The sequence below is a fragment of the Myotis myotis genome, unplaced genomic scaffold (genome assembly GCF_014108235.1).
Source record: "Myotis myotis isolate mMyoMyo1 unplaced genomic scaffold, mMyoMyo1.p scaffold_m19_p_2, whole genome shotgun sequence".
NCBI lineage: Eukaryota > Metazoa > Chordata > Mammalia > Chiroptera > Vespertilionidae > Myotis > Myotis myotis.
In genome coordinates, this window is record NW_023416324.1 from 59,239,772 (window position 1) to 59,816,487 (window position 576,716).

The 576,716-nt window shown below is 38.2% G+C and overlaps 1 protein-coding gene and 2 pseudogenes across 15 annotated transcripts; 2 read left to right on the forward strand and 1 right to left on the reverse strand.

Annotated features, from left to right (window-relative positions):
• Positions 1–138,580: 138,580 nt before the first annotated feature.
• On the forward strand, positions 138,581–416,208 carry ADGRL2 (adhesion G protein-coupled receptor L2). Of its 15 annotated transcripts, XM_036349498.1 has the most exons (26): positions 138,581–138,789; positions 197,066–197,107; positions 264,661–264,833; positions 326,335–326,548; positions 359,455–359,564; positions 364,822–364,836; positions 365,777–366,577; positions 373,562–373,855; positions 374,394–374,497; positions 375,388–375,573; positions 376,403–376,441; positions 379,296–379,479; positions 388,260–388,385; positions 388,668–388,873; positions 389,938–390,111; positions 391,210–391,419; positions 392,364–392,584; positions 393,903–393,969; positions 403,604–403,695; positions 404,517–404,561; positions 404,846–404,872; positions 405,529–405,697; positions 408,235–408,363; positions 408,944–409,040; positions 410,710–410,838; positions 414,181–416,208. In XM_036349498.1, exons 3-26 carry the CDS (start codon positions 264,761–264,763, stop codon positions 414,933–414,935), a joined length of 4,467 nt encoding a protein of 1,488 aa, XP_036205391.1. In that variant the 5' UTR covers positions 138,581–138,789; positions 197,066–197,107; positions 264,661–264,760; the 3' UTR covers positions 414,936–416,208. The 15 variants fall into 15 exon arrangements, with proteins under 15 accessions (XP_036205391.1, XP_036205402.1, XP_036205403.1 ...); XM_036349509.1 differs by lacking the exons at positions 138,581–138,789; positions 197,066–197,107; positions 404,846–404,872 and adding exons at positions 229,479–229,627; positions 413,437–413,489 and having other exon boundaries at positions 414,181–414,320; XM_036349500.1 differs by lacking the exons at positions 138,581–138,789; positions 197,066–197,107 and adding an exon at positions 230,285–231,050.
• Positions 416,209–510,639: 94,431 nt separating this feature from the next.
• On the forward strand, positions 510,640–511,030 carry LOC118677001 (annotated as a pseudogene).
• A 5,929-nt stretch (positions 511,031–516,959) lies between these two features.
• Positions 516,960–563,101, reverse strand: LOC118675535 (annotated as a pseudogene).
• Positions 563,102–576,716: the final 13,615 nt, after the last annotated feature.

A 576,716-nucleotide genomic window follows, 5' to 3' on the forward strand; every position in this document is an offset into this window, starting at 1 on the left:
GCACAAGGAGGATCTTCACTAGCCCATCATTCTGGCTGTGTGCTCTGTCTTCCCTCCATAGTCTTCACCTCCAGTTTTTCTATTGACCTGCAAGAGGCTTAGAGGTTGGCCATTCTGCCACCATATGCTGAGAGGCAGCCCAGCATGGTGGGCTTTGGGGTTAGAAATTTCTGAGTTTGAACCTGGCCTTATCATTAGTCTTCCTGCACCTTCTTTCCTTTATTTGTGAAGATGGAATTAATTATTAACCAGTTGTACTTTAAAATCCCTTAAGCATAAGTGTAAGTTAGTATAAAATTAATGGCAGAGGTATGCTCTGATCTTGATGAGAGAAAAAGATCTTCTAATAGATAAGTGATTAATGTCATTATGATGGATGGAAATACTATGAAGAACTGGTATCATGTACAATCCAATCGCACGCTAGTGCGTTATAGTTAATGGTCTGTGCCCATATGCTATGGACCACACAGTTTTGCACTTGTTCAGAACGCAACAGGATTTTTTTTTTTTTAACTGAATAGAATTGACCAGAATAAGACACAAAATCCAGAAAGAATAACAGGAATACAGTTCTAAAACTTTATTGTCTTATTACTGTTCAAAAAAACAATTTTTAACATTGCGGAGTTACCTGAGTTCCTGTAGGAAGATTTTGAAAGAGCCAATCAATAAACTCCCAGGAAGATCTTGTAGAAACATAAAGACTTTTCTGACCATTGATGGGTATTTTACTTTTTATCTCTAGGAAGCAATGTGTTGTTTTCTCTTATTTAGCTCCTATAGGGCATCATGAGCATCACCATGCGCTTCACAAGGACATCTTATCTAAAGGGCATCATTTACATCATAAACACATTTAATATTTTGGCTTTGATATATATATATATATATGTGTGTGTGTTTGTGTGTGTGTGTGTGTGTGTGTGTGTGTGTATCTACACTAATAAAAGAGAAACATGGTAATTGGCATACGACCGCTACCCTTCCCATTGGCTAATCAGCAAGATATGCAAATTAACTGTCAGCCAAGATGGCGGCCGGCAGCCAGGCAGCTTGAAACTAACATGAGGCTTGGTTGCCTCAGTGATGGAGGAAACCAACATTCCCCGCCTGCGGCTGCAGGCCTCTGAGCCTGCAGTTTCAAACATTGTAACAAATACTGCCGGACTTCAGCCAGCAGGGTTGCAACATTGTAAGCAAAGGCCAGAAACCTACTTTCAGCAGCGGAGGCCTAAGAGCTGGAGCCAAGCCTCAAGCTAAAGCGTGCCCAGAATAAAAAAAAAAAAAAAAGGAAAAAAGGAGCGGTTGGGAGCTTCAGTCACCCCCAACCTGAAAACAGCCCTCAGCCCCTCACCCAGACTGGCCAGGCACCCCAGTGGGGACCCCCACCCTGAAGGGTGTGTGACCAGCTGCAAACAGCCATCAGCCCCTCACCCAGGCTGGCCAGGCACCCCAGTGGGGACCCCCACCCTGATCCAGGACACCCTTCAGGGCAAACCAGCCGGCCCCCACCTGTGCACCAGGCCTCTATCCTATATAGTAAAAGGGTAATATGCCTCCCAGCACCGGGATCAGCAGAGCTGCAAGGCCTCCCGGCACTGGGATCAGCGTGACAGGGGGCAGCACCCAAACCCCCTGATTGGCCCTGCAGCTCTGTGTGTGACAGGGTGCGGCACCCCAACCCGCCCCCCCCCCCCACGGGCCCTGCTCTGTGTGTGACAGGGTAGAGCCATAACCTCCCCATCGGCCATGCTCTGAGTGTGACAGTGGCGGCGCCCCAACCCCCTGATTGGCCCTGCTCTGTGGGTGATAGAGGGCGGCGCCCCAACTCCCCTATCGGCCCTACTCTGTGAGTGACAGGGGGGGAGCTCCCCAACCCCCTGATGGGCCCTGCTCTGTGCATGACAGGGGGCAGTGCCCCAACCCCCTGATTGGCCCTGCTCTGTGCGTGACGGGGGTGGCGCCGCAACCTCCCCATTGACCCTGCCTTGAGTGTGACAGGGGGCGGTGCCCCAACCCCCCAATCGGCCCTACCCTGAGCGCGACTGAGGGTGGCATCGCAACCTCCCAATCCGCCCTGCTCTGTGCATGACAGGGGGCAGCGCTCCAACTCCCCAATCAGCCCTGCTCTGAGCCCGACCAGGGTCTGCACCTAGGGATTGGGCCTGCCCTCTGCCACCCGGGAGCAGGCTTAAGCCAGCAGGTCGTTATCTTCCGAGGGGTCCCAGACTGCAAGAGGGCACAGGCCGGGCTGAGGGACCCCCCCTCCCCCCCGAGTGCACAAATTTTTGTGCACCGGGCCTCTAGTATATATATATATATATATATATATATATATATATATATATATATATATATATATATTCATTCTACTTTTGGACCTGTAAATAAGTTTACATATTTAGTATGAGAATTCTCCAGCATTGGCAGTTGCATACCTTGTTTTTTAAAGATCAGAATATTACAGCAATCTTCTAACAAAAGAAAGCAAAGTGCCTTGAGGATGAGACACTTTTATTTTAATTTGCACAAAGACACCATAGATCCTTGCAGCTGCCCTATTTCCACAATGCCTAACAGTGCTGAGAAGAAAGTAGGATGTTAATAAACACTTGGCAAATAAACAAGTGTATAAGCAAAACATTTCAAAGAGTATGGGTAAAGGATTGTAACAATAGAAGGCAGTATTATGAATGGCCAAGGACACTGACTCTGGAGTCAAACATACCTGAGTTCAAGTTTCAGTTCTATGGTTTACTGTCTATGTATCTGGGATGAGTTATTTAACATTTCTGTGCTGCATTTTCCTCACCTTTAAAATAAAATTAAAAAAATAATAGCATCCATTTTACAGGGTTGTTGGGAGGGCAAAGTCAGCTAATACACATAAAACACTTAGTATTGTGCCTTGTTTAAGAGCAGTCTAGAGAATTATATTTTATAGTCAGTGTCCAAATAGACTACACTTACCATTTTTAAAATGTTCCTAGCACGCAATTTTGCACATATTATGAATTCAACATATATTTTTGGATTGAATAGAAATAAGAAAAATAAGAAAATTATGAAAATACTTCTAAAACTTTTGAATCTTATTATTGTTCACATAAAGATAAGTATTCAATAAATGCCAATGAAGGTGACCCTGGTGAAGAACAAGGAGGAGGAGGAATATGTGGAGGAGAAAGAGAGGAAGAGGAGGAGGAAGGGGGAGGGAAGGAGGAATGGGAGAGGACAAAAGTCAAAGTCTTCACAATGGCCTCAAAGCCCCTAAATCAGCTCTTCTCAACCTGTGGGTCGCGACCCCTTTGGCGGTCGAACGACCCTTTCACAGGGGTCGCCTAAGACCATCCTGCACATCAGATATTTACATTATGATTCATAACAGTAGCAACATTACAGTTATGAAGTAGCAACGAAAATAATTTTATGATTGGGTCATAACATGAGGAACTGTATTTAAAGGGCCAGAAGGTTGAGAACCACTGCCCTAAAAGATGTGCAAAACCATCCCAGCCCCAGACACATTATCCACCAACCTCTCTCCCTTCGCCTCTTATTTGCTGTCCCGGTTCAGCCACATTTTTCTTCTTTGTGCTCCTTGAATGTACCAGACACACTCATGACTTAGGGCTTTCATTGAAGTTATTCCTTCTACCTCAAATGCTTTTTCTTCAAGTATTTCTGGGGCTAATTTTCTTACTTTCTTCAAATCTTTTCTCAAATGTCACTTTCTCAGTATGACCTACATATCATTTCCCCCCTTTATATACCACCTATGTCCACACACTTATATACATCCTACCTCCACACACTTCCAATTTTTCCTACCCTTCTCTACTTATTTTATCTTTGCCACACATCACCTTCAAACATATTATATAGTTCATCTACCATGTTCGCTATTTACTGTCTCTCTCCCTTCACCCAAGTGCCCCCTTTCTTAACTAGAATATAAACCTTGAGAAGGTAGAGTATTTTTGTTGCTTTTATTCACTGATATAACCTAGAACAGCACATGACCCATAGTAGGTACTAAATAAATATTAGCTATAAGAGTTCTCATTTTAAAAATCATTTTCTCTCATGCCATTGCCCTTTCTTTCTGTTTAAATGCATTATTTTATTTTTTCATTTTGCACTGATATTACATTGGTTTTAAGATTTTCATAAAACAACACTCTCTGTCCTGGCCTAGTTCTAATAGAAGCAAAGACCATACAGAGCTTAGAAGCATAAGATTTTGCTTTGTGTTGTTTTGTTATTCTCAGCCAAAATTTCATGCCTTTCCTGTCAAATTACAAAATTAAAAAGTTTGCATCATTTATATAAGAACACCCCTGAGTCAAATTTTTCTTGAAGAAGCTAAAATATTTTTTAAATTATAATTTTTAAAGTATGAGAACAAGTACATAAATGTTTTTCCAAGGGACTCAATCAACATTCATAATCATTAAAAGGTATTTCTGGTTGTAAAGAAAAGTACAATTTAATAAATATTGAATGGAAAATATAAACAGAAGGGGGAACCAAATTGTGCAAAAAAGAGACCTTTTAGGAAGAAAGTACCTAGAAAAAATATACAGCAATTTAAAAGTTGTTGAGGCTTTTAGGCAGGTAAAAAGAGTAATTCCTTGGGACACACCAGTAACTTTGCTCTGTATATAAATTCTCATATTTTTATTTAAAGACTAAAGTAATTACAATTGGACTATACAGGTGAGACTGAGAAATTAACCCTTTATTTTCTTAATGCAAACTACATTTCTTTATATCTATATTTAAATATTTTATGCCAAATAAATGTAAATAATATTTTATTTGTTTCCACTTAGCCTCAACTATTAAATTTACATTTCCATTTGTAAAAATATAATTTATATAGAGACTTTATTTATTTGCTGCTATTTCCTATAGATATTTCTATAATTTAAGATTTTTAGCAACTTTAATGTTTTGTAAACTAAATAAATTTTTCAGTTTTTTAAACAAATATTTGATACCAACATTCTGTGAATATTAGTTAATATTTTTTCTTATGTCTGTCTAGTACAGTCTTTAGAGAATTGCTTTTTCTATTTTGGGTTAATTGCTGTTTAATTTATCTCATACCATTCTCTCATAGCATTGATCCAAGGGGCCAATGCTTAGAAACTATAATACTATACTAGTATTGTATAGTATTGGACCCCCCCACCAATGCATTTAGTATTAATACCTAAACTATTAAATATTATGCAAGAAAAATTAATTTTTATTAATATTATTTCTATAACATTTCATACAAACATAATTTTGGGAAGCATTTTATTCATTCTTTCATTCAACAAATATTTCTATGTTTCTTTTGTATTAGAGCAAACCTTGACTTTTTTACTTTGACTTGCTGAGTCTCATTGCTAGGAGGATGCCACATTGTGCTGGGTGCTGTGATACATTGTTTAGCTGTCAATATCTATAAACATTTCTCACTATGACCTGTGCATGCTAAATTGTTTACAATATTTCTTGCAATTATCTCTTCAGAAATATGACAGAGGAACTGGGCTTATCTATAGGATTTGAAAAGCATCTAATGAAAATCGTGGTAGCTTGGTTTCTGTTTTAAGACAGTACATACCAGTTATTATCCGCACTTAGATTATTTTTGTGTCTTGCAAAATACTTTAGAATTTTTGTTTTTTTGCTATTCATTCTCCTAATGTTCAGGTCACCATTATTTCCTTTTTTAATGGAAGTTCTTTTATTATATTGGGGATTAGGACAATATCATTTGAGGTTAATTACCAACCTGGTTTTTTTTGGAAAGCATGACCTAGAAGAGGAAGAAAGTGAGTAGATAAAGAAGAGAGAAGCTCAAGAAATGGTAAATACACAGTTGGCTTGTTTGTTTGTCTTATTTATCTCATGCAGGTTGTAAATGGCATTATTTTGTACATACTTCAATGACTTACGATGCAGACAGAATAATTAATCTAAAAACTCCCTTTTGCTTTCAATGAGGAAACTTAGGCCTAAAGAAAATAAATAAATAAATAAATAAATAAATAAATAAATAAATAAAGTCTCTTTCCTCTAATGCTAACACTTTTTTATGTCTTTTAATAAATCTTTATCCTGCCTATGAGAAGCTTAATCTTAAAATAGGAACATTATATCTTTTCTAATAAAGACAGAATATGCTAATTGACCATCACACCCTCAAAGATGGCAGCACCCACAGCCACAAGATGGTGGCACCCAGTCCCCTCAGCCCCACTGGGGTGGCAGGCACACAGCATGGTCAGGCCTGCCCCCAGGCGGGTCCAGCTGCTCCATGCGCCTGCCTCCAGAGTCCCCCAATACCCTCAGCCCCCCAGCTGCCTAGGGCCGGCCCAAGGTGCAGGCAAGCCTCAGATGGTGGCTTCCCACTCAGTCACCCAGGGCTGCCTGAGGCTCAGGTAACCAGGGCCAGCCGAGGCTTGCGCTGCCAGCAGTGGCAGCAGCAGAGGTGTGATGGGGCATCACCTTCCCCTGATTGCCAGGTCACCTCCCACCCCTGAGGGCTCCCGGACTGTGAGAGGGGGCAGGCTGGGCTGAGGGACTCCCCACCAATGCATGAATTTTTATGCACCGGGCCTCTAGTATAAATATAAGTAGCAAATTTCTTCTTCCTAAACAATGTATTTGCATATGCAAAATTGCAGTTATACCTAAATACACATAGTTGTAATAGAGAAAGCAGAGTTTAAAGTATAGGAAATAATATACTTTTTATTACCACTAACCTGACCATATCTCTTATTAGTAAGCAACATCAAAATAAGGAAAGTCACTCACCTTCTTTTTGTGTTCCCTTGATTCCTTTTACCCAAAGAAATCACTTGTTTGTTCATTGATATTTACAAAATGCATTGATGATTAATACTTTCCATAGGAATAAGAATGTTAAAAATGCAAAACCAAAGTGGGTAGATGTAGATAATAGATTTAAATTCCAATTAAAGAATAATTGTATAAAATTAGTGAACACTTTGAGTGCCTACTAGATGCTAAACATTTTTGTTTTGTTTTTGAGATCTCACTAAATAAGCACCTATGAGGTAGGCAGTGTAGATGCATTGTTTTACAGATGAAGAAAGGGGGGACCAAAGACATAAAACAACTTCCCAGGGTCTTAGAGCCAGTAAATAGCAAATCCAGACATGGCCCAGATGTTTCTAATCTCAAAGCAATGATCTTATCCACTCTTCAGTTTTTATAGTTACTGACATCAAATCCTTTTTCAAAAGCCAGGCTGGATAGTGAGAAGGACATTGTGTACATTAAGCATAGGAAAAAGGAATTCTGTTAAAGCCAATGTATTAGTTACATATTGCTGTGTAACAAACTACTCCCAAAACAGCAGTTTAAGGCAACAAATATTTATTTTAAGATTTTTTTTTAAAAAAAAAAAATCCTCACCCAAGGACATGCTTAGAGAGAGGTAGGAAGAAAGACAGAGGAAAAAGAAAATTGATGTGAGAGAGAAATATTGATTGGTTGCCTTAAACTGCTGTATGTGCCCCAACTAGGGATCAAACCAGCAACCTTTTGGTGCATAGGACAATGCTCAACTAACTGAGCCACTCCAGCCCAACACAAATAATTATTTTCTCTCACAGTTTCTGTGGGTTGGGAATTTGGCCACAGCTTAGCTGGGTCCTCTGGATCAGGGCCTCGCAAGACTGCAGTCCAAGTGACCACCAGAGCTGCAGTCACTGGACGAGAGTCCACTCCGAAGCTCACTCAAATGGTTGTTGACAAGATTCAGTTCCTCCTCAGGGGTTGTTGGACTAAGGACCTCAGTTCCTCACAGACGTTGGCTGGAGCCTCCCTCACTTCTCTCCCTCACTTCCCTCTCCATGGGGCAGCCCAGAGAATGGAGGCTGGTTTCCATCAGGTTGAGCAAGCAAGACAGCAACAGAGTGTGGGCAAGACAGAGGCCAGAGTCTTTTTGTAACCTAATCTCAGAAGTAACACACTATCTCATTCACCATATTTTACTCTTTTTTAAAATATATTTTTATTGATTTCAGTGCGGAAGAGAGAGGGAGAGGGAGATAGAAACATCAGTGATGAGAAGGAGTCATTGGTCGGCTGCCTCCTGCACATCCCCACTGGGATTGAGCCTGCAACCCACACATGTGCCCTTGCCTGAAATTGAACCCGGAACCCTTCAGTCCGCAGGCAGACACTTTATCCACTGAGCCAAACCAGCTAGGGCACCATATTTTACTCTTAAGAAGCAAGTCACTAGGTTCATCCCATAGTCAAGGGACAGGATTTTACAAGAATACCAGGAGGAAGAGACCACTTAGACCTATCTTAGAAGCTGCCCACCACAGTCAAGAAAATGTTCTCAGACAATATTGAGGATTAAAATCTCAGTTGACTCTGGTTTTGCAAAACCCCTGCGTGAAAATCCTGGACCAAAATTCCTTTCTTTTCAGACCTAAATTTTCATCTAAAATATTAGAAAAACAAAATAGTAGATGGAAGCAACCCACTTTTATAGAATATAATGAAAAGAAGGCAGCTTCTGGAATTTTCTGACCATGTCTAAAGATCCATCTCAAGGACACCAGCTATTTGCACACAGGCAAACTACTTACTTATCAAAGCCTCACCTCACAGTGCTACTGTCAGGTTAAATAAGATGCTCTATATAAGAGTATTTTGTTAATGGGAAAGGGGAACATATAAATACAATTTTTTCCAGTACTCCCCTTAGCTAAAGAACAGGATAGATTGTTAAGAACACCTGCTTAGTCCTTGCTTGTGTGGCTCAGTGGTTGAGCATCGACCCATGAGCCAGGAGGTCATGGCTCAGTTCCTGGTCAGGGCACAAGCCCGAGTTGCAGGCTCTATGGGGCATGCACACTGCTTATCTTATTAGAAGAATCACTTTCTTTGATATATGGATAATAAATGAACTGTTTTTATGCCATCCCAAGTACCACTAGTAGCCACAATTGCTGTTCTTTTATGAAAGAGAGAGAGAGAGGGAGAGAGAGAGAAAAAGAGGGAGAGAGAGAGAGAGAAAGGGAAGTTTGTTTCAAAGAGGCACTTGGGCGTTTAGAACTTGCTCGCTTGACCACACCACAGGGGCTTCCAGGCAGTACATAAGCTTCTTCCATGTTCAAACATCTGCCAATGTGCACTTCCTTCAGCCGTTTCCTTCATGCCACACAACCCCCAGTTAGAACGGTCCCATTGTGTGTGTCTTTGACTTGAGAGAAAACATTTTTCCATTTCATGAAAGAACTACATGGAGTTTAGGCCCCTGATGGGCCAGAAGAGTACATTAGCCTTTCTTCTGTAGTGGCCCAGATTGAAATCTCATCTAATGTTTTCCCATTAGAAATGAGATGGCGAGATATTTTCTGGGAAGTGATTTAGGTATACTAAACAATCTATATGGATCTATTGATTAGAAGTAGACCTGACTCAAACGTGATTTGTGTGCAGTGAAGTACCTTGGAAGGTGATGTGATTGACATGCAGTGCAGAATAGATCGGGGCCTGGACTAGTTATAGTGCAGCTCTTTATGAGGCACATGGATGGAGTTAATCTCTGGAGAACAAAAATTGAGAAAGAAAAATAATAAATTTAAAGTACTGAAATACTGCATGCTCTGTGGCCTGGATAGTATATCTAAATTCAAACAAACAAAAAAGAATTATGCATACCCAGAGTTATAGGACGTAAATTTCAGGATGTTTCTATGAATTTTGAAAATATTCCTTTTCCCCAAAAAATGACTTTCCCATAATCTTGTAATACATCATAGTGAGACTAGAAAGGGGTGAAATAATTTAAGAATTTCACAACTGAAGTAATAAGGATAAAATGTATAGTAACATAGTAAGTCAAACCCCAGCCAATCATGAAAATGCAGAAATACTTTGAAAATTTCACATTCGTTATGCCTTTTTACTCCACAAAATTACTTGAACTCAAATTATCAGGTAAGCAACATTTAAAATAATATGATATTAGGTATCTCCAGGCATTGTGCCTCAGAGAAAGCTGAGACAAATATTTTACTTTCTTATATTAGTAGAAAATCCGATAGCATTTATTTTAAAAAATAATTTCTAATACTTGTTTGAAGAAATTTCAAAGTAATCATGGTATTGAAATAAAGAAGAAATTCAGTTATATTAATAAATCATAAATTTGAAACAACTAAATTGAAATTAAATTTCATCTGAGAAAATCAACTTTTTGCAAAAACTAGTTAAATAAGTCTCATACTATCTGTATATGCAAAATAGTTCTAAGGACAGACTTTCTCTAGTAAATTTAAATCTATAGCATTTATGAATAACCCAAGGATATTTTTAGACTTTATCACTGGGAGAATTTGAGTGTCAGGAGCTAGATATTAGGACAATAACGGTTGTGAAATTAGCTAGTCTTTTAAAAAATCTGGCCATAAATTAGCTAGTCCTGTGCTATTTAATATGGTAGCTACTAGCAACATGTGGCGATTTAAATTTAAACAAATTAAAATAAGTTAAATTAGAAATTTAGTACCTTAGTTGCACTAACCGCATTTCAAGAGTTTAACAGCCACATGTAGTGGTGGCTATAGTTTAAGGCAGTACAGGGCTAGTACATGTCCATCACCATACAAACTTCTATTGACAGCACTGAATTCTCCTCTCACTTGCCATGTTTCTGTGCATGGTCCATGTCATGGGTGGAATCATTAAAATATGTAGAGCATTTGAAATTCTGTCCCAAATGCTGATAATTAAATAGCATTTCTCTTCCTCTTTAAAAGTTAATGAACACAAAATACTTCATGGCCCAAGGTGTTCCATTGAACTATGAAAGTTATGACAAAATGAAGGTTTGAGATACTTAGAATTATATATTGGGTTCAACAAAGCACTAAAATATCCTTATCAAGTCTTCATTTGTCCCCTGTCTTTAGAAAGAAGTTAATGGGAAAGAGCATATTTGTTAAAATATTTTTTACGCTAAACAAAACAATATTATGATAGGAAATTATTAACATGATAGAGTAGAATAGGCTTCACTCTACTGGGAAAACAATACTTTCCTTCCATATATTGCAACACTTTGTTCTGCAGTACTTAACTGAACGTGTTTGAATGTTCAAAGTCATCAATAATAAGTCACAGTCTCTCTTTTTTTAATCTGAGAACTTGCTATATGAAGATCTCAAAGTAATAAATTTCAATGCTGGAAAATATTTTCTTAATAAAAAAGACAGCCTACTACATGTTTTTCTTCTTCTTTTCTGCTGGTTCTGGTGCTAAGTGAAATAGAATGGCTTCACCAAGAAAATCAAGACTACTGAAACCTCAATGGAATCATTAACATGATGGCCTAAATAGAAGGCAGGGGAGGGGAGGGGAGGAGAGGGGAGGGGAGGGGAGGGGAGGGGAGGGAGGGGAGGGGAGGGGAGGGGAGGTGAGGCAAACAGGGCGGCTTTTCTTCCTTGTAATGTATTTCCAGGAACTGGGGCATTCTCTCTGAACTTTTCTGACCTTAGCCTGTTCACTTTTTCTAAAGTCATTAAAATGATTAGAACCTAGAGGAGGGTTATAGTGCAATGTTCTTTTTCTCTTTTTAACTTTCTCTGAACTGAATCAACCAGCTTTAAATCCCCCCTCACATCTTATTAATCCCATCTAGCTCTCTGTCCGTCTGGATGGGTTTCTTCAACAGATTCCCTGAATATACATTAAAAAACATAAATCACTGGATTAAACTTGTAGAGAATGATGAAAGCTAAATTCGTGTATATACATGTAGTGGGACAAATGGACCCTTTTATTATTTAACCTGAATGAAAGCAATAAATTTGAAACAGGTTTAACTGATGATATTGGTAATCCACAACAGATTTCATAAGTGTTTCTGAATGAACATTGGTTTTATTCAATAATCCCTTGGATTAAAGAAGGGTTAGATAACTCAAACAATCTGCAAAGAGACTTATTATTTTGCAATTTATCTTTTATTTTTACCAAAAAACAATATGTATGGTTTAAGCTTTAGCAAATTAGACCAAAAATTACATTTGTCATTTTGTGTTTTTTAAAATTTGTGGCTGGGGGCTTTACCTATGTTCCTGGGTGGCAGCCTGTTCTTCATCGTCTATTGTTTATATGTAATATTATGGAGCAGTAATATGCATCTTGCTTTCAGGTATGTTGACAATAGCCTCTTCTCTAAACTACTTGATTTACTGACTTACCACATTCACCTTAGGTATTCCAGGTTGTATAAACTCTAGCATGTAGGATACAAGTTCTTTAAAATTATATGGATTCACTTGGTTGTAAAAAAAAAAAAAAAAAGTTTTGAAAGAATTCTTAAATGCATACTTGCAATCAGGTCTAATAATAATTAAAAACAAATAATTGTTCATGTTTCTTTAGCAATGACTATATACCAGACAGTCTTTTCATGCATTATCTCATTGAATTCTTCACAACAATTCTATGAGATATGGGCAATTATATCCCCATTTTTGCAGAGAAAACAATATAATCAGCCCAAAGTCACACATCTAGCAAGTAGTAGATTCAGGATTCAAACATCAGAGCCCACACTCATATACAACATTAGTTATCTAATGTGCTGCATAATAAATTGCCCTAAAAATTAGTGGCTTGAAAACAGTAAACACTTATCATCACATAGATTTTGAGGGTTGGGAATTCAGGAGAGACTTGGCTGAGTGGTCTGGCTCCAGGTCTCTTAGGAGGTTGTTAGGAGGTTGTCCTCAAGATGTCAGCAGGAGCTGCAGTCATCTGCAGGCTTGACTGGGGCTTGAGGGCATGCTGCTAAGATGGCTCACTCCTGGGTGTTAATGGGAGACTTCAGTCCCTCTTTGGCTACTAGCAGATGGCTCAGTTCCTTCTCACATAGACCTTTCCAAGGAGCTGCTTGAGTGTCTTCTCAACATAGTACCAGTAATTAGTTCTTTCAAAACAAGGCAAAAGTCACAATGTCTTTTATGACCTATAATCAGAAGTCGCACTCCATAATTTCTGCACTATCCTATTGATTGCACAAATCAGCCCTATGCTGTGTACGATGAGTCTACACAAAAACGTGGATAATCAGAAAGTCTTGTAGTCTATATATCTCCATTAAAGTTTACTACCTCTTGAAACAAGCTCTATATTCCCAGCATGTATTACTACCAAACATAGACATTTTAGTTTTTCATGTCTATCCTTACAGATATTGAACGAAAGAACAGCACTAAAATGGAATTCCAATAGCTACTGGTTTAGATCTTTAATAAAGAGGACATTATTTTTATTGTGTAAGAATTTCCAGAATAACATTCACATCATATTTAAATATAGGAACGCAATTCTATCCAAAAGGAGATGTTGAATGTTTGTTAGTGATCCATCATTTTGCATCCATATAATTTATCATTTTATTCTAACCCAAATGACCAAGGTTATCTATGCTACCTCTCTAAAGGGCCAGATAATAAACATTTTCAGCTTTGAAGGCCATAAAATTTCTGTTGCAACTATTCAACTTTTCTGTTAAAGCATGAAAGCAATGATAGATAAATGTAAGTGAACAGGTAAAGTTGTGTCCCAATAAAACTTTATTTACAAAAACATATGGTAGATCATATTTGGCTCATAGACAGGGCACAGTTTAACAACCCTTGGTCAAAACCATTTTTGGGTGGACATTTGAGTAGTTATTACTTTGATTAAAGGTAACTAAAATTAAATTTTATGTGGCAATCACATTATGTGGTTTTGTTCTGGCCCATATAATATTGTTCAACTTTAGGAAAATCGGCAGCATTGTCATGATAAGGAAAGATGACCGTCAAAATATAGAGCATAATAGTTAAGAAAAACAATTTACACATCAATCATTGCTGTAAAAATATGAACTCATTCTAGAGTATAACCTGATTTGGGCGGTTGAAACTGGGAACATTCTTATAAAATATTCTGTTGAATATTTTATATTTTTGGCTGACCTTGAATATTCTAGAGACTTTATGCACTGTATCCAGCATAGGATAGGCACTCAATAAATATTTGTTGGATTAATTAAACATTTTACCTCTTTTAACTCTTCTATACCACACACTACTCAGCCATAGACTTTCACTGCCTCTTCTTGTCTTTTCAATAAGTTTGTCAGAGCATGTGTTAGTTTGGCTTTTAAGAAGTCATTCAACAAAAAGTGAAGGTCAGGTAAGAAATAGCTATTGGAAGATAATTAAAGATATAAAGACTTAAAAATAAATTAGAAAATTATGGGAAAGAATGAACATTGACTTCAAATAGACCAGCTAACAGGAGCAATGAAGCATCAGACAATAGAGTAATTGGTGAGGAATTTATTGACCTCTGAGAAAGCTGTTAAAGACCAGTTCAATTTAGTCATTCTCACCTTCACTTCTGTTATTTTTCTTTTGAGGCCAAGAATTATTTTTTTAAAACCCACATTCAAATGTGATTGTATCTATGGCTTAAAAAGATGTTTGCTACAGTGTTCATTCATTCATTCCAACAAACATTTATTGAGTACTCAAAATTTGCCAAGCCCTATGCCAGTTCTCAGAGATACATGGACCCTGCCCTTAATTCATTTTCAGGGGATACAAAGAAGGAAGCAGGCACGGATTTAAGCAGATGTATTAAACTGTCATGTTCTGGTTTCAAAGACGATACCTACTATGTACTTCAGCTATTTTTACCTATCAAAACAAAAGCAACAACAATACTAATACAGGGATACGTTGCTTTATAATCGTGTTTCAGAAAATGCAAACCATTAATAGTGTTTTACAGGGAAAAGTTTCATAGACAGTTTTTTAAAAGATGGGGTTCAATATAAAAAGTTTTTTTCACTGCAGGACTTCTCAGTACCTATAACATGGTAATAAGCATTGTGATTTATCCTGAAGGCAAATATGTTTAGAATCTCAAAATGTATTTGAAGGGCACACTTTTTTAAAGGAAGAATTAGTTAATATCTAGCAGGACACACATACTTCTTAGAAAATAGCTTTAGACACATATCCACATATAATTTCACACGTTTTAATCAAGCCATATTTATTATATTCTAGGACAACTAACTCTTTAACTGAAATATTCATTATACCCTTTTGTTAGGCAACAGAGCGTGTTTATTAAAGTTCTCTCATTTTGCATCTTTCAAATCCAGAACTCCCTTGCTTTGCTCTTTTTAAAAGAAACATTTGCCCATTGGGCCCATTAAAGACTATCAGGTTTGGCTACTCCCCAGCTAATTATCTGACTGTTCAGGGAGGTCCAAGGAGGCAGCAGAGGCATCTGCGCTCTCGGCCTACAGAGGACAGCCAAGGATGAGTGGACTAAGCCACGTGATGGTAGCACTCAGTTGTGTTCCGAATTTAAGCCTCTCTTCCTCTTTTCCTTCCTCCAACTTCTCTCCCTTTCTTATTCGTTCATATTTCTACTCTGTATTTTTCTTTGTTTTCTTTTTCTTCTTTTTACTCATCTCCCTTATCAATGACTTAGGTCTGTCTATGGCCACCAAAGGTTTAAATGTAACCCTACTGATGGCCATCATAGCAATAATATTCCCACAATATTTCATAATTCATGTGTGGGAATAAAAATAGTGCAAAAGGCCGCTCCTTCATAGCCATGGAATGGATAAAGAGGCTGTCATCGTTGGCACAAACTGACATCTGGTTTCACAATCTCCTCTCTACTGGCTCTGCAGGTACTGGCTCAGTCTTGCAGAAAGGAGCTTTGCAAGATAAGGCTGCACTCTCTCAGTGCATGTGCATGGAGAGGAGCTTCTCTACAGATAGGATCTGACTTAGAGGCGCTCTCAAATACTGACTTTGAACAATAAAGTACTGTTTGGAGAAGGCACGCAGCCTTAAAGAAACTCAAACAATAGTTTTTGAATTGTTGAAGTCTCTAATTGAATTGGTAAAAATAGGAGACAAAGAAAGTTAACACAGACAATAATTATTTCTGGAGAGTCTTGCTTTGTAATTGCAAGTGTTAGATAATGTTGTAAACAAGTCCTTATTCAGATAACTTTAAAAAACAATATGGTAAGTTATTACAAAGTGGAGATCAAACAGATACCTACCAGATGAAGATTTTTTAAATGTATACGCACTCTTAATAGAAGCCTATGGGAATCCCTACAGGCTTAAGCAGGAAAATCATCTCACATGCAGTGAACACTTAGAGAAGAGGGTGGGGGCGGAGGGAGGGGTATGAAAATGAAAATGGCTTAAGCCAAAGGAGGAAGGAAAATCAGAGATTGGTGACACCAAAGGAAGCACCTGCTTTCCGGAAATTAAAAATCATGTATTAGGCAGTTCTGACTTAATTGCCAAATGGGGGTGAAGCCCAGTCTCCAATGTAAAAGGGTCCCAAATTATAATTGGACATCATGGATTAAAATTCAATACCTGAAAATTTCCTCTGAAATGAATAGGCAACTGGGGCAGACCGCCGAGCTCAGTACAATATGCTTCCCGCAGCTGACACCGGCAGGTCACTTTATTTGGCACCAAATACAGTTCCCAAGTGGTCTTAAGGGCATTCAGCTGCTGAGTGCTTGTTTCATTCATCCCTCATTGTGCTGCCAGTGGCAGATCCAAAGAAGGAGCATGAATCAGCTCCGTGGATGAAATTTTCTCAGGCTGAGTGATAGAGATGTAACTGGACTGACTTCACCGCTTCAGCGGGACCTTTGCTAGCAGCAATGCCCTGCATGGGGAACGGCTCGCACACAATGTCCTTCACCAGGAGATGTGGGGGGAGGCCGGATAAACATGAACGCTAGGATGCTTCTAACCAGATACAGTTTAGTGAGAAAAAAAGTCTCAAGAAACATTATTTATACAGGGTGTCTCAATAAAATGCATATGCACTCTAACAGCTGACAGCTCATGTTGAAAATGAAATGTATTTTAATAAGCACTGCCTTTATAATTGTTGAAAGTGTGTGTATATATTTCGGGGGACACCCTATATATTTGTCATCATCATACAACGTAGAAAGTTGTGAAATTAGGCTGAAGTCCCACTTTGTGTGATCCTCCAGACACAAAGCAGAGGCTGACCCTTACATTTCCTACATCACGAATAAAACTGCAGCATTATATTTAGCTCTCTTTAGTTGCTTCTTTGTAAAGTTCCTAGAGGAGTAACAGTCAATCCATCCAATATGTTTCGTTTTCTATATGTTAATTTCAGAGCATATACTCAATATCAGAGTGTGTTCCCTTGGTTCTGTCAATTTTAGTAAAATTTTCTGATCATACAATAGTCTTTCGCCTTCCTCCCTCAACCCCTTGCCCCAATGCCGGCTTAGGAACTGCAGGAGCTAGAGCAATGCTACTGAGGTCGTGAACCTGTCTGATGAACTACAGATGAACGTGAAATATTCTCCCAAGCTTAACGGGCCTTATTAATGTGCAGTTCCAGTACACATTTTTTATTTAAATGAGTGTAAAGGTTAAAAGGCAGTAGTTGTTATGAGTTGTTTTGCTTTTGGTTTAGGACAAATTCTGTGTGTATCCGTAATAGAAACGGTTCGCTAATTATTTCACATAGCTCACTGTTCGCAGCAGTGTCTAATAGTGCTACTATCACTGAATAGTTAAAGTCTTACATTTCCATTAGAATTAGGACCAAAGGCTAATTATTTTAGTTAAAGCTAAATTTGATCTAAACAGGAAGCCCATTGGCATTCAGTCTGAAAACCTAAGGCTGTTATAAAAAGACTGCTTGTAAAAGGAGAGATTAGAAAAATATATAGATTTTTGGCTTTCCATTTTTAGGAGGACTTGGTATAGTTATAGTGGGATCATTAACGTAAGCTTAGTAATATAATATAATTAATATAAGATGATCTGTTCTCCTGTTTATGGCCAAATTTTGCAGAATAAAATGAATTAATTTGCCCAAATAAAATTGTACAAGTATTTAAGTGTTGTTGTTTTTAATAGAATTTCTTTTAACTTTTTATCACAGAAAATTCCAAATTTACACTAAAGCAAACAGAAAAGCATAACAAACCCCATATGCCCACTACCCAAATTCAGTGCTTATCAACATATTTTCTATCTTATGTCATCTACACCCCAACCCCTTCCCTCATATGTCAAAGACACATAGTATGAAATTTAAAAATTGGTAGAAGTTATTTTTAAACTACTGTGTATTCAGGATGAAGCATATTACTTAAGAGGTATTTTTTCCCAGTTTACCCAGGAAAAGAGTGGTGTACTATCCCCACAACATGAAAATGTGGATGAAGTGGACAGTTAGTAAATAAAATCATACCTCAAACACCAGAAATTCAATGATCTGGGTTTTCAGTTTCTAATGGGATTGATATGGTGCTGTTTTCCACCAGTGGAATCTCTAGTCTTCTGATTCTCCCACTCCTCCAAACCTCTCAGCCTTTCTTTCCTTCTCTCCTTGTTTATTTTTGCCTCTCTATAAATCATAGATAATAATAGTTCCCACATCATAACTTGTTAGATTTTAATGACAGCCTCTAAGGACAGGTGCCAGTTAAATGAAACATATAATTAAAATTTGTGCTATGCTAAAATTGGGTTACTTGGCAATACTCCAATCAGGGACCAGTCCCATTCAGATGATAGGCATGTAGTACTCATCCGGTCACAGAGTGTTCGGCAGATTCAGTGAAGGCCAGTCTTTGCTAGGTGCCAAGAAGATGATGGAATGCTTAGTTGGACATACCCACATTTCAGGTGTTTCTATTTGGCACCTGAATAGACGTTCTACACCTTGAGACTTTGGCAACCAGTGTTCTAGTTCTTGATGAACTCAACAATTGGGGTGAAGGCTATATATGTTTTACCAAGCAATTAATCTAGGTATGTGTATAAATGCAATTATCATGCTATGCAGTAAGTATGGCATGATAAAGTTATTTAACCTCTATTACTTCCTCACTAGGAAATGGGAAGGCATGGTCTCAGTCCCAGTCTTGAACATACACATCTTGCTGGATGCCATGCTGTCCTTTCAGCCATGGCTATCCTTTTCCTACAAGGAATATCTCTTGAGTATCGCCACCTGGTGAAACCCCTGAGACTCCTTTGGCATTTACTCAAGAGCAAGCTCTGTGACTTTGTTGCTGTCCTCTGGTAACTCTTCAACGTTTCACTGATTTCTGGATCTTTGGGTTTGTCCTGTCTGCCCACTCTGCCGAGAGAGGGACTTAGAGTTTCTACTGAAAAAAAGTCATGATCATTTCATCTGTAGCCCTCGAAGATTGGCACCCTGCATGCTCTAATTCTCTTGGCCCCACTAACCACTGAGATGCATTCCCTTTTACTCTTGGACTCCTAGGTCTTCAATCTGTATGTGACACGTGATCCTCTGACGACCGTCTCCTCTGCCTGTGCAGTGTCTCTCAGACAGTATGACTTTACTAGCAAGATGTATCTATGTTCTTGGTAGGCTCCTTGGTAATACACTGGCTGGCAGACACATCAACCAGACTCCTCTCTGTTTTGTAGCTAAGTCTTGAGAGTCAGTGATGTTTCTGGCCGACATCAACTCTTAAACCTGGGCCTCTGCAAGTCAGCAGTCATTCTACAAGTTCTTTTCCCCAAACAGGTGTCACTTGCAGGTTTATCCTGTTAGGAAATCAGCCCCTTCTCTATGCTCATGTGATCCAGTTTTCCATTTCAAATTCTTCCCTTCTCCCATAGCTTCGTTCGAGGCTCAGGGGGAAATGTTTCTACTGTTCAACCAGAAACACCTTTATTTTTAAATCATTTAAATGTTCAGCCTTCCTGCCCTGCTGTATGTGGGTTCCACACTAACAAATGCTCTATAAAAAGATATGGGAGAACCAAGATGGCGGCATAGGTTAACGCCGGAGTTTGCTGCTTTGAACAACTACTTCAAAAGTGAAACCAAAAAACGGAAGGGACATCACCCAGAACCACAGGAACGCTGGCTGAGTGGAAGTCCTACAACTAGGAGGAAAGAGAAACGCATACGACACTCAGAGGAGGCGCAGTGCTGAAGTCAAATTCTGAGGTGCGGAGTGCGCGGAGCGGGCTGGCGGAGGAGGGCGCGGTTGGCGTTTTCAATCGGGAGGGAGTCGCAGACTCTGAGCTCCAGATCCGGGCGAGTCTTTAGCGACCCAGACTCAAACGGGAGAAGCGGGACTGTCTGGCTTCGGTCAGAGTGAGTGCAGCTTTCTCTCTGAGCTTTGCAGCGGGTGCTGGGACTCAGAGAGGCAGAGCCCCTGGGGACAGGACTGAGAGCCGCCATAACTGCTCTCTCCGGCCCACCCTGTTGATCCTGTGCGACCCGCCCCGCCCAAGCCCTGCACACAGGCATTTGCCGGATAGCCTCAGGCAAAGGCTAGATTAGCACCTCCCTAGAGGACAGAAGTTCTCTCACTACTGACACAGTTGATTCTCATAGCCACTTGGCCTAGAGGTCAAACCCTCCCTGGAATTAGCTACAACAATCAAGATTTAACTATAAGACTGCAAACAAAGACCACTAGGAGGTGCACCAAGGAAGCATAACAAAATGCGGAGACAAAGAAACAGGACAAAATTGTCAATGGAAGATATAGAGTTCAGAACCACACTTTTAAGGTCTCTTAAGAACTGTCTAGAAGCCGCCGATAAATGTAGTGAGATCCTCAAGAAATCTAATGAGACCCTCGATCTTATATTGGGGAACCAACTAGAAATTAAGCATACACGGACTGAAATAACGAATATTATACAGACTCCCGACAGCAGACCAGAGGAGCGCAAGAATCAAGTCAATGATTTGAAATGCGAGGAAGCAAAAAACACCCAACCGGAAAAGCAAAATGAAAAAAGAATCCAAAAATGCGAGGATAGTGTAAGGAGCCTCTGGGACAGCTTCAAGCGTACCAACATCAGAATTATAGGGGTGCCAGAAGATGAGAGAGAGCAAGATATTGAAAACCTATTTGAAGAAATAATGACAGAAAACTTCCCCCACCTGGTGAAAGAAATGGACTTACAGGTCCAAGAAGCGCGGAGAACCCCAAACAAAAGGAATCCAAAGAGGACCACACCAAGACACATCATCATTAAAATGCCAAGAGCAAAAGATAAAGAGAGAATCTTAAAAACAGCAAGAGAAAGAAACTCAGTTACCTACAAGGGAATACCCATACGACTGTCAGCTGATTTCTCAACAGAAACTTTGCAGGCCAGAAGGGAGTGGCAAGAAATATTCAAAGTGATGAATACCAAGAACCTACAACCAAGATTACTTTATCCAGCAAAGCTATCATTCAGAATTGAAGGTCAGATAAAGAGCTTCACAGATAAGGAAAAGCTAAAGGAGTTCATCACCACCAAACCAGGATTATATGAAATGCTGAAAGGTATCCTTTAAGAAGAGGAAGAGGAAGAAAAAGGTAAAGATACAAATTATGAACAACAAATATGCGTCTATCAACAAGTGAATCTAAGAATCAAGTGAATAAATAATCTGATGAACAGAATGAACTGTTGATTATAATAGAATCAGGGACATAGAAAGGGAATGGACTGACTATTCCTGGGGGGGAAAGGGGTGTGGGAGATGCGGGAAGAGACTGGACAAAAATCGTGCACCTATGGATGAGGACAGTGGGTGGGGAGTGAGGGCGGAGGGTGGGGCGGGAACTGGGAGGAGGGGAGTTATGGGGAGAAAAAAAGAGGAACAAATGTAATAATCTGAACAATAAAGATTTAATTAAAAAAAAAAAGATATGGATGCAAGTTTTATTTGATTTTCTTTTGATTAAATCTGGATTTTTATTTTAATCAGTAAGAAAAGGCACAAACCATTAGGAACACATTCAGAGTAAATTAATTGCTTACCAAGTTTTCATGCTGTCTTCAGACCACATTGAACCACTTGTTTTACATGCATTTCAAAGGCTGGCACTAGCTTTCATTTTAGGAAATAAATGACACAGGGTATTATATTTTAAGGACCATTAAAACCTTGAAATTGCACAGTGACTTAAAAAACAAGTTATTTAGCCCGGATAGCTTTGTAATGCTATACAATGGGGAAATTCATTGTTAAATGACCCTCCCACTCTCACTTAACAAATAATGCTTGTCAGGAAGAGGAAGAAGAAATGAGACTAGCATCCGGGTACACAGGATGTAATATACATGGGTCAAACATTATGGGTCTGTGTACCACGTGGATCATAGAGAATGCACCAAATTTTCCCCAGTCTTGTGTTCATTGACCCACGACTGATGATTAGAAACTATTTTTGCCTGGACTAACGAGGCTGGTTGACTGCTGTTGTCATAATTCCAAACCTCTATATTCTGTTACAGAAGCTGCTCTCATCTATATGTTAATATGTTTGCAAAAAACAACAGAAGGTAGCTGTGATATTATTAATGAAACTATTCTAATAAAAATGACTTGGGAATTCTATTAAGTGGCATTTGAATCTGGTGTTTCTGTGTCTCGTTTATCACCTTTCTAACCTGTTCTTTTACACCTTCCTTAGAACATCTATGAAAGTGATGAAGCCAGATTAAAGGCAGAACATGACAAGTTCTAAAATAACAAGAATGAAAACATAGAGAATTCTTTTGAGCAAAATTACAAACCAACAGCAACACTAACACCGAGCAAACCCCACCTGTTTTTATGATGAAAACTAAACAACATTTGAATGGACAAAGAAGCAATAATTGCTTAACTTACCAAAGTGATTCCATTCATTGTGTTTCTATTGCACGTTCATGCAGGTTTCCCCTCTAAAGCACACACATAGTTTGGGGTTTTTGAAAATATGATTTACATATGGCACAGGAGGAGAGATGTGTTAGAAAACTATAAAGTGTTCTTCCTTGTAACAGCAACGTCCTCTCTTGTTAATGTGGAGGACGCTTTTCCCCAAGCACTCATTCCCTGCTCAAGGCAGTGTAGCCACTAACGAGGAAAACACGGCAAGTACCTCAGTGGAATGTTCTCCTTTGTTTATCTACAGGAAGTTCATTCTGCGATGGGGAGAAGCCCTTAGTATCAATGAGTTTGAAAGTGCTCAAGTTCTGCCAAGAGGAAAGTTATAAAGCTTTGTGTACCTGCAATTTAAATTACTCTAAAGCAAAGCAAAAGGATCGTTGATCATCTCAAAGAACATCAACCACACTACTTAGATGGTCTCCGTTTATAAAATACATTCCATCTCATTTACATGGGTCCCGTCTCCAGTTACAGGGTCACTGGTTCGCAGGACTCGAAGATGTACATCTAAAATGACGAACTCTGTTACTGGCACTTGCCACTTGTTAAAGGTATATGATGTTTTCCGGCCTATTTGAGGCTTCCAGAGTCGTTCCAGTTACTGGCAATCAGTCCTTGAAAACGACTCTTTGCCCAATAATAATGAGCACCTTCAGATGGATTTTTTAAGAAGATGGCATTAATTCAGAATATAAATTAAGAGAATTCGTTTGATGGTGAAAAAGTACTAACCTACCCACACATTTCGGTTTCATGTATAAAATATAAATGGCATGTGAATTCTCCCTTGTGTCCTCAGAGAGACCTGCAGCTTTTTTTTTCCTTCTGAAGGTTGTTCAAAATATGCTGTTTTAAACATAATAATCCATAAATAAAATATAGTGCTTGCCAAAATTATTTTCACATATATATAGGGCCTTTAGTTCTTGAACTCTGACTTTCTCCCGAGATACAATTTAAGAGCTTTAAAAAGTCTTTAAAAGTCTTGCTATGCAATATTCAGGGTTTGCGTTTCTGTATGGCCAAATTGCTCTGTTGTTATGAATACTGTATGTAAAATTACCAGATTGCCTGGCATTCCATTTTTACAGGGGACCCTGCATCATTAAGCATTGAAAGAATATAATATAACTATTCAAACTGCTTAAAATATTTGGTAACCATAAATTATTATCCAAAAATATTTTTCAAGTAGATAAAAAGAGTTGTCAATTCTGCATAGTGAATGCCTCATAAGGGGCTCGTTTGTGGTTGAAAACTGAATAAAAGCAGTAAATTAAGACCAGACTTAACCAGAGAGAAGCTGTAATCCACTGCAGATTTCCTTGGTGAATGAAGTATTGTTATGTGGACTTATCCTCCTTGCTTGTACAGTTAACCAGTCACATCTGTGGCCACAGCGCTGTCTGTGCTCACAGACAGCGTGGGTTCCCTAACGCGGAGGAGGCAAGCCCACGCTGGTTTACATTGTGTTGATAAGCGCAAAATAAACTTCACAACTGTTTCACGGCGGCTGCCTTTGAAAGGGCAGATAGGATCTTGAAACTGAACCATTGTTAAGCGCGCACACACGAAAATGAGCGGGCACGTGAGACGCTGCGAGTGACAGCAGGTGTGCAGTTTTCTAAACGGCCTGGTGTCACCAGAGGGGGCCGCGACGAAGGCGAGGGAAGGTGGGTGTGGGAAAGGGACTGGAGCATCTGGGCTGTCTGAATGCAGCCAGAGCCGAGGGCTGGCGGGAATATGGTATACGTTAAAGGAGCATCACTCATCATAAATATTCAATTTCAGGAATTTAAATAGTTTACAGGCATACAAGCCCTTGATGATTATTTTATCCAGCATTGTTGATTTCAGCTGTTGTTCGTTGGCAGCCAGGATAATTAATGAATAAGACCCAGGAAGTCTTGACAACGAGTCAGTTTCATCTTAAGTCTGCATAGTTTTCTTGGTGATTACATGCCAATAAAATAACTGACTTGTCTTTTTGTAAATTAAACGAAAGAGAGCCAAGTAAGTCAGATCTCTGCCTGTTATTATGTTTTTCTTTTAGAGCCCAATGTTTCCAAAGGACATTAATTTTGATTTCTCTGATGAAGTCGTGTGGCTGTCCCTCATGTTTTACAAACTATTACCAAGTCAGAGCCAAAAAGAGAATCGTAAGTGACCGATATTTCAAAACAGTTATTTTTCATTATTTAGGAAAAAAATTCTCAGATCTCTTGGTAATTCATCCTCATATATTAAGAGATGTGGGAAAAGAGAGAGAAAACAAGTGAAAAATGATTTTTTTATTCTGTGGAAGGCTGATATTTAAACATTTTAAGAGTCAAACACATTGCTAAAATATTATTTATAAATGAGGTCAGCTTTACAAGGAAAAAAGTTTATTCTGGAACATAAGCAGCTATTTGGACCTTAATGTTTCAGGAAAATATATGTAAAGCTTCTTTGAATCCTTCAGATCACAAAATGTTTCTTGGAATTTTTCAAAATTGGTCTATTGCTTTTCTTTAAGAGGGAACTATTTAGGCTCATGAAACTTTATCAAATTCAGTAGCTCCAACTCATGTGTAAACTAGGTTATCTGCTCAGGAAAAGGTCACTGGGACTTAAAGTAACATGGATCTCCTTTTATTAGTAAAGTGATCCCAGAAAACATGAGCTTTTCCTAATATGTGCTGAATTTGGGTTGATTCCTGAGAATAAAGTTTGTAATTATCATCTCTGCTTAATTCAGGAAAACCACAATTTGATTATACCCATTACATCTTTACAAGGAAAGATGTTTCTGAGGAAAGCACAGTCTTAAAATCGCTAACATTGCAGGATATAGACTCCATCAATACTTCTGGAGTTTCAAAAGCTTTTTCTTCCAATTAGTGAAAACGGGTAAACGGCTAGTTGTGTATAGGAGTAGCTCAAATTGACTGCAAATATTGTATAAGTGACTGAACATAAAGACAATGTTGTTTTTTTCTAATCAAAAAGAATTATTTAAATCACACACACACACACACACACACACACACTTTTAAAGCTGAGGGGGAAATTTTTTCAGTAGAGACTGTCATTGGCAGTAAGTTACCTTTTGATGCTTTGGAGTTCTATTTTCTGAAATGGTTGCAGATTGGCCCTAACCGGTTTGGCTCAGTGGATAGAGCATCGGCCTGCGGACTCAAGGGTCCCAGGTTCAATTACAGTCAAGGGCATGTACCTGGGTTGTGGGCACATCCCCAGCAGGGAGTGTGCAGGAGGCAGCTGATCGATGTTTCTCTGTCATCGATGCTTCTAACTCTCTATCCCTCTCCCTTCCTCTCTGTAAAAAAATCAATAAAATATATTTAAAAAAATAAAATAAATAAAATAAAATGGTTGCAGATTGATCAACATAACAATTTCTGGTTATACTTTTCCATAGGTTCAGTGTACTGCAACAATTTCATAAAGTAATAGGACTTCCTCCTTAAGAGAAAAAGTGCTCATTAGCGTCCCTAATCCCATGTTGTGCTGTGCTTTAAGTGTTGTGAAAAGGTTATGGATCTACTCCCTGTAGCATCAAAAGTGTAAAGGTGATAGGTGAGATTCTCTTTGTTGCAAGTGCTGAGAAATAATCATTTAAAGGTCAGTTGCACTAAAAAAAAAAAAAAGAAGAAGAAGAAGAAAAAGAAAGAACATTTGTTTAATAAGTAACTTATCATTTTGGGATATGCTGCACTTTTAAAGGTTACAGAGTAGACCGATTTGCCAGTGATGTCAGCAAGAAGTACTATTAAAGTCATGGTCCTGTGAAAACAATCCTTCGTAAAATTCAGATTGCATGCCTTCTCACATATCTTAGCACACATCAAAAAGGTGCCTGAGCTATTTATAGTGTGGCTTCAAGTAGACTTTGCCTTGTACACTCTACCCTTAAGTACTCAGCTCCTCTTAAAAGCAACAGCGGAGTATTATTAGGTAAGAAAATATGTTAGTACACACACACATGCATACCCTCCCACATCTGATTCATTCTATTTTGCTCCATTGTTTTCCAGTTTTATAAATGTCTAAGAACATGCCTATGTGTCTTGGATTATAAGATTTCTCACTGGATTGTACACCAATAGCCATCTTGCTAGGAATTCTTACATAAATGAAGTAAATATTGAATCCCCTATATAAATAAAAAAAACTATTCATTTCTACCATTTTCAATTCCAAGGCCAACTTTCACCCATTACTCTTCCCAAAAAAAGTCAAAGAGAATTTAGTTTGGCAATAAAATGAAATATTAATCTAATACTTAAAAAAAAAAGAAGTAACAAAATTTCAATATGAGTAAACTTTTTTAATACCAGGTTTTTTTCAAGACTGTATAAAAATGGTGGTTTATTCAGTTAACTTTTGTACTATTAAAATGTTGCCATTAGAGAATGATGCACAACAAATTAAATGGTTTTTTTTTTAATGTTCAGCATTTTTGAAGCAGTGTTTTAAACTGGCAATAATTTTTTCTAGAAGATTAGCTTTTGACTCAAAATGAGTATATGAATAAAATGACTTCAAGAAAAACTTATGCAGAAAACAATCCATCTGAACACTTGATTGCTTACAGTTTAGATTTACGTTTTTACTCTTTACAAAGGTTGCAAGCTTCCTAGTTGTGACATATTGTTGATGGTAAACAGTGAATTCTCAAATTTTTATAAGGAGTTGACTTTTAACATACTGAATAAAAAATTTCATTACAGTATATTTTCATGCAAATGCATTATACTAGATTAAAGGAACTAGAAAGCATATAGCTCTTGCCCTATTGTGAAGCAAGAACTGTCTTTATGTACATAAGACATTTGCAATTAGAAGACAATACAACACTCTTATTTTAAGCAACTTAACTAAGAATCAAGTTATTCTCTTAATTTGTCTTGCTTTTCATTTGGAATAGGGCAAAATCTATTTCCTGAGCAATTTTGCAGAGCAAAGATATTAATACTTTAGGGTTTAATTGTATCCTGTGTTTAAATACACTGTGGGTGAAACCCAGACCTCTGCTTAATTGCTGTGAGAAAATAGCCTGATTTCTCTGAGATTAGGCACACGCTTATGTATACTTTGACCCAAGAGTGCCTCCTTCAGAATTAATCTTCTAAGGTAGAGGGATTTGCTTTTATATGTGCAGCAGGGCCATTCGTGACAAACGGGGCCTAATAAACTAACTTCACCCTCCAGTCCTCGCTTTTGCTGTCAACGTTTTTCTTCATCTATTCATTTCACACATCTCTTGTCCAGTGGCTTATTAGCAAAACCCTAAACTGGGCAGGAGGAACAATTTTAATGGCGTTTTTTAATTATAGGACTTTGAAATTTAAATCAAATACTTCAGAACTAAAACTGCTAAAAAAAAAACAAACAAAAAAAAACACCTTTCATTTTACTAATGAAACATAAAGTGTTCTAAAATAACTACATTTAAGTAAATACCCTGGCCCTGTGAAAAGACAAACGATTCATATTTACTTAAAATTTTGTTCTGCAGCTGTATTTTGTTGGATTTGTCTAATGTAGGAAAGCACTTTTTTCTTTCCCATCAGCTACCTCGGAATTGTTTTTGTAAGATGTAACAGAATGTTCTGCTTTTTAAATATTTATATTAATCAGAGTTGGGCCTGTTTATATTTTTTGGCAATAGGGCTTTTCTTTAAAAGTGATGCACTTCCAGTTAACTAAACAAAAGTGTTGAAATGGCCTGTCACATAAACTCCAACATAGTACAGTTTGTAATAGGAATTTTGAAGATAGGAAGAAGGGGAGCTGGTTTCTAGGTTTCAGGTTAAACATGGATTAATAAAATGTGCGACGTTGGTAATTTCCAAGATTTTCCTGAGGAAATATCCTTCATTGCCACTTAAGAACTATAGAATTACCTGATTGAAAGGTTTGTGTTCAAGTTTCTTGTTCTGTTTTCTTGGGGCATTCATAATCAAGCCCAAAAGCTGGCTAAAAAATGATAAACCACTAAAGCTGGGGCTTACTAAATCATTCATTATATTAAAAAAAAAGAATGTTTATATTTTATACATTTCTAAGTTATTTTTGTAATGAAAAAAAGAAAACCTTCATGTTATTTACCTGAAATCTTCTATATTTGTGAGCAGAAATAGTTCACACTAAGGCATTTTTGCAGTAAAATTTCCAGTAACTGTTATTGCTATAAGATTAGATTGGTTAATAAGGAATCATGTAGTCAATCTAGACTCTCACGAGGAAAATGGAGTCTTTATTAAGTATTTAAAAAGCAAACCAACCTTGATGAAATCCAAAGTTTATATAATTCTTTTGTAGTTTGGACAATCCCAAATATTCTGGAAGCCTAATAAGCACAGCTTTAAGTCTTTAATAAAGACTTCATTGAGGATTTTGTTGTTATTTTTATCTGGCAGCTCCAATTGTATTGATTTGCTTCTGTGGGAAATAATCCTAAAAAAACATGAGTAGAACCAGAGCATTTAGTCCCTACCATGGAACTTTTAAATGTTTTTTGCTTCAGGGAATGGTAAGCACCTATGAAACAAACAGGAAGTATTATTATGCATTGCAGGCCCCAGGGCTAAAGGTCTCCTGTTCGAACTTTTGCCCTTCCAGAATCCCCGATCCTTCATTATTCAGTTTCACTTGATGTAAGTCTTGACCAGTAGGTGACTCTAAGAAAACATTTCCTGACATCATTTTCAGAGGTGATGTGGGATTATTATGCTTGCCTTTTCCTTTTGGGTTGAGGGTAAAAAGTCCAACAGTGGTTCCTGGTTAATACTCCATGTACGGTCTTTTTAATTACCAGGTCAGGCTAATTCATTCCTCTGGCCTTTAGCATTACAGCTTTATTTTCAAACATTGGTTAAAATAATCAATGCACATACACATTTATAAACACACAAACACATATTAAGAGGCAATAATATACTATAGCAGAGCAGTATAGGGGAAGTAGGCTCCTTTTAATTACCTCGTTGCTAATGTGAAGTGGTAAGGGAAGAATAAAAGAAGTCAGGGCATAATAAATATAAAATTTAAATCTCTAAACTAATTTACTTTTTCATTGTACCAGCCAAAGCCAATGAAAATAAACATGTATTCAATTATGTTACACCGTTATGGATTATTATTAATATCTTGTTTCCAATTTTATGCAATTTTGGTATAATCTAAATCTGTGCATTAGTCTAGGTAGGGGGTTTTGCTTGAGATAATTGACATTATAGAGTCCAAAGCCGAGACAGAAGAAAACATATCTATAATCTTTACCCATTTCCAAACAGAGAGGGATAATCGGACCAGGTCTTCTATTGTGTGTCCGCCCGCTTCATGCAGCCTGTTCCTTTGAAGTCAGAGGGAGCTGGAGGAGCCAAGGCTGAGAATGTGGCTGGAGAAAAACAATGGATATTATTATCAGGTCAGGTTCTCATAACCAGGTTTTATGCCACATTAACCATTGAGTTCCTTTATTATTGATAATAAAGGAGCCTTTATTATTGTTTTTACCTTCTGGTTTATACCAAGATCACTAATAAAATTTCTGGTAATATATTGGGGATTTTTCTTAAGTACATTTATTTGAACTTCCTAAGGCTAAATCTACAATCCAGCCCCTTAAAAATATAAAGACATAATCTTTAAGGAAAAACTGAAAACAAACAAAGCATCATTTTCTGCTTATCTGGACGTCTAGATGACAGAAACACTGGCCAATTAAACTGGCCTCCAGAGTGACCACAATACAGAGAAGTTACGAAGTTATTGGGGTCTACTACTTGTAAAGCAGTTTCTCTCTGTTTCTGTGCTTGCTACCACCTTCAAGGAGAGAGAAAATATAAGCTTGTATTTATGGTGCCTTGCTCAACTTCAGGCTTGCTACTGAATGGCACTTAGAAATTTATTTTTCAGCCCCTGTTTGTTACAAATCACAGGGAGCATGAATGTGTATGAATGCACAGGAGGTAAACTTCTTAAACTTATGCAATGATGGACTGAAGGCATGGACAGGCATTTGACATAGATGAACAGACCATTGTCCAGAGACTTTCTTCACTTCCCAAATTCCCAACAAGAGGAAAATGATTGGATGCAGGAACTAGAATAGAACTGGTCAAGTTGTCAGGCTGAGAAACTATCTGAAAATAAGCCAACTTCATATATATATATATATATATATATATATATATATATATATATATCCTAAGCCTTGTGATAATTATTACAGATGCAGAGAAAAATCACATTGTCCTTGAAAAATCCAAAATCATATGGGGGAGAAAGGCATGTTAATAAACAATCACACACAAAAAGTATGGCAAGCATTGTAACACAGGTGTGTACTTAGCACTGTAAGAGCACAGAGAAGGTGTTGTTCATTCTCCCTGGAGTCTGGAAACAAGTGCTGGGTTGGTTGATAACAGTTTTACAGAAAAGTTAATAAATAAGCTGTGTCTTAAAGTATAAGCAGGTATTCACAAGCAGAGGAGGGGCCACCCCAGGCAGAAAGAATAGCATGGATTCAGACCAGAGCGTGTCTTTCTCAGGGAATAAGTTGTTGCGCCTACCTGCAGTGCGTGGTGTGCAGACTACATGGTGGGGAAAGTGTCTACGAGAATTCAGTTTCAGCCCTAGCCGGTTTGGCTCAGTGGATAGAGCGTCAGCCTGTGAACTGAAGGGTCCCAGGTTCGATTCTGGTCAAGGGCACATTCCCCAGTAGGGGTCATACAGGAGGCAGCCAATCAATGGTTCTCTCTCATTGTTGATGTTTCTATCTCTCTCTCCCTCTCCCTTCCTCTCTAAAGTCAATAAAAATATATATTTTTTTAAAATAGAATTCGGTTTCAAATTGCAGCCTTATAAACAAAGCCTTGTATGTTACTCTAAAGAGTTGAGACTCCTTCTAGGAAACAGTGAAGTCACCAAAATGTTTAAGCAAGGGGGCACCATGATCAGAATTGTGTTTTAAAAGATAGCTGGCATCAGTAGAGGAAGGCTTGGGAAGTAAGAATAGAATAATGGTCATTAATTATAGTGAAGTTGAGAATAAGTTAAGGAGAGATTTTAGGAAGTAAATTTCTTTTCTAAATTGGCAACCTTACTCTATATAATTTTTATGTGCATACTATCAGGTTTGGGTTAGAGCGATATGGATGGGAAAAGCATTTTTCCAGCAGAGTTAAGAGTAGAAGATGGTGCCTTAACTCAGAATTCGTAAAGCGAGGGCTGAGATTGAAGTTTTCCTGAAAATGATTTTTCAGGGGAGAATTCTCAGGAGAAGGGGAGCAAGACAAGCACAACAGGCCAAAGAAGACATCCCAAGAAGGATGTAGTCTCAGTGCAAACTGGCTTTTGCGTGGCCTGCTCACACAGGGGAACTCTAGAACATACATTATACTCTGGGGATAGCCCCACTTACCCCCGCAGGAGGGTAATTCTCAGGTGAACTGGCACCGTTCTGCTAATGATAAATTTTTGGCAAGGGTGCAGGAAGGAGCTGTTAGCAGCCAAACACTCATGGCAGCTGGGGAATGAGAGAGGTGCCAACAACAAACACTGTAGTCCACGCCTTGCAATGCTCAGACCCACTTGCTTCTTATATTAAGTTTACTCTTTCCAGGCACAGCTGCTGCAGGATTCTGGTCAGTCACCTTTTCTGGCCTTCACGTAAGAGGATATGTAAGAGAAGAGTTAGCAGAACAAACTGTAACTTCCCCTGCTGCAGTTGGCCCCCAGGCCACAACATAGTCATCATCTCCCTCCCCTGTCCCCCTTTTAGATGCTCCTCCTTAAGGGCCAGCACTTCTGCAGGTCTAGGTATATGGCCAAGAGAGGTAAACCGAACTCTCATCTCTAAGGCATCTGAGCACCTGGTTACCGTGCTCTAGTCAAGTTGTGGTTGCTGTACTTGCTCAGTATAGTAAAACAAGGCATGAGAATACAAACTATACCCCACTGGGTCACCTGAGTGGCAAACACATTGCTCCCTACCTTTGGTATGTGACAGCATCGCTGTCTCCTCATGATAATCAGGGCAGTTTCCCTGCCAGTATGGTAACTTTTTTGTGCCAGCTAGTATACTGGTAGAGGAGCCCAAAGTAATCTGAAAATAGCCATAGTTTTGTTTACTGAGACTCTTGCTATATTCCCTGGTGGAAGTTTCCCTCCATTGAAACCTAGAACCAAAAAAAACCTACAGTTGCAGGAGTGGGTCACTGGGAATGATGGTCAGTGGAGTCCATGTCATATTTACCTTTGAGTCCTGGACTCATGTATTTTCCTTGTTGGGAACAGAGAACCATATAATGTCCATTGGTTTAAAGTGTGTATTAGCCTAGCTGCCATGGCTCAGTTGGTTGAGTGCCATCCTGTGCAACTGGCTCGATTCCCAGGCAGGGCACATGCTTGGGTTGTGGTTTGAGCCCTAGTCAGGGAGTATGCAGGAGGCAGAGATCGATGTCCTGCCTCTCTCTCTTTCTCTCTCTCCCTCCCTCCCTCTCTCTAAGCATGTCCTTGGGTAAGGATTTAGAAACATTTTTTAAGTGTATATTATACCTTGAAACATGGTACTCATCCTCAGAGTGCCATCTCTAAACTGGTGCCTTTGTTGTGCCAGAGTGCGGTGGGATCGGTAAACCCTGTGGTCATGTACCACTGCCATACCTCCTTTGTCATAATGTGAATTCCTTGGTCCAATTAACTTGATACTGTCCATATAAAGCACAGAAATGATGCTCTGCAGAATGTTCAGACAGTCCCGGTCCCTCTAGACTATATTTTGACTGAGCTGGAGAATTACCATAGCACTGAGACAAGGCCATGACCACTGTTGTTCAACCATATGAATGTAAGCTATGTCTTGATCCTTTTCCCGATGGGTATTGAAAATAACACATTTGCCAGAGCAATAACCACAGGCCTTGTATCCACTAGCTTGCGCTAGTGCATATATAACATAGAGCCCAGCTGTTGCAATTGCAACTACAATTTGGCTAAGTTGGCAGTAGTCCACTGTCATCCATGTGATCCATCTGCTTTGTGTATCATCTGGCTGGTGAATTACATGGGAGATCATGGGGTCCTTCCCTGCACTCTTTAAGTCTCTGAGAATGGTACTTATCCGTGCAATTTCCCTCAGGATGTGATAATTGATTTTAATTTACTAACTTGGCAGAGGAGATAGTTTCAAGGATTTTCACTCATCTTTTGATAACACAATAGCCAACCAAGAAAACAATGGTAGTACCAACTCCTAATAGGTCCGTTCCAATTGTACATCCAAGGACTAGGTCAGTGACCACTGGGTGAGTGTGTAAACCCAGTAGACCCATTAAGAAATGTATTTGAGTCAGGGCTCCATTCACTTTCTGACATTTAAATATCAGCACTCTAACAAGGGGCCCATAAACTCATACCTTGTATCCATCAGCCCCAGAAAGATTTGAGGATCCCCTTATCCCCAGTGTACAGTTTCCTGAGTAATTATCTCTTATCCTTTTGGGGGAGGACTGGGGAGTCTCACAGTTGCCATTCCAATCTTACGTCCCTTTGTGGCAGTTGCACCAATGTTGCTTCTGCTGGTTACGTGCTGCCCTATAGCTTCTGTTAATTTATAATCCTATCATCCCCATTGCCACAGTGAGCCCCAGGCCTGTCATAGCATCACCCCCTATTTCTGGCCTAAGAAGGACTAGGCAGCTCCACTGCTGGAATCCCCTTCATCAGCAGATTCCTCCCCAGGTTAATAAACAAAATATTCTGCAAGACCTCCTGAGGAACATAGTCAAGTGTGGATTTTTCAGTTTTATATAATGGGCCTATTTTTCCATGCCCATTTTTTAAAATGAGTTTTTTTCCTTCCTCCGCAATCCATTTCTATCGTGCTGGGATGTCTACTTAATTTCATGTGGGCCATCACTTTTTCCAAGCAATTAAGAGTTATCCCAGTCTTATACTTGACCTATCACCCGGGGCCTTGGTTGGGTGTTAAATTCTGTGTCACAACAGAGTAATACTAGAGAACCATATAGGTTCCATGTAGCTTTATAGTATGCCTCCCTCCAGCACCCCCTGGATGCAGGACCCTCAGGATCTACTCCCAGGCAACTCTGTGCACCCATGTCAGCCATCTCCTGGCACTCTCTTGGTGATTTCTTGTCTCCCCCTTTAGCAGCTGTTATTTATCTAATCTGGTTAGGATGAGATATGGCCCAAATTATCAGTCTGACTTCCATGAGGAAAAGTGCAGACAGGTCCTGAGGACTGTTTTATGAAAAAACCTGAGTTTTCTGTATAGTCTCGAAGATGTCTCTCTTTTCCAACAAGATAGAAGGGGCTTACTAGTTACTGTGCACCAGAGGTGTTTAGGAGAATATGTAGATTTAAGGTTCTCAACTACCCAGATATCCCCATCCCAAACCTCAGGATCCTACTCTGTTTCTTCCAGGCCCCTGAATCTGGATTGTGTAGGCTGAGAATTTAGCCTTCTTTAAAGTTCTGCTTTTTTTTTTTTTCTTCTACAATTATGATGCGAACCTGATCTTCAAATCTGTCTTCCCTCTAGCTAAAATAGATGAGTGTCTCTTTAAATGCTTCTAATAAGTCTTTCTGACTCCCACAGTGTGCTTTAAATCCTGAATAATAAATCTGAGCCTGCAGGGCAGACAGAATCTAAAATGACTCCCAATGAGCCCTGATCCCCAGCATTCACACCGTTGTATAATGTTGTATAATCCATTGTCTTGAGTATGGGCTGGCTTTGTGATTTGCTTTTAACCAACACAATATGACAAAGGTGATGAGATGTCACTTTCATGATTAGGCTATATAAGATTGCCATTTCCTTCTTGCTGGCAGAATCCCTCTCTTGTTGGCTTTGATGAATTAATCTGCCTGTTGGAGAGGGGCCCTTGTAGCAAGAAACTGAGGATGGCCATTAGCCAACAGCTCACAAGGAACTGAATCCAGTCAGCAATCACAGGAGCTTGAAAGTGGATATTTCCCCAGTCAAACCTTCAAGTGAGAGCCCAGTGCTGGATCACACCCTGATTGCAATGCCTAAAAGACCTATTGCAGAGGGCAACTTAAGCCGTCCTAGACTCCTGACTCAAAGAAACAGGAAGAGAGTGTGTGTTTTTTAAGTTGCTAAGTTTGTGATAATTCATTATACAGAAGTAGTAACTAATACAGTATGTCATTTTCTCCATTCAATGCATCGATACTTGGTTATGATCACCCAATCCACAGTCCTTATAGTTCCAAATTCCCTCTGTCTCTCAAAGCCAGAGACATTGCATTAGCTAAGATGTCCTTTTCTATGTGTATCTCAGCCCAGTTGACCACCATGGGTAAACATTTTAGCCTAGAGTTGGCAAAGTTTTTCTGTAAAGACCAGATAGTAAATATTTTAGGCTTTGCAGGGCAAACAGTTTCTGTCTCAAATATTCAGTTCTGTCTGACAATACATAAATGAGTGTGTTCCAATAAAACTTTATTTGCAAAAAACAGGAATCTGGATTTGGCTCACATGCCATAATCTGCTGATCTCTGAAAAAAAATATATATATATATATATATATATATATATACACACACACACACACACACACACACACACACACTAGAGGCCCGGTGCACAAAAATTTGTGCACTTAGGGGGAAGGGGGGGTCCCTCAGCCCGGCCTGTGCCCTCTTGCAGTCTGGAACCCCTCGGGAGATAACGACCTGCTGGCTTAGGCCTGCTCCCGGGTGGCAGAGGACAGGCCCAGTCCCTAGGTGCAGCCCCTGGTCGGGCTCAGAGCAGGGCCAATTGGGGAGTTGGGGCACCGCCCCTGTCATGCACAGAGCAGGGCGGATCGGGAGGTTGCGATGCCACCCTCAGTGACGCTCAGGGTAGGGCCGATTGGGGGGTTGGGGCACTGCCCCCTGTCACACTCTAGGCAGGGTCGATGGGCAGGTTGCAGCGCCACCCCTGTCATGCACAGAGCAGGGTCAATCAGGGGGTTGGGGAGCTCCCCCCTGTCACTCACAGAGCAGGGCCCATCAGGGGGGTTGGGGCTCCGTACCCTGTCACGCACAGAGCAGGGTCAATCAGGGGGTTGGGGAGCTCCCCCCTGTCACACACAGAGAAGGGCCGATCAGGGGGTTGGGGCACCGCCACTGTCACACCCAGGGCAGGGCCGATGGGGAGGTTATGGCTCTACCCCATCACACACAGAGCAGGGCCCGGCGGGGGGGGGGGGGGGGGGCGGGGGGGGGGGTGCCGCACCCTGTCACACACCGAGCAGGGCCGATCAGGGGGCTGGGGCACCGCACCCTGTCACAGAGCTGCAGGGCGATCAGGGGGTTGGGGAGATCCCCCCTATCAGGCACAGAGCAGGGCTGATCAGGGGGTTGGGGTGCCTTCCCCTGTCATGAACAGAGCAGGGCCGGTAGGGAGGTTGTGGCCCTGCCCCCTGTCACACACACAGAGCTGCAGGGCCAATCAGGGGATTTGGGCGCTGCCCCCTGTCACGCTGATCCTGGTGCCGGGAGGCCTCACGGCTCTGCTGATCCCGGTGCTGGGAGGCATATTACCCTTTTACTATATAGGATAGAGGCCTGGTGCACAGGTGGGGGCCGGCTGGTTTGCCCTGAAGGGTGTCCTGGATCAGGGTGGGGGTCCCCACTGGGGTGCCTGGCCAGCCTGGGTGAGGGGCTGATGGCTGTTTGCAGCTGGTCACACACCCTTCAGGGTGGGGGTCCCCACTGGGGTGCCTGGCCAGTCTGGGTGAGGGGCTGAGGGCTGTTTTCAGGCTGGCAGGTGACTGAAGCTCCCAACCGCTCCTTTTTTTCTTTTTTTTTTTATTCTGGGCCAGCTTTATCTCTGAGGCTTGGCTCCAGCTCTTAGGCCTCCGCTGCTGAAAGCAGGTTTCTGGCCTTTGTTTACCTTCTGTATTTGAAACAATGTTGCGATCCTGCTGGCTGAAGCCTGGCAGACTAAAGCAGGTTTCTGGGGTTTTGTTTAGCTTCTATATTGTAACATAGTTGCTTAGAGTTGCAGCTCAGAGGCCGGCAGCGGCAGGCGGGGAACGTTGGAGTCCTCCGTCACTGAAGCAAGCAAGCCTCATGTTCGCTTTAAGCTGCCTGGCTTCCGGCCGCCATCTTGGCTAGCAGTTAATTTGCATATTGCCCTGATTAGCCAATGGGAAGGGTAGTGGTTGTACGCTAATTACCATGTTTCTCTTTTATTAGATAGGAGATATATATATATATATATATATATATATATATATATATATATATTTGACTTCAGAGAGAAAGAGAGAGATAGAAACATCAATGATGAAAGAGAATCATTGATTAACTGCCTCCTGCACACCCCACAGTGGGGTTCGAGGCCGCAACCCGGGCATGTGTCCTGACTGGGAATCGAACTGTGACATCCTAGTTCATAGGTCAACATTCAACCACTGAGCCACGATGGCTAGGCTGGACTCTGATCTTGACAATCACATTGCTCCGGAATGCCAGAGACTGACAATACTGTGCCTATCACAGCAACAGTGGCCTCATTGCCATCCTCATACTCTGCTTCCTAGGTCTATTTGCAGTACTAGCCACCTTGGCTGGGATTTCCTAAAGGTAGAACCTAAGCAAAATATTTTTATAAAAGTGACTTATTGAAGAAGTGCTCTTAGAAGAAGTGGAAGGGAGGAGACAGAATAGGGCAAGGGAAGAAGCTAAGCAAGGGTGTGTGTTCCGCTGAAAAGGGTGGGAGTCTGGTTCCACAGGAAGCTCTGAAGCACCAGAATTTGCTGGGTTCCAACCCCAGCAGGTCCAGGGGTCCCCAAAGGTGTGGATGGAGTCGGCGAAGAAAGAATGACACAGAGACAGCGTTCAGTTGATCAGCAGCCTAGCCAGGATCTCTAGCCAAGTTCTGGTCAGGATCTCCAGCGAAGTTCTGGTTAGGATCTCCAGCCAGGTTCTGTGTCCATGTTCTCTTGCTAGGTTCTCCAGCCAGGTTCTCCAGGTTCTCCAGCCAGGTTCTGTAGCCATGTTCCCTCGCTAGGTTCTCCAGCCAGGTTCAGTCACCAGGTTCTAGTCAGGTTCTCTTGCCATGTTCTATCCAGGTTCTGTGTCCTGTTGTCTTGTTACATCTGTATTTATACTAGTTGATTCCAATCCTATCAATCTCTGTTCCAAAGGTTAGGGCATTTCTTATCTCCATTCCAGGGAGTAAAGATTATGTAGCTTAAGGGTGATTGTTCATAGTTAAAGTGATTAACTACCCGCCTGGCACTTAGTTAAGGGGTTTTATTCCCTCCCTAACTTCAGGGGAAAATCCCTACCTGGGGAAACAACCTTTCTCGGAGAGGTGACCTTGGTTAAAACACATAGTGCCAAGAAGGAGAGCAAACATATTAAGAACAGTATGCCATATACGCCAGGTCCCTTGAAACATATGCTGTGCAGATGTTTCTTCCCTGCAGCGACTGTGTCAAGCAGCAAGGATGGACAGGCTTCCGGCAAGAATTCAATCCAGTCTTGCCACAAGGGGGGATCTGGAAGGGGAGAACCTTTATACTCCTATCAGTTAAGCATTGGCTGCTGGCTACATGGGGGGGGGGGGGGGGTTGGGGGGGGGAGGTGGAGGGGGACATTCCAAACAAGGCAGTTTCCCTTCTCAGAAGCAGAGGGCAGCTGATGGTTAACCAAAACTCCCAGCTGCTGGGGTATGGGTGCTTCCCTAGTCATGGGGCAACCTGTTTACCTTAATTAAACTTTTGTTGATAGCCTGAAAGCATTATCACTAATTTCTAAGGGATGGAAATGGGTGGTTAAAATATATAGAATATTAATGATGAAAAAAATGATGTGCAATAATTTGTTAGTTTTTGTTACATACTTTATAGGTGTTGCTGGTTATCATTTTCCTTCGCCATTTGTCATACTAGAACTGACATAGTCAAAGTGGATAGAATTAAATGACAGTTTGGGGAGCAATTAAGGGAAACATGAGCAGTACCAAGATACAAAGCAAATAGCTCAAAGCTCTTATATTGTCTAGTGCTCACTATTACATAATATAATATCAATCACCAAGGAGCCCAGCTGCTTCAATGTCTATACCAGTGATGGCGAACCTTTTGAGCTCGGCGTGTCAGCATTTTGAAAAACCCTAACTTAACTCTGGTGCCGTGTCACATATAGAAATATTTTTATATTTGCAACCATAGTAAAACAAAGACTTATATTTTTGATATTTATTTTATATATTTAAATGCCATTTAACAAAGAAAAATCAACCAAAAAAATGAGTTCGCGCGTGTCACCTCTGACACATGTGTCATAGGTTCACCATCACTGGTCTATCCCATTCTATCCCATACTAGCTGTGGGAACCTGAGCCAGTTACCTAAACTTTTGTGTCTTAGTTTCTTATCTATAAAATGGAGCCAATACTAGTATCTATTCCAGAAGGTCATTGTGGGGGAAAATGAACACGTGGAAGTGTTTACAATAGTACTTGGTACATAGTACACACTTAGTAAATGTTAGCTTTATTATTATTATTGTTGGTGGTGTAATGTTTACTGTGATCATTAACTTATCTATTGTTATATTTATTTTTTTAACCAAAGAACAAATGTTATTTATCTTTAAAATGTATTAATTTTATTTTAAGTGTAGTTGGGATACAATATTATATTAGTTGTATTAGTTTCAGGTGTACAACATAGTGATTTGACATTTTATTGTTATATTTACATGTACCTTTTATAACGTACGCTTAATTGCACTGTGTGTTATGGGCTCAATTTCCTCTTAGTCTTGCACTTTAGAACACTACAAAGTTGGATTAGATTAGTCTGCTTTCAAGCAAAAATCCAAGTGTCCTCCCTAGACCCCAAGGGAAATTTTGCAAAGAGCCATATTCTTGATCCCCTTCTGTAGAGAAAAGTTGAAAGTATACCTATGCTTCTAAGCAAAAACCATGAAAACAATTTTTTCTCTATCCACATCTGAGGTAATTATCCTTTAGTAATAAAACTTTAAGAGCCTCCAATTTTTGGTAAGGGAAAATTATGCCTTCATTTTGTGAAGTTTGGTGGCCTGACTGACCATAAACAAGAACTTCAGAGAGTCCAAAAATATTCTGCAGTTTTCAGACATAGTTTGCAACTGTGTCTATCGAAGCTCATAGATAATATTATTTGTATATTTATAGACAATGCTTCAAAAGATAAGTTTCCAACTTTTCAATTTATACTATTATTTTTGAATTTATAATAATGCTCAGAGTACAAGTTTCTATACTTTGGATCCATATGAAATATATCTGATCCCTATTGTCTGTCTAGTGTTTTTACTTTTTCTCTTCCTCTTTATAAACCACTACTCCTTTTCATCGTTATAAATCACTGCTCAGTACAGAAGAGAATAGGAACCCAGCAAGTAGGAGATTTGGACAGAAGATCACAATTATTTGACCAGTGAAACGTATGGAAAGGGATCAGAGCCTCATTATCTTTCAAAAATAGTTAATGAAACTGCTTTTAGGTCACTGAAGAGCTGGAGATGGGATTGCTTCATCAAACACTGACGAAGAAAATGCATGCCAATGCTTTGGAAAGACAAGTTGTCACTCTGCTCCATAAATATTTATTCTGCAGATGGTTTTTAAACATACCAACTTCCTTTTTATAAGGAAAAGTTAAGTTTGTATATTTATTTTATGTTACAGAACTTTTCAACAGTTGGGACTTTTAAACACATTAATTCCATTTCCTTTCCTATTTAAAATCAGTGGCTGGAAATGAACAGATCATAACACAGTAGGATTTTCACACTAGTAGGTTGGTCTCACCTACTATGTCTTTATTTTGGCAATGTAAAAATTTTTTTTAAAAAATTACAAGTCCTTTGGAAATCCTGCTCTTCAGAAAGAAAAATATTTCAAATCAATAGACCATTGGACAGCAAACAGATTTTGAAAGATAATTAAACTAGAAAACTAAATTCTTTTTAACCTAAATGTGATCATGCCTAACTGATTTAAAAGCTCATTTGAAAAATTTAAAAAGCTTCATTTTTTCATTGAGAACTTAAGTATAATATAATAAGGAAAAACTGGTGTCATGTGAATCAAAAACCACATTAAATATCAATACACATCCGACTGGCATGGCTCAGTGGTTGAGCACCAACTTATGAACCAGGAGGTCTCCGTTAGATTCCCAGGGCACATGCCTGGGTTGTGGGCTTGATCCCCAGTAGGGGGTGTGCAGGAAGCAGCCGATCAATGACTCTCGCTCATCACTGATGTTTCTATCTCTCTCCCTCTCCCTTCCTCTCTGAAATCAAAAAAAATAATTCTTTTAAATCAACACACTGCATTGTGTATTTGATTTAATCACCAAACACTCATTGAGCACTGAGTAGATGCCAGGGTCTGTGACAGCTGCTAAGAATGCAAAAATGAAGTTACTGCCCTCAGGGAACTCACAGTCTAATGCAGGCGACAGCCACTTCAGCAGCTATCTACAATCCAGTATGACAAGTGCTGTACTAGCAGCTAGCAGCATCAGCTAAGTATTATGGGAGCAGGGGAAAAAGACTGCCCAAATGTGGTTTAAAAATTAGAAATGCAATAAGAATTTTTTAAGACCCAAGGATCAGTCTGTATATGAATTAAGATTAGCAAAAGCCTTGTGGGAGCAAATATAGAGGAAATGTCTTAACGGTGACTTCCCAGGAAAAAAATGAAAGTAAAAATATTTAGAGAACCACCAGATTGTGAGCAATGTGTCTATTTTAACAACTCAAGAATATTTGGGCGGGACCTAAGTTGTGACTTTAATGACATCCCTCATTCCATGCAATAGTATCCCTGTAACTGCTAAAATTATTAACAATTACAAAGAATCATTATTTCACCATGGCAGTCAACCACATGCTAAAACTGAATTTGCACCGTGGTATGCTCAGTTCTGAGGCAAATGTGGTCACAATCGATTAATATCTAAGAAAATTACAGTGTGACAAAAACTGAAGTGAAATGCTCAGCTCTTCATTGAGTTAATAAAACCCATTTAGTCAGCAAGATATAATTACATGAACCTGCAATATGAATGTATTGCTTTGGCATTTGCTTTCATATCTCTTTAGGCAATTAAATGTGCTACCAACCACGGTTCTTTATCTGAGTTATCATCTCCTCCCCCATTTTGCTTCCACAATGAATAGATTTTTTTTTTTTCTAGACAGGTTTTTGAGTAAGGAGGTTAAAGTAACAAAAACCTCTGGCTTGGCAAATTTTTCTTTTTCCTGAAAAATATCCCACGCATTTGCTTTTATTTAGGAGGTAACATACAGGGTTAAGTTGTCTTTAATTCGCTGCCTCAATATTCACATTGCCTTTTGGGCGGTGAATGGACATACTATGTAAAACTGCTCTGCTACTGCTTAAACTCTTCCCTCTGTCTGTCCTCCGCCTGTTTTTGGTCATTAAGATGATTTTGCCTTATCTTTCTGAATATTTGAATAATATGATGAACTTCCGAAGCACTTTACAACACAAAGACTTAAATACAGTCCCTGCCCCGTGAATTTTTCATATACTGAAAAGACACCTTTCAAACAACGTTGGAAAGATATTCTTTCCCAAAAAAGAAGTGACAAGAGGGAAAAGCCAGTTGTCTCTTTTCTAATCCTTTGTCTTTGACATCTGTCATTTTGGGGGAGAAGGGTAGGTGGGTGTTGGGTGGTGTTACAGTAGTACTTGAAAAGTTCCCCTCCTTCTGGGGTGCTAATTCTCTACCCTTGGTCAATAACTTCCTATCTTACTTTCTTACTTTCAGATACCTTTCTCTTTAGCTCACAGCTAGAGAATCATATTTGCAAATACTTAATACCCTTGAATTAAAGTTTGAAAAACACATTAGCAACAGCTATAATAATGATTAAAGTATGCACATTTATTTAGCGATTCACAAGTATCAAAGCGCTTTGTACATGTAATCTTATTTGATCCTCACAATCACTGTGTATCCAAGTTTTATAGTTTTTCATTTTACACAAGAGAAACTTAACTACTTTGATTGGGTTTCCCCAGAAGCTTATATGACAAGGATTCAAGTGCAACTAATTTATATGGGAGCCAAACCCAGAAAACACTGACAGGGAGCGGGAAATGAGATGGGGAATGGAAGAAAGCCAATAAAAAGTGCATTTTCAAGGCAGTTTCCAATTTGGCAACTGGAGCTCAGTCCTGCTGGGTAACTCTGAAAGGTGGTGTAGAACACAACTCAGCATCAGCCCAACCAACGGGTGCAGAAGCTGGGATATTTATCTACCAACTCCCCATCCATCTTTGGGTGAAGTTGGCCGCCATCGATAACAACTCTAGGGTAATCAGGGCTTTCCTTTTTGTATGCTGAGCATATTCTCAAAGCCAGAAAGAAGTCGTCAGTCCCAGAGTCGCAGGTGTTCACAGTGAGCAATCTTCAGGGTTCAGAGGTGAACACTTAGGGCAGTGGTTCTCAACCTTGGCTGCACATTAGAATCAGCTGGGAATCTTTTTAAAATCCTGATTTCTGGGCCTCATCTTCCGGAAATTCTGTTTCTTTGTTGTGGGGTGAATTTTTTTAAAAATATTTTTAAAAATATATTTTATTGATTTTTTTTTACAGAGAGGAAGGGAAAGGGATAGAGAGTTAGAAACATTGATCAGCTGCCTCCTGCACACTCCCTACTGGAGATGTGCCCGCAACCAAGGTACATGCCCTTGACCAGAATCGAACCTGGGACCCTTGAGTCCGAAGGCTGACACTCTATCCGCTGAGCCAAACCTGTTAGGTCATGGGGTGAATTTAAAAAGATTCCCAGGTGATTCTAAGGTGCAGCCAAGGTTGAGAATCACTGATTTAGATAGTCTGTTTCTTTGTTACTAATGTTGTGGCCTCACCCCATAACAAAGAAACAGAATTTCCTGAGGATGAGGCCTAGAAATCAGAATTTTAAAAAGATTCCCAGATGATTCTAATATGCAGCCAAGGTTGAGAACCACTGACTTAGGGAATATGGGCAAGCAGCACATAGTCCATTCACCAAGCTCAGCAAGGTTAGGCAATTTATCAATCCAAAGTCATACAAGTGGTGAAGGCAAGGTCAGGAAGCGAACGAGGCCCTTGATGGTTTGGTAAATTCCCTGTTATAGTAAAACTCGATGGCATTCCTTGTGATCCAAGATAATTTAGGAGGGAGAAGAGAGAATATACAAAAACAAAAAGGTATTCTTTGAAAAGGTCTTATAGTAATTAAGATTTTTCCCCTTATATATATATAATAAAGTTATTCAAAACTTACAGCCTTTACAGAATGCAAAGAAATATCAATACATTGTTCTTCACACAGAAAGCATACTAATACCTTGCCAAAATATGTTGCCAACGTTTTCAGGCCAATTGGGGGAATTTTGCCAAGAACACTGGAACAAATTTTAGTATTTCCAAATGTCACAATACATTTGCAGGACATGTACGTTGCAGAAAAATATGACAAACAAGTGGTTAGGCAAATGTGATGTGGAAAAGTCACAGCCAACGGGTACATAATCCTTTGCAGCCTCTTCACAGCAGCACCCCTCAATCATCAGCATCAGTAGGCTTTCACAGTTGTGAAATATTTGCATACAGATGTGAAGTTATTCTTGTGTCTTACTCAATAAATGAGAATGGGGCTATATGCACCCCTGAGTTTTCAATTAATGTTGTTGACAGAATGAATGGCTATTTATGCCAACCAGCCTTTCATGTTCATTCATGGTACACAATACCTAAGTCTTAAAGATCTCATCTAAATGCCTCCCCTCTTAGGAGGGTGCTTATGGATTCCATTGTATATATAGGGTAGCATAAGGTTCAATGGTTCTATCTAATCAGCAGAGTGGCCCTTACCTTTTAGCAAAGGCTGCTGAAGCCTTTGTTCTGCAGAGGGCCTTTATCCTTCCACTTCTACAATAACTCAAATGTCTGATTGTAAAAAGAGCTTAGGCAACAACTGCCTGAACTTAACTTTCCCAAGTATACCCATCGTCACCACATCCTAGCACTCAAACGTTTGAGGAAAGGATCTCTAGACAGGAAAATGATTTTCCTATATGCAGTAAATTCTCCCTACACTCATCCATTTGACTGTGTGAACAGGGGCCTAGCACATAGTTGGAAACCAGTAAGTGCTTACTGAATGGAATCAACAAGCAAGTTGCAAAACTATCAGCCTTGGCCACTGCATATTCTAAGATTTCTGTAACATGATACAGGAGGTGGAAGGTGAGGACCCCTTTTCACCCCGCCCATCTCACAATATGAGAAAGGTGTTCATAGTAAATGAGTAAAATTTCACTTTTCTACTGGGATTAGAAATGGAGAATTCCAATGGGCTTACTCATTATTTATATTAATTAAAATTAAAACAATAATTTTTCTTTCTATACAGACTTATTATTTAAAAAAGAAATTTCACAGATACATGATCTCCTTTTAGTTGCACATCACCCCTGTGAAATGGCTAAGTATTACTGTCTCCATTTTTTTAGATGAGAACATTGAATGACTAAGCTTAAATGATGTCCCCAAAGTTGTATATTTAATTGGAAGGGAAACCAGAATTCCATTCAGGTGACATCACAAACTGGGATACTGATGCAAATTTGTCAAATGTCATCTAAAGTTCAAACTACATTTCCCAAGTTTTAAGACTCCATATAAAAAGTGCAGGCATATTTGTTTACTTCTACAAAGCAAATTAAATGTGTAATCCATGCATTATTGATGTTTATTAGTTTAATTCCAAGAAGTATATGTATTAAATTGCCTTTACAAGAGAAACTGTATTAAAACAACTTGTATTTACATGCCTTTTTAGTTTACTTGAGTGTTTATTTTACCACTAACTTTAGACAGAGATATAAATTGACACTATCTTCAAAATCTGACATCCTAATGGCTGTTCCCGAGCACAGACCAGGGGACTGTATGCCAGGGGACTCAGCCTGGGACAGAAATGTACCAATACTGGAGGCTCCTTATTAAGGGTTCATGTGCAAACAAGCAAAGTCAGACCAAATGGTCACCAAAGGCCCCGAGTTGTAAACTAACCCCAAAGGATCTATTTAGAGTTTTAAAAACATTTTTTTCATCATTTCTAGAAGAATTCCAGCAGTTCTAACCCATCTCTAACTTCTTATTCTTTTCAAGGGTAGCTCTTTTCCTGTTGAAATCATCTTTCTGCTCTATGGCCAGCACAGACAAGAAGAGGCAGACAGGCCCAGCACAGACCCCACGACTCTTAGAGCTATTAAAGGGCAAATGCAGAGATGTCTGGGGCCAATGTTCATAGGATGCTCAAACACTCTGCCTGAAGGGGAAACCACTGCCCAATTTGCAGTTACACACTATGACTATATAAGCATTTTAAATCTGGAAGAGAAACTTAGAGATTATTTCATACAAATATACTCATTGGATAGCTTAGGAAACAAATCGCTGAGAACTGAAATGACTTGCCCAAGTCAATGGCAAAGCTAGAGATAAAACATACCACTCAGAGTGGAATAAGATACATTTATTTGTTTGTTTGTTTGTTTATTTATGAACACAAACAATCAAGACCGACTAGTGGTGAGGCTGGTAAACCGGACTTGAGAGCCCAAGATTTCCACGTAAATATTTTTTACTTACAAGCCTTGAGACAGAATGACAAGTCAGTTTGGCCTCCTTGCCTAAATAATGAGGTTAATATTTATTTCTGAAAAGGCTTCGATCTATCATCTAAAGCCTTAAATCATACTCATTCAATGCCATGCTTAAGCATTATAGTAATCAAAAGGCACAGCCAGTCCGGAACACCGAGGCTGAGGAGAGATGCTAAATAATGAGCCTGCTCCCACCCTGTGCATAGGTGATCATTGGTGAGAGAAGGGCATGGCTAGCAATCGCTTTTTCCTTGGTGCAGTGTGGAGTGGAGCAGGATGATTTATAAACCTCAACACACTGAAGACCAAAAAAATAAATCATTAAGTAGCATGGCTCATGATTCAACTCGCTTCCCCCTTCCATCCTCCCCGCTTGCCCATCATGAGTAATAAAGTGTGTGGGCTTTAATAATTTATAGGAGATGTTGTTATAATGTGAGAATATTAACTTCGGTGAGTCTTTTAATTTGCTTGTTGATGGCAGCAGCACGCTGAAGGGCTTCTGCTACAGGACAGCTATGCTGCTGGCGCACAACTGTATTTTGACACTTCGGTCGGTCAGAGGCTCCTGGGGACTAGAGGAGACAGTTCGCTTGAGCACTGAGTTTATCAATTTGGTGCATGTCCCTCAGTGATTACATGCCCCAGAGAGAACTTAACCCAGAAGTTTGAAAGCACTTAGAATCATATTAGCACAATCACATACAACAATCCCCCCACACACACACATCCCCCCCACCCCGTGTCCTTGCAGACGCATAATGTGACAAAGCCTTTTTTTTTTTTTTTTACCCAGGACTACTCACCTCAGGTTTTCTAGGGGTGGGGGAGGGGTAGATGAAAGAGAACATTTAAAAACTAACAGAATGCAACACCAAGAAAGCCACCAAAATATTCCAGCTTTATCTGGGAATGTGGCCAATCTCTTCCCAGATACTAGTGTCCTTTAGAGATTCCCTGAGATGTTTTCTCATCATTCCACAAGTATGTGAGAATAGTGCTCCTCTCATATATCAGGAATAATTCCTCATTGCCCTGCCTTTGTTTCCACTCTGGAAGGGAAGAGCCATATAACACTTTAGTGAACATCAGAGAGAGAAAAAAACATACAAAATTTTTCATTGCAAAAATTGGGAGAATCAGAATGAGAGAAAAGGGAAGAAGAAACACTTCACGAGATGACGCTTTGAGAAAAGAGCATCTGGGTGACAGGACTGACTAGACTGAGAGCATCAGCAAGTCCCCATTCCCAAATTTTAACTTTACTCCAGAAGCCGCACATATAAATAAATGCTCACTTCTTTCTGTATTTCAAAGCAACATCGCAATATATAATTTTGTTTTTCTTTAAAAAACATGAAGCAGTAATTTCAGATATTAAAAATGAGGTGACAATATAGAAAGAAACCAGTAAAATGAGAGAGTTCAGGAATCATTGGTTTACAGTGAGGAAGTCTGGTGTTAATATCTTATCACATGGTGGTGGAATGGCAATCAATGTGTGGAAAGTTGGACAGAATCAATTATTTAAAGCTAGGTCTTTCTCTCTCTCTCTCTCTCTCTCTCTCTCTCTCTCTCTCTCTCTCTCTCTCTCTCTCTCTCGTTTCTAAAGCTATTTCTACTCCTTTGAATTTCCATGAACTTTTTTTCCTTTGACCTGAAATATTTAGTTCTTCCCTCCAATTTAAGCTGAATTTAGGACTTTCTCAAATGACCAAACCCAAGAAATTCTCACCAATCACAATTGGCCATTTATTCTTGAAACTTTGCACTTGGACCTGCTTCCCTTACAGGTTCTAGCTCAAGGTTTGGTTCTTTCCAAAGATGATTTGTGTGTGTGTGTGCATGTGTGTGTAATATGTGCATTACAACATGTAATTACTGGTGTGTGTGTGTATGTTGTGTTTTGTTTTTCAAAAAATGTAGATGCATATATATGTAATAAATCCCCTTTATAACTAAATCAACCAGGTCTATATGCCAATGCCCAGGCTCACCCATCCAATACCATACATTTCTGATATACTAAGACAAATGTTTAAACTGTAAACTTTTAATATTATTTTCTTGTATTTCAAAGTCCCATCTGTTAATCAAACCCCACCATTCTGAATAACACGTGTGGACTAGTACATGTAGTACTTTCTATCAGAGAGAATGGAAATGGAGCTCTGAAAGACAGGACAGTTGGGAAAAATATTTTAGAATTATCAGCTTACAACTACTAGTGCAGTTTTTTGGGTTTTTTTTACCCTCAACCAATGAAGGGGAAAATGCAAAGGTTGGTCCTGCTCCTCCCCTTTTCTTAAATGCAGTCTGGCTTATTTATTGAAGTCTAAATAAAGTTAGTAACTTGGTTAGAGCAATGGATCTTATACTTTGTTTAACAAAGGAACTTCTATTCACTGGTAAATCCTACATACAACCCAATATCTTGAACAGAACAGGGAGGAGTTAGTTTGGTTGAAATGGTGAGAGGTGAGCTGGAGCTCCCTGTCTTCAACTTTCCAAGGAGGGCTCTCGTTGGACTCCTGAAATTCAGTGAGATACAGCCTGAAAATTCTCAGTTATTCTCTCTCAATATTAATGTTTTTCTCTCTCTCCCTCTCCCTTCCTCTCTGAAATTAATAAAAATATATTTTTTTAAAAAGCAAATTGTCAGAGCAACAGGCAATAGTGCCAAGTGCAAGCAGACATCTTACACTGTTGAATTTTCCTGAGTGACTACTAAGAACTGCAACTCAATCAGGACTGAGGAGTTTTAGGATGGAAATTTTTCATGGCAAAAATTGGGTGAGTCAGTGGCAAATCAAGACAGTTGATCACCCCTTCATGGGGACCCTCTAATGAGAGTCCAGGTGACAAGTCAAATGATGTCTTTCAATGCTGAGATAGTAGCAGCAATGACATCTTAACATAGAGAACATAGCACATTAGGATTCCACTGAGCCATGTGTGGTTCACACTGGAGAGTTCTAGGTTCTTTGATAGGGGAAAGAAGGGAGAGACAATGAAAACGTAATCCTGTTAAAAACCACAACACAGCCCTAGCCGGTTTGGCTCAGTGGATAGAGTGTTGGACTGTGGACTGAAGGGTCCCAGGTTCTATTCTGGTCAAGGGCACATGCCTGGGTTGCTGGCTCAATCCCCAGTAGGGGGCATGCAGGAGGCAGCCAATCAATGATTCTCTCTTATTATTGATTTTTCTAACTATCTCTCCCTCTTCCTTCCTCTCTGAAATCAATAAAAAAAGTTTAAAAATATAAATTAAAAAAACAAAACACAGAAGGCAGGTCTACAACGGCAAACCCACACACTTTCAGAAAGACTTGATTTGTTTGTTTGTTTTTACCCCCAGGTTCTTCCTTCGAGTAGATAACAAGGCACTGGCACAACATCTCATTTCAGCCTCTAAAGTAAGAAAATTTACAGATGAAACTGAGCTTCAGTTCTTTTCACTCCAAATTTAGTGCCCGGTGTCCTACTAACCATATACCCTGGGGGTCCAATTTAGGGTCAAATTTAGGGTCACAGATGAGGATAACATAGGGACAGCAATTCCATGGGATCCTATAATGCCTGCCACCCAAGGTCAATGCAAAGAGCCCTTCCCCCAGGCTGCAAATCCTTTTGTATCAGCCCTGCCTGTGGAGATTGGGCCCTGCTTAATTACAAGGCTGAATTCTTAATGTGCTTGGTGTTTGTCAAGTCAGAAAGAGGAAAAACTATTCTGTCTGTGATTTATGTGCACCCAACGACAAACTATATTATTCAAGTGAGAAGAGCAGATGGTCCCAAAACAAGGCGGTTATGGCCCACAATTATAATAATTATAGTACCCAGTGGATCTCCAGGATATCAAGTGAGCAAGGAATCTAACTGTTACCCCAAAGACACTTAAAGGGAAAGGAGTTTAAACTAAGCCCCAAGTAATAAAGCAAGTTGAGACCCTTTTTCGTCAAGATGAAAAAGGTTTATTTCCTCATCATAGAAGGCAGCACCATAGGAGAGTGTGTCCTGCGAAGACCATGACCCCAGGCAGGACAGGCAGCCTCTCTGGGAATGTCATCAGCTACTTCTGTGAACAACTTTGTGAGCAAGGGCATTGCACTGATTTGGGTTATATTGGGAGAAACCTAACTTCTCAAAGGCTGATTTACATCAGTCATTTTTGTCCCTTATTTCCATTGCCGACAGTCTGGTTCTATTGTCTGTGACGATTAGATTTTGCAGTCCTGAAAATAGCCATGCAAATTACCAAAATGTTTTCCTTTTGAGACCTTATACATATTTGAATAAAATCAACTCTAAGCCTGTTAAATGGAATTAAATGAAATAGGCTAAACTGATGACTGAAAATGTAAAACTTCGGTAAAAGGCTCCCTCCATCCCACCCACTTTATTAATGGCCAATTGTAAATGACTTTCGCAAATGGAAACACCATTTGTCACTTTCTTAAACAAGTACTGCACTATATGTACTGTTTCAACTCCCCCCACTCAATTTAAGCATCAAGATTTATAGCTCGTCGTGAGCTCCTCTATCTTTCTGTTCCTTCTTTGTACCTCTCCAAATGCTCAAGCAGCTTTTTTTAGAATAAAGTGAAGATAGTTTATACTGAACTCAAATGGAACATTCTGAGACTTTGACTTTCAAAAATTCTCCCCTACTCCCTTGATTCTATTCTCTCCCACGGTGTAGTTTTGAGTTCTTTCACTCCTGTCCCAGTACCATTCACATTCTATATGAGCCTAACTTTCAAAATTCCTACCCTGTGTATCCTTGATTTTGCTTTTGTTTTTTGCTATTTTGAAACCATTCTGTATAACCTTGATTGGCCACTAAAGATTTATTTGTTCCACAGCAAACAATTACACTAAAATTCCAAACCATTTCGTTTCACTTGATCTTTCTGCAATGTGTGACCAAACTTTTGTCAACAAATTGCGTTAGTATTTACTTTATTTGTATAGAGGAGTATTTTATCAAAGATTACAGATGCCTGACACAACTTTTATATAGGCCACAGTAGATTACCAAGAAATGACCCCTACAAAAACACATACACACACTTCAATTTAATTCATGTCAATCAAATATCTGTTGGGTTTCCTTTGGTTAAATCGTATTTAGTAGGAACCTAAGTATTTGTCTGTGAACTCTGTTTTTTCTCTCTTTTCCTATTCATTTTTTTTTTATTTCTTTCTCCATTTCTCTTTCTTCTCATCCCTTTCTCTCACACACATACATCCTAACACAGCCATACAAACACATATACATATACGTGTGTGTGTGTGTGTGTGTATGTGTGTGTGTAATCTAAGTCTTTCATCTACTTGCTTATTCATCTGTGGCTTTCAAATAAGTATTTGACTTCTATAATCATATGACTAGAAAACTGGAAAGCAAACTTTTGTGCATTCCCATGAATCAAGTATCTTAAACAATGAAATGCCTCTCAGTCATCTAACTTTGACTTTATAACTGAAAGCAATGCTTTCATGAAGTGAATCATTTCTATGAACTTGAAAAATTCAAGATAACTTCAGAAATTTCATCTCTTAAGTCTTTTTTTAAAATATGCTTTATTGATTTTTTTACAGAAGTAAAGGGAGAGGGATAGAAAGTTAGAAACATCGATGAGAGAGAAACATCAATCAGCTGCCTCCTGCACACACCCCACTGGGATCAAGCCTGCAACTTGGGCATGTGCCCTGACCAGGAATCAAACGGTGCCCTCCTGGTTCGTAGGTCAACAATCAACCACTGAGCAACACCTGCCGGGCCCTTCATTATTTGGGTTTTTTTTTTACCTTTACAAATATTCACATGTCTCTTGTGTTATGAAAACATTTAGTAATGTAATTGTCCATATTTTAGAGTATTTATATTTTAGAAATTTCTCCCAAAATGCATTTGCCTAACTCTCCAAGATGACTTGACTTTTTTTTTTTAATATATTTTTTATTGATTAAGATATTACATATGTGTCCTTGTCCCCACGTTACCCTCTACCCCCCACCCCCCCCCACCCCCGCTCATGCCCTCACCCCCCCGTTGTCCATGTCCATTGGTTAGGCCTATATGCTTGCATATAAGTCCTTTGGTTGATCTTTCCCCCTTACCCCCACCCTCCCCTACCTTCCCTCCAAGTCCCGACAGTCGAATCAATGCCTCTCCGTCTCTGGATCAGTCCTTGTTCATCAGCTTATGTTGTTCATTATATTCCACAAATGAGTGAGATCCTGTGGTATTTATCCGCTCTCAAGTTCCATCCATGCTGTGGCAAATGGTAAGAGTTCCTTTTTCTTCTTCCTCTTCTTAAAGAATACCTTTCAGCATTTCATATAATGCTGGTTTGGTGGTGATGAACTCCTTTAGCTTTTTCTTATCCGTGAAGCTCTTTATCTGACCTTCTATTCTGAATGATAGCTTTGCTGGATAAAGTAATCTTGGTTGCAGGTTCTTGCTATTCATCACTTTGAATATTTCTTGCCAGTCTCTTCTGGCCTGCATGGTTTCTGTTGAGAAATCAGCTGACAGTCGTATGGGTACTCCCTTGTAGGTAACTGACTGTCTTTCTCTTGCTGCTTTTAAGATTCTCTCTTTATCTTTTGCTCTTAGCATTTTAATTATGATGTGTCTTGGTGTGGTCCTCCTTGGATTCCTTTTGTTTGGGGTTCTCTGCGCTTCCTGGACTTGTAAGTCCATTTCTTTCACCAGGTAGGGGAAGTTTTCTGTCATTATTTCTTCAAAAAGGTTTTCAATATCTTGCCCTCTCTCTCCTTCTGGTACCCCTATAATTCTGATGTTGGTACGCTTGAAGTTGTCCCAGAGGTTCCTTACACTATCTTCATATTTTTGGAATCTCTTTTCTTTTTTCTTTTTCGGTTGGGTATTTTTTGTTTCTTTGTATTTCAAATCTTTGACTTGATTCTTGGGATCCTCTTTTCTGCTGCTGGATCTCTGTAAATTATTCTTTATTTCAGTCAGTGTATGCTTAATTTCTAGTTGGTCCTTTTTCATGTCCTCCATGGTCTCCCTATACTTGTTGAGGGATTCATTAAATTTATCGGCGGTTTCCATAAAATTCTTGAAAAACCTTATAACCGTGGCCTTAAACTCTATATCCAATCGTTTGCTTTCCTCCATTTCTGCCATTTGTGACCTGTTTCTTTGTCTCCGCATTTTGGCAGCTTCCCTGTGTTGATAGAGTGGCCCTGTGCGCCAGGTGTCCTGTAGGGCCCAGTAGCTCAGCCTCCCCAGTTACCTGGGGTGGACACTCTTGGTGCACTCTTGGTGCCTTGGTTGTTGTAGAATCACTGGAAGGAATTGACCTCCAGGCCAATTGGCTGTGAGAATCAGCTGTGTCTAAAGTGGGAGAACTTCTGTGCTGAAGACACCCTTCTGGGGCAAGACTTGCTTCAGTGGGGCTTTGATGCTCACTGAGTCTGCTCCCTGAGTGCGTCCCTTATGGATCTGAGGAGTTGCAGTCTGGATGGACCCCCTCTGACCACTGGGTACAGTGGCTCCTGGATCTAAGGAGGTGCTAATTCAGCCTCTGCCTGAGGCCACACAGCAGGAGCCACGAAGAGGCTCAGCTGTGAAGCAATGCAAGCCGCTGCGGGGCCTTGGGCCTTCTCTTGGAAGTTCAGGGTCTGCCTGGTTCGGCTGCAGTTAGGTACATTCACATGCAAAAGCCTCTGCCGCAGCCTGGGTGGGGCGGGGTCTCAGGGAGTCAGAGGGCGGAGAAAGCGGCCATGGCCGATTCTCCGCCCGGAGTCGCGCGTCTCAGTGTTCCGGTAACGGCTGCAAGCACCTCTGAGGGAAAGCCGCCCTCAAGTTTGCTCGCTGCCGGACAGACCAGCTTCTCCCCGTATGAGACCTGGGTCCCCAGAGACTTCCCGGAACCGGAATTCAGAGCCGTCGGGAGTTTGTGATTCAAAAAGACAGCCGCGTCCTCAGGCGCCACCCCCTTTCCTCGCGCGCGCGCGCGCCGGCGCGCGCCGCAGTACCTCTGCACTTCACCTCCGCAGCACCTCTGGCTCTCAGCGTGCTTTTCTTTCCTTCTAGTTGTGGAATTTACACTCAGCCAGCCTTCCTGTTGTTCTGGATGATGTTTGCTCAGTCCTTTGCGGTAATTTTCAATTGTTGTGTGAGGCGATAATTTCCCGGTGTTTACCTATGCCGCCATCTTAGTTGCTCTCCGATGACTTGACTTTTAGTTAACATAATAAAAGAGAAAAATAGTCATCTCTCTCTGATGCTTACTGAGTTTAGAAAAATCTAATGAATTCTGATGTTTTAGTTGCATTATTATGGAAAGGGAAATAAAGACAACATCCATTAAAAGTAGTTGTTCTTTTTCTCTCTCTCAGTCCCTAGAGTTTATTCTCAAGGGGATTCTCAAGGCCATAAACTCATGAACCTTACTAAAGTGAAACACCTTCATAATATTTCTCCCAGGGTCAAAGAAAGGAAGCATTGAGCATGTGTGAGCATGCGGCTGATGCTTAAAAGGATGTAGTAAGTGGGTTTCATTGTACTGGCAGCTCTCATGGGTTCATTTTTTCTGCTACACTGGGTAGCATGTTCAGATCCAATTTTCAGTGCATGATTGCTCCTAGATATCTCTCAGTATTCCTGCTTCTGGAAAGTTCAGCTGTTCAGTCCTTGTTCCTTTCTCTAGGTGAAGGATGTGTCAGAAGGTGGAAGCAGACTGAGATTTGTTTCCCTGGCTGCTTCAGAACCCAGCTGTTGTGCATGAGGCACACGGGAAGGAAAGGCTAGACTCTTGCCCCGGAGCTGGCTTCACAGGATAATGAAAGCATTGGGGTTTTCTTTGCCAGTTTCCTAGCCACAGCCTTTATGCTTTTCTAAAGCCTTCTTCGGAGTTTGTTAACAATTGTCACAGAGAAAAAATAGGATCCAATGCTCGTTCAAATAAGTTTAGGAAATACTGAGTAAAACAAAGTTAAAGTGTTTTGTTTTTTTGTGTGTGTTCTCTAAAATGCCTCTCAGAGCCCTTATATGCTCATGTGCATTGTGGATATTGGAGGGAGGTTTATGTAGTGCTTACTAGTCTTATTTAACCACTAAATGTGTGTGTGTGTGTGTGTGTGTGTGTGTGTGTGTGTGTGTGTGTGATAGTGTCTCAGAGGACTAGTATTCCAAGAAATACACCTTGGAAAGCATAGCTACCACTTCATTGCCTGTTAAACACTAACAGCTCTTCTGTTGCTGACTTCTTCACCATGTGCCTTTATTTTATTCTTCTCCCCAGTTTCCTTACGCCCGTTTCTCTGTTCTATTCTTCTTATTCCTGCCCCCCCCTTTTATTCTCTTTCAGAAATTTAAAATAACTGTTAAATGACTAAAATAGTGCCTCCTAGGTCCAGTTCAGGTCAAGGCTCAGGCTCAGAGAAGAGATCACTTAAGACCTTCACACTTGGCAGATTTACTTTGGGGTTGGAGTGGGTGGGGTGAGGAAGAGATACTAAGCAAGTAAACAAATACATAAGTGAATTTTTATCTACTAATTCTTGTAAAGTAAACCAAAGTGCATTTGGTATGCATAAGTCTTGGGTTCTTTTTGGAAGATAATGCATACTATTACAAGTTCTGAGTGAGCTACTCCCCCTACAACCTTGCTGTTAGTTTATAAATGAAAGTAAGTCTCATACCAAATTCGACCACACATAAGAACTTTTATTAAATGAAGTGTATTAGTAAACAGGAATAACACAGTAAATAAAACCTGTCTTAAGGCTTAATGGAGTGTCATCTCTCTGTATTCCCACCATGTTACCTCAAGATTGTTGATATAAGAAGGTCCAAACCTGTGGACAATTTTTATAAAAATTTATTTGAGCCAAACAGAGGATATACCTGAAAGCAAGATCTCAACAGACTGAGATAGATGCTTCCAAGAAATGATGGTTTGCAGCTTTTTAAAGATGCATTTCGAATTAAGGAGGGGAACCTAAGGAAGATTATATGAAGGTGGGAGGAAGCAAGGCAGGTATCAGATTATAGGACAGATAAGATTATGTGCTCTCTTCAGGGTGGTCATACTTTAGGAAGAGGGCCTATAAAAAGACTTTTCAAATATATGTTCACCTAGATGCACCGAAACAATGAACAGGGCTTGCACAAAGCAAAGATAAACCTTTTAGTAATGAAGTTATGTCTCTGGGGCATGATGACCCACCATGACCTGCCCAGTTAGGAATTTCTGATCAGATCATTTAGTGAGGCTACTTTCAGTGGCCCCCTCTTTTTCATCCCCCCCCCCCACCTTTCATAAGGTGGATGTGACAAGTATTCTGCTACCCTCCTAGTCAGCATCAGGCCATCCAAGGTCTTCTCAACCAATGGCTAGACATGGGAAATATGGAGGTCAAGCTTTGCATTCCAATCCTTAAAAAAAAAGTGTTTTCTATATCTTGTTCATGCCAAATATAACCAAATGTTTTAGACACATCCATCTTTAATTTTATTATTAATCAGAGTCCATTTCTAGCATTCATTCTGCTAGTTAACAAAGCACTAATTTCACCAATAAAAAAATCCACTGTTGGCATTCAGTATGCTAATTAGCATAACATATTTATCAGAGACAAAGGTAGCTGAAATGTTTCTAGTAGCCTCCACTGGAGTAGCCTTTCTGTACAGTGTTAGCTAACAGCCTCCCAACTTCCTGTTGGGGTTGTGAACTCCTGATTAAGACACTATGGGTATTTGAGTGTAACTTCAACTAACTCATCCTTAGATTATAAGATCTATTCTAATACATTTTATGTAAATTACAGTGTAGCCTCACTAAGTTCTATAAAGAAAACAAAACAGGTTAGTGACGTAGAGTTTATCTGAGAAGGCCTCTAGGGCAAGGACAGGTGATATCTAAAGATATTCAAGTTAATATCTGAGTGAAGAGAGCAGGTAGACTTATGAAGATCTTGGGGAATTTCATTCCAGGCAGAAGTAAAAGAAAATGCAGGGTTCTGGTACAAAAGTGAGCTTGATGTGTTCAAGACGCCGACACAAGCCTAGTGTGACTGGTGCGATGAGACACTGTTCGGAATGAGAGATGAGCTCAGAGGGATGAAGAGAAACTCAATCACCCAAGGCCATTTTAAGGAGTTTGGATTTTATTCCAAATGAAATGGAAATTTGCTGCAGAGATTTAAGTAGGGGAGTGACATGGATTTTCTATTTTGAAATAGGTCTCTCTGCTGAGTGAGGAGAATGGATTGCAGGGGGCAGGAGAGGAACCTGTGAGAACACTTAGGAGGCTATTGCAGTTCATAAAAGGGATTCTGGTGGTCTAATTTAAGGTGGTATTAGGGAAGATGGACAGAGGAAGGTGGAGAGGAATGGGCAATGTTAGGATATATAAATGGACATAGAGCCAAATGGACTTATTATGGATGAGTGGGAATTAGGAAGCAGAATGAGAGTAAAAGAAGTCAAACTTTAGTTTGGGGCTTGAGCAACTAGGTTGCTTGTGGTACCATTTATTAAAATGGGGTTGGGCTGAGGGAGAAATACAATCTTTTGGGGAGCAGATGGGGAGTGTAATAAATATCAAAGAATGAAATCCTCAACATATAAGTCACTCCCTGTAAGGCCGCAAATTCTAAACCAGTGGTTCTCAAGCCAGTTTCCTGCACCAAGCCCAGCAAATGTTCCTGAAGTGAGTGGAAATTGCTGGAGGCACACTAAGGCCTTCAGCAGCATCATGCCATCCGTTCTGTTCAGCACTCTCACAATCAAAAAGCTTATTCTTCTTATCATAAGAATCTAAAAATAAAATGTAGTTCCTTCCCATATAAAGATTTAGAAGCTCTACTGTAAGAGCCATAGGCTTCAAGGTTGTTATTGAGGAACTGAATACATCATGGCTTTCGGATTCAGACGATACAAGATCAAATTTTGGCCATGCTCCTGACTCACTCTACGGCTTTAGACAAATCCGAAAGCCTCGGCTTTCTCATTTGCAAAAGGGAAGTAATCTATCAAGTGAGCATGGAATAAAGTAATGCATATGAAAAAATTTTAAACTGCTGTATAATGTTAGCCATTACTTTTGTTACTATATTTTTTAAAAATTCCAGGTAACATAGGCCTCATTTGAGAATGTAGTGAATGTGAAAACCACTCAGCCTACTACATGAAAGGCCCTCATTTTATAAGCCTTTGGTATGTGCAAATTATCAATTTTAACAAAAATCTCCTGAGCCTCCAAGAAGTGAGCCAGGATAATAAATGCCATTATCTATGCGCTAAAAGTCATTAGGCCGGTGGTACACAAAAGTTCACTGCAGCAAAATCACTCCCCTTAAACCTGCAGACTCTGAATCGCTATGAATGGAACCCAAGAAATCAATATTTATCAGTTACTGCCCTGGTGATGTTGATATAGCTGGCCCACAGTTTAAGACCCAGGAAACTGGTTTCTAGCAGAGAAAAAAAGTTATGAACCCAATAGCACAACGGATTGAGAGCCTTCTTTCCCACCTAGACCAATATGCTTTTCATTGTAGCTCATGGGCACCATCCAGGGCCTGCATTTTGCTGTTTCTTCTAAATAAGTAAACCTTGAGATGGAACAATAGTAAGAGCCAAGCTACTTTGATGCCAAAACAGTATGTTGATCTATGTTCCATCTAATCACAAAAATAAGCAAGTGCCCTTGAGACTAAAGCTTAAAGCAAATTGGAATGGGCTCTAATAAAGGAGATCAACAGGCCCAACAAAAATTAGACAGAGAGTCTATCCTTATGCATATACTTGGTTCCTCCCATGTATTTAAGTTGGGGGTTCATTGGCAATTGTTTGTTGTGGAATCCTATAGATATTTTAGGCCTGTTTTCTTTCATATGAGAATGCAAAATGATACATCATAAAGAGTGAGGGCTTTGGGGATAAATCGCCAATGTTTCTCAACCTCTAAGCCTCAGGTTCTTTCAGCATAAATGAAAAATGATTTTATCTACTCTGCAATGTTTTGTGAATAATGCACACAAAAGCACATGTAAATTTCCTAGAAGATAGTTAGCACTTGTTAAATATTACCTTTGTTGTTGTTATTATTAAGCTGTGTGTACAACATGCAAGATACTGTAGATACCAGGTCAGTGATGGTGAACCTTTTGAGCTTGGCATGTCAGCATTTTGAAAAACCCTAACTTAACTCTGGTGCCATGTCACATATAGAAATTTTTTTATATTTGCAACTAGTAAAACAAAGACTTATATTTTTGATATTTATTTTGTATATTTAAATGCCATTTAACAAGAAAAATCAACCAAAAAAATGAGTTTGCTGACACGCGTGTCATAGGTTCGCCATCACTGTACTAGGTGATCATGGCACGGTCCCTGTCCTCAAGAAATATACACAAGTAGGGGAGACAGACAAGAAAACAAATTACTGTAATAGTATAATTTTAAAAGAGTAGACTCTGGAAGCAGTTTGAAATCCAATTCTGCCACTTAGGGGCTGTATAATCTTGGACAAGTTACTTAACCTAAGATGAAATTTCCTCATTATACTTGCCTCCTATGGTTGTGATGATGACAAAGACAATGCATGAAAACACATAGCACAGAGTCTGGAACATAATTAAGTGCTCAACTAAGTGCCCATTATCGTGTTCAACATGTTATATTAGAAGTGGGCCATGGGTGTGATAGCCGTACCATGGAAGGCACCAAGCCATCTCAGAGGCAAGGATGGCTTCTGTGTACAACAGCTTGTGAAGGAGGTGAGGCCAGAACTAAATCTTGAAGGTCATGTGGAGATGACCCGGAGAGGAGAAAGGAGTGTAATGCTGAGCAGATGATGCAGTTAGTAAGAAGGTGGGATGCAATCAAGAACTACACATAATTCAGCTGGGATGCAATGAGGGGTGCAGGGCAGACGGGCATGTGAAGGAAATTGGGAGGATGAGCAAAAGTAGTGAAGAAAGGGTCTTCCGCAGGGCTAAGGAGCTTGGACCCCATCCTGTAGGAAACCCAGAATCTTTCAAAGATTTTAAGCAGAGGAATGGCATGACTAGGTTTGTATTTTTAAACAATAAGAATAAACATTATACTCAATGCCTATGAATTTTTTTCTGAGCTAAATTACTTTAAAACAATTTCCATTGCTGATTTAAGAGACTTTGCACAGATGTGAAAGCACACTTTTTTTTCCTGACAGAAACTCATTTATGTTCTAAATTCTTTTATCCTATCGTTTGCCCTCATTTGTGTTTATGCCACCTGTCACTTTAGTATACTCCGTGATTTTAATGTATTTCTCCTTCTTCCAGATCATTATTAAATGCGCTAAATAAAGCCAGACCCATCACTGCCTCAGGCACTGCCCCCTCAACACTTCCACCTGGTTCAATATGTTGATTGTTATTGGCATAATACCTCCAAACTCCTTCAAACTTTCTTCATGTGCTCTAGTTCATGTCTGTGAGCAAGATAATTAGAGACACGTTTTCTCTTTAACCACGGCTCTCTAGCTTGGTCCTGTGAGCCTTGACCATCTTGACTTAATCCCTCACGAGGGCACAGATATGGAGTCCAAAAGACACATTACTTGATGAGGTACTTGTAAATCAATGGACTCTTCGATACAAATGTCCTAATGAATAGACCCAGTCAATATTTTCATTCTGTAGTACAGTGATTGGGGAGTGTGTGTGTGTGTGTGTGTGTGTGTGCGCGCGCGCGCATGTGTATGTATACTAAATGTGTTGGAGAGATGGACTTCTAAAGCTGGAGTTCATGGCTTTGAAATCTCTTCTTTACAGAGAAGCCAGTGTGCAGATATCTTTCATGTAAATCTGGAAATGCATAAATTAGTCACAGACATCTTCTGAAGCAGTACGGTCACCCTGCTTCTCCATCTCTCAACTCCACCCTCAGTTCTACCGCTAGCTTCCAGTTCTTCAGGAAGTCAAACCCAGGGCTCATGGGCATTCAAGGGTGGCATGTGAGCAGAAAGGGGAAAGTCTGTCCCCACTGCCGGAGGCAACCCTAAAAGCATACACCAGTAAATGAAAAAGCATTGAACATAAACACAAAATAGCGCAGACCCTTCTTCTCTTGGCTCCTAGATTTTGCTTTTCCATTCATCTCTTCAACAAACATCTTCTGAGGGCCCATCTAAATGAAAAATAGTTGGTCTTTGTCTTCGGGAAGCTAAATTGGGATGGAGAGCAATGACGAGGGGGGAAGTGATCCAGAGCTTATGTTTTCTTGCACTTTAAAATTTTCCCATATCCAAAATGGCATCTCAGAGAGTGATTCTCTTATAGACGTGCCCCCAGCTGATTATGTTGGGAGTTTCAAAATCGACGGCTTCAGATTGCATATGCCAATCGTCCCACCAGATCCATGCCTTACATCACTGCCTGCGCATACCTCACACTTCCCCAGGTCCACCTACAGCAGCCAGCCTTATCCACCGGCGCCACAGTCAGAGCTGTCCCTAGAAGCATTTGGAGCCTGAGCATCTCAACCAGCTCAAGCCCTACCACAAGTCATCAAGTGGAGGAGGAAGCCACACTGTTAGCAACTCCTATAGCTTCCCTAACAGAGACTGTGGCGATGAATTTTAATGAGGTCCAGAGAAGAGGAATAAGGCATAATGCTCCCCTGAGCCCCACTCCCTTCCGTCGGACAACAAGCACAGGACCCAGAGAAGCTGCCTGGTTGCCCTGAACAAGGAGCAGGTCTAATCATCTGAGCTCCTCTACTGTACTCGGAATTTTGCAAAGCCTGCCTATTTCTGGTCCTATGTTGCCTATCTGGGCTCAGTTTCTCTTTCAAGGTTGTGTCCCTTCACATTCATCTCAGTGAGGGTAGAAGAGTTTTCAGAGAAATTGCACTTTTCTAGCTGTTCGTTCCTAAAGGCTAATTTGCTGCATGGTCTCTGTTTTATAAAGGTACCAACTCCAAGTCTTCAGCACCGTGAGTCCTGTCACTTTCCATGTGAGGCTCCCTCCGCATGCATTAGCATTCAATTCTAGTTCTCAAATTGGTCAGGCACTTTGCACTTTCCTGGGCAAGTTCATTGAACATCGGGCTGTGAGGCTGCTAAAAAGATAACGGGCAACACCGCTCACAGGCATCTTCTGCTTGGGTTACCCACTGCAAACATCCCAAACGCCAGCAGAGCAGCTTTCTTTTCTGGCTTTGGGTGATAGTCTTAGGTTTACATTTCTTGCTCTGCTTTTGAGTACTAGATCTCCATCTGGAATGTGAACAACCATGGATTTACAAGGGCCGTTCCATTGATAAAGGGCATACAATCCCCACAGAGAACCCTTTCCTTTTCCAAAATCAAAATTGGCTTCTTAGTTGTACCACAAAGGTAGCAGAGCTCAGATCTATGTCAATGTTTCTTTAAAAGGTGTTTCTATTGCATACACCATTCCTGTAGCATAATTGTAAACTATTCCCTGTAGAGATACCTCCACAAACAAACACAGTTCAGTAAGTAGCCCTTTGCCAGGTCATTGGAACTAAAATGAACAACAACAAAAAATTCCACCCACTCTTATTTCTGCCAGTGACCTAATGCTCCCCTTGAAATGTGGACTGAGCAACACCCCTGGGCATAACCTTAGTCGGTTATGGACCTTCCCCCAGCGATCGCCCTCTTTATTTTCAATTGCTGAGTTTTTACAGCTACATAACAAAAGCTCTATCGTTTAAAGGCCATGTTGCTTGTTTTCCCTTCCAATTACAAGGAGTATATCTTTGTCTTTGCAGCCTAGGCAAGGCAGGGAGAATAAAAGAGCATTAAATTGGTATATTAAGTGATTTATTTTTATCATAGGTAGTTTGGATAATGGTACTCGACCCAGACATTTCACTATATCAAAGCATTGGGAAACAAAGCTTAAATAGTAAAGTTTTAATAGAAACATCAGTTCTCGGTCATCATACAATAGTTTCATGGATCCCTGGCCCCAGAATCCCTGGCCATCACTCATAATGTACTGTTCCCAGTCCACTCAGAGGCTACTGCCTAAACAAGATTGACTATTACAAGGGGAAGTACAGAAAGTTTCCCATGTAATGTCACCATTTTTTTTTACATTCTGAGAATTCTATCCCAGGCACCGGCATAGTTTTAAAGGCAGAAAGGTGACCATATCTTTATGACAATTTTTCCCCCCTTGGTCTGAGGTTGGAACACAAGAACAAAATAGCTCTTTTTGTTCATTGTACCAAGAAATTCCCTCCTGGATCTATCAAGTGTGACTGTTCACCTAGCAAATAGCTTGGGCATATCTAGACATAAACACAATATGAATAAAACATATTGCAATTGTTGGATATAGTTACGTTTTTACAAAGACAAGGTGTTCTGCTGTACCCTGTCTCCAGGAGTTCACAGTAGTCATTCTCAACTGTGACACTTTATCTTATTAACTGAATAAAAATACTTTTAATTATCTCTGTTAACTCTGTTTATTGTGACAGTATATGCATCGCTAATTTGGAGAAGTTTTTTTTTTAATTGTTGCTGAAATATAATGGCATGTCTAGGCTGAGTTCTGAATTGGTGTTTTATAAAGGTTGAACATTTGGTTTCCACATTTCAACTCAGACATTTATTTATAAATTTTCTTTTCTGTTAACTGTAAATGCAGTCTTTTAAAATGAAGACTGCTTGGGGGGAAGGACCACTAATTAGTCAGATGTTGATGTTTTACAGATAACCAAAAGTTCTGCAAAATAAGCAACTCTGTCTAGCACCAGTTGCTGTACCCTGTCTAAAGAGAATATGATCCTTACAGTGACATTAATCTAGATCCCATAGTGATGTATAGGCTGAGAATAGTACCTTGATTTGCACTCACCGGCTGAAGAAGAGGCCTGAACACATCACCATTTCCGGGTGAACCGCCAAAGCCCAGCACAGCTGTGAATTTTTTTTTTAATGTCTGCCTTCAAACCACCTGCAGTGCCTTTAGTACCTCATTGCCCTGGGCACTGACCCAGTGGAGATTTCCCTATTCACCAACAATCTAAAGCAATTTGCACTTATTGACACCATAGCAACTAATTGGTCTTCATGACCTGCAAACTTTCAGGAAGGTCAATTTAAGCCACCTTTGTTGTGTCAGGGATCAATGTAAAATTTCTCAAATCAGATGCACTTCTGCTCTTTAACCCCACCAGAAAATTGTCTGAAGTTTTCTTAGTGGCCTCGATGGGAAGGCATTAGACTTACCAGTCTGAGGTTTAAAGACTGATATAACCCCATTTGTGATTCCTATGTGAGGAGGAAATAAAATACACGAATATATCTTCTAGAAAGATCATTAAATTTTATTGAATTCTTTCTATAAATTAGGCCTGGTGCTAACTGAGATGTTTGTGTGTGTGTGTGTGTGTATGTGTGCCTGTGTTTGTGTGTTTTGTGTTTTGTTTTGCGTTTAATCTTCCTAATACCAGATTAAACCAGGGAAGCAGTGTATGAAGTATTTAATGGAACAGACCCTGGAGTCAGACTGTCTGCATTCAAATCCCTGAGTCTTGCTTACCAGGTGTATGACCTTAAGCAAGTTACCCAACTTCTCTGTGCCTTCATTTCCTTGTCAGAAAAAAAAAAGTGGGGGCGGATAATAGCATAGGATTGTTTTGGAGATTTAATAAATGAATACATTTAAAACACTTAGAACTTTACCAGGTACATAGTACTTATTAATACACATTAGTTGTTACTGTTATTATCCTTATCCTATATTTTCGACTTAGAGGGCCCAGGTCTAAAAGAGGTAGAGCCAGATTCTGAGACTAGCAATGTGTTGCACTGTATAAGTAATTCCTAACAAGTTGGGTAAGCACTATTGGTGTTACAGGAAATAATTGTAGATGGCACACAGACAATACTTCATTATTACATATATTCAGGTGAAATTGAAAAATGTATAACTAGTCTGTGAAGTATATGGTGTAGGTAGTATTGTTTAGGTTATGGTCAAGTAAGATTCAATTTTAAGAAAAGTATTATGTAAACTGTAGTACAAAAATATACAAATATGGCCAACAAAATTAAGTAGTTTGTACATGAATATGTAGCATTTGGGAACACTCTACTGTAATATACTGCCTCCTTACACTGTTCTCATCTGAAACAATAGTTTTCTGAATCCAAGTTAAGTACCTCCATAGAAATGAAGTACCTGTGCTCTATCACTATTTTGAATTTAACCAATTAATGAAACTAAATTATATACCTGTGATATACTCAGAAATCTGCTTAATGAAAAGATCTATGTCTTCAAAGAACAACACCCAAAAATTATGAACAGGAACTCAAAAACTCACTACCCATATGGCAGTTTTTATAAGTAAATACTCAACTATATAAGTTCAGGGAAGGAAAATTAGCATGCACTGGAAAAATCAGAAAAGGCTTCATGCAAACATGGAAGCAGAGTGGGGCTTTAAATATGTGAATGGAAAGGGAAAGGCCTTTCACTTATTAGGAAGCTCATCAGAGCACAGAGAAGCTCATCAGAATCAACTATGGGACTTTGAAAAATAGAAATACCAAGTTTGGTCTTTTGGTGTTTTTGTGTGTTTTTTTTTAGAGAGAGAAACATTGATGTGAGAAAAGAACATTGATCAGTTGCCTCCTGTATGCATCCCAACTAGGGATAATTGGCAACCTGGTTATGTGCCCTGACCAGGAATTGAACCTGTGACCTTTTGGGCTACTGGATGATGCTCCAAGCAACTGAGCCACACCAGCCAAGGCTTATACTACGAACTTTTACATCCGAATCTCCAAAGGAGTGGACAGGGTGTTGTGTGTTTTTCCCCTTGTACCCTGTTGATTCTGTGGCATATGTGGCTGTGTCCTTTTCTGGTAGGTTATTTCTGCTTTCCGGAGGCGGAAAAGCTTTTCTCCCTTCAGCTGCCCAGGAGAGAGCTGTTGTCTCTGTGGCTACCTAGGAGAGCAGCCCCTACCCAAAACAGCCTGAGAAGGGAAGAGATTAGGCTTTGGGGTGTAGTTCATCTCTCCTGCTCTTTCTCTGATTGTTTTTTGCAGACTTCTCCATGTGCTTGGTTTGTGTGGTAGGCAGAATTCCACGACGGTTCCATAATCTCTATGAGGTGTTAGTATCTACTTCTGCCCTTGAGTGCTGTCTGAACTCTGACTTGATTCTGGCTAATAAATATGTAAACTTGATGGCATGTCACTGTTATCTAAGACTCTGTCTTAGCAGACTGGAAAGAGAGATTCTCCTATAAGCCCGAAGAAGCAACCAGCCAAGGTATGAATTCCCTATGGAGAGAGGCAGGGATCTGCAGGTGGCACCTGAGGCCTGAGGGCATCCAGCTGACAGCTAGGGAGAAGCCAGGCCCTCTGTCAATGAGCTGCAAGGATATGAACTTCTCCAACAACCTAAATGAACTTGGAAGTAGATTCTTCCGTAGTTGGGCCTCCAAATGAGAACTTAGCCTAGCCAACACCCAGATCATAGCCTCCTGAGGTCCTATGAGGAGGACCCCAGTAAACTATGCCCAAACTTTCAAATCCACATTGATCGACAGACAGGTGATAATAGATGCCAGTACTGTTTTAAGCCTCATAGTCTGTGGTGATTTGTTATGCAGCAATAGGAAATTAATCATCTGACTTTAACCTAAACAAATGAAGGGGCAAAATCACACTAAGGTCTGGAATAATGACACAGTTTGACTCCCTGCTTCATCCTCTGCAACTAGTTATAGTTTATCATGGGTTGACATTTTCCTTTGGTGACTGGCAAGAATGAGCGGTTCTACCATAGGCTGAAAGTCTGACCCTCTTTAAGTACCATTTTAAATCTGATCTCATTTCTAATATACACATAAATCTTAAAAAGCAGAAGGACATAAATTCAGATAGATAAAAGTTGTTAATGATAACTTCTTTACTCCTTAATACAGAACTGATAATATGCATTCATTACAGGAAGTAAATCATAACAGGATAGGAATCATCCAAAACAACAGCATGAAAAATGCCCATTGTTAATATTGTCCAGTATTTCACTGCCTTTTTATATACATAGTATCCTCAAAAGCTGGTGCCATGCATCCTTTGAACCAGCTTTATTGAATTAACAATAAACCATGCATGTTTTTCCAAGTTATTTACTGACCTTTAACATCATTGTTAGTTTTCTGTTTCTTATATAAGATCCCATATTACATAGTTGATTTAATTTATTTAATCAATTTGCATAGAGCCTGGATTTGAAAGGACTCTAAAGATTTCTGACAAGTTAGGGAAATATTAAATGAGCATCAATTTTGCTCTGAACCACATCAGGGTTCATACTTACTACAGCAATTCTAGGAAACAAATGCAATGATCTGATTATTAAAGCTGTGAAAGCAATTGTATGAAATGGAAGAACACGCCTGTGAGAGATAGGGGTACGCGTTTTAGAAACTTTAGAATAAAGATTGTATTTGAAGTTTAAATAGTTTAAGCTGCTAAGAGAATAAGAGAGAGGGGGAAGGATTGACAGCATAGTCTTGAAAATCACTCATAGTTGAAGAAACTGGTCTGGGAAGTAACCCCAAAACGTTATTTAATGGCTCTAAGCCCCACTATCCAATTCTGAATAAAAGAAAAGGCTGGATTCGACAACCTTTCAGTTCTTTTGCAGCTCTACTATTTTACATCCATCATTAAGCTACTATTTTTGGCTAGATGCTGGGAAGCAAAGATGCAATAAGAAGAAAGTACACAGTATCTTTGGTGATAATGGAGACAATAAGAATACTTTGTATTGTGTCTTTCTGGGGAGTTGAAAATATTTTTATCTATACTCTACTAGCAATCCCAGCACCTTTGTTATGAAACAGAACAAGCATTATCATCATTTAAAGGATAAAGAAACTGAGACACAGGAGAGCTAAAGGAAGAGATTCTTTGGTGTAATATATTGCCTGAATGAGGCAGAATGCTTATCAGGAGAAAAACTAATGACATTATAAAGAGCATAGACATACTGGTGGGAGGCATCACATTCTCGCACTCTCCCTCACTCCCCCCTCCTTTTCTGCTCCTCCCTCTCTCTCCTCCTCCCTCCCTCTTTCCTCTCAATTACCTTGACCCTCTCTGTAAAAATAGATTTGGTTACAGAATATTTGACATTCAACAAAAGAGAAATAATTGACATGTTGGGCGATCAGGAAAATAGGTATTTTTCCTTCTGGTTATTTTAAGTGTGTTTCTATTTTGGGTTAATGAATAAAGAGCAATTATGTTAGATACTCTGTCATTTCTGAAAAGCTGTCAGTTTTCTCCAGTCGTTAAGGACTGGAGCAGCTATCAATGGGATTTTACTTATGGAAAGAAACAACAGAGCTGCCGAATCTATGCCGTGAGAGTTGAGCCTCATTTTGTTCTTTAGAGAAAGCCAATTTTTAAGCTGTCTTGTGCCTTCAAAAGAGACATTCCCAATATGCTTTAAGAAGTATTAAAAATTGTACCCTTTCTCTATGTTCTAGTTGCGCTCTTTTGGGGGTGCCACTACCTAAAAGTTGAAAAACAACCACCAACATCAAAAAATTCACATTAAAACACACGCTCCACCAGCAACCATGACTTCCTAATGGCAGTAACCATCTCCAGAGGAAGTCATACTTAAAAGTAATGGCACGCCTTGCACACGTTGAATGGTGGACTATATTTACTTGAAAGTTCTTTAAAATGTTGCCAGAGAGGAATTCTTCTCCTTTCATTTGCCTTTGAAGAGTGACTAGCCTGCAGCAATCTCAGCTATATTTTTCCCACTGCGACACAATAACAATCCCAAGTGACACACCCTCTGAATGACTGGAAACTGGGTTAGGCTGCAGGAGCTTGAGACTCAAAACGCAGAGGCCAAACCTCCTATTACAAGGCTCTGGCAGTGACGGGTAGCTCCCTAGCCTGGTTTCCTAGTTATACTATCCTAGAAGGGCTTCACTCTTTCCCACCTCCTGACTGGTAAACACCAAAGACCAACCAACATCAGCAAAGACCACCGTACATTGTTGCTACCAATCAGTTTTATTTATTTATTTATTTATTTATTTATTTATTTATTTATTTATTTATTTTTAAATTCTTTATTGTTTAAAGTACTACCAATCAGTTTTACCAACACTTAAAAGTGTTACCATCATTTAAAACATGTACAAACGGACACAAGAACAATTCCGTTGAAAAGATTCTTCACTGTAGTAACATAGTGAACTGACCCCTGAGATATTCCAAGGCCTCTCGGCTAGCTGGTCCATGAAGAAATGCTCTACTTCCGTCCTTTGACCAGTGTCTCAGAGCAGGCATTTAGTAAATATTTGCTGATGTGTGAATGAATGCACGTGTACCTATACTTTACCGGTGGGAAGAGAAAATTGGCAGTTACACAGTTTAATGATGCCTGACACGCTGGTGAACACCAGAATGGTGAAGGGCATGGATGCATGGGGAGGTGGGGAGAGCTAGTGGGAGGGGATAGCTCTGCTCTTTTTGTGCTGACATTTTATTCACTAGTGTGATGCCAAACCAGGTATATATCCCCACTCAAAGGGGTTCTGTAGCATCCTGAGTAAGTATCAGTAAATGTTAGCTATTTTTTAAAAATTGCTTTCAGAGAGGAAGGGAGAGTCAGATAGAAACATCAATGATGAGACAGAATTACTGATCAGTTGCCTCCTGTACATCCCTCACTGGAGATCAAGTCCACAACCAAGGGCATGTGCCCTGACTGAGAATTGACCTCCTGATTCATAGGTCAATGCTCAACCATTGAGCCATATGGCTGGGCAGATATTAGTTTTAATATTACTATTATTATACTCAGAAGACATACAAATTGAATTTATATTTCTATAGCAAATGTGACTATAAAGGCACATGACTATTTTAAAAAAACCCTCTTGAATGTACAGGGTGGGACAAAAGTAGGTTTACTGTTGTTCATATGGAAAATCCTATATAATGAAGAGCTAATATGCTAATTAGACCAAACAGCAGAATGACCATCTGGACGACCTTCCGGATGAAGCAGGGGCTGCGAGGGCGGAGTCCCTTGCATGAATTTTGTGCACTGGGCCTCTAGTAATCAATAATTAATAAATAATAATACAAAAATAAACTCTGTGTTTCACATACTCATAACTATAAACCTACTTTTGCCAAACCCTGTATATTCGATTTATCCAACGAGCTTGGTACCTTTAATAGCTTTCTCTCCTCCCATAATCTGAACTCCAGACATTTTATAAAAGGTTCCCTCCCCCAGTAATTGTTGTCTAGTATCCCCTTTGGGGTAAATTCAAGCAAGCCAGACCTCTAATTAAGCTAGGTTTCCTAGGCATTGAGCTGGGCACAGAGGCAGATTGGGCTGTATTTAGCTGCCATGGATGATAATAATAATAATAATAATAATAATAATAATAATAATAACTCTAGTTTATAGAGAGTTTACTATGTGTCAGGTGCCTCATTAAGCACTTATTTTCATGATCTTATGTAATCTCTCAAAAACCCTACTGAAATGTGCTATTACTGCTCCCATTTTTCCGTATGAAACTTCTGAGGCTCAGAAAGGTTAAATAACTTTTCCTGTGATCATCGTGGAACTCTCTCACTCTGAATAAAAGCAGACTTTCAGAAGCAAGGGCATAAGCCAGCGTGAACTGAATCAGATCTGTACATCCAGCCATACCTCAGCTAAAACACATTCTAAGCATGGAGTTTTGAGAGATGCCCTGAACTCTAAATTTTCATAGGCTCCCAAGCTTTAAACTCCAAGCCCTGTGCCTCAGAGCACCAGAGGTTCCTCAGCCTGGCCACGGCCCTCAGCTGAGGTTCGATCCTGAGCAGCGGGGAGCCCCCCTTCGCTAGTTGATACGGACCTCCATCAGTAGTTTCTATCTTCTTGGCTTCCTGGCAAACTAGCTGATAGTCTAACAATCACATTAGCTGCAATGAGTCACAGCGTTTTTGGAGTTCCTTTTTGATGTTGCCTCCAGGTTCTGCATAGTATTTTTTCACTTTTTAAGGTTGAATTGGACTTTGGGTGCCACCAAAAGTCATTGAGATCTAAGGCTGATAAGAAAAGTAGAGAATCCAGCTGGGTAAATACTGGATAATATAAATCATCAAATGTAACTATAAAGTAAGATTTATTCTGAGGGAAGTTCCCAAAGAAGAGTTTTGAAGATGTGCAGATGAGAACATCATCACTGGACTCTATATGAGGCCTCTCAGGGCTGCTGTTTGGATGTATAAGTCCAATGGGTGTTTAAACAATCAGAATTTTCTTATGTTTTCTATGACCTCTCTCACCAGGCTAGCTAAATGCCCCCTCTTCATGAGTCTCAATAGATATAAATAAACATTTACTGACTGTCTACTCAGTGACAATAAACCAGTCATTCAGTGTACTATCATGTTTTTCTCATTACAGCCCTATGGAATTAGAATTATTATTCCATTTTACAGATAAGAAAACTGAAATATAAGTAAACCCTATGCCACCTATTTCTTTTTCAATCAATTAGTATTTAATCAAGGTCGAGAATGCTTTCTTCCCACCATTCACCACTGTTTTAGCCCTAACCTTTGTAAGCCCCTTCAAGAAAAAAATATTTGTAGAAAACAGCACTTCTTTCTTTCTAATCAATCAAATGACAAACATACGTCATAACCTCTTCTCAAGGAAAAAATGAATTTTTAGACTCAAAAACTAAAGTGCGTGTGTGTGTGTGTGTGTGTGTGTGTGTGTGTGTGATATCTTTACATAGCTAAGAAATAACCAGAAATAATGTAATTTGTTTAAGGTAAGGTTTTAAGATTACCTGAAAGCTCTTACATTTGGAGGATAGTACCTGCATTACAGATTGAATATTATTCCCAAGTCTCATTAGAGTTTTCAAGGAGAAAGTCATCCTTCTATCTACCAGCTAGTAGAGTATCTGCCAATAGAATTTATAGTGCATGAGTGATCATTAACTCCTACTTCTTTAAAGTGCATTTTCTTTTACAGACCTTGACAGTTTAGATATAGGGCAAAAGCTTCCTTTATTGACTTGTAGTTGAAGAAGATGAAAAGGGTATTTTGAAAAGAAACATTAATAAAAATAAAGGTTGAATCATATGAGCCTTTAAGGAAGAAGATAATAATAACATGCATATGCCAGTTGCAGATATTTTTCCTTGGTATTAAATATTATATCATATTGAATGCCTGAAGATATTAACAAAAACATTTTTATACCTCATAAAATCAGATATGACACTAACTAAGGCAGTATTTTCAAACCGATTGTTACAACTCTCAAGCACATTGTTAAATCAATTTAGTGCTTGTGCACGGCATTTTTTAAAGAAAGGAATAGAATACAATAGAATACAAAAGAAAATATTAGAATAGAATCCAGTAAATCAGCCTGCATGACACATGGTAAAGTTAAGTTTTGTATTATCAATGTAAACTCCATATTTATTGCTATTCCCCCAACAAATAAGAGGACAGTGTTTGGCACATAATAGGCAAAACATAAACATTTGTTGTTAAATGAATAAATGTGTGTGTGCATTTATATACATACCTATTAATCTTTTACTGGTCAAAATATAAAACGTACTTCTTAATGAAGGACAAAAGTTGGGCAAGTTTTGTGTGTATACACACACATTCATACATATACATAATAATCCTATGCACACACCACATCCTATCTAATAAAAGACAAAAAGGGTAATTAACCGTACCTCCGCTATGCTTCCCATTGGCTAATCAGGGCGATATGCAAGTTAACTGCCAACAAAGATGGCGGCTGGCAGCCACGCAGCTGAAGCGAACATGAGGCTTGCTTGCTCCAGTGAAGGAAAAAGCCAAGGTTCCCCACCTGCCGTGGCCCAGCTCTGAGCCCAAAAGCAACAATGTTTCAATTATAGAAGCTAAACAAACCCCAGATACCTGCTTTCAGCCAGCCGCGGCCTCAGAGCTGGGAGCACCAGTGACGGCAAAAGTGTTTCAATTATAGAAGGTAAATAAATCCCAGAAAAAAAAAGTAAAGAAAAAAGGAGAGGCTGGGAGCTTCAGTCCTGGCCAGCCTGAAAACGGCCCTCAGCCCCTCACCCAGACTGGCCAGGCACCCCAGTGGGGATCCGCCACCCTGAAGGGGGTGTGACTAGCTGCAAACAGCCATCAGCCCCTCACCTAGGCTGGCCAGGCACCCCAGCGGGACCCCCACCCTGATCCGGGACACCCTTCAGGGCAAACCAGCTGGTCCCCACCCATGCACCAGGCCTTTATCCTATATAGTAAAAGGGTAATATGCAAACTGACCCTAACAGCAGAAAGGCTGGGAATGACTCATCACTATGACACACACTGACCACCAGGGGGCAGACGCTCAATGCAGGAGCTGCCCTCTGGTGATCAGTCGCTCCCATATGGGGGAGCTCTGCTCAGCCACAAGCCAGGCTGATGGCTGCCAGTACAGCAGTTGGGGTGGGAGCTTCTCCTGCCTCCACAGCAGTGCTAAGGATGTCTGACTGCAGCTTAGGTCTGCTCCCCGCTGGCAAGTGGACATCCCCGAGGGCTCCCGGGCTGCCAGAGGGATGTCTAACTGCCATCTTAGGCCCAATCCCCCAGGGAGCAGGCCTAAGCCAGCAGGTGGTCATCCCCCGAGGGGTCCCAGACTGCGAGAGGGCACAGGCCGGGCTGAGGGACCTCCCCCCGCCAGTGCACAAATTTTTGTGCACCAGGCCTCAAGTAGTATATAATGTCTTAGGTCAGATTTCCTAGAAGCTGAGTCTGAGACAAGAGCTCTAATGTAAGCGATATATTGAGAGTGTTTTCAGGAGACAATAGTGGAGAAAGATGAGCAAAATAAGATAGTAGAGAGAAAGCAAGGCAAAGCTGTGTTGTGAGAAGTCTACCTCCCAGCTCTCTCTAGGAAAGGCACCTCCTCTCAGCCAAGGGCAATCCCCCCAGGGAAGGAGGGGCAGTGACAAGCTAGACTCCTTCCACTCTAAATGCTGACAATTATTCATTCATATATTCAACAAGCACTTATTGAGCACCTACTCCATGGCAAGAAAGGCATTACACCCTGGAATCTGACCCCGCCTCAGAAAGATTACATATTAGTAAGTCAAAGCCCAAGTATAGTTTGACAAATGTAGAATACATGTGATAGGATATTTTGTAATAGGAAAGAAGGCCATTTCCATCACTAACCAGATTCCTTGGGTCACCCTCAAGTTTCTTTCACTTAATTTTCTTACATTTTCCCAACTCTTCACAGTGAAACGAGCACATGCATTTAAAATGAGGTAATGTGATTGTGAAGGTATATATATTGGGTTTGATTAGCAGCCTGGAGGAATTTTTGAACATGCCAATACTTTTTTAAAATATGTAAAATGTGTTATAGCTTTAAAGTTTGCAATTGTAAGAAAAGTTATATGCAGTGGCAAAAAAAATCATGTTAACTGTGCTATTGATATGGAAATAAAAAGTTATATTTCTGAAGAAAAGAATTTAGCTGAATCTTAACAAAGCTATCCAAGCAAAACAATTTCTAATCAATTTCTAATCTACTGTGCAGGATTCTACAAGCTCTCCTAATTTTAGGTGATGTTTTTACTATTTGGATGATTAAAATAACAAGCTACACAACTGAATTTTATAAGACTTGTGGACATACATTAATATTGAAGAATGGTGAAAAAAAATTCCCACTTAGTCTTGTTCTTGCACTATCCTTACTTCATTGTTTTATTTTTTTCAGAAGTGCATTAAGAATTTCTACCTGGTCAATTTGAGCCCAAAATATGTATTTAATCATGTCACTCACCTGTTCCAACACCATCACCATCTGTGGTTCATTTGCAGTCTGGAACTAACCTGTCATTTCAATCCTATCTCCGACCAGTGACCACACACTGGGTTTAAACTCTGTCCTAACTGACCTCATTCAGAGCTAGACGTATGTGTCCTCCTCCATTTGCAAGGCCCCGGCCTCCACCCCCACTTTCAGACTCTGGATCTAACTCTGATTTAAATCAGAGAGCACAGTGAACATAGTGGATTTATTGGTCCTCTAACTCACCTCAGGGAATTGAGGATTAATGACCTATTCTCCCACCTAGCTCCAACCTTGTAGTCATTATTAGCACTTCTCAAATTTCAGTGTGCATACAAATCACCTAGGTCTTGTTCAAATGCAGATTCTGATCCAGTGAGTAGACATGGAGCCTGCAATTTTGAATTTCTAATAAGCTTCAGCTAACGCCCAGGCTGCCAATCTGGGGACCTCACGGAATAACACCATTTATGTGCACTTTGGAGTCACTAGCTGATACCTGGGTCCCATCCCCAGATATTCTGACTTTTTTTGCTATCAAGTGCAACCTCATCATGAAGAATGTTAAAAACTGGCCAGTTTATTCTGATGTACAACACAGTTTGAGAAACACTGGTCTAATCTATACCCTAGTGCAAATAATTAGGTCCTGAAGTGTTCTATTTTGCTTCAAATTTAGTCTTGATAATCTACACAATAGGATTATTGCCTGCTAACTTCCTCCTTCCCTACTCTTTACCCCTGACTCAAACACCAAAGCTCTGACTGGCTCCCTGAATGGCTGGTAGGATGCCTGCTAAATTTCTAGAGATTTCCTCGATGCTGATTTTAGGGCCAGGCTGCCTGCTTTGATCTTTGAATCTAGGCTCTGAGATTTTCTACCACAGCAGGTTTCTCCTGCCCATCAGACATTTCTTATGTGGCCTTCTATAAATTCTATAGCCACGTAAGAAATATTTGATAACATAAATTTTAAAAGAATCACTTGTTAGCTTATCCAATTAAATCCTTCCCAAGCCTCTCTTATGTGTCAGGCAGTGTTCTAGGATCTGAGGATACATTACCAAACAAACCAAGTAAAGACCCAGACCTGTTGATGCTTACATGTGAATAAGAGAGACAGATAATAAGCAAATAAATGTATAAGCTAAGTTCAAGTGGTGATAAAAAAAATTATGAAGAAATTAAACAGAGTAAAGGGATAAACAGTGATGGAGTCTGTTTTTCACATAGGATGGTCTAAGTAGGGTCTCCTGTGCAGTAAACATTTGAGCAAGACCAGAATGAGGCCTCACCAGTTTGGCTTAGTGGTTGAGCATCAACCCAGGAACCAAGAGGACACTGGTTCAATTCCTGGTCTGGGCACATGCCCAGGTTTCAGGCTTGATACCCAGTAGGTGGCATGCAGGAAGCAGCTGATTGATGAAGTTTCTCTCTCATCAATGTTTCTATCTTTCTAACCCTCTCTCTTTCCTGTCTCTCTAAAAATCAATAAGAAACATAAAAAAAAGGACCAGAATGAGGCTTGGTAAAAACCATACACATACTTGGGAGGAAGAAGGTTCCAGAAAGAGGGAAAGAAGAAGGGCAAAGTCTCTGGGTGGGCAGCTTGGAGTGTTTAAGGCAGAGTATGGAGGCCATTGGGAGTGAAACAGGATGAGCAAAGGGACTATGTGAGGAGAAGAGGGAGATAGGTGGGCAGGGGCCAGGCCTAGAGACAACCAAATCAGGCATAGCCAGGACTTTTATTCTAAGTGAAATGGAAAGTCTTTGGAAGGGTTTGAACAGGCGATTTTAAAAAGACTGACTTGGCTATAACAGAGTTTTTATAGACAATGATTGCCTAACCTTTTCAGTTGCTAATCTGCCAATGAATATAAAATTGACTGCAGAGGAGTGTTTATCGGCCCATATCACCTCTACTCTTTCCCACATGCTTAATAGTTAGACAAGTGTTCTTCAGCTTTGTAGTTCTAATACACAGAGAGAAAAAGAGCTGTTATATGGGCTGCATCTTTATAAAATCCCCATTTGGCTTTTTAAATACAGATATGGGTGAGGGAATCTCTCCTTTAAATGAAGCACTCAAATACCTCACATGTCTTATTTGGGTACCTAACAGAACTCTCAAACTTGATATCGTTAAAACAGAACCATTGATTTTCTCTGCCAAATCTAATCCTCCCCATTTCGGTAAAGAGCACCACAATTTATCCAGTTGGTCAGGTCAAAACTGAGTTGCCATCTTTGATTCCTCCAGTTCCTCACAGCTAATCCGTCATTAAATCTTGTTGGCTCTGTCTCCAAAATGTTTCATGAACCAACCAATTTCACCACCTCCACGGCTACAACCTTAATCCCTACCACAATTAGCAGGGGTGTGGGGACCAAGAGTACAGATTTTGACATGTTAGGTTTGGGAGGTTAATCAGACACTCAAAATGGTGATAAATTTGATGGTGACATAAATGACTCTGGAGTTCAAGAGGCAGGGATGCCACTAGTATTTAAAGCCATAAGGCTCCATGTGATCACCATGAGTGTGTAAAGATAGAGAAAATATCCCAGAACTGAAGCTTTGAGCATCCCAAAAAAAGGAGACTGGGTACAAAATCCACAAGCGTTAGAAGAATCAAGAAAAAGTGATGCTTCTGAAAGCCGAGGCAAGAATACTTTAAACGAAGAAGTGTCACCACAATAAGTTTAGTTAATACCCATCACCTCACAGTTACAAATCTCATCTTCTTGTGATGAGAACTTTTAAGCTCTCTCTCTTACCATCTTTCAAATATGCAGTGTAGTATCATCAACTAAAGTCACCATGCTGTACATTACATTCCTGGGATTTATTTATATTATAACTGGAAGTTTGTACATTTTGACCCCCTTCACATTTCACAGACCTCCCACCTCCCCTCTGATAACCACTAATCTCTACTCTGTATCCATGATTTCATTTTCTTTTATTAGATTCCACATATAAGAAATATACAGTAAAAAAAAAAAAAGAAGTGATCAAGTGTGTCAAATACTGCTTATAGATTGAGTAATATAAAGACTAATAACCTACTGCTGAACCCAATTGACCTGGAATATGTTAATAGCCTCCTAATCCATTGTTCTGCCTCTTTTATTGCTTCATTGCAGGCCATTTTCCACCAAAAACAAAACAATCAGAAATAGCTACCTTTCTAAAGATTTATTATATCAAATGATTTTCCCACTTTACACCCTGCAATGGCTACTCATTGCAAATGGACTTAAAACAGGCAAAATTACAAATCATCTGTCTCTGCCTCTCTCTCTGAACTCATCTCCCTCCATGTTCCCCCTAGTATGCTCCGACTGAGTTAGCTTTGAGTTATATTCCGTGGAAGACAGACTGCTGATGCCCTGCCGTTCCCCGCTGCTGTTGAAGGGTGCTCACCATACTGACAGTTTTCTATCTTCACTATCTATGTCTTTCTTCTTTTTTTGCCTGAGGATTTGCTTTAGTTCTTCCTTGACCTCCACAGGAACAACCTAAAAGTGTAGGAGAGTTAATATCCAAGAAGAATACTTAGCCAGTGGGATGTAGGAAAAGACAGGTATATGACCCAGCCTCCCAGCCCTCAGGTAGGAAGATCTTGAGGTAAGCTCCAAATGGCTTCCCCAAGGGCCACACCCCAAGGAAATAAGTCCTCATTATCCATAGTAATAGCTCATTTATAACTTTTTTTTTTGGCATTTTTCCTCCCTTTCCCACTTTCTTCATTTCTCCTGTGGTGCTTCATGGAGTGACCTCCCATATAAACTACCTGTAACCCAGTCCTTATCTCTGGGTTTATTATGAGAAACCTAAACTAATGGCTTGCATGCCAAGCCATTTCTTATCCATGGGCTTCTGTAGGTGCTGTGCCTTTAATGCAAACCTTTGCATGACATCTTTCTTATCAGTGAGCTTCATCCTGAACGTTTTATCCTCAAAGAGCCTCCCTTACCTTCTAGTTTCAATAACTTCCATCAGTCACTCTGTCACCGTGTCTCTTCTTCATAGCATCAATCAGTGCTAAAAGTTCTCTCATGTATTATTGCTTATTGGCGGTGTCATTTCTTCCCTCCTCACACTTAGCACACTCCCCCCTCCCCCCACACACACATATGCGCACACACATTTATGGAACACAAGATTATAAGATTTCCTTAAAGGATACAAATTCTTCCTGTCTCTCGCTTAGCTCTTAAAACTGTACCTGGCCTAGAGAAGCAGTCAATATTTGTTGACTGGCTGACTTAGGGTTTGCTTCTTATACTGGAGCATATGTACCCCTCCCATGGCCATACAATATTATATCAGAGAGTCTGTTTTTATATACCCAGTAAGCATGAAATAGGGTACATGTTCCAAGAACATAAATTTGATCAAAAAAAAAAAGTGTATGTGTGTATGTGTGTGTGTGTGTTTTCTGTAGACAATTATTCAAGTATTTACTTTTCAATAATTAAAATTTGTGTTTTTTATATTTAAACAAACAGATATCTTATGGAGTAACATGGGAGGTCCTCATGGGCTTTTATGATAAAATAAGTGTTCCGTGTCCCTTGCTTTAGGGATACTTAGATAGGAAAGTCTGAAAGCCTTCCTCTAAGGGACCCATACTCTAATTGGAAAAAGGGAGGAAACTCTAATGGGAATAGATGGCTATACAGCTGTCCCTATTTTTTTTTTTTCCTAAGACTGTCCCCTGTTCTCAGGAGCCTTAAAGCCATTACCCATACTTCCCCAATTTTCTGGCCCAGTTTTCCCCATACTGAGTTCCCCAGAACCATTAATTTATGTTCTCTAGAGATTAAAGAAAATCTGTGTTCAAATAAGATGGGGAAAACACCGGATCAAGCCTCCTTAGCACCTTTCATATACTACTGTGCATATTATTATACCAAAGAGTAGAGCTGAGTATGTGTCTTCCCCCATACTTATTTGACCCTGAAATCCGTTCGTGGATTCTCAGAAAACAGGTTGGGAAACACGGCGCTGGCCTAAGAGGAAGAGGTTGGTAATCCAAAACCTGAGCACAGCTCCAGGTCAGGCATCAAGCTAAATGCTGTCACAGGGCTCTGTATACCTGCGAGGTGAAAGAGTGATGATGTCCTTTAATCCTCAAAAGCACTTCAAGGTGTGAATGATAATTTTCCATTTCTGAAGAGAGAATTGAGAAGTAAAATAATCTGACCCGTGTTTTGAAGCGAGTCGGTGGAGGAGAAAGACTTCGAAACCACGTTGGTTGGGCTCCCAGGGCCCTCTTTCCCGACTAAGCACAGCTGAAGAAGCGCTGGAAGGAGCTTCTGCTGGGGCCAAGTGAGCCTCTTTCCTGGTGTCCTCATCGAAATTGAGGGACTTGGCGAAGGGGGTGTGGGGAACAACGATTTGATATTTTTAAATTATTGCTTGTTTCAGCTGATATTTTTTATTTATTGTTTGTAAAATATCGGTTTATTTAGTATTCTTTCTGGAATTAGTGGGTTTTAAACAATTGCATGGAATTTTGAAGAAAATGCAAATTTTCTGTTTGAACTCATTGTATATAATCTGTCCACACATGGTGAATACATTGAAAATTGGCTTTTTGCCCTTCTAAGGAAGCATTTAAGAAAGGAACCATGCAGATTTCTTAATTAATTATGAAAATATTAACTTACAATTCAATATTCAGTGTAACTCCTGAATGTCATTTGTTGGCTTAAGGATATATCTTATAAAAAGTACCACATGTGTCTACATTACGCTGTTATTGTCATTGTCAACCTTAAACAAAAGCTGGCTAGGTATTCCGTCACCAGAAAGGGTTTATTCAGGAAAAAGAAGGGGCTGCATTGGATACACACAGACCACAGACGTGGCGGTCCGCATGCACACGGAGAGGAAAACAAGCAGCAGCAGGAAGCCCTTTCTACAGAGGGGAGAGGGGGCAAGGGGAGGGCTGTTGCTACCTTGGAGCTCTGTTTAAAACAGAAGAGCTCTTCCCATAGGGCTTTAGCAACAGACTTGAGGTGTTAAGAGCTCCTCCCACAGGCCCTCCCTATTCTTTTCTTGGCTAAGGTTTTTGTCCTAAATTCTGACATTGTACACACATTTTTAAAAATATATTTTATTGATTTTTACAGAGAGGAAGGGAGAGGGATAGAGAGTTAGAAACATCGATGAGAGAGAAATATCGATCGGCTGCCTCCTGCACACCACCTACTGGGGATGTGCCCGCAACCAAGGTACATGCCCCTGACCGGAATCGAATCCCGGACCCTTCAGTCCGCAGGCCGACGCTCTATCCACTGAGCCAAACCGGTTAGGGCTGTACACACATTTTTAATTCAAAAAAATTGTATTGATTTTTTTAGAGAGAGAGAGAGAAAAGGAGAGGGAGAGAGAGACATCAATGCAAGAAAGACATATTGATCAACTGCTTCCTTCATGCCCACCAGGGGATGAGCCTGCCACCTGGACAAGTGCCCTGATTGGGAACCTTTGGGTACACAGGATGACACCCAACCAACTGAGCCACACTGGCCAGGGCTTTAATTCAATTTTTTTTTTTAAGTCTAAATAATTGTTTTAACCTCTCTATGTTTTTCATGATATCAGACAGCAAAAATACAGGATTGTGTAATTCCAGTTACTGAACATCTGGTAACCCTATTGAGAAAAACTAATTGGGAAATTAAAAAAAAAAAAAAAGATAAAGAACAGTTTTCTGATGGTAGAATAAGTGAAGTGACATCACTTAACCAGCCCAAGGTCTCATTTCCAAGTCTTTGCCTTTTCTTCTCCCACTCATATTTTTGCACCAGAAGACCTTAAGGCAGGAATACTCCCAGCCCTCACTGGTATTAACAGCAATAGGTCAAATTGATGACTTAACAAATGGTTGAGGAGTTGACAGCACATTGTCGGGGTAAACAATACAATCCTCTCACTCACTGAGCAACCATTTACATAATGTACCACAGTTGATTGTTTTCCGGCATCCTTTAGGGAAGCCAATAGAATGTTTGCATTCTTACTTTCAAAAGAACCCTGTCACTGAATTTTCTGAAGACAAAGCAACTGAGTGAAACGAGGAGGATATGGCTCTCTCCTGCTGGGTGACTTTAGGCGAGTCATTTACCCTCTCAGGCTCTCCGTTTTCTTATTTGTAAAATGAGGCTATTGGAATGACTAAAAATGTCTCTAAACTCCTAAAATTCTATGATTCTTTATCTCAGTTCTCCAAAATATGCCACATGTTCCTTGTTATCCCCTCTACATCTCATCTTCCTCTTTGTTTTTAATTTGCAAAAGGTCTCAAATAAGAGTACTGTCCAACAGTATTGTGAGGGAGGAAAAAACTTTCCTTTACCCTCAGGGTTCTTCTGGCTGGCCTAATAATCAAATAGACATGAGACAGATTAGCAAGAGAAATAAGCAAATTTAATACATACATATGTATGGGCACCCCACACACATGAGAAAATCAGAGACCCCACACGCAGGAGCGGTTCAGAGATAAAAAGGGGGATTGAGCTCTGTACGACATCCCGAGCTAGGGGTGAGGTAATGCACTCTGGGGGCTTCGAAGGGGCTTTGCAGGATAAGAAGAGCAGATGCTTAGTAAATACAGGTAGAAGTTTGCCCTGCCCTATAGGTATGTCAACAGAGTTTATCTGCGATAATCGCTTATTACGGGCAAGGCCCCTAATTCAAGTTCTTCTAGGTAGTTAAGGAAGGGGCAGAAGTTCTTGAGCCTGTAGCCAAAGTTGCCTTTTTAGCTCAAAACAGTCTGCATACCACATCTTAGGGTGACTCATTCTGAACCCCCACAGTATAATAGAATCCAGTTCTACAAGAATTTATTGTGTGCTTTTATCAATTTGGCAGCTTTGGTCACACATTTTATTGAATGTCTATTTTTACCTGCAACCTGAATAAGAAGGTGTCAATCTTCACATACCGTGCAGGCATACCGCAGAGATACTGCAGGTCCTCTCTGGACAGGGGGTGGGAACAATACCAGGTGTCTAACCAGTGGGGTCAAACAAACCTGGGTTCAACAACCTTGGCTCTTGAGTTCTCGCTAGGAAAGAATTCAGAGCAAGACCCAAACTGTAAGAGAACATTTACTGGGTAAATGACAGAGGTAGAAAAAGTAACCCCTAGAAGAAAGGGGCTTAGGAAACAAGTTATGGAGGTAAAGGAATGGCTCTTGGAGCTTGGGAGTGAGGAAGCTCATGGTAAGAGCTTGGGGGAGGGAAAGGGAAGAGGAAAGGCCCGGGTGTGTTGCCTGGAGGGAGTGCGCACTGAGTGCTCCATCCTAAGGGTTTGAAGGGCGGAGATTTTAGGGGAGGTCCCAGGGAAAGATCTTCATAGACTATTCAGCAGTTTTCCAGGTGTGTCCTTTCAGGATTGTGGTCTCCACTGATTGGTTGGCCCACACCAGGGAAGCGGGGACATCATTCAATGTAGCTGGTCCTGATGTCAGCCATAGCTGGTTTTATTGCTTAGCTGGGCCTGGAGCTGAAATACAACTGAGGCCTGGATGTTATCTCTAGGGAGGAAAGGTCAGGGGGTCCAAACCAAGTGGCCCGAGATATGCTAGGGGAGGAAAAGTCACCCTGGGGGCAAGGTCCCACCATACAATTCATTGTCCATTGCTAGGCACCTGGGGCTTTCCATGCTGATGACCTGGCCCATCGTCCTTGCTCTGCTCATGTCATGAAGTGAGTCATATTTTTTTTTTGCTGGTGGAGGGTCTGGCATTCAATTGGTAAAATTAAAAAATCCACTAAGCATAATAAACCAAGGCACAATAAAATGAGGTACAGCTGTATTCAGATTTTTTACACAACTTTTATGGTGCAAACTGGGATAAACCAGATCTTCTTATCTGGAATGCACTTACCACTACACTATCATCAAATGTCCTTTAGTTGTTTAATTAAATAAAATTTAATAAATTTTCTTTGCACAGCCATTTTCATTTGTTGCTATCAGGGCTTCAGCTGATATTATTAAAGTGCAAAACCATGAAGAACACATCTAAGAGTCATTCTCTTGCCTGTTCTCCCACACTTCTCAGTAATTTCTACACTTATAGTTGAAGATTTTAAAAGAGCATAATAAAATAGATTCTTCTAACCAGTCCCAAAGTAAGATGTGAAGTCAGTGTTTTGTCCTTGAAGTCAAAAGTTGTCCCTGTCCTAACTCCTTACCCCACATTCTTAAGAATAATAACACCTTACATTTGCATAGCAAGGAACTTTAGCAAGTTGCGCTAGCATCCTGAGCTCCAAATTGTAGAGGGAGGGCCACAGCAAGAGTCAGATTTAGAATAGCAGTCCATTTGAAGCACTAATAAGCAATGGGACCTTCGGCAAATTCTCCATGCTTAAGAGGAGGGGGTGGCTTGTGTTGAAAACCTTTTGAGTCCTTGTAGCTCTCACGTGCAATGATTCACTTTTGACTTTCAGGTATTAACACATGTACAGTGCATCCTTTTTGTTAAATGCATGATAACATTCCAGTAACATATCCATTTATAGTACTAAAACCTCCTTCATTACTACCCCCCAACCCCAGATCTAGAGGCCATCATTTCTATCCATTTTGAGCATATATCTTCCAGAATGTTTCTATATTGATAAACTATGGGGTTGAAGGGAGATGTGTCATTATTTCATTAACTTCACAATATGTATTAACTATCTGTCAACCTAGAAATAAAAGGCTAGAGTGAGAGATAACAAGCATTTGAGATCCAAAAGAGAAACACTCATTCAGGCAGTAACCCAAATAGTGTACACATGAGGAGGTGAAAGCAAAGGTATTTTTGAGAAAGCAAAGGAATGAGTACATGAATTGAAAGAAGGAATGTCTATGAGTGTTAAGAAGCTAAGGAAGAACTTTTTATAGGTGCAGATAAGCTAACAGTGGTGATGCTAATTCTAAAGAATGTCTTTAATTTTCAGTCCAGTAGTCTTAGCAAACAGTTGTTAGGAATATAACGATGCTTTTGGCCTAGTTCAAAGGTTATTATTCCTAGTTTTAATGTTTCAAGGGTTTGAGAAGTGCAAGGCAGTTCTTCTGGTATCTGATTATATTACATTTTGCCTATCCATATAAATATATGTTGTCTTTATTCTCTTCAACTACTATCTGTTCTATCATAATATGACTGTGTTCTATTCAGTGAAATTATTTTTTCTTTGTTGGACATTGAGACTGTTTCTGTTTCTCTTCTCCTATAATAAAGAATGATGTATTGGATATCCTAGCATATGTCTCTTTGGTCATATATATGATGTTCCTTTGGTTAGATATTGAGATGAAATTTAATTTTAATATACTTCTAATTCATCCTCTAAAGTCACTGTACCAATTCACTCTCCCCGCCAGCAGAGTATGAGAGAACTCCACACTTTAGCCAATACTTTATGTTATCAAAAAGTCCATCTAAGAGGTAAAAATGTTATCTCATCTTTAATTTCAATCATTCCTTTCTGTACTAGACCTTCTTATCACAGTTTCTGGTCGCTATCCTTCCCAATTCCCTTATAGGAGTTTACACATTGTTCTTCCTTCCAATAAATCTTTCCTCAGGAAAGAACCTGGTATCACTTGCCTCAGTACAAATATAAGTCAATTTACTTACTGTTCTTATGGATATTTGCTTTTCAAGTTGTTTCTCTAATTGCAAAATAAAAGACTGTAGAGCAACTTAAAGACTTATATAAAGAGAGAATTATTTCTTAGACTAGGAGACTTTCATAGTTTCAGAAATTACACTATTAATGGCCCTGGTCATGATCCACTAGGAATGACTTGTTGATGTGTGGAAAATCATGATGTTCTGGTTAGAAAACACGTGTTTATGCTGATTGCTACTCAGATCATCTCAATATCAGAGAATTCTCCAAGGAGCAAATGCTTTAAACTCCCCCCTGAAAGGCAATGTGTTATGGCTGTTGAGGGAAGATGAAATATTAGAATTCTGCAACAAAATTCACTTATATTATCAGGAATCCCGGTGTGGCATGGTTGCATATTTACTGCTCAGAAATACCTCCCTGCAAGCTTATGAGAGGAGACAGAGCTTTCAACCACTCAGCAGGTACATTTTTTTTTTCATTAGCAAACATGCTACCTCTGAGGAAGCCTGTGGGCCTAGGATTTAGTTTGAAAAAAGTCTTATTCCAAGCACTCTGGACCTCACTTCTCTTATCTCTTAACATGCTAACGTGCTTTAGCAGCCTCCCAAGGTAGTACTGTGGTAGGCAGTTCGACAGATGTGAGCTGAGCAAGGACAATGGGATAGGCTAGGTCCAGAAGGTCACCAGGGGTGGAAGCCCCGGGTGCTTAGCAATAGACAAAACTGGAAAAACAAGGACATCACCTCCAGGATACCCTTTCTTTCCCTCGCATATCTCTGGTCATGTGTTTTAGACCCCCTGACCTTTCACATCACTGGTGATGTGGTTCCTGGCCTGTTGCTAGTCATTCTGGTTAGATGCTCTCAGAAGGGGAATAAACAAGACGGCTGGAGAACAGCCCTTAAGCATTAAGCCCCCAGGACAATGAAGTTCTGGCCCCTATCAAACACATCTAGGCCTCCGTTGTGTTTCAGATCCAGGCAAGTGATACCTCAGGACCAGTTACACTAATTAATGACCTCCTGCTCTGGTGCCAACCTATCAGTAGGCCATGACCCTGAAAGGACACATGTGGAAAGCTGGTGAATATTCTATTGGGATTTTCCCTTGAGACCTCCAAATAAATACCCACAAGTCAGAGGATCCAGTGCACTCTCCCTCTCGGGAGCACACTAGTGCATTTCCTGTCCCCCTCCACTTCCCATCCAGGTATATTACCTTTACCTTCTTTCTCCTAAGTACCAAGGGCCCTTCTTTTGATTCTGTAGCTCATTTCTTCTACCTCTGTGACTTTCTAAATAAACTTTCTCCTACAGCTTGAGACTTGGCTCTGAATTCTTTCTTAGCCAGATCTCTAGTACTGAGGTTGCTGAACCAAGGTCTGGTCTGGCTCCACTGGTATATGCTCACTCCAACAGTACAAGATTAAAATTTTATATGTGCAAATACGTTTATCAACTCTAAAGTGGGGGCAGTCATTATTATTAAGTAAATAAAACAATATTTTTGAATACCCACACGTGCCTCACAAAGGTCTTGTGAGATAAACATGGTTTTTCCCAAGAGAAAGTTGAAGCTCAGGGAAAGTATCATGCTCAAGGTAAATTTAGCAGCAGCAACAAAATTCATACAAATTCTTTCTGCATCCAACATCCAGGTTCTTTCCAGCACATAATCTGCCTCCACCATTTTACAGCATACTATACCAACTTAATAACTTAATAACTATATCTTAAGTGAATACATAAATGAAAGTTTACATTGTGTTTAAATGCAGAATTCTGAATACCATGAGATTTCACTTCATTTAAATATGTAAGTCTGTAAGCCATAGTATCAGTCATAGCAATATCACTCACAGTGCCTAATAGTTCAAGGTTCATGCCAACAAGACAGCATCTCTGTGTGGATAATGTGGTGGAATTTAGACTCACAAAATGGTTGGTAGGACTGACAAAGCAAATAGGAAGTTGCTACTCCATGCAGTTTCCCCAGGCTGGTGCCAGGACACATTCTGGGGAGATGCGATAACAGCACATTTTACATCTTCATGTGTAGAAACCAATAAATCTTAGTCCTTCCAAAAGCACAGCCCTGCTTTGGGGTAAAATTGCAGCCATTGATCTACAGTTCAGCTCTAACTTAACTTTCTGCCTTTTTTCTTTTCATGCAGCTTCCACCTATTTAGATGTGGGTCACTGGGTGGCAAATGCAAAGGAAACCAAATGTGGGGGTGATAGGAGTGGTTGATAAGCTAGCATTTGGGGATTTCTGCTTCTAAACAGAGGCTGGGGGCGGGGGGAAGGGGGTGGAGAGGATTTCAAAGCAAATGCCAGTTATGTCCCAGAGGCAGCAGTGAGATCATAACTAAGGGGTGATGGCTGCTAATTTAGAGCTGAACTAAAAATCACCTTTATAGCAAGGATGACTGGATCCTGCCAACTCAGAGGATTAGAGCCACAGAGCAGCAAAATCCCACTCCTTCATTTCACAGACTTGAAAACTGCAGTCCAAACGGGGGACAGAGCTGGGACTCACACTTAGAACTCTAGGCCTAGTGCAGGGATCTCTGCCTTTGGCCACGAACCTCCCCCAGCTGCAGCTGCTCGCCCCTGAGTGCTTCCACCTGTTGGAGACAAACACTTGATAAATCCTTTCTGTTTACTGAGGCAAAACAAAGAAAAGACACATCTTCCTTCTCCCAGAATATCGGGCACAAAATCATGAACAGATACCATTTTAATTGCAATTGAAACATAATGCCACAAGGACAGCTTGCTGTAGATGGGGGCAGGGGATTGAAGAGTTAATAGGCTCAAAGGGAACCGAATTTCTGATCCTCCAAGAAGGATAGCTTACCTGGGGGCTTTGCACAGCTCTTAAGATACATGTTACACAGTTGCATTCCCATAAGCCTCAGGTTTCATTCTAACCAACCCTTTAAGTAGTCGAGGGGAAGAGGTATTCCTGGGCTTCCTAGCTTGAAATACTTCAGAGAAGACATTTAAAGGTATCATTCAAGTGATGAATGCAAGCAGGTTTCAGGGAGAAAACAAGCTCAGCAGCACTCTGACTCTTCCTCCAGGACAAGTGTGGGCCCTGCACAATCCCTTGGACACTTGGAACCAGAGCACCGGCTGTATGGCCGGGCTCGCCCTGACCAGGTATTCCCACTCAGCCCCACACCAGTAGTGCCAAAGGCAAGACAGGAGAACATTTTTATTGGCACCAGGCAGTTCACACTCTCAACCGAAATTGTAAAATAAAGGAAGTTCATTTTGGAGCTCTCCCACATTTTCCAGACTTTTCTTCCCTGTCTTGGAATGTCCTGCCTCTCCTTATCCAAACACGCAGAGCCCTCTGGCTTCCACCATCCTGGCCAGACGCATTCCACCTTCCACCTGATCCTATCTCTTCCAGAGCTCTCCCTACCCTAAAGTGGACCAGAAGCCCCTTTCTTCCAGCTGTGCAGATCTCAAATAAGATAGTATTTGACTAAAAGAATGTATAACAGGAAGATCTCTGATAAATGCTTTCACTTTGCTCCTCCTACCCCCAAAGCTTTGCATTTTAAAGCATCTGTTGACTTATCCTAAAGGAATCTCTTAATATGTGGAAAAGTTGTTTTTGAGCTGAGGCCCTAGACTTCCTTGGGCACTCCCTACTCTCAGCACTAGCCCTGACCAGTCAGCTCCACTAACAGTTAATCCCAGACACCTTGTTTCTCTTACGCCACCCAGCTGGAGTTTCTTCATTTTTAAAGATGTCTTATAAGTAGCTGACAGGGAATTTCTGATCCTGCTTGAAGGATGGGTTAATCCATTCCAGGTAACCCTCTCTGGGTCTGGACTTTGTGCTAAGCACAAGTCTTATATTATTGACATTTTCCCACAGCCCTCTGAGGGAGATTCTCTCATGATCTCCATTTTAGAGAAAACAGGTGTAGAATGGTTTCTCTCCCAAGGCCAAGGTCAGGAGCAGATCTGCAGTCACACCTAAATCTCATGGACTCCAGAGCACATGCTCTGAACCACTGCACCCTAATGAGAACAGCACTAATTCCAGGCAGAAGACCCACGCTTATGTCATCGCTCTGCAACGATGACCACCAGTTTCCTGAACCTGCCTAAAACTCCTTCCTAATCAGTAAAATAGGTTGATTACAATACTTATCATGCGAGGCTAAGGTGAGGATTAAATGTGAAGAGTGATTTATAAAATGGTACCAAATCTATATGGCTATTTCTCTCTGATAGAAATATGGCGCCTGTATTTTTTATTTTATTTCACTTTCATTTTTTTTTAAAATTAAAAACCCTTTATTGTTTAAAGTGTCACATATGTCTCCTCTCCCCGCCCCCATTCCTCCTATACTTTTTTTTTTTTTTAAATATATTTTATTGATTTTTTACAGAGAGGAAAGGAGAGAGATAGAGAGTCAGAAACATCGATGAGAGAGAAACATCGACCAGCTGCCTCCTGCACATCCCCCACCGGGGATGTGCCCGCAACCCAGGTACATGCCCTTGACCGGAATCGAACCTGGGACCTTTCAGTCCGCAGGCCGACGCTCTATCCACTGAGCCAAACTGGTTTCGGCCCTCCTATACTTTTTTTTTTTTTTTTTAACCACCTCTCCTCAAGGGAAATTGGTTTCTGTGTATATGTGAATTCTACAAAAGATGGACATGCATGACAATAAATTGGGACCCTCTCTGTTTTGTTCTTCATTCAGGCTCTTAACAAATACTTGTACAATAAATAAAAGATTGATCTTTGCTTGGGAAACAAAAGGGGAGCATAGCAGGTGAAGGAAGAAGGCTTTGTTAATTGAGAAATTGTCACCGGCGTCAAGAAACACTACTGACTTTTTACACATGACTATCAAGTCCTAAGTAGCTAAGCAGTAATAAGATGTACTCTGATATCATAGTAAAATGAATGAAATCTTGTGTTAGTTTTCTTTCTTTCTTTTTTTTTTTTTAAACAAATCAGCAGGTTTTTATGTGTGGAAAAGTTTTTAAGGTTCGAATTATAGCCCTATTTTGACCTATGTTTAGCTGCCTTTAGGCTTGCTAAAGCTACCTTAATCCTCCTTGAACTTCTGTACCCCATTTCCCCGCAATTTGCAAGTCTTTAAAAACATGGCTGTGTAAAGAGTGTGTTTGTTTAGTCCAGTTCCTCCCCCCGCCCTCCCCCCACCCACCCTTCTTTTCTATTTTGGGCTTTCACCCTCCCTATTGTACCTGGCATGTTTCCCAAGAAGTGCTTCAGTTGCAAAGAAGGAAAATACTGACAGTGCATAATTTAAATGAGAGAGATGTGCCATGCCACATTTTCATTAAAATTACAGAAAAATCCAAGCTGTGTTGAGTTTAAGGGAGATCAGAATAGAGTCCAAAGTACTATCATTACATTTTGTAGTGTTTTTTTAGCTCAATAAAGCAGCTGTCCTATATTTGCAAAATAGCATGGAAATTGTTGGTCGTGGAAAAGGAGCGATGCGCACTGGTTTTTTTTCTTTTTTCATTTCAGTTTAGAGTTCTTGACTAGTTACAAGAATTAGAAAAAACATCAAAGTGTACAATGCCTATAATCTCTATTGGCATATAAATGTCAAACCCAAAATATGTTGAAAAGAAAGAGCTGCTAAAAAGTGTATTGGGGCTGAGTCTTGCTAACAGATTAACAAGTACTTACCCACAAATCAAATACTTCTGTGGCCAGTAAGCTTAATAAAACAATGGCCCTTGTTTATAATGGTGGTTCAACAAGCCAAGTTTTCTGAGGACTTAAACAAAGCAACCAAATAAAAGATATGAGTCTGGGAAAAAAAAAAAAAAAAAGGCCTGAAGCAAATGTGAAAAATAAAGAATACCAAAACAATATTAGTTTTCTCCATAATTGCTAGATTCCACCGCACTTGAGCTTAATCATCCTTTAGAACTGGATGTTCATTATATTTTGACATGAGTTTGTCATGTTTTGGCATCAGTTTCACTAACAGAACACTCCTGTCATCAACCAGGCGATTTTCATCTCAGTAGATAATAACTTTCCTGTACATGACTAATGCCCATTTTGTTATATTATCTTAGGATCTAGACCCAAGGGTCAGAGATAGAAAATTATCCGGGCTAATTGGGAGTTCAACAGAAAGAAAGAAAGAATATTGAGAAATTTCAGAGAAAACAAACTTTAAAGCTAATTCATTTCACTTGTTCTTCAGCAAACTACATTTCTACAGTTTCCTAACTGAAGGTTTTATAGTTATGAATCTCTGAACACAATCTATAATAATAAAAGCATAATATGCTAATTAGACCAGATGTCCTTCCAGACGACCTCCTGGACAAAGCCAGGGCTGCAAGGGAAGCCCGGGTCCCGGGTGCCAGAGGGAAGCCAGTGCCGGCAGTCGGGGGAAGGAAGGCCTACTCTTGCATGACTTTCATGCATCGGGCCTCAAGTATCATTATAAATGTAATCCAGCTTTGGCTTTGTTAATAAGTAAAAAAATCACTCTAACATACACCTAGAACTTTCATTCCAACAAATCACCTGATATGTACTATGTTCCTGTCTTTTTCTCTTTTAATGTTATACTTAATTACACAAATAGCTCATGAACACATTACTGTACAAAGACTAAAATACAGAAGGAGTAATATATTGCTCAAGTGGCCACCTTTAAATACTATAGTTTTGCCAGTTTTGAATTTTTTAAAATCTTTTAATCATACTTCCCTTCCAGCTTTTTCTTGTTTGTTTGTTTTTAATTATTGCAATTTGTTGAATAAACCAAATCATTTGATCATCTGTCTTAAACAGATCTTGTCAGTTTGGATTTCACTGATTGCATTCCCCTGATGTCATCTAACATATTCCTTCATTTTCTGTAATTCCTATAAATTGGTAGTTGATCTAGAGCCTAATTCAAAATCAATGTCAAATATATATACATATATGTGTAAATATAATTAATATAATATAATATAATATAATATAATATAATATAATATAATACTAGACACCCGTTGCATGAAGATTTGCGCAATAGGCCTTCCTTCCCCTGGCTGCTGGCACCAGTTTTCCTCCGGCACCTGGGATCCAGGCCTTTGGTTGGGCTGCAGCAGAGAAGCCAAGCCTCTTCAGTCTTCAATCTTCAGTCTTCAGTCTTCACTCCGCGCCTGTGTATGCAAATTTTCCGCCATCTTTGTTGGGTTAATTTGCATAGTCACTCTGATTGGCTGGTGGGCGTAGCGAAGTCACACCAATTTGATTGTTTCTCTTTTATTAGTGTAGATAATATAATAATATTCATATTCAAAATATTTCATAGATCATGAGGTATTCCTTATCAAGACATTGTCTCTTGCAAATTAATTTTTTTACTAAAAATATGTCATGGAGAGTCCTACATGTGTACATGTAGATTTAACTTAATTCTTTATTACACAGAATGATGTATTATAATTTACTAGAGGCCCGGTGCACGAATTCGTGCATGGGAGGGGTCCCTCGGGGTGGCCTGTGGGGATTGGGCCCCAGCTCGAGCCCCTGGCCTTGAAGCCCCGCAGCTCCACCTGGCACCCCACTGTGGCCTGGCACTGTCTTCTCACCTGCTTCACCATCCCACCCGTGGGGCGATTGATCAGGGCTGGGCCCCCCTGCCCAGTCTCCCAGTGCCTGGGAACTGGGCAGCAGCCCTGCCCCCCACCGCTGCCGCTGGTCATCATCTGTGGGACAATCGGTGGGGCGATCGAGCCCCCACTTGCTCACGCCTTGGCCAGGTGCCACCCACTCACCTGCTCTACCATCCCACTGCGGTCCCGCTCTCATTGGGGCCCGTCAGGTCCCATAGCACCTCCACTGCCACCTGCTGCCAGCACTACATCCCCAGCGCCCACCATGTTTCATGCCACCTCCTAGTGGTCAGCGCACGTCATAGGGAATGGTCAAATTCTTGGTCAAACTCCCAGTTGAGGGGAAAATTTTTATCTAAGGCTTTTATTACATAGGATTATTTGTATTATATTTTATAATTATAATTTATATTTTCTTCCCCCTCCTGATGGACCTTAAGATTGTTTTCTCCTTTATTCACAATTCTACATTGAACATCCTATACACAGGCTTTTGTGTACACAAGTAAGAGTTTGTAGGACAATGAAATCTTTAGTTTTTTTTCTCCCATGTGCCCTGTCAAGAGACCTTGAAAAGGGGAGATTATCATTCACAGAAGAGGCAGCAATAGAAGGTCATTCTGTTTAGAACAATGCATTTAAGCTCCTTCCCAGCACTGGAAAGGGACCTAAAATATTGCAGTCATCTCCACAACAGGGTCCATGTGTCAGAGAGTACTCAGAAACATCCACTGGGGAATAGGAAAAAAATAGAAGTTTTATTTCTATTGACTATTTTCTACGTGCTTATTTTATAATGTATAGAAATACGTACAAATACTTTATAAATATATATGTATATATGTTTGCATATATATTGGGTATGTGCTCAAAATATTTAATCAAAAGGATGTTCTGAGAAAAAAAGTATAGATATTATTGTGTATTTGTTATATGGAGCTGAGTTTCTGCAAAGCTGATTGCCTACTTTGTGCCTCCACCGAAATTATTTGTCATCATCTCAAACTCAATCTGTGAAAAAAAAGCATTCATCATTTTTCCCCTCAAGGCCCAGCTTCTCCCCATGGTTTCTATTAATGGCATCAGCAGCCTTCTCCCAGTCACCCAGCCTCGAAACCTGAGTCATCTTTCGTTTGCTTCGCCTTTCATCTTAGTGTCTGCAATGCTCTTACATCTTTCCTCCTTTCCATCTCCACTGCCACCACCTTTGTTCCTGCCCGTTTGGTGACTATTACAACAAAAGTCTAATTGGCCTCTAGTCATTCTCTCCCTTTTTTAACTGATCTACCCTACAAGATGAGTCTTTCTAAATCACAACTCAAGCCTGTTGCAATCCCACATATAATTAAAATTTGCCAACTGGAAAATGTCAAACCTACTCCCCAAGTGTGGGATTCAAGAACTTTCAGATGACTTGGCTTCAAAGTCTTTCTCTACCTCACATTTTTCTGCTTTTCTGCGTGAAGCTTTACTCAGTTGAATCCTTAGTCCATGCCTGTTATCTTGCTAGTAGAGGGGATGAAAAAGTTTTCCTGGACCTTCTTAGGGTCTTTTACTGGTTCTGAAAAATACAGTTTAACAGGAGGAAAATATACATTTATTTAATACAAAATATATGTGACATGGGAGACTGCACAAGGAAGTGAAAACCTAAAAAGACAGTTAGACCTGACTCTATTTCTGCTGGGTTTGATGAATGTAGGCAGCCATGGAAAAAAATACGATAGTCAAGGAGAATGAGGAAAGTTTGGTGAAGGGTGTGTGTGTGTGTTGCGGGGCGGGTGTGTGTGTGTGTGTGTGGGGGGGGGTGGTGGAGGTTATATTTAACAATGCCTGTGTGCAGGATTCTTCTTGGCATCAGTTTTTCTCCCAAGATAAGGTTGCTTCTTTCCTCTGGGCATAGGGAAAGCATCTCTCATACAAGGGTTTTATGGCCTCTGTCAGGAGAAAAGAGGGCTGGCAGGGAAGGACTCTGACCTGCTTCCGCTGTTTTCTCAGACTCTTCGGGCTTAAAATATTCCATATGCCAAGGTGCCATTATTTGGGATAGCATGTCCTGAACCCCATCACTAGGCATATTATGGGTGTTATCTCAATTCTCACCATGCTCTATGAGGCACAGGATTGAATTAATAAGGGGGATTTCCCAACTGGAATGCCTGGATTCCAATCCCTCTTATCAACCGTGTGACAAGTGACTTGCGTGACAGCTTTGTTAACCTCTCTTGTCTCGGTCTCCTCATCTGCAAACTTGTGGCAATGATGGTATCTGCCTCACTGGGTTGTTGTGAAGACTAACTGTGTAAACACCTTGCAAATGTTTAGAACCATGCCTGGCACTGAATAACTACTCAGTAAGTGTTACTCTGCTCTATCATTATTATTATTATTATTATTATTATTATTATTATTATTATTATTCCCATTTTGCTCATAGGTGTTATGTCAATTGACCCTGTTCATACAACTAGTGTCAGAACAGGAGCTCAACCTCCCACCGCACCCCCCACAACTGCCTGACTGCAAAACCCATGTTCTTAGCACAGCCCTTGACCCATCCAGACCCATCTCTCCTACTTCCTGTACACATGTACTCGCAGCTCCAGTAAGTCAGTTACTCACACATCTCCAAGATGCTTTGTATTTTTTCCTTTCTTTGTCTTCCTTTTCATAATCTTCCTTTCCTCCTGATATAGTTCTGTTAACATGCATTTCATTCCGCTCCTATCTCTTCAATGGTGATCTCAGCCGCTTAAAATCCTACCCATTTTCATGAAAGGCCACCTTCTTTGTGATACCATCACTGACCCTCTTCTTTCCTCTTCCATGGAAAGGCAAGTGCGGTCTCTCTCTGTGTGAGTACACGTATACATTATAGTTATCATATTTGTGCCTTTGTTACAGATATCTGTGCACCTCCAGCAGAAACCAGGATTTTATGTTTGAAAGTCCACCTGATGTTATCTCGCCTAATGACTGTTTTCAGAGCCCCGGGTTCAAAGGAGTCAGCCCAGACGGCCCGAGGCAGCTGGGAAACTGAGTGGGTGCACCTGTGTCCTCCTTACACACACCCACAGCCCTTCAAACAGAGTGTCCCCTTTTTATCTGTTCCACATATTGGGGCAAATGTTTACAGGCAGCCTATAATAAGTCATTGTCTTCGCTCACCCACTGCATCTCCAGCGCTGTGTGGGAGGAGAGAGGCTTATGGATGGTGTGTCTCTAGCAGCAGCAAGTTCGGGGCCTTGACTGACTTACTGGTTGTGCGAGGCAGGTCCACAGAGGGAAGACACCCTATGCTCAACCCTTGAACATATCCTGCCTCAAATATTTAACCTTTGGGCTTCTTGTAAGGTAAGCATTATTTTCATTTTAGATATGAATATGGAGGCTTACCTCACTGAAGTTAAGAAATCTGCCTATCTTACACTACCAGTAAGAGACAGAGAATTCCAACCTAGATCTGTCTGGCTCAGATTCTGAATTTGTATGGACCAAGAGTCAACTCACTGGCTATCTCTAACTAGCTCTGCAATCGTGGCAAGGTCTTTTTTATTATTTTTTAAAATATATATTTTTTATGGATTTTAGAGAGGAAGGGAGAGGGAGAGAGAGAAACATCAATGATGAGAGAGAATCATTGATCAGCTGCCTCCTGCATGCCCCATTCTGGGGACTGAGCCCGCAACCTCGGCATGTGCCTGACCAGGATTCGAACCGTGACCTCCTATGGTTCATAGGTCAACACTCAATGGCTGAGCCACACCAACCGGGCTTGGCAAGCTCTTTAATTTTTTGAGGATCACCTTTAAATGAGGCATAGCCATACCTCTAAAAATTGCTTTTAGAATAAGATTCTGTGTGCCAGATGTTTGGCTTTCAGCCACAGTTGGCAAATGATATTTTCATTATTATCTCTGAGAAATATCTTGATATATTAACCTCTGAATCTTCTTCAGCAACAGGTACTAAAGAGCAGCATTTTGCTCTGTACCCTCAGTGTTTAAATTGTTCTGAGAGCCATGCAGATTTATCAGGGAGAGACCTCAGTTCAAGGCTCCAGGATGAGCCAGTTTTGTTTTCGAGCACAGACTGAGATTTTGTAAGCTTCGTCTGGTAAAGGAATTCCTTCATGGTTAAAATATCCTAAGAGAAGTAGCACTTCTCCTCCATCCTCACCAAACCCCTAGGTCTCCAACTCACCCTTCTCCTTCCAGGAGGAGCAGAGTCAACTGGGAGTGGTGTGTGTGTGTGTGTGTGTGTGTGTGTGTGTGTGTGTGTTCTTAATTCACTGTTATGAGGATAGGTCATTTATTAAGAATAAAAACAGAAAGAATGGCAAGTCAAAAGGCCTATCTGCTAGAATGTTCTTGATAGTCTTGTTACCGATTAAGGTTACCAGCTGGGACCTCCGTTCTTCTTGTCGACTCAGAAAAGATTTTAAGGTCAACAAAAATGAAAGTAAAGCAAAGTGGGTTTTATTGAAGATACACTCCAAGCGAGGAATGGGCCAGTTGAGAGAGACAATGGCAGGGTGTTTTAGCTCACTAGGAAGTCATGGAAAAGGGGGCCTTGGAGACATTCAGGGGTTAGCCCAAGATAAGCCGCTGCTGCCCATTGCTCCCCTGGTTGCAGGTCTTGTGGGGTCCTTTAGAGGTTAGGGGATACGTGCCTTAGGGGGAACGGCACGGGCATGCTCCTTGGAGGGAGAGGGTGCCCTGGGTCCTTCGTCCTTTGCATATTTCTCTCTCTCTCTTGCAGGTGGAAATCTTAGGGGAGGTCTAGGGGAGGGTCTTAATAGAATATTTATCAGTTAGTCCAGGTGTGCTCTTACAGGGTGGAGGTCTGCATGATTGGTCGGTGCCAAGGCAAGGGGTCATTAGTCAATGTAGCTGGCCCTGAGGCAGCCATGATGTCACTTGTCTGGTTTTGCTGCTTCTCTGGGAGCTGAGATACAACTGAGGCCTAGATGTTATCTTTAGGGAGAAAAAGGTCAGGGCTTCTAAACCACCTGACCAGAGATATAAAAGATCAGAGGTCCAAACCGCATGACCAGTGTTATACTAGGGTAGGTTGCCCTGGGGGTGAGGTTCTTGTTTTCCCAGTTTTGCACCTTGATAGGCCTCTGGGGCCGGCCACCCTGGTGAGTGTCAGTACCTGGCCTATCGTCCTTGCTCTGCTCATGTCTAACAGGCTCACTGGCATATGGTTTTACCACCTATCACGTAGTATATTCATTGACGTAGCATCATGTCTTATTGTTTATTTGGATACATAAACATTGTCTGTGTTTCAATGCTTGCTTCCATTGTGCAACTTGCTTTCTAGCATGCCTACTATCTACATGTTGGAGAAGGCAGAGATGGATATTTGCTGCACCTGTCCCCAAAAGGGCAGGCCAGTGGAAATGAGAGAAGTAAACTTTGAACCCAGAAGGGAACTATTACCCAAAAGAATTCAGTATAAAGTTTGTTTGTTTTTGTAACTTGTCTAGGTTTTCTCCTTTTAAGACCTGGATTCTCTTCTTACCTGAGAACCCAGTCGAAGTAGTAATTGATTTCTTTTATCAACCTTCCCGGGGAGCACATTCATTTAAAAAATGGATTGATCACAAGATGTGCAACATCTATGACGCTAGAACATTGCCATGTATGGAAGGGCTCTTAATAGTATCATTTCCTGGCTACCATACAGCTTGCAAATGGATGTTACTTGTCACCATTCCCTTTCCCTTTTCTTTTAGTGCACTTTTTCTTTTTTTTTTCTTTTTTTTAGTGAATCGACAGGTTTATCACATTCTAATCAGATCTCATACTGAATTTCACAGAATGCATCAAAATATTTCTAAATTACTCTCTTTCTCTGACATTAATTTAGGTAGTGAGCCATGAATTAATGTTTATTGGAAAAACAGAGGTTCACATACAATGAAATGCTGTTTGTGTGTGGGAAAGCACATTTTTGCAAAGAAAACCATTATTTCAATACATAAATATTTTCAGAATCCATCACCCTGCAAGTGCCTAATGTGATCACTACTGATGATTTTCAGATTGATTTTTGCCTTTTTCACAATCTATTACCAATACCACACAGCCATATTTTCTTCCTCCCAAGCAGAGATTCTAATACTGACTTAGGTATATTCTAAGAGTTTGTGGTTTTTGTTTGTCTGTTTTTTAGTTTATTGATTTTTGAAGTAAGAGAGGGAGAGAGAAAGGTATTTGTTGTCCACTTATTTATGCATTCATTGGTTAATTCTTACATGTGCCTTGAAAGGGAATCAAACCTGCAACCTTGATGTGTGGGGATAATGCTCTAACCAACTGAGCTACCCGGCCTGGGCCATCTAAAAATGTGGTTTCACTACCCAGCCAGTGTGGCTCAGTGGTTGAGTGTCAAGCTTTGAACCAGGAGGTCACGGTTTGATTCCTGGCCAGGGCACATGCCCAGGTTGCAGGCTATTCTCTCTCATAGATGTTTCTATCTCTTTCTCCCTCTCCCTTCCTCTCTGAAATCAATAAAAAATATTAAAATAAAAATAATAAAGTTTCCTTCATTAATATGCCCATTTTAGAGCTGTGATCTAATGACACATGACAAAAGTATGCTTCTCAAGTTTACACGTGTTTGGTGGGTTCAATTTGTTTTATAACTCTGCAAAGTAATAGTGTGCTGTCTTTTGGGTATTAGATCTACCATCAGCTGCTTGTTTTCCAATCTGTTAATAGGTTGTACTGAGTAATCTGCACTCTCTTTATGACCCAAGAGAACTCCCCAAGCTTAGAGGTAGAATCTGTGACTCTGGGGCAGTTTTTCTCTGGGTAAAGCTAATAAAACCCTTATTAGCGCTGTCCTCTCACCAACTGAGCTGACACCTCCAAAGGTAAATAGATTATTTGCACTGAGCCACATTCAATTTCCAAACGAGTTCTTCCTGTGTCACAATGGAGAAGTATCCTATGGTGAAAACTCATAGAACCTTCGGTAGTTCTTACAGGCTTCCTTTTCTAGGTTTTAGTGGAAAAGGAATCTTTGAAAAAGCTCAAACATAAAATTCAAAGGAAAATAGAATCTGGCAAAGGCATAATGCAGAGAATTATTATTCAAAGAGAGATGTCTTATTCTACTTCTCTAAATTGGTCGTCGACATTAATACATTTGGTAAAAAAAATATTATTGAGTATCTACTTTGGTTCATATACTATACAGTTTAATAACAGATAAAAACATACTTGGGTCCTACAAGGCATACAGCCTTATAGATAAACAATAACAATGAAGTGTCAGAGTGAAATTGCAAGATTCAGGAAATACTTTCTGAAAGTGTTAGCAAAAGCACTGGAAGTTTCCTGGTCAGAAAGATCCACTTTCCTTCCATTTTATTTAAACATATTTCTCTTTGTAGTATTTTAAACACTATGTTTAATTCTGTCTTCTCAGACTCTTTTAGCCTCTTTTTTACCTTTTAAAAAAAATCGCTACAGAGCTTTTGAAAATAAAATATTTAAACTTAAACATTTTAAGTGTTAAAAGCATTTTTATAAGCCCTACCGAGGAAATTAAGAAGTGTTACTATCACCTTTGTAGCAATTAAAAACTTAAATCAGAGTGAAGGTAAGTCCTACCTGGTAATAGCATAGAGTCAAAACAATATTCCAGGTTCCTTACCTCCTAATGGTCTCTTCTTTTGGCTTCCACCCTTATGCATCTTGCTTATTAATCATTAGAGATGTTTGTTTGCCCAGATATTTGTGTTACTATACAAGTTTTATATGCTAAGAGCTTTTAGAAAAATAAGGGTGAAGAATCCTGAACTATTCTTTGGGGGGGGGGGGGGGGAGTATGTAAATGCATGTCATTGAAACCATAAAAGATACAGTGGAAGGAGTTGTTTTGAGTCAATGACATCATTTTAAAAAACTAGATAACCAACTATGTGGTTCAAACATTAACAATTTTTTTTCTTACACAGCTTATATACAACAACTAATGTCACTGCTCTGTCTTAACTCATTTAAAATTGTCTAGTTATGGCTAATTATTCACAGATTAATCATACAACTCAGTTTGCTTGGAATAGTTCCAGATTACATCAATTGTCTGTCATAATTACCCTGCCTTCACTTGAAAAGCACTGACTTTCAACAATAAATTATATGGCCACCCTAGTTATTCACCAAATTCTGGTCAAATGAGTTGAAAACAACACGATTGTGTTTCCTTAACCCTTCCTCATCCCTCACTGCATACATTCTCATTGTAAATAATTTTGAGTCCTACCAGACAAGTATTATTTAACTGTGACAGGGTACAGGAGAAAAAAACAAAAAGGAATACAGTCTGCTTAAATGTTCTTCATGTATTGCTGATAAAATTCTTTCCGTGTCATTTGGTAATAGTATACTGGTCCAATTCTTCTATCACTGTAGTTTGGTTGTTTTGTTAAGTTGGGCCTGATTGATTGATGAGCAGATGGTGAACATTTGACCATTTGCTCTTGCTGTTAAGTGTTCCGTTTGTAGGGTCCAGGCATTTGTTGGCCATATTAGTTGTAAACGTCGAGTTTAGAAGCATGACAATGGAAGAGACTATCTTAAGAATTAGCTCCTTAGTCAAAAGGCATGAACTTCCAGTTACAAAATAAATAAGTCATGGGATGTAATGTACAGCATGGTGACTATAATTAATAATACTGTAATGCATATTTGAAAGTTGCTAAGAGAGTAAGTCCTAAAAGTTCTCATCTCATGAAAACAAAATCTGTAACAATGTATGGTGACAGAAGTTCTCTAGATTTATTGTGGTGATCATTTCTCAATATATACAAATACTGAATCTTACATGGTACACCTGAAACTAATATGATCTTGTCTATCAATTATACCTCAATTTTTTAAAAAATTGGCTCCTTTTTCCCATAACATTTCCTGCAAAGATTTATAGATTTTTTTCCACATGGTAAATAAATATAGTGACTAAATGTTATTTAATATAATATTGATTTCTGAAGGGGGAGGAAGGATGTTCATCTTTGATTCAGGTTATCATATGTTCACAGAGCTAGAAGAATTATTGCACACTGCTGTTCTTAAGGGTGACTTCAGCTTATAAAATATCTTTAAAACTGTCAAAAGAGAATACTGCATGCTAAGCACCTTTTTCCTAACCATTTTAGTTTGTTATTTACATTTCTAAATTGTTCATATGTAGAGGGAGGAGAACCAAGATGGCGGCATAGGTTAACGCCAGAGTTTGCTGCTTTGAACAACTACTTCAAAAGTGAAACCAAAAAACGGAAGGGACATAACCAAGAACCACAGGAACGCTGGCTGAGTGGAAGTCCTACAACTAGGAGGAAAGAGAAACGCATACGGACACTCAGAGGAGGCGCAGTGCTGAAGTCAAATTCTGAGGTGCTGAGTGCACGGAGCGGGCTGGCGGCGGAGGGCGCGGTTGGCGTTTTCAATCGGGAGGGAGTCGCAGACTCTGAGCTCCAGATCCGGGCGAGTCTTTAGGGACCCAGGCTCAAACGGGAGAAGCGGGACTGTCTGGCTTCGGTCAGAGCGAGTGCAGCTTTCTCTCTGAGCTTTGCAGCGGGTGCTGGGACTCAGAGAGGCAGAGCCCCTGGGGACAGGACTGAGAGCCGCCATAACTGCTCTCTCCGGCCCACGCTGTTGATCCTGTGCGACCCGCCCCGCCCAAGCCCTGCACACAGGCATTTGCCGGATAGCCTCAGGCAAACGCCAGATTAGCACCTCCCTAGAGGACAGAAGTTCTCTCACTGCTGACACAGCTGATTCTCATAGCCACTTGGCCTGGAGGTCAAACCCTCCCTGGTATTAGCTACAACAATCAAGATTTAACTATAAGACTGCGAACAAAGACCACTAGGGGGTGCACCAAGGAAGCATAACAAAATGTGGAGACAAAGAAACAGGACAAAATTGTCAATGGAAGATATAGAGTTCAGAACCACACTTTTAAGGTCTCTCAAGAACTGTTTAGAAGCCGCCGATAAACTTAATGAGATCTACAAGAAAACTAATAAGACCCTCGATCTTATATTGGGGAACCAACTAGAAATTAAGCATACACGGACTGAAATAACGAATATTATACAGACTCCCGACAGCAGACCAGAGGAGCGCAAGAATCAAGTCAATGATTTGAAATGCGAGGAAGCAAAAAACACCCAACCGGAAAAGCAAAATGAAAAAAGAATCCAAAAATGCGAGGATAGTGTAAGGAGCCTCTGGGACAGCTTCAAGCGTACCAACATCAGAATTATAGGGGTGCCAGAAGATGAGAGAGAGCAAGATATTGAAAACCTATTTGAAGAAATAATGACAGAAAACTTCCCCCACCTGGTGAAAGAAATGGACTTACAGGTCCAAGAAGCGCGGAGAACCCCAAACAAAAGGAATCCAAAGAGGACCACACCAAGACACATCATCATTAAAATGCCAAGAGCAAAAGATAAAGAGAGAATCTTAAAAACAGCAAGAGAAAGAAACTCAGTTACCTACAAGGGAATACCCATACGACTGTCAGCTGATTTCTCAACAGAAACTTTGCAGGCCAGAAGGGAGTGGCAAGAAATATTCAAAGTGATGAATACCAAGAACCTACAACCAAGATTACTTTATCCAGCAAAGCTATCATTCAGAATTGAAGGTCAGATAAAGAGCTTCACAGATAAGGAAAAGCTAAAGGAGTTCATCACCACCAAACCAGGATTATATGAAATGCTGAAAGGTATCCTTTAAGAAGAGGAAGAGGAAGAAAAAGGTAAAGATACAAATTATGAACAACAAATATGCATCTATCAACAAGTGAATCTAAGAATCAAGTGAATAAATAATCTGATGAACAGAATGAACTGTTGATTATAATAGAATCAGGGACATAGAAAGGGAATGGACTGACTATTCCTGGGGGGGAAAGGGGTGTGGGAGATGCGGGAAGAGACTGGACAAAAATCGTGCACCTATGGATGAGGACAGTGGGTGGGGAGTGAGGGCGGAGGGTGGGGCGGGAACTGGGAGGAGGGGAGTTATGGGGGGGAAAAAAAGAGGAACAAATGTAATAATCTGAACAATAAAGATTTAATTAAAAAAAAAATCAAAAATAAAATAAAATAAAATAAATTGTTCATATGTAGAAAAATCTTTGTATTTTCCAAAGTGCCCACACAATGCCTTATAACTAATACTCAAAGAAATATTTATCACATAAACAAATGAAAGAATAACTTTGTATCTTGACATATACCTCAGATTTCTAAAATATATGATATAGTAAGGTAAGCTACCCAGATTTATAGTAAAAATATTTTTCTTGTGTTTTTATAATTTAAGGATGTTAAAATCTGCATGTATATGTTCAACCCTCTCAGAAAAGCAAAAAAAAAAAAAAAAATTCCAAGAAGAGAAATCCATAATTTCACTCTAGTTTTACTATAATAATGTTGATGTGCTTCCTTCTGAAATAATCAGTGCCAATTTTTAAAATAACAGCATGTAGTGATTAGAATATGCATTCCATGAATGATACCAAACCTTTTTATGAATCAGATTCTTTGGGTTCTCATGAGTTTCCCTAACCAGGCATAGATTCAAGAAATTTCTCAGTTGATTGCCTTGCTTATGAGAGAGTGATTGAAAAAGAACATACACTAAGTCTCTAAAATCTAAAAAAACTTTCTGAGGGCACAGATAATTGAGACAACTTAAGGAACTACTTTTGTTTTAGTCTATGAATTATAGTATTGCATTGTCATTTTCTCCTCTCTGTTCCTCTATAGTCCTAAGATACCCATAAATATATGTCTCTGCCTAAACTCATTTAATTTATTTATTATATTTATCTCGGTAGAGCTTTAGAATAGAACTGATTTAATATGTGTGGTGTTTAGGTCACATTCATTTATTTTATATGTATTTACTGAGTCACTATGCTTGTAGCAGGCACTGAACTTGATGCTGAGAATACAATAAAAAATGAATCTGACATTGTCCCTTCCCACAAGGATATCATACTCAGAGGGGGAGAAGTGTGAACAAACAAAATAAATATTGTGTGGTTCAGATAATAAGAAAGGGTTTATCAAGGCACAGCAATGATTCATAAAGAGCTCTGCATGGAATTGTAAGAAAAGAAAAAAATCCCTCAGAGATAGATGAATAAACTAAATCTTTAAGACTTAGTAGAGCTTGCCAAGTAAACATAGTTCTAATGAAGTCCATTCCAAGTAGAGGACATGCAAAGGTACTTTATCCAAAGATCATAAGTACTTTGAAATCACATAGGAAGTGTCTTAGTATGTAAGTAGCATTTTCCTTTAAAAATTGATCTTATGTGTTTTCTATCTCTCTCTCTCTCTCTCTCTCTCTCTCTCTCTCTCTCTCTCTCTCTCTCTATATATATATATATATATATATATATATATATATATATATATATATATATATAAAAGCCTAAACGACTGGCCAACCCCAGTAGCTTATGACATGCACTGACCACCAAGGGGCAGATGCTCATCGCAAGAGTGGAAACCACAGACATGGAAACAGGAATAGACTGATGAATCTCAGAGGGAAGTGGGGAGGGAGGAGGGCAGATCTTATATGTGTACTAGAGGCCCGGTGCACGGATTCATGCATCGGTGGGGTCCCTCGGCCTGGCCTGCAGGGATCGGGCCAAAACCAGCTCTCCAACATCCCCTGAGGGGTCCTGGATTGCAAAAGGGTACAGTCCAGGCCCAGGGACCCCAGTGGTGCACGAATCTGTGCACTGGGCCTCTAGTGTGTATGATAAAACATTTAATCCTTTAGACCATTCTCTTCAAAGAAATTAATATCTATGTTGAGAAGTACTTTATTTCTTATTCAACAATGTAGGCAATACATTCTCATGAAGACATCACTAATCCCACCTTCAGTTTTAAAGTGCCATTTTTCATACAATTATGTTTGTCATTGGAGAGAGTAGCCAGAGTCAACATTGGGTCTTCCACCTCTGTGGGCCATAGGAAATCTAATATGCAGCTATGTATGGTGATGGATGTTCTCTAGACTTACTGTGGAGGTCATTTTGCAATATATACTTTTCCCCCAGAAATTTCTCCCTTTGTGACCTGGCTTTGTTCATTAATCCTTTAATTATGTTCCTGCATATATTTGATTTTTGATCTTCTGTAGAGGACTGTAAAATGAACATTTTATATAAAAACAGTTTTATATTGTGAAGCAACAGCTACTATTGATAAACAACATTCCTGGGACTGTCTTTTGTCTGTCAACAAGGTCTCCTTATCATCTCTGACACATATTGTCCTTTTTACATGCAATTCTGCACTTGAAATTGTAGATACTAGAAACATTTGAAATTCTGAATACTAGGAACATTTGAAAATTTAAAATACATTCTTGCACTCCTGATACACTTAAAGTATGCATGTTTTTGAGAATCTATGTGTGTCTGTTTTTTGTAAAATTCAGTATTCTAAAAAGAGCACTGTCAAAATACAGTGGCATAACTAATGTAAAATTATAAGTTAATGTTCAGGACACATCTACTTTTCAAATATTATAAATAATAAAATTTGCATCTGCTGCATATTTATAAGATCTATTCTATATTATTTATGCACCAACATTGTAAGATTTAGATAACCTAATTTAAATATAATGTCTAACTCTCAGTAAATTATTATTGAAAAGAGTGTTGGATTTTAAAACTTTTTGAAATCATAATCAAATATCTTTTCAACAATTCTCTGAAAAAATCAATCTAAGTACTCTTATACCATTAAGTGAGAAAATTGCCCATAGCACCTAATTCATCAGCTTCACCCTAGAATGAGATGCTCCACATAAGTAAATTTTCCTGACAACTGTAGCTTGCCCTCTTCTGTAGTTTATGAAAATCAAATGGGAGAAAATATAGGAAAGTGCTTTATACACTTTAAAATGCATTATAATGGACACTATTATTTTTATTATGCTGCAAACTTGCTTTTAGATAATTTATACAAAAATTTTCCAAAATATGTACTTTCTTGCCTTCTTAAACAGCAAATATGGAATATCATTTTACCTATTTTTTTTTTTTTTACTTAAGGTTTGTAATTACTAACATTTGTGGGATTCTGGAGTTTTACAAAGGTATCTTCTGCAATATCTTGCCCCTGATAATGGCTCCACATTGCTGTGCTCTTTTAAAAAATATAGTTTTTATTGATCTTTAGAGAAAGGAAAAGAGAGAGGGAGAGAGAAAGAAACATTGGTGTGAGAGTGGAACATCAATCAACTACCCCCCACTGTGGGGTCAAGCCCACAACCAGGCAGGTGCCTGACTGGGAATCAAACAGGTGCCCTCTAGGTGCAGGGGACAATGCCCAACCAGCTGAACCACACCGGCCTTTTAGTTCTTCCATCTGTGGTGTTCTATCTTCCCCCTCTGTGAAGCTGTCAATCAAGCTGGCCTATTTCATTCCTTCTTTATCCTCCCCGCTTCTTCTCTTTCTAGTTTACTACTTGAGTCTGTTGTGGTTTGAGAAAACAAACAAGTACACTTGATTGTATCTACAGAGTAAATTGGTCTGGGTAAGGATCCAGTCAATTCCTATAAATTTTGGTGGCTGTGCATTATTGTAAGACTTTTGAAATTTATATTTAGGCTACTAAATATGAATTCATTGAACAAATATTTATTGGGTGGGCTGTGTGTTTCAGGCATATAATTGGACAGACATGGCCCTTGTCTTCATGAAGCTTACAGAGACAAACACACAACACATGATTCTCCAAATAGCTATCCTATATAATAAAACCCTAATATGCAAATCAACCGAATGGTGGAACAACCAGTAGCTATGACACTCACTGACCACCAGAGAGCAAGCGCTCAATGCAGGAGCTGCCTCCTAATGGTCAGTGTGCTCCCACAGGGGGAGTGCCACTCAGCCAGAAGCTGGGCTCACAGCTGGTGAGTGCAACAGTGGGCCTAAGCCGGCAGTCGGACATTCCCTAGTGCTGTAAGAGAGTGCAGGCCAGGCTGAGGGGGCCCTCCCTTCCCAGTGCATGAATGTCATGCACTGGCCCTCTAGTATATTTATAAAAGCCTAATGACCTGTTGACCAGTTGCTATAATGTGCACTGACCACCAGGGGGCAGATGCTCAATGCAGGAGCTGCCCCCTGTTGGTCAGGGTGCTCTCACAGTGGGAGCGTCGCTCAGCTGACCAATGGGTGCCAGAATCCAGGCTCATGGCTGGCGAGTGCAACTGCAGCAGTGTGAGCCTCTTCTGCCTCCACGGTAGTGCTATTGAGTGGCAGGCACAGTGGGGCTGGGATGAGCCAGAGTGGCACCCAGCCCAGGCTTGGGCTCCTCCCCGGCCACCTGCCGCTTTGTGCATTACTGCACCCCTCAGGGGATGGCACATCCCCTGAGGGGTCCCGACTGCAAGAGGGTGCAGACCAAGCTGAGGGACCCCACTGGTGCACGAATATGTGCACTGGGCCTCTAGTTTAATTAGAATGGATAGGTGCTATGAAGAAGAAATGCAGGATGCCCTAAACACATGTAAAAGAGGGCACCTAAGCTAATCTGCAAAGGCTTCTCTTTTAAACTGAGACCTGGAGGGGGGGTTCATTTAAGGGAGGCAGATAAAGAAAATGGCAGATAAGTAAACTGTGTGATGTTCAGAGATTTTTTCCTTTATTTCCAGAATCGTCTAACTAGGTGAAATGGCCTGTTTAAAAGATCTCTTAAAAAATTGGTAGCTTACTTCATAATTTCTTTAAGGAATTTAAAAAAATTCCTTTGATGATTGGCTGTAGTTCAACTTATTTTCACCAGCTTCTCCTTGTAGAACTTGGGGGAATAAACTCTCCTCTACATTCTCAAAGCATTTGCTGTTTAATTGTGGAATGTGACTCCTCTGTAACGAGGCCACTTATGCTGCCTTACCTGGAGGACGAGTTTCCAATTCTGGACTGTACTCTGCTCTCAGCCTGGCTGTCGAACTCCCACTGATGGCCGTCGGAGCTGTGCTTGCATCTCTAGGAAAGCACCCTGCCCTCCGTGTCACTGTCAGACTCCTCTGGCACAGAGCCTGGAAGCCCGAGAGTCGATGTGCGTCCCTAAGGAAACATTGCTCTCAACAGTGCCACACTCGCCACAGTGTGAATGGAAGCAGAGAAAACAGATGAAAAGGAAGGGCATGGCATCTGAACTCACACCTTTTACCCCGCCAACTGGGGCAGTAGAAAGGAGGGTTGGGAGGAATTGCAAGCATTTTTTCCCCCAAGACTAGACTCACTATTTTATAAAATCATCAACTTTATAGCCACAGATTGAATTTAAATAAATACCAACACCCCTAATTTATGCATGGCTCTGGGCAAGAGTACAAATGGAGGCCTGAACCTGGGACCAGCCTTACCCCCTGCCCACCCCCTGCTCCTTTCTGCAGGGTGAGGGGCCTACCAAGCATGTCTAGTCTCCATCTCACACCTGCTCTCCACCTCAGCCACACCTTTGGGAGGGCTGACTCAGGGAGGAGGCCCAAGTTGGCCCTGGAAGTGGACTCCAGGCCATTTGTACAGGGAATCTCTGGAAACACTCCCTAAAACAGTGGTCAGCAAACTGCGGCTCGCGACCCACATGCGGCTCTTTGGCCCCTTGAGTGTGGCTCTTCCATGGGCGGGGCGCGCACGTACAGTGCGATTGAAACTTCGTGGCCCATGCGCAGAAGTCAGTTTTCGGAAAGGAGATAGACGAAACAAGTATACAAGACGAGTGTGGATGGGAGAGCTGGAAGGGGTCGACCTCAGTGAACATACCTCAATCAGACTGAGAACGTTTTTAGCAAAGGCCAGCTTAGGAGTACCCTAATTAAGTTAATAACAGTGTACCTACCTATATAGTTTAAGTTTAAAAAATTTGGCTCTCAAAAGAAATTTCAATCGTACTGTTGATATTTGGCTCTGTTGACTGATGAGTTTGCCAACCACTGCCCTAAACTATACTGCATTAGACAATGGGAGATTAGCAATGGTCTGAAAATTCAGACGCATGGGTTTTTTTAAGGATGAGAGGGCTGTGTAGCTTGAATTTAAATCAGCGTTTGTCAAACTTAGGTGCACAAGAGTCATCCAGGGATCTTGTTAAAAAGCAGATTCTGAGTCATTGAGTCTGGGGTGGGGCTCTAGAATCCGTGTTTCTAACAAGCTCTCCTGTGATGCCTGCCTGTAGACCACACTTTGAGGAGCAAGGCCTATGGGAATATTACTGGTTTCATTTGAGTATGGGTGTTTTTGTGTGTGCACATGCTGTCCCTTTGGGAAGTGATATTTAAATACTGTATGTAAAAAGAAAAATTACACGGTAGCATAAGTTTAAAAGACACAGCATTTAGATTTATCATTACTTAAGATTCTCATCTCAGATGGTGTCCCAGACAACAGCCTTTCACACCTACTCTTCCTCCCTATTAATTCATTATGAGGGATGTCACCGTGTCTTATCTTTGCGTTGCTCTCAAGTGTTGATTTAGCAACCTCCTAAAACTGTGTAGATTTCTAAGATACATATTAGAGCCAATGGAAGACTAAATGCCTCCTGGTGTAGGAAGGAGGTTTTGATTAGATTTACACAGCTGTCATCTCTGAGATTTTCCTCTCTCAATCATTTCCTGCTTTCAACAAGCTCTTACATGTTGCTGTCTTGATAGATGCTGCTGGTGCTGTTGGTACCCTACTAACAACTCGTGTTAACTGTGTCCTGTGGCATACAACTAATACATACTTAAGAACATCTTCCCTCACTAAAAAAGCACTTGGCCAGGAATACTTTTAATCTGGTCTCTTCTCTGCCATAATAACTATTTTTCCTCTTATTGAGCAAAATTCAACTACATGAAGAAAGACAGGGATGCCACAGGTTGCACTGCTAAAAGCAGCTTTGAAAGCTGTCATAAAAGTTATCTCTGTGCATTTTACCTAGATGAAATGGAATCCAAAGGATACGAGTTTTCAAAAGCAACTCTATCTCAATTATCAAGGTCCCCGGACTTGTGGGAAATGACAATTTAAAATATTAACACTGAACCAAATTACATTATGGAAAATTGGCGACTGTTTTAAAGATAAATATATTTCTAGATTGTGTTAGTCTACATCTTTAAAATAAAATGTGAAATATTCTACTTGGTATTGGATTAAACCTCCCCCTGAGAATTTATAGATTATTAATTGAAGCGGCAGTTTTCTTGTTAGTCATGATCAAAGTGATTTGGGAATGTCTAAAAACATGTGAAAGTTGATTACACATTTCATTGCCGGCACCACATTGACTGGCCACCCATCTGATGGAGAAACTGTGACTGTGGACTAGTTCCAACTAGCCTCGGGCAAAGAGGGTACTGAGCTGGGATCTTTAGAAAGCATTTCTTTGCTTGCCTCATTTAATCAAGTGACTTATAATTTTCCAGCTTTTAGTCTTATTTATTTCACAGAATGAGAAAAAAATAACTTACTTCTGGCATTTAAACCAAGAATATCCAGCATTTAAATTTTTTATTTTGACACAAATTTTTGTTCCAAAAAATATTAACTGTTTTGTTTTTCAATAAAAAAAAAAGACATAAACAGAGAAATGTGACTTGATCTTAAAGTAACTGATGTTTATTTTCATAGTCATACCTATCCATTTTTCAAGACCTAGTAAAATCCCTTCTCTTCTAGGAAACCTGTATTCCTTAAGTTGTAATTACTTTTTTCTCATGCTCTGTACCAGGGGTCCTCAAACTACGGCCCGCAGGCCACATGCAAATACAATTATTGTATTTGTTCCCATTTTGTTTTTTTACTTCAAAATAAGATATGTGCAATGTGCATAGGAATTTGTTCATAGTTTTTTTTTAAACTATAGTCCGGCCCTCCAACGGTCTGAGGCACAGTGAACTGGCCCCCTGTTTAAAAAGTTTGAGGACCCCTGCTCTGTACTTTGGTGATAAAATTTATGCATCCTATCTAATAAAGGGGGATATGCTAATTGATATTATGCCATTAAAAAGATGGTGGCACCCACAGACAATAACGAGGGCATATGCTAATTGACTGCCCTGCCCTCAAAGATGGCGGTGCCCAGAGCCGATAAGGAGGGAATATACTAATTGACTGTCATGCCCTCAAAGATGGAGGTGCCCAGTGCCCTCAGCCCCGCCGGAGCACCTTCCTCCGGAGTCCCCTAGGCCCCTCAGCCCCCCAGCCACCCAGGGCCGGCTCAAGGCACAGGCAAGCCATGGATGGCAGCTGCCCAGCTGCTCAGGGCCGCCCAAGGCTCAGGTAACCAGGGCCGGCCGAGGCTTGCGCTGCCAGCAGTGGCAGCAGCAGAGGTGTGATGGGGCATTGCCTTCCCCTGATCACTGGGTCGCCTGCCACCCCTGAGGGCTCCCGGACTGTGATAGGGGGCAGGTTGGGCTGAGGGACCCCCCTCCAGTACATGAATTTTCATACACCAGGCCTCTAGTATCTAATAATATGTATTGTGTATAATCTTTATGGGATGCAACTAAATATGTTTGCTACTACAAGGTGAGCTCCTGTGGAACAGAAGTCATTATTGATTATTTTTTGTTTAATTTATTTTAATTTAAGTTAAATACATTTATTTAAATTTATTTATTATTATATTTCCAAAAGAGCATAATATACTGCTTTCTAATAATAGGGGTGTAGTGTGTAATGCTTGAATTGAATCTTTATAATTGTCGATGACTGTGGATTAATGCATTGTGGGATGATCCATTTTATTCATTAAAATCATCAAATCATCATATTGACCTCTTAAGAACTAACCCATTGTAAATGATTTTTATGAATTATCAGAGGCTGGCAATATTTCACAATTTAACATTTGAATACAATTTGAATAAAATAAAGTCACATTTAAAATTTTTTTTGTATCTAATGAATCTCTATTTTTTCTCTTGTTCAAAGTCTCTTTTAATGTTTAGTTAAATCATTTTTTAATTTTCAGTTACAGTTGACATACAATATTTTACTTGTTTCAGGTATACACCCCAGTGATTAGAAATTACATAACTTACTAACTGATCATCCTGATAAATCTCATACCCATCTGATACTATATGTAGTTATTAGAATATATTGACTATATAACCTATGCTGTACTTTACATCCCCATGACTATTAACAATCCGTTTGTATTTCTTAATCCCTCCACCTTTTTCACCCATCCCCTTAATCCCCCTCCCATCTGGCAGCCATCAAAATGTTCTTTGTATCAATGAGTCTGTTTCTGTTCTGCTTATTCATTTACATTGTTTTTTAGATTCAACTGTTTATAGATATGTATTTATTGTCAATTGATTGTTCAGATTTTTAAACTTTTTTTTCTTCTTTTTAAAGAAGACCTTTTAACATTTCACGTAATACCGGTTTGGTGGAAATGAACTCTTAGTTTTTTCTTGTCTGGGAAGCTCTTTATCTGCCCTTCAATTCTAAATGATAGCTTTGCTGGGTAATCTTGGTTGTAGGTCCTTGCTTTTCTTTTTTTTTTTTTTTTTTTTTTTTTTTTTAATTAAATCTTTTTTTTTTTTTTTTTTTTTGCCACTTTTATAAATTTATTTTAAACTGAGGTTAACCTATCTCTTTTTTTTTTTAATTATTATTAGTTAAGGTATTACAAATGTGTCCTCATCCCCCCCATTAACCCCCAACCTCCCCCCCACACACACTCATGCTCCCATCCCCCTGTTGTCCATGTCCATTGGTATGGCTTATATACATGTATACAAGTCCTTCGGTTGATCTCTTCCCCTTACCCCCGCCCTCCCCTACTTTCCTTCTGGGGATTGATAGCTGATTGCTGTTTCTCAGTCTTTGAGTCTGTCCCTTTTCATCAGTCTATGTTGTTCTCTATAATCCACAAATGAGTGAGATCATGTGGTATTTATCTTTCTCTGACTGGCTTATTTCACTTAGCATAATGCTCTCCAGTTCCATCCATGCTGTTGCAAAAGGCAAGAGATCCTTTTTTTTTACCGCAGCATAGTATTCCATTGTGTATATGTACCACAGTTTTCTAATCCACTCATCTGCTGATGGGCACTTAGGCTGTTTCCAAATCTTAGCTATGGTGAATTGTGCTGCTATGAACATAGGGGTGCATATATCCTTTCTGATTGGCGTTTCTGGTTTCTTGGGATAAACAGATGGAAGAATATACCGTGTTCATGGATTGGTAGAATCAACATCATCAAAATGTCCATACTACCCAAAGCAATTTATAGATTCAATGCAATCCCCATTAAATTACCAACAGCATATTTCACAGATCTAGAACGAACGTTCCAAAAATTCATCTGGAATAAAAAAAGACCCCGAATAGCTGCAACAATCCTCAGAAAGAACAAAGTAGGTGGGATCTCAATACCAGATATCAAACTGTATTACAAAGCCACTGTTCTTAAAACAGCTTGGTACTGGCACAAGAACAGACATATAGATCAATGGAATAGAATAGAGACCCCAGAAATCAACCCAAACCACTATGCCCAATTAATATTCGACAAAGGAGGCAAGAACATACAATGGAGTCAAGACAGTCTTTTCAATAAATGGTGTTGGGAAAATTGGACAGATACATGCAAAAGGATGAAACTAGATCACCAACTCACACCATACACAAAAATAAACTCAAAATGGATAAAAGACTTAAACGTAAGACGGGAAACCATAAAAATACTAGAGGAATCCACAGGCAGCGAAATCGCAAACATATGCCGAAGAAATTTCTTCTCTGATAATGCTCCTAGGGCAATGGAAACTAAAGAGAAAATAAACAAATGGGACTACATCAAAATAAAAAGCTTTTGCACAGCAAAGGAAACCATCAACAAAACAACAAGAAGACCCACTACATGGGAGAACATATTTGCCAATGATACCACCGATACGGGTTTAATTTCCAACATTTACAGGGATCTCATGAAACTTAACAAAAGGAAGATAAACAATCCAATAAAAAAATGGGCAACGGACCTAGATAGACACTTTTCGAAAGAGGACATACAGAAGGCCGAAAGACATATGAAAACCTGCTCAAAGTCACTAATTATACGAGAGATGCAAATCAAAACGACAATGCGTTATCATCTCACACCTGTCAGAATGGCTATCATCAACAAATCAACAAACAACAAGTGTTGGAGAGGATGTGGAGAAAAAGGAACCCTTCTGCACTGCTGGTGGGAATGCAGACTGGTGCAGCCACTGTGGAGAACAGTATGGAGCTACCTCAGAAGACTAAAAATGGAACTCCCATTTGACCCAGTGATCCCACTACTAGGAATTAAATCTTTATTGTTCAGATTATTACATTTGTTCCTCTTTTTTTCCCCCCCATAACTCCCCTCCTCCCAGTTCCCGCCCCACCCTCCGCCCTCACTCCCCACCCACTGTCCTCATCCATAGGTGCACGATTTTTGTCCAGTCTCTTCCCGCATCTCCCACACCCCTTTCCCTCCCAGGAATAGTCAGTCCATTCCCTTTCTATGTCCCTGATTCTATTTGTAATCAACAGTTCATTCTGTTCATCAGATTATTTATTCACTTGATTCTTAGATTCACTTGTTGATAGATGCATATTTGTTGTTCATAATTTGTATCTTTACCTTTTTCTTCCTCTTCCTCTTCTTAAAGGATACCTTTCAGCATTTCATATAATCCTGGTTTGGTGGTGATGAACTCCTTTAGCTTTTCCTTATCTGTGAAGCTCTTTATCTGACCTTCAATTCTGAATGATAGCTTTGCTGGATAAAGTAATCTTGGTTGTAGGTTCTTGGTATTCATCACTTTGAATATTTCTTGCCACTCCCTTCTGGCCTGCAAAGTTTCTGTTGAGAAATCAGCTGACAGTCATATGGGTATTCCCTTGTAGGTAACTGAGTTTCTTTCTCTTGCTGTTTTTAAGATTCTCTCTTTATCTTTTGCTCTTGGCATTTTAATTATGATGTGTCTTGGTGTGGTCCTCTTTGGATTCCTTTTGTTTGGGGTTCTCCGCGCTTCTTGGACCTGTAAGTCCATTTCTTTCACCAGGTGGGGGAAGTTTTTTGTCATTATTTCTTCAAATAGGTTTTCAATATCTTGCTCTCTCTCATCTTCTGGCACCCCTATAATTCTGATGTTGGTAAGCTTGAAGCTGTCCCAGAGGCTCCTTACACTATCCTCGCATTTTTGGATTCTTTTTTCATTTTGCTTTTCCGGTTGGGTGTTTTTTGCTCCCTCGCATTTCAAATCATTGACTTGATTCTTGCGCTCCTCTGGTCTGCTGTCGGGAGTCTGTATAATATTCGTTATTTCAGTCCGTGTATGCTTAATTTCTAGTTGGTTCCCCAATATAAGATCGAGGGTCTTATTAGTTTTCTTGTAGATCTCATTAAGTTTATCGGCGGCTTCTAAACAGTTCTTGAGAGACCTTAAAAGTGTGGTTCTGAACTCTATATCTTCCATTGACAATTTTGTCCTGTTTCTTTGTCTCCGCATTTTGTTATGCTTCCTTGGTGCACCCCCTAGTGGTCTTTGTTCGCAGTCTTATAGTTAAATCTTGATTGTTGTAGCTAATACCAGGGAGGGTTTGACCTCCAGGCCAAGTGGCTATGAGAATCAGCTGTGTCAGCAGTGAGAGAACTTCTGTCCTCTAGGGAGGTGCTAATCTGGCGTTTGCCTGAGGCTATCCGGCAAATGCCTGTGTGCAGGGCTTGGGCGGGGCGGGTCGCACAGGATCAACAGGGTGGGCCGGAGAGAGCAGTTATGGCGGCTCTCAGTCCTGTCCCCAGGGGCTCTGCCTCTCTGAGTCCCAGCACCCGCTGCAAAGCTCAGAGAGAAAGCTGCACTCGCTCTGACCGAAGCCAGACAGTCCCGCTTCTCCCGTTTGAGCCTGGGTCCCTAAAGACTCGCCCGGATCTGGAGCTCAGAGTCTGCGACTCCCTCCCGATTGAAAACGCCAACCGCGCCCTCCGCCGCCAGCCCTCTCTGTGCACTCCGCACCTCAGAATTTGACTTCAGCACTGCGCCTCCTCTGAGTGTCCGTATGCGTTTCTCTTTCCTCCTAGTTGTAGGACTTCCACTCAGCCAGCATTCCTGTGGTTCTGGGTGATGTCCCTTCCATTTTTTGGTTTCACTTTTGAAGTAGTTGTTCAGAGCAGCAAACTCCGGCGTTAACCTATGCCGCCATCTTGGTTCTCCCCCTTGCTTTTCATCACTTTGAATATTTCTTGCCAATCCCTCCTGGCCTGCAAAGTTTCTGTTGAGAAACCAGCTGATAGTCTTATCAGAGTTCCCTTGTATGTAACTAACTACTTTTCTCTTGTTGCCTTTAAGGTTCTGTCTTTGCCTTTAACCTTTTGCACTTTAATTATGATATCTGGCAGAAAGCTACCCCTCTAGCTCTCGCCCTGATGCCAGACAAATCAATTTCTCTCTATATGTCCCTGGTGCCTTTCAAATTGCATCCCTAGTGCTGGAGGTCAGAGTCAGTGAGTCTGAATAAATCCATGGGTGGGCCCTTTAAGAAGAACTGCCTGAGACTCCAGCAGTCCTCTGTGTCACTCAACCTCCATCCCTGCTGGATTTTACAGCCAGAAGTTAAGGGGACTACTCTTCCTGGCACTGGAACCCTAGGCTGGGGGCCTGGTGTGGGGCTGGGACCCCTTGCTCACCAGGGGGACCTCCACAGCTGAGACATCCCTCCCAATTATCTGACACACATGGATGTGGGACCATCTAGTTCTAACCTCCACCCCTCCTAACAAGTCCATGTGGCTTCTTCTTTAAATACTTAGTTATAGGACTTCCATTTAGCTAGATTTTAGGTGGTTTTGAATGATGGTTGCTCTGTAGTTTAGTTATAGTTTTGATGTATTTGTGGGAGGATGTGAGTACCACATTCACCTATGCCACCATCTTGACTGGAAGCCATAAATCTCTCTTTAATACAGAAATTTTAATAATTTTAATGGTGTTTTTTCTTATTTTTACAATTTAATGTAGAATTTACCTCTCTGGCCTTGGAAAATGAATAACATAATGTATTCTTAATGTATAGCTCAGAGGATTTGTATTGCTGGTCTGTCAAGATACTCCATATGTATTCAAAATAGTATTTGTATTTTGAAAAGTGGTTAATTAGCCAAACTAACACATAATAACACAGAACACACTGAATGATCATTTCAATATACTATTTGCTATTATAGGAAAATAAATAAGACAGGCCCACAGAGAATCAGAGCCCACATTACACCATGCTTACCCTCCAGCTTAAATTTTAACATAATTTTTCTCAGTAAATGATATGTTTATTTTCCTTTCAGTGAGTGACCTTGTCAACTTTTCTAGTTTTCCCTATTTTTAGAAGCTTGTTAACAAGTCCACAGGCATCAGAGGAAATATACTTTCTGGAATATTAGAACTCAAGAAATAATATAATGGTAACTTACTCCTCCAATTTAGAGAACTGTTTTACAGTGACACTAGGAAGTTTTCAGATGAAAAAAATATAAATTAAGTATTTCAATTCAGGTACTACAGTCAGAAATACTTGGGTGTACCAAGTACTCCTATCACTTACTAGGTGAATGATTTTAAGAAAGAGACGTCATCTTTTTTGGATTTGATTCCTTCAACTGAAACAATGGAGATGGTAACAAGGCCTACTTTGCAGATTGGTTGGAGGACCCTAATGCATGTGAGGCACTTACCACTGTGCCTCACATAGAGCCCATCCTTAAACTGAGGCTGCATGGAATGGTCAAAAGATCTCATTCCTAAGAGGCAGACCTTCCCATCCATCAGGCACGTGAGCTCATGAGCCCATGTGTCTCTTCACCAATTGTTTCTGTTTTTGTTTACTTCCAGGCAAAAGGGGACACCAGATTGTAGCAATTAGGAGAGAAAGTGAGAACCCTCAAGTCAGAAAAGGAAAATCAAAGCAAAGACTTAGTCACTAAATCTTCAGAAGGAAGGAGGAGAAAGAAGAGCTAAAGCTTGATGGATTAAATTCTGAATGGAGTTTCTTAAGAAGCATTTCTGTGGTAAGGGACAATGGAACTTTACCAAGTTACAATACAAACCCAAGGGCAGGCCTTATGGAAATCAAAGAAAGTGAGAGGACAGGCAGATGTAGAATAAGGGAGTGTTTAAAAAGAGAGGGCCATGTATTTACCATTTTGCTTGATCTGCATATCAAAAACATCCTCCAACTCTATTTAGAAGACCCTTGCAGGAAAATGTTTCATATGAAAAATATAAAACTAAAATAAGAAAGAAAGAAAAAAGAAAGTGCTGAAGGCCATGTTACCTCCCCCTCCCGCCCCGCCCCCCCCCCCCCCCCCCCAAACACACACACACCGTCCTCTTTTCTTTTCTAGATTTTAGGCCAGGAGCAAGTAGCTCACACAAAGGAATACCTTCCCAAATTACCACAAAAGTGAAGAAGATGCTAAGAAATACAGCATCCACCATACTAAAATGAGATGACTTAACCGAGAAGTAGAAATTAAACAAACAAACACAAAACAACTAAATGGCCTCAATATGAAAAAAGGCAGCCTTCCGCTCACCCACCCCCATCTAGTAACCTATTATCTCATACTAGAGGCCCAGTGCACAAAATTCATGAACTCGGTGGAGGAGGGGGAAGCCTCAGCCTGGCCTGTGCCCTCTTGCAGTCTGAGAGCCCTCGGGGGATATCCGACTGCTGTGGAGGTGGGAGAGGCTCCTGCCACCACCACTGCACTTGCCAGCCATGAGCCCAGCTTCTGGCTGAGCGGCACTCCCACTGTGGGAGCACGCTGACCACCAGGGGCAAGCTCCTGCATTGAGCATCCTGTTGTTCCACCATTCGGTCGATTATGTAAATCAACCAAATGGCGGAATGACCGAGCTGCCCCCAGCCCACAGGCCCAGGCCAGCCAAGGCGGGTGCCAGTGGGGGCCCCCTGATCACCCTGCTGGTCACCCCACAGATTGGCCCTGATCGCCAGCCAGGCCTAGGGACCCTACCCATGCATGAATTTCATGCACCAGAACTCTAGTTATGTAATAAAAGCCCACTGTGCTTATTAGGAAAAAAGATACTTCCTCAGCTAACTTTAGAAATATTTTACTTCGATAATATATTTCCCTGAGTATTTTGAATCGGTAGTATTGAAAAAGTGTGTTGAAATCAAGTGACTAGCTATTAGAAAATTTATGTCGTTCTACCCAGGTATTAGGCCTCATCTCTAGCAGACTCCATGGCAAAAATTTTTCCCTTAACAAAGAGATGTCAGTCTTTTTTACTACAAAGCAGTTAACAGAAATTTATTTTCTGTTCTGTTGTTGTTTGGCAGCAAAAATATTTGTCTAGGCTTTTAACCAGAATTGATAAATACTTTTAGGGGAAAAAAATGATTTCACTCAAAGTGAAAATTTTAAATTTGTCATTAACACTCACTAATCAAATTTATGATCTGATTTAAAATCTATATCAGGGTTATAAAAGGAAATTTCATTAATGCCACCTGAAGATGGTAGAAATGTGTAAAGAATATACTGACTTTTGAGAAGACTCCGGTTCCAATCCTGATTCCATTATGTTGTGACACTGGGTAACTAGCCAGTCTCACCATTCCTGAGCTCCATATAAAATAGGGATAAAACTACCTATTGTTTATATCACATTATTACTCTGAGATATTAATAATTTAACATATGAAAATAACTCAGTATCATTTTCCATAAGAGCACCACAATATAGACAATTGTTCAGGTTGACCTCCCTCTCCTATGTTTTGTATTAGTTTTCAGATCCTATCAGTTCAACCTCCTAAATATCTCTCAATTACATATTTTATTCATTTTCTCTTATACTTCTCAAGTAAAGCCCCTCATTTCCTTATGACTTGACTAAAATAATGATCATGAAATTCACCCTTATCTACAACTATGCCAAGCCATTATTTATATTGAATTCTTTTCCTAGAGAATAAATATAATATTATCCTTCTGCTTAAAACTCATCATGACTTTTTGATGCCTATAAAATATATTAATCTCCCTAGAGTGATGCAAAAAGGCCTTCATCACTAGATAATTCAACGTCATCTTGTACTATTTCTTATCATATACCCTAGGTAATAGACACACTATACTATCCTTTTCCCCGGACTTCTATTTATGCACTTGCTGTTCCCTTCACCTATGATGTATTTCCCACTCTCTGACAGTGAACAACTATTCATCTTTAAGACACAGCTGAAATGTCACCTCCCACATGTCGCCTTCTCAGAGCACATGGGAAGAATTTATCATTCCTGTAAGACTATTTCCCTTACAGCACACTATATTTTATTAATTGCTTGTTTACATGTCTGTCTCTACACTGGACTGTGTAGTTCACTGAATAGCACAGAGCCAAGAATGTGGTAGGTAGTGTTTGATAAATATTTACTGAATTAATGATTGAGAACAACAAACCTATGATGTTACAATGGGTCTGCTCATGGATTAATGTCCCAAATTTGCAAGTGGCCTTTTATTTTTCCTGTATGTTTGTGGCCTCTGTCCACAAAGGGGAGCAAAAGAAATGGAACTGAGATCAGTATTTAGGAAAGTCTACAAAAAACAAATAGAAAGAAAGAAACCCACAACCCTTTTCAGCCAATTATATTGATACTAGAGGCCCAGTGCACGAAATTCATACACCGGGGAGGGGGGGGGCTCCACCTCAGCCCAGCCTGCACACTCTCCAATCAGGGACCCATCAGGGGATGTCCAACTGCCAGTTTAGTGTCCTGTTGTTCCACAATTCGGTTGATTTACATATCAGGGACTCCTCAGGGGATGTCCAACTGCCAGTTTAGGCCCGATCCTGGGGATCAGGCCTAAACCGGCAGTCAGACATCCCTCTCACAATCCTGGACTGCTGGCTCCTAATCACTCACCTGCCTGCCTTACTGGTCACCCCCTACCACCAGCCTGGTTGCCCCCAACTGCCCCCCTCTGCTCGCCTAGTCACCCCCAACTGACCCCCTGCTGGACTGGTTGCCCCCAAGGCCCCCCGCTGGCCTGGTCACCCCACGCATCCTACTTGTTCAGTTGTTTGGTTGTCCCTCACTAATCCTCCTGCTGACCTGGTCGTAGGCAGCCATCTTGTGAGGACATGAGGGTTAATTTGCATATTACCTCTTTATTATATAGGATTACAAGCAAATGAATCTTTGGCCTAAATTATCAAGTTTAACTGTCTCAATTTACTCTGCTTGTTTAGACACAGCATGAACACAGAGGGTTTTGTTTCTCATTATTCTTAGAAAATACAAATTTTAGATACTGTGCAACAGCAAACTGACATTTGTATATGGCTTCAGCACTGACTCACAAGGAGTTCTCATTCAGCACACTCTGTACCTTGATCCCCCTTCCTCAAAAAAGGACCAAACTCTATCTTCAGAATGCTGTGGATTGAATGAGAAGATTTGGTGCCAATCTTTGTCCCACCTCCCCGCCCCCCCCCCCTTTTTTTTTTTGGTCAAGAAAATAAGAGAGAAAAGTAAAATATCTTAGTGTACAAATGTAGGAGCCGGGCTTCAGTAATGAACTTCAGTTAGTGCCTAGCACAGTGCCGACAGTGAGTAAAGGTTCCTTGCTGGTGATGAAATACTAAATGTAAGAAAGAACCTGTGTTTCTGGTTCTGCATTGTCATAAAGCTGCTATTATTCAGCATTTATTAGGTACCCACAGAGTATGAGACATAAACATGACAAGTAGAAAACACACAGTCCCTGTCTTCTAAATTACAAAAGAAAGTTGGTGGACCTCAAAATTGTTTCCAAACGGTTGTTTTAGGAGGATTTAGAGACCAGGAAAACTGATGGGGGCACAGAATGGGGTGGACAGAACAGAATGTTAGGAAATGGGAGGTGTAAGAGGAGTTAGTGTTTTCATAAAAATAACAAGGTAGAAGGTCAAACCAACTCTAGAAGCAGAAGAGTGAACACGAGAGAGCCACCAAGTGACAAAGAAGAACTCAAGGGAATAAAGAGGGAAGAGTGTTTTTCTCTTGTCTCTCCTTGACCTTTTTACACTTCCTCTAGCTTCCCTGGTTGGCAGTTAGAGAGAAAAAAAAAGCATGATTATTTTAGAGGAACACTCCCATGCTAAATGAATGGTTCTGTCATTTACTAGCCTCAGTTTCCTCACCTTTAAAATGGAACAATAACACTTCAAAGAATTGACCTATGTAGATGAGGCATGAAAATGGCCCACACTGGTGACTTACACATAGTTGAGAAGGCAGATCTAGAGTCCCTGGAATCTTAGGCCAGTGTTCCAATCTCAAATGTCCCCGATTTTCTGCTTATTTTTGCTTTCTCTTTTTTCTGTTTGTCAATGAAGTAAGAAATTTCTAGAAAGAGAAGACCAAGTTTAAACAAGCAATATTGGTTAGTAAATATGTAGACAGGATTTATGTTAATGCTAAACCTCAGTTTCCAACTGAATTTGGGGGCGGTGAGATTTTAACCTAGTTAGTAATTTTTTTAAATTATTATTATTATTTTGCAGTCATTATATAGAGACCAAAAAAAATCTCAGTGGGAGCCTTGTAAAACAGTTTTTGGGGCCCTCAGGGCATTTCTCTCAGTCTTTTCATCAACAGAGCTGGTCTATATCGTAAGTCTTATTTATAAGGAGGCTTTCAGGAAATTTCACACTGCTTTTCTCTCATGCAGTCCCCAAAAAACATGTAAACCCAAGGGATTAGTAGCGACTTAAAGGGAAAATAGTGTAAAGTTACACCATGAACCGAAGCGGTGCAGCTGCCTTGATGCACTGTTCCCTTGGGCTCCTGCAGTGAATGAAACTTATCTGAGTGGCCCAGGCCACTCCCACACTGCCAGATCCGCAGCCCTTTGTTACCCGCGCACAGGAATTGCTCAATCTCAGGGGGCAGCCAAGTCTGTAATGACCTGCATTGTAGAAACACACAGGAGTTCACTATCTAAGAATGAAAACTTAAATCTCTTTTTACATTTCTCTGTTGACAGTGGCAAGCAGAGCTGTGTTATAAACAAAATGTTTATTCCGGCCGTGTTGCTTTCATAGGCGGTTCAGATACATTTATTGAGTCGGGCAGCAGCCTGGAATGGAAGTGAAATGGGAATATCATCTGAGGGCCCTGTAGAAGTCTTGAAAAAGACTGACTATTCCCCAAATGCAGCCCTCGTGAGGCTGGCATACTTACATTGATGAGCTCATCAGACCAATAATTAATGAGCCTGAATTAGGCTAATGAACTCAGATAGGGTAATGAAAGGCAGCCTTCTACTTGTTAGCATTGCTGTTTTCTTCGTTATTTAAGCTCTAACAGAAACCGAATTTGCTGCCTGCCATCTAATGGAGCCGATTGGACTTCAAAACATTTTTTTTCTAATTGTGAAAATATTAAGAAACTACACAACATTGGGAAAATAGACCACGTCAGAACAACCATAGGCTCCTTTGATAAGACTCCATTGCAAGTCAAAGAAATAATAAAGAGGATTTTTTATTTTTCAAGGCTGGCATTTTGAACAGGCAGAGATTCTCCATCCCCAAATGGCAGCTTTAAAATTTTTCTGGCACATATAATGTAGTAAATAATTACCTCCTAACACATCTTTCTCTCAGATGATAAGCACTAGAGTATGATCTGGAAAAGTAATGGGGATCAAATCTGAGTCCTGTGGCCTATAGAATGGAGCTGGGAACGCTTGACCTGGAAATAGAAATGGAGATCACCTTCCCCAAGGAGAATACAGGAGTGTCAGTGTGTCTTAAATCTGCCAGGAAAAGGTGGATGTGAGTCTGACGTGATCTGGCTTTGGTTGGAGGCTTCTCTTCCAAATAGTGCTGGAGAATCTGCAAAAGACATCAAGGGCCAAGGCAGCAGGTGCTCCCCCTTCTTCCCACTGAGCAGCATGTGGATAAGGGAGGCTCCGCTGCGCCAATGGGACCTGCTCGCCACCCATTCCAGTGACTTCACTTGTTCTGGTGTCTTCCGATTGAAGGCAAGTGCCAAAGAAGAGACAGGAAGTATGCATGTGTGAGGGAGGGGTTAAGCCCAGCAGGATGCGTGCATAAAATTACCGTCTATCTCCTCTTTGATACTATTGGATCTATTTTGAGATTACTTATCAGTTGGTGATTGTGCTAATAATTGCCATTAAAATTAATACTCCATTTTGGGAATTAGGCAAAGAGCGAACACGTTTGCTTTTACACGGAGCTTTCCAAAAGCAATCTGGGTAACTTGTTTCTGGAATGCAGCTGTGTAAGTTTTCATTAACATCTTGCAGGTGGAGCCTAATTTTAGTTCAGCCTTGAGAAGGGGGAATTGTTTTCCTCCTGATCTGCACGGCACCACAACAGCAGCGAAGCAGGTGGGGCTTTGCCAGGCACTTGTTTACCTTCCTGTTTTTTAAAAAACAGATGATTCACATCATTAATCATACAGTTTCGATTTGATTTTCACATGTCTTTCACAGAATAGTCTGGAGCACATTTGACCCGCAGTTACTCAAATGTGCAACAAAAGCAATGAAATGGAAAATGATAAGAAAAATGAGCAACGAATCCTAAAAATAGTGGAGGAGAAGCCAGTGAATGAAGTGGAGTGAAATTTAGAAATACATCTGTTTGGCTACAAAAGCATTTTAAAACACAACCTTTCAGCTTCTAGTTTGGCAATTTGCAGTTGGCTCAGTTAGTAAGTTCAATATTTTTCCCGCTGCCTTGCAAGGAGGAAACTATTAGCAGTTGCTGGGAAGAGGGGAGATGAGGGGTCAGGAAGGACAAGTGAGATGCAGATTGCTTTCTCACAAGTTCTTCCCTGGCCTTTGAATCTTAGGGGCTGACTGGTCATCAGCTTAAATGTTAGGTCCCAGGAAAAACCATGTTAACAAGCGAGTGATTAATGACAGTAATTTCTCTTTTAATTTGTTTAGGAAATATTTTACTCTTCCCATTAAACTTCCAGAGCACAAACCCCACCCCTCTGCTATGTTAATGTGTTTCAGCACAGTGAACCTACTGTGTGTCTCTTTGGATGTGAGGACAGTGTGCTATGGCCTTAGTACTGCGGCGTGTCATCTGGCTTTAACGAGTGCCTTTGAGTTGTTCTGCCCTGTGGGGTGTGCATGAAAATTCCATTACCTCCGCAGAGAGGGGGCAGCTCCACACGCATATTTGTTTCTTTCAATTCAGTCTCTTGGAATGGATGGAATTTGTGATTGTGCTCTATAGAAGTCTACTGTTCTGAATCTTGAAATAAGCCTTTTCTTGAAAGCCCTCTCCTGGACTTTGAAGATCACCATTCAAGGGCTTTGCCTTTATGAAAGTTCTTAACCTGGAATACAGGTTTGTCCATGAATGAGCTTCAGAATGTTCATAGACAAAGTTTCTTGTTTTGTTTTTGAGTAGATATGAATGTGTGCTCCATCCACCCTCCACCCCCAGGGGCGGGGGGAGAATCCATAGCTTCCCATGGATTCCCAAATTGGGGGGCTTATAACCCCCCAAATCTTAAGAACTGCTTCCTGATACAGGATGTATTCAAATACTGCCTAAATGTAAAGGAAATATAGTAGGTTATTTTGGCTAATTATTATAAATAAAATAAAGTATTTGTCAGCCTTCATCATACAGTGATCTTAGTCTGACTTATTAGAATTAGTTAACGCTGTAAGTCTGCCCAGTTACTGTCCTGGGAGTTCATAACTTTCTTTATCTCTAACCTGTAACTATGCTAAAATGAGCATCTAAGAGCACATTACATTTTTAAGAAACGTTTTCTTTATTCAACCTAGATTTGTTAAACACCCATTATGTTTGAGTACTTCTGGATTTCAGAAATATACAACACAGTCTCTCTCTTCAAGAAGTTCCCAGATCTGTGGCAGTGATAGTCAACTAGGAAAAAAAACACAAAAACCTCAACTAATTGACCTGTTTGTAAAAGGGGGAAACATTAATGTGAGGCACCAGATTTTCAAAACATATTGCACATCCTCAGTTTGAGATATAAATGCAAAGGTTAAAAGCAAATGGCTGTGACCCTTTGACAATGTGACACGACACCACACCCAAACCTGTTTGTTCTCCCATCCCATTCCACCCACCTGCAGATGTGGCTGGAGACAGTGACAGAACAGAGAGATGAAACTTTAGATGTGACTCCCAGGAGTGGAATAAGAGGAAAGGTCATCCAAAGGCAAGGAGGAACCAGTTTGTTTGAGACTTAGGCTAAGTATTTTTTTTCTGATTTGATCTTACAGATCCGCTGAAGCTCCATCCGATTGTGATTTTGCAACTCTTAAGGATAGCCCTACTGGAGTTTTCACAAATGCAATGCCCTTTGGTTTTCTCGATAAGATCTAAACTTTGGAGACAAACTATGTTTCTTTCTTTCCCTCCATCTGAGACTCTTCTAACTCTCTCCCAAAGTTTTCTCTGACTTCCGCTTGTTCACAGGAATAGGAGGACAGAGACGAAGGGACATAAGTTGACATGGAGCGGGAGCAGAGTATTTCCAGCTCTCTCACTGTGACGCAGACGACCAGTATAGCACAGGCCCCAGATTTGATCTTCCCAGTATTCGCTTTGCGTTTAGCCTCATTCAAAACGTAAAATTCAGTTCCCAACTTCTATTCATCACAAAATCTAAGAAGATGAGATGGAGTTACAGTCCTATTTCCGGAAAGTTTAAAAGGTTGCTTTGACTCTCTATGCCGAAGGCTCAGTTTTTGAATATTCCTAGTGTGCTTTTTGGGTGTTTTTTTTTAAATCACAGAATTGGCAACCTACCTTCCTCATTCCTAGGTTTTTCATTTCTTTGTAAATTTTTCCTACACTCCTCTCTAGGCAAACCTACACTTTTCCTGCTGAGATTCCTTAAGTCATAGAGTAAAATGTCACCTACAGGAAACATGTGATTCATTTCATTCTTGCTGGTGGGTACATTCAGAATTCTACTTCAAGAGGTTTATTTCCCGTTTTTAATCTAAACCTTATTGGGCTGCCTGCAGTGGAATCCTCAACCGCAGCTGCTGAAATAAGTCTTTACAGAAGCACTTAAAGAAGACCCGGTAGTTCCGGTGCTGCTTCTGAAGAAGTTCCAATCAGCAGCAGGGTGAAATTTATGGGATGCTTATGAGATCTTTTGGTTTCTTAAAAAAGCCCAGATGCCACAGAAAGTCTGAATGCATTCTGTGAAAATTGTACAGACTTCTCAACCAGCATAAGGACATGCAGAGAAAAATTGGAGAGGTCACTGGCAGGACCACACTAAAATCATCTCAGACAAATGAGATAAATCCTGTTTAAAGAAGTAAAGTAAGAGAAAGAGATTCTGCAACTTCAACCGGGGAGATCTGCCAATATCTAATTGTTATCTTTAGTTCTAGGGTCCATTTTTAGTATTTATTGGTATCAGCTCTGCTTGTTTTTTTAGCCTACAAATTGGGTAAGGATAAACAAAACTTTGGCCAAAAACTCTGTAAGTCCATGAGAATCTCTACTTTGTAGGGAAGAAATAATAATTTAAAAAGAGAGAGTATTTTGAGAACTCATTCCAATATGTTTGGGTAATGTCTACTATGAGTTTTCTTTGTTAGACTTTTGATTATTCAGAGTTATGTAAGCTGAGGCAAAATGGCATTCATATATATATATATATATATATATATATATATATATATATAAAATCAAATTAGATGAAGTATTTCAAAAGTGTTTATACCCATCCTACTGCAAAAGAAGAGCTAATACTCACATAACTTGAAACAGAAGTGCCAACCAATCACACCACCAGTCTGCAGTGCTAGACCTGGATTCCTTTGATGTCAGGCTATGGTATGCCATGCTCTTTTTTTGTTCATTGTTAGATAAAAATAAAGAGGGAAAAAAAGTCAGTGAGACACAAATTAGCATGTTAAAAAATGAGAATTGGGTCCTGGCCAGTGTGGTTCAATTGATTGGAGCATCATCCAGTTGGAGCATCGGAAAGTCCCGGATTCAATTCCCGGTCAGAGCACATGCCTAGGTTTCGGGTTTGATCCTAGTGCATATGGAAGGCAAACCAATCGATGTTTCTCTCTCACACAATCTCTCTTTTTCTTCTCCCCCCACCCCCCGTTTCCTCCCTCTCTAAAATTAATTTAAAAAAAGATAATTGGTGGCAGTAACAATAATATAAATAATATTTCAATTGCAGTAGCACATTGTGATAGCCTATCTACAAGATGATTTGATCTTTCTAATAATATTTTGAAGAAGATAGAGCAAATCTTATCAAGTCATTTTATAGAATGCAAAGTGAAAATCAGGGTTATAAAGTGATAACAAGCATTTTTTTACCAACATAATCCTCCTATATAATAAAAGGTTAATATGCAAATTGTCCCCTCTATCAGGAATTCAACTGAGAGTTCAACCAGGTGGCGGGCCGGCCACCAACCGCTCGCAGCCCCTCCCCCTGCTGGCCCCACTTCCAACTGCTCCCCCACCCCAATTGGGGCGGGGCCAGCCAGACACCACCCATGCACAAATTCATGCACTGGGCCTCTAGTATTTAATAAAACATTAAATTGGTTGTCAATATTTTAAAAATTGGGTATTTCACATTAAAAAAATGACTTATCAAGAAGAGTTGAAAGTTCTGGTATCACTAGATAACACTGGGCTTGTGTCTCCCATGCCAACACAGTACCACTATTTCCTATTGCCTTATCTCCAGTCTCCTCACTTATTAATCTTCACTTGCTTGGACTTTTTAAGCATCTGATTTTTGCATCCCTGGTATAAAAGGACTTTCATAAGGCCATGCCTTGAGGTTATGAAAGAGTCTACCTAAATTACAGTTCTACTGCTGCATTCTTTTATCATAAAATGTTCACACAGGACTGTGTGGCTACCTCCTCCTTCCCTCCTCTCCTCCAAGAGCCTCCTGTTCCACTGAACTTCTCACAGTTGCCCAAGAAATCATGTCCCCCCATATTCCTGCATGGTTAGTGCTGTTCCTCCTGCTTTTCCAATTGTCTGTTTGCCACTCTTCCCTCTCTTGATGAACCCTTCATCCTACTGCTTCATTCAAAAGTCCCTACCTCTCTGTAGCCATCTCCGAGTGCACCTGCAGCTCCCCCCTCACCCTGAGCTGTCATTTATTCAGTCAACAAATGTCAGATAAGTAAATGAAGAAAGGAAAGGGTAGTCTTATGCCAATGCTTTAGTCTGCACTTGACTTACTCTTTTCCCAGGTCTATGTTGGGGTGAAAATATTAGGTTTTCCTTCTCTGTTTAAACAATGGGCCAGATTACTTGATAATAAAGATTTTTGAGGCAAAGGGCATTGAGCCACATTTATCACAGGCAATGTGGGCAAACTTCAGGAAACTTGGAGGTAATCCAACACAAAGCTTATTGATTCAGTATTTTTACCTTATTTACAGGGATGGGCAAAAAGTAGGTTTACAGTTGTGAGTACACAAAACACGGATTTTATTCTTGTATTATTTATTAATTAATTTTTGTATTATTTATTTATATTACCACTGTAGACCTACTTTGTCCACCCCTGTATTTATCAAACGTGCTCCTTGCTTGAGCAGAGAAACTCATGTTTCTTTACCACTTTAGGTTAGTAAAGAACAGCAACAAAATCATGAATTCAAAGTCTAGAGAAAGCAATACTCTGACTTTCTCCCAGCAGGAGGTAAATGGGTGCCTGGCAGGAAAAATTATGTGTCAAAAACAGATACAGGACTAGTCCCAGTTACTGATTCATCCCTCAAGTTTCTTTAACACCTACTGTGTTCCAATACCAAGCTAGGCCCTGGAGATAAGTACACATGTAAATAAATAGGTGCAGTGGATATTAGGGGCATATATAGGCATCTGTAGAGGTTAAGAGGACACAAAGGAAACAGGCCAGTTCTGCCCAATGAAATCAATAAAAGTTCCATAAATACGTTGACCTCTCAGCTGAATCCTAACAGACACAAATATGTTTTATACTCACTTTGGGTAGGATATTAAGGACTGCATAGCATTGCAAAATAAATTATGAAGAATGGTCTCTCCTTAATAAGTGCATAAATTATATGAAAAACACTTAAGAACATAGTGGGCACATAAAGAAAGCTTGCAGTAGATGCAAAATAAATGAGTAGATATATATGGTCTCTAGATGCTACCTGAGTTTCAATACCAGCTCAATTATTTGCTAACAGTGTGACTGTGGACAAGTTGCTTAACTTCTCTGGACCTCAGTTTTCCTCTTCTGTCAAAAGAAGATAATATTATCTACTTCATGGAGCTCTGGTAGTAATAAATAAGATAATGCATATAAAATGTTTATAATAATACCTGGCACATAGTAATAAACTGTTAGCTATTAGAATCATTATAATATAATGGAGTATAAGCCCATATAATATTTTGCTTTGAAATAGCCAACATCAAAAAAAGGATCATATATTTCAAAGCACTTATTAATAACGCTTTGATAATTAAAACAAAAAGGAAACCTCATACCTGATATGCCTTGCATCATTTATGTTTCAGTTTTGCATTTTATTCTCACTCATCCCCAATAATGAAACCAGACCAGGTCCCATAATTGCCATTCTGCAACGAACTGCTCAGTATTCAGTTTCTTGAATATTTCAGTGAGGTTCTTCTTCCAGTCATACTGCATTAGCATAATACTACTATGCTGATGCTTCCAATAATGCATGTTGCCAATGAGAACCATTCTCAGCAATACATTTTTACTTTCAACCATTGATTAAAGTCGTGAACCTTAAACTTTGTTACATACACATACATATATATACACATCTATAGGTATATGTGTATCTATCTTAATAATATAATGTATAGATTATTTAATATTCTCCATCAGAATTGATTATTTTTTTTAATAAACATATTTTTATTAAGAACATTAAAGATAATATGATCAATGTGCATATGTACAGTGTTGTTCTGGAAAAAATATCTCAAAAGCCTTTATTTATTGCTAATTCTTTGGTTAGTCCTATGAAATTCATATGAAACTGACACTTTAGTTTTTTCTAGATAAATTAACATTTTAAAAAATCTTTCACATTTGGGGGATTCTGCATTCTCTTGGAAGTGTACCTTTCTTTCATTCTATGCTTACCTACTCGAAATAATCTGAAGCATTCCTATGTCATATATATATATATAACTAGAGGCTCAGTGCATGAAATTCATGCACTTGGGGGGGGGGCATCCCTCAGCCTGGCCTGCACCCTCTAGCAGTTCAGGAGCCCTGGGAGGATGTTTGACTGATGGCTTAGTGGGCCTAAGCTGTCAGTTGGACATCCTTAGCATTGCCACGGAGGCGAGAGAGGCTCCCACCACTGCCGCTGTGCTCGCCAGCCGTGAGCCTGGCTTCTGGATGAGCGGTGCTCCACCTGTGGGAGCACACTGACCACCAGGGGGCAGCTCCTGCATTGAGGGTCTGCCCCCTGGTGGTCATCGTGCATCATAGTGATCAGTCATTCCACCATTCGGTCATTTGCATATTAGCCTTTTATTAGGTAGGATAGTCCATAAAAAGAATAAATATAGCTCTTAAAAATATATTAATAAAAGTGCTACTAGGGAAAAATCATATCAATAGGAAGAACATTATAAGAAGATATGGGTTTTATTACTTTCTAAAACCCTCTCAAAGTGTAATTATAAAAGTTACCAAATAGAAGCTATTTGCCTCTTCTAAAGATTTTTATTTTTATTTTACAAAATTAGGATTATCCACTATTTCTATCTTGAAGAAAAGGGCCCCATCCTATATTATTATTTCTGTGTCATCTCTTGGACTAGCCCTGCACCAAGGCATCTATGTTTTGAGATTTGAGTATGAGTAGCTTCAGAAATTCTCCCTGGCTCGATTCCTCTGTTGTGTTCTGGGCTTTCTGCCACGTTCTTGGGCAACACCTCACACCACTTCATATCTCTTCCCTTCTTCCCATGTCCAAGTCTTGTTTCCCAGACTGACAAATTGTTCATAATTTATTACAGAGACATTTAGCCCTCTTTTTATCCAGTGCTGCCATCAGGCTGTGCCCAGGACCTTGACTTTCTCAACTTGAGTCTCATCCAGATATGTCTAGTTGTTTTGCTTAATAAAAGAATCACTCATGTGTGATATGTGCTGCTTTCTGAGAGGGCAAAAAATAGTGGTCTTTCTCTTTTTTATAAAGCAGGGGGTTTTCCCCCTCTCCACTATGTAGATTTTTTCTAACAAAGACTTTTGAAGTGTGTTGTATGTGTAAGACTTAGTCCAGAATAACTCAGTCTTCACTTTACTTCCAATAACTCCCCTTATTGTAAGTGAACCCCAAGGAGGTGAAGCAGAGAGCTCCATGAATATGTTCTACTGTCTTCAGGAAAGAAAGAAGTCCAAGGGTGCCCATGGAACCCTTGCCAATTATTTTTGAGGTATCATGAAAAATGGGGCCGAGTTAAGAAAACTTGAGATGAGTCAATGCTGACCTGATTTTATTAGGAAGAAAAGAAAGATTCTGAGAACAGGAAACAATGAGTTTGAGATCAGTCCCAAGGAAAGGAAAAGTGCGCCTTTTGAGAAGATGATTAAGAACCAGTATGGGTTCACTAACAACAAAGCAACCCCAAGCAAACTAACTAACGTTTGTTCTTCAAAAGAGAGTATAACTGAATTTTTACAAGTCTTTTAATAAAAAATAATCATACCTTCCTAGAAGATAAATTAGAGATAGTTTATAGTATTGCTAGGAAGTTTCCAAAAGAATTACCTCCTAACAGTGATTAAGAATAAACTTTGGAGTCACAGAGCTTTGGGGGTTCAAATTGAAGCTCCACAACTTATCAGATATGTAAATTTGGGCAAGTTTTAGAAACTTTCTGAAATTTAGTTCCCTCAACAGTAATGAGGGTTTAAAACTGGCTATCATAAAGACGTGTGCTTCTTAAATGACATGGAGTGCTTTTTAACCTATCCTTAAATAAATGCTCAGTTAAAATGGTAGGTGTTATATTTTATTCTCATTAACTAAAGCTAATTGATTGCTGTCAATCTAAAGAGAGATCTCTGAGACATGCACTGCCACTTTTATTTGCCAATGATTTGAAAGAAATCATGGAAGGCATTTAGTAATTATACTGGCAGTGTCCTTGCTTGCTACGCCACGAGCATTTTTGGGAAAGTGGCCATGTCTTCTTGTTCTTGGAATCATCACTGCCTGGTATAGTGCCTGATCTACTCAGATGTGTTTTAAAGAATGACACAAAATGAAATTGGTAACCAGAATTATGGGTAGCAAAATCAGGATTCAAAAATGCCACAAATAGGACAGCAGGCATGGCTCAGTGGTTGAGCGTCGACCTAGGGATCAGGAGGTCATAGTTCAATTCCTGGTCAGGGCACATGCCCGGGTTGTGGGCTCAGTCTCCATGGTGAGATGTGCAGGAGGCAGCCAGTGAATGATTCACTCTCATCATTAATGTTCCTATCTCTCTCTCCCTCTCCCTTCCTCTCTGAAATCAATAAAAATATCTTTTTTTAAAAAAATGCCACAACTAATTAAAACAGTGGGCCAGTACCAAAGATGAGTTCTAGGATGGGTGAATATAAGTCCACTATTTCCCTCCAAAGCAGCAAATGCAACAAGAACAAGATGCAAGAAATTTAATTAGACAAAATTTGGTATGAAAAAGACTTAGACATTTCAGTTTTGTAAAAGTTCAAGAACTAAGAATATGATAATGATGCCATCCCCTCCTCAGAGTGTACTTCCTGCCTTCATAAAATCTAAATTATTAGAAATAAAGTCCAGAACAAGGCAGGCACTAGGATCCATGTACTTTGCATAATTAGACCACATTTCAAGTAATGCATTCCGTTCTGTTGCCACATTTAGGAGAGAAATGGACAAACTGGAATCTATCCAATATGGTGAGAGGCCTTACAAGCCATCTCATATTAGAATGATTAAAGGAATGTTCAGTCTGAAAAAAGAGTAGACTTAGGGAAAAATGATAGCCATTTTTCAAATACTTGAATAACTTTCATGTGGAATAGGGATTAAATTTATCCTCAAAGCTTCATGAAGCTTCAGAAAAAAATTCATCCCAAAGAAAAGACAATACTAGTGAAAAATAAGGACGATCTCTAGCTAAAATGGGAATGGATTGTCTTAAACTTAGTGGTATATTCTCACCAAAGTTATTTAATTTCAGTTTATTTAGCAAATGATTATTGTTCACATTTATGTGCATAATAAATAAGCCTTGTACAGGAAAGGAGCCTTACAAAGTTTTCAGGTTAGTTGATTTATATCATTTGCAATGTCCACATATGCAGTTATAAATATACCACTAAACATTTACTTAGCAAAATTTACTGAATGCCATTACATGTCAATTTTGTGCTAGATGGTGGGTAATTTGAAAAAAAAAAAGGCAGTAATATATATATATATATATATATATATATATATATATATATATATATATATAGTAGAGGCCTGATGGAGCCCTGGCTTCATCCAGATGGTTGTCTGCTGTTTGGTCTAATTACATAGTAGCTATTTATTATATAGCATGAAACTCCTGCTTTGGGTGGGATATTGGACCAAACTTAATATTTGAGATTAAATCAATCTAAAACAAAACAAAGCAAAACATTTTGTTGATTTAAATGTCACTGAGGAATTAAAGGGTCTGAGAAAATTAATACCTGACCACTTCCAGAGTACACTGATAAAATGGGTAGAAATTGTAAGTCAGACATACCATTTACATCTATTCAGCCCCATATTTTATAGGCTTTGTTCCTATCATGTCATCCTTATGATGATGGATAAAACATATAAATTTGGTATGTTCATAAAATCTTGACTTGCCACTTTCATACCTGAATTCCACTTACACATATTCCCATAAAGAGATATGCAGCCAGCCAAGTATTTTAATACCACCACCCATTAAAAAAATAAAAAGAGTGCCCGCTGTCTACTATTCCTCCTTAAGAAGTAAAAGATTCCCTTTTCTTAAGAGGTTTACAAAACACTTTTCCCCTTATCCCTTTCTCTTGAGAAGAAGACAAAGAATCATAACCAACAAATGTATTTGATTTGCTATCAGGAAATTTAAGACCAAAATATACAGCACGTGCAGTGATGTTGATTTTATTGTATGGGGAACTCCAATTTTCACTTTTCTTTGCCTTTGGTTTCACAAGTGCTTGCTTTAAAAAAAGGGGGGGTGTTAAAATACAGTCATTCTCTCTGCATAAAATGCGAAAGCTATAGTTTTAAATACTGAACATAAAAAAGAATCTATTTCTGCTCAATGGTTAATTAGAAGAGGATGGTTTCTAAAAAGGAAACAAACAGAAAGCAGTAAAACTGCCTGGTCCTGCTCAGTGCCTCCCAATCCTGATTCAGCAATGAGGTATTTGCCAGTAACCATGAGCATTGTGTGCGACAATGACGGGGCTGCTTTAACTCGATACTGTTCCCACACCTCTCTGAGTCGGCCCCAGTGCGTGGGTAACTCATGAAGTCACTGGGTACCTGAGCGAAATATTGAAAGCATTGGAGGTGATGAGGGTTTACAGACAGGTGGAACTGGCTGCATGATCGCGGCCACGCCCACCTCTTAAAATGTACTTGGCAACAAAATTCATGCCAATATGACACCTGGCTGCGTAGGAAATTCATGACACAGCAGGGCAAGCTTCAGATCATGGCACTGTGGTGACTGTGATCTTCCCGGAAGCCTCTCAGGGAAAGGCTCATACTCTATTCGCCCTTGCCTGCCAATTGGAATTTGAAGGGAGTTTGCTTGCTGATGTCCTGTGTGGACCCAGAGGCACTACTGTCCGGATAAGGTAAGGACAATTATATCTCTTGGTTTGATGCTAGAGATAGATGATACAGAGATTCCCTACTTTTAAATGTAGGTTACTGAGGCAATCCTCCTGGCAGTCTATTTCAGGATCTTGAACTTGAGCGATAGAACTGTTTGGTGTCCACTCTAAAAAGAGACAGTCAGCGGCTGCAACAGCTGTCTATGCAAGTTTCTGGCTAAGGGGATACAGAGAAGGGAGGAAGGTGGTGAGCTGTGGTTGGTGGTAAGGATAGATTTCAGAGGAATGTGTCAGAGCAGCGGATCTCCCTGGGCCCTACGTGATGATGTTTTTCATAGCCACCTCTATTCAGAGATTTTGATTTATGAAAAGAGAATCGTATTGATACTTTTACTGCTTTAAGGATGTCTTTCCAAAGGAACTGTCACAGAAACAGTTCCTTCGGAGAAGCTGAGAGACCAAAAGGCTTTATTGTGGAACAGCTTTTGCGGGCAGCCTTCTGCCCTAGCAGTTCATGTTTATGGGTCTTTTTGGCAAATAATAGTCTCTGTTGCAATACTGCTCTGTTTGATGAGGACTCAAAAAAAGTCTTAATCAAATCTAGCCGTCATTGCTGCTTCTTTCCCTCCTAATCTCTCTGATCCTGAATTATGAGATCCCTATCTATGAAAATAAAACAGCGCTTGTTAAAGCCTTTTTCAAAATTAAGACTAAAACCATCCAAACGAATTGTTTGCTATTATCAAGTAAACAATTTTTTTAAGTTTGATGAATTGTTTGTAAGCACTAATCAAGTGGGTGGAGTCATAAAAGAGGGGAGGGAACCATCTGAAACAATACATGTAATTTGTTTGCATTATTATTTGAGATAATTACAAAGCAAGCATTCAAAGCTGTCCTTTATACCAGAAGGGGGGCGGGGGGGGGGTAGGGAGGAGAGGAAAAGCACAAAAACACCCAGCCATTGTCAGCTGCAATCTAAAATATTGCCAGATTAACAATTGTCAAACATTTGCATTACTAAGAATGCCAGGGACAGAAGTGTCAGGTTGAATGTAGAGTGATGACTTCATAGGAAGGCAAAGCCGAGGATATGACCAGTTGCAGTCACAAAGAAATCAGCTTTAATTAATTTGAGTGCCAGCTCTGTGTATAATTACACAGCATGAGCGTTTGCATGCAAATGCAGAAATGCTGATTGTTCAAATACTTGCACTTGCTCATTAATACATTGGGACTAAGCAGGGCTGGCAAGCAGACAGGGTACAGCACACACGGCGCCTGCAGGCTAATTTATATTTTACTCTAGTTAGCAAACAGATTTCAGATGTTTCTCCTTCCTTTAAATAATAAGCACAAAAATACATGTGTCATTTTCATCTGTGGCATACCTTGTTTTCTTGATGAAAAGAAAATGGTTTCATTGTTTTAAAAACTGTTGAGGCTACACTGAACATTGCTATAATGTTGATTTTATAACTATTCGATGTCAATAACACTTATACCAGTTAATAGAATGTTTCTATTTGACATTGCATGTGATTGACCAAATGGTCATTTTATTTTTATAATTGGCAAAACTGTCGTCAATAATGGTAAACTTATAATTAAATCTAATGAGGAATAAAGCAGTGGTCACAATAGAATTGCCTACTGGCCTATCAAATCTAGTATCCCATGTTCAGCATTAGCCAGGTCCGGAGCATGGAAAGGTTTAATTCTTTGATAAGACACCTAAATCTTAAAATGTACTGAGGTGAGATTTTCTAGTTTGACCTCTGAATCTTCTAACAGAGATCAGCTCCAACCAAATTCCCAACCTTGGCAATGCCCTAGGGAAAAATCTTCCTACACCACCACCCTAGGAATATCTGATGCTTTCTTTAGAAAGTGGTATAAGAAAATAAGGACTTTGCCCAAGTCTCAAAAATCTGGTATTAGCCTGCCAACACATTCCATGCATTTTCATGCAATTCAGTTCTACAAATATTTATGGAGCCCCTATTTCTGTCAGACACTGAGAAGCCGAAGATATACAATAGTGAGCAAGTGAGACACAGTCCCGGTATTTGCCGTCTCTTTTCTCTCCAGAGTTGTTGAAGGAACCTAACTTGGTTTCCCTGGGAAATGAATGCTGGTAGTTGTTATCACCTTGGAGAAGCCCACACCGCAGAAACTTGAATCTATGGCAGTGGTCGGCAAACTCATTAGTCAACAGAGCCAAATATCAAAGTACAACGATTGAAATTTCTTTTGAGAGCCAAATTTTTTAAACTTAAACTATATAGGTAGGTACATTGTTTTTAACTTAATTAGGGTACTACTAAGGCTTAGGAAGGGCCACACTCAAGGGGCCAGAGGGCCGCATGTAGCTCGCCAGCCACAGTTTGCCGACCACGGATATGGTCTTCCCCAAACAGTTCTCATGGCCTTTGCGGGAGAGCAATTCCCTCTCTGACATTTCTTCAACTCCATTCCTGTGTGAGGTAGAGGGAGATGCCTCTGCCCCAAGGCTGAATGGAAACTGTGAAAGATGCAAGAGACAGTCCATCCAGAGAGCCCAAAAGTTTTAGAAGACTAGATAGATGAGGAAGACTGTCCATACCCTTCTCTAAAAGCCTTTATCTGTAAGAATAACTTATCAAGGAGAAAAGGTGGGCACATCACGTAGATGAATACAGCACACTTCACACCACTTGGTCTGACCAAAAATAGGCAGCCTCTACCTGTGTTCTCCATCAATGCAGGATATGATGCTCCAAGGAATGCGGACTAGAGAGCTTGATAACCCTTCCTTCCTAAAAAGCCTGTTCAAATGTCTACCAAAGACTTCCTGTAGCTATGGGACATGTGCATGTACAAAGGGGGAAAGTGACAGCTAAACACATTCACCCACACCACCTAAGCTTCCTCTTCACTTTTAGAGTGGTCATAACTCTCTCATCCTTATTATAAAAATATGCAAGAAGGAAGGGTTCTGCATGATATACAACACAGTAATTTGGAAACAGGGTTTTTTCAGGGGCTAACAATGAATTGAAAGTACCTGAGCTCAAACAACTTTTCCTCTTAGTTCTATCATGAATGGGTACCCACACTCAGAAAAAAATAAATAAATAAAATAAATTTTCAAAATGTGTATGCATTAAGAATTCCATCTGGCCGGGACCAAAATATTAAACAAATATGTGGCATCTTGGTATCTTTACCAAGGAGAGCAAAAATCTTAGAGGATTTTGTCTGTAGCAAATGACTTACAATGTGGACTTGCGGTGATATTCATGTAAGTGATATTAGTAATTTCATGAAATAATTACAGGGGAGGAAGGAAAGAGAGTAAATGTGTAGAGCAGGAAAAGAAAGGAATTTAGTCTGTAGATAGAAAGTGTTCAGAAAATCTGAAGAAGCTCTAGCCACAAACATGAAGAAAACTTGTAATCTGGTGTAGACACACAACATACCAGACGATTCAGAACAGTCAGCTCTGCTGATCATTACAGAGTGAGAACCAGTAGCTAAAGATTCAGCAATGATTAGGTCAACAGGAACTGTTTCACGGATTCCTGAGTACAGAGTACTTATTTCAAGACATGAGAAGAATGAAGGTGAGAATAATTGGAAATAGAAAGCAGAGGGAAAGAATTGAGGCTTTCTTTTCTTTTTTTTTTTTTTTAGGGAAGTAAATATTCGATCATATTTGTAGGCAAGAAAAGAGCTGGTGGAGCAGCAGCAGCAATTGTGTGTGTGTGTGTGTGTGTGTGTGTGTGTGTATGTGTAATGGGAAATGTGTCCTTAATTGGTCAGGAATTTGGGACAATCCAGGTAGCTATGGTAGCTAAGGAGATTTTTTTTAAATGTTCCTCCAAAAAAGGAGAGGAAAGGGGGTTGGTGACAGAGAAAAATCTGAAGTGAAGATAAGGAAAGTTGGAAGAGTATGCACAAGATGCCTTAGATCTTGTGAAGACATTGGTGAGATCATCTCCTGGAGGGCATAGGATAAAGACATGACACAGAGATTTAAAAAAAATGACCTTACTTTCTTACTGGGGAAAAAATAGGTAAAGCAAAAAAGTGTACAATGAAATGAGGTGAACAACTGAGGAACAATGGCTAAATGGAAATTGGTCATTGTAAAAGCTTCATTTAGATATGAACTCATCCCATGGTAAATGAGTAATGGGCCTGGACTAACACCCAACAATTTGTAAGTTTAACCTTCTCCAATATCAGTACAGCTAAAGTAATTGTTTACAGTTTATCACTCTTGCATTCCACAGTGAGGGAGGAACTGCAGGGAAGATATCAGCACATTAAGGAAATTAGTGCACAAAAGAGCTTAATCTTTGGGTGAAAACCTACCATTTTTCCGGACTCTCCCTTTTCCTGCTCACCTGTGGCCTTGTGTTAACAGTAAAAGTGTTTATTTAACAGAAGAGAAAACTGTGTGGGGCTCCCTAGTCTCCCTTATCACAGTACTTTCTTTCCCCCTCCATAATCCAGATTCCTGCTGGCTCAGACTCTCTGGGTTAGGCACCAAAATCAAGGCGGCATCTCCTGAAAAGCAGTGTTAAATACAGTGTTCACATACCACTTGGCAAAGAGAGAAGGCCCCAAGTCTGAGTCTTTGCGTAATATGTCTGGAGTTACCATTAACATTTTAGGACAGGTCTATTCTTAAATTCAGCTGGTTATTTGTCTCCCAGAAGACGGGAGCATAGCTCATCAGTCACTGAGCGTCTGCCAATAGACACAGGACATCCCCTGGGTGTGGTACAGGGTGTTGTATAGCAGGGGAACTGAGCATTCTGAAATTCCTAGAGAGATTGGTGGATGTAATAAGTCAATGTCTGGGCCCTCAAGGATGAGGTAGCCCTAGGTCGGCAAAAGGTCAAGACAAAGATTGTCTCAGAAGGCTTCCAGCCTGCCACTTGCTGCTTCCCCCAATTTCCTTTCTGTTTGGGCCTCTTTCCCTGTCTTTTGCTATTCACTTCCCAACCGTCCCAAATCCCAAATCCTAGGGTCCTGTTGACCTGGTAAGATAATTTGTAGCATGTAAAAAATAGGGAATGTTGAAGGTTTTTAAACACAGTAATGATATTCCACCTAACCCAAAATTCAAAGAATTCCTGACGGTCTTATTTATGTCAGTCACTGCAGTGTATGTAGTGGATTTGAGGATAAATATATCTGGCCCTTAAGTTATGGAGCTCACCTTGAAATGGGAAGAAAAATCTGTTGGGCTGGAACACTTGGTGATATAGAGGCACCAAGAAGAGAGATACTTTTGTAGGAAAGGAAAAGTAAAAGCAAGTGTAGGAAACAAATGCATTTAAATATGGAAATGCACCACAACATGAGCAAACTGTGTTTTAAAGAGATTTTTCTGGCAGTAATACACAAAGTAGTTTGGATGCAGAAGACCTAAAGAGCATTTAGGAGGCTCCTTGAGTAGTCTATAGAAGAGAGGGGATGAAAGAGAGGCTAAAAATGACTGCGATATCTCAGAGGAAGTATTGACCGGGTTTTTGAAAGTTATTGTAGAAAAAGACAGGGAAGCTGTTATATTTGACTCTACGATTTCAAACCTTGGGAAAGGCATTTTAAAAATAAGTAGGAAACGTGAAGAGGAGATGGAAATGTGAGATGGAAGATACTGAGTTCAATTTGGATGTAATGGGTGTTTTGAGGTACCAGAGCCTCTCCTTGTAGAGAACAGATGTCTGTAAATGGGAACTTGTATCCAGGTGAGGGGATGATAAGGCCAGAGACAGAGTTTTGAAGGTCATCTGTAGACAAGGCCCACAAAGTAGATGAGATTGTCAAGGAAGAGAGAGAATGAGGAGAGAAGAGGGCTGGGGGACAAACATTTAGATCCCATATATGAAAAGTGTGAAGAGGAAGGAAACAAATGTTTCTGCCACAGAGTTAAAAGGAAAACTGGAAGTAGCCATAGAGAGGGAGGGTGGAGAGTTTTTTGAAGGAGGGCCTGGTCAGGTGACAAGGAAGAGACACAGACAAGGAAGATGCAAGATGAGAACATTGGATGTCACAATTAATTAGTCATTAATGACCTTCAGGAGAAAGGTTTCATTATAATGATGGGAAGGGAAATCATATTGTAAGGTAGTAAGTTCTTAACAAATGTTCACCCTTAAACTAGAGGAAGAGAAGATAAGGAATAAGGAATAAGGAAAAGAGTGAGGCAAGTGGCACCAGTTTAATTTGGTTTGCTATACCATTTTACCCAACCAGAGGCCTGTTGTAACTCTGGTTTCTCTCAAGCTCTTACTTCCTGATGTCAAGTGAAGGTGGGTGGCAGTTAATGGGGAAAAGTTGATGATGGTCAAAGATGACTAAGGCTGTAAAGGCAATCGGGCTCTTCCTATAGTTCATGCTTGGGAATTAATTTCCTGCTAAGAAAGTCATCTGCTCTACACCCACTGTCCCTGGCCTATTTTCTCTTTTTAAACACAATTTACCCTCATAGGTATGTGTGTGTACAAATTTTGCATCTTATGTGGCAGGCCCTATTTGAAAAGGCCTGGATAACATCCCTTGTGTGTAAAGGTGTGTTCTTTGGCTTCTGATGACTTTAAAAGTCTACAGAATTCTCAGAATAGCTTTGCTATCCATGTAGCAAATTTACTTAAGTCTGTCTCCCTACTTATTAAGCCTAGCTTAAGAAACAAGCTATTCTAGAAAATTCTAAATGAATTACATCTTTCCTTGGCTTTTGCTTTGATGCATCCACATGTTGTAGTGCTCAGGCCCATGCGAAGCAATCTGGTAACCAATAGTGCCATATCACCTGTGAGTAGAAAATCATTTTTTGCCCTCTACAAATACATGTTTTATGAGCCATCCACAAATCCTCTCCAAATATATACAGATGCTTGTTTAAGTTTGCAGCTGAGATGTGGCATCTAAATTGTTGGAAGAGAATATAACTATGTGTTTACCTAATAGGCAATCTCTGTGTTACCATATGGAAAATATGAATTATTTGTGTGCCATATTAGCATAGCATGTTAATTTTACACACAGTTTGTGTTCTTTTTTTTTCTTCAAAATATAAGTATCTACCTATATCTCTTGGCCTTTGTTATATTTTTTTTTAGTTGGAAGAACATCTCCACTTCTGCAGAATTTTTTTCTATATGTGTATTTGTCTATTTATCGATAGGCAGGTAGATACACACACACACACACACACACACACACACGAGCTTTCTCTCTCTCTCTCTCTCTCTCTCTCTCTCTCTCTCTCTCTCTCTCTCTCTCTTACACACACACACACATACACACATGCACACACACACACACACTCTCAAGCCCTCAGGGAGGCACCATCATAAACTTGCCTTGCATGGTTGTTAGTTTATCTGTCAAAGAAATTCATTACCAAGACAATGCTTTGCTTTATATGCTTACTAAATTTTTAAAAAGTGTTTTTCATTATATTTATGCAAACATAACTTGGCTAGCTCACAATTTACCAAATGTGAGCATTTGTCAGGGTTATTTCCAATCACTCAGAAAAATGTGCCTTTGTGTATTTTGATTATTTAAAGCAATTTTGTTTCCATTATGAGTATGTACAGCCAGAATTGCAGGACTGTCTTGACTGAAGAAGTGGGAATGCTCTTAATTTTCATACGTGCATCTGCAGAAGTACTTTTGATTGTTTAACCAATGTCTAGGTAGTGATGTGGGCATAAATGTTTTTGCACACATTTATTTTCCTTAGTGCTTCAGAAGGGAGGGTTAACACAAAGAAAAATTATATGTGCTGTTATTTGCATTTAAATATATATATATATGTCAATTGTAAGCTAAGGAAATATTTAATATTTTGAAGCATAAAAATTAGGATGCACTCCTTAAATAGAAATCTCTGTCTTGTGACCACTTCTTATTTATACAATAATTGAACATCTGGTATTCCGACCCTGACACCCCTGTTCGGACTTGTGCACACTCTATACCAAACTCTGAAGTTCTCAGCGATCAAATAGTGTCACTTAAATTTGCTTCTTTTGCCTTGAAGTAAATCAGCTTATTTCTCATTAGATGAGTCCATTATTTTCCAAAAAGACTGAAAAAGGAAGTCGAGCCAATTTAAGTCAAGGCATTAGAGACCATTATCCTAAATATGCTGTTACCATATAACTATAGAATCAAGGTTTATTTCTGCGCTACTATATTTCATGGACTATAAGATGCTATCCATAATAAGATGCCCCATTATTTTATATTCTACAAAGAAAATGTTAAACTGCCAATGAAACTATGATATATCACTGATTGAACAATCTATCCCAATTTCAGAACTCTTCAAATGAGGGGGCAAAGCATCTCACAATGGGTAAGACAGCATATCTGACTTCTTAGAGAGCTTTAGAGCTTGGATTGGGTGTGTTAACCTCATTAGCAGAATTCAGAGGTGCTCCTCTCCTGTAAGAGATTTACTATCTCCTCTATTCAGTGGGACTAAAAAGGTTTCTATCTTTTCTCATTCAGAGATAGTAGGAAGATACTATTTTTTAAGAGTTAACTTTGTCTCTTTTAACTTTATTGAATTATAATTGACAAATACTACTGTAAGGTATTTAACGTGGTGATTGGATATTCCTATACATTGTGAACATTGAGTTAACATATCCATCACCTCACATATTCACCCTATTTTATTTTTTCCTTTGGTGAGAACAGAGTAGACTTTGTCTCCAAGGAAGCAATATAGTAATACAAAATGAAAAACAAACAAACAAACAAAAAACAACCTTGGGGTTTAGAAATTTTTAAAAAGTTCAGACTTGATTCCGGTTTCTATGGAATTTGAAGCTATAAATTCATCTGAAACTCTCTCTGTCTCCACTTACTCTATCCCTCCCTGTTTTCTGCCTATCAAAATTCCCCTCCACACTTTTGTTACAGGAAACTGGAACAGAGGTGGATACTAAATATGCCTTAAAACACAATAATAAAATTTTTAAAAAGTCAACCAAAACTTGTAAAAAGTTTCAAAAAGTTAAAACTATCTTATCCCAAATCGTTGGGAAATGTATAAGCTGACAATTAAACAAGTATATTATTTGACTTGGCTGCCACATAATGCCTGTTAAGAGGAAGAACCTATTTCCCCGTCCCCCTATCAACATCAAGACCTCACCCAGTGCCTGCAAATTGTGTTTTCCCAATAGATGCTTCTGGCGTTATTTAATTAAGTGATTAATTGTGACTAAATAGTTCTTTCTTTCCTTACCTCAGTTTTGGAAGTAGGCATTATGAGGCAAGAAATAATGATATGGAAAAAATTTAATTGCATTTTAATTGATTCCTCACATACTGTATATCAAGGTAACTTATATTATGTACAATATCCAGTTACTCATGACCCATCCATCTATTAAACAAGCATTTATGAAGCATCTAGTGAATATCAGGCACTGTGGATAGAAGGATGAACGTATTGCCTTTCATACACTGGTTCTTAAACCCTGATCTCAGGACCATTTCCACCCATAAAAATTATTGAGGATCCCAAAAGTTTTCATTTACGGGTAATAGCTCTCAATGTTTATCACATTAAAATTAAAACTAAAAAATGTTTATTAATTAATTCAATTAAAATAGGAATAGTAAACCCATTGTATATTAGCTTAAAAACACATTTATATGAAAATATAACTATAGTTGAAAACAAAGTAGTCTGAAAAGTGACATTATCTGCAAATATCTGCAAAATGTGTACTAAGAGAGGGCAGCTGAATATTCATATCTACTCTTATATCAATCTATCTATACTAATAATAGCCTAGGTGATCATCATGCCCTCATGCATCATACCCTAACGTCGTCATAAGATGGCTGTCATAAGATGCACATGCACAGTGGAGGCGGGGCCCAGTGGAGGAGGTGGGTCACAGCAGGGGAGGGCAGTTGTGGGCAATCAGGCTGACAGGGGAGGGCAGTTGTGGGAAATCAGGCCGGCAGGGTAGGGTAGTTGGGGGTGATCAGGCTGGCAGGGGAGGACAGTTGGGGGCGATCAGGCTGGCAGGGGAGGACAGTTGGGGGTGATCAGGCTGGCAGGGGAGCAGTTAGGTATGATCAGGCCGGCAGGGAAGTGGTTAGGGAGAAATCAGGCTAGCAGGCAGAAGCGGTTAGGGGCAATTAGGCAGGCAGGCAGGCGAGCGGTTAGGAGCCAGCGGTCCTGGATTATGAGAGGGTGCAGGCCGGGCTGAGGGACACCCCCTCATGCATGAATTTCATGCACCAGGTCTTTAGTTGCAATATATTTTGTTTGAAGTACATAAAGAAAATCAGCCTTGCACAGATATTTGAAAAAAGAAGAAATATTTTAATAGCATTTTTTAGATAAATGTGATATTTTTCTCTTTTTAAATATATTTTTATTGATTTCAGAGAGGAAGGGAGAGGGAGAGAGGGATAGAAACATCATTGATGAGAGAGAATCATTGATCGGCTGCCTCCTGCTTGCCCCACACTGGGGATCGAGTCTGCAACCCAGGCATGTGCCCCAGCTGGGAATCAAACCATGACCTCCTGATTTATAGGTCGACACTCAACCAGTAAACCATGGCAGCTGGGCTGTGATATTCTTCTTTAACAATAAATCAAAATTCAACAAATAGTAATTTATTAAAGGTTAGTTACAAAGAGGTATCTTAAACCATATCAAAGAAATTTTTTAAAAACTGTTGCATAAAACACATTGGTTTAATCTCTCATTTTGAATAGATCTTTCACCCATGCATTACATTTTGTAACATGATGCTTTGGTCATTTGGAAAACATTGCTTCACTGAATTATGCACATTTTTAAACAATTGTCATTGTTAATATCACCACCAAGCTTATCAGAAAAGTTTTTACATATTGGGAAGTTGTCAGATTCACAGTTGCAAATACAAATTATTCTCCGGATGGTAATTTTGTTTGAATGTTTGAATTTTAGCAATGGCAATAAATACCACTGGTTGTTTTTCTTGAAGTGACTTGCTTGCTTTTATTCTTCTTTTGAAAAATATCTGTGAAATACCCAAGTCTGAGTCACCACAGTTTTTCTGTCAGTGGCTTTTTAAAGTGAAAATGGTATTCTGTGAAAAGAGCAGCTATTTCAGCTTACAATTCAAACATTTATCTCACCGGTGCTTTTCTTCAAGACAATCCTACTTTAGAATACAGGGGAAGTGCTTTTTAATTACATCCCATTTTGTCACACAAGAATATTAAAGACATGTATTCAGGGATTTGGATTTTAGAAAAGAATATTAACGTTCATTGTTTTTTAAAGGACATCCTTAGTTGAAATCGGGGTGTTATTTTCTGTTCGTTCTTTATTTTGTATTGTTTTTGTTTCTGTTTCACTGTACGTGTGAGGTGATTAAGAATATAATGACTGCAATACTACAATACGGTTTGATGCCAGTGCCTTCACTCAAGTGGTATAGCAGTCATATAGGAATGCGTTCCATCATCAGTGCAGATGTCAACAAAGTGAAAAAGACAAATAATGTCTTAGTATTATTTTGAAAATAGGTTTGACTTTGGAAATCCCCCAAAAGGTCTCAGGGACCCTGAGAGTTCTGCTTATTTTGCTTTGAGAACTACTACTCTAAGGGTTCAAAGGTTACAGGAGCCGGTAGATAAATGAACATGAATTTTCTGTGGTTTTTAAATAAGTACCGTGATACCGGAAAGCACTGTCTTTTAGGAACATTTCCCAAAAGAAGTTATGTCTGAATGGGAACCTGAAGGATACCTAAGTGTCAGCCAAGTAAAGAATGAAGTCTTTGGCTCATTGATTCCTGTGCCTCAGAATACTATTTGTGTTTTCATTTTACTAACGCTCTTTCTAAAGGCCAAAGAGATCTGAACCATGTGGTTCCAATATGGCAATTGTATTCCAAAAATCATATGTGCCCAGTCAAATAAGGTCATCAATAAGCCAATACCACTCAAGGCTGAGTTACTATCGGAATCTGGAAGAGAGAACCTGGATAGTTGCATGAGAATCGTGTTGTATTGCACAGAGATTTTTATGTGGTGACACAGAGGTCATCTATTGTATGTGTTTCGGGGCTCTGTGTCAAACAGAAGTAAACTCAGACCAGTCTTCAGTGTGACATGACTAGATATCACTAACCATTTTAACTAACATAATGTACAAAATTACTGGCATAGATTGCATTCCTACTATGTGACATAGTGACCTTACGGGCGTTATCATATTAAGTGTGAAACAATTTGATGGATATTTATAGGATCCCCATTTTTAAGACCAGAACACTGAGGTTCGGAGGCATTCCTAAGCCAAAGGTCACAAAGTACCTGAAGTATGGAAATTGTCCCGAGCCAGAGGCTTCTAACTGGGAAGTCTCTGCTCTTTCTCGTACTGGGAGCAAGCAGGAGTGCATCAGGAGGAAGACAAGCCCAGAGCACCCACTGCTCCTCTCCCACTGGAGCACCAACTTACCTGGGCGGCAGATTCTTTTGTTGTTGTTGTTGTTGTTAATCCTCACCAGAGGATATTTTTTTCCATTGATTTTTAGAGAGTGGAAGGGACGGAGGGAAGGAGAGAGCAAGAGAGAAAGAAACATTGTTGTGAGAGAGACACATTGATTGGTTGCCTCCCGCACACGCCTTGACTGGGACTGGGGATCAACCTGCAACCCAAATACCTGCCCTTGACCGGGAATCAAACTCGAGACCCTCAGGTCCACCGGCAGATGCTCTAACTACTGAGCAAACTTGCCAGGGCTAGGTGGCAGATTCTTAAAGCAATTTCAAATTCAAAATAAAAACAGATATATAATGAAATAAAATGGAAACCACTTGAATTTTTAAGTGGTTTGGAGACTTCAAAGGAATGTCCTCTCAGGCGGGGTCAATGTGGGGTAACCCCAGATTGCTCAGAGTCAGAGTTCAGACACGCCTGCGTGGAGGAGACTTTGGATGCACTCTGAGACAGTCATTCTTAAATCAAACAAACCAATGTGTTTCCCCAGGTCAAATGCTGTCCAGTTAGTGTTCAAAACAGACTATTAGTACTAGGAACAAGCTCGTAATTCCTGATTGTTATGGGTACAAGGCAAATTTCTAAATGTCTTCCATGGATGTGACATCAGTATCAGAAAAGATGAGGTTAGGAGGAAAGAAGCAACTAACTCGAATATTTGCAAACAGCAACTAACTAATATTTATTAGCAGATAATATTAACTCTAATATTGAGTGACAACACTAAAGGTGAATGATAATGGTGATTATGAGAATGAGTGTGACAAAAACTATATATTTTTTGTATCTACCATGACACACTGAAGACTGCATAAATTCATCGTTTAAGTAAACTGCACAACTATCTATAAGGCTATCTTATGATCCCCATTTGTGGGTGTATGCAGACATAATACCACTGCATTCATGTTATCCCAATAAGCCGAGGAGCTATTACTATCCATATGCTGCTGATGACAAAATTGGTCTCAGAGTAGATAAGTAATTGTTCACGTTTACACAGCAAGTAAGTGATGAAAATGTGCAGAGACCCCAGGGCGCCCGTCTCAAACGCCTCAGATCTTTCGATGCCATGCTGCCTTGATATTAGGGAGATGTAACTATATAATTTTTGTCTAAACTTGGATACCTTTAAGAGTAAAAGGAGGCTGTTAATAATTGTGCCAGAGCAAGAGACATAAATTGGTATTGTCTCAGACAACAAGGGATAAATGGTTAACTTACCATTCGGTACAGATAGGGGCTCTTCAGTATCAAACTTCTTAAAAATAAATGCATTTAGATATTTCTTAGTTTTAAACTATTTATTAATCAGTTCACCTTAAGCAAATTTTTGTAATTTAAGGGAGAAAATGCCTTTGTGTACGCTTGATAGCTGAAAAATAATTTTTACCTAGCATTTTAAAAAAATAACAGTAGAATAAAAAATACGCATCATTTATGATGCATTTTTATACATGATGAAGCAGAAGTCAGGCATAAAACTCTAAAGGGGGCAAAGGAGATTTGGAGAACTCTAATTCAGTATTAGAAGTTAATGAATGTGGCACTTGCTATTTTCGGAAATATCATTACCTACTGATTGAGGGGTGGGAAATTCTGAGAAGTATGTTGCGTACTTGAGTATTTTCCTAGTTCAGAAATAATCCTGAAACAATAACTTGAGACTCCTTTATATAACTGTGGCAGGTAGCTACTCCACCTTGATCCAAGTACAAGTGTGAGCATGTTTTTTCCTTTTATAGTTGCCAATGTATCATAGGTGTAAGTCTTAATAATGTCTTTCCAGTAAAAGAAGAATAGCTTATAATTTCTTTTGTTTCTTTTTCTTTGATGCAAGAGCTCTCTCCTCCCAGTTTTTAACCTGCTTTGTTCAGTCTTTTGTTTAATCTGCTCTCTCTCATTTTCTTTCCTTCTCAGTAGATTTATATAAAGTTAAGTGACTTAAGCTGTTTGTGATATTATTTTTGGATTTTACTGCTTCTTAGTTTGGCTGCTCCTGATCATATCCAGATTTATTTTCTAGAGGAAGCTAACTTAGTAAAATCTTTTTTTTTTTTTTATAAAATAAGTACTATAAACTTTCAAGCAAGCGGGACACTCCAAAGTACAGATTTGTTCACAAACAGATGGGTTTTTCTTTTTTCTTTTTTTAATTCTAAAGAGACATACATACATTCTTGAGTGATACAATATGTACCAGCTTTGAATAAACATGGTATTCAGACATTAGGTCTAAACAAGAGAAAGAGCAACAACTAGGAGAGTGTATTCTACCACGGTGAGGTTTTGCTCAGTATGTGTGTGCATCCTGTAAATGTTTGTACTTAAAGTTGACATGCCATGCATGGGACTCCCACAAGCTCACCTGCAGAAGGAGGTGACGGAGACAAATATAGATCTGCATGCATGGCAACTTGCCAAGCGCCGAGGGAATTATCTCTCATCCCCCTGTGTTCTTTTTCATTGTCTCTTCGTGAGCCCAGAACATAATGAGGAACAGAAGTCAAAGGAAGCAGAGTTCTTAGGTCCACTGTCCACATTAGCAGAACCTGGTAGTACAATTAATAGCTGAGGTTCTGAAGCCAAGCAGATCAAGGAAGGCAAGGCATCCTGTTCCCACGGGCACCTGTAAGTGTGGCAATGCTAACATTAGGAACATTTTGTTTCTTCTCTTCACTATGGCAACCACTGCCAGGACATCCAAAAACCCACAGCAGAATTGCTCAAGGTATTGAAATGTATAATATCATTTCATATGAAAATGGGACAAGATCAGACAAAAGAAAGATACAAGTGATAAGAAAGACATTTATGCTATTGTATTTAATACAAATGACCTTCACTCTTTAAAAAATTTATTTAGAGCCCTCCTTCACTGCTGGCAGAAATGCAGACTGGTACAGCCACTGTGGAAAATATATGGCATTTCCTCAAAAAATTAAAAATGGAACTGCCATTTGACCCAGTAATACCATTTATAGGAATAAATACCAAGAAAACAGAAACACCAATCAGAAAGGATATATGCACCCCTATGTTCATAGCAGCACAATTCACAATAGCTAAGATTTGGAAACAGCCTAAATGCCCATCAGCAGATGAGTGGATTAGAAAACTGTGGTACATCTACACAATGGAATACTGCACTGCTGTAAAAAAGGAATTCTTACCATTTGCAACAGCATGGATGGAACTGGAAAGCATTATGCTAAGCAAAATAAGCCAGTCAGAGAAAGATAAATACTACATGATCTCACTCATTTGTGGAATATAAAGAACACTAGAGGCCCAGTGCATGAAAATTCATGCACTGGAGGGGGGGTCCCTCAGCCCAGCCTGCCCCTTCTCACGGCCAGGCCTGGATGGCTGGGGCTGAGGGGACTGTGCACTGCCATCTTGTGGCTGTGGGCACTGCCATCTTTGAGGGCGTGGCAGTCAATTATCATATTCCCTCCTTATTAGTTGTGGATGCCACCATCTTTGCTACAGCATGAGGGTCAATTATCATATTCCCTCTTTATTAGATAGGATTATAAACTGATGAACGAAAATAAATACAGAGACAAAGAAGCATTGAACAGACTGTCAAACTACAGCAGGAAGGCAGGGGAGGATTAGGAGGTGGAGTAAGAGATCAACCGAAGGACTTGTATGCATGCTTATAAGGATAACCAATGGACACAAGACACTGGCGGGGGGGAGCGGGGGGGAATGAGGGCATGTTCCTGGGGGTAGGGGAGGCCAAGGGGAGGTCAATGGGGGAAAAAGGAGACATATGTACTACTATTTGTAATACTTTAAACAATAAAAATAAAAAAATTTAATTTAATTTAAAATTTATTTATTTTAGAAATAGGAAGAGGGAGGGAGAGAGAGAGAGAAACATTGATTTGTTGTCCCACTTATTTATGCATTCATTGGTTGATTCTTGTATGTGCCTGACCGTGGAACCAACCCCCAACCTTGGCATGTCGGACAGGACGCTCTAATCAACTGAGCTACCGGGCTAGGGCCTGACTTTCGCTCTTCCTCTCTAATAGTCAGATTTTAAAAAGTTATTTCTAGCCTTAAAGAAAATAGCTTGAATGAGCCCACATTTCTGGACATGGCAGGCAGTGTGGGGAAGGAAAGAGCATGGTGCCTGGAAGCAGAAAGATCTGTGTTGGATGAGTTCTGCTATAGACTTTGCATGACCTTAAACAAGTTTCTTAGATTATTTGATCTCTATTATTATTTATAAAATGGTTATAATAATCCATACTCCATAGTGTTGTAAGTGCTTAATGAGATCCTATACCCAAAATATCTAGCACATGAGTATGAGCTCATTCATTGGCTATTATTATTGTCATTAAAATATAATGATATTCCCAGTAACAATATTTTATTACTGCCAAAATCATATAGGAATCTCTATCTGAGGAATAAAAATTGAGCAACAACAAAGCAAAGAATCTCTATCTTCTCTTCCCCTGATGTTCAGCATTTTTGAAGAAAAATTTCTTACAGGAATATTAAACCAGGATAACCAACTCTGATTTGTCTGGGTCAAATAAAAAGCTGTACACTACCACCAATAACTACAAAATCCGAATCTTAGGCCTATATTAAACCAGGTTAAAAACCATCAAAAGCAACATAAAAATGCTACAAAAAAAAAAAACAATATAAGGGACAGGGAGGGCATAGGTAAAATAGGTGAAAGTGGTGAAAAGGTACAAACTTCCAGTTATAAAGTAAGTGTCCTGGGGATGGAATGTACAGCATGGTGACTATAGTTAATAATACTCTATTGAATATTTGAAAGTTGCTAAGAGAGCAGATCTTAAAACTTCTCATTGCAAGAATAATTTTTTTTTGCTATATATGGTAACAAATGTTAACTAGATTTATTAATGATCATTTCACATACTATACAAATATCAAATCATTATGTTGGCACCTAAAACTAATATAATGTTAAATGTCTATTAAAAATTAGTGTGTATCTCATATCAATTTATATCAATATATGGAAGGTAAATTACTTTTACTGTTGATGGTAGTAGTGGCTCTGATGAGAAAGATTGAAGGGAAGAACATATTTAAAACAGTTCAGAATGCGAACACAGTTTCAAATCTAACTCTACTACATAGCATTTGATTTTCAAAAGAAATTGTTTTGATTCTCAGTCCTCTTTTCTGTGAAATAATAGACCTACTTCATAAGATTGTGTGAGGCTTATATGGGATAATGCATCAGTACAAGCCTAAGAAAGCACTCAATATTATTATTAGTGCATATGAGCCTTTTACCTCTATTTAGCATTGGTTGGTCACATTGTCTCCATCTAGTTATTTCTCTAAGTTATCAGAACTTCCCAAATCAAGGTCCTGGAATGCTTGTTTCTAGAACACTTGAGTGCATTTGAGGGCCCCATGAAAGTGAAGTATTCTAGAATACAAATCATGAACCAGTCATATATGACTTGACATAGGTCCACAGGGACCCAAGACTGGGCTGCTCTCCTTTAGAGAGAGACACCCCATGCATGGCTCCCAAAAGGGCAACTATAAGTCAAAGGTCATACATCACGTTTGACATTTCACCATCAAAATTTGTGAGACGGAGTTTGTAGGACTGATCTTGTCTGTTTTGACAATGAGAAGAAATGTCAATAGGCTGCCTATTTTGACAAAAACGTACTAAATATACCAAAGGGAATATTGCATGTGCATTAGTCATCCAGAATAAAGATGAGATTACTTTCCTGAAAAGTTCAACTATACAAATGAGATAATGGATCACCAGAATATTTTATATTTGAAATGCATACTTTGTTCACATTCCTTCTTCACTTGGAGACTTGTGTCATTTTTGACAAAGTCTTGGGTTTCCTTTACCTCATGCCTGGATTCCCCACTGACACTATAATGGGAATTCCACCTTCAAGCACAGATAGTATATGGAACTAAAATGACAATAGCAGAAAGAAGGTAAAGCATGCATTTTATACATTGTACTGCAGAATATTTTTCTTGACTATTTCTGTTATAGTCATTGACTATTGCTAAGAGAGATCCATTTGGAAATCTGAAAACATATTGTCTCTAGAGGCTAGCCTTTTGAAAACACGCTTTTCCCCATACATGTCATCACAAATTATAAAAAAAGAATAATTATAGATCAATCTACATAATTTTTAATTTTGTGGTTAGTTAATTACAAAAGCATATCCCTCTGGCACTACCCTTAGTCTATATGAAAAGAAAAAAACTTTTCATATTTTTTAAGAGGACATAAGGCAAAACTTGCCACTTACTGAAATTATTTGAAGTGTGATGAGTTCATGTTCACACATTAGCAATAACCTGTAAAGCTATGAGCTGTTAGAATGCACCATCAAAAAAGAAAATCCATGCGAAGGAAGAAATACAAAGCCCATTTTTATGAGTGACCAAATGTCAAAAATGTATTAAAGGCATTTACAAGCTATTCTGTTCATTATTTTGCTGACTTAGAAACCTTGACGTGTTTTGTATCCATTTTATTATCTGCAAAAGTATGAACTGTAATGGAATTTACATAAAAATCCTGCTAGAGAGTGGGGACTTTACTGCATAGTCAGCTTTGCCTCCTAATCCAATCTTCCCCAATGCAGTTGGTATAATAGTTGCCAAATGCAAACAGCGGGACCTTTGTTTGTAAAGAAAAGTATGAATTTGAACTGTAAAATGAGCACAAGTATTTTTCTATTACTCTGGATGCTTCCTCTTGCTGAGTTTACACACGAAGTCTAGCAGGAGGTGTTAAATAGCCTCAGAAATTAGCCCAAAACAATTATCTTGGTTTAGCTGTGAAAAAAAGACATAAGAGGTGTAATGAAAAGGGCTTTAAATTTTTGTGATTGAATATCTGCTGGGCACCTACCTTTGTAGTTATTAACCCTTGTGGACAGGATTTCTGATTTTTTATTATTTTTAATTGAATTGGTTTTAGGAAACTGCAGATTAAAAATTGTTTTCTCCCCTGTGATAGTCAGAGATCCCAAGGCAAACTGTGTATAATGGGTTATTTAAAAGTTTGGTTTAAACCTCGCTGCATGGCTAGGAATATGCCCTTGAACAACATCAGTTTGAATTTTCATATCATAATAGATTTCTAGAACTACTAAGTAGAAGCACATCTCCAGTCATATAGTTCACCACCCATTCCTACAATCTTCTTCCAACACCCAGTGCTGTCTTTGCCTTTAGTAGTAAATTTGCAATGAGTTAAAGCTTCCTATGGACTCCTTAAGAGAATATTCCAATAGTTACTATTTTCTTATTTTCATTTGCCCATATGCATAGCCAGAATTTTAGCTTGACCAGTTTTGCTTCTTTTCCTGTGGTCTTTTACTCTGTCTCTACAGTATTTGCTATTTTTAAATATTTGTTGGCTCTTATCTTGTCAAATCTTAAAAGTTACTTGGTCAGTTGCTTTAATCTTTCCTCCTAAGCCCCATCCTAACCTCACCTCCCTAGTCACTTCATTATTTTTTTTTTTCATCTTCACTCTCTCCAATCTTCCACATATTTCTGGAATTGAGTTTATCCTAGGCGAATGCACTTTTCCAGGTGCACCATATATCATTCCCTGAGTCTGGGATGTGATGGTTCTTTGTATACAGCCCAAATGCTAGGGGAGTTTTTTTCCTGATCACTGTCAGCATGTTGACTCAGAGTGTTTTTTGAACATTTTCCACTGATGATTCCTGAGGGAGCCTTTCTGAAAATGGGTTATCCTCTTCTAACCAGGCTATCTTCCTAGCTAGTCTATTTGAGGGATGTGATATAAGAAAGAACATGATTTTGTAAACTGTGTTAGAAAACTGTCCAGTTACCCCACGCCATCCCCTGACATTTTTAGAAACACATCTATTTTGTTGGCATTTTCATTCTTGTTAACTATGTTTTATTATGAGAATGAAGTGGAAGCATATGCACACAAGTTGCTGTGAGGGCTATCAGAGTGAAAGTAGAGAACTCAGCTCAATTCTCCTAGCTGTGTTACAGATGTTTTTAAACAAATGCTTGGAAAGGCCTGAACTGGAATTTAAATTTTTTTTAGTTTTTTTTTTTTTTTTTTAGACCAATCTAAAACCCTGACAATTGATTTATTTTTTTTTCTGCTCACAGATAACTGAGAGTGGAGTAAAATGGCTTTTTATTTCTTTTATATATTTTTATTGATTTCAGAGAGCAAGGAAGAGGGAGAGAGAGATAGAAACATCAATGATAAGAGAGAATCATTGATTGGCAGCATGCCCCCTACTGGGGATTGAGCCCACAACCCAGGCATGTGCCCTGATGGGGAATCAAACTGTGACATCCTGGTTCATAGGCCTATGCTTAACCCCTGAGACATACTGTCCAGGCTTAAGTAAATATATATTTTTTTAAATTTAATGTTAACAGGTTGGGCCTTTACATTTTCTTCACCTAATCTTTCCAGTTCTTTTAAACTAATTTTTCTGACCTACAAAGCAGTTGATAGTAGCTACAAAATTGAGTGTGAGAAACGAGAGAAAAGAAATATAATATTAAGTATGATATGCCAAAATTTTAGTAATACATTATATAAATTTCTTTCTATATCATCATAAGGAGTACTATTTAATACAAAAAGATTATATGGTTATTAGTTGGAAGTAAGCTATACCAAAATCAACCACAAACCACTTCAAGCAGTATAAGAAAAGATCATATAAAACCTATGCAACTATAAACCAAATCTGGAGAATGTATGAGCTGATGAACATGGGAAAAATTTTATTGTCCTCCCTAAGTTTTACATATTAAAATAAATATATGTATCATAGACACAGATTCTAAGAGACTATAAATTATAGCAACACACTCCCACTTATTTGGGAACAGCTTTTCAGAAAATAAACCACATCAAATTTACACACACAATATTTTTTGCTAAATGACAACAGCATACATTTATCTACAGGTCTACATAATTACACATCACTCTTTTCTTTGAATTACAAAGTTTGACTCAAAATCTTTTTGTATATCCTTGCTGTCATTTTTGAGTCTTTATGGGAGCATCAAAGAGACAACCACCTGCTATTCAGTTAATTCACCTTCAGTTAATGTGTTAGTTTTTAATATATTTATTTATAATATATTTTTATTGATTTCAGAGAGGGAAGGAGAGGGAGAGAGAGATAGAAACATCAATGACAAGAGAGAATCATTGATTGGCTGCCTCCTGCATGCTCCACACTAGGGATAGAGCCAGCAACCTGGGCATGTGGCCTGATGCAGAATCGAACCATGACCCTCCTGGTTAATAGGTCGATGCTCAACCGCTGAGTCTGCCGGCTGAACTAAGCCCACATTATTTAAAATAAAATTTGAAATGTAGTTCCTCAGCTGCTTCAGGCACATTTCAAGTGATCATAGCCACACAATTGACTTGTGGTTACCATACTGGCCAGTGCAGATGTTAGAACATTTCCATCATCACAAGAAGTTCTCTGGAATCATGCTGTGGGGTTTAGGTAACTTCCTAAATCCCAGGGGACCTGCCATGGTGCTAGTGAGAGAAGAACCCAATCAGGTTGATTAAAGCCAGGCCCAGGACTTTGTAAGGGTTGAGGTGAAAGAAGCTCCCATGATTTCCATGGAATAAAACACAGAATATGAGACGAGAGCTACTGCAGTTTCTACAAGGGACAGCCTGTATGGAAGAGAAAATGCCTAGATATGGAGGGAAACCTGATTGTGGTGATGTTTTTCCAGCCCATGAGCCGAGAGTGCCCAAAGATTACTGTAGAGTTTTAAATGACAAAAGCCAATAATATTCCTTTTTGCTCAAGATAATTTGGATCTGTTCTGTTGTTTATAAACTTAAGGAGTATTGAAGGAGATAAAAAATAATTGGGGCTTAAATTAAATAGCCACTACTGTGTTGTACAGCAAAACTTTAGAGTTTGGTGTGTGGGTCAAACCTATTTAGATTAGATGGACTGAGAAATGGTTCCTTAAAGGAAAGGTTGGGTTTTTGTTTTGTTTTGTTTTAAAGAAACAGGTCCTATTTTTATCAGAAATAAATGGGAAATAGAGATGCCAAGGGGTAAAACCAACAAATGTTTACAATCCTGTACCCTAAAACTTGAACTTTTTTATTAATACCTTTCGGACTGAGAGTTTAATTTCACATTGTATGGCTTGTATCATATCACCTGCAGTTTTTCTATCCTCTATTGTTTTTATTTCCTTAATTAAAATGGGTACAGTACAAACTTTGGACACAGCTGTTCAGACTTAAATAAGAATGTATCTCAAGCTATTGCTAAAGATCCAATGCCGTAAACAGAATTGCCTTTCATGCACACTGCTCATTTTTTCAAAGGACATTGTCAACAACATATATGAATCCAAATGTAAGTTAAAATTCATGTGGGATTTTTGATAAAAATAACTAATTGAAGTAACAAAAGTATTAATTATCTTCTAGGCACCATTAATGTCAAATATGCACAGTGACAATTGCACCAAAATATAGTTCTTTACCTGAAGTATGGGAATTTTCTTTTTTACACTGACACATTCATTGATTCAATTAAGTTTCCAAGACAGACTAGTTCCTTCCCACATTGTGCTTATAATTCTCAAATTTAAATATGTGAAAGTGTTAAGTCTCATGAATCTTACACTTGAGGCTAAATATACCAAATTATACAGGTTTATTACAGAATATTGAGAAAGATGGAGAGATAATAAGAGAAAAAAATTATCGATTATCCCATCACACAGTGGTAACAACCTGCAATGTTTTAATGTATATTTCTTTTGACTTTAAAAAATAGATGTGTGTGGGTACTTATGCATTTTTCATGAGATGAGAACTGACTGTAGTTAGTTCTTTTTAACCTTATTCTTTAATAACATTGTCTTTAATGGTTGCATAGTATTTCATTTTGTATATATAAAGTACAACACTTAGCTTAAAAGAATATGCACATTTTTAAGTATTTTGAAACATATAAGTTCCAGGCAGGCAGATATTGTTTACTGTTTTGTTCACTGATGAGTTTCAGTGCTCAGAACAATGTCTGATGTCTAAAATACACTTAATACATTCAATAAGTATTTGTTAAATGAATGAGTATTGGTATATTTCCAATTATAATTCAAAAAGCCAAGTATGAGATGGCCCACTTTCCTAACCCCTTTCTCAACTCTGGGATTTTCTAATTTAGTTTTGTAGACAGAAGATGGTATCTCATTACAGTTTGTTCTAACTTCCTTATTTCTACCGGAAGTACAAAATGTGTCAAATCATGCTTACTTAGGCAAAAACATATTTCCTAAAGTAAGACATTTGTAGCCTAATTTTGGCTGAACACCTCAAAATCTTAAACTTTTGACTAAGCAAATTCTAGTAGGAAGATTATGTGTTTGGAAATCACCTTGCAGCCTGCTAAGAAACCACGTACTTAAAGTTATTAAGCACACTTTACCTCATTATCATATCTCAACACATATAGAGCCTATACATGCAGGTATTGTGTTTTAGTAAGTCATAAAATAGAGAAGACTGAAAGAAGAGAGAGGTTATGACTCTAATATTGAACTCCACCCCACTAATTTCTGCAGAACTTTATCTTTTCTCCATGCTCTATATTTCACTCAGCCTAATGCTTAAGCACAATAGATGTTTATTTAAAAAGCTATAGGGCCGAAACCGGTTTGGCTCAGTGGATAGAGCGTCAGCCTGCGGACTGAGAGGTCCCGGGTTCGATTCCGGACAAGGGCATGTACCTGGGTTGCGGGCACATCCCCGGTGGGGGATGTGCAAGAGGCAGCTGATCGATGTTTCTAACTCTCTCTATCTCTCTCCCTTCCTCTCTGTGAAAAATCAATAAAATATATTAAAAAAAAATTAAAAAAAAAAAAAAGCTATAGGGAACACTCACAGATACCAAGGTTTGGAACTCCAGACAAACCTCAAGTGGAACCAAACCTCATAGAAGAAGGACATTTCATGGGGCTGTCTCTCACTGAACACCTGCTTTTCTCTTGTTTTCACTCCTCCCTTTCTTGCTGTTGCCCCTTATTTATTCTCTCTCTCTCTCTCCCCCCTCTCTCTCTCTCTTTCTTGTTTCTCAAGTGACTTTCTCTGCTTCAGCACATGCACATGCCCAAACATGATCCTGCACTGGCTTTGCATTCCTTTCCTATTCCAGCACCTAATTGGCTGTGCTCCATTTCCAAATTCTCTACAGAGAGGATCAGATCCACCCATCTTGGGGCAGTTATTTCTCTTCCCTCTGTTCCCACTTCAATCTGCTATGACACTAAGGAAGGATCACCCAGTTCAAATACCAAACCTATAGATATGGGACTAATTTTCAAAGACGGTTAGGATTGGTAAATATCCCTAAAGGCATACGTCCCATTGAGCCTGTATTTGTTAGATGCTGGGATACACATGTAAGCAGAAAGTCACTTCTATTATGTAATAATTCACTAATCTAACTTGAGTATACAATTTTTACAAATCTTCCAATCAACATCATTTTGAAAATCATTTATGATACTGGGTGTTTTTTTAAACTTAGTTTTAATTCTATGGCAAAGCTTCTCTATATTTATTTTTCAACTTGAGTGTTTTTTCATTTGTCCCTGTCAGAGATCTTTGATTCCACAGAAACAATTATTTTTAAGTTTATTTTTTGTTCTACCAAGCATAGGCTTCTATTTGTAGTTATTTTTAACTGGGATGCTGTATATAGCAATTTTAGTATTTTCTGCAGTACTGTTTTTCTCAAAATTATCTGACTGTGCAGAAATTAAATAAATGAAAAGAACTACCTCTTGCAATGCCACATTTCAAGCATTTTTAGAGATAACCCATTATTAACTGTGCTCATGAAACTAAGCAAAATGATTCACCTGAACTGGTGATTTGGTGATCTGTGTATTTCTTCCATATTTTTATTTTCTTTGTATTTCATAGTTTTTATATTCTCCCTCTTTGATTCTGGTATAATTTAAATCTGTTATGGGATACACTAAATAAATTTTCTTTCTCATTGAAGTAATTTCTGACAGTTAATCTTCCCAGTTCTAACTAGGGTAATTTTGAGGGAAAAGAAAATTATACTTAATTTACACCTATGAACAATAAACTATTTAACTTGAGCCATCTTCATCATTAATATCCATCACCCTGGCCATATACTCTAGATCTTGTAACATATGATATATAGCTAAATTTAAGGATTGGCCATGCTGCCATTTCATTACTACCACTATTCAGATATGTCCCCCAATTGTGGCTACATGTGTGAAATGACAGTCTTCCGTAATGACTGATGGGAATAGTATCATCATGGTTCGGCCACCGTGATGAGTGAGCATCAATCACAAAGACAGCGAAAGATGTCAAATCTGCCGAGATGCTCTTTAATCCTATGATCCTAGAAAGTCACAACTGTCAGTACAGATCCAAGCAATTGTCTAGTTCGGTGGTGCCTATTCTTTTCAATAGGAGAACAATATTATACCAGAAAACATTGTTGAAGAATTCCACTTTTAGTCTGGTTTGAAAAAGCATACAATAGCCCATGCCTGGCACATTGTAACAAACACCTATTGAGATGGTTTGCACTGCCTTAATCAACTCCTTTTCTCTGAGAACTGATCCCACGTCTACAGAAGTGGCACTTTGTGCTACATTAAAGGTCAGAAATATCTGTAAATTAAATTTTGCTTTACTAACTATCATAACACTTATTCAAAGAAATTGGTGCAAAACATGCTATTTATTTAGTCAACAGATATTGCTTGTTTTGCTTCAAACACAAAAAGAAAATGTACTCTATAAAACCCACTCTTACCTTAATGATTCAGGTAATTGAGGGAAAAGTTTTGTTTTGTTGTTTTATTCTTTACTCAACATTATTGATCAACTTGATTCTCTACTTCACTTAATATATACAGGCAGAGCCTGTGATTTTATGGAAAACCTGTCAAAGCTATCACAATTACCTTCCCATGATTCAGGTAGGGTAAAATTATGAGTGTATTTCCCTGAGGTGCAGTAAAATAGTTTATTTATTACTACTTCCTCAACATCTCACTCACAGGTGGTTAGATTTTAAAGGATTATTAACTAGGCTTGTGCAGGCAAGTACAACAATTTGACTTCAGAAAGCCATTATCTGAACCAGCCTCCCTCCGGCTAAGACCCAAGGATATTATTTACAGAAATGAACCAGTGTATTATGTTTAATACATTCTTCAAACATTTGTACATGTACTGTATCAAGTTTTTCTGTTTGAATGTTTCTATGTATAATGGGCTCATTAAAAAAATTTGTCCACATAATTTTTCAAGTTCCAGTAGTGGCTTTCTAATCTATCAATTTTGCAGTTCTTCAGTTCCAGTAGTGGCTTTCTAATCTATCAATTTTGCAGTTCTTACCAAATGAGAACTTTCAGCTTCTTCAAAATCTGTTTCAAAATGTATTTTCTTCAAGGACTTTTCACAGTAAACTCCACTTAATTATGCATTTCATCTAGAAAATTTCTAAGTTAGATTTCAAATGTTCTATCATCTTTTTTTATTTTTGGTACAGCATATATACCATGCTTATATATACCATTTGAACTGCCATATATATATATATATATATATATATATATATATATATATATGTAGTAATTGTTGTTATTTCATTATTTCATAAATGTGTGTGTGTTTGTTTTTCTCTCTGCATCATGATAATTCTTAGCTTGAGCCTTGAGAAAGCATGAACCTCTGTGTTTTTTTGTTTTTGTTTTAATTTCATCAGATTGGGTTCAGTAGCATTTGTCACTTTTGACTAAGCAACAACTATATTTTTTTCCACTGAAGAGTGATGATACACTTTGCAGTTTGCTCATTCATTAATTTATCCATTAAAATTATTTACGGTTCACCTCCTGGGTGCCTGGCACTGGGCTAAACACTTGGGATACAATGGCAAAGAGAGAGACTCAGCCCCTATAGAGCTTATAGCCTAGACCAAGACAGTCTGTTCAAGGCACTTAAAGCATGATGCTACAAGTCCATCGTTCCAATGTGCACACGTTAACCAGAGACTAGGGTATCACTAGTCCCTGTGTAACTTGCTTTTCTGAGTATTTATTGCTATTACGGAATATGTCTGATATTACGTATTAACTGTGAGATATTCATGTATTTTTTTTCAAAGGGAAGTGAGCAATATATCACATATTCATTATCTTGATCTTGGAGTCCGTCAGAGTAGAAACAGAGGAAAGGAATGTTACCTGCTGCCAACTATTGTTAAAACGGTACAATGTGAGATCCACACCCAGAGCACTTGTTGACGTATTGGCCTAAAATCTCTAGATATGCCAGTCATAGGAAATACATCAGATAAATATCTCTGCAATAATGTATGTGAAATTATACTTGTCAGAGGAAAGTTGGAGAGACTAGATATGCTTTTTAACTCTATCATTTTTGCTTTCTGTCTTAGGTTTGCCAATATCATTTTAAATATTTACTGTTAAATGCTTATGTATATTATTTAAATGCCAGCACAGGCTTACAGATGTACTGCTTATAATGACAAAGACAATGCTACCTGAAATGGTGATTAAAAATACACTATAAGCTTAACATCTTCATAAAAAATCCCAGAGCTCTTTACAAAAGCAATAAAACACGAACTAAAATAACATCTGTGCTAATCATAAGGTAGTTTAAAAAGATAATACTTATGAGTTTAGGGTGTTGTTGTGGGTTTGTTGGTGTGTTTTTTTAAAAAACTTTAAATTAAAATATGCAAAATTTCATGCCCAAGAAAGCTAATTTTTAGGATTTGTTGATAGAGGATGACAGAATAGGTGTCTAACAAACAAAATGGCTCTGAAGTTGAAATGTGGTAGAATATCATCTATATGTCTTAAGACTTTTACTTTATTGATCAAAGTTGTCAATTAGCCAGATTTTTTTTTACATTTAAATTGCAAAAGAAATGGTAGATTACAAGCAAAGCTTATAATAAGGACTTTTGTTTTAAAGAATCTTCTAGTACTCTTTACTCTATATCCTCTATGCCATCTAGATTTCACTAACCATAATATTTATTATGATGGTCTGAGACACTAGGATTTCAGTTATCAGGTACTTGACTCTATTCACTGTATTTCATTTAAGTCGTCAAGAAAATGGAACCATTTCAGTGAAGTGACACAGCCTGGTGTACTAAGTGGTATCTGAACAGGAGGGAAAGAGAACTTCCCTCCCTTTGTAAGCTCGCTTCAAACAAGGGGTTCATGACCACACTGGAAGGAGTCAGATCCTATGTGCAAACTGATACACACCTGAAGAAGCTAAAGAAAGCAAGGCCAGCAAGACTGGCATGGCTCAGTGGTTGAGTGTCGACCTGTGAACCAGGAGGTCACGTTCAATTCCCAGTCGGGCCACATGCCCAGGTTATAGGCTTGATCCTGAATGTGGAGTGTGCAGGAAGCAGCTGATCAATGATTCTCTCTCATCATTGATGTTTCTGTCTCTCTTTCCCTCTCCCCTCCTCTCTGAAATCAATAAAAATATATTTTTTTTTAAAAAGAAAGAAAGGCCAATCATTAATATGCATTGTATTAGTTTGCCAGGGTAGCCATTACAAAATACCACAGGCTTAAACAACAGAAACTTATTTTCTTTCAGTTCTAGAGCTGCAATTCCAAGATAAGGTGTTGGCAGGTTTGGTTTCTTCTGAGGCCTCTTCTCCTTGGCAGGTTTGGTTTCTTTTGAGGCCTCTCTCCTTGGCTTGCAGATGGATACTTTTGCACTATGCCCTTTCATAGTGTTATTTCTGGTGTCACTCTTTGTGTCCAAATTTCCTCTGCCTATAAAAACACAAGTCAGGAAGGGGGTAGAGGAGAAGGGCGAAAAAAATAGGTGAAAGAATTAAGCAAAACAACAAAACTTCATAGACTAACAGCAGTATGGTGATCACCATATGGAAAGGGAGGTGAGGAGAGGTAGAAGAGGGTAGAGGGAAGATAAATGGTGATAGAAGGAAACTTGACTGGGTGGTAAATACATAAAATAATTGCAGATGATGTATTATAGAATTGTATCCCTGAAACCTATATAATTTTATTAACCAATGCCATTGCAATAAATTCAACTAAGAGAAACACACACCACAAGTTGAACTAGGTTAGGGGTCACACTGATGGCCTCATTTTAATATATTTACTTCTGTAAAGGCCCTATATCTAAGTGCAGTCACATTCTGAGGGCTCAACAGAGGAATTGGGGGGGGAATACAATTTAGCTAATTACATGTTTTGTAGTGGATTGAACAATGTTCCCCCAGTAGATAGGTTCACTTGGAACCTCGGAATGTGACCTTATTTTGGAGTAAGATCTTTGCATGTATAATTCAGGGAAAGATCTCCAGATTGATAACCTAGAATTAGGGTGAGCCCTAAATCCAGTGATGTATGTCCTTGGAAGTAAGAGGAAAAGAGAAGACACACAGGGATACGAAAGGGAAGGGAATATGAAGACAGAGGCAGAGATTGGAGTTATGTGTCCACAAATCAAGGAAGACCAAAGATTGCTGGTCTCCATAGAAGCTAGGAGAGAAGCATGAAATGGATTCACCTGCAGAGTCTCTTCTAGACCCTGCTGACAGATTGATTTTGGACTTCCCACCTCCAGAACTGTGAGAGAATAAGTTTCTCTAGTTTGTGATAATTTGTTGCGACAGCCGCAAGAAACGAATACAGATATTGGTATGGGAAAGTAATAAACACAGCTTCCATGTTTTGATGACTTCCACGTGTGAGGCACTCTACTGGGTCTATATTATCTCTTAAATCCTTTAATCATCTATGTGAGATAGGTTCCATTTTATTCATTTTACAGTGAAGACACTGAAGCATAAAGAAATAAGAGTAAACTCCCCTAGGAGGAACAGATTATTAAGTGTCAAAGCCAGGATTCAAACTGATATCAATTTGACTCCATGAGGTGGTCATTCCACTATGCAGCATCGAACTGACAGATAAGAGTATCTTGGGGCTATGATGAATTGAAAATTTTGTGCTGAAAGGGCTTAACTTATTGAGCTTAGGCAGTGAATCATGGAGGCAGTTATAGAGAAGGGCAAGAGGCAGGAAGAAGAGCTATCTTCCCTCTATATTACAGGGAATTCCTTGCCCCAGCATCATTCTATAACTAAGGCAGAGGAATGAGGTCACCCTTCTTTTCTAACATCCTGTATCAATTGGGTCCCTATGATATATTTCCTCCCCCAAAGCTCTGCTGAACCTAATCTCACCAACAATTCATTGCTGGGCAAGAATGGGCTCTTCCTTGACATGGTTCTAAAAGGTCATATTTAGTTTGCTATCTTGGTTCTCTCTTAGATTCAGATTTCTGTGCTTAGTAACCTCAATCTAATTCCTGGTTGCATCTTTACTGTTCTGGACTCTGGGTATGATTAATAGACTACCTTTGTATGTGTGTGTGTGGGGGGGGGTGTTAATCCTCACCTTGAAGATATTTTTTCCACTACTTTTCAGAAAGGGTGGAAGGGAGAAAGGAGGGTGAGAGAGAGAAACATCAATGTGAGAAAGACATCGACCTGTTGCCTCCCACACTCATCCCAACTAGGGTGGGGAATGAACCTACAACCCAGGTACATGCCCTGATCAGGAACAAAATGAAACCGAGATTAGAATGCAAAATTAGAAGCAATCTGGCAAGAAAGATCACAGCAACCTTAGATCTAAACTTAAGTAAATAATAATGTCAAAAAATAAACAAACTCTGTATGTCCTGCAATGCAGAAAATGTATTGCCCAAGTATGTCTTTATGGTGCCATACAATTTGGCAGGATCTGGATTTAGGTCAAGATTGAATGCTGAGCTAACTGGTATACCAACCAGTGTCTCCCATACCTCGGGTCCTCATTCTTAGGACCAAATGACAGATTCTCTGAGCTAGCTCTTATCCTTTTACAGTAATTTCTAGTATTCTACTCAGAACACATTGAAAATGCTCTTCAGTCTCAATCTGGTTCTCCATCAGTAGGGACAGCTGAACACAAAGAAAGTCAATGAAACAGCCGAGTGGAAAATGAAAACTCTCCACAGATTTCTAGAGATTTCCCCACCTACAGCTGAAACTGAGAGGTTATAGGCATGCTGTTCAGCATCAGGACCTTACAGAAAAGTAGACAGACTGGGCACAAAGGGGCTGGCATGCAGGGTGAGCTGCAGAAGAGACTGCACCAGTTCAATGGGGTATTCTTCTTTCTGTTACACATCTGGAAGTTTCACTTCTCCTCATTCTGCATAGTGAGCCTGAGATGTGGTGTGATTTTCTATCTGCCTTTACATAATGCAGTCTGGCATTCTAACACCTGTGTTTCTGACTTCATTTTCTTTGTGCTGTCTTGGCCTCATCTTAGGCCTTAAACTTTATGCTCTTTACTTGGGACCTTTAATAAGGTGATCATTTCTCTAGATTCTATTTTCACAACAATTAGCCAGGTTACAGGGCTCTGGCCAGCAGGACTTGGGCTGCTTCTGTTGTCATTCATTCCACCAGGTGCTCCTCTATGCCTGCTGCCCCAGGGACCAGTGGCCTAGTGCCCTCCTGATAGTGCGGTGGAATAATCAGGCCAAGAGAAAGAGCTTTGCAAAAAAAGACCTTTTGTGCTGGCAGCTGTAGATAGGCAATCTATTCAGCATGAACCAATCCAGGGAAGCAAGCCTGGCAGATAGAAAACAAAACAAAACAAAACCACAACCTCACATAACAAGAATTGAATTAATTAACTCAGTTATCCTAGGGCAACCATAGCTGTCTAGAGTGCAGCCTCTCTAGTCAAATTGCAGGGTTCCACCCCTGATTCCACTACTTGCTACATGACCATAGGCAAAAGGTTTAGTGGAATACCTTGGTTTCCTCACCTTTGAAATGGGGATAGATGGGTTGGGAAGCTAAAAATGAAATAATTCATGTAAGCGTCCTCAATAGTGCTTGCACATAGCAAGTGCTCAATAAATTATTAATGGTTTGATAAAGTCCATCAGCCCATTTCCTCTACCTTAGATGCAAAACCATCAGCTCACTTAAAAAAAAAAAAGTGCCCTGTCCTGGCCCAGGGAGAAAGAGCCAGATAAAGGTCTTATTAACTATTTATATTAGGACATAATGAAAACTAATCTTTTCTACCCCTGCCCTACACTATGGGAGGCAGAGAAAAGTAGAAAATGAGCCTAATCTGTTCATGGTGTTCGATATTGATTGATTGATTGATTGATTGACTGACTGACTGATTGATTGATTGATTGAACAAACCAGGTAAACAAAGCAAAAGATACTCACCTCAGCAGAAGCCCTTCAAATATCAAGCTTAGATTCACTCTACCCAGCATGCCAAACAAATCCTTACAATGCCACAGTGTTTCTTAGCCGGAGAACTCTTGGGTGAAGTCACTTTAAGGACGAGAGTGTAGTTCATGGGTTTTTCTTCCAAATGATTCTCTGACAAAATTCTTATTCTATTTCCATCCATTAAACAAAGGTTTATTAAATGCCTATTGAGTATATAGCCCTACTGGATGCATATTCATTTTAAAAGGCTTACTTGCATCAGAACAAAGCACAATGCATTTCTGGCATTCCTGAATATGCTTTCTAGTCTATTTAGTAGCCATGTTTGAAGTAGCAATTTATTTTGGATTTCAGAGTGGTAGCCATTAACCCAATATTGCCTTTTGGTTATTTTTGTAGAGCTAAGTCAAACCTTTGGGCTTGGCACTATTTTTGTTACGGCTTCAATGCCTTTTGGCCTGAATGATTGCATTGAAGAAGAAGCCTAACGGAGTTGAGAAAAGGGCAAGATTATTCAGACACAGATATGGAGTCCGGATATACACAGAGACGTGGCTCCAAGGTTTTAAGCTCCATGGTGCTTACTGATTGTACTGTATAGACATGCCATGTGGAGCTCCAGCCAACATTCACATTTAATATTTGGAAGGTAAACCATTTGGTGGGCTTTCTCTTTTCTATCCCCTCCCTAGGTGATATATCTAGATCAGTTGCTATGAACAGAAGTGAGGGAGCTTTTAAGAAGAGAAAGGCATGCAATATAACAAAAGGGATGAAAGGAGTTCAGATCTCAAAGAGAGTAATACAGAAGGAGGGTCACAACCTGCAGGTTGAGTGTGGAAAAGCAGAGTGATGGATTATCAGGCAGAATGGAGAAAGACATGGTTAAAGATTTCTATTACCGCAGAAAGAAAGGCTTCAGATGGAAAAAGATATATATGCTATAAATTGGAGAGTTATGTTTTCAGTGCACTGAATGGTCTTACACCCCTTTTGTGTATTACAGGCTAGAGGCTAATCTCAGGTGTAGACAAGACAAGGGAATTCTAAGAAAAGTGACAAGTTACAGAATAAGAGTAAAGAAAATTAGAGTGAAATGAAGTTGAAGAGTGAGGCCAAAATAGATATCGGAAATAGAGAAAAAGGAACCAGTGATAAAAAAAAGGGGGGGGGGCACATTGTAAGGAAAAGGAAAGCATACAAAAAATAATTTTATGCTTTACTGGGAAGTAGAGTCACCTTACTTTTAGAAAACAGACCTTTGGACAGTATGCTTTAGCATGCGGAGTGTTCACACTGAGATACTGAAACTTCGTTCAGGAAGATGTAGTCTTTACATTTCAGATCTATACACTGAGACCAACCTCCACATAGTAATACTCGTCCTTAGAACAAAACAATTAGATATGTTCTATTGCATTTCATTGAGTATTACCTTTGCTTCTTACCAGTCGGGATCTTTTGCAACTTAAAATTTAAAGGTACATGTGAATTTTACACAAACTTACCCACTTTTTCTCTAAAAGTTAACATAATTTAATCCTTGACTAAATTCCCCTTAGAAGATATATTTTTCTACATAAAAGGAATCATCGGAAGATAACTTTTAAATATTTCTAACCAAGAGGACTGCGATATTCAATCAAATTTATGTTATCAATGTAGAGATTATTTGAATATCTTTGATGTCAAAGCCATGCCTCAGAATTTCAAAATTCACTTCACTTTGAAATATAAGTATACATACTTTTTCCTATTATAATATAAAATATATATATTAAAATTTTATTTAAAAATTGAACACAGAAAAGAAAAGTGCAAACTTTGCCAAGGATTTAGATAAAAATTGAATTTATTTTCAAATACCTTATTATTTATTAAATATATAAAACATAAGATAACTATGAATGTGGTTGGTGTATATTTTACTATTTGTATGTCAAAAAGTGAAGTTTGACTGTTGTGGGTTTACATTCGCATGTGCATTTTTAAAACGCAGAAACACATATTATAATGAAAAAAAAATGGGCCAGGATTCGCCCATTGACTACTAGCTGTGCTCATTGTTTTTTGTTTTTGTTTTTTTTTTCTTTTAAACTGGAAATAATATGTTCCCTACGTAGTTTGTTGAGTATTAAAAATGTTGTCAGCCAAATCTGTAAAAACATATAAAACATAAAATCATAAACAACTTCACTCATTAAAGTGTTCTCCAACACATGACTAATTCTCTTCTCTTCATATTGCCAAATCCTTGGAATTTTCTTCTACTAGTGGAAAAGCAGGCAATGAAAAAATAGAGATGAAAACATTTCACCTTTTAAGTCCATCCCTTTATTATCATTCTTTAAATTACTCTGGTTGAGAATTCTTAGGCAGATGGCATTGAATTCAACACTTGAAATCAAGCATCTGATATCTTACTTGTACCTTTTACTTTAAATGGCATCATCTGAAGAATGGAAGCAAAGAATGCAACAAAAAATAACCTATTCTAGAAATGAACATTCCCCCCAAAAAATTTTTTTGCAGTTAGAATTGTTACTGTCATTCTGGTCTTCAGCATAGTGAGGGATTTAGAAAATTTTATGATATGAATGAATAAATAAATGAAAGAATGTCTCTATCTTTACTAGTATAAGAAAAAAAAAAATATCACCCTACCAGTGTGGTTCAGTTGGTTGGGTGTTGTTCCATGCACCAAAGGCTTCTGGATCAATTCCAGTCAGGGTACGTGCCCCGGATGGAGGCTAGATCCCAGGTAAGACAGTGCGGGAAACAACTGATCAATGTCTCACATTGATGTTTCTCCCTTTCTCCAGCTCCCTTCCTCTCTCTAAAAATCAATAAAAAATCTTTAAAAATAAAAGAAAGAAAATATATTTATTCTTCTTACATCTAATTATTCACCATAGAGTCATCTTACCAAAATTTTCTCTCTGTCCCCAAATAATTGCTTTTCCCAGGATTTTTGAATAGTCATTTATTGCCACTTAGTGCCAAATGCAGGACCTATATTCATCTCTTAAATTGTTTGGCAAGTTCAGTAGTAACACATTTCTTCTATTTAATCTGGAGATGAGATTTCCAGAAGCTCTTTAAAAAAAGAGGGACAGGAATGAGAGAATTTAAAAAAAGGGGGAGGGGGTAGAGGGGGTTGCCCTTCCAAAAAAAATGATGTAATAAGTAAGGAAATTAAGAGACAAAGCCAAACAAATGAGTTTGGAGAGAAAGCTGGCCTTTTACAGACTACAAGGAAACAGAGAGATTGAAGTACTTTTGGCCAGCCTAATGAAGGGTTTTGAAATGGAGGGTCCTTAGAGGAAACCTGGAATTAGAACAAGTTAAAGAAGTAATGAATGCTGGGAATGAATGGAGAGGGCTTGTTTGTCTAGAGTTGGTGCCTTAATAGAAAAAAAGGCAGCCAGATGCAGTGACCACCGTGGATAAAGTGGCATGTAATAAGAATGGGGGCAGGAAAGCACAGTGCTAATGACGGTTAGGGATTTTTTTTTTTAAAAGGAGCACATGAACTAATCCAAAGGAGTTACAGTTTTCTTTTTTTCCTCTCTCTTTCTCAGAATTGTTTATAGAGACGAGAGAGAGGAAAAGGAAAGGGGTAATTTATAGGATGTACCTTAAGAACTATTATTAGAAGAATAAAAAAGAGAACTACTGGTAAATGTAAGTGCATTAGAAATGCAGTAATTAAAAGGTTTTATAAGAAAAAAAATTAAAATCAGAGCTAACCTACTGTGACTTATAATTCACATTTCACTTTTTTCTCTTAGCACAAATTTCCCTGTTCTGTGTGTAATATCCACAGGCAATTTCTTGTTGTCGTAACCCTATATATGTAGCAGTGTAGATGTTAATTTGTTTTTCCATGTGCTTTAATTTTAGGGCAGGCTTTCGTTGTGCTTTGAAAAGCACCCAGCATAGTGACTCTGCCAGCAACTGATGTCTATTTTGGTAGCATAGCAGTTATCAGTAAGTGATACGGAAAACAATGAAAGGCATGACTACACTGAGGGAAAGGAAAGGACAAGGATAGATGTACGTGGCGATAAAGTGTATTTATTCTGGAAAAACTGAGATGTTACATACATGTTAGGAAGTGGGAAGTTAAGTATATATTAAGGAAACAAAGTGGGAATCAGATCAATGCAAGGAGTGTGATGAATCAACTCTTAAGGAAATGAAGAACATTCCTGGTGGGTGTTTAAGCGGTTTATGAACACATGAAAACCCTTGTGTTTCTAAATCTTAAATTAAGAGGGGCTCAAAATTTCATGAGAAATCACTCTCCATGAAATTACTGAGCACGTTTGGCAATGTTCTAAACGCTACTTATGTTATTCCATTTAAAATACTTCCAAACTGTGTAAAATAGGAACTAACGTAACCCCACTTCTGAGTGCGAAGCAGCCTGCCCAGTCACACGGGTAGTTGTGTGGCAGAGATTTCATGCAGGTTGAGTCTGGTTTTGAAAGCAGGTGACTCCTGAGTCACGCACTGGCAACCGCTATACCTGCTCTGCCCAGGAGAACCATAAAGATAAAATGTCACTATTTTATGGGTGAAATTTTTACAAAGAAATGGACAACTGTGTTCAGGCACCTCCTTGAAAAGGCAGCACATGCTGACGAGCTGAGAAAGATCTTAGTATGCTCTACCCCGGGCTGAGGATGGTCTCTCCTGCCTCAGTGCAGTGCACCAGATGCCACTCAAACATAATGTCTCCAAGTGCCTAGTGGATTACCTGGGAGTGTCTGAGGCATTGGTAAAAAGAGAGGAGAAGAACAAAACAAAACAAAACACCCAGATATCCCTATTTAGGTTCCTCTTTCTTCTGCGGTACCTGCTGTTTCCAGCTCAAATTAAATCTCACTAAATTATGGTTGAAGGTTATTTTTGTATGCTATTTGAGAGGTGATAATGTTCCATGAATTTTTAAATGTTATCCCCAATAGCCCTTGCACCTCATTTGTTCCAACAACAGCATAGGAGATAATTTGAGAACAAACCAAAGTACTGCAATACTTAAACCATTTAGCCGGGGACGGACAGGCAGCATTTCAGAAGACAATAAACATGAAAGGCTTTTTCTTGATAGCTAGAGGCATCATTTCCTGGTAATCCTTCGTTATTGGGTAATGAAGGACAGTGTGAGGCTAGGAAGAAAACACTTCATAATGCTAACAACAAAAATAGTTTAACTGTTTGAGCAATATAAAATTTACCAGGGACATAAAATAAGCATATGTCTCTCTTTTTCCCCCTATTTGTTTAATGATTTGTATTTACAATCTACTGTACTATACAAAATTGGCATTTCTTATATACTATAGTTACAACTCAAATTTAAACTTTCTGACATAAAAAAAAATCACAATTCTTTAAGCTACTTTACACTGTAACCTATATAGTTAGGAGAAAATAAAAAAGAAAACTTTTAAAGTGAATGTATTGTATTTAAAGTGCACATATCTCTCTCTTTAAAATATATATAGTTTTTTTTTGTTTTTTCTCCAGAGAGGAAGGGAGAGGGAGAGAGAGATAGAAACATCAATGAGAGAGAATTACTGATCAGCTGCCTCCTGCATGTCCCCTACTGGGGATGGAGCCCACAACCCAGGCCTGTGCCCTGACTGCGAATCAAACCATGACCTCCTGGTTGATAGGTCAATGTTCAACCACTGAGCCACATCATTCGGGCTGCGCATATCTCTCTTGATCTATTTCTCTGAGAAGCAGATCCTGTATGTTTTAGACAAGTCATTTATTCTTACTGAAGCATCAGTTTCCTCAATTGTAAGACAGAAAAAACAATGATTCTCCTTAAGCATCAAACATCCTGCAGTACACCCTTTGTCCTGTGGTTTCTATTTATTCTACCTGTGCTTGTGTATTTATTTTATCAGGGATCTTATACATAATCTGAGCTGTTTCTCTCTCCCAACCAAATTTGCTATCTATAGGATGCTTGGCTATTTTGTAGATGAGGTTTTAATCAACACTTGTGTGACTTTGTTTACCTGGTAAAATGGTCTGAGACCAAAAGAATGAGTACTTATCATTCTACACTTATCAGTTCAGAAAGAGGTATAAAAGTGTGACAGTATTGGAGAGGAAATATTTTAATGGATTCAGGTACTGCTTGATTAAAGCAAATGAAGTAAATGCAACTTATTATATAATACTAGAGGCCTGGTGCATGAAATTCTTGCACAGGTGGCCTGCAGAGATCGGGCCTTGGCTTGCGCACCCAGCCTCTCAGCTCCGCCTGGCACACCGCCTTGGCCTGGTGCCACCCACTCGCTGGTTCAGCCCCCCACCGCCACCACTGGTCGCCTTCTGTGGGGCGACCCATGGGGCGATCAGGGACCCCACTCACACTCGCCTTGGCCTAGCACTACACATTCACCTGCTCCACCATCCCACCGTGGTCCCACTCTCATTTGGGCCCATTGGGTCCACTGCCACCCATTGCCAGCGCCACATCAGCCGATGCCAACATGTTCCGCGCTGCCCCCTGGTGGTCAGCGCACATCATAGCAAGTGGTCAAACTCCTGGTCAGTTGAACTCCCACACAAGGGAACAATTTGCATATTAAGCTTTTATTATATAGGATCATAATGCATGGCGATAAAATGAAAGTTCACAGTTACTTGTTGTATATTCTGATTATTTTGTGGACAGTTTTTTATTCTGACTTTGATTTCTAGAATACCAATTATAAGTGGACATTGGGCCTTTGCAAAGATGTGTGTAACATGTATACTAAATTAGTATATATGAAAAAGGAATAATTTATTAAAGTTGAAAGTATAAGATGTTAAGTATTATGAAGGCACAATGAATGAAAGAAACAAGTAATTTTAAGACTGTTCATCTATCTATCATAATAAAAGCATAATATGCTAATTAGACCAGATGTCCTTCCGGACGACCTTCCGGACAAAGCCACGGCAGGGGTTGAGGCAGAGGCAGCCGCTGCATCAGCTGGGGCCAAGACCCTTGCACAAATTTCGTGCATCAGGCCTCTAGCATTTTATAAAATGCCTTTGAGGATGAACTAGGAAAATGATTTTCTATCGTGTAAAGTATTCTCTACTTGAATAAATGTACTATATTAAAGTCATGGCATTGCCCCAGCCAGTAGTTCAGTTGGTTGGAGCATCACCCTGCACACCAAATAAAAGATTATGAGTTTGATTCCAGTTGGGGCACACGCCTAGGTTGCAGGTTCCATCAAGGTCGGGCCAGGTTGGGGAGGCAAGCCATAGATGTTTCTCTCTCTCCTCTCTCTCTCAGGGTCAATAAAAGCATATCCTTGGGTGATGATTTAAAGAAGGGGAGGGAGATGATTTAAAGAAGGGGTGAGAGAACAAAAAATAAGTCAAAATATTATTATAGTTAATAAAACATATTATTGACTTTTTTCCAATAATTTCTAATAGTTATGTTGGCTACTCTTCTCCCTAAGAATAAGTAAACTATTTTAAACTTGTACTTCAAATATTTATCTAAAGAATAAGGTAGAATTACCAGGATGATTTCCATAAAAATGATTTTTTTTAATTGGCTTCAGGTATACAGCCTAGTAGCTAAACAACCAAATGCTTCACACATTGTTCCTAATTCCTGAAGTGATCGTTTAAAACATATACAAAATCTGAATGATTCAGATGTAGTTATCTTTTGTGAACACTATCCAAAAAATAAAGATCAAAAGAGAAACATACTGTAGCTATTTCTCTCACCTTTCTTCTCAAATATAATCATTTGAGAGGATTAAAATTTTTGAAAGGGCTACACAGTATTTTATTGGAAAAGACTTTTAATAATTGCATATGCAACATATTTTCTTATTGACTGAAAAATAATTTTTCCTCACTTTGATTGGTGTGGCTCAGTTGGAGCCTCATCATCCCGTACACTGAAAGGTCACAGATTTGATTTCCGGTCAGGGCACATACCCAAGTTGTGGCTTGTCTCGGTGCACATACAGGAGATAACCCATTGATGTTGCTTTCTCACATCGCTGTTTCTCTCTCTCTAAAATCAATAAAAACATATCCTTGGGTAAGGATTTAAAAAATGAAAAAGTTCCACTAAAAATAATTTTCCTTTAGTACTACTGTATATGTATGTGTATGTAGTGAGAGAGAAGTGTGTATATAGAAACACCTGAGGCTGGTAGATTTTTTTATTAAGCTTTTTGTTTGCTTAATTTTAGGAAAGTAGGGATGACTTGCCCAAAGATATATAACAAGAATTAGAAAGAACCCTAACCAGTTTGGCTCAGTGGATAGAGCTTCGGCCTGTGGACTCAAGGGCCCCAGGTTCAATTCCGGTCAAGGGCATGTACCTTGGTTGCGGGCACATTCCCAGTACAGGGTGTGCAGGAGGCAGCTGATCGATGTTTCTCTCTCATTGATGTTTCTAACCCTCTATCACTCTCCCTTTGTCTCTGTAAAAAAAACAAAAAAATATATTAAAAATAAAAGAATTAGAAAGAGTTCAAGCCAGGTCTCAAAATTCCTTGTCCAATACTGTTTTTCAGATGGATGCTACTGACTTATATTTATATACCCTAGAATTTAACGACTTTCATTTTTTACTTTTCTTTCCTTTAAACTGATAATATCAATTCTTTAAATTTATAATAATATCATTGGAGCAGACAGATATCCATTGAGCTAAGGAATAAAATACCAAATTTTGCTTGAGAATAATGGAAGACTTTGGACCACATCCACAATTTAAATTATTAAAATAGAGTCACCATTTGTGGAGTCTGTGACACATTTATCTGGAAAGTGGTTAATGAACAATAGGAAGATTTGTAGATTTGTCTATCTCAATCATTTCACTTTCATTCTTGTGCAAGTATACATGAGTTCTATCAGTATAATGTTTGAAGTAGAATTCAGCTGCTATAAAAATATCCTATCTAATAATAGACAAACAAGGTAATTGACCATACCTTTGATAGGCCTCCCATTGGCTAATCAGCATGATATACAAATTAACCACCAACAAAGATGGAGGTTAATTTGTATATGTAGGCTCCAAGCAGAAGTGAAGACTGAAGGCGAGTCAGAGCAGCAAAGACAGAGGGCGGAAGGTGGCTCTGGCCGGGGCCGCGGAGACGGAGGACGGAAGGTGGCTCCAGCTGGAGTGAAGGCCTGCGTCCTGGGTGCCGGAGGAAAACCGGTGCCCGCAGCCAGGAGAAGGGAAGGCCTATTACACGAATCTCTTTGTGCAACTGGCCTCTAGTTTCTAAATAAAAACAGTATTTAGAAATTATGAAGATACTGTAATTCATGTAGAAAATTCTATCAACATAAGAAAGTTTCTTTTTAATTTAAAAATCCATTCAAACTTCTTTTTTCCTCTTCTACCATCCCCAATTTGTCTTTTCAATCGATATATTTCCAGTCTTCACAAAATTATTTAGATGCAGCTAAGGCTTTATTAATTTTATCCAAATATACTGAAGAAAAGCAGAAAACAAGTATTAGAATAATATATTTATCTTCCTGAGAAAAAGATTCTCACTGGATAAATGATAAGCAGATGACAAGAAAAACACTAAACAAACCATCTATCTAAGACAGCTCACCTACCACCTCTACCCACTTGTTCACACTCTATTTCATCACCTTTCTTTATTTTCCTTATTAGTGCTTAAAATAACCTGGCACACCACATATTGCCTATAGATTGTCTTTTCCCCCCTCACTAAATGGTAAGCTCCATGAGAACAGGAAATGTGATAGATTTTTTAAAATTAATCTTTATTGTTGAGATTATTACAGAGGTCTCTCTTTTTTCTCCCCTTAGCTCCCCTCCATCCGGTTCCCATCCCACCCCAGGCCCTCACCACCCTATTGTCTATGTCCATAAGTAATGCATACATGCATATAAGATCTTTGTCTAATCTCTTCCTTTACCCCCCAGCCCCCCTTCCCTCTGAGAATCATCAGTTTGTTCCATTTCCATGCCCCTGATTATATTCCATTCACCAGTTTATTCTGTTCATCAGATTTTTTATTCATTTGATTTCTAGATTCAATTGTTGATAGATAAGTATTTGTTGCCACTTTGTTATTCATAATTTTTATCTTTATCTTTTTCTTCTTCTTTGTCTTCTTAAAGAATACCCTTCAGCATTTCTTTTTTTAAAAAAAATATATTTTATTGATTTTTTACAGAGAGGAAGGGAGAGAGATAGAGAGTTAGAAACATCAATGAGAGAGAAGCATCGATCAGCTGCCTCCTGCACACCCCCTACTGGGGATGTGCCTGCAACCAAGGTACATGCCCTTGACCGGAATCGAACCCGGGACTCTTCAGTCCCCAGGCCAACACTTTATCCAGTGAGCCAAACCGGCTAGGGCCCCTTCAGAATTTCATATAATACTGGTTTGGTGGTGATGAACTCCTTTAGCTTTTTCTTGTCTGTGAAACTCTTTATCTGGCCTTTAATTCTAAATGAGAGCTTTGCTGAGTAGAGTAATCTTGGTTGTAGGTTCTTGTTATTCATCACTTTGAATATTTCTTGCCACTCCCTTCTGGCCTGCATAGTTTCTGTTGAGAAATCAGCTGATAGTCATATGAGCACTCCCTTATAGATAACTAACTGTTTTTCTCTTGCCCTTGGCATTTTTATTATGATGTGTCTTGGTGTGGTCCTCTTTGGATTCCTTTTGTTTGGGGTTCTCTGCGCTTCCTGGACTTGGACTTGTAAGTCTATTTCTTTCACCAGGTAGGGGAAGTTTTCTGTCATTATTTCTTCAAATAGGTTTTCAATATCTTGCTCTCTCTCTTCTTCTGGCACCCCCATGATATGGATGTTGGTACGCTTGAAGTTGTCCCAGAGGCTCCTGACACTATATTCATATTTTTTTATTCGTTTTGCTCTTCTGGTTGGGTGTTTTTTGCTTCCTCATATTTCAAATCATTGATTTGGTTCTTAGGATCCTCTAGTCTACTGTTGAATCCCTGTATATTATTTTTTATTTCAGTCAGTGTATGCATAATTTCTGACTGGTCCTTTTCCTTTTTTTTTTTTTTTTTTTTTTTGCATTCTCACTAAGATCCTTGAAAGTCTCACTAAGTTCCTTGGAGATTTCTAGAAGATTGTTGAGTAACTTATAACTGTGGTTTTAAACTCTATATCCAGTAATTTGCTTTCTTCCATTGCTTTCGTTTGTGACATGTTTCTTTGTTTCCACATTTTGGCTGCTTCTCTGTGTTTGTTTGTATGTATTGGATAGAGCTGCTAAGTCTCCTTGAATTGATAGAGCCTTGTGTAGTACGTGTCCTATAGAGCCCAGTGGCTCAGCCTCCCCAATCACCCACTGTGGACACTCTAGGTGCACCCCTTTGTGGGCTGTGTGCACAGTCTTGCTGTAGTTGAGCCTTAACTGCTGTTGGTATCACTGGGAAGAACTGGCCTCCAGGCCAATTGGCTGTGGTGACCAGCTGCAACTAGTGGGAGAGCTACTGTGCAGGAGACACCCTTATGGATCAGGACTTGCTTTAGTGGGGCTTTGGTGCTCACTGAGTCTGCCCCTTGAGTGTGTCACATATGAATATAAAGAGTTGTAATCTGGTATGGTCTCACACTAATCACTGGGTACACTGGCTCTTGGGTCTCCAGGGAGGTGCAAAGTCAGTCACTGCCCAGCGCCACCCAGCAGGAGCTACAGAGAGAGCTACAGATTCTTCCTCTTTATAGTTGGTTTGGCAGTGCCTAGATGTGGCCCAGCTATGAAACAAGGCAGGCTGGTGCTGGGTCTTGGGCCTTTTATTGATAGATTTGGGGCTCCCTGACCCTGCTGCAGCTTGTTTGACAGGTTTTTAGCCTGAGAAAGGACAGGCCATTCATGTGCAAAAGGCCCTGCACACAGCTTGGTTGGGGTTGTAAATTGGGTGGGGTCTCAGGGAATCACCAAGCAGAGCAAACAGAAATAGCTGCCAGTCAGCCCTGCAACCAGGGAGGTCCCAACAAAGGAACAATGACCACTGCGAGCACCTCCGTCTGGAAGAAAGCTGCCCCCAAATTCCTTCCCTCTTGCCAGCCAGTGCAGTTTCTACTGTGTGTCTGGATCCCCCAGAGCCTCACCCGGCACTGAAGCTCAGAGGAAGTGGGAGCTTGTAGGTTCAGTTAGTGGTACTGGCCTTTGAAGAGGAGCTGCTGGGTCTCCAGCAGCCTGTGTGTCCCTCAGCCCCAATCCCCACTGGTTTTTACAGCCCATAGTTCTTACTGCCCATAGGGATTGCTTTTCACAGCTCTGGGACGCTGGGCTGGGTGTCTGGTGTGGGGTTGGGACCCCTTGCTCCTCTGGGAGCCCTCACAGAGGCGATCTCCCTCCCGATTAAAAAAGCGGCACACGTGGGTGCGAGACCAGCTCATTCTGCGCCTCCGCACCTCCTGCCAGTCTCAGAGCGCTTTCTTCTTTACCTCTCTAGTTGTAGGACTTCCACTCAGCCAGCTTTCCAGCAATTCTGGATGATGGTTGTTCTGTATTTTAGTTGTAATTTTGATGTCATTGTGGGATGCAGCGAGTACCATTTGTCTACACCACTGTCTTGGTTCTCTGATTTTTATTTTCTTAAATAATACCTGACATATATAGAGGTTTCTTAAATATTTGTTGACTAGATAAACTGGAAATTGTTTGGTGAATATAAGTTTATGACTAACTGAATAAAATTATATTTGTTGAAAAGATTTCTAAAATGTCTGTAGTGAGTTTGACAATATTTCTATTGTAATCAAGTTTCATATTCTCTTTTAGGATCATAATTCTGCATATCATTTCTTATTATATAGTATAATATATAAGTCATGGGAGTTAAGATGAAATTCATACAGGCTTTATAACTGACACTGTTTTGCATAAATCTTCAATTTGGATGTGGTTTCTTATAATTGGCAATTTCCCTGAAAGCAAGTAAGTAAAATGTATTGATTAATTGAGAACTGCAGTTAATTGGGTTTTTTACTAAAATTTATTATACAGAACAGAGTAGCCACTCAATAAATATTTGTCAAATATGTGAAGTCTAGTTAGTTAAAATAGACTTATTATTTTGTTTTAGTTTCTCAAATAAAAATAAATTTTCAATTAAATATGAAGGCCATAGCAGACATATAAGCTATTTTAAAAATATCTCAAGTTCTTCTCATTCTCTTCCCCTTTTTTATTTTCCTTTCCCCCTTCCTATTTATTCTCTTTTCTTCCCTTTCATTCCTGAACAATTAAGTCTTAAACCCATTACGTGGGATAAAGTAAGGAGGCTTTCATAGGGTCGTGAAATGGGAAGGCTTCGGTGGTCTGAAAAGCAGCATTAAAGTTCAAGGAGGTGAGAAGGACATCTGTGTGCAGAGGTTGGAGTGTTGAGCAGCAATAGGGTATTGATTATACACAAGGAGATTGATCAAATAAGAGAATATATTAAAGATAATTGGGAGATAAGGTTTTTATTGTTGGAGAAACTAGTTAAAAATATGAAAAGAGAGAAGCTACAATGAATCCTGTGGCATTGGTCTGGACATAAAGATATCAGTGTGAACTCCTGGTATATAGATACAGATATATATATATAAAATCTCAAGGGTGGGGAATGTCTGGGCCATGGGCTGTCATATAAGGCCCAGGAAATCATTTGGTCTGGCCCTGACATGGCATTAGGGGTGAGTTAATTAAATGTTTGACCAAAAATAGCAGGTTAATTTCTTTTACTCATTTATTTAATTTTTTAAAATTGTTATTGTTGAAAGTATTACATATATCCCCTTTCTTCTGGCATTGACCCCCTCCAGCCTGCCCCTGCCCTCTACCCTAGGCCTTCACCACCCTGTTGTCTGCGTCCACAGGTTATGCATATAAAGCCTTCGGTTGATTACCTCCCACCTACCCCCCCCCCCACCTTCCTTCTGAGGTTCCACACTCTGTTCTATGCTTAGCAGTCTAATTTTTAAGTTGATGATTTTGTATGGCCCTCAAATGCTGTTATAAATATCCAAATAGCTCTTGGTAGAAAAAAAGGGTCCCCACTCCTGATCTATATATATTATTTTTTTGGATACATATATTTCCTTGGTTCCAGAACCTGAGAACAATGACACCCCCCCCCCCCCAAACAATGGGCACACTTGCCTCCCAAATTTTGGTTTCTAAATACTATTTCCAACTAGAAAAACTAGAACTACTTTAAAAAATAGCTGATTCCAGAGCTAAGGCATGAAAAAGAGAAATTGAGCCTAGAATATCTTATTGTGCCAAAAGTATGGAAGGACTCAAACAATGCTAGGGATATATCAAAGACATAAAAAGTACACTGGCCATAACTGAAACTATTTGAACATCAAAGTAAATAATGGTTTGAGCAGATTATAACCCACTGGATAAAATGAATATTCATGAGTCCATACTGATATAAATAAAGAAATAAGTTGAAAGTTAATATACTTCCCCACAACATACTTACAGAAAACAGAAAAAGAACAATTTTACCATTATTCTGAGATTAATATTAACATCGTATGCATTGAGATAAATAATAAATCGCTTTTGCTATTTTACTGCCAAAGATAGATAACCTGAATCCAATAATGAGTAAATAGAAGACAAACCTAAAATGAGGAACATCTTACAAAATAAGCAATTTGTAATCTTCAAAAATGTCAAATCCATACTACTCAAGAGAAAACTGAGGAATCTTCCAGACTGAAAGAAACTAAAGAGGAATAATAACTAAATCCAATGCTTGATTCTAAACTACTAGTAGATCCTTATGCTATAAAGCACATTATTGAGACAAGTAGCCAAATTTGAATGGGGTCTGAAGATTATATGGTAGTGATGTACCACTTTTCTGATTTTGGTGGTTGTATTTCAGTTATAAAAGAAATATTTCCTGTTTGTAGGAAAAATATGTTAGAATATTTAAGAGTAATGGGGTTATGATATTAGAAAATTACTCTTAAATAATTCAGGAAAAATATCACTTGTACTGTAGCTGCAATATTTTTGTGACTTAAACTTGTTTCAAAATAAGAAAATAATTTTGAAATTTCAAGGTCAATGTCTTCTATGAAATTTTGTCATCATCCTGAAATAGTTGTAAGGTCAATTTATAAAAAAAGAGTCTTTTATATTTAATGAATTTTTGCCGGGAGCCGGTCCATGCTTGCTGTTTCAAGGGACCAGGCATATATGGCATACTGTTCTTAATATGTTTGCTCACCTTCTTGGCACTATGTGTTTTAACCAAGGTCTCTGAGAAAGGTTGTTTCCCCAGGTAGGGATTTTCTCCTGAAGTTAGGGAGGGAATAAAACCTCTTAACTAAGCGCCAGGTGGGTAATTAATCACTTTAACTACGAACAATCATGTTTAAGCTACATAATCTTTACTCCCTGGAATGGAGATAAGAAACGCCCTAACCTTTGGAATAGAGATTGATAGGATTGGAATCAACTGGTATAAATACAGATGTAACACGACAGAACTTAGAACACAGAACTAAGAAGACAGAACCTACACAGAACCTAGAGACAGAAGAACTTCGCTGGAGAGAACATGGCAAAATATCCTGGACTGAACCTGACTACAGAAATTGGCAAGAGAACCTGACTAGAACCTGGTGACTGAACCTGGCTGGAGAACCTGGAGAACCTAGCAAGAGAACATGGACACAGAACCTGGCTGGAGATCCAAACCAGAACCTCTCTGGAGATCCAGACCAGAACTTGGCTGGAGATCCTGGCTGGAGATCCTGGCTAGGCTGCTGATCAACTGAACACTGTCTCCGTGTCCTTCCTTCTTCGCTGACTCCGTCTACGCCTTTGGGAACCCCTGGACCTGCTGGGGTTGGACCCCGGCAAATTTTTATAATACAATTTGTGGTAAGAATGCAGAGATGTCTCCCTCAGCCCCTTTAAAAATAAAGTGGAATAATAATGAAAAAGAACAATTATATTTTGTGGGAGTTACAATGAAAACAAGACCCCTCGGAAGTTTAGTAGTATGGTTGTAGGGATGATTTTCTGTTTTTTGTTGTTATATATTAAAGGCCTTTTTATATATTATAGTAAGATGGAATCAAATACCTACAATAGGTATTGAAATATCAATGAATAGTATCTGAACAGAAAAAAATTTATGGTACTTCCCTAGTGACAGAAAAGTGAGTAAAATTGACATGTGCACAGGTAACATTTTATATTTACTTACATTGATATAATAAAATTATTTTCATATAGCATGTTCCCTGGCTGCATGAACTTAAAGTGAATTCCAGCAAGAACAGGCCATGTAGGCAATGCATGCAGAGAATCCTATCATGACGCTGCAGATATCACTGAGTCTGTTCAATGTATAGATGTCTCGGTGTGCAAGAGTCACAGCCACAATTAGAGCAGCAAGTCAATTCATGAAGTGGAGCTTGAGTGTGCTATCAGGATGGATTTGCTGAAAAGTATACTGGTGTACTTGGGAAAACTGGATGATTGTCTTTAAAACAAAATGTGAAAGTGTGTAATTTCAGAAATTATGACAACTGCAACATCAAGCTTGGCAATTTGGAATTTAAATATTAAATATTTAGATTAGGAAATTAAACATGCAGAGGAATTGCCGGGAGCCGGTCCATGCTTGCTGTTTCAAGGGACCTGGCATATATGGCATACTGTTCTTAATATGTTTGCTCACCTTCTTGGCACTATGTGTTTTAACCAAGGTCTCTGAGAAAGGTTGTTTCCCCAGGTAGGGATTTTCCCCTGAAGTTAGGGAGGGAATAAAACCTCTTAACTAAGCGCCAGGTGGGTAATTAATCACTTTAACTACGAACAATCATGTTTAAGCTACATAATCTTTACTCCCTGGAATGGAGATAAGAAACGCCCTAACCTTTGTAATAGAGATTGATAGGATTGAATCAACTGGCATAAATACAGATGTAACAAGACAGCAGAACACAGAACCTACACACAGAACTTAGAACACAGAACCTAGAACACAGAACTAAGAACACAGAACTTAGGAGGCACAGAACCTACACAGAACGTTCTCTAGAGACAGAAGAACTTCGCTGGAGAGAACATGGCAAAAGATCCTGGACAGAAACTGGCCTCAGAACCTAGAGACAGAACCTAGCGAGAGAACATGGCAAAAGATCCTGGACTGAACCTGACTACAGAAATTGGCAAGAGAACCTGACTAGAACCTGGTGACTGAACCTGGCTGGAGAACCTGGACAGAACCTGGCTGGAGAACCTAGCGAGGGAACATGGCTACAGAACCTGGCTGGAGAACCTGGGAACCTAGCAAGAGAACATGGACACAGATCCTGGCTGGAGATCCTGGATAGGCTGCTGATCAACTGAACACTGTCTCCGTATCATTCCTTCTTCGCCGACTCCGTCCACACCTTTGGGGACCCCTGGACCTGCTGGGGCTGGACCCCGGCAAGGAATAAATTAAAATATTTTACTCATTTGATCTCTAGTTTAGTTGGTCCATCAAGAAATAGATTTTATCATATTTGGCACTTAAAATATCTGGAAGATCATCATTATTTTCCCATTACTAGCAAAGGACCACAGAGGTTGGGCATCTTTTTCTAAAGCTAATGAAAGTTTAAAGGATACTCTCTTTTGAATATGCCTTTCTGTTTTGGGGGAATTCTCTTTATTCTTTTAAAAGACAGAGGTGTAGTATAAGGATTTGGAGCATAATTGAAGGGGTGAGGCATATGGGGGACCAGGTTCTCTGAAATTTGCTGGCCTTTCATGGAAAGACTTTGCCTCATGTCTGCATGTCTGCCAGCCCACAGGGAGTTCCTGCAGGCCAGGCATTGTGGTGTGATGATAGAAGCCAAGAAATAATAAGTCTTCATTTGTGAGAAAATTAACTTTTCACAAATATTATGATTTAAATAAATGTATAGTGTTCACTTAAGGAAACAGAGTTCCATGTTACTAAGGATAAGGTAAACAAGTAACACATTGGAGTGGGTTCAAAATACAATTCTGCTCTATATCTATGGAAACAAACAAATTATTTAATCTCTTTGTGCCACATTTTCTTTATATGTAAAATGAGGGTAATAACACCCAAATCATAGGATTATATGAGCATTAAATGAGATAACATGTTTAAATTACCCAAAGTATTACCTGGGACATAGGAAATACTAATTCCTAGTTATTATTATAATTATGGGGGAGATCAAGGAGCAAAGATCAAGGTATCAAGCAAAAATAGAAGCAATAGAACATATTTTGATGGATCATTCTCTGAATAAGCATACTTATTCAAAGAATAAGTATGTAGCTGACACTATATTAGGGCATGCAAGTACTCTTTTTTTGCCTACAGAAATGGAGATGATAACAGCAGTATTCCTCACAGCATTGTTATAATAATTTAATTATAAAACTTAGCAATTTGTCTGGCACTACTAATAAGCACTCAAAAAAACTCCAGTTGTACAATTATTGCTAATTATGATGATGATGATGATCTAATAAGATCAGAGTTTGAAAAATACATGTGAAGGTGTAATTACAATTCTATAGTAAGACAGGAACAGAAGAGTTAACATTTCAGTTCTTTTTAAGAATGAATATGGTTTTTCCATATGGAAAGGAGGGGAAGAATATTCTTGGATTCCCCATGTGTTTTACCTAAACTTGACTTGTTTACAAAAAGTCACTGGACCCACAATTATTCCATTGAGAAAGTACTTTTGAATTGACCATGTCCACACAAACTAATCAATCAACAATTAATTGAACACCAAATCTGTGAAATATTCAGATAAAGTGTAAGACAGCCTCCCAGCTGGTTTTTCTATATCCACGTTCTCCCTTCTTTAGCATACGCTTCATGAGATTGACGCACTGACCTTCCTAAATGCTGTTTAACTGCCTAAGAACATAAAGTCATTCTCAAATGCCTGCTGTATCAAGGCCAAATGACTTTGTCTGGCTTTAAGGATCCTTTACACAGTGGCTCTCAACCTTCTGGCCCTTTAAATACAGTTCCTCGTGTTGTGACCCAACCATAAAATTATTTTCGTTGCTACTTCATAACTGTAATGTTGCTACTGTTATGAAAGGTAATGTAAATATCTGATAGGCAAGACGGTCTTAGGCGACCCCTGTGAAAGGGTCGTTCGACCGCCAAAGGGGTCGCGACCCCACAGGTTGAGAAGCTCTGCCTACAGTCTTGCAATTCAGAGTATTGAACCCATACCCACAACACCTGGGAATGTGTTAGAACTAGATAATCTCACAACTCAATCCAGACCTATTAGAGTCTGCAGTTTAACAAGATCCCCAAGTATGCAAATTGAGGTTCGAGAAACGCTGCTCCACAACATCCATTAATCTAAACCAAACAAAATCACTAACCCGTACACAACCCATAGTCCCATTAAGAAGAATTCAATATTTCATTATTATTTTTGCATCCAAAGCAATTCCTTAACTCATATTTTTAAATCTACTAGACCTACCTTATTTCCTTCCTGCCTACTGTCTAAGTCCCATCCATTCTTGAAGGTCCAGTGAAAAGTCCCATATCATCCACCAAACTAAGACCATTGAAGTCACACTAACCTTGCTGACTACTCTTGCATTTAGGTCAACACCACTTTATTCTTATTTATTGTTCATTCCTTATTAACTGAGTAATCATTTTCTGAATGCTTGCAATTGTTTACCAGGCCCTGTTGCACTCACTGTCCAGATGCAAACAGAAATCAGACTTTCCCTGCCCTCATTAAGCTCTCAATCAGAGCAATAATAGTTCAGGAAAGAACCTTAAGTTCCACAGCAACAAGTGCAAGTGGGTAGATGGAGGAGTGCAGGACCATATAGGATAAAGCTACATGATTTGTGTTTTGGTGATATTAAAACTACTTAAATAAAAGAAGTTACTTTAAAATACATTAAGACTCTTGTGGCATGAAATAGATTAGACATTTCAATTGTTAGAGACAAGACTAACACAAGAGATACTGTGCTTTAATTTTTTCATGTCCATTTCACAATCATTTAGAGTTAGACCATTGTGTTTTTTACAGACCAGCAATGGCTTTCTTCATTCATTCAACAAATACCAGAATGTTAAAAGAGCTCTTCTTTGTCTTTTTCTACCTCCTTAAGTTTAGACATGGTAGGCACTGAATAAATACTTGTTGATTGAAGACAGCCTTTGATCTGAAGTTGGGGACTAGGTTTACACACGTGGAACAACCATTGCACAAATGCAGCCCTTTCCTCCTACTGCTGCTATTCATGACATAAGGAAACGTTCATGAATTTGCAAAGACATTTCAGTTTACTAGTAGTGTCATTTGGATCAAAAAGTTCCTTCAGGGTGCCATGGGAGTTTCTGTAGCTAATGTTTGTGCTCACCAGAGACTGTGTTGAAGCACAGCCAACCAAATGGGATTGGCTAGTAAAAGCTTTTGTGGGTGAGCATTTTGGAAACAAGTTTTAAGACCATTTGCCAGCAAAATCTCAGCAGGTGGAATTTAAAACAACATAAGTTAATGTAAAGGTTTGACCTAGAGGGGCAGGGGAGATAAAACACTTAATGAAGTGTGTAACCTTCTATCATCTTTGAAAGTAAAAGTAAAAGTTAGTTTTTCTTGTTATTGCAAAACCAGGAATCAGTTCTTTAGATATAAACAGAGGTTTCTGGTAGACAGATATTCTTCAAAAGTTCTCATGCTCCAAACAGCACTGGAGTACATTAAGGTTAGATATTATGCAAGACCTTTTTTGAGCCCCTTGGTTCTTTCCATGTGATTCGTGAGTGATATCACACCAGGAAACTTCAAAACCAAGCAAAGTAAAAAGACTATTTCCAACTTACGTAGACTAGAACTACACAGGATCCGGTGTCACACAAAAAGTGTACATTACTTTGACAGAATAATAAGTAATTTCCTTATATATATTTCAAATTGGTTACAACTTTGCTTTTTTTTTTTTTACATACATATTTTTGTATTGATTTCAGAGAGGAAGGGAGAGGGAGAGATAGAAACATCAATGATGAGAGAGAATCTTTGATTGGTTGCCTCCTGCATGTCCCCTACCGGGGATTGTGCCCACAACCTGGGCATGTGCCCTGACTGGGAGTCAAGCCTTGACCTCCTGGTTCATAGGTTGACACCTAACCACTGAGCACACAGGCCAAGCAGTTACCACTTTCCTTTATCTTACTCAGCAATCTCGCTGAAGATGAGCATTCCCACATGATGTGCAATTTTCTCTCCAACTTTTAATTTCTCTGGGTACAGAAGAAAAACTCTGGATCCTTAATTGAGCAATTAATATTTATTAAGTGAATATACAGTTTGAAGATAGTGCCAAAATCTTCCTTTCATCGAGAGAACCAGTCTGACCGACGCAGTGGTGCAGCACCCAGCTTTAGGTAGAAGAGCCAAGTCAGGACTGAAAGGGGAACTCATTCTTCTCCTCTAGTCACTCCCTGGCATCTACTGAGGTTCTTGAAAGAATGCCAATTAGGAACTATTTACATGTTCCCTTGGAGGTTTTAGATAACTCTTCACTAAGAACTGTTTGGTTTTCTCATTTAGACCATTTCTCCAGAGTAGGATTTGCAAACTTGCTGCTGAATATGCTGTTTGCCGATTATGGCTAGGTTTCCATACCGACATAAAATACTGGTACTTGAAAAATTCATTAAAGAAGTGACTCATCTTAACTCCCAGATCTAAATTTGAGGAGTGGTTCTACTATATTTTCTATAATGTTGTACCAGAATTCAAGCAGCAGGAAATAAAGAGTTCAGATGCAAATAGTTCATGGAATATACCCAGACAAGGAACTTGCTGCTTCATACCTTGAGCTGTTAAGAACTTCGAATTATTTTAAGCTTTTCTTTATATAGAAATCCACTTATCTGGATTTCTACCATTCATCTCAGTTTTCTAAAACATTGGTCTCCTTTACATAAGAATATTCCTAAAGTTATACGGCTCCCAAACTTCATCATTAACAAGAAATTAGCTTTTTAATAACCACATTTTGAGCATAGTCTGCTAATATTCAGCCCAATTAAAATTTAAAAATACATAAGACCTGTATTTTAAATAATCTTATTTATATTTGGTTAAATTTTTATTAAATGCTCTATTTAGCCATAGACATATATATATATATATATATATATATATATATATATATATATATATATATATATATATATATATATATATAGTAACTTTCTGCAGATCCAGCCACAGAAAACATCTTTTAGGCTGCCTACATTAATGAAAATTTTATTAGACACTACCAAATGTTGATTGAAAAAACATGCTAAAATATTACTGTCAGCCACTGGTGTACAATTTCTTACCAGAGAACTATACAACTTCAGAATAAAATGTTTATGGCCTAAATACATATTTTAGCAGCTACTAAAATTGTTAGGAAGATCTTAGATCTCTGCTTCTTAATTATAGTTTAAAATTTATTACATAGGATCAAATTAAAATATAGTTACTATTTGTAAAATTCCAAACATTTATGAAAATATCATTTGCTAACACTTTAAATCAGACTCAAAAACAGAAAATATTTCTTCTATGCCTACTAAAGTTTCTCTAGTCTTTTGCAAAATGCTAAAGTGATCATTTGTCCAACAATGCAGATGGTTAATATTCACCCAAGTGATATCAACAATTTAATGCATCATGCCTTTACTTCTCATTAAAATTGTATTATTGAGGCTTGACCAAATGATTTTCATGCTTGGCCCTCCATTTAAGTTTGATACTCTATAGTAGTCCTCCTAAATCAGGTTTCTCCCCTGTCTTCAGTTATTATCCTTCTTTCTCTTACCCACTTTCAAGAAATAGAAAAGGCCTCTTCTATGTATCAATCCAATGTTCAGATAAAAGGGAAATAACTCAGTAGTCTTGTTGGGGGGTTGATATTTGAATATTAAAAGTTGTTTCCTTTACTCGTTGGTTTACCTATGCCTACTGAGGTCAGGTGACCCATGGTAGTGACTTATTGGAGTGCATTTTGAATTGGTAGAAAACTTCTAATAGAGTAAAGGTGGCAAATTTAGCAAAAGAAAAAAAATGAAGTAGGAAAGTCCAAATGCATACTGTATTCTTATCAAGTCTTGTACTTGCCCAACAGCTACAAGCCTCTCTGAAAATATTTGTATGTGTGGGTGGAGGCAAGTTGCCCAATAAATTGTAAGAAGTGTTATCAGATTCATCAGGACTTGGTTGTAAATTTGACTACAGTTTTGGCTCATAACGAAACGAGGAGGAAATATCTGATTAAAGTGTGCATTGCTGCCGAGGCAACTAATGTTGCCATAGCAATTGAAATGAAATGTGCAAGAAGATAATTAAACCTAACCCCTTTAATAGTTCTGAAAGTCAATGCACTGCCAATAGGAAAAGTTGTCTACAGTAGTAAGATAAAACACATTCCTCATGGAAAGTCTATTTACTAGAGTTTTGTTGTACCCTTTCTAAACACATTGCTTTAGGTGTCTAATTTGAATGTTCCCCTTTAACAATCAATTACAGTTTTGACCTTGGATGCAGCTGCCTAGAATTTTCTGCTGGATTGTTTGTATCATGGGAGTAGACATCTATAAAAAATATCCAATTTTTCCCTCTAGTTCTTAAAAAAGTGTACTAAAGCCAAAGCTGTCATATTTGAGGTTGGAATTCAGTAATATCTAGAACGTGCTGCCCTCTTCAGGAGCTAGTGTTTAAAATACTTTGATAAATATTTAATCCATTTAGAAATTATAAATATGAGTTATAATATCAAAAAATGTATTAATAATTCTTTAGGAATAAAAACCACATGCAACAAAGTATGTCTACATTTAAACTTTTTCCATTAAAAATATTTCATTAAAAATCAATAAGTAAAAATTTTAAAATAAATTAATATTTTTATTTACTATGAAAAATAGTTTCCTTAAAAGAAACTGCATTTGTGGGGAGAATTCCTAAATTATTACAACATCCAAACTTCCATATTTACTATCCAAATGTTTCTAAAAGAGTAAAAATCTAAAAAATAAGATATTCTCTATGTGAAAATCTTAAGATACACTTTAAATAATAATTTTATTCTCCAGCAAAAAGTCAGTAGATTTGTGAACATAATATTTATACTTTGAAATTTTAGCCAGTTGTCATTTGCAGAAGTATTACCTTTCCTGGAAATAATGGTTTCAAATTACAATAACACACTATAATTTTTATTCAAAATACTTCACTTGTAATATTGAAAGATCTGAAACATCATCATCCAAAAATTCAAGCAAATTCCTTTTCTGCTTATGTTACCTATTAAAATTTCTTTAGCCATCATCTAATTTTGGCAGAAGGAGATGAATTCAGAATGTGTTTTCTAAATTAAGTTTAGGATACTTAAAAATATACAGAAAATGACTGACACTAACATTAATTGTCAGGATGTAAGAAAAGCATATTTTCTTACACTCTGACATGTTCCTTTATATTAGAGATTTTGAGCTTATCTTGTACTAATAAAAACGTGAAAGTAAATGTTAATTTAAAATTTAAGAAACAATAACAAATACCATTTAAAAATACAATTTTTTTCTAATTTTTATCATGTGATGCAATTAAAACCCTGGTTATAATAAAAAGAAAATCATAAGAAACTGGATGGTTCTTTATCATCATTTATTCAGTGGGGAAAATGAGGAGTTTGCATTCCTAATTTTGTTTTTCAGCTTTTATATCATATTTTTAGTTCAAGATTCCAAACAGGAAATTTACTTACATATAAATGATAAAATGGTCATTATGTTGACTTTAGGAAAGTAAACGGCCCCTCAATTTTCCCTTCAAGTTTTAGGCACTATACAGTTGACCCATGTCTATCAAATGTAAAATTCTACAGAGCCAAAGGGGAGAAGGAAACACACACACACACACACACACACACAAAAAAAAAAAAAAAAAAAAAAAAAAAAAAAACACCTGATGACAATATTCTCTTGAGCCTATAAGATTTGTTTTGTGGAAAATAAAATGTTTTATTCTTGACTTTGAAAGCACTTATCACAACAATTACTTAATCCTAAAGTAGCTCTGTCCAAAGGCATATAATACAGATTCAAGAATTCTTACAACACTAATTTGTGTTTTCTGCAATAGATTTACTTCATTTTTGTTTTGTTTCTGATGCATTACATTTGGCAGTTAGGATTCCTGTGAATGGGGTTATAATGCATAATATTTTCTTTGCTTTCCAGGGAATTTATGGCACAATGATAAATTTCATCTTTCCCAGAATGGTGAGTAAAAAGCACTTCCTACATTTGATAGTACTGAACACAAATGAGAAATAGTGAATTATTATAGTAAAAGTGAAATATCATTGTTAAATGTGTTGAATGATCTGATAATTATAAGGTAGCTTATACTCTTGAAGTAAATAGATGTTACATTCAAATTCTATAACCAGTTCAAAATTCTCACCAAGCATGCTAGAGGCTCTTCAAAGGGAATATAAGGTTTTGCTTTCTCTGGAGGATTGCAGTTGAACATAGTGTAGTTCATATTTTGTTGTCTGGAATAAGTTATTTAAAAATATCACAGATATAGGAATAAATGTGGTTTACATTCTGTGAGCAGAAAGAAAAAGCATTTCAGTAGTACAAATTGAGAATGAGTGAGTGAATATGAATTCTTTGGAATTTATAATGTTACATAAAAATTGATTGTCATTTATATTTGACTGGGACTTTGCAGCATCTGTGAATTTTAAAAGTATTTGTTTTCTAAGAACATATATCATAACTTCTAGGCAAATTAGTTACTGTATGATTTTGTCTAAACACATAGTTTTGTTGTCTTTATGCTTTATTACTTTAAAAGGTAATATTTAATTTTAGTCTCTAACTGTAATCTCTTTACAATCCAAATAACAATAAAATTAATCTTATTGAATGGAAAAAGTCAATATAAAATGATATTGCTCAGCAAGTTGTCCCCTATGAAGTTTTCCTCCAAGTGGTTCTTAGATATTCCATATAAAAGAAGGAATTTCTCACTGTAGGAAAAAAAATCACTTTGAAATAAATCAATCATCAAAAAGTACTATGTTAACTAAAAATAGTAGAGCACAAAATACAGACATTATATGTTGTGTGCCTGTGTGCTTGTGTATTGAGGGGAGAGAATATTGGGATCATATTGTAGGCTTAGAAAAAAAGATTCACAAAATCACACAAAACAGCAGGAAAATGGGTATTTTAATAGTCTTCATTCCTTCTTCATTCTGAATTTCCTAGATTAAATATCTATTAGTCTTATAATAAAAACAGAAGCACTTTTTGAGAAATATGCTATTTGAAACTGTACCAATTTCATAATAAAAATAATCTTATACCATTAAAAAAAAAACTACCTAATCCCAGAAGAAACTAAAAATCTATGTATATAAAAGCCTAAGTGACTGTTACGACTGGTCAACTGAACAACTGGTAGACTGGTTGCTATGACGTGCACTGGCCACCAGGGGGAAGACGCTCAACGCAGGAGCTGCCCCCTGGTGGTCAGTGCACTCCCACAGCCAACCTCCCGCAGTCTCTCCTCCAGTCCAGCCTGCCCTGATCGGCCCAGATTGTCAAAAAGGCCAAGGGACCCTCCCCCCCCCCCACCTGTGGACGAATTTGTGCACCGGGTCTCTAGTACAAAATAAAAATTAATTAACCCTAGCTGGTTTGGCTCAATAGATAGAACATTGACCTGTAGACCAAAGGTTCGATACTGGTCCAGGGCACCTACCTTGGTCACAGGCTCCTCCCCGGCCAGGGCCCTGATTGGGGTGCAGGCAGGAGGAAACCAAATTTCTTTCAATATTTCTCTTTCCCTCTGTTTTCCATTCTCCCTAAAAATCAATGGAAAAATATCCTGGTGTGAGGATTAAAATAAAAATTAATTTGATAAAAAATAAAATATTTAAAGTGAGGGTAAAGCTATTTTATTAATTTTACTCCAATACAAAAGTGCAGCTTGGATTTAGGCATATGTGTGAAAAAGTAAAGGTTTAAAAACTAAAATAAAAAGATCTGAAACTTCACATTGGTTTTCAGTACATAAGAATTTGTTATTTTATGAACTTTTTTCAGAAGAACAAAAGGTATGGCCAGAAAAGGCTAAAATATGAAAGTAAAACTTTAAAAATAAATTCACACATCAGGAATCAAACCCATGACCTTCAATGCACAGGCCGATGAGTGGAAGGGAGGGATGAGGGGAGAGAGACAGAGAGAAATATCAATGTGAGAGAGACACGTTGATGGGTTGCCTCCTGCACATACCCCAACTGGGGCCAGGGATAGAACCTGCAACCGAGGTTCTTGCCCTTGACTAGGAATCAAACTGGTGACCTTCAGTGCACAGGCGAATGCTCTAACCACTGAGAAAACTGGCCAGGGACACCTTTCTATAGTTGATAGTACTGAACACACATGAGAAAACGTGTATTGTTATAATAAAAATGGAGTAAATACTATTCACATTAATGCTTCCCAAATCTTCACTTCCAGAACTGGTTTTGTGATTGTCTACTTCACAAACTAAAAAAGATACTACAAAAGCTTAGAGCATTGAAAAGTTAAAGTCTTTGTGTACCCATTCTCCTGGTAAAAAATTGAAGGACTAAAGACCAGTTGTATGAGTTTGAGTAAGATATTTCATATACTTGGGTTTAAAATTCCTTATGTGTTAAATCAGGCAGTTATACTGGAAGATTTTTTATAAAATCTAAATTCCTTTCTAGCCCTAGAATTTTGCAATAAAATGGATATATCTTTAAACTTATTACACAGAGAATAAGATAATACTGCGAGATTTGAGTTATAAGAATGAGAAAGGTCTTAATGAATAAAAGGGTAAATTTCATTCATTTGCAAAATTCACTTTATTGAAAGTCTCATCCAAATTATATTGTGTAAGAGTGGGATTATGCATCGTGTATTTTGATAATATTCTTTCCATATTATTATTTTGAAAATGTACCTTAAAATTTAACCTGAATTTTCTCACTTTGCTTTGAATGAGATAACACTGTATATTATGTATGAAAGGAAATCTAGCATTAGTCTTTTCTAAGAGTGAGGAACCAAATTCCTACATGTATTTGTATATAGAAATGTATATTTTAAAAAATTTTATGCTGCCAAGATGCTAATATGCTAGATTGGAGAATCAAAATTCATAATTTTATTTTGTATCCATTCTATACCACCATTAGTACAACTAACATAACATAGCATTTTAGAAAGCATATTAACAAAATTAACCTCCTGTCTATAACCAGTGCAAGATCAATATGATAAATTATTGGATAAATAAAACATCTGTCAATTCAAACTCTTTCTTTTTGATTTGCAAGTGTGCAAATTTATGCACACAGACATTCTGGATTACTATATGAATGGAATTGAAATGTAGATACATCTTTTGTAGTCATATATCTATTAAAGCTAAACTTTAAAACAATAAATTTTAAGCATTACCAAGTTTTTAAAAATAGATTGGTGATAAATGTCAACTATTTAAATAAAACAATTTTCTCAATATAATTAATCTGCATTTCAACAAAATAGATATTTCCTCTCATTCCCAATTCTGGCTGTATTTAATGAGCAAGGATTGAATGCATAGTTCTGTGAATAGTCACAACATCTAGTCTTCAATCAACAATCTATATATATATAAAAGACTAATATGCTAAGTTTCCGACCGTCTGACATGTCGCTAAGATGCACTCTGACCACCAGGGGGCAGACACTCAATGCAGGAGCTGCCGTGACATGCATTGGCCATTTACAGAGAAAAGGCACCATGGACCTGGTGCCCACAAAGCAACACTCAGCTTCCCCATGTGGGACACAGGCCCGCCACTGCCCCGGAGTCACACCCCACCAAATTGCAGCCAATGCTGCTAAGACCCCATGGCACAAAATGCAGCTCACAGCCAGCCAAGCCCAGAAATGGTGGCTGAGGGCGCTGGGTAATGACGTCACGTAACAACACCGGCTTCTTCTCCCTAGTGACTAGCCTCCTTGGAGTTTCTTCAGCCAAGGAACACAACTTGCTTTATAGCCAGATGCAAACATTGTACACTTTGACCAATGTCTGTGAAGTGTTTTCATGTGCCTTGTCTCATTTGATCCTCACAGAAGTCCTGGAGTACGTAGATAGAAGACTTGGTGGAATCCTATTTTCTTTTCATTAGCCAGAAAACGGAGATTTAGAAAGCTTAGAAACTTGACCTGACTGAAAAGAAGTAAGAAATGGTGGACCTTGAAAATGACTTCAGGTTGTACAGAATATAGTCAAACACTGTTGCAGTTAAATATTTTACTTTTTGTTCTCCCTGTGTGATCTACAATAATAATCTGCTTCATGTTGATATTTACTGCTGTGTTGCTGACAATTACTGGAAAGAGAAGTTGGGGTGCTTCACTGGGCTGGAGGAAGTTTAGCTAAATCAGAAGGCAGGTCTAATTAAGCAAGTTTATTCTATATATATAAGAGGCTAAATTGACACACACATGTGCAAAACATATAAAGCTCTCGCGACGCCAACCGCACGTGTGTGTTTTGATCTGTCATTGATGATCGTGAATTTGGTTGACACTTCTATTATAGAGAAAGGGCGAATAGCGATATTAACACATTTCATACCGCTCAGGAGTTTTCTCGTGTTTCGCGCGCCATCTGTTAAGGACCGCTCACGAGTGCTCTCGTTTTTCACGCCCATGGAAAAAGGAGCGAATCTAGATACTTATGTAAATTTTGTTTGGTCCCTCTTCATAGAGGAAAATGTTTTACGCAGTACCATACGTTAAAAAAGTACTAGGAACTTTAATTGTTTAATTGTTTTTGTAAATAAAAATGTTATAATTATTGAAAAACAATACCTAAAGTGCATTATAATGATTTAAATAATGTGCAGTTTGCCCAAAAACGTGCGGTCCCTGTCGTATGTCTTAGAGATTTCTATGCGGTATGCAATGTGTTAAAATATTTCTTCTTATTAATTTCCTTTCAGTGCGCACGAGTCCATGCACCAGGCCACTAGTATAATATATTTTACTTCTGAAAACATTAATAAAAATGTTCTAATTTCATTAAAGACAAAAATTCTATATTGGAGTTAATTGTAGTCAATAGTCATTTTGCCATTTATCTTTTAAAATTCCACCACTTTTTCCAATATATCCAATGTCAATTTTTAGGTCAGATGATAGTAGTATTAAATCATTATTAATTAGCCAACAGATTGATTACTTTTAAGATTTGGAAAAAAGCAAAGATAAAAACAGCCCTTTCCTTTTCCTTCAATTAAAATTGCATGCAATTATTTTTGCAGAATATAGATCTCTGTTGGGATTTCCGGTTTCAAACAAACTTTTTGGTTCATTTAACAAGAATAATATTCATCTTAATTAGCAAAAAACAATTGATGGGGCTTTTTACAAGAGGGAGTTCACTTCGTGCACTGATTACAGCCACTAGATTATCCATTTAAAAAAAAAAAAAAAGCACTGCTTTTAAAGCAGTTAGTTCTATGTTATCTGTTAGTAGCCATTGCTTTGAAGATAGGACGTCTTTCTTGATGAGTGGTTAATAGAGTTTGTTTTAACCTCCAAACTTTCCTAAGCAATATCCAAAGTTGGCTTCTCAAATGATTTATTACCATTTCACATCAGTTCAAATATTCAAATCAAAACCATGAAATAAATCAAAAGACATTTCAGGTGTGTTATTGGATCATTTTACATGATTTTTAAAGTTAAAACATTTGCTTCTTATTTTTAAAGGAAAATGTTTTTAAATATTTAGTAGCTAAAAAATAAAATTACAAATACATAAGAAATAACAAATCATAGATATCCAAGTTCCCTGTATACCTTTCAAGCTCTCTGTGTAGACTTTTAAAATTCCTTAACCATTTTTAACCAAAACTAAATTTTCTCTATCCCTTGTTTTTCCTTGTAATTTTAGCTCATGTATTTGAATCCCTAAACATATTATTGTTTGGTTTACATGCTTGCAATAATATGTAAATTAAAAGATATGTATTTGTAACTTTTCCATTCAACGTCATGTTCCTGAGTTTTAACCATCTGCAGCACATAAATATAATTCATTAATTTATACTGTTTTTTATTATTTATTTGTTTGCTTGTTTGTTTATTTTCCATCACCATTTATCCCCTCTATGCCCCCTTCCACCTCCACCTATCCCCCTCCCTCCTCGCAATGAGCACACTGTTGTCCATGTCCATGAGTTCTCAGTTTATCCTGTTTTGTAGTGTCCCATTCAATGACATAATTTATTTGTCTCCTTCCACACTGATGGCTTTGGGGTGCTTCCAGTTTTTTGTTTTTTACTGTTACACATCATGCTGCTATGAACATTTTGAACATGTATAAGTGGAAATGTATAAAAATTTCTCTAGGGCAGTGCTTCTTAACCTAGACCAATTGGGCTCCCCAGGGAATATTTGTCAATGTGTGAAAATATTTTTGGTTTCAAAACTTGGGGGATGCTACTGGTTTCTAGCAGGTAGAGGCCAGGGATGCTCTAAAGGCCAGGACAGCCCCCACAACAAAGAATATCTGAACTGAAATGTCAATTGTGAAAGGTTGAGAAACTGCTCTAGAATATATACTTGAAAATGAAATTACTGGACACCGAGTGTGGAAAATTTCAAATTTATTAGATAATTCCTAACTGTTGTACAAAGTATCCATTTGACACCCTCTACCAAGAATGTAAAGATAAGTGTTCAAATAATGGTGCATTCTTGTTAGCACTTAATATTGTCAGATACTTCAATGTTTTCTTAAATCCATTTTGTGAATGTGAAATAAAACTTCTCATGGTTCCTATCATAGTCTTCCTAGTCATTTTAAAACTGGAATTACAAATAGAATCTCAGGTCTAGTGAGAATGTATTGGTGGACGGATCCCAAGGAAAGCTGATTCTGAAACTTCATTCCAGTTCTTAAACTTTCTAGGGGTCTACAAACCAGTAAAGTGCCTTTGATTATTTGAGTTGTCTCTGTAACTTACAACCAAAATGGTCCTGATAAGTACACTTTATAAGTAAAATTAAATTCTGAGATGCTTTCCCTGCATGCTGATAGTCATAGAAGGCAATGAATGAAAAAAATAACTTGAATACCTTTTCACCACATGGGAAGGGAACTGGAAAGAGCCCTCAGGTAAGTTCTTTTGAAGCCCTGCCTTGACCAGTTTGTACCTCTTCTTTCTGAATTATTCCCGAGGCAGGTCAATGTAAGAAGGATTCCCTAAGACTATTTCTTATGACAAGGTTTAGGACCACTAGTATTTAGACAATTAAACTTCTGGTGTTAAAGGGATTCTAGCAAGAAGCCCTTCCTGGGTATAATATTATTTCCCAATTACTTTCTACCTGAGATTTTGCATAACCTAAACAAAAGAGGAAGGAGCTGAAAGTTAAGGGAAGAATATAAAAATTAGGGAGCATTTCATGCTCCGTTAAGGACCTGGCTGGTCCATTTTAATTTATTTACTAGTTAGGTATTATGGGCTGAGTTGGGTCCCCCTTCCGCCCCCCCAAATACATGTGTCAAAGTCCAAACACCCAAACCTCAGAATATGACTATAGTTGCAAATAGTATTTAGGGTTAAACAAGGTAATTGGAGTGAAACTAATCCTATATGGCTGGCGTCCTTATAAGAAGCGATTAAGACAACCTGAAACTAATACAAAATAATCATGAATGTAAACTGTAATTGAAAAAATTTAAAATTTTTCAAAAAGAAGAAGATATTAGAATAGATACACACAGAGGAAGACCATGTAAAGATAGAGGGTTAAGACCATCATCTATAAGCCAGGGAGAGAGTTCTCAGAGGAAACAACCCTGTCTGTCCAATCTACCCACAAAATGTCTCCCAAGTATCTGCTTTACTTTCTGTTCCCAGCATTACTACCTTAGTTTAGGCTTTGCTTTCCTTGCTTGAAATATACCAGTAACCAACCATCAGCTTTCTTCATTCTAAATCAAGTATTCATGGTCATGCCACTTGATTGTGAATTTGTTGACGACAAAGTCTTCTGTCTGCTCTTCTTATCCCCAGTGCACAGTCCATGGTTCCTAAGCCTGGCTGTGCACCGGAATTTTTGAGTGGCATACGTTTAATTCCAGATCTTCAGGTTCTAGAGCAGTGGTTCTCAACCTTGGCTGCACATTAGAATCACCTGGGAATCTTTTTAAAGTCCTGATTTCTGGGCCTCATCCTCCAGAAATTCTGTTTCTTTGTTACTAATGTTATGGCCTCACCCCATAACAAAGAAACAGAATTTCCGGAGGATGAGGCCCAGAAATCAGGATTTTAAAAAGATTCCCAGGTGATTCTAATGTGCAGCCAAGGTTGAGAACCACTGATCTAGACCTGTGGTCAGCAAACTGCTGCTCTTTGGTCCCTTGAGTGTGGTTCTTCCTAAGCCTTAGGAGTACCCTAATTAAGTTAATAACAATGTACCTACCTATATAGTTTAAGTTTAAAAAATTTGGCTCTCAAAAGAAATTTCAATCGTTGTACTGTTGATATTTGGCTCTGTTGACTAATGAGTTTGCTGACCACTGGGCCTCTAGACCATATCTGTTGAATAAGAATCTACAGGCAGGTAGGCTAGAAATTGGTATTTCCAATAGGTTCCTAAGTTGATCTTATGAATAGTGGACATCTGTTGCTTTAATTTGACCATCTTTTTATTAAAGGTCATGTGACAGTTTACCCAAAACTTCTGACTTTAGCTTTTTGTGCATATTTCTTACTGGCCTTCCGTGATCACAGTGTTTTAGGAATAATAAATCTAATTGCACTCCTTTGAGGTTGTGAGTCTTTTACATTCACAGTGTATTTCAAGAATGTTTTTGTCAAAGGTCCACATCTATTTTATGTTACAATATGTCTGTCTTTTGAGAAGCTACAAAAATACCATAAAGACACTCTAATATGTATAGTAGTAGCAATAAATGAAGCCTATCCAATCCGTTCACTATATGTAAAGTGTTTCAGCATGAGGACGTCCCTTTCACTACTGCCTCCAACTGCGAGCAAGGACTGGCAGCAGCATTACTTCTCTGGTAGTGGTTTTGTGGCCTGGCCCTGTACATACTGATACTAACTGTGTGGTAGGGTCACAAGTAAAAGGGGGTCTAGAGTTCACCTTAAAAAAGAAGGATGTAACATCTCAAATTCTACTATAATCCTTAATATTATAAATTCGATTTTATATACTCATCACTTGGCAAAAAATTGACAGCTTTATACCTTGAAAATAAAAATAATACTGCTCTTCTACTTTAAATAAAAAAGGCTTCCAGGCTGAAGCACTGGGTCTTTGTATCTATGCATAGATAGGAAACATAAATAACAACCCTAGACAAAAATAACAAATGATGGCAATCCTTAGAGAGAAACTCTGCTGTTAGTCTGTATTTGATATCGAAGGTGCTTTTCCAACCATAGTTGATATCAAAAGGAAAACTTGCCAAACTAAGTGATCCAGTCAGTATTTGCTTTGTGTCTATTATATCAAGCATTATATAATACTAGAGGCCTGGTGCACGGCTTCGTGCACTGGTGGGGTCCCTCGGCCTGGCCTGCAGGATCAGTGGACTTCTGCAGCCGCTGCAGTGGGGTGGGGGAGGTTGGAGGAGGGGGGTCGTGCAGGGGGAGTATCTGCGGGAGAGGCTTGTGCGCTCACCAGCCATGAGCCAGGCACCTGGTGCCCATTGGTCAGCTAAGTGGCGCTCCCCCTGTGCGAGCGCACAGACTACCAGGGGGCAGCTCCTGCGTTGAGCATCTGCCCCCTGGTGGTCAGTGTGCATCATAGCTACCGGCCAGTCATCTGGTTGCTTAGGGTTTTATATATATAGACTAGAGGCCCAGTGCACAAAAATTTGTGCACTCAGGGGGGGCGGGGTGGGGGGGTCCCTCAGCCCGGCCTGTGCCCTCTCACAGTCTGGGACCCCTCGGGAGATAATGACCTGCTGGCTTAGGCCTGCTCCCGGGTGGCAGAGGGCAGGCCCAATCCCTAGGTGCAGCCCCTGGTCGGGCTCAGAGCAGGGCCGATTGGGGAGTTGGGGCGCCACCCCCTGTCATGCACAGAGCAGGGCGGATTGGGAGGTTGTGATGCCACCCTCAGTCATGCTCAGGGTAGGGCCGATTGGGGGGTTGGGGCACCGCCCCCTGTCACACTCAAGGCAGAGTCGATGGGGAGGTTGTGGCGCCACCCCCTGTCACGCACAGAGCAGGGCCCATCAAGGGGTTGGGGAGCTCCCCCCTGTCACGCACAGAGCAGGGCCGATAGGGGAGTTGGCACACCGCCCCCTGTCACACACAGAGCAGGGCAGATCAGGGGGTTGGGGCTCCGCCCTCTATCACCCACAGAGCAGGGCCGATCAGGGGGTTGGGGCACCACCACTCTCACACTCAGGGCAGGGCCGATGGGGAGGTTATGGCTCTACCCCATCACACACAGAGCAGGGCCCGTGGGGTCAGGGGGTTGGGGCGCCGCACCCTGTCACACACAGAGCCACAGGGTGATCAGGGGTTTGGGGAGCTCCCCCCTATCAGGCACAGAGCAGGGCCAATCAGGGGGTTGGGGCGCCTTCACCTGTCAGGAACAGAGCAGGGCGGATAGGGAGGTTGTGGCCCCGCCCCCTGTCACACACAGAGCCACAGGGCGATCAGGGGGTTTGGGCGCTGCCCCCTGTCACGCTGATCCCGGTGCCGGGAGGCCTCGTGGCTCCACTGATCCCGGTGCTGGGAGGCATATTACCCTTTTACTATATAGGATAGAGGCCTGGTGCATGGGTGGGGCTGGCTGGTTTGCCCGGAAGGGTGTCCTGGATCAGGGTGGGGGTACCCACTGGGGTGCCTGGCCAGCCTGGATGAGAGGATGATGGCTGTTTGCAGCTGGTCACACACCCTTCAGGGTGGGGGTCCCCACTGGGGTGCCTGGCCAGTCTGGGTGAGGGGCTGAGGGCTGTTTTCAGGCTGGGACTGAAGCTCCCAACTGCTCCTTTTTTTCTTTTTTATTTTTTTTTATTCTGGGCCAGCTTTAGCTCTGAGGCTCCAGCTCTTAGGCCTCCGATCCTGAAAGCAGGTATCTGGTTTGTTTCGGTTCTATAATCGAAACTCTGTATCAACTCCAGCTCTGAGATCCCAGCCGTCTGAAAGCTGGTTTCTGGGGTTTTGTTTAGCATCTATATTTGTTACAATGTTTGAAACTGCCAGCTCAGAGGCCTGCAGCCGCAGGCGGGGAACGTTGGTTTCCTCCGTCACTGAAGCAAGCAAGCCTCATGTTAGTTTCAAGCTGCCTGGCTGCCGGCCGCCATCTTGGCTGGCAGTTAATTTGCATATGGCCCTGATTAGCCAATTTGAAGGGTAGCGGTCGTACGCCAATTACCATGTTTCTCTTTTATTAGATAGGATAGGAAGATTAAAATAATGACATGATTCCTGAATTTTTGAAGTTTTCAGTTTAGTCAAAGAAACTCCTAGTTAAAAAAAAATAATAAGTAGGATGCCTCCACAAGCCTGGAATGGAAGTAGAGAGGTAGAGTGTGTGAGTAGAGGTCTTGCCCAAATGACACTTCCTGGAGGGACCACTTACTTATTCTGTGCTCAGTTGTCAACAGCCAGAAGGACCCTGAAACTCGAATAAACAAATGAGCATGACCTCTTTCAGTAGAGTCTTTGCTCTCTGTGCATACTTTGTAAAAGGCTGTTAGAAAAACTAAATATGATCCATGGTCTCCTTTTCCTGTTTGAAATGTATACATTCAGGTACGCACTATACAAATATTTTATTAAAAGTACTTATAAGACAAGGCCCCTTAAGCAGACTGAAAGGGCTCAGCTTGAAGTGATATACAAGCCTTTTCTTTCAGTCTTTTCTCATATGAGAAAAAAACCTATGTTTTTTTTAAGTTCCTTTCCATTGTAGGCTGCTCAATACTGAAAATTTTGTAATCTTTCCATTCATAGCTTCCTTAAAACACTGTTCTCAGAACTGAATATGATCACTGAAACAACTTAAAATAAAGTCAGATTATGTCCTCCATTAATTTATGCAATCCTAGCCAATCACCTAGTCCTTGGGTTATTTCTTCCAGGCTGATATTTCTAACGTTGTGGAGTCTTTGGATTATAATTTTGACCACATAGTACAACAAGATTTTAGTGTTTCCAAACTTGGTTAGCATCTCCAGGCATAGCAAGCTCGCTGTTTGTTCTATCCAGATTTTGTATATTTGAAAATTCTGACTACAAGGGGCTCTGTTTTTAAATGGAAATGTGCCTCATCACACATCAAAAGCATCTTAATCCAGCTTCTTTGGGCCATTTGGAATAAAGTCAATCCCTCTCCCACTTAGTTTTTAACTCCGAAAATACAGGTGAGATTTTTATTAAGTTTTAGTGAAGGAGATTTGGAAAATTGGAAGAAGTAGGTAGAAGAAGGAAATAGCCATATTTCCAGTGCCCAAGGCAACCACACTTAACACTTTTATATATCTCTTTCTAGACTTTGTACTTTAAACAGTTTAGATGCACTATTATTTTACATAATTCATCACCACACATGTCAAGCGCGCGCACACACACACGCACACACACACACACATAACATAATCTTGTTTCCTTCTAGTGAGGGAAATCTGCTGTAGAGGATTCGTGGGCAGGCACTGAAGAAGACAGACCTGAGTTCAAAGTCAAGCATTGTTACTTGTCAGCTTTTATTGCCTTGGACGTGTTACTTAGTCTCTTTCAGCCTCAATTTCTAATCTGTAACCAGAACCCACTTCTTGCAGTCGTGGCTCACGTTAATCAATATAAAATGTTTATCACCTTGCTAGTAAATAGTAAATGCTAAATAATAATTAAAACTGTTATTTTTATGTTTATACTATTCTGATATAGCTAGCAAATATAACAATGTTTAGGCTAAGGTTCCTCAATTCTTTCAGTCTTTTCTCATAGGAGAAAAAAACCTATGTTTTTTTTTAAGTTCCTTTCCCATGCAGGCTGCTCAATACTGAAAGTTTTGTAATCTTTCCATTCATAGCTTCCTTAAAACGCTGTTCTCAGAACTGAATATGATCATTGAAACAACTTAAAATAAAGTCAGATTATGTCCTCCATTAACCTATGCAATCCTAAAGTTATTAATGCAGCTTAAAGTATGATTTTTCTTCTCCCTCCCCCTCCCCACCCCCTTCTTTCCTCTCCCTCCTGCTCCTTCTCCTGTCCCTGCCTCAGCTTCTGCTTCTCTTCTTCCTCTTCTTTTTTCTTCCTCTTTTTCTCCTTTTTTTCCTCCTCCTCCTCCATCTCTTCCTCCTCCTTCTTCTTCAAACCATGTCCTACCATTAATTCACTGCCAACTAAAGCTACTCTTTGTTCCCCATGAGTATTGTTGCTAAGTCACATATCCCTCAAATCAAATTTAGGCAGTTGATGTTTTGGACCTCATAATTATTCCAACCAAATCATGTATTGTTAGATTTTGTCCATGTTTTAGTTGTTAAGAGCTTTTAGATCCAGATCTTATAATCCAATGTATTTATTTACTCACCACCCCTACTGCATGTAGCCATTTTTAAATAGGCATGCCTTCTTATCACTACATCTCATTCATTGATAAATATGTTCACATCATACATGGCCAAGGACAAAGGCCTGTGGTGTATCACTTGTAAAACCTTTCTCCAGGCTGACAGACTCATTAACATTGCCATTGGGTACACTCATTCAGCCAGTTATGAAAACACATAATAGTACTATCCCTAAATTGATTATTTCTCTATCTGGCCCACAAGTATATAAAGAAAGATTGTATTAAATGATTTGCTAGAATCCAAATACATCTATTGCCCTGATATACTGGTTTATTAACTTTACAGAAACAAATCTATGTGATTGAGTTGAATAACTTATGTTACTGATCTTATACTTTTCCTAATAATCATTTTTAATGTGCACAAAATAGTCTTTTATAAATATAATCTAGGCTAACCCCACCCTCACCCCAGCAACATCAGTTTCATTGAAGAATCTGCAATTTTGTTTACAATAAAGTATTCATCTCATATCCCCGCTCCTTCATTTCTCAAAGATAATCAGTATATACTTCATAGTCTCATTTAGAAGGTCTCTGGTAGTAATTCATAGAGGTCAAGAAATATACTGATAGCTAGAACAGTCAGTTTCTCCCAGGATAGCATACAGCGGAAGTACTCAGACTATGGACTTAACTATGTTGGCTAAACTCCTAATTCTACACTTCTCTAGTTGTATGATGTGCAACAGATGATTTAACCAGATAATAATGCATGTTTTATAGGGTTGCTATAATGATTAAATGTGTGAATGCATATAAATACTTAATGCATGATACCTACTAGGTCCTCAATAAATGTTACCTATATTATAACCCTTTACCTATTTTGGCTTTCAATTTTTAACCAATGTCTAATAGTCTTGACTTCACTCATTCATTCAACAAATATTCATTGAGTAGTGTTTGGTACAGACAAGGCCTAGAGATACACTATGAAACAAATCAAATTCCCTGCACTCATAAAGCTTGTACCTCAATATAGGAGAACGAAAAATTTAAGTATATACAGTAATGGCAGCCAGTGATTTGGAGAATAAAAAAACATAAAGGTTAGAGAATGTCAGAGAGAATTATTTCAGAGAAGGTGGTTAGGGTCCTCTCTGAAGAGATGACATGCGAGCAGAGGTATTAATGAGCCAACAGGGAAGAAACATAAAGGAGTAAAGACGTTTTGCTTTCTCTCTTTCATGGATGAATTTTGTGTTTTCAATTTAAAAACTGGGCTTATTCCTGTATTGATCTTCTTCCTCATTTCATGCTAAGGAAATCATTTTTGGTTGTTCTTAGCATCTTTCACAAGCCCTAGCTTGTACTTGAGTCCTGCTGGTGTTATTTTTATAGGTCTTTGCTACCTTCATATATTTGTGCTTGATTATGTGTCCCCCTTTGCCATCTTCGGCGCACGCTGTTTTAAATTCAGAGCCTGTCGGGAGAGCCCTGTGCAGCCCACTGGCTTCTTCAGTTCCCTTCCCACTTTCTTGCTCATTAGAATCATTTGTGTTTGCATAGGCAGAACTCTGCTTAAATCAAACTCCAAGAGTGCACGCCTGCTTTTCCCCAAGGTTCCAATCATTTTCATTTTACCTACTGGTTTCTGTCAGAATTGGGTCCAGAGTAGGAGTTCCCCTTACTGCTTACTCTGCCTTCTGGGAAATGAAGTGATCAGCAAAGCTGGTCAAGAAATTGTCAGTGTTTCGCTTTTGAGGAATGGAAGTTTCTGCAAATACTTCAAAACGAAAGTCCCTCACACGAAGATATGTTGCTGCCCTGATAATTTTGTGGTCTGCACTGGAAACGCATCCTCTGGCAGGAACTTTGTAATGCGGTCACGTGGTGCTATCACTTCTCTGCCTCTCAACATATGTTCCTCTAGATTTGTCTCCAGTGTTCCTCCACCGGCAGGTTCTCCCATTTACATGTAGGTTCACAGCTTCTAAGCAGCACGGACTATTTACCTACCTTTTCACTGGCGTGGCCTACTTATAACTTAATGGAGATTGGATTTAAATTGTTGATCTGACCAAACTATGCCCAGGAAACCAGGAAGTTTCCCTACAGCTTACTATTAAGAAGCAGCATGAAATCCTAGAACGCTGTGGAATAGCAGGTGGATTCTATTCCTGACCACGCTACATACTAGCTTGCAAATTGATCACATCAAAACTAACGGGCTCTGACCCAGCTGGTGTGGCTCAGTGGTTGAGCATCAACCTGTGATTCAACCTGCCATCAGTCGTGGTTCCATTCCCAGTCAGGGCACGTGCCGGGTTGCAGACTCAATCCCCAGTGTGGGGCGTGCAGGAAGTAGCTGATCAATGATTCTCTCTCATCATTGATGTTTCCATCTCTCTCTCCCTCTCCCTTCCTTTCTGAAATCAATAAAATATATATTTAAAAAATAACTCTAACAGGTCCTTAATTTGAGGACAAAAGATCTGTAATCCTCTACTTCTAATAATGAGCAAATTGTGGCCTGAGAAGGTGAGTGGACTTGACCACAGTAAAACAGCTAGTTAGGGATACTCATTGCAAAAAAAGGTTGTTTCCCCGCCCTTAGGCCAGTAAATTTCTCCCCTTCCATGATTAGCCCAGAGACTTACTTTCCTCTTCTGTGAAATCCAGATAATATTATCTACCCTTTCAGTGCTTCATGTAGTTGTGAGAAGGGAGCCATAATAGGTATGTAATAATAGTGGTTGTGTAAGGTGGTATTATTACAATGATGATTTTAATGATTTAATCTGTAGGTTTCTCTGGGCTTTTCTCCCTTCTTACTTAAGTAATTTGCATTACAAGTTTAAGTCTGTGGTAAAATGTGCTTACTTTGCTAAAGATTTAAACAAATTGTAGGCTGCATCACACAGAAGAAAGAGGGGAGTTTTGGCATCGCTGAGACCAGGATGGTAATCTCCCTGTATTTTGTCCCTCAAGGGAAGCATGACATTCCTTCTCTGATTTTAGTTCTCTTGTCTGTTTAAGGGGCTGAACATTCCTATCTCCACAGCTGTGAGAAGTGAGATTGAAAGTCTCAGTATCACTGGTTGTTCTGATTTTATGTATTTTCTGTATTTTTCTCCTTCCTCTGACTGTGAGCTTCTTGATGGCAGAGACTGTTTGTTTATCTTTGTCTGGCACTCAGTAGCCACACAGTGTGTTTGTTGAATGAATTATTTACCAAGGTGAACAATACCGAATGGGTCTGAGCGTGGCAGCATTTTGTAAGTCAATGTTTCTCCAACTCTGCCCTTAAGAGCACAACACTGAATTTTCTAGAGGTGCTTTAGGAGCTGTTAAAAGTAGTGAGTAGTGAACTCCTGGCCTTCCTCTTGCTATAATCTGAGCAGATATACATGTTTCTTTTTAATATAGCGCTCTGACATCTAAGAATGTTTTCAGAAGAAAACGATTTTTAGCTCAAAGAAAGTTGAAACAAGATGTGTAGTTTTAAGAGTCTCCAAGACATCTTCTAATTCTCCTTTTACCATTAGGCACCTCAGGAAAGTTAACCTTTCTTTGTCACGATTTCCTCACTTATCACAGGACTTAGGGCACCTCAGGTTGGTTATAGATGGGCAGGAAGCTATTACATGCACACCTGCCATTTCCCAGTGTGGTTAGCCAAGAATAGCAAAGTGGAATCCATCTGGATCCAGGTGGCCATTTGTATCGGGAGCAGGTGCACACAGACACAGTGTACCTTGGCTTGGCTTCTCTCTTCCTCTGGTTCCCTATGGGCCACACAGCTGCCAGTGACACTACTGCCAGCGTTGAAAACACAATTTTTAAAACAAACTCTAGACGAATTTATACTTATGGCCCAGGCACTTACATGTAAGGAAAAAAATGCTTACAAACATCGGGCTCTCTCAGTTCTAGAACCAAATTAGCACAAGCAAGGAAACCTCCTCTAGGCAGGATGGGGAGGAGCAGGCAAAGTCAGTGCCAGGGGTCTCTCATTAGTATCCCTGCCTTCTCGCCTTCCTGGAGGTTTATTCTGAAGATGAAATATAGTAGGAGTAACACTAAAATATTTAGTAATGTGTAAACGGTTGGGCTTGGGCACCAATAGATCAGAACAGATGCTGGTCATAAACTATCAGCAAGCCTTGCCAGTACGTGCCAGCTGAATGCCAACCCTAAAATAAAGTAACACTAAAATGTCCTCATGATATCTGACACATAGATGGGGCTGGATTAATGTTCATCCCCTATCCTGATCCCCTCTTCCTCTTGAACAAAATCCACTAAAAACAAACCAACAAAAGCAAATCCAAGAAAACGTATCCCCAAATAACCTAAAAGGTCAAGTATTTTTCACTAGTATGATACATTAATGAAGGAAGAATTTCCAACACAAAAATTCATCCTGTGGTCTACAGTAAAATGAATATTCTTAAAAAATTAATTGTCAATTATTTCCTGAGTTAGAACCCGGCTGTTAGCTAACTGGTAATATATCTTAGTTACACCCACCGGGGACATTATTTCTCCTCTGAGGTCATAATTTGTCCTGCTAGGAAAGGTTAATTCATTAAATTTAGTTATAATGCATCATTTGCTTTACTAAATTGGCCGGCAAACTCATAGGTCAACAGAGCCAAATATCAACAGTACAACGATTGAAATTTCTTTTGAGAGCCAAATTTTTTAAACTTAAACCATATAGGTAGGTACCTTGTTATTAACTTAATTAGGGTACTCCTAAGGTTTAGGAAGAGCCACACTCAAGGGGCCAAAGAGCCGCATGTGGCCCGCGAGCCGCAGTTTGCCGACCACGGCTTTATGGCAATGTTTCCCAGGAGTTGGCACTGGAAATGGGGAACACGCTACCAAAGTCATCTAGCTTTCTCTCCCCACGCCCCCAAATCTTCAAGAGATTTGGATGCCTTCCTTCCTATTAAGAATCTGCCAGAATGAGCCATTGGAAGTATGTATAGAATTCCCCTGGTAACTTAGCTTAGAAAAAGAAAAGAGTTAAATTAACCTTTTGGGAGGTTTTGTTGCTTTGGAACTTCTGAGAAAAGGATGGATATTTTTGTTGCGGAGGATATTTTGTCACTGTATCAACTTCAGTACTGGACAAGGCAGGGTAGAGGACAGACAGCAGGGGAGAAAGGGTTGGAGGACAAGCAGTGACCAGCTTCACCATTCAGTCAGGGGTTCTCTCTGGTCTCGTCATTAGGCCATGCATTTGCTGGGCATTGGGAAACTTGTTATAGCCTTTCTCTTCGTGTGGCTCTTAGACTAAAGGCTGGCATACATTCAGTGCCTGTATGAACTTTTCTGGCTTTCCCACTCTTCAAATTCTCTCTTTGCCTGACCATTCTTCATTACTCTTATTACTTCTATTATTATTTGTTGATAAACGCCCTTAAATTCTCTTTGGAATGTGAAGGTTAAAAATTAATAAATAAAAGCTAGTGTGCCTATTGGATAACTGTCTTTAATTTTGTTTAGCTCTTTCAGAATATAATATGTTTAACATATATTCTTCTAATGTTATGGATTTAAGAAAAACTAAGCACTTTTGATTAAAAGGGAATTAAAATCATAAGCTGTGAATATAATAACAGCGAGTAGACTCTTCAAATTGCTAACTTAAAATAAGACAGTCAAAAATACCAGCAACAACACTGGCATGCAAGTAATTAATACATTTTTATGTCATCAATATAAAGCTGTATATTTCAAAATGTACTTTGAAATTTCTTTGCTATAATACAATCCAATATGTAAGAATATTCAAAATTGTTCCACATTAGCTCGTACAATTTGGGGCATTTATTCAGCAGTATTTTAAAGAATTCTCAACTATTTTATTAATGGTATCTAAATAATAGCAAATATTTAAAGACTTATTATGTGCCAGGTACTACCTGTACTGATTCATACAGCCCTCACAACAACACTATAAAATATGTGTAATTAGTACCCCCATTTTATAAGTGAAGAAAGAAAGTAACAATTAATTTAAAGATAAGCTTAAGGACACACAGCTTAAAAATGGTGGAGCTCAGGTCTGAACCCAGGTGGTCTGGTCCAAATTCTAACCTTTTAAATTATGTTGCTTTTCTAAAAAACAAAATAAAACAAAAAAAGTAGACACCTTAAATTTAACACGAACCAAAGTTAAATGAAGTTACACTTTACTTTATGAGGGCCTTTTCAGATCTTTTCAACAGTTCTTTTTTCAAGGTAAGGGAAAAGAAAAGGCTAATCTTCAAGATAGTTTTAATTTTTAAAAAGTAACATCTGTGGCTTTTTTGAAAGAATATGTCATGTGCTTCAGTGGTGGTGCTTCAAAACCTTTTGCAGAGCAAAGTGATTTAAAATGGTATTTACCAAATTCTCAACTGTACCAAATCGCAGAATTTTAAGTAAGAAGTGAATATAAATGATTTCAGCTAGGTATAGCTTCATTGGATGCTTATTAAGCATAAAGAAAAGGAATTTCACTTCTCAATGTATGTGTTCTGTTCAAAGTATGTTTCATATTTCATATAATAAGAATGTTTTATATTTTTGTATGGACATGAACTAAGTTAATTGGCCAAATTAATTATCCCCAATTTTTGTATTCAATCTTTTACCTTACTATTTGGCAGGAAAAGGGAAAAGGGAGAGAAGACACAACTTTTTAAAAATAAATACTATGATTACTAGAAGCTTGGTTTTATTTTTGTCATTTAGAAGAGCCTTGCTTAGTGAAAACTAGGAAAGACACTTCTAACATGAAGAGGATCCACTCATTTATGCCAACGTGTTTCTAGGTTACTTGGGAAATTATTTGTGATGTTTTCTTTTAAATGGAGGCTATCCCAACAGTTGACAGACATAATTGTTCTAATAACGTTGTTGTTGTTTTTTTTAAATATGATTTTGTTGATTTTAGAAAAAGGGGAAGGGAGAGGGAGAGAGAGATAGAAACATTGATCATTGATCGTCTGCCTCCTGCACATTCCCTATTGGGATCGGCCGAATCGGGCATGTGCCCTGCCAGGAATCCAACTGGGGACCATTTGGTGCTTAGGATGCTGCTCAACCAGCTGAACCACACAGGCCAGAGCTGAGCTGTTCTAATAAAGTTTTAATGGTGAAGTTGCTTAGATAATTCTTTAACAAATTAGGCAGGTGTTTGTGTGTTCTGAAAAGAACAGCTAGTTAAAAGTTTTGTAAAACTGGTAAATAAGGAGAACAGTATTTCAGTAAGACTACCACATTAAGTACAAACGGGCCTGACCAGTATGGCTCAGTGGTTGAGCGTCGACCTATGAAACCAGGATGAAACAGGAGGTCACAGTTCAATTCCTGGTCAGGACACATGCCGGGGTTGGGGGCCTGATTCCTGGTAGGGGGCATGAAGGAGGCAACTGATCAGTGATTCTCTGTCATCACTGATGTTTCTCTCTCTCTCTCCCTCTCCCTTCCTCTCTGAAATGAATAAAAATATATTTTAAAAATCAGCACAGTCTCTTCAGAAAATATGTACTATTCAAGATTTTTAAAAGATATAAAGGATATTTTGCAAACACTATAACATAAAAATTTTTTAAAACTAGCATGTATAATATAGGTGATTCTTTGTGAGGTAGTTCATTATGATCACATTATGTAAAACAGAGTTATCTTCCATGGAAAAATATTTTGACCTCTAATCATATTAAAATTTTGTATGTGAAAATATAAAATATAAAATCAAATTAGGAATAATGATAATACAAATAAGAGACACAGCATGGATTTGGGATAGTAACAACGATGTTCCTAACTCAGTTTCAGTCAATAATTTCAATTCTAAGTAAATACTCCCTTTTGAAAAGTATAATCTTAAGAAAGAATATTTTTGAACATATCTGAGACCATCAGTTATTTCTAGTACTTTTTAGTAAAGGCTTTGCCTGTTTGCCTTAAAGCATTTTATGTTTAGCTGTTTCTGCTATACAAGCATGTCTTAATTATTTGTTTAACTAATAGCCTTTAAACTAGGGTATTAATCCTTAAAAGGGTGTTTGTTCACATTTGTTTATAAGGCCGAAGAAGACTGAATCTTTCATTTGCTTCCCTTGGTGAACTATACTATGGGGTTTTAGGTGATACAAAAATAATCAAAGTCATGATTTGTTACTGCTGAGGTATCTTACCATGTCGAGAAACTGACAGAAAGAAAAGAAGGCAAGAGTAAATAACTGTTGAAAAGTGGTGTCAAGTGGGAAGAAAAAGAGAAAACTGGTAAATGTGAATATAAATAGAGGATTAAGCCAATGAGTAAGAATAACACGGGTACTATAACTTAAATATTGAGTTTTGTAGTTAAGTGCACAAATGAAATAGTTTATATGCAAATGATTTGGACACAGTAAAGCATTATTACTACAATCCAATACATTTCTTCATATCTTGCAATGAATATTGACAGCATAAGTCACACGTGCGTTCATATACACAGTACTGACCATTGGCACTCAAAGATTTAAATATTCATAGAAGCGAGGAAGAGAAAGTTAATGAGTGAAGGGCAGTTAGGAGTTGGTTGAATTACGTATTCCTCTTATCTATTTCAGACTTTATAGAGATAAAAGTGCAGATACATTTCACTTTCCGTGAAGGCCACTGTTAAAGTAGAACATAAAACATCACAAATTGGGCGATTCACTGTACAAGATAAGTTGCCTTGGTTGTGAAGGGGTAGTAAATAGGGCATGCTGGCGAATGTGGGTGAGTCAGAGAGTGCATGATTCGTTTAAAAAGGAAGGTCTCTCCTGCTAAATGTTGTTATGAGGTCATGTACACAAAATGTTGCCACATCATCCCATTTTTTTTTTCTAAAAGCTGTAAATCTCTATTTTAATTGAAACCTCCTAATTTTTAAAAGTTGACAAATAGTAAATTAAAAAAAAAAATACAGTGTGGGACCCACCTATGGGGCCAGTAAATTAAATTTGTTGTCTAGATTTTATACAGGCCAGCAGTTTGTGACCTCTGTTGTATACTGTGCTGAGAGGAGGGCATATGAAATTTAGTGAGATTTTAAGGAGCTTGTTGTCTTGTGGGGGAGGAATAAATCAATAAATACAATGATGTCTAATGTGTTATGATAATGAATGTTAATTTTGATAGTCCTTCAACACTGAGAAATTCTATGTCATCAAAGAAAGATAAAATGATATTTAGTATTACTTTCTTAGATAGAAAAGTGCTATACTAATATCTTTTGTAAATATTTTTAAAAAGATAGGAATTTAAATTTTAAAAAAGCATTTAAAGTATCAACAGGAAATCAGAACATCTTTCTTGGAAATTTTGATTAATTAATTTACTCCTTAAGAAAATACAAACTAAAATTTGCTAATGATTTGGCAGGAAAAAACTTAGTTAAAATCCGTTATGGCTCTTGGATGTAGGGTTCTAGTCTTTGAGTGCTTAGTGAATCATAAATGAGGTAAGATGAAAGTATGATACTTTTTACCATAATGTATAAAGTGTCAGATGTTTTGCCTTTGAATAAAACCAAAGTACCAGGGTGCAAATTATAATCCTTGAAAAGCTTCATGTAAATCCCATTGATTCTAATTTCTGAGGTTCCCTAGACACATCTTTATCTTATTTAAGTTGGGATGAAAAAGTAGAAGGGAGAAGGACTGTTCTATGTAAAATGGGTCAGTCACTTTTCAACTTCTCGGAATTCAAAACCTCAAATTAATTTCCGCCTTCCTTGAGTTATTTCCATCTTACACACACACACACACACACACACACACACACACACACTCAATGAGGTAATTCATAGTGCTAGAAACTCCTTGAACAATTTGTCTATATTTGCATTTCTATTTACTTGAAAGCACACACAAAAACAGTATTATTAAATTAATTTTTTGGAAAACACTCAAATTTTCACTGTAATCACTTAATTTGTGTGAATATTAAAATATTTACATGTGGCCTATGAAAATATTTCAGTAGCTTGACTAACCAATTTTGTTAATAAGTAAATTTATATATGCATTTATATTTACACTTGTGATAAATTTATTTGTATACAATTTTTTAGGTTATTTGACTTGTAATATCCAATGTGTTACAATACTTGGAAAGCAAGTAGCTTTATCATTGAACTAAATATTAAAATACTGTGCATTGTTATAGGATCCTAATTTATTTATTCCATAAATACTTTTCCACAAAGTACCACTCAGTCCCTTTGTAGACACTAAATAGGTCTCTGTTCTTCAAAACGCTGCGAGAAGGTGAAGTGTTTCAAAAATTATTTCGTCTGATGGGTGCATGCCATTCTGAGCAGTGTAATATCATTTCTTGTGTCAGACCACTTATAGCTATCTGGGGGCCATGTCAGCAGGGAGGGAGGAGCTTCCAGAAAGAAAGTTCCAAAAAGGAGTTTTAGGTATCTGGAGCTTTTTAAAGAAAGACTGTCTTCCCAAGAGTTCATGATGCTGCTTTGGCATATCAGGGACCTTCAAAGGCTATATTAGACTGTTGAGGGCCTCTCATGCTTCCTTGCTAAGGTTTGAATATGATGGGTAATGGGTATAACATGGTATACTGTAAATACCACAAACGGATTGAGATTTTAATATGCATACAATTAAAGCTAAAATAATTTGTTGAAAGGATGGGTCACACAATTAAAATAAAACCTGAATGAATCCACCAAAACCTAATATAATGGAGAAGGGAATAGTAGCCCAAAGGAAAAATTGTCCAAAAGAAAGACTAGAGGGTAAAAACTATATATATATATGGCATGTTTAAAAATAAAATTAATGACAACCTGTCATCATCATAATTTATTCAATAACTTTACCAATGTTGGGGGATTATTCAATAATTTTCATTGTTTTTTATGAATAATAATGAATCTTCAGGGGATAGAAAAGAACAATAAGATCTATTTGAGAGAAAATCTTGCAAAGCAATAGTCTGTGAAGAAATACTATATAGTTAAAATTCCCGAATGCCATGCATATTAAGCACATTATATAAATCTTTATGTCCTAATTAGTTTTGTGTGTTTGCTTATAAACTTTTGTGTATATTTTTTACTTTCCATGTGTATTTGCCCTCTGCTTCCACAGATGATTTATTTTTCTGGGGAGAGTATATGTTTACCACTTTGCAGTAGCACCTAGAGCACTGACTTGAGGAAAGCAGGTTTTCTAAGAGTCCTGAATAATTGCCTTTATTATCCTTACATTTTGAAAATTATTTCAGCCTACAATCTCGTTAAAAATGCAAAATTAAAAATGAGTTTAGAAAAGAATGTGCACGTTCCTTTGACATTAAATCACCGGTTATGCCAGAAGTAGCACAAATGGCCCTCTAACAGGGATCCTGTGCAGTCAGTGGGTGATCAAAGACCACAGCAGCAGCAACACCGAGTCCCACTGGTCGTGTCAAGGACAATGTATTCTGAATTCTATTTTGTGTGTCTTCTGTGAGAGCGTGCCAGAACACAAACATATAGACCCAGATATATACATATACACGTGCATATATATAGACTTTACAGAATTTAAATAATTCATTCAAATAAATTATTTATATGATTTAAAAATTCCTTTGTCAAACAGATTAATGGAACCTTGTTATTCAAAAGATAAATCATTTTATATGAAGTGGCAAAGACTTCAAGGGCTAATAAAGGTTTTATGAGAGATAAACTTTTAATGAATTAATACTTTTGCATGTACTTATTTTCCATATACGTAAATATACACACAAGTGCTTACAATAATATGTATATAAACATTTCTGACTAATTTTTAAGGAAACAGTGTTCAGTGTTTAAAATAAAGTATTTTTATAGATTTGATTTTTAGGAGCTGATCAGGGTTGTAATTCACCAAGCAAGCAGAAGGAGGTTTAAATAACAGTGCTTTAAATGTTATCATTTGTGTAATAAGATAAAAGAAATGTTTTTTTCTGTTTGTAATTTATATGAACCCATAATAACTAGTCCTGAAGAATTTTATATATGTTTTCAATGGTTTGAAATGTATTTAGCACTCAAGTCTTTTAGCTGTGTAGGTCTTAATTAGAAAGATATTTTGCTCTAGAAAATTATGGCGAACTAGTATTTTTATAACAAGACCTTAAGACCCTGGGAAAAATTTTAAGGATTTTTATGGAGCTCAGTACACATTCTTTAGCTAAATTTTGGCATAGTTTCAAATTGGGACTCCAGTGAAATTCAATTGGTTTATTTTATAATTAAAAACAAGAAAATCATAATAACAAAAAATATCTAATGTATAGCACTCGTGTTTATAATGGAAACATCCATAAAGAAAGAAACATGTTCTAACTTTTCTCATTACTCCAAAGGGAATTGCATCTTTAATCACACAAAGCACCAACTGCTTTCTAATTTTGTTTAAAGTGTTTCAATACTTACAAAAACCAGATCAGGTTATTGTAAATCTAGAGCAAATTAGAATCATTGGCCTCTGCTCAGCTCTATGTAAGGGTTCTATGTAAATCATAAATTTAATGGCATACTAAGACACACATCTGTTTCAGTTTTGTAGAAGTTAATAATCTAACTACAGAGTATTTAAACACTTCTTTCATTAACTGGAAAATTGAAGCAAAGATAGACTTTCCTCAGTTATAAGGTGTAATATTTTAGCTAAAAAGTTTGATAAACTATAAATATAACTAAGTAGTTAAAGATAGTTTTATAAACAATCAATCTAGTATGTATCTATTTTTGACATTACATGGTTTTCTATGTATAGAAATAATCAATATAAACAAACAGGCTGAATTATCATCTCAAATCCATACCTGCATAAAATTATATATATGCTAGTATATATATATAATTTAAAATCATTTTGCAACAGGGCACTGGAGAGTAAATTTTGAGTAATCATATAAAATGTCAAAATTCATTTAAAATATTTTTCAGATTCCTTATTTTATTACCTATAAGTTTATTTTAAAATGATAAATGATAGTCTTCTGGAGATCCATATTATGTGAAAAATAGTTTATATTCTTGGATTTCTTGAACATTTACATTTTATTGCTAACATTCTTACTCAGCTTTTCTGTAATGTTACTTTAACAAACTATAAATATTTTTCATGTTATTTCCATGACCTCTTTCTTTAAGACATGCCACTTCATATATAGCAGTAACCCAGTGTTATAATAAATAACTGTGTTTCAATTATCATTAGATAATAAACAGGAAATTAGTTTTTCTTGCAGTGTATTCTACGTTATCTGAACAATGAAATATATGTGGTTTGAATTTGGGTCATTAATTCAGGTAGTAAGGACATAGTACTAATTAAATTGGTATCATAAATTACATTCCCGTAATGAAGGGGAGCACTCTTTTAAAACACTAATAATCCTCTGTAGTTATATTGTAGATATGTGATTTCAGTAACCAGGACAGTTGGATAAGAGTGTAGATGGTTCAGTGCATGTCTCCATCACTCAAACAAAACCCTCCAAAGAATATATTATTGAGGTGATGGTCTGGCAACTTCTCTTCAATGTAGAGTAACTGGAGAGGTTATTTGTGTGTTTTTATTTTTTAACCTAAAACACATTTTCTTCATTGGGTATCACTCAACAGATCTTATCATTACGAAATTATTTCAGTATTCCTTTGAGAAGTAAGTGACATTTTAGTAGAATTCTAAATTTCGATGCTAATTTTCAAAGAAATGGACTCTTTTATAAAGTACTTCTACTTATCACAAAAATATCACTATTACATCATTGTTTGGTCTAGGACCTAAGTGATTGATTTCATAGTGACCTTAAGAATTCATTGTAAAGGGTTGCAATAAATTGAAAACTTAATTATAAAGATTTAAATTATTCTTGAAGACAAAGATAGCAACATTCTATTATCTTATCAAGATACTATGATGAGAGCTAGATTTAGAAGAAAATTATTTGCAAATTGCTGTTCTCCTTTTCATATATTCAGACAAATTTATTTTTACTAAAATATATACAACAAATGAAGGCCTTTTAAAAAATAAAGCATATAAGTAGAGTTAAAAAGAACTATCATATTAATTATAGAACAAATAATGAAAAATGTTAGTAAAGCTAATATATACAATCAGAAGTATGAACCAAATTCAAGGTGGAATAGCTCATGTTACAGAATGTTAGCCTACAAAATATTTTCAAAACTGAAACAAAATAATTTTTATGTTTAGAAAATACTAAGATCATATATGATAATTATTATTTTATGCTGTATCATTAAGAAAACTTTATGCATTATAGTCTGGAAATACTAGAAGTGCTATATAATTGTATCTTTGACTCACTTTCTAAAACACAAAAAGAGCATTTGTGAGTTTGTTTCCTGATTCTTACAAGCCTTTTCCAAGTTTCGCTATATCACAATGAACTATGACATAAGTAATCACAGTCATATTCTCAGAGGCACTAAAAATTCAATTTGGACTTCTTTGAAAATGCTATTTGGTAAACTTTAAGGGTTTGGATTCAATAGACTGCCTCTACTATTAACCATTGCTTTTGTTTGCACCTGAGGTATTCATTCATGATACTTGATCAAGAACTGCCCATTCAAATGTTTTATATTTAAAACTAAGAGTTGTAATATTAGGTTACTCTTAGTTTAACTTCAAAAATGAAAAATATATACAGACAGTTCATCTGTATTGTTGACAGAGGTTTGCATATGTTAATAAAAGGAAGGCCTATTTTAAAGTTATATACTTTAATAAAAAGCACTTGGTTATGAGTATTTATAATGAATAAAATGATTAGTATACAAAGTTATAGATAGCATTTTAATAACATGAGTGTTCTTATAGTTATACTTCATGGTTTGACAGAAACATTGATAGAAGATGATCTATATGAACCAATTATAGAAGATTCTCAAAGTGTGGAGATTAACAGGAGTTATGGGGACAATCTATGTGAAAGAAAGATGAACTTTGAGTTGTGTAAGACTCCGTGCAACAATAATTATGAGAGATTTTTTTAAAAAATTGCTTACGTTTGAGTATCATAATAAGGGTATACAAATTTTATAATCCTTTATATAGTTACACATACATAAACACTAAGTGCACAGAATGAGTCATGCTACCAGTTGTAATGCTGAATATTTTTAAAAAGTATTAATCACAAAATGATAGGTACTTAAAAACATATATGTGATTATATACTCCTAAATGATATCATTAAGCATAGTATACTATAATCATTTTTATACTATAGTTTAAAGTGACATCCTGCATTTTAGATAGAGTTTGGCCTTCTTGCACAAAGATTTAGTTAGCTTGGCGAGAGCAGGGAGAATAGTTAAACTTATTGGCTTTGCCAAATGCTTTCATATGTTTCTGTTCTCATGGAAAATGAGTTTTGATTTCTTTTCAGCCTACATGCATGGCAAAGCTAAAACGAAAAACAAAGCTTGCAACTTTCAACCAGTTCTAGTTAAGTTTGGTATTCACATATTGCTTTGATCTCTAGAGCTTTAAAATATTTTCTAGAGTATGCAAAACTAGTTTCAGCACTAAGCATCATTGAACAGTAACAATGAAGAAGAGGAATCTGATCAGGTTTAGGATGAAATGCAGCCAATTTTGTTTCCATTTCTGTATCAGAAGCTAGAACAGTTTCACATGTTTTCTGTTTGTTTGTTTTAGTTTAGAACTCTCACAGAGCTCTCATCACAGGCCAAAACATGTTCCCCATAATGAATACAACTTACCCTCACTGATTGTTCTCTACAGCTGTGTGGCACAAACGTCACAGAATTTTTGGCCCACTATCAAGTTCTGGGTCTTCTCCCCAGCCCACCCCAATGCCAGGGCGACGCAGTAAAGAAGTTACTCAGTGTGCTACCAGCTTATAATAATCACAATATTTTGTAACCAAGCCCACTTTCATACTTCTTCAGTATCTTTAATTTGGCACCCAAACTATTGTTAAGCATACATGTGGTCTGACAAGTACTTCATCACTTCCCTCTAAACAAAAATGCTTGGATGATATATAGCTTTAAAAATTAGCATAATTTCTGTATCAGAAATATGTGAACCCACAGTGAATAAAATAATCTTCAGTTTCTTAAAGTTGCTTAAATTAAAAACATGAGTTACTAGAGTTGGAAAAAAACATGTATGGTTAAAATGTTTGAAGCCCATCAATCTCTCTAACCACATAAGCTAATGAGTTCCTTCTGTTTTCTTTGAATGAAATCACCATGAGTGGCTGGATGTTGATTTAACATAAAACAAATGGAAATGGGTGTTTCCTTTGTCCTTTGTAGAATTTATTTTTAAAAACAATTAGCAAGTACTATGAATAAGTCAATGATTTTGCCATTACTTAAATAATAATATAGTTTGAGTAGTTAAATTGATTGCATTGTAGCGAATGCATAACATACTCCAACTCCCCTTAACTTGCTAACATCTGCAGATATTATTAAGCTTCTCATTTCATTTTTTTCTACCATAACACCTGTATTGTTATAAATTATGTTTTAAATTGTCATGAAATGTCAGGCAAATTATGTTTTCTGGGTGTGTGTGTCATTTAAGTGTTCCTTTGTAAGGGCAGGTTTGTGGCTAACAGCTTAATCTTGAATATATCAATGCAATTAAAAGCTGTTTCAATTCTTTCTTGTGGGTACAAAGAAGGTTGAAGCATTATTATATGTAAAGTACAAAGAAAGAATTAAAAATTCTTCAATATTTAAAACATTATCCTAGAGAAGGAATACCTTGAGGTGTAATTTTACAAACACAGTAAGCTTATTATATTCTTAGGAAAAAAAAAAGGTGTTGAACCGTTTGAACTCTATAAAATACTCTTCCTCTGGAATCAAAATTAAAAACTTGTATGAAGCACTTTCCATTCCCTATTTTAATCCACTTTTGACAACTTCTTCCCCCTCCCATGCAACCTTCCTTTCTTGTGAAGTAGTCCCTTTAGAAACATAGTGAAGAGTGACTCACTCATGTCCAGAGCATCAAAAATGCCAGACCTGTGAAATGTACACAGTAGGTTCTTGCAGAGATTCTTTCTGAGAGAGTTAGATAAGTAAGTAAATAAGCCAACATATGGCCAGCTTAATTCAGGCAAAAATTTCTATTGATTACTTACTAAGCTCACTGAATAAAAACTTCAGACCAAGTTTTGCCTCCCAAAAGAAAATAGGATTAGACTGATCTATGCACTCATTGGGGCTTCTTGTGAATCATGCCCAGATGAGTGAGAAACCTTCAAAGATAAACAAAAGAAAGAGCTAAAATATTTCAGTAAATTCAAATTTTTCTCAGTTTGACATATTTTGGGTTACAATCTTCAATAAAATAAATCTAAATTCCAAAGGAGACCATGATATAAATGACCTCTGAGGTTTGAGAATTCTATATTTCTGCCTTTTGTTGAACTAAAGTAGCCTGATTTAATTTTCCTAGATAGATCTGTTGTATGTATACATTCTGACAAATGTAAAAACTTAGGTACATAATAAGGTTTCATACCAGCTCTGGATAAGTGTGGGTTCCTCCCCCCTCCACCTCAGGCTAATTTATATCCTGCTTCTAAGAAATTCCAAATGAAGGTGTTTATGTAGTTTACAACATAAATGCTCGGTTCCTCTTACCTTTTAGAATGGTGAGAATAGTAAAGCATCAATACATTCAATAGAAAAAAATTGATCACCAAGTATTCATGTTTTAATTTGGGAATTAGAATGAATCAACCAAAAGAGCATGTTTCAGTTACTTGTACTTATGTACTTTTAACTTATGATTTTTACAAGTTAACAACAAACTTGACCAGTAGCTGGATTTACTTTAGAACTGCAAGTATCTGGCTTTGTGACAAAATACTGATAGGTATTTAGTCTTGCTGTTTTTTTGCACAATCTGCTGTTGACATTTTAATAACACTGTTGTTTGAAATGATTTCTGAAGTATGATGACTGCAACATACCCGCAGCAACAAAAAGTACATATTGTTTCTGAAAGCAAAGAAGCTCAAGTTTCGTCGTATTTACTAGAGATTTAAATCTTGGAGAATCAGTTTTTCTTGAAAGCCAATGCAAACGTGCTTCTTTAATTGATGGTTGCACTCATTAGTAGAATCAGTCATTTAGAAATATATCTGAAAACTCAGTCACTTTCAGCTCAGGAATTTTGTAATTTTTTTTTTTTTTTAAAAAAAAACATCCAGGTTTGGTTTTCCTCGTATGCAGAGGATACTTAACTGCCTTTTAAACATTGTTCAAGCATGATTTGTCCGGTCGTGGTCTGTTCTCTTCCCCTTGGATGCATCGTTGGCGCTGCCTGGGTGCTTGCTGACACTACCAACCGAGAGGTCCAAGGAGGTGTGCTCAAAGGACAGGAGCAAAAAGCAGCCTCAATGGAAGGAAATGAGGGAAACAGACCTAACAGCGATGAATGCACTTGGCGAGTCCAGAGCCTTGTAGTCTCCCTCCCTTCCTTCGCTTATCCTGGTGGGTTTAATCAAAAACAAACAAAACGCTCTTGTGAAATAGAGTCAATAAAGTCAAAGTTTGGCTAGCTCTCTGCAACTACAAAGAAAAAGTCATCGCAATTTTAAAAAATGTAACTTTCATTAACGAGCGCGCCGGAAATCTCAGGTATCAAAGACACATGAACCCTGGAGCGTCCCCCGCGCGCCGCAGCCGGACGGAGGCAGCCGCGGCGCACAGACGTCCTTTCTCCTCGGAGCCGTCACACAAAAGGAGGGCTGCGCGAACTAAAAGTTTCGGGGCCTCCGGCTCGCTGCGTGGAGAAAACGGAAAACCTGGAGACGGGGAGGGCCCAAGACGCATCCCGGGCGCCTCTTCCAAGCGCAGGCAAGGAGAGAGCTCCCGAGCCTGGAGGGGAGAGGGGAGGGGGCGGGGAGCCGCTGGCCACCCCCCCCCCCCCCCCCGCGTCCCGCCTCCAGGGCCGGAGCGCCCGGTTCTGCCGCGCTCGCCCCAATACCCTTCACCCCGCTCCAGACAGAAATAAATGTTTAGATTGAAAGTGCGTGTGTGTGGACGGGATGGAGAGCGCGCGCCGGCAGAGCGCGCGGAGGACCGAGCGCGCAGTGAGTGGAGTTTGGGGGGTGGGGTGGGCTGGGGGTGGAACGGGTGTGCGGACTGGGTGGGGGAGGCTGCCCGCGGAGTCCCGGGACCGAGGTGGGGGGCGGGGGTGTGCCTCGCCGGAGGGGAGGGGCGCGAGCCGCCGCCGGCTGCCTCCGGGGCGCGTTCCGCGGCCGTGTGTGCGCGCGTCCCCAGCCGCCGCCCGGACAGCCCTGCGGCCGCCCCGCCGGCTCCCGGGGCCGGTGAGTCCTCGGGCGGCTGCTCGGCCACCTCCACTCCAGCAGCTCGAGCCCGTAAGTGCCCCCTGTCGCTCCCCTCCCCCTGCTCGGGCGCACGGCCGCCGCAGCTTCTCAAATGGAGTGGAAAATGGCCAGCGGGCGGCAAGGAGTTAGAGATTGCTCCGCGTTTTGGACTTAGCTGCCTGTAATCTTCTTCGGAGTTTGCCTGGGCCCCCGGCTGGAAAAACCGGGAGGGAGAGCGGTGTCCTTTGCCGCTGTCCACGCTCATCTGTTTAGATGATTAGCCCAACTCCGGCGGGGGCGTGGAGGTGGGGGTGTGGGGAGAAGGCGGCGGCTGGAGGTGACTCCAGTTCAGACCTCGCCGCGAGTCTGTGTCAGGACTTCGCACTCCCCCGTCTCTCCCTCTCTTCCTCGCTCTCCCTCTCCCTCTCCCTCGCTCTCCGCTCACACACGCAGAGGTGCCGGAGCGAAATCGGGAGCTTCCTGGAGAATTCCTTGGGATTGTTGGGGGGGGCATCTCCACTCCGTGGCTGTGCGTGGCGTGTACCTCCCCGAACCTCCCCGCTCGCGCGAGCCTGCGTTCTCGCCTTCAGCCTTCCGCGGGGCAGCGGCCCCCGCTCAGCCTCGGCCCGGAGACCCGACATGTGAGGAAGGGCCGCCGCTGTCGCGCCCCAGGCCGCAGGGTCGGCGCCGGGGATGCCCGTGGGGCCGGCGCGGACCGCGGGCTGACGGGCTTGGCCGGACCCACTGAGTTGGCCTCGCGCCGCTGGCGTCTGCTCACCCCTCCTGCGGCCGCCGCTCCGAGGGGACTCCCCCGGCTGCGCACCTCTGTCGGGCTTTTGCCTGCGCCACCCCTTGCGCTCTGATTCCCGAATTTTTTTTTTTCTTCATTTTTTTCCAAGCGAGCGCGCGGTCTGGGGGTGTGTGCGTGTGCGCCCAGGACCCCTCTCGCGAGTGGGCAACTGCGGGAAAATGTTGACCTAACCCCCGGCGTCGCCCGGCGCTGGCTGCTTGGTTGGAGGAGGCGGCGGCTGCGGCCGAGCAGGAGGGCACCCCGAGCCGCGGCGCTGCCTCCCGCGCGGACTCCCGGCCTCGGTCCTGGCCGGCCGGGGTCGCCGCTGCGCTCTGCGCCTCCCCGCGCGGCCCCCGCGCCAGACGGCCCGCCCCCGGGGCGCGCTCGCAGACCGAGGTAAGAGCCGCAGCAAACGAACAATGTGCCTCTGTGCGTGCGGGGCTTGGGAGACCTGTTTGCTTTGCGCCTCCGGCCCGGGGGTGGATGCTGGAGGCACGGGCAGCCGCGGGTGAAGCGGGGCTCCGCGGTTTGTTTATGTTCCGCCGGCCGAGGGGGTGACCCGCGCTCGCTCGGGCGGCTCGCGCCCCCTCCCTACTCCCCACCTCTTGCCCTCGGAAATCGAGCCCCAGAACTCCCCATCCCGTCCAGCCTGCGGCGGCTTTTCTCGTGGAGCTGTTAGAACCTTCTCGAGGCTTCAGTCTAGCAGTAGGGGCCGCGGGGGAGAGGGGCGGAGTAGGATCGCCTTGGACGTAGTTTGATTTTCGGGAAAAGCTGGAGTCGGAAGGTTCCGTTCACCTCTTTCCACCGTGCGTCTGGGGAGGGGGGTAGGAGGCGCGCCCTCGGCGGGGCCGCTCAGCTCGGGGTGCGAGGCCCTGTCTCCCACCCCACCCCACCCCGCTCCGCCCGCCCGCAGACCCGTCTCTGGCTGGAAGTGGAACGGGGCGTCCAGGCGCTGGGAGCGAGTTCCGTGGAAGTGGACGGCGGGGGAGGACTGGGCTGAGTTGTTGCGGGTTGTTGTTTCTTCTTGTCGGCGGTTAGCCGGTATGGAGAGGCGAGGATGACAGCAAAGCGCAGCCAGATGTGGCCGGCCGGCGCTGGGGCTGGCAACGATTAGGGGTGGCCCGGCGGGGCGGGAGGGTGGCGGGGCCGGGCACCCGCGAGTCCCGGGGAGGGCAGAGAGCCTCCCGGACCTGCAGTGAGAGGGCAGCAGCGGGCCGCGCTGGGCCTGTGGGTTCCTGGGATGGTGGCGCGACTGGGTGCCTCGGGCAGCCTGGTTGGTAGGAGGGGGTCCCGGGTGGGGAGCTGCGGGGAGAAAAAGGCGTGGGAGGAGCGCGTGGAAAGGGGAGACCCCCAGGCTAATCCAGCGCGAGCTCCTTGATTGGCTGGGGCGCCCGGACCCTCCGGTGGAGGTGAGGGCGAGCGGAGCGACCACAGCGCCCCGGCAGCGGGGAGGCGCGCGTGCAGGACTTCTCCGCTTGGGATCAGCAAAGTTTGTTCTTTGCTCCGAACGACGGGGCCGGGGTTAGGGGAAATCGTTGGAAGCTTTACTTTGTGCCATAGTGTCGCTGAGCGGAGACTAAGGAACGTAGGTCTTGCTGGTATTTTTTTTTTTTTTAAATCCTCTGTTCACACTGTCCTCTAAGGGCGCAGTTGGAGGGACAAGTGCTGCGGTGTCCGTCTTCTTTCCCATCTTCTGTGGGCTCCACCCCCCTCGTCTTTCCCCCTTCCCTGGCCCCCTTCTTCCCTTCTTCCTGATGCAAACGGTGTCGTCTCGGATTCAGACCGAGGAAATGTTTTCCTCCTGTTTCTTGAAAGGTGTAGGCTGCCTAGCAGCTTCTCCGAGCAGCCTGGGAGCGTCTGAGCCGCAGTCACCAACCATATGGTTCCCGTTACAAAGGCCAGGTTCGAAGGCGCTCTTCTCCCCGCCCCCACCCCAAATTCGTAAATTTTCTTCTGCAGCCTTTACCCTGTGTGCACTTCTCTCTCCTTTCCTTCCAGAGGCGTAGCTTTCGCGGACGTGGTTCGTTCATTCATTTCCTTGTCAGTGTTTGTGTCTGGAACGGGTCCCACCGAGTGTGCTCTGCTCAGTTCGAGTTGCACAAGGAAGAAAAGTCATATCCATTTGGTAAAGAATTTGCCTGTTGAGATGTCTCTTACTAAATCAGGTTTGATCTTGGGCGAACCTTCAAAGATGGGCACGGAGGAGGCAATATATATCCATAGCAGAAAAATAGATTGGGTTGTGTGATGTCTTTGGCAACATTCCAGGTTGTGATGGGACTCTTGACCTAGGTTAAAGGTAACTTTGTAACTTCAGATTCAGTATCTTTCTAATTCTTGAGAAACCCTTTAGAGAGAAAATCTACTTCTGTTCAGGTGTGTTATGGAACTTTTTGTTGGAACTTTTCTCCACCCTCCAATAAATTTATGCATGATAGAGAGAATACTGCAGAACAAACGTTCTGTTGTTTAGTTTCTTCAGACATTCCGATTCTCTTCTTTTGTTGCTTGCCTCTAAAAAGAGGTGCCATTTCACATCATTCTGCACAAATTGTTTGAATTAATGCAAGTGTGAATTCTTACCGTTTGAAGGGGACTATTAGCATATCAAAGGTTTCTTAGCTTCAGCTCAATTGAGAAAACTTCAGCCTGTCTTCCATTTGCTTCCAAGGGAGGCCCAAAGGGCAATGAGAATTGTAAAGGGTAAAAATAGGGAGGTGGATTCAGGCTGTGTTTCTGAACTTTTACTGTTTTGTAATTATGTGAGTGAAAAACATTGTCTATTGCTATGGAGTCCTTGCAAATGGCAAGACAATTATTTTCTATTGATAAATGGTTTGTTCCTAGAAAAAGAGTGACCTTTTATGATAGTCACTGTTGCCTGTCTTTTGGGGTCCCTTCAGTGGAGGAGAAAGCTTTTCCTCTAACTTAATACTTTTCTAGGGCCTACACTTTGTTATATTAATAAAACGGGGAGAGAAAGGCTTTTCATGAGTCTATAAAATAATAGAAATCTTGTGATAAAAGCACATTCATTTGTCACCCAGAAAACTATTTTTAATACACTTGTTAAATTAATAGGAAAAAAAATCAGTGGACTATTAAAACTCAACATGAACTTTGTTAATGAAACTTCTATTGCAAGTGTAAGTTTGAAAGGATGCTAAGTGATAATCAGATTTTTTGTGAATGATATTTTAAATAGAGAATTGTTTGATTATTGTTGCGTCTCAAGTTTTGCATTTTATCAGACAGCAAATGCTAGAATTCAGATTGCAGTTGGTTTATTTTTCTTAATATTTATAGTGCATTCGCTAATACTTTTTTACATTAGCGAAAAGATTCATTCTTTGAATTTCTTTTAACAAGCCAGTATCCATCCGTGAGTGAAGAAACAAGTAAGGACAAGTACTTGGGTCATTTGGGTCATTTTATGGTGAGCAGATGTGTCAAGAGAGAACTTTTTTCTTCAACTCTTTGGGAAGTATTGCTTTTATTTGTTTAGGTTAAGATTTACTAAAGCCTAGTTTAAGATGAAAATGAATCTCAAGGAAGGTTAAAAAAATTATAAGTTCATATTTTTTATAGTTTTACCTTTGATGGTTGGTTAATTTGAACGTGAATTGATATCCTTTAATTGGAGGAGGGTTTTCTTTTTTTTAAAAAAAATTAACGTTCAGAACTCTTGTTTTTATCTTAATAGTGAAAACTAACATTAATAAACAGCTCTGAAGTAAAAAATATTAATTGCCTAACATTTTTGGACTTCAGTTTAATAGGATGATATTTTTTTCAGATTAAGATGAGGTGGGTTTTTTTGTTTGTTTGTTTTTTAGTGGCATTCAAATTGTACATCATTAACCTGAAATCATCTTATAGTAGTTTATTTATCTGATCCCTTCAGTTGTCTAAGTAGTACTTTCGAGGAAAAAAAAAATCATACATTGATGTAATTGCTATTATTGGACTCAAGTTGCCGTTTAACTAGTTTGCTTCGAGTGCAGAGTGCTATAAAGAAAACACATTATCCATCAGAGCTATTAGTAATAATCTAAAAATAGTCTTGAAAAAATTGCTCTTCATTTTACATGATGATGATGATCCTAAATTCAACAAACCTCTAAAGGTGTAAAATGTAGGGAAAAGAAGACTTTTCAACATTTAGGTGACAAAATTGGACTACTTAGAGAGAAAAATTAATGTGTTGTAGAAGCTCTCCAGCTGTCATTTTCAATCACTGTGGGTTACTATGTGTTGGCAACAGAAAACGAATTTAGAAATGCAGATAGCTCTGGGAGCAGGTAGTTGGGGAAATCAGAATATTGAATCATGTGGGGTAGAATAAACCAATTATTTCAAGTTTTGACTTGAGAATTTCCAATAAATTATTTTTTTTTCCAGGCTTTTGACTCTCTGCTTTATTAATGGACTAACATCAAAGCGTACAACAAAACTTCCAAGTGTTATAAAAACTAATATAAACATACAGATCGCACATGTAGTACTGCAAGTCTTAATTTAAGGCAAGCAGTTGGAGTTTTTATTGCTGCAATTTTCACAATCAGCAGAAACGTTAACACCAAGCTTCTGGGCGGTTCCTTTCTGAAAATTAGCAAGAGGAGAGCTTTAAAGCTAAAGCTTACTGAGGTTTAGATCTCTGTTTGATCATTATTGGAGCTTTCTGTGTTTTATTTAAATATTTAACGTAATATTTAATGTCTTAATATAGGAATATGTGAGCTAAGATTGAGATTTTTGGGGGAACGATCAGGAGGTAACTAGAAAGCTGTACACCATAGAAATGAATTGTTATTGCTCTATTTTCTATCAAAATATTTATTTGACCTGACTTCAGTAAAATAAATGATCAAATAACAGTTTATTGACAGGTGTAGTATGAGATGAAGAGATTATTACAATTTATTCTAAGGTATGGGCTAAATACACTTGTATCTATCTACCTGAGAGAAGTCTGTTTTCAGTTTAATAAGAATCCATACCATTTGCCAAATAGCTGATATTTAAGAGCACAGACCAATTGTAGTTAAATTAGGAATGAAATACAGTTTTGGAAACTCGGAGAATTTAGTGTAATAGGATTGCTATTTTTCTAAAAAAAAAGTTTCTTCGAAGACTGTCCACTTTGCCTCTTGATATTCACTGTATCTGATTTTGTGTCTTGAAGGAAAGGTACACATTTAACATCTGCCTGCTTTTCTGCAGAAAAGACTCAAATAGAATTAAAGTGGAATTATTTCCAAGCTAGCACATTTTAGAAATAAAATGCATGATTACAAAAAACCCTGTTCATTTAGTTCTTGCAAAAATGCCTAGTTAAAAACTGCACAAATTGATAATTTGGATCATGGGTTAAAAATAGCAACTTTACCTGCTAGACCTGAAAAGGACTTGAAATCCATTTATGTTTTGGTTATATCAGTTCTGAAGGTAATTTGTCTAAATATTAGTTCACATTACCGGAATAGATAACTGTTTTGTAACTATTTTCAAGAAAGATTAAAACATTTCCATTTTAAAGGCAGATTAAAACGATAGTTAACTTATCTTACATAATTAGTCTATAGCTCCACCCAAATATTCATCTCTTCAAATAATTCTTGATTAAAGGTAGAAAGGTTGAAAAGTATTTAATCACATAGATTACTGTAATTAGACTTGTTGTTAGCAGAAAAATTGACTGTTTTCTGAAATCCTTTTACTACTTAGGATTGGTCAGGTAGTAATTATTATTATTTTTTAATTCTTTATGAAAAAGATTAAGAAAATTGGTCATTTAACCTATAAATAGTTAACTATTGGAATTAGGGAAGTAGAATCCTAAAATAATGTCATTTTTCTTGACCTAGTGTGATAATTTTTAAAGGAGTAACTGTAACTAGGGTGTGTAATTCTTAAATTTTATTTAAGGCTTCAGTGTGGTATTTTGAGTTTAGTATAAAAATATATTATTAACCATGAAAGTCTCTTAATGCTATTTTATGTAAATAGGTATATTTTTGTAAGTGGATCATTGTGTCATAAAAAAAAGGGCCTAATCATCCAAAAATACTTAAAAAGTCTGCTTAGATCAATTATCTGATAGACTAAGTGTAGGCAATAATTTGCAGATACTTCCCAATATGTTCTTATCCAACGATTTTAAAAAGCTGTTTCTTAGGAAAAGAAAACTTCCATATTTTGCAAATAAAAATTATCTTTAAAAAAGTTAGATTGAATGAAGGAACCAAGCTTTAACACCTGCAAGCAAAGTGCAACTTAGAGCAAAATGCTATTGATTGCTTTGGAAGCACAAAGCAAGTTTAAATACAATTTGTTTAATTACAACAAAAATGCAGTTTTATGAAGTAATATAGTTTGTCTTCGAAGAGGATTTTATGCATTGTGTGGTGGTAAGTAAAATCCCATCACAGTTGTATAAATTTGTTCAATTACCAGAACGGCTAAAAGAAAAAAAAATCAATTTAAGTTGAAATGCAACAGAAATTAGATTACCTTGGTTGTAAGAACTTGCCAGCAGTGTTTAAATAGCTTAATAATATCAAAAGTTCCCATGTTTCACAGTGGAAGGATATTGGCACCTGTTTTAATATACGTACATCTTGTGTTTGGTGGCTTTAGTTATGTGAACATTCTTTCTGCTTTTCCATTTTTGATTTTATGGAAGCTATTACATGACGTATAAGGTACTATTTCCACTTGAACATTCACATTTGTTTGGGAGGTTTTTTTGTTTTTGTTTTTTTTTTTAGTAGTTGCTTTTCTGGATTTCTGTAATTTGTCATCAGTTAATAGTTCAGATCAGTGTAGTAAAATATCAGCTATGATTTTTATGAATCAATAGAAACCCAGTCCATCAGTAGGGATAGCTAGGTTATCAGCAACAGAAACAGAAATTTTTACTATTGACCCTCGAAATATAGGGGCCCGTAAATCTTAGATTCCTGTGGAAGTAAGGTGGCATGGGATTGATCAGACCAGGTAGCTGGGCACCTGTTTTACGACCTACACCTTGATTCATTCTGGCACCCAGATTTCCTGAAGTGCAGAGCAGGCACAGCTACTGTTCACAGCCACTCGGCTGTTTTTAGGTCATGAAGTCAACTTCCTGGAATTTCTGGGGGAAACCAGTTGAAAAGGGAGGACAAATGTCACTTTAAATAGAGATGTTTAAGTCAGATTTCTGCCTGAGGGTAAAATTTAGGTCTCTTTTAGCCCGGATGTAATGTCTCCCTCTACAGAGCACAGCATTAATCACTACCTGACAAGAAATCCTATGCTGAGCAAAACGGGCCCTTGTTGGTTTTGTCATTGATTTCCCCCCCCAATCTGTGAGGAGTACATTAAAAACATTAAAATTCACACAGGGATTATACTTTAATCTCTGAATTTCAGAATTGAAATTTAGTTGCCTTAAAAGAAGTCTACTTAAAGCTGGAAAATCTTTAGTGACTTTTTTAAAAAATTTAAAGCTTAGATTCGGTACCTTAATAAAAATAGAATAATTTTCTAATATTAAAAAAAACCCCAAAACAGGCATGTTAAGCAGGAGTTAACTTCTTGAAATACTGACCAAATCTTAATTCTGGTTTAAGATGCATTAAGCAATTTCTGTTTTTTTTTTTATCTGATAGTAAAGCAACATAATAAATTATTAGTTCTTAGCCATGAGAGATTCGAGAAGTTGAAAAGATGTTTAACCTCAGACGAAGATCAATTCAAACCTGTTTTGTAGGACAAAATCAGATATAACCCTGTATCTTTTTCTGAAAGAAAAATAAGATCTTTAGCCATTGTAGTAGCGAACAAGAATGAACCGTGAGGTTCCTAATTTAAAAAAAAGGGTTTAGTTTTGCTCTTTCAATTATTAGATAATACTCTTTAACTCCTTTCTTGGTCAAATTATATGTATACACACGTGAACAAACAGAAATGTGCAATTTATGTTCTTTCCCTTTGTATATATCAATACTTACTGACAGTTATTGGCTAAAAATTAGTGCAAATGAAAGCCTAAAATGTGAAGTATGTGTAAGATCTGTTTTTAAGCTGATTTTGCAAATGATATGATTCATTTAATCTCTATTTTGTTCTCAAGGATATTTCCTGCCTTTGGAACATGAAATGCTTGTTCTATCCACACTTTGCATCATTTTGTAGGTATTTTTACATGGGTCCACACCTCAAACTGATTGTTGCTCTGGATTTAGGACAGAATAATCTGTCAAAAGTGGTTCTTGGCTGCCCCGGGGCAGGCTTTGGACAATGCCTTTGACCTTGCTTTGGACAGTGCTTTCTCTCCTGGAAGATAGTAAATAGTGTCTCTCTATAGAGACAGTGAAAGAGAATTCTCTCTGTTTTGTTTATGAGTTCTAATTTTAATCATTTATCCTCAAAATCAAATACTTTGGCACCAGTAAGCCATATAATGGATGAATCAGCACAAGATTTTAGATATGATCTTTAGTTGATATGTTTGTTTTATGTAGATTATATTTACTTAATCCGTTCTCAATTAATATATATATATATGTGTGTGTGTATGTGTGTGTGTGTGTGTGTGTGTGTGTGTATGAGTTTCCATCTCTTTACTTTGAAGCGAAGTATTTCCATTTGGAATTAGTTCTTTACTTCATTGGAACTGTCCACTCAGGAATTTTATTCCTCTGAATTAAATGCCTACCATTTTTTCCTTATTTATTACTGTGGTTATTGATTAGAAGTTACAGAACACATTTTTTATATAGTATTTTATTCACTCATTTGTGTTTTTAATCTCAATATGCTCATGGTGTGTTTTAATTCTTAATATTTCTGCTTTTCTGTAGTTAACATTCAAGACAGTTGGGGAAGCAATAATTTTGGTGGTGATGTAAGGTTATATTTGTAGACCAGTGATTGTACATATTTTCATATAATTTGACAAAAGCTTAATGTATGTCTTTTTTTCCATTTTTAAAAGGATGGACCTATTACTAAAACACCTTAATTTGCTTCATATGCCTCAACAAATAAAAATTATACTAAAATTATGATGTCCTAGTCATTTTCACTTTTACTAAGGATATTTAGCCATTTTTGTCCTTTTCAAAGTTCTGTTTGTCATGAGAAAGATACTATTTGGATTTTAGGTGCTTCCTCTTTATAGAGCCGTATAGACGAATTATAGGAACATTGCCACCTTACCCTCTTCTTTTTTCTGCTGCAGATGCTGTGTGTAGTACCCATAGCCTTGATGGAAGCCACTCTTCATATTGCTACTGGTTTTAAACTAGATCTAGGGCCTCATTATTTAAAAATACAAGTGAAACAAAATTTCTCCCTTAAGCAAAAAACTCACTAAGAACAATGCTTGTTATTAAGTTGCCTTTTCTCTTAACTTTGTTTTCTTTAAGTAGGAAACAACATAACTGATATCTCTGTGTGGTATTTCTGTATGTTTTAGCATGACAATTAGCATTAATTTTCACTTGGTTAATAAGGATATTAGCGTTTTTTTTTAAACCTCTTTTTACCTGTCAATTCGGTTCATTTAAAGGTAAGTCAAACTGAATTTGCCTTAAATTTCCGCAAGTGGGAAATCTTAAGAGTGGCATCAAACATTGTTCAGCAACAATTTTTTGGTTACACGTTGGCCCCAAACCTTGGAACCATTCTTAACAATGTTTATTTTGCCCCCCTCCCTTGGCAGAGATGCATCTTGTATCTGTTATCTGGGGAAGGGCATAGGGAGGAGAGTGTGAAAACAGAAATCTAAAACAGACTGAAAAAATATTATGGTGGACCAAAGAACATTTTGCAAACCAAATCAATTTTTCTTTTTCTTTTTTGTATTGAATTAGTTTACACGTTGCAGTCAGATGATGCATCAGATAAAGGGGTTGGGCAGCACTGTTTTGGGTGGCCTGTCATTTTAGACTGCTGCTGTTGTAAGCCAGGCAATGTTTTCTTTTCCTTGAAATACACCTGGTGAGAGTAGCTCTTGGGGTGACTGAAAAGTTTGTGTATTCTGCCTGCTCAAGCTGCATTCTTAACCAAGATGAAGGACAAGAATAATCATGTTGAGCCACAGATTTTCAGGAGCGGGTATTTTAATCAGATAATTGGTAAGGAGGCGGTAACAATGCTAGGTAAGAGTATTTTTGTACAACAGTGACCTGCAACTTTATGCAGAGAACTGCCTACATGTTTGGAATATTTTTGCTAGCCCTTGTTATTACCTGCAGAGGGAGCTTGTATATGACATAAAATAATCAAGACAGTATAAATTGGTAATATCTCATTTGAATATTATGTTTTATTAACATACTTCTTATTTTTGTTTTGAGAAAAATTATTCTAAGAAAAGTCAAGCATTTTGGGATCAGTCAATTATAGTGAAATCCAACATACCAAAGGCTAGGTATTCATAATTTCCTGTATTTACAAATTAATAGATGTGGTTTTTACTTTTTTCTTAATTAGTAAAAAGAACTTGAAATATAAGGGAGATAATCAGATTAATTTTGAGATTCTGCCTTTTTTTCTTTTTTAATGATTAACTAAAGCTTTAGGAGGATGGTTGCAGAAACATGTCTTGTTTAAATATCTAATAATTGTGATAAGACAGATCCAAATTTTAAAGATAATTTTCCAGATTATGAAAACTACTATAAAATCGCTAAACAGTAAGTAGTAAATTATATTCCTCTACATTTAATTAATAGGTCAAATTATATGAGTTGCTTATGTTCTTTTCTAAAAATAAAAATGATCACTTTGGATTAATGGCTTTTATACTAATAATGGACTAATCAGTGCAGTGACGCTTAAACAGGGAAACTACCGGTAAGGACAATATTAAGTAGTTTAGAAAACTGCTGACTAACTTGGAAAAAAAAAATGAATGCAAGAAAGATACTACTTATAATAGCTGAATTCTATTTATGAATGCCATGTCAACTAAATTTCTAAGAAATTATAAGCTGTATACTCAGAAATACCTGAGAATTTTGTCATAAGTATTTTGATAATCAGGGTGATAAAAGCCTTTAGGGATACTTGGATCTTTTTAGCGAGCAAATATTTTCACTGCGTGCATATACTTAATTGTACTGGGAAACTTAAGGATAGACTATATTAAATTCTAATAAAAATGAATCTTTTTATTTTTACATTTTGGTATAGTAACGTCATTTCAGAAATTGCTTGTTGGGGGTAAAAAGAAAATGAAAGGTTTTCCATCTATGCATCTATGAAAATAGATGTAGTAGTTCATTTTTCCTTAGTTTATCAAGGAATGATATGACAAATAAAACCATTGTTTTGTATTTTAAGAGGCTTTGTTTCTTAATGAAATTTATTCTTGTGGACTTACTATTTTATTAACTAATCTATGCTAATGGGAAAGTCAGATTGATATTCTTGCACAGAATGACCCCTAAATAAGGAAACTTGTGTAATAAAGAGATTTATGGTACTGGCATGGGCTTTTATATAAATATTACCCTCTCAGCGGGGTCATGTATTATCTTAACAGTCTATGCAGCGTTTATGCAGAGCATTTCTCTATCAGCATAAGAATGTTTGCAACAGCAATTACACTTCAATAGGATTATGATGGTATGTTTCACAAAAGTATATAAATGCTCCTTTTCCATAGAAGTGATAGGCACCTGTACTGCCAACTTTACTTCATTGCCTTAATATGATAAGAAGAGATTTTTATCTTTGGTGCTACATATAAAAGGCACCAGAAAATGGAATCCAGCCTTATAGTTCATTACCCTTTTTCCTCAAATACCACACCTCCCTTCACAGTGAGGTAAGGGTTACTAGAGAATTCATTCCAGAAAAAATGTGACTTGAGGAACAGTAACTGTCACATAGTTAGAGAATTCATTCCAGGGAAATCATTACTTGAGGAGGAACTGTCACATAGTGCATCACTTCTGTGAGGTTATTGGGAAGGCACAGTGAGGGTAAGTTCTACTTGTTCTCTCTTAATTTAAAGGTAGACAGCTGAGTGGTTGGTAAACTGAGATCTGAATTCATTGCAAAGAAAATGTGTTATTGAAAAGTTAATTAAATTATTGTGAAAGTATTATTTGGGGATATTTATAACAAAGAAGTTATTGGCAATTGCTTTTTAGTTTAAAATAATCCTGACTTACTTTGTAAGTTATCAAAGAAATTTTATTGGATATTCTTCAATTAAAAAATATGAATTATGATATATCTGATCACTTGTATAGATGTTAAGAGTAAATACATATGCATTCGTTCCTGCATTTACTTGAGTAGATTTTTAAAAACGCTATGAGTAGGATATAAAATGAATAAGATTTCTCTAGATAAGGGTAATATGTGTTATGAATATAGATTTGAAATAATATTTTTAATATAAATTTTATAAAAATGAAGTTCCTATTTAAAAAATATATTTTATACTCTTTGAACCAAGAGTCAAATATTTTAACATGTTCACATTTTAAATGAAAGTTAATAAAACATGTAACTAAAAAACATTTCAAAAATACCAGGATTTAAAAACTAATGTTAATTATAAAAATAGATAAGTAATATTAGGGGAGCTTTTTTTTGTTTTTTCAAAGACATTCCTATATGTCTTTTTGACTTCTTTAAACTAAAACCTAACAAAGGTTTAAAAAGACTCCTTTTTTATGTACATTTTAGTATGCTATTGTGGCATTCACATGATGGTGGTGCATTTAATTCCAGGCTGCACTGAAGAGTGAATAAATTTCTGTTTGTTCTAAAAAGAGTAAATTATACGCTATCACAAATTTTCTCTATAATTTATATATAACTGTATTACCTTTATATAAATGCAAATACCATAACTCAGAAATATCTGAAATTGAAACTAAAAATACTGCTGCTTTCTATGTATGGATAATTTTATCCCATATTTGTATGGTTTCTATATTTTAATATAAATATGATTAGTAACACTGCTTTTTTGGATTTCTATTTAAGAAGAGAAAAATTATTAAATTTTTTGTGCAATGTTTTTTAAGAGTGTAATGCTTGTTAAATCAGATTATTGATTTAAAACTCATTTTTTGTTGTTTTTTTAACTATATTTTATTGATTTCAGAGAAAAAAGGAGAGGCAGAGAGACAGAAACATCAATGATCAGAGTCATTGGTTAGCTGCCTCCTGCACGACCCACATTGGGGACTGAACCTGCAACCCAGGCATGTGCCCTGATCAGGAGTCACCATGGCCTTTTGGTTCATAGGTTGACGCTCAACCACTAAGCCATGCTGGCCGGGCAAAAGCCATTTTTGTTTAGACCAAATGTAAGTCAAAGTAGAGTGGTAGTTGTTATTACTTGTATCAGAGGCCCTAAATCAAAAGTTAGCGTAGGTTAAAGTTAGTTTAGTCCAGCATTTTACTGCTGGTCAGAGCATCATAACAGATGCTTTATCTCTTAGTAGTAATTACTGACCTGCAATAGTTATTGGCAAATGCAAATATTAATACCTGAAATTATTTGAATTATACTTCAAGAAAATTTATGTTTTAGCTCTTTGCCATATGGGATTCAGATAAGAGCTGCAACAAATTAAGGTATTTAAGAATATATTCTAAAAGCACTTTTCTGCCTTTGTGTTCTTTGTAAGAATTTGGGGTTGATCATGCTTATGAAATACTTTGTAAAATTATAGTGACAGAATTATCTTGAGCTTGCTGATTAAACATAACTTTGCCTATTTTAATGCAGATAGTAAACACACCTCCATGTGTTTTTTACTTTTCACTAATTTCCTTATATTGTGTTACTAATATGTTAGGAAGTCAATAAATTCTCCCGACATTTCAGCCTAGGAAACTATAATTGGTTTCATCAAAAGAGATTACATCTTTTAAAACAGTTATTAGTTTGTTAATAATGTTGTGTGAGTAAAAAAATCCAGGAACAAATCGTATCTTAGAATTCACATTTTCTAAAGTTACACTTTTCAAAAACGTTTAGAATTAATTCTTAATAGTTTAAGAATATTCCTAAAAAAATTGGAGAATAAGAATTAGAGCTCGTTAGAACAACACTAAATTGAATAGCCTGTAATATAACTACTGCTTAAGTATTCTAAAGATATTGAGAACCCTGTAGATTACACATACTGATAGCACATTTCTCTCTATTGCCTGTTAATTCTGTGAAAACCAAGAGGATCAAATTCTCAAGGTTGCAGTTAAATCACAATGTTAACTTTTAATTGAAAATAAACTAAAATAAAGCTTTAATTTGTTGGCTTACTATATTTAAATTGATTTTACCTGTTTACAAAGAATGCCATCACAAACTCATGTATTTATAAAATTGATAATATCAGATGCTTTTTGAGGTTCTTAACACCTTTTCAGTATCTTTAAGTTGTTTTAATATTTTTGGTATGACTTCTGATAGAATGTTTTAATGATTTGAAGTTACTCATTTCTGAATTGCTGGCTGAGGCCTTATTTCTCTCTCTCTCTTTTTTTTTTTAAATAATTAAGTCACATTTTTTTATTTTATTTATTAACTAAGCTGCTGTTTGACTTCCTAAAAAGAGCCAATATATAAATTTAAGGATTAGTATTAATGTATAGGTTTTTCATTGAATGTGCAGTTATATGGTGGTGGTCTTCAGAGTGTTTCTATTTGACCTAATATATATTATTATCCCTCCATAATTTAAAAAAGGGATATTTGCCATACCTTCATGTTTGACATTATACAACTCTTATAGAAGGTATTCTTAATGTTTAGCTTAATAATCAATTATTCATTTTAATGTGGGTGATCTTTTTATACTTGCATATTCTTATTCAGCCTAAAACCCAGAAACTTTATTTCATGGACTTTTTTTCTCAAGTAAAATATAGGAGTTTTTCATTGAAACATCTTAAATGACAGATTGAGGAATGTATATATACTGCTATCCTATAATTAAATTTGTGCTATGAATAAAATGATTTTTAGAAGAAAAAGCTAGTTTGTTTTATTTATAAAAATAATTTACATGGGCAACTACATAGCACAATTTATGCCTGTGATTGGCCTGTCATCCTACTTGATTTAGATTTGTTTCAATGAAAATATGGTAAGGCAAATATATGTATTAGTTCTTGGCCGGGATTCATTATCTTGATTTCAGTTTTCTGGCTGAAAATGAGGTTCTGTTACCTAAACTTATAAATATTGTATTATATGTAAGACTTAAGAATCTATTGATTTTCTCTCCTTATCTCCTTTTCTGTTAGAATCTAAAACTTAAACTTTTTAACTTGTTGATATTAATTTCTCTTTATTGCATAAAAGATAGTTTAAAAAAGTACAAAGTACTAGTATATGCAGCCATGTATAAGGATTGGCTTGTAGATAGGGAGATATAACATGTATTAATACGTATAATAATTAATTGAAGCTGGTGGAAAGTCAAACTAAAACTATTAGGAAGGATTCCAGGAAGTAGTATATAAACTTGGCTAGTTAAATTTTTTATTAACACTGCTTATAAAGGTTAACGTTTGGAGAGTATCACAACTATCCTATGAATTTTTAAAGCTCTGCTTAATCTGTTTGAACAGTAATTCCTTATTAAAGCTTCAATATTTCATCATTTTAATATGCAGTCAGAAAAATGATGAAATTTAAGTGTTTAATATCCAGGTTAGAATATTTTTAAATTACCTATCACGCTGGTATAGAAACAGCTTTAAAGATAGCACTTCCGTCCATTTGTTTTGTTGCAAGATTTATGGATAAATTGAAAAATATTTTAACAATTCAGTGGAAATTAGAAGCTCTCTATCTTTAGTAGTAAACTTTCTTTATACGCACTTTAAGTTTTATTGATTCTACACAAACATAGATAAAGAATTGAACAATAAATCTAGAACAGCACAGTTTTGGGTTTAAATATATATATATTATAAATCTTAAAAATGGAAAGTTCTTAGTTCTCAATATAATAATCAGAATTTTATGTTTGTCTTTCTTAACATAATGCAAATAACTAGTGGCGTATTTGGTTGTATAGCTAAAAGGCAGAGGTTTCCATCTTTGGATTTAACTCACATTCAAGTTTGTATTAATCTAGCTGAAACTCCTTAAGCCACTTTCTTTTATTGGGAATTTATAAGGTACAACTTAGACCAAAAAGATGTATTTGAATGAATTAAATCTCAATTTTTGGCAGCCTTGTCACCTTTCTATGTTGGGCAACTTAGTGTTTTCTTAAGGCGAAAAGTTAACCACCAAGGCAGAGCGATTCAGTTTTTAACCATTATCCTGCATCTCATTCCCAGTTTGAATAAATTAAACTGTATTAAGGTGCACGGTACTAGAGAATTTTTACTATGTAAAAGAATTTTTTGAGAGTCCAATTAAATTAAAAGTCATACCCAAATTATCTTTTGAAAAATCTGTTATTTCATATGTGGGTATGTTCTCTTAAAGTACATTATGTTTCTGTAGTTCAGAGCAGCCATTCCCAACCATGCCACATATGTCTAAGTGACAGGTGAGGGCTTGGATGCACTTTACTAATTCACAGTATTTATATGCTTTGAGTTTTACTTTCATGCTGTTACTTTTTGGTTTCCTACAATGCCACAAAAGGTTATTATGGCAGCACAGGTGGTTTTTAAAAAGTGACAGAACTTTCAGCACCAAGTTTGCCCAAAATTGCCAGACCAAAAAAGTATGTACTTGCTTGCATTGGTCCTAAAGTCTGTATTTTTATTTATTTTTTAAAAAATATATTTTATTGATTTTTTTACAGAGAGGAAGGGAGAGGGACAGAGAGTTAGAAACATCGATGAGAGAGAAACATTGATCAGCTGCCCCCTGCACACTCCCTACTGGAGATGTGCCTGCAACCAAGGTACATGCCCTTGGCCGGCATCTAACATGGGACCCTTCAGTCCGCAGGCCAACACTCTATCCACTGAGCCAAACCGGTTAGGTCTAAAGTCTGTATTTTTAAATATTGATTGTGTTTTACGCTTCACAAGAATAGTTTTATCTATAAGCACAGTTCCTCTAGTTGTTCATAATTTCTGGGCTTTCATTCTAGTCATTTTAGATCAACAGCCATTTATTAAGGCACTCCCTGGAGAAATGTACTGTCTAGGACTCTGCTTTCTAGGTATTTATAATCTCATGGGGAAACAGACATTTCCACAAATAATTTTAATATAAGGGGTACTATAATATGCCATGAACTGTAGAGGAAGGGCTGTGGAAATATAGGGTCGGTGGGATGAATTCAAACGAGTAATATGGAAAAAAGAGACCCCATTTATGTAGACATAAAAGCAGAGGAGAATTTTGTCAGATAAAGGCTTTTTGAGGAGGAAGACAGGGGACAGAGGTAAAGACACTGGAAAACAAAGGCAAAAAGGGGGTTCCTTAAAGAGAATGTATGCAAGGTAGGAATTGCACAGGAAGTAGAAGGAGATGAAACTGGTATTTCTGTGCGAATCAGTTTGGGACATGCTAGTAAAGAGCCTAATCTCCTAAGATTATATTTTAATAAATAGGCCATAAAAGATGTTTATTGAGAAAGTTTTATATTAAATTGCTCACTCTTAAGGTGGTGTAGCCGATGAACTGGAGTGGGGAAATTCTGGAGGGAATAGAAACCTAGTTAGGAGGCCTGGATGACAGTCTAGGTGAGAGGCTATGGCAGTAAACAGGTGGGAAAGTTTTACAATGATGGGATAGGATTTAGTGATTGATTGAATGTGGGCTAGAGAAGAGCTAGGAATGAAAGCCTAGGTTCCAGAAAAGTCATTCATTCCTGCCATTTGCCTGTTTGATAGCAAGGGATAAGGAGAGAATGAGCCAGTTTTTCTGATAATACTTTGAGGTGCATGCATTACACCAAAAGAAGACCAGCTGCACCCAAAATTGCTTCATGTATACTTTGTAATGTGGTATTTGTGAAAAAAATATAATTTTGCTCCCTTTGTAGATATTTCTGAAAATATTCTGCATATGTTTAAATGGTCTGTTTTTTCAAGTGAAAAAAATGTATTATGTGGGTTTAAGATTTTAAGTCTTAGGTTTTTGGTTTGTTTATATTTTATCTGAAGTCTCTATAAGATAAGCAAGACTATATATGTCAGTTACTATAATCTGGGTAGAGAGAAATCTTTTTTTTTTGAAAGACTACCTTTGTCACGATTAGGCCTTTTGAGATATTTTATTTGTTCAGGATCATTTTAGTAACATTCTTAGTAGCTCTTGAACCAACTAATTTGATATTCTTGGGTTTCCTTAGAGACCAACCTGCCTCTTTTCGGAAAGCTTAGGAGGTTCTGTGCCATCAAAGACTAAAAAAAAATTGCAATTTATGGTGGCTTTCTCTCTTGTTATCATGAATTTATATATTTATTCTGTTGGTATATAGGAAATTTCCCAGCTACATATTGTTCATTATAAGAATAATGAAATCATTTTCTCAGTAGCTTTTCAGTTCTTTAGACTCAGCAGTAACTTTTGGGTATTACAGCTGATCTTTTGTATCTAGTTAATTATGGGTGACAAGTCTGAAGAACAACTAAAAGCCCCTATCAGCACCTATCATTGATGATTAACTCAGAGTAGGCTCTCAATATATTTTTGAATAAACAGTTATTGTTGGTAATAAAGATTACAATAACTTTTGCTAGAATCCAACCAATTTCAGATTCCTCTGGTAGATGCAGGAATGATAAAGGCAATAAATAAAAGAGTTAGTACTGGTATTTCTGTGCTAATCCAAAAGTATTCTTGCTTCCATATAATAGAAGAAATTTGTGTGATGTAGTTATCATATTGCTTAATAGAGCTTAATAGAAAATTCTCAGTAAATGCTTATTATTATCATTGATGTGGATTAAATTTGGTTCACATTGTTTTACATATTTAAGCGGAACATGTCGTTGGACATCCATTTTCAATCTAGACAGTTTCATTTTTTCTCTAATTTTTGTGTGGAGATTCTTCCTCCTCTTCTCAATTATGCTAAGGGTTTTCTATTTGTTTTTTTTATTACATGGTTTTCTAGTATTGTTGCTATCTCCTTTAGATGATAAAGCACTGACTGATGTAACTGGCCTTTGTCAGAATGGATGCTCTGATACTGAAAACAGGAAGCATTGATGTGTACCCATGCACCAGAAACTATCAGCACTTTTTGCTTCCACTTAAACTATGTGATTAAGTAAAAAGGATTGTTTTCCTTTTATAATATGATGCCTGATTGAATTACCATAAGGAAGGCATGCAAGTAGGATTCCTTTTTCTTTGTAGTTCCTCTCCCTCACCTCCAAGCACAACTCCGTATCCTTGTTCCCAAGTCATCCCAAAGAATAGGATCCTCTCATGTATTGCCAGCTTTAAAAGGAGGTAGTTGACGATACTGTCAGCACATGCCCTGGTATGAAGGCTGACTTCTTTTTTCTCCTGGTGGCTCAGTCATGCTGCAGGCATAGATTAGCATAAGGTAATCAACATGAAATAAAGGGAGAGTATCTAAATGTGGCTATTGATACTGTAGTGCGGACTTTATTTAGTTGGTTAAGGAAACCATGAAAATACAGTAGAAATGTTTAAAGACATATATCGTATGATCTCACTAATATATGGAATCTAATGAGCAGAGTAAACTGACAAACAAAAACGGAGGCATGGATACATGGGACAGATTGACAGCTGTCAGAGGGGAAGGGAGGTGGAGGTACTTGATATAAGAAGGTGAAGACATTAGCCAAAGAATATATATATATATATATATATATACACACATATATATATATAGCCCCTGGATACAGACAAGAGTGTGATGAAGGCCAAGAGGGTTGGGGCTGGATGGAGGTGGACAAAGTGGAGAAAAATGGGGGACATTTGTAATAGTGTCAACAATTAAAAAAAACAATTAAAAATACATTTTAATGGTCATAAGAAAAATGTGTAAAGAAGAGTTTCGATAAAAGATTTTAACAAATACATGGTGTAACCATTTAGTCACTTAGCAAATTGAAACAATAGCATTTAATATCTCATATAAACTTTTAGCAAAGGTGGCACAAAATCCGAGATCTTTTCTGGTAAGCAAGGAGCCATTCTTCAGTGGTAATCACATATCACACATGGATTGTCTTTACCTTTATTTAAGAAATGATAGTTGTCTTCAGGAGGTGAGCGTGGTTCTTTGCCTTCTAAAATGTCTTTTAGCGACATACTGAAATGTGATTAAAATCTCATTGTGTTCTTGCATTCACAGTGGAAGACTACTGTAAATTGCATTGTATGAAACTGAACAGTAATTATGGCTTGATTTAAAGTATTAATAAAATCTAAATATGTACATTCTAGCTTTAGGATTTCAAGATTTTAATTTAGTGAAATGCCAGAACATTTTCTTGCACTTAGTTTGACAGGTGTTATGTGAAAAGTATGTATTCCTAAATTAGGAGAGACATATATATCATACCATTTACAGAGTCTAATTATTAAAACCTGTTAAATTTCATACTTAATATTCAGATATCTTTCTGCAAACAAGCTGCTTAGTCTTATTGTCAATGTTCTTTAATTCGTATATCAAAGTTGATTAAATTGCAAATGCTGGTCTGAGGAAAGGTGGAGTTAGGATTTTGAAGTAGCCATGATTTTCCAACAGCCTCAGTAAGTCATAAATGCTAAAAAAGAAAAAAAGAAGCATCAAACTAGTATCCCATGCATTATATTATAGGCAATATCAGATGGCTGAAGTGTAGCCCCCAGTGTGAAATTTACTTTCTTTTCATAATAGAGGTGAGACCTAAGCCCAAGATTAGCACTCGAGTGCTAATGTCAGTCCCATAATTTTGGAGAAGAAAAGAAGTGTGGATTTTAATTTTTTACTCTTTGTTCTGAATGGTGATAAAAGTGTATTGAACCTGCATGTTGCTCTCTATTTAAAAATTTTCACTTTTAGGAGGAATTATGCTATCGGAAATAGTATTTTCACAAATTCTGAATATTGCTAGGAAGATGTGTGGATGTGGGAACCTACCTTGGCAAAAATCTTTGTTATAGGTGGTGAACACTCAATATAATATACAGATGATATGTTAGGTAGAATTGTACACCTGAAACCTATGTAACATTATTAACCAATGTTGCCGTAATAAATTCAATAAAAATTATCTTGAATTTTTAGTGTACTTTGAAGGTAAATGTCAATTTCTCTTTAATCCTGTTTTTATTTAAAAGCAAATTTATTAGGTTTATAGTTTTGTATAATTTCACATTTTGTAATACTTTAAAACATTTTACATTTTTTTCAATTATAAATTTTTTTGTAGACAGTATTAAATTTTCAAGTATTTGGAAGCAAAACTTGAGTTGCAGGCTCATTTTCTCCACTAACTGTGGACCCTTTCATTTCCTCACTCTTATAATGAGGAGGCTCAGTGGTTTTTGAAACTCTCTCTTGAGGGTGATTTATTTGACTTCTATAAATAATAAAATGATAATGTATTTTATGCCAAACTGATAAAGTTTCTGAAAAATACTCATTTTTATTTTGTGTTTTAAATTGGCATTCCTCAATATTTAATCAAACACTTGATTAAGAAATAGTCCCAAATAAGGAAACAAAATCTGTGCAAGTCCTATTTTAGGAGATCTCTTAAGTTTGTTCCAGTTTTTAAAAAAATGATGTTTCAGTTCTACACTTCAGTTTCTGAATTCTGTTCACTTTACCCTTTCCATTATTCTCTTTGGTTACTTTGCATAGTTCAGTTTATTCATTCACCCCTTCTTCTCTCTGCTCTCCCTGTTTACCAACCTTCCTCCCTGTTTGTTAAAAACATTGCTTAGGTTATTTGCCAGGCATGCAATGGTGCCTGACACTGAGGTTACAGATGTGAAAGCCGTGGGTTCTATTTTCAGTTACCTAACAATAATTTGAAAATGATACTTCCAATACTGTTTGATAGTGGTGGGCACATTGTACTTGGAACAATGGCAGTGGGTGTGGTGGATATTAGGGAAGGGGAGGGAGTTAGTTGAGTGATGGGTCAAGGGACAAGTAGCAGAGGGGATTTCAGGCAGAAGCAGCAGCAGGAAAGGTACAGAGGTGAAGGTAAGCCTCTTATGGTCTCCAAATCGAAGTAACTTAAAAGAGGAAGAACAGGAAATAAAGGATGGTCATTCTCAAACTTGGATGCTAGCTTAAAAAAAATCCATTAAAAGTTATATTAATCTCCAGGAAGTGACATCAGAATCAACATTGAAGTGAAGAGCAAAAGTCATGGTCCTTATGGAGCAGGTACTCTCTTAATCACATTAAAGTAATTTGTGAAGTTATTTGTGCCCTTGGCTCATGTCCTTATCTTCTACATCCTTGTGTGGCTTGTCATACCAGCCTCAGGGCCTTGAACAAAGTATGTATCCTGGAAATTATTTTTTGTTTGGTGTCAAGAGATAAATATTGAAAACTTTGGCAGACAAGATATTAAAAATAGTTTAAAAGCTTAGTTGAAGATGAGGAGTCATAAGATACCCCAATAACAGCTACCACACACATGATACAGATAAATGACCATAGGAAACCACACAGGGAGAGGGTTGCGTGCCGCCCCCCCCCCCCCCCCCTGCATTTGGCAGTGGTCAGGTTGGCTTCTTTATGGCATGGGTGGTTTTTAAGCCTATCACGGCTCTTGATAGGTGGAAAAGAGGGAAATGTTTTCCATATGGTTAAAAAACAACCTGGATTAAAAGTTAATTTGAAAGGCATATTCAGAATTACCAAGCAAATAAGTTGGACAGAAGCAGAAGGTTGCATTACATACATTTGAAGTTGGATCTGTTTGGATTCTTTTCCCAGTTTTACTTTTTGCCACATTTTAATAACTTTTTCCATTTACCACTGCCCCTCCAGCTCCCTCCCACCCTGTTGTAATTTCCCTATTCTTAAAATAGAGGCACTGCATTTGCTGCGATAATTACAGTGAGATCATAATAAATGTATTTATGGGAAAATTTTAAAATCAGCAGTTCAGGGATCTGCCCTTTTCAACTCACAACCCCAAGTGTTTTCTTTGTCTTGCATATAAAGTGATCTCTAGGATTGGTTCCAGTTTTACACATTTTTATGGTTTAGAGTAAAATTAGGAAGATTAGTCTAATGGAGGTTGGCAGACTGGATGGAGGGTGAGAAATCAGCCATGAGATTTTTGCAGAAGTTTAGAGAGAGGTTAGGGCAGAGGGAATGAAAGGAATGAGAGGGGATTAAGACATTTCCGAGAAAAAGTCAATAGAACAGTGAGTGAATTTATGCCACTTTAAAATGAAGTACTTTTATATTAACAGAACTATATTTTACCCATACTTACAATAAATAATGCTCCAGAGGATTTTTGGTTTTAAAAAGTATTGGAGGCTGAGCTAATTTCATTTATGTGTGTATATATCTCCATGTACACTGGTACACATTTAGCAAGTGTGGTTCAAAGAAAATCTGTTACTTTATAGTGGATGCGATTTTTTTTTTTTTTACCATTTCCCACTAAATGTATTTCTTGATTATTGTAAGTCACCAATTGAATGACACATATACATCTATATGTGTATATATATATATATATTTAATTCATACTTAATAAGTATATTGGTCTAAAAGGTTTTTTAGGAGACTAATAGTAGAGTAGAGGCTTCTATTAAAACATATGACTATATAAAACATTATTAATGTTAACAGATGTTGCACTTTAATCCTCTAGAATGATTGTTTGGTGCCAGCAGGAGATTTATTAAGCCTGAATTGTGTGAAATTGTGTGTGCATAAGCTGCTACTTAGATTGTAAAAATGCTATTGAAAACTGTTAAAAAGTTTTAGCTATAATTGGCAGAGAAGTATTAACTGTGCTGAAACAAGGCTGTGTTTATGGTTGGCCCATGTGCTTTACCCTTTTTATCATTTATCTTCTTGTATTAATGTCACTGAATTATTAATTCATGAGCAGGGCGGGAGAGAGGGGAGTGTGAAGGCACCATTTAAATATGTGTGGCAAATCTATCCTTATCGCTAGAGACATGAAAAAAAGCCATTTTGTATTATCTGTAAAATGGAAAGGACATTTTAAAATTTCATTTACTGTAATCCACTTTCAGTAAAACACCTAGATTATTGCTCCCATAATATAATGCTCTTATTAAAAATTTGTAACCTCCTCCACTCTTTTGTCTTATATGTAAAATTGATAGAAAAGTTTAGCCTTCATGTATTTTAATGTGATAACTATTAATTGTAGCTTAGAAATCTTATTCTATGGTATGTTACAGCCTGACTTCAATTTTAAGAAACATTAGGTTGTAGACAATAAAAATATTTACTGTACTAGTAGCAAAGTATTTTGATTGGGTAGAGCCTAGATACAGGGAATTGTAAAGCTCTAGAAGTACTTTTTGTTCCAAAAGAAATGTGTTCATTTATTGTGACTTCATAGTTTTTTGGAATAAGGTGGGCGGGTTGGCCTGTAGGATTTTTAGCATTATAGAGCCAGTGAACAGATTAGAAGTCAGCAGTTTCCTGTTGCATACAATGTGGAACTGGGATATATCCAGTATTTCATATGGGTGAGTAGCAGTGGTGACAGATATTTCAGGAGTTTGAAGCCACTTTTACCAACAGCTATTTGAAACCATCATACTAATGCTAGAGTGCCTCAGGGAGTCTTGTCCAAACCCCATTACTTTTCAGTCTCCCATTACTGACTGTTTTGATTGGGTTTACATTCTCTCCTGCCAAACTACGTAGTAAGATAGGTTACTGTGGCAATGTCCTTTATTTTCTTTTCTGGAGTTTCTGCCCAAACACTGTAAGCTGTACGTATGGCTCTGTTACACACACACACTGAAACACTAATTTGTTTTGGTCAGTATAATGCTGCTTTGTTTTATTTTTCTCATTTCAGTATGGTTAATTTCCCTTTACATTAACATTTAAATTAATTTCTTACAATAACAGGCCAAAGTTGGTTTGGCTTCTTTGGCAGACATTGATAGTTACTGGTCAGTTCATTACTTGACTGAACTGCATTCAGTCCTCTTTATGTTGTGCCTGTTCATCTATAGAAAGGGTTGGCAAACTGTGGCTGGCCGGCTACTGGTATAGTGAGGTTCATTGGCACATAGCCATGCTCATTCATTACCCAGTGTTTGTGGCAGTTTTCTTGCCACAATGGCAGAGTTACACAGTTGTGACAGACAGAGACTGTATAGTCCGTAAAGACTAAAATATTTACTATCTGGATGGTTATAGGAAAAGTTTACTGATCTCTGCCCTATAATATCAGTCTATAGAATTCCTTTTAATCTCTCCACACATAATGGAATACTATTAATAGTTTTTAACTTGAGTGATTTGAAGAGTCACTGGTTAATACCATTGGTAGTTATTTTTATTAGGTACGATTTTTTTAAAATTTTTTTTTGGCTTTTCTTTATATGTGGAATAGCAACAGTGGCTATATCCTCCTCTGTTGTTTGAATTGGAACACCTTTAAAAATTGTGGAAATTTTGCAAAGAATACATTAGTCTTTTACCAGTTAAGAGAGTCTTGGCAAGTAATTCAAGTTTTTCTCAGCTTTTTAATAATCTACCTCTCTTTTTATTAAATATCACTGTTTAATTACTACTCTGATGTTACTTGAAATTTTAATAGAGGTTATAAAATTATATTGTAAAGTTGAAAACCCATTTTCTAGAAACCACATACCTCTTCTTCTCCATGGTTTAGTTAAGAAGCAATAACATATAAAATGATATATTTTAATGAACTAAAGTTTTTTAAATTTTTTATTTATAACAACCATTCAAAGTATTTATTACAGTTTATTACTGTTTTTTATAGTGTGTCTATGAATATTTCTCTTGCCTTCCCATCGGAGCCTCCTAATAATACTCTTTAGAGAAATCAGCCAGACCAAACCAACCACACAGAATCTCAGTGTGACACTGAAGTAGAGTTTGCTCTGTTCATTCATAGACCATAACTTTATTTCTAATGCTGTGGATTAAGCTAATTTTCAGAAAGAATTGATTATCCCTCTTATCTACAACTTAATAAAATGCTGTGATACTGAGTTTTTCTTGTAGATGCAGTTATATAGGGTGTCTCCAAAAATGTATACCCACTTTAACAGCTGATAACTCATTTAATTTTCACTCCTTTTCAGGTTTAACTGATTTGAAATAATGGGTAAATCCAGACTAAGCTTTGAACAAAGAAAAAGTGCCTATACGTTTTTTGAGGACAGCCTGTATATGGTATGGAACATAGGCCTTGATGCAGAATGATTTGGCTAAGGGTAGGAATTTGCTCTTTTTGGAAGAAGGCCTGGCCGGATGTCATCCTGCTTTTGATATGTGCTGTTTACCCACAAAGGCAGAATGTGAAATATGTGAGCTGCTTAAGTCTCAGGTTATTATATTATGGCTACCAACCTAATGATTTGTAAGTAGGTTTTTAAAAAAGTTCTTTGAAATGGCAACTTTTTGAGATGTAATTTTTAAAATGGAATTATTAGAATAATTTTTGAGACATTTTGATAGAAGAGATAAGTTCGTAGTGAGACATATTGCAGCAGCCTCTAAAAATCTTCCTTAAGCTTACTTAGATGGAATCAGGACCATGAACCTAAAATTGAAATAATTGGGAAAATAATGGAATAGTAGATTTCTTGTGTATTTCTACCCAAGTATATAGTTGTTGAACTTTAGGCCTGGAGGTTTATGAATTGTCCAGCCCTCACAGTGGTAGGTTAAGCCGGTACTGAGTGTGCTCCTGATCTCAATCTTGGACTCTTTTCATCAAGATGGTTGATCTCAGTACACATTTCAAGGGAAACACAGGTCTAGAGACCACTTTTATTTCTCTTTTCTCATTATTTTGTTATAAAATACATGTATTACCATTAAGTTTTGGGGAGTTCAGCAATTATTAATTAATATTTTGGGTCTTGGTAATTTTCTTAGTTTAATTCTTAGAAGATTATTCACCTTCTGAAGGTGACAATTATTTTAATCTGTTTCATAATCCTTTAGAACGTAACAGGACCAATATATATGTGGTGAAAATAATAAATAAGTAATACACTTACCAGAACTCAATATAAATACCTAGAATGTAATCATTAGATAGTCATTGACTTAAACGACATACATGCAATTCTAGTGTTAATATTATCTACTTTATTGTAGAAGTTAGAATTGCAAGTTTAGATGACATTATATATTGACATAGTTTGCAAGTGAGTTGTATCATTTGATTACAAAAGGCAATGTGCTAGATACTTAAAATTTTCTTCAACTTCTTACTGTGTTATTTGTTGGTTAATTTTCATATTTATTTTTGAGATCATTTGACATATTTTACTCAGGTTACCTCATTATGTCTAAGAAACCTCTGGTGACCATCTTGATGATATAATATATACAACAAATCCTGGGTCATTATTATTTCACTTAGTGGTTATATAGACCAAGAGGGAATCTGAATATTGATTCAGGGAATGATTACTAGCAATGATGTATGAACAAAGGATTTAGTACAGTGAGCCAAACATAAGATTACATCTCATGAACAACATTGCATTTTTTTTATTTTGCCTGACCAATGATTAGTTCAGCCAATTAGGTGAAATAAATTATTAGGACCCAGGGGTAGGGAACCTTTTTTCTGCCAAGTGCCGTTTGGATATTTCTGACATCATTCACGGGCCATACAAAATTATCAACTTAAAAATTAACCTGCTATATTTGGTCAAACATTTAATTAATTCACCCCTAATGTCTTGGCAGGACCAGACCAAATGATTTCAAGGGCCTTATATGACCTATGGACCCGATATTCCCCACCCCTGGAGTTGAAAGTTCTTGGCTTATTAAGGCTTTTTTTTTTTTTCTTGTTAGATAATCACAAGAAGGAAGGATAAGTAGCGTACAATGAGATATTTTGAGAGAGAGACCACATTCACTTAATTTTGTAACTTAAAAATTAAACTTAATCATAGGTATGTATGTATAGGAAAAAACATAGTATTTATATGGTTCAGTGCTATCCAAATTACAGGCATTCACTGGGGGGTCTTGGAACATATCCCTCCTCGGATAAGGGGGGGGGGACTACTATAATTAGCCTTGATTGGAATTCAAGCTCTGCCACCTGCTAGTGGTGTTACTTTCCCTTTCTGAACCTCATATTTCTTTCTGGCCTTTATAATATTGACCTCATAAGGATTAGTGGTATGTGTCTAATATAGTATTTCACATATAATCGGCACTCAAGAAGTATTTCTAGCCATAGTGCCCATAATTTATATTCAATTCAAAAAAAAATTACCTGAGAATTCTGTTCTATGGGAAAGTTAAGGGGCAATATATCTTAAAGCTGGAGAGAACTGCCATTTAAGAATAGCTTTCTCTTTTCCCTACATAGGGGAAAACCTAACTTTGGTGTTGTAGTTACTCTAATTTTAATAATAAATACAAACTATTTTAAACAAGTAGATCTATGAAATATTTTGATAGAAAAGTTGAGGAAGCTATCAAATTTCCATGATAAATAAGGTAGTATTTTGGATTGGGCATGTGCCTCTTTTTTTCTTTTGAAACTTCATTTGCAAGTTTATGTTCAGTCATAAAATGTTCCCTACATTGGTTTGAAAATGACAGCCATTTGTTTTTATTATTTCAACTGGAAGGATTTTAATGAAGAGGATGGCAGAATGCCCTGCACTGTGCCTCTAGTGTCCACGATACATCCCTCTTTTGCATGCTCAGCACGATTCCAAGATAGATATTACTGCAGATAGCAGATGTAATTTACTAGGAGCATTCCTGAACTCTTCTCTTTTCTGCTCCTCTACTAAGCCCTCTCCTAGGAGAATTTCTTCCTTCACAATGAAGAAATTTCAGTAAAGGGTAAGATCAATAATGAATGTTAAAGAGACGTTAGCATAACTAGTTTAATGTAAACTACTCTAGACTTGATACTGGTGTCCGCAGAAATGAAACGGAGAAAGAGGGTGGCGACTAGGGGTGGTCACGTGCTTTTAAAATCTCCATCAGCATTCTCAGCCCCAACCCTATCCTTGTGAGGGAAAGAAAATAAACTGAAATGCAAAGAACGTTGAATGCCTGGAGCTAAAAAAAAAAAAAAAAAAGGCTTTCTGAAGCTTTCTGATTAGCAATAGCAACGGTTTTTCTTAGATGACTTACTGAAAGAAAACTCCCAAGCCTGTTGGTGTTTTCTCCTATGTTAACAAGAAGGGGAGACTCTGACCTAGAAGGGCTGACTGCACATAAGATATTTCTGAAAAATGGCCACCGAGCGAGGTTTAGCTACATTAAAATGCAGCTAATTAATTTTTCACTTTCTATTGCGTGGGGGCAGAGTGGGCTTGGTATCCTTTTTTGTTGTTTTTGTTTTGGTAAAATATAGAAAAGCTTTCTTTTACAAGTAAATAATGCCCCGTAATGTTTATAATTTTATAGCACAACTAAGATCAGAAAGAGAGATCTTGTACAGCTATCTTCAGCTTTCATTTAGAGTTGACATACATTTAGTGCGTAGAATTTTAGGTTTACCCCAAACATTAATCTTTTATTTTATATAGCGTTAGCGCTTAATAACATGGAGGGGTGACTTTTGTAGGTCTCATGCTTGGATGGCTCTTTCCTTCCCCTGTTCTCCCCATGCATAGAGGTGTTTTGCGTTTAATATCTAGCGTTCACAGCAGTTCAGTGTCTACGAATAGAAATTAAAGATAAAGCTTTATATATGAATCTTTAAGGTGGCTTTGCTCTTAATAGAATATCAACCTTAGTTAAACAGTTTTAGACAATTTTAAATGATCTTTTCCTCTTACTACCTTGAAGCTTGTTACATGCTACTTCTTGCACTGATGCTTATCAACAAATTTTTTTTATTTTTTCTATTTTTACTAAATAGGCATCATTAATATAAGGTTAAATGTGATTTCCTGGTAATGTTCCATAAATACCTGACTATTAATGGTGTTTTCCTAATTTTGCCCACAATTTAAGGGACAGGATGGGATATTTAATGCAGCTAATAAATTCAGGGGTGAGGCAAAAGTAGGCTTACAGTTGTTCCTATGGAAAAATAACGCAAAAATTAAGAAGTAATACAAGAATAAATCCTGTGTTTCGTGTACTAAGCTGTAAACCATTTTTTGCCCAACCCTATATAAGCAGGTTACCGTCTGAAAGACGACAACTAACTGTATATTGTAAGTGAAGTATAAAACTTTGAAGACTGTTAGGATATAAACAATGCTGATGCGTATTCCTGGAAGTCCTTGTTCAGCTTTGGAAGGTTTAGTAGTAACGATGCATTAATTGACTTTTTACATGACAGAGTAATAGGATACCTAGATCTAAAAAAAAAAAAAAAATCTTGACAGAGGCTTGTTATACAATGGCATGTGGTTTATAGATGAAATAGTTTGAATCTTCTTACTTGAAGGATAAGAAGAAATGTAGGATGAGGTTATACATTAGAAGTGCCTTTGATCTTTGAAAAAGCATAGTTACTTATAGTTTCAGTAGAAATGTTCTGTTTCTGTTTTTATTAAGAAATGAACTGTTACTTAGCATTAGGAGGGGTTTCATCTGTGCTCTGTCTTTACCCTCCCAGTTCCTCTCTGAAGTTTTGGGGGGAGGTGGAGGAGTTGGGAGGAGGGAATAGGGCAGAAGGTTTCTAAACACCTAAAGACAAACTGTTTATTAATATGGGGACTGGGTTCATCTTTTCTGTTTGTTGAAAGAAAATTTAATAGCCCTTTTCTGATTTTGTTTCTTGTTTTCCTTTGCATTGTGAGAAGCTTTTCCTGAACTTCATTTTGCAGGTAGTTACAGAGTTGGAAGGGAGAGCGTTAGCTGCATCTGTGCCTGTGAGTGTCCGCTGGCTGGAGTTTGATGTAGGAGGAATGTTTTTTGGGGGGATTAGTTTCACCATATTTGATTATTTATTCATTCTATCCTTAGCTGAATTGTGGTTTGCTAAGTATTTCAGTGTTCATTAACATTTTTAAATGGAAGGTTGTTTTTAATTTGGATCACAGCAGTAAAATCTTTTGACTTAAGTTTTCAGAATTGTATTTAAAATTTGAGCTTTGCTTTTTTATTTTTAATCCTCACCTGAGGGCACGTTTTAGAGAGATGGGGTAGGAGATGTGAGAAACATCCATTGGTTGCCTTCCTTCCATATGTGCCCCCAGCTGGGGATCGAACCAACCCTTGTACGTGCCCTGACCGAGAATCAAACCGTCAACCTTTCAGTGCACAGGCCAGCACGCAACCAACTGAGCTGCTCTGGCGGTGCAGAACTTGAGCTTTTGAAAATAACTTTATTTGATGTGAAAGTGATTGGCTATAGGTTGTAGAAAAATAAATGTGATATTCTTTTTAGTTACTCATTTCACAGTGATGGACAGGATTCAGCTTTATTTACATATAAGAAGCCATGATTTTATGACATTGCAGAACCTGTTTCTGTTTGTTAGAAGCAGTCATTTGTACTGTGTCATAATTGACTAGAGCATACTTTTAAAATTGTGTTCTACATTCAGATTTTAGGACTCCACTGAAATTTTAGTATAGTTAAACCTTGTTCATAAAATACTGTGTCCTGGCCAAAGACCACAAAAGAGGCCTTGGTTGTGCGGTTTCCTCCTCCTTTTCCCCTCACTAACAGAGGTTTTCCTATCTTGGCAGCTGTTTCCTACAAGGCAGTCATCAGTCCCTGATTTCTTCCTTCCCTTTCTTCCCACAAACAAGGACTCTTTCAAAGAGCGGATGACTGAAGACAGACTGATCTTGGACCTCTTTAAGAAAGTGGAAATGTGTTCAAGAGTTGTGTTTGTGGGCAAGCAGCCTGTATGCGTTTGTTCATTGACGTGAAAGTACCCATTACAATCAAAGCTTGGACAGTCAGAATTCTGTCAGGAGCATTCCAACGGCTCACACTTAATTCTACTTGTAGTAATGAACGTACCTCATTCACACATTAAACTTAGTCTCCTTGCTTCATCAGCTCATTGAACAGTCTATAGGGTATAAGAGATTATTTATTGATGGGGCTTTTCAATGTGACAAGCCATGAAATTATCTGACTTCTCCTTATGCTTTCCATAAAAGAGCTTGCAGTTTTAAGGCAGGGACTTTGCCACAGCAGTTGTAAACTTCAGGTTTACTTTGGGGTTTGTCTTTGGACTAGTCTTTGGGAGCTCAGAGTGAAAAATGGATAGAGGTAGCTAGCCATTTCCGCAGGTTTGTGTGCCCTGTGTCTCCATCCCATTAATTTCCAATGTATCTGTTCTTTTCATATTTTTGGCATTCTTGAAGAGGAAACTTGCTCTTTCCTTTGTTTTTGTCTTATTTCTTTGGACAGAGAAGCATCTCAGGTGTTCTGTCCTGTCGAAGATCTAGATCCTAAAGGGCTGGTCAAAATTAGACTCGGCTCAGGATTATATATATTTTTGCCACCTCTCCAGCAGTTCGTTCGTTTGTTTGTTTTTAGAGATGCAACCTTGGAGATAAAATCATCATCGTCTGGGGTTATTTTTTATTGTTGGTTTGTTTGTTTGTTAATACTCACAGGAGAGGATATTTTTTCCATTGATTTTTAGATAGAGTGGAAGGGGGGGATGGAGTGAGAGAAAAAGAAAGAGAAACACAATGTGAGAGAGACACATTGATTGATTGCCTTCTACACTACAACCCATGTATGTGCCCTTGACTGGGAATTGAACCTGTAACCCTTCAGTGAGAAGGCTGATGCTTAACCACTTAGCACAGCAGCCAGGGCTGGGCTGGAGTTTTTATTTGAGTTCAGTGGATGGACCTATGTACTCAAGATCTAGGTTTGATATTAAGTTATACCTTGCTGCAAGGAAAGACAATATTTGAAAATCTTAAACTTCAAATGAAATAATTGAGACTTTATTAATCGGCTCTCTCTATGAATAATAACCATCAGAGGAATAATAATTTGATATGTTGTGTTTGGAAATGAGATAATTTTGGAGTGCCATTATTATATAAAGTACAACCATATGTTAAAAATTGTGCACCCTGGTACAGAAAAATAAACCATTTCATTATATCTCTACACCGTCTTGCAAGATAGATAATGATGCTGCTACCATTACTAGAAACAAACCAAAAAAGTATATGTTTTTTATAAAATCTTGTTAGAGGTGTTATGTATTAAAGCTAGTACAGGTGACCTTTGGATAATGTGGGGGTGGGAGCACCAACCCTGCACAGTTGAAAAATTTGTGTATAACTTTTGACTCCCACAAAACTTAAAATTCTCCCTTGATTCTATGGGGATTGGTTCCAGGATATCCCCTTCACCCTCACCTCACGTGGATACCAAAATCCACAAATGCTCAAGTCCCCATTATAAAATGGCATAGATCAATGCATAGAGTTGGCCCTTTGCATATGTGGGCTCCCAACAGTGAATAAAAAAACCCCTAAAAAACAGTACCTGTATTTACTGATAATAACTAGACTCTCACATTAAAACACTGTGTTGCTCAAGAGTCAACTGTAATTTAATAAAAAGACTAATATTTGACATAGTGACAGATGAATTGTTCTAGGATGACTTTCTAATAAGCTTTTCAAAGGAAAATTCATCATTAGGAACTTATATAACTATTATTTTGTGATTCATATGTCCTGGTTGTCTATAAATGCTTTTTGGGTTTTGATCATTTTTGAGATGTGAGGCTCCGCTATTCAGCGTTTAGGCGCAGCTGCCATAGTGGGTATAGAATCAAAGTGTATACCTTTTTTTTTTTAATAATTAGGAGGTGGAGGGAAGAAGGGAGGGATAGTTATTTTTATTTTTTTTTTATTTTCGCATTTTTTTGTAAAGTAAAAGGACCATAGAGTAAATGATGGATTTGTTTGTTTTTCAGATATGAGGATCAATGATGCAGACTGCTGGGTTCAATGAAGCTGGACATTTTTAACTAGATTCATTAAGGAATACAAAGAAAATATTTAAAGGGATCAATAATGGTGTCTTCTGGTTGCAGAATGCGAAGTCTGTGGTTTATCATTATAATCATCTTCTTACCGAATATAGAAGGTAAGAGCAGTTTGAATTTTATTTTTTACATCTAGGAGACTGAAACTGTGCAAGCTTACTTATGTAGAAGAGAATTATTTTAGAAACAGATGATAAAAAGATTTTCTTAATGTTGAATTATTTTCATTACAGAGCTATATATTATAGAAAGTGCTAGAAGTCTGAATTTTTATTTTACATAAATTTATAAATGTAATAATTTTAAATAATCCTGAAATAAGTGAATGAACACTTTGTTTTGTTTTACGTTTTACATTTATTGACTATATTTATTCTAGTAAATTTGAAGGTATTTTGTGGCAACTCTTTCACTTCATCTTTTGTCTGCTCCTGGAGTGCAGTCATAGTTCTAAAACTATTAAATAAAAATTTCCTTATGTGCTGGAAAACTTTTCATAGTGCTGCCATTTTCTTGTTACCTATATCTTTTTGGTGACAGATCTGATTTTTAAAGAATTACATACACTTTTGAGGCTTAATGAAATAATTGGAACCATCATTTATCAATTACTATATGGATTTCCTGGTATCCATTATTTCTGTAGACATGTTTTGTTTTTCTTTCCATTTGAAAATAACACCCTTCCCGGTGCTTTTTACGGAGCAGGCCACAAGTTAATATGGAGCAAAGATGTGTGAAGTTTATAGCTCATTGATAGTGATAGTTGTATTAATTGTGTAAAAGCTGTGAAGATTACAAAATCTCTGAGAGATGCATGTACAATATAATGGGTATTTTTGTTTCTAATTAAATATTCTTGAAGAAAATATTTAGAATTTTAAAATTGGCTAATCACATTTATACCTATTAATAAAAAGATAGGTGGAGGAAAAGAGGCATACTGTCAACTAATAGATAGCAGCAAGCTTATTATTACAATGTCTTTGTAATAAACTTCTTCAAAATGTTAACATTTTAATTTTGCCAAAAGAATTTTATTTGAATTGCTTGTTCCAAAATTGTTGTATTTATCTTCTCCTTGCTCTCAAAGTTTCCTACTTTCAGTATGTTGATATAATTTAACAGTGCAATTCAAGTAAGTGACACATGATTTAAGTCACACATGAAAGTCATAAATGGGATAGTATTTTAGTTTTAGAAGATATTGCTCTTTGCATCAAAATTGAAAGATGCATCAAATCTAACATTAAAATGTAATATGTCTGAATAAATAGTACTGTAACGATAAGGCAGTGAGCAGAAACTGAGTTTAATAAGAATCTCTGGCTTGGATGGTTATAAAAATTTTGTATGTAATCTATAATTTTGCATCTATTTTTTTTTTTTCGGGAAAACTAACTGAATTCCTGCTGTTATCTTTGAATGATTTTATACATTTAAGAAAATTTCCAGGTGTGGACCAATGGCTCATTAGGCCTCATAATGAAAAAAATTTCCAATCAAGATAGAGACCACTTTGCTGGCGCAGTAGCTTAACTCAGCAGGGGGCTAGCGAACAGAGACTTGTTCATGAGATACTGCAGTTTTATTTCTAGCGTCACCTTTCAGGTCAAGATTCATATCTGATGTTTAGAGAAATTTCATTTTTTTGGCACATCAGGACACGGGGTGTTGCTTTTGAAACACTTCCCTCCTACGGGTAAGGAGAACCTGGAAAGAATGCACACTGCTCGTTGTGGGAGTATACACAGTTATGTATACTGTTAGAGCAGTGATCCAGCGCACATGGTTTTGTCCTAGAAAAGTTTGACATGACATGTTAGGTCTTTATTGCCCGAAAGCAATAAATGCTCTGTGAACACCTATAGAGAAAACCAATCAAAGTTAGGTGTGAGAGCAGGGGAAAGAAGATACAAATGTAACCATTCACCCATGAAATAGCTGCCAGTCCCTTACAGGATCGGTTACCTTTTCAAATCTTAACAGAGGTGAGCACTTTCGTATTAGTACTTAGATCCTTACAGATAAACTCAGATAAGGTTTCCTCCCTCCTTGCTCATTTACTGATGACTAAATTGAGCCAGGTGCTCAATAAAAAATGGGCAAGGCACATTTCTGCTCTTGAGCTCATTGTCTTGTGTGCAGGGGTGGAGATCTCAAGTATCTGTTGGGGCCAAGCAGACACAGTAACTTGTGTTTGCAGGCCAGTGGAGGTCTGCGCAGGCAGGGAAGTCCTTGCTGGGGGACCCATGATTGCCTTTTATTTTAGCCTCGTTTTGCCAGTTTTCTGGCTTTGCAATACAAAGTAGACATTAGATTTTTAAGTATAATAGTAACTAATCAAGTTTTTAAGGACAATAAAACAAGTCTTTGTATTGTATTCAGTCATGAGCTATGCCTGCCTTTTTAGAGCTATCTTTTCTCCCGTTTATTTAGTGTTTTCCCTTAGCATATGATTTTCAAGGCTTAACACACTGTTGGGCTTGTTTTACATTTATACACATGAGATGTAAATTTCCACATTTGCAAGAAGGACTTATTCTGTCAGATGAACATTATAAATCCATCATGTTTTGTGTGCATATAAGAACATATCACTAAGCATTTTTATAACGTTTACTATGGTAAAAGCTGATTACATATATAAAGGTTTAATTGTTAGAATTAGGTTGTCTCCCTCTTGCTATCTCTTTCAATTAGTATTTCAGAATCAAGTAAAGTCTGACCCATTAGAATTTACTTATTTTTGAAAAATAGGAAGCGTGTTTTGTTTATTCTTCAAGTCTCCATCCCTGTGTTTTTTAAAAAATGCTGTTTAGAATTTCCAAATAAAAAATAGTTAGAAAAGACCAGACTTCAAAATATTTTGTAGGTTTTTCTTAGAATTGATGTTATTCCTAGAGAACTAACCTCAAGCCCTTCAAAAATTAGTTTTCTTGAGAAACTGGTGTGTTTTGATTCTTTTGGGTGATTTCTATAAGCATAGTAACCCACTGTGGAATCATGTATCAGTAAGTAGGAAAGTAAATTGAATTTTTGTGTCCTAGAGAATTAAATTATGGTATATAATGGAGCCCTGGAAAGTATAAGTCAGACATATGAAGGCTTGCTCAAGTGACAAGTTACGAATAATAGCAGTTCTTCAGCAAAGTTAGTAATACAGATTTCAGGTTGAATTTTTATGCAGTGTGTATGTAATTAGATTTCTTTAGTCAAAATTTTAGTTAATTAACTCAAATTGCATTTCTGCTTATCCTCCTTTCAAAGAAAAATATTATGCTGGGTATAAAAGCCAGATATTTCAGATACAGTTGTACATATTTATTTTATATACATCAAGACGATTTTAGAACATAGCCATAGAAATAGTATCGTACCCATTTAATGTAGTTTTAAATTCCTTAAGCACATTTTACAATGACTTTTGTGTAAGTGGTATCTTACTAAAAAAGGATGTTTGATTGTGGGGCCTTTTCACTAGTTGTGTGGCAGGAAAAAAAGTAGATCTAGGTATTATGTATGAATTAGAAAATCTTTTTGACATATAAATACTTTCTTCAGAGTGGTCTATAATTTAGTGGAAGAAATTGTTCTCCAAGGTTAAATTTAAGAAGGATCATGCATTCTTTTTTCTTTCATTCTTTTATTAACACACACACACATAATGAAACATATAAAATTTATATTTTTCACACACAGGCATACACAGTATGCACAATACGTCAGTATGTCAGCTTCATGGGATCTTTTTATTTTATTTATTTTGGTTCACTGTTGTGTCCCAAGTTCCTAGAATAATGCCTAGGTTATAGTAAGCACTCATTCTATATCCTTTGCATAAATAGCATAAATCTTTAAAGAGGATAACGGTCTTAATCATTCGAGAGGGGACAATTAATACTTGTTATAACAAGGTGAAAAGTGCCATGATGATGGTATTCACAGAGGTATTAAGGTGAAGGGTAGCTGAGTTGGGTGGGGTGTATGTCAGGAAGTAATGATGGTGCTTGAGCTGAATCTCAAAGTTGCTGAGTAAGCTAGGTAAAGACAGTGGTGAGCATGGTAATGGAGAAAAAAAATCAATGGAGAGAAAACAGCGTAGATATCAAATAAACTATTACAGTGGTTCTCAAACTTCAGCAGCTGCAGAATCACCTAGAACAGCGGTTCTCAACCTGTGGGTCATGACCCCTTTGGGGATCAAACAACCCTTTCACAGGGGTCGCCTAAGACCATCGGAAAACATATATTTACATATTGTTTTTGTGATTAATCACTATGCTTTAATTATGTTCAATTTGTAACAATGAAAACACATCCTGCATATCAGATATTTACATTACGATTCATAACAGTAGCAACATTACAGTTATGAAGTAGCAACGAAAATAATGTTATGGTTGGGGGTCACCGCAACATGAGGAACGGTATTAAAGGGCCGCGGCATTAGGAAGGTTGAGAACCACTGATCTAGAAGGTTCTGGAGTAGAGCCCAAGCATTTACATTTCTGACAAACGCCTGGGCTGACACTGGGGTTGCTCAGCATCACACTTAAGAAGCACTATAGTATTAAATTAGTATGGGTGGATGAGTGAGGTGTTTGGGTGCAGAGGTGTGGATATAAAGTAACTTTTTAAAAATAGTTTTAGAAAAAAAATTATGCTTTAATTCATTGTGATTCAGAAGTTGCAACCAGTTATTTACTGGGAGTTACTATCTGTACCTTTTTATATCGCTCTTTATTCCTCTGTTGAAGTTCCTTGGGTATAATTTTAAGCTTCAAAAAGGAATTATTTTGTCACTCTGTTTGACAGTGTACTAAGAAAGAAAAAAATAAAATAGAAAAACTGTCTCCAGATTGGAAAAAGCAGAACATATTTTCTGTTAAGGGTAAATGTGACATTTTCAGAACTCCTAAACCCTTGCTTTAGTTTGTCTCTTTTCATTGTGATAACCTTGTTCTTTTCCTTGTTGAGAATAACTACATGCTATTGCTATGATAATGCTGAATTAACTTACTGTAGGGACTTTAGATTTCCCAGTCTAGCAAAATTGACTATTTTTGTTCATTTCAGTGTATTTGATTAGTTGAAAGCTAGGAGGTAAATTTTCAGCAAGGTGCATGGGGATTTGGCAGTATGACTCCTATTAAACTTAATGGGAGTCACAACTCCCATTAAATTAATAGAAATTGTACTGCATATCCATGTTCGCTGCATAGCAAATGTAACCTTATATTTTAAATTCACAAATTATGTAAATTAACTTTGGGTTAAGCAATGTATTTTTTAAAAATGATTTTCTTTATATTTTTAGTGCAGATCAATGTGATTTTACTCCTTAAGAGAGTAACTAACTATATTGCTCTTAGGCCACTTTAAATATTCCTTATTGTATTAAATGAGTGTAATGTAATTTGATTGCAGCAGCTTTCTTCTGCATAGGTTATGATGTAATTCATTTTTAAAAATAAGTATTAATGCCATTTACAAATTATATGATGTTGTTTATATTGTAAACACCAGATGCCTTGTAGTACTAATACCAGGATTCAAAAGCAAGTTACATTTGTTCTGAACGTGGCTGAAGTTGAAAAAAAAAAATAAGACTAAATAGGATACACTGGTGTTCTTTTTTAAAATTAATTTGTAATATACTTTGGTCATCTTATTTGACATTCAGTGTCAAAATATGCCATATTTTATATGAAGATTAAGTTCCAGTGCCTAATTGTTGTTGTTTTCTCTCTACATTTTTCCTCCCACTTTTTATTCTAGTTCATCTTCTTGCTTCTTTTCCAGTGTTAGGGAAGGTTTGTTTATCCACAGTCTCTGTTGACTCACCAGTAGGCCTGTGACTGGTGGTAAAGTGTTATAAATCAGTGTGTCACACACAACAGACCTCAATAACATTGCATTGCTTGACTGTTAAATTTTTGCAAACCTTTATTTTCTGACAGAAAAGACTCCATCCAATGTTTAACAAATGAATCTGTTAACTAGGAAAAATACTTGCTAAAAGTAAAGAGGTTACAAACTTGTCCGTACAAGAAGAAATTTTTGAGATATTGATTTGATACCAATATTACGCACTTATCACAGTCATCACTATATTTTGAAAGAATCAATAGTGTAATAAAGGTAGCTTAATTAAAAGCACAGGAAGCATGTAAAGCTTCTTAATTTTGCTTAACGGTAGTTGTGTTAATTACTGAGTACTTCTCAGTTCTGATTAATCTTTTGCTTAATGTTTTGAATTCATACACATTTTCTCTTTTTTATCTGCTATCTGTTTAGGTTTCAGTATTAGAGAATAAGATAATACAAAGGCTTGAGCACATCTGAGTATTAATGCTGAACTGGTATGTCTTGAAGAACTGACTTATCTGCCACATTACTGAGGGAGTGCCTTACTGAAACATATGCTTGGTACCCTGTGGTACTCTTTATTTTCTTTTCACCTCCTGCATGACAGAGAATGACATATGACAGCCGTGCAGTCTGCATGTATTAGACATCAGTGTGGATTAGTGAATACCTCCTGACATCTTTCAACCCTATTCTTGAACTCCTTTTGTCAACTTGACAGAAGTGATTCCAGGAGAATACCTAGCCCCAGCCCTGGGATTTCTTGGCTAAAATGTAAGGCTGGGAAGGGAATTCCGTATCAGAGCTTTAGGAAGCAAAAACATTTATAATCCCTCCCTAGCAGCATGGGGCTCTACAGAGTTTGACTTTTATGTTTGCTGTTATTCTTGCTTTGAGGGCTTATTTTTCTTAAAAGTTCATGTTGCCTCCTTCTTTGAGTTTGAATGTAATACATTCTCATGAGAAAAGATATTAAAAATTAAGGTAGGAATTTAAAATTGTTCTTAAGTCTAGGACCTTGATATGACCACAACATATTTTCCTTTTTGTTTCTAACATACATTCTTGATGTTGTGGATAAAATACAGCTATGATTTATAAAACAAAATTAGGTTTTTCATCTCCACCTCCATATACTTTTATATTTTTATCTCACTTCATGGTCTCATAATTTGTATTATTATGTCATTATATACTTATATAATGGATTTTAACAGTTGCATTGCAATTTATTATGTGTACGTCAAAAATGATTTACTCTTCTCTCTCTAATCATTGGCCATTATAACTTAATTTCATTCAAGTATATGTAAAAGAAATATGTTATAAATTTTTCCTTTTTATCTGGTTATTCCCTTGAATTCTGGAATTCTGATTATATCAGGCACATGGATAGATTTCAAACTGGCTTTTCTGAAGGGTTATACCAGTGTTCATTTTGATTACCAGTGTGTGAAAGTATCAACCTACACACTTTACCAGTATTGGTTTTAAATTTTTAAAAGAATTGGCACTTCGTACGTGAAAAAGGGTGTCTGATTGTAAAAAGGGGGGGGGGTAATTTCCTGGGGAAAAATAGAGGGATTCAAACAAAGCAGATTTCTGTTTTGCATTTGGGTTTATCGGGAAAAGAGATTAAGTGATATTTATTTTGCTGGTTATTTATAGTCCTTTTACTATTGTTTTGTTTCTCTTTGTATCTAATTGGTGTGTGTGCATTAATCATTAGTTCTTTCTCTCCTTTCCTGATTCATCCTTTTCTCTTTGTAGTAAATGGAAATCAGGTGGTAGATATGCCTAAAATTAAATTCAGGTCTTGATTAGAGGCAATATGTAACTAAGAGTGAGGGACTTCATAAACTTTAGCCAAACACAATAGAGAGGATGAACAGGGGGCTTGCTGGTGGTAGTGGGGAGAGAGCTGTTGGATTTTAAGAGACCCACTTTTATACGGCAGAATGCTGTGATAAGGTGATGGTGGCAGGTGATTAAAAAGTTGGTAAATAAAGTGAAGGAGATAGGTGGTATAGGTTAAGTATGTTCCCTTGTTTAAGGAACGTACCTTTATTAGTTTTGTTTTTTGGTTGTTTGTAGTAGATCTGTCAGATACCTGAATTTGTTTCTAGGAAGAAAGAAAGTCGACGGTATCCAGTGCAAGGAGAGGAAGTCTCGTTGAGGAAAGGAGAGTGGATATTAGGATATCAGGAGAAGGAGTTTCAGGAAGAGATGTGCACAGGAGAAAAAGAAATTTAAGGGAGGTCACGCTGGATGTCTTTAATCTTATTTATCTAGAACAGTCTGCCTTAAAATTTAATGCACGTATAATGCACTTGGGAATCTTGTTAAAATGTAGATTCTGATTCCATGATCTGGGATGGGCCTCGAGAGCCTGCATTTCTAATAAGCTCCCAGGCGATGCTCAGGCTGCTGGGCAGGGAGAGGACATCCGTATCAAGGAGTCTTGACTATTAAAATGTTTAGTCTAGAAAATTAGATTTTGGGTGACAGTGGTTCCTACCTTTGCAAATCAAGGTTTGTTTCTAACCTTAACACAGTTGAAATGTAGAAATAACATCTTTCACTTTTCTAATTTGTTTTGTTTTAAAAAGGTACTAAGCTACCATATAATATTTTTATATTTTGTTATACTTTTAATCCTAAGTTATATGCTTCTAGTGACCTTTCATTTGATGATTTGTTTTGAAAAATCCCTTAGTAAATGCAGCCTGACCCCTTCTTCCTAATATTTCCTTCTAGTCCCCATTGGTCTGTCCTACTTTTAGTCTGTGATGCATGGAAACACTACTTTTAATAGCATTTTACTACAAATGTGCTTAATTCTTGAAGTAAAATTATAAAATCATGTAGTGCAAAGTGTATATTATATTTGTCTTAACCCATGTAGGAAGTTTGTATTTTACTAATTTTTCAAAGTCAACATATTTTTAAAACTAAGAATTTTTGTCATTTTCACTCGTGTATTAGTGCCCTGACATGATAGCACCATAAAGGAGTATAGGATGGGAATGTAAACTGGTTATCTAAAAGAGCTTAAAGATGTTTTATCCGCTTAAGGTCATCTAGTGATTTTTCTGCTTTGTAGGATCATATATAATCAAAGATTTTATTTATTTTAAGTAGTAGATATTACCTCCTTTTACTTTTCCTGTCAGAGATAAAGATAGGTTACTGATATGATTTATTTTATGATAATACAAATCACAAATTACAGTTATTTCTTCATGAAGTTCATTAGATTATTCAGCTTTTAAAGCCAAATAAAAAGTAAGTAGGAAATTTTAAACAAAGAGCATTCTATATAGGTATCTTAGAGGTGAAAATATCTTTTGTTTGTATTTATTGGTAGAACTGAGGAATTTTAGACTGAGAATCACAACTTGGACATTAGTTAGCCACGTAGTTTTCAACTTACAGGTTGAGAAACGAAGGCCTGCAAAGTGGTCCCTTTGTCGGGCTCTACTCACTGCCACTCCTTTTTCCTTTCTGTAGAACCGAATCTTTACCCTTAGGTAGGTCATTGGTGTATTTTCCTGCCTCATCAGGCTGTCACCCTAGAATATTTAACATATACTTTAAAATATATTGCTTAACATTGTTTCACTTAATGGTGACAATTGAAAAAGATGTTTAATTTCAAAGTTTTTAATATCATTACATTCAGATTAAAACTACTTTAGAATTGACTTTATTTTGAAATATATAAAACATAATACCAATGTTGTTAACTCTGCAATTTTCAAATAATATTCAGGAATTTTATAGCCATAGGCAAATATTTTTTTTAAAAAAATCACAATTTCTCTTTGAAAGTGCTCAGAATGATTATCAGAACATTGAAAAAAATGAAATATTACAACAGTAGTTTTGATTTTTTGCTCAGTGTAGTTTATCAGTTTCACACTGATCATTTATCATTGAAATAATAGTTAAAGGCATGCTTTCATATCCCCTCCTTCAGGTCTGGGGTTTTAGACATTATCTTTTCCCTTTTGTTTGCTTACAACAGGAAGCTCCTTTAATCCTTTGCTTTGTTTTAGAGTTTAAGCAAATAGAGGCTATCCCTGTTAGCTTTTAAAAGCTCTTACTTTTGCTGCATTAATGGCACTCACTGTAGATTCTGGGATCCTGCTTTATTTACCAGAAAGCTTGTCTTTGAGAGCTGTCATTCCATTCTTTTAACTGTGTTGTTAATTGACAGCAGAGATTGAGTGGAAAACCTTTAGTGACAAATACTGGCTATAGGTATGACTCCAATCTAAAGGCTAATGAATCTTTGCTGCTTTATCCCATTTCTATTTGTACTAAGGTACTAAATACAGATGAGAAGAACAAAGTACAGTTAAAAGCATTCAGAAATGTTAAGCAACAATAAAACTCCATAACCATTTAAATGACAGCAGCTGACTATTTGAATTAACTTTGTGTTTGGCTTAATTTGGGGCCCTAATTATTCCTAACTTACGTGAGTAGATTTCAATTATAGTATCCTGCAGGGATTTGTAGCTAAGGCAACTAAAAGAATCATTTTACATAAAGTACTTTTGTTCAACTGATTAGGCAAGTTAAAACGTAATGGTGTAAAATTGAAACCCTTCTGACAAGGTCCAAACAAAAATGTTTTTAGTAATTTTCTTAAAAAATTTAAGTAAGTTTAATTTTAAGTAATATTTTGGTTTGGGGGAAGATTGCCTTTATTGTCACATGGATAATACATGTATATATGTATACACACACATATATAAAATGTATCTTAAGATTCCAAGTTTTAGTAAAGTAGTAAAACAGTGAAGATATTTGTCACAGTGCAAACCTTCCTAAATCATGTTTAAATCGCTTCATACAATCCTTGATATATAGTTTGACATCTTCAGATACCTAGGTTTAGAGGAGAAATAAAATAACCTGAATGACTAGCACCTCTTTTATATTTTGGAATGCATTTCAATTGAGCACAAATCAGGGATTCATTTATATATTTTAAATGCTGTATACCAAGAAGTACAAGGACACACGATGTGGTTGACATTGTGCTACAGTTGGTAGACAATGCAATATTTAACTGGCTCTTCCTAAATATTCTTTCTCCCCACAGTAATTTCGAACACCTTTACCAGACTGAAACCTACTTTATGACTGTTAGTGATAAATCCTACTTTGGGTCCTTACTAGTCTATGTATTGGAGCAAAATATTAAAAAAAAAAAAAAAAAGCATTTTTTTGACATCAATTAGATCATTTTGATACTTAACCATAACATTCCACTGGAGTCTCATAGCTTTTTTAATGGTAGTCTAGTCCACTGAATGGAGTTAAGAGCCAGTAGTTCTGTTGTCTTACTTTCTCAGCACCCCGTTGTCATCCCAGACCTCTTCACCCTTTCTCTCTCTTCTCCCCCTTTACCTTTCCTCAGTTTTTGAACACCTGTTTTATGTTAGTCATTGTCTTTATATATTTACTAGTGACCCAGCCCGCGAAATTGCATGCGACCCGGGACCCCAGAACCCGCTGCGCTGCGGGACTCCCCTGAGTCCCGCCACTCCACGAGACCCAGAGTCAAATACCCATCCACCCACCCACGTGCGCCTCGCCACGCACACAGCCCCACCCGCCCACGCACGCCTCACTGTGCACGCAGCCCCCGGGTGACCGGACTTTGGTGGTTACAGCGTTAGGGCTACTGGGTTTTTATAATATAGATATATGCATTATGTTCTTTAATCCTGTCAATGTGACCAGTTAATCACTGAGTAAAACAAAATCTACAAAATTCAAGGATCCCAAATTTGACTTTGAATTGGGGTTTTCCTCCCATAACTCCAGGCAGGCTATATTACTAATTGTTCCTTCAAAACAGTGCCAAGAAATCCACCCTTCCACCTACTCTGTTCTATTTGTTCTTTAGGCTACTTCGAGGGCTTTTTCTGATATAAACAGAAATCCTGAATTTATATAGCAACACAAGTCCAACAGTGTCAGTCACTAGCCACAAGTTCTTGAACGCTTGAACCTATGGCTAATGTGACTAAAAACGGACATTATTTATTTAATGTTAATTAATTTAAATGTAAGTAGCCACAAGTGGTTAGTAGCTACTGTCATAGACACAACAGTTTATAGGTACTTTTCTTTGTATATATTACACTTTTTTGGGGAGGGGGTCCCCTCTTATACCTCCTTTATATGTTTTAGTGAATTCCTTGGGGTCAGGGGTAATTTCCTAATTATTTTTGTATTTTTCATAGTGCTTTGGCACTCAGCAAAATACTTCTATTAATTGATAAGTGCATTCGAGGAACGTTAGTACCAAAAGAATATTTTAAATACATACTTCATTGATGGTACAGCAGCTTCACTAATGATCACCTAAAAACAATGTGCTGAATTTGTGACTATAGAAAACAAACAGTGTCTCTATATGTTCAGTATACAGTTTTTCAGGAATGGGGTCTTTGGGATTAACAGCTGAGGATTCTTTAAGACTTAAAATCAAATCCTAGTTACTGACTGCAGCCCCAGTTCTTAAATGATTTTCATTGTAGCTTAGATATAAGAAGGAGAAAATTATATCCTTCTAATAGATAATGGTGTTTTATTATAATGGTATTGAATATAGACAGGTTATATTTGAAAATATATTGTATTGGTTAATATAGTTTTAATGACTGTTACTATTATTAAAATGTTTATAGCTGATAATGAAATTGATGCCTTTGCTGAGGCATCTTCATAATATGTGTGTGCGCATATATACGTGTATATTTATGTAGGTACATATGTGAGTATATATGTATTTGTTTAGCTATGTGTATTTACTGGTATGTGTATGTGTATATCTATATACTGGAAGTGAGAATTTCTTATTTTCATTTAAATAACACTTGAAAATGAATACTGATTTTACATGTAGTCTATTTTGGAAAAAAATTCTATATTTAGTAAAAATTGAGGTAGATGCAACTAGAGGAAAAACTTCTATGCAAGTATCCCCCACTATTTGAAAGTTCTGGTTATATCACAGCTTTTATGAAAGACCTATCTTAGTATTTGTTTTCACTAACTCAAAGGAATCCAAAGAGATTTTCACTTTATGGGGGGGAAAAAACACCCAAAAACATTAAGCATTTGTTTTGCAACAAGCCATTATAGAGGCAACTTATACCCACAGCAGTGAGCGTGGCCTCGCCAAGCTCCTTCCTGTGATCTACTACACTCAACATCAAATTACCAAAGCTTTGAACTATGTCTGCGAGCATCTGTATGTTATCTTGATCTATTTTGTGCATCTTTTAGCAAGATGTATCAGAAAAGACTAAGGGAGCTTGTGAGAGTGTTACGCTGAATGTAAAACTGGGTGTAATTAAACATTTTTATCATGGTGAACAAAATAAAGATATTGTGTGTGCATTCAGTGTTGGGTCTGGGAACATTAAAAAATGTTCTGCATAAATGAAAATTGCTTCTTTGCTTTACATTATTTTGGCTTTCGAAAAGTTTCATAGGAATGTTCTACTTTCAGATAGTGGGGGAAACCCATATTCATTAGTTTTCTATGCGAATGCATTTGACTTAGAACGATGAGTTAAAAATAATATATTTAAGTTTTTCTTGACATGCTGAGCATTGATTTGAGGTTTCAAAAGTGCTGGTTTCTGAACCACACATCTAACAGTTCATCACCAAGTTTTATAACAGTAATGATGTCGCAGATTGAAGAATTATTTCATCAGCTTCATTCCTGAATGATGTATATTTATTTTAGCAAGCCAATCCATCCCATTCCTGAAATGAAAGTCTGGCATCCCTGAGAATAATTGAAAAGAATGTGTTTCTATTTCATAAGAAGAGAGTTCCAGAAATGGTTGTGCCATGGCTGTGCTATTAGAACAAATGAATCATCATTCAGTTCACTCTCTAGAAGGAGAGGGTATAGTTTATTATAGGGAGAGATATTTATGAATATAATCTTGTTTATGTGTGGGGAAAAACAAACCATAATACTTTATGGTTTACATATTTGTCATTTAAATAAGAAAATAAAATAGAAGAAAAAAATTGTAATTTCCTGAATATAACATGAGACTTCACTGTTTTTTTACAGTAGTTCTTTAAAATGATCATATGAAAGTACTGGATAATGAACCTGCATAGCTTTAGGTTAAAGCCCGTGTGTCTGTCCCTCTCTTTCTTGCTTTAGCTTTTGCTCTCTGTCAATGTAGGAAAAAAACAAAACAAAACAAAACTAGAAAATTCTACATTTAATAGAAATATGTGCTTTCATGGTTTTGGCAGCTAAGAACCTCACTATATAAATTAAGATCAAATAACAGTGAATTTTTATTTATGTACTTTTAATTAAATTATTGGGGTGACATTGGTTAAGAAGATTATATAGGTTTCAAGTGTACATTTCTATGATACATGATCTGTATATTGTATTGTGTATCTACCACCCAAAGTCAAATCATCTTCTGTGAATTTTTTTACAACTTCATTATTTTTTTCTTAATTGTACTTTTTTAATTGGTATTCTCCTAGAGGAGGATCTGATACTTTCAAATTTTCCTTGTGAATTTTGATTTTTGTTGTTGTTGGTATAGTTGAAAATAGTATCCAACTGTCAGTCCATTTCAAGAGTGAAGAAGGCAGATGCAGCTGGTCCAGAGGAGAGAAAGTCTAGTTGGTGCATAAAAAATTCATGTCAGCATTTCGACACTGCATTCTTTTGGGGTATCTGTTATCACTGAATAGGAAACTGTTTCAAATTGACAGGCAGACAGAATGTTGTGCTGAATGTGTAAATTGGAATTATCACATCCTAGCAGTTCCCTTCACCAGGTGCTGGCTTGGAGCGTGGTTCTGCTCAAATGTCGTTAGAGTGGCAGGAATAGTTTTATTTGTTAATTATCCCTAATCCCATCCAGTGTCTAGGTTTTTTGTTTGTTTGTTTGATTTTTGGTAAACAGCTTGACCAGGTGTTTTTAGGAATGCCTAACAGGACAGTGCAACACTGGCAGGTGCTTGTGTGGCAGGAAGATGCTATACAGATCACTGAAAACATTTATATCCATCTGGTAAAAAAGATTATTGCTTCCAAGGGTTTTACTCCATATGTACTGAAACAATACTTGTCAATATTTTGTTGGCCGTGAAATACTGGTGAGGGCAAAAAGTGATGGTTGGTGTTTTTAAGAAAGCAAGAACATTTGATTAGGCTTTATGTTTGATTGAATCTCTTAGAAAACTTTTGATATGCAACCTATGTGGATCAGCGGTGAAGTTTTCAAAGATTGTAAAAATGAAAGCTAATCAAGTGTTGAATATTAAAGATGATTTTCTTTTTGTTTCCTTAGGCTATTTGATCTTACCGAGATTTACTTCTACGTAATATAATTGTATTTTTCTGTCATTTTTTTTAAAGAAATACTTGGAATATAGTACAGTGATGTTTGAAAACAAAATTTAGAATTTTTTTATGCTTTATGAATTAATATCACAAGCTGTTGCTAAGTACTGCTCAAATTAATTTGTGCTTGAAGCATTTATACTAGTGTCGCTTTTCTTGAAATGTAATAACTTGAATGAAAATTATTATTTGATTAGTTCTGTTAATTATGTTTTCTTGACTGTCAAATATTTTTCTTAAAGAGTTTATGATCTATCTTTTGCCTATCATATGGGCATTGAATTTTCTTAATACATTTTCTATTGTGGATTGCTTTTTTGCTTTCTTTTTTTGTAGTCATTTTTCTTCTATTGTGGTAAGAATGAAGAGCTAGATTTTACTAGTTTGCCCAGGACTGTGAAAGTTGTCATGGCATTTCGACAGCTGGTCACATTTCAGTGATAACTGCCGAACATTTCACAGGATTTATCCTGTCAGCTTTGATTTAGGATTAGACATTATTGTCTTTTGTATTGACTTGGTCTCTGTTTCCTTTCACTGACATAGCTTGTAGTGAAATTACATTTATACCAGAATTTCCCATGCACACGAGAAAGGGAATATATTCAAGGGCCACAAGTTTTGGTCTAAAGTCCATTGGTTTAAATTCTGACTCTAATTTACCAGCTATGTGAACTTGTGTGAATTATTTAACTTGAGTCTGCATTTTCTTATATATTATAAAATTGTGAAAGTGCCTACTCTTTAGAACTTAGAAAAAAATGTTTAATTATTTAATCATCAGTAATTATTGAACATATCTAATGTGCCAGTACTATGCTGTATGCTAGGTATGGTAATGAACTTTACAATAATTACGGTACCTTATGACATCTACAAGGGATGGGGAGAGAGCTACCCAGTTTTAGTGGCATGCCCAGCTAAAACTGGGTATGTGAATGAAGGCTTTCTGGTAGAGATACCTGAATGGGGAGGAATTTGCCAGCTAAAGAAGAATGAAGCATTCCAGGAGAGGGACTGAGTACGCAAAATCATTGTCACTAAAAATGTGAATTGCAAGTGGTTCAGTGTGTTTGCAAGGCAAAGGCGGACAAGAAATAGCACAGGTTAAAGAATATGGGCCATATCATGTGAAAGAGTTGGGATTTTATCATGTGGTGATAATCATTGAATACTCATTGAATAATTTCAAAGGTGATTATAGATTTTTGTTCTAGAGGTATTTATTTAGATTGGCTGGAGTCTACTGTTGAAAGCAGAGAGAATGTTGAACAAATTCCTAAGGGCCTGAGTGATTAACAAAAAAATGAAGAAAGTATAAATAAATGAAACAAAACTGGAAAATGCATGCCTGTCTGCTCAGCTTCAGATGATTAATTTGTCAATATTTTTATACTTTGCCAATGTGAGTTCCTTGTCAGTTGATCTTATTTTTTCCCCCTCATGCAAAGTCAGAAATTTACTTGAAATGTTATGTCTCCATATTTTGAAATGTTGACAACTATTTCAAAATATAAATTCAAATACTGATGGGGCAAATGAAATATACCTGTGAGCTGGACTCATCCTGTGGTTTGCCTCTACTCTTTCTCTTCAATAAGACTATTGAAGTAATCTAGGTGAGAAAAAATGAGACTAGAAGTAACTGTAGTGAGATTACATGAAAAGGAATGAATGGATGAGATTTCAGAGGTAGAATTCAGAAGTAGAATTGATGGGATTGGGTAACTCACTGCTGATGAAAGAAGGATTTTTCATGTTGGTTGGTGGTAAGGTATGGTGTATAATGGATGTTTAGGAATAAAATAAACTGGACTCTCCCAGGGATCTAGGAGCAATCATACTGCCTGGCTTGACTTCCAGGTACTTCACTCAGCCTTGTTCCACTCTGTTAGCTTCATCTCCTGCCCTAAATCTAGAATTGCCCCATGTTTCCCAATTTAGATTCTAGATAAAGAAACAAGGGTCTTGCTCCTATTTTTGTACGAAGTCACATCATACGTTGCTTTTATGGTCATGAACTGGCTGCCCTTGACTCGAAGAACCATGTCTTTTCAATCAGTTGTGTTGGGGTGCTGGTAGACCTCCAGGACTGGCTTTGCCCCCCTCAGCAGTGCCTGTAGGCAGACCATGTTCGGTCAGAATGAACTCAGCATTGGTAGAAATGGCGATTTATATTTAGGCATGGTGAGTGTGTGGTCTCACTGTGGATCTTAAATTCACCAAGATGAGAAATATGAAAAGAGAAATGGATTTGATGCGTCACTTATATGGTCAGTTTAATGAAGTTACTACCATTAAAAACATAGTTATTGATAGTAAGCTCAGACTTAGCCTTGTCAGTGGGGACATACTTACATAATTTTTAAAATATATCTAAGAATTAGATATTTAATATTAATATTCCATGTGGCCTTAATAAGCATGTAACACGAAGCTTGCTTTATCACCAAAGAATAAACATTAGTAAAGTTTGGAAAACTTTTATTATATGTATACAGAAATAACTAGTTGGGTTTTTTGTTTGTTTGTTTCTTTTGCCTCACCTTACTGATTTTAGAGAGAGGGGAAGGAAGGTAGAGAGTTAGAGAGAAACATTGATGTAGGAGAGAAACATAGATCAGTTGCCTCCAGTCCAGGTATCAAACCTGCAACCTAGGTATATGCCGTGACCAAAAATCGAACCAGCAACCTTTTCGTGCATGTGCGTGGAACGACACTCCAACCAACTGAGCCACACTGGAAAGAAATAACTAGTTTTTAATGTCTTCCCTAATTTGTGCTTTTAATTTAAATCTAAAATCAATGGCTGCATTTTGTTGGACCCATACTACATATCAAGCTCATTGCTTCTTATTCATTGACCTGGGTAAAGCTCCCAACAGCTCTGTGGGGTTTGTATTATTTTCTCAGTTTTTTCCTGAGGAAACTTAGGCACATTAAGTCAATAATAAATGCATAAATTAGATTCATTCATCCTCATGACTGATACAGCATTTTTGATGCTCTTTAACTTGTAATTTTTAGTTTTAGAATGTTTCTAGATGTACATAGTGTGGTGCTTAAGATTTAAGCTTTCCATAACTTAAGCAATGCATCTGTGTAAGAAGGAAATGGTTTTAAAAGAGGTTCATAAATGTACACTCACTATTTACACTTTGGTTTGGTCTGTTTGACACCAGACAGCCTATTAAGAACGTGGAAGATAAAGGCATTCCACATATGCTTTTTGTCTCTGGTGCCAGACATCTTACTTAGCTTTATTTTTTTAGCTGCATTGACTACATATTTTGGCATTGGGTCCACAAATTAGTTGAAAAGCCTCTATAAGCCCACTCATGATTCCTTCGGGGGCAGCCTTCTCTAAAATTTATCATCCATTGACAGCTTCAGTGCAGAGAGGGTTTGTTCCTAATCAGTAAACATACAATTGAAATATTGTATTGTGATTTGAATATACTACATTTTTGAATTTTAAAGGTTCTTGGTATATGACAGTATTTATATGTTATTTAGTAAATGAATAAAATTGGGAAGAACCATTTTCTGACATTTGAGATAGAATATAATTGACTATAGATACCATTGATCTAGTGATATATGGACTAGAGAGAAGAAATTTTCTTGTGTTTATACAGCCATGAAACTTTTTTCATTCTCACTGCTGTCACCTAAATTTTTACTGTTCTTGGTATTTTGAGAATGGACTTTGGAAATATATGGGGGAATGGCAAAACATTTTACTTCAAAAGAAATAATAATTTGGATTAGGGAAATAAGGATATAAAAAGACAAAGATGACTAGTTTTGAACTTAGGGAGATAAAACTGAAATCAAAGAGGGTGAAAGTTAAATATTATAATACTCTAGTTCCCTGAGGAATAAGTGGTTATTCTAGCCACTGAAACAACTATTATTCTCCTGGGATAACAGCAATGTTGGTTTAAATGAGGGCACATGGAGAAACTTTGAAATTCTGTAAAGACACTTTAGAGTGGACAAAGCCAGACCCTAATATCACTTAGAACAGGCAACTAATACCATCGAGCCACTCCTTGACTTGATTTATTCCTGAAGTAATTTGTTATTTCATCCAGCAAATGCTGTTTATTGAGTTCTTCCTGTGTGGAACATGTTTTGTATTTGGTAGGAGGAAGAACTGAAATAAAGAAGGAACATCATTTTACCTATTTTCATAAACTTCCTCTTAGGGCAGTAACAAATGTATTATAAAAATATTTAGAGCTAAGACATAAGACAACATATTCCTAATCTTTGCTGTCTTCCAAAACATAATACATCCTCACCTCTTTAGATGGGACAGGGTCAGTATTTGACTTCGTGTTTTTATTTCTTACTTTATCAGAATTAGGGATGGTTACTTAGATAAAGGCCAGTGAAATTTAAAATGATATCAAGTGTACAAAAACCTAAAAAATTAATTTATAAATCTTAAACACATGAAATTAATTTTAGAGCATGTGCATATTTTACTCAAATTTTAATATGGTGGTAAAGTATCAAAGTGTTTGATTACCATGGCTAATTTTGCAAAGATTTTATTTTTATCAATAATATTAAGTTAGTTTAAGGAACTCACCTACCACTTGATAAGAGATGTCAGAATGTCATGGTAGGTTCCAGATGTTTGATTGAACGCATTGATACTCAGCGTTATACCCAGAGAAGTTTATATTTTATTGATTCTGTAGTATCACTTCTAAAATTTCTTGATATGCAATATTGTTTTTAATCAGCAAACACATGAATGTGTTTTCTTTCAGTCTTAACATTTTCCATCATGAGTTATTTTGTTTCAACATAATTTAGACTTAGTCTTTTTGCTTTACTTATATCAGTACACACACACACACACACACACACACGCACATTGGTCATCATAGAGTATAGAAGGTAATTTATTTAAAAAAATCTTATATTTAACCTGGATTTTATTTCATTTGCCAAAGTTAAAACTGGCAGACTTTGTAAATTAAGAGAAAAGAAAATTAGTAATTTAGATTTATCATATTGTTATTTATTAAGAACTTAAAAAAGGAAGGCTATAATGGAGGAGATAAAGCACTTTTAAGTTTTGAAAAGTAGATAACTTTTTTAAAGAGTAGATTAACCGTATTGTTTTTTATATTCTCGCTATTGGTAAATTTCCCAGAAAAAAAGTCAACTGATCCGTAATGATCCAACACCTATTAGCAATTATTGTGTCCCTTTTATTTTGTTACCACTAATTTTTGAACTTTCTCAAGTAGCCCCTATCCACTTACTTTATTTTTATCTTGCTCTGGACTTCAGTAGACCACTCTGATAGTTACTATAGAACTAACTCCTCTGTTCATGTAATAAATAGATCTTGATTCAAAACTAGTTTTATGTAGCTTCATGAGGGCAGGAACCATGTCTTTTGCCAGTGTTTATTCCCAGACCTCAGGAACACACAGGGGACAACTAATATTTTTAAATGAATAAATATTTGATGAATGCTGAATAGATTGATGAATGAATGAGTTCCCCAGCAGAGGAGTATATATTGATGGAAAGTGAGTAAGCCTTTTTTTTTTTTATTGGAGGGGAGGGGTTGGCTGGTTTGGATTTACTTTTTATAAGCTCTAGAGAAAGAATAGAAGTATTTAATTTGTCGTAACCTGTGTATTTGACCAAGCAGATTCACATGTCACTTTTCACATCAACCAATGTAAATTAGAACATATGTATGTCATAGAGGAGATAATAAATAAATACTAGAGGAATGAATGGATGGAGGATCCCTTTTCACACTATTGTAAAAAGAAAAAAAAATGATCAGACCTTTTTTTTGGGGGGGGGGTTGGGATGCTCATGGAACCAAATAACAAAAACTATGCTGGTTTCTAAGTACTAAGTCACAAAGTAAAATGTGCTCACATTGGAAGGCTGTGAATATAAGTTTTAGCTTTATGCTTATACTTTTTATAGACAGCATTCTGTATAGATTTTACTAGGCAAAGTACTATTCATTTTATGGGGGTTTAAAAGTGCATGGAACTTAGGTGATTTGTGATTAACATCTGGAGCTAGCTGGTGTCAGAACGTAAATTAGAAATCAGTTTGTATGTTTCCTGGGCTATTGATCTTCACCCTCTGTAGGATTTAGTACTGAGGATGGGCCACTGACAGCTCATGCTGGTCTTCATATTGTATTGCAAGCTTTTGAGGTCCCCAAATCACAGTAACCATTGGTTGGGATTCAGATTGCTTGCTCATAGCACTTGTGGGTTGCCTGCTAAGTATTGCTAAGCCTTAGTGCCTGAGGAGCCTCAGGTTTTAATAGATGGTCCCAGAAAGCATTATCTGCTAGAAAAGGAAAATCATTCAAAACCATGTTTGACAGTCCTTTCCCCCCCAATTTGAGGAATCTGACACTTCCCTAAACAAAAGGGGCACTCCCCTGTGACGATTCTCAAGTTGCCAAGAGTGGGTTGTAGTGAGCAGATTAAAAGATGGAAAAAGGAAGGGGAGGGGAAAACCTCTCACTGTTATTTAAATTTTATTTATTTTCAAGCGAGATTTAACTAGGGCCAATTAAGGGGGGAAAGCCAAGAAACCAGGTATCCTACATTGTGAGTCCACTACAGAATAAAGGGGCATGTTTTTTCACCCCCCAAATTTTGTAGCTGAGTTATATACATTAGTTGTAAAATAAAATAATGAAGTTGTCTGAAAAGATTAGAAGTCAATACATTTGTCCCAAACTTATTGAATTATGTGTCACAAGTCTTAAATCACCCCTAGACTCTTACAGTTCCTTAGTACCAGGAATTAAATTTATCTGGATAGCAGCAGATATTTTATTTTTCAACAGTTTTAAGTACTTATAGGAACATTAAAAAAGAATTACAATTTAAAAAATATATTGTGGAGGAAGACTTAAAAATGCTGGATTTTTCTTTTTTATTATAAGTCACTAAACTATGAAAACAATGTTATATTTTCAGTATTTTTGGTCTTTTAACTTTATACTTGACTCTGCATTTAATGGGCTAACAGTGATATGGCAACATTCATGAACATTCCTAAATAGTAAATAGTCACATATTTCATGGTTTAATTACTATATCCTATTTAAAAAATATTTTTTATTGATTTCAGAGAGGAAGGGAGAGGGAGAGGGAGAGAGATATAGAAACATCAGTGATGAGAGATAAACATTGATTGGCTGACTCATTACTGGGGATCAAGTCTACAACCTGGGCATGTACCCTGACTGGGAATCAAATGTGACCTCTTGGTTCATAGGTCGACGCTCAGCCACCGAGCCACACTGGTTGGGCCTATATCCTTCTAACAATAAGACACTCAGGGTGAGCCTTGGAACTGTCTAAACATGAAGATTTTGTTGCATGCAAAATTAAGTGCCAAGTGGTGTGTCTGAAGGCAGCATATCACTTGGCAAATGTGTACATGTTTGGTGAGAACCTGCTTCTGATTTAGAAGAAATTGAATGTGTTTCCTGCAGCATTGAGACACATTTTCTTTTTCCTCCAAATAGCTGTCATTGACTTATGCAAAATATTGCACCAGAGAGTGAACTGAGCAATGAATTGACCAATGGCTTTTTAACGGTAACATTAAGAAAATTTATTTGCATGATCATTGCACTGTTTCTGTTTACTTTGACAGCTGGCCTCTTTTGCATCTTTGTTAATATGAAATTTTCAATCACTGTAGATATACTTTCAGTTAAGTAGGAAAATTAGATTTTCCCATCTCCTTGGAGTCAATTGTCTATTTAACATGATCTCTAAAGCTGCCCTGTATAGGTATGTACAACTTATTCTCCATTAGTGTCAGTGTCCCTGCCTCTTATTTCTTGTCACTGTTCACTCTAAACAGACGGACTTAACTATTTAAAAGGGATACTAAGTTGGCTAGCATGCTCCATTGTTTTTCCACTTCCCATCTATATTTCTAAAACTGGGATGTAAATGTAGTGTACTTTTAACTGGTAGACAAAACCAGTTGTGACACTCGCCAACATTTTTTCAGTTAGTGCCATGCCAGTCTTTCGTTTTTACTTATTAACTAAAATGTATCAAAATATTAGGAGTTGTTGAGTGAGCCATATCTAGTTTTCTAATTAGACTTTTACTGATATAAAGATAAATGTGAAATACGAAAACTGGAAGCTTTTTAGCAGCTTTACTACATTGCAGCTATTTTTTGTTCACTTTTATTTGGAGATATGGAAGCTGCACATAGTTTCTACATTAAAGATTGTGATTTCCCCCCCCCAACCCCCTTCTAGTTTGAAAAGATCACTTTCCTCTGAACACAATAGATCGGGAGCTTACCTGTTCTAGGAAGTAATCTCTTTGATTATTCCTAACTTTCTAATCTTTCTCAAATGTAGGATTGGTAGTTTTAACTGCTACTTTTGAGCCAATGATTTGTTTTTTTCTGAGAGATAGATACCCAGGAGAGTGAGGTGGCCTTTGTAAGTAACTTTGGCTGTTTGTATGCCCCACAGACAACTCCCAGGGAGACCATGCATCACCCTAAAGCAGTGGTTCTCAACCTTCTGGCCCTTTAAATACAGTTACTCATGTTGTGACCCAACCATAAAATTATTTTCGTTGCTACTTCATAACTTTAATGTTGCTACTGTTATGAATCATAATGTAAATATCTGATATGCAGGATGGTCTTAGGTGACCCCTGTGAAAGGGTTGTTCTACCGCCAAAGGGGTCGCGACCCACAGGTTGAGAACCGCTGCCCTAAAGGGAAGGGAGAGAGGGCTGACATTATAACTTTCCATGAACATTTGATTATTTTAAGGGACATGAAAAATTTTGTTTGAAAGAATTTCTTTAAAATGGTCGACATAGATTGTGAAATTTAAAGAGAAAACAACTGTATTGTTTAAAGTTCAGAAAGATGAAAGTGCCACCAGCTTTGGAAGGAACAATTTACAGAGCAATTTTTGTTTTCTGAAGATTTCTTATGCCCGTGGTTACTACGTAGATTAGGGAAAAGGGGTTAACAATGTTTTAGTGACTTCCTGCCCAAGATGAGATAATTTTGAAGTTAGTACAGTTGAGATTCAGATCCAAACTGCTTTGCTCCAAGAGTCCTTGTTCTCGTTAAGGCATGCTAATCTTGGAGGAATAGGAAAGAAATGTTAATGTTTCGTGAACGTGCCTTCTTTCTCTTTCTGGAACATGCCAGATTTTTTCTTGTGTCTGGAACTCATTCCTCGGCTTGTCGCACCACTGATTTTTTTTTTCTTCTCATCTTTTAGATCTTGGCTCTAATTAATGTCAGCCCCCAGAGAGGCTTTTCCTAACCATCTTATGGAAAGCACCGCCCAAGTTACATCATCTTCTTTCTTTCTTTCTTTCTTAACTGTTCTAGTTCTGTAAATACTGTATTTGTATCTCTCTCCCACAAGCTCTATGAGGAAACAGTCCTATCATTTTTCCTTTCGTTTCCTCAGGTTTTGTTGTACAGAATAGTACTTGGCACACATTAGTACATTTACTATCTATTGGGTCAGTGAACAAGTACATCTCATTATATAACTGCTTGTTTTTAGGTATGTAGAGATTAACAATTACTATTTACTCAGAATTGCTTTAAAGAAATAAAATTTCACTTCAGCTTTAATTTTAAAGAAATAGTAATTACATATAGATTCCCATGAAAATTATTGGAATTTCTTTTTAGAACTATGCTTTATTGATACGACACTTCGAGCTTGCATTAAGATCCACTTTAGCAAGCATGTCTGAATGATCGAGTTATTAATTTGTGTATTTTACACAAAATAAAGTAATATCTCACTGATATTTGGGATTTTGCATGAAACAGTTACTCTCAGGAACTTGTGTGTAGCATGTATTGGAAGTTTACATCCAAGGGTGAGCTCATAGTATAGAATTATAAGTGCCAAGAAAATGCTTTCTTTATTAGAATATAAGTTGCTATCTCTGGTTATCAGTAAATTATACAAAGTTATTTAAGAATTGCATTATGTTTCTAGACAGAAGAAATTGAGATCTTTTTTACATAAGAATAGTGGTTACTTTTTAAACTTTGGGAAGCAGAACACAACTCCACTAATGTAGTTTTTCTTAAGTAAATTTAAGCAGCAACTTTTTCCTTCAGTGATCTAATAGTAGCCTATTGTTGTACAAATTTCAGTATCTTTATATCTCAAAATTCTTACTCCCCTTACTTGATTTTGGCAATAAGTTACTATTATGATAAGTGGTGGATGATTACTGAAATCTCAGTGGTTTGAAAGGTCTACCTACTTTCCAAAGATGAAAAAAACATGCTTGGATATAATAATGTTTTGCTCTACTGCTGAACAAGGTAGCATTTTTTACTGAGCCCCATGAGAAGAAGGAACACTCTTTTGGGTGCCTTAAAAACAAAACAAACACCGTCCCTGGGGTGTTCTGACTTCCTTTGCTGTGTGCATGTCCCATGTAGCTTTTTTTTAGATTTGTATCAGTAAGAGAGTAGGAGGCAGTGCTATTATATGCAAGGGAGAAATCACTTTTGAGGCTAATAGATGAATTTTATATTTAAACCTATATTTGGAAACTATTTAGTTCAATAATTGTGTAAAATAATATCTGATCATCTGTAGATTAATTCTTACCCACAAACATTTAAAAAAGTATCATTGGATGCACTGCTTTTCCTCACTTGGAATTGCTAAATGCTAAGTACCTAAATGAAATCCTATATAATAAAAGGGTAATATGCAAATTGACTCTAACGGTAGAACGACTGCTGGACCAGTCACTATGAGGCACACTGACCACCTCTTGGTCCCTTTGCCCAGCTGGCAGGCTCCGATCGCCTGATGGCCATCCGCGGTGGGGGCGGAGCCAGTGAGCGGGCAGGAACAGCCGACCTCTTGGTCCCTTCCCCCGGCCATCAGACACTGATCACCCGATGGCAAACGGGGAACTGGGGATGGGTGGTGGGGGGGTGGGGCCGGATGCGGGCAGCTTGGGAAGATGGCCCTGATCGCAGGCCAGGCCTAATAACGGTGCCCGCGCACGAATTTTGTGTGCCAAGTCTCTAGTACAATTATAAAGGAAAACCAAATATTTAATTGCAAAGTCAAGAATAAGCAATGTTTTTTTAAAATTTTAATTTGTATGACATTAGCATTTCATTTGTGTGAATATCAGGAGTTAACTTATTTATCAATTAAGAGTTTAGATTGTGTTATTCTCTGTTTATATTTTAGATGTTATCTCTTTATGTTCTTTATGTAATCTACCTTCTTGATTTATGGTAAGGTATAGGTTTTAATGATTCTTACCATTTTGGAACATGTTGGAGAATATTATAAAAGCTGGATAACAACTTCCAGATAAATATGATATTTCACATAGACACAAAATATTAAACCCTTGAAATCTAGTTAATGAAAAGCTCTGAAACAGAAGCAAACTCATAGATAGAGAACAAATTGATGGTAACCAGATGGGAGGGGCATTGAGGGACTGGATGAAAAAGGAGAAAGGGGTAAGTACAAATTGGCAGTGATAGAAACCATCACAGGGAAGTAAAAGGTAACATAGGGAATAAAGTCAGTACTATTGTTGTAACTATGCATGCTGTCAGATGGGTACTAAACTTATGGGGGTTTCACTTTGTAAGTTATATAAATGTTTAACCACTGTATGATCACCTGAAACTATTAATATTGTCAATTGTAATTGAAAAATAAAAAAAAATGTAAAAAATAATAGCCCAGCCAGCATGGTTCAGTGGTTGAGCATTGGCCTATGAACCAGGAGGTTGCAGTTCCATTCCTAGTCAAGGCACATGCCTGGGTTGTGGACTAGGTGTTTTTATTTTAATTACTTGGTGTTTTTATTTCTGAGAAGACATTGCCAACCAAAGATACTAAAGTATTTTTGTACATAAATATGTACATATATTCTAGATTTCTTAGAGCTAGCCCATAGCCAATAATATCATGATAATCTTACTGTGATAGTGTTAAAAATGTCCTTTAGTGTTCACCAGTACAAAGAAATGCTGACAAGTCTATAGTGTTCAAAAATAGATAAAATAAAATATCAGAAACATTTATAATTTCCTACTTGATCATTTTGTCAGCTTTATTAGTTTAAATGCTTAACTATTTGGAGCACATGCAGGATTAAAATGAACAAATTTATGGCATGATGAAACCATTATGTGGAATGTAGATTAAAATAAGAACAAACTAAGTACTATGTTTATTCTCTACTAGAGGCCCGGTGCACGAGATTTGTGCACTAGGGGAGAGGGGTGGTTCCTCAGCCTGGCCTGTGCCCTCTCGCAGTCTGGGAGCCCTTGGGGGATGTCCAACCGACAGCTTAGACCAGCCGTGGGCAAACTACGGCCCGTGGGCCGGATCCGGCCCGTTTGAAATGAATAAAACTATTGAAAAAAAAGACCGTACCCTTTTATGTAATGATGTTTACTTTGAATTTATATTAGTTCACACAAACACTCCATCCATGCTTTTGTTCTGGCCCTCCGGTCCAGTTGAAGAACCCATTGTGGCCCTCGAGTCAAAAAGTTTGCCCACCCCTGGCTTAGACCCACTCAGGGCTTCTGGCTGAGTGGCACTCCCCCTGTGGGAGCACACTGACCACCAGAAGGCAGCTCCCAAACTGAGCATCTGCCCTCTGGTGGTCAGTGTATGTCATAGTGACAGGTTGTTCTGCCATTTGGTTGATTTGCATATTAGCCTTTTATTATACACTAGAGGCCTGGTGCATGAAAATTCGTGTACTGGGAGGGAGGTCCCTCAACCTGGTCTGCCCCCTCTCTCAGTCCAGGAGCCCTCAGGGGATGTCCTACTGATTGCTTACGGGCCTAAGCCACAGTCTGGCCTCCCTCTGTGGGAGGCGACCAGCCAATCAGGGGAAGGCACTGCCCCCATCACCCCCTCCCTGCTGCTGCCACTGCTGGCCACTGCGGCTGCAAGGCCTGAGCCCCGGGCCTCGCAGCAGCTGGGGCTCATGGCTTCCTGAGCCCCAGGCCTCACAGCCACCGCCTTGGCTGCCTCCTCTCAGCCCTCACAGCCACTGCAGCTTTGTCTGGAAGACATCTGCTCTAATTAGCATATTACCCTTTTATAAGTATAGAGGATTACTGTATCTTATAGAGAAAATGATGAAATTAAAGCTGATGTTTATTTTAAATACAGGGTCTTGTCTGAAATGTAAAGGTGTTTTAAGCCACCCACCTATTTCAAAGATGGTACTGATAGACCACCTGCTGTTAACAAGCTGACAGGAAAGTGCAGGGATGTAAGAGAGTTTTGGTGATTTGCTTGCCTCTGATTATAAATGACGTGAAAATCATGGATCCTATGCCCTTACAAATGAATTGCTAAAGTATTCAAATCTTTGTGCAAAAATGAAGGCTGTTATAAGGGATTACCATTAGCTTCTCTTAATTTTTATTATTATGTGAGTACTTGTTAATACTGGATAATCAAATATAAATCATGTATAATACTCTTTAACATCTCTAAATGCTACGCTTTGTGAATGTGGTTTGGCACTTTCTGATTGAAATGTAGAAAACCTCATTGAACATCATAAATGGTAGATCAGTTATGCCTAAAAATTAGAGAAAAGGGGGCAAAGTATGCAAAGTGACCTTAGCTAAGGTAGTAAAAATATTTTTAGGAATTAGATGCCTTCCATACAAGGCAAGATCTGGTTAAATATGCGGAGTATATTAGATAGAACAAAGCTAGAATTTTTTGAGATTGTGGATTGTATGTTCAGTGACTAAAATTGCAATCTTTGAGTAGAGAATGAAGGAAATTAGAATAATCATATGATTCTTAATTCACCCCTCCCAATATGGAAATATCTAATTCTAACCAGTCAATACACCAAAAGTGCCAGTGTTGCTGAAAAGCATTTCAGTTTTTTTATCCATTAATAGAGTTTACTATATAGGCTCACATTCCTTGTGATGGTTGTATCAAGATGAGAAGAATGTACAAAACTCTTTAATTTTGGTTATAAGTCAAGAGATGGAATAGTGAGATATTATATTTGTGAATAATCAGCTACAGACTTCTGTTTGACATTTAGGTGGTTTTATCCGAAGAATGTGTAAAGAGTGTTCTAGGTCCTTTCCCACTCATAAACTTTCAAAACTACAAAATCATGATTCATTTTAGAAGGGCAGCTGCTCCAACTTGCCCTCCTTATGTTCATCCATGGCACTGAAAACTTGCCATTCCACTCTCTCAGCATGCCTCTCTTTGGAAACAACTTAATTGTATGAGATTGTCGTAATGTAGCTTTAAGTTCTTCTGAAGATCATAGGTCAAGATGAAAATTAAAGGTGAGCTTTGCTTTATAGTGTCAATTATACCTTTTGGAGCAGTGGTGGATTATTGATCAAACATTTTTAATAATAAGCTTCAGTCTAGATTAATTTGTATTATGTAAGGTTCATTAAAGGTAACAATCAACATAGAATGAAATTGTGAAATTTTTAATCCTGGAGGTTCCTGCCTTTTTATCCTTAATGAAATTAGTTATTAATGAAATTTTTAATGAAATTTAAAATCAAGAAAAAATGATAAGGTATCCTTAAATTTTCCCAAAATGCTTCTGCAGTTGCTGTCTTCCAGATCTGAACTCTCCCATTGTAAAACAGCAGGGTAGCAACATTTTAGCATTTATTAATAGGTGCTTACAAATATTACTCTGTGATTAAATCTCTCTTTTATACAACCATCGTGCAGATTTAAAGGAAAGAGGATTTATGGAAAAGTCATTTGCCTCTATGATATAGCGCTAGGCTTTTGAAATTGGTATTAAAGAAAAAATGTTTGACTTGCTCAATGAGCAAAAAACTTCTTGTGTGTGGGGGGCAGGGGGTTGATTATGCTACCAAAAGAAAAATACCTAGCTGCCTTATATTCTAAACACTTAATTCTATAGGTTGAACACCTTTCTTCCCAAATCCCTGCAGCAAGTGACCTAATTAAACAAAAGTAGGGAATAATGGGAGGCAGCCCAGGGATGGTGGTTCATTTGCAAGCAGCTGTTTGCTACTGTCAGAACAAAGGCAAGTTAGAGTTGCGTTAAAGGATATGACAGCCCACTCCCCTAATAATACTTAGCTTCTACTGTTTGGTTGAAAAAGTGACTGACTTGAGTAGCTAGGTATTTATAAGGGCTTGGGATAATGTTTCAAAATACAGGATTATTAAGTAAAGTTTACTAAAGCGCTATTATAATGCTTCTGAGTGACAGAAACATTATGAATATGCTAAGTTCAATAGGTTTTTAATTGCATTGCTGTTGTTATGTAGAATTTGAACTATGATATATTTGAGTCTATGTAATGTTGCACCATAGATTCTTTATGTACTTTGTAAATGTGGAACAGCAGTTAAATCTTATTCTTTGGAATAGTTTTGAGTGCAAAAGCCTCTTACATGTTTACGTGGAAAAAGATTTGCCTTTTGTTTATGGCTTGATACATAACCTGCTTGTCCTTGGGGTTTCTTTTTGGAAGGGGACCGAGGACTGATTGTGTGACTTTACGTGCTGATGGGAAATGGAGAGTATCACCTGTATCTGGCATGTGTATTTTTAATTATGGATTTAAAAATATTCCAGAGGAGGTACATTTTCTTCCAACCTGACTTTTTAATGCACAGTAAACAATATGTCCTTCACTTGAACTCTTTCTCCCATAAATCAATTGTGCATTTGCTGTAGTACTTCAACTTCTTAAAGTACATAAAGGAGAATACTGAATATCAAGTGCTTGTGGAATAGTCTTTATTCATTTGAATAAGAATCTAACTCTTGAGAAATTTTCACTGCCTTTTTGTTTGGTCTTTAAGGGAACAGTTAAGGTTGTTTAAAAAGTTACCATTTTTTAAAAAGTTGGCATATTTAATTTTCGAACATTGGAAAAATACCTGAACCATCAAAATCCTTTCCACATCTGACTTACATGATAGAAGTGCATTCAAAAATATATTTAGAAGTGTGAACAGCACCCACCAGAGGAGCTGCTACCAACTGAGGAGCAGCTGCTACCACAACCGCCTGAGGAGCAACCACAGCTTGAGGAGCCACTGCCACCCAAGGAGCAGCCACTGAACAACTCAACATCTAGTTATGGCGGTACGATCAAACATGGGTAGACAAAGAAACCCCCAAAGGAAATAAAAGGAGGAATTGCCAGAAAAGCAGCTAAGTGATACAGAGGCATGCAACATGACAGAAAAAGAATTCAGATTAAGGGTCCTAGAGTGCATAAACCGGATGGAGGAAAAAATCAACAACTTATGCAAGAAGCAAGAAGAAACAGAAGAAAAAATCAATAAATTATGTAAGAACCAAGAAGAAATGAAGAGTGATATAGCTGCAATAAAAAACACCATTGAAAGTTTCAACAGTAGACTAGGAGAAGCGGAGGACCGAATTAGCGAATTAGAAGACAGGGAAACAAAACACACCCAAACTGAACAGCAATTGGAGAAAACAATTAAAAGACAGGAGGAGAGCGTAAGGGAGCTATGGGACAACATGAAACGAAAAAACATAGGAATAATAGGGGTGCCAGAACAACAGAAAGAGGAACAAGGGTTAGAAAACCTATTGGAAGAAATAATATCAGAAAACTTCCCAGAGGTGGGGAAGAAAAAAATCACACAAGCACAGAGAGTCCCAAACAAGGTGAACCCAAAAAGACCCACACCAAGACACATCATAATTACCATGGCAAATGTTCAGGACAAAGAGAGAATCTTAAAGGCTGCAAGAGAGAGACAGAAAGTTACATTCAAGGGATCTCCCATTAGATTATCAAATGATTTCTCAACAGAAACACATCAGGCCAGAAAAGAATGGACAGAAATTTACAAAGTGATGCAAAGCAAAGGACTGAATCTAAGAATACTCTATCCAGCAAGGCTATCATTCAAAATTGAAGGGGAAATAAGAAGCTTCACAGACAAAAAAAAGGCTAGGGGAGTTTATCACCACCAAGCCAGCAATGCAAGAAATGCTAAAGGGACTGGTGTAAAAAGAAGAAATAAAAATCTCAGAAAGAAAACAGCCACACACAAAAAAGAAATGGCTACAAACAAGTACCTTTCAATAATAACTTTAAATGTAAACGGACTAAATGCTCCAACCAAAAGATATCGAGTGGCTGAATGGATAAAAAAACATGACCCATACATTTGCTGTCTACAAGAGACCCACCTCATTAGAAGGGACTCACATAGACTGAAAGTGAAGGGATGGAAAAATATCTTTCAGGCAAATGGAAAGGAAAAAAAAGCTGGGGTAGCAATACTTATATCAGACAAAATAGACCTCAAAGTGAAGGCCATAACAAGAGATAAGGAAGGCCACTTCATAATACTAAAGGGATCAATACAACAAGAAGATATAACCCTAATAAACATATATGCACCCAATGCAGGAGCACCCAAATACATAAAAAAACTCCTGGAAGATATCAAAGGAGAGATCAACAACAATACAATCATAGTAGGGGACTTTAATACACCACTGACATCATTGAATAAATCCTCTAGACAATCAGCAAAGAAATAGCAATCCTAAATGACTCACTAGATCAGATGGACTTAATTGACATCTTCAGAACACTTCACCCCAAAGCCACGGAATATACATTCTTCTCAAGGGCTCATGGGATATATTCAAAAATAGACCACATATTGGGTCACAAACAAAGTCTCCCCAAATTCAAGAAGATTGAAATAATACCAAGCATCTTCTCAGACCATGATGGCATAATATTAAAAATAAACTACAATAAAAACAACCCAAAATACTCAAACACTTGGAAGCTGAATAGCATGTTATTAAATATTGATTGGGTTACCAATGAGATCAAAGAAGAAATTAAAAACATCCTGGAAACTAATGACAACGAAAACACAACAATCCAAAACCTATGGGACACAATGAAAGCAGTCCTGAGAGGGAAGTTTATAGCTCTACAGGCCTATCTCAAAAAACAAGAAAAAATGATAGTAAATCATCTAGCTCTACAACTCAGAGAATTAGAAAGAGAGCAACAAGAAAAGCCCAGAGTGAGCAGAAGGAAGGAGATAATAAAGATTAGAACAGAAATAAATGACATAGAGACCAAAAAAAACAATACAGAAAATCAATGAAACCAAGAGCTGGTTCTTTGAAAGGATAAACAAGATTGACAGACCTCTAGCCAGGCTCACCAAGAAGCAAAGAGAGAGGACCCAAGTAGCTTGTCTTTTCACTTTGTTAATGGTTTCCTTTGCTGTGCAAAAACTCTTCAGTTTGATATAGTCTCATTTGTTTATACTTCCTTTTGTTTTTCTTGCCCGGGGAGATATATCAGAAAAAGATATTGTTATGAGAAATGTCAGAGATTTTACTGCCTATATTTGCTTCTAGGCTTTTTATGGTTTCAAGTCTAACATTTAAGTCTTTGATCTATTTTGAGTTTATTCTTTTGTGTGGTGCAAGAAGGTGGTCTAGTTTCATTATTTTGCACATGTCTGTCCAATTTAACAGAACCATTTATAATAGACTATCTTTAATCCATTGTATGTTTTTCTGTCTCCTTTGTCAAATATTAATTGACTATAAAGGCATAGATTTATATATATATATATATATATAAAAGAGCCCTAACCGGTTTGGCTCAGTGGATAGAGCGTCGACCTGCGGACTCAACGGTCCCAGGTTCAATTCCAGTCAAGGGCATGTACCTTGGTTACAGGCACATCCCCAGTGGGGGGCGTGCAGGAGGCGGCTGATCGATGTTTCTCTCTCATCGATGTTTCTAACTCTCTATCCCTCCCCCTTCCTCTCTGTAAAAAATCAATAAAATATATTTAAAAAATAAATAAAAAAAATAAAATAAAATAAAAAAGAAAAAAAAAGAAAGCGAAGGACAATTCAATGAAATCAGTAAAACAATACATTTAAAAATGAGTAGTTTATGGACATTTACTTTTATTCGGTTTCTTAAGGTAAAGAAAAATAAAAAAAAAATGAGTAGTTTAACAAAGATAGAAATCATAAAAAAGGATCAAAGAAAAATTAAGGAGCCTAAGAACACTATGAATAAATTTTTAAAAAAAGGTGGCAATAGAGAGCATTAATAACAAAATGGATCCAGCAGAAAAAAGCAGCTGTGAGTTAGAAGACAGAAAATTTTCAAATATTCCAGTTGGAAGAGAACAAAGAAAAAAGAAAGCCTATGTGATCTATGGAATACTAACAAAAAGAACAATTTGCAAATCGTTGCAGGTTCAGAAGGAGAAGAGAGAAAGAAAGGGGCAGACACTTATTTAAATTAATATTAACTGGGAACTCCCCAAGTCAGGGGAGAGTTTGGACATCCAAGTTCATGAGGCTCATAAGAACCAAACAGTCAACTTAAAAGTGATCCTCTAAAACACACATAACAATAAAGATAAAGTAAGAGAGCCCTAGCAAGTTTGGGTGCGCACCCGGCCCACCTCCAGCTCGCACCCGGCTCTCGCAGGCTCACTCACGTGGTATCGATTAAGTAATCGTGCGTTGATTGATTACTCAAGGGGTGTGATTAAGTAATTAAGCTGAGGAGCCACTTGGAGCCGCCAGGTGCCCACCCTTGAGGTTTTTGCAGAACCAGCTGGGCCAGAGCCTCTGCTCCTCCCCAGGGATGAAGCTGGTAGCCTGGGCAACTCGCAGGGCCCCCACAGCCAGGCCCCCGTCCCCTCTGTGCCACCAGGCCGCTGTGGCTTCCATGACCCGGGCACAGCATTGGCCCTGCCTCGCCTGAGCTCAGTCCCTGTTGGCTGTGTCGCCGTTGCCCCATTTTGCTTCCATTAAAAATGTCTGTGTGTTTCCAGGAAAAAAAACAAACGAAAAACAACATAAAGGGGAGGGAATAAAAGGGAAGTTATTGTATAAAATCAAGGTTGTAGTCAGTGTAAAATGGACTTTTATATCTAGATGAAGTTTTATATAAGCTCCAGTAACCACACAGCACAAAAAAAAAAAATAAAAAAAAAAAAAGAAAAGAAAAGAAATATATTTAAAAAATTGGTACCTGGCCAAAAGTGAGATTCAGGTTGGTTTTATCATATGCTTTGAATATGTTCCTGGAATGTTTTTAAAGCAGATATTTGTATGTTGATCTCTTTTTTCATTTACTCTTTTCATACCTTTGTATATATTCTACCATGAAATAATTATTTCAGAATGCCAATATTTATTTTTAAGCCTATATCTTCATTATATTGTATTCAATAGGTACTGTTTTCCTGTGAAGCTCTTAATTATATTAAAGTGAAAAACCTGTGATCTTTTACACTAATTTAAATGCGCTATATAACATTACTTTGATTCTGTTAGACCCGTGGTCGGCAAACTGTGGCTCACAAGCCACATACGGCTCTTTGGCCCCTTGAGTGTGGCTCTTCCTAAGCCTTAGGAGTACCCTAATTAAGTTAATAACAGTGTACCTACCTATATAGTTTAAGTTTAAAAAATTTGGCTCTCAAAAGAAATTTCAATCGTTGTACTGTTGATATTTGGCTCTGTTGACTAATGAGTTTGCCGACCACTGTTAGACCATTTCAGATCACGAGAGAAATCCCTGCTTTACATTTAAAGAGCTGTTCATGTGTTAACAGGTAGAATCACCTGAGTATCAGTGAATGCTTGTTTAACTTGAGTGACTAAGTTAAAGACCTTAGAAGTTAAAAGGACTTTGGAGATGATTTAATCCAACCCCTTCATCTTTGACTTGAGAAAACGTTCATGACTTGATGTTTGCTCAGGCTAACGTAAGTTAGTGGCAGCATCAGGGTAACTCAGACCCTCAAACTGAGAAAAATTCTTAACTTTTACTGTTATTTCCTGCCTTTGATTTTTATAAAGCTAACTCTACTGATGAAGCTCAGCTTCAGAAACCCTCAGCCTTGGTTACTAAGCTATGGACTGGTGCTGGAGGGATTATATATATGTATATGTGTGTGTGTGTGTGTGTGTGTGTGTGTGTATGTATATAAACAACTTAGTCTCTTATGGAGTAGAACTTGAAAGTACTAGTTGAATTGATTCATTTTCTGAAACAGGATTCTCTGGGTGCTCATCTTAACTACTCCTTTTCAACTCCTCATCTTGCAATATTGAGTCTTTCTATTTATGTCTCCCGAATCACTTTTTTTTAAAATCCTCACTGGAGGATATGTTTTATTGATTTCTGGAGAGAGGAAGAGAGAAGGAGGGAGGGGGGCAGGGAGGGAAAGAGAAAGAAACATCGATATGAGAGAAACAGTGATCGGTTGTCTTCTGTACTAGCCCCGACTGGGGATGGAACCAGCAACCTAGGTATGTACCCTAAACCTTTTGGTGTATGGGATGATGCTCCAAGCAACTGAGCCACCTAGCCAGGGCTCCATAATTACTCTTTTTAATACAGTAATTCCTCACTTAACGTCTTCAATAGGTTCTTGGAAACTGCAACCTTAAGTAAAATGGCATATAACCAGTTTTACCATAGTACCTATAATAATAAAAGTGTAATATCCTCATTAGACTGGACAGCCAAACAATCTTCCAGATGAAGCCAGGGCTACGAGGGCTGAGCCCCTTGCACAAACTTTATATAAACAATAATAAGTTAATTCTACAAGAATAAAATAATTATATATTTCTGGTCACAAAAAACAACATCAAACATCTCAGTAAAGACCCCAAACACTTCTAATACTAAACATTGAAATAAATGTGAGCTATACATACATTTAAGAAAGAGGAATAAAAACAAGTAGGGTAATTACTTTCTAACCTACTTATTCCTGTTCCGGGTTGTAGGTGGCTGAATCTGTCTCTGGCAGTACAGGGTGGTAGGCGTGAGCCACTCTGGACAGGATCCCCTTCCACAGCAAGGGCACACTCACATCCACACTCACTCAGACTGGAACAATGCACATATGACAGTTCACCTCATGTGCACATCTTTGGGATGTGGGAGGAAACCAGAGTATGCAGAGAAAAATCACACAGAGTTGGTGAGGATGTGAAAACTCTACAGAGACCGTGGCCCTGGCAGGAAATTGATCCCCCCCCCCCCCCCCCCCCCCCGCACCTCGTCAACTTCATCAGAGAAGCTGCTGTAGTGGGTTTTTTTTTCTTTTTAAAAGAGTGCCAGTGAAGTAATAGTAATAACATTTTGTTATGATAGATAGTCTCACTTTAAGATGACATAAAGTGGGATATTGGTCAGGATTGACTTTCAAACTAAAAAAAGTTTGCCTTTATCTCAGTGCATCAAAATTTATTGCTTCAATTGAGATGACTAATGTGGCATGACACAGTGGTTAAGAGCATCGTCTGGGGCCAGAATGGTTGAGTGTGTATCTCAGCCTGTTTTGTCTTAAACACGAGTGCTCTCCTGTTTATGACCTTGGGCCACGTAATCTCTCTGCGGCTTGTTTTACTTATATTTAAAATGAGGATTATAATAGCACTGTTGGAGGATTAAAGAAATTAATGTTTGCAAAGCATGGAGACCCATTTAAAAAAAACACTTGGTATTGTTGAGAAAAAGGTTAGAAATTTTGCTGCTGGCTTAAATACATAGTTATAAGGATACCTTGCCCTTTAAAGTTATTGAGTGTGGCTTATCTGCTTAGTGGCAATCAAAACTATTTAAAATGTTTAACTCGTGTTAAGCATAAATCAGGCTTGACAAAAGCAGTTTTATTGTGTTTGAAAGAAAGGAAAATCTCTGTAAATGAAGTTTACCGACTTAAAGAACAGACTAAGAATATTTATGAAAATCTATAATTCTCCGTTTATTTATTATATTACAATACTACATAGGTTTAATGAATAAGCATTTGTAGCTTCTGGTCCTAAAATGGTACTAGAATTTTGGGAGGAGTTTTATTCCTCTGTGTTAAGCTTACCTAGAGTCTTAAGGAAGACATAGTTTTCCCCGTGAAAAAATTCCTTATTTTCAAAGCCTGTCTCCGAGGCATTGGAAGACTGTTAGGGTGCCTACCTTGCTTTTCTTCCCTAACATAACCTATCATGACCGAGTTTCTCATTACATAAGGTGAGCAGCTTATGTTCTTGCTGTAGGTCAGACATTACATGTATGTAAAAATTACTATAACATAGATTAGACATCTATTTATTAGTTGATATGACATTCTTACAATAATTTATTGTAAATAAGCAACTATTACTTTACCAAACTCAATGAATACTGATGGCATATTTTCGGGAAATTTTTCAAAACACACAAAAATATAGCAAACTGTGAAATACGTTACTATGTGTATGCTTTTTAAATTATATGTTTGGAAGATATTTATATTGGGAACATAATTGTTTGCTTTGTTAACATTTCTTGACTTAATGTAAAAACAGGTTTTAGAAGATTTATTTATACTTTTGATCAAAGCATGTATTTAAAAATTATTCTTTTGTTTGAAAGCTGTAAGTAATTAATGTAAAACCCTTTTTTACATGACATAGAATCATTCTGTTAGCTTCATACTTATTGTTTCTTCATTACTTTTTCCGAGTAATACTAAGACACTAGCAGATGGTCACTTTCCAACTGATTTGTCTTAAAATATAATAGTACCAAAGAGAGATGTTGTAATGTGTCCTGTCTAAATTAACAGGTTGTCATTTTCAATCATTTTATAATTATAAAACAGCTCAATGCCACATAAAGGCTGAAAGCTAGAGTAAATGGCATCATGGGAAACTTGAAATAAATACAGGCCTATGTGGTTTATAGTTCTATTCTCAAACACTATTTTCTTAAAATAGAACTTAACTATTTTCTTTAAAGGATGCACATGATACAGTATGGTAGCATTTTGATTCTATTGGATTCTAGTATAATTAATTCATACTAAAAATTAGCAGTTTTAAAGCATATACATGCATTCTGAAAGAAAATACTTCATTCAAAAGCATTTAATAAATAAATATGTTAGCCTAACAATGAACTCAAATATGAAAATAATTTATCTGCTTCGCGCTTTTACCCATGCCTTGACCCTATGAAGGAAGAGCTGTACCTCTGAGACTATAGAATTATTTTCAGTCCAGGACCAGACTGACAGAAACATTGTAGGATTAGAAATGCAACGTGTAGATGAATAGATTCAGAGTAAGTGTGATTAGGAAATATCTGGAGAAACTGAACTATTCTGAAAACACAGGATTATTATTAAACAAACTTACGGAAATTATAGAAATGCTTAGAAGTAAATGTTTGAAGAAACTAGAATTATCACTGTTGAAAGTAAATAATTTGTTTCAAACTTTCTCTGCCACTAAATTGCCACTAAATATGTGTTCTTGGGCAGACACTTAGATCTGGGCTATTATTTCTTCATATAGAATGTTGGACAACTCTTACATCCTTTTTAAAAGCTTTAACTATTTGGTGATTAATTAGTGATTTACTCACCCCAGAGTAAAATATTTAAAATGCATTTGCCCAAGGTGTATTTGTAATGAAGTGCAAGGGAGTTCTTATAATGACTCTTCTTCAGAACTGCAATAAAAAATCAGGGGTTATAGAAACTCAAATATAAAACAATGAATTTTATTTCAGGTCCTAAATGCTAGCCCTGTACCAAAAACAAGTCCTATAAATATGCTGAAAGTTGTTTGGTTCCTAATCTGAACAAAGAAAGTAATAATTATTCAAGTTACCTCACTATCTATAGAGATACCCTCATGTTTTGCCCGTTTCCGAGAGTGATCATTTGTATATCCTTATGGGTGCCCTTCCCTCTTGGAATGCTTTCTAGCATGTTAATCAAGCCTCACATATCATCAGGAGAGTTATTTCTTAAGTCGTTGGATATTCCCTGTTTCCTTCAAAGACATGAAACAACCTTCTCTGATTTGTACAGAGATGGAAGATTAAGTTAACCCTAATGCTTTCTTAACTTTGAGTGTTTTATAGAAAACAGTTTTAAGATCCCTTAGTCCTACCCCCTCAGATCTTGATTTTTATCAGTACAATGGCATATTACAGTCTTTTAACATTGTAGTGGTATTACCCTCTACCCCCCAAATCCCTGACACCACTTCTCCTATATTTGTTTGAAATACCAGTATACTCAAATTGCATATTATGGGATAAATAGGTTTATAGGCTAAATGTGAAACTATATATTGTTATGAAACTGTATGGAGATCTTACAGATACACAGCTCAGAGTAATGAGTGATACAATTTTTTTTTTGGCAAGGCATTCATTTCTGTGTACTTTAAATATTAACCCTATGTTAATATTTGCATTTTTCTGTCAAATCACTTTTATTTTCTTCACAGACTCTTACAAATAGTACAGGAAGAAAGAAAGGAAGGGAGGGAGGGAGGGATGGACGGAAAGAGTCACCTTTGAGGTTGCTGTTATTCCTTGGTGTCTTCCTCTCTGTGTTGTCAATCTGCTCATCCTTCAAGTTTAAGCTGAGATCTTCCCTTCATAACATTTTTTCCCCCACAGTTCCAGTTATTAATCTTTCTTTACCCAATTTTTTAATACCACACAGTCTGTGCCACATAATTAAATATTTACCCACACATACACACATGGTTTATAGTTGTAAGTGCATTAAACAGTTAATTCTTGTATTAATAATTGTATTATTCATTTATATTACAGCTGTAAACCTACTTTTGCCCACCCCTGTGTGTGTAGGGTGGGACACACACACATTCTTGCATCAATTTGTTTCTTTGTTCCTCCAATAGACCTCAGACTATTTAAGGTGAAGTCCATGTTTTGTCTTAATCTTGCCCTATATCTGCTTCAGATTCTGCTAAATCACCAAAGTGGTAGTCACTGAATATTTGATTAATTCATTTGTTTGTTCCTTTTTCCCACTACTGATTTTCTTTCCTTGAAGGCAAAAATTGTGTAGAGATCTACTACCTTACCAATTTTTCCCATGTGTCCACTATTTCAACTGACCTCCCTTCTTTTCTGGTATGCCACCAGAGGTAGAAGTTGTTAGGTTACATAGAATTTGCAAAGTTTGTTTTCTGAGGAAAAATGTGAAGACAGAAAAGTGCTGATTTCATGACATGTTGTTCTAACGAGAATAGAAAAATTGATTAAATATCCAAGAATGAGGTTGGTGCTAAATAGGCAGCACCCACCCCAATAATCCTTGTGGTTTGCCGAGTTTAGTGGTTTCACCTACTGTTTAAGGGACACTGCTTTCTAACAAACTTAATGAAGAATTTAGCCAAATATACTACGAATCAAATAGTCCACATAGATTCTGAGTTCTTTTGTTATTCCTCATAGTTAAATTCAATTTTATCTAAAAATTTACCGTAAAAAAACCTTTTACCAAGTAAAAAAGACATGCTTTGCGGAAAGCATGTCCAGATAATTAGAGCTGTTTATATGGATAATGATGACATGGTAAGCACGAACACAGTTTGAAAAATTAGGAACATGGTAAACATACACCTTAACTTTATGGGTAGAAGATAACCCTGAGGGAGAGACTAAATGCCTCTTTTGTTTCCATGACATCTTTTAAACGGATACATGTGGTGTCTGTTTTTACAGTTCATCAGATGCTCATAGCTCCTTTCAGCTAGTTCTGGTAGATAATTAAGACCTAATACATCTATTGTATGGAATGCACCAACTTCCCTCCAATGCCTCTAGATTAGCAGAATTGGAGAAATATAACCCTCAACCATTTTATGTAGGGCTTTATTCTTTTGTGAAATCCTAGTTGAGAAAAAGTGTTTTAACCTTCAGGTGCATCAAACTTTATTTCTCCACAAATATGCTTTTGTGAGCCTTCTCCTTCTAGATTATTACTCTTTGACCCAATTTGTTAGTGGTTAAGATGTATTGACTATGCAATATAGTCCAGATCTTGTCGTCCCTCTTTGTTTTCAAAGTTTTAAATGTTGTATCCATGTTTTATTGACAGCATTTTTTTCTACTTAATTATGTCTTTTGTTGACAGCTCAAACTGTCTCTGTTTACTCTTATTTGGAATGCAGCTGGCAACAGCAGTTGGTTTGTGAAACCAAAGCACATAATTAGCTTCTCCAGTTAAGCTAGTGTGTTTCATTAGGAGAAAGGATTTTAATCGGGTTTGCTGCTTTAGTCTGAGAAGTTACCCACTTCATCTTCATGGTGGTATATTTTGTATGAGAAGTTCAGCAGAGAATTTTTTTTTTTAAAAAGTGTAACATTCTAATACTACTTGAATACTAAAATATTCCAAAAAGTAATTTTGTTTTTGAGTTATTGGTTGGACCAAGAAAATTAGATACAGTATTCATTGTGTTAGAGTGAACTTAGTGGGACCAATAGAAACATTTGGGATCATGTTGTTTTCACACCTATTTGTCTGAATAATCAAGCTTTGATGTAGATTTTTGAAAGAATGTCAATACCCTTCTACTCCAATTTTCAAGGATTCTTTGTAGTTACTAGTTCTAAAATAAAACAGATAGTCCCTGACTTAAAATGAGTCAACTTATGATTTTTTGACTTTATGATGTGCAAAAGCAATTCACATTCAGTAGAAACTACTTTGAATTTTGATCCTTTCCTGGGCTGGCTGTATGTGGTACAGTACTCTGTTGTAATAGTAGGCAGTGGCAGCAAGATGATTTTGCCCAACTGTAAGCTGATGTAAGTGTTCTAAAATGTGATGTTTGATAGGTTATGTGTACAAAATGCATTTTTGACTTAGGATTTTTTTTCAATGTAGGATGGGCTTATTAGGACGTAATGTAAAAATGGGGAGAAAATACTTAACCAATAAATTTCATACTATAAGATTTCTTATCTTTTGGCTACTTAACCTGGTAAGTTACCCCGGGTTTCTCCTGATAGTGCACCAAACTGATTGTCCATTCTCTTCTCCTAGGTATCAGCCAGTTCAACTTTATTATTTTTCCATTTCTAATGTTTTACCTAAATTTCCATATTTATTACATTTTCTTTTTTAATTTTAAGTAGTTTTCTTGCTTACCTGCTTAGGCAAAATACAGATTTTTTTCTTTCTTTTTAAATATCTAGGGTACATGGTATTTTTGCAAGCAGAATTGTGGCCCTGGTAGTAGAGACATACTACAAATATTAAAAGAAAACGTCTTAGCTTTTAATGTTTACACTCACATAAATGTTTTGGATTGAGAAGAATTTTTCCTCTCTTTTCAGATAAAATTGTTTTATTTATTATTCGTCCTGTGAGAATAAAAACATTTATTTCGTGAATGATTTTTAAAGAATCTTGTCACCATTTTCCCTCCTCGCATTATGTTAACAGAATACAGTTTCGTAGAAGATAGTGTGGAATTCTTTTACTAAAGTTGTACCAAACCTTTTGACCTGCTTCTCCAAATTGCACAGTTTTCTGTCTGGTATTTTAATTTTAAATCAAAAATTGCTAGTGATGAAAGCTAAAGTTTATTGAATGATTTCAGACTAACTACAGGGTGAGGCAAAAAGGTTTGTAGTTGTTAAGATGGAAAATAATACAATAATTAATAAATAATATTATAAGAATAAACTTTCTCCACTCACAAACTATAAACCTATTTTTGCTCTATTCTATATGTATTGAACAGTGTGTATGTATTATTTCATGTAACACTCCCAAAAACTCTTTAATCAATGTTGTTATCTTTATAGCTGGGAAAGTCACCAGTTCTAGAGAAATGTGGCTTATGTGTGACCCAGTACTGGGTTTGAGTAAATAAAACAGAAAAGAATAAATACATTGAATCATAGTAGTTGTCCTGCTGTTGAAGAAGATAATTTTGATTTTTTACTGTAGACTGACAGAATTAAAAAATATGTTTATAATATTGATTTTACACTAGTTGAATGGGGTAGAGAGCGCTTCAAAATTGTGTGACCTAAAAAATAGTGCTCCAAAAAAAATACAACAAACGAACTTAAAGAATACTTTTGAAAACCAGTAGAATTATTTTAGAAAACAAATAATCTCAATGGAATCTAGTTAAGGAAATAAAAATAATTAACAGAACATCGTGAAAACAGTGTATGGGATTAGAGATACAAAATTGTGAATTTGTTTCAGGATTCTATCTTATAATAGTTATTATTCTAAAAGTAATGAATATAAAAAAATAGAGAAGTAAGGTGGGGAAATTAAGTAAACCATTTTGAGCTAGTAATAATGTATATGGCACTGATTTTACCCTTTCATTTATAATACTTGGTTTATAAATGTTAAATTAATGTTTTAATGTTTACATTTGTCTTTATATCTCCTAACTCACTATTTCATCTTTATATTCAAATGAATTTTTTTTTTAATTTGAAGTTTTATGTTAAGATATTAATGATTAGTGGTTCCAATTAGTAAAAACTTCCTATAACCACAGCTACTGACTGCCTCAGCGCCTCGGTACCAGTTCTTTGCTGAAGATTGATGGGAATATACTGCCGCTTCCTAGTTAATTACTGTCTCCAGATAGTAAAGGAAAGGCCTTGAATTCAGTGTTTGTATGGTCGCACGGCCCTGTTCAGTCCAGCTCAATTTCTGTTACATGATTGACTGAGAGAAGTAGAAAAGCTACTTTCTTAGTCTCTGACCGGAATGCATGATAAGGCGTGGTGTCAAAAAGGGCAAGATGGGGATCACAGCAATTAGGGCGGAGGCAAAGTAGTTTCCTTGACTACCAGAGGAGACATTGTGATTTATTATTTATTACTTCAAAACCTCATTCTGTGCTTTCATTACGGATTTGGATTTCCATAATCTCCACCCCCACCCCATTTGAATACCCTGTTACTATTGTTAGGATGTACACTGAAACAATCCAAACTGATGTTACTATAAAACAGGGGCAAATTAGGCTTATCCTTAGTTCTGTGAAATCTAGAGAGGTCATCTTAGGTCACAGTAAACTGAAATTAAATGGATCTTACCTTGGGTGATGTTGCTAATCAACACTTACTAACAACTTAAATCTGACCCCAGTGGGGATCTTCAGAGAAGCATGGCTGCAGTAAATTTTTCCCTTTTTTGTTGAAAGCAATTTAAAGTAGTTTGTATCACAGTGTATTAATTTATGCATAAAATACATTTTTTGCAATTATTTGCATAATTATATACTTTTTATGTTGCCCAAATTATAGTCTTGTAAATTTGATGGTAATCACATAATTCCTTGCCAGAAAACAAAAGTTCAGCTTCTTAGAGTGAGTTAACCATCAGATAATTTTGTATTTCCTATGTTTTCTCTTCCTAAATATTTCTCAGATACTTATTAACTTTGCAGATGAAGCTCTAAGTTGACTACTTATTCTGCATTGTTAAGAATCAAATGTGATAAGCTTTTAAACATGTTTTTTTTATTTAAACAACAAAAACTGACAAAAATAATTTTAAACCTTTATTGGATTCTTATTCAAAATGAATTATTTGCATGTATTGTTTACATTCTTTCTGTCAGAATTTCTGCCTGAGGATTCTATATATAATTATGTAAGAAAAACAAGATAGTGATCCCTTGGTAGTAAACTGGTAATGGATTAAAAGACCATAGCTCTGAAATTCCAGGAATGTGACACACTTTCTCAGAAAGATGCACTTAGTGTTGAGGTCTAGATATATTGAAAAGTGCCCTCTAGTGTACTTAGCCAAAGCTAGACATTCTGAGTATGTGTGTGTGTGTGTGTGTGTGTGTGTATAATTGCTATTTAAGAGGGATTATTATAAATAAATTTATAAGTAATATTAAATGTGATTTAAGGAGAATCATTACTTTGTCCAGAGTATAGCTTTGAGTATTCACCTAGGCCATGTAACTGGTGTCTTAGAATGTAATGTCTAACATTAGCTAAACTAGTTCAGGGAATTTATTTTAGGATTTGGACTGGATTAGTGCTTTTCAAATTGTAGTATGCCACCCATTATTGGTTTGTGAAGACAGTATTTAGTGGGTGTGAACAGTACTTAAATGAAAGAGAATAGCAAATAGAGTCCATCCTATATAATAAAAGGCTAATATGCAAACCAATTGACCGACAGAATGATCAGTCGCTATGATGTGCACTGACCACCAAGGGGCAGATGCTCAACACAGGAGCTGCCCCATGGTGATCAGTGCGCACAGGGGGAGCGCCGCTCAACCAGAAGCCAGGCTCATAGCTGGCGAGTGTAGCAGCGGTGTCAGGAGCCTCTCCCACCTCCGCAGCACTAAGGATGTCTAACTGACAGCTTAGGCCTGCTCCTTGTGGTTGTTCAGCCCAAGTCCAGACAGACTCAAGGTATGGAGACAAGGAGACAATGAGCTATGGGAGAATTTTAGAAGGGCCATTCACAAAATGGTGAGAGTGGAGATGGTTACAGTGAGTCAGAAACTCTTCTTTTGATAAACAGTAAATTAGCACACTGTTTAGCAATCTTTATATAGCACACTGCCATTGAGTTTCCCAGCCCATAGAGTTTTACTTTCGTCTTTTGAAAATACTGGATCAGCTTTTGATAACTTTGCAAAACATTCAAGTAAATATACATGAAATACTGAGTGTCTGAATCGAGGCCAGCCTTGCTGATTAAACAAGAACTATAGTGAGAAAAGATATTTTCAGAGAATATATGAAAAACTTTCAAAACTATACATTTCCTATAATGTAGTACATTGTTAAAATGAAAGTTCTTAGAATGAAATAATAGCAGTAGTTTTAAAAAATGACCTTGATGAGGCCTCCTGTCCTTTCACTTCTGGTTCAATCCTTACCTGTCTCAGCTTGTGTATTCTCGATATTGGCCATTTTAAAACGTTACCTTTCCTGAGGAGCCTTCCTTGATATCTTTCCTGTCAAGATAGTTTTCTGTCTTTTGTGAGGGTATTCACCTTCCTCTCATTGTATGATGTGCTCCCTCTTTATATTTTTAAGACTGAGCTGCTTAAAAGTTGAATCTGCACAGTTCCTTTTAGTGTGCTGTGTTTTGCTTAGCACAGGGCGGCCGTTCAATAAATCTTTCAATGAAGAGTAAATGAACTAAACAATGGAAATATACAAAAAAAGTAAGGTAATGAATAGGAAACGGAGTTCAAAAGGTTACAAATGGAATTACCTCCAGGAATTAAAATTGGATTTAATAACATTTGAACATATGATAAGTTACTATTGGCATGTTACCAGATTTTTATTAAGTACCCAACTTTTTAGGTACTGTGATTTTAATTGTGAACAAAATAGAAACTATTTGCATCCTCAGGCAGACTTTCTCTTTCATCTTTAGTCAGAAAGCATGTGAGTTCATATTATATAGCATGATGGGCACTGGGAAGATACCATGAAAAGATTCCTGATGGTACCTGAGAAAATAGTAGAGTTGCTTATTGTCTCTTTAAGATTTTCTTTTATATATCTATATATATATATTTATTGCAGAGTGGAAGGGGGAGAGAGAGAGAGAGAGAGAGAGAGAGAGAGAGAGAGAGAGAGAGAGAATCATTGATAGGCTGCCTCTTGCATGCCCCACACTTGGGATCCAGCCCACAACCTGGGCATATGGCCTGACTGGGAATCGAACCATGACCTCCTGGTTCATAGGATGCCGCTCAACCACTGAGCCATGCCAGCTGGCCTGGAGTTGCTTATTAAAGGTAGTTACATGATTTTTGTTACTGAACTTTTTAGATTTTTGACACCACAGTTATTTATTTTGCAGGCTATACCACATTAACACATTGAGTCTGAAAAGTGAATGGTAAGAATAATTAGAAATAGTGAGTACCTCTGATTATTTTGGTTAAGGTGAATTGTTAATGAAATAGGAAACCAGGCTATAGGCACCTTGGCAAGATGACAACCCTTATCCTATATAATAAAAGCCTAATATGCTAAGTGTCCGGTCATCCATTCAACCAAAGCGTAATATGCTAATGATATGCTAAGGCCGTTCAGCCACTCACTATGACATATACTGACCACCAGGGGGCAGACACTCCGACTGGTAGGTTAGCTTGGTGCTGGGGCCTGGCTGATTGGGACTGAGCAAGACAGGCCGGAAATGCCCTGGAGCCCTCCTGCAGTCTCTCCCCAGCTGGCCAATCTTCCGCGTCCCTCCCCGGCCTTGATCATGCACCCATGGGGTCCCTTGGCTTGGCCTGCACCCTCTCACAATCCAGGACCCCTCGGGATGTTGGAGGGCTGGTTTCAGCCCAATCCGCAGACCAGGCCGAGGGATCTCACCGGTGCACGAATTTGTGCACTGGGCCTCTAGTATAAAAATATATGAAGTTGTTTTCCATCTTTTCCATCTTCAGAGAGCATACCCCAACGGGTCCCTCTTAAAGCTTTATATGGCTCAGGAGAACTTTATCTGTGGTTACCTATACAGAATGATCTGTGTTTTCTGTGTGTGTGTGTGTGTGTGTGTGTGTGTGTTTGATATCCACAGAGGACGTACCCATGTAGACTTTCAATATATACTTATCACATAATAATGTGTAGGCAAGCATTTTCTTCAGAAATAATGAAATTGAATTTTGGTATGGTGATTAATTTATTCAACAAACTGACTTTATACTAGACAGTGAAAACAGAGGTTACCAAGGCAATAGACCAAGATATAGAACCTTTTAGTCCTATTTCCTTTGAAACCTGCAGAGGTGTTGTAGTCTTTGATCATTTGGGTAATAAAAAATGCTGACATCTGAAAGCTAAGAAAAAAAATTGTAATGTTACGTGTAATGAAGTGTTCATCATTAAAATGTTTGTCACTAACTTTTGGGTGACTGGCATTTTTGCCTATCAGGATTTCAAATAAAGTTTCCACTTTTATAAATCACAAATGTGTAACTAGATGAGGGAATTATATGTTCAAAAATATAGTTTGCAAATTAAGTTTAATACAACCTATTGAAAATCTATGAAAAAAAAACTATGAAAATCTTTAAATGTGCATTTGATGGATTTAATTTAAATACCTAGGAGAGATTTCTTAGGATTGCATTGATACCCATGGTGAAAATAGGCTAAAAGGGTGCTGAAGTGAAGTGGCCTGGAAACTCAAAAAATTAACCACTGATAGGACTTGACAAGGTACTAGGTATAGTGCAAGGAGCTGTTAAAGCTGGTCTTCTGATTCCTTTTTTAGTAATGTGACCTTGGATAAATCTCGGTAGCCTCCATTTTCTGAGCTTAACATTAACATCAAATGAAGTGCTTACTACAGCCAAGCTCTGATCTAGATACTTGGGATAAAAACAAGAGGAAGTCTTTATTCCTGCTCTCAAGGAATTTGGCGTTTTAGAAGGAGAAACATAGAAGTAGATAAGTGTGCAGCCGCGTGGTAAGTGCAGAGAGAATGTCCATGGTGCATTGTCATAATTAGAACACAGTTCGGGAGGGGAAGTTTAAGAGACCTTAGGTATGTGGTCAGAGAAGATGCCTCAGAGGAAGTTTCTCCAGTTTCGAGTCTTAAAAAGGGAGGAGTGAGATTCCACCAGGCATCCAGGATATTCTGTGGATTCCGTCAGGATCATTGTGATAATCACATGAGATAATGTACCCTGTGTGTAGAATATTCTAAGTTCTTGCAAGTCACTGTCCTAACTTCCATTTTATTGTGTGTACGTACCTACGTGTGTGTACACACACACACACACACAATTGGCAAATGAACTTTGTGTCCTCAAAATATTAGGGAGGAGAGATAAGAACAGTATGGACTAGCTGACTTCTAATGGCCTATAATTGTGATTGCATAATCTGCAAATTATCTACATATAATGAGTTTATTCCATTATATCTGGTTGTTAATTTACCAATTAGGTTCTTTCCTTAGATCACTGGAGATGGAATTCAGAACTTATGCCCAGGTGTCAAATGCACCACTTTTAAGAAAAGTATACTGGCAAAAGTGAGCACTTACAGTTGCCAGGCAGTGTTTTTGAAGACTTTACAATGTAGTGATTTATTTAATCCTTACAGAATTCTATGAGACATAGGAGTTATTATTTTCCCGATTTTACAGATAGGGAAACTGAAGTTTAGAGTTTTACCTCTGAGCAACATCACTCAGCTAGGAAACAGGGGCACTAGGGTTCAGATCTAGATGGTCTGTGCTGATCAGTGTATTTTCAAAATAGCATATGGTTCAGAAGTTTCTAGAAATATCCGTGTGGTCCCGAAGACCAAGACTTTCAAGTTATATGTGTAGCCAAGAATTAGGTCTTAAAGCACACAGGAAGTGTGCAAGCAAATTAGCCAAACAGTGGGATATAATTGGATACTTTTCTACAAGTTAATGTGGTTGACAAGCTTGCCAGAATACTGTTGCAGAGCTGAGCAGAGCAGAAACTGGAAATCAGATAGATGTCCGAAGACTCTTAATCCTATATAATAAAAGGCTAATATGCAAATTATTCCCTTGACCAGGAGTTCGACCAGGGGGCAGGGCCAGCTGGCCTACCTCCCACACCCCCTCCCCCATGCTGGCCCCGCCTGATGGGCCCTGATTGGGGCAGGTGGGCCGGCCGGACCCCACCCATGCACGAATTCGTGCACCAGGTCTCTAGTTTTCTTATAAGAAGCACTTGCTTGTTTTCGAGAATTTTATCAAGCCTTCTGTGTTTCTTTTTGCCTTGAATAGTAAGTTGTTGTTTATTTTTAATCTGGATCTCACTGAAGAGCAGGATTAGTTCTTTATTTCCACATGCTTGGGGCATCCTTATGAATATGGATGTGCTGGCTCTGATCTTTGCCTTTTTAGTAAGGCTCAGTCTACAAGAATAGTGCATGTGGGGCACTACGATAGCTCACAGTAACCCCTCCTTTAATGCTTTTCTTTGAAAACCCTAACATTTATTATTGTGATTTTGGGAGTCTTAGCCACACAACTTGTGTAAGTGCAAACATTATCATTTCATCTTTGAATCAAGCCTGCCTTTTAAGTTAGGTTCCTGGTAGTTTTATACTGTATCTTCTGCTGTGGAAGACTTTAAGAGGAGGGAGCTCATGACCCCTAAATGGGGGTGGTGGGGATTTGAGCATACTGGAGAGAATTCCAGATGGGGAGAATGGTATGAAGAAAGTTACAGAGGCAGGAAGGAACAGACTAGATTTTTAGATTATGAATAAGTTATTTAAGACTCAAGTCCATAGCATAAGCAGATTAACTTGGTATATTTTAATGAATTATAGGGAATAAAGAAATGGAATTTTATACGTAGCACCTTGGTGTCACAGGTACCATTTGCTCCTTTCTTTTATATGACTAGTTAATTCCGTAAACATAGATCACTCATCCCCCTTTCAGCATGTAAGGGCTAACACACAAACATCAGCAAAGTGGCAACCATGGGATGTACTGGGAAGAAGCCTGGAATGAGTTGGGGGAGAATTTGGAACACAGAGCATGAAGGTAATTATGGTTGGGAAATAGGAAAAACACATGCAGACTATAGGAGACAGATCCTTGCTTGAGCAAACGACCTCTTTCTTTATTGAATAAGTGTGTTTGCGCACAGGTTATCCGAGGGAAATGTATCTCAGACGCAATAAGGGAATGAATTGTGGTGCAGGGAATAGGGAATGTGCAGTCTGTGGAAAAGCCTCCAGGATCTCCATATCCGTGTTCTGAGTCCAGTTGCTCAGAACTAAAAAGGTAAAGGAAACACTTCAGCTCTCAGGGTGAAAGGTGGGTATTTCAGATTGTTCCCATAAAGGGAGACAGGATTTCTGTTACCTTATAGGCTGAATGCCTTTTTCTTCACTCACTCATTTTAACCCTAGTTCTGCTTCTTGGTCCCTCGGGAATGGTGGCCCAGTGGTTTGATGAGCTGGTCACTGCTATGCCAAAAAGGCTTTCCACTTCCTGGCATTCTTTCTTTCTTTTTTTTTCTCTCTATGCAAACATATATTGAAGTAGATTTATAATTATTTGTATCATTTTCTGGGAACACATTTCCAAATCACTAAATAGTAGTTATTATAGTATTGTTTATAATACTTATTATTGCATTTATAATATAATATTGTTTATTAGGGTTGTGTCATATTCTGTATTACCAATTAAAAATTTTTCAATTACAGTTTATATTCAGTATTACTTTGTATTAGTTTCAGGTGTACTGCATAGTGTTTAGGTAATTTTTACAGTGTTCCCCCTGCTATTTCCAGTACTCACCTGGCACCATGCATAGTTATTACACTATTTTTGACTGTATTTCCTATGCTGTAGTTTACATCCCCATGACAGTTTTGTAACTACCAATCTGTGCTTCTTAATCCCTTCACCTTTTTCATCTAGTCCCCTAGACCCCCTCCTCTGCCAACCATCAGTCTGTTCTAGATGTCTATGAGCCTGGTTCTATTTTGTTTCTTCATTTAGTTTGTTTTTTTAGATTCCCCATTTAAGTGAAATCATACGGTATTTGTCTATTAAACCATTTTCCATTTTCCTTTACTTTGCTCAAACTTTTTACTATTATGAATATCATTTTATCCAAATCTTTGTTAAATTTTGGGATTCTTTAAAAAATATATTCTTATAAAATGAATTTGTTAAAGTTCTTTTCAGAAAGATTGTATCAGTTTGTAGATTTAGAAATGTATGAGGCAGTTTCACATTACACAAACAAATCTTTGGTGATTTGCTAGAAGAAAATTTCACCTCATTTTAATTTTTGGCTTTTGTCCTTGCCAATGAAATAGAACATTGTATAAGTTTATTTCCTCTTCCTGTTCTTTTTTGTTTACCTTCTCTGAAATTGCTATCATGATTGTTACCCAATTCTCATATAAAGTATTTAACCTTTATATTATTTCTTTAGACATTTATCTTGGGAGATGTAATTTTCTAAAACATTTCTGTTGTCATTATAAATCAGATTCACCTAAAGTTACTCTTAATTTTCTTATAAGAAGCACTTGCTTGTTTTTGAGAATTTTATCAAACCTATGTTTCTTTTTGCCTTGGATAGTAAGTTGTTTGTTTTAAAATCTGGTAACATTCAGCTATATAAGGGTGAAGTTAAAAGTATTTGAAGCTGTACATGAAATCACCTGAGTGAACTAAAAAGTTGATTGCACAGTTATTCGAGTCGTAGTTTCTTTTATTTCAGGTAAATTTTTCTCTGCTTTTAAACATGTTTAATGAAGATCCTTTTGCTGGTGTTCTAAATGTAAATCTTGATTCAGGTTTTAATTTAAAGTACCAGGGAAAGGTCATTAGAGCAGTGTACTAGGGCATAACGACACTGGCTCAAACAGGGTTCCTATGAGCCATTTTTCTTGCAACTCCTTATATAGTTGACCCTGAACACATGGAGGTTAGGCGTGTGAACGCGGTGCAGTCAGAAATCTGTGTATGACTTTTGACTCCCCCAAAATGTAACTACGAATAGCCTACTGTTGACTGGGAAGCTTTCCCACTAACATAAACAGTCAATTAACAGATATTTTGCATTTATATATTACATACTGTATTCTTACAACATAAAGTGAGCTAGAGAAAAGAAAATGTTATTAAGAAAGTCGTAAGGAAGAGAAAATGCATTTTATAGTATTTATTGAAAAAAAAATCTGTGTTTTTTCCTCCCAATAAATGTGGACCTGTGCGTTGAAACCCGTGTTATTCAGGGGTTAAGTGTCATTTGTTGGAATGTCTGACACCAGCAGTTGGAAGTGCTCTGTTCCCTCTGCACTCCTGCTTTCTGCAGAAGCAACTAGGAAGGGTAGCAGCAGGTTGTCTATGTAGGGGCAGGGCTTTTACACTTGGACTTGCCACCATGCTGTTTCTTGGTTTCCTTGATGTTCAAGCCTGGAAGTTAAATACAAGAAAAGATAGCATTTCAACTCTGTATAAAAGTTCTAGTATTTCTTAAGGCAACATTTTATAACTTTACATTCTCAGAATTAAATTACCTTTCTATTCCTCTCTCCCTCTTTCCCTGAATGTTCTGGTGACAGATTTGAAAATAGTTGTGTGTGTTATTTAGAACCTCATCTTTTCATTAAAAATTGAACAAACTTCACCCTGGCTGGGTGGCTCAGTTGGTTGGAATGTCTTCCTGTACACTAAAAGGTTGCGGTTTTGATTCCCGTTTGGGATGCTTACGGGAGGCAGTGATTTGATGTTTCTCACATCTATGTTTATCTCTCTCTCAAATAAAAAGGCAAACAAAAATATCCTTGAGTGAGGATTAAAAGTTTATTTGAACAAACCTTAACCCCAGAACACCAAAATATTAACACCAAAACCACCCATGAAATCAAAGTCGTTACATTGTCATATAAGAAATTATGTGATAACCTTCATATCATTTTGGGAAGTAGTTTCTGTTTTAACACAGTTAGAAGAGTGCTTTTATAAGTCATCACTTTGCTTCAGGGAGGATCTTTCCCACTGAGTGGGTTTTCTGTAGTTTATAGAAGTGGTGGAGTTGCCTCCAACTTGAGAATTTTTAGTTTCCATGACTTATTCCAGAGTCTAATGGAGGAATTAGAATGGGCAAAAGACAAAAATACTAAGGGATAAATGAGTGAGCAATACATGTCTAGGTGGTGTTGCCAAAGATGTTTGTAAAAGATAATGTTAGAAATGTTATTTTCTCTTTCATGGTGGTTTTGATTATTTTGACTTTGCGTTTTGAAGTGAAATTCACAAAATGGGCCCACTACTGCATTTGGTTTCACCCATTTTGTCATTTCTCTGTTTTTAATTGGTCCAAAAGCATTGAGAAAAGTAATAACACAGTAGTACAATGTTCACTGAAATGATTTTTAAAATTACTCACTTGGTGAGTTGTTCTCATAGTTGGTATACGTTTTAGACATTTATCTTTACAACTGTTCATGAGATGAAAATAACTTTCAGTGGTAAGGGAAGAGTCTTATATGTTAGTAGTGACAATCTAGATTTGGGTTTTAAAATTTCATATATGTACCATAATTTAGAATAAAATTTTAAGCATTGCTTAGGGCAGCGGTTCTCAACCTGTGGGTCACGACCCCTTTGGGGGTCGAACAACCCTTTCACAGGGGTCGCCTAAGACCATCAGAAAACACATATATAATTACATATTGTTTTTGTGATTAATCACTGTGCTTTAATTATGTTCAATTTGTAACAATGAAATTGGGGGTCACCACAACACGAGGAACTGTATTAAAGGGTTGCGGCATTAGGAAGGTTGAGAACCCCTGGCTTAGGGGAATTGTGGGGGGTGGAAATTTAAAAAATCAACTTTGGTCTATGAGTTATTTTTTTGAGATGGGAAAATACTTCATGAAACATTTTTTTTTCTTCTAGAACCATATTGGAAAATGCCTTCCTACCCTTAGCAGAAAAGCCTATCTATTTTATATGATAAAATCTTATTCTAAGTATTAGTGTGCTTAGTTTTTTTTAATAAAAGTCCTGATTTCAAGTATTGGTCTTCTGAGGTTTGGGGGAAAGAGTGACTTTTATAGCATATAGGAAGAAAGGAAATTTTTCCCTTGAGTAGGAAAAATGTTGAACGGCTGGCACTTATTAAATGAATGGTCTAAGTATTAGTGTGGCTAATAGTTTGTGAAAAGGTAAGATACAGGAGTTGAGACTGTTTTCAAGCTGCCTTAACCTTTCCCACTGAAGTTAAGAAATAAATGCTTCAGGCCTTCTAGGACATCGTTTGAGCCAGCAGTGGTTGAATGTGATTGCCCTGGGATTCCTGTTTGGGGTTGAGCGAAATGAGTGGGTGGTTTCAGTGCAGTTTCAATGTAGTTAACGCAAATACGTTTTAGAATTGATATTAATTGGCCCTCTTATAGTAGATACTTTTAATGAGGAAGACACTTGTTACACTGGTAACTTCTTCACTCCTTAAGAATTTATTGTTGCCAAATAAAAGCTAACTGATATGGAAATCATATGTTCATAGACATTGTTGCCCCTCTTGTGATTCAACTTAAATGTACCCTTAAAAAAATGAAGTTATGAAAATAAATTAAGTTATGGTTAATAATTTTTTGTAGGTTTTAAAATTTTTCTTGTTTATATTTAAAGATGACAAGGCATTACCAAAAAGTACTAGAATTCAACTTTTAACCCACTTTGATCTGGGAGACCTGCCTGGGGAGTACTTTTTATATATTTCAGAAAGGAAGGGAGAGGTAGAGAGAGAGAAACATTAATGATGAGAGAGAAGCATTGATTGGCTGCCTCCTGCACGGCCCCCACTGGGGATCAAGCCCACAGCCCAGACATGTGCCCTTGACTGGGATTGAACCTGGGACCCTTCAGTCTGCAGGCTGACGCTCTATCCACTGAGACAAACCAGTTAGGGCCCTAGGGAATACTTTAAGTGAGGTTTCCACCCCTAAATAGCTTTATTCATCAGACTAGTACAGTGACAGTAAAGGAATAGAATGCTTTAGCCAGTATGACTTCTGGAGTGAGTCACTGGATGAGGGAATAGGTCTCATGATTTTTCATTTTTATTTCTTATTTAACCTCTCTTAAGAACAAACATTCTGAGGTTGGGTTGGTCAGGGAAGCTAATGGAATTTTTTGTAGCAGAAGGGCAGTAAAAAAAAAAATAATAGCATTGTGAAAAGGTTACAGTAAATGATTAATATGGAAGTAGAAATATATTGTTGTACCTGAGGAAATGATGAACACTATTTTGCAAGAACATGGTATTTCTCTCCAGTCATAATTTAGGCTCTCACATAATACTGGCAAGTTAAAGGGAGTGTATGTTAATGAATAATAAAGATATTTTAGGCTTTGATTGATAAAGGTAAAGGAATCAGTCAGAGATGGCGAATGCCAGCACTGGTCATGGACTCTGGCCTGAGTAAATGTTCCAGTAGAGCTTGGAGGACAGCCCCAGTCCCATAGAGGTCGCCCGTAATCAAAAGTCCTGGTGCTTACTGGATCCTAGGCGGCATGAGCAGTAGCACCCATGACAGGGTTTAGTTCAGAGTAATTAAGTAAACAGTACCAGAAAGTTGAAGTTTTTACATTACAGCTTAATAAGAAGACTTGTATAGGAAAGTGTGATTTTACAAAAATGTGTACAAAGCAGAGAGAGTGGAGACCATGTTAGACAAGCAAAATGTCCCCAATCAAGTGCTTACAGTCCCTCACAAGTCTAAGCTTATAGCAGCATGCACTATGTTTTTGTTTTGGCCAGATTAGCATATTTTCTTGCAAAATTCTCACAAGTGATGCAAAATCCAGTGATAGAATTCCAATTCTGGTCTCACAGACTCCCATCTGGTAGCAGTGCATCTGTTTATTAGGAGTTATCCCCTGAATGTGAGTGATTTCAGTCCTAAGTCACTGCACCTGTTGCTGGGAGGTATGTATTCCAGTCACCAGCCTAAAGCACAGAGAGTTATGGCTTGACATTTTATAGCTGGGGGTGGGGGGGGGAGAGGGGGGGGAAAGGATTGTCTTTTCAAAATCATTTGTTTAAAGTGGAGAAAATGGAGCAAAAGAGTTCATTGTACTCTGCGCACCCCTATTTGGCAGCATTCACATCTGCACAGCACAAAGCTGCAGTATTGATTCTTTGGCTTTCAGGGCCTCCCACAAGTTTTTTCTTCGATTGTCAGAGTTGCAAGATGGATTGGATTACATTTTACTTGTTGGGATGCTTATTTTTTTCTTTGCTGAAATAGACATTGGTTGAAAATACAGCTTTGAATAAATGTCATAGTAATAGTGTGATTAAAAGGCTTTAGTTTGTTGATGGAGGAATTGCATTGAATACTTGACCATCAGACACACTGCTTCCTTTCTGTCCTTCCTCTACAACTAGCAGCACACAGTACACCCTGACTATGCCTCCTACATAGGAGTCCCCAAACCTGCTGCTAACTGTCATTGTCATTTGGAGAGGCATTACCACAGCGTTTCAGAACTTGAACCTGGGAACTGAATGACCAGGTTTCAAACCTTGATTGATTTCATTCTTACTGAGTGTATGATCATGGACAATGCAATTTTTCTGTACCTCAGTTTTCTTCCTCTTTAAAATGGTGATAACAATGATACCTATCTCATACAGCTGTTTTGAGGATTTATTGTCAGTGATTGCTTGTAAAGTCCTTAGAAGGACTTCTGGTGATTATGGGTTGATGAGAGTAGCAAATCCTCTGCCCCCCAAACAAGTCTATAACACTGGGCAAAATTGTCAACGACCACCATTTTAGGGCCCTGGAAATTAATCAAAGCCATATAAGAAATAGGGGAGCATTTAATGATGAAAAGTTGATAGAACTTTTGGTGTGAACAATGGCAGTATAAAGCCTCCCAGCTTGGGGCTGCTCCTGTGCCCCAGCTCCGTAGCTGTGTATGTCATTTTGGTCCTTTCATTAGGGTAGGGCTGACCATGAAATGCAGTGACTCTGCTGCCAGGGGAAGTTGGCTTGATGTGGAGCAGAGCTGGAAACCCATGCCCAGCAGTGTTGTCAGTAAAAGCAGTCAACACTGTGGACAACAGATGGGGAAAACCCGTAGGCCTGCCTGAGATTGTGGTTCCAGGTCGGGAGACAGGGCCAGTCTGAAACTGGGAAATCTTGGGAATAAAAGATCCAAAGTTCTCGGTATGCTTTTTTGATGAACGGGAAACTACACACATGTGTCGAGGAGAAAAATTACCCAGACTGACTAGAAAATGTACTGTTTTCTGAACACTCTTCCTCAATCACATTTGGGTCAGTCAGGAGAGGTTAGATACCTTGTTATGTAGGTTCACGGTTTTTGTGAAAAGTCTCTGCTCCATCATTGGCTGGTCATAAGCGTGGCAGAGGCAGGGGTGATCCCTAGGAAGCCAGACGAGAAAATAAAAATAAGAACTAAAATAACAATAACAGCAGTCACAACAATAAGGAGAGATTTCTCTATGGGGGAGACCAGCCTGCAGATTTAAATCCAGTCAGGATACTAAAAAGAAAATGTCACAGCAGCAGTGATTCTCAGCGAAAGGAGATCTGAACCAAGTGCTGCTAACAGTATTTTATTTCAAATGTCTAGTTTTCAACAGCAAAACATTAGACGACATACAGAGAAACAGGGAAGTTGACCCATCCATACTCAGGAGAAAAAACGTTCAATGACAACATCCTCTGATGCGGGCTCAGAGGTTAGATTTAGCAGCTAAACATTTCAGAGTGGCTGTTAAGAATATGTTCAAAGATTAAAATGAAACTATATTAGAGAATTGAGGAGAAATACGACAATGACTTAAAAATATGTAATCTCAATGGAGATATAAAAACTATTTTATAAAGCCGTTGGAGAAATTCTTGGCACGTCTTAGTTATTTTATATCAGTGTGCTGCAAATACACATTTTTCCTCCCCAAATACAGATACCTTAGCTTCATCTGAATCCAGAGATTCTGATTGAATAGGTCTAGATTAGGGCTTGAACATCTGTCTTCTTAAAAACACTCCACCAGATGACTCTGATGCAAAGTGATGTTTGGGAATCAACCATATAGCCTTGGCAAGCTATTTTAATTTTTTTTCTTAAAAATACCCGATTTAAACAGATATGAATTACTTCATGTATAAAGAAAGAAAGTGGGATTAAGAAATAGTGGCTCTACTTGTGATAATTTCTTCTGTGTGACTCAGTATAGTTAAGTCACTAGTCTATACAAAAAAAAAGTGTGGGGGGGAGGGGAGGATAAATAAATGTCTAGGAATAAGGTTTGTTCTGCCTTTCTCTAAAGATTTTCTTAGTTAAAATACTGACGTTTTAAAATTAATAATAATTGCAATATTTTTATTTCAATTATACTGTGCTCCAGAGTTTTATATGAGGTCACTTGTTTGAATTTCCACACAGATTTTGCTACAGAAATAAGTGACCTCGCTGAGGCCCTAAAAATATTTCAATTAGCCCGGCCAGCGTGGCTCAGTGGTTGAGCATTGACCTGTGAACCCAGAGGTCACAATTTGATTCCTGGTTAGGGCACAGGCCCAGGTTGCGAGCTTGACCCTGGTGGGTGGGCATGTAGGAGACAGCCGATAAATGTTTTTCATCATTGATGTTTCTATATCTTTCTCCCTCTCCCTTCCTCTCTAAAATCAATAAAAATATATTAAACTATTTCATTAAAACAAATATAATAATACTAGTTTAAGCTGGATTATTGGTAAAGGCAGTACAGTCCAGTATCTGAAAATGGAAGAAAACAATAGTGTACGTAAAGTTGACTTTTGAATTTGGGGAAGTTTAGAAAGAAACTCTTGGAAAGAGTTTGTTTTGACGTTTTCCCAGCTCCGTTTCTGTATTTATACTTCATTGATTGTGCACCTCTCCACATACTTTTAGTAATCTCATAAGACCATAAACCTTCCTAGTGAAAGCCTACCAAAGTCGGGGTTTGCCACAATCCCCTAAAGATTTCTGTGCTCCAGATTGTGTCCTCTTCTCTTCATTTCAATTACACCTTTAGTTTTTCTCAGTAGAGCTGAGAGGTCAGCCAAGTTTGAGAACTGCAGTTTTCTAAATCATACTAATGTGTAACCCAGTAACCCTTTTGAAGGATTATTTGCATCTTAGAAAGAAGATGCACGTTTATCCAGGTGTGACGTTCTGTTTCCCTGAATCAGTGAGAGGCATTCTGCAGTAAAATTTAAAGAGAACAAGGTGTGGGCTTAGGATCATCCTGGACAAAACCCAGCTCTTTGGCAGTTTATATCTTGGAACAGTTTACTTCTGAAGGTTGGCATTTCTTAATAAAAAGGGATATAATGAATAATTCATGGGATGTAGAGTAATTAAAGGATAAAGATAAAAAAAATACCAAAATTATTTGCTAGTATTTTGTAACAGGAACACTATAGATGGCAATAGGTTGGACAACTGAAATAAAAAATTGAGACAATGTAGAAGTTTTAGCTGTGGTATCTGACGTATAGGTAGCAAACCAGCATAGTTTGTGACATGTCTTGCTATTATTTTTAAATGCCTTTAAATAGTGTACTTCATAAATAAGTTAATTTAGTCCTAATAAGTTCGGCTCAGTGGATAGAGCGTCAGCCTGCGGACTGAAGGATCCCAGGTCTGATTCTGGTCAAGGGCATGTACCTTGATTGCAGGCACATCCCCAGCAAGAGGTGCAGGAGGCAGCTGATCGATGTTTCTCTCTCATCGATGTTTCTAACTATCCCTCTCCCTTCCTCTCTGTAAAAAATCAATAAAATATATTTAAAATAAATAAATAAGTTAATTTAACCTAAATTTATTTTTTTCCAGGTTTCAGCAGAGCAGCTTTACCATTTGGGTTAGTTCGGCGAGAATTGTCCTGTGAAGGTTATTCTATAGATCTGCGATGTCCGGGCAGTGATGTCATCATGATTGAGAGCGCTAACTATGGTCGGACAGACGACAAGATTTGTGATGCTGACCCATTTCAGATGGAGAATACAGACTGCTACCTCCCAGATGCCTTCAAAATTATGACTCAGAGGTAAATATTCATGTGTTACTATCCCATTGTAGCTACTACATCTAAATTGGTAAAATTATTATTCCAGAGTAAATGGGAATAGTCTATATTTCAGTCTATTTGTTAAATTGAATTAGGATTTTACCTACTGATGTTGATTGCTACTATATATGTTTTTAATATTTAAATCTTTATTGTTTTGATATAGATTGGCATATCATAAGGAATATGTAACACATATACAGTATTTTGATTTTTTAAAAAATATAAAGGTTACGAATGTGTAATTTCAAATGTAATCTTGTTCTTTAGGGCTTCAGATTCTGAAATATTTTCTTATATCAAGAATGTTTAAATATCTGGGTCTGGCAATATTTGCACCTTAATTTTAAAAATTAATACACTTTATTTTTTACAGCAGAAAATATAGAATTAATATACCCCCATTCCCAAATGTGCACAACCTCTCTAACTACCAACATTTCACACCACGGTAATACATTTGTTAAAATAAATGAACCACATTGACACATCATTATTATCCCAAATCCATAGTTTACATTAAGGTTCACTCTTGGTTTTGTCCTTTCTATTGGTTTTGACGAATTTATGACGTGTCCACCATTGTAATACAGCAGTAGTCCCCCTTATCCCAGGGGATACCTTCAATGACTCCCAGTGGATGCCTGAAACCTGGATAGTACTGATAGTACTGAACCTTACATGTACTATGTTTTTCCTTTCTAAGTATATCTTTTCATTGAAAGAAAGCATTTATGGCCTCTCTTTGGAATATCTTAATTGCCAGCATCACCATTTTTGCACTTTGGGGCCTTTATTTTAAAGGGTTACTTGAACATAAGCCCTGAGATACCAAAACAGTTGATCTGATAACCGAGGTGCTACCAAGTTGGGTAGTGTATGCTTCGTGCATACACTGGACAAAAGAATGATTCATGTCCCCAAAGGCACTCAGAATGGAGCACAGTTTAAAACATCAATTGTTTATTTCTGAAATTTTCCATTTAATATTTTTGGACCATAGTTGACTGCAGGTAACTGAAACTGTAGAAAGTGTGTGTGTGGGGGGGGAGATGGCAGGGGTGCTACTATATCTTATAGAATAGTTTCACTGCCCTAAAAATCCTCTGTGCTTCACCTGTTTATTCCTTCCTCCCTACTAACCCCATGACAACCATTGACCTTTGTATTGTCTCATAGTTTTGCCTTTTCTAGAATATCACACAGTTGGAATCATACAGTATATAGCCTTTTCAGATTGAGTTCTTAGTAATATGCATTTAAGTTTCCTCGATGTCTTTTCATGGCCTCATAGCTCATTATTATAGCATTAAATAATATTCCATAGTCTGGATATACACAACACCCACAAATAGACACACCTACACACATTTATTTGGGTGATACCATTGATTGATTTTTTTGTTTTAAAAATGATTTGTTGGAAAGTGGTTAAAACTTTATATAAATTATATTTCTTAAATGGACATTTGACTCCCTACATAGAGAGAGAATACAAAAAATTGCTGACCTTGGGTGTCTCCTTTCTTCTCCCTTAGCCCAGAGCACATACCTCTTGGCATCTATTTTTTCCTAAATTTTGGTACTATTGGCATTTTAATTAGATTTTCTCATATGTATTAAAATTGTGGTTAGTTATGGTTGAATTAGTGCAGTTAATATCCATCAATCACAGGTATTTAGAACATAGAGACTCTCTGAAGAAAAACTTAACTACCACAGACTTTACTGTACATTGTTGCTTTTTATTTTGTTTATTAAGAAAACCCTTCATATTTCTTTTCAAAGCTTTTACCCTCTTCTGCTTTTTCTCCCTCTGATCACAATATTCTGTCTAGTTTAATAATTAACCATTTATTCATTCTTTACGTGTTGATCTAACAGTTCTGTGGAAGTGTTATGATCTGAGTATTAGAAGCAGGTCAGAGAGAAATGGGAAGTGAAGAATTATTCAGTATAATTACCTGTTTTTACTAAAGCAGTGGTAGTAGGTAGAAAGAAAGAATCTAGAAGAATTGGCTTTGAGGAATTGTGCATTGTAGGTAACTTATCTTTGTATGTGAGATAATACATTTTAAATACACAGTTAAAAAAAAATAAAAAATAAATAAATAAATAAATAAATACACAGTTGAGTAGCTAGCAAGTACGTTGAAAGGTCAATGGTGAGCAGACAGGTTAAATAGCCATCTCAGACAATGATGAAAGAAAACTGAGTTTATTTAAGGAAAAGGGGACGAGAGATGGGAGTTTCCAAAGGGAAGGCACTGAGCCAAAGGGTGTTGGGTTCATGATGGCAGCAAAAATGTACTCATTTTTTTTTTTTATTTTTTCCCCCCACTCAGCAGTTAGTTTGATCCCAGGCTGCCCCAGCCTCTCTGTGGAGGCTGCCCCGGCTTCTGTGGAGGCTGTGTGTGTTCAGGGCTCTGGGTCTGGCGCTGCATGTTCACAGGCTGGTCGGGGAGGCTCCCACCTGCCCAAGCAGACAGACCGGCACGTGGCCCCTCCCGGCCGACTCCTTGGGCCTTCGCCCTCGGGGACAGAGCCGCGCCGGGCCGTGCTGGGACCACTGTGAGCTGTGGGAGGCTCAGATGCGGATCCGCTGCAGGGACGGCTGCGGCACGGGACCGCCTGGTAGAACCGATGGGCCCGTGTCTGCCCCTCGTTACTCGGGCTCTGGGCTGCCTGAGCCTCGGCACCAAAGCACCAGAACCTGAGGTTGGGGTCCCAGGAGTCACCCAGTTCAGCCCTCGGTGCAGCTGCTGAGAGGGGCGGGCGCGTCCAGTCCACCCCACGACGAGCTCGCCCTCGTGGGGGCGGCACCACACCCTGCAGGCTAGGAGCGGGCAGAGGCGGTGCAGCAGGTTCTGTTTGGTGGACGGAGACGGAGGGTGGCGCTTCCTCTCCTCTCTCCAGGGGGAGCCCTCAGCGCCGGGGCGGGAGCACGGTCAGGTCCTGGAGGGGGGACAGGGCGTAGGCAGAGCCACCGGAGCACAAGGAAGGGCATAGAAGAGGCAACAGGAAAGCCCAGGCTGGGCTGCTTTGGCTCACTGAGACGTCAGAGACAAGGGGGCCTTGGAGACAGGTTCAGGGGGCCAGCCCATTGCTCCCCTGGTTGCAAGTCTCATGGAGTCTCTTAGTGGGTACGTGCATGTGGGAGATTGGCAGGGGCATGCCCCTTGGAGGGAGAGAGTGCACTGGGTCCTTTGTCCTGAGCATATTTATCTCTTTCTTGCAGGTGGGAATCTTAGGGGAAATCTCAGGGGAGGGTCTTAATAGAATATTCATCAGCTTTCCAGGTGTGCAGTTTCAGAGTCATGGTCTCTGCTGATTGGTGCCAGGGCAGGGGATCATTAGTCAGTGTAGCTGGTCCTGAGGCAGCCACATCACTTGTCTGGTTTTGTTGCTTTTCTTGGCCTGGAGCAGAAATAAACTGAGACCTAGATGTCATTTGTAGGGAGGAAAAGGTCGGGGATGGGGGTCTATACTGCATGACCGGTGGTATGCTATGGGAGGATAGGTTACTCTGGGGGCTAGGTTCTTGTTTTGCCAGTTTTGCCCCTTACTGGGCATCTGAGACTTTCCACCCTGGTAAGTTTCTGTACCTGGCCCATCCTTGCTCTGCTCATGTCTAACATACATGTCTTGTCATACTTATAAATAACATTATAGGAAATATACAAGACAGACATGAAGTTAGTTATTTTTATTGTTTTAATAGAGGCCTGGTGCACAAAATTCCCTCAGCCTGGCCTGCTCCCTCTCCGAAATACAGGACCCTCAGGGTATGTCGGGCCTAAACCAGCAGTCAGACATCCGTCTTGCAATCTGGGACACTGTATGCACCAGTGACCATACTCTTCATACAGGTGAAAGGCATATTGCTGTTGTATGGGCAGTTACATTTTTTTGCCCTGATTATAAAATGTAGTACATAACATGATCCTTCTGAGGTACTAGTACCATTTTCCCCATCTACGGATGGAAAAACTGAAGCAGAGAGAAGTTAAGTAATTGGCTTTGTCACACAGTTATAAGTGTCAGAATCAGGGCTGACCACAAAATGTGCAAGCCAGAGTCCATGCATGTCATCGCTGCATCATCCTGTTTTTTCAGTGGTAGAGTAGCCTTGCCAGGTTTTAATTTTTAAATGTAAGAAACTGTTCCCAATATATGGGGTAGGGTCCCTAGGCCTGGCCAGCGATCAGGGGCAATCTGTGGAGTGACTGGTGGGACAATTGGGGGGCCCCTGCTGGCACCCGCCTTGGCTGGCGGCCTCCTGCCACCCGCTCGCCAGCCCAAACTGGGGGCAGCTCCTGTGTTGAGCGTCTGCCCCCTGGTGGTCAGTGCACATCATAACGACCGGTCGTTCCACTGTTCGGTCGATTTGCATATTATGGTTTTATTATATAGGATTATGTTATAAAAGCAGGACTGCATTTTTTTATAAATTCCTTTGAAAGGAAATGGAGTTTTGAGGTACTTAAATTCTGTAAAAGCTTACAGTTGTTTTCTGTACCTTTATTATCAACATCTCCAATCAAATTACGTGTATTAATGTAAATAAGAGGTCAATTCCAAAACTGACTATAGAAACCCCATTTTTAAATTGTATTATACTGGTGGCTTATAATTATTTAATCACCACAGTGACAATTTAAACATGAACACTTTATTTATGAGGAAGACAGAGTTAAATAACTTAAAAATGAGTGTCATAGTGGTAGCTTGTCATTTCTCCATTCTGTGTATGTAAATACATCTTTAAGGCAGTCTGTCATATTTTACTGTTATTTGGTTACAGATAGCTGTAAGAAAATGGGAAGACAGTATTTGTGCGGCCAAATTATATACTGAATAATTTTTGAGTGTATATACTGCTTGTCCCTGTTTTTTTTTTTTTAAATTTAAAAATACTTTCAGTACAAATAAAGTAAAAGTTATTTTCACCAAACTCCTAATAATTTGGCCATTTTTCCTATTCATAGTCATCAAAAATGTGATATTCAATAGAGTAAAAAAGCCTGTTTTTTCTCTTTAATGTAGAAAATTTCTCTCTGGAAAGCTCTACGCACTAGAATTTTTCTATTAAGTTTGAAAGTCCCCGTTTTCTCCCTGTAATGATGGAGATTGGCACAGAATTTTCTATCACTTTAGCAGTTGAGAGGCAAGTAAATAAACACACTTGTAATTCTGAATGTGGTGACGGTAAAAGTGTTGTTATTCCTTCTTTGTTTTCTATTTCTTGATCATTGAAAGTGTGAAACCAAGAGTCTATTAGTAACTGGTAGTATACTTGTCTTATAAGTACACCAAATGGCTCAATCCAGAAGGTGAGAAATTAAATTCCGTTTTAAAATGATATGTACTTTAATATTTTATAAAATAATCACTATTAGGGATAATTTTTTACCACTCTGAAGACAGTAGTGGGCTAACTTAAAAAAAATATGAACTGTTGTAACAGCTTGAATTATTAAAGGCAAAAATAACCCAACTACTACTCTGAGGTATTTGATGAATAAGTAAATTAGAATTTGCCTGCAATATTGTTTCTTTGCAGCACTTGGGTACAATCTAGTTCATGTCTTACAGTGATGGGTTAAATTGTACCAGAGGTCATCCTCTTTGGCATTGCTTTCAGCTGTCCTTCTGTTCATGTTCTTCGCTCTAAGGATGCGCATTCTCATCTAGGACGTTTGCTGCCTAAGATTTTTCTCTATAGAATGTCCTTAAGTTTTTAGCATTTTGGCCTAGAGATCTGAAAGTAAATGTTTATTGTTTTTGATATTAAAGGTAAGGTTAAGGTGCATGGGTATTAGGTTCAGTTTTAGAGTCTTAACTCGTACTGTCAGTGTACCTCTGTCAATAGAAAGAGTATGTACAGCTCTAAAATTAGTATGTACTACTCTCAAGAAGATGGTAAGAATACATGCCTCAGTTTTTCTCTCTGGTAGGAAAGGTATAACACGTGTAAATGATTCAAAGATAAGCGTGTGTGTGTGTGTGTGTGTGTGTGTGTATCAAAATTGCTGGAGGAAAATAGTGTCCTAGACTTAGAGAATTCACTTAGCTCCATAAAAGCTTTTAGCCAATTATTATTTTTTTAGCTCACAATATAGATAGCAACTGACTAGAACCTCATAGCAAAACTATATTGGGGTTCTTATTAAATAAATAAAATCGAGTCTATTTTTGGTTGTTATACTACCCATCTAAGGACTCCTCTAAGTTTATTTGGGAACAGGTTGGCGTATAAAAATAAATAGTTTGTCAAGTAGTTATAGTTTACAAGAGTTAGCACTCACAAGAGTGGTGAGAGAACATATAGATGAAGCAGACATAGAGTTGATAGTACAAGTGAACAGATGATAATACCCTCAGAGTTCATGTGGTTTGAGCACACAAAAGCCCTGGAGAATGCCTGCATTTAGGGCAGAGATAGAGTTACCATCCAGGAAAAAGAATGGGCGCAGGAGGAGATGTCTCATAAGCAAAGTATAAGACACATACATATTTTTTCTCGTTGATTTAGAGGATTTATTTATTCTATTTAGAGAGCTCCAATAAAATAACCCATTGAGATTTTCAAGATAGTATTTCTTCAGGATAGAAATCAAGAAAGCAGCATTCAGCCTGCACAGACCAGAAGAATCAGGTGGTCAGCCAGACAGTACTTGGGTACAGTTTAGTTAAATTAAGCTAAGGAAGAGCCAAAACTTACTTTAGAGCCTAGATCATTTCCACAAAAGTTAGGATGTTTTACGTGAGTTCAAATATCTAGGAACCAAATTAATCAACTCCCATCATGTACCCCATTCAATAACTTCTATCCTTGAATTTCTAAACCGACCAGTATTCCCAACCTGTTATCTCCAAGTATAATAACTCCATTTTATTTTTAACATTTTAACCCAACAGCAATTCAGGTGGTGACAATTTCTTGTGTGCATGACAATTTGAAAAAACTGCGTTATTGTATATGTATGTGTGTTACTTTTTCTGTCCTGGGGTTCTTTACATCACAGTGGATGCAGAGCGAGATGGAACGTTGAGTGCCTACTCCCAGTGTGCAGTTAGAAGAAAGGAACATGCATGTCTTAGTCTGGAATAAACAGAATGACCTTTTCCTCTGTCTCTCCACTTCCCTTCTTGCCGCCTTACCAGGCAAGGCACATAACAAGGGGCCCTTTATGGGAGGGGATAAGCATACACAATTGTTTCTATTTTAAGAGAGTTATTAAATAGCAGATTGTTATAGCTGCTGAGGAACTTGGAACTCGTGGTATCCAACACCCTTATTGCTCTTGGGGAATCAACTGTCATTGCAGTCAGTACACTTGTTTCCTACTGCATTCCCCCCCCACCCCCCCATCCACAGGATGCATTCTAAAGCCCACAGTGGATGCCTGAAACTAGGGTTAGTACTAAGCCCTATATAGCCTATTTTTTTCTATGCATACAGGGGTGGTCAGAAGTTGGTTTAGAGTTGTGAGTACACAAAACACAAGAGTTTATTCTTGTATTATTATTTATTATACAAATAAGTATTGTATTATTTTCCATACGAACAACTTTAAACCTCCTTTTACCCACCCCTGTACATGATAAAGTTTAATTTATAAATTAGGCAAAGTAAGATGAACAGTAACTAATAAAATAGAAGAGTTATAACAATATACTGTAATAAAGTTATGTGCATGTGGTCTTTCTCAAAATACCCTATGGTACTATACTTACTCTTTTTTTGATGATGTAGGATGATAAAATGCCATAACTATTCCTGAATCTATGTATCCATCCTTACTTGCATTAAATAGCTTGGTGTTACTCATTTCAGTGATCCCTTGTTGAAGTCTTTATATAGGCTCAATGTTTTCTGGTACAACATGTTACTATTGGTCGGAACATGTTTTGTGATCATGTTTGCCACCACAAATTTAATGCCTTTTCTATCCTAATTAAGTACTGCTACACACTGTGGCCTTACTTTGGCAGTCTGAGGTGTGACAGCAAAACTATCATGGATTTTTCCCCTTCTTCATGACTTCGCTAGTGGAAGATTCATTGTTACCATGGATCTTAGCAATCTCAGCATGTGGTGTGTTTTCTTTTCTCATTAAGTCAAGAACTTTAACCTTTTCACGTGAAGGTAGCACTTTACAGCTTCTCTTTGGCATATCTGAATCACCAGCATCACTACTCTTGTGCTTGAGGCATTACTAACTAAAATAATTGTTACTTAAACACAGCACTGCGATACCGAGACAGTTGCCCCCAGACAGCTACCGAGTGACTAACAGGTGGGTAGCATACAGAGCCTGGATACTCTGGCAAAAGAATGATTCATGTCTCTCGGGCAGAGTGGGACCGCAGGATATTTTATCATGCTACTCAGAATGGCACACGTTTTAAAACTGAAGAATTGTTTAGGTCTGGAATTTTGCATTTAATCTTTTTGGACTGCGGTTGAGAGAAGGTAACGAACCCAGAAAGCAAGACCGTGGATAGCTGAGAGGTGGAGGCAACGGTATATTCTCCTCATTTAAAAAAATCCTTGGGAAGGAATGGCAACATGATATTCTTTTTATTTTGTGAACCTTTAAAAAGGTTGAATTATTTGTCACAGGGTCTGAATCATCAACTTGTCCATATCTATAACCTCATTAAGTGTGGCATGAAAATTTATTCTTGAATAATAAGCAATTCTTAAATAATAATTTCTTATCTGTGTTTTAAAATATATACCTTTGTTATTCTTAAGTATTCTAACAGATATTAAGGGTGTGTGTGAAATATTTAAAGACAGGAGGTACATAACACCTAAAACCTTTCTAGGATGACTATTGGGAGCTTCTCAGAATTTAACCATGAAAATCCATTAAAATGCAGTCACAGTTCTGCCACTGTTCTCTGGCAGACATCCTGATTATAGATTTTAGTGTGGGTATACTCTCTTTGACATATGGCCCTCTCAACTTCCATATTGATCTTTCAGTCTTCATAAAGAAGCTTTGTATTAAAGCCTGAGCTATATGAGTTTTTTAATTTAGATGTTTTTGTTTTCGGATGTCTCTTTATAGGTAACAATAAACTTCAAACCCCTTTCTAAGATGTTCACATTCTTTTCTTTTTAAATGGTTTTATTGATTTCAGAGAGGAAGGAAGAGGGAGAGAGAAATAGAAACATCAATGATGAGAGAGAATCGCTGATTGGCTGGCTGCCTCCTGCACACCCCACACTGAGGATTGAGCCCACAACCTGGGCATGTGCCCTGACCGGGAATCCAACCGTGACCTCCTGGTTCATAGGTCGATGCTCAACCATTGAGCCACATCAGCCTGGCCACATTCCTTCCTATTTATGGCCTTCTCTTGGAAAAAATACTTGCCCAATCTGCATTTTTACCCAATTCAGTGTTTCATAATATTTTATTCAAAATACTTATTGGTCAGGGATACTTCTCTCTTGCTTAGTATATTTATTCTGTGTACCTATTTATACTCATAGGAGGTAAGCCTGCCATTTCTGAGAAATTACATTCTTACCTTTATGCTCTTTATCCCAAGTGCATTTATCTATCTGTAGTGTCAGGCGTACCAACCATTTGTCCATTAAGATGAAATGTATCTTGGGAAAAATTAGTAACTCAGATTCTACTATCTCATCATCTCTGTGTAATAACTTAGGTTATTTTCTGTTAGGTGATGGATTTCCACTGATTCTTTTACTTGTGGCTGAGCTGTTTTAAGACAACTAACTGGAATTATAAGCAACTCTCCTTAGCCAAGGATTGGGATGTTACTAGTATAGACTCTGGAACATTTGTACAGTAATAAATAATCATTAAAGCTCTAATTGGCATATCTAATTGGACACATACTTTGCATGTCACTTACTGATGGACATTTAAACCAAAGCACTTATTATAGAAAGGGGAGACTATTGGCAGTAATAAACATGAACCATATTAAATAGTCACATTTAGTGTGCAAGAAAGACTAATGAATTATAAAATGAATTAGAAGACAAATCATCTAAATATCCCTTACAACCCTGCTTAATTAGCAAATGTAGAAGAAACAATGTCACATCAAAGATTCTGCCCTACAGGGGCCTTTGTTTCTCCTTTTAAAATGAACCTTAGTAAAATAACTCTGCATGATAATGAAGACTAAGAGTGAAAGTGTAAATGGCTGGTTTTCAGTGGTATTTCTGGTTAATATGTGGGTTTTTATCTTTTATACTAGAGGCCCAGTGCATGAAATTCATGCACGGTGGTGGTGGGGGGGGGTGGCGCAGGTGTCCCTCAGCCCAGCCTGCATCCTCTCCAATCTGGGGTCCCTCTCACAATTCAGGATTGCTGGCTCCCAACCGATTGACTGCCTGCCCTGCCTGATTGCCCCTAACCGCTTCTGCCTGCCAGCCTGATCACCCCCAACCACTCCCCTGCCAGCCTGATCAACGCCTAACTGCTTCCCTGCCGGCCTGATTGCCCCTAACTGCCCTCCCCTGCCGGCCTGGTCACCCATAACTGCCCTCCCCTGCAGGCCTGGTTACCCCCTCTGCCCTCCCCTGCTGGCCTGATTACACACAACTGCCCTCCCCTTCTGGCCATCATGTGTCCACATGGGGGTGGCCATCTTGTGTGTTGGAGTGATGGTCAATTTGCATATTACCTCTTTATTAGATAGGATTTTTCCATTGGTCAAGGAAATCAAGACCATTTTCCTTAGGGACACTGCATTGCTGATCTTCAGTATTTCCTATGGATTGTTCAGTGAAATTAATTTTTAAAAGCAAAGACATACCTCATTTCAACTCTGTTGATTTTTCTTCAGTTTTTATTTTTAGAAGTTTGCCTTTATTTTTTAAACCAAAGTTGAGAGGTGAATAGATAAAAGCAAATGTGGACATTTATTTGACATATACATTTCAATAATATAATTTTTTCATAGTCTGAGTATTACTTATTCCAGCTCTCTCATTTTAGAGATGAGTGTTACAGATGAGGTGACAATAATATTTCAATAGTACAAATATTGTTATATACCTTGTAGTTGTTTACTCAGACCATTCACTACTACACACTGAAATATTGTGTTGTGGCCCTGGCCAGTGTGGCTTGGTTGAAGTGTCATCCCTTACACTGAAAGGTCATAGGTTTGCTTCCTGGGAAGGGCACATACCCAGGCTAAGGGTTCGATCCTCAGTTGGGGTGCACACATGAGGCAACCAATCTATGTGTCTCTCTCGCACCAGTGCTTCCTCTGTCTCTCTCTCTCTCCCTCTCTCTCTCTCACTAAAGAAATCAATAAAAACATCCTTGGGTGATGATTAAAAAAATAATAAAATATTGCTTTTGTCAAGTAAATTTAAATTAATTATATTAATTGACAGAAATCAAGTCCAATTCAGTGTTATATTACTAAAACATACTAGACAGTCAAATGTTAAATAACTAAAGGAAAACATTCAAATACCCATTTGAGTGTTTTGTTTTGGAAATAAATGATATAAATGTGATTTCTTTATAGGGCATATCTGCTTTCTGATGTCATAATACTAATGTCAGTGTAGAAATATGGCTTATAAGCATCTTAAAGACAACTATACTTTGAACAAATATAAATAGATATTTAATTATAGCTGTAGAGAATAGAAATTGAGTTTTATTTTACAGTTTCAAAATAAGGCATAGTCACTATTTTTCTTTTGTATTTAACTTTTTCTTCAGTTTCCCCCTTCTCCCTCCAAACACTTACTAGTATAGTCAAGTGCTACTGAAATGTAATATGATGCATATTTTCTGCCAGTATAAAAAAAGAAGACCAAATTATGAATTGTAACTTCAGTTAATAATTTGGGTTTATTTTTCATATGTAGTACAACTTCATATTCTGATGTTTATTACTAGTAAATAAATATATATAATTCATTAAAGCTTTGGAATAATTTCACTGTCTGGAAATATACTGTTTATTTAATACATTTTATTATATAGTAAATAACAAGCAAATATAATTTGAATAAAGTTGAGAATGTTCCTTTTTCATTTTCTTTTTTTAATTTGAAATTTTACTTTTCAATTACAGTTTACATTAAATATTACTTTCTATTAGGTTCACTTGTACAGCATAGTGGTTAAACAATCATATACTTTACACAGTGATCCTCCAGTATTTCCAGTACTCACCTGATACCACACATAGTTATTGTAATACTACAGGCCCAGTGCACGAATTCGTGCACCTGGAAATGAACTGTGGGCTGAGAGGCTGCGGTAGGCCTAGGGGCAGGTCTCAGCCCATTCTCCACACCCCCGCCCAGCCCCTCCCTTCATGGCCCCCATCCCCTGTCTGCCCCCAGCCCTGCTCCCGCCGCCGCTCCCACGCGCTGACAGCACCGGCGCCACTTGCACTTGCTGATGGCACAGAGCGATTGGGGCCAGCACCAGCAGTGGGTGTGAGCGCCAGGCAGAACTGCGGTGCATGGGAGCAAAGAAATTTTCAGTAACCACTAGAGGCTCACCCAGATGACAGCGACCAGCGCCCTGCCTTGGTCCACCATCTCGCAGTGGCTGATGCCCACCATGTTCCACACACGTCCCCTGGTGGTCAGCGTACATCATAGCAACCATTGTTCGGTTCTGGCTGTTCCGCTGTTTGGTCTATTTGCATATTAGCCTTTTATTATGTAGGATGATTGACTAGATTCCCTGTATTGTACTTTACATCCTTGTGACTATTTTGTAACTACCAATTAATACTTCTTAATCACTTCACCTGGCTCCCCAGTCGGCTTGCCCACTGGCAACCATCAATATGTTCTCTGTATCTATTAGTTTGTTTCCATTTTGCTTCTTTATTTTGTTCTTTAGATTTCACATATAAGTAACATCATATGGTATTGGTCTTTCTTTGTGTGACTTATTTCACTTAGCATAATACCCTCATTATCCTTTTCATTTTATTGAAGTTTCTAAGTAAGTTAAAAAAATTACCAATATGTTATTTGGTGGAGAAAATATCCTTAGTTATTTGTTTAATCCAAATTCTTATTTTTGTTTTCTTACTTGCAGTTTAGGAGCTCTACTTTGCCATATCAAAATCAGGATTTTGAGTCAGTATTATTCATAATGTACTCTAAAAACGAATTTTATTAAATGAAGAGAGAAAAAGATTTGATGTTAAATTATTCAAAAACAACTTAAACTGGCATTTATTATGGGCCTGTTAATTTTTCCATAGATCATGTAATGATAGTGCAGCCCTAGATCATATTAACCACAACAGCATTAACAAAAACAGCAGCATCGATACTCTGCTTTGTACACATTCAAGGAAAATTACTGTAGGCAATTAGGTTTTACTAATGCGTATTTATCTGTCTTACAGATTATCTTTAAAGACCTATTGTTTTAAATTTGTTATCTATTTTGTATTAAATATAGCAATCCAGTTATAATTTTTAGTGCTGTTTGCTCTTCCATGGTTAGATTTAGAGATAATATCTCTCAGATATTTCTAGGAAAAATGAAGAAATACAGAGAAGTGAGCAATTCTTTTATCCTAATATTTGTTTATTTCACATAAATCAATAAAGTATATCATGTAACTAATATATGTCACAGTTCTCTCAATATTTCTTCACATGTTAAATGTAAACAATAAAGACATAGTTTTACAACTCACCTAAACACAGTCCTCATGACCTTAAAGAGTGTCTGACATGAGTCATCCTATATAATAAAAGCCCAATATGCTAAGTGTCCAACCATTCATTCGACCTTTCTACCAGTCACTATGACATGCACTGACCACCAGGGAGCAGACGCTCCGATCAGTAGGTTAGCTTGCTGCTGGGGTCTGGCCAATGGTACTGGGCAGGATATGCCCAGACACACCCTGGAGCCCTCCCGTGATTCCTCCCCAGCCCTGATCGTGCACTGGTGGAGTCCCTCGGCATGGCCTGCAGGGATGGGGCCAAAGCTGGCTCTCTGACATCCCCCAGGGGGTCCCAGATTGCGAGAGGGCTCAGGCTAGGCTGAGGGACCCCAACTTGGCTTGCGATTCTTAGCAGTGGTATTTCTATTATGTTTTTTTTAAGACTACAGATATGTCATTGCTTTTGAACTCGCCTATAATTTGTGAGAATATTAATCTGTTCCTATAGATGGATTTACCATGAAGCTAATTAATCTTAAATGTCAGAACCCTTCTCCTACACAGGTTCTTTCCAAGGTGTTGTTAGGGCCCCTAGCAGTGTGCTCACAGAATCATATGTTTTTGTAAAATGTGCTGAAGTTTGATATTTAAAAACAATCTTTTGAGGTTTTAATTTCATTCTTTGACCTCTACTTTGTTATACTTCCCCTCATTTATGGTCACTTAGGTGTAGCCAAGAGCATTTTGGGATTCTGTTAAGTGGAGGTTCAGTTGGTGATAAATTCAGTTTGGGTTTAGTGGGGTATTTTTATGTGGTTTGTAGACACTCATGCACAGTTTAGTTATTGCTAGCTATTCTGGTGGGGAAAAATGGCCTCTAGTAATACTCCTACTACTCAGTATACCACATTACTGATCATGACATAAATGTGCAAGGCCAGGTGTCATATTACAGTATCAGTGTGTCCTATGCACCTGAAATATGTGGAGAAATAATGGTTGAAATGTGTGAAGCCAGAAGCTATTCTGTCTTCCAGTCATTAAATGTGTAAAACAGTAAATGGAGATTTGGTTCTCATATACATATAACTAATTCAAACAGAATTAGTTGTTTCCTGTGTATGCTTAGTGAAGTACATATGGTAGATGCATAGAGAACATATCAAATGTGGTACTTAAAATTATAACTGCACCATCCTGTTCCTCTCTTTTACTGAGTATCATATAAAATAGAATCATAATAAAAAATACCTGTGTTTGTGGGGCACAGGCCATAGCAGGTCAACATGAGCACCTGTGACATTGTAGATGCATGTTTCATGCATACCAACCATCAATAATAAGAAACAAGTTTTAATCAGCTGTTTTAGAGGAAAAGCAAAATTATAGAAAGTGACACTAAAATTGTTAGATAAAGAAGGAGTTGTAGATTGTGGAGTAAAAAATAACAAAAGTATTATAAGAAATGTCAAGCAATTAAATTTACTAAAACATTAATTTAAGCTTTGTGATATTAGTAGGCTTTTAAACATGTTTTGTTGTAATTTGATTTGATTTCTAAATAAGTATTCACTTTGGTACCAGTTTTCCTATTTATGATTTTTTCCATTTTTTCCCCTGAAAGTAGTAGAACTAAATTTTAAGCTTTAGCCCTCAGAAAACTTTTCCATTTCTTTCTGCCTGTTTTATTTATAATGTGACAGTTTCAGAAAATTGGCACAATGTTCCACTGGGCATTCATGGTTGATGTGTGCAATTTAGGACATTTCTTTATATATTTTTTTATTATATTTCATTATGTCTTTGTATTCTAAAAATTTAGGATTTGGGAGAAGAAAGATTGAAAATTTGAAAATGAACTAATATAATTTATTAAGGGGCATTGATTAAGTAGATAAAATAACATTTATTTATTCATTCAATAAAAAATTTGAAATAGAAAAACAATTATCACATTTAAAAAAATGCTTGTTTTTTTTAATTTAAATTCTTTATTGTTTAAAGTATTATGTTTGTCTCCTTTTTCCCCCATTGGCATCTTCCCAGCCACTACCACCCTCTCAGCATATGCCTTCACCCCCCTACTGTCTGTGTCCATTGGTTATAGTTATTTGCATGTGTACAAATCCTTTGGTTGGTCTCTTACCCTATCTTTCTATCCTCCCCTGCCTTCCCTCTGAGGTTTGACAGTCTGTTGGATGCTTCTGTGTCGCTGGATCTATTTTTGTTCATCAGTTTATGTTGTTCATTATATTTCACAAATGAGTGAGATCATGTGCTACTTATCTTTCTCCGACTGGCTTATTTCGCTTAGCATAATGCTCTCCAGGTCCATTCATGCTGTTGCAAATGGTAAGAGTGCTTTCTTTTTTATAGCAGCATAGTATTCCATTGTGTAGATGTACCACACTTTTCTAATCCACTCATCTGCTGATGGGCACTTAGGTTGTTTCCAAGTATTAGCTATGATGAATTGTGCTGCTATGAACATAGGGGTGCATATATCCTTTCTGATTGGCGTTTCTAGTTTCTTGGGATATATTCCTAGAAGTGGGATCACTGGGTCAAATGGCAGTTCCATTTTTAATTTATTGAGGAAACTCCATACTGTCTCCCATAGTGGCTGCACCAGTCTGCATTCCCGCCAGCAGTGCATGAGGGTTCCTTTTTCTCCTCATCCTCGCCAGCACTTGTCCTTTGTTGATTTGTTGATGATAGCCATTCTGACAGGTGTGAGATGGTACCTCATTGTTGTTTTGATTTGCATCTCTCGGATGATTAGTGGCTTTGAGCATTTTTTCATATGTTTCTTGGCCTTCTGTAGATCCTCTTTCGAAAAGTGTCTATTTAGGCCCTTTGCCCATTTTTTATTGGATTATTTAATCGTCCTTTTGTTAAGTTGTATGAGTTCCCTATAAATTTTGGAGATTAAACCCTTCTTGGTGATAACATTGGCAAATATGTTCTCCCAAGAGTGGGCTCTCTTGTTTTATTGATGGTTTCCTTTGCTGTGCAGAAGCTTTTTATTTTGATGTAGTCCCATTTGTTTATTTTCTCTTTAGTTTCCATTGTCCTAGGAGCTGTATCAGTAAAAATGTTGCTACACATATGTCTGATATTTTGTTGCCTATGGATTTTTTTAAGATTTTTATGGTTTCCCGTCTTACGTTTATCCATTTTCAGTTTATTTTTGTGGATGGTATAAGTTGGTGGTTTGGTTTCATTTTTTTGCATGTATCTGTCCAATTTTCCCAGCACCATTTATTGAAGAGATTGTCTTGACTCCGTATGCTCTTGCCTCCTTTGCCTGAAAGTTTTTTTTTTCTTGTTACTCTTCAAATTTGCCAAAACAATACAGCTAGAGTAGGCAAGAGAACGTTTACTGATTTTTCTGGGACATTTTATAACTTGGTAATTTTTATGTACATTAAATTATCTTATGACCCAGCCCTTAGATGTTCTTGTTTACTCATGAATTCCTATAAATGTAATTGGAAAGAATGCTTATAAGTAACTTTTGAAATCTAATTTTGCGTTGTTATGTGAATGAGAATATACCTTTTAAAATGTATATAAACACATATGTTAGATAACTAGAGAGAGAGATATGCTAATTACCCATATATTATCTGATAAGTGGATTTAGGACCTTTAATATGTGCATTGCCATTTATTTCAACTCTTGGCGAGTAGGCCTTTATTAAGCCGTGATGATTACTGAATATGAAATGTAACCAAGATTATTTTTATTCAAATATAATTTAAATATTCATCAAAGAGAAGTTATGCTTGAGACTGACAGAGACTATTAACATCAAAAAATATAATTAACTGCATTGGGTATCATGAAGTAGAGCTAGCCAAATAGCCGAGAGGTCTAATTGCTCTAGAGTTAGAGAAGCAATGGCTTTATTTTGTGCTGTAGCTGTGGAATTAATAGTAATGTGGTTTCCTATGTGGGCCAATTAAAAGCTGCCTGTTAAGGTTCATTGCTCTATAGGAAACCCATTGACTATCGCTTAGCAAACAGGATTGACATGTCAAGAAGATAAAATACTATAAAAACCGTGAACATGAGAAGTCGTCTTAAAAGAACTGCTTTGAAAACAATTGTAATTAACCTGTTTTCTGTGCCAGTGCTGTGTAGTGGATGTTGTGGTGTCCCTTCCAGATTTCCCCTATAGGCTCAGGCTGCTCGCTCTCTTTCCCCCAGCTGCCTGGGAAATTGCCTGCTGATGGGCTCACAGTGGTCCCTGCCCCGGATCTGCCAGGGGCTGAAGGGATCTTAAACTCTTCTCCCCAGAGGCAGCCTGCACCAAATGCCAGAGCACAAAGGCGTGGCCTCCTCCTTCTTTTCTTCACTTTGAGACTTCTCTGAAGGGCTTTCCCAACTCCAGCGCTCCCTCCCTTAGGAATTTGCTGTGTCTTTGTTACAACCACATTGGACTTCTCTAGCTCACCCAACTGTGCTTTCTCATGGCTTCATGGATCCTTCTGAAAGCACTTGTGCCTCGCAGAGATTTTGCCCTCAATGAAATTCCACTTCCTGCTTACCCAACCTAAGAAAGCTAATACTGTTCAATAGAAAAAGTTCTGTCAGTGGTACTGTTACATACATTATAGGAATCTGGCAATTAAAAACATTTTAAAAATTTGAAAAATTAAATTTGTTTTAAAGCAAAAAAGAAATGCCCAGTTCAGGTTCAGAAATGGCATTTTACATTCTGAAGTTTATCTTTGTCATGTGGTCCTTTTTCTTTAACAAAGGTAATATTCTGTCCTTTGTGTCTTTATTAAGCTTTTTCGCTGTATTTTTTAAAAAAGAAGAAACCATTCCTGAAAAAAGATTGTGCCCTGCTCAGGCTGTTGAGATGTAAAAGTGGGCAGACGTTCTAATGGCCTTTTGACATTAATGAGATTGCTGAAATGGAAAAGCGAAGGATCAAAGATAATAGCAAGACTTTTCTTGTTTCTTTTCCTTCATAATGACATATCAAATATAGTAAAAAAAAATTTGCTGTGATTCCTAACATAATACATAATTTTATGTGTGAGTGTAGGACTTGAAGTATTAGAATGCTCTTTGCAACTAAAGATAATTCTGAAACTCTTGCTATAAAATATGTAACTTCAAATACATTTTATTAAATTACAACAATCTCAATTTAGCTGTTACTTTTGTAAGACATGTAAAAATCTTAAAATATTTAATAGATTCCAATGTGTATAATATAATAAAGTGTGCATTGTGTCTTTAATCTGCAGTCACAACGATGTTTTCCTAGCTACTCATTATTTAATATGCTTACCCTGTTTATATCTGTGGCCTGAGAGTGCATGTTCGCTCTCTGAAGAGCAGGGTTGATGCTTCACAGCACACAGCCTTGTCCTCCCCAGCCTGTACATGGTGTTAGCGGTATTTAAAGCTTTCAAGTCTAACATTTTATAGGTCATGATGAACTGAGCCTTTCAGACAAGTTACTGATACGAAGCTAATTCAGGCTAGGAAGATAATATGGAATAGAAGCTTTCTATCTTCACTGTCATTTTTAAAAACTTATACAAGCTGCAAAATTCAGAAAAGTTTTTAAATTTGATTTATATCTTACGGTTATGGAACTGTTTTTCACTTCTGAAAATTATATCTTTATCTTTTATCCACTGTTTTATGCTACCCATAATTATTAAGCTGTGTCATGTACAAGCTATTGTGACAGATACTCTAAATTTATTTATGTATGACTGGGAAGAATATTTTCAAGTCTATAGACTGATGTTTATGGACTTAATAAATTTTAGATAAGGCACAGCATTATGCACTGAACATGGCTCAGAGATTCTTAAAACAGGCACAAACCCCTCAAAAGATATTATAATCTGGTGAAGATGAGGGATGTACAGAAATAATGACTTCAAATCGCTGAGGTAGCACCATGCACTTTCAAAATCTGATGGAGAACGGACAGTGTTGAGCAATGGCCTGAAGTGTGAAAATGTACTGTATGTTGAGGAAATACTGACCGTAGGTCTGATAAGGGAGATAATGCAGCTTCTGTCCTCACCCTTTCTAACTTTCCATGGCATGCAGCATCTCATCAGCTTTCTTCTTCTCGGGAGCCTTGTGGATCCTCTTCTTGCACTTAGTCTAAGGAGGAAAGGATTTTTCAAAAATTATGCTCTTTATATTTCTCAAAATTATGGAATACTTATAAAATAGATGTTAAAAACTGATTTTAACTCTATAATATCAATATGGAAAATAACACAAGGGTTTTAGGCCCTTTATATTCTGAAACAATATAGAGTTCACTCTTTTTGTAGCAGAGAACATTAATAGGCAATTTTATATCCATTTGTTTTGTTTTGTTTTCCTGCATAGATATTGGTTGGATGTGGTATATTTAGGATATTACTCTGCTTTTAAAACTAGGTATTTCTGTACCTAAGCTATGTCTTATGTTGCTGATATGTCTTATAGTACTGTTTCTAGTACCAGGATGCATACAAAATCATCATCCCTCCCTCCCTCCCTCTCTTTCTCCCTATCTATTATCTGTCTGTTTTTAGATAATTTCTTGCCTTTGTGACTGAGATGCAGCAAGAGGACACTTCCCTTGATCTGTGTGTTTGTTTGTTTTTTAAAGAGCACTTTGAGTAATACACTGTAGGCTGAATGCTTATGAGAAGGTGTTCCGTTATCAAGAATGCCATCAGCAGTGCCTTGTTGCTTTCTTATCAGCTACTTCCTGCTGCCAGCTTGGCACTTATTTCAATAGAAAAGGATTTGCATCAAATGTAATGCCTTATTATATGCAGCTAACATGGGGTTTTTAATTGTGCAAACACATGAGACTCCTGCAGTGATAGTCAATTTGATAAAAGGATTAGATTATGAATATTTTGTCATGATTAAAGATTAGTTCTGATTTATCAGAAGTAAGCCAGTGAAATGTGCCATGTATTTGCCAGTGAGGTGAGACTCCATTAATTTTGAGAGTGTATGATCCACAGCATATCTAACTCTTTATAAGTCTCTAATGGATTTGATTATTTATATTATGGGTATTAAGGATTGTTTTTAGCCTTCCACACCTACTTTACTGCTAACAGTATTCCAAGAGTCTGTGGTTGCGGATTTTTGCCTTTATTGTTTTTCACTTCTTATCTTACAGAAGTTAGGTAAATATCTATACAAAATTTGTGCAGTTTTTATTAGGGAAATGGAATCTTGTGTGTATCAGTGAGACATTTTGAATTGTTCCTTCAGTGATAAAACTTTAGTATAATATAGAAGAATGAGAAATCCAATTGTTAAAAAAAAAACACCACACACCCACAAAAACAAGCATTTATAAATGTAGTCATTTAAGTAAAAAGTGAATTTTCCTGAGTTGATTAAATGATTCAACAACATATACTTTGTCTAAAGTTTTTTATAGGTAGACAAATTTAAAATGATATTGTTTTTAAGTTTTCAGTTTGATTTGTGTAGGAAGTTCTGTGAACATTTGTTGCTGTGCTGTAATCAAAATGAGGCCTGTAAAAGCGGAAATTACATTAGCTGTCAATTAGACTAGAAATCTGTTTCGTGTATATGCAGAGATATATAATACTGACTAAATGACACCCCATCAAACATCTTGGGAGGCAGAAAATATATTTATGGCATAATTTTCCTGTTTATCAAAGTCATATCCAAACCAAGGGAGTAATCTTTAAGGTGAATTTAAAATAGCAGCAACAAAAACATGGTTTACTCAGTTTTGCCCTCTAAAACTCCTTTTGGTTGTAGGTTCTTTTTTCATTATTTCAAACTCTAATCCTCTGAGCGGGTAATTAACGGACCAGAAAAGCCATTTGTGGAAAAGAAGAGCCACCAGGGTGAAAATATTTCTCCACCAAATGATCTTTAAGAAGTAAATAATTACAAAAGTAAAAGATGTGGGATGACCAATCTAAATCTAAGGATAATTAAAAGGAATAGAATATGAAAATCAAAATGCTTTGCATGTAAAACAATTCTCATATCATAACAGGACTAATTAAATATTTAGAAACCAAAAATCCCCTCACAATTTGAAGAAAAAGAACCCCCGACAAAAGGGTCTATAACTTTGCAGATAATGAGCAAGGGCTAGAAGAAGGAAAAACATCACAGATTGGCTCCAAGACTCTGCAAGGTCATGTCTTATTACGCTATGTCTTTCATATGGTCTGGTAACAAGTTTCTTGCTAATTTAATCTAACTAGGGCATCCCATAGCAATTTCCCTTGTTAATAATGTGATACTTTCTGCAAGTGCAAACTATAGTAGGCTAACAGTTTTTAAAAATCATTGCTCCTAATTGATACAGATCATAATAATTGCTTTTGAATTAATAAAAGCAGAGTTCTTGGAAAACTGGACACACGTGATATTTTTCAAGTATTTCAATATTTTGTAGTTTATCCCCACTTAAATTATTATTTTTTTCCTTTCATTTAGCAGTTAGACCTGATGACCCTGTGAATGAAACTTAGTCCAAGTGGCATGCTTTGTAAATAAATACTTCCTGTTTTGCTAATACTGTAAAAGCACGCACATTTATGTTGAATGTGCATTTGTGAAAACAAGACTTTTGTACTGGATTAATAAGGCTCTGAGTGAGTTAAGCCTAATTTGCATTAAACTGACCCCAAGGTTCAGTAGAAACTGCAAGAAATTTCAAAGGTTCCTAAAACATAGAAAGTTGTCTTTAGCAGATCAGCAATGCCATTTCAAAATGCTTATTTCAGTAATTAATGTGGAATTTTTGAGGATATTTTTAAGTTTCTAAGATGCAAATTTAGCTATAAATATTACAGTATGCATACTTTGTGGTTATTATTCCTGACACAATATTTTACTCTGACACAAATGATTATGGAAAGTGTCATTTTTATGTTATTCCTGCTTTCAACATATTGAAAAACAGAATGACAATCTTCTGGGCATGATCTTAATCAAGCTTTTATTAACTTTCTGTAGGTTTACCTGATGTTTATTTGGCTTTCTATTTCTTTTACATGCTGTACACTTTTCAGTCATATAGGTTTATGCTTATATATTGATAATACAGAAAGATACTTTGTATTTTTGCTTATACTTATTTAAATAATAAATTGGCTTTTTAATACCTTTTTAAAATACAGTTGCAAAGATTTAATCACAGTTGCAATTTTTAAAAAAATCAAGATTATATTTAATTTTTTTGAAAACACCAGTATGTAGGAAACCAAATGGAATAGAAATTACATTATTTATTTTTTCCAAGTTATGTGCTCAAGCATGTGCCAATATTCAAGCATATTTTCCTAGAGATGTTGATAGTGATTTTATTTCAATAATTCAATTTTATTTCCATGATTTTGAAATGCTTTAAATAACAATATTCTATAATGCTTAGAGAGTACAATATTCTAACATGTCTACATAATTAAATACTTTGTGATGGGTAGAAATCTTCTAGAATACACGAAATTATTAAATAACTTATGAGAGTATAGTTATATGACAAATGAGAACATTACTATAGAACTCTTTTTTTTACCGTATTAATTACACACCATTTAGCTTCCTAATGTTATGTTTACCTTGCAATTAGTTAGGCTCCGAAATCATCATTAATAAATATTTAAAGAAAGTAGGGCCCACTTTCCTTAGCTCACAGAAGAGAAGTTTAGATGATTAAAAAAAAACACATTTTATTATACAGTAAAAAAATAAAAGGTTTGGTTTAACATTCAACTCAGTCTCCCTCTTTAGTGATGATGATTGTTACTTATATCTTCGTATCTCATGTTTTATTTAATTACTTTGCTTGAGCAAATCTATTTGAGTTGGAACTTACCTTTCATGTTTTAAGATCATCTGCCACTTGTGTAAAAATGTTTCCTAAATTTGGACTAAAAAAGACAGGGGTTCTGGTATCTGCAGTACTCTGTTCCTTGCTCATTTGGAATTGTTAGTTGTATGAAGTGATTTGTAAGCCAAAGGGTACTTTTCCTCTTGCTCCGTAAGTAGATCTATCTCACAAGTGTTATATTATTGGCTTTGATTATACCAAACTGTGTCCAAATTGACAGAATTCTTTGAGAATCAAGGACAGCTGATTGAAACAGAATTGGATGTCTAAGTACTTATTTTCTCCTAACTGTGCTTATTTGCAAGCAGAAATAGGCAAGTTAACTATTCATCATTATTTCATTTATTTAAAAATAATTAGTGAATCCTATTACGTGTCAGGCATATAATCACTTCTGATAAGAATTTATAGGTTGCCAGTGTCCTTTTTCTTTTTTACCCTTTGTAGGTAACGTTTCTAAAATTTTAACTTGAGTACTTCAATAGAATAAAATTTACTTACTGATATATAATAATTTTTTATTGAAGCTCAAGCATGGACATCATTTCATTAGTAAGAATGGATTTATAGTGCAATAATTCAACCATCCATGTTCTGTTCATTCAGAAGATAGGATTCCCCCTGTGGGTGTGGTTTAAACTCTTCCAGGGCACTCCTGTGAATGTGCTGCTTATTTTTGGCACTTTGGAAAGGGTTATCATTCCATGATACCCTGGAATCTTGGATACATTTATTTCATCTCCAAAAAGTGAACACTTTTAACCAAGACAGAAGCTAACTTAGGAAAGAAACAGACCTATTATTGATAGCATTTTATAATTGAATTTTTAAAATAATGGATACCACCGAGAGACCAGCATTGTTGAAGCATTCTTCACCGAACATATGGACTCAATAAAGAATTGTTCTAATTCGAGAGGATGGCTCCAACAAATTCCAGCAAACATTAATTTTTAGTTTCTGTCATGATATTAATTTTTAGTTTTCTGAGCTTTTCTGTTGAATGCTGGAGTATTTGTTCAACTTGGTAGATTTTGAATTTTTAATCTTCCTTAGAACTGTGGTGAATGATGGCCCCTGGCAGGAGATAATGAAATTTTCTTAATTTATATTTTCAAGCAGAAGCTTCAATTGAAAATGGCATCCTATGGCTTGGAGACATAGCTCTATGTACGTTTTAGGGGAGATGCAGTAATAATGCAGTGCCATCGAGACGAGGAATGACGGGACAGGGAAGAAGTAATTTAAGGAGGCAAAGAGAATGTACCAAAGCTTTATAGTAGCGTATCTAATGATCTGCTGAAGATTCCCAATGGTTTTTGGAGCATGACTGGATAAACTAATGTTATCTTGCCAAAACAGAAGCCCCTGCTTAACCGGCAGAACAAGGCTATTGATTAAAACACCTCTCACAATAGATTACACATGGAATCTCATCTCCATACTTTGCACTTGGTTAAAGTGTAATAATGGGCATAAGATAATCAAAAGAAGAGTAAAAGCAATCTGTTGGGCGTTGTACAGTTCCAGATTAGAGTTGGAAAGGAAACAAATTTGCATGAATAGTTCGGCCTGTTTTTAAAGCTGAACACAGGAAATCGTGTGCAGTATGATTTCTATAGTAAGATAAAATAGTTTGCCCCTTTAAGGTTTGCAAGTCGATGTTTATCTTATACAAGGGAGTAGTTGTTGTTATTAATCATATTTTGTTGTTTTTGGTCATTCATATTTGGTGAGTAATTGTACAGAGAGTTCGCCTGCATTATCTCATTTAACCTTAACAACAAACATCTAAGGAAGGTATAGCTAGGGTTGAAAGGTTTAATACATTGCTATGGACTCACAGTTAAATAAGGAGCTGGGCTGGAACTTTCTGATTCTAAAGCCTCTTTTAAAAGCTAATCTTCCCAAATAGCAAATGTTTTTGCATCTGAGTGATAAACGATATGCTATATTATGTTTTGTAAAATATATTCTCAGATTATAATAAGTAACATGTGCATTGTGCCTTTCATTTACAGTTTTAAAAGATTAAGGAAAATCAGCATATTAATCGTTAGTTTGCATTAATATTTCATGTGTTCCCCCAAAAAAGATGTTTTTTTAAAGACGGTACTGCTGTTACTTTGTGCATGACATTTTCTAAGTAAATTTTATGTATGAGAATGTAAATTATGGTATTACACGTTTATAAAATGCCTTTGATTAATTACACATTTTTCTTGGTAACATTTATCTTAATTTTAAAAAAATATTGTGGTTACCTTAAAAGTTAATGTTGAAACCCGAGAATTTTTATTAAATTTGTGAGATAAAATGTACTCTTTTAATACTTTTCACTTTTTACCATCTCCTAATTGTGATGATTGAGCGATTTGTTATATATTCCTTGAAGTATATTTTTCTTACACATTATGCACAAACCTGGACAATATCACTGACTTTAAATATTAACTCTAAAGTTTGCTATTCTGTTGTGTTTAGGAAGGAAATTAGTAAACTACTCATCTCCAAAATTACTCGGTTTTATTTTCTTCAGCTTTAGAGATACACATTTGGCTTCACTCCTGAGTAGATTTTTTTTTTTTCTTATTTAGAGTAGAAAGACTTAAAACGAATGAGTTTTAAAATAATTTTTTATTTTGTTCCATTTAAAGCAGCTTTATGGCCTATAAAACAGGACTTTTTTTGGGTGTGGTTGATGGTTTTTATGTTTCAAAATGTAAGTTATGAATATTAATGTCAGAAATAATACTTTTATTCTCGTATTTGAACTTGATAATGTACAAAGCATTTATTATTGTATTTAATTTAGTGCCATGGAATTCTCATTTTAGATTAGTAAGAAGATTAGAGGGATAAATATTAAAATGATAGAAACTTGAGATCTACAAGAATGTGTAGAAATAACATATAGGTGATATTTTTTGAAAGTGCTCTTAACCCAGTGATGTGAAGAATGATTATCTTTTGTCTATCCATGCCAACTTCTGGAAATTTTTAGAAATGTGGTTAGATATTAAGAATGATTATATGCTTAGAATTTGAAAATGAGTGCTTTACATTTATTTACTAGATGTTAAATCGTACATTATATCTCAGCTATTGTTAGACATTATTTGCAAGGGCTGCACTTATGCAACTTTTGAGTTCTTTCTAAAAAATAATCATATTATTTCTTGGTATAGTTGAGCCACTTTAAGTTTATTTGAGTAAATAAGTCAAAGGTTGAATGTAGAAAAATTTTCAATGATTACAGTGAATTATTTTTTGTTATTGTTATTTTTAACAGTGTCCTCCTAGGGAACACAGTTTATTGGTACAGATTGTCAAAAAATATTTATGTCCAGGTTTATTTAGTGTTCAAAATTTTCATTAGCTAGCAAACTTTTAGGAAAAAATAATATTTTCACTGTTTTTAAAAATGGACTTGCATGTGATATATGCATGTTCCTAGAAGTTGTACTTCTTTAAAATCCCTCAGGTTAGGAATTTATAAATAACTAACCTGATGGTTCAAAATTAGAGCAACTAAAACCCTTGATTCTTATGATTAAAATAGCAAAGGACGTCATATTAGCATCATAAACTCTATTATGTATTTGCTACATAAACTTATTCATTACTTAATGAAATTGTATTTTACTTGTATTTTATTAAGATTTATAGAGCAAATGAATGAGTTTCCAATACGTATTTATTCTTTACTAAACTATTTAAACTGTTCTCTAACCCAGTGGTTTTTAGTCATCAGAATCACCTGAATAACTAGTTAAAACTCAGATTGCTGGGTGTGGCCTCTGGATTCTGAGTCTGTTGGTCTTGAGTAGGGCCTGAGGATGCATTTCTAACAAGTTCCCAGTTGACGCTGGTGCTCCCGGTCTGAGGACCACATCTTGAAGGCCAGTGCTTAACTAGCCTAACTCATCTGTGCATCTTTACAGATAGGTAATAAAATAAATTTTATTAAAGTTGAAGTGTTTAATCAATATCTAGAATTCATTTTCTTTATGATAAATAGTAATTGTATTTCCTTCAAGTTGTAATCAATGGTCCACCTACTTAAAAAGCCCTATTTTTTCTCTTCTGCCTTGTTCTCATTCATACTTGAATTCATGCTTAACATTTGAGAAAAGTGTAGATTTTTAACATAATTCACATGGTATTACTGAAATATACTAATACTTTGTTAGTACAACCATACCTTTACTAATAAAGATACCTCTCCCCCTGGGAGAAAGTTATGCCAGGAACTATGCCTAGGGCTGAGAAAACAAACAAATGAATGCCTTCTTTTCTTGGCTTATGTGTGCCTTTTCATTTTTGTTTCAAGGAAAACTTGGAGCAGAACAGTTGGAGGAAATTTACTTTGCTTCTGTATCTAATTGCTTTCTCTTTCCCTATCTTCTTAAATGATAGCAGTTTACAAGTGTCAAATCTTACCAACAGTGTATTGGTTTTCAGGTTTTTCTTCATGCTAACAGCTCACATTGGGTATTTCCTTTTCCCTTGTGTCCCACACTTACTGTATGTGGAAACTTAAGGCTACTTGCTTCATTCATAATTGAATGTACATAGTCTGTATTTTTATTTCCATCATTCAGTCCTCTAAAAGCTTTGGTTTTCTTTTCCATGAATCAAGATACTGCTATACAGATATTTTTATGATATTTTTATGCTTCTGCATTCCACTTCTTGCTGATTAACCCTTTACTTTTTTCCCCGCAAGATTAATTTTTTAAACATATGACATATAAAAATGAACATTTTTGACATCTTGAGATGCCATGAATTCTAGAAATATATATAGTTTTACTTGCAGGAACTCCATTAAGCCTCCTTACCTTCAATTGTACTTAGGAAGATAGCCCAAGAATTAATACCATTTGCTGTCTTAAAATGAATGTTTTGAACAGTGTGATTAGTAATGGTGGTAATTGCTTTTAACACTTATTTGAACCTGTAATTTTGGTGAGATGACTAATACAAAGATCAGAAAGAGTAAGTATGAGCAATTATTTTTCATTTACATGGTGTTGGTCTTTTAAGAAATAGTGGAAGCAGGAATACTTTGTCCCTTGTATACTTCTTGTCAACATATTGTGACATTGAAAAATATAAAATGAAAAATTTGAATTCCATATTAAAGTCATATTTATTCTTTCTGACCTTCTAGTGAGAAAAAACTGGGTAATCATCAGGTATGCTTTATTTTTTAAAAAATATATAAATCCCCAAATTCTTTGAGCTACATCCTTCTTCACCTTGGTCCAAAGTCCGTCATGCTCTTTGTGCATTTCAGCCTTGAGCATAATTTCCTTTCTCTCCCACCTGTTGTTGGATTGATTACGTGAGAAGAAGCTTCTGTGGGAAGGGGGACAGTGATGATATATATGGAAAGTTTACTAACAAGTGGAATTATTTGGGGGGATTTCTGCTATGAATATCTTTTAGATACGTTTTAAAACCATTTGCAGCATGGCAGACTTAACACTGTTGAGTGGTTATAAAATGTATACTGAGGGAGTTTATAAAAGGGGATCTAACTCAGATGAGTTTAGATTATTTTGATTCTGAAAGGTGTGAAGGTTATATAAAGGGAGGGCCTTTGTAGGTATGAGTATATACAAGAAAGAAATTTAAAGAACTTGAGGTTTTATGGGGACTAGGTTAGTCATTGAGGGTCCCTGAGAGATTAAGACACTTATAAAAAGGAACGAAATCTCTTTTTGCCCTAAATTTAACAAAGGAGAGAATGAAACATTAGTTGAAACATTAGATATTGACCTATTGAGAAATCTTAAGTCTTATCTTCTATTATTTAAATTTTTAGGATATGAAATTGGTTCTGTGATTTATGTTAAAATAATTCACTTACACTAAATTGAGAACAATTGGCAAATTTCCTCAAGAGATTGAACCAATTTATAAGAAATACAGAATAATGAAAGTAAAACAGAAGAATGTGACAGGGCACCATTTACATTATACATGCTCTTGGAAATTATTTTGTACTAGAGGCCTGGTGCATGAAATCGTGCATGGGTGGGGTCCCTAGGCCTGGCCGGCGATCAGGGCTGATTGGGGCCAGGCCAATCAGGGCTAGGCCAGAGAGGAGGCAATGGTCGCCAGATGCCGATGCCACCATCGTCAGCTCCCAGACACCACGTGGTTCCCCGCCTCCCTTCTTCCACCTTCCACTGCGGCAGGTGGGCAGTGAGCTGATCGGGGCCTGCCGGCCAGGGAGAGGGACAGAGCAAGCCCTCAGCTCCCCTGGGAAAGGGGCCACATCCACCGCCACCCATTCCTGGTTCGTTCTCCATCCCAGCCCGGGGGCCAACCCTGATTGAGCTATTAGGGCCTGCCAGCTGGGGGGAGGAACCACAAGAGGTTGGCCGTCTGGCGGGAGTGGGCGGGGGGAGAGGGACCACAGGAGGTTGGCTGTGGGAGTGCACTGACCACCAGGGGGCAGCTCCTGCATTGAGCATCTTCCTCCTGGTGGTCAGAGTGCATCATAGCGACCAGTCGTTCCGGTCGTCCAGTCGCTTAGGCTTTTATATATATATAGATGATACGTTTTTTTAAAAATATGGTACCAAATACTATAGATTACTTTTGAGAAAATATATTGTTAGCTTAGTATTCACACCAACAATATTAGTTATAACTTATTTAATATTTAAGACTCGTTTATAATATACCTTGACCTATAAAATTTACCTTTTTGATTCTGTAGAGGTTTTCAGGTCTTGCTGTTCTTTAAGGAAGAGTCAACCTGGTTTAAGTTGAAATAGCTTCTAAGGTGCCTGACTTGTTAACATACTTACCTCTCTGACACAGTTGTTCTACCACTGTTCTTTAGTTACTTGCTGTGCTATAAACTGGGCTGCGCCCAGGCCTATGTGGCTCATCTGATTGGACCATCATCCCATATACCAAAAGGTGGCAGGTTCAATTCCCGGTCAGGGAACATATCCAGGTTGTGGGTTCAATAGTGGGGGAGGCAACTGATTAATATTGCTCTCTCACATCAACATTTCTCTATCTTTCTCTGCCCTCTCAACCCCCCCCCCCCCCCCCCCCCGTCCGTCAGTAAAATCATGTCCTCAGGTAAGGATCTATAATAATAAAAGCATAATATGCTAATTAGACTGACATCCTTCTGGATGAAGCCCGGGCTGCGAAGGAAGCCCGAGTCCCGGGTGCCAGAGGGAAGCCGATGCCGGCAGCCGGGGGAAGGAAAGCCTAATCTTGCATGAATTTCATGCATCAGGCCTCTAGTTTGAAAATAAAAACACTGGCCCTTGCCGGTTAGGCTCAGTGAATAAAGCGCCGGCCTGCAGACTGAAAGGTCCCAGGTTCGATTCCGGTCAAGGCATGTACCTTGGTTGCGGGCACATCCCCAGTAGGAGGTGGGCAGGAGGCAGCTGATCGGTGTTTCTCTCTCATCAATGTTTCTAATTCTCTATCCCTCTCCCTTTCTCTCTGTAAAAAATCAATAAAGTATATTAAAAAAATAAAAATAAAAACACTGGGCTGCTTTTTCATTCTTTTTTATTATTATTATTACCATTTTCTAGTCCAGTTATTGTATGTACTATAGGATGTCTGGTATTCAAATTGTTAAATAAGTTTTGGTATAATGCTTCTTAATTTATGTAGTTTTGGAAAATATCATAAAAGCCTGCAAATATTACTTATAAAGGATAATTCTTGCCTTTAAAAAGCTTATAATAAAGATCATTTGGATAAATTCATAGAACTTAAATAAATACCATGTTGCCTAGAATTCTAACCTAATTCTAATAATCTTGATAATTTACTGACAACACAAAAATAAGAAAATACTTCCAGTTGTAATAAATAGGACATACTATGCATCACGTCAGTGACGTTCTTTTTAATGTTATGTTTCAGGGAGTCTTAATTTAGAAGAACCAAGTTTCATAGTCATATCATATTAATAGTACCAGCACATTAATCTAGAAAATTGAAAGAGTAAAAACAATGTTTAGACACTCAATATGTGCCAGGCACTATGCTAAATCTTTATTTTTTTAAAAAAAATATGTTTTTATTGATTTCAGAGAGGAAGGGAGAGAGAGAGATAGAAACATCAATGATGAGAGAGAATCATTGATTAGCTGCCTCTGTACTCCCCACACTGGGGATCAAGCCCACAACCTAGGCATGTGTCACGGTGGGAATTGAACTGCGACCTCCTAGTTCCGCGGTCAGCAAACCGCGGCTCACAAGCCACATGTGGCTCTTTGGCCCCTTGAGTGTGGCTCTTCCACAAAATACCACGTGCGGGCGCACACGTGCAGTGCGATTGAAACTTCATGGCCCATGCGCAGAAGACGGTATTTTGTGGAAGAGCCGGTATTTTGTGGAAGAGCCACACTCAAGGGGACAAAGAGCCGCACGTGGCTCGCGAGCTGCGGTTTGCCAAGCCGCAGTTTGCCGACCACTGTCCTAGTTCATAGGTCAGTGCTCAACCACTGAGCCACACTGGCCAGGCCTAAATTTTAAATGTAGGTTTCAAGAGTATAGACTGTATTATAGTAGGAAACTTAACACCAAACTGGATTTAGAGGATAAACTTCAAAAGCTGGTACCTCCTTTGTTTTATTATGTTGTCAAAACTTACTTTCAGCCCTAGCTGGTTTGGTTCAGTGGATAGAGCGTCAACCTGCAGACCAAAGGGTCCCAGGTTCGATTCTGGTCAAGGGCTGCAACCTTGGTTGCAGGATCCTCCCTGGCCTGGGCCCTGATAGGGGCTCCTGCAAGAGGCAACCAATTTATGTGTTTCTCTCACATTGATGTTTCTTCCTGTCTTTCCCTCTCTCTTCCACTCTCCTTAAAAATCAATGGAAAAATAGCCTCTTGTGAGGATTAACAAAAAAACAACAACAAAACCCACCAAAAAAACCCTTACTTTCAGGCTATTCAGTTTGTGATCGTATGTTTCTGTTCAGTCATAGTAACATTTTTATTGTGATTTTAATTCTTAAATATGGAGAGTATCCTGGTACTGTTTTTTCACTAGTTGAATGTGTTAAAACTTCTAATTAAAAGATGTACTAGAATAATAGAGATGTATTCTTTTCTTTTTACTTTGAGTTAAAATCTAGTGTGACCCACAAAACAAATATTAAAACATAAAGCAAATACGACTTTTGTACTCTTTCATAATGATGAGCAACCTAATGTCAGTTGAATTTGTACCAGTTTCTTGAGGAAAAAATGAATCAGTTCTCTTTTATGTCCCTTTAGCAAAAATAAGCAACTAAATTATTGTGTCACACAAGTTTGATTTGTTTTGTTTTCCAGGTGCAACAATCGAACACAGTGTATAGTAGTTACTGGGTCAGATGTATTTCCTGATCCATGTCCTGGAACATACAAATATCTTGAAGTCCAGTATGAATGTGTCCCTTACAGTAAGTATGAAATTGATATGTTTCACTTCTCCAACATTCCTCGTTGATGCTGAAAGACTACACACGTGAAAGAAGCATATGTTTATGGCCTAAAAAACCATTATGCATGCAGAGCACTAACAGACTCGGGCCTCCAATTAGCTTCATGAAGTGTGGAAGGAAGCCATCGTGTCATGCTGGCCAAGTGTCTGTCTGTGTTCTTAAGTGTTTGGCTTTTAAGGCTAGTGTTTTTTCCAGGAAACAAACTTGAATTAGCTATTCAATAGGGCAGATAGAAATCTGTACTTTTGCCCGATACCAGTTGCTGACAAATTGGTTTGGCTCATGGTTTTGTAAAGAAGGAATTGACTTTGGTTTTAATTGTGAGCTACTTGAATGGCTACCTGCTGTCGTGGTAACTTCAGTGCCTGTGAAAAGCTACCATTGCAGTAACTGAGGCCAATGCTTCCCTTTTGGTTCCTTTGTCCTTAAGGGAGCATTTCTTGACCACATTCAGTGATGGAATCTTAACACTAAGCAACATAGATATGACAAAATTGTGCACATATTTCTATTTTTAATTTGGCCTAACATCCATTTATAGTGAGGTCCATAAAGGGATATTTAAAATTCAATTGGAAATGCCCTAAGTAGGAGTCAGCTAATGTCTAATTCTGTACAGTTTTCCTCCAAACCTTAAACTTTATACTTCTAAATTGTATTCTATACTTTCCTTGTACATTTTGGACAACTAAAAAGTTTTAGTTTATTATCTAATTTTCATAAGCTAGTTTGTTTGAAAATGTTCTTGTATTTATTACTTTTTAACTTGAAAAAAAAGTGTCATGTTGCCTCATTTTGTAGGAATTTGAATTAAAAGTTCATTAGCAGTAATATTATTCATTTGAGATAGTTTTGGTACACTTTCCTCCAGGAAAAAATATCATCGGATTCCAATTAAATAATGAAATTACTTTTTCCAGAACCTCCAAAACTAGATCACTAGTTCTGACAGATTCCTACATCCAAACCATCAGTATTTTTATAACCAAATGGCCAAATTCTAATGGATGTACTATGTCCAATACAATAGCAATGCATTCTTACATTGTGTGAAGGCGCTGTTTCTCTCTTTTCTGCCCACAGTTTTGATAAATTGGCTTTTTGTGGGGTATCAGTTAAAGGCCAAACACAGATGATCTTTTCTTTTCATTCCTGCTCTGTGCTCCTGTGTTACTGTGAAATGGATGCTTTTTATGTTTTCAGTATTTTCTATACCATTTGTAGGATTGGAAGCCCACACTGAGTGTACTGACCTTGATGTCATTTCTCCCGTGTGTAGTGTTGGTGGCTCACATACTCATTCTCCTGTGCCACTAGAAGAACACTGTATTCTTTTAAGCTAACCAAAATTTTGTTCCATAAAGTCACGTTCACTTGAATTTAGCATGGTTTCTGTCTTCACATTAGAAAAGGAATACAACATCCATCCCCAAACAGTGGGATCAGTCAGAGCTGCCAAGAATTGTTTCTTTCTGGAGCCTGTTCCCATACCCTAGTCTGTAGACCAAGAACAGAGTGAAGCAAATGTTATTTTCAGACTGAAGTTATTTCTTGCGCTGTGTAAGAAAGGGAAAAGTGGATATCTTCTGGAACATCTAACTTTCAAAATTTTACTTTTTCAGTTCTCCAGAACTATTTTACACTGTGCACTAAACTTGCAATTAGCTATCCTCAGAGAAGTATTGGTTCTTTTTAGTTTTTGTCCTTTAAATAAAACATGGGAATTAATTTGCTGTTACCTTTCTAGAAGTTTGCACAAGGCAGAAATAAGTCTGTGGCTTTTCTTAAACCATTTCTTGCTAAAGAATTGATGTAATTATAACTTCTATATACCGTACAGTAGTGACACACTATCAATTGCATGATTTTTACTAATATGAAAATATAAATCAAAGGATCTTTTTAGATTGTTCTGATCTTTTTAGATTGTTCTCTGTTCCTCAGTTCTTTTGTTTCTTTATGGTTCTGTTCATAGTACCCATCCTTCACACTTGCTTTTATTTTAAGCCTGTAACTTTTATTTTCTCCTTGTTTTAGTAGTGTTTTTGTACTTGTACTATTTGCATAACCTTTACACTATACTTAGTCAGTAAAAATTGTCACCATTAGGTAATATTTATTATGTGTTCCTTACCATCTTGCTTTATGGCAGTTTTTATCCAGAGCAAATTCTCCAAGAGCTTATATATCCCATACTGTTCTCTCCTCTTTAAAAAGCTATTCAGAAAATTTTTCATGCCTCTGAAAGTTCAATAATTAATTTACTCAACAGAGTCCATTGGAAAACCTGTTTGTTTTATTTTGCATGTTTACAGACAGGCATATGTATTATATCTGACATATAATCCTTCCTAGATAATGTCTATGCCAAAAATATATGTACACAGGGCATTCTTTATCCTTAACAGAATTGTTAGTAATTGAATGTATTTGTTTAAAATAATTCATAAGGACCTTGTAGGATAAAGGAGAAAATCAGATTGGAAATTCATATTCTGTAGGCAGAATTTGGCATTGATTTTTGTGTTATATTGTTTCAGATTATCACTAAATTATAAAAGTGATTTCATAATTTTAGCTACAAGTTTTATTTGATGAAAAAATAACCATTACTGTTAACTAAGTCATTATTAATGAGTAAACATGAGATTATTCAAAATGAAATAGTGTGTCACTTCAGTTACAGAGTATATAGGCGTTAGTTTGCTTGGGTAAATTTCTTGTGTTCCACATCCATGTAGTCCTTCACTGATGTTAGTGGGCCATGTATTTATGTTTGTTTGGTCTATAGAATAGTAAATATATTATTATGAATTAATTCACACAGTCTCAAGACAAGTTGCATATATATTAGGCATGTGAAGATGCTAATTAATGCAAATTTCATTAATTTTATTGTGATTTTGTATTATTCTGGGTTGAGGAATTTTAATGTACCGATTTGATGTACCAAAGCATATACCTGTGCTTTGGATTTTCATAAAAATTATAATGTATTAAAAAAATTATAAGGACATTTGTTTTAAATATCCATATCTTATTTGATTCATTAATCACCAAAGGTTTTATTTAGTTATTTTTTTATCTTTATCTTTGGATATTCTCATTTTTCATCAGAATTATAAATTAGATACAACCTATACCCATTTTACTTTTTTAATATAAGTATATCAGTTAAATCACAAACAAAGCCTTCCTATTTAATATTTTACTCAGTAACTGCACTGTCAGTTTAATTTATCTAATAATAAAACTCTTCCATTTTCAATTAATAGAAAATGAAATATACTTTCTACATCCTTTATTGAACTTGTTTTAAGTTCTATTTTAAGTATGTAACATATTTTAAAGTGTATTATTCCCATCCTTTCAATGTAATTGATTTATTTCAGTAAAATCCTCCTTTTCTAAAAGAATATAGCTGTATAAAAATATAAGTCTGAACAGTCACAACACTAATGATTTCTCTTATCCTCATTTTCCCACCACGCCCTTCATTATTGATTCCAAGCAGGTATAATATTGTTCTTCACTGAGGAGTAATTTTAGGACTAGTGGTTTATAAAAAGTTTTTCATGTCAGTAACACTTAATTTCTTCTTTTTACCGGATGCAGTCACAATTACACATTATAGAGCAAGTATGTTTCCTGAAAGTAGTTAAATACACCAAGTTGGATGGGGTTGGGGGGTGGTAGCTTAATGTGGAAGGAGTATGCTATTTTTATGCCAAAAATATTAGTGTGATGTTTCTCCCTAAGGTATTTCAGGAGGTCAGTATTTAATCTTGAATTATTATAAGTTTAAGAAATTAATCAAGTTGAGACATCTTAATGAAATGTGCAACTACAGTATCTTTGAGTAATCAGTTTGGAGATAAAGTCCTAGCACACCCTAATGCATTTTAATAAGGGAAGCAGCAGCAGCAGAGACATTAATCTGAACACTTTATGAAATTCAGGCAACATACTTCAAAGCCTACATACAATCTAAAATAGTGCTTTGTGGTTTGTAATTATTAGAATACTATTTACCAATAAGAATGTCATGTAGCAGCCTTCTTTAACTGCATAATCCATTTCTTTAAACTTCTTGGAGGGAGGATTTTTTTCGCTTATCACTGTACTAATCAGGTTTGTTTTATGAAAGCATTTACCTTTTCTGGGGTCTGTGGAGTCAAGGTATTTGCTTTGAATGCTTGGTATGATTATTGTTGCATGCGAGCTTGCTTTCTGTGTAAATTAATGATGGTAGACAATGTCATAATGAGCTAACCATAATTCTTTCTTCCTTTTTCTCCTTGCCTACTGTGCTTGCTTTTTCCTTGTATGTATTTTGCTTACTTTTTTTTTAATAGTCTTAGTATTACAACTTGAGATATGTGTTATAGAGAATTTAATAAGAATTGTATATTATGGAGTATAATATAATTTTTATACTTAAATTTACTAATAATTAGTGGAAAAGAAATGCATTACCATATCCCACCCTTCAAAATCCCTATTGGGATAGATGGGGTAAATTTGTATATTCCTGTAAAGGAGGCATTGTTTTTTTATGGTTCAGATGCATATTTGTAGAAATAGAAAATAATGGAAAAACAGTTACAACATGTATTGAGATGCATAATTATATGTTTCGTGTTATATAAACATATTTGAAAAATGTTGAAATGGAGCAATATCTACATTCATTAAATTTGACCTAAGCTCCAAAATTGAGTTGTAATTTTTTATAACTATATTTTGCTGTTATTATGCTTAACCTCATTTTAGTCAATGTAATTTGAATTCACATGATAGGATATATGGTCATGATACACCTATGCATGCATTTGTGTCTATAGCGTACATACAAAAGTAAAACTTGATAAGAATGCTGAGTGACTTTGCAAAGGCAAGAGTATGTATGCCATGCATTGGTGAAGAATTTCATTATTTATTCAGGTACACTAAGTGAAGCAACATGCCAACATATTTGTATTGCCTCCCTAATCTATTAAAATGATTGATCCATGTTTTTTTATGTAACTTTAGAATCTTTCTCCTGCTAGGTTTTCCTGTTGTGTGTTTCTCTTTATCCAAAGTAGTGCAGCTCTTATTCTTCCTATATTTAGCATCTATTACGAATTCAGTCTTAGACTAATAGTCAATTTATTTTAATCTTTTTTCTTTTTCCCTTGCACTCTTTTTATTTTTCTTCCGATGCTTAAAATAGAAGTGGAGCAAAAAGGTAAATAACGTATACAGTCTGAACCCCAGCTCCCTGTTATGTGCCTTATGGATGTTACCTCCTCCCTTCCCTTCCCCTGCAATACTCCTGACATTAAAGTAATCAGCAGGATCTCATAAGTGCACCTCCTAAAGAAGTCGACTATTAACAATGAGATTATGTGACTGCTAAATCTGGTGATGGAATAAAAATTCTGAAGTCGGCGAGGGGGAACTGCCCTTTTTCACCCTTTATCTCTTTTTCCTGACACCCTTGGATATTTTATTATTAAAGTGCCATCTTGCCTGGTTTCCAGAACCCTCTCCATAGCATGCCATGGTTACAGGGTATCCTGGTTGCTTCATCACTGCTTTCCTTGTATTTACTTTTCTCTGCTCCTAATTGCATTTTCCGAATATTTGTTTCTTCAATCGAAGCTCCTTTGTTTTTCAGTCTAACTTCTGTAAAAGTTCTAAACAAGGCTTCACATTGGTTTTTTTTTTGTTCTATTTTGTTTATTTTGCTTTGGGGTTTTAGGGGCTCATAGGTGGGCCAGGGAAGGGGAGGGTTTGGGGGCTCATAAGTGGGCCAGGGAAGTTTGGTTTAAAATAAAAGTATTTTGTACACCGTTGTGCACTAACGCTTCAAGTTTTAAAGCATACATTACCATATTATCAAATAAAAACACGTAGCAAAAATGTAAATGCTTCGCTCAATTATGAATGGTCTTAAACGTAGCTCATATGTGTGAAAACAAGCCCCAACCACTCTGTGTGCTGGTGCATTGATTATGGGAACTCGAGGGAAGAAGGGCAGTACTTTGTTTTAAGGATACACTTTGGAAAAATAGAATGTTAATTAAATGATTTTTTTCTTTTGATTTATGATCCTTAAAAGTTGTGTTTACCCATGTAATTTTTTTAACTTGGCTTAATTCTTGTCTTTTCTCTGTGACTGCTAGTTTTTGTGTGCCCTGGGACCTTGAAAGCAATTGTGGATTCGCCATGTATATATGAAGCTGAGCAAAAGGCAGGTGCTTGGTGCAAGGACCCTCTTCAGGCCGCAGATAAAATTTATTTCATGCCCTGGACTCCCTATCGTACCGATACTTTAATAGAATATGCTTCTATAGAAGATTTCCAAAACAGTCGCCAAACAACAACATACAAACTTCCAAATCGAGTAGATGGTACTGGATTTGTGGTATATGATGGTGCTGTCTTCTTTAACAAAGAAAGAACGAGGAATATTGTGAAATTTGATTTGAGGACTAGAATTAAGAGTGGAGAGGCCATAATTAACTATGCCAACTACCATGATACCTCACCGTATAGATGGGGAGGGAAGACTGATATCGACCTAGCAGTTGATGAAAATGGCTTATGGGTCATCTATGCCACTGAACAGAACAATGGAATGATAGTTATTAGCCAACTGAATCCATACACTCTGCGATTTGAAGCGACGTGGGAGACTGTGTACGACAAACGTGCTGCTTCGAATGCTTTTATGATCTGCGGAGTCCTGTACGTAGTCAGGTCAGTTTATCAAGACAATGAAAGTGAAACAGGCAAGAACGCCATTGACTACATCTACAATACCCGATTAAACCGAGGAGAATATGTAGATGTCCCCTTCCCCAACCAGTACCAGTATATCGCTGCAGTGGATTACAATCCCAGAGATAACCAACTCTACGTGTGGAACAATAACTTCATTCTACGATATTCTCTGGAGTTTGGTCCACCTGATCCTGCCCAAGGTGAGAATGCTTGCTTGCTAATGTAGATATCTTTTGTGAACAGCGTATTTGTAAAAACTTTTTAATTTTTCCCATTTATTTTCTCCCCCTTTTCATAGTTAAAGCACAAAGAATAATGTAGCATTTAAAGTTATTTCATAGTCTATACACTTTAGTTTTATTTTAGTCCATCCTTTCTCCTCACTCCCCCCCCCCCAATTTCTTTACTTAAAAGTTGGCTTCAGAAAATTGTAGCCTCATTGGGCACTGCTAAAAATATAATACCAGCTACAAACAAACCTGTTAGCTTTGTTTTTTTCCTCCCTGACTTCTGAATTGATTACAATCTATGTGCAGACCTTTTAACTTCTTGGCGCCAGTGGGTAAGGGGAATAAGTGTTAGGAAGTCCCAGGAGAATTGCGAGGCTTGATGTACAACTCCAGGCATAAGTGAGTGTTTTGAAGTCTGCTCTTTGTGCAGGAGAGGGAGTCATCCAATAGCTTCCTAGATCATGTAAAAATTACCCATTTTTATTTCCTGGTAAATTAGTAATCGTTTTAAGTCAATATTTCTGTGACTTCAACTGTCACCATGGACAAAACATTACATGATTCCAGGTGATATTTTATAAAGATGTTATCTGCTAGTATTTTTATGTGTTACCTTCAGGTAACCTTGTGGAGGTTCATTCTTCAGGAAGTAAAGCTAAATCTTGGGAAATATACTTTAGTTTATCAAGTGAATTGAATTCTGTGGGAAACAATTTTTTAGGTTGAATTAAATGAATATTTTATTAAAACAAGATTACCTCATCCTCACGATAAAAGTTACAGAGCTTGCACTAATTATGAGTCTTCTATTTAAACAATATTTGTGTATTAAAGTTCTGAATTAATGTCTCAGTTTACTGAGTTAATTGGAATTCTCACATTATTGAGTAACTTCAAACTTTTAGGAGCCAGACTATTCTTTGGAGTGATTAAATCAAACTCTTCAAGGTGGATCAGAAATGAATAATTTTTTCTTCTATTAAAGCAGTATACATCCACATACTTACATATATACCCCACATAGTTTAGGATATACTAAGTTCTAAATATTGTTATGGGATCAGAACCTCAAAAACAGAAGTCATAGTCTTTTATTGTTTAACTTTTGTTGTTGTCATATACTCTTTTTATTATTATATACTAATATACACATAACATTGTACACATAGTCCTTACTCTTTCAAAACTGATACTATTCAAAATATCAATATGATTCATGATATTGAGTGGACGGTGGTGTTTGCTAAAGCCCAAGTTCCTGATTCCTGGTAGAAACACCAACTTGAGATCCAGTCCTACATTTAACTTACATTTTTAACTTCAGCAGTGCTGGTTCAGAGAATTTCTGTACATGCAAGTGATTTGTAGGAAAAAGATTAATAACTTTAAGGCTTTGTTTGTTAGTTTAGGAAAGTCAGACCTCATATCCTATATAATGAAAGACTAATATGCAAATCGACCAAACAGTGTAATGACTGGTTGCTATGATCACCAGGGGGCAGACACTCAATGCAGGAGCTGCCCCCCCCTCCCCCGGGCTCACAGCTGGCAAGCACAGAATGGTGGCAGGAGCCTCTCTCACCTCTGCGGCAGCACTAAGGACCCGTCAGGGGATGTCCAACTGCTGGCTTAGGCCCGGGGAGCAGGCCTAAGTCGGCAGGCGGACATCCCCCAAGGGGTCCCAGACTGCGAGAGGGTGCAGGCCAGACTGAGGGACCCCCTCCCCGCCCCCTCCCCCCAGTGCATGAATGTCGTGCACCAGGCCTCTAGTAAGATATAAGGTTTGCTGAGAATCAGTTTTTCAAATACCAGTTTAAATGAGACATCAGTTAATTGTGTGAAGGTGTCTTTTGTACTAGAAGGTAAGATTTGCGTCACAGTGCTTTGAAATCTGCATCAAATGGCTGTCTGATTCAATGATTGTTGGAACTGGGACAAGAAATATTCCTTACAGGCTATTTGCTATCATACTTACAGTAACAGACTGATGCAAATAGTTATGTAGAAAGGCAGGGGCTACCCATCACATTGGCTCACATTATAAATGGAATACAAGCTGTTAATGGCAAAGGTTCTTGTGAGCACTGTATGCCTGAATTATTATGTGCCCTTTGATATCTCAGTTTCTCCACCAGTGTTTTTATTTATTTATTTTGCAGTTGAATTTTTGAGTCACAGAACAACAAAATTTGTGATGTGATTTTTATTCATAAGAGAAAAAATGACATTGACTTAGTACAAGGCCCCTTTTCTCTAATTAATGTATGTCTAGAATTTTTGGGCTTAAAATGATAGCATTAATGACTGTTGTCACATGCTTTACAATGAAATCTTCATTTTTTTTTCCCTAAAAGCTAGGACCATGCTTCCCCTTTATCCTATAGGTTTGTAAAAGGCAAATGTCAGGAATTGACAAAATTTGGCATTGTATTGATACTTGTGGTAACCTTTTTTGGAACCTGTACTACCCTCAGAGCTGTTCCATTTGTGTTGTGTGGTAGTAAATCTCTTCTCTCCATTAGAAAAATAAGAAAATAATTTTAAAAAAATGTAAATTCATCATGAGGCAACACCTGAAGGATTGTTAATAGAGACTAATCGATTGCCCCGTCTACTTCTCAGAAAAAATACTCAGTGAATACAAGATGAGTAATATTATTTTTACATGTGGCTTATATTCTAGTGAACATATTGATCCATTTCAGATGAAAAAGTCTGATAATTTAGATACTTTTTAGAAAGAGCAGTTACCAGCGTTGAAAATGAGAAGCTTAGACACGTTTGGTAACTGTGTTCCTACAACTGTGTTTTGTTATCCAAAATAGCCATTCTTAAATATTTCCAGAAAGTCAAAATTCATATTGGCCCTTTAAAAAACCCTTAGTGGTAAAAAGTTTTATCTGACCTACATTTTTCTTGCTGCTGTTTGAATCATATTCTGTTAGTCTCTATTTTTATAATTTATCTTTATATGCTTTTAGAGAGCCTCCAGTCTCTCTCATCCAAGATGTGTGCTGATAGCTGGATGGGGCCTTGCAGAACTGTTCTGGCCCATAAATTTAGGTCAAACCAATAAGCCACTGTCAGCTTTCCAGAAGCAAGATCCGAGAAACGGATGGGACAGAGCAATGAGAGATCAGGTCTTTACCTGTCGTACAAAGCAGTGATTGACTAGCTTGGCTGAAATTCAGTCTTATGTACTGGATTTGCCACGATGTGTGTCACCAAGGCGTACATTGTGCTGCAAAATTATTCATTCCTTTCATTTTTCATTGTGGACTGCTTCATAGTGTATTAGCTTCAGTACTTTTTCCCATTTATAAATCCAAGCTCTTTTGTTTCTCACAGTACACGTATATTATTTCTTTGTCGTGATCATGGTTTTTGAATAAATCTTTCCTCTTTTTCTTTTCTTTGAGTTTTAGCTTTCTGTGCTCTCTGCATAGTTCATTTGCTCCATTTACCTAAACTAGGTCTGTTTTTCCTTTCACCTTCCTCCTCCCTAACGTGGGCTTAGGAAAATCCCATTTCAGTCTTATTTTAACTCTTTTCTGTTTCCTAATCTGAATTGATCTATATTTACATAATCTGACTGCAAATTTGATATCCTAAATGTTATTGAAAAAATATTGTGTCTTGGGTTTTGACAGCTCTTGAATAATTACTCTAATTATGAAGTACGACACTTCAATAATATGAGGGGAAATTTTTATCAAGAGAATTAGGTTTATTATTTTTTTAGGAAGTGTTTAGCATAAAATGCATATTTCTTGAAACATTTTCCCACTGATAATGAATGCTCTCAAATAAAGATGCCCACTGTTTTTAAACATTAAATAGGGTAAATTTAATGAATACATTAGTATTGCCTTACCGGGCTATAGACTCACACTAGCTGGAGTTCCTACAGTGAATCATGGGTTAGTTCTTGGACCTAGATGATGGAAATGCTCCCCTTCGCTTAAATGGATATTGTCCTTAAATCTTTTCATGCAGGAAAAAGCCAGTGATAAATAGCAAGTCCTTAGTAGACAACACCGTAATACATTGAACCATTCTATATGTGCTTGTCAAAGTCTTCATGGGTTCCTATTAAGTAAGTTTATTAGCATTTTATTGGCACTGTTTCTAGGTCTCTCAAATGATATCAGTAGGCAGAATGCTACATCAGTTCAGGGTCTTGCTGTGGCATCCTAATAACTGGGATGAAGCTCTGTACATTAGGGTTTGGATTAGGTAGACAGGTTTGAATAGGTTTCTGCAGCAGCGGCTGGGCATGAAGTTTGCCCTGTTTTCTGCTATCATTTGTAGGCTATTCTAGAGCTTTGAACCTCTTGCCACATGAATTTCAGTATGAAACTTTGTAGTCTATTGCTCCAGTATCTTATACTATCCTTCCCACATATTTTCTTCTTTTAGAGATTTACACGGAGCACAGTGTCAGGTACATGCTCCAAAATAAGGGCAGATGCCATGCTTTTCCAGCGTCTGTGAAAATCTTGTACCTAGAAAAGTTAAGATCATGACATTTAAGGGCATGGACACGTGACCTTGAACAAACTGTTTAAACTTCTCTATGGCTCAGTTTCCACATCTTTAAAAGGAAGATAATCATAGTCCTATTCATTGGGGTTGTGGTACGGATTAACTGAGGTGATCTGATGATCCTTGAAGGCTGATTAGCATAGTGTCTGGTACATAAATGCTGAATAAGTGTAAGCTTTTATCATTATCTGATGCCCTGTCTTCACCTGTGGAAAGAAATATTCATCTTTAGAAATGCTTCAGCATTTCTAACTTCAGCCTTACAAAAAACTACTTTCCTTGAAGTTGCTAAACTTTGTCCTTGAAAAATCCCAGAAATTCTAGTAGTCCTCCTAAAAGGTTTAATTTTGCCACTTGAAGTTCACTTTCATGTTTATTTTCACGATGTCCCAATATTTTAGTGATTTGCCTTTGATAATGTGTTGATTTCCTTTGAACTACCTTCTTTTGATGAACAAAAAGTAAAAAGGTACGAAAATTATCAAAAGACACATGGAAACAGGATATAGAATGTTGCGTGGAATTTCATATATTTTAATAGAGGTCATTTTCTTACCTACCTCCACTCGGATGTTACGAATCTTTCAGATCACTAATTGTAGTATTGTTGATACGTATTTCAGTGATGAAATATGCCCTAATTCGTATAGCGTTGAGGGATACATAAGGTGGTGTAGCATGAAACCACTTTACTCCTCCCTGTTCTCTTTTTGCTCCGATTCTCCACTCCCCTTTAAAATTGGATCCAGCAGCAGTCATTTGACACTTCTGCAAAAGATCGTAATGCTTTTGACAAATGTTAATTGAGAAAGCACTGAAAGCCTGGCTGCATTGTAATCAAAAGAAAATTACAGAGGTTTAACAAGATGCCAGGCAAGTGCTTTGCAGAAAAAGATAGACGGGTTTGAATAGGTTTCTGCCGCTGCTGATGTTTGACTAATGTACACAGGCATCTCTCATGGTCAATACAGTATGCCCTGGAAACAAAGCATATGTTTAAAAGAAGTTTGTCTTGTTATAGAAGGGAAAAAAAGGTATAGAAAGTGTGTAGTGAACGTCTTGGTAACAGGAAATTTGTCCCTGCTAAAGGTCTAGAAACAAGTGTTTCTGATAAACTTAGCATACTCTGTCCCTAGTACCAGAATTGTATAAAGAACTATTTATTGACCAGAGCTTAAAATACTAAACAAGGTAATAAGTTTTCTAATAAGTTTTAATGTTCTAGTTTGTTTCTTATGTATAAAGCATAAAATAAGTTAATTTTTATAAGATTATTTGAAAAAATAGTTTTAATTTGCTGTACTCTAAACAATTTAAATTTAAGCATTATCTTAAAACCTTATAAGAGCCAGTAACTATAAATGTTGATAAAATTTTAGTGTGATCACCTAATAGATTTCAAAGATAGTATTAAAGTTTTACTGACAGACTTTTTATTATTGTTTAACCCATTTAAATGGTAGCTAATGAAAGATACAATAAGCTCCATTAATTTTTTAACCTACTGGATTTCACAGTCTGAATGTAATGTTGGAAGTAAAAAATATCCTTTTAAAAACTTATTTGTAAATTTTTACTTTTAAATGTGTAACTGTCGTTCCTTTAGTTCCTGTTAACGGTCAGTAAGATACAGTGGAATGCAGTGACATTTGTTTTTGAATTGGGCATGAATTGATCTAACCTGTTATCTTGATGAGAGATTTCATTTCTCTTGACAGACTAGTTGTTTTTTCATACCTATGTTTTCAAAAGTAAAGAACTAAAGCCCAGGATGTTTCCTTACTAAAATAGCAGCCACATACCAAACTTATCTTCTGTTTGGGTCTGATCAGACATGCTCAAAAATCTCTCAAGCAAGATTGGCTGCTGGGTAGAAAGATGTCACCATATTTATGTTCCTGCAAGATGCAGAGTGGGTGACTAAATTTTCTGTTGTCCGATTCATATGTAATTGGTCAGCCTTTTGTTGATACTCTGAATTTGATTGTTTTATAGAGTATGGATTTATACAAGAAAACACTTTTTCTAAGTTATTTAGTAGTCAGTGCATTTGCACTTTGAAACTTTATATAAAACTGTCCTGTTTCCTGTTACATGATATATGATGAAATTATACTTAAGCTATATTGTCAAATATTTCATTGAGAAGTAAACCTAACACAATTAGAGTCATACAATAAAATCTATCATAAGGCCTTAACTGCGTCCACTTAGTCAACAATATGAATAAATTGGAATAATTGAAAAGGTTTATTTTTCTTCCCTACTGCTGATGTTCTCAATAATGCTCATCTTGTTGGTCTTGGGGTAGTTAGATGAGTGGGCTTTTGTGAGTGCATGTGTACACACATGTGTGCCTATATGTGAATGTGCGTGTTTGAGATTAACATGCTCATCTTTTTTCCATAGTGCCTACCACAGCTGTGACAATAACTTCTTCAGCGGAGCTGTTCAAAACCACACTATCAACCACAAGCACTACTTCACCGAAAGGCCCCATGAGCACAACTGTAGCTGGATCTCAGGAAGGAAGCAAAGGGACAAAACCACCTCCAGCAGTTTCTACAACCAAAATTCCTCCTGTAACAAATATTTTTCCCCTGCCAGAGAGATTCTGCGAAGCATTAGATGCCAGGGGGATATGGTGGCCTCAGACCCACAGGGGAGCGATGGTTGAACGGCCATGTCCCAAGGGAACAAGAGGTATTTCCTGTAAAATATTATAAATACATTTTAAATTTTACTTTAGGTAGATTCTGAATCGCACTGAAGTGATTTTTACTTGAGGAAGGATATATTTACAGTAGCAAACGTTATTATTCTTGTTCTTTAGTAATACAGCATCTGTAGATAACTGTAAAAAAAAATCATTGAAGGTCAGACCCTTAATTACCTCTCCCTCTTAAAGTTTTAGGTCAAGCCTGAGATCTTTGCCCATGGATCCTAGTGAGCATTCCTTACAGCTGCCTTTTTCATTACAAGTATCATTTTGGATGAGTCCCAAGAAAATCAAGGGCTTTTTGTTGTTTGTTGGAAATGTCTGATATTTCTATGCTGACTTTATATTTACTGTTTATAGACCACATTTTACCCTACTTTTTTTTTTGTCAATTATTGTCAACTCCTTCTATTAGCATTTATTCAACATTGAGCACGCAGGGTAGGATCATCATAGCTGATTTCCCGAATGCGTGCAGAAAAATGGTTTCAATTTCACTATTGTTTTCTACATCTGCTATAGGAACTGCCTCGTATCTCTGCATGGCTTCCACTGGAACATGGAACCCTAAGGGCCCTGATCTTAGCAACTGTACCTCACACTGGGTGAATCAGCTGGCTCAGAAGGTTGGTTGGAACCTTTTAATATGATACATATTGGTGATTAAGGGCTTTAACTTCTAACATAAATAACTTAGCTTTGTATGCTAAAACCAGCTTCATGACTCTTTGTTCAGTATAAAAGTAAAAAAAAAAAAAAATTATGCATAGCTCTGTCTGTAAACTATTTATTCAAAGTTACATATGTTTTGAGGCATGCTGTTTTCTTTGTTAAGCTTTTTAATGAGTACATACTTGCTTAATTTCAATCATATTTAGTTAGTTCTGCTCCTTTTGATGTTTGTAAGACAAATAGTGCATTGGCCTAATAAATCAAATATCATTGTATTTGCAACTGAATCCACAGAATGTGAGCAGATGTTTATATCACAGATGATTATGATAGAATGAGTAAAAATATTTACAGTAGAATATAAGTAAAAATATTTTACATTATAGTGGAATACAGTAACATTTTAGTTTCTCCTTTCCCATCTACCTTTGTGAAGTGCAAGCAGTAGATAATAACCCTCAGTGTCCTACTGATTATGTTCTGATTTAAATTTCTGGATCATTGGGATAAATAAATGATTCTGAAATAACAGTTTAAAATGGTTGCAGTGAAATGAGAGAGCTATCTGAAACTTTTGCAAAGGATTTCTGGTTTTCTTCCCCCACCCCCAACCTCCCTCCTTTTGTTTCTTTTAAATGTCTGGTTAAGAATTTCTTTTGTGTGCTGAGGATCTAAGAACCTTTCATCATCTGAAATAAAGAGAACGTTATTGCTCTCAATTAGTTGCAGATTTTGACACATTTGTAAGTAAGTTTTTCACCACAACAAAGATGCTCAGGAGAAGAACAAGAAGCCAGGAACAGAACAAGAAATCTTACTGAGATACTATAAATTGGCGTTTCAGATTAGAAGTGGAGAAAACGCCGCTAGTCTTGCCAATGAACTGGCTAAACATACCAAAGGGCCGGTGTTTGCTGGGGATGTGAGTTCTTCAGTGAGATTGATGGAGCAGTTGGTGGACATTCTTGATGCACAGCTGCAGGAACTGAAACCTAGCGAAAAAGATTCAGCTGGACGGAGTTATAACAAGGTAAGTAGGCATTTTCTGTTCTATTCAGTTAGGCTGTGTATGGCAGCTCTGGATCCTAATAGCAGTTGACTGCCAAACTTCTGGCCCCTTGGACATATACTTAAAAATGAAACTTCTCTGGTTCATGTCCCGAGGAAGAATGATAGTTGCGAAAGGAGCAGTAATAACAACAATAAAAAGTTAATTATCTGAGGGGTGACCTTAGCTGTTGGCAAACTTCACCTGCCTGTTTCTGGTCAGTAGTCTCACTTTAGAATGCATTCAGTGCACTTGGAGAGATTCTGTGTAGAGACTGTGTTCTAGAACACATACTTTGTATACTCTTAGGGTTGCAACCCAATTGTAACAGGAAGAGGAATGTTAGCCGCTGAAATACTGTTCTTAGTGGCAGGTTTTGGGAAGAAGAACAAGTTTTCCCTCTCTAGGAGTAAAGTGTAATAGTACTATTAATTTTTCATAGCATGCCAAAAATGTAATGGTTATTTTAACCATACTATAAAATAAGTGTTTCGATGAGATTCATATGAATCCACAATCTGTGGCTAACATGGTTTTATAGGGTGGAAAAAAATAGTCATTTTTTTCTTTTGACCACATATTTTGTCTCTAGTTTTATCAGGATACTTTGGATTAGTGTACTTAGTAACTTACAGTTAAAACCTGTAAGTGCACAATTTTGGCAGTCAGCGCAGACCCACGGAATCCAGAAGTCTCCGGTGCCAATAAAATCTGAGCTCAGGAGCACCAGTTAAATTTTTGAGGATTTCTTCTTTCCTCGTTTTCAACAGTTAAAATCTAACCTGTGATTTTCTTTTCTTTTACTAAAAAGCTCCAAAAACGAGAGAAGACATGCAGGGCTTACCTTAAGGTATCTCTCCTGTGCTGTCACCCTGCTTTCTCCCTCCTTCAGCTACCTGCCACGCTTTATCATCTCGCTGCATGATCCAATGTATTTCAGTCTTTGATAATTATATAATGTGCCCCATATCAGCTGTACAAATGTTGGCTTCTCACAGGTATATTACTCAGAATAAGCAAATAATTTTTTATAATTTTTGCTGTTTTTCCAGTTTATCCAAATGTACAAGAATTTTAATGAAATACCCTCTGAATTGGAAACTAATTATATAGTCTCCTTGTTTTCGGCTGTCGTCCCTGTGGATTAAAAAACAACTTGCGTAGTAACACAGCTATGATATAGTCTTGGCAGTTTATCCTATCAAAGACTGTATAGTCATAATGTATGTGCATGAAAAAGTCACTGCTTTCTTATCTGTGGTATACTCTTAAATAAAATAAGCTTTGTCCTGAAATTTTTCAGAGTCATATCTAGAACCAAGTTGATATCGGGAAGGGTTACTAGAAATGATATATGAATAATGTGACTGTGCTATCGACATGTGTTATATGTTGGTATTTCTCAGGCTGATCTGAACAGAAAGCCACCATTTGGCTGAGAATCCTTGTCTGTTCCAGCCAGTTTTTCTCCCGGGCAAATCCAAGTAATAGGAAAAATGCTGAGTGAGGCTAACAGTAGAATTATGCCATGCTAGTTCTGTGTGATAGGTCAAAATAATAATGCCATATTGCATTTTTGTTTCATTCTGAATTTTAAGTGTTCTTTTTTGGGGGGGTGGGAGTGACTTTCTAATCTTGCTCATCTAAGGACCATATTACTAATAAATCAAACCTAATTCTTACATATGTGACAACACAACAAAGAACTTAGAAGTTTTGTAGAACAGAGGTTATTCGCAAGCTGTGGCTTCTATTTTTTGGCAAGATCTAGAAAATAAGGATGGCATCCCACAAGTTACTAGTAGACTTGTTACTAATAAACTTACTAAGTTTCTTATAAAGATCTTCGAACTTTGTAAGAAAAGGTGGTGGGAAAGTCTGTTTTCAGGTAGGAATATTCTGAAAGCCCCTCTTTAGCCTTTTTAACTGGGACAAAGAAATAACTGCTAAAGAGTATAGAATTTGTCATATTGAAGTTTCAGTTCACCTTAAAGTTATTAGTTAATGTGTGAAATGTAATAATTGGGATGTTGCCCAGGACATACATTTCAGTGGGAAGAGAATAGCTTTTTTTCTTTGGCAGGGAGAGACTACTTCAGAAATAGGATGAGACTAGTGATCATTTTGATTCCATGAGAAAAGTACTAATGGTAATAAATAAGGAGTGTTTCAGATTCATAAAGTCATGCCATCAGTGTATACATAGTAAATTTCAGCATGGCCTTAATTTCTGACCAGTGTCATTTTCAGCACTTCACAAATGACTTTTCTCTGTTCAGATAAGACTAATAAAACTCCTTAAATTACCAATCAGAAGCCGACTTACACTATGCAAATGAAGCGGTTTCCTGCTTTGTGACAGAGGATTCATTTGTAACTTAGATTAGAGGCTTCAGTCTGTATTTCTGGTGACTAATGAATCTGGCCTCAGCAGACCAATTTCTGTTCCACTCTAGTTAATGGCTGCAGCAGTATCAATGTGAGCATTTTGAGTATTCTATCTTCCATTAGAGAAAGAAAAAAGCCTTTGACGTCCCTTGGAAGTATCTTCACCTGCCAGGAAGGTTGTGGTGGCTCACAAGGCAGACAGAACGAGGATATTAAGACGGATTAAGCTAATTAATCTTGCTCTGACAGTAGCCTCAAACAACATTTCCCCCTGCTCATTTTAAGACAGCACCTCAAACTAGCAGTTTTTGGTGTTCTTTGTACAATCTACGTTCTTTTTCCATCTGTGATTGCCAGTAAATAAAACAGTTTAGATATGGCCTAATGGCACATTAGGACTAGGTAAATGGGGTAGAATAAATAAACTTAGTGATTTCAGCTATCCAAGCTATAGTTAGTGTAGTGCTACAGGAACTATCAATACAAAAGCCCGCCTTCAGTTGCTTAACTGACTGGGTTATATTTTTATTTAATGTTATTTTGTGTAACAATAAATGAAACCTACATATGTGCATATTTACAGCTTGGATGCTTATGAAGGATTTATTCTGCCTTTCTGTTTCCATTATATTATTAGTATAGGCTTTACATATTTTGATTGCTTTATTGATTCCTTCCGAAACAGATCCTTGTTTATGAATTAAGGTATACTCTCAAGTGTTTTTTGTGTTTTGTTTTTTTTAGCTGGACAGGGAATTAGAAGAGTGAATTATGTTCACAGATAATTTACAGAATTTGAAATCATCTTGGTTTTTTTTTTGTCCTAATGATAACAAACAGATATTGTTATAAGGCACAATTTTAGTTATTAAATTTGAGTTCATGTTCCAAAAAATAATATGTCTTACTTTCCAAGCATAACTATTAGGCTACTCCAGAGGCATCAGAATGCTCTTGAGAACATTCCAGCCTTGAGGTTATAAGTAGGAGTGGCTATGCATGTAAGAGGAATACCTCAGGTTAAGAGCTGACTCTATTTCTTTTCAACAACTGAGATGATTAGATAAACAGAAAAGCCATCTTTTTACACGTACTCTTTATGATCAAATAGTAGTCTAGTAATCTCAGTCAGTCCTATTCTGAAATAGATATGTTACAAGTTGACCAGATATATGTTGTCCAGGTGTTCTTCCATCTTGAAATTAGAGTAAATCATCATGACAGATAAATATTACAATTGTCACTAGTCAGTGCTTGAAAAATCACCTTGGTACTACAAGCAGTCCAAACGAATGATGGTTTTCTAATGGATGCAGGCAATTGTTGACACAGTGGACAACCTTCTGAAACCTGAAGCTTTGGAATCGTGGAAACACATGAATTCTTCTGAACAAGCACATACTGCAACGATGTTACTGGATACGTTGGAAGAAGGGGCTTTTGTCCTGGCTGACAATCTGGTAGAACCAACCAGAGTCTCAATGCCCACCGAAAATATTGGTAAGTGAACCTGTCAGGCTTAATCTTTGATTTAGAAGGTAGATGTTTAAGATAATGATGTTTCCATTCTGAATCTGTTATTTCCCAGTGGCCAGCGTCTCTTCTGTGGAAATATTTTTGTCTGTTAACAAGAGATATTATTGATCACATTTCATAAACTTAATTCAGAAGCCAACACCTTTCCTATATCTTTTAAAAGTTGGTGTCGTGTGTGTGTGTGTGGTATTTATTCCCCACTGAAAAATCATTAAAGGAAAAATGTGTTAGAGTACTTAAATGCCTGAATATGGATTGCTTAAGTAATGGAAGTGCTTGCTGTGGAACTGTGGCAAACGCTTTTCCATTTCATATATTATGTTCCTAATGAATTTAAATTACTTTCTGGAATGTGTTATCCCAGTCAAATATTTTAGGCAAACAGTGTGAGCCAAATGTTTATATTAATCACAACTGCCTTCAGGTGAAAATGTGATCAGTGAGCTACATCTTCCATACAGTAGAATATCCATGCTTCATAGATTGCAAAATAGCTGCCGATAGTTTGAAGCATGATTTAGAATTTGAAGGCTGGCAACAAGAGGCAGGGATTAACTTGTGATGCTTGAAAGAAGTACAGTAACATAAATTTAGGTTTGACTGATTTAGAAGTGTTGCTCATTCAGTGAGTTTGAGCTTAGATAAAGTTTTATAGTATCCCTTAGTGTAAATAAAGAAGTTTTCCAAACATAAATATAAAAAAACCCCAGAAGGGATCATGACTAATCTTTCACCAAAGGAGTATATATCTGGAGCAGTGGATATTGAATGAAGTTTTGCTATCTGGGATGCCATATCTCGTTACCTAATTGTGTCTGCCTAAATCATGGGACTTTATATTAGAAAATGTAGAAATGTAAAGTATATAGAAGAAATAGGCATTAATCAGATTGTGATACTTGGATTTAAATTCAAAACTTTAAATTGATTTAAATAAATGAATTTCTAGAGAGAAATAAAGTATTATTAAAATCATGTTTTTATTTACTGTGAGGTTTTAGAATGATAAACAACTCAGTAACTTCAAATTAAATGAAATCAAAATAATTTGGCCTGACATGATCTGGGAGACCAGTCATAAGGAAAATGGTACCTACCATAGCCTTAGTAATAATACAGAGTGAATAAAGCTCCCCTCTCTAAAGCTTTTATTATTTCTAAGGTTAATTTATTTACTAGTCTAATGAAATTCCTAAGATGTACCTTAAACGAGTCTTCTCAAATGTTTCCAGTGATGTACTTGTAAGGAGAAAGGAGTATAGACTTTACCATCTTAGAGGACGAGTCATGGAAAATGTTATGACCTCGGTTTGTTTTTTTCTGAGTCTTCTAAAAGCTATATTTAAAACAAAAAGAAAAAAACCCAAAACTAAAATTTCCTTCTTATGCTCCTCCCAAGAGTGCCAGAAAATCTGACAGGTCAGGTTGATAGTCTGTGCTCCCATTAGCCTCGAATAATGCAGATAACTCTTATTATATGTCCCAGATAGTTTTATCTCAATTTGAGACATAGTCTGAAGATTTAAGTGTTTAGGAATATATTTTTCCCAATACCTATATTTTTTAGAGTTCTAAAGGGGTATGCTTTATACTTAAAAAATTGTTTTTATTTAAAAAGGAACATTATGGGTGGAGATTCTTATAGAATGTAATGTAATGTTTGACTTTTCAAAAACAATGCCCTGAACTTACTGTGTGTGTGTGTGTGTATGTGTGTGTGTGTGTGTGTGTGTGCGTGTATATATATATATATATATATATATATATATATATATATCCTAAGTAATTATCACTGTGAAAGTCATTTTACATATTCTAATATAGTATGTCTTTTTATTTCTGAGATAAAAGAATTTTGTGACAAATATTATACATGAGTTAGTATGAGGAACACATTCAACTTATTCTCATTTTAGACAGAGGACTAAAATGGCCCATTATCCTTTTATGTTCTCACTCTCTTGATGCTCTTACCTAAATTTAGAATATGGTTACAAAGTCTTTGGTTATTAAAACAATTTGTTTTTTCTCCTTAGTGATTTCTCCTTCAGTCCTTAATTTACTTTATTGTATGGTTTACCCTTATGTATGACTTTATAAAAATGCCATAATTATATCTGGTATAGCTTTTAAAAGTCAACTTTCAGTTATACCTTATCTTATATACAATAAGAACAGCTGTACAGTTTGATGAGTTTTGACAAATGTACATCCACCAAACTAACAGCATAGTCAGCATTTCTACCAACCTAAAAGGGTTCTTTATGCTCTTTTCCAGTCAGTCTCCTGGTATCCCCAGCTCCAGACAACCACTGATCTGTTTTCTGTCACTATAGTTTTGCTTTTTCTGGACTTTTAGTTTAAAGGAATCATATAATATATGATTTTGATCTTTTATGCGGAATAATGTTTTTGAGATTCACCCATGTTGGTGTGAGCATCAGTCATTCCATCCTTTTCATTGCCGAGGAGTATCCATACTAATAAAAGGGTAATATTCAAATTGGTCATGACGCCCTCATAGTCAAGACTGGATATGCTAATTAGTCATGGCTGGTATGCAAATTGACCATCACTCCAACACAATAAGAGAGGGATATGCTAATTAGCCCTGATATGTTAATTAGTAATGACCAGTATGCAAATTGACCATCACTCCAACACACAAGATGGCCGCCCCCATGTGGACACAAGATGGCTGCCACAAGATGGCCTGCAGGGGAGGGCAGTTGTGGGCCATCAGACCAGCAGGGGAGGGCAGTAGGGGGCGACCAGGCCTGCAGGGGAGGACAGTTGGGGCGATGGGGCTGGCAGGGGAGCAGTTAGGTGTTGATCAGGCTGGTAGGGGAGTGGTTAGGGGGTGATCAGGCAGGCAGACAGGCGAGTGGTTGGGAGCTAGCAGTCTTGGATTGTGAGAGGGATGTCCGACTGCCTGTTTGGCCCGATCACACTGGGATCACGCCTAAATGGGCAGTTGGACATCCTCAAGGGGTCCCAGATTGGAGAGGGTGCAGGCTGGGCTGAGGGACAATACCTCCCCCCCCCCCCCCCCCCACACACACACACACAGTGCACGAATTTCATGCACTGGGCCTCTAGTTTAATTATAAGGACATACCACTAGTTGTATATTAACTCACTTGTTAGACATTTAGGTCATTTCCACTTTTTGACTGCAGTTTTATTAAAGCTGTTCTTTTCCCCAAGAAATTGTACCATTTTTTACTCTTAACAGCAATGAGCGTTCTAGTTGCTCCACATTTTCACCAACATTTAGGATTGTCTTCTCAAATGTCTTTTTAAGTTTAGTCTAGTAGCATTTCATTTTGGTTTATTTTGCATTTGTATGATTGCTAAGTTACATTTTATTGATAACTGTTCAACTTTTCAAGTGCACTTATTGGCCTCTCATATATCTTTTTGTGAAGTGTCTGTTCATGTATTTTGCTCATTTTTAATTAGATCATTGGTCTTCGTAGTAATAAGTTACAAAGATTCTTTATATATTCTTGATACAAATCTTTTGTCAAGTGTATGTACTCTGAATGTTTTCCCTCAGTATGTGATTTTAAAAAAATTTTCTTAATGATATCTTGAGAGAAGCAGTTTTTAATTCAACATCTAAGCTAATCCTGTTTCACTTATTCTTGTCATTGTTATTTTAAAACAAATCTTAACATCATATTATTATTACTTTAAATACTTTGGTAAATATCCTATACTTTTTTTCCAAGAAAACACAATGTTATTTTCATACTTTAAAATTTAACAAAAATAGCTTCAAAAGATAACAAACATGTGCTTAAATTTACTTGATTCATATAAATTTGTTAATACTTAATAACTTAATTTTTTAAACCAGGATTCAGAAAAGTTCATGTCAGACATTTAATTGATACAATGATTTAGTCTCTTTTAATTAAAAGCCATTTATCCATACAGTTATTTTTTAAAACCATTTTCATTTTTGTTGAAGAAACTGACCAGATAATTTGTTCTGTATAATATCCCACATTCTCGAGTTGGCTTATTTCATCCTATGATATCATTTTATCATGAATGATATATACTGAAAATTATATCAGGAGGCTTGATCAGGGGAGTGGTTAGGGGGTGATATATATACTGAATGATATATACTGAAAATTATATCAGGAGGCTTGATCAGGTCAGATGTAAGTCTTATCTTCCCCCTTTCCCCCAGAACTTTCTATTGCATCCTATTCAAGAGGCACATGTTTGCTTGTCTTTGTATCTTGCCATCGATTAGGTGTTTGAGTATTATCAGCCTAATTCACCCATTATAAAATTTACTATCAATCATTTATTCTCCAATGGGCTTAGCAGCCTGCATGATTTTATGTCAGTGTAAGCTTAGTTACATTGCAGTAACAAAACCCCCAAAGTCACAGCAGCTCACAACAAAAGGGATTATATCCATCATGCTGTGTCACCATTGCAGGCTGGGCTTTGGTGCTGCTCCCTGTCATCAGTGGGCTCCAAGTTATGTTTACCCTGGGACTCAGGGTGATGGAGCCTACAATGTGATGGGTCTCCTGGCAGAAGCAGTAGTTCTCCCTGTATGCTCTCTCACTTTACTCCCCTTCTCCTCTCATCGCAGTAAATACTCTGTGATGAATTATAAAAATAGGACAGAGAAATATATTAAAATCCTATCTACAGCATTGGTTGTGAGTGAGCCTCTCCTATGAATCAAGTGGATTCAATTTCAGTAGTTCTATTGAACAAAGCATATATTATTTCAAGCATACAGAAGTAGATAATATTATAAACAATCCTGGGTCTCCTCCTTCTTGATCAGATCAAGAATGAAGTAACCATCATCTTTAAATTACTTGTTAACATTGGTAAGCTTTTTTAAAAAAATTTTTGCTCTATCGGAAATGTACATTTAACAGTTACTTTTTGTTTTTCAAGTTAAGATTTCACACTACAAATGTAATTGTGTAATTTTTCTCTACTATGATAATTTTCATGTTTATGTATGTTAATACATGCATCTCTAGTGCATTCATCTGATATAAGAAGACTTCACTATTATTTAATTGTGCCAGTGATAGGTACTTCAGTGGCTTATGTGTTTTTCCTAGTACTGTAAGAAAACTTCAGTGAAAGTTTTTGTGTCTTCTTGTTCATGTGTATGCCTTCCAGATATATATGTACATATACACTTAGAAATAGAATTTTTGAGTCTTAGAGCATGCCCATCTTCAACTTTACTAAATACTGTCAAATTGCTTTCCAATATAGTTTTGCCATTTTACATTCTCACCTGTAATACCATTATTCCCAGCCACTGTCTTTGTTAACACTATATTATTGACATAAACTTTGTCATTTTAATGGGTTTGATTTGATCACATTATTGTTTTAATTTGCAGTTCTTTGACTACTTACTGCATTTATTGTTGTTGTTTTTTTGTTTTCTCTCCAGTAAATTTGTTGTCTACAACTTTTTCCTGTATACCTTTTTCTCTGTGGATAATACATTCTGAACACTAATTCTTTGAGAATTCTATAGTTTGCAAATATTTCTTTTTTTATTGATGCCTTCTCTTTTTTACTTTGTTTATGATTTCTTTTGTTTTACAGAATAATGAAGTAAAATTTATTATCTATTCTTTTAGGGCCGTGCTTCTGATATCTTTTTAAGAAGTATTTTCTTTTTTGGTGTTTTGCTCAAGAAAATCTTCTCTACAGTTATAAAGATCTTGTATTTTCTTTGGAAATCATAGTACTTTCCTTTTTTACAATTATGCTTTTAATCCACCTAAAGTTAACTTTTGTTTATGTATGTAGGAGGTAACTAATTTGGTTATGTTCTCCATATGGATAATCAGTTGTTCAATACTTGTATTTGTAGTTGCAGAATCCATTCCTTTCCTGATTGGTTTGTAATGATATCTCAGTCATTTATCAAGTTTATGTTCATGTTAGGAGTATGTGTTAGGCGTTGCTTTGGTTTTGTTTCAATAATATTACTATCTGGTGAGTTCTTTCAGTTCTGTTCTGTGAAGAATTAATTGCCTTGCCTGCTTTTGGCATGGCTCCCCCACGTGAAATTTAAAATCATATTGTCAAGTTATTGCTACTCAAAAAAATCTTGTTGGAATTTTTATTAGAATTAGACTGAGTTTATAGATAGATTTTAAAAGAAGTGTCACAAATTTATTGTGTTCTCCCAAGTAAGACCATAAAAAATCCTTCATTTGTTATTAGATCTTTTAATAAAGTTCTGTGTTTTTCCCATTAATATCTTGTACTTTTCTCTTATTAGGTTTAGTCCTTGGGAACTACACTATTTATTTTTATTGTAATTAAAATAAAATTTTATTAACTTTAATTCTTCTAAAATTACATATTCTAATTGTTGCTTAGTCTATAGGACCACAGTTAATTTTGCTGGCTGTAGCCTTGCCAAATTCTTTTACTTTCTCAGAGTATATGGAGTCTCCCTCAAGATTACTATGTTGTTAATTATATTTTCTGTAAATAATAACAGTTTGCTTTTTTCTTCCAGTCTTTGCAGCTTTTGTTTTTCTTGAATTGCTGCATTAGCTCTTCTTTTAGTACAGTGCTAAATAAAACCTGTGATAGGGATCATCCTGACTTTAAAAGGAATGCTTCCAGAGCTTTTCACCATTGTTTGCTCTAAGTTTAAAAAGGTACCCTTTATCTGATACCAAAACCTTTATCTGAGCAAGAAATTATTTTATTCCTGTTATTTTTGTAAAGATTTCTTATATTGAATGAGTATTGGAATTTGTTTAATTCTTCCTGCTTTATCTTAATTTAGTAAATTACATTACTATATTTTCTTTTTTTACATATATTTTTATTGATTTCAGAAAGGAACGGCGAGGGAGAGAGATATAGAAACATTAATGGAGTGAATCATTGATTGGCTGCCTCTGGCATGTCCCCCACTGGGGTTCGAGCCCGCAACCTGGACATGTGCCCTGCCTAAGAATCCAACCATGACCTCCTGGTTCATAGGTCGATGCTCTCAACCACTGAGCCCCTCCAGTCAGGCCATTAATATATTTTCTAATGCATTGATTTCTGGAAGACTTTTTGAGTTAAACTCAGTTTGTTCAGGATGTTGTACTTAAAGTATGTATAAACTTACTAAATACTTTTGCATCATATATTTAATAGATGTAATTTTTAAACTCTAATAAGTAAATATTTGTTGAATGAAATTAACTCTTTGTGCATATATATCTGTATTTGGAACATTTCATGAAACTCAAGATTATTTCCTTTTTTCATCCTGTCTTCCATCTTGTTTTGAGAATAATTGAGTGCCTTTCAGTGAAAGGAAAAGAGAGGTATATATTAGATGCATATTTTTGTCACTCTTCTTTCCCCCTTAACCCCCTACCCGCACACATGGGATCTGATACGAGGAGAGATCATTCACCTGCTCATCAGCTTAATCTTTTGAAGCATGGATCAATAAAATAAGTATATCAGCCAATCTCTTAAGCTGATAGACTTCTAGGAGTTATATGACTCTCATTATAAACTTGTATTTTAGATGCTTGGCATGTGGTCTGGTAGCTTATAAAAATCTCCCAGCATTATAATTTTATACTTATAAATAAATCTATATGTATTTTACAAAACAAAGGTGTGACAGATAAAGAGTAAAAAAATTAGTATTCAAGAGTTACTCTATAATGGCATAAGCCCATTTTGTAAAAAGAAAGGGAGTAAATGCATCATTGTATGTGTGTATGTGTACGTACGTGTTTCCCTGGTATCTAAGTATAGAAATAGCTATGCAAGGATATACACCGTTAGAGAGGGTGTACTTAGGAAAAATATATATGAACTTTATTTATTTATTGAATTATTTAGAGTGTGTGTTATCCTTAGTTGGCAAACTTTTACTGTGAAAGCCCAATAAGTACATATATTTTAGGCTTTTCAGTCCATGTGGTCTAAGTTGCAAATATTTAACGCATTGTAGCACCAAAGCAGCCATAAGACAATATATAAGTGGGCCGTGTTCCAATAAAACTTTATTTCCAAAAGCAGATAGCAAGCCAGATTTGACACATAGGGCCTATTTTGACCAGCTTAAATATGTACAGATTGATAGTTACTAGTGAAAATTAATGGGGAGTTTTAATATCATGCTAGGCATTTTCTCATAAGTAAACTTAGCTGGTCTTACCACTTTTAGAAATTAGAGAAAAATCTATTACTGCAAAACTGACCTGTGGAGTCTTCTGTATTAAAACATATCTTATACATGTAAATAGATGTATACATACAATAAAGACATTCAAATTTATACTTCATGGTTTTACCCTTAGCAAGCAAATAACCATTGAAAAGTTACTTAACATGAAGAGCCAAGGTATCATTTTGATATACTTTTGTTTAATCATTTAAATAAAACACTGAAAGTTTTGTATTATGAATTCATATACTATTCATAAGCTAAAAGTCTGGAATTAATTCATGACAAAAAATATAAACCTAAAAGAAAATGCTTTTATGAAATACATCAAAATGATTATATGAAATTTTTCAGAGTAGTCAAGGCATAAGAACTTCTTAGAGTAATTTGGATCATATTTTGTTGAGCTCTAACAGTAAAGTTTTGTAAGTAGATAAAAAGAAACAGTGGTTTTCATGGAATTATCATTTGCTCTTTGTAGTTTAAAGAATGCCCCCTTACTCCTCCTCCTTTATTCCTTTGCCTCACGCAGTCCTGGAAGTTGCAGTTCTCAGTACAGAAGGACAAGTTCAGGACTTCAAATTTCCTCTGGGCATCAAAGGAGCAGGCAGCTCAATCCAGCTCTCTGCAAACACTGTCAAACAGAACAGCAGGAACGGTAAGGAGGAACCGTCTTTAAAAACTGACAGGTTTTTTTTTGTTTGCTTAAACCTGTTAGGTCTAAAATGCTGAGTATTTGAATCCTGATATAACAAATACACCTTAACATTTAACAGCAGATTTAAAATAATGCCTTACTGTTTCCCAGTGAACTCAATTGAAATAAAGATTTTCCACAAGGATTTTTTTCATTTTATTCTTATTTTAATGTATCTATTTTTTTATTATTATTCATAAGTGTGTTTCCCGTAAAGTCATGTGGCTGTTTTTACTTTCCTAGGGCTTGCAAAGTTGGTGTTCATCATTTACCGGAGCCTGGGACAGTTCCTCAGTACAGAAAATGCAACCATAAAACTGGGTGCTGACTTTATTGGTCGTAATAGCACCATTGCAGTGAATTCCCACGTCATTTCGGTTTCAATCAATAAAGAATCCAGCCGAGTGTACTTGACAGATCCTGTGCTTTTTACCCTGCCACACATTGATGTAAGTTATGTATGTTAATAAAGTCGCGGAAGGTTAGAAAACCAGTGAGGAAGGAAAGCAAAGCTGACGTGCTGGGCATGGGGAGAGGGAGAATGGAGAGATGACGGAGTGGAAAGAAAGGATCTTGCCTTAGAATTTCAAATGTTGGACTAGGTCAGAACGACAAGTTTATTTAAGTCTGTGAACATAAAATTAAATGAGGTTCAGTGATTATTACAGCATAAGTGTATTTTTAATGAACATTACTACAGTAATCAACAGGAAAATGTAAATGACTGTAATTTGTTTTAGAATGAAAATCAACTCTTACCTTAGCAGCCAGAGAGCCCAGTGTTAACTGACAGGACTCTGCCTTTTTAGTGTGGCAGATCTCTTTTTGGTTTTCCTGATCATATTTGACCCAATTGTTATCAAGCCCGGATGTTACCAAGTCTAGGATGGAAGAGATATGCCTTAGAATGCAAGTTGATAGTTAAAGAATTACACTGTGTTGGAAGACTGAAGAATTTGGGCTATTGTTATACGTAGAGTGAATATGTGCCCACAGATAACCCAGTGGACCTCCAGAATTGGCAAAGAAAAATAAATGTGTGTGGCTATTCTTGTCTTATATCTGCTGCAGTTGATTCAGTCTTCTAAGAATCCTGATGTTGCAAGCATGTCACTGAGAATAAACATGAGCTCTACATGGGAAATTGATTTTAAAACACTTGGTCCTTACAGAGTTTTCTTAGAACAAATCCATGGGTCTGATTTTGTCAGAAAAGGAAAAGAAATGGTTCTAATGTGCGATCAATATATAAAATCATAAGATGGAAATCGTAATTGTGTAAAATGGGTCTTTGGTAATTTATGGAGCACTTTAGAGTGTTTTGGACTATAAAGCTCCTCTTAAGTTAGATATCTGCCTTGCATAGCATAGTCTACAATTTTGCTGATGAAAAATTTTATAGTCCGAAACTTACAAAGTTTAATCTAAATTACCTTTTACACATATTAAACAATTGCTATTGCCATGTTAGAGTGTAAAAATCCTAATTTTATCTTGTCACATTATTTCCCAGCCTGACAATTACTTCAATGCAAACTGCTCCTTCTGGAACTACTCAGAGAGAACTATGATGGGATATTGGTCTACCCAGGGCTGCAAGCTGGTTGACACTAATAAAACGCGTACAACATGTGCATGCAGCCACCTAACCAATTTTGCAATTCTTATGGCCCACAGGGAAATTGCAGTAAGTATTTGCACTTCTAATTAGTGGCAGAGAAAAACCTCAGAGATTCAAAACAGCTGTGTGACAATCCCTTCTTTGGGTGCTAGTCGTAACTAAAAAGCAAGCAGAGTAGTGTGGATTTCTTATTGTTTCTACACTGGCCATATATTTTAGGAAGCCTTGGCACTATATTGTTACTTCTCAAAATCATGTGCTTTACGGACTTACTCTGAGTTTTTCTCCTTTGGGCAGGTGTCTGGCAGAGGTGGTCGGGGATTGAAGTAGGCCACACTAAAGAGAGAGGGCTCTAAAGTTTCATACCCTTCTCCTCTTGAATGTTCGCATCTCATTTCACAACTTTTAAGTTTCCCAATCATTTTGGTCTCTGCAAACTGCAGATTTTGAAAGGCCAGAATGGTTACTGGAATATTCCTTAGTATTTCTTTATGTGATTAAGAAAATAATAGCCAGAAGATAAAAATACTTTAAGAAATAGCATGAAAGTTCTCAGAACTGTTGTATACTTGATTCTTAGTATAAAATCTATAATAATAAAAGCGCAGTATGCTAATTAGACCAGATGTTCTTCTGGATGTCCTTCCTGATGACCTTCTGAGTGAAGCCTGGCCCGCAAGGGAAGCCTGGGTCTCGAGTGCCAGAGGGAAGCTGGTGCCAGCAGCTGGGGGAAGGAAGGCCTACTCTTGCATGAATTTTGTGCATCAGGCCTCTAGTATAATATAAAAACCCAAAGAGAAAGTTAAAACTTAAAATTTGACTCATATGTTAGCTGGGAAGTCATTTAATACAAGTTATTTTTTATCATTACTAAATATTCTTTATTGTTTTATATTTTCTATGTTTAGGTAATCATTTCAATCATTTTGAAATAATTGGATTACTTTCTAGTAAATTCTTCCACTTTCATAAGTCCTCTTTGGATATAAATATTGATAATATTGAACTGTGTTATATGATCAATATTTCTTTTTAGTATTGAGCCCTGTTGGAGCACACATGAGTGTTCAGAGGGTTTAGTATTAAAAGATGAGCTATCACATGTGAAAACTCACCTTGAGTTGTAATGAGGAATATTAACGTTTTTTATGTTTTTATTTTCAGTACAAAGGTGGAGTTCACGAATTACTCCTGACAGTCATCACCTGGGTGGGAATTGTCATTTCCCTTGTTTGCCTGGCTATCTGCATTTTCACCTTCTGCTTTTTCCGTGGTCTCCAGAGTGACCGTAACACAATTCACAAGAATCTTTGTATCAACCTTTTCATTGCTGAGTTTATTTTTCTAATAGGCATTGATAAGACAGACTACATGGTAAGCACCCCTTCAGTTTATTGACCTTGAAGCTCTGAAAATTATGATGACAAGTGTGAATCCCCTCATCCTTGTATGCTGATATTAATATTTGACCTTGTTAACAGTCTAATTGACATGGCACAATTGAAGGATAATTTGTAGTAAATTAAAAGGCAGCCCAGTCATTAAATAAAATTATGAGTTCATTCATTCCTCATAGTAAAGTACAGTTGACATTTTTCTGGGTTGTTTAGTAGATACATAATTTGATTAGAAGAATGCTGGGATGCTGAAATGGAAAGATTCTGTTTTTACAGTTTTAATTTTCTCACATAGTTATTCTGACCAGTGATCATTTCTTCATATTCTGAGCACTTTATTCATTATGACTTTTCCGTGTTATGAACATAATTTAATAATTAATTTTTCACCCTATATTCATTTGCACTGGCCTGAATTTAAGAATCCTTTACATATGACAGGAAAGTAATGTTAGGTAATTAGAGCTGGGATATTTGTCATTAAAGCAAATTTTTAAAATTCTGGAATAGAAAAAATAGAAATAGTATATTTGGAAACAACTGTTCTATAATGAAACAGATCATCTGCAAGTAGAGTATTAAGAGTTAATCATGGATAATTCTAGAAGAGAAATTAAGATGCTTTTTTATTTCTTTAATTTTTAAAAAATTTCACTATAAATCGTAAAGCTTTAGAGTGGTGAAATTTCTAGCACACCTGGCATATTATATATACTATAAGCATTACACTTTCCAAATTTGGCAGTGTTTGTAACTCATTTCCATTTTTGAAAAAAAAATTTAAAGAAGCAGTATTTAAATAATGATATATTTTTAAAGACAGTGGTGAGCACCATCAGTGACTGTTTTACAATTATGAAGTGGGCTGTTTCCATTCATGTGTTCTTTGTGTTTTTGTTTTGTTTTTCTTTTTCTTTATAGATTGCATGCTCAATATTTGCAGGACTTCTACACTTTTTCTTTTTGGCTGCTTTTGCTTGGATGTGCTTAGAAGGTGTGCAGCTCTATCTAATGTTAGTTGAAGTTTTTGAAAGTGAATATTCAAGGAAGAAATATTACTATGTTGCTGGTTACTTGTTTCCTGCCACAGTGGTTGGAGTTTCAGCTGCTATTGACTATAAGAGCTATGGAACAGAAAAAGCGTAAGTAATTGCAAGCGACCTGAGTGTTTTTCAAGTGAATAATTTTTTAAAGCCTGTTAGCTGTCAGTGAGGTTCCCTGACAGACTAAAATAGCCTCTGAAAGCTTTATTGGAAGAGAATGGGCATGCCGTGTGCAAATTACAATCAAGTCTTTTGTAATTTTCTAGGTTCAGAGGATCTGTACTCTGCTGAGGCAGATTCTAAATTATGGACTTTCTTTTTTAATACAAAAGATTGACCTGAAACAAATTGGAAAAGTAAATAACTTTTTGGCCTTAGAAAGATATTAAGTAAAAATCCTTCTGAACTTAACGCATCTGACAGGTCTAACTACTCAGTTTTAAGCTAATGCTTCATTAGTTCTCTTTGTGCAGCCAGCCCTCCAGCTAACTCTCATTCTGAATTGTGACAGTAGCACATTCCTTTCCATATGTTTTACTTTGATAATATTTTATCAGGCAGTTTGAAAGGATTAAAATAAGTCACTGTCTTTCATTTATAAAAATATAGATATTTATGGAAAGTGACAGAAAGTAGGACATAGCCATGTTTCTAAGGATTTTATTTGCTAGAGGCATGAATTTGCCTTCTAATTCTGTTTATTTTTTCCTTTGATAAAATTAGTTATATAAAGATTCTTTGGACTAAAGAAAGCTTTTTTGACTGTACAGATGATGAAAGACAAATAAAAGAAATTCAGTGGGGATTCAGTGTTATGTGAAAAATGAACCACTAAGTAAAATCTGTCTTAATAAATTTATGCATCATTTACTCTAATACTGTATGAGTCTGTGCTTTGATTTTTTTCCCCCCCAGTATTTATCCGTTCTCAGTTGAGGTATTTTATTTATGCTATGCAGTTTTGCAACAAATATAATGTAAACTTTTTTTGTCTACTATGTTCCCTAGGATTAAGCACTTTAAGCTCACATATAGATCTGAAAGGCAAAAATTGAAGATAGCTTTAAAATGATGAAACAATTTGGAATATTGAGTTTCAAGTTTTTCTTAGTAAAGTCAGTGATCTTAAGAATTAGGGATTGGGATGTGATGATGTTTATTATTTCCTCATACAAACATAACTATGTCTTTATCAAATTTAAAACCTGAAGTGAAAACCAGTAGGTTGAAGTAAATATATTGCTATTTTTTACGTGAAACTCAGCCTAGAATTAATAAAATTGTTCTTGCCCATGATAAATGAATTTTCAAAGGCAAATGTAAATGCACTTTTATTAGATTTTAAAATTTATATTTTCCTTGTCATGTTAAGTATCCATTGAAGCTACTTATTACATTATTTTTCTTTCCATAATAGTTGCTGGCTTCATGTTGATAACTATTTTATATGGAGTTTCATAGGACCTGTTACTTTCATTATTCTGGTAAGCAGACCCTACTTTCCCTTCATTTTTGGCTTGCTGCTTTAGCAGTGCTGTTGAAAAGGGGATACTTTGTTTTACTGTTACTTATCTATGCCTTCAATGATTATAAACCCATCTAGCTTATGGGATAAAATTATATAGTATATTTTAAATATACCATTACTGAAAGTTTATACACTTACTAATTAGTAGTTTGTGAAATCCTCTCTCCTGTAAAAAGTATTTTTTCCTATTTTTAATTCAGTTTGATAAAATTAATCTTTGAAAATCTACTCACATATAAAACATGTTAAGATTGCATGGTTTCAAACTAGATTGATAATTATAAAGGAATAACTGATATGTATAGCATATTTCATTTTTAAGTAGTGGAGTGTTTTTGCTAAGAGTTTTAATTCAGGAAGTTCTGTCTCCAATATCTATAATATTTGCCCTGTACCAAGCCTATATGGCATTTATGAATTAAATGAATATTTTATGAAAGTGAAAGAAAATTAGCTTAATATTTACTATCGTAATTTTCGCACAGTAATTTAGTACTTTTAAATAAATGTCCATATCTTGAGTTCTTTTTAGGGTAGTTTTTTTTTTTTTAAATTTTTCAATTACAGTTTGCATTCAGTATTATTTTGTATTAGTTTCAGTGAACAGACTGTTGGTTGCCAGGGTAGAGGTGCTTTGGGGGTGAAAAAGCTGAAGGGATTAAGAACTACAAATTGGTAGTAACAAAATAGTCACAGGGATGTGAAGTATAGCAGAGGGAATGCAGTCAATACTATTGTAATAACTCTGCCATGTGGGCACTTGAAATATTGAGGGGACAACTTTGTAAAGTATATGATTGTCAAAAATATATTTAAGCTTAGATTAATGAGTGAATAATAAATCAAATTTAGCTTCATTAGAAATAAAGTTACTTTTCTAAGACTTAAAATACCAAATAACTTATATTTTAAAATAAATTTGATATAAGTATAATGACATTAAGGTTCTTTTTAACTTCTTACGTTATTGTTAGTCAAATATTTGAAGTCTAATAAAAATGAAAATGTAACAAACATATTTGGATTTCAGTGTTTAAAACTTTTCACTCAGTTGTAGCCTTAATTTGTTAGAAATAGATGTTATTGACCATTATAAGATTGAAAAGGAAACATAAACAAGTTTAAATATTGCCTATATCTTTTTATTACTGTTTAAGCATTCTTTTTCTTAAAAAGGGACACAAATGAGCTCCTTAGGATAGTTCTGTGGTTAACTAGTGTTTCATAAAGTTGAGAAAAATTTTAGTAATTCAAGGAAATTTAAAACTACTTTAAGTGTATGTACATTTGTCACTAAAATGAATTTTTAACACAATTATACAAAGCCAAATGAAAACTTGAGATGAATGCCTGTATGAATCAGACCAGGAAAAGTGTTGCTGGGAAAGCTGATTTCTCGTCGGAATTACTCAATCCAGATGCTTGTCCCAGTTTTCGTTCTTGGTTTACTGATGTTAACACAGCCTAAGCCTAGGTTGAATTATAAGACAAATAGCTAACATGAAAGGATATAGTCCTTATAGATACAAGCTTCTTTTTTCCCTCTTAGCCTTTGACCAAATATAGTGATATTTTGAATATTTTAAAGAACATTTTAGGGATATTTGGTCTATATGTCTTCTTTTGTACTGCAGTTTTATTTATTTCCCATCTCTAAAGATAAATACTGACTTTAGAACAATAAAAACGGTTTCACTTGGCAGAAGGAGTTAATGTTCACATATACTCAGTTTCCAGTAAGAAAAGGTAAAGGACATTTTATTATATTGCCCATTTTACAGTGTCATTATTATCCTCTACCAAATCATTTAAGTTGGGATGTAAAGGGCTTTGGGAAACAGTGTTCCCAACTTAAAACAAAACAAAACAGCAGGTAGCAATCACAGTTAAAGATCCTGAGAGCGATTCTTCTCTTGCAATTGCTTTGCCCTCTAATTGTCCCAGCACGGAGACAGAATGGAATAGAGTGTAAAACATTATCTTGTGTGTAACCTAAATTGAGATATGATACCATTATAGAATACAGGTTTGTTGAATATTAATAGATTTACCTGCATATATTCTTCTGGTAATACAGGACCTTTGAAAGGCAATTTAGACACAAATCTTAGTAATATAAATTATATGGTATCCTCTACATTTTTAAAAATTATCTTTATTGAAAGTATTACAGATATCCCTTTTGTTTCCCTATTGACCCCCTCCACTCTATATCCACCCTCCCCAGACTTTCACCACACTATTGTCTGTATCCATGGGCTATGCAAAAATGCGTATAAGTTTCCCCAATTAATCTCTCCCCACCCACCCTCCACCCCCTAAGAAGTATTCTTATAACAAGTTTTTCATTTCCAATTTTTCTGAATTGAAACTGTTTAACTTAGTAATATTAAACAAGTGTACATCTTTCATAATGTTCTATGAAGAAAAATAACATGCTATGGAAGATAAAACTTCCTACTTCTATGTTTCTATTGAGTGTCTCGCCTACAGGCCACTAGAGTTATTATATCTATGAGAAAAGTGCTTGCAAGTAATGAGCAGTGGGAAACCATTAGTATGCCTGAAATGGTTTAATGAAAGCTTGGATCATGACACCTCAGGAGCTATTCTTATCATTTGGACAGCTCCATCTGCACCATTAATAATTAATTCAGTTCAGTAAGAGTTCAGCTCACACACTGATTTAGAAGTTTTCTTCAGAGAACACCTCTCTGGTTGCCAGTCCCTGGGAGAAATAGGTTTCTGCTTGGCTAACAGCAAAGATCTGGAGATACAAGTGCAGTTTTAGAGTTGCATTTGCCAGGTAGCAAAAGCTCCAGGGAGGACAAAAAGGGTCAGAACATGTGCAGTTCAGTTAGGTTACTTCAGAGTGGTGTTTCTGTGCTTCTGTCTTATCATATCCGTGTCAGCACTGCCAGCTGTGGGATGAATTTTAAGCTGCTAAGCTCAGGCGGATGTGATCCAATTGAGCAGGTTGATGACTGGAATGCAAACTGTGCGTTCCTGTAATCTGTGGAGCCTTTTTGTATTTTTAAATTTCTCATGTCATCAATATGGGTGATGACTAGCTATGCCTGTCATTAAGTGGTGATGAATTTTATCAGCAAATTATACTGGAGAATTATTAAAACAATTTATAAAGTTGATATTTTGGAGTAGGTAAAAGAATATTATGTGTTATTGGCAAGAGAAAGAATCCCCCCATTTGGTGATTTACTATTTTTTAGCTAGATAGGAAAATACTTTTCTTCTGAATTTGCTGTCAGTCTTTTGCATAGAATTCTGTTGAGACATCTGTATAGCTGTTTACCTGGGTACACATGCATGTGCAAGCACACATACACACATATACTCACAGAGTGGAGTTAAAATCTGATTAATTCCTAGTTGTGTTGCCTCATCTCCAGAATTAGTCATCAGTATGGACATTTAGGTTGGTGAGTTGCCATATAACATGTAGCACAACCTATATAACCTGTGCTTATCGGGGGCTTCTATGTGAAGGATTGAATAATGGCATGTACCTGCCAGGTTTAGACAAATCTTTGTAACTGTCTCTTTCCTTTCTCACCATTGCATAACACCTTCCAACCTATCCCAAAATAACTATGTTTAAACTCAGTAGTAGTCATGTTGGAAAGAAAAAACAAGGAACAAGATGGGGGAGTAAAAAGTGGCTGTATTGAATTGGACGGAGAAGAGCAGCACTTGGATAGTGGAGACCAGCTTCTCTCCTGGTCTTTTTTCCCGCCCCCCAGTGAGAAATAGGAGAGATTCCATGTTTGAAGGTTGTGATTTATTTCTTAAATGCATACCAAACACAGGAAAATAAATTGGAAGAAATAAAAGTGAGAAAAAAGAAATCACTTACTCTAACCAAAAGGGAAAAAAAAAGAAGCAGCAGCCCAGAAGTATATGGTTGGAAAGAGCCATTTATGTCCTGGGGAAAGTGCAAAGAAGAAAGGACCCAGAATCGCAGCCAGTTCTTTACTTGAAATTAACCCTTTCAGTCTTCGAGTGGCTATTTTGAATGATAGGTTTTATCAAAGAGGTTTCTATTTACCTATTTGTTCTGATTTTCAGTTGTATTTTAAGAGAATAAGAAAGGAGTAGAAAAGAGATGGGGGAAAATCTGTTGAAATATTTTACCCTACAAAATCATGATCCTTATTAGAGCAGACAGATCCTTACAGATCTCCTGAAAAGATCATAGCAACAATATTTGTTCTCTGAAAATGAAAATTAGCATTTACATTTTTAAAGCATTAGAAAAAATAGAAGAACTCTAAGTTCACACTAAAATGTTGTTTACACTTCAGTATATGTTCTATTTAAGTACAGAAAATATTTCATTGTCATATATATTGGTGGTAACATATTAAAATGTTCAATACCTAAATGATTTTTTTTTCATTTGTCTAATAAAACTAGTAAATATGTATTAGTGACTTCTTTTACATGTGGAGTTGGGGAGAAGTATCTTAGCTTTTATTATGATTTACAGTATGTCTTGCAGGCCTTTTGTCATAATTACTTTCACTTGACATGATGGCATTTCTTGTCCTATTAAAGATACCATTACCTCACCATTTGTCTATCTTCAAGTCATATTTCAAAGGCTAAATTAGTGTTGGATTCAATTATAAATTTCTTGGGATCTAAATATTAGTGCATTGGCTATAATTATATTTTCAATTTCTTTATTTACTTCTATTTTTTATTTATCTTTATTGTTGAAAATATTTCAGATGTCACTCTTCTTCCCCCATTAACCCTCTCCACCCTGCTCCCACTCCCTTCCTAAGCCTTCACCACACCCTTGTCTGTGACCAGGGGATATGCATATATGCATATGAGTTCTTTGGTTAATCTCTTTCCCTCCTCCTCTGAAATATGTCAGACTGTTTGCATGCTTCAGTGTCTCTGGGTTCATTGTGTTTGTCAGTTTATTTTGCTCAATAGATTCCATATGTAAGTGAGATCATGTGATACTTGTCTTTCTTGGACTGGCTTACTTTACTTAGCATAAATGAGAGAATTCATAGACACTTCTGAAGGAATCTGAGTCAAATATCCTTCTGCAGTTTTATGATTATTTTCTACTAGAGGCCTGGTGCACGAAATTCGTGTCCCTCAGCCCAACCTGCACCCTCTCCAATCTGGGAGCCCTCAGGGGATGTCCTACTGACAGCTTTGGCCTGCTCCCCGTGGTTCTCTGCTCTCTGTGGACCTAGCTGCTTGACACCACTGCAGGCCCTGGTGTCTGCTCTCTGGGGGGCCTGCTTGCCCCTTGCCACTATGGCCAGGGGAAGCAGGGCCCTGTTATCTGCTTGCTGTAGGGGCCCGGCTGTCTGCTCTCTGTGGGGGCCTGCTTTCCCCTTGGCACCGTGGCAAGGGGCATGCAGGGCCCGGCTGTCTGCTCTCTTCAGGGGCTTTCTTGCCCCTCGCCCCCACAGCGAGGGCTTAAAGGACTGGGGGACTCTGGTGGTGCTGAGGGGACTGGGCGCTGCCATCTGTGTTGTGAAGTGACGGCCAATTTGCATATTCCATCTTTATTAGATAGGATTACATTTAGTTGGTTTTAAAGAGACTCATTTTTAAAATGTACCTGAGAAACATTTGATATTAAATATGTTAGAAACTATAGCCCTTATTTTTGCACTCAGCTTTCATGGCTTTGTGTGACATTTAGTTACGTGAGTTTAACATGAACAGGTTTGAGAAAACACAACTGTATGTTAAACACACAGTTTGGCTAGTGGAGTAGAATTGTGTGGGCATTTCAGCCATTTGCTGAGGCTGGGATGGTAGTGTTTTACAAAGGAAATGGAGAATTAGCTATTTGGCAAGTTCATCAGGTGGAAGTTACTTCCACCATGACAAGCACACACCTCATGTTATTTAGGATTTCTTTGAGGATGTATTTTATACATTCATTCATTTATTATTTATCTTTAAGGCATTCATCATCTGAGTGATTTATAAATTGGATTACTCTTCATAGAAGTGGAACACTTTTTTAAAAAATATATTTTATTGAATTTTTACAGAGAGGAAGGGAGAGGGATAGAGAGTTAGAAACATCGATGAGAGAGAAACATTGATCAGCTGCCTCCTGCACGCCCCCTACTGGGGATGTGCCCGCAACCAAGGTACATGACCTTGACAGGAATCGAGCCTGGGACCCTTGAGTCTGCAGGCCGACACTCTATCCACTGAGCCAAAACGGCTAGGGCTGGAACACTTTTTAAAATATCAAACTAGTATATCTTTGTTTTGTTTGAAGGCTGATATTTTCTCTGAGAATAAATTGGTATACTGAATCTCAGCACTGACATTATAGTAGCTAAATAACCTTTGGCAAGATACTTAACATCGCAGATTTGTAAAATGGCTGTCTAGTTATATTTTAAGAGAACAAGAAAGGAGTAGAAGAAAGAAGGGGAAAAGAGTACTGCCTTCTACTACCTCTATAGATTGTTGTTGGTTTTTCCCCCCTGTAACTTCAGAACTTTATGAATTGTGAATGTATTATATTTTTAGCCAGAAAACATTCACACACATATAATGTTAACCTCCATAGGGGAAAGAGAGAGGAAGGGAAAATGCATCTAGCAGTCTGTTTTTTTAGGATGAAATAAGGTACGTTTTCTGTGGCAACTTCTACTTGTTTAGTACTCAGTCTTATCAAGATGGAAATGTCTTTGTATCATACTTAGTTTTAATTCTATTTTTATGTACTTAGATTTTATGTTTATTGAAAAATGTATTATTGATCTTTACCTGATTTTCTCCACTGAAAAATATGTTTGGATGGGTTCACCTCCAAGATTTCACATTTTGTATTCATTTTCTTTTCATAGCATAATACTTTTATATATCCACATTTTTTCACATTCACATTCTTTATTTTCTTAGAGTTTTTACATTATAGGGGGTAATAACATTTTTTCTCCCTGGACTATGCTACTACTACTACTACTACTACTACTACTATTATTTTATCTTTAGAGGGTAATTAATATGCTTAGAAAATAATGAACATCAAATTGAGGGTCTATCTATGCTTCAGGAAATTGTTCAAGAAAAAGAAAGGTTGAATGACAACCTAGGTCCAAAAGTTTGTAATAAAAGAAAAAAAGTAGTTAAATTAGGACATTCAAGAAGAAAAGTCAAGAGGCTTAAAGGATTTTAACTTTGACTCAACAAAGCAGCCTTTCTTATCTAAGAGTTGTAGTCACTTTGTTTTTATGGGTTTTGGTTTGTTTGTTTTTAGGATATTTAGAGTTCTTGTTTTTAACCATTCCTTAAATTTACTAGTTAAGGTTTACTGTTGCATAAAATAAAATAAAAAGAATAAGAACACTGTTGTTTTTCCTTTAAAAAAAATTAAAGATATACTGTCATAATTTTTTTAAAACCAAATCAAATATTTAATGTGCTGCCTGAAAGACCTCTCTAATTTTTTCCAAGGCAGAAAGTGTCTAATAATACAATAAGTATATCTGTGTAGTAAAGTCAGTAAATATTTGTTGAATAAAATGTATGACAGTGCATATCCCTGAAAGTGTAAGCATTTATTTATATTGTGACCAACTGACATAATACTCAGAATGTAAAACTAGAAAAGTGTTTTTACAATGTTTTTGCTTTTTCTCTGTACAAGTATTTTAAGAAATTAATGTTAAGTACTAGTTTAAACAAAGAGCTTCTTTTGTCCTTAAGTAATGAACATAGAACACTATTGGCCAACACTTGCAAATTGTGCCTATTTAACCTCTTTTTTTCCATTAAGAAGAAATTCTACATCTAAGAGAAATACAGCACAGTGAACAAAATGACTGACAAATAGCGTAAAGCCTTTTCTGTGTGCCCAAACTCATTGGGAAGGACTTGGAAATTTTATTTATTGCCCTGTATCACTTTTCCTAATATAGTGATGAATGGCTAAAATATGGTATCATTTTGTCACGTGGTGTGGGGACTTAGGAAAAAGAATCATGTTACTCTACCAAAGTTATGTCGATTACCTACCACCAAGAAATTGCTTTCATCCTACATTCAGTGAGCCTTTTCCTGAATATACCATTTGGGCTTGTACTGTCTTTAAGTCATATACAGCTCACAAAAAAATTGATTTGCCTTTTTTAAAAGAATGATCCAAAGTAAGTGTCAAAAAATCCAGGACCATCCATGACTGGTTTGGCTCAGTGGATAGAGCATCAGCCTGAGGACTGAAGGGTCCCAGGTTCAATTCCGGTCAAGGGCACATACCACGGTTGTGGGCTCGATCCCCAGTGGGGGGTGTGCAGGAGGCAGCCAATCAATGATTCTCTTTCATCATTGATGTTTCTCTCTCTCTCCCCTTCTTCCTTCATCTCTGAAATAAAAAAAAATATATATTTAAAAAAATAATAATAAATCCAGGACCAATCTAGTGTAGTTCTATTTTTACAATATAAAAATGGAACTGCCTTCCCTCTGTCCAGCATTCTGCCAGGTGACTGTAGAAGTAAATGCAAACTACCTCTCTTCAGTCAAAACCCAACTCCTTTCTTCTGAGTTCACTTGTCTTTATCTCCCAAACCTCCCTTCCCTGTCAGGTTTCATCTTCCCCAGTTTGCTTTTGTTTGCATGTCAATTTTTTGCCCCGGCTGAATGTTTTAGAGGGACACAAAAGAGCCTTTTTCAGAAATTACCCATTTTCATACAATATTGAGACTAGTAAAAAAGAACTGATGGCTTTTAATAGACAAATAGCAAAATATACATGTATAGCCCTAACTGGTTTGGCTCAGTGGATAGAGCGTCGGCCTGTGGACTGAAAGTTCCCAGGTTTGATTCCGGTTAAGGGCATGTACTTTGGTTGTGGGCACATCCCCAGTAGGAGGTGTGCAGGAGGCAGCTGATCGATGTTTCTCTCCCATCAATGTTTCTAACTCTCTATCCCTCTCCCTTCCTCTCTGTAAAAAATAAATAAATATATTTAAATATATATATATATATATGTATATACGCACACACACACATATATATGTTTATCTTACTTTATATAGCTGTTTCATATATTTTGTTTCTTTTGACCCTCATAATTACCTTACAAGTAGATTGTACAAATGTTATTACCCTCGTTTCATCAACCAAAATCAAAAGCTAGACTCTCAACTAAGTCTTAGGGTCTCAAATCTATCAATCGTTCCATTATAAGCTACATGCTATAAATGCCTTTCCTAAGGAATTTACTTTAATGTTTCTGTTAGATGGCTTTTAGGCCCTGGAGTACCTCTAGCTAAAGAAACTAATTTAGGTATCTAATTTATTTAATCATCACCACATGATACTGATTTAATGAGGCTGCAATTTCATGTCAAATGATCTATTAAAAAATCGATCAAACATAGCTCGAGTATTTTATTATTTAGACTTAACTGGATCATTGCATATGTAAACTAAAGTTGAATCATTGTCTATTATATACTCATGTCATTGGTATTTAACTGCATTAACTCATTAAATAAATTTGCAAAAATGTGCTGTTTATTCTTTGGTTGTAGTGGTCTAATTCTTTTTTTTTTTTGTTATGATAGCTAAATATTATATTCCTGGTGATCACATTGTGCAAAATGGTGAAGCACTCAAACACTTTGAAACCCGATTCTAGCAGGTTGGAGAACATTAAGTAAGTAGTTTGTATTTTAAGCTTAGTGCTTGACAAACTAAGTGCAAGATATTCTCCACAGGGAATCCATGAGTACCTTCTCTCAACTAGAAATTATTCAGAATGTGGTTTTACTGTACAAGGGTGAGTCTCAGTGTGACCACGTCACAGACATTGGTCAAAAATTAGATAATAATTTCTGTCTTGATGTAGAGCCAAGAAATTGTTTCAGTAGCTTTGTGGAAATTCCATATCACGGTAGCAGTTTCATTTGAATTTAAAATGCAGTTCAAAATGATGTTCCTGCTTGCATGGCTGATAAGATTATATTCAGTTTGTTTTGTTAAATGACATTTTTTGATTTAAGGATCCTGAGCAGTTTTCTACTTCTAATCTTGCTTTCCTAAGAGAATACATTCTATTACTATTGTTAACGTGGAGATTATCTGTTGTTTTTATGATAATTGAATGAATGTTTTATTTCAGTGTTGAGTAAAAACTGCAGTAGCCTATCTATGGAAAAATGCTATCCAATTAACCAAAAATTGATAGTTGTTGACTCCTAAGTCATCTTATGGAAGCATTTTCAGTTATTTTTTAAATAAGAGCCTTAATTTAAATTTTGATGAAGTATTATTCAAGTTGGTTATAATGGGATTGCAAAAAAATATTTTGAATGTAAAAAATGGCAGATCTATAGTAAGGGAAGTTTTTTAAAAATTAGAAGATTTAGATAGGTTAGTGCCAGCTTCATTGCATGTTGCATGGTAAGAGAGAGAGCTAATCTTTAGCATCTCTCTCTTTTCTTCCTTTTCCTCTTTCTGTCTTCTCATCTACACCAGTAATTACCGTGTTTGTGATGGCTACTATAATACGGACTTACCTGGGTAAGGTAGAACCCTACATTAACAAATTTATGGCATGATTTATATTTTTTACAAAGCTGTCAATATCATGAATTGCCCTTAATTCTTATAATTATTTTTGTATGTCTAATTTGCTATAGTATTTTAAAACTATAATATGCCTTTATTTTTTAATTGCTTGCCTCTGCATTTTGACTTTCTTAATTTTGACTAATTTATAAAATATATAAATGCTTTCTTATTACTTTCTATTTTAATTCTGTCTAATAATTTTGTTTCTCTTTTCTGCTTATAATGCTTTCTAGCTATGAAGATAATAAGCCATTTATCAAGTAAGATCATTAGTTAGACATGGAATGCACCAACTTTAAATCCTTCTCATTCCGTCCTATTTTCTACAGTTCTTTTCTCCTTAAGCTATTCATGATGAAATCTCTCCAAAATTATTTTATTTTCAAGTTGTTCTCATGTTTTTTGTCCCATTTCAGCTAGGCTTCTTCATGCTTTAGTTATAAAAACCTTAGGGTTCACCTAAGATTAGTTTATCAGAATCTGAAGTTTAGGAGCTGATTATCTGCCATTTAACCTTTCTGTATGTGTCACATTATTCAGTGTTGTGGGTACACCACAGGAATAAAAAGATAGGAGTCGACTCATTAAGGACTCCTAATTTCTTATACCAAAATGCACATAAAAGCCAATAAAGTCCTGGGGGATGTTTTACACGTTGAATTTTAATATAGTTTTGATACCTTGTTTATTCTGGAGTAAAAAAAAAAAAGGTTGCTGTTGCTGTTTTCACTGGAGGCTGCAGTACTAAATGCTACTATTCCTTCTTTAATCAATGAAAGGTTAAAGCCAAAATGCTGTTGAATTTGAATGTGAACATAGAGAAAGTCAACTGCTACTACTGATATGTTCATATTTAAGTGTGATGTATGTTGTTCTCTCACTGAACCTGTGAATGAAATTCACTTTATTTTTTCAGGTCTTGGGTGCTTGGCGCTTTCGCTCTTCTGTGTCTTCTTGGCCTAACCTGGTCATTTGGGTTGCTTTTTATTAATGAGGAGACTATAGTGATGGCATATCTCTTCACCATCTTTAATGCTTTCCAGGGAGTGTTCATTTTCATCTTTCACTGTGCTCTTCAGAAGAAAGTAAGTGACCATGCCACGGGATTCTGCTTGCTTGTTTTTGTAGTGGAAATAACAGATATAATGGAGAAGATATGAAGTTACAACTGGCATATTATTAAATCGTGTTATATTTTTAATCATAAAGTAATTGTAATGCATGTCTGGAAATTTGGGCTTCACGTATAAAGAATTCAATAGCAATCATTTTTGGATCTCAATTTGGGGCTGTTATAAACTAGATATTTATGTTAAGATGTCTTCTTTGCCACTGGGGTCTATAAAAATGCTTTGTGCAAAGGGTATACAAGATAAAGAAAAGGTTAAATAATCTTGTTCTTTGCTCAATAAAGAGAATACAGTGGTCCAAAATGAAGTTGAGTATAAGGATACATGCCCTTAATTTAAAAACTCTAGCCATACAAAAATTTAATATTAATGTTGCCTTTTGAGTAATTTTAATAGACCTAAAATCCAATAATTTTACATCTCACGTTTATTATTTAGTGCTGACTTTATATTAAGTGGAGTAAGCAAAAATGATTCAGAAATTGTCTGTTTGAAAATGAAATACTACTGCAAACCCAAGAGAATAGTTTAGCACCATTTAAGTTTAAAATTTCCAGTATCTTTTCCCTGCCTGCATATCCAGTGCAGTCTTTTTATTCTGTTATTACTAGTTGGTCATTTAAATTGAACAGAGAAATAGAATTGTGAAAGTGAAAACTATTATGTTTTCAATCCTGACAAGATGATAGTGTTGTTACCTCCATCAGTTTTGAATAAGCTGTAATTTTGAGATAATAACAGTGGGATGTGCAGTTCTGACAGGTAATGTACATTCACAGCAATATAGGCATTAGGCAACACCGACACCGGAGGTGTTATTTGGATAAAGTACCGCTTTCATTGCCATTGTCTCGGTAATGCAGCATTGCAGAGTAGTTAATAGCCATTAAATGTGCAGACATTTTTTTATAAAGTATGATGTGTTATTTAATAACATTGAATCTTAACTTTCTAAATATGATTCAGGTATAACCTTTGTAATTACTTTTGGTTTTTATATATTTCTTACTTTATAAATGAGCATTTGTATACATGCATACAGGCACATTTGTAGTCTGCCAAATTATTTTGAGATAAAACCGAAACTTAGCCATTATTTTCTCATAGAGTTATGTGTATTAATTGAACAAAGATTTTGCTATGCTTTTTAAGTACAATTACATTTAAAAGTAGCTCTTTTGAATATATCCTACTTAGTCTTAGACACATCCTCTTGGTGCTGCCAGGATGACTTGTGAAGAATATGATACAAAGTGATTTAGTTTAAAGCCTGGTTTACTACTTCAGTGAGCATATTTAGGCAAAGAGAGTGCTTTGAAAGTTCAATCCCATTGTTATTTGTTCTAATAGGTACAATTAAATAAAGCGAAGAGGAGGAAAATGCAAGTGCACTTAGATTTAAAAGGTCATCTAGTGACTTTAATTATCTAGTTTTGCAAGGAATAAGTGTCAAAATCATGGTCTTTGCTGGCAGATACAGAGCATACAACTGTGAGGAGGGGGAAAGCCTTTGAGTGTGTTTGTAATCTACTCGAAAAAAGAGTTTCTTATGCAATTTCTCCCTGTCTGTTTTATGATTTTGAAGTCTGGCTGTTGGCCACAACAAGACATGTTTATGTGCCAGTATCGTTGCATAGAATCCAGGACTCTCTCCTACTCCTCCCAAGTTCTTCCCACCTCTCCAGGGGCCCCATCATTTGGTGAATGTTGGGACTTCACTTTTTAAAGTTTACTTTAAACTTTCTTTTAGAACTAAAAACTTTTCGATCTATTCTTATATCCAAGCTTGGGGGTGGAGGGGGGAGGGAAATTACACAGTAACTCATTAATGAGAATAGAAATTGCATAAATAGTTCCCTTGTGTGCTAATGAAGTGCATAGGCATCTTTGACTCTTTTTACTCAGTGTTAAAACACATCAGGAAATGAAGAAAACATTCCATCATAATTAATGGCATGTTATCAAAGTGCTTTTTTTCTTTATTCTTGTGCCAAAATAGCCTTGTCATTATAAAGAGGTTACCCACAAAACTACGCAATCCAATAAAAGAGGTTTATGTACATTGACCTACCTAAGGAGGACATGAAGCGTCTAAAACTTAAATGACTGAATTAGGCGTGGTTAAATGTAATTAAGCAAGAAAATATTTTGTCCTCTTTTCTTAGCATGAAATATAAAATTGGGGCTCCTAAGTATACAGAGGAAATAAGGCTTTTTAAAATATTGCTATTGTATTAATAACATTTACATAATAGGTTATAAAGCATTACTACCCAATATATCACATTGAAGAGATTTTACTAGCCAGTATAGTGGACAGAGATATTGTTTCAGATTACAACAGTTTCAATTAAACTTGATTTCTTTAAGTTCAGTTTATTTTCTGCGTGGCAATATGTTTGTGGAATTTCTTGGTCGTCTCCATTGCTTATTTGATTAGGGAAAGGGAGAAGCAAGTATTAACCCCATGGTCTCCTGGTTGTTGAATGCAGGTACGAAAAGAATATGGCAAGTGCTTCAGACACTCCTATTGCTGCAGCGGCCTCCCAACGGAGAGTCCCCACAGCTCAGTGAAAGCTTCCACCACCAGGACCAGCGCTCGGTATTCCTCCGGCACACAGGTAACAGGGGCTCTGACAGCGTCTTCAATCAGCCTTCTTTATAGAAAGCCTACCGAGACGGGCTCTGTTCAGATGCACTAATTGTCTCCTTATTCTAATGATGTCTACATAGCAAGCACTTGCTTTTTTAGTATTTTGGTTTTAATGTCTTCTTAAGTATTTCTTGAAGGTGTTTCTTTAGGTGTGAACATCCTTTTTTTGAGAGGTATACTTCTTTAAAAAGTCTATCAGAATCATTTCATAGCCTAAACTTTGTATACAGCATGTGCTCTTTGTGGGTACTCGGTAAACATTTGTTGAATAATCAGTCATCTCTACGTTAAAAAAAAAAAAAAAAAAAAAAAAAAAAAAAACAGTAAAGGAAAACTTTTAAAGAGTAGAAGATTAAATTCCCCTTAGTCGAAAAGCAACAGAGCAGTATAGACTTCCTTAGTTTTAGACTAGAATCCACACATGTTTTCTTTTTTAAAAGCCCCACAGATAATCCTACACAGATGGATAGGTTAAATCTTTTGTGTGTCTTTAATAAGGTAAATTTGGGGAAACTAACATAACGTGTCTTGCTATTTTATGTTGATAGAGTCGTATAAGAAGGATGTGGAATGACACTGTGAGAAAACAATCTGAATCTTCTTTTATCTCAGGTGACATCAATAGCACTTCAACACTTAATCAAGGTCAGTTACTAGGAAAATTTGAGTTTACAATATAAATTTTGTACCTTTTGCCAATTTACAATAATCCTAGAGAAAATGGGGAATTTTTTTCAAATGTGTTTACATCACAAGCTCCTAAATCTTTTGAGTCAGTTTTTATCCTTTATTCAAATACATATAAATTCTTTTTATTCAATAATGTAATGCAAACAGTATATTTTTAAACTCCGCATTAAGAGTAAGGCTAGAAAAAGTAATTACTGAAAATATACTTTGCCACAAGTTCATATGTTTTTCTTGTGAGTAGAAATTTATCCTTTTAACTGAGACATTTACCAAACTTTTCTTCTTAAAACATCAACACAATTAGAATAAGCACTATTCACATTAAACAGTACCAGTTTTGTAGTGAAGATTCTTATTTGCAAAAGTTTTTATTTTACATTTCTTTCAAAAAGTAAAAAGTGTCAAAAACATTTATAGTAAATCTTCATGAACAAAAAGCTAAAATACATGAGAATTTACAAATTAATATTTTTCTCCTTGAATTACTACAGTTACAGCTTTAAAATTATCATTATCAATATAATTCTTAAATAAGCTGGCAAATAAAATATTTTAGCAAGATAAGGACACAAACGCATGTACACATACTTCTGAATGCAAGCTTAGTAAATTTTAACTTGGTATGAAAAAATCATGTTGTTATATATGTCGGTGGAAAGGTAATTTATCCAGGTGATTTTAGTTTTGTTGTACTGATTGGTAATACAGCAGTAATATTTTATCACAATGACATTTTTTAATGTTGCCATTGTTTTGATGAGTTGGTTTAAAATGAAAAAAGGAGTATGTATGACATCAAAACCAAGTTGAATTTTAAAATATTTTTAGTCAAAATTACATTAGCTATGCAAAACATGTTTGATATGTGTTGAAAGGTTGGTAATTTGTAAATTAGAATAAGTGAAATGTGTTTATTCCATGGCTCTGATATGCTACCTAATTTTGTTAAGATGACTATCAAAAAGGAAATGCATTATTCAATGATTCGCTTTTTGAAACCTGGCAAATAAAATTCTTGTTATGTACAATTTATGAATGGTCCAATAATTCATTATACACAGCCTTTTCTTCTTCAGCATGTGTGCTCTTGCATTTACTAAGAGAAGCTTTGTGCAATGTGTCATACTTTTTATCTGTTTGAAGTTGTTTTTCCTCCTGCTTGTATCGAAGTTGGTATTAACACAGATGTTTTCATGAGGGATAATCCCACACCTGTAAATTCTGAAAGTTTGAGATTCCCTCTTCTGGGCCTCCGTGGTTAGGTTTTTAATATTAAGCAGTAACATCTTGAAACATAATGTTGATCTCTGTGCATTTAATTGCCATTTTTGTTTAACAGTGATTTTTTGTATAAATTAGTAAATGTCATCCTCAGCAGGTGTTTACTTGGGGGACTTAGAAAGCACCTGTGAATTACTGAAATTTAACTTCCCTCTACCCTTTCTCCTTCAAATTAGTAGTTCAAATACAGTCAAAAAATTTTAGCAGATTTTTCGTTGCCAACTTGTTCACTACCCTTGATGAATACGAAAAGTACTGTACTGCAACTGTAACACTAAAATAAGAGAACTGATGTCTCTTCTTTCCTTCCTTTTCTTTTCTTTTCTTTCCTTTTTTGCTTCAGGAATGACTGGCAATTACCTACTAACAAATCCTCTTCTTCGACCCCACGGCACTAACAACCCCTATAACACATTGCTCGCTGAAACAGTTGTATGTAATGCCCCTTCAGCTCCTGTATTTAACTCACCAGGTGTGCTTATACTTATGAATAAAACTACCTTTCTTTGCTGCTAAACAGAGCTCTGGTCTTTGCCCTTTCTCTAGAATATTCATGTTGCCATGTATTTATTATTACATCCATAGTCTCTCAATTGAAAGAGAATGGTATTGAGCATGCCAGGCTTCTAAAACTGCACTATATTATAGTAAACATTCAGTCATGACAGTATTTACCAATAATTATCCATGTTTTTGACACAGGTGGCATAAATCTTAATATATTATTACAGGACTGACATCACATGGTCCGCGAGCCCATCTTCAAGATTTATATCACTTAGAGGTATCCGCTCTATGTAATATTCTGTTCAGTTGACTCTAAAGCTTGCCGACAGAATTTGCTTTTGGAATGGATTAGCTAATAAAGATCATTGGATGCCTAGCTATAGAAAACGGCATCCAGCATTATCCATGTAACCACACTATAGTATAGTGCAGCTTTATGGTGGTTTTTCTTTTTTTCTTAAAATAGCTTTGAAAATAAAGTTAATATCAGTCAGTTTATACCTATAGTTGTGTTTGTTTGTTTTTTAGTTGGGGGAGGGGGAGAGATTGTCACTAACCCATCCGGTATTACTGTGTTTTCTAATAGCTTATTTTTTTAAAAGCATATATATTTAACAGAAATTTTCAAGGTTCTGGTAAAAGTTACTGCTGCTAAATTACTGCTAGCATATAGTCTTTATTTGTGATTGATATTTACCACTAAATTTAACAAAGAACTTTGTTTCTGTTTTTTTTTCCTTGAAATTCTATTTTAACGTAACTGCAGCTTTTCTTTTCATTCTCTTGTTTTTCTCACTTTCCTTATGCTTTCCTCTAGCAACCTACAGAGAGACAAGTATGGGAGTAAAACTTAACTTTGCCTATCAAATGTAAATTTTTTCAGCATGATTTTTAACCGGCACAATTAAAACATAACTAGCAGTCATGACGTAGACTCAGCGGGCAAGTGGTTCACAATTTGCAACTAAAACGTTACCAAATTCAAACAGTACATCTGTCTGTACTGCCCTTTCTCAACAACAGAGGTCTGTAGCAAACGCTGTCCATACTTAAGTATACGCAATGCTGAAATAATTTGCTTTTTAAAGCCCGAGGTACTGTCACCCCGAATGCTGAATAATTGACTTATCATTTCTGCATTCCCACAGTCATCTTGCTACAGGCTGTGGAAAGTCTTCAAGTGAATTACCTGAACTTGGGCAGAAAATTTGCCTCTTCCAAACCAGTCAAAGATGTGCTTAAATCTGCAGTATGTCATAGAAAACACCTCCTGTTTTACCTAGTATATATGTTTATATTTATTAAGCAATAATAAAAAGGAAAAAGAAAAAAGATCAAACCTCTACAGAGGAAACAAATGCTGGCAAGTGATCCACCATGTAACTTAAAGCCCCAGCAGTTTTCCAGTGGTGGATCTTATAAAGACTGTGGTGCACATAAGAACTTATAAAGCTAGAGAATTGTGTCAACCAAGCTAAAGGAAGCCTTACAAATAGCTCTCAGAGCTTTATTTTGTTATATGTGGAGCATGATATTAATTGGCCTGTCAGTTTCTTGAATGTAGAAGTTGGATGAGAGTTTTTTTAAAAAATAACATGAGTGACCAACAAATATAATCACCCCATTTTCTCATTTTCTACTAATGATAATTTATCAAACAATTATCATATATTTATTGGTCATGACATTGAGTTTTCTAGGATAATCTGCAGCTTTAAGAGTGGAGTGAGCACTAAGAAGGGAAAGTTCCTATTTTTTCAAGAATTAAATTTTTTTCCTAAACTCCTCCAAGCCTTGCATACAATGCAGCAGCCTCACAGTGGTCAGTTTCATTTCAATAACCATCATTTCATTCTTTTTTTTTTTCCAGACCTATCTGTAGACAAGTGATTTTATTTTTTCTCTAGGATTTTGAGAATGAATAACCCAACTTCCCATGGTGCAGATCATTTAATTTTCTCTATTTTTTTTCCCATTTGCCTGAAAAGCACTGTGATGTCCTAGTTTACATGTTTATGTGTCTGTAGAAAAATACAACTCTGATTCAAAGAGAGCATGTTACCGTATTTTTTTTCTTCCTAAACCTCTTTTCATATCTTCAGCAGACTTATCCAATCTTTCATTCCTTTAGAGATAAACAATATATTAGCCAAGGCTAACACCCTTTTCCCATTCCATAGTGAATATTTATTCTTGGTTTAATTTCTGTGACCCATACTTAAGAAATCTCTAACATTTCTGCATTTAACCTCCATGCCCACAGTGTCTGTGGGCCAGTCTCGTGCAGTAGACTGCAGGTTCATTCGGTGCTGTCACTGTGACTGATGCAGACTGCAGGGCTGCAGGCAAACACCTTGACCATTAGGAGCCTGGGGCCATGGCTATTAGAGTACTCATTTCCAAAGTACATATCAAAACAATAAGAACTATTAAACCAAAACGGGAAAGGCTGCTATTGCTGGTAACCTAATTTGTTGAACCCTTGCTCTGACTAAGTTGCTGAGAAGCTTAGAAATTCTTCATCATGTTACAATAAATCATTTTACTTTCTTTTATATATCAGCTACTCTTAGGCCAGATAGCCTGAGCAGACAGACATGATGTGAGTTGTCCAAAGTGAGTCATTCCACCTGCTGCCTGTCATGTTGTTGGATGGTGCTTGTGGGCCCCTGGCCCGGTCCGTATGAGAAATGGCTGTCTTTGTTTAACATGAATTCTTTGTATCTGTCCATATTTTTCATTCTTTTTTTTTAAATTTCATCTCCAGAAAAAAAGGAAATGTTAGATGTTGTTTAAAAAAAGTTGCTTGCCACTTACGTGGGTTTGTGTTGTACATTTGCCTTTGGTTTTCGTATGTGACTTATTTCTTTTTAATTTAGTGTTGTTTAGGACAAATTATGTTAATTTTATTTTTATAAATCATAGTCTCGTACTTTAAAATGCAATTGTCAATAATGAATTGCTTTGCATTAACTATGCAAGGGCATGGAGTGAAGTCTTTTTTTGTGCCAGAGATTTGACCCAAAATCGATTAACTACTGTCTCCCCGAAATTGATCAAGTAATACTCAGTATGCCATCTTCCTTCCCTGGAAAACAGAATTATTCTTTCACACGTTTTCGTATTAGATATCTAAGGGGGTGCAACTGTTTACAGTTGGGAATGCGGGAAAGCCTGGCACTTTCCAAGTGTCCGCTTTCAAATACAACTTTGTCCTGAACGACATTAAAAAGTTTTGTGCCAAAGAGTTAATGATTTTTGGAGGAAGGATCAGCGGCAATAATGGAAACCCCGTTGTCTGTTTCAGGACATTCACTGAACAATGCCAGGGATACAAGTGCCATGGATACTCTACCGCTAAATGGTAATTTCAACAACAGCTACTCACTGCGCAAGGGGGACTACACCGACGGCGTGCAGGTCGTGGACTGTGGACTAAGTCTGAATGATACCGCTTTTGAGAAAATGATCATTTCAGAGCTAGTGCACAACAACCTACGGGGCAGCAGCAAGACTCACAACCTGGAGCTCACGCTCCCAGTCAAACCTGTGATTGGCGGGAGCAGCAGCGAGGATGATGCCATCGTGGCCGACGCGTCCTCTCTCATGCATGGCGACCACGCAGGACTAGAGCTGCACCACCGAGAGCTGGAGGCCCCGCTCATCCCTCAGCGGACTCACTCCCTTCTGTACCAGCCGCAGAAGAAAGCGAAGCCCGAGGGCACGGACAGCTACGTCTCCCGGCTGACCTCTGAGGCCGAGGACCACCTGCAGTCGCCCAACAGGGACTCTCTTTACACGAGCATGCCCAACCTCAGAGACTCTCCCTACCCGGAGAGCAGCCCGGACATGGAGGAAGACCTGTCTCCCTCCCGGAGGAGCGAGAACGAGGACATTTACTACAAGAGCATGCCCAACCTGGGGGCTGGCCACCAGCTCCAGACGTGCTACCAGATCAGCAGGGGCAACAGCGACGGGTACATCATCCCCATTAACAAGGAAGGCTGCATCCCCGAAGGTGACGTGAGAGAAGGGCAGATGCAGCTGGTGACCAGCCTTTAATAGCTCAGCCGGGGAGGTCCGAGGGCCACCTGCGAGTATTCACAAAGCGCGGCCCGTGGGCCCCACGCAGACTCTGCCGCACAGACAGCCCTGATGACCTGTGGTTCCTCCCGTGTAAAAAAAAAGATGACTGAACCTTGCCGTTCTGTGAATTTTTATAAAACATACAAAAAAAACTTTGTATATACACAGAGTATACTAAAGTGAATTATTTGTTACAAAGAAAAGAGATGCCAACCAGGTATTTTAAGGTTCTGCTGCTGTTTAGAGAAATTGTGAAGCGAGCAAAACGCAACTTTCCAGCCATTTTACCGCAGCAGTTTGCGAACTGAATTTGTAAATATGGCTGCACCATTTTTTTTGTAGGCCTGCATTGTATTATATACAAGACGTAGGCTTTAAAATCCTGTGGGACACATTTACTGTACCTTACTGTTCCTGACAAGACTTGGAAAAGCAGGAGAGATGTTCTGCAGCAGAGTGCAGTTCACTGCAAATCTTTTCCATTAAGGCAAAGATGGAAACCATGTTTAACCACTAGCAATCAAGCCACAGGCCTTATTTCGTATGTTTCCTCAACTGTACAATGAACTATTCTCATGAAAAAAAAAAAAATGGCTAAAGAAATTATATTTTGTTCTATTGCTAGGGTAAAATAAATACCTTTGTGTCCAACTGAAATAGAATTGTCATTAGAATAATTTTAAAGAGTTTGAAGAAAATATTGTGAAAAGCTCTTGGTTGCACATGTTATAAAATGTTTTTTCTTACACTTTGTCATGGTTCTGCCCATTGTCACTTAGTTTCCACTGTATACAAGTGTTCTGCTTTGACATGTTAGTTTTATCCTTCCATTTAAATTCCTTATTGCCAAAAGTTCTATGGGGAGAAAAGTTTTTGAAGCCAGTTACGCCATGCCTTGCACAACCGTGGTGAAATCTAGAAAAGATTGTGTGTCGCCCCTCCGTTTATTCTTGAGCAGAGGGCAGAGAGGGCACTGGGCACTTCTCACAAACTTTGTAGTGAACAAAAGGTGCCTCTTCTTTTTTAAAATAAAATAAAAATAAATATTACTCTTCCATATTCCTTCTGCCTATATTTAGTAATTAATTTATTTTATGATAAAGTTCTAATGAAATGTAAATTGTTTCAGCCAAATTCTGCTTTTCTTTTCATCCCTTTGTGTAAACCTGTTAATAATGAGCCCATCACTAATATCCAGTGTAAAGTTTAACACGGTTTGACAGTAAATAAATGTGAATTTTTTCAAGTAGTTAACGTGCACTTTTATGTATGATACACAATTGGCTTTAACACATTGGCCCTCTCCCACCCCTCCCCCTTGGATATATTTAGATCCCTTTGTATTATAATCCATGGATATGGAGAAGAATACAGTTAAGTTGCTGTATGGCTTTATATGCTAAAAAGTATATAATATATTTGTATTCTGATTATCCATTACCCGTGCTCACAATTTGGCCAGTAAGTTTCAACAAAGAATCATACTGAAAGCTTTGTATTTGTTGGATTGCACCAGAACTTAAAAAAATAATAATGAAAAAAGGGGGGATTGCAAATTGTACAGTCAAATTGAACATCATAAAAAAAAAATTTGATTTTTCAGCACTATTGAGAAGAAATTCCTAAAACATACTTTTACAGTGTGAGGATTATAAGTATCCCTATAAGGGAGCTCCAAATGACAATATTTGTTATCATGGAAAGGTTCAAAAATCATAATTGAATCTCAACAAGTAGATGTTTCCTGTCCACATCATAAGCGTTTATACCAAATTCCTCTACAGCTTAGTGGTTCTCCCCCGTGCTCCCACCAAGTTAGAAATCACTTTATTTTATGTGGACACACTTAGTCATGCCTGTTGAGTTTAAAAAAGAGTAATGAGAAAAAATGTTCAAGTATATATTTATATATCTAAATGTGGCTATAATAAGGTAGACACTATATAATAAAGGATCAATATTTAATAGTAGGGTAACAATGAAGGAGTGTATTCACATGTAGTTACCTAACAAGTTGGAGATTGACTATAAGACATTATATTCATATTCAAACAGATACAGTTCTCTGAGAGGAATAGTCATATTTCTTTGGCTAAAACTCTTCAGTCATTTACAAAATTTTATTTGCTAGAAGGAAGTATTATATAATCAAACATGTTAATTTTCTATTTTATGCTTTTTTCCTTTCAAAGCCTGGAACTATACAGTGTTGTGTGATATGTACGTCCCAGTATACAAACTGAGTAGGATTAGGTTGGTTCAGTATTGAATTACCAATTTTTTTTAAAAAAAAAAAAACAAAGATAGCATTGATTATTCAATTAGTGCTATTTCTCTTGAAGCAGTTCTTAAAACTGGTATGATGTGAACAAGTATATGGTACATAAATGGTTAATCTCTTTAGAAAAAGTAATTTACTATGAGTCTTTATATTAGAGAATAGAATCTGAAAGCTATCATTCATCTTTGCCACCAAAAAAAAAATTGTCTTTAAAACTGATTTTTTTAAAAAAACACACATATAAATGTTGCCTTAAATTCCATCTAGGCTTCTTCTTAGTACAAGTTAGTTTCTTAAGTTTAAAATTATTAATCTACTGTCTGACGCATTACTCTGTTTATTAGCCCAGTAGGTTCTTTGGGTCTGCCCAGACTCCACCTGGATATACAATTTCTACATCCTTGATTGTTTCTCTTTGTGATAGTCACAACTGTGAACTTTTATAAAGTCACGTTATTGTACCTCTTCCCAGGGACAGTTACTCTACTGGTCTGTTAATAAGGAATGCTTGTTAACATTGGCTTTAGCTGTAGCTTCATACCGGTTAATTCAGACTGACTTATTTTAAAATATAGGCCTGTGTTTACTCTATTTACAAAAGAAAACAACTATATATATTCATCTTACAGGCTTTTAAAATCATTTATGTGGAAAAGAACCCATCCATACAAGTGTAAAATTACTTAAATATGTTGTCAGTTACAACTCATCCACGTTTACTTGAGGGTAGTTCCATGTAATATTTTAACCAGTATGAACAACTGGTTTTAAAGTAAAGGAACAATTATTTGACAGAAAATTCCCATCACTATTCTCTGCCCCCAAAAAAAGCATCATGCACAAATTCATTACCAAATTTCAAAGAAATATTCATGTGTACTTATTATATAACTGTTTTCAGGACCCTGGCTTTATGTATTTATTTAAATGAAAAAGGAGAAAATGTACTTTTCCATCAATTCAACTTTGAACCTCAGGCTTCAAACTGACCTTTATGATGCTCTCATGGGATAGAATGTTTTGTAAAGAACTTGAACTCACTAAGAATTTTATTGTGGTTATAACCTAAGTAGAAAAACTTGAAAGAATGCATACAAGTTGAATTTTTGTAATGAAAACAGCTCTTCGTATTTTACTGATACTGAAATTTTCTTTAAAGACAGTTATTCCTGCAGTGTTTTACAAATAAAAAAAAACTACCTGTGTTCCAGATATTATTTCTCTTTCCATGAAATTTTTGCATTAACTCTCAAACATCAGTATGAAAAGGTACTGACATGTTGAATGTAGATGAGGATTGCTTCACAGGGTAATAAAATTAGGGTGCTTTTTGGTGAAAATGCTTTATCACATGCTAACTGCTTCAAGCTGATTTTGAGCAGTCCTTAAATAGCTGAAGGATGAGTGAATGGTTCTGGGTTTGGGGATTAATTCATGGCTGCCTTAATTATCATTTGAATGGTATGGAATGGGAATTTTCTATTATGTCACTTTGAGTCTCCCAGTGATCATAGAAACACATTAATTAGCCAAAAACTTGAATGTTTAAGAATATCACGTTTTCTAACCGACATGCACTTGATGCATATCACGGGTGCTCTGTTCCAAAATGTATGGGACTGATGGAAGCTCCTGGATGTTATCCAAGTTCAACTCAACACACTGTGCAGCCTGCGTTCAAGGCCAGGGTAACATATCTCTGTCAGAGGGCATTAATAATAAGCTGAAAGAGCACCATGTAATTAGGCTAATTAAGTGAACTGTAAGTGTTTTTCAAATATTGGCAACAGACCACCCCTCATCTCTTAACGGCCTCTGGAGTCTTCATCCTTTCCCTGATGGCATTACTGTTTCCTGAGTGTGCAGTTTCTCAGAAGGCCTCAGAAGTCAGTTCGATTTTTAAAGACATTTTAACTGGTAAAATTTTTCTGAATTAATGCATTCCGAAATGCTATTGGGTATCCTGGCTTTTAATGTTATACAGATCATGGTTTGAAATAAGAAATAACAAAACACCAAAATCTTTATCTGCTTTGGGAAAAGAAAAAATACTGCCCCATGAATCTTTCACCCATTTCTCTGTTATGTGCTTCTGAAACTCTAAGACCAAAATCTCTTAGAAATGTTTTAAAAGCATAGTTAATTTCAAGCAAATAAATGTTGTGTGAGCATAAGAGACTAGTGATGATCAATTTTTGAATAGTTTGTTGAATATTTTTACATAAGCATTTCAAAATCATATGTCAGAACCAAGCTTTTTAAAAAGTGTTTTGGCAGTCACAGCCACATGGCTTTCTCAGTTGATTTTACTAGGCAAAAAATGACTGATCTTTTGATACTCTATTAAAAAGGCTGACAGCTACCATATAGAACACCCAGCAACAATAATGATAGAAATGTTGATTAGATTGAAAGATTCACTAAATGTTTTTCAGCTGAAATATCAATCTTTATAAATAGACTAGAGGCCTGATGCATGAAATTTGTGCAAGGGGCTCGGCCCTTGTAGCCCCAGCTTCATCCGGAAGGATGTCCAGTCTAATTAGCATATTATCCTTTTATTATTATAGATGGCATTTAAACCAAAACATAGCAGTAGCACACAGTAAATTCTTCTAAAACTATAATAAAGGAGCTACAAAACTAGATGTCTAATTTTTCAAAGGAATTGCAAACTAATTTTGTCCCCTTTACTAACTTTACATATTGCAACAAGAATAAAAGTACTAGCACCTACCACTTCATAGGTGCTTGAAATATGTCAGGCTCTATACCAAATGTTATCTTCCTTATTGTACTCAATCCTTTCAACAATGCTCTCAGAGGGGTACTCATTATATACTTACGCAAATTAGAAAAATAATTTGCTCAAGGTCTCAGCTGGGGGGTGGCCGAGCCTACACTAGCATGATGATTGTTTGGCTAAGAGTTTGAGCATTGAACCAACATATGTCACTTCTGGTTTTACTGGTAGTTCCAAGAATATTCCTTACACTTCATATACTTTCTGCTGGTACTTTAGTCAGAGAGGTTTTGTCTTGAGTCTATAGAATTGTAAAGTAAAATGAAGTGAAGAAGTCAGTCATTGCCCTGGTTGGTGTGGCTCCATTGGTTGGAGCGTTATCTGGTACACTGAATAGTTTTGGATTTGATTCCAGGTTAGGGCACATACCCAGGTTGCAGGTTTGATCCACAGTTTGGACACTCAGAAAGCACCCAATCGATGTTTCTCACATCAATGTTTCTCTCCCTCTCTCAAAAATCAAGTTTTTAAAAAGTCAGTTATTAAAGAAGTCATTGTGTTTTAGAAGAAGATAGACCTCTGGTAAAAGATAATCTATTTACCTCAAATCTTAGCAAAAGCAGGCCCTTTAGCTGGATGGCAGTGGAATGTAAAGTTTATTGGTTAATGATTTGTCCCCTTTGAAAAGAACATAAACAAAAGTTCATCATGAGGGAGTTGTAACAGGGAGAAAAAAAATCAAAGATTTTGATTCAGGATGTTGAGTTTCTAGTCCTCATCTGCCCAATAATATAATCCTGGCTTACCCCGTTAGCAGTGTGATCAACAACCACAAAAAATGAGAAATAATTTATTTCAGTCTGTGCTTTTTATTTTCCTTCATGTCCAAGCCATACAACAGTGAAAAAGTCACATGAAAAGTCAAAATTTTGAGTTTCTTAAATTTTTTTAAAAGTTAATATTGTTTTAAATGTAAATGATGGGTGTGTGTGTGTGTTTCAGTATTTAGGAATTTTCAAGTTCATAATTTTGTCTTTAACATTTGTCTAGAGACCTTTTTCCTCTGAAAAGTGAAAAGTTTGAACTAAACAATGTTGTAGTTTATTTTTTCCAATAAGTGTCCTGTAGAGTCCCAGAGTTACATGGCGGGGGTGGGTTGGCCCCAGGCGGCGGGGGGGGGGGGGGAGGGGGGGTGTGGAGGCGGTGAGGACCGGGCGGGGGGGAGGGGAGGGCTCAGAAAGGCAAGGTGTTTAAGGCTTCCCTATGAATTAAGTTGTTGTAAATGTAGTCTACTTATGCTGAGCTTTGTGAGTTATTGCATTAATTCTCAAAATTGAAAGGAACCCGTACCAGAGTACTTCAACATAGCCAACTACAAAGTGGTGCCTGGGAACTGCAACTTAGCTTCATGCCTGAGCCCAAGCACTTGAGCACTGCTTAATTCTGTCTCTGGGAATAGTGGGCGCCTAGAGCCTCCAGGGCCCCCAGGAGCTCTGCAGCCATCAGAGAGCAGCAGAAAGCCACATGCACTGATTTTCTAGGGAACTGCTCATTATGTGGCTGGCCCTGGCGGACCAGAGGAAAGGGAGAGTCTGGGGACATGAGTCTGTGTGTAGTGGCCGCTGTCCAAGGTGGTCACTGTCTCTTCTCCCGGCCAGGGCACCTGAGGACCCTGAGTCTGAATGGCCTTGTTGGTGCTGCTCACTTTGGTCTTGGCTCCTGCCTGTCTTCCTTAACCCTTTAATCTCCTCTATTTCTTTCCCCTTCAAACTCTTTGGTTTTCTTTTTCTCTTAATTTTCTCCTTTAAAAAATTATTTATTTGATTTAAAAAACCGTTTTAGTTCTTAATCATATCTACTTTTATGTGTCATCTTGTCATTTAATGGGTTCTAGTCTTTTTTCTTACTAAGGTATATGCAGATGAAATCAGACAACCAATTAAGCAGAGACGGGTTGAATCATGTGTGAGTGTTTATTCTGATAATGCCAGCAGTATGGGAGAGTAGCAGGTCGTCCACAAAATACTTCTCTGCCACCCCCATAAGCCAGATGCTTACATAGGGTAGGACAAAGATTACATGGGGAAGTAGGCGAAAGGAATAAGAAAGGGTATAATGGTTACAGATTACAGGCAATGGAGGGTGCTGGGGCAGGACTCCATTGTTTAAGCAACAAGGTTGTTAATCTTTCCATGATAATAGACAGTTCTCTGATGCAAATGGACCACATTCCAAGGTTGACTCCCAGGTCCAAGGTTGACTGCCAGGTACCTGGGGCATGCAGCTCCACGCCAGATTAGAAAGTGCTTTCTCCAATCATGGTGAACAGACCATGCTTAATATTTCTTATAAGTAGTAGCTTGTCTCCAATATTCTATTTCTGTCCCTAACACAGGGTGGGGCAAAAGTAGGTTTATAGGTTTTCTGTGGAAAATAATACAAGAATAAACTGTTTTGCATACTCACAACTGTAAACCTACTTTTCCCCCACCCTGTATTTTAGTCTGCGGATTTCATCTTTCATGTCATTGTCTTCTGACTTCATATGCTTTTTAAAAAATCTCATTTAATTTGTATTTTATTTTTTAGTCCTGACCTTAACATCTTTATTGGGATATAAGCTTGTTTATATTTAAATTTCTCCTAATTCTGCTTATTTTCCTCTGCCCTTCACATTCTTTTAAAAACAAACAAAATCCCTCTGTTTCTTATTAATTTGTTTTTTCTTAACTTTCTTTTTCAACAGTCAGCAAGAGTCAAGCCACAAAGAGGGTGGCATTGAAAAAGATTCTCCAGTGTTTCAATCCTACTTCTAATTCTTACATATTTATCCCAATTTTCGTGTTCATTTGATATGATAAGATAGACATAAATAATTTAATGAAGTTGAGGTATAATGGTGCTGGAAACTTTAGATTCACATAGACATAGGGTTAAGCCTTTGCTCTCTGGCAGGCAAAGTACTTAACCTCTCTCAAATTATTCTCTCCTCCGTAAAATTGGAATCAGCCTACCTTGCCAAGGGTTGCCGGCAGATTAGAAGTAATGTATGTAAAGTGCCTCAGTGCAGCCTTGCACATGATAGGCACTCGGTGGATAGTAGCTTTTTTTCTTTAGGAAGCTATTTTGATTGGCATAAACATCTCGTGACTTTAAGTTGCAGAAAAATAATCAGTCATCAGGACTTCAACTGGATTGTCATTATCTGCCGCAAGTCATGTGGCCAGGTTACATCAGTGACACTTTTATGAACGATGTGCCGCCAACCACAGCCTCCCGCCTACCAGGAAGGCGGGCTTCCTGCAGCGATCTAGGTTAATGAGAGCAAAGGGGAGCAGGCCTCCGAGCCTCCTTCTGGAATATTAATTTAGCTAATTAAAACCATTTATCTTATGCAGAGAAGTGTGTCAGTTAGTGTCTCCACTTCTCTTCTTTCTCTTTTCCTTCTTTTGGCCTATTCTTTCCTACATAGCAATAGACAAGACTCTTGCTTTGTTTGTTAGCTTTCTTATCTAACAAACATTGGTTGAGTCTCTACTATTTGTTTTATGTATCAAAATAGGTGATGGAACACAGACATAAAGGATGTTCTTGCCTTTGAATTGATAATGTTATGACTAACACGTATCAGTTGCCCACTGTTTGCTACGTTCTGTATTTAAACCCTCATGAACATAAATTTATTTTAAAAATTCTAGTACTTGGAACAATCCCATAGCATTATAACTATTATCACCTGCCTTTTATAGGGGAGGAAACAGGCTTAGCAAGGTGAAGTAGCCTGCTGGGGATTAACAATTGAGTAAGTGGGGAACTTGAGAGCCAAGTGCCTAAGGACCTTGAAATGATACCGAAACATATTGACAAGGATAGTTACAACCCCATCAGATAAAGGCTTAACCACTGTGAGATCACAAAGGAGAGTGATGGATTGAAAGGAACACTAGAAAGGTTTTACTGAGGAGATGGTGTTGGAGCTGGGTTTTAAAGGATAAGTAGAAGTTTTCTGGAAGAACAAAGTACAGATTTCAGAGAGGAAGGGAGAGGGAGAGACAGAGAAACATCAATGATAAAAGAATCATAGATCAGCTGCCTTCTGCACACCCCACACAGGATTGAGCCAGCAACTGGGCATGTGCCCCGATGGGGAAGTGAACTGTGACCTCCTGGTTCATGGGTCAATGCTCAACCACTGAGCCACTGGGCACTAGAAAGATTTTCTTCAAGAGCACTGAGTTTGTAGCAGGCCCTGTTCTAAGTACTTTACATCACTTTGTGTAATTCTCAGAACAATCCCATGAGGTAGATCCAATAGCTGTCCTCATGGCCATATTTTATAGATGAGGCTGCTGAAGCCTGGAGACCAGAAGTACTCTGCCTTATGGACTACAGTTAGTAAACAGAGAGGGCAGGGTTCCAATCCAGGCAGTTTAGCTTCAGAGTCTGTGCACGTGACCACAGCGCTATGAAGGGTAAAATAATAAAGAATACCGCAGAGACAGGGCTGGTCTGGCTAGGAAGTTGGGAAAGGCCTCCTGAGGAAGGCTGTCTGAGTTGGAGACCTGAATAGGGGAGAGGAGGTGTTTGTTGAATTTCTGGGGAGAGAACATCCCAAGCAGAAAGAGGAGCAAGTAAAAAGGCTCTGGGTTGGGGATGAACTTAGCATGTTTATAGACAGAAAGAAGAGAATGGAGGGAAATGAGGCTTTAGCCAAGAACAGGTTGGGAGCTGTAGAGAGATGGGTTGGAATATCACCTTCAACACATACTAGATGTGTTTCTCCTGTGTTGCTGTTTCCTATTCAACTGCATTGGTCTCTTCTTTGGAATAAATGTGGTGACCCACATAAACCTTAGAATAACAAGGCAAGTAGCAAGTGTTCAAAACTTGGTTTCTCCTTGTTCATGCTTGGCCATGCCATCCCTATCCCGTTGCAATGGTGTAACCAAGAACTGCCAGAGGTCAGTAGCTTGTAAAAGAATGACTGACAAATTGTCATATAGTTTCTTCTCTGCTCCTGTTTATTACTGATTGCAAATCGTCAACTGGGGTTTGGAGCTACCGTGAAGGGGATCTCAGAATCCTCTCCACGCTCAGGGAGCGGAAGTGGCAAGGGCCCGAGTGAAAGAAGAGGGCAGAAAGAGCAGGAGGCTCAGCGGAACTTTCCAGGGACTCCTCTGAAGTCCAGAGCTGAACTGCCTGGAATGCTAGACAACCATCCAGGTGCATTTCAAATGCAAGAACTGCCTCTGTTTGAATTCGTTCTTACTTTTGAGACAGGAGGCTCTGCACTGTTTCAAGGTGAGACAATGTTATGTGCTGCTCAGCGGATGAGACTGTACTAATTATATGCCTCCTTGATTATTGTTCTGCAGACTGATTATAACCATATTCAAGACATTTGTAGATCATAGTTCCTGGACACTTCTATATGTTAGCAAATCAAGTATGATTTATCCCTGGAATTATTGGTTAGGGACGGCTTCTTTTTTTCAATGCATGTTCTCTCTAGCTTATAATTTTAATTAGTGCTCGCTCCCAATTCACACCGAGAATAGGGACATCACTCCCTCGCAGATGCACAGCCTCAGCGGGTAAGGCAACTTTGACTTTCGCGTTCAGATTCCTTAATCGATACTGGATGTAAGATGAGGGAAACTGCTGCATTAAAGTTACAGTGCAGCAGCCCTTCAATTTAGGAGGTGAATTTGAATTAGATGACTGATAGGCAGGGCTGGATTTGACAGTCCAGGGTCCTTATCTCCCAGGCCTAATTCTGGGTAGAGATCATGCTCTTCTTGCACCCGATCCAACTGCAAGTAACTAGGCCCCATGCTGGAGACGATCCATGCAGCTGGGAGACTTTGAGGCCAGTTTTCTCTGCTGCTTGCTGCTTTGTGAGACAATGGCTTGCAGCTGTCATTGCTGTGCTATTGTAGCAGCATTTGCTGCTCAGACTGTCCCTCGTCTTCCCTCATCCATACAGGGACATGGTATTTTCTGCCTTTTCTCTTTTCCATTGAGGGAGGTAAACAGGAGCTTTCTTGGATGTCCTGTCTTATGGCCAAGGCGAATGTCTGTGCACGAGGGAAGTACAATTACTTCGTAAGAATGTAAAATAACTATCAGAAAAAGCTGCTTTGAATTTCTGATTACCCTCTTTCCACCGGAGATAATATTGCATTGTTTCTTGAAAGATCCAGTATCCTGAACAAGATAATTATATTCCTCCTAACACTCAAGTTGAATTTTCCTTCCGTGAAATACAAGAGAGCTCCCTATTTTTAAAAGATTCGAGTTCAAATGTAATCACTTTGTCTCTGAACTTCAAGTGAAATTTAATTATCATCATCTTGACATACATAGACTAATATACAAACAGTGCCATTGAGAGCAGAAAATTGAGAATGTGCTGAAGAAAATAAAGAGCTGAGGGGAGTTTGACAGAAGTTTGGAAGTTTCAAGAATGCAATCTGTTTCAGCAAGTTCAAGCTCTTCTTAAAAATGCGCTTGGTATTCAAATACAATATCGCTTGGCAGTTGCAATATGAATATTTAACAGTAACAGGTTGATGCCGTTTAAATGATCCTGGGCCTGGGTTTAATAGAATTTTGTAAGGAAGATTACTTTCATGAAGTGAAAAGAGGTGTTTGAAATGAAGTAGACTGAGGATAGTCTACTTGGAGAGTATCAAGCTTGATACTCATAGAGTTGAGTTTGACCATAGAAAACCAGTATAAATTTTGCCCTAAATGGAGGGCAACTTGTTTTACTCAAAGTCCACTGGTTTAAATGTTAATCTCATAGAAACATCAATGATAAAAGAGAATCATTGGTCAGCTGCCTCCTGCCTGCCCCACACTGGGGATTGAGCCCGCAACCCACAGTATGCTCCAACCAGGAACTGAACCATGACCTCCTGGTTCATAGGTCGATGCTCAATCACTGAGCGACGCCTGCCCAGCTGGATATTGTTTTATACCTTTGTTCACATAATTTATTTTTTAACCAAGAAATGGAATGGAATCATACTGTGTACATTGTTCCATAATTCTCTCTTAAAAATATGTTATCACTAATCATCATTATTACCATCATGAGCATTACTACTTATTGAAATACGTGTACTTTTAGGGAGGTATCATTATACCTATTTTCCAGATAAAGAAACTGAGGATAATAGATGTTAAGTAAATTGTGATTTAGAACAATTTTAACCAGGCTTTATAGAATCCAAACTTAATTTATGTCAATAAATGCTTATTTTTTTTAAAGTTAATATCATCTAAAAAGACCCTTGTAGAAACATCCAGAATAATATTTGATCACATATTTGGGCATCGTGGCCCTGCCAAGTTGGCACAGAAAGCAGGCTGGTGGTTGTCAGAGGGGAGAGGGATTGGGGGACTGGGTGAAAGAGGTAAAGGGATTAGTAAATTCAGATTAGTAGTTATAGAATAGTCTCGGGGATGTAAAGTACAGCATGAAGAATATAGTCAATAATATTGTGATAAATATGTATGGTGCCAGGTGGGTACTGGAAATATCAGGAGAATACTGTGTAAAGTATGTGATTGTCTAACCACCATGCTGTACACCTGGAACCAATACAAAATAATATTGGAAGTAAACTGTAATTGAAAATAAGTAAATTGTAAAAAATTATCTTAGTTGTTGATAGGTTTTTACAATCTCTCTACATTTAATTTGAGGTATTTTCAAAGTATTATTCCATTCTCCCTGTTTGGTTTTATACTTTTAAAATATTTTAAATTTTAGGATTTTTCATATTAGAATCAATAATAATTGCCGCATAATGGACTCAGATTTTAGGAATAAAATGCTAATTAGCTGATGATCTGGGGGTATGGGTAGAAAAAAAAACTACTCACAATGAAATTAATTTAATTGAAATAGAGGTCCCACTGCCCTTCCCTTTCTTTGTCTTCTTTATGCAATAACTCACCAAGTCTCAGTTTAATTCCTTTTCCATGAAGGAAAATATAAGTAAAATTAGTGTTTATTAAGTGCCTATTATTTGCAAGGCACTATGCTAAGTCCTTAAATACATATTTCAATTCATGTCTTCAATACACCCCTTCTTGTCCATTCCTGTTAGCACATTTTAGCATAGGCCTTGTAATATCAGATCTTCTCGTAGGATGTTCTGCTCCCCTCTCCACTCTCCAATAGTTAGTATATTAACACCAGATGTATTCTTTTCTAAGACAGTGCTCCCTTTTTTTCTATACCTTTGTTTCCCAGTGACAGCAAAATAAAATTTTCAATAAAAGATTCAAGTTCAAAACTTTTTGGCCATCTAAGTTCTCTGTGAGCTGACCCCTTCCAACTAGTTGAACTATTGACATGTGCTTTCCACCCCTGCCCACCCCGCGTTCTCCAGTCCAGCCAGGTTACTGGGTGTCTCATGCTTCCATCTGTCTGAATTCTACCCACCAGCCTGTCTCTGAAGTCTCTCTGTCTTTTAGGCACTATGATCTACAATTTGAAGGACATTTTCTCCATAGTATTCCCGTTTCCAGCAGAGTGCGGAATGCATTCTAAGGACACATTACATATCTGTACATAATGAACATATAAATTAATGAACTTGTTTTTCTGGAAATAGAGGTCTAGATATCTGGACTGATCCCCCCACTAAATACACTTAGAAATGCTAAACAAAATATTTTATGATGTCTTTTACGGTAAAAAGCATTGGTCAGCTAGTCAGAAAGTAAAGCCAAACACTAAGAGAAAGGTGGAACCTATCGGGATGCACTAATGTGAGCTGACCACTGAAACCAAATGTTGCCTCTTCCCTTGAGAGCTGTCACTGAAGCTGGGAAACTGGATCTTCAGTTCCCAGGGGGTATGAAAGCATGGGAATGAATCAGAGGGCCATTGGCAGGGACCTGTCTGAGAATTCATAGCCTCGAGATGGCTCTCCTGTGGGTTTGCACCTCGAATTTATATTGGGAAATCTCAAGTTTACTTTTGTTTTACAGAGGCCCTGCTTACATGAAAGAGTAGTAACAAGTTGGCATTCCCTAAATATGTGTCCCTAAACCATTCGGAATACCAAGGGGTTTTATCATCTAATGTTCAGGCCTTACTTTATCAACAATCTTGAGAACTACACCCAAGTAAAATATCAATTATTTAGTCAATCATTTATGTAACCTACCTACAACTTATATGAAATGGACCCAGAGATCAACTGAAAGCAATTTTTCCTAAATCAGACCCTTGGTCTAGATAATGCCTTAATGTATAACAAGAAATACCATAAAACTCAGGAAAGATTTTTACTTTTTGTGGGAAAAAATAGGTTAAGTCTCTTCTGTGGTGAGATTAAAAAAAATAATAAAGTAAACAAAATCATGAACATTAAAGTAATAAATATAAAAATTGGAATTTGTAAAGTTAAAAAATGTAGGTTAAGAGGTTTGGCTATAGAAAGATTTTATATCATAAGAACCATGAAGGAAAAGAGATAATAAATATTATTAGACCATGTGAAAACATAAAACTATTCATAAAAATAATGTAAAAAGTATGAAACAATCATTATTTTTTTAAAAAAATATATTAAAATACATTCCAGTTTACCAGTATCAAAAAGAAAAACAAAAACAAAACAAACAAAAAAAACTGTTACCAGGGAGAACTGCTCAGTTAGTAAAACTGGCAACTTCAACATCATCGGAAAATATCTAATGAACCTGTGTTACTATTTTTACTAAATTTATAAACAGGGAACCCAGAGTTCTTGATACTATTTTGGCCTTTACAGCTTTCTGTGAGGTGTTTCTGGGCAAGTTCAATGAGGAAGCACAGAGATAATTAGATTGCAGCAGACCCAAAGAAGCTGACATTTATTTAATCTAAGAAAAAGAGGTGCTTAAAACAGTCATGGAATTGTTATTATATCAAAGGGTACTAATTGGTTTCATTTCTACAGAAGAAAGAAAACCAGTAAGCATAGCCTGCAGGATAATTTGTATTACAGCGCAGGTATTTTGGATATTCTGATACACGAGTTGTGCACTAGGTAATGAAAGACAGTTTGGAAATCTTTGTGGATGATATTTAGAAATAGAAGAGATTTTCCTCTATCTCAGATGCTTCTGTTTGAGATAAGAAGCTCTACTAAAAACCTTCCCAAGGATCTCTCTGGAGCTGTAATTCCAAATCTAGACTTTATGTGATACAGTTTTTAAAAAAGCATGGTTTAAATAGATCGCACTGCTTGATAAAACCAACTTGCATGCTCTAGGCTGGACTACTCCTCTCACATTATGGAGTCCATCTACACATGGTGCTTGATTTCTTTTCAAGCGAATGGAGTAAGTTATCTGCCCCACCAAAATAATTCTCTTTGGGGTGTGTTAAAATTAGATATTCTCTCAGGATTTATGTGAAGTGGATTAAGTTAGAGAACAATGTGAAAAATACCTAACATGAGCCTGATCATAGGCAGCACCTCAACAAATAAGACTTGGAACACTAGCAGAAAATATAGTTGAGAGTTGGAGGAAACACACACACACACACACACACACATTCTATATATATTATATCTTCAAATATTCAAAACTGGGCTTACTTTAGTGCTACAAGTACTAATAATTACAATTTTAATACACTTAATGCTTGCAATGTGTCAGACACTTACTTAATCTTTCAATAAGTGTGTTAAGAAGGTATTGTTATTATCCCTTCCTAAGATGAAGACACCAAGGCACAGAGTAAAGAGAAATATAGAGCTGGGAAGGGGACTGGGAACAGTCAGGTTAGAAAAGAGCCTGGGGACAGTGCCAGGGCTGACCACTAGAACCTGAGCAACGGATGAATGATTACTCCAACGTTTGCTGTGAAAGAGAGGGCTAAGGGATGGCCTGGCTAAAGGAACCAGGTAGCCTTGATTGCCTGCCTCATTAGGCTTTTATTGGAGCAGTAGTTTGAGATAAAGTTTACCTTTTAGATACAATCAGTAGGGTAAGTAACCTTGGGAGGACACATGTGTTTGTAGTGTCTTTTAAGCAAGGACACCCAAAAGATTAAGCATAAGGATTCCGGTAAACACCTGGGGGTCTGCTTATGCACAGACTTCTTTGGAAAGGTCAAGGAATAATTAGGGGCACCGCCTTCAGCACTCCCCTAAGTTGGAATTCTGGTAAACAGGGTAGGCGGCCTTCCGCACACTTCCCTTTTCTCAGAATGTCCTTCTTACAAAGTTTCCAACCAAGTCTCAGGCTTCCTCACAGGACAGATGGTGAGATATTTAGGACACTGCGAGCCAAGTTTGTAGTTTATTCTAGGTTGGCCTTGTGAGTTTCTCAGAAGAGGAATGACTAACCACAGGCGTGCTTATTGCATTGTGAATAGTTCTTATACAGTGATGAATAGGTGTTGGAGGTGAGAACTGCAGGCTTGAGAAATTGAAGTAGTTTGGATCTTAGGTAAGAGAGAGATGAGTGGGCATAGAAAGGCAGGCTTTACAGGACTTCATTGCTAATCCTGTGTCAAAGAGAGGGAAAGAGAAGTTTAATATATTTTCTCTTTATTAATTTTAGAAAGTAAGATTGTATTTCATGAACAGTATCTGTACATAGTTGACCATTATTTCTGAAATGCATTAATCAGACAGATCATTAACTTTCCTGGTTTTTGTTTGTTTATTCCAAATTTAAATATCCTGCCAAAAAAACCCAGGTCTCTTAATACATGAAGAATAAAGTTAAGCATATGTTTGAAGTTGTGACAAAATAACAAAGAGATTCAAATCAACCCAGGCAGTTGATGAACTAGATTAGCTCAATAAATGTTTCTTGAATGAACGAGTCAAGCAAATAAGCTGACCATCTTTCCCAGATCATTATGGCAAATTCTTCTAAAGGTCAGGACTTCTTGCCAACTTTTTAAAGTCTAATCAGAAGTTCAAACGACAAAAACGCTAGTTACAAAAACACTAGTCACAGCATTTAGATGCTTCTAACTCCCAGAAAGTATGGGAAGAGAAGAAATTCGAGAATCAGTACTTCCAACTGTACATGCAGCGGAATAACACCCTACACCGGTAGTGTGAGCAAAGAAGAAAGACTCCTTTGCACCTCTTTCCAGCCATTCTGGTTATTCTTGGCATCCCGATCTCTCCACCATTATTCTCTCTCCACCCCCACTAATCTTCTTACCACTCAATTCCATTTTCCGCCCTTCATTCAGTTCCTGCTCTCCTTCATTCTGGAGACACCTCAATTTTCTTCTAATTGCATGCCTGCATGCTTTTCCCTCCTGTGTCTAGAGAGTTTCCCCTGCCTGGATCTGCCAAATACCTTCGCTTATAGCCTTCAAAGATCTCTTTCATTTTTCCTTCCTCCCCATGGCCCATCATACCTAAGTGTGTGTGATATTGAATCTCTCCTTTATTCTAACTTGCTACTTGCTGCTCACCCCACAAAAACCACAACTGCTGAACTCAAACATACTGTAATACTTATTTAGAATGAGCTTGCTTTTTCTCTAGCATCATCCAGGTTGGATAATTCTATTTTTGACCACATTAATGTAGTGTGGTCTGAAATGTAGGCATATAGACATGGGAATTGATTCTATTTAACTCACTTAGAAAAGCATAAACATAGCACAGTGGGGCTAAATGCACTATTAATAAGTCCTGCAGAAATCAGAAATCAGACTAAGGCTGTGTGCAGAATGGCCACATTTAGGCTGTGTATATTTGCGTTTCATGGTGCAAGGTTTGACCCTGGAGATCAGAGATTGGAGGCAAGAAAATGGGAAAATTGCCTGGCCAGAGTGGCTCAGTGGTTGAGTGTGGACCTATGAACCAGGAGGCCGTGTTTGGATTCTAAGTCAGGGCACATGACTGAGTTGTGGGCTCGATCCCCAGTGTGGGAAGTGCGGGAGGCAGCCAAACAGTGATTCTCTCTTATCATTGATGTTTTTCTCTTTCTCCTTTCCTCTCCAAAATAAAAGATATATATATATTTTTTAAAAATAAAACGGGAAATAAAAAAGGTAGAAATCACACACTTCATGAAACTACACATAGTAAGCCTGCCCCTCACCCCGATGAGAATGGGTTGGCTCTCTCCATACGGCACTGTGGTTCAGGCTGCTGTCCTGATTTCTTCGCATACGCTCTCCCCTCTGCTTCATTAGCTAATCACAGAGCAGGAGCCGTTCCGCCAGCATGCACTGTTTCTTCTCACTCTGCAAGTAAAGCTAACACTCACTGCTTAATCACTTTCTCTCAACAGGTAAGGATCATAAAACAGTGGGGAAAATGACAAAATTTAGTGCACCATTTTCTGTGTTAGGAGTCAGGCATTAACTTTTTCTTTGACATTCAATCACTTACTGTAGCACAGCAAGAAACTCAAGCAGGTGCGACCTCAGCATCCTCCGTCCTGAAATAGAATAAGGAGTATCCTCCCGGTCTAATTCTGGGCTCCTGGTTGCCTGGAGTACCAACTGCGAGATGGCGGTAGAGGATTGAACAAAAATCCTTGGGCTGTCTCTCTTGTAGGACTTCCATAGTTCCCAGGACCATTGAGGCAAAAATTAGGAATGGAGATCAGGAAGGTTCATTTATTGATATTATCTACTCCAATGCCCTATTTATATAAGAAATCAAAGCCCATGAGGTTGAAGTGACTTTAGGAATTGAGAAAGCTGACTCATATGACATTGCTGGATTAAGGAGCAGCATGCACTCTGATAAACATTTCAGGTTTAGATTTTTTTATATCTTGGTGAACACATTTTTTTAAATGATAATACATATTTTATTTTTATTTTTGATTTGAGAGAGAGAGGAAGGAAAAGAGAGAGAGAAAGACATTGATTTGGTTTCCACTTAGTTATGCATTCGTTGGTTGATTTTTGTATGTGCCCTGACTGGGGATCAAACCCACAACCTTGGCATATGGGGATGATACTCTAACCAACTGAGCTATGTAAACATAAAACATTGATAAGCAGTAGCTTCCTCATATCTGCAAATTACAAATAGATTATGGCAGACATTACCAGTGTTTTTCAATAGCAAGTCTCTTCCTAGAGCCATTGAAAACTATTTTACCAGCTTCTTGCAGTTGGGTGAAGGCATATAACTAAAAGTCATGTGTGTCCCTTCTAAGGTGAACATTTCCATGAGTGTTCCAGCTCTTTCTCTCTCTCTCTCTCTCTCTCTCTCTCTCTCTCTCTCTCTCTCTCTCTCTCTCTCTCTCTCTCTCCCCCTCCTTTCATTGTTTAAAGTAGAGGCAATGTGTTGAGTGGCTGAGTCACAGGACTGAAGCAACCTAGATCACTTAGTCATCACACGGATGATAAGCTGCTCGGGAAAATTGTCTGAAGGAGAAAATAATTTCCTTTTTTTTCTAGATGCTTTTATAATTTTAATTTTCAATTACAGTTTACATTCAGTATTATTTTGTATTAGTTTTAGATATACACCATAATGGTTAGATAATCATATACTTTACAAAGTGATCCCCTTATGTTCTGTACCCACCTGGCACCACACATAGTTATTACAATATTATTGACTATATTCCTTATGCTGTACTTTACATTCCAAGTGCCCATTAATAGATGAGTGGATATAAAAATTATATATACAATGGAATATTACTTGGTCATAAAAAAAGAATGAGCTCTTACCCTTTGAGACAGCATGGATGGATCTAGAAGTTATTATGCTAAGTGAAATAAGTCAGTCTTAGAAAGACAAATACCATATGATATCACTTATATGTGGACTCTAAAGAACAAAACAAATGAACAAATAAAATGGAAAGAGACTCATAGATACAGAGAACAGAACTATGGTTGTCAGAGGGAAGGGGGTTTGGGGACTGAGTGGAAAAGGTGAAGGGATTACGAAGTACAAATTGGTAGTTATAAAAATGTATGTTTTAAGTAACTGAGATTTTTAAGATGGCTTGTTACTGTACATAAGTATAGCCCATTGTAATTCATAGAAAGATTCTGGTATTTGTTATGCATTTGCTATTATTCTTAATGTTAAATATTATCTTGCATAGATATGTTGTATTATTATTTATGTCAAATAAATTGTGATCTGAGAGGAATTCCCTTGACCTATGACTTATATTTTGAGATGCTCTACCAAACGTGCTTGGCCTTGGCCTGCTGAGCTTCCCCATCACAGCTCTTACCTTTTAGTGATGGCTTCCTCGCTTAGCACAAGTTTTTGAGAAAATAAAATCTGAAGTGAACACTTAGTGCCAGTGGTTTATAAAAGTGAAAACCCAGGGAAGTAGAGGTGGGGTACAGAGGAAGGCAAGGCCTGGAAAGGAGAACAAATACAAGGAAGTAAATTATGGAGTGGGCCATGACTTTGTGATAAACTGACAGCTTGGTTTTGCAGAATGTCTTTTGAGAAGCTCAGTGAAGCAATTGTGCCTCCAAACAGTATGGAGGGTGGACAGGAAGAGAGAAACATAAATTCTCTCATCCCCATCTCACATTTTTCACCTTTGCCCCTTGGAACTTGAGCTCCTGACATTTTTTATTTGCATATTGATGGATGTGACATCCTCTCTTGTCTCAGGGGTTACAGGGAAATCCTGAGGTATGAGATAAGTGCCTGTGCTGTCCCTGTGAGCCGCATGCGGGGCTGGGAGCATCTGCCACAGTGGACAGCAGAGACCAGCTCCACGGTGCTGGAGTGGCACTGAGCCTTGGCTTCAGTTGTCCAGCTAGATGGGGTGCCTAAGAGCAGAGCTCGGAGGATGCATAGACTGCACTGGTGAAAGTTTCTAATCTAGAAAGACAATAGTACTATAGCTAATTTAAGACTCAAATGGTATCCTATATAATAAAGAGCTAATATGTTAATCAGACCGAACAGCAGAACAACTATCTGGACGACCTTCCGGATGAAGCTGGGCTGCGAGGGCCAGCCAAGGCTGCAAGGGGCAGCAAGGGGCTACGAGGGGCTCGAGGGCCAGCCGGGGCTGCGAGGGCTGAGCTCCTTGCATGAATTTTGTGCATCAGGCCTCTAGTAATATATATATAAAGTGCTTAGCACAGGGCCTGGCACAGATTAATTAATAATCGGAGGCCAAAAGAAACAATTTGTTAATAACAAAGCTTGTTAAATATACATGGGACTTTTGCATAGTTATTATGCATTGTCCTATTACTAGATCCCTGAGCAATAGGAGGGGCAGGTCTCATTTCTCTTTTACTGGTGGGGACATAGTGACAACAGAGGCGTTAAGGTAGCTTCACAAGACCAGTCAGGCCTGGTGGTAGAGTCAGAAGATTCAAAAACACAAGGCTCATTTTTCATTACCAGTATGTTCATAGCCTGTTTTTATTCTTAAGTCACCATAATTTTTTCCAGTGATTTCATTGAGAACCAAAATAGCTAGACAAGCAACAAAAAAACAACATGACTGTATGGTAGCATTTCCTCTTTTTTTCTTGATACCTGGACTTTTGGTAGACATAAAAAGCTGAAGGTTCCTAAAAAGAAAGACTTTTTTCTATTTATTTTTAGAACTTTAGGAAGAGTTGAACCCATAAATGCATATCTTATACATAAGGCTGATGTGTCTGGAAAAATTAATGAAATAAATATTGTGAAAAAGGAAAATTTAGATTAATTTGCCACTTTTTCATGAAAAGAAAAACTAAGGAAATCAATAACTATTGTTTGAGCAAGTAAACAAATGGAAATCTTGGGTACCTGGTAAAAAATGCCTTATGAAAGCCCTAGCTGGGTGGCTTGGTTAGTTGGAGCATCATACCATACACCAAAAAGTTGTGGATTTGATCTCTGGTCAGGACACATAACTAGGTTTTGGGTTCCATCCCCAGTCGAGGCACGTGCAAAAGGGAACCAATCAATGTTTCACTTTCACATCTCTCTCTCTCTCTCTCTCCCTCCCATCCTCCCTCCCTCCGTCCCTCCCTCCCTCCCTTCCTCCCTTCCTCCTTCTCTCCCTCTCTCTCTAAAAATCAATAAACAAATCCTTGGCTTAGGATTAAAAAAAGTGTGATGAGAATTCTGGCACTGCAGATATTTCTAAATAAATTTGTATATATATATGCTTGTGAGATGTATATTATTATACAAAAAATAAGCAGAGATAAGCAAAAGGAAAAACAATTGATACACAGTCTCAATAGCCAGAATTAACTTTGTTTCAACATCTCAAAATTAATTTCTCTTCATCTGTTTCTTCCTTTCTCCTCTCCTTTTTCCTTCCCTTTTATCTCTCTTTCCTTCTTCTCTGTCATTTTTCTCTTCCCCATACAAAAATCTTTTGTTTTTAACTGTCTTTTTAAACTTAATATTATGACTTTAAGAACATTTTGAATTCAAGGGGAAAATGTATTTCTACAAATTTCTACTGCTTTAGCAATTTTACCTAGTAATCCTCAGAAAATTTCTAACTACAGAATCCCACTTGACACTTGTACAAGCTACACTCAGAGCTTGTTTTGCCCAAGGTCACATAGTCTGATGTCTAAGAACTTGGTTCCATTGACTTATACAGTGAGAAGCAACAGTTTGGCTTCCTTCTTATCTGCACATGAGAGTAATGAGTGACACAGAGGCATTGGCCCTACTCACACACCAGGCAGAACGGCCCAGGCATTTCCATTCTTTGATGATGAAATATTGGTTTGCCAAGTCACTGTATTATAAAATTGCAGGTGTATTGTTTTCAGAATTTCAGAGAGTTTGAGAATACTACTAAAATTAATTAAATATGTTGATAGAAAAATAACACCCTTAGAAGATTTGGTAAGAGCCATCAACCCTGCAGAATAGAAAGCATTTAAGGAAAATCCCTAATTTAAGTAAAAAGCAAACAAACAAAAACAAAACAAAACAAAAAAACCCTCCTAGAATAAATTTGGAATAATGCATTGTTGACTCTGTTTTTGTAGTCCATGCCATTCTGTCCATGGTCTGTACAGACAAGTAGCATCAGGAGAACACGGCTCTTCCATTGAAAAGGCGCAGAGGTGTGGTGTATGCCACCTGTGCAAGTACACTGGAGCCTAGGACCTCATTTCACTTTCAGTGACTAGTGTGCAGGAAAACCAAGGAGAAGTATTAATGCAATACATCATTGCCTTTGGAAATCAGGAGAATAATTACGTTCCTTCCTGACTCCCATTAACACCGTTTGCTATTTGCTATAACTATCCAGTCCCTACGTACACTTTAGAGTGATTACTACAGGAAATAAACAATGAGAAACTCCAAAACTTGAGGCAAAAAAGTCTATAAAATGAGACTTAGGAGTGCTATTAGCAGCATTTTTGGTGGCCCTCACTGTATATCACTTAATGGTTGCAAACTATAAATGTGAATTGCAATTGAATTTTGTTTAGTCAATGCAGTATATCAATGAGCCACATTGTTCAAAAGAAAGCAATTTAGTGAAACTAGTAGTAAATATAAGCATGATCATGGGCTTATTTCTTAAGGTTCTTGAGCAGGGTGTGTTGCTTCGGAAGGACAATTCCAGAAGCATTTACCAAATACTTACTACGTGTTCAGGCTATGAACTAGTAGTAGAAGTATGAGATATATTGTTTCCCCTCAAGGAACTTTCTTTCTCTCTTCCTTTCTTTTTCTGTTCTTCCTTCCTTCTTTTCTTTTCTTTTCTTTTCTTTTCTTTTCTTTTCTTTTCTTTTCTTTTCTTTTCTTTTCTTTTCTCTTCTCTTCTCTTCTCTTCTTTCTTTCTTTCTTTCTTTCTTTCTTTCTTTCTTTCTTTCTTTCTTTCTTTCTTTCTTTCTTTCATATAACATTGGTTAATAACATTATGCGACTTTCAGGTGTACAGCATTATAATTTGATATCTGTATACATTATAGCGTGCTCACCACCAAAAGTCTAACTTCCATCTGTCACTACATATGACCGCCTTTACCCATTTGGCCCTCTCCCACCCCCCGATTCTGAGGGACTTTTAATTAATATTTAACAGAGATGAAGAGGTTATGGAGAAGATAGTGCAAGATATAAGTCCCAGATCAGTGGGAATGTTGGATAATTTTGAAGAAGGTGAGAACAGGTATTGCAGAGTGGTCAGAAAGTTCTTACCAGACATAATATCTGAATAGTATTTGAGCTAGTCCTTAAATTATGGGTATAATTCAATAATTCAGAGAGGAGAAATAGCACTGATGAATAAAGGTCAAATGAAAAAATAAGAAGGAACAAGATATTTGTTAGTTTACTCCAGGGGTCCTGAAACTTTTTAAACAGGGGGCCAGTTCATTGTCCCTCAGACCATTGGAGGGCCGGACTATAGTTTAAAAAAAAACTATGAACAAATTCCTGTGCACACTGCACATATCTTATTTTGAAGTAAAAAAACAAAACGGGAACAAATACAATACTTGTATTTGCATGTGACCCATGGGCCGTAGTTTGAGGACCCCTGGTTTACTCAATTAGTGTATCAAATTGTTGTAGAGTGAGATGTATGTGCCCCACCTTCTGCCAGGTGCTGGAGTAATGGGTCAACAGGGCAAACATTGTTTCTTTCCTGGTGGAAATTTCAGGTAACCTTCAGGCAGTCACATTGGCTTCAGAGTAGGAGGAGATGAAGTTGGAAGAAAAGGGTAAAGGGCAGGAAAAGTCCTATCCTCTCATATTATATAGTCTATCCACTTATCCACAGCTGGTAGCACACGCCTGCCTGGCTATAAAAGTCCATGTTGACACTGGGAGTGTACCTACCTTGCCAAGGCTCAGCAAAGTAAGTATGTAAATATATGGCTAAGAGTGGATGGTATGATATTATGATCTCATGTGAATTGATTCTTTTAAGAACAGACAGGCTCTACTTCAGGTGTGCAATGGCGGTGAAGGTGGAGCAAAGAACAGCATTTTCTTTCTTTTTTCTTTTTAGCTATTATGTGCAAGGCACTGCCTTGGATCTCTCATCCTTACAGCAATCTAATTATCAATATTATTTCAACAAAGCTACTATTGCCATTATATATATGAAGCTTAGAGAGTTTTAGTGGCTTCTCCAAGAACACACTAGTTAAACAGGGGAGCCAAAACTTGTAACTCAGACACAATTCATTCCTCTGCTCATTGTCTTAGCTGCTATATTGCTGTTGAGAAGAATTAGAGCATTAGGATCAGAAGCCATTTTAAGAAAGAATATAATAAATTTAACAAAAGAATTTAGAATCTTATTATCTGTTCTCAGATATAAACCCTAGTGTAAGGCATTTGGGTTAATAATCATAGGTATGTAAGAGGAAATAAAAAGAAAAATGAAAGAAAGAGAACCCTAAGGGTAGTAATAATTACATTCTAACAAGAAACCAATTGCATTTAGCAAAATATACTTGTGCCTTTTGAAATGATTTCAAAATGTGGCTTTACCTTTGAACAGATACCTAGTGGAGGCTACAGCTTTTGAGTCTTCTTCCATTGCCAAACGCTTTCTATAAGTAGACAAAGTAATTGTCCCCAACTCTGCCCATGTCTTCCTACCCCAAACCTATGAATATATTAATTTGCAAGGCAGAGGAGACTTTGCAGATGTCATGAAGGTAAGGACCTTGAGATGAAGAGATTATGTTGGATTACCTGGGGAAGTCCAGTGTCATCACAAGGGTCCATTTAAGAGGGTCAAAGTCAAAGAAGGTGATGGACAATAGAAGCAAAGGGAACATAGGCGATATGACAGCATGTGGTGCCATGAGACAAGGAATGCAGGTCTCTCTACAAACTGGAAAAGACAACGAAGTTGATTCTGTCTTAGAGCCTCCAGAAGGGATACAGTGCATGGCAATTAATCTTCTATGTTCTTAAACTAAGATAATAAATTGTGTTGTTTTTAGCCTTTGGTTTGTGGTAATTTGCAGCAGCAGTAGGGAGCTAATAGAATACATGAAATCCCTGGTATGAGTAGCAAATTTGGGGCTGGAATGATATCTGATACCAACTACCTGGAGTTGGGCCAAAGTTCACAAGTTAAGGGCATGGTCCACCACAGGACTGCCCACACTTTCACTGCAAGCTGAGAGTTCACTAACCTACTGATTACAAATTCAAGGGCTTCTCATTAACCCCTCAGTTTTGTAATTTGCTAGAACAACTCATAGAACACAGGAAAGCAGTACATACACAATTGCAGTTTTATATATAGCAAACAGATACAAATTAGGACTGGCTCAAGGGAGATGCACAGGAGGAGGTCTGGGAGGGTCTCAGATGTGAAGCTTCTGTTTTCCTCTCCCTGTAGCGTCAGGGTGCGTCACCCTCCTGGCACACTGATGTGTGACAATAGCAGAGTACTGCCCACCAGGGAAGGGCACTCAAAATTCGGTGTCCAGAGTTTCTGTTAGACCTCATTACAAAACACACTAGATTAAATCAATGGTTATGTGGTTAAACTCAACCTCCACTAGCCTCCTCTCCCCAGTGGTTCAGCTAATAACACATGGCTCAAAGCCCCAATCCTCTAATCACATGGTTGGTTTTTCTGGCCTGGCCAGCCCCCAACCTGAGCCTTGTAAGCGAGAACTAGCTAGGCGCCCACTTAGAGTCAGCTTATTAGCATACACTCAGTGTGGTTAGGCCCATATGAATAACAAAGACACTCCTATCCCTTAGATAAGTGGTTCTCAACCTTCCTCATGCCTCGACCCTTTAATACCGTTCCTCATGTTGTGGCGACCCCCAACCATAAAATTATTTTCGTTGCTACTTCATAACTGTAATTTTGCTACTGTTATGAATCGTAATGTAAGTATCTGATATGCAGGATGTATTTTCATTGTTACAAATGGAACATAATTAAAGCATAGTGATTAATCAGAAAGACAATATGTAATTATATATGTGTTTTCCGATGGTCTTAGGCGACCCCTGTGAAAGGGTCGTTCGACCCCCAAAGGGGTCGAGACCCACAGGTTGAGAACTGCTGCCTTAGATAATTCTGGGGATTTAGAGATAACCTCTCAGGAACAAGGGGCATAAGTTGGCCAAGTTCTTTATTATACAGGACCTCTGTCTAAAATTTCTTCTAAAATACTATGTCTATGTTGACATGGGGATGAGATAGATGCTGTGCCTATAGAGTGGGGGGCAATGTTGCAGATGCGTGGAGATGTCTGTATCTGTCCTAGGCATATTGAAACTTGGTTTATAGCACCAAAATTAATTCTGGACGTGGGGAGCTCACTGATCTGCCAGCCTTGGCTAGGGGTGGCTCAGTGCTCAGAAGGTGATCAAAGTAAAGTCTTTGTTAGCTATGTTGTGGGCTCATAGGGCGACACACATCTGCTCCCCATCTTAGTTGTCAATCCTTAAAAAAGAATGACTTCCTCACAAGTGTCCTGAGATATAAAATAAATGCAGTAAAGTCTTCCAGGGTAATGTATGTAAGTGAAAAATGTTGATCTTTGTGGGCAAAAAAAAAAAATAAAAAGGGCCACATACTAAACCTGACAAGCTCGGGGGAGGCCAACATGGCAGGCCTAGAAACTCAGAGTGAAACTAACCACACAGGATGGTCTGAACATAAGAATTCCTAACAAAAAGCGAGTCACGGTGGGTACTCACATCCTAGGCCTTTAGCTTTCTTGACACAGGTCAGTCTTTACCTTTAGTGAGCCTGTCCATCATCTTTTTGCATCTACAGCAGGGTTGCTTTTCCTGGAGCGCTCTCCTCCCAAACACATGGTCACTTTAATTGGGACTCTTGCCATGGTTTCAGTGAACATGTGTTCTTGTCCTGCCCTCTAGTAACAGTACAGAATGGCCATTTAATGGCAGTGAATGTGCGAGTAGAAATCTTTGGAAGGTGACTGTAGAGGTTGAATGGTGGTCCCCAAAAGATGTGTCGCAGTTCTAATCCCTGGGACCTGTGAATGTGGTCTTATTTGGAAAAAAGGTCTTTGCAGATATAATGAAGTTAAAGGAACTCTAGATGAGATCATCCTGGACTATCCAGAGAGGACCTAAATCCAGTGACAAGAGTCCTTATAAGAGACATACAAAGGAGAGATGAAGGCCATGTGAAGATAGGGGCAAATATTGGAGTGACACAGCCACCAGCCAAGGAATGCCTGGCACTACCAGAAGCTGGAAGAGGCAAGGAAGGATTCTCCTCTAGAGCCTTCAAAGGGAGCATGGCACTGCTGATTTCAGATTTCTGCCCTCCAGAACTGTAAAAAAATAATTTCTGTTGTTTTAAGCCACTAAGTTTGTGTTGATTTGTTCCGGCAGCCCTAGGAGCTAATAGAGTGACCATATAAATACTGAGTGCAAGGGATTATTTACATATTCCCCTTATACTATAAGCATATTAATAAATTTGCTTCCACGGATTTCTGGTGGCAGTTACCCTTTCAGCCATAACAACTAACTCTTCAGATTATAGTCATTATAAAGAGCACAAAGAACAAAATGTGCTATGGAAAATGAAAAGTCATAACGATAAGACCAGATGAATACATCTATTGTTTAGTTAGCACTACATAAAATGTTACCTTCATAATATCTTAGAAGAGCTAAAAGAAAATCTTTAGTGACTTTGAATTTGATTCTCAAATATATAAACACATTTTTTTTTTAAACTGTGGAATAAAGAACTGGGGATTGTTTATATATTGGGAATGCATTTACTTTTCAACCTTGAAACCAAAAGTAATATTTCATTCTTGTTTAGAATGAAGCTTTACCATTTACAATTAATGTTAACCATAAATGTTTGAACTAAAAGTAAGTACAATTTTGACAATTATTCAACAAACTCAAAGTAAAACAGGACTCTGAATAATTAATGATGCCAGGAGTATATGGGTTATTTTGGTAGCCCAAATAATTCAAATTCATGCTCTTACTTGAGCTATACCTTTTTCTGATTTCTTCTAATTTAATATGTCATCAATTATTTTGTCCCTTCTAGCATAAGCAGTAATTCTCTCCCATGTTCCAAATCTTTTAATGTCATAGATAAGAGTCTAACAGCTTATTTCTGGGGCAACCTTAGAACATTGCCATGCTGAGTTATATTGTCAGTTTTAAGTCATTCCATGGTATGGATGCAACTAACAGAAAACATCAAACTTTGTGTGCAGAAGAGGATAACTGGATTAAATTAGTGGATAAACTTCATCTTCACTCAATGTTAAAACATCTCTTAGGTCAATATTATTGTAGAATTTTGCATCTGGAAAAGCTTGGCATACTCTTTTGGATGGTGGATATACCTCAGAGAAGAGATTCAAATGTTAGGTTTAGGAATATGGACACTTTGGGGAATTTTTGTCATTGATAACCCATACTGCTTTGGATAAATATCAAACCTTTCTGGATTGTAAAATGAGTTTAAGAATAGAATAAGTGTGACCACACTATTGAATATTAGGGATTGTTGTCATTTGATCCCTGACAGTGTAACCAAAAACTGTGTACTTACCTTCAGAACACTCCATTCAGCAGGTTTATTTCATTCTCATGTTGGATGATCTTTTGTATTTAATAAGTCGGTTGTGGTTTAATTAAAAGCAAATCCTAAGTACCTAGCTGAATTTTCATTTGAACTATTTTTGACATCAGTGAATGACCAAAATTCTAGTTGGTCAAATTAAGCCTTGCATGAAAAGTTTTGTGTGCAAAATCTATGGTATTCCTAGTTCCCTAGTACCTTTAATATTCACTCTTAAATTACAGCCAGTGGTTTTCTTCAGAGAAAATCTTGGCCCCTAGAATAGAAAGTCTGGGCCTCCCCAGCATCCTAGTCATCCTCAGATACAGGAGCCGGGGGAGGCAACCCAATCCATCATGGGACGTGCCTTTCACAATCCCAGGTTTAGGAAAGGAGAACAGACCTGGGGGATTTGCATTGTTATGTGACTTGTGTCTCCTCCGTGGGGTATCGTTTTCCTACTCTTGCTCCCTTTGGAATCGTCAAGGTCAGCTGTGACCCTGCATTCCCTGCCCAGCTTTTGCTTGTAGAATTAGGCTCTCGTGCCTCTTAGTGTCCACATCACTTCCCGTGTTGCCTGGTAGATCGCTTACCAAGCTGGATCTCCATTATCCCTTTTCTTTCCTGCCTCTCTCTTTACTCTGAGTGCCGGGGCTGTGTCCTCTGTTTACGTTTCCTAGTAGTGACTCCCCTGAGATGAACTCAAAATTGAATGCTGAATGCATGAATGGAAGAACTTCTGCTTTTATAATTAAAGCAATGTATTAGAGAAAATGTTTGACTTAGGCGTTGTTCAAATTTATTTAAAGAATAGTTACATGAAAACATTTCACTGATTTCTGGTATTTTTAAAATCTTACTATGGCAATAATTTTTCTAAAACTCAATGTAGAACAATGCCCCAAAGTCATGACTTTGAGTTTCTGATATTTTAGATTGCAGCTTCAAAAGTAACGAATGAAATTCCTTAAATATTTTCAGCCAGGAAGGAAGGATATTTTTATCGCTGATAAGTTAAAAAAAAAAAACACAACAAAAATAAAACAAAACAAAACAAAAAAACAACCAACAACCACCACTACCATATTCTCCCAAAGAACAAACAAACAAAATAAGCTTTTATCGCAGACATGAAACACTTGTTTGGAGGCTGAGAGTTTGGGATCCTTGAGGGTCAGCTGAGTGTCCTCTTGGCCTCCCTTTCCCAGTGGCCCTGCCATGATTGCTATCACTGCTCTGGGACCTGGGAGACCTCTTCTCTTCACCACCAGTCTATCCTGGAGCCCTGTCACCATTTATCTTCCCCCATTATTCTTTCTACTCTGCCCTTCCTGGTCTCTTCATCCAGATGCATAGGTGCCAAACTTTCTGCTTTAGGACGGCTTCCACCTGGCGGGACACAACTCAATCCATCTCTCCTGGCCTGAGCAGCATCTGCAGGTGGTTGAATCCCATGGAGCCAGGGCTCTGAATGAGCTACCTCTCTGCTCTCTGACATACAAAACCCCAATCCACCACAGGCAAGAGTGTCCTAAGAACTTAAGAAATGTCTCAAACAGTGGGCACCATTCCTTAAATTTCTGCGGAGCTTACTGGAAATGTGGATAAGCCAGCCTTCAACCATTTGGAACATGCCATTCCTATCTCTTAATAAGTTTGTAACTCAATTTTCACATTAGAATGTATAATATTCTATAGGGAAAAGGCAGCCTTGCTCATATAATTTCAAGGAGACTGCTTCTTTTATGTGACATATGTCTAATGCTCTGGGTATAATAACCGTGTAACATCCCCTAAATGCCCATTGGTCATTAATTGATAACTGCTCTGTGGATGATAAACCCCATAATTCAATAAAGAGAGATTTAAGTCCAAATCAAGTGAAGGAGAGCATTTGTGCTTCGTTTCCATGTGCAGCTATATGGGGGCCGCCAGGTGGGGACCACTGCCCTCTTCAAGGTTGGGTGGTCAATCCAGGGGAAAAGAAAGAAACAACCAGCTAGCAGTCCTGCTATGGAGCAGCTTCCAATGAAACTGTAAAAAGCACAGCCATCTGGGAGCCTGTCCTCTGGCCGGGCTTAGCCTCTGTGGTTGGCACTCGGAACTCTCTGTAATGAAAGACAAATTAGCACATTGCACATATAAACAGGAGAATCGATGAAACCAAAAAGGAGCTGCCACAGGAAAGTAGAGGCTAAACAAGAGATAAAGGACGATGTCCTCAAATAATGGTAGTACCTCTCACCCAGCCAAGGCGCCTTTGTGTTGTTTTGCTAAAGGAGACCATAATTTTGATGTTTCATAAAAAGTTCAGTGGAGATTTTCTTTTCGCGGTAGACATAAATCTCCTGGAGGCAAGCGTTTATATGTAATCCCACTTTTGTGCTGCTAAGAAAACAAAGAACAGGTGAAGCTTTTACTGCAGGTAATTTTGTAAATTATTAACGAAAAACCCTCCCATAGCCATGCCATAAACACTCTCTCTATCAAAAGCTAAAATAACAAATCAACAACACCCTTTTTTCAGGTATGGTAAGATATGGCGCTCAAATCCCAAACTAGAAATAAAACTGCCTATAAATATTTACTGGTGAGATGACTGTGATAATAAATAGCTCTTTAAACCAATGCAGCAAGTATTGAAATCCTGACACATACTTGTGACTGACTCTGAAAAGGAAGTGCAGTCTAATATCTGCAGTGCATACCCATGGATGTGCCTGGTAAGGCTCTGCTGAAAACAGCATCTTTGGGATTTTAAATTGTTTAAGGGGAATAAAATAGTGCATTACCAATCTGTGTTGAAGAAAGTACAGAGTGAGGTGTATAATACTAGATTCATTCATAAGTTTAGGAAGCAAGTTTCAGGAAACTTTTAATTGTTTTTTGGTTTGTTTGTTTTTTAATACGGCATGTGTGCTGCTTCCAGAAGTTCTTCCCCATGTCTGGGAGATAGTCTCTGCACTTGGCAGTTTGCTGACTCCCACCTCTCCAAAGAAAGCAAAAGAACACTTGGCATGAAGAATGATTCTTTTTAAAAAATATATATTATTTTATTGATTTTAGAGAGGAAGGGAGAGGGAGAGAAAGAAACATCAATGATGAGAGAGAATCATTGATCAGCTGCCTCCTGCATGCCCCCCACTGAGGATTGAGCCCACAATCCAGGCATGTGCCCTAGGCCAGAATCAAACCTGGGACCCTTCAGCCCGCAGGCTGACACTCTATCCACTGAGCCAAATCAGCTAGGGCTGAAGGAAGATTCTTGGAAAAAAAGGGGAAAGGCTCTGGGATGGATTGGCTAAGCCCCATCTTTATCTTTTAACACAAAAATCCATTGTAGTCAATTATTCCCTTGATTTTTTAGAGAGCCATACACAGAAATTATGTTTGAGGCTCATTTTATTGCTCTAAATAGTTTTATTTTGAGAGTGTATGTCCTATGTTGGTCAAGAACGGACTGGCACCTTTCTATCAAGTGAAGGCATTATTCCTATGTTATAAACCTCCATACATCTTATAGGATTATGGCAGAATTCTGGAGAAATTGGAGAGGGAGAGAGAGAGAGAGAGAGAGAGAGAGAGAGAGAGAGAGAGAGAGAGAAAGGAAGAAGAAGAAGAAGAAGAAGAAGAAGAAGAAGAAGAAGAAGAAGAAGAAGAAGACGACAAAGGCAGAGAAGAAGAAGGGGAGAGTAGGCAGAGAGAGGTAAGGGAGGCAGAGATGGAGACAGAGAGACAGGGAATGGACAAACCTTCCCAGTGAGCCCCTGAGGGTCTAATGGTTGCTTTCAAGCTTCATTTAACAGTCCTTGCTTGCCTGGGTAGCATGAATTGAATGGTGGAATGATTCCATTTTGTGTAGCCACATGATTATGAAATACTAGAGGCCAGGTGCACTAAAATTTGTGCACTGTGGGGGGGGGGAGGGTTCCCCTCAGCCCAGCCTGTTCCCTCTCGCAGTCTGGGACCCCTTGGAAGATGACCATCTGCTGGCTTAGGCCTGCTCCCCGGGAGACTGGGCCTAAGCTGGCAGTCAGACATCCCTCTGGCAGCCCGGAAGCCCTCGGGTGATGTCCACTTGCCAGCGGGGAGCAAACCTAAGCTGCAGTCAGACATCTTTAGTGCTGCTGAGGAGGCAGGAGAGGCTCCCACCACCACTGCTGCACTGGCAGTCATCAGCCTGGCTTGTGGCTGAGCAGAGCTCCCCCATGTGGGAGCGCACTGACCACCAGGGGGCAGTTCCTGTATTGAGCGTCTGCCCCCTGGTGGTCAGTGTGTGTCATAGTGACCAGTCATTCCCAGTCTTTCTGCTGTTAGGGTCAGTTTGCATATTACCCTTTTACTATATAGGATAGAGGCCTGGTGCACAGGTGGGAGCTGGTTGGTTTGCCCTGAAGGGTGTCCCGGATCAGGGTGGGGGTTCCGCTTGGGTGCCTGGCCAGCCTGGGTGAGGGACTGATGGCTGTTTGCAGCTGGCCACACCCCCTTTAGGGTGGGGTCCCCACTATGGTGCCTGGCCAGTCTGGTTGAGGGGCTGAGGGCCGTTTTCAGGCTGGCCGGTGACTGAAGCTCCCAGCCTCTCCTTTTTTTCTTTTCTTTTTATTCTGGGATTAATTTACCTTCTATAATTGAAACTTTGTTGCCGTCACTGGAGCTGAGAGCTGGCTCCAGCTCTGAGGCCACAGCCTGCTGAAAGCAGGTATCTGTGTGGTTTGTTTAGCTTCTATAATTGAAACTTTCTTGCTTTCGGAGCTCAGAGCCGGGCCGCAGCAGGTGGGGAACTTTGGCTTCCTCCATCACTGGAGCAAGCAAGCCTCCTGCTCGCTTCAGCTGCATGGCTGCCAGCCGCCATCTTTGTTGGTGATTAATTTGCATATCGCCCTGATTAGCCAATGGGAAGCATAGCGAAGGTACTGTCAATTACCCTTTTTGTCTTTTATTAGATAGGATAGGAGCCCAGCGTGCGATATCTCACGGTGCCACCCACCCACCTGCAGCCCTGCCTTGACACCTGAACCTGTCCATGCAGAGCTCCAATGTGCCTGGCCCAGCCCCCAAACCCTCTGGCCTTCTCTGGCCATTTCAAGTCCCAACTTCAGTCCCTCCAGTCACCTCGGGCTGGTCCCGCCTTCTCTGGGAGCCTCCCCGCTTCCCCCCCATCTCTGGAGCTACTTGGCAGCTCCACCCGTCATGGCGCCAGAGGAGAGCATGGAAGCCTCCCGCCTGCTGTGCTGTGCTCCTTCCCCTGGCAGGTGAGCCGCGGGGCACTCAGAGTGCGAGCAGTGGGTGGTGAAGGACTGGTGAGGGGGGTGCTATGGGCTCTCACTCCTGCCCTCCCAGGCACGGGATGGTCTCACCTCCTCCAGGCCCTCCCCACTTCCACCAGTCTCCAGAGCAATGCCCCAGTTAATATGCTAATGACCTTGTCATTACCCATTACGGCATTCCACTCATTAGCATATTAGCTCTTTATTAGTATAGATTGTGGGGCAATTTGTGATGCCAATCTGTTGCTCACTGTTCCTCACCTTTAGATGTATCTGCACAGCAAAAGATACTGAAAGGAAATGGAAAGTGAAAATAAAGCCCCTGCTGTATCCCCTTGCCACCCAGCCCCAGAATGAAGCACATTACTCAGTGCTTTACCTGGAAACCCAGAGGCTGCAGCAGGAATGGGAAATGTCCCCAGTGCCCCTGGAATGGCGGCAGGGGCTGGCAGGTGTGCTGTGTGAAGAGAGGCCTGCAGCTGCTCTGGTGAGGATCCCTGTACCCCCCAGCAAACTCGAGTTAATCTGTCGGTGGTTTTGTCCAATCTGGGGTTATCTTCAGATCATCCTAATCAGATACTCCACCCCATTCTTCCTTCCCATCACCTGCCAATGCACAGGTTAAGTGGAAAGACCAAGAGGAAGTGCCCAGGCTACTCTGGACTATCTGTGTGGAGTGGCTCTAGAGCAGCGGTTCTCAATCTGTGGGTTGCGACCCCTTTGGGGGTCGAACGACCCTTTCACAGGGGTCACCTAAGACCATCAGAAAACACATATATAATTACATATTGTTTACAGTAGCAAAATTACAGTTATGAAGTAGCAACGAAAATAATTTTATGGTTGGGGGTCACCAGGACATGAGGAACTGTACTAAAGGGTCGCGGCATTAGGAAGGTTGAGAACCATTGCTCTCAAGTATATTGCAGAACAGCTAGGTTTAATGCTGAAATGGAAGTGCTCTTTGCAGACTTTAGAGGAAGGGGGTCACAGGCTAGAAATGGGAGGGCTACTCTGTATGCCACTTTTATGGGCATTTCCTGGTTCTGGTAATGTGTACATACTAAGTGACTGCCCCTAAGACAAACCGACCCTTGCTAAAATTTCAGGGTGCTCTGGTGCCAAGAGTAGGGGTGCAGGTTGTGAAGGTTGCTATGAGAAGCTCAGTCTGCTTCATGCTCCACACAGAGACAATGCTTTGTTTTGTTTATTAAGTTTATTGGAATGACATTGCTTAATCACACAGGAAGTTTCCTGTATTTATACCATTTTACCTTCTTTGTCTCCCAAATATGGGTTTTTTCCTGTTCCCTTTGAAAGTTCTTAAAGAGCCCCTATGTGCTGGGGCTTTGAGACCTCAACCAAAGGCTTGGCCTCACCCCAGCACTGATAACTTCGTCTGGAGAAGGTTTAATGGCCTCTCTGAAATGGGAGTAGTCTTATTTTCCTTATTATTTAAGCCAGCAAGCATTACAGGAGCCAAAATGCAGGGTTAAAATTTCAAACAGCAGTTTTCATACAGAATGGATGCTTCATTACCATAAATTTGACCCATTTTACCCTCTTCATCCTCCCCCCAACCCTCTCCCTTCTGTTAGACAATGCCTTTTATCTACATTTCTAACCAATTTTACTGGAGGATTGATTTTATTTGCCTTTTCTCATACTTGCAATGCTTTATGAATAGTCTACCTTTTTATGTGGAAAAGACATTTGCGAACTTTCTCATGTTCCCATCCTGTGAAGAAAACACGTAACAATTTTTGGTCACCAACCTAACCCAACCTGTGAACTCTCCCTACATCCCAATTTGAACCTTGCATTCTAGAAATTTTCCTAAATTAAAAATTTCAGGCGAATCTGTCTTTTTCTGCACTGCTCTATCTCCCTGCAAACCTCCTCCTCTTGGCCTCTCTGGCTTCACCTACTCATGTGTGAAGACCTGATTTTGGTTTCAAGTTTCCTGACATTGATTTAGACCTGCCCTGCCTGGTAGCAGACCTCAGGATGGAGCTCTCTCCTCCCTAAGGCACTTGATGTTATTTATTTATTTATTTTTGGATAACATTCATCTTTATAATTATTATTATTTAAATATGTTTTTATTGATTTTTTTTTAGAGAGAGAGGAATGGAGAGGGAGAGATAGAAACATTGATGATAGAGAAACATTGACTGGCTGCCTCTTGCATGCCCCCTACTGGGAATTGAGCCTGCAACCTGGGCATGTGCCCTGACTAGAATAGAACCAGCAACTTCTTGGTGCCTGGGGTAATGCTCAATACACTGAGCCACACTGGCTGTGCTGTAGGCAGTTAGACCTGAGCAGAGCAAGGATGATGGGCCAAGTACAGAAGGTCATCAGGTGGAAGGCCCCAGGTGCCTAGCAATGGACAATCAATTGCAGGGTGGGACCTTGCCCCCAGGGTGACTTTTCCTCCCCTAGCATAGCGCTGGTCAGGCCCTTTGGACTCCCTGACCTTTCCTCCTTAGAGATAACATCTAGGCCTCAATTGCATTTCAGCTCCAGGCCAACAGAAGCAATAAAACCAGCCACAGCTGCATTGAATAATGACCCTGTGCCCTGGTGCTGGCCAATTAATCAATGGAGACCACAATCCTGAACGGGGAAACTTCTGAATATTCTACAGTGGGGCCTTGACTTTCGAGTTTAATTCATTCGGAGAGACGGAGCTCGTTAAGGAGCTCCTTAATAACTCAAATTACTCTATCAACTCAATGTAAAAAATCAGCCGAGAGACAGCTGGTATCTCAAAAAACTCGTTATTTGGGACATTCCTAAATCAAGGCCCCACTGTATTAAGATCTTTCCCTGGGACCTCCCCTAAAATCTCTGCCCTTAAAATCCTTAGGATGGAGGACCCAGTACATCCTCCCTCCAGGGAACATGCCCATGCCTTTCTCTTTTCCCTCCCTCTCCCTCGCCCCCTCCCCAGGCAGGTTACCTTAGCTTCCTCACTCCCAAGCTCCAAGAGCCCTTCCTTTACCTCCGTAACTCATTTCCTAAGTACTTTTCTTCTAGGAATTACTTTTTAAAAAAAAAAAAAAATATATATATATATATATATATTATTGATTTTTTACAGAGAGGAAGGGAGAGGGATAGAGAGCTAGAAACATCGATGAGAGAGAAACATCGATCAGCTGCCTCCTGCATACCTCCCACTGGGGAGGTGCCCGCAACCCAGGTACATGCCCTTGACTGGAATCAAACCTGGGACCTTTCAGTCCACAGGCCGACGCTCTATCCACTGAGCCAAACCAGTCAGGGCAGGAATTACTTTTTCTACCTCTGTAATTTGCCCACTAAGTGTTCTCTTACAGTTGGGTCTTGCTCTGAATTCTTTCCTAGCGAGAACTCAAGTACCGAGGTTTAGTCTGACCCCACCAGTCAGATACACGGTGCATTCCCACCTCCGACCACAGCTGGACCACTCAAGGTTATCTTAGAAGTAGTTTCATTCCCAGTACACAACCAGAAGCCTAGTAGGTGTTCAACAAAATAAATAAATGAATAAAGGTGGTGGAAAATGTTTGGGCTTGGTCTTAATAAGATCTCTGTGTGAAAATCAACTTTATCGCTTATTAGCCCTGTGACCTTGGGCAAAGTACTTCATGGTTTTTCGTTTCGCTGGGCATTTGTGACATGGGGCTAATAATAATAGCTGCTTCCTAGGGTTCTTGTAAAGATTAAATAAGATAAATATATCAAGTGTCCAGCATGTAATACACACAAAGTAAAGTATAGTGCTCCTTCCCCTGCGAGTCTGTGGGACAAAGATTGAAATAAGCAAGCTCAGTCAGTAGCAGAAAGCATCTGTAAACCTGGAATTTTGTTTTCTTCAAGAAATCTTCTCCTTTCTCAATCTTCCCACTCGCCATGAGGGTCCTTTTCTCATGAATTTGTGCAGTGTTTTTGTAATTGAATAAACTTTTGGATTCAACAGCTGTTGTTGTGTGGGTTCAGAATGAGCCAGCCCAAGATGGGCTTCTGTGGAATGCAAACTATTCTGAGCTGAAGGCAATTAACCACAGGCTCAAGAGAAACTTCTGCCCATAGTAAGAGATTATGAGCAACAACTTTTTGACCCACCTATATGGCAGGGCAAACTATTGTTTACTAAACATCTGCTCTTCTTATCATCCTGTCACGACCCTGTGCAACCCCAAGGTGTGTTACCTCATCCCTAGCTCAGGATGTCTCATATATATACCTCAATCCACCTTTCTGTCTCTGAACCTCTCCTGCCTGTGGGGTCTCTGACTCTCTCATGTGTGCAGGGGTACAGGGTGTGGGATAGAGGGGTGGGGAGGTGTGGTGTCCCCATACATATGTACGTGTTAAATTTGGTTATTTGCTCTTGCTAATCTATCTCCTGTCTATTTGATTGCTAGACCAGCTAGAAGAACCTTGAGGGCAGAGGAAAGTTTGTTTCTCTCCAGCATCATTAATACTTGAAACAGCTGTGATTGGCCTCCCCATTTCCTGAAACGGTTAGTTAAAAATTAATATAGTTAACCATCTTTAGTCATTTATTCCAAAGATGATATTTAATGAGTATGTTTTTTAATTTTACAATCGTCCTAATCAATTTTCTTGTCACCTGTACAACTTATTCTAATGTGTGTGGCTCCCGTTAATGTTCATTATTTGACTGACAGTATTTCACAGGTAATAGTAATAAGAAGAAATGATCAGTAATGCTCAAGCTGAAGCTAGAGAGGAAATGTTTTTTAAAGAAACAGTAAAAAAAGAATCCAAATTTAAAAAAACGTTTCCTTCAACCGCTAAGGCATCCAAACAATGTGAGAGATTGAATGGCTCCATCTTATAGCTGCTGAGAAGAAAAACATTCTATTCATATGTGGTCCTGAATACAGAATAGTAAAGACACAAAGCTGTATAATATTTCAAACACCTTTAGTTTCTGTTTTGGAAGGCAAATGTAGGCTTTATATTGTTCATTTGAAATAGGAAATATTGCAAAATGAGAGTTTGAATAATAATAATTAATAATAAACTCTTGCAATTACAAAGCATCTTTCATCCCAACATCCTCAGGAGTTTCATATTTTCCCCAAAGGCACTGTTTAATGCTCCTCGCTTGCAATTGGCTCACAGCACACTGACATGGCAAATCAAAGGCAAAATAGCACTTACCACTGAAAGATTGAGCCACCGCAGCAACACCAAATGTAAAGCTTGTTCTAGTAAACTCTGCCTTCTTTTTCCTTTAAAAAATATTGTTTTTTAGAAGCTCATAAAGCCAGGGAATGCTTCTAGCCTGTTCCCACAGTCAGTGCTCTGCAATTTAGATTAGCCCTTTGTATTGCCCTGATAGGTCAAATTAATTCTGCATTTTTATGCAAAATCATGGCCCTTCTCTTTGCTAGCCCACTAGGACATATATTAATCATTTTTAATAGCCCATTAGGTGTAGTCATATCCTGTGGCAACCAGGTCTCTATTAATTTCAGAGTCTTTAGCTTTATGCAGCATACCCAATAATACATTTTCTCCATCTGCTTGGTTAAAGAGCGAGCTTGGAGAGCATCATCAAAACAGTGCTTTTTAAGTTTTCATTAGATCATATGCTTTTTGGGGGAGGTGGAAGGCAATACCTTAAATTATATGTGTTAACTATTCAGAATATAATGGGATCATTATTACAAGTAAATGCCAGTAGATTATTCAAATCATAGTTGCTAGTCCATCATCTGGGTAATAGATACAAAGTATGAATAAATATACATACATTACCTTCTTGTTTGGACCTCAGTAAACCTGTTTCTAATAAATAACAGCCTTGCTGCATGTAGATGACTCCCTTTTTCTGAAACCTGATTCCTGGACTGCATAATGCTTAATATTAAAAAAGGGGGTATGGTACATATTAAATTGGGGCATGGTGGTAACAATTTGGTTCTGGAGAGAACTGGCATTTATGAACATCACTGTGCCTGGCACATCATCTTAGATACTTGCCAACATGAGAGGTTGGCGTTATTCTCAAACTTTGAGATAAGAAACATGAGCCTCAGAGCAGCGAAATGATCTATAGGACTGAATGATGGGCCCAAGATTATTCAGATGATAAATTAAGCTTAGCTGAAATTTTACTTTGTGGTCAATAAATTTCCTACAAGTAATAACAGTTAAATTGTTCAAACTAATCAAATTTTAAAATACTTTAGGTTAGAGTTTTGCTATGCAACAACTAGTCTGCAATTTCCAAAGCAGCAAAAATTTGGTTCATTTTAGTTATCATTGTACCCATATGCCTACGCAGTGTCTGCACAGATTAGATGAATAAATATGCATACAATAAATAAATAAAGGCCTAATTTCATGGTCTTGCCTGTCACCTTACAAATGACCACACATGTAGAGGTTTCCTAGGTTGAGCTATGTCTTGATTTTTTCCTCCAGGAAGAAATACAGCTCACTTATTATGTTAGAAATATCAGAACAAATCAATCTTCATAAATTACATGAAGCGTCACTCTTTTTGAGAATGTTCCACATGTTTCTGATAAATTGCACACGTGTACAATTTTGATTGCCTGAATTCAGCAGGCATGGCTTTGTTGCCAAGCTGGGTCATAGCTACACAAAGAGGAATAAGACAGTGGCCTTATCCTCAAGAACTGGCATGACATAGTGGAAAACAATTGGATGCTGGGATCAGAAAAAAGGCACTGGAAACCTGGGACATTGGGCATATTATTTAGCTTATTCCAGACTCAGTTTTCTTATTTCTTTTAGTAACTGTTTACAATCTGCATCCTTATGTTTTAAAGGCATCTGTTGTAAGCAGCATATCTCTGGATTTTGTTTTAATCCATATAATATTTTTCTTTTATTTGGAGAGCTTAGGCAATTTATATTGATGTATTTGAAGTGTTTCTACTTTTCATTTAATTTTGTGCTTTCTATTTGTCCCTTTTTTTGCTACTTAAAAAAATTAAGACTTTATTTTTTAGAGCAGTTTTAGGTTCACTGCAAAATTAAAGGGAAAATAAGATTTTCCGTATACTCTCCATCCCATACATGCATAGTCTCCCCTATTATCAACACTCCCAACTAGAGGGGTACATTTATTCTGATTGATGAATCTGCTTTGACACAACATCATCACCCAAAAAACATAATTTACATTACATTTCATTCTTGGTATTGTGTATTCCATGATTTGGGGCAAACGTATCCCACCTGTTACCTTTTTCCTGCTCCTTTGCCTTGTTTTGTATTGGCTGAGTTCCAATCCACCTCTCCCTGCCTTCTTCAATCTTTCTTCTCTTTCCCATCTTTGCAAATTATATGGTTTATGTCTATTACTTTAGTGATTTCATAGCTATTTAAAAATGTATAATGAACTATATCTAAAGTTAGTCAACATTTTACCCATTGCTCAAGCAATAAAAGGACTTTAGAAACTCCAACTTGTCTTTGTTTTGAAATATTTTCGATCTACCTTCTTTCCTGGTGTCCCCACCTTCAACACATTAATCATTATCATGTTTTACCCTGGGTTCCTTAGAAAGTAGGGTGTAATATAAAGATTGAAGCAAGTAGTTTATCTGGAAGTATGTTAGCTGAGGAACAGTGGAGTGAAACAGGGAAACCATTACAAAGATGGGTTGCTAAGTTAGCTACTATTAGAAGTGACTGGGTGTGTATTCTTTTAGGACCATAGAATGAACCTAATTAAATGAGTCTCAGACTGTCAACTTTGGTTAAGAAATAGTGTGGGGAGGTGGGACATTATTAATTCACTCCCAGTTCCCTTTGGTCAAAAGTTCTGGTTATTCTTTGAGGCATTAATTACTTGCTGGTCATGTTTTGACCATGAACAAGAATTCCAAGGGGAGAAAGTGAATGGTGCAGTGCTGTGAGGCTGAGTTGTGTGAAGCTGATTAAAGTCTCCCTATAATTTACTGGTGCCGATGTGGCTAGAACCAAAGGTATGACCAAGAGTATTTGAAGAGGTACATCAGAGATGTTCAATTCAATATTTGTTCTTGATTCTTGGATTATTTCCTTCTGCATGAAGTTTCCTTTAGAGAAGGTCTTTTTGTAGTAAAAATATCAGTTTTTGTTTTTCTAAGAATATCTTTTTCTCCTCCCCAGTTCCAGAAAGATTGCTTCCATATTGCAACACAGATAAAGCTCTGTGCTGAACATTCTTTTTTCCTTCAAAACACTGAAGATATTTCACTGTCTCTGGCTTCTATTGGTGATGCGAAGAAGTCAGCCATCAGTTTAATTGCCTTGTTGTTTTGGAGATGAGCTGCCGCTTTTCTCTGGCTGAAATTATATTCTTCTTTTTTACTTTGTGCCATTCAGTTTCACTCTAATTGATCCGGTGTGATGTCCTTCTAATTTCCTGTTTGGGATTTGGGGGCTTCCTGCATCTGATCATTAGTGTTGCTTCATTCGTTCTGAAAAAATTTCTGTCATTTTCTCTTTGAATAGTGCCTCTTTCCTATTTTCTCTATTAATTCCATCTGGAACTTTGATTAGATTGGCTCGTGTTTATTTCTGACAATCTGTGTCCATATTTTATATTTCTTTGTTCCTCTAGAGTGCATTCTGGATAGTTTTTTGTTTTCCAGTTCTCTAACTCTCTCTTTAGTGTTATCTGTTCTTTTGTTTAATCCATTCACTTATTCCTTTAATGTAAATATTTTTCATTTATAGAAGTTCTATTTTGATCCAAAAATATGCTTGATCATTATTTTTAATCTCATATTCACTAATCAATATTCATGCTTTTCTTATTTTTATTTAAATGGGTCAATGTCATTCATTTTGTATCTGTAAAAGACTACCAATTTCTGAAGCACCTGTGGGCCTATATCTTATTCCTATTGTTTCTCCTGATTCCCATTCATGGTGCCTTCTCTTCATGTATGCCTTGTAATTTTTCTTTTGTTTACTGTGGGTGCTCTATTTTCCTTATATCTTATAGAATTCTATTTTCCAAGGACTAGGTTGAATTTTAACTTCTTTAGAGAGAATATATATTTTATTCTGGTAGTTACCTATTGGAACTACCTTCTCCGGATCACTTTATATTAAATTAAATTATCCATTTTTATTTTATGATAATATAGGTAACACAGATTTGGTTACTAACCTCTATGTGGGCCAGTTGCATTTATAAACTATCAGGAGACATTTTTTTATTTCCTCCACCCAGAACCAAGATCATGGCAAGAAATTCTCTTTGCTAACTACTACTCTATGGCATATTTTATTTCAAGTTTACTCTTATGTTGAGGATGGAGACTTTGGAATTCAATGCAAGCATCTTTTCCTAAATCTTCCACCTTGAATCACCTCTGATTTTGTCTCCTGTTTGCTGCTCACACTGCATCTCTCAAGGAAGAAACCTGAGATTTCCAAAGCTTGGCAGAAACTTGGAGCAAAAGCCAGATTTGGATTCCAGAGGATCCTGTTCCTTTGTTTTTAGTTCCATGGATTTCTTTAAAAAAAAAAAAAAAATCTTCATTGATTTCCGAGAGGGAGAGAGAGATGGAAACATCAGTGATGAGAGAGAATCATTGATCAGCTGCCTCCTGCACGCCTCCCACTGGGGATTGGCCCACAACCCGGGCATGTGCCCTTGACCAGAATGGAACCTGGGACCTTCAGTCTGCAGGCCAATGCTCTATCCACTGAGCCAAACCAGCCTGGGCTAGTTCCATGGATTTCTTAATACCATGCTCATTCTCTTCTTTTTGGCTTCTTTTCCTTCAGGTTGTTATTCCTTTCTTCTCCTACTTCTATTATTTCCCTTCTTTTACTATCTTTTCTCTTTCCTCATAAAATAAAAATTAGAAAGAATCTAGTATCAATGATTTACACTTGGTGAAAGATTGATTTATTACATTTTAATGTAGTTGTAATCTTTCAGTCACTTACCTTTTGCATATCTTTTTCTGTTACATAAAAGTAGGACTTTTTCTTGTTTGCTTACATTTGAAATTCTTTTAATAGGGAACAAATTGCTTTTGGGTATGAATACTACTGAATCTCATTTTCTGCAAGGATGTGCTGATGGTAAATGTAATTGAATATTTTAGCTGTAATAATAACCTCTTTCTATCGGACAGTTGGTATATGCCTGACACCATGCTAAGTGTTTTTTCTACATAATCTTAAATCTTTAAACTGCCTGGTTAGGTAAATAATATTGCATTTAATTTATTGATGAAGAAGAAGACTGAATATTCAATGAATGAGCTAATTTAGCCAAGTTTACACAGTCTGGTTAGTCTGGTCTCTAAACCTGTCTTTCCTTTCCACTGTCCCACACTCTCTGTTGAGTACTTGGACTTACAAAAACTGCCTCACCATCTCTCTCCTTTGATGACTGCTAACTCTTAAATGGAGAGGCTTAGTTCTAGTTGTGTTTTAATTTATAAAAGTTCTATTTGAATTCTTTATCAAATCTGCCTAGTCATTCTTTTTAATCTCTCATTATAAAGAATAGGTGGTCTGTTTCCAGATTCTACGTGGAGGTTGGAGGTCTTGAAATGGGATATTGAGCCATATGTATATTCACTTTCTATACCCGGAAGCCTAGCCTATAACGTCCCTGCTTTCAGACTTCCCCAAACCCAAATATTACACCCTCCTTTTATCATAATTATTTCATTTTCTAGAACAGGTGATGTTATTTCAGTTAGTGTTGATATGATCAGACCATAACTGGCTCACCTACTGACATACTGGAATATATCCCTAATGCCTCATATATCTCCAGCTATGGTAGTAAAGATTCTGACAATAAAGTGTACTGTTTGAACATAGCTTCTTCATTAATAGAGGCATTACTCTACTTCTCCAGTAAAACCCTTTCTGGATGGGAGCCAGGAGGGACCCGCCTTGTGCTGCAACCTGCTCTGCTCTATTCCCTCAGAGTGGTTCCAGAGCGCTGCTCCCTACACTCAGTCGCTGACTCATGCTCTCCTTCCCCCCAGGCAAACCAGGACAATGCGGGTGGATGGGGAAGCCAATTAAATGCTTTGAATTTTAAGACAAACTATTATCAATAAAGCTCCCATAATTATAAAGCAGTTTATGGCATTTTTCAATGAACAAGTTTAAATGAAGAGTAGAAATTACGGTTAGCATGCATAGTTTATATAAATGTGGTATTAAATTCTGTATATAAACATCTGTACCATATAGAATAGTTTAGGGTTGCAGCTCCAATGTTTTACAATATCTTCTGAACTGCTTATTTAATTAGTTATTTTCTGTGTTCTAAGGAATAATCCCACATGAGGAAGCCCTGTGAGAATCCGAGGTGGGGAAGCCTGCGCTGGGCTCCAGGGGGCCACCCTGTGCCCCTGTGTGTTCTCAGCAGCACATGCAGGAGTTCAATAACCTCTCAGGACGCGCAGGGGAACTGGCATGGCAGCTTTGGCTCTGCAGTCTTGTGGTTGCCCAAGATACATGCTATTCATTATTTTGGGGGAAATTAATGGTCTATTTATTCTATGGAGTTGGGGATTGAAAGATGATTAAAATGCTGTTGCTAGCTTGGGGAGATGTGACACTAAGTTATAATAAAGTGGGGTAGCTAAGCTTTTTACTAAATTATGGACAAAGACTTATGAGAAGAAGGAATGGGAAAAGGCCCTATTCAGGGGTATTAGGGCAGGTAAATGCAATTACTATTCTTAGACATGAGCAGTGCAAGGCTGACGGGCCAGGTACAGAAACTCACCAGGAAAGAAAGCCGCAGATGCCTAGCAAGAGGCAAAACTGGGAAAATAAGAACCTCACCCTCAGGGTAACCTATCCGCCCCTAGCATATCACTGGTCAGGTGATTTAGACCCCCTGACTTTTCCTCCCTACAAATAACATCTAGGCCTCCATTGTAGTTCTGTTTCAAGCCCAGGAAAGCAGCAAAAGCAGACAAAGTGACATTGTGACTATCTCAGGACCAGCGACATTGACTAATGACCCCCTGCCCTGGCACCAACCAATCAGTGGAGACCATGACCCTGAAAGAGCACACCTGGAAAGATGATGAACATTCTATTAAGACCCTCCCCTGACTCCTCCCCTAAGATTTCCATCTGCCAGAAAGAGATAAATATGCTCAGGACTCTCCCTCCAAGGAGCATGCTCGTGCCATTCCCCCACAGGCAGGTATCCTGCAACCTCTAAGGGACCCCACGAGACTTGCAACCAGGGAGCAATGGGCAGAGGCAGCTCATCCCTGGCTAACCCCCTGAAGGTCTCCAAGGCCCCCTTTGAGCCAAAGCAGCCCAGGCTCTCCTGTTGCTTCTTCTATGCCCTTCCTTGTTTTATTGTCCTAAGTATATTTTTTGCTGCCATCATGGACCCAATACCTTTGGCTCAATGCTGTGTACCTCTCCCTTTGGATACCTCCATCTCCCATCCCCTTTTCCTTAAATAAATTCAATTTTCTTAATCACTGTCTGAGATGGCTATTTAGCCTGCCCGAGTACCACTGACTTTAACCTTTCAACTATGGTTAAAAATTTATTGTAATATTTAAAATAAAACCCTCTGCTATTTGGATGTTGTATAATTGGGCACTGTACCTATCAATAAACCTGCATTTAAAACTAATGAATAAAATAGAACTAGAGGTATGAATACATGGAACAGGCTGACAGATGTCAGAGGGGAAGGGGTTTGGGGTGGAACTGGATGAAAGATGATGTAGAGAGTGCATAGCTCATTGACAAAGACAACAGTGTGATGAAGGTGGGGGGTGGATTCGGGGACGGATGGAGGTGGGCAAAGGGAGGTTGGAAATGGGAGACATCTGTAATAGTGTCAACAATAAAAAATAAAATAAAATAAACCTGCATTTAGATTTCCTTAGCTTCAATGCAGAGAAAACAAAGCAAACAAAACCAACTGCAACCCAAAACCATCAAAATTCAGACCCAATGTGTGTGGAAGGGCGCAGAGCTCGGGTTTCTGCCCCCGCGCCTTTTCCTCCAGCCTTCAAACCGCTCCAGTGGGAATGCAATCTGCACAGAGAAGTTGGAAGGAGACACTGCGTTCTAAACTCAGACTCGGTCAGGAACCACATGTAAAATGCAGGCATGTGGCTCTTTCCTGGTGTACGTTCTCCCTTCCTCAGGTCCTGGAGCTGCGGCACTTCGGAGCCTGGCCTCGCTGACCAGACTGCTCCAGTTTGGTGGAGCGTAGGAACTTTTCTCCAGTCAAGTGTCTGGCAGGAAATGAATGCATTAAACTGGACTTTATGAGAAGTCTGCTAAAAATACCTGCTTTAGTGTGGGGGCATTTCAAAGAGGAATTGAAACTGCTAATTTTAGCCCATTCCCAAGGGAACATGTTTGCTGGGTCCAGGATGATGACCTAAGATCTCTCTCTCTCTCTCTCTCTCTCTCTCTCTCTCTCTCTCTCTCTCTCTCTCTTTTAATCCTCACTTGAGGATATATATATATATATATATTTTAATGATTTTAGAGAGAGAGGAAGGGAGAGGGACACAGAGGGGAAGGCAGGGGGGCGGAGAGAGAGAAAAAGAGAAAGAGAAAGAGAGAGAGGTGGATGTTTGAGAGAAATATTGCTTGGTTGCTTCCTGTATGCACCCCAATGAGGAATCGAACCCACAACCTAAGTATTATGCCCTGACCAGGAATGAAACCCAAAATCTTTTGGGTATAAGGGATGATGCTCCAACCACTTGAGCCACCTGGCCAGGGCTAAGCTGGCTTCTATTCCTGACTCTGTACAGAGCAGAGGGCAACGGGGCTGGTTGTGGCCTGAGCCTCAGGGCTTTGCTGCACTTGTCATGTGGCCTGTGGTGGGTTGCGGCCTCTCGGATGAAACTGAAGTAGCTTTTTGTATTTCTGTCCGGAGTAGACTTGGAACAGGAAGAGACATTCCAGGATGTAAATAAAGGTCCACTTATCAGATACTTATTGTCAGAGGGATCCTTGAGACAGTTCATTGCTTGTCTCCCGCGTGCCCGTGTCTTCTTTCAGCAGGAGCTGGTGTTTGGATGAACTTTAAAGCTTCCGGAGTTTGATGTGGTGCTGAAACAGAAGCTTTGATGCTTCAAGCTGCTGACTGGAGAGGAAGTGCAGGGTTTAAAGCTTATCAGCAGATGTACAGAGCACACAATGTCCAAAAGCGTTTCCCTCCATAGGTTCCATGATAGCAAACGGTAGACTAAATATTTATATGAAGTGCTCAAGCCCTGGTCCCTGACTTCTGTCACGCCCAGCTCTCAGTGGCCCCGGGTCCACTGTGAGGTTGTCACCACACTGAACTCAAACCAGCCACGGGCAATGTTTCCTCTCTTGGCATTTGCCTCTCGGTTTTCCTTACCTGAAATGCCCTTTGCTTCCTTTTTGTCCTGGTGTGTTAGTGGTATAGGGCTCTGCTGTAATAAAGTACTACACGTTGGGTGGCTTAAAAAAACCAGGAATGTATTGTCTCACAGTTCCAGAGGCTGGGGGTCGGAGGTCAAGGTTTTGACAGGGCACTGCTCTCTCTGAAACCTGTAGGGAAATTCTTCGCCTCTTCCTGTTTGTGGTGGTTTGTTGGCAATCTTGGGCGTTTCTTGGTTTATAGATGCAGCACTGCAGTTCTCTGCCTCATGTGGTGATCTTTTGGTGAGACTTTATGTCATCTTCCCTCTCTGTTAGTCTGGCTCTGGGTTTAAATTTCCCATTTTGTTAAGGATGCCAGTCATACTGGGTAAGGGTCCACCCTAAAGACCTCATTTTAGCTTCATTATCTCTGGAAAGACTACATTACCAAATAAGTACACATTTTGAGGTACTGGGAGTTAGGACTTCTGCATATCTTTTTTTTTAGGGGGACGCAGTTAAACTCACAACATCTGCCTAGTATCTTTCCTGAGAACTTTGATTCTAAGCATCTTCCTGATCCTCCAGGCTGGGATGAAATGCCCTTTCTATGAACTTCTTTTTGAATCCTCCCAAAGATATGTTTTTATTGAGAGAGAGAGAGAGAGAGAGAGAGAGAGAGAGAGAGAGAGAGAGAGAGAGATATCAACCAGTTGCATTTGGGGATTGAACCTGCAACCTAGGTATGTGCCCCGACCTGGAATTGAACCTGCAACCACATGGGAGGACACTCCAACCAACTGAACCTCCCGGCCAGGGCTCTATGAACTTCTTTGACACTTGGTATTTCTCCCGATGATGGGACTTAATATACCATGTTGCCTGCCTAATTATGTGTGTTTCGCAATAAATGGTCAACTTGAAGCCAGAGCCCTGCTTTGTTTTGCAGTGCCTAGCGCATGGGGAGCACTCACTGAACTCACAGCAGCAAGACATGAAGTGGGGGGAAATTCTGCACCCGTGATTTTGCAAAATCTTTAACATTTGCAGGGATAGTTTATATTGAAAAAGAAAGACAGTCCCTCAATTTACTAAGTAGATGATTTCATCTGAAAATAACCAAATGGCTATCCCTGGCCTTGGTAAGAAGAGTTTGCAATGAGTCAGAATCCAATTGAGAAGTGAAAAGGGTGGTTTGAGTATGGCCACAGCCCTTTTTTAAAGGTGAATTGGACAGGGCTCTGGGACAAGTGTCTCTGTAATAATGGGGTGTGTGGGACTGAATGCTGTTGAGGTGATTAGAACGTGGGGGAGCTTGTCCCAACAGCTGGCTTCTATTCCTGCCTCACCCTGGATTCCCTGCGGCCTCCGGCAAATCACTTACCTTCCGACACCCTTTTAAGTGAGCTTTAAAGTAAGGATGGCAATTGTGACCATGTAAACACATGCAGTGTGATGAGGCCCAATTGTGAGGATGGGCTTTAAAGAGACTTTCCTGAAAGCTACTATTTACTTTAAATGTTGCGAATGTTATGAACTGGCAAACGGGTAATGTTAGCTACAATATAAAAAAGGTAAAATAATTTGAACGGGTAGATTCAACTTCAGTAAGTTTAGAATCAAATATCTTTTTTCCCCTCTGATAAATAAAGCCAGATGTATCAAAAGCAAACTGCTTTATAAAAAAAAAAAAAAAGTGATCCATCGCAATCTTATTTTCCCCCGTTTTGTTTTCTTTCTGTAGAGAGCGAACTGGTGAGAGGCTGGATGGGAGCCCTATAGCAGAAGTGGAGAGTTTAAGGAAATGAGCATTGACTACACCAGTTCCCAGGGGGTTTTGACAGAGAAAATAGAGTTTGAGACTACACTGTTTTCTGCACGAATTTCAGAGGACAGTAGCAGAAGCAGCTCCGGAACTTCGGTTAGTGAGGCAGCATTGTTGGTCAGGATGCTTGGAATTGTGCTCGCAGAAAAATTTATATTTAATTATAAAATTAAAATTAGACAGTTCAGAGGATGGGGGGATGGTACTGTTAGAGATTATAGAAATGTTCCCGAAGCTTCCAGTTTCCCTCTTCAACACCCTATAACCTGCCAGTGGGAACTAGAGCCAATGAAAGGAATGCATACAACGGAAACATACACATGGACACACAGGCACAGCCCACATGAGGATGAGGCCCACTCCTTTCTTTTTAATGCTAAAGGAAATAAATAATACACGCGGGTTCTTGCTACAAGGTGTCTGACTTCCTATTAAACCATTAGTCTAGACATTGACCGACTACTAATTTTTCGACAGTGTGTTAAGCGGTGTGGGGTTATTCAAAAAGGGAAGGGTAAGAAAATATGATGTCAAATTGTTTGTAGTTGGTTATTCAGAGTAGCTGTAAGAGAAGGAAGCAATTGTAAGGTAATAATGCAAGAAATATAAATCTCGTGATAAATTATGAGAAGGTATGTTGTAGTTGGTTATAAAAAGAGAGATCTTTCATGGATAGAAGGATGTAGTAGGTTCTCAAATGACATTGTTTGATTCAAGGTGATTTTGTTATAATGTTGATGAGAAAAACAAATCATGGATATCCAGCCAGGGCTGCTGTGTGGAGTTGGCACGTTCTCCCCATATCTGTGTGGGTTTTCTCTGAGGACTCCAGTTTCCTCCCACCTCCCAGAGATGTGCACGTGAGGTGAACTGATGTGCTTACGCTGTCCCAGTCTGAGTCTGTGTGGGTGTGTGTGAGTGCGCCCTGCCAAGGGAGGGCATCCTGTCCGGGCTGGGGTCTCCCCTGGTGCCCTGAGCTGCCGGCATAGATTCTGGCCACCTGAGACCCTGAACTGGAATAAGATGGTTGGAAAGAATTATCTTGTTTTTATTTATCTTTCTTAAATGTATGTATAGCTCACATTTATCTCAGTGCTTAGTATTAGACGTGTTTGGGGTCTTTTTGGCGATGTTTCTGTGACCAGAAATATGATGTAGGAATTTAATTCTTGTCTCCATCAAATAGCCATAGTAGAATTGATTTCGTTATATGTTGTTTCCCTTAAAGTCTCAGTTTTCAAGAACCCATGGAAGACATTAAGTGAGGACTTACTGTGTTCAAGATCATTATGAAAAATATGAGACTTAGCTGGACCTTGAAGGAGATCTGAGCTGGCAGAGGGGCTGGGGTAGGCCAGGGATGGCAAATCCATGTGTCTGGATTCTTACTGTCTCCTCCTTTGTCCATGGCAGACATTGTTAATCAATCACCCCATAGCAGAGTTTTCTTTCCTTAGAGAACTATTCACATACTGGTTACTTAGATGAATTTAAATAAATGGTTTATTTCCCTATTATGCTACAGTCTAGTGTAAATGTTAAGCCTTGCTCATCTTGGGACCTACTGAGCCAGGCACATAGAAGAGCCTCATTGTAGCCACCACAAAAGTGCTCGGCTGCATCTCATTCATAAAAGAACTCCCCACTCAGCTGTGAGGAAAGAGCTGGCTGATACTCTGCTTTAGGGATTCGCTGTTGCTGCAGCATTTGACCCAAAGTCACACTCTTCTGGGCAGCCTCCAGCTAATGCCCGAGCCCAGTGTGGGAGCTAGGGCTGGACTCTGTGCTATTTGCAGTGTTTGCTCCGGAGCTCCCCATTAGGTTGGCTGAGTATCAAATACGCAATGCAGCCTGCTTCCTCCCCCTTATCGTTCACAGGCAATACCTGCCAGTCAACCTCTTGTATTCCTAAGTCACTCTCAGTGTCTGCTTCCAGAAGGATGCCCATGGACTCAGCAAAAGTTTATGGGATTAAATTGAGTTCATGATAAGTTTTTACTGGATCAACCGTATTATGCCTCTAGCTCCAAGTTGAGCTTCATTCATTCATTCTACAATATTCTCAGCACCAGCAATGTTTTGGGCTCAGAGACAGATGTTGGAAATTCAAAGAGGAATAAAGCTAATCCTGTCCTGGCCGGTGTTTCATAGTGGTTAGAGCATTGCCCCTCACACTGAGGGTTTGATTCTCTGCCAAAGGCACATACCTGGGTTGTTGCATGTCTGGTCAGGGTGCATATGGGAGGCAACCAATTGATGTGTCTCTCTCACGTTATGTTTCTCTCTCTCTCTCTCTCTCTCTCTCTCTCTCTCTCTCTCTCTCCTCTCTTCTTGTCTCCCTCCCTTTCACTCTCTAAAAATCAATGAAAAAAATATCCTTAGGTGAGGATTAAAAAAAAAAAAAGCTGGTCCCTACCTTTGATAAGACAGATTCATAAACATGGATATAGAAACTAGACTTAAGAGAGGAGCACCTTGTTCAAGACTATTCTCCTCAGTGGTCAGCTGAGTTGAATCCAGAAAGGGGGTTTTGGTTACAAAGTAGGGATCTGTAACACTTAAATGCACTAGTGTCCACATTACTTTGTTCTGGTTCATATTCCCAGGGGGAAATCTTTGGAACACTAACCCCTCAGGTGTGCTTCAGGGAACGAACATGTTCCACGGGGGTTCGGGAGGAGTCCTGCAGTTCAGGAGGAGTCTTTTATAAGCTAAGTGACGTGGTGCATTTGCAAGAGCAGTTCCAATAATCCATGTTTTCCAAACTCATTTGGCTCAGGAGTTGTTTTACAGTACACCATTGAGAAATGCTATCCTGCCCAGTTAACTCAATTGTTTATTACTGACTACAATCAATAGCTAGCATCCATTTGACATGTTCTATCTGCTAGTCACTGGCATCCTGTGAAGGAGGCACCATTATTGACCCCAGGTTTCCGATGAGAAATAAGCAGCTACACGGCCATGCCCTGCCCCACTTCCCTGCACTGTCCTGCCTCCCAGTACCTCTGAGATGTTGAGACCAGTGAGCCTGCCCCTTTCTGAGAGGAGGGACATGTGACTAAAGTTCACCAAGGACACAGGAATAGCATTGGTGGAAGAATTGCAACTGCTTTACTCACCCAGAGTGATGGTGGGTTTTGTGCAGTTCAATAGGACAAAGGCACAAGCCCCAAGAAGAAGGTTGGTTTGGATGATGGTTAGTGGGAGGGTTGAGCAGGCCGAGCATCAGTGCTTCCATCTGGCTGTCTGGCAAAGAGGGGTTCTCTCTTCCAGGAATCAGCATCTTTAGGGCTGAGTCTCCCTTCTCTCCGATGCCCCTTCACCTCTTTTTCTGGCCCTCTCTCTGTTTTTCAATGCCCAGCAGCACTCCGTCCCTCGTACCTCAACACATACTGTCAGATAGAAGGCGGCTGATATGGTGAGAACAAGGGCTTTACAATTAGGCACCTGGATTTAGATCTTCCCTGTATCACTTGCCAATTGTTCAAGAGACTTAATCTTTCTAAGCCTCAGTTTTCACTTGAGTAACACGGTGCTGCGAAAACTATCTGCATCATAAGATTATTGTAATGATTCAAGAAACTAATATATGTAAAGTACTTAGTACATAGTGGGCACTTAATAAATAGTGTCTGCTGTAAAGTCTTTATCTCTCTGGCTGCTTCTGAAATTAAATTGTCACCTCTTACACGGAATATTCTCCCACATGTCAAGGGGGCTGGGATCTAATTTCAGGAACCATGCAGGCAGTAGGGAAAGGAAAAAAAAAAGGAACATTTTGCAAGGAGGATGGTGGCTTTTAGATCCTCTCCAAATACACTCCCTCAGTGCACGACTACTGTGTGTGATTGCCACCTGCCACAGAGGCCAGCTGTGGTGTATTTCGTGATGACTTCAGGCAGGGCAGGCCCAGGTAATCTGCATGTGCTTTCCAGGTTTGCTGGCCAATGGTTTTCTTACGACTTTCTCCTGTCACCTCCATACCTTGCCAGTAATTTGAGTCTTTGAAGAGGCAGACAATGAGCGTTTAGGTGGCTCTGATGTCTATTCTGTGGCTTTATTTGCCTCTTTCCCAGAGGCTGAGCGTGTGTGTCTCCGGGCAGAAGATCGATTGCTGCATTGTGCAGCGGAAATGAAAAGGAGATGTTCTTTCCTCTCGAGCTCTGCCCGGCATCGGCCGCGGCAAACGGCCTTGTCTGAGCGGCCGCCGGTCCTGGGTGTGTGGACACCGCGACTGTAATTGCACACTTATCTCTGAGACAAAAAAAAATAAATGAAATTGCTGTCTAATGTATTCAGATGGCTCTCAAAATGCAGCATTTCATGTATTGATTTGATTCCCAGGAACCAGAAAGTAACCATGAAGGCTTTGTTAAGGAAAAGTGAGTCCTTTTTTTTTTTTTTTTTGTCCTAGCCACAGTAACTAATAGCTTAAGATATAAGATAAAAATAACGTATTTTGTAATTAATATTTTAATTCACGAAGATGGGAACTAAACGGTGACTAGACTTCTCTTCCCCTTGATAATAATGAACCCAGGCAATTTCCAACGAAGGAGAGCAGCCAGGAGTTTAATGCCTTTGATTAAGAACATGTTTCCACAGCAGCTATTATGTTCCTATTTAAGAGAGCAAAACAAAACCTAGGCTTTTTTTTTGGGGGGGGGGGGGAGGGGAACTGCAGGGAGTCTTATGGCATCAAAAGAAGAGAAGAAAATGTTTAAGGATAATTAAAGGCAATTTGCCTCACCAGGTCTTTTTCCTCCACCCTTTTCTTCCTCTCCTCCTTCTCCCTACAATACTTGCTAATTGCCATTTCAGTGACCTGAGGATTTTTTTTTTTTTTTTTTTTTTTTTTGTCTTTGAGTAGCTTACCTATTTGGCTGTTGCCTGTACTTATAATTGACTGCATAAAACAATGAATCTCCATCAGTTCATTCAAAAAAGCAGAACATGAGTTGCTTCCTGTCTTATGGCACTGGCTAGTTAGACATTAGGAAAGCTAAAGGTAATACATGAATTGCATGTGTTAATCCAACTTATCTCTGAAAGAATGCTATAAAGTGGCATCAGCATGCAAAAGCAGAGTAGCTTTCCTAGGGTCCACTGTTTAGGGTGAGTTTGGAACTCTAAGCTTTGTTTTCACTTTATTACCTCAAGTTAAGCTTTCTCTGTTTGTTTTGCTAATCTTAACTAATAATAGACAAACATGTAAATTAACCGTCCCTCTGCTATGCTCACCAGCCAATCAGGAGAGCATGCAAATTAACCCAATAAAGATGGCGGTTAATTTGCATATGTAGGGGCAAAGCAGTGGAGTGAAGACTGAAGGCTCCATCCGGAGTGAAGGCCTGGGTCCCGGGTGCCAGAGGAAAACCAGTGCCGGCAGCCAGGGGAAGGGAAGGCCTACTGCACAAATCTCTTCATGCAACCAGCCTCTAGTTGTTTTATAACCACAACAAATGAGCACAGAGAAGGCCCTGATCAAAACAACACAATAAAGGTTCAAGATCAAGGTGGTCCTTAGGCAAGACTGAAGATTTAGTCTCTGGTATAGGATCTGGGCTGCAGTCCTTGTTTATGGATGGATCACTGGGTATGTGGCACAGTCCATGCTTTAAACAATTTGAACAGAATGGCCGTGGACCAGGTAGAAGTAGATGACGTGTTCTGTGTCATGTGTCAGGTAATTTCTGAAGTTCCTCCTTACAATGCAGGGCCAGGTGGGGTTCTTCTTGTGAAACTCCTTAATGTGGGGCCACAATATGCTTCTCTAGGTTATACTTCTCCGGCGCCTGAACAGCACATTCCACGGAGTCCTGATGCACCTCCTCCGACCGTGGGTGGTTTTGATCACCTTTTGGTTGCACATGGTTACCGGTTACCATGGAGCATGGGCTGGCCCACTGCAGGGGTCCCCTGGGGGAGAGGCCTACGAGGCTCAGACCCAGAAGGAGAAGCCTGCACTACCCAAGTCCATGAGCATCTGCAGCTTTCTCTGTTTCTTTATCCATTTAAAAACCTTGCATTTAGAAATGTCATTCGATTTGAATGCCTCTGGCATGCACTTAAGTGTACAACACGTAGGCTGCAAAAAGTGAAGTTGGCAACTCTCAGAAAAGGCTTTGTGAAGTCATTCACAGCAGCTTGCCTGGCACAAAGAAAACTTAGTCGCCTCCAGGAAATGTTTAGGTAAAGTTTTAAGATAACAGAACCCAGGATAGGAACTGAGCTCTTAAAATGCAAAATGTTTTAATTGGACATTGTGTTTCAACTCCGAAAATTGATGTTGAATGGCATCACTCTCCCAGTATAAAGTGACTTCCTGAGAACACGAGTGATCCGGAGACGTTTGACCTCAAAGTTGACTCAGGTGAACTGAACAGTGTGGACCAAAGTGTCACATGCTGGTAAGAGTAGGAAAAAGGATGCTGAATCATGGAAAGGATTAGGGTGTGTGTTATGGTGGGAACCCCACAACAGCCATGAGTCTGAAATGGGATGTTGCACTGCTGGTTTGGCAAAGGAGCACCACAGGAGGAAAGCAGCACGGACATGGTTTCATGTTGATTCTTCGGCTCGACAGGATATAGGAAAAAATCGGTACGATCTCACCCTGTTCACATATATGAGTCTCAGAGAAGTAAGAAGGGGTTTACTAGTAGTCTCGCTTCCAGATTTGCCTTTTGTGAGCAACTGCCAAACTCACAATCACACACATTTCAAATCAATGTGGGCACAGAGTTTGAGTTTTTAAGGTTTTCTTTTTTTTTTTTATAGCTTAGGATTTTACACACAGAACCAGTCAAATATGTGCATATGAAGCACATTTGATCCTAATTCTAATGTCAAAAGATTTCAAAACAATATTAGAGATAAAGACTTTGGAGAGTAACACAGAAAAGGGGATGGGGGAACCCGTGGAATGCCTGGATCAGCCTAACCTACTTAGATGCTAAGGGTAAGGAGATAGGGCAGAACTTTTATCCTCAGAGTGAAAGTGAGTGAACCAGGCTCCAACTTTGTTCTTCGGTTCCAAAATTCACCAGGCAACTGAAAAATACACAGGAGTACTTGGAGGTCCAGGATAAACTCATTTATTTTCAGACTAGAGGCCCGGTGCACAAATTTGTGCACGGGTGGGGTCCCTCTGGGTGGCCTCCAGGATCGGGCAGAAACCCACAGTCCAATGCTGCCTGCAGCTCCTACCTGCCACTCCCACTCATCCCAACCCCACTGTGCCTGCCGCGGGCTCACACCAATCAGTCTTGATTGGGAGAGGCTCACATTGCCACAGCAGTGCTCACCAGCCATCGACCCTGCATCTGATGCTCTCCCAAGGGGAGTGGCCTGCGGGATTGGGCTGAAACTGGCTCTCCGACATCCCCTGAGGGGTCTTGGATTGAGAGAGGGGGCAGGCCAGTTTGATGGACCCCACCGGTGCACAATCTGGCAGGGGAGGGACCGCAGGAGGGTTCCAGGGTGTGTCAGGCCCATCACCCTCAGTCCTGATCAGCCGGATCCCAGCAGCAAGCTAACCTACCGGTAGGAACATCTGCTCCCTGGTGGTCAGTACACGTCATAGCGACCGGTTGACCAGTTGACTGTCTGCCCCCTGGTGGTCAGTGCACATCATAGTGAGTGGTTGAGCAGCCTTAGCATATCATTAGCATATTACCCTTTGGTTGTTCAGTTGTTCTGCTGTTAGATCTATTTGCATATTACCCTTTTATTATATAGGACTAGAGGCCCAGTGCACGAAATTGTGCACAAGTAGGGTTCCTAGGCCTAGCCTGTGATCAGGGCCATGTCCGATGCCCAGTGACGTCCCACGACACCCTGTGCAGCTCGCTACCCTGAAGCTCCCCGACGCTTGTATCCACTGCCCCGTGATGCTTCACAAAGCTCCCCACCCCATGAGCTCTGTGACTCTCTCCTCCATCGCCCCATGATGCTCCGCGAAGCTCCCTGCCCTGTGAAGCTCCCACGAAGCTCCACGATGCTTGCCTCCACCACCCCGTGAGGCTCCGCGAAGCTCCCCGTCCCACAAATCTCCGTGACGCTCACCTTCACTGCCCCATGAAGCTCCACAAAGTTTCCCACCTCGTGATGCTTGCTGTTGGACTCTCACCACCTGCAGCCCATTGCTGCTCAACAGTCCCCAGTCCCGCCCTCCTACCACCCCTGGGGGGAGGGACTGAGAGGTAGTCAATGCACCTCATAGCGACTGGTCAATGGTCGTTATGGTTGTGATGCCGTTATGGTCGCTGGCTTTTTATTATATAGGATGTTTCACATGGACTCAGGGGGTCAGTTCTCCAAATCCTGAGTAAACCAATATGGAGGAAGCTTTCTCTTTATACCCTTCAGTTTCTTTGTTTTTCTATCTGTTTCCTAACTACCAGGCTTTTGTGGTGGGCTTCCACAGCCCCTCCTGAGTCAGTTAGAATGGGGAAGTTAGATTGTATCCAAATGCCTGGTCTGGGTGGTGCCAGTGACCTCCCCTCTAGCTAAGCTGTTACATTCTTTGTTTATGGCTCCTTTGTAAATTGGGAGTAATTAGGAAAACAGGTCTTGCTAGACCAGATTGTGGAGAAAGGGGCAGTGACTTAATTATAGGCTATCAAGAATGTACATTAGCCGTAACCGGTTTGGCTCAGTGGATAGAGCATTGGCCTCGGGACTTAAAGGTCCCAGGTTCGATTCCGGTCAAGGGCATGTACCTTGGTTGCGGGCACATCCCCAGTAGGGAGTGTGTAGGAGGCAGCTCATTGATGTTTCTCTCTCATCGATGTTTCTAACTCTCTATCCCTCTCCTTTCCTCTCTGTAAAAAATCAATAAAAAAAGAAAAAAAAAGAATGTACATTAGGTTACTGGCTCAGATTTAGATTGCTAGCACCCCAAAAGTGCCTTATTTTCCCCATCACTTCTACCACCCTTTGTTCTGTGCTCCAGGAGAGGTTTTAGTCCCAGAAGCCTTTACAACATTTTATATCCTAGAAACTCTGCTTGGTTCCTGACTGGTTGAACCAAGGTTAAATCTACTCTGTTTTGAGGAAATATTTGAGAGGTTGGGAGTAGTCAGAATTAAAGGTGAACCAGTGGATTAAGAAGTTAGATATTTTTTGCATGGTAAACTGCAAATGAAATAGAAAATTGTGAATTTGGGTTAATGTCGAGGTCACATTCATTCTAATTTTGGCATAGTTTTTGAGATACGTGTCTCTATGCAGTGCTGGATCCATTCCTACAGACGGGCTAGTTTCTTCCCCTCCAGCCCCATTGCCTGGGATTCTCCTCTTTACTCAGCTCTAGCCACTCTCTGGCCACCTTTCTGCTTCTCCAACATGCCAGTTCCTTCACTCCAGCCCCAGCACGTGCTATGTCCTCAGCCTAGGACACTTCTCCCGGGTCCCTCCAATTGCCTTTTGGGCTCATTTTTTTGCTCACCTGTCAGGTGACTAATTAAAGTTTTTCTTGTTTTGTTCTTATACCACCTTGTATTTTACTTTACCGGATATATAAACATAATTAAAAGTCACTTGTATAATTCCTGCTTTAATATCAGTCTTTTCTTTAAAGATTATAAGAGTCATGAGGATAGAGGCTGTAATTATCTTGTTTACCATTATATAATAGTTCTAGGCCATACCCAGTGCTTGGTAAATCATTATTGTATGAATGAATGTATGACTGGTATTGGGCATCAAAAGTAGGATGAATACTTCACTGTCAAGGCAACTGAAGTGGAAGCCACATCTCAGTATTGAGGGTGAAATAGCCTTAGGATTCTAAATGCTAAACAGAGAAACGTGGGTGTAAAGCAGTGGTTCTCAACCTGTGTGGATCTCGACCCCTTTGGGGGTCGAACGACCCTTTCACAGGGGTCGCCTAAATACATCCTGCATATCAGATATTTACATTACGATTCATAACAGTAGCAACATTACAGTTATGAAGTAGCAATGAAAATAATTTTATGGTTAGGGGTCACCACAACATGGGGAACTGTATTAAAGGGTCGCAACATTAGGAAGGTTGAGAACTACTGGGCATATACTGAGTGGTGAGGGGTGCTGGGGAGACAGAGAGAGAACAAACAATGCTGACTGTCTGATATTAAGGCACAGAACAAAGACCCAGGTTTACCTGAGATCATTACATGGCAGGTAATGGAAGGGGAGTTGTGGATTGAACCAGTCCCTGGTATTAAAACACGCTATTTATGGTAACCCAGATCTGTCAGTGAGGTAATATCTTGACCTTCTGACAAGAGTGGGAGCTATGATTTCAGTGTCATCTGTCCACACACATAGAATGCAACAGTTCTCATTCATCTGGAGTTCTCTGTTGCCTGATATTCCATTAGCTTCTTCAGGAAACTTTTTCAGAGCAAATCCATGGTGCCCTCTCTATTGATCATTGCATATAGTTGTTGCCTCCACTAGACTGCAAGCTTCTTCATGACAGGGATTTTCTCATTTGCCTATGTAGTTCCATAACTAGCTTAGTGCCTAGTCATTTTAGTTGAATAATTGTTTCCTTTTGCCAAGTAAATACATTGATTGGAAAAAGATTTAATGTATATTCATATAAGGGTACCTAGCAGAGTAGGTTATTTAAAACATAATGAAGTTTATTGGAATAATTTTAGTCATAGATACTTTGTAGATTCAGGCAAAAATCACCTCATTGCTGCAATGTGATTTTGCAGCATCTCCCATCAAGTGATAGTCTCTTTACCCACTCCTTGAATCTTGTCTGGACTTAGAATTTGTTTTGGCCAATTGAATGTGACAGCAATGATGATGTGCCAGTTCCAAGCTTATCTCTTCCCTCTGTTCTCTTTAAACTTTGAACAAGTCTAGACAGCTATCCCAGCTGAGATCATCCTAGACCAGCTGGTTCTAGCTGACCTGGCTTCTGACCACAGATACCCTAATTGAACCCAGCCAAGGCCAGAACAATTGAGCTGTACATAGCCCAGATTACTGACCTGTAGAATTGTACGCTAAATAAGTGGTTGCTGTTTCAAACCATTACATTTCAGGATTATTGTGTAGCAGAAGTTAATGGTTATAGATATGTTACTTTTAATTTGCTCAGTTAAGATAACTGGTACTATATTTTGCTAAGATGATGGGTGGTGAGATCTGACCCATGCATACAGCCTTCTTTGGAAAGGAGAGTACTAGATAGAATGACCTAGTCAGTGGAAGGCTTGAGACATTAGCTGATACTTTGAGTGAGAGTTGGAAAGTGACAAAGGAGAAATTTTCCATAGGTAATAAACAGCGGCTAATACATAGGCAGAGCCCATGAGGCATCTCATAAAGAGTGCCAGCTTCTTTGAAATTAGAGGTGATTTCAGAGGACAGATCAAACATGAAGGTGAGATGACTTAATGACTTGAAATTCAGGGTAAGCAAGCCGTGCCATACACAATGCTGGGAGGAGCCTGCATGAATTAATATAATTGCAGTCTATCAATACTGGGGAAGAATAAAGATCCTGAGAAAATAATCATAAGCCATGGGATAAAAGCTAGAAGTGATTTTAACAAAAGAAGAACATTAAGAAGCAATGCTTATAAGGATAAAGAATGTAAATAGTCCTTCTGGTGTGGAGTGTGGAGGTTTGAATTTGCTTCTTATTACTACCACTATTCGGCTTTCAGAAAGTCAATGAGCTCCAGGTTCTTCAAGGGGAAATGGGTTTCTGTGACTTTATTTCACAGAGAGAATCAAGTAAGGTAACAGACCGGAAAGCAGAAGTTAGTGTGGAGAGCAGCTAGAACAGTGGTTCTTAATACCTAAGGTTGATAGTGGAAACTATAACTGGCTAATTTTGGATTTTCAGTTCATGGACAGTCACACAAGAAATGTTTTTGTTTTAAATCCATGGCTTCTGTTATTTTTTAAAGAAATATATTTTATTGATTTCAGAGAGGAAGGGAGAGGGAAAAAGAGATAGAAACATCAACGATGAGAGATAATCATTGATTGGCTGCCTCTTGCATGCTCCATTCTGCAGATCTAGTCTGCAACCTGGGTATGTGTCCTGACCAGGAATCAAACTGTGACCTCCTGGATCATTGGTCGAGGCTCAACCATTGAGCCATGCCCATGGGGCTGGCTTCTGTCATTTAAGTCACCATTTCCTAGTGTCCTTCCCCTCATCTCTCTCCAGAACATGCTTGTTTATTGCAGACAGTAGCAAAGCCTTCTTTCTGAAGTTGGAATGTTCACTTATCCTGTGGCTCAGGGCGATTACAATACAGTTTCACCTGCTTGTAAGGTTTCTGCTTTTATATTCCTGTGACTTGCTCTAGACCCCTGGATGGCACAGGTATGTTCAAGAACATATGTGCCCAATACTATTTTGGGTACAGTCTTTTGGAATTGATTTCTTTTTAAAAGAAATTTGGACAAGGAAGGCATGATTTTGAAACTTTTCTTTCTGTGCCTTTAATTCCTGTTAGTTCACTGGCCGGTAGTCCCGCCCTTTGAGTCATGACACTCATTGCTCTAGGAGGAGGGCAGACCCAGCCAAGAACAAAGGAGGCAATGTTTAGTGTTCCAATTCCAAAACATGCTCCTGAAGCTAATTTCTGAGACAATGGTTTTGAGAAGCCAAGGCATTAACTTGCAATACCTTGGCTTGTTAAAAGGGAAATCAGAAGCTTTACTTTAAATATTAATTATTCCCTTAAAATATTAAGAAGTTAGAGGACTGAAGGAAGAGAGATTTACTACAAGCCACAGAATACAGAATATAAAGGGTGTAATGCAAAGATAATTTTCTAATGTACTGAAAAGAGAAAACTGGTGGGGAGGAGCCTGGAGAGAAAGAGTAAGAGAAAAGCAAGATTACTGAGACCTGGATTGGGGCTGGTCCCTCGGCCTGGGAGGGACTGGGACCCCAGATGCTTTTTGAAATTCCGGATTAAAGGAGGCTTGGTTCTCATACCTTGCCTAGAACTCTGGGTGGAGATAATGGCCTCAAAAGAGGCACCTTCAGTAGAGCAGAAATGATGGTGTTATGTGTGTAAAATATGCAGTCCTGAGCTAGCCCAAGCCTTCAAGTCTCCTGCAAGTCCAGAAAGGAGGGCCAGGAAAATTCCTAAAATTCTTAAAATTGGAGCATGGGATGGTATCTGAGAATGAGAAAACAGCACGTCTTCCAGGAGGTTGCCACCAGCCTAAATTGGAAACTATGGATTGGATAGCCCAAAGCAGGGGCCAGCTGAGGATGGGGCTTGAATCTCAGAATGACAGTGTGCATGTTAGTGCTGAGGTGAAAGCTAGAGGCTATGGGCAGAGAAGACTGAACTACCTGAAAGCCACCACTTCCATGCTAAGGAGTCAGACCACAGATACCAGCATAACACAATTCGGCACAGTGACAGGCTAGTTGCTGCTCAAACCCCAAGCAAGAGCCAGATGTCCTTTCTCTAATGATAGCACAATTCCATAAGCCCCTTCTGCGTAGGAAAGGATGTTGGGGAAAACCTAGAATTCAACTATCCTAAAGAGATTAAACTTGAAAAAGAAAGGTCTAAGTTCCCTTGAAATAGGAAGCGTTTGCTTCTGCCATCCCTGGAATGAAGGCTCATGAGTCTGATGAGTCTGGTTATGTATCATACATAAACTTGACCCCAAAATACCACTATTCAGAGGTGTGTGGGGGCCAATTTGGGCCCCTGATATGGGTTAAGCCCCTCTTTCTTTGTTCCCCTCTAATGCCACTCTCTGCATTGCAGTATGTACCTATAAGTCTGTCTCCCCACTTGCTTGTAATCTTTATGATCATACAGACCATATCTCATTCTTTTTTGTACTCAATTGCTGCCGCGGGGTCTGGCACATAGTTATCTCCCAAGAAATATCTGTTGAGTAAATACAGAATAACAAATTACATTGTGAACCTTTTTACAAAAAGCTATCTTGTAGGATTCTAGAAAATCTGATGATTTGGGTTATCAGAATCACCTGACTATTTTGTCTGTGCTGTGGAGACTAAGCACTTTTTATGTGGAAATTGTTTAATATTCCCAAGGATCCTATAATGTTGCCTTCATATTATTGATGAGGAGACTGAACCTTGAAGCAGTTAAGAAACTGACCCAAGATTCCAGAGCCACTAAGTGGACCAGACAGGCTATAAGCCTGGCTCTAGCCCATGTTTTTGGCTAGATACTATATCTGCCCTTAAATATATACGAGAGTGTCCTCACATAGAAGTAGTAATTCAGTGTGTATTTGTGACTAGTCACAGGATAGCATTCCCTGTATAATGCATATGATTTCATGTATGTATACACTTAAACTACTGTTTTAGTGTTTCAACAAATAAGAGTTCCCAAGCCATGTGGAAAGAATGACATCTATATTTCTTTGCAATAAAAAGCATTCCTGGGAATTGGCGATGCTGGCTTATTTGTTCTTTCAGGTGTGGAAAGTTCTAGTAAGATCAGCCAGGGGCCAGGGCCTCTTCTGTGATCTCTGTTGTGAGCCTCCCCAGGCCTGGAAAGTGGCTCTGGGCTCCCACACCTCCGTGAGTCTGGAAGAGCCCTGGATTTCTGTGCATTGAGTAGGGCTTTTTGGGAGGAGCAGGAAGGAACAAGGAATGGATGAAGGTGGAACTCCAGCGCTGGGCTGCCTGTCCCTGCCCCAGCTCCTCTCAGGAGTGAATGCATCAGTGGAAAAGGGCTCAGGGATCGGGGTGGGCCCTTGGATCATGTGACTTCTTCACGTGCTGGGTGGGTGGAATAAATCTCTCTCTCTCTCTCTCTCTCTCTCTCTCTCTCTCTCTCGATAAATCCAGGGGCAAGATGCTATTTGAGGGACTGCTCTGCTTTTGTGTGTGTCTAGTCTCACTGGGACAGCCAATGATGGGCAGAGGCTTGGGAATTCCTGTAATAAGAAATGACAGCAGGGACTATATAGGGACCTTCAGCACATTTTTTTTTTTTAAGATGATTCTGACCATTGAAATTAGCTTCTGGACCTAATTCAGTATAAAGTAGAAAAGTGCTCTCTAGTATTTGGAGGTGACCCCAGAGGGCTTTAGGCTGTGCTGTGCCACTGGGCATCAGTATGACTGTAGTTGATTATTTTTAAAATATATTTTATTGATTTTTTTACAGAGAGGAAGGGAGAGGGATAGAGTTAGAAACATCGATCAGCTGCCTCCTGCACAACCCCCACTGGGGATGTGCCCGCAACCAAGGTACATGCCCTTGACCGGAATCGAACCTGGGACCCTTCAGTCTGCAGGCCGACACTCTATCCACTGAGCCAAACCGGTTAGGGCTGTAGTTGGTTTTTAAGCAGTTTGATTGGCTGTGCCTGTGCCACATTGGTTGTTTCATGTGTTGAATGTCTCCCCTGGTCTTAGGAGAAGAAAGAATGTTGCCAAAACAGAACTAGCTCAATGAGAATATATTGAGACATACTCTTTTTTTCACTTCTACATATTTTTTTCATAATTTCTTTAACTTCACTGTAGGAAGGTAATAAACATCAAAGCTGGCAGAGTCAATGATATTTTTCCAGAGATATGACCAGACAAGCCTCCTTTCATTGGGCTCGTGGGGAAAGTACATTCCCAGGAGGGGAGAGGAACATTAAACCATGTGCCACTCATTCTGCAGGAATGGAAATGTTGGTTTCTCTGCTTGTAATATTTTAGAGATTAAATGTTGGACACATGACTGCAGGAAGGCTGTGATTTGTTTCCTAAATCATTAAATCTTGTTTCCATTTCTCATCCCGTATACATCTCCTTTGGAAAGCCATATGACTTGCCCAGTGTGCCATTGTGTGGAATTGTGTCAGCATGTTTGTGAGTCTCTCAATAAATCATGTCACATAGAGACTGCATTCATAAGCCCATGCCCCACCTGGCCACCATCCCCCCAAATAAAATGTGCTTTGTTACCTATGATGGGAAGCTTCCAAATCATTCTTGGCTATTTCCTATTACTTAGGTCCTTCTAACTTTCCCATAGCGATCATAGAAATGTTGCTCACCAGCATCTAGTGCCCTGAAACTTTATCAAAGGGACTACTCTCTAATCATTTTCAATTGTGTGAAGGTTTGGGACCTGACTTTTGATCACCTGAAATACTCAGGACCCTGACTGCCTTTTATTTTCCTGCCTGCTTGTCACATCCTACTTGTTGGAACATAATATTTGTGGCTCACAGATTCCCAAACCTAACCAAGTGATGGATGTACTGTTGATGATTAATCCACATCTCGATGTAGTTTTGAGTCTATTGCTTTTCAATTGATTTGTGCTGGGGGTTAAATAACCGACTGTAAGGCTGCTAAGTTTGTGTTTTGTTTTGTTTTTTATTTTGAGTACCAAAACAGAGTTTATTCTTTTTTATTTTTTTTTAAATTTTATCTTTATTGTTGAAAGCATTACAGATGTCCCCCTTGCCCCCCCATTGACCCCCTCTACTTGCCCCCCTCCCCCCAGATGTTCACCACACTGATGTCTGTATCCATGGGTTATGCATATATGCATATAATTATTTGGTTAATCTCTGTCCCCCTCCCCTCCCCCCTCCTCCACTGCTGATAAATCTTGATTCTTAACTGTAGTAGTTTTCCTAGGTGTCTGAGTATACATTCTCTTGAACTGCTGATGGTCAGATGGGCTACTATTATAGATAAGACAAAAAAACCCACATAAACTAAAAATACATAATCAAGTTAAACATTTTGTCACAACCTGAGAGTACTATTTCTCTGTGTGTCTGTGTGTCTGTGTGTCTGTCTCTCTCATCTCAGATGCTACTTAATTCTACTCCTTAGTTCCAGGCAGACAAATTAGCATTAGTGGAGGATTATCTCCTATTTGTTTTAATTTGTATTTCCTTTTCTTTCTAGTCCACTCATTCCCCTCAGAGCAGAGGCTGCCAGAATGGAAGGGGTTCCAGAGCCTTCTTTTAGGAATCTTACCTTCCATGTTCTAGACCACGGAAAATGATCCATGGAACAGTTTGAATGGGACTCAGCAAATTCTTGTGCACCTGGATATTTTATTGAAAGGTGTTAGCTCCTAGTTCCATTACTATAGGCAACTATTTTGATGTGCGACTTATTGTTTCATATAGTGTTTTATTGTCCTGTATGTCCATATTCTTTTAATTCATGTAAATGACATCAGATGATGTATATCTTGTTCTGTGTCTTTTATTTCTCTCTTTTTAAGGATCCATCCTTGTTGCTATGACCAGATTTCATCTGCTATTTCTAATCACCACATGATGCTCTATATTGTGCACCTAGCATGTTTGACTTATCCATTTTCCCCTTGATGGACACAGGTTGCTTCCAGTCTTCCTTCCCCCAATCACAACTAATGCTGCACTGAAATGTCCAAAATCCAAGGAACTGATGGGTGTTCTTCTTTAATGAGTCTTTCTTATGTTTATGGAAAACTGAATTTATAAGATAAATTTTAGTTTTGTTTCAATTCTTTTTTAGCCTCAAGCAGTTCTTTAATATTTTACATAATGCTCCATAGTATAAAGGTTACTTATAGATTAGTCATGCCCTTTCCTCAAAATTGATCTGTTTTCTCTTCTTTTTAAAATTTACAATTATCATAGCTTTCTGTTGTGCTCACTGGGTGACCTATATGATTGAGAGAACTACTCAGTTTGCATTTTTGCCATGGTAACAGTACCATTTCTATAATAAATCAAAAAAGTAAATTAACAAAGCCTAATTCTACAACAAACAGTCAGTGAAAATCTGTAGAAAGCTGTCAGTACCATTTTAAAAAATCCTATGCATGACAAATAGAATGGCTAGATGTGTTTTTCACATATTTTTCTTTGTCTTGAAGAACCCATCTGTTAAGTATGCCATGGGTGGCTAACCCTATGGTTCAATATTTTCCTATTCTCTAGAATACTAAGCCACAATAAACTGAATAAAATAAATATAGCTCTATTTATTTTTTAAAAAATTATTCCTGTTGTTATTTTGAAGAGGAGTCCACAAAACTGTGGGACTTTGCTTTACCAACATATCTTCTGAGCTAAGCTGCTAGAGGTGAGTTAAAGGGCAACCAGTGCCCTATGACCTTCAGCATCTCTAACTCTGGCAGACTGTGTTAGGACTCTGTGCCTGACAAAGGCAACCACATGTAGACTTAGTTGTGATCCATGAAGGGGCCTCATACTAGTATGACAATTAGTCCCAAAGAGGTGCTACAATTAGAAAATGATGAACTAAACCAATTAGATAATCTGTTTGGGGGTTATTGAAACATACAGAGAGATACTAAAAATGGAATAGGAAGAAGCAGCTGATAGAAAGAGAAATAAAGTAGTTAAAAGAGGAAAAATAGATAGATTTAAATTTCTATGGTATGATATGAAGGAAGATTTCATTTTTTCTTTAGACCTATTTGAATATTGAGATAGTTTTCTGTGTGTGATTCTGATCCTAGAATATAGACTTTTTAAAAAACCAAAATGATCCCAAATAAAAGCACATAAGAAGAACAAAACCAAATTTGAAAGTGGTAATGAAAATGAAGTAAATTGTAATTTTAGTAATTTATATTGTAAGTATAAAGAAGTAAAGAAGTTATTGAACCAATGAAAATATATTAGAATGCTTGAGTGTCTATAAAGGAAATGACATATTAAGCTCTGAGTGTATCCATGTTTAAAATGGAAGGGATAATTCACAACATATTTATTTTTAGTACAATAGCTATTGTACTCTGCACTTGGGATACTTTAAAAAGTTGATGGAAGGTAAGGATATTGCCCAAGCTCAAAAGTGGTGGAAGTATGTGTCCCAGACAGTAAAACTCACCAAATATTTTGAAGACTTCCTTTTAGTTAGGTTATTCGATGAGTTGTGGTCAATGGCCGGGGAGAGGTTGCGATATGTATCACCTCCAGACTATGATATTCATGATTAGTTTTGGATTCTTTTTGGCTTCTCTTTGCTTGTCTTGGAGACCCTGGAAGCCAAGTGTTGAAATGGTGGAGCCACAAAATAGGACCTGGAAGCGTCCATGATTCACTGCTGGGAAGTGAACTGCCCTGGAGAGTATCTAGACTTGCAGAGGGTTTGTGAGAATGGGTAATAAACTTTTATGTATAGAGCAACTGAGATTCTTGAGGTTGCTTACTACTGCCAGAATCATACTGGGTGGGATTTGACTCACGGCCAATCTATTTTACTAGAAATATTCTCTTACCACCACATTATATTGGCTTAACCAAAATAGAAGGTTCTAGATAGATAGGTCTCAGCTTTATCATAGAAATGGGGAGAATGAACACCTCCCTGTAGAAATGTTATAAAAGCTAAATGAGATAACTTTTAAAATGTAGTTTTTACTCATATTCATGTATGGTGGGGCCAACAGATCAGGAGATGATTGTCATTAAAAAGACAGTTTGTCACTCACAGTTCCCAAAAGGAGCAGGTGCGTCACGTCATGCAGGCCACAGGGTTGGTCAGGTGGCAGAGGGAGTGAGAGGAACATGTGGGCAAGAGCCTTTATTATTGTTTCAGTGGAAAGGAATGGTCAAGGCAGGGTACACAGGTTTGGGATTGGCTAGTATGAATTATTTTAGCAGGCTCTGAGGCATAGGAACTGTCTTTAGTTGTACTGGTCCTGGGGTGTGAGAAGGGCAGTACGGGAATGAGTGAAAGAGCCTAAGAAAGAAGGTGGTTGGGGTATGGGCTCTGGATTGGTTTTCTGGCAAGGTGAATTGTTGCCGGGAGCCAGTCCATGCTTGCTGTTTCAAGGGACCTGGCATATATGGCATACTGTTCTTAATATGTTTGCTCACCTTCTTGGCACTATGTGTTTTAACCAAGGTCTCTGAGAAAGGTTGTTTCCCCAGGTAGGGATTTTCCCCTGAAGTTAGGGAGGGAATAAAACCTCTTAACTAAGTGCCAGGCGGGTAATTAATCACTTTAACTATGAACAATCATGCTTAAGCTACATAATCTTTACTCCCTGGAATGGAGATAAGAAACGCCCTAACCTTTGGAATAGGGATTGATAGGATTGGAATCAACTGGTATAAATACAGATGTAACAAGTCAGAACTTAGAAGACAGAACCTACAGACAGAACTTAGAAGACAGAACCAGGAGGCACAGAACCTACACAGAACATTCTCTAGAGACAGAAGAACTTCGCTGGAGAGAACGTGGCAAAAGATCCTGGACAGAAACTGGCCTCAGAACCTAGAGACAGAACCTAGCGAGAGAACATGGCAAAAGATCCTGGGCTGAACCTGACTACAGAAATTGGCAAGAGAACCTGACTAGAACCTGGTGACTGAACCTGGCTGGAGAACCTGGACAGAACCTGGCTGGAGAACCTAGCGAGGGAACATGGCTACAGAACCTGGCTGGAGAATCTAGCAAGAGAACATGGACACAGAACCTGGCTGGAGATCCAGACCAGAACTTCACTGGAGATCCAGACCAGAACTTGGCTGGAGATCCTGGCTAGAGATCCTGGCTAGGCTGCTGAACAACTGAACACTGTCTCCGTGTCATTCCTTCCTTGCCGACTCCGTCCACACCTTTGGGGACCCCCGGACCCGCTGGGGTTGGACCCCGGCAAATTGTTTATGATCTCTAGAAATGGGCAATCCCTGGGAGGGGCAGTCCCTTCAGAGTCAGCAAAGCCCCAGATGTCAAAGCATCAGTATGAAAAACATGCTTAATACAATAACATACAGGAAAAGCACCTAAGTGAGTGCCTGGCCCAGAATAGGCACTGAGGTGAATTCAAAAGCAGGCCGAAAGGAAGCAAGTGGGAGTCTTAAGAGAACAGGTGGAAGGCATTTACATTCTAATTTATCTCTATGATAAAAGAGATTCTTTAGAAATGTGTTGTTGGTTTTTTAAAACCCTAAATTAGTCCATGCTCTTCTCCCTTTTTGTGTCACTCTAATCTCCACTTTTTTCAGAATCCATTCTACTGATATTTTAAGTCTTAATGAGTGACAATTTTTTTTTTTCTGGGAGACCGCCCCTCAGTTCCACCCATGCCATCCCTATCCTCTGCCCCATTCCTCATTGGGTCCGAGACAGGGCCTCCTATGTACCCACACATCATTGGTTATCTCACTCCTACCATGGTGTTGGAATTTTGTATTTATTTGTCTGTACACATCATTAGCCAGGAAGCAACATTAAGGTGGAGAGATTTTGAGAACTCCCTCTCCTAACCTAGATGGTTCCCCTAATACAAGCTCCAACTTCAGCGGTACTTCTCCTTTGTAATACTGACAATTTTTTTTCATGGACTCAGTGTGTGTCCAGTCTTTAACTGTTGGCTCCAAAAAAAGTCTATTGTTTTTATTGCTGTAATTCTAGCACATAGTCCTTGATCAATGCATGTTTCTGGAACGCCTGACAGGCAAGACTTGAATCTGTCTTGATTTTCATAAGGCTCAAGCCTTTAGAACAGTGTCTGGCCCATTATAGATGCTCAGTTAAAGTTATTTAAATAAAAGCAAGTATCAATCCTCATAAAAATCCTCCAAGGTACAGAATGTTATAAGGATTCTTAAGGGTGAGCAAATAGATTCCCAGGAAATGAAGACTCACTCACCCAAGATGCTCAGCAAGATGGAAACAGAGCTGGAACTCATACTGAATTCTTCTGATTCCAATGCTTGTTTTCCCTCTGGCAATTCCCAGTCTTACTGAGCTGTCTGATTTGACAACAGTGGTTCAGTTCAGTGCTTGTCAAACTTTAATGTGCAAACAAGCCATCTGACAATCTTGACCAAATGCAGATTTCGAGTCAGTAGGTCGGGGGTGGCAGCTGAGATTCTTCATTTCTAACAAGCTCCCAGGTGATGCCTGTGCTACTGGCACAGCGAACACACTTTGAACAGCAAAGACAAAGATGGCCCTCAGATTAATTTATCATATAGCTTACAACTTCTACAGAGAAATAAAGAAGAAAATTAATCAGTGGAAAGACTTGTTATTAAGGAAAGGAGTATTCAAGCAAGATTGGTTGTCTAAATTGATTAAATCCAATAGACAGTGTTCAGCTCTCTACCTAATCTTGCTGTTGGAAAGAGAGGGTCTCTAACTCTGAAACCACACCCTTGTTTTTGTTTTATCATCAATAAGGAGTTGACAACAACATGATTTCAGTCAAAATGAACTATGAACTAAAAATGTTGTAATGGACTTCTTATGTGATGGCACAATTGCATGTCTTAGGATGCGTTGCCTAGAAGACAAGCCTTTGAGATTTTCCTGTAGGAGGTTTACTGGGAGTGAGGGAAGCAAGTTGGGAACAGGGAGAAGTTGGCCTGCAATGCATTTGCACCTGAGGCCCAGCTGATCCCATTGGGAGATGTGGAACTGAAATGACCTTTGGAGTGGTTTTAGAGCAAGGCAAGACAACTGTGTCTTTATATCCCTAGTGACCAGTCATTGGGTGCAGGCTTCCACAGAGGGGAGGGGTATAACTTGAGTGAGGTGGCTTTGACCAAGGGCAAATCACTGAGAGGGACTCAGAGTGGACAGCTGACAACCCTCATGCCCAGAAGATGGGGGAATAGGAGGCTCAGCACAGAGGGGTTCCGCAGCATTGATGACATGCATTGTTCCTAGAACTCACACAGTTCCAATAAGTATCTTCAGCACCATCTCTGGGTTTTGTAAACATTGCTCTGCAGACTCTCCAGAGGAATAGGTTTTCTTTGATGCAAAGAGCTGGAAGTCACTAGAACAGACGGAGTAGGGGAGTGAGTTAAAAAGACAGCAGTATTCTACTACATAGGTATACTGTTAGCTGTTTCCAGACTCTCTGAAATAATCATGCCTACAAAAATTTCATTAAACTCACAACATGTGTATTGGATCCACCCATATATCGGTTTCTTATATTTTTCTAGCTTTTTCCTTCTGAGTTTTTTCATTATAAAATGTGAAGTTTCAAAGAGACAATCTATAAAATCCCAGAGAGTTTCAATAAAATACTGATTATATAACTCTTTCTCCTTCAATAATCTCTGCCTTTATCAACTGACTCAGAGAACAGAAACTTGGCCTAATTTAATTTTTCCCCCCACAAATACCTATCCCAAGAAGCTAGAAATGCCTAAGAAGAAAAAGGAATAATTTAATAAATATGGGTTCTTTTACATCACAACCTCTCTTAAACTAAAAAATTAAATTAAAATTTAGTGTCACTTCACAGAAATCTGGAATATAGAGATAACAAAAGAAGACAACTATCTTAACTAAACTGATAACATTTAATTATATTTACACTTTGTAATTTCCATATAATTATAATTACATAATTAAACAATTTTACATCCTATTCTTTTCATTTAACATTGAATATCCAAAGCATTCCCACATGTATTGAATGTCCTTTGTAATTAAATATAAATATCTTTATATTATTTCTAACAATATACATTAGAATTCACTTAATACCTCTAATATGGAAGACTTTGCTTATTATTATTTCTAAAAATTTTTGCTTATTGAATACAGCTTTGTCCACAACTTTTTCCTAAAATTTGGATGATGTCTTAAGATAAAGTCTCAGAATTAGAAAATGAAGCAGCTTTCTAGGTCAAGGGAAAGCAGTTAAGATGGTCAGAGCCACAGAAGAGACCAAGCCTGTAATGACATTGTTTTATCACCTTCCTCTCTACATCAGTTGGAGACTGACATTTACTAGTAACTAGTTCGTGATCTGATTGTTTTAGAAGTTTCAAGATTGGTAGAGAACACCATAAAAAACCGATAGAGAAAGACAGGAAAGAGGGAAGGAAGGGAGGAAGAAAGGACAAAAGAATGAACAAACATGGATTGTTCTTACACATGTATCGGTTTTGTAGATAGATCTATTCCACCCCCGCCCCCCGCAGAAACACACACTTAACTATTGACACTTACCTCATTTTGAGGGAATCCAATCAAACAATATTACTTTGTACTTTGTGTTTGCAAACGTTTGTGTGATGAACAAGGAGGCAGATCATGGAAGTCATTCTACACTCCAGGCAGAATATTATTATTCTAATATGTGGTTTGGAACTGGGGTGTGAAATTCTCCTTCACTGGAGACTTAGAGGAGAATGGAATGTTATTTCTCATTTGGAAACAAAATTTTGGATGAACAACGATCTACCTTTCAAAACAAATCTTCTTCCACTACTAAAAATTAGAGAAAATGAAAGGATAAGGGAAAACTCTTAAATTTCATCTTTTATTTTTCTTTTATCAAAACTCCCTCATGTTGTATAAAACTTTCTTTTTTCCTTTTATCCCCCCAGAATAACGCTGTCTCTATTTCTCTGTTCCCTCATTTCTCTCCCTTTTTTATTTCTCTTTGGCAAGGGTGACCAGCAATGCCAGTTGACCTTTGAAAAATAACTTGGGAAAATTTCCAAGGTGCCTCTCTATAGATAATTTCATGGATTCCCTCTGTTTATGATATAAATAAGAGGTGAAACCCAGGGCCACTGGATAATGTCTAAATGCTCTTTTTTGGCATAGCTCGAACAGAGCATAAACACTCTGAGCAAGATTTAGATGCGGTATTCACGGATAGACTATTTCTTTTTTAAAAAACATATTTTTATTGATTTCATTGACGAAGGGAGAGGGGGAGAGAGATAGAAACCCAATGATGAGAGAGAATCATTGATTGGCTGGCTCCTGCATGCCCCTTACTGGGGATTGATCCCACAACCCGGGCATGTGCCCTGACAGGGAATCTAACCATGACCTCCTGGTTCATAGTTCGATGCTCAACCACTGAGCCACACCCCCTGGGCCAACAGACTATTAGTTCCTCATAAATATTCTCAATTCAGGTCAATCCAAGTCAGCCTGCTAGAAGTAAAGTCAGCATCAGATCATATATATAGTGTCAACTATTACTGCTAGCTGCAAGTGATCATCCAAGCAATGACTCTGTCACTCTGTGGCTCTTAGAGGGATAGTGGGCTTAGACAGGCTAAGAAAAGCAGGGGGCATGATTGTGAGTGCCTTTTCAGCAGCTGCAGATAACTTCCTTTGTGCAGAGCATTTAATCTACCGGAGTTTCAGTTTACAGCTCTGTAAAAATGAGTTCAACAAATATTAACTGACCTTGAAGTGATCTGGTGGAGTCCTAATAAAAATTATAGAAAGCAAATATCAATCATTAGGCAAACATTTAGGGATAATTTTCTTTTATTTAATGGTTGTGAGTTCCTGGGCTTTTCTCTATTTTTTGACCGATCTTTTCTTTTTCTGCACCCCTCTTCATGTGCCGAGTCAGCATGTCAGTAAGACTAGCCGAACGTTCTGTGTTGGAGATAGCTGCTCTCCTGTGATGCTCTCAGTCTACAGGCTCGGACGTGCCCATGCAGGATCTAATTCACAATGACACAACCCTCAGGAGTGTGTTTTCAATAGAGCAAGTAGTACAGGCACAACTATACACAGACGTTGCCATGCCTAGAAAACACTTGAATGAATGTCTAGAAAAAAACACTTGAGACTGGTAATATCACATTTGAAATCATTTGGATTGTAAGAAATGCTTGTTTCTGAAAGTTTCATTGATTTATCCATTCAGCAATGATATATTAAGCTTCCGCTTGTATTCATTGCTTTTCAGTTTTGGAAATTAAGGATATAGCAGTAAAGAACAGAAATAAAGTTTATGCTCCTCATTGGGAAAGCTAAACATAACCGCATAAGCAAGTTTTACAAAAAATGTCAACAAAAGCCGTAAGGGCTGTAACTATAGTAAAACAGGGTTGTAGGGGCCCTTATGAAAAGGAAAGCTACTTACATTAAGTGGTCAAGGAAGGCTCTTTGAGTGGTGGCAGCTGCTCTTAGACCTGAATGATAAGAAAACATAAACCATCAGATGAGAAATTTCCATCTGCTGCCACCACATCTCTCCACCTCATGAACTCTGCCCTCCTTCCTGGTGCTAGTGATGAACTCCCCCTGCTTGTCTCCCTCGCTTGTCAACTAGATTCCACCCTCTCTTTCCTACTCAAGGGAATCACACAGAAATTATCTTTTTGCTCTACCGCAAGACTAAATTTTTACGTTCTAATGGTTAATTAGAGACATTGCATATTGATACATAAGCATATTGTTAATTTTTTCTATGTTAAAAAAAATACTCTCCAGTTCCCCCCTCAATTATCCACTCCCTTTCACTGGCGATTTCTTAACACTCTTTCCTCCTTGTCTTTGCCACTCTGCTTCTGGAGCCACTCCAGTCATGTTTTTACCCTCAGCACTCATTGAAGCAGCTCATATCAAGTTCAAGGATAATCATAATGTTGATAAAGACAGTGGTTAACTATCTAACCTGACCTATCAGTAGCACTTGACAGAGTTGATTGCTCTTTTTCCTCAAGTACCAGCTTCATTAGAAATATAGGATACCACACTAGCCAGGATTTCTGCCCATCTCACGGCCTGTTCCTTCTCATATCCTTTCATAGCTTCCTCTCATCTTCTCTAGATTTTGGAGTTCCCTGTAGCTCAGCTCTCACACTTTTTCTCTTCTTCATCCATATTCACCACTTAGGCAATTTCATGCATATAAATCCCATCTCTATATTGGTGACTTCCAACTTTATCTTTCCAGTCTGGTTGCCAAACTTTCATATCTACTAGTATATGGTTGCCTGATACATACAAATACAAGCCTAATACTATTTCAACTTAATATACCCCCCCCTCCAATCCCTGTGGCCTGAGAAAATAATTTGTCGCTTTCACCAAAAGGGGAAACATGGAAGAAGAAACAGTTTTATGATAAAAATGAAAGCATTCTGTGTTAGACCAGTGTCTTCAGGGTCATTGGTCATGTTGGACAAAAGTTCAAGAAATGATTAGGGCTGGAGTTGAAGAGTTGGGGGAATGCTTCTGATTTGCACAGCAGCCCAGCTGTCAGAGATACGACTTTTGTTCTTCCACTGGCAATTTACTGGTGTAATCTTTTGAATTTAGACAAAAAGAAAAGTTTATTTTTTAGTGTGTTTAATTTTTAGTGTATTCTACTTTTGAAATAGTCTGTGTTGTTTAGGGGAGAAAATCTATTATAAGTAGATTTGCCTATCCTATTTGTATTATTGAAAGCATTTATGTTATTTTAAAAGTATATTACTAAAAAGTATTTGTGCAATCTAAATAATCACTATCGCCGGGACTGGTTTGGCTCAGTGGATAGAGCGTCGGCCTGAGGACTGAACGGTCCCAGGTTCGATTCCAGTCAAGGGCATGTACCTTGGTTGTGGGCACATCCCCAGTGGGGGGTGTGCAGGAGGCAGCTGATCGATGTTTCTCTTTCATCGATGTTTCTAATTCTCTATCTCTCTCCTTTCCTCTCTGTAAAAAATCAATAAAATATATTTAAAAAAATAAATAAATAATCACTATCATTGCTATAGGTATTGAAATATCAATACTATGATGTTGTATCTGATATTGAAAAGCTTACAATCTTAGAAATAGCACCTATAAGACAAATACTGTTATAAATAGAACAAGTCATAGTAGGTACTTCAGATACTTTACCAGGTACTATTTTACAGGAATACGTTTTAACCCTTAATAATTATAACAAATCAGGGGGCAATAGTCTTATATTACTTGAAGGATGTAAAATTTACTATCGTACGGTCAGTTTAACTAAAATATATTTTAAAATACTTCAATTAGAGACAAAAACTGTCTGATGATGCCAAATTTAGATATTCTCATGGTTCATTATAAAAATTAAATTGCTTTTTATTGGTTAGATTGATATTGAACGTGATATTTAATTTGAAAATGTCAGGGGAAAATTTAGAAAATCAAACTTGTAAGGCATATATCCCATGTAATTCTAATTACCGAATTGTTTTGTACCCTAATTCTATTTGATGCAAAACAAAGAACATTAACAGTTTCCTGCATGACAAGATTTAAAGTAAATAAAGAAATGAGAATTTCTACATAGGTGAGCTTTGTGTTTTAGAATAAAGCCAGGCCATTTTTTAAAAAATGTATTCATTATCTATTGATCCTATATAATAAAGAGGTAATATGCTAATTTGTCCTCTACGGTGTCCGAGTCACGCTCAGTCAATGGGTTGCGCATGCACAGGAGCTGGGGGGCTGGGAGGGGTGGAGGGGAGGAACTTCGCCCCCAGCGCAGGCACACCCAGGCCTGCCCAGCGCTAACCTCCCACCCAGCGCTGAGGTGAAGCTGTCTGCCTGTGTCCCTGACCTGGGACGTGGCACTGCCTGCGTGCGTCCCCTCACAGTGCAGAGCTTCGGTGTCTCCGTGAACTTTGCAACCGACCCAAGGAGGAAACAGACAGGGGAGAGACCAGGAGCTGTGGATTCCCAGCACATTAGTCACTTGAAAACTGCCCCACTTGGAATGCGAGGGGGCTGAACACCACCAGCGCTGGGCTCCGGTTGGTCTGAGGCCCGAGCGTCCACCAAGAGAAGGAAAAAACGGAGGGAGGGGCCCAGAGGAAGGAAATGGGGACCATCAAAGGAAATGTGTCTAGAGACATTCCCCAGCCCTCTTCCTCTTTCTGCTGCCTACAAAAGCCCCAGGCCTGGCCACAGTTCTGTCTCCACCTTTTAGTCCCCTGTTCTCCAACCACAGAGGCAAGAAATAAGGAAAGAGTCCGTGCTGCCTCCAGAAAGTATCTATATACCTGATCAGCCCATTGCCGCCCGCAGAGGGAGGCCAGACTGCGGCTTAGGGGAGCAGACCTAAGCCGTAGTAGGACATCCCATGAGGGCTCCCCGACTGTGAGGGGGGGCAGGCCAGGCTGAGGGACCCCCCTCCCCATGCATGCATTTTTGTGCACTGGGCCTCTAGTATATAATAAAATACCCCAAATCTTCGGGAGCTCTTCTTGGATGATGACTACAACAACCAATGACTATTCACTGTATGAAAATCAACTTCTTTCTTTTTATTTTTTGTCCTTCTTTTCCCTCTGCCTACTAGCCCATGCCCCCAGTGCTACGTCCCTAGAATTGATTGTGTTTTATTTTTAAATGTTTTAATTAAAGCATATTATTATATTGATATGCTATACAATATTATATTAGTTTCAAGTGTACAACATAATGATTCCACATTTACATACCTGACGATGTGGTTAGCACATTAAGTTTAGTAATCATCTGTCTCCATTAAAAGTTATTACAATATTATTGACTATATTCCTTGAGCTGCACATTGCATCTCCATGGCTTTTTTTTTTTAATTTCTTTATTGATTAAGGTATTACATATGTGTCTTTATCCCACCATTGCCCCGCCCACTCATGCCCTCACCCCCCTCGTGTCTGTGTCCATTGGTTAGGCTTATATGCATGCATACAAGTCCGTTGGTTGATCTCTCCCCCTTATCCCCACCCTCCCCTACCTATCCTCTGAGGTTTGATGGTCTGATTGATGCTTCTCTGTCTCTGGACCTGTTTTTGTTTCATTAATTCCACAAATGAGTGAGATCTTGTGATATTTATCTTTCTCTGACTGGCTTATTTCTCTTAGCATAATGGTCTCCAGTTCCATCCATGCTGTTGCAAATGGTAAGAATTCCTTCTTTTTTACTACAGCATAGTATTCCATTGTGTAGATGTACCACAGTTTTCTAATCCACTCATCTGCTGATGAGCATTTAGGCTGTTTCCAAATCTTAGCTATGGTGAATTGTGCCGCTATGAACATAGAGGTGCATATATCCTTTCTGATTGGTGTTTCTAGTTTCTTGGGATATATTCCTTGAAGTGGGATCATTGGGTCAAATGGGAGCTCCATTTTTAGTTTTTTGAGGAAATTCCGTACTGTTCTCCACAGTGGCTGCACCAGTCTGCATTCCCACCAGCAGTGCATGAGGTTTCCTTTTTCTCCTCATCCTTGCCAGCACTTGTCGTTTGCTGATTTGTTGATGATAGCCATTCTGACAGGTGTGAGATGGTACCGCATTGTCATTTTGATTTGCATCTTTCGGGTAATTAGTGACTTTGAGCATGTTTTCATATGTATCTTGGCCTTCCTTATGCCCTCTTTTGAAAAGTATTTAGGTCCCTTACCCATTTTTTGATTGGGTTGTTTATCTTCCTTTTGTTAAGTTGTATGAGTTCCCTGTAAATGCTGGAGATTAAACCCTTATTGGTGATAACATTGGCAAATATGTTCTCCCATGCAGTGGGCTTTCTTGTTGTTTTGTTGATGGTTTCTTTTGCTGTAGAGAAGCTTTTTATTTCTCTTAATTAAATATTTTTTTAAAAAAGAATGAGACAATTAGAGTGCATTGAGCTTAGAAAAACTAAAACCTTTGGATACCAATCTTGTGTGTGCTTTTTAAATGCTTCAAGTTCCCAAGTTTATGAGCCCAGAAAAAACACAATTATTCGTAAATTCATTGGGGGAAAAAGCTTAAGACTAATTTGAGATGCACACTTTTAATAAGTCAACATTTGATATATCTAGCAAACTTGGCATAATGAATTGTGGTTTTAAGATAAAATGGGGAATGAGGAAATATGGGGATAGAGGAGCTTGTGACCAGTGACCAGCATATGCATTATTCCATCATTCTTGATACTGAGTCCATGATTTATATTTACAAAGTCTTGGCCACTTGGCTAACCCAAGAATCACCTGGGAAACAACGTACACTGTCTCTTTGGCTTTCTGGTGGAATCCTCATTGTGTTTGTTTTCTGAGGACAACATGCCTTCCTCTCCCCTCTTTCTACTCCTTATAGGTTTTCAGATGATACTGAACTTGCCTAGAAATGGTTTCTGTGGCTTTGAGCCAGCGACAAGGACTCTCAACTTTCTCTGGTGCAGTGTCTCTCTTGTTCCTTTTTAACGACTTCTCATTGCTGGGGCTTCCCTGGCCGCCCTGGCATCTGCTTCAAGCTCCTGCTCCCTGTCTCAGGAAGGAAGCTGGGAATTGCGATTTGTAAAGGGGTGCTTTCCACTGAAGCAAGAGTTCCTTTGCGGCTTTCCTATACAGTCTTATCTGTCTCTGAACATGTGATCTGTGTGGTAGATGTAAACTAATGAGCTGAAGGATCTGCAGTTTCTTCTCTCTGGATCCTCAGGTAATCTCTAGTTGGCTGGCAAATTCGCAGGTTTCTACAGAGCTGGCACGTCAGTGGGAAGGAAGAGGTGAGTTCCGGGTGATGGCTGGCTGGAAGCCTGTAGCGGGCCAACTGTGGCAGTACATGTTGGAAATGCATAATGTAGGAGAAGCACATTCTCCACTCCAGGTTGTGCTTTTATTCAATTGCCATTTGCTGCTCCCACTGCCCCTGTCCTCTTCTGTTTAAAGCTCCATTTCTGAAGTAGTGTCCTTCCTCTCACTTGTCACAGAGAGCAATGGGCAAACATCAGTAAACAAACTGGGAAATAAAAATGCCTTTAACTGAGAGGGATAATCAGCAAGGATCCAAGATTTCAAATCTTAGACGCTTGGACCCTGAAGATGGAAAGTCCTAACCCTTAGTCTTGCTTCAGGTTTCAAGTAGGGGGGAGCGTGTCCATACAATGGAGCTGAGGCCACTGCAGACAGCCAAGGGCTAAAGTGACATGACTGGAATTGGCCAGTGCACATGGCTTGGGCTCGTTCCATCTCAGAAAGGGAGTCCATCTCCAAGTCTCTCCCCCACCACCCCTTCTCCCTGTCCTGTGCCTCTCTGTGCTTAATTGTAAATTATTCTTCCTTATCTCGTTTTCCATTTTCCTTGTGTCAGTGAAGCGATTCAGAAAGTGCTGGGGCTGCGTTCCCACTGGAAGAAGCAAGCCGCGCTCAGGGCCTGCGAAGGCCGCTCAGGCCCGGCTCGGGAGCTGGTGACACTATGAAGCTTGTTAATTTCAAATCTTCCCCGTTTTACATTTTTTGTGATACATTTTACAGAAACCCACCCTGGGGAGAGAAGGGCCAGTTGCCTCTTTATTACACTGTAGAAGAGCCACATTAGCGTTCCAGTCTATATATTATGAAATTAAGTGGATACCCTTGGGGTTAATTCCTTGTTGTAATTGTAATGAAAAGAAACAATTTCTAACCCTCCATTTAAGATCTATAACTATTAAAATCCACTAGTCTTAGTGACTCCTGGGGCCAGTGGAGTGCTTTCGTGTGTATGAAAAAGGGCACTCCTACAGTGTCCAATATCCGTAATTTAAAAAATAACAGCCTCCAAGTGGGAAAACTAACAAATGAGTTTTCCATTTGGCCCCTCCCCGCTGTTTACCCGTGGTGTGTGATCTGCATCAACAGTGTGAAATGATATGCATGGGAAAATGACGGGCCTGGCTTCTAGGATTTCGGTTGGACCAGAGGCGGGGAAGGGTCCAGCATGATGTTCTACAGGATGAAACTCTGAATGAATCATCAGAAAGGACGGAGCTGGAAGAATTGGGAGAAAGGACCCTGTTTATTCAAGGAAACCAGCACCTCTGCTTGCTCCCCCGCTGTCCCCAGAGATTCCTCTCAGAGTGGTTTCAACACAGGCTTTCAACTGCAAATGGTTTCAACTGCAAATGGATACGTGTTTTGCTTTATTATATTTAGGCTGCTATAATTCAGTTTATAGTTAGCGGCCCAAAATGTACCTTCTGCCTATGACATCTGATTTAATTTTTTTATTACAGCTATTATAGCCATCAAAACACCAAATTTACTAGTGTATTATCATCTGACACAGTGTAAATCACTGGCTGGTACATGCACAAGGGATGATGACAATAATTTAGAATAAAAGAAAGGGACGTTTCAGTTCATAATAGAGTTGGTATATAAAAAAGAAGGAGACTCTGTGAGGCTCCTACGGTTCCTGGTGGGAGTTGTCTTTAATAAAGGTGTTTGTTCAGTTGTGGTTGACACAATCACAGCTCTTTTTCTCCCCTTTCACTCATCGTGTACCAACGGCTTCAGAAGGAAGAAAAAGCCAGTTGCATGCTTGACAGCAAAAGAGCAAACTAAGAAATAATTGTATTTAGAAAGTTTTATTCTATCATCTCGAGAAATGTGATGGAAAGTTCTATTTAGAGATCTTGTTTGGATAATATATTGTGTTGTATGACACAACGTATGGGGCACATTTCTATTTTGGGTGAGTGTGCCCTGTTACTTCATGCGACGCATGAGACTTGTGAGGTGTCTCAGTGCTCAGGGAAAGTCATTACCCCTCCGCTGTTCGCAAGCCATTTGCAAATCTCGCCATTCCCACATTTGTCTCTTCTGCAGTCATTTCCGAGTGCCAGCAGAGGGCTGGTAATGGCCCATCATGTCTAGGTCACTGGCTTGTATCCGAACCAGGCAGGTGGTCTGAGTGAAATTAGTGGTCCTGTCTCAATTCAGTTCCCAGCCTCCTCCAGACCACTCAATCACAGCATTTTGCCGGCCTCAGCACTGCGCTTCTCACTTGTCCCTAATTGGCCATTTTGGAGAGAAGCTTTTGAGAATCTCTCACATGAATATTACAACAAAAGGAGAACTGCTTTGCAGTGAAGTCTACCTGGGAGTATCTAACCCTTGATGTGATAGATTATGTTTTATTTTTAAGTTTTTTTTTTTATTTTTAAACTGTTTTAGACTTATACAAATTTGCAAGCACTGTACTGGAAGTTAACATATATCTTTCACCCAACTTTTCCTAATATTAAAACGTACATAACCATGGCACAATGATCACAAGCAGAAAGTTCAAAATGGCATAAAATCCTTATATTAATTCCAGTTTATTTAAATGTCCTCAAATTCAAGATTATTTAAATGTCATCATTTTTTTTCTTTTTCAGGATTCCATCTCAGGATTTACATTGCCTTTACTTGTTATGTCTTTTTAGTCTCTTCCAGTCTGCAACAGAGTCTCAGTTTTATCATTCAATAACTTGACATTTTTTCCAGGGTACTGGTCGGTTATTTCATGGAGTGTCTCTGAACTGGGTTTGTCTGCTGTTTTATCATCATCAGATAAAGGTCATGCATTTTTGGCAAAAATATCACAAATGTGATGTGTGAGTTATATGAACAGTACACGATGTAGATAAGTCTTATTAGTGATGATGTTGAGCATGATCACTTGGTTAAGAATGTGTCTGCTGGGTTTCTCCATGATAAAGTTACCATTTTTCTTGCTACAGTAATTTTAACATTCCAAAGTTTAAGGTCTTTGCAAGGAGGTATGTGTTTGTGCGTGTATGTCAAGGAAGAGCCACCCTTCTCTCAGTTTTGCATTTAAATAGGCCTAACATTTTTTCCACAACCTGCATTTTGCAACCAGTTAGTATTGGAGAATCTTAAATACTTGATGTAAAATCATCCTTGGTGCTATGATCCTATGACAAGAACTGTGATACGGTAGCATGAGAACAATGCAAGCTTGTGGCCTGCACTTGGAGGCAAGGAATCTGAACCTGGTCAGTGGCAGATGTTGGCATTAGTTACTGGGCCAGGAAGATGAGTAAAATATGAAGTGTGATTTGAGCTGTATTCCTGAGATCACTTGTTTATTTCACTAATATGTGTAAATGTGTTTTTGTATGTGTCTGTCTCTGCCACTATACTGTAGCCCCAGGAGGTTGTGGGTTATAAACCCATATGGTTCATAACTGTATTATTTTCCATCTACAAGGTCCCTTAATCATGTAACATAACATATTCACAGGTTCCAGAAAATAGGGTGTAAACATATTGGAGACCTACCACATTTGCTGAGGGCCTGAATGAGACTAACATTGTTAGTAGGAGACCAACATTTTATGAGTTACAGAAATATTACCAGGAAACAGAGACCTCTTCCCACTGTTTTTGTTGTTGTTGTTTTTTTGTTTGGTGTTGTTTTGTTTTTTTTAAGGGTCATTACATGTTAGGTGCTTGTACTTGATATTTTACATAAAAATATAACATTGATTCTATTCTCTCTATTTTTCACATGTGGAAACTAAGGTATCAGAGGGCTTAGTAATTTACATAGCTAATAGATGGCAGAGGTAGAACTTTATTCTTTAGTTCTTTAGTAAAATTTTAATTTACTACTGATGGCAAAGAAAGCAGTTAGGATAATAAAGTTCCCTGTAGCCGAATTCTCTCCCTGCTTTTCTATTATCTATCATATATCTCTATTATCTGCTTTTCTATTAAACAATAGCCTTTGAAGACCTGGAACGACAAATCAGAACTGAAAAGTGAAAATAACCATGAATAGATCAAATGGACTATGAATTGGGAATGTAAAATAAGTCAAATAATTTTATTAATATTTTAAAATAAAAAATATGGGTACAATAAAAGCACTAAATTTTCCTTGTAGGTGTTGTAAAGTTTTCAACAGTCATGTTGGCCTTTTTAAATTACACAGGTCACATTGGAACTATACTAGACCTGGAGTTAAATTAGTAAAGGAGGTTCATTATGAAATTAACATTGCAGTTGGTGATTGCTGAGTCAAGGGTACAAAATATCCTAAGAGATCATAAACTCAGAGTAAGTTATAACCACGTTAAAACTGCATCAAGTTGTTATGGAAAGTCGTAGAAATACTCCCAAAGAAGGTTTCGACGATAGGGCCATGCAATTATTATGACAAGTTTTATTTATCAGGATAAGAAAACATTTCCTTTCTTTTGGACTATGGCACTGGGACATCAAGACTTCCCCCTTGGTGTTTCCTGTTTTTGCTGGGGTGTGTATTCTTTGTCTACGTGGCAATATTAACATCCTCAGAGGCCAGCCATCGGTGAAATCCATCCGAACACTGGACAAAGATTCTTCTGAGATTATCTGACAGATTAGGTGTCAGATCATTCCTGCCTCTGATATTCTGCCAGCTCCATTGTACAGGAAACTTTAGATATCTAAAGGCTGCCTTTCATTCGTGGTCCCTTTATCAGGGCATAATATTTCTGACATGTACTTTAACTTTTAGAAATTTCTCAGTTTCCAAATACGAAGGATACAATATTTGCCTGCGGTTTTTCTAATTGCTTCTTATTTCTCTGTGTTTTTTTTAAAGTCTTCAGATCTTAAATAAAACTTTTGATAAATATACCTTACATTGAAGTTTAAACATTAATTATGATTATTCCTTTCCTCCTTTCAGGTGTACATTCTTAATATAGGAGACTATTATTGCTAATGGAATTTGTAAGTCTGGGCCTAATTTAGGATTCCTTGAGCCTGGTCAAGGAGTCAATGAAAATAATGTCTTCCTTAGAGCTTGTGACCTGTGACTGCCTTAAACAGCTGGAGATATATATATATATATATATAGGGAATCACACATATTAATCCAGACAAAATTAGTCCTTCCAGTCACTGTTGAATAGTTTAATTCCTCTTCTTGATGGCCATTCAGTTATCTCAGAAGTGCTACTGTCTAAGCTACTCCCTGTAGATTTATAGATAATTCAAGAGAATAAGAAGCTCAGAAGCTGACACAAGCCTCATATATAAGTTCCCTAAATATGCTCATGATGTGAAACACAAGAAGCTCAGAGATATAAATTGAGAAAATGGGAACCTTTTCGATTTGTATTATAATCTCTGTAAGAGTTTGTAAATTAGAACATATCTTCTGAACTTGTCTCTGACACAGCTTGTTTGACCTTTAAATTGACTAATCCATTCAATAAAACCAAGTTTTATTGTTTGATGATTATGCTTTTCTAAATTGCTTGACTTAGTCAAATAACATTATATCTATTTACATGCAGACACTGCCCAACAAGTCTATAAATTAAGATAGTCAAACCCCTCTCCTATGCAAAAGTGTCTGTATTTGTCAGGTATCACCAGAGAAAAAAACAGAACAAGCTATACATAGTATAAGAAATTCACTCAGACAGTGATGGAAGCTGGCAAGTCTCAAGATCTGCAGGGCGAGCTCATGCGCCGGAGACCCAGGAGAGCCACTGGTGTAGTTCCAGTCTGCAGGCTGGAGGCTTGAGACCCTGGAAATGCTGATGTTTTAGTTTGAGTCTAAAGTAAAAAAAATGTTCTTGTTCAAAGGCCATCAGCCGGGAAGAATATTGTTACTTACAGAAAGGTTAGCATTTTTGTTGTATTCAAGCCTTCAGCTGATTGGATGAGCCCACCCACATTGTGGAGAGCGGTGTGCTTTACTCAGTTTTCCTATTTAAATGTTGAATGTCATCCAAAAACACCTTCACAGACATCCAGGATTAGGTATGACCAATTAATTGTCTGGGCACTCTGTGGCCCAGTCGAGTTGACATATAAAAATTATCCAATACCGTGTACAAAGGGCAGAGTATTTTAAAGTGTTTGAAAACACTACATTTTACCAATTATGGACCCAATCCCAATAGATTGTTCCGAGTATAATTCCCCACCCCCTTAGAACATCAAAATGCATGATAGAGTTTAGTAGTTGACAATGAATGGCAAGATATTTGCTTTCTCATTCTACACGAATCTCAAAGACTAACACAGGCTTTGCTCTGCTTTATGAAAACCCAGAGGCTACAGCCAGTGATATTTCCTCATTTCTAATTCTTCCTAGTTTCTGTGTTCTTGATATGCATGGTAACTCTTTGCTGTTTAGATGTCTCTTGTGTCCACTTGTGAAGGATGCCCTCAGCATATTCTTTGCAGTCACAGGGGAAGTCACATGGCCTCTGGCTGTGACTCCATCAGTTCATGCTGCTGGCTCATTGTCGCTGTGTTGGCATCTGAGGAGAGGACACCGTGGATCCTGTATCTAAATGCTGCAGAAACGATGATTAGAAGGAGAAATGTCAGCGAGTCATTGTAGAAAAAGATTTTCCTGTAAGTAATCGTGAGAAGTGTGTTGTTGAAGATTATAAACCCAACCACAGCATCAGACCCCAACCCTTTAAAGCGCACTTGAGAGTTTTCAAAAGCAGAGATGAGCTCAGTGGGATTCCTAGGTTATGCATTAAATTTTAAATGGATTTTTGTGGAGAAAAAAATACCATTTGGTTATTTTAAAGAGTTTAGGTGCTAAGAAAAATACATTTTATTTGTAAATGCTTAAACTTTTGAATATTTTCAGTATATTTTTAACATATTTTATTTCTCTTAACCCTTGTTCATTAACTAATCTTCTTCCTTTATTTTAGAGCCTTAAAAAACCATATTCCCACAACCCCACCATCCAAACAGTTTATTTCTCTTTATGATTCCATTAAAAGTTATTTCTATAATGCATGGTCTGTATAACTGTACTAAAAAATAATTATATATATATATGTCTTATATATATATATCTATATCTATCTATCTCTATCTCTATCTATCTATCTATCTATCTAATCTCAATTCTTTATCTGGTCTTATTGAAAGTGTTCCTTTTTCTTCCTTTGGGAAAAATTTTCTATTCCATTTTCAATCTTTATCCAATATCAGACATGATATGGTAAAACCAGTATGTGTGATAAGCAAGCAGTTTTTCAGTTTTTTCCATGACTTCAAGTAAATATTAGGTGATGAATTAACTGGTATAGAGGCAACCAGAGTACTTTGCAAGAAATGCACATTAGGTTTATGAGTGAAACAGTGATATTCTTATGAATATTATATACATGTATGTGTATACAAAATACATTTTAAAAACATACTTTTGTGGAAAATCTGTCATATGCTATAGTACCTTTTGATTTGGCCTTTAGAATAGGCTAGTTTCATAAAAAATTAAGTCTTTTAAAATAGTCTTTTGGAGGTCAGGGTTTGATTCCTGCTCAGGGCACATGCCTGGGTTGTGGGGTCCATCCCCAGTGGGGGTATCCAGGAGGCAACCAGTCCATGATTCTCTCTCATCATTGATGTTTCTCTCTTTCCTCTGCCTTTCCTCTCTCTAAAATATACAAAATAATCTTTTGAAAAGGATTATGGCGGTCCCTGTATTCTATTTTTAAGACAGTGCCGTTAGCATGACAGTGATTAAACTCCCCAGGCCTGGTGATGTTGTATGCTCAGTGAAGATGGAGAAGTATGTTAATGCATCTAAATGAGCAAATGTATTTTAAATAAAGCAAATTTTGATTTTGGAACTGGGTGCCATAAGACGTCACTGAAGGTGAAAACATATGGCCGTGACTGGCGTCTGGTTAAGGGCCCTGAAGTTTTAAAATCCTAATGCTTCCTGCATAAACTGAGCTCTGAGAGGGGAAATGAAGGAATTATCCTTTCTAGATGCCCTGGAGTACTGCACTATCAAGTGCATTATGGTGGTTTTATACCTCCTCGAGAGGATCATTAGTCTATTTCTCTGCAACAATTTTTATGTTTTTTAATGTACATCAGTGTGGAAGGAATACCTAACTAACCTATTTATAAGAATCATAAAGATTGTTTTTCCTCTTAAAATCATGTTATAAAAACCAATCTTCCCACTGCTTTATTGCTGGATGTGTTTTCAAGATTTTTATTTTTTTATTTTTGTGAAACATTTATTTTCTCTTAAAAAAACACACAGCCATTTTACTGGTCCTTTCTTATTAAAGGAAAAGAACCAAGGTTAAGAGTGTTTGAAAAGAGAGCAAATTCCTGAATTGGCTCCAGACATAGTGAAATTAACCCCAAATCTACTTGCAAAATCCAGTACCAACTACAATAGAAACAGGTCTTCCTATTCTTAACTGAAGACCAATCTCCATAGTTACAAAGTGAGGGAATTATACTAAAAGTGTTTAAAAGTTCTAACTTGGCAGTAAGCCAATCATAAAAGACTAATTCTTATTACTAGTCTAATTCTGCCAAAAATGCTTGTTTTCTTCCCATAATATAAGCACATTGTGATAAATACACATACTGAAGAATTAGCTTTCTGATGTGAATTTTTGAGAGTTGCTATGTTATCAAGTGATAGATAATGTGTGCATATATGTGCATCTGCCAGGATGGCCAAGCTATTCTTTAGTAACAAATGATCTCAAATTCTCAGTGGCTAAATACATCAAAATTTATTTCTTCCCTAATGCAGGGCTACAGGGAACTCTGTTCATTGTAGTCACTCAGCAATCCAGGTTATGGTGATTCTATCTCGACCATGTTTCCACTACCATTGTGGTAGGAGGAAGGGATTGCAGTGAATCTAACACTAGCTATCACATCTTGTGCCTGAAAGTGATGTATTCTCCTTCCTCACGTTTCACTGGACAGGGCAAGTAATAAGATTATGTCTAACCTCAAAGGGACCAGAAGAACAAGAAATATGGTGAACAGGACTAATGACTCTGGTAGCATAATATCTTTCTATGTGTATGTATGAGCATGAATCTGTGATAGAAAATAAGATGGCTTAGGTAAAATGGAGCTAGCGTTATGACAAAAGCAAGCTGCGGATAAATTCCATGGGTTGTAGAGTTTACACATTTTAGAACAGTTTTAGATTTACAGAAAAATTGAGAAGGTATTACAGTGTTCTTATATAGCCCATACCCAGTTTCCCCTATTATTACATTTTAGATTGACATGGTAATTAGTGATTGAATATTAATATATTATTAACTATAGTCAGATTTCCTTAGACTTTGCCTAATGTCCTTTTTATGTTTCAGAATTCCATCCCGGATGCCACATTACAATCAGTCACGATGTCTCCTTAGGCTCCTCTTGGCTGTGGCAATTTCTCACATTTTCCTTGTTTTGATGACCTGGACAGTTTTAAGGAGTACTGATCAGATATTTTGCAAAATGCTCCTCAATAGGATTTTTTGTCAGATATTTTCTAATGTTTGGATTGGGGTTATGGGCTTTTGGGAGGAAGACTACACAGGTAAAGGGCCATTTCATCATGTGTTATGAAGGGTTTGTGCTATCAACGTGATTAACACTGTTACTGTTGCCCTTGATCACCTGGTTCGGGTACTGTTTACAAGCTTTTACACTGAAAAGCCGCCTTTTTACCCTTCCACACTGTACCTTTGGATGGAAGTCACTATGATCGATCCACACTCACAGAGTGGGAAGCTCTGCTCCATTCTCTTGACGGTGGTGTAGCTACACAAATTAGTTGGAATTCTTCTACATGGAGATTTGTGTCTTCTCCCACATTCATTTGTTTGTTTGCTTATTTATTTAATCATTTTTACATTATTATGGACTCGTGGATATTTACTTTAGACTTTCTGTTATAATCCAATGTTACTTTTTTAATTAAAAAAATTATAGTTGACCGTTTAATAACACAAGTTTGAAGTTCACAGGTCAATCTATGTGCAGATTTAGAAAATCAACTGTACTTTCACATTCCCAACTGCAGTTTCCCAACTGCCAATTCCCAACTGTGGGTGAAAATGCTGTTTTCTAACTTTGTAAAGTATATGATTGTCCAACCACTATGCTGTACACTGAAACGAATACATCTTTCGGCTACTTAAAAATTTTGTTGTTGTTCCTCCAATTGCTCTATCATTGACCACTGAAAGCTCCTGTGTCCCCTATCATCAATTTTAAAAAAGCATTTCCTTACTTTCAGGATGATTGTAGAGATAAATTTTTAGCAAGGTAAGTTAGCAGTCCAAATTTTCCATCTGCTAAAATAACTTGCGTACTGGCAATTATCATATTTTGCTGCCTGTCCCCAAAAGGGAAAAGGTGAGCAGAGCAGAAAGAGCTAGATTGCTGGAGTGGCTGTTTCTGTCCTATAGAGACTACGTTCCAGCACTGATATCTGTAGGAGTAACAACCAAATGGGGCTCTTCCACGGTCTAGAATGTTTCCAGGAAAAGGGACCCTAACCTATATTAAGTCATTGAGTGAATTGATTACTTTTTTTCTAATTAGTCTGGAGTGATATATTTTTTCTTACTTTAGCTTCTGTATAGGGTGCATCAGAAATTCACTATATTGTGCACAATGATGACAATACTTCTTATATTTGCTCTGGAGGGCTAAAGCATTCTAAAAATCATTCCACCATCCTTTGTCATATAATACTAGTAGAGCGCAATCTCTTGCTCTTTTTGTTACAAAGAAACTAATTGCTAAAGCTGTGCATATAAATGCAAGACTCTTTATCAAGTATGTACTTCAATTGTTATTTGGTCTTGTTGCCATAGCATGGGCTGCCATTGTCAGCTTGGGTCATAAAGCCTTTGGCTAACTGGTAGACAGTAATCACCATGAATCTGAGCTGGGTGTTTTAATTGTCAGTTCAGGCCTGGAGAGCTCCAACTTGCTCTCCATCTGCCAGCAGGTCTCCTTAGGCGAGGGGACATTGCTGCTATTGGAATACATAATTTCTCATGCAAAAAATTAGAAGGGGCACGAGATAAAGTGATGTTTATTTGAACTAAAAGATGGGATATTGAATGGAAACAGTGAGGAATGGTGGGAAACAGTTTACAGGCAAAAATAGTTCAGAACTACTTCACGCTGGAGAGCGCTCTTGGAATGGGATGAGAAGAGACAAGAGTTAGGAATAGACTCTTAGGCCGGCAAACAAACGTTTCTGGAGCGATTGATTCCTCCATTCGTGCTGTAGAAAAGTGCAGGGAATGTGACAGAACGGCACTGTCATTAGGTTTCTTCCATAGCTGAATCCCACATCATTAAGGGCCTTGGGACTAGAACAGCATTTAAAATTGGTTGCTAAATTGTGCTCACAGCCAACACAGGGAACAAAGGTTTTGGGCAAATGTGTTCTCGGCGGCACATGTTGCCTTATAAGAGGGTTGATGTTTTCCACACTTGATAAAAATTCTCTGTGACCACCTGTGCCATATGCCATTACCAATCCCCTCAGTTCTAGGACCCCTTCAGCCAGTACAAAAGATCTCTTTACTACCATTAAAATTCAAAAGACTTGAAAAGCCTCCAGGAGGCACTGTAGAGAATGTGCCGTTAGAATTAAATACCTTTTAGTTGAGGAGAATCAGGTTCACACTGGTCTCTGAACTTGGAAATCTTAGCATTTTCCCCCTGGGAGATTGGGGTGTTGAAATCAGATTGCTGAAGCTGTGTTACATGAATGAGAGCTTAAAAAAAGATTAAAGTAGTTTAAGGCAAAGTTCAGATATCTCTTTACTATCTTCCTCAGCACATTGACACAAAGGATTAAATGCAGTTTAACAGAAAAGTAGAAAAATGATTTTAATAGAATATGGTCAGAATTTAGAAACTCAAGGATTGTTATCTGTATTCCTAAAAGCAGAATATCCTAAAATAAAATTGAGAAGTCATTGAAGTTGTGTTTGTCTATAATGACTTTCAGAAAAATCCCTATTCATTTTGACCTGAGAGGAGTTAAGGGAAAAAAACCAAAAACTCCCCTAGGAATGAGTATTTTATTTCATTTTCTTCCTGACTCACAATCACAGCTGTTATATTAACATCTACCGATGGGCTGACATTGTTAAAAACTCTGAGCTGTACTCAAAGTATCATTTATAGTAAAAACACTCCATCAAAGAAATAATCCTGATACTAGTATACTGGGTTGAAAAAAATAAAATAAAACCAGTGAAGTTAAAACCTTTAATACCTTATATTTGTATAATCAAGAATTTAAATAAATTTGCTTTGCTCATACTTACTTTTAAAGATTAAATTAAGAGCAAATGACACTTTAGGACATTGTACTTTGACACTACTTGGTAAAGGGGAAAACGCCCTCCAAGTACCTAACTTGAAGAACTCCATGCGATTCGGAGAAACATACTGTTTGAATACTTCAACTTATAGTGTCTTTTCAGTACTCAATTAGCATAATTTGACACAATTATAGGTATAAACATTTTATAGGCACTTGGTAGCAGGAGTGTCAAAAAAGTGTTGATCTCCATCCACTTATATTGGCAACACTCACCTAGTTCTAGCACGACACTTGAATGAGCAGTGAAATGTGTTCCCTACTATTAATAAAATGCAAAGCATACTTCATCTTGACACCATATCACAAGTTTGACACTGCGGGTCCTCTCTGTGGGCTTTTGAGTCATGGAGACATCCCCTTGCTACATCCCTATCTCAACTAGATGATAATTTGACGCAGACTATTTCAATACATGCCAATATGTATATCTCCCCTGCAACATGGAGGCATATCCACAGAGAAAGAAGGTATAACTGACAGGTCAATATCATTTTTTGAGGTGGTACCTTAGTGGTTTTAAAAAAACTCACTTAAGTATGACTTACTTGTACCCATTCTTTTCTCATGCTTTATCAGTAAGACTTTTGTGAATATAAATGGAACAGAACAAAGAAATTATTTTTAAATGTCCTAGTAAAATTTTATTTGTAATCTATTACTTAAAAAATTTCAATCATGGAAGAGGTAATTTAAGCACATGTAAATCATTTCCAAATCAAATAGCATGGAGATGTATTGAAATCAGCAGCTTCATAAAGGATTTGGTTTGATTTGTTGTTTTCTAAACAGCCAGACCTCTCTATGTGTGTGTATTACCCAAATACTTGAAGATGAAAATAAATGAATGATAAGTACAAGATCTATGAGAGGAAGAAGCTCAATTAAAAGAAAAAAGAGGGTACAAATCCTGAGATGTGATATTTCTTCAGCCTTATTTTCCCGGATTGATAATCATTTCAGTTTTCCCAAAATGGAGATAAAGCCCATTTGACTTGGTACCATTTTACCTGTGATTTAACAGCTCTTATGAAAATTTATGTCTAATAAAAATAATCTGATTCTGTTCTTTCCTTTCAGCTCTAGGCCAAGTGGCTGCTTTCAAAATCCAGGAAGATGGTGCTGGTCCTGGCCGGATGCTACTCTGGACGCATAGCCATCATCATGAGGGACACTGAGGATGGCACCTCAGATCATCGCTATAGCCATGCTCTGGTGGCTGGAACTGATCACAATCCCCAAAAAGTGACAGCTGCCATGGGCAAGAAGAAAATTGCCAAGAGGTCAAAGATTAAGTCTTTTGTGAAAGTTTATAACTACAATCACCTCATGCCCACAAGGTACTCTGTGGATATATCCCCTTGGACAAAACTGTCATCAACAAGGAAATCTTCAGAGTCCCTGCTCTAAAACGCAAGGCTGATGGGAGGCCAAGGTCAAGTTTGAAGAGAAGTACAAGACCAGCAAGTTCTTCCAGAAGCTGCGGTTTTAGACTTGTTTTGTTTCAGTCATTAAAATAAAAATAAAAAATCTGATTAATCTTAATAATATTGAAAATAGAAAACAAACTCCATATCAGTTAATATAAGTAATTCTGCTTTTTAAATGGTTGTTTTGATATATGTAATTATTTTTAGAAATTGATTTTTAGAGATGTTCTTTTAAATCTCTGTAAAATCAAATGTGTTAGAACTAGTGTATTTTAAAACACTTTAAATTTACATTACTCAGTTTGAATGAAAGCATTACATTGGGATTGTTTTTAATTAGTACCTCCAAAAGTAAGAGGGGTACCCTCATCAGTTTGGCTCAATGGATAGAGCATCGGCCTGCAGACTGAAGGGTTCCGGGTTTGATTCCAGTCAAGAGCTGAACCTTGGTTGCAGGCTCGGTCCCCAGTAGGGGTTGTGCAGGAGGCAGCTGATTGATGTTTCTCTCTCATAGATATGTCTAGCTCTCTGTCCCACTCCCTTCCTCTTTGTAAAAATCAATAAAATATATTTAAAAAAATAAATAAAAGTAAGAGGAGTGAAATAATATCAATATTATTTCCTCTTATCAATACAGTAATGCACAGTTTTTGAAGTATTAAGACATACTAATATCAGTTGATATTCATGGTAACACAAGTAGGGAGAAGTTCTCAGAGTAAGGGAAAAAATTTTTCAATGATTAGAAACTGAAATATGCCCTTGAAATTCTGACCTTATTATTGAAGGATATTACATATTTTATGTACCTCCTAAGGTCAGAACCATTATCACCCCCATTTTACAAATGAAAAAGTGAGGCTGAGTAGTTGGGTAATTTGATCAAGCTCAGGAGGTGGTGAGTGTCAGAGTTTGAATTTGAACCCAAGTCTCTTTGATAACAGAGTTCAAGATTTTAACCTCTACTCCAACTTGTTTCTTTTGAGAGCAGCTCACCCAACCCTTTTAAAAAAGTCTATATTTTTATAGCAGTTTTAGATTTACAATAAAATTGAAAGAAAGGTACAGTGATTTCCCTGTGCCATTACATATTCAGAGCCTCCCCCATTATCAACATCACTCACAAGAATTTTGTACCAAGAATGAACCTACATTGGCTCATCGTAATCACCCAATGTTCACACTTTACCTTAGGATTCACTCTTGGACTTGTATATTCTGTGGGTTTGGGAAAATATATAATGACATTTTTCCATTATTATAACACTAGAGGCCCTGTGCACGGAAATTTGTGCACTTGGTGTGTGTGTGTGGGGGGTTCAGCCTGGCCTGTGCCCTCTCGCAGTCTGGGAGCCCTCAGGGGATGTCCAACTGACTGCTTAGGCCCCCTCTCCATGGGGAGCGGGCCTTAGCTGCAGTCTGGCCTCCCTCTGTGGGGGGATGGCACCAGCTGGTGAGTGGCCAATCCCACCCCCCATTGCCCAGCCATTGCTGCCACCGGTGGCCTCCCTCTGCAGGAGGTGACCGGGCGGGCGGATCAGGGGATGGCAAGGCCGGCAAGTGGCTGGCCCTTCCCCCCCCCCCACCAATTGCCCCTTCACCATCGTTGGTTTCTGCCGCCCCCTCCCCCCCATTGATGTCCCCTCTCTCAGCCTGCTGGCACATGCCTTGGCTGATCTGGCACTGCCTGCTCGCTGGCCCTGCCCCCTGCCGACTGGTCGTATCACTGTTCAGTCGATTTACATATTATGCTTTTATTATGTAGGATCATATAGAGTATTATCATTGCTCTAAAAATCCTCTGTACTTTGTTTATTCCTCCCCTCTCTCTACCTATGGCAACCATTGATTTTTAAACATTTCTTTAGAGTTTTGTGTTTTTCAGAGTGTCATATAGTTGGAACCATGTAGTATGTGTCCTTCTCAGATGGGCTTCTTTTAGTTAGCAATATGCATTTTAGTTTTCTCTATGTCTTTTTATGGTTTGAGAGCTCATTTATTTTTACTGCTGAATACTATTGTCTGAATGGACCACAGTTTATTCATTCATCTACTGAAGGACATCTTGGTTGCTTCCAAGTTTTGGCAATTATGATAATGCTGCTATAAACATACATGTGCAGGTTTTTTTGTGTGTGAACACAAGTGTTTAACATCTTTGGGTAAATACCAAGGACTATAATTACTGGATTTTAATAATATGCTTAGTTTTGCAAGAAACTGCCAAATTGTCTTCCTAACTGAGGAAACCATTTTGCATTTCCACCAGTAATGAATGAGAGCTCCTGTTGTTCCACAATCTTGTCAGTATTTGGTGTTATCAGGGTTCTAGATTTTGGCCATTCTAATATGAACACAACTCTTTCTTTTTTTTTTTTTAGATAAATAAACCGAGTCCCAAAAGGGCAAAGTGTTTGGGACCAAATTTCCCAGGCATTTAGTAGGAAAACTAGAGTTCAGGCCTTGATGTTAGATATTTGTTCTGAATTTCTGGGGCTACATTGTTCTCTTAATTATAAAACTCTATACATGGATCACTGCAAAGCAAATGTGCTTGATAATTTAATGGCAACTAGAGGTGATTTCTTACCTGTGCTTCATGAATGAGATATCTCAAAGATGACAGGACTATAGATTTATTGCCCCACTCAGATGGGATTTGAGCTTGCCCTGATCACTCCGCTATGTGGATCAAGCCATACTTTCTAAAAGCCATTCCCCCTTGATTAGCCATCCTTTACCTGCACTGATCAATGAACTTCTGGTTGTAAAGATAGGATTGGAAATGGTTTCTTTGATTTCTCTTGATGATTTCAAAGGCGTTAAAAGACACCACCCCTTTTGTGGGACTCGAGCTAAGGGTGTATATTATGATAGCCAGCCAAAGCGAATCCTGACCTTTCTTTGCTGTTTCTTGAATGAGATTTTGAAATTGACAGAGACAGAGTAGAAAGGATAGAATGAGGACAATATAGCTATGGCACACTTTTGGAAGAACTAGGGAGCTAATACTGAGGGAGGGATAGCATCAATGATCCTTTAAGAATAAAAGATAAGCCCTATCCAGTTTGGTTCAGTGGATAGCATGTTTGGCTGCAGACTGAAGGGTCCGGTCAAGGGCGCTCCATCCCCAGTCAGGTCAGGACACACTTGTGAGGCAACTAGTCTTTCTCACAGGGATGTTTCTCTCTTTTTGTCTTTCCCCTTCCCTTCCACTCTCTCTAAAAAAATCAATGGAAAAAAATATCCTCAGGTGAGGATTAACAACAACAAAAAATAATCTATAATAATAAAAGCATAATATGCTAATTAGACCAGACAGCTGAACGACCTTTCAGATGTCATTCTGGACATCCTTCCAGACGAAGCCACGGTGGTGAGGGCCAAGGCAGAGGTGGTTCGGGGCGATCAGACAGACAGGCAAGCAGTTCAGGGCCATTAGGCAGGCAGGCAGAGGTGGTTAGGGGCAATCAGGCAGGCAGAGTGGTTAAAGGCAATCAGACAGGCAGGCGAGCAGTTAGGGGCAATTAGGCAGGCAGGCAGAGTGGTGAGGGGTGATCAGGCAGGCAGGCAGAGGTGGTTAGGGGCAATCAGGCAGGCAGAGTGGTTAAAGGCAATCAGACAGGCAGGCGAGCAGTTAGGGGCAATTAGGCAGGTAGGCAGAGTGGTTAGGGGTGATCAGGCAGGCAGGCATGTGGCTAGATGCAATCAAGCAGGCAAGCAGGCAAATGGTTAGGAGCCAGCAGTCCAGGATTGTGAGAGGGGTCCCAGATTGTTAGAGGGTGCAGGCCAGGCTGAGGGACCCCCCCACCCCCACTCCCTGTGCACAAATTTCGTGCACTGGGCTTCTAGTAAAAGATAACATAGAATGAAGGAATGGAGAACAGCAAAGTGGAAAGTGGTGCCAACATGATTATGTAACTAAGTGAGATGATCTTATAGTTAAGTGAGATGATCTTTTCCCATCGCTATGTTTTTTGTTGTTGGTTTTTATTTTCTGCAGAAAGGTCTGTGACAGCACAAAGTGGGTGGAGTATTAGTTATTTCACAATGAGCCAATTTCCAAATGAAATTAATTAATGTTTGCCACCAAAAAGTTTATATCAATGACTTTAAAATAGATGGTGGATAGCTATTACTTACTTAGACTGCTAGTGGTTCTTAACGATTGATCGAGTGATTGATTGATTGATTACAATCTCTTTTCAAATTCTGATAAGAGCATGAATTTTTTTTCTCTATGGAAATATGCATATACCTATACCCCAATTATTAAACATATCATCTTAGATTTAGGGGCTCCCTGAAGGCAATCCCTGAACTCCTGTTAAAGAATCCTTGGTGCCGAAACCGGTTTGGCTCAGTGGATAGAGCGTCGGCCTGCGGACTGAAAGGTCCCAGGTTCGGTTCCGGTCAAGGGCATGTACCTGGGTTGTGGGCACATCCCCAGTGGGAGATGTGCAGGAGGCGGCTGATTGATGTTTCTCTCCCATCGATGTTTCTAACTCTCTCTCCCCCTTCCTCTCTGTAAAAAATCAATAAAATATATTAAAAAAAAAAAGAATCTTTGGTTCAGACTGTCATGCCAGCTTTATAAGGTGAGCAGAGAAAGTGTGAGAAGAAAAGTTTTAGAGAGGTGGAAAGATTAAATGCGAGGCATGTAGAAAGTGGTCAATAGTATTGGTGAAACAGAGTGGATGATTGAGCCAAGAGAATTTTCTTCCAGCTCACAGCTTCTCTACCTCTTTATTGTTCCAGTACTTAAAGATTCAATAACCTTGGTAAAGATCTGTGCCCTTCACTACCCACTCCTTCCTTTTTTTTTTTTTTTTTTCCTTATTCACCTCTGAAGATTGAAACTGTGCTAGGAAATAGCAGTCAGCCTGGAAAAGTCTCAGAGCCTAATAGCTACTTATGTCAGCTGTGGCAATAAAATGGTTACAGCAACCCAAGCTTCTGGGAAGTGTGTACTCAGCGTTAACTGAACAGCCCATCTTTTAGGCCATTGCTTCTTGAACTATAATGTGCCTGCCTCCCTAGGGGTCTTGGTGATGTGACGATTCTGGTTCTGTGGGTCGGGGGTGAGTTGGGGGTGTGCATTACTGACAAGCTCTCAGGTGATGCTACTCCTGTGGCTCCTTGGACCACACTGCGAGTGACATGCTAGGGTTTTCTTAGGAAGCTGGCAGAACTGTGCTCATCGCTGTGGGTTATACTTTATTTCTGTGTGTCAAATAATCTAGGTTTATTCCCCCAGAAAATGATAATTTCTCAATATGACCTCCATAAAAGATTTTGAGCCTAAAAAGGAAGTAAAGAATTATTTAATTTTTGAAAATGCTAAATTTTTCAGAAAATTGAAAATCTGCTTTTGATCTAATTAAGTGAAGACTAGTGTATAACAGCATCTCTGGTGGCTCAGCCTGGGAAATAGGAATAACACCGATACCTATCCAGTTTCCATACTAATGTCAGCTAGGAATAACCAGAATAGCACATCATTTACAGATATATGGTGGGATCAAAAGGCTTAGCAAATTTTATAATAATGAGGAAGCTAGTTCCCTATATTCATTTCAGGGACTAAAATACAAAAAAAAATATATCTCATTATAACATTCATGTTCTAATGCATCAATTTTTTTCACTTTTCTTTTTGGTTATTTCAAATTAGTTGGTTTAATTCCAGGCGGTACAGAATTCGGGATAGAACAAAGACTGAAGGTCACACTTTGGCAGAACTCTGAGCTGGGTTGAGAAATAGGTGAGTGAGAAGATTTAAAGAGATGAGCCACTATCAGTGTACGGGACAACGTTCCAACCAACTGAGCCACACTGGCCAGGGGCAAAAGTTCATTCTTAAATGTACAACAAGCTCAGAGTCAACACTTTATTCTAGCTAACAGTAGCAACAGATGTTATGGCAGGAATCCAGATGTCAAAACAGGAATGGAATTAAGGATCACCATTTCTCCAGGCACAAGGCACAGCTCACTTTTTGCCAGATTTCTTAATTCCACCTGTGGCCAGAGGGCCCTTCCCCTTGGCCTTCGCTTTTAGTTATTCAAGTTTCTCCTGCTCCTCTTTTTGCTTCTGCTTTATTGCCTTCTCTTCCTTGTCCATCTCCTTGGGCTGCTTCAGGGCTTCTTCTTGCCACCTTTATGTGAGACATAGCACCTGCCACCCCTCCCCCAGACCCTGCCCCCTTTTTTCACATTTAACATGCCTGAAATTAGGGTGTGTGTGGTACTCAATGGAGTTTTACAATTGCTGTTGGCCAGGTGGCAGTGGTAAGGACGATGTCATTGTGTGTACATGTGTGAGTTCAATTGTTATTCCTGGTGGCAGGGCTGGACAATGGCAACCTCTTGACATTTCAGTCAAAAACCATCAGGGCTGTTTGAGGAAGGAACATGAGTGCAGACGGGGTGTCAGTAGCATGAAAGAAGAGGCTGGGGACAAGTTTAAGAAATGATGCATCACCGATGCTCTTGAAGCATAGAGGTTGATATTGGTAACATGGTATCAATGGCTCTGAGATGAAACGTCATTCAGAAGAGTTAGATTCCATGTGGCAGAAGTTTTTTTAAAGCTGCTATTAAAATATATTTTGTGTATATTTCCCTTTTATAACCTACTAGAGGTCCAGTGCATGAAATTCATGGACAGGCAGGGTCCCTAGGCCTGGCTGGCGATCAGGGCTGATCTGAGAGGCAACTGATGGAGTGAGCAGGGGCGGGGCCCCACTGGCACCTGCCTTGGCTGGCCTGGTGCTGCCGGTTCAGTCAATTTGCATATTAGGCTTTTACTATATAGGATGAACAAGAATAATGCATGGTAAAAATCCCAGTGTTAATGAGCCTGGAAGAACTCTTTCACTAAGTATAAAATAAATAGCCTACATAGTAAGAAAGCAGTGTGTTCTAATTTGATTGTCAGCATTTTGTTTGATTTCCTAGAGGTGCATGTTATAATTAATGGCAAACTGATTTGATGGAATAATGCAGTTTAAATTGTACATGTTGGGGAAATAAAGCTACCCAAACTATAAAATTGTAGATGATAGAATCAAAAGCAAATTCAAGAAATTGTCTTTAATCACGAGTGTCTAAATCATCCAGGGCACATGAGGACTAAGAAAAGAGTGAAGAATAGTGGATGTTACTGTGAAACCGGAAATCTGGGTAGTGGCTTTGGTTTTGATACTGAGCAGTAATATGACCAGGACAAATCACTTTAGTGCTCTGGATCTCAGTGTCCTAAGCTATACAATGGTGAGTTTGTCTTAGATAATAATCTCCAATGTGCTTTCAAGATCTTGGAACTCTGGATATTTAAAAAATGTAGTGGATAAAAAGTTAAGCTTATCCACTATTTATTATTTTATTCCCTTTATCACAATAGAACTTTGCCCAATGAGCAAATGACCTTGCTTACATTTTAGCCTAATCTGAGCCAGGGTTCATTAACTGAACTCTGTTCAACTTCTATGGAGATGGGAAAAAAACTGGCCAGTCTCTTCTTAACAATAATATGGATATGCGAAAGACTGTAATGAAAAGATTGCATGATTTTCTTTTTTCCAGATAAAATAATCTTAAATTCTTGTTTCCAAAAACAATACATTTTACCATTGGCTTTTTGGCTGCCCACAACCATCCCCCTTTCCAAACAGTGCCCCTTTTTCTTTTCAAAGAATGACACCACTCAGCTCTGCAGCCTTACTGAGGCCTTGAATAAGGGTCTCTGCACTTGTTAGTCAACAGGTGGGCATTTCCCCCAGAACAAACCGGTCACCTTATTTCTGTGTGTGTGTGTGTGTGGTAACAGGAATATGAAAAGCAGAGTTCACTCGCTCCTGGGCAGTGTCCTGAAGAGATAGATAGTCAAGGTGGTCTTGTGTGCTTGACACCCAAAACTGGCCTGTTCCTTACTGATGCTGAACTGACCCTAAGCCTGCCTTGAAGATGCTTTGCCATTTGAGCTCCCTAAGATTGCTTTAATACATTCTCTTTCTGTTGAACCAGAATGGGTTTCTGATGGTTACAATCAAGGAAGCCTAACAAAGGCAGGGATAAAGGTTGTATGGGGAGCTCCTGGACTCCAGTGTTAAACCTAATCATCCAGCCTCCCAGTGCCTTGGGTGAGCTGTGGGGAGGGTAGAGGCGCACTTTCAGGATTGTGCCACATAAAAAGGGTTCCAACTTCTTGACTGGTGTCAAATACATATAAAACTAAAACATCTATATATGCTATTTTCACTTTTCCTTTGGATTTCCCAAAGCCTATCAGACTGTGTGATGGGCTTTGGTTTTGACACGAATTACATTTCCAAATAGAATTTTGAAATGCGATTTTTACATTATCCTTCTGTCTGTAGTTAAAAGTAATTGTATCCCCTCCTTGACTGATTGCCAAATGTAGGACACACACACACACACACACACACACACACACACACACACACAAATATTTGATAAGGGGAGCCATTAAAAGTCTGTTTTATTCTATTTGGATGTCTCTTTACAGAAGAAAATAAACTTTTTTGTGTGTATGTGCTGTGATGGTTCCATTTATTAATTAATACCCTTTGTTAAATTTTTCACTAGCCAAACCGCTGTGCCTTTGGAAACTTATCCTGCTACTACTCTTTCAGGCATTAAAAACCATTGCTTATTTAAGTGAAAAGAAATATAGAGGCAAAAGACAGGAAACTCTTGATGAAATTAACTCATGGTTCTCTAAGTTACTTCTCATGTAAATACAAACTGTAGAAGATTGAAGATGCCTTTTCTTGTCTTCACTTTTTACCCTGATCCTTCCAAATGGCTTTCCTTTCTGAGGTTCACAGAAGACATTCCTGCATGCCTTTAGGATGGCAGGTAATAGTTTAAGTTCTAGAATCGCATCTTGTGTGTATGCATATTACTAGATCCCTAAAGATGTGAACTTGGGAAAATTAATCAATGTCTAAAACTTAAATTTCTTCATCTATAAAATAGAGTTAGCCAGAATATATCTCCATGTGATTATTAGGAGGTAACTGATATAACACACATCACAGAGCACCAGGCACCATATTAGACCCTTGATGCTTGCTTTTGTTATGGTTAATTTTATTTTATGGTAAGCGATAGACGCAAATACATAATGAAGGCAGTTTTGAATGAGTCATGTGGTGTAGAATGTGGATGGATTACAGAGGACAGGATGTGAGGCAACAAGACGGGGAGTTGCTTTTGCAGTAAATCTGATGTGCTGTTCAAAGGGCCAGATGTGATGGGTGGAAACTAATGATCAAAAAAGGGGACAAATGAAAAGAAGAATGAATGGAAAGGGCTTGTTGATGATCATTTGAGGGTATCAAAGGGGGGAGTCATTCCTGATTTCATGACTCAAGAGCAGTATGGTGAGTAGGTTTAGGAAGCAAGAGGAAACACTTTGCTGAGTACGGGAGAGACATCCAAATAGAAATGTCCAATCAAGAGGAGGGCATGTAAGGTTGAAGCTTGTGAGGGGGCTGATTTGAAATCCTTGGTAGGTCTTTTGTATGAGTTAACAGGGCCTATCATCTTTTTCTTTTCTAGGGGGTGCCTCAGGAAGTTATGGGAAAGCAGTTGCTTTTGAAAAACACATAGTGTTATATCAGTTTCCCCCTCTGTAAACCTGATGTTGAATGATTTTTATGGGTTAGGTCTTAAACGGAAATGGATATGCAAAGTGCGAATTTAGTTTTTGTTGTAGGTGTCTGAAATGTTTAAGATACTATTGGAAACAGGAGACTATTGAAAAAGCATGTTTAAAAGAGAGAAAACCTATCTCCTTCCTCACTCTCTTCTACAGTGCTCCCAGATCTGATGCAGGGTCCATAGATACAACCAAACCATTGACAAGCAATGTCCACCAACAGTCTAAGGTTTTATATGACGCATGTAATAATATAGAAAAGAGGATTAACTTCAAAGGAACAAGGGGATTATTTGTCTGTATGAGAAATAGAGACCATAGGTATAAAAATACATATGAATGAAGTCTTTAAAATTGAGATATGTGTGTGTAAACCATCCTCAATGAAATACAAGTATGATGATTAAGCATGTAAATGTGGACTGCAGGCACAGACTCCAATTGTGCTCACCTAATCATCCATTATATACACAATTTACTGATTTGCACGCTCACCTAGACAGGCTCAAATATTATTTGGATGTCACCTAAATGTCTATTGTTTATAAGTTTAGAGTTGCTCAAAATGAAAAGGCTCACTTTCCTGGCATGCATATCACTTTACATACTTTACCTGCTTACATTTTAATGAACAAATGCCCACAGCTTATTTCTCAAGCTTATTTTGCTTTTAATTCTATAAAGCAAATTTGTTATTTTTTATGTAAAAATAAGAAAATCTATTTTATTTTACTGATAATCATTGCATTGATTTATGTAAAATCATTATATTTGGATTTGTTTCACAGGCTATGGAGTTTGGAGTAGCCTTTGAACTCAACTACACCTTAAGTAGTGTATTTTAGCTTTTGATATCTTAATTTATAGAATTTGTAGTGGGGGATTTGAAACTTTGAGGACTATTTTTATCTTAAAGATTGGATTTGAAAATGTATATCCCTTCCCCAATTTTTATTACCAAATACTTATTTTGGAATCTCATATCTCTTTGTTTCTGAGGCCACACAGGAATGAGTTCATGGTTCTTGGCAGAACTTTTTGGTTGAAGAGTTGTGTATTGGAATTGTGAACCCTGAGAAAGAAGATACCTATTAAGAAGGGGAACTGGGCTCAAATTTAAAAAAAAACAGAGCCAAGTAGCCATTTCTACACAGAGATCTCTCACACAGACTGCTCTTCAGGGAGAAGCTTGCACTGAGCTATTTGTCTCTGCACTGAACTGCCTGCCTGCATTGGTGTTTCTGCTATCTGAGCCAGCTCTTATAAAGGAGTTTCTGAAATCTAACTTCAACCAATAGGACTGAGCCTTTCCCCATTCAATTGGAATTGCACAGCTCTGACCAACCAGAGCAGCTCTATTCTGACCAATCAAATTGCAAGGATTTGGAACCCTCATTTGCATGAGGACAGACCAACCAGGGACCAGGGGCAAAGACTTCGGTCTGTATGAGCCACCTGCCTGCTGGCTCTGGGAATGCATTTTTCTCTTTCCACCGTGTCTCCCTGGCTGAGCTGAAACACTGCAGATGTCAAGGAGCAGAACAGACCAGTGCAGGTCAGAGCAGACTGTCCCCAAATGGAGCAGACCAAAGCACAGTAGTAGGCCAGTGCAGTGCAAAGCAGACCAGAAAGGAGCAGAGCAGAGCCGTCTGGAGAGGGGCCTGGCTCCAGGCCTGCCTGGCCCCGGGCTGCATCATAGCTGTGCTGTATTGCAATTGAGCTGTTTTGCACTGAACAGTTTCCTTCTTCACCTCAGGCCAAATTGTTGGCGTGTAATTGGAGACTATGGCCACTGGCTGACAGAATGGACTTATAATTAGTTGCATAAACAAATAGAAAAAAAAAATCTGGAAATAGGTATAAGTTACAGTGTTCTTTTAGAAGTTTATAGAAGAAGATCTTCCCTCTTCTTTCCCTTTGGCTATGCCCACTTTAAGTATTACTTCTGACAGTTATTTATAACTCCTTCACATCGATGTTGACAGTGCAGTGGTCAAAAGCTCAGTCCCTGAGTCAGGACTTTGGGTTCAAGTACCAGATATGCTAATTACTAACTAGGAGACATTGACTACATTTCATAATCTGAGCAAGTTTTACATTTTTAATTAGAAAAAGTTTAAAAAAACAAATTTCTTTCAAATTATTTTATTTTTTTCCCCTTTGATTCTGCAATTGCTAGGTACAGTGTTCTATAGATGTCCCTTAGGTCAAGTTTAGTACTTATGCTGCTCAATTCTTTTATATTTTTACAATTTTTTGGTCTGCTTATCAGAACAGCAGCTGAGACAGGCATGTTAAATTATCCCACTATTACTGTGGATTTGTTTTCATTACAGTTGTATTAATTTTCTTTTACATATTTTAAGTTACATTAAGTGCATGCATATTTTATTATATCTGAAATAAACCACTTATCATATGTGAGTTTTAAAAAAGCAATTTCCTAATGGGTATCTAGCATTTAAGGTGTAATACATATGAAGCATTTGGATATAACAGCACGTGCTTCCTCCCCTTCTTCTTCTTCTTCTTCTTCTTCTCCTTCTTATTATTACTAGAAGGCCCGTGCACAAAAAATTGTGCACTGGCAAGGAAGGGGGGTCCCTCAGCCCAACCTGTGCCCTCTCATGGATCACACTGCCGCTCGCCCTGCCCGCCCTGCCCAGTCGGCAGGCCCAGATCTTATGCTGGGGCGGACAGCAGCTCGGATCATGCTGCCGCCTGCCCGCCCACCCCGCCCAAGACAGGGCAGGCCAGGATCTTGCCTTAGACAGCGTAGCAGGATCTGCTTGCAGTATGCAAATTAGCCTCCATCTTTGTTGGCGGTTAATTTGCATATCTCACTGATTAGCCAATGGGAGGTGTATCGGAGGTAGGGTTAATTTCAATCTTTGTCTTTAGATAGGATTATTATTTTTAGACTTGCCATTTCTCCCTATCTATGCCATGGCTCAGGCAGATGGTACTTTTATTATTCAAAGGCAAACCTATTATGAATCCCTTTATAAAAATAGCTCTTTGTGAGAAAGACTTTTAAATTTTTAGAAAAAATTTTTTAAACACTCATGCATACACACATAATAGAAATACAACTGATACACACTACTTGGGAGTGTAAGTGCTACAACAGTGGTCCATTCTCAGAATACTTATCAAGTGCTTTTCATGAAATACATATTTAAAATTTTACAATAATCTCTAAGGTGGGTATTATAATTATTTTATTGATGATAAAATTAAGATTGATTGAGGTAAAAATCTTTCCCAAGGCCAAAGAGCTAAAAATGTGCATTCTGGGATATATCCATTGTATAAAATCTGATTTTTTAAATTAAATTCATTTTTTAAAATATATTTTTATTGATTTCAGAGAGGAAGTTAGAGGGAGAGAGAGATGGAAACATCAATGATGAGAGAGAATCATTGATTGGCTGCATCCTGCACCCCCCACCCCCCTGCACAACCTGGGCATGTGCCCTCACCAGGAATCAAATAGTGACCTCCTGGTTCATAGATTGACGCTTAACCACTGAGCCATGCTGACCGGGATAAATTCTGACTTTGTTGCTGTTTTACATGAAATTGCCTTGTTAGTTGTATTTTAAAAAAAAAAAAAGCACAACTATTTTTGATTTAAAAAGCACACACACTAAGAATGACAACTATGCACCCCCAGGTTCTGACAACTCTAATCATATTTATTGATCCAAAATATTGTGCAATGCAAGTCAAATAAGGTACATGTGAAAACAATTCTTCATCAATTCTGAGAATATAAACATTCCTCTGAAGAGGAAAAAAAGTCACATTTCCCAAAATTTAACTACTTCCTTTAAGTCACACTGGTTTTTCATCTTTAGTTTTTTTTATTCACTTACTGAAATGCTATTAGGTTTAATATCACTCAAATAAATAAATAAGCCTATTTCTTTCCATTAACTTGCCAACATGTAAAAAGGCTTGGATATTGATTTACTTTTAGCAACCAGTTTAGAGGTAATTTTTCTAGATGCAGTGCAGGTTTTATTTCTTCTAGTCTCACTAACTGTCAAGCCAATAGTCCCTGTTTTATTTTCCTTGCCTTGAAATTCCTTCACAGTTAGCTTCAGTGAAAATAAATAGATATACTTCTATTATTTGTTTTAGCAAAAATATTATTGGTAAAAAGGAAATGTAGAAGATAAATGAGAAAAATGCTACATTTTTATTAGACTACTCTATTTTGCATTTAGAAAAATGTAAATGCTTGTAATTTTTCCCCCCATTGAGTATGATGTTGGCTGTAGGTCTGTCGTATCTGGCCTCTATTATGTTGAAGTATGATCCCTCTATTGCCACTTTCCTGAGAATTTTTATCAAAAATGGGTACTGGATTTTGTCAAATGCTTTTTCTGTATTTATTGATATGATCATATGTTTTTTGTGATGTATCACATTTATTGATTTATGAATATTATAGCATCCTTGCATCCCTGGGATAAATCCCACTTGGTCATGATGAATAATCTTTTTATTATATTACTGGATCCAATTTGCTAGTATATTTTGTTGAGGATTTTGACACCCATGCTCATCAAGAATATTAAACTGTAATTTTCTTTCTTTATAGTGTCTTTATCTGGTTTTGGAATTAGGGTAATGCTGGTCTTGTAAAAAGAGCTTAGAAGTCTTCCTTCATCTTAAATATTTTGGAATAAACTAAAAGTGTTTTCCTTAATAACAGGAACAAGACAGGAATGTTTGCTTTTACCACTCTTATTCAACATAGTACTGGAAGTCTCAGCCACAGCCATCAGACAAGAAGAAAAAGGAAAAGGCATCCAAATTAGAAAGGAGCAAGTGAAACTGTCATTATTCACAGATGACATGATACTGTATACAGAAAACCCGCCAAAAAACTATTAGATTTAATAAATGAATTCAGCAAAGTATCAGGATACAAAATTAACACCTAGAACTTTATGGCATTTTTATATGCCGATAATGAACTCTCAGAAAGAGAAACTAAGAAAACAATCCCATTTACCATTGCAACAACAACAAAAAAATAAGATACCTTGGAATAAACGTAGCCAAGGAGGTAAAAATACCTGTACTCAGAAAACTAAAGGGCTTGACAAAATAAATAGGGGAAGATACAAACAAATGGAAGAATATACCATGTTTGTGGATTGGAAGAATTAAACATAATTAACATAATTATAACATAATTATAATACTACCCAAAGCAATCTGTTTATTCAACACAACCAATAAGACCTCAAATAGCCCTAGCAATCCTGAGAAAGAAGGACACAGTAGGAGGGATTGCAATACCAGATATCAAGTTATATTACAAAGCCACTGTATTCAAAACAGCCTGGTACTGGCTCAAGAACAGGCATAAAAATCAATCAAACAGAACAGAGAACCCAGAAATGGACGCAAGTCATTACACTCAAAATTAATATTTTACAAAGGAGACAAGAGCATACAATAACATGAAGACAGTCTCTTCAATAAGTGGTGTTGGGAAAACTGGGCAGGTGCATGCAAAAAAAAAATGAAACTGGACCATCAACTTACACCATACACAAAAATAAACTCAAAGTAGTTAAAGGACTTAAATGCAATTTGTGAAACCATAAAAATCCTGGAAGAAACCATAGGCAGCGAAATATCAGACATCTCTTGTAACATTATGTTTGCTGATACATCTCCTAGGGCAAGGGAAACAAAGAAGAAAATAAACAAATGGGACTACATCAAAATGAAAACTTCTGCACAGCAAAAGAAACCATCAACAAAACGAAAAGGGAGCACAATGTATGTGAGAACATATTAGCCAATGATACTGCTGACAAGGGATTAATTTCCAAAAAATATAAAGAACTCATACAATTTAACAAAAGGAAGACAAACAATCCAATGAAAAAAATGGGCAAAGGACCTAAATAGACACTCTTCAAAGAGGACATAGAGAAGGCCAAGAGACATATGAAAAAATGTTTCAAGTTACTAATAGTCAGAGAGATGCAAATTAAAACAAAAATGAGGCATCACCTCACACCTGTCAGAATGGCTACCATCAACAAATCAACAAATGACAAGTGCTGGCAAGGATGTGGACTGCTGGTGGGAATGCAGGCTAGTGCAGCCACTGTGGAAAATAGTATGAAGTTTCCTCAAAAAATTGAAAGTTGGAACTTCCATCTGACCCAGTGATACCACTTCCGGGAAAATATCCTAAGAAACCTGAAACACAAATCAGAAAGAATATATGTACCTCTATGTTCATAGCAGCGTTATTTATAATAGCTAAGATCTGGAAACAGCCCAAGTGCCCATCAATAGATGAGTGGATAAAAAAAAAAATGTGGTACATTTACACAATGAAATATGCAGCTATAAAAAAGAAGGATCTTTTAAGATAGCACGGAGGGGCCTGGAGAGTATTATACTAAGTGAAATAAGCCAGTCAGAGAAAGATAAGTATCACATGATCTCCCTCATATGTGGAATCTAATGAACAAAGTAAATTGATGAACAAAATAAATACAGTGACATTGAAGCATTGAACAGAATGATGAATCTCAGAGGGAAGGGGAAGGTGGGAAGAGATTAACAAAGAACATGTATGCATAACCTATGGACACAGACAATAGTGAGGAGAAGGCCGGCGGGGAGGGGCAGGAGAGGGGTGGACATGGTCACTGGGAAGAAAAAGAGGACATCTATAATAATTTCAACAATAGAGATAAAAAAAAGAATAAAGAAAAATGGAGAAAATATGGAAAAGTCCATAGCAAAAGTCTCTCAAAGTAAGTTTAATTAGCCAAAGAACAATAGTAAATACATATATGTATATTGTGAGTAGTAATATATAGTAAACAGCACTAATAAATATACATATATAAAATCAGAACTATTATATGGAGAGAGAGAGAGAGAGAAGAAAGGAGAGAGAAAAATAAAGTAAAATGAACTATGTCCCAGAAGCTGGAATTTATGTGTATCAGTGCCCCTATGTTTATTACTGATTTTTTGTGTTCGATCACCACAACAAAATTCTCTGCCTGGGTTACAAATGGACAACTTCAGTAATATAGCATCATGTAGCTATTTCATTTGATGTGTGAGTTAGAAAAAAATCTTACTCATTGGAGTAATCCTTTTGCAGCCAAACCACAGATGTTATAAGACTCGGTTAAAAGATGGCATCTTTTAAAATTTGAAAACATCAACTCTGCCAATTTACTCATTACTATTAATAAGATGGAATCAGAGCAATATCCAGCTCAGTAGGCCTTTATGTATTGTTGCTATTAAAAATGTTTTGCATTGCAGAAAAAATAAGACCTGTGAAAATAATAGGAATAAAACAACAATTCACTGGGAATGTATTATATGCCAGAATTTTACAAACATTGTCCTTCTTACATACAACTCTGTAATGAAGAAGTTATTTTACAGGCAATGAAATGGAGGCTTAGAGAATTTAAAGTGAATGAAGGCTAGAGATCTTTTCTGCCTGGTTTAACATTTGGTTTACATGCCCTCTACACCCAGCTGCTGTACCTAAAATAATATTATATATATATATATATATATATATATATATATACACATACACATACATAATATATATGTATGTATGCATATAAATGTCAGAGATATAAAACCATATATATATCTGTATCTATACATATAAATACATATAAATACTTATAAATACTTAAATCTATATCTATTAATTTTTATCTCTCTGTATCTATATTTTTATCTATCTCTGTAACTTCATCTGGGAATTAATGAGATTTTAATATGTAAAATAGCTGAAGAAATCAGAGTATGATATGAAAAAGTAAAGTACACTCTGAACTAAGTAGAATATGAAATATACTCCTGTCAAATTACAGCGGGAAGACCGGGGAGTGTTGAGGAGGGGGTGGAAAGAGATCAACTGAAGGACTTGTATGCATGCATATAAGCACAACCAATGGACACAAGTCACTGCGGGGGTGGGATGAGGGTATGTGCCAGTGGGTAGGGGAGGCTGGGGGAAGGTCAATGGGGAAAAAAGGAGATATATGTACTACTATTTGTAATACTTTAAACAATAAAAAAAGAGAAAAAATACTCAAGAATGAAAATGGTAGAGCTCATTGCATTTACCAGAAAAAAAATGTTATTTAGGGTTTTTGCCTTATTGGAAAAGTGGGGCCATTTGCGAAGAGGAGAGAGAAAGGATCAGACGATGTATTTTTGGAACACTGAGTGTGTTTTCGGCATTGGGAGAGAGAGCTTATTCCTATGCACACAGTCCTCTTATTATCTACACTTTGCAGGACAATTACACTCCAAAGAGATGTATCTAACCCACAGCCCAGAGCAGGACTTGACCCAAGGTCTATGGGGTATCAACTGTTACGTGCTTTTCACATCACCTTGAAACCAACAGAACAACAGCGCTCTGTGAAGGTTGGTCTTTGGAAACAATATTTCGATAATTTGGAGGGTAAGAGACAGGAAATGAGGGAAATAAAGTAAATCAAGAGCTGAGAAGAAGCAGCCTGAGGAAGGGTGTGACATTACCTTTAGAGGAGATAATAACATGATTTTATTTCTCCTGAGCATAAGTGGTTCTTAGTCTCTGAAGTGCTTATAGTTTTCCGGAAGTTCAAAAGTCACCTCCTATCTTTCATTCATTTGATAAGCGTGCATTCAGCTAACTTAATCTTGGGAAGTACTTACAAATGCTTGTAGACTGTCGGGTAATGGAAGAGTTTAGAAATAAATAAAGCGCATATACAGAATTTACTGGGTGTGTAACAGGCCAAGCTGACAGAATAGAACACAGCAAGAGTAAGTTAGGGATTTCTCACCATGCTGAATTATGTTCTGGGTGGAGAGATGAAGCACCTAGTATTTTTAAAAATGAGTTCACATGTGCTGATTAAATGAAATTATGCTGAGAGGTCTTGAAAGTGTTCAGAAATGAGATTGCTGAGCAATTTCCAGTGATTTTATTATTAAGAAATTCTGGGGACTAGAAATCGGCAAACGGGAGATAAGCAAATATCATTCTGAGTTTTAAAAAAGGGAAGAAATATTTTGCAAACCAGAGAGTGGGAAGCTTTATTGATCTCTGGCAAGAGGAGAATGAACCAGAGGAGGGTGGTTTCACACTTCTGGAAGAGGAAGTGACGGTCATTAAGACCCCATATGGACTCACTGAGATCAAAGCATGTGAAAATAATGCATTTCATTTTTGAATGGCATTGATTTTCTGGTACAACAGACCAATGTGGCGACATTTCTTAGGCATTTCATTCATCTAGTTGCATGATTATTTGACATCTGCCCTGACTGCAGATCTGCAAAATCTCATCCCTATTCTTTCCTCTCACTTGATGACCTTAATTCTTTTTTTTCACTGAGAAAATAGAAGCTATGAGAGGGAACTTGCATGTGCTTGCTCCATCAAACTCTCCCTCTCCCTGCATCTGTGCTCACACAGCCTGCCTTTCCCCTCTCCTGGGGATGAATTGTCCTGCTCCAATGTTAGTCCAGCTCCTCTCATTCCCTCTTGCTTATTCCAGGCCAGCCCACCAGCAATGCCCCTTCTTTCTCTGATCCCCAAACATATAAAATCTTCTCTTGTTTGTGAATCTACTTCTTGTGATTATTTCCTTTTTTCCCTGTAGACAAAACTTGAAAGAGTTGCTTGTTTTTGCTGTATCTAAGTCTCCCCATGTTTTCTTGTGAAGCCATTTTTTAAAAAAGTTTTGGTAGCTGTGTTCCAGTAGAACTGCTCTTGTTAATGTTATCAATACTGATGCCCTGAGGTTTTGACTTAATTAGTCTGGGATGGGGCCTCTCTGGGCCCTGTTATTTTTTGTAAGCCGTCCAGTTGATTATAAAGTGTGGCCCAGGCCAAGGACTGGGTTGACATTCTAAATAAGAATCAGAAATAAGCCAGTCGGAGAAAGATAAATATCACATGATCTCACTCATATGTGGGATATAATGAACAACACTAAACTAATGAACTAAAATAGATCCAGAGACATAGAAGCATCAAACAGGCCATCCAACCTCTGGGGGAATGGGGGAAGTGCAAGGGGGTGGGGTGGGAAGGGAAGCAGTAGGCGGGGGAAGGGGGGAGAGATCAACCAAAGGACTTATGTGCATGCATATAAGCATAACCTATGGACACATTCAGTAGGGGGTGAGGGCATGTGCAGGGGTGGGGGAGGGTGGAGTGTGGGAAGGAGTGGGGAGAGGTCAATGGGGGAAAAAAGGATTCATATGTAATACTTTAAACAATAAAGAATTTAAAAAAGAGAAAAAAGGAATCAGATCCCTTTGAGGGCTTATTCCGTCATAGTGCTGGCTACCCCTGAGGGCCTGCCTAAGGTATCCATTTGGCTTCTGTAATAGAGTGATTATTTTGTGTTATTCTTTTAAGAGTTACTGCAGAATCACCTTAAGTAGAAAGCTTACAATGCATTTTTGTAGGGAAGCACGGGACTTGGTTGGAATGTCTGTAAGGAGGATTCTCCGGTCGAGGCCTCTGAGGGGACCTTACCGAAGCAAAACAAGTCCGATCCCCTCGGGTGTTTTGCTAGAATCTCTGTGTTTAGTCTTTAAAGACCCAACCTTGTAAAAGCGTATACTTTCTCAAGGATACTTACCCTGCTGATTGTATCTAGAGATTAATTTTAGTTCAAGCTGTTAGGACAATAAAAGCCAAAGGAGGCAGGTGAACAGGGCTACTTGGCGGGCGGTGACAGACAAGTAGTGCCTTACCCTCTCTTTCACAAAAACGTGTGAGAGCAATCTGTTCATTTGTTGCTCAGGGTCTGCTGGTCAGCCCCTGCACATCTACTTATATAAAAACCCTGGGTCGTGTTCATCACGACCAGACCAGAACGGCGACCAAGGGGAAGGAAGTCAGTCCTACAGGAGGTGTCTTGGCAATGGCTGCACCCTCCCCTGAGTTGTTTCCCAAAGCTGTTTCCTGTAAGGGCGGGGTTTGAGGCAGGAACCCACCCTGGGAGCGTGGAGGCAGATCTTTATAAAGTGTGCCGCACCAGCACAGCCAAGGGTGAACCTGAGTGGGGGTGGCTGCAAGGCTTGGAAAAGACAGACAAGGGAGTGAAAGTCGGGTCTCGGTGGGATGCTGCTTCTCTGAGAGACAGCGACCATGCCCATAGCCATGCCTTTATTTTATAGCAGATGCTACCAGGCAAAGTAAGGGTGTGACCAAGATGTTTACAACATTCTCCTGGGTTTCAATCCTACTCAACTATATGCACCTGAACTCTATCAAGCCCACATCACTCAGGCACGTGGGGCCACATGTTAGGACCATAGGTTCAAGCTTACAACTACAGCTGTTGGCTATAATTGTGCTGGGAGGGCCCTGCCCTCCCAGCTGGGACTTGCACGTGGCAATGAGAGGACTGTGCCCTCTCATCAGTCCAAGGCTTGAACCTGTCCAAAACACTGTAGCGGCTCCCCACAATAAAGTTTTAATTCTGTTTTTTTGTTACTAATGTTGTGGCCTCACCCCATAACAAAGAAACAATTTCCAGAGGATGAGGCCCAGGAATCAGGATTTTTAAAAGATTCCCAGGTGATTCTAATGTGTAGCCAAGGTTGAGAACCACTGCTATAGATAATATTAAAAATATATCTAAAGGTGCAATTCTTTGTCCAAAAAATGAGCATGTTCAAAAATTAAATGAAGAAAATTTGGATATACTCAATGGAGATTTTTGCACATATTTGAGTGATTCTATTGATTCTACAGATGATGCTGAAAAGGAAAATTTTCCCATCGAATTTCTTAATAGTATTAATCCTTTGGGAATGCCGTGTCATAAATTAAAATTGAAAGTGGGTGCAATCATCATGCTATTGAGACATCTCAATAGTAAATGGGGTCTTTGTAATGGTACCAGATTTGTTATCAAAGGATTATGATCTAACATTATCAAAGCTGAAGTATTAACAGGATCTTCAGAGGGAGAGGCTGTTCTGAGTCCAAGAATTAATTTGTCCCTATCTGACATTGGCCTCCCATTTAAATTTATTCGACGACGGTTTCCCATGACACCAACATTTGTGATGACTATTTTTTTTAATATATTTTTTATTGATTAAGATATTACATATGTGTCCTTGTCCCCACGTTACCCTCTACCCCCTCCCCCCCCCACTGATGCCCTCACCCCCCCCCCCCCCCGTTGTCCGTGTCCATTGGTTAGGCCTATATGCCTGCATGTAAGTCCTTTGGTTGATCTTTCCCCCTTACCCCCACCCTCCCCTACCTTCCCTCCAAGGCCCGACAGTCCAATCAATACCTCTCCATCTCTGGATCAGTCCTTGTTCATCAGTTTATGTTGTTCATTATATTCCACAAATGAGTGAGATCCTGTGGTATTTATCCGCTCTCCAGTTCCATCCATGCTGTGGCAAATGGTAAGAGTTCCTTTTTCTTCTTCCTCTTCTTAAAGAATACCTTTCAGCATTTCATATAATGCTGGTTTGGTGGTGATGAACTCCTTTAGCTTTTTCTTATCCGTGAAGCTCTTTATCTGACCTTCTATTCTGAATGATAGCTTTGCTGGATAAAGTAATCTTGGTTGCAGGTTCTTGCTATTCATCACTTTGAATATTTCTTGCCACTCTCTTCTGGCCTGCATGGTTTCTGTTGAGAAATCAGCTGACAGTCATATGGGTACTCCCTTGTAGGTAACTGACTGTCTTTCTCTTGCTGCTTTTAAGATTCTCTCTTTGTCTTTTGCTCTTGGCATTTTAATGATGATGTGTCTTGGTGTGGTCCTCTTTGGATTCCTTTTGTTTGGGGTTCTCTGCGCTTCCTGGACTTGTAAGTCTATTTCTTTCACCAGGTAGGGGAAGTTTTCTGTCATTATTTCTTCAAAAAGGTTTTCAATATCTTGCCCTCTCTCTCCTTCTGGTACCCCTATAATTCTGATGTTGGTATGCTTGAAGTTGTCCCAGAGGTTCCTTACACTATCTTCATATTTTTGGAATCTCTTTTCTTTTTTCTTTTTCGGTTGGATATTTTTTGTTTCTTTGTATTTCAAATCTTTGACTTGATTCTTGGGATCCTCTTGTCTGCTGTTGGATCTCTGTAAATTATTCTTTATTTCAGTCAGTGTATGCTTAATTTCTAGTTGGTCCTTTTTCATGTCCTCCATGGTCTCACTATACTTATTGAGGGATTCATTAAATTTATCGGCGGTTTCCATAAAATTCTTGAAAAACCTTATAAACGTGGCCTTGAACTCTATATCCAGTCATTTGCTTTCCTCCATTTCTGCCATTTGTGACCTGTTTCTTTGTCTCCGCATTTTGGCAGCTTCCCTGTGTTGATAGAGTGGCCCTGCATGCCAGGTGTCCTGTAGGGCCCAGTAGCTCAGCCTCCCCAGTTGCCTGGGGTGGACACTCTTGGTGCACTCTTGGTGCCTTGGTTGTTGTAGGATCACTGGGAGGAATTGACCTCCAGGCCAATTGGCTGTGAGAATCAGCTGTGTCTGAAGTGGGAGAACTTCTGTGCTGAAGACACCCTTCTGGGGCAAGACTTGCTTCAGTGGGGCTTTGGTGCTCACTGAGTCTGCCCCCTGAGTGTGTCCCTTATGGATCTGAGGAGTTGCAATCTGGATGGTCCCCCTCTGACCACTGGGTACAGTGGTTCCTGGATCTAAGGAGGTGCTAATTCAGCCTCTGCCTGAGGCCACACAGCAGGAGCCATGAAGAGGCTCAGCTGTGAAGCAATGCAAGCCGCTGCGGGGACTTGGGCCTTCTCTTGGAAGTTCCAGGTCTGCCTGGCTTGGCTGCAGTTAGGTACATTCACATGCAAAAGCCTCTGCCACAGTCTGGGTGGGGCGGGGTCTCAGGGAATCAAAGGGTGGAGCAAGCAGCTATGGCTGATTCTCCGCCCAGCCCTAAGGAGTCGCGCGTCTCAGTGACCCGATAATTGCTGCAAGCACCTCTGAGGGAAAGCCGCCCTCAAGTTCGCCCGCTGCCCGACAGTCCAGCTTCTCCCCGTATGAGTCCTGGGTCCCCAGAGACTTCCCGGAACTGGAGTTCAGAGCAGTCGGGAGCTTGTGATTCAAAAAGACAGCCGCGTCCTCAGGTGCCACCCCCTTTCCGTGCGCGCGCGAGCCGCCGTACCTCTGCACTTCACCTCCGCAGCTCCTCTGGCTCTCAGTGTGCTTTTCTTTCCTTCTAGTTGTAGAATTTACACTCAGCCAGACTTCCTGTTGTTCTGGATGATGTCCGCTCTGTCCTTTGCGGTATTTTTCAATTGTTGTGGGAGGCGGCAATTTCCCGGTGTTTATCTATGCCGCCATCTTAGTTTCTCTCTGGGCTCCACACTGTGATGACTATTAATAAATCACAAGGAAAAACTCTAGACAAAGTAAGAAGATTCCTACATGAACCCGTTTTTGCACATGGTCAGTTATATGTTGCTTTCTCTCGAGTTTGAAGAGCATGTGATGTTACAGTTAAAGTTCTAAGTACTTCATCACAAGGGAAATTAGTCAAGCACTCTAAAAATGTTTTTACTCTTAATGTGGTGTACAGGGAGATATTAGAATAAGTTTAATCACTTTATCAGTCATTGTTTGCATCACTGTTGTTTTTGTATCATTTTGTTGTTGTTTTCATATCAAGTTTTTGTTGTTTTCATATCATGTTTTGGTCGTTTTTATATCATGCCTCTGTTGTTGTTATATCCTTTTGTTACTGTTTATTTATTAATAAATTTATATATGATTTTCATAAACATTTTACTAATTTCCTTTCATCTCTCACACTTCTATAATAGAGAAAGGGCAAATAGCAATATTAAAATAGCTCTGCTAATAATTCCCTTTTTTAAAAAAATATATTTTATTGATTTTTTTACAGAGAGGAAGGGAGAGGGATAGAGAGTTAGAAACATTGATGAGAGAGAAACATTGATCAGCTGCCTCCTGCACACTCCTCACTGGGGATGTGCCTGCAACCAAGGTACATGCCCTTGACCAGAATTGAAACTGGGACCCTTGAGCCTGCAGGCCGATGCTCTATCCATCGAGCCAAACCGGTTAGGGCAATTGATTCCCTTTTAATGTGCACGAATTTTGTGCATCGGACTACTAGTCTTATATAATAAGGAGCTAATATGCTAGCTAATTAGACCAAACAGCAGAATGATCACCCCGGCTAAAGCTGCAAGGGACTTCGAGGGCCTGCGAGGGCTGGCCGAGGCAGCTGGGGCTGCAAGGGCCGAGCCCCTTGCACAAATATTGTGCATTGGGCCTCTAGTTTTATAATAAGACTAGAGGCCCGGTGCACGAAATTTGTGCACTGGTGGGGGGATGGTTGTCTCTCAGCCCAGCCTGCACCCTCTCCAATCTGGGATCCCTAGGGAGATGTTTGACTGCCAGTTTAGACAGGGGTGGGGACTAAATCGGCAGTTGTACATCCCTCTCACAATCCGGGACTGCTGGCTCCCAACCGCCTGACTGCCTGATTGCTGCTAACCGCTTCTGCCTGCCAGCCTGATCACCCCCTAACCACTCCCCTGCCAGCCCGATCACCCCCAACTGCCCTCCCCTGCCTGCCCGGTTGCCCCTAATTGGCCTCCCCTGCTGGACATCTTGTGGTGGCCATCTTGTGACTACGTGGGGGCAGCCATGTTGTGACCACATGGGGCGGCCATCTTGTGCAAGGGCATGATGGTCAGTTTGCATATTACCTCTTTATTATATAGGGTTATGACTTACAAAAAATTGATTCATTCATGAATTTCTGAAACATAGCTATAACATTAGGCCAGGTACATATTTGCTTTTCAGTCTTTTGCAGATGCTTTTATGCCTTTATAAACTAACATTAGAAAGAATATGGGACATAAGCAAATCATTCTAATAACTTTATTTTTTTCTCATGTAAAACATCTCTCAAGCAATTGAAAGTAATTTACATTTTTGTAGGACAATATTTGACATGTATTTTTTAAAATATATCTTTATTGATTTCAGAGAGGAAGGGAGAGGAAAAGAGAGATAGAAACATCAATGATGAGAGAGAATCATTGATTGGCTGCCTCCTACACGTCCCCTACTGGGGATCAAGCCCACAACCTAGGCATGTGCCCTTGACCAGAATTGAACCTGGGACCCTTCGGTCTGCAGGCTGACGCTCTATCCACTGAGCAAAACCAGTTAGGGCTTGACATGTATTTTTGAATTGAAATATTTGCCCAGACTACTAAAAATTCATAGAAGCCCTTAAGCTGAGAGTTCTTTAGCTTGTGTGCACAAAAACCTTTGAGGAGTTAAGTGTTATGTATTGAAAATGTAAGAGTGGACACATTTTTTATCAAGCTCTTGGTCTGTCATCTATTTCTACAGTGCTTATCATCCTATCATCTATTTGCTATGTGTTTTCTCAAGATAGAGGCTTTGTACTTTTCTCCATATTATGGCACATAATGACTTTTGAAGTTTATTTGCTCCTATTTTTCTTTTGAGAAAGATCAAGATAACATAGTATACGGTACTAGAAAGAATGAGAGACATTGTTGACTTTTTCAACATTCCATATACACCTTGCAGATCAAATCAGCAGTAGGATAATCTGAAAAGTCTTACAGGCTTCCCAGGAGTGAGAAGAGGTCAGAACCGGTGTTAGACTAGGTTTTCAGTCCCAGGTTGGCCACTCATTAGCCATGTACTTTTGGATGCATCTATCTATTCTAGGCCTCACTTTCTTCAATTCTAAAAAGAGTTTAACTTTGACATTATTCCAAAATGCTTGGGAATGTATAAGGATTTTTATAGCTATACCTGAGAAAACAGTAATCTATCTTTTTATAAGGATTTTACAGTTTAATAAAAGCATGGGGTTAATGTTATATTAGCTGTGAATAAACCTTGTTTCAGTGAGTGCTAAAATAATTTAGTAATTTTTCTTTATAAAAATTATCAGAGAAATTAGATCTGTCTTTGAGCACCAACATGAGTCAAAAAAAGAGTAAATGCAATTTCAGTTTTATTCATCTTTCAGAGACTGGAGACAAACTTGGAACTTTTCCAAAAGACCCAGTAAACAGAAAGAAAATGTTGGAAGATTGATTCAGAGCCAGAATAAACTAGGATTTCTAAAAACTAGGTTATTGCAAAGGAATCCAAAAAAATATTTCAAGGAGATACAATTAAGTCTGGAAACCAGGCCAAGTTGTTTTAATTGAAATGTTCAGCATTAGGAAGTTAATTTGCATCAATATTAATCTACATGAGTGACTACTGAGAATGCACAGAAAAGACATTTTGACCAATGACACTTTTTCCCCACAGTGTCAATCAATACCTGTGGTCAGTTAAGTAGAAGAAGAAATTCAAGTTAATATAGTAAAATGAAGTTTGTATTTTTTAAAAAATTGCATTTTAAGGCTTTAACTCAATTTTATTTATAGTTATTTGTAATCATTTCTATAACATTTAACAAAAGAGTTATTTTTAGTGGGATGTAGCTTATTTTATAGAAGTAAATGTAAAGCTCATTCATTTATTCAATAAATATTTACTGAGTGCCTCTATGTTGAGGTGCTTTGTTAAATGATTACTTTTTTTACTCTTTCTAGCCTTATCTTTGCTAAATATGAAACATATATTACTCTTCATTAAATGTGGTTTTGGCTTTATGCTAGCATAAAAAATGAATACTTTGGGAGATTTTTTCAGGATATATTTTCATTTTTTAATTTATATATATTTTTTTTTAAAATATATTTTATTGATTTTTTACAGAGAGGAAGGGAGAGAGATAGAGAGTTAGAAACATCGATGAGAGAGAAACATCGATCAGCTGCCTCCAGCACATCTCCTACTGGGGATGTGCCCGCAACCCAGGTACATGCCCTTGACCGGAATCGAACCTGGGACCTTTCAGTCCGCAGGCCGACGCTCTATCCACTGAGCCAAACCGGTTTCGGCATTTTTTAATTTATATTTTGAACAATGTATTGAACCATCAGTTTTGTTTGGACATCTCTGAAATCCTCTTAGACTCACCTGTTCCACTGAGTTCATATGTAACACTGCCCATATGGAAATAGAAACGTGAGGGCTCTGCAGGGGTCACCTGCAAGTTTGATTAACTCCTAATTCCTTCTTCCATAACATCCTGTCCTTTATAACTATATCAATTAGCAATTGAAAAAGAAATGAAATGTTAGTGCAAAACAAACAAACTTGGAGCGAAACAATGTTCATGAATTTGTTTGCCTGATATAGGTGATACAGATAATAGGCATTGCTGATGTTTCATAATCCTCCAACTGGACGATGAGGACTAAAGACAACACAGTATCCCCAGGCTGGGCAGAACTGGCAATTCCAGCCCAATCTCTTACTAGTAAAATTGTCTATCAGCCATGGGCAAACTACGGCCCGTGGGCCGGATCCGGCCCAGTCGGCTGTTCTATCTGGCCCGCGGAGCCGAAAGAGTGGTGGGTTCTCTTGCTCTCCCCTCCGCTCCTTCACCAGCAGCAATGTTAACATGGCGACGTCGGGAAACATGGCCGCAGCTCCTTCTTCTGAGTCCAGTTTAAGAACCCATTGTGGCCCTCTAGTCAAAAAGTTTGCCCACCCCTGGCTCTAGTTCAAGGTGCTTAAAACCTTGACAGCATTGAGATTTGTAGTAACACAGACTTGGATTTGAATCCTGGCTTTATCACTTAGCAGCTCTGTGACCTTGGGGGAATTTACTTAACGTCTGCAAAGCACAGAGAACATTGGTAAAAATGGAATGATAATTTCTACCTCGTACTACCATGATTGAGGATTAATGGAATACTGAAAATAAAGTGTTTATTGCAGTTCTTAATCTGCTGTTTGAAAATTTATTGATCAAATCCTATCTTCGTTGGTATATATTCTGAATGTTATTAATCAATCTTTCTTGGGCACCAGGGTCTCTACCATATGCTAGAGGTATAAGGCTAATCACTGTTTGATGGGAGAGAGAAGAGATAAATTGGTAGTTATGATCGAAACTACACGAATCCTACTTAGTTTTATTGCATACATATAGTTCCATTTATGGGAAGGAGATCATTTTCATTTTTATTACCACTTTTCTTGGTAAAGCCATGCAAACCTTTATTTTATGTTATGATATGTTTTGTACAAAGACAAGATAGCAAAGAGATGAAAAGCAGGGCTCTGAAACTAGACGGCCTGAATGTCTGTTCTGGCTTTAGGACTCACTAGCTGTCTGACCTCAGGCTATTTATCTTTCTGTTTCCGTTTCCTCAACTGAAAAAGGGTGTAATAATATTACCTGTTCCTTAAGATTGTTGCAAGGTCTAAATGTCAAAATGTACATAAAGTTGTCAGAGCAGTTCCTGTCTCATAGTGAGCACTTAGTAAATGTTGGCTATTTTTAAAATCATATATCACATACTATTCAAACATAGTTAAAGGTGTGTGTGTGTGTGTGTGTGTGTATGTGCACGTGCACACATGGGTGCATGTGTTAAGGCTTAGAACTATGAAGTGTTAGCTCAAGCAAAATAATATCAGCATTCTATATTTCACACATTTGTCTTTACCAATTTTAAAAATATATCCAATAACTATCTTTATTTGGTAATATTATATTTAGTCATAGGGATAATAGTGTCAGGTATAAATGGCACAATTAAAAACACCACAGGAGCTAAGTTGCTCAGAAAGTTGCAATACAAATGTTCTTTCCTAAAAGCCTTGCAAATGCACAGTGAGAAAGAATGAGGGAATCTTATTTTATTCCTTGGTGAGAATTTATCCACATCAAACACATTACATAACTCTGCACGTGGGCAGCCTCTGTGAGAGTCCCTGCCTCATCATGTAGGCCTTCTAGAGAAAGAAATTGATGGCCATTCATCTTGTTTTTAAAGGAGTCAATATATTAGAAGTCTAAGTTAAAAGTAGAAGCCTGTCACGTGATTCTTAGAGATATTTTGGAATGTCTAGTTTAAAAGTGCTAATATTAACCACATTTGGAGCTGTTTACATATTATTGTGACATGAAATTTCCATTACATTAAAAAATGCTTCAAGATGACATTTATTTGGTTTATTCCAGGACTATAGGATTAATTTGCTCATTCACTCATTAAAAACTTATCAGGTATCATAATATATTGAGCACTATACTAGGCACTGAGATACAAAGACTGATTATAATTCCCTGACTTCAAGGGCTGAAAGTTTAATAGGGGACCAAACGAAATAGAAGAACTCTTAAACAATAAACACTATGTTAGATTTGTATAGAGGGATTTAGAGGACAGAAGAGAGGTGTTTTTTTTTTTTTTTAATATATTTTTATTGATTTCAAAGAAGAAGGGAGAGGGACAGAGAGATAGAAACATCAATGGTGAGGGAGAATCATTGATTGGCTGCCTCTTGCACACCCGCTACTGGGGATTGAGCCTGCAACCTGAGCATGTGCCCTTGACCAGAATTGAAACCAGGACCCTTCAGCCCACAGGCCAATGCTCTATCCATTGAGTCAAACCAGCTAGGGCTAGAAGAGAGGTTTTTAATTAAGACCAGAGTGGGTATCACCAAAGGCTTTCAAGTATTGAATCTTTAAGTACTGGCCTAGTAAGCTAGTGGATGCATATGTTGGGCAATGTAGTATGGGTAAGTGGTGGGAGAAGATTGGGGTGTATTCCTAGCAAAGGGAACAGCTTGTGTGGAGTCAAAGATGTGCAACAGCATGAACTGTTTGAAGACCAGCAAATATCTATGTGGATGGAGCACAGGGATTGATGTGTTCACAGAAACAGTCCATTGCCCTCTCCCAGGCAGGTAGACACTGGATGCTGGGTGAGACTGGAGGGTAGTGTCAGGAGTAGGGACTGGAGCATCCCTTGCCCATGGGCTAGAGTGTGCATCAGAGCACAGGGGGTGACTAAAGAAACCACAATTTGGAGAGAATGAGAAATTGAAAGTGAGCAGATCCTACATCTAAGGAGGCAACCAGGCAGTGTTCAGATTGGAGACAGAGGCTTAAACCAGGAACTCAGATGACAGCAGAGGCTCAAAGCTGCAATCAGGGTGGGATGTGAAGCTTGGAGGGATTTCCTGAGCAGCCGGAACATAACTGCAGCAGATTTTTATAGGGCACTTGCAGCCTCCTGAACTGGTGGGGAGGGAGCTGTTAAGGGCACTGATCTGGCTCAGGCAGAGGGCTTTGAACTAAACTGATGAGCTTGAACTGTATCCTGAAAGCTTTGGGGAGTCATTGCAGGGGTTTAGGCAGGGCAATGGCATGATCGGATTTGCGTTTTAAAAGGATCTTGTTGGCTGCTGTGCACGGATGAACTGAAATTTGTGAGCCTGAAGGTGTGGAGATAAGCTAGGAGGGTTTGTACAGAGGAGAGTTGCTGGGGCCTGCTCTAAGACACTGTAGTGGAAATGGACATGGGAGGAGACATTCTGGGGAGACCTGGAAGGGGGAATGGAGAAGATGGGTTAAGAGGGAGGAGAGAGGAGGAAGAGAAGAGCCTAGGGATCATCTAGTGTTTCTGAATTGGGTATCTGGATAGCTCATCATGCATCCCCTGCAGCAGGGGTAGGGGAGGGGCAGAGGAGGACAAAAACTGATTTCAAGGGTAGAGGTATTGAATTTGGGAGTTCTGCTGAAAAGTTAGATGGAGACTATTTAAATGGAGTAGTATAGGGAAGGCCAAAACTTAGAAAAAAGATCTGGATTAGGGAAAAAGATTTGGGGTTCATTAATATTTAAATGGGAATTAAAATGGGTTGATTTAAATGAAGGATATAGAGTGAAAAGAGGAGAGGACACTGGTAGACATTAACATTTAGAAGAAACTGGAGGAAGAGGTTTCATGAAATTGAGATGTCATGCCCAGAAAGAGAGAAGAGAAATGAAGAGACAGTGATGGTAGGTAAGCCAAGTTTAGAAATAATTTCAAGATCAAGGGAGAGCTGTAGAAGGATCAGCATACAATAAGTCTATGATGATTGTAAAGGGTAAGACAACAATTGCACTAACTTTGCCAGACATTTTACATGTAGCACGTCATTTCACCCTAGAAACAAACCCATGGGTTGGATGCCATTATTATCCCCCTGTTACAGATGAGGCTGCTGAGTCACAGAGAGGGTAAGTCACCTGCCCCACATTATAAAACAAAATAAATACTCAAATGCATACTTTGATCAATCAGCTCTGTCAATGCTGAAGAGCTAAAAGATAAAGGCAAAGAGTAAAGCTAAATTACAGTGGGCTGAGGAAGGAGGGGGGGGAAACAGGAAGTAGAAACAATGAGTGAATAGCTCTCTCAAGGAATTTTTATAAAGTAAACTGCAAGGTTCTGCCTGGAGGGGACATGGGGCTGAAGGGAGTTTTGTTTTTTTTTTTTTGTTTTTTAAGAGTAGAAAGATTTGAAGTGATTTATGTATTGAGTTAATAGGAAGGGTAAAGGTGTGAATAAATATGGACACATGATGCAGTGAGTCCTTGCAGGCATCAGGAGTGGTTAGGATCAAGAATATAAGTACAGACATTAAAGTGAACAAATATTTGCTGCACACATACTTTGTACTTGGCTTTAATAGGTGGCAGGGATATAAAGATGTATAATATATGGTAGTTGCCCTCAAAGAGCTCAAAGTTGAGTTGGAGGCAGACAATTATAACATCATAACATGTGCTGTTATGTAAGGGGCCGCTGATTTACTGACTTCAAGGGAATGGGAATGAGAAGTTTGGGAGTGAAAGTGTTACTGGGAAATCTCCAATTGGGCTTGGGATGCCTGTCGCTGTGCCCAGTAATGAAGGCAGGGTTGAATCATATTAGGCATTTATTGAGAAGGCCAGCCAAACAAGAAGATAGGGCGCCTACAAGCATTCAAATCTTGTTTTACAGCAAGGTGCAGGGAACAGGATTATAAAGGGGAAGGGATTAGGGTGAGGCTGGGGATGGAATGCAGCTACATGCAGTGCTGGAGGCCCGCATATGTCAGCTATTGTCTTTAGTTATTAGGTGATGAGACGATGTTGATGAGATGATGTTTTGATTCCTGGTGGGCCAGTCTGACCATGCTTATGGGTTCTGCTTGCTGGTTTCACAGCTGAGTTACCTCCTCAATCACTTCGCACAGGCCTTGAAAAGGAAACTTAAGAAACAACTTAACCCCCTATTCACAAATAAGAAACTTAACCCTCTATTCACATATGTGTTCTAAGATTTAAGATAATATGATTATTTTTCAGATTAATCCAGGTGCTCTATCTATCAGATTATAAGTCCCCTATCAAAAGCTCATCTCCAACCATCTTAACCCATGGTCTCTTGCTCCAGTCATTCTGGCCTTCTTTTAATTCATGAACATGCTAAGGGCTTTCTGGTTCCAAGTATTCACATACCTGGTCCCTTCTCATCCTCAAGTCTCAGTTGGAATGTGACCTCTTCAGAGAGTCTTTCCCAAACCACCTTACCTAAAGTTACTTTTCCCCACACCTTATCCTCTCTCACATCACCCCGTTTACTTTCTTCATGGCCATTTTCACAATTTATCATTATCTTGCTTATTTAGGAATTGATTTATTGTGTTTCTTTTTCTAGATGTAAACTCCTTGAAAGTAGAGGCTATCTTGTTCACCATTGTCTCTTCAGTGTTTAAACTATACCTGGATACCTGGTACATAGGAGATAATCAATATGCTTTCAAATAAATGAATGAATAGAAGAAATAATACTTTGGGCAGAGTCTTTAAGGGTAGCCATTAACTGTAGATGAGGTGGAGTTGGTCATTATAGGTAAGTGCAAAAGTAGTGCAATGTCATAGAAACGTGAGCCAGGATGGCATATTTGAGTAGCAATCAGTAACTTGGCATGTTGGTAACATCCCCCAAAATGGCTTAGTGGCAGTGGTAGTGAGGGTGGAGGGGTATGGGGAGGGTTTGGCCATCAAATGGTACATTTAGGCCATATAGGAAAGTCCTTGCATGCCAAGTCAAAGATTCTGTTGACAACGCACAGTTCATTGAAAAACTGAATACTAAAGAAATTAGATCTTAAAAAGTCAATGCTGTATTAATCATCCTAAACACACCTTTTTGGAGATGATGATGATGATGATGATGATGATGTCATTGACCGGCTGGAATGCAGACACAAGGAACTGATGCAAAGGTTTTTCTACTGACCTTTCCCTAAGAGTGATTTTGCACAGCCAGACTTGGGTATAGGTGAGCCACAGGGTGAGGTGATGGTGAGCATTCTGAGGACCGTACCTCAGGTATCTGAGTTAGCCAACTTTTGAGACCCCAGCCTGGCGGGGTAAAGAGGAGTGTGGGCCTGTCTTCAGAATGCTGGGGTTGTCAACAGCCGACCCAGGTCCTGCCTCAGAGTCCCAGTTGGAGGAAGGGCTGGTAAGCTTCCCTCCAATCAGTCACCTACCAGAGTCCTGTCCACTTCCAAGGTTTTTATTCTCTTCACTAACTCTCAGACTGCTGTGGGGAGCCCTCCCAATGCTCAACTGTGCCTCAGCAACAGGACCTGTCACCTGCGATGAGGTCTCCCTTCTAGAACCTAGGGTGAATTAAACCAAATAACCCCAGTTCAGTTAGCAGCCTTGCCAGCAGTCCTGGCACATTATCTCCTCTCTGCCTTTAGTCTTTGAAATTAACAAAACTAAAATAAATATCTACACTAATAAAAGAGAAACATGGTAATTAGCCATACGTCTGCTACCCTTCCCATTGGCTAATCAGGGCGATACGCAAATTAACTGCCAGCCAAGATGGCGGTCAGCAGCCAGGAAGCTTGAAGTGAACATGAGGCTTGCTTGCTTCAGTGACGGAGGACTCCAACGTTCCCCACCTGCCGCTGCCGGCCTCTGAGCTAGCAGTTTGAAACATTGTTACAAATATAGAAGCTAAACAAAACCCCAGAAACCAGCTTTCAGCCAGCCGGGATCTCAGAGCTGGAGTTGAAACAGTGTTTCAATTTTAGAACCCAAACAAACCAGATACCTGCTTTCAGCAGCTGAGGCCTAAGAGCTGGAGCCAAGCCTCAGAGCTAAAGCTGGCCAAGAATAAAAAAACAAAAAAGAAAAAAAGGAGCGGTTAGGAGCTTCAGTCACCCGCCAGCCTGAAAACAGCCCTCAGCCCCTCACCCAGACTGGCCAGGCACCCCAATGGGGACCCCCAACCTGAAGGGTGTGTGACCAGCTGCAAACAGCCATCATCCCCTCACCCAGGCTGGCCAGGAACCCCAGTGGGGACCCCCACCCTGATCCAGGACACCCTTCAGGGCAAACCAGCCGGCTCCCACCCATGCACCAGGCCTCTATCCTATATAGTAAAAGGGTAATATGCCTCCCGGCACCGGGATCAGCGTGACAGGGGGCAGCGCCCAAACCCCCTGATCGCCCTGCAGCTCTGTGTGTGACAGGGGGCGGGGCCACAACCTCCCTATCCGCCCTGCTCTGTTGGTGACAGGGGAAGGCACTCCAACCCTTTGATCAGCCCTGCTCTGTGCCTGATAGGGGAGAGCTCCCCAAGCCCCTGGTTGCCCTGCAGCTCAGTGTGTGACAGGGTGTGGCGCCCCAACACCACCCCCCCCAAGGGCCCTGCTCTGTGTGTGATGGGGTAGAACCATAACCTCCCCATCGGCACTGCCCTGAGTGTGATAGTGGCGGCACCCTAACCCCCTGATCGGCCCTGCTCTGTGGGTGATAGAGGGCGGTGCCCCACCCGCTCCCCACAGGCCCTGCTCTGTGTGTGACGGGGTAGAGCCATAACCTCCCCATCGGCCCTGCCCTGAGTGTGACAGGGTACAGTGCCCCAACCCCCTGATCCTCCCTGCTCTGTGTGTGACAGGGGGCGGTGCCCCAACTCCCCTATTGGCCCTACTCTGTGAGTGACAGGGGGGAGCTCCTCAACCCCCTGATCAACCCTGCTCTGTGCGTGACAGGGGGGAGCTCCCCAACCCCCTGATCAACACTGCTCTGTGCGTGACAGGGTACGGAGCCCCAACCCCCCTGATTGGCCCTGCTCTGTGCGTGACAGGGGGTGGCGCCGCAACCTCCCCATCGACCCTGCCTTGAGTGTGACAGGGGGTGGTGCCCCAACTCCCCAATCAGCCCTGCTCTGAGCCTGACCAAGGGCTGCACCTAGGGATTAGGCCTGCCCTCTGCCACCCGGGAGCAGGCTTAAGCCAGCAGGTCGTTATCTCCTGAGGGGTCCCAGACTGTGAGAGGGCACAGGCCGGGCTGAGGGACCACCACCCCTCCTCGAGTGCACAAAAATTTGTGCACTGGGCCTCTAGTGTATAATAAAAAAATTCTGTATAAATCTAGCTATTACCACTAATGCCTCAATGTGAATAATTAGAAAATCTCCTGTTTATTAAGTCCTGTCTTTATGTAATTGTGATCACACAATACAAACTATTGACCTAAGTCCTTCACTGGAAATTAGATTTTTGTGAAAAATAAAGGATTTCTGTTTAGTGTGTATCACATGTTTTCTTGTGATCACTGCCTAGGAATTCAGTGGCCAGAAAATAAAGGGCTTTGTCATTATATGAAGACATCAATATTCATTAAAACAGTAGGGCTGATCTTTGTAGGTATGTTAATGAAAATCTGCAAACTTGTTTAACCAAAGATCAAACAACCTAATTAAATGTTAGTCATTAATAATAATTACCTCATTTTTGGGGGGATAAGAAGTAGCAAACAGTAGAAATGTTGCACAAAAAGCAAGTAAGCAACATTCACTAAGGAAACTTTTTTTTTTTTTTCTTTTATTAATTACTAGATTAGGGAAATGACATTTATAGGGGAAAATAACAGATCATTCAGTGGAATTGCCAAAGGTCTTTTGAACCTCCAGAGAATTGAAGAAATGAGCTAAATGATCAAAACTAATCTTGGGAGCCAGCACAATAATACTTGATAACATTTTTTTGCTTATTTGATAACTTATTTGAGCTTTTAAATAACAGAATGAGAGCGAGGAAAGGACTATAATGGGAGAAAAATATTCAAGTTTGCATCATTGTTTGTTGCTTTAGTCACTTGAGATTATTTACATGAGATGATAATATTGTCTTAAGGGGAATTTTGGTAGTATAGATATCACTAGTTATATGTAGGGAGACATTTTCATTTTACCTCTTATGTTTAGTCACTTGCCTAGAATAATATATCACGTTATAAAAATACTTTACAAGGTGCAATTATTAGCCAAAATAAAATCAAGACCACAAATAGTATCCTTTATACTTTCTGGCACATGTAATATATTTACCTTAATTCTATTTTTAAGTATATGTCTAGATTAATTCTTTGCATTTGCTTGGAAGCATATAGGTGTTTAAAATATGTGTACTTATCCCGGATCATTTAATAAACATCTACTTGTTTTGAGCTAAAGGTCATAGTTATCTTAAAACTTGGGCTGTCTTTCCTTTATTTAGCACAGTTTATGAAACTGGACCATTCCTGCCTGAATATGTCTTTTCATGTCACAGTAAAGATTAAGGAAATTCCTCATGACCATTGCTCCCTGAAGGACACTTGAAGAAAAGCCCTAATAGATAAAGATGGTGAACTTTCAGCTTCTATTCTTGGGATAAGGATTATGCTTGTAAGTCAGGGGTTGGCCAATTATGGTCCATGGACTAAATCTGGTTTACTATATTTTTATTTATTTTATTTTTAAATTTATCTTTATTGTTGAAAGTATTACAGATGTGCCCTCCCCCTCCCCCAAACCTTCATCCAACTATTGTCTGTGTCTATGGGTTATGCATATATGCATATACATTGTTTGGTTAATCTCTTCCCCCCCCCTCCATCAGTCTGTTCCATGCTTCCATATCTCTGGATCTATTCTCACTCATATGGGGAATCTAATGAACAAAATAAAATGATAATCTGCTGTGTTTTTGTAAATAAAGTTGTATTAGATCATGGCCACACCCCTTCATTTACATGTCAATTGTGGCTATTTCATGCTGCAAAGGTAGAGTTGAATTAATTTTTACAAGGACCATGTGGACTGCAAAGCCTAAAGTTGCTCCTACTTGGCCCTTTACAGAAAAATGTAGCTGACCCTTGCTCTAGTGTAAGGTTTCCCTAAGTATTTCCATATGAGAATACTTAGAGAGGATTTTAATGGGTGGGATTAGTCAAAGGTCAAACAGTTAGGGAAACACTAGGTTAATCCAATTTAATTTTTTCTTTCAGGAATTTTCAGAGCGATTAATGGACTAATGCACATTAGAAGGAAATACTATATTAGAATTTTATAAATAATATGCTTGGGCAGTTATAAGTAATAGCATTTATAACTGATAAGTAATAATTTATAATACAATTACTTATATCTGTGTCTTATGAACTATGCATGGGATTAGTGATCTGTGAAACACATTTTAGGAAATGCTCAAACTCTGTTTCCTTCATGATTTTCTACTTCTAGATTCATTTCACTGAGGACAGCCAGTGCCCTCTTTTCTCCATAGTTTAGATATTGTAAGCATTATTTAACTTAATGTAATGTGCACTTGCTCTTACTATTTCAATATGATCCCAGTATGGATTATTTTGATGTCTGATCTCTCATTTTTTAATGGATTTTTTTCTTTCCTCTGAGAAATTTTAAACTTGAACATAATGTATATTGAACAGTTATATAACTGTATGATTTCTTTTTCCTTTACATTACTGCACTTGGAAAATATTTGAAAGCAAGCTGTATAAATTATCTGTTATTCAGAAATTAAGTGCATGTAGCATTTTCTTCACAGTGGATAGTTTGAGTTAACAACTTATCTTTATACGGAAGTAATTGTTTACAAGAGGAAATGCATGTGGACGATATGTTCAATATAATAGAGTGATTTCTTTTGGTAAATGTAAGGGCTAACTTAGATCAATAAAAAGTGATTGAAGATTGTGTTTATATATTTCAAATAATCTGATAAAAATTTGGGCTCATACTTTTTTCAACTTTCTTCAGTCATACAATGTAATACATGCACTCTCAGAGTAGAAGATATTATATATTGAAGGTTTACAGTGGTCCCTCCACAGAGAACGGGATGACCATGAAGTTGTAAAGAGAAGTAGTGTGTGTAAATTATGTGGATAATGTAGTTTATTCCTAGTGATACCAAACTCTTAGGTCTGTGAGGAGCATTTATAGATGACCAAGTTTGAGCAATCCCTGTAGGAGGACATAGATGGTAAATGTTTCAGACAGTATTTCAGCAGCATTGGTCTACAAGGTTGGGAATACCATGATATAATAACCAAATTTAGAATTATGGCTCAAAATGGTAAATGTGAACTCAGTCACCTCTATCTTCTGGTGGGTATACAGGTATTTGCTTTGTGCAGAACTACCCCACCCTACTAGTACTGCCTCTTTTTTGGTGCATTGGTTTTCCATTGCTGCTACAACAAATTACCACACACGTACAGGCTTAAAGCAACACAAACTTAATTATCTTACATTTCAGAGGTCAGAAGTCTGAACTGTATGTGACTGAACTAAAACCAAGGTGTCATCAGGGTTGCATTCCTTGAAGGCACTAGGAGAAAAAACTGTTCCCACATGTTGAACAGCTTTTAGAGGCAGTTTGTGCTCTTGTAGCCTCTTTCTTCAAGGAGGTGGAATCTTCAAATTCTTCTCTGACGCTGCTGCTACTGCCATTACATCTACTCCTCTTACTCTGCCCCTCCTCCTTCCCTCTTATAAGGACACTCATGATTATATTTGGCTGACTTAGGTAAGCTCCCCATCCTAAAATTTTTAATTTACTCATCTTTGCAAAATCCTTTATGTCAAGTTCTGGTGAATAGAATAGGGACATCTTTCGTGGGACGTTAGTCAGGCTTCCACATTTGGCAAACTGGAGTGTATTCTTCAGTGCAGAAGTTACCTACCACCACCACCCTGAATGTATTCCCTCCCCTGTTCCCTACCACACCAGACTAAGATATGTCCCCTAAATGGGATTCTCTAATAAAATCTCATGTTTTCCTGTACTGTAGCACTTATACTGGTAATACATGCCCATCACATCCATTTTTCCTAATAGACTGTGAGTTTTTTTTACTGTCATATCTGTAACACTTAATATAGTGATAAAAGGATCATGGATGCCCAATAACTACTTGATGACGTCTTTGAGTGTCTTATATATATGTCATTATTAAGGAATGCACTGATATTTTGATGTAGGCTATATGTGTTTAATTCACTTCACTAAAACTCTCTGACTTGGAGTCTCTAATTATCTAGTTGACCAGTTCTTGGGTGGCTCCAGTCTAATTTACAGGCTTTCCATGCAGCTTTTGATTCTTACATGTCATTATGTTTTCTTGACTTTCTTTATAAGTCTATGATTTTCTTTATAGCTCATATTAATCTTTCCAAAGAGAACTCTTCCTGGACCTACCTCTAAACTGTAACTGTGCTGCATGGTTCTATCCCCAAACCTTGTCTTTCTTAATATTTGCCATTCTTGGGTTGTTTACCAAAACCCATGCTGTTAACACCTGCTTTGGGGTAACCATACCAACCTGGCCAGATTAAACTCACACCCTGAGCCACATGTTCAACTGCTGACCATACTGACCATCTGCCACAGAATCTCAAACTCCCAACAACTGGCAAACCTTAATTATCAATCATATTTCCCCTCCGTATCTGTATATTCCCCTCTTTTTGCCTATCCAGATTACTAGTAAAGTCAAGACCCATTCTCTTTTTACTTTTGTGGCCCCAGTTGAGGTTTTCTCTCTCTCTCTCTCTCTCTCTCTCTCTCTCTCTCTCTCTCTCTCTCTCTCTCATTAGGACTATGGTGTCGGTAATTAGGTTCTGGAGTCTATCTTCTCCTTGCCTTCAGATTAATCATTCCAAAACACATATTAATTCATTTAAAAACACAGAGCCCTTCAAGTGCTCTCCAGTACCTATGTGTAAAATCCAGGATCTTTATCATATTATGCAAAGTCTATTGCAATCAATGGCATTTTCAAGAGTGTGCAGGGCACAGCCTGTGTGGCTTGGGCAGCGGTCAGGACTTAGACATGCAAGTAAGCCCTGGAAACAGGCTGCTTGGGCTCAAATCCTGGCTCCATTACTTATTAGCTCTCTGACTTTTGATAAATTATCTTATTTTCATTTTCCTTGTCTAAAGAATGGGGTTACAAATATCACTTTCCTTAAGTAGAGATTTACTAGTAGGAAAGACTGAACTTTATAATTTGTGGAAAGCTCTTTAAAAAGTGCTTGGTACAGAATCATTGCTCAGCAAATGGTACATACTATATATATTAATTAGTTAATATATCAGCATCATCCTCTCATTAAGCTTCATATCTTCTATTATTTATCCTATTTCTACATGTGGTGAACACCTGCGAGTGGTACAGAGCACATGTTTGAGCATTGCAAAGCTCTGGATTCACATCTTTACCTCGGATACTTAGTACCTCATGTTTGGAATAGGCAAAGCATTATCTCATTCACAGAGGCCTGTGAGCATTACATGTGATAATACATGCCAAGTAATTATTACAGTATGTAATGAACATAGTAAATACTCCTGAATAGTACTATTATTATCATTTCTGTATCAATGGTGCTTTGCACATATAAAACATCGAACGACTGCTAAGTAACTTGCCAGGTTCTTATTTCGAGAAAACTAGTCTAGTTGAGAAGACTTAGAGTGGTTGTGTCTTTATGCCTAAAGAGTAGTAATCTGCATGAACTATGGGATCAATTTGAGACCATTATGAAACTCAGTCAATTAAAATGTCAATGTATTAAAACACAGAGTAATCATGTACTTTTTTTCATTGGCTAAATCTAGGTTAGGTTGAACTACCAGTTGAAAAACTTGATATTCAATTTGCTCAACTTCTTCATATCAGAACATTTTATTGACAATTATTATTTTCAATTTATAATTAAATAAAAACATGTTGAAAACCATAGCTTTATTCAATGTTTGAATTAAACTAGACATTATAGTTTATGGGCATTAGACATTTAGTTGCAGGAGTTATTTATTGATGCCTATTTCACAAACGGCACAGAGTCTCTCTATTTGTATTATGTGTTTGGTACCAAGTAGGATTTCACTAATATTTATGGAATGAACGAAATTCAATTACATCTTGTAACATTTTAAATTGACCTAAATAAGGAAGAGATTTAAAATTCATCTTATATAGTAAATGTTTCTGTGTATATGATTTGATTTTGTGGTCATTCTAAATCAGGGTTGGCAAATTATGGTCTGCATGGAGAAACCAGCCGGTTTTTGTTTTTTATTTTTAACATATTTTTATCGATTTCAGAGAGGAAGGGAGAGGGAGAGAGAGATAGAAACATCAATGATGAGAGAAAATCATTGATTAGCTGCTTCTTGCACACCCCCTACTGGGGATTAAGCCCACAACCCCGGCATGATCCCTGAATGGGAATATAACACCGACCTTGACCTCCTGGTTCATAGGTTGACGTTCAACCACTGAGCAACACTGGCCAGCCCCCAGACTGTTTTTTTAAGGCTTGTGAGTTAAAAGTTGATTTTATGTTTTAAAATGCTTGGAAAAAATCCAAAGAGGAGTAATATTTTATGTGAAACTTATAGGAAATAAAAATTTCAGTGTCCATACATATTTTTCTTGAATAACAAACATGTTCATTCATATCTATATCACCTATGGCTGATTTTGCCCTAAATGGCAGTTGCATAGTTACAACTAAGATTGTATGGCCCACAAAGCCTAAAATATTGACTATCTCTCTTTATAAAAATGAATTTGCCAACATCTGCTTTAAATTAACCAATAAAAAGAGACACTACGTGGTTCAACTTGCTTTTGATTTTGAATGAATCAAGATAAATGGCCACATGCATATTTTAGTCCTCTATTTAACTATAAATTATATTAGATAATTTACTATCAATCAAAGATTATAAAGTCATAGCTACATAGTTGTTTAAACCAAATCACCCTATTAAAGATGAACTGGTATTAATAAAATATATACATTGCTTAATGTCAGATTAAATAATTTTTATTTTGAATTTTTTTTGTTTTCCATATGCTTTCATTTATATATGCTTAAAAATAACTCATATGTGTGCATATGAGTGTGTTGTGTTTTTTTTTTAGGGTAAAGCATTAAAATCTAAATTTTAAATTCAGGCTTTTTAGAGGTATAATTTTTCTACTAACTTCAGAAATCTTACCTTTAGTTGTTATATATTCCCTTTTCCCCTTCTATCTCAGCTCTCAAGCTTTAGGTCATTAAAAAGAAAAAAAAACCCACTCTGGGTAATAATAATAACACTTTATATTTTGATAGTATATTATGTTCTTTTATTTTTAAAAAATTTCACATAGATCCTGGAAACTCAGTTTGTAAATGCATGTAAACTGAACTTAGTCTAAACCAGTGGTTCTCAACCTTGGCTGCCCATTAGAATCACCTGGGAATCTTTTTAAAATTCTGATTTCTGGGCCTCATCCTCGGGAAATTCTGTTTCTTTGTTATGGGGTGAGGCCACAACATTAGTAACAAAGAAACAGAATTTCTGTAGGATGAGGCCCAGAAATCAGGATTTTAAAAAAAGATTTCTAGGTGATTCTAATGTGTAGCCAAGGTTGAGAACCACTGGTCTAAACCATGCAAAGTTAGGGCATGGTATGCATCATTCTTGGAATTGGTATGAGAGCAGCTATGATACAGGTGAAGAAATTTTTAACCCTGCTTTTTTTCTAGCTTATTAATTCCTGTACTAATATCACAAACTGTTGACATGAATGGAGAAATGGAAGAAGAAAGTCTGTTCTTTAACTTTAGTAGTTGAAAGAAACACCATAGGTAATTAGAATTAGATTTTTAAAAACATTGATGAAAGAATTCATCAAATAACATGTGGTATTTTTAACCATTTTTGTGTGTAACATAAGTAGACACATATTATCTGTGGCTAAATTTGTCATAACATTTTTTTGGCATTTGCAGTCATATGCAATTTCTCATTTGCTGAGTAGCTTTCAAAACCATTGCCAATATATTGTTTTCTCCCTAATAGGAACTGTACTAAACTGGGTACAAGCTAAAATGCTCTAACAAAGAGAATCCAAAATAGAGATTTAAAATGATAGTACTGTCTAATTCTTCTTTCAACAATTCAGAGCTTTGGGATCCAAAGCGGGTGAGAAGATGCTGCCATCCTCGACACAGAGCTGTCTTCTCTGGGTTCACACTGGCGATTCCAGTTATCATTTCCCAAGCAGAGAAACAAAGTGCTTGGCTCAATCCTTTTTTTTTAAGTGGGGGAGGCCTCAAATTGGCATATCTGTCACTTCTGCTCTAATCCTATCTAGACAAATGGCCATACTAACTTGGGTGCACGGGACGATGTTCCAACTACTGGACAACACTGGCCAGGGTGCATTTCAGTAATTTTCAAGGATAAACTCAGTAAGTAGAACTCATTAATTTCTAAATTTTGAATGATTTGCGCTGACTTTGCCTCGTTCTTGGATGAGTAGTTTCTCTAGTAAGTACACTAGTGTTAGATAGACTGTCTGTTGAATTTTTAAACTGACTTATTAAAAAAAAAAGCTCGAGTGAGAAAAATCATGCAATTACAAAGCCATCCTTTCCACTTACTACGAAGCTAGCCATATAAGGCTAATAGTTAGTGTTATTAACAACGCCCATCGTCAAAGGTGTATGATTAAACGAAGGATACAAAAGGAGTGCCGTATTTAAAACATCATTTACATATTTTTTAGAAGAATGCAAATCAAAGACTAGACTGAAAGCCCAAGAGAAAATTGTATGTAAGCATATTTGAATTTCTATTCAGTTCCCTTTAACCCTCAGGTTTTTTTTCTTCCTTTTTGATAACCTTTTGCCCCCAGGCCTGCTGTGAAAAGAACAATGAAGCAGCCACTGGTGTTCCCCAAACTCTGTAAGTGACTCTTCCTGGGTCATTATTCTTCAGCTTCTACAGGGAGCATGAAAAATCTCCTTTCTGCTTCTCCCACCAGGAATCCAGTGCAAAGCTTTATACTCTGTGTCTTGTAGAGCAGAAGTCAGGAAACACGGGGCCCATCTGTGTACATCTTGTGTGCTGAATGGAAAACATTATCACCATTGCACATTAATGAGAACGCTTTTTCTGGCCAAGGCCCTTTCCCCACACAATGTAAGTAATATGGCAAAGATCTGAGACTTCCATGAAATGACTGCTTCCAGAATGGCCTCTTCTAGCGTCAAAAAAGCAGGGGAACCTGGACCATTTTCAGGGACTTAGTCCATGAATCTGCTTGCTGGGCTGGCGAAATCTTTGTGCTTTAAAGTTTTCAGCTTTTTATCAAAAGAAGAAGAAAGGTAAAAAAGGAGAAAGGATTCAAAGCAGTGATGTAAATGCCAGGATTGAAGTTTTGATACTGATTTTCTATCTCTATTCTGCTTTTTTAATCATGAAGCCGAACTCTCTTTTTTTTTTCATTTGTAGTTTCCTTGCTTCTTTGTAAACTCATTAGTCTGTGAATCCAGAGTAGATTTTTATTCAGGAATCAGGCTTCAAATGCCAGGAACATCAGCGATTCTATGAGGTAATAAAACCGTTATCCAAACCTGCAGACTGCCTTCTAATGAGCTGGCATGCTCCTTAGGAAATCCAGGCTTTGCTAGGCACTAGTGGCCTTAGATTCTGCGTACTGTATTTATTAGCATATGCAATCATTCATTACTTGATCAGAATCAGAAGGTTATGAATCGAAAACAAAAACTGAAGAATATATATTTAACCTGCTTACAAGCAAAGGATTATGCTTTACAGATGACATATCTAGATATCTTCTGCGAATAATACTTTTCCACTTCATTTTATGTCTTCCTTCCAGGTGCCTATCTTTTCCTTTTATTTAGTCAAATTCCCATTTTTGACCTTTTCTTTTTTTTACTCTTTTTTCCTCCTTTGGTATTTTCTTCTTATGGATGAGTGAGAAGAGTGACCAAGTTTTGGAGTGCTCTGCTAAACTCCACAACAATTGCATAAGTATAATGAGTAAGGATGCTTTGCTCAGATGCACACTTATTGAATATCTACTAGGCAGCAAATACACTGTCACCTGCTAAGAATACACACAGTCATACTCTTTTAAAAAAAATTCTCATCTTAGGATATGAAATTAGGTGATCTGAAATAGTGACCCATAACTGTCACCTATTCCTATGTGATATTAAGCAAACAATTAACCTCCAGTTCTGGGGTTCCTTGTCTTTCAAATCAAGATGTGTAACTTACCTCACAGGGCGGTTGTGAAGAATGAAAACACACATGTTAGAGCATTTTGAAGCTGTAAGGGGCTATTTGAATGTGAATTATTTTTAGTGTCTTGGTTGTGAATATGTGAAAGATTCCCAATGTTTATGGGTAAAAGTGTTGACTCTTCTGAGATAAGAATATGTTGAGAAGGGAGTATGTGGCTTTGCCAGTTCTGTAACTGGAAACCTGGATTGTGAGCCAAGACTTCTGTCTAAGGGAATGACAAGTGTGTCAAAAAAGAAGAAACTGGCTACAAAATATAGTAATTATATTTTACTCTATTGTTGGTGGAATATCATTTGCAAGGAAATGAAATTCATTTCTCTCTATGTATTCTGTACTCTCAGAGGTTAGGTACTTACAAAAATAGGGTAAATTAAGAGAATCTCATTCAGGATGTTGACAACTTAAAAGGAACATTGGAAAGATGGAAAGATTTCTAAGGAGAGTCATAAATACAATGAAAGGGTTCGGACATGGGACTTGTAGGGAAAAGGTTCTGGGATTATTCAGTTTGCTAAGGACAAGGCTAAATGTAGAAAAATGGGAATGGGTAATATACTAAGGATAAAAGAACATCTGTTTTCCATGTCTAAGAAAAATCAAAAAGGAACTGGGCTAAAGCTACAGGATAAAAATTTAAATTAGCAACAAGAAAGAATTTCCTGACAGTGAGGGTTGTTGGGCATACAGGACTTGCTGGAATCCTCTTTGCATATCTTAAAAAATGTTTTCATTAAAATAGAATGGTGTAGGTGTTGACCTTCCTGAATGTAGGATAATAGATCAGAAAATTTTTAAATAACATTTCTAATTTTCTGATTCTTAAGTTACTCTGGCAAAATAAAAGAGAATGCTGACAAAAATTGTCCAAAATGAAAAAGTGTTTATTTTTATGGGACAAACAAAAAATGCATCTTGTTCCCAATTATTCTATATTGTATTATGATTCAATAAGTAAATTATTGCTTGGGATATGCAAGAATATGGGTATGTTTGGAAAGATCTAATGGAAGATTCATTAGAAATTGTCTCTGTCTGAATTCTTTCAGCTCTGGAGTGACATGGTATAGGTCACACAGAGTGTGGGGAAGACTGTTAGCTATTTATTAAATACTTGTTACTTGTTTTTCCTGTGTTAGGCTATATTTCCCAACCTCACTTGTACGGATGTGTAGCAATATGTTTGAATTCTAGCCAATGGAATGTGAATGTGGCGGATATTATATGTGCCATTTCTGGGTCTCTCTCTCAAAACAACAAAAGGGTAAGTACACCTCCACTCTGTTTCCTCTTCTACCTGCTGAAATATGGCCATAATGAGGTCCTGAAAGATGGCTGAGCTACAAGCTGGAAGGGGCCTGGGTGTCTGAGTTACCATGTAGAAGGCCATCTGCCTACTAGTAACATCTGTCTCAGCTTGTTGTACAAATAAGAAGGAACTTTTATTTTACTTGATCATTTTACAGTTTTTAGACTTGTTTCTTCTGCAGACCTGAATAAGACATGAATGGCCAGGCCCATCTCACTGTATTTTTTTCTTCTCAAATGCTGTTCAAATACTTTTCTTCTCCTTGTTTTAGTTTCCTTTACATAAAACAATGAGAGTAATGAACTCACTTTTTTTCTGTATTGAAATGATGAATGACTGCATCATGATCTATAGTTTTATTATTTAACCTAAAGGAAAAAAGGTTTTTCTAGTTCTTGAATAATTATGTTAGAATGTATTTGTTATAATATGAAGATTGTAACCCATTTTACTCTATCTTCAAAGAAAAGCAATAGAAAAAACTTGAAAATATAGAAGGGGCCAAAGATTTACAAAAAGAATTGTTTGCAAATGAATTTTTCAAACAAACCCCATTAAAAACATGATATTATTTTCTCTGTAAAGATTTTGTTTAGTACGCTTAATAATTACTATTCATAAGCAAGCTGTATTTATGTTCTACCTGTGAGAATTTTACATTTTCTCTTCTCTACCAGGAATTAATAGTACAACTAGTACTTTTATGGAGAAAAACCTATTTGCATTATATTTAACTATGTTTCTGTGAAATTGAAATATAAACTAAAAGAGATTTAAAGAACTTTCTAATTATATTTACTGCCCATGGACACTGTCAATCACAAATATATGGAAACTAGAGACCTGGTGCACAAATTCGTGCACAGATGGTGTCCCTAGGCCTGGACAGAGATCAGGGCCAATTGAGGCCTGCCAGCTGCGGGGAGGGACTGGGGGAGGTTGGCTGGCCTTGGGAGGTTGGCTGTGGAGTGAACTGACCACCAGGGGGCAACTCCTGCATTGAGCATCTGCCCGCTGGTGGTCAGTGTGTCATAGAGACTGGTTCCACCGGTCATTCTGGTTGTTCAGTCATAATAGTCATTTAGGCTTTATATATATATATAGACTTGTGCATAGGGTGGGGGGGGTGCGGGCTCCCTCAGCCCAGCCTGCACCCCTCTCCAATCAGGGACCCTTGGGGGATGTCTGCAGTCAGACATCCCTCTCGCAATCTGGGACCACTGGCTCCTAACCGCTCACCTGCCTGCCTGCCTGATCGCCCTAATCTCTCTGCCTGCCTGCCTGATTGCCCTAACTGTCTCTGCCTGCCTGTCTGATCACCCCTAACTGCCCTCCCCTGCCGGCCTGATCTCACCCCCAACTGGCTTCCCTGCCAGCCTGTTCTCACCCAGTCTCTGTCTCTCTTTGTTTTTCTTAGCAGTCCTCCAGGCTTCCCTGCCTCCCTATCTCCCTCTTCCTCTTCCCGACTGGGAGGGGACATGGACAGTGGGGGCCATTCCACTCTCTGCCCACCCTCCCTTCCATCCAGGCCTCTTCAGGCACAGTCTGTTTTGTTTCCTCATTTTGAGAGAGGCTCTGAGAGCGAGCTGGGAGGGAGAGAAAGAAAGGGAGAAAAGGCTGTGAGCTGGTGGGTGCTGTGTGTGTCTGTGTGTGTGTGCAATTGTGAGTGAGTGTGAGTGCCAGCCCCTCCTCCCCCGTCCCTGTCTCCACTGCCACAAGTCCCCACCCACCAGAGCCTGCTGCACATGCAGCCTGGGCGTTAGGTCAAGTCTCCAGTCGTTGTGGTTGTGATGGACCCAGGGATTTTTTATATCAGGATAATGTAATATACAGCACTTTGACTCTTAAGGCTGGCCCCACTTGACAGGTGAATAAACTAAGGTTTAGAGAGTTTAAGTAACTTTCTTAACATTACATCATTAGTAAACAAAAGCACCAGGATTTCAGTGTGGGTCTGGTGAAGAACTATGAACTGTCTGAGACTTTTTCTTGCAGGCTAACAAGAAACAGTTTCATGCATGCTGGCAGAAGACTTGAGACTCTTGAGTCAGAGACAAAGGACTTTATTACACATATTAATAATAGTAGTCACAGTATCAGCATTTTCCTGAGCCCCCATTTCTACAGAATGATAGTAAGGGGGCCAGGTGTCACTGGCACATGCAGTGAACTGAGTTTTAAGAGAGAAAAAGCTGAGTTGAGGAAATACATTTTTTTTCTTTTTTATAATGGGCACAAAGTATGGCTGCCTTTTGCTCTGTAGGGGAAATGAATCCTCGATTTTCCAAGACTGTTTGCTATTTAATCATTCTTGCAAAGATAGGTCAGAACAAAGTCAGTCAGTGCCACTGTTCAAAAGGCATGCAGAAATGGGAAAGACCCATGCACAATTGTCTCCCCACATACTTTCACTGTAAAACTCCTATTATCAGCCACTAGACCACACTGACTTGGTAATATTTCAGCTGGCAGTAATACATGATGTTGAAATGCTTTGCTGTTGAAATGGAAGCATTTCAATAACATAAATGTCCAGAATTGAAATGCCATTGGTAGTCATGCCATTGAATCTTGGAATGAATCACACTGAGGGAGGTGCACATAGGTCTACAGATGTATAGGCAGGGCTCATTTTCTGCAACTTCTTCTGTCTTTATACACTTTTATCCTGTACTTAGCAGCCTGCCTGAAGGAAGAAAGAGAAAAAACAGGAGACTCTAAGCTCAGTTTGAAGAGAACAGCCTCTCTAGGTTTTAGATTGCATGTCAGTCTTCTTTTTTTTTAATGTATTTTTTTTTTTTATTAATCTCAGAGAGGAAGGGAGAGGGAGAGAGATAGAAACATCAATGATGAGAGAATCAATGATCAACTGTCTCTTGCACGCTCCACACTGGGGATCGAGCTTACAACTTAGGCATGTGCCCTGACCGGAGAATCAAACCGTGACCTCTTGATTCATAGGTCGATGCTCAACCACTGAGCCACGCATCAGTCTTGACAGGTTGCTGCTAATGTGCTTAGGTCTCTTCATAGCATCAAAAGGATAGAAGCTACCAGGTGGAAAGGGCAGTTTGGTCTCTGAGCTTAGATAAATTCTGCTTACTCAACTGGTGTCCTTGGATAAATTTTACCTACATCTCTGGGAGTTTCATTAGCTTTAAGGTGAGGGTGACCCTTGTCAAAATCATAGTACAGTACCTGCCCAATAATAAGCAATCTGTTAACATTAGTTATTATTACTAAAAGTAGCAGAAGTCTGGCATGGCTAAAAGTTATACTGAAACATGCTTTTAATACCTGGAAATCCCATAAGAAATATCACTTTCAGCTAAAGTCAGTACAAGGAGGAATTTTAAATTGACAGTTGTATTTTTATTATTTAAAAAGGTAGAAATAATATTTGTGATGATAATGTTAATGCCGCTGCCTTTAAATCCCAGAATGAAACTCTACTGCCTTCATTTATGCATTCCCCCTCTTCAAAAAGGAACTCTTTTGTTAAGCCTCACTTAGTCCATCCTAAAGCACCTTTCAGTCAAAGAACAGCTTCTCATTAAGGGAAAAATGATTATTAACATCCTCATTTTGCTTCCTCTCGTGAATTATTTGCATTCAGAAATGTGCATGGCATTAGTTTCAGGGTAAATGCAAATATGACAGCGGGATTTCTCACCAAGCTCTTTTTTATTATTAGCTCTTTTTATGTACTCCATTTATTATTCCCTCCTCATTTTTCACATTGTATTAAAATGTTAGATTTCTTAAAATAATAATATCTCTTTCATTTGGTAATTGTCTCAGCCCTGTCTACAACAGTCTACATCATACAGGGCCCATCTATAATTTGGAATGGCTTATCACGACGCTTTGTCTTTGCTTAGGGGCTGCCCAGGAATAAGCTATCCTGGTAACTGAATCCCTCTCTCCCACGGAGAATGTGATTACTCCAGGTGAGGCTCAGGGGCTTGCGAAAGAGGGCAGTGGTGTGAGGAAGGCTTCTGCTGTGAGTGCTGGCAGTGTATTTACAGTCTGGGGCTTAAAGATAAATTAAGATTTTTTTTTTCCCCTCTCAGCTTTAAAAAGTGTCCATCTGTGGTGCTTTTTAAATACAATAGCGCGCACTGGATTTTTCTCTCGATGCTGTGAAGGCATTTTGTGAGAGAGCTTTGTTTGCTGCATCCAGTGTCCTCCCTCTGAGGACTGAGTGAATTGGGAGGCTAAGTATTCTTAGTCAAAGGGTAGTGGGCACAGCTAGGTTGGTGTAGAATCCGGGAATCGGGGGTGTGCTTTCCACTGGGGTCCGCCTTGATAAACGGATTATAATTACTTTGTTTTTCCCTGGTCCTAAAAAAAAAAAAAAAAGGTAATAGATCTGACTAATAAAATGAAACTAATAAAATCATTTGATCATTTTGATTCACTGCACTTCACTGTACCAGCTTCCCTGTTGCCTCACAAATTGTTGCTGTCAAATCATTTTATATTTGTTTCTTTTGGATATGACTTAACGTCTCCCTTTCTCTCCCCTTGTTACTGTCCATCATTTCACTTCTTTCTTCCAGGGAGCAGGGGGATGATTGATGATCAAGGCTCAAAGGGAGCTATCCAGTAGATCACACAAATGTGTCTGTTCTTCCAAAAGCATAGTGTGCAACATAGAGATGGTCTGATAAGGCTCTTACCGTAGGATGTGCTTCTTGGCGCATTGCGAGCTACAGGACAGAGTAATTAGCTCTTGTACTTCTGCCGTGTGATATGCAAATTGCTTCTTTGCAGAGTATGAGGTGAGAGGGTACTGACTTCATCATGATCTGGAAGACAGTACATGAGTCAGCGTCCAACTCAGCATTCTGCTGGTACAGGCCCGCAGTGGGACTAGTTCTCCCACTTGTTTGAGAATGCCTGCCTGGTACCAGTTTCATTACAAAGCTCTTGTGAATAGTGGGTCAGCATATACCAGCAGCACTTGGCAGGTAGGAAAGGGGGATATATTGTTCTTCACAACTGCTAATGGGCTACTGGACAGCGTACCCCATTCGGCCTAAAGTAGGCATGTGGTTTTGAGTAGTTCTGATGTGCCCAGCACTTTGGTAGGTGGCTTACAGACATTATTTCATTACATTTCACAATAAGGCCATGAGGTAGTTTTTATATTATATTCATTGGTACAAGAGGAAGTTGAAAAGCAAAGACAGTAATCAGAATTTCCCCAATTTTTCATGTCATAGAGCACCTGGGATATTAGATCTCTGTGGTACACTGAGGAAGGAGGGTGAGGGTGCTTGCATACAGGCCAGAGTCTGCGCAAACCTGAGACCCTTTGCAACACAGCAATGTGCATTGGATGGGAATTTGGTGAGATCTTTTTTTTCTTCCTCTTCTCCTTCTCCTCCTCCTCCTCCTCCTCCTCCTCCTCCTCCTCCTCCTCCTCCTCCTCCTCCTCCTCCCCCTCCCCCTCCCCCTCCTCCCCCTCCCCCTCCTCCCCCTCCCCCTCCCCCTCCCCCTCCCCCTTCCTCCTTCTTCTTCTTCTTCTTCTTCTTCTTCTTCTTCTTCTTCTTCTTCTTCTTCTTCTTCTTCTTCTTCTTCTTCTTCTTCTTCTATTTGTATTCTTTATGTAGTCACTTGTTCATATGATTGGCCTTTTATTCACCCTAAATTTCCTTTTCCCCCCCTATTGATTTGTAAATCCAATCTAGGATATGGAGGTGGCAAGATGATAGACTGGATTCAAACTCCCTGGGTTTATGTATGGGCACTGTTCATGCATGTCTCATGCTTATGTTCTGCCACTTGTTAACGGTGACTACTAGCCAGTTACTTTCCATCTTTCCCTCAAAAGACAATTATAATAGAACCACCCCTTGGGTCTCTAATGAAATAGTACTTGTAAACCAGTGAGAACAGCACCCTTACAGAAGAAGCACTCATAATATTAGTTATTATATCATGGCTATTAGCACTTTGTTATATATATTACACATATTTTTCCAATTTACCTTTTTTTGGGGGTCAACTTTATTTGTGAGATTTTGATACACGCAAAACTTTTGATGAAAAATGACTGGAACAAATCCACAAAAGTGAAAAGAAACTATTAAAAATGCTTGTTTAAAACAGGTATGCAGTTAATAGCAGAGATAAAATCTATGTAAGTAAAAAGACATCCACGACTATTTCAATGACATTTCATTTATTCTTTTATCTATACACTAGAGGCCTGGTGCACAAAATTTGTGCATTGGCGGGGGGGGGGTGCGTCCCTCAGCCCGGCCTGTGCCCTCTTGCTGTCCGGGACCCCTTGCTCCTTACTGCCCACCTGCTCGCTGCTCCTTACCACTTGGCTCACTGCTCCTTAGAGAGGCTCCTGCCAAAGCCGCTGTGCTCACCAGCCATGAGCCTGGCTTCTGGCTGAGTGGCGCTCCCCCTGTGGGAGCACACTGACCACCAGGGGGCAGCTACTGCATTGAGCATCTGCCTCCTGGTGGTCAGTGTACATCATAGAAACCGGTTGTTCTGGTCTTTCTGCTGTAACGGTTGCTTAGGCTTTTATTATATAGATTCCAATGATTTCCTTCAAGGAGGAAAGCAAATCATCTATATTACATTTGCCAGTTGATTTCTTCCCGCTTTCCCCCTCTCTATGTGCACTTTGATAGTCCAGAATGGAGAAAGCATATTTATCTCATAGGAACTGCAGGGCTCAGGAATGCTTGATTTTGATGCCCTCACTGTAAAGTACTATGAGGTACTTGATGTCATCACTCAAAACCCTGGCCAATTCTATTAGGATCCATGGAGCACAGGGGTTACAGCAACTATTTAACTGCCATCCAGGCAACCACCCAGGGGAACTGAGCCAATAGATTGAGAAATGATGTCGCTGTTGAAGGATGGTCCCTATATCAGTGTTGTTATATGTATTATGTGAATGACAGGCTAATACAATTCTTCATCCACAGAGAGTTGGTAAGAAAAATACACTTCAAATGGAACCAGTAAGACTCATCATTCGCTCAGAAGATAAATTGCAATCATTTTTTGACCTAGTGTAATGGTCTTTTTCTGATTTATGTGTGTGTGTGTGTGTGTGTGTGTGTGTGTGTGTGTGTGTACACACACATTTCTTGGAAGGATAACCACTCAATTAAAAACATAGACTTGGCAGACTTGGCCTATTGTTTTATATACCATACTATATATGATAATTTTTCTATTTAGATTATCTGGTGTTTGACAAACCACAACTTTTCCACAGAAATATTTCAGAGGTCCAAATCTCCCCCTCCCTACCCCCCAAAAAGGAACTCAACCATGAAAAGCATAAATACCTCAGACCTCTGAAAGTGGTGATCTCTTTGATTTGAATTTTAGTGGAAGAGTTTATTCTTTAGGGATCTCTGGTTTATATTACCCCAATTTCCAATAAGGTACACATGATTTGTATAATTAACAACTATACATGTCAATAAAAAAAAACTATACATGCCACATTTTATATGCCCATAAAGAAAATTACCACAGTGGGGCATTTAAAAAAATGCTCAGAAAAACTAAATATATTCTATCAACAAATACAGTTAATCAGTGTTTGGAGGCCCAGGAGGTTGTCCATATGTTCTCAATCCTTTAGGTGATTCTGGCATCTATTGATGAAACTCTAGGCCAAAGATTCCTTTAAGTCACATGGACCTGCCAGATAGGATCTGGCAAGGATTTCCTTATTTTATTACAACCTGTCTGGGGACTAGTGTGAAAAACTATATGGCTGAGCATATGAATACATCTACTGTCCCTATCAAAAAGGTAGCTATCATCAGCATAATTTTGGTCCTGAGGCAATGCCTGTCTTAAGCTTCTCATGATAATGTTGAGAAGAATATTTGGCTGGTACTGCACAAAAATAGAGTTATTTATATATGAAGAACTTAAGGGAATATTCTAATTGTTGAAATAACTCAAGAAACATCCATCTGGATTAGTATTAATGCTTGCTGGTTTGTGCACATCTAAGTTAAATATAAACAGATCCTTTAATGTCTAAGAGCTTAATATGAGTGGCATATGCATAAACAGATTGAAAGATATACAGACAAATGCCAACATCAACCAAAAAAGTAAATTGAACCAAATATTTGCATGATGTACAATTGTTTGCACAATGCTAGGAAAGTGCAATTTGAGACATGAAACGTGTCTATCAGAATATCTGTTATTGAGGGAGAAATAATATCATTAATTCTAGTTATGCATAGAGAACTTTCTAAGGCAATAGTTTTGCTATTTGAAGGGCCTAGCATGGCATATGAACCATAGTAGATGCTCAGTAATTTTTTTTAATTTTTTTTTGTAGAAAGAATGAAGGAAAGTTTGGGGAAAAAGAGGGTTTTAGGTATGTGTAGTAAGAAGATTTAAGACCTAGGAAAAGTGGACAATTTGATTGAAGGTCCTGAGAAAATATCTTTGTTAGAAAAACAACAAAACATGCCAATAATCAGAACATTAGAGAAGAGAGAGAGGGAATGGGAAAAATAAAATGCAATTTTAGTTAAATGCTTTTCCGACTTTGATAACATACTTTCAGCTTGATTGTATAAATCCTTGTATTTCACAGATGCCTGTTGTTGATTTTGATAGTGGTTAAATAATTAAAGTGAAATTTCTCAACTCTTATTCTCGATGGCTTGAAAAGGAGGAAGCTTCTTTGCTCAGGATGATATGGAAGGGATCGCAGGACCTTGGCCCTCCCTGTCTGATGTCATGCCTATAAAAAACCTATCGGAAGGAGCCATAGTGAGTGAAAACCATTAATTTTCTCTTGTCAGATTTTTACCTTTGTCGTGAGGGTGAAGAGCTTTGTTCCACACCAGTGGGACCGTGCAGTGTCAGGTGGGGGGAGTTTGAATTCCAGTAGGATTGTGCTCCAAAGGAAGTGTGGCTAATCGCAATGCCAGGGTTGTCTTGATGATGTTGAGACATTCAACCTGGCCAGACAATGAGGTTCAGAAGAAATCTGCCCTGACAGGGCTAGGCTCCCTTCAAAGCCCTTGAAGGGACACAGTCAGGAAAGCAGAGAAGGAAATGGGAAAAATAAAATGCATAACCATCGAGGAGGCAATCTGATCACAAACAACAGAATTCCACTCCTTAAAGTGGGCGTTTTAAAATTTATGTATTTTATGATCTACTTTTTCAGTTTCTACTGTCTACTAGGTTAGGTTTTCAGGAGGGAGAAATGACAAGCCCTTCCCCATCTGAAGGAGCATGGTCTTTGAATCGCATCCACATCTAAATTCTAGCTTTGTTTGTTAGCAGCTACGTGGCTTTGGGCGAGTTACTTCACCTTTTGGGGTCCCACTTTTCTGTTTTGTAAAATGGAGATAAAAGGGTCTATCCAGCAGGACTTTTCCAAGAATTTGATGTTATAAAATCGCCTAGCACCAGCACCTGCGCAATGTTAGATTCCTTTACAAAGAAGAAAGTGGGGAGTAAAAAGAATCCAATTTTGAAAGAAAACCAAATACTTAAAGTTTCTATGCATTTCTCTAGTTTCAGCAATATAGTGAAGCTCAGTAATAAACTAAATCTGAAAATGTAGCCAAAGGATATAATCATGATATTGTGCAAATATTTAAAAGAATGTTACTTGCAGTTTTGTTTATAATGGAGAACATTATAAATGATCGAAATGTTCACTATGGGATTGCTTAAACAGACTGGCAAATCCATTTGATGTAATACTAAGAAGTCATTAAAAATATCTTGTAGCTGGATACCTAAAGAGGTGGGAACATTTACAGTGTGCCACTGGGGGCAGGGGGGAAGCCTAATTTAATTACTACAGGATTCCAGTTTTAAAAATTGAACATAATATAAACCTTTAGAAACTACCCAGAAAGTAATATACCTACATGTTAAAGCTGTTACGTGGTTGGGGTGATATTGTGTGTGATTTTATTAATTTTGGGGGTCATTTTTGATGTCTCCTGATTTTTCAACAACAGTAAAATTTTGTTATAATAAAATATATTTTAAAATAATTAGTCTTTCACTCATACTTTAAATAATAGTATAATTAATGAATGGCACAGTTCCTTAAAAGCCAAAACCCAATATTGAAATAATTACTAAATGAATTATATTTCTGCACATGTCTCAAGAAAAACAGGTGAATTTGTAGAGTTGGCAATGCGTATTATAAGGATATCTGTCTTATTTCTAGTTTAAACAGGTATTTTATATTATACCTTTTATTGACCATAAATATTTTCATTTATATTAGAATTAACTCTTCTGAATGGATCAAGATATAAAATGCTTGGTTTTAATTTGGTCATTTACATAGAAGGATTATTTTTATATGTTAAAAATATTTTGCTTTTATTTAGAAAATTAAATACATGTGAAATCGCCTAACACAGAAGCTAAATGATTAATGCATGCTTTTCAAATTTGAATTCAGTAGAAAATAATAGTGGTTTGAAATATGTGTTAATTTATCTACTCATTCATTTGTTTTTTTTCATTAATTATACCTTTCTTCTATTCAAATGTAGCTACCGTTTAAAATAGAAACATAATACAACATTTAAAATATAGTTTTAAATGTAATAAAATAATCTAGGAGTCGCTATATTCTTACTAGTCTTCAGCCTCACTTTTAGACTAATTAAGTCATACAACTGAAAGAAAAAAGACTATGCATTTGCTTAAACTTGATTCCATTAATATAACTGTGGACTTTGTTATAAGGAAGTTGTATTAGGATAGTTAGTAATTTGGAGAATTTAGGGAATCAGATTCTATTATAATACTAAAGTTATAAGATCTCTGAGTCTGGAGTTAGATGATATAAAGCATTATTTGTTATCACTGGGTCGACATAGTAAATACTGTGTCCAAAAAATTGTCTTTAAAAACTGATGAATCAACTGTTTGTAGTTACTTCCTTTTCTAAGAAATCCCATGATTTATTTCTATAAAATCACTTTTATTGGATCTGACTTGTCCACTTATAAGACTAAAAACAGATGAACATTTTAAAATTCAGTACACTGACATAGGCCTGAGGAGTAAAGGCAGTTAGTGATTAAGAATGCACAGCAAGAGATGTGCACATGGCTTTTAATAAATATCCTACCACATTATCCTTTGATAGATTCAGAAACAGATCTCATGGGCGACACATAACTCTGACTGCAGTTGATTTCAGTTATCATCGATGTCCTGCTATCAGGTGTTTAAATATTTAAATAGATTTAAAATAGATTTTATATATGCTATATGTATATGCATATATAGAATATAAAAAGTTATAACATTTATTGAAATTTAACGTTTTCTTCCTTTGAATTTTATACAAAAAATATTTCTATATGAGGAAAATAGACAAATATAGTATAAGTAAGAAAAAATATTAAAGGGAAGCGAGTAATCATACAGAAGTAATAATCTCTGTTAACATTTTGGCATATTTCTTCAATCAATAAATCTCTCACCACACACAAAAGATAAATGCACACACGTATACATGCATATATATACACATCAAATGAGTACAATAGTTAAATAATTCCAATTTATGTATAAAGTTATAATCCTGCTTTTTATCCACATAATATTATATCACTTGATCCATTATATCATATAATATTATCCCATACTATTGGGTACTTAAATTTGTCATTTGCCACTAAACATTTTTATTGACATATAAATAGTCCATTGTATGGATAAACTTTAATCTACTTAACTATTATAATTTAATATTCAGGTTTTATTAAATATTTACTATTACAAATAATATTCTGATGGACATATTTAGCATACAACTTTGTATATTTCTAGTAATTGCTGTGTCAAAATTTGTATATGTATATAAACTTGTTTAAATACATTCTCAAAGTCAATATTAATGTTTTTCAATGAGACATGACCAACATGAAATATATGTGAATTATTTTTTTAAATTTAATAAAATTTAATACATTTATTAGGGTGACATTGGTTAATAAAATTATACAATTTTCAAGTGTATAATTCTATAAAACAACATCTGTATATTGCAATGTGTGTTCACTACCCAAAGTTGAGTCTCCTACTGTCACCATATGTTGGACCCCTTTTTCCCTCTTCTCCCTCCCCCTCATCCTCCTTTCCTTCTGGTAATCACCATACTATAATTTAGTAAGGTGATTTTTCTCTGCCTTTTAAAAAAATAGATGAGAAAGAGAGAGAGAAAGAGAGAGAGAAACGTTAATTCTGCTCCTCCCCTCCCCCCGCCCCAGACATGCATCTAAACCGGGGATCAAACCTACAACCTGGGCTTGTGCCCTAACCAGAAATTGAACTAGATACTTTTTGGTGTACAGGATGATGCTCCAACCAACTGAGCCACAACAGCCAGGGCACATGTAAATTATTTTTAAATGTACTTTAAGTAAAGTGATAATGCTCCTTCATTCACTTAAGTATCTATTGAGTACCTGTTACGTCAGCACTGTTCTGGATGGTGGAGATCTATCTATCCTTTCTTTCAGTACCAGATTATAATGATGCTGTTCAAATTGCCTTTTCCAACAAGTCTTTGTTAACCTATATGTTGCAAAATCCAATAATTATATCTATATCTATATCTATCTATCTATCTATCTATCTATCTATCTATCTATCTATCTATCTATCAATCATCTATCTATATTCATCACTATTTGACACAATGAATTAACCACTCTTCTCAGGACACGTTCTTTTCTTTGTATGTACCTGAGACACCACTCACTCTTGGTTCCTCTTTAATTTCATTGGCTGATCTTTCTTTGCTGTTTTATCTTTATTTTTTTGACCTATACATATTCAAGTGTTGTAGGGATAATTCCTCAAACTTCTCTATGATATGCACAAGCTAGATGATCTCATCTGCCCCATAGCTTTAAATGCCATCTATTTCCTAACAAGAGCCAAATTTATTTTCTACCTCTGACTTCTCCTACATTTCAGACATACATGGCCCATTTGATCTCTCCACTTGAATATGTAGTAGATATTTTAAACTTATGTTGAGAGCTGAAGTACTGACTCCACACTTTCCCACTAACTAAACAAACATACAGCCTGCCTCTGCAGTGGTTTCCTGCTCCCATGCCCCCAATAAGTGGTAACTCCATTCGTTTAATTTCTCTGTTCAAAACCTTGGAGCCACCATGTCATTTATTCAACAAACAATTATTCCAGGCTCTGTTGTCAATTATGGGGATTAATCAGTTGTGCTCATGCACATGCCCACAGCCTCTTAAAATAGAGTTTATATTTTAGTGAACTCTATTTCTGTCTCTTTCAGCCCCCATCATTCCATCAGAAAATTCTGTTGACTCACTTTCATAATAAATCTAACGCTGGCCACTTTAGGTATCTATACCCCTTTCCACCTAGTCCAAGCCATCACCTTTCTCCTGGACTGTTGCATTATCCTTCTAACTGGTCTCTTTTACTTCTGTCTTTGCCTCAGTAAAGATTTTTGTTAATACAATATCCAGAGGGACCTTTTAAAAACTGAAGCCATATCGTGTCACTCTTCAATTTAAAATCTTTCCTATTTCAAAACAAAATCCAAAGTCCTTACCATGAACTTTTAGACCCATAGTAGGAACTCAACAAATATCTAGGATGAAAGGCTAGATGAAAAGGTTAAAGGGATATGACTTACAGGCCCTGTGTGGACAGCCCTCCCCAACTTAATTCCAAAGCCAAGATCAAGCTTGTTATGATGGCTGTCTCTGGTGGAGGAGGTGGACTGTACTGACACAGAGGTCTGAGTATTTGATTAATAAATAGTCAACCTAGTTTTTGACATTAAGACCAATCTGGTTAGATGTGGCCATGGATGCTTTAGGAAGACCTTTTCAGTGGGAAGAAGGAGATTGATTTGAAAGAGAGGCTTTACTCTTAGCATTTACCATCCTCTTTTATGTGGCATTGAAGAGCTATAAAGTCAGATGCTCAAGTATGTTCCAATCTATCCATATAAAATTCTTGATTTATTTGAATCATATGTATATATTGCCCAATAGTTACGGGTATCAGTCGCTCTGCACCTACCTCATCTGTTATCGTTAACATTAATCGGTTGACCAAGCTTGGCAAGCTACCCAGACTTTAATCCATAAGTGGAAACAAGAAAAAAAAAATCAATTCTTTTTGGTTTATATGTGTGAAATTAAAACACTTCTAGTTTAAAATCCCTGCCTGGCCTCAAAGAACTCAGTTTGCCTCACTATCATTTTAAAAATAGAACCATTTGTTAGAACATTCCTTTAATGTGTTGATCAGTAGCAAATTTCAGTTAGTGGTATTTGTTATTAATTTCAGTAGCTAGCTCAGTGGTTTGCCATGCTAAAGGCCTGTTTGCTGCTTTCTTTTTAAAAATGGGAGCAATTATTTGTACTTTTGAGAGTGGTAGGAGCAACCAAACACTAAAAACAGGAATTATGAAATTAGCTGCCGGTCAATTACAGAGCAGGGACAAGTCATGAACATTTCCTCTGTCTGGCCTGCTGCTGCCCTCCCTCCTGAAGTGGATGCGTTATTTACTTGAACGGGTGACATGTTGGAGAGCCCCTTCTCTCACCCGGTTCCACGTCTCTTCAGTTTGAAATGCCAGTTGAGGGCTTTGTTTGATGTTGCACTTTGGTTCCGGAGACAAACCTATTAGAACCATAGCTGAGAGTAGAAAATGCATTATGTCAGGGCCACCTGTTAAATGTGAGGTGTAACCTTTGGACTGGGTGACAATTTTGTGGTTTTTTAATTCTACTTTCATGTCTTTGAACAGTAAGCTGCCTCTGTGCAAAGGTACTCTCAATTCATATATTTAATGAGGAAAATGTTTTGAATTGGCAAGTGCTATTTGTTATTACTACCTAAAATACATATACTAGTATCCATTCCTCTCAAAAAAAACAGCCAACAACAAAAAAATGACCGGATTCACCTTTGGAGAATAGAAAGAGGGGAAAAATAATACATGAGGGAAAAGGCTCTAAACAAAATCACATTTAGTGATCAGATTCACTGTTTTCTTGGCTGCTGTTGCCAAGGCATCTGCAATTATTATCTTTTTTGTATCAGGATGAACACATGGAAGCAAACAGAACTTGCACCTAGCTGAATGAAATAAAAGAATCATTTGGGTGTAGGTGGAAAGGAAGCGAGAGAGTTCAGAAGAACAGATGTTCTAAGAGTTATTAAAACTTTTCAAATGAAATTTCAGACCCTACGTCTGATTATTGCATAGCTCTTCTTGAGAAAATTGAAGAGAAATGGCATGTAGAGGGCAAAGTAAAATCAGCACTCTGACCACTGACAACTTTCAGCCCAAGACATGCTGGCCCTGCCTTCAGCTGGTCACCTACATGGCAGAACGCTGCCCACAAAAATGCCAGAAAAGAGCTCTTCTGATGGCATGTCTCGCATTCTTCAAGTACATTATTAGAATTCCTCTGTGAAGGCCCCCTTGGTACCCTATTGTTCCCAAAATAAATGCTTTTTGATTTGTTTGACTTCGTGTTTGCAATGCCCTAAAACAGAATCCATGTTATTCTCTAGCGTCAAGTTATGTGAGCACGCATTTTCTTTCTATGCAAAACTAGGTTTTCTGTACCAATAGATTGGGAGCTAAATGCTTCATATTTATTATCTTTAAGGTGCTGTGTTAATGAAAGAATTTTAATCATTGACATTGCTCTGTGAATTATGTATTACAAAAACCCCTGCTGGTGAGTTAGACAAAATTAACCTACTGTAAGGGGCATTAAAAAAAAATCACATCTAATTAGTAAGCCAACAGGAACAAAGAAAATGTAAAACAAAGATGTGGAGAACAAGACATTGAGGTGGAAACACGCCTCCGTTTCAGACTCGGCTCTTTCATTCCGGCGACATTTGTCACCTTGCCTGCCACGGCTGGACTCTCCCTCGGATCGCGTATGTTCCCTTAGACTTGAGCATCTTTATGTTTTGTAATTAGTTTTCTAAGCTACAGACTCTTCCCTCTTTCAAATTGTGGAAATCCAAAGGCTCATAATAGAAAATGGAAGATATTTTTAAATGCTTTTAAATTATTTCCCAAGCGATCTATATTAGAGATGTAAAGCAATTCGTGGGGATTATAATGGGAAATGATTTCCATCGCTTTTTTTCCCCTTGAATCCCTCTGTATGCTCATCAGATCTCCTGTACCCATTCTGTGTCTTAAAGTAGCCACGCTTTGTCCAGGCTCCCTTCCCGATGGCAATTCCTTGTGGAGCGGACAAAAAAGCAGGCAAGGGTTTAAATCACAGACCGCTTGCCTCCTTAGCTCCCCCTCACGCTGACATCCAAGGGGCCATGCATCACTCTGCTGGTGCTGAGCTGGGAGGAGACAATTGACCCTGAGAGGCTGCCGGAGAGGTGCTCACGCTGGGCCCCATTTGCTTGTAATTGCTCTTTCTAAGTTATAGGTGGAGATAAAGCAACCAAAATGGGACACACAGAGGCAAGAGACAGCACTAATGTCTATATCAATTTTTCCCTGTTCAACAGAGGCACTGAGCATTAAAAGGGATAAGACAATCCTTTGACCTTTTGTTTTCTTCTGGATTATTTCTTTTTATTTCCTTCGTGTTAAAATTTCTCTCCTGGCCTCCTGATATCCAAGACCATTGTGTTTCTGATGAGAATCTGATCTGTTGTTCTTTAAGAAAGTGTGATTCATCTTTCCTCTTCCGTCCCCTTAGCTTATTGTTAGAGTAACCTCTGACCCTTGGATAATCTGAAGCAAACGCAGTAATTTTGTAAAAATCTTGCCTCTTTTAGGCAAAGGGAAATGGCCAAAGCACGCACAAGAAGGTGGGGTTCCTGTTTTCAAAGTGGCCAAAAGTGTAGAAGGACACAGGATGTCTCCTGTGGGATGCGAGCATTTCACGTGAGAATTTCAGCTCCTCCTGCATTCAACTTGGAGTAGCAGGCATCTCTTTCATGTTTGTCTTTACTTTTTTTTTTTTTTTTTCTGGGCTTAGAGAACTTAAAGGATTGTTCTACCTTTCAACTCAGGTGAGTTTCCTCTTTTATTATAAGCGCAGGGAAAACGGGCGGGACCTCTGTAATACATCTGAATGGTGATGCGTCTCAGAGCCCCCTTCCCACAGTTCTCCTTCCCTCTTCACCCGCAGAAAAGGAAGTTCGAGAAACTTCCATTCCCCCCACAGTCTCCCCACGACGGTCTGACTGGAACCCACCATACTTTTCACTGTTTACGTCAGTCATTTCAAGAGCCCCAGGCTCCAGGCCCGCCCTTTCTACCACACTCTCATCCCCACAAAGCTCACCTGTAATGCGGTTCCTCCAAACACTTGGCGCCCTATCAGCATGCGTTTGTTCCAATACTAGCAAACTGTCCCCATGCTCCCAACTTCATCTCTAAATGTTCATTTTGGGAATATGGCTCTGTTCTGAGGGCTACTTCACTTACATCCCTCTCCAGTGGGAGCTCTCTCATTCCCCCCCATTACCCCCCTCCTCCCTGGCCCAGGAGTGGAAGATGTTCATTCTCTTGCTCCTCCTTGCCCCGCCCAGATCACTTGCTTTCCCCTCCACTCTAAAATTCCCATTTGATCTCTGTCAGTGTCTTCCCCATTGTTTCGGACCTCTATTGACCTTCGGGTTTTCCCTCTCTTAATTTGGTGAGTTTCACTTCTAGAACATTGCCACTCTCACCAGTATTATCTCCAAGTCATGACTTCATTCATGGTGATTTAAATAAATATGCACAGAGCTGATCTTTCTAACTACTGCATCACTCTGCTGGTGCAGGAGCTGGGAGGAGACAGTTGACCCTGAGAGGCTGCCAGAGAGGTGCTCATGCTGGGCCCCATTTATTTGTAATCGCTCTTTCTAAGTGGCTAGTTCCTTGACCACTTCTCCAGGAATCTTTACTTTCACCTACTTTAGCCTTTCCTTTCTGAGGTCATACCCTTAGAGCAGTGGTTCTCAACCTTGGCTGCACATTAGAATCACCTGGGGATCTTTTTAAAATCCTGATTTCTGGGCCTCATCCTCCAGAAATTCTGTTTCTTTGTTATGGGGTGGGGCCACAACATTAGTAACAAAGAAACAGAATTTCTGGAGGGTGAGGCCCAGAAATCAGGATTTTAAAAAGATTCCCAGGTGATTCTAATGTGCAGCCAAGGTTGAGAACCACTGTCTTAGAGGCTAGAGCTGATCGATGTCAATCACAGCATTTCCCCATTATTCAAATTTCCTGCCTTTCTTTTCCTGCAACTACCTCCT

Excerpts from the sequence above, each read along its gene's own strand:
- ADGRL2 (XM_036349498.1), top strand. The coding sequence starts at position 264,761 with ATGGTGTCTTCTGGTTGCAGAATGCGAAGTCTGTGGTTTATCATTATA. Across the intron at positions 326,549-359,454 it reads TTCAAAATTATGACTCAGAG|GTGCAACAATCGAACACAGT; the intron begins GTAAATATTCAT and ends TTTGTTTTCCAG. Across the intron at positions 410,839-414,180 it reads TCCTGTATTTAACTCACCAG|GACATTCACTGAACAATGCC; the intron begins GTGTGCTTATAC and ends TGTCTGTTTCAG.